The sequence below is a fragment of the Xyrauchen texanus genome, chromosome 14 (assembly GCF_025860055.1).
Source record: "Xyrauchen texanus isolate HMW12.3.18 chromosome 14, RBS_HiC_50CHRs, whole genome shotgun sequence".
NCBI lineage: Eukaryota > Metazoa > Chordata > Actinopteri > Cypriniformes > Catostomidae > Xyrauchen > Xyrauchen texanus.
The window spans coordinates 10,008,239-10,578,682 of NC_068289.1; the positions used below are offsets into that span (position 1 = coordinate 10,008,239).

Below are 570,444 nucleotides of genomic sequence, written 5' to 3' on the forward strand. Positions count from 1 at the left end.
CCTGATGTGCTGTACATGTTCCTGGAGAGAACGGGAAAAAATCTAAACGTCATCCAGGAAGACAATTATAAACTGATCAACCATATCTCTCAGCACATCATTAACGAGAGTCTGGAAGACTGCGGGGGCGTTTGCTAAACCAAAAGGCATCACCAAGTATTCAAAGTGTCCCCTTGGGGTGTTAAAAGAAGTCTTCCACTCATCGCCCTCCCTTATGTGGACCAAATGATAGCCGTTGCGGAGATCCAATTACGTGAAAAAGTTGGCTCCCTGCAGACGCTTGAATGACGAAGACATCAACGGTAAATGGTAAGTGTTTTTAACTGTGATGTTGTTCAGCTTACGATAGTCAATATAGGAACGAAGGGAACCATCCTTCTTATCCACGAAAAAGAACCCTGCCTCAGCAGTGGAAGAAGACGGCCTAATGATCTTAGCTGCCAGAGAAACGGAAATGTATTTCTCCCTGGCCTCCCTCTCAGATTGTGTGAGGATAACCAGGAGTGACCTAAGACAACTGGAGCCAGGGAAGAGTCAATGACATAGAATGAGGTGAGTTCAGAGGGGTTACCAGAAACTATGAGTCTGATAGTGGTGGTGACCTGGGTGATTTTGGTGAGTTGGGTGTTACAGAGGGTATTGACCGGAATCTTGTGCTCGAGTGTAGAGGTAGGAATCTTGAGGGTTTTGACCAGGGATGCATCTATGAGGTTGGATTCTGCTCTGGAGTCAACCAGGGTTCTCTTTCTGATGACTGGCTGATCGCACCATGAAGACAGGTACTCCTTGGTGGCGGAGAGATGCTGGGAGTTTGCTCTGGGTGAGAAACTAGTGCCAAGCGTGAGCGACGTTGAACACGTGAGTCCACTCGAATGGCGAGGTCGACCAACTCATCGAAGGTCTTTGGTAGGTCCAGAGCATAAATGTTATCCTTGATGCGATCAGCCAACCCATGCAGGAATAAGTCCCACTGCGCTTCCTCGCTCCAGTTACAGCTGGCTGTCAACATGCAAAACTCTATGGAGTAATCAGAGACAAATAAAGTACCTTGTCATAGTTCTGATAATACTCAGGCAGCCTCTCTGCCGTGTGCGGAACGGTTGAAGACCTTCAGTATACCATAGACCTTTGGTATATGACTGGAACGAGGGGCAACAAGGATGTACCCCAAAGGCATGCTCGGCCCGAAAGTAATGACAACATAAGCCACCTTTGAACCTTCAGTAGGAAAAGCAGAAGGTTGCAAAGCAAAAGCTAGAGAACATTGAGACAGAAAGGATCTGCTGTAGTTTGGCTCACTCGTGGATTGATGCGGGGTTCAGATCGAAGCGTTGGCAGCATCGCTGGTGCTATAAACATTGGTGGTAGCAGCATCAAATCACTGCCTCGAACCGGGCTTTGGAGATGATGGTTTTGCAGCTTGCCGAGCTCACCTCCTTTGTTCAGCAGCTCCACCTATCTTCTGATGCTGGCCCATCTCAGGAATCTTCCTTACCAGCTCTGGTGTTTCCAACAGCTCCTGAAGGCTTTGAAGCCTGCATTACCCCTCCAGCCCCGCATTCAGTTTGTGCTGAATCCTGCATTCATCCTGAATTCCTTTTCACAATGTTCCCAGTTCTTCACATTACAGCCGTCCACTTTCGCCTCTATTTGTGTCATGTTTTTGGGAAGAATTCTGTCGACAGCTGAGGGTTATGGGGAGTTTGTCCTCTGGGTTTCATCACCGGAAAAATGGGCAAATTGTGCAAAGCAGGATCTGTATAAGGCCCTGCGTTGTGTTGCCTCCCATAATCCGTCTTCTTAGAGCAATAATTTAGTCTGGGTCGAGTTCGGTCACAACTCCTTGCAGTTGTCATCTACAGGGTTATTATCCTTCCAGTGCAGCCTCGGTTATCAGCCTCATCTGTTCCCCACACAAGAACCCAATGTATGAGTTCCGTCCATCCACGCCTTTATGCAGAGGTGCCGAGGCACTTGGAAAGCTGCCAGAGAAGCCCTCATACAGACTGGTGCTCGTGTTAAGAGTGCAGCAGACCAGAACCAGGCTAATGCCCCATCTTATGTGTGCGGGCAGAAGGTTTGTCTGTCCTCTGAGGACATACTGCTCTGACTCCCCTCACGTAAACTGGGCTGATGATGAGGACAATTTAATTGAGCAAATGCTGTGCTAACCATAGCATAGTTACTATACTACACTCTGTAGTGCTTCCAACCGGCATGCATTTAGCATGCTAACACACATTTTCACTAATTAGTACATAAAGAAATCAAATAGATTTATTTGAGTTATGACACAGAGATCTAAATTTGTTGGGTTTACCCAATTCAACTAGGTTCTTTCTACACAAAGTGATTGTGTCGACATAACAGTAATGTTAAGAAAACTCATTTAAAACATGTGGAACCACGGTCCACGAGTGAATCAAGTTCAACAAAAGAGCTATTTGTTTGAGTGAAATGTTCACAAATGGAACCTTATTGTAAAGTGTTACCACTATACTTTGTGTGTAGCAATATCATGTCAACTTTTGCTCAATGAGTGCTGTGAGTTTGAGGAGGTACTATCTGTTTTTCTGAACAATGAAGAACAAGTGTTTGCAAAATCTGTTTGAAAGTAGTCACCATTTTTGCAATTCCATTTACTAGTGGCAGTCACTAGTAAAACAGAAATGACACATTTCACCTTTAACACATGCTGAACTAATGTATCTCTCTTTCAGCATTCCTCCTCTGAGTGTCTGCACAGAGTACTAATTAATCTAGAGCATATAATGTGGTCTGCAGACTTTATAATTATCACATGAAGCTCTTCTTTCTGCAATAGCCCAAATTTAATCTCAAATTTATAAATTGGGCCATAATCACAGATGCATATCACCTCACATCTTAATTGATAATTACTGGTGTGTTAATTTGCAGCCATAAATTATCACACGTGCAGGTAGTTTGTATCAGGGGGATGAGAGATTAAACTGAAAATGTTAATGCACCATACTGGTGGACAAAATCATATATTTGATTAATTCTCCACACAGATATTTTCAAAGTTTCAAATGACAAAAAGGCACTCATTGTTTAATATGCATGTTTATTGAAAATGTGTTATATAAAAGACAGTTTTTTTTTACATAGTATTAATGTATGCAATGATACTGGGTGCACAGATCTTTTAATTTTTGTTTTATAAAAGTTATATATGTGTTTGACATGATTATTGCATACTACAGTCAATAACACTTGTATTTATACTGTTACCTGAACTCTGAATGCAGAGAGAGTCTTTCGTACCAAAACAGGTGAAATCAATAATCAGGATTAAAATACAAAATAGTAAACAAACATTCAGATACAAAATAATTGATGGCCAAACGCCTTTCTCTGTAAACTCAGCACAGCGCTCGGTTCCTGGGGGTACAGATCTGACCTGCTCTCATCCTTCCTCTGTCAGAGGTTCTATGGACCCTCCTTTCCTCTTCCTGACAAACAATCTCTTATTCTTTATCTTGCTCTGTTTATATAACTTCAAATACAGGACAACTTTCATGAGTGCTATGTTAAGTTGTATTGTACTGTTTTAAAGGGATACTTCACCTAAAAATCATTCTGTCAACATTTACTCACCCTCATGTCATTCAAAACCTGTATGACTTTCTTCCGTGGAACACAAAAAGTAGATTTAAAACATAATGACAGTATCAATTTCCACTCACTTTCATTGTATAGAAAAAAAGATGCAATGAAAGAGAATGATGACTGAAGTGATTGGTGGTCATTTGCAGTCATATATTGGCTCCCACAATTTGAACAGAATGGCTACACTCAAGAAGAGTATGGAGTGCTCTAACATACATAAACTAACACCCTTTCATCTTTAAACATGCAAGAATAACCACACACACATTAGTACATAAATCACAGTTTCACATGGCCACTGTAAAGATTGTACAGTACTACTATTCTAGAGTTTAATACAGGATGCAAATGCTCCCTCATACTTCAATTGTCCAAATCTCAGTCTACCGAGACAGCACATTATCTTTGGGCATTGTAGGCCAACATTTATTTAAAAAAAAAAACACCTCTAAAACCATCAAAACAGACCAGCCTAACCACCTTAGGCTGGCTTAAAGGGATAGATCACCAAAATATGAAAATGATGTTATCATCTACTCACTCTCATGTTGTTCTGAACCTGTGTGACTTTCTATCTTCTGTGGAATATATTGTACATGGGAGCATGTGAAAACTTTAATTAGATGTAAAAAAAATAAAAAATAAAAAACGGTGTAAACATTTTGCAACATTCTCTTGGTCTCTATGGTCTCTTGTTCCACAGAAGGAAGAAAGTAATATGGGTTTGAAATGAAATTAGATGACACAACTTAAATTTTTGGGTGAACTATCCTATCAAGCTGAGGTGGCCCATAACCATAGAGCATTGTGGGACAGCATTCATCCTAAATAATTCTAACTGACACAAACATAGACTTTAAAGGGATATTTCAACCAATAATGAAAATTCTCATCATCGTGTATGACTTTCTTTCTTCTGCACAACACAAACAAAGATTTGTTTGTCAAACAAAGATACAATGCAAGTGAATGGTGACCAAACTTTTGGAGTTTTATTAATTAATTTTATGCTGCCCTTATGTGATTGGAGGTCTGGTCATCATTCACTTGCATCGAAAGGACCTACAGAGCTGAAATATTCTCCTAAAAATCTTTGTTTGTGTTCAGCAGAAGAAAGTAAGTCATGATGAGAGAATTTAAATTTTTGGGTGAACTATCCCTTTAAGCACCTGTCGATAAACACGTGATCCTCAAACTTGTGCTTCAACAACGTACACAGGGCAAAAAAAAAAAATGGTGAGTTTAAACAGCTGCCGTCATTGCACTCTTCTGTCTCGGGTCAGAGTGTCGCTGATCTCCATATGCGTAGCGCTCTGGGCTGAAGTTGCGGTAGCCTCCGCGGTTTATGGTGTCATAGCGAGGGCCTCGGAGAGGTATGGTGGGAGAAGGTGGCACGTCCTGCCGCAGCGGGCCTCTCTGTTGCGGAGGAGGGTGATAGAACCCTGAGTCACTCTGCCGAGGGTCCACTGGGCGAGGGTAGTTTTCTCTGGGAGGGTAGCTGGGGTGGTAGCCTGACTGTGGGTTTGGGTAATGTGCAGGGTCCCTGTGTCCAGCCCACGACTGCACTGGATACTCATTTTCCACTGGTGGTCTTCTGCAAGTGAGAAAATATGGAAAAAGTACAGTTAGGATCTGGAAAGTGTTTGGTCAAACACTATTTTATTTTACCTGAAAAATGGGCCATTAAACTGTAACAACACAAATAACTCCACTTTAGTCAACACAATTGTGAACAAGAACAAAGTGTTATGGTGTTTCTGACATTAAAGCTCTGCTCCAAAACCACAAGAGCTGCTTACTTATGTAACATTTCTCTGCATCATAGGTGGGCTCCTGACAAAGTGGGTGTTTAGTAGTCAGCAAAATTATGCCTACCTTATAAGATACTGTACGTTGTTTTGTCAGACAAAAAAAAAAAGATAAAAGAAAACAGAAAGAAAAGCTTAATCTAGGCTAAAGGTGCAGTCAAATTTACCTTTGTACAGATAAATCACACTGCCAAAAAAAGGTATGGTCTGATGTTGAATGCGTGTGAAACCAGCAAAAAACTAATTTCCAAGCAGCCTGTTTTTAATGCTGCACTTTAAACTCTGTGAGAGTGATGTTAAAATTTGGTGCTAAAATTATATCATTGTCCATTGTGAATATTCAGTGTGGCTGTATACGAAGCAACGTCCACAGAGATCACTGCCAAATCAAGCAAATTCCTATTCGTCAACCCAAATTCCCATTGAAATGACTGCAGTTCGTTGTGCGAAGTTTAATGTCACCACGCCATAAAGTGGTTTGCTGGTCTGAGCTGGTTTAAGCTGGTCTCCCAGCTGGCAAATGCTCAAAACCACGCTAAAAACATTAAAACAGACCCGCCTAACCAGCTTGGTCAGGTTGGAAAACCAGCTGTGATTAAATAAACTGAGATTTAATCGAGTCTAGTGTGGCTGACATGAACACTATATAGGTGGTGTAAGTGATTATTAACAGTCACTGCCTATGAAGAGTACTCAATCACTTCAGTCACTTGAGATTCCACGTCAGTTAGGATGCTGCCTATAGGGCCGTTCAATCGAATGCATTTTTGCCTCAATCTGCACTGTGTTTTTTTTATTATCTTTCAATTGAAACCTGCACTAAATATTGACAGTTGTGACACATTTTGCCATTTTTTCAGCATCTTGCACAGGATTTCCATGTTTTTTTAGATGCCAAGTCAAAAAGAACTTCAACAGTTAAAAACACATATAGAGACACCTGTGTTCCATCATTCTTTTGCTGCATCTAGTTTTTTATTTGTACAAGGATGCACTCAGTGTGAAGATAGCTACTTGTATGAGGCACCTCACAAGAATTTGTGTCAGTGTCCTGAGCAGGAGTTTGCAGGGTCTGTGGTTTGTACACTAAAAACACTGTAGGGAAAACGAGCCAATGGAAGAACTGAAAAAAGAATACAGAAACCCCTAAACTGACCAGTGGAAAGAGAGAGAGCATTCCAGTCATGGCATCATGATCCTGCGTTACATGGCAACTTGCGCTGAGGCAAACATAACATAACATGAACCTGCAGCATAAACATTTTTAACACTTCCTGATTCAAGCACACAGTGTCTGGGACCGGGACTGACATGTGGTCAGGGTCTCTGGAGATGGTAATAAGGAGTCAGGCAGTTGGCCATCTCTAGTTTCCTCAGGCTGGCTGATCAGGGTATAATCTCTGCTGTAAGCGAGACACTGCACAGTAATTCAGCACGGATCACCTTTCATAGCCCAATTCACATTTTTCCAGCTCATGTGCTGTTGTGCCCTGAATGTGCCCTGAATTTAGAGTTCCAAAGGCTTTAGCTGGCAGTTATATTACACCTAAGCTTAAAGACAGCCAAAGAGAGGCATCTGAGAACGAGAAACCAGACAGAGGGCAGTATGATCGCCCCCACTTGCTGTAATGCCAAATCAATGGTCTTCGTTCCTTTTCATTCCTGTCATAGCTCAGGCTAGTATCAGTATCAGCCCTGGCATGTCACATGTCTTAGGGAGCTGGGATCATTCTGTTTGACTAGACCCAGACCATCCACATAAACTTATTTACGTGTACGAAATGTGTCTGTGGACAAATTTTGCGTCTGACACCTCTCAGCAGTATCAATTATCTGCCATATTCCCTATAGCACAAAACAGTGTGTTGGTGTGTTCGGCACGTATCGTGTACCCCCCCGTGCAAGTGTGGAAAACATCAGTCTTAAAGCCCTTGACGGTAAGTTCAGTCTCTCGCTGTGGTCTTGCTCCCGTCTGGAGCACAAAAGGGAGGGTTTCCTGAAGACCTGGAGGGCAGGAAGACATTCCAAAGATCATCAGCATCCTTTTAATCTTTCCAAAGCTGTGACCACCCATCCAGTTGGGCGTCTTGACGCTTACACTCCTTTCTTACTCTCTCTGTCAGTAAACTCATCATGTCATTGGCCAAGGCCTCAATGATGTCACAGCTTCACCAGTGTCAGATAATCATTGCGTACTACCGTCAGACACTAACCAGTCATGAATGGTGAACTAGTTCACAAACACCCCCTCCCCCACCCCCCATCTATTTCTATGTCTATTTAATAATTTTAGCAGACACTTTTATCCAAAGCAACTTGCAAATGAGGAACATAAGCATATTGTCATACAAAAGTTAACAACATCTTCAGCATCGCACTGCCAAGTTTCAAGAGTCATCTAGTGAATTAATGAAGTTGACAAGCTTATGTTGTTGGATTTTATCTATAAATTATACAGATATCTTTAGTGGTGGTGCTTAAATTAGCATGATATATCTTAGCTGTCAGAAAGTTTTCAGGGTATAACCCTCTCAGAAAAGTTGCATCTTTAAATTCATCCCTTTAAAGCATTACTGCTATATCAATACACATTTAGACAGACATATTTTTGCCATTTCATCATATCTTGCATTGTTTTCAGAGTGACCTGTTAAAATTCTAGCAAAAATTTAGAGTTAAAATTGTCCAAATAATAAAAAAATGATACTTTCCAGAGAAATAGGTCATTGAACTAAGACATTTGAGAAGCACATTTCATCTCAGCTCAAAGTCTAAACTCAGCTGCTGCATTTGCAGATTGGAGATTCCACCAATAGTTGGTAATTCAGTTCATCTCCACACTCTAAAAGTACAGAACATCATAATGTCCCAGATTATTAGGGCTGTAAATTGGGCAAAGAATCTAAATTCAAATTTTTACCTTAAATATTTTCAAAATGTGAATTAAATTTGCAATTTAAAGTCATCTGATTGTTTAACACTGATGTTGTTTCCTTTGTATACATAAACCATACAACACTGTATTATTATTGCAAAGAACATTCCTAGCTGTTAAAAAAAATAAAATAAAAAAAAAGTATTCCATTTTAAACTAATGTCCATAAAATAAATAAATAAAAAGTTTTCATTTGTCCATATTCTCAAATGATAAGTCAAAAGTAAAATGAGGAGGGAAAACACTTCACTAGACAGTTCACATTGTATTGCACTGATGCCACAGTATACTACCCCAGACTCAAGCTTCATAATAACAGCGAAATACCACATTGTTTTTTATTCATTACAGTAGAATTTAGGGTAGCAATATTCCCAGATAGCAGTGGTATTTGGCTGAACTTTCTGGTGAAGCGGCTCGAATATGAGTCCAGGCAAGGGGCTGTTCAAACAGATGGAACACAACAGAATGGAACTGAATGCGAGGATCTCGAGACACACATTTTCAAGTTTAACTCTTTTCCTCACAAATCGTTTAAAAAAACTAATTATAACAGAGCAAGATGCAAAGGCCAAAGACCTTCACCTTCTGCAAAGGGGCTGTTTTGCAACCATCCATCTCTATGGAAACACATGCTAGATGAATGTCTTTGTCCATATTTTTATTCTTCTAATTCATTGCATACAGTCCATTTACACCACAACTTCTTAAGAATGTGCTGTCTTTATTTATATTGCTGGTACTTGACAGGGAATGGACTATATAATTGGATGAAGATGGTGCAACCACTGGAGACAACCTCACAATCAAACTGCACTTGACCCAGCCCATTAGTGCTTTGTGCGTAATTTCGCCAAACCCACTTGCGCATAGACTTAGCGCATGCTTGCAAAAAATATCACAACTTTGTGGTACTCTTAATAAAATGCCCTATTAGCTTTACCACAAATCAAACAGATCTGTCCTATTATTAAACTTATTATCCTCTAATACAAAACATATAATTTAAACACCTGCTCTGGTTTAGAATTTTCTTGATGCAGAGTCCTAGAGTTTCAATGAGTCTACAGGGACAGTATAACACAACAGGCCTAGAGGGGTAAAGAATGTTCCACTGTAAATATGATCAACAGCTGGGGACACCAGAGATAGTAACATGACTGGAAACAATTACTGTATTCTAGTGAGCCTCTTTCTTCACTTTACGACCACTCATGTCTTCCTAAAAAATAAGAGGAAATTCAGGAGCCCTGTGTTGTTTGGAACAGGCATGTAGTGGGTAGATGAGTGATCAAGACAAGGAGTTTAGAAACATTAGGCCAGTTCTTGTATAAGTATTTTATAGCAGTGAATTTAGTATTCAGTCTGTGAAATCCTGATTTTTCTAACTACATTTACTACAGTGGTATGAGGGCCTTTGGGAGACATTTCCCTAATGGTTTAAATACTCTGTGAAACTGCTTTTAGGGCTTGGTTGAAAATTGTAAGACATTCCTGATTTGCAGTTATTTAAATGGTTTTGTGAGCTCGACAGCTGGGAACAGCTGTTTGGACCAACTGTGGTCCTAGTGAGGGTAGATGTAATATTAAATGATGCAAATGAAAATTAGGCTGTAAGGGATAGAAGTACAGCCTGTTCAATGTTGTACAGTTAAGTACCTTAGTGTCAATCGCTCAGTCGATGAAACACAAAAATATAGATATTTTTTTATAGATGACCAAAGGAAAATAAAACTTCTATCCCACTTTACCCTGACTAAGTTCCACAGCAGAGAAAAAGCTGTTACAAATGTATACACATGACCACATCCTGCACCTACAAACATTATAAGCTTTGCAGAGCCATTCTGGATGCTTTTGGTACATACTGTATGATTATAGCATGATGCTGATGATGAAGATGGCACTGCAGATGGCTGCTTCAGTGTGGAGCTCTCTAGCGTTTGTGTTACTTTTGTTTGTTTGTCATGTTTTTTGTCACTCTTTCCCAATCAGTTTCACCAGGTATGAACTACTGAATTTTACAGTTTTCAGCAAACGATCCTGCATCTGTGTGGAAAGGTCTAAAAAGCATCACCAAGTACAAGACACCTCCCCATCGCTCTGTAGAGAGTCAACTAATGGCTGATGAACTGAATGTGTTTTATTGCAGGTTTAAAAAGCCCAGTCTCACACCCCTCCCCCGCTCTGATCTTCACTTCACACACACACCAACACCTCCTGGAACACCCCTCCTCCCCCCTCCTGCTACTCAATCTGCACTTATGATCTGTGAGAAGGATGTGTGCCGGGTCTTTTGGAAACAAATGACTAGGAAAGCTTCAGGTCAAGATGGTGTTTCACCTGCCTGTCTGAATGTTTGTACTCACCAACTGGCGTCCATCTTCACACAGATCTTCAAAAGATCACTGGAGTGGTGTGAAGTTCCATGCTGCTTTAAATGCTCCACCATCATTCCGGTCGCTCTCACGTCTGTGGTCATGTAGTTATTTGAGAGACTGGTTTTGGCCTACCTGAAGGATGTCACTGGCCAACATTATGGGAATGCATTTTTACCTGTAACACCTCGACAGACCTGGGACTTGTGGCAAGGATCTTATTTGTGGACTTCAGTTCAGCCATCAATACCATCTTTCCTGATATTCTCTTAACCAAACTGACCCAATTTTCCATGCCAACCCAAATCTGTCGATGGATCAATGGCTTTCTGACAGATAGTAAGGAAGCTAGTAAGACTGGGGAACATCCGGAATCCTCACTTTTAGTACTGCTGCTCCTAAGGGATGCACCCTCTCTCCACTGTTCTTCTACCTGTACACGAATGACTGCACTGCAAAAGACCCCACTTTTTGGTTCCTGAAGTTTTCAGATGACACCTCGGTCATCTGCATCATCTGCGATGGTGACGAGTCTACATACAGATGGGAGGTTGATCAGCTGGCTGTCTGGTGTGGTCACAACAACCTTGAGCTGAACACGCTCAAAACAGTGGAGATAATAGTGACCTGCAGGAGAAATCCCCCGGCACACCCACCCTTCACCATCCTGAACAGCACTGTGGCAGCAGTGGAGTCATTCTGGTTCCTGGGTTCTACCATTTCTCAAGAACTGAAGTGAGACATGCACATAGACTCCATTGTGAAGAACGCTCAGCAGAGGTTGTGCTTCCTTCACCAGCTGAGGAAGTTCAACCTGCCACAGGAGTTGCTGACACAGTTCTACTCGGCCGTCATTGAGTCTGTCTGTGTACATCTTTAACTGTCTGTTTTGGTTCAGCCACCAAATCAGACAGAGGGAAACTACAATGGAGAATCAGGACTGTTGAGAGGATTATTGGTTCCCCTTGCCCACCCACCAATACCTGTACATCTCCAGAGTGAGGAAACATGCTGGTAGAATCACTCTGGACCCCCACACACATTTTGCCAGGACATCCATGCACAAGAACAGTTTTTACCCTCAGGCCATTTTCCTCATGAACAATTAAACTGCCCCAGGACTCCCCCATAGTGCAATAATATAAATACATATCTCATGAACGTATGTAAATTCACATATTCATTTCAATAACTGTACATACCCTACCTTGCACATACTTGCACATGTACATACACCATTCTGTTATATGACCTATTACTTTTATGTCTATTTATACTCTTACCTTGTATTATATTCTGTGTCTCACTATAATGTTCTGTGTGCACTTGTTTCTCCTATCACCAAAAAAATTCCTTGTGTACATGAGAACACTTTGGCAATAAAGCTCTTTTTGATTCTGATTCTCTATTGATTACCGAATCGATGCACACAGTCCTGACTTCTACATTTGTCTTCTGAGAAAATACAGCAATATTAAAATGCTAAATCAAAATTATCCTTCACTGAATGAAAAATGAACGGTTTATTAAAATCTGCCTGCAGTTTTCCATAATGTATCAACGAGATGCATAGACAATGATATTCTGGGACTGCTTTACTATTACTTTCAAACGGTAATGACAGTCAGGAAGCCGCCATGTTATCCTCTATGACATCTTTACTTTCTCATGCTCTTCATATCAGCCAATTTCAATGAGAAAGTAAGAGACTGTAGTCGTTATTTTGGCTTCCTAACAACGCTAAGTTCTTATGAAACTCAAGGTAACAAAGTTTCCCTCCAAAAATAATTCAATTACTCAAAATAAAACTCAATTACTCCTTAATGACAGAGAGCTCAAACAAAAAAACAATACAGGTAAAGTGAGAAATAATGAATGATAAACGCTTTTGCCAACCATCACCACAGAGAGAGAAGAGGGTGTTCATCTCAAAGCCAGCTGCTCTCTCCTCAAACTTTTATCTTGGAACATCAACTCCAGTGTTTGATTGGTGAATGGTGTCTAATGAACGTCTGTTGTCTTGTTTTCTGTGTTTTCCTCTAAGACTGTCATGTTCTGATGCCTGTAAAGCTCCTCGCCTGAGGAGTTTGTAGCTGACAATCACTTTTTGACACGTTATTATTTCTTTTTCGTCTAATGTTTTGTGAATGCAAATGCTCCTCATCTGACGTACTTCTTTTGGCATGCTATACTGTATATTAGTGAGGAAGGCATTTTCAGATGCAGGATGGTCTAAGTAACCCAATTTCAGTCAAAACTCAATTTTAACAAAGTTTAGTATGTAGGTACTGTGTTTTGCCTTTGCACATCAGAGTAGCTTCCTAGACAGGAGCTGTCATGAACTGAGTGTCATGTTTTTAAGATTAGGTCAGAGCTGGTCTCCCATAGTGCACCTGGCATCAAAAGTTACACTGTGGACCATATGAGAGCAGAGCTGTTTATTCAGCTGCCCTCGGGAACTGCGCACCTTACCATCACACACACGGACACATACACAAATACACACCCTACTGACCTCTGGTAGTCATATAACACCAGTCAGGCTCCCACTGAGAGGAGGATAGGAGGACAAATCCAGGCAGGATTATTTGGTTAGAATTCCAGACTTTATTGGGAGTAGAGTAACAAAGAAAAAAATTCAGCTCCAATTTCAGCTGCATTTGTTAACAAGATATGTGTCTATCCATTGAAAATGTTTGCTAGAATGTAATTATACAAATTGGCCAAGATATTAGACTTGTAACCCTGATTATTTTGCCTGCAATAATTGCAGTTTGGAAAAATATTGACTGCCTGGGCGATTCAAGCTTTATCATCACCAGTAACTGAAGCTTCGCACTGCAGACGGCTTTGACAAAAGAGAAGTAAAAATTAGCAACAGAGCTTACACTTTAACAACACTCAGCCTTGAGAGTCTGAAATGAATAGGTGTTTATGTGAATGTCTGAGAACTGTATGAAATGTCTGTGATGGGTGCTACATGCCTTCAAAGATGGGTTAGGTGGTTAAGTGTCCTCGTCCTTGTTGCGACTGTAAAGTCTGAAATAGATATGTAGATTTTGATTTTCTGGTGTGGATTCTGAATCGCAGGCTGAGAATGAAGAGGTTCGATGCCTCTTGAGAATAATACCTCTCGCTCTGCAATGCAGCCATGGGAAACGGTGCCAAATGCCCAGCTATTCCAATACCTCCAAGTGAATTCTGAGCATTGAATGAGTAATGATTAACCACATTTGCTGCTGCAAATGAAACCATCAGAAAATTTCCATCTGCTTCATTTAATCATTAGCTTAATATTCTCCATCTGCTACCTGCCTGGTGTGGTAATGGAAGCTGGGGTTAAAATGGAGCTAAATGAGGTTTGCTCTGTAGAAGTCACGCTTGCGTGGTTGTCCTGCTATTGGACAGGAGACGGTCTGGGCGGGAGCCTGTGGTTCACAGCTTGACAGACACCTATGAGCTCACTTGTGGGAGACGCTGAACAGCAATCAGCCATCAGGGGTGAAGCCATAAATGGACCATGTCTTTAACATGCCAACATCAATTTGGAAACCTGATGCACCACACAGGAGGGTGTAAAATTCACTTTGAATCTTAGAAGACTGAGGTGATTTAATGTATATGAGTGCAAGGGGTGAAGAATCGAAAAATACACAGATGTAAAGGAAGAGCGAAGGAAAGGAACAGAAAAAGATGGGAAACAAATGTGAGAAATAGGAAGAGAGGGTGAGGAGGTCCAGCCTATCACAGATGGTGGGTGTCGGTTACCAGGGCAACACTGAACAGGCAGAACAATTAAAATATGGCATTATTTTCAGAGCCTCTCGTCAAATGTAACCTTCCTTAGTCACCAGTTCTTTTCTGACATTTTCATCTTAAAACTGAAAGCTCACTAGCTAATCTAAAAGATATGAGAACAATTCCCCATTTTACTGCACAAGGGGTTGAACGCATTGTGACTGGTTTGGGAAAGCCCACCAGCAAAAAGTCAATGGATTGAAGATTCTTTGGAGAGATTTAGGAAAATCTGCATTCTAAAGAGTTTAAGAAAATCTTGGGTTAGTTTTAGAGAAGACTGATGGGGTGAGGAAGAATGTTAGAGTGAGATTGATTTGTCCACCAAAGAACAGTAGCTATTTTTATTAATGCAGCTCTTGACCAGAGTTCATTGAGATGGGCCACTATCTGTGCATTCGTCAGCTAATTATCAATAGAACTGTCCAATGAAAGCCTCCACAGAATGAAGCAGAACTTTGATTTGCCAGTTAATCCTATAATCTGGAGGCAGGTGGTGAACACCCCCTTGGATTTGCTGACCCTCACTGAACACACGGTGTAATAAGTGGGTGTATCAATGCACTAATGGTTATAATTAGACACACGGAGAGGAGCTGCAGGGTCAGTTGCCCAGGCCAATGCTCAGCCAACTGCAAAACCAGTTACATCAGCACAGATTTGAACCAATTTCAGTCTGGACTGGTGTAATAATCAAAGCCGGGGTTTGCTGCAGGCGTACTTGGCCCATGTTTGGCCCCTTTATACGTCAGCACAAAAGCACGTACTAACCTAATGGATCTAGAATAGAGGTGTGAAGCACTATTTTGAAGGAAAATAGCTTTGAAAGTATACCCTGGGGTTATTGATAATAAAATCTGTTCTGATGAGCCATTTGAGGACCGAAATTTTAGTTCAACCCAGTAATTACGCTGTAGGGCAATAGTTTATTAAGTATTGCAGTATTCTATTAAAATTCGATGAATGCTTTTAAAACTCTGTGCCAACACCCTAAAAAGTTCATCCCTTGCAAGTTAATTTTAGATTTCTTAATCTAGCAGAGATGCTCTGATTTGTTATCAGCTAGCTGTTTATAGCGATCTGCAATCATGTGATGACAGGCCCAACATGCTTGTATGTGCCAAAGTTGCATACCGTGATGCTAACGGCACACTAACACCAACGCTGTTAACACAGACTGCAGAGGGCAAACAGGCTGCAGATTTACGAGCCAACAATCACGCCTGTACGATTAGTGCTGTGCCACTGTTTGTTTGCGCTGGTTGCAGTGGCTTGTCAGGCACAGCAAACATGGTAAGATAGAGCAACGGCGAATGATTGAGAATGATAGATAAAAGGGAAGAGAGAGATATAGACAAAAGCCACTAGGGCTCTGGTGATAAAATTAAATAAATCAATCAATAAAGTCAATAAATTGCAAATAATTTTGCACAATATTTTATCAATCCTTTGCCATATATTGTATTTGTTTTTAAATACACTGATACATGGATCCAATGTATTGAACATGACATACTGTATGTATCCCGATATGTATCGTATCGTGAGTTTGTTGGCGATACCCAACCGTAGAAGTCAAGAAGGACTAGATCGACAGAGCTGAAACTTCTGGCGGCTCCAGACATGTGCTCTGTGATTAGGTTACAGTGTTATGACTCCATGGCCACCTCCCTGAAGAGGATCAGGTGAATTCCCAGGATAGGAGGGCCTCAAAAGGCAGCCACTCCAGATTTAATTATATGCTTTAAAGATGATTATTCAGCTCTAATGAGAGAGAGAGAGAGAGAGAGAGAGAGAGAGAGAGAGAGAGAGAGAGAGAGAGAGAGAGAGAGAGAGAGACAGACGACTACCTGGTCTACCCCTTCTTTTCTAATTTTCATTCTCTTCCTTTCCATCTTCTCTTTCTCCCATCTCTGTGCCTTCAAACATTCATCTCTCTGTTTTGCCACAGAAGATGGTGGATTGACGGCTGGCTGCTCTTACCTAGGCAGGGAGGCATACTGTCGCTCCACGTCCTCGTAGCGGGGTGTCAGTCTAGGGTCAGGGTTTCTCACTGGCATCTGGTAAAGGGCGAGAAGAAAGTATAGTGAAAATGAGCTGGGAATTATTTTGAACATAATTTTAAAGATTTCACTTGCTGGCCAAATATTCTAAAGATGAGTATAACAGGAAAAATTATATTCACTATCAAAATTTCTTTGACTCTTCAAATACTTTTTAAGTCTTAATTAATTTGAATTACTTTTCCAGGCCTGGAAACCACAATTTTAAAATTCCTTGATATTTCCATGTTTTTCATGAGTCTGGAAGCCCTGAAAGTTGCAATATATAAAAACAAGTCAATTTTATTTACATAGTGCTTCTGACAATATACACCAGTCAGCCACAACATTAAAACTAACTGCCTTATATTGTGTAGGTCCCCCTTGTGCCGGCAAAACTGCGCCAACCCGCATCTCAGAATAGCATTCTGAGATGACATCCTTGGTTATCTGAGTTACCGTAGACTTTGTTAGACTTTATTTTTCGGAGTAAACATTCCGAGTAAATTCTAGAGACTGTTGTGTGTGAAAATCCAAGGAGATCAGCAGTTACAGAAATACTCAAACCAACCTGTCTGGCAACAACAATGCCATTATCTAATCAGCCAATCATGTGGCAGCAGTGCAGTGCATAAGATCATACAGGTACGGGTCAGGAGCTTTAGTTAATGTTCATATCAACCATCATATTGGGATGAAACTAATTTCATCTCAGTGATTTGGACCATGGCATGATTGTTGGTGCCAGATGTGCTGGTTTGAGTATTTCTGTAACTGCTGATCTCCTGAGATTTTCACACACAACACAACAGTCTAGAATTTACTAAGAATGGTGCCAAAAACAAAAAACATCCAGTGAGCGGCAATTCTGTGGATGGAAACACATTGTTGATGAGAGAGGTCAACAGAGAATGGCCAGACTGGTTCAAACTGACTAAGTATATGGTAACTCAGATAACACCTCTGTACAATTGTGGTGAGAACAATAGTGTGTCATAATGCTATTTGGAGATGCAGGTTTGCGCTGTTTTGGTGGCACGAGGGAGACCTACACAATATTAGGCAGGTGGTTTTAATGTTGTGGCTAATCGGTGTATATTGTTTCAAAGCAGCTGTACAGAAAATGTTGCCTTAATGCCCGGAGTGAGCAAGTCAAATCTTGCGACTGTGTTAAGGAAAAAATAAATAAAAAAATAAAAAAACTCTGTAACTTGCTTCGGTGAAGAGGGAGAAAAACCTTGGGAGGAACTAGCACACCATACTTTTAATATCAAATAATGTCTCAATCTAAACAATTATAGATGTTTCCTTTAAATCAAATAAACGCCAAATACAAAAGTAGCTCTAAATAATGCACAATGTCTTAAAACAGTAAAAGCTCTGCTAGAATACATTTTAAATAACTGGCCTATCACTATGTTAGTTTGAATCAATGTTGACAGTTTAATATACTGACTCTGTTTCATGTTTTAGAGGTAATGGGGAGTTTTACATGAAATTCAGTGTTTTCAAAGCAGATTTTATAATTTTTCATGAAAAAACACTTCATATTAGATAAACAATCATTAACACTTGTGTAACAGGGTAACAGGGAAAGGAGCCGGTGTGAACCGGACAAAACAGGCAGCTGCCTGTAGCTCTCTCTCTCGAACTACTGCCTCAGGCCGCCTTTATCCCTCTCGTTGGATTTATTAGTCTAATTAGGGGCTGGGTGTGCCTCATCACGGCCCGGCCTCCCTCTCCTCCTTGCCACAACTTGCCTCAGAGACATTGAATAAAGATAGCTGACTGCTAAAGGTCACTACGGTGTCGGCATAATAGATTGTTGTCACTTTCAGTTGCATTTTTAACCAGTTCCTTGGTTAATTTCTGACACAGTTGTGCTGGCACCTACTCTACTACACAGTCACCTCTATTGGTCATGATAGATTACCGTAGAACTCATTATAGACATGAATTAACATGTGAAACATTCATTTAATGCTAAATTTCAGACAGGATGCTGGCCCTTCACTCTCACCCTCTGCATTAATCACAGAGTTGCATTCCCCCTAAAATACCTGCTGTGTCCTGTAATCAAGCCATGAAAGGCAGTGTGAGTTGCTCACAAAGGCAGCTTATTGGGGATTTAGTACTGAGAGTCATGGGGAGGGGGTAAAAGCCAGATCCTAGATTATGTTTCTGAAAACAGGATGGAGCCTAGCTGTCCTCTAACCCTCCTGGACTAAGCCTGACTCGAGCCCAAGAAAGAGCCAGATTAACTGTGCGCATTACATTAGCAAAATGAGCAATCTCTTAAAAGAATGGCTAAACCTCCCTTATTCAGCACACAGATTTGGGAGTATCTCCCGTTTTCTTTCTCTAAAGACCAACGCTTTTAATGGGATTTGCTCACAGCATTTCCAATTATGCTGTTTACACTGCACAAATAACTTTCTACATCAGTGTTCTTGTTTTGCTCTTTAAACAAGAAACATTTACTAGAAGCAAAATTGCCCAGGATATAAAGACTTTTATTTCTAGTTTTCAGCATAACCCTCACTACATTTTGAATGCTTAAGGGAATGTTTTATTTTATTGCCAATTCCCTGAAAACAAGTATTATCATCTTCAGCCATTTTGATTCTTACTGCAAATAAATTTATAAAAAAAACAAAACAACAATTCTGATTAAGAAAGTTATTTTTGGCAGTGTAGAGCCTGAATAGAAATTCAGAGACTTTCCACCTCCATTTGTCTCACGTTTAAAGTTTTTCTCATCGTCTTCTAGTCCCTCTTCACCCACGAAAGCAAAAAAGATGACAAAAAAGATTGGGATTGGGAAAATGATACCCTGACACATAGAGGCAACTTTATAAATAAAAAAAAAACTGACATATAATCAATGAGAAATTTATTCCAGTAGATTTAGCAGTGCCTGACAGATGAAGGTTAGGGCCAATATTTAAAAACCGACTGCTTTTCCGAGGGCAATATGAGTGAAATTGTGTCATCTGTCTCGATGAACTGATTTTAAATACACGGCTCGCTGTGCTGCCACCACTCTCTCCACCGTCCTCATAATGGATGCCCTCCTGCCTACATATTAGCCACATTTTTCCATGAAGATACTGAATATGAAACATTTTCCTTTCTGTCTCTCAAAACTGAATGTCTTTAGGGCTTCAATATATAAGATGTGAGGACAGGCACATATTATTTGGAAAAAAGGCTACTTGAGGAAGGGGCCAGTGATCGATGACCAGAGAAAGAAGTGTGAATGAAAGGAGAATGAAAGAGGAAATAAAATGTGCCAAAATCGGCGTACCTCCCTGCTACGGAGTATGCAAAAATCTGTATGTCAATTGAGTAGGATGTCAGAATACTCAACATTCATGATAAAATAGCTGAACAATACCCAGATGGCCTTCTGCGTCTGTTGAAATTCTAAAGTGTGCAACCAGTGGACACTTTGCTATCGCATGAGGTCAAAGGAGCTGAGAAGCCATCAGACAAAAAACAAAACAAAACTGTGAGGAAGAGAACTGTAAGCCGGGTGGCTCATTTAAATGTATTTAAGTGTATGTGGGTAACAAGAAAGGTATTCCTTGTGATAAGATTTAATAAACAACACACAAATAAATTGGTTTCACAGTTATTGTTAGATTGTCATAGGTCAAAATTGCAAAAAATAGTTTTCTCACTAAAAATATCTCAACATTCTTAAGAAGCAATATGACATAAGATATTAAGATTTGTTTCAGAGAAATCAAAAAATTACAATATAGCTGCATGCAGAAATTACTGGGGCAAAGCACTTAAACAGCAGAGTAAGCAGTTAAGCAAGCATAGCCAAATAATCCATTGACACCAAAATCATCATTTTAAATCAAGCAGATTATTTGCAGATATTAATTTTTTTATAGATTTTGGCCACTAGGTTGAAACTTGACCTGAAACTTTACATGGAATCTCAAGACATGATCATGAGGTCAGATACCAAGTTTGGTACAGGCATCATGACTTTAGCACAAAGTATTCAAAAGATACATGTAAAAATAGCAATCTTCCAGGGTCTTCACTGGGTGGCGCTGTGCCCAAACTGCTCGGATACCCTCAGGGCATGGTGGTAATGAAATATACTGTGCCAAGTTTAATTTTTATACACCAAAGCATTGAGTCTTGCCATCAGCTTTGTTGATGTGTAATTCAAGAACCGTTATGTCTATCAAAAAGCTTTTGATACTTTTTTGTTACTTATGTTGATGATACACGCACAATTTCAAGTCAATCGGATGTACGCGTAGGAGGAAGTCAAAAAAGTAGGTTTTCAATTACATTCAAAATGGCCGACCATAGCAAATTGGGCCTCACCGTACTTTGTATGAACCAAGGAATCTAAAGAGAGTAGTCACAGCATGGTGCGCTGATGACACATACCCAGTTTTGTAAAATTATGCCTCTCTTTTGCATCTCTTTTGTAAAAATACAGCAAATCATGACAAAATTCAAAATGGCTGACGCCCAAAGTGGCCTGAGAAGAATGGATAATTTTTTACTCTGTATTGACTTAGGATGAAACTATTCAAAAGTCCTAAGCAAAAATGGCTATTTTTGCTTTTTAAACTGTGCAGGAACACTCCCTGTCATGCTTTTGATGACTGACGCCAAGTTTCTTTTCAAAATGGCAAAGCGCTGTGAAGCTACAGCCTCACATCCATTTTGGGATGCTCTCCATTGAATTCATTAAATTGTTATTTGAGAATGGTTTAGTTTATTAAAAAGCTTACAAATTTGCAATGAGATATGTTGGGACTAGCTTCTATCTGTGTGCCAAATTTAACAACTTTCCGATGGGCTGCCATAGTCTTCAAGCCAGAATAATTATAATAATAAAAAGAAAACTAACAACTATACAGTGCTTGGCCCTAATAAACAAATAAATAAATATTGAGGTTACCAAAATCCAATGGGGTAAGAAAAATAAACAATTGAAAGGGAAAAAAGTAAATTTTTCTCACCCCCTTGGCAAATATTTTTTTCTTGTGAGCATAAACCTCTTCAAAATTTGTTCGATTTCTTTGAAAACAAGAGTAAATATCTTACAAAAATACTCACTAAGATAATTTTTTGCAGTGAAAAAAACACAAGGGTCAAAAGACAATGCCAATCTGGTGCATATGGTCCAGGAATGTATTTGTACTACACATCTACATACTTGCAGAACACTAAGCATGTTATAAAATATTGGAATATCAATTACTGATCAGTACATCATTTTATCTATATATTTTTTGGGCATCTAACATTAGCTGACATTTAAATTAGAAATCTAATTTGCATGCTTTCTTGGACTTCTGTTTATTGTCTTGCATAATAGCATTGAGAGACCACAAGTGGGTGATATAATATTTCATGAAGCAGGTTGCAAGGAACACGTATCACAACATAGGACTGGTATTTAAGAGTCAGAGATCTTCTACACTGAGGTAACAACCTCCGCGTTTTAACCATTGGAGAGCGCGTATCAGTAAACTGCCGTGTTACGATAGTAAGTCACCGTTTGCAAATAACATACAAATGAATGGGGAGGCCGTAAACTGACACATACCAGTCGCAAAATCGTCCGTGACATCTCTTGTAAAACAGCAATTTGATTGTAGTAAACTCGTGTTTGTTGGAGATTAGCAGAAGGCGGTCAATTCGTTAAGTGATGAACTGTTTCCACTGATGGCTAGATTAAATAACCTTTGTGCTTTCATAATGATTTGGGTCGACTGTAATGGAAAACTATGCAAGATGCGCTCCGTGGTGCTGCACATTTTTGAGCAGCTTCCGGAGCAGCAAGTCAGCGGTGTGTTTGTACCATAGAAAATAACTGTTTCCAATTTAGAATGTGCCAAGTCATCTATTGTGCAAAGGGTAGCTATATAAATCAGAAAAATCCTGATATATCTCGATAATCATAGGGAAAATATTATGATTGTTGATGCATACAAAAGGCATCGATTCCAAGCCTACAGAACATATTACACCCACAGTTGGAAAGTAAATTCTAACAAGTTCATCAAATGTAATACATACAATAAAAGTCAGGGAATTTACAGCCAATGAGTAATGTTTTTTTAATCATATGTGTCTTTTTCCTTTATCTAAACCTTTCCTTCATTAGATGCCCTGCAAGGTGCAATGAACACAACAAGTACCACAGAAGTGGGCGTCTTTGAATGCTGATGATGGTGAGGTTCTGAGCAAAGATTTCAATCATGTGCCTGGAGGGTTAAAGAGAAAATCGTATCTCCAAATAGAACAGATATCACTATTTGAGAGATATAGGTCTTGGCCTTCAAAGTTCAATATTTGGTATAGACACATATTTCAACGATCCTTCCCCAACAGGGATCAATATCTGCCTGGATCTCTCCCACTGTAATGATTGCAGAAATGTGCTTCAAATGTGCTTCATTATTTGGCTTTGGCCTCACATTCACACCATACAGCTAACCGTTTCCACACTCTGCCCTCTTGCCATCTGTGCTTTTAACTCTGGACAGAAGCTGCCAATCCATGCTGACCAAGAACCAGCTCATCATGAGAAAATGGAAAATCTCAGGGGTATGAAACAAATACATAATAAACCCGACATTGATAGAGCAAATGAGAATGAAAACACATTTCCAGACATCAAGTCTGTGGCCAGAGATGAAGACATTAATGATAATTTACCTAATTTAAAGGGATAGACATTTTTTACTCACCTTTCTTGTTTCAAGCTCACATGACTTCCTTCTACAGAACAAAAAAGGGGTGACTCTTTTTTGTCTGAAAGAGTCACGATAACATTTTGGTCTGCTCATCATACAAAGTGATAGCATGTCTTTAGAAGACTTGGAATATGATGCATGAGTTGCAGGGACTACTTTTATGTCACTTATCAACTGCTATTGTATGAAAAAAAAATATGTCCTCAGAAGAATCATATGAGAAGTCATATGGGTTTGGAGCTACATGAGGGTGAGTAAATTATGACAAAGTATTCCTTTGACTAAATAAATCCATATCGTGTAAGTTTCACTGTTTCTAGTCAACTGCCAACAAATGGTTAAATATGCTTTTTTTTCGTCATGTTTTTGTAAAATACATTTTTACATTCTCAGTAGACCAGTAGGTGTTAATTTGTGTGATCGAATGTGTGTGTGTAGGCACAGAGACCAGTGTTTGTGTGGGGTGTGTGTGTGTGTGTCTTTGCACAGGGGGCACTGCTGGGCCCTCTAGAGTGTGTGTATGTCATTCCTTTGGTCTGAGCAGTGTAGGGCGCAGGGCTCATGCATATGTAAAACACAGATGAAATCAGTCTGAATTTACAGTTCACTGCAGGCTAAGTAAACAAACAAATGAATGTGGGGAGGCGAGAGGTGGAGGATAGAGTTCTGGAAGGCAAGGTGGCACCTGCTGGCACACACACTCAAACAACTGGCATCCCCCCTGGCCTCATTGGATGGTCTCGCCTGCCAGCGCCACTAAATAAATCTCCTGATCTACTCGTGCAAACTCTCACCCGCGACATTATCAAAAGTTTGCTCAAGCCAGCCAAACTCGCAGGGCTGGAAATGGCACTTGTTAAATGTTAATAACCCATAAATGAGTTTATTCATGGAGAAACCTTTTCACAATGCACACTAATCTGGCCTTTTCTCTTCTCTCTCTCCTAACCGAGGTTGAACAAAATATGCTGTGTGATCTGCCGTGTGCCATTAAATGCTAATTACATGATATCAATACATTGATGTTGTGCAGTATAAAGCAAATACATGTCAGATATGTCTGACTCCACATAATAATTGATTTACTCTAAGGTGAACATGAAATATTAAAATATGGTACACCAGGTATATGCTAAATATTTGGGTTCATATTGAAGGGCATATACACCTGTCTAAATATCCGTGAGCTTGCTCATATTCTTGTGCATGTATCTAGACAGCTGTTAGTTTCAATACAAGTTATTATTAAGATTTTTAAAAGAATGCAATGGTTATTTTTTTTTTTTTAAGAAAGATCAAACTATTCTACATTTGCATAACACTTATGACATTAAAGTTGTGTCAAAAAGTCAGCTTAGTCTCAACTTCAAGAACAAATCCATATACAGTTTATCATGTATGTGTATATATATATATATATTATGTTTGAGTCATTAATTGAGAGATTTTAGAGAAACTTCCCAGGCCTGTAAAAGCAAGGTGATGAATATAAGTTATAAGAAGCGTAGATCAAGTTGTAGGAATTCCTCACAGTATTACAGAAAAAATATGCTGGTAATTTATTATGAGACATTGATGTTTACTTGTGAGTAGCAGTGTTCCTACAAGCAAGCAAAGGTTTTGGTCACCTCATCTTTAGCCATTCATTGCAATTCATCTGAGAGAACAAAACATATTTCCAGAGTCACTTTCAGGCTTCTTATCACATATTGCTTCACAATCCCTCTGTGAGATAGGGCTAAGACAGAAACAAAAATAAATACAAACTTTTGTTTGCTGTAACCTTAACAGGACATAAGAAAGTGCATAAAGCATGACATTGCAGCAGACATTTAAGGGCCCAGCAGACTGATCAATTGGGCCCCTGCTGTACTCTGCCCAAGGTGATGGTGGGCAGAAATAAACATGGTGGTGTCTCACTGACAGACATGCTGGGTGATGTGTGTCAGAAGCAAAGCTTTGTAATGAAGGCCAATGGGATGGCACGGTGGAAGCGCAGGCCTGTGCTGTATCCTCTGTCCCACTCGTCCCCTATTCCTCCAGAGCTAATGGTCTACAGAAAGCCATTTCACGGCATGCCGAGCAGAGGAGAGAAGAGAAGAGAGGGTAATTCTGGCGGAAGAGACTGACACAGCCAGTCATAAAGCGTCTTCCCCATCCCTTTGCGCTGTGCACAGCCCATGAGCCCATCAGTGCCATTAACTAGACCTCCATTTGGCCTGGGCCACCCGTGCTGAAATGTATTTCAATGTATCCATCCCTGACATAAGACTAAAAATGGCAGGCCTACGGTTGTAAAGTCAACATGAAACAATATTTGCAACCTCTCATTTTGTGGTGTCATTTTCATAATGCCATTTCCAATCGATATTAAAGCAATATCACACGAGCAAGAGTGCTGCATGGCCCTATATTAGCACAGCTGTGATTCGGCCACAGGCCATACAGTACGATTGCGAATGTGATATTGCTTATATATAACAGTTCAACAAACAAGTATATAAATAAATGAGAAAAAAACTAAGGACTGTCACAAACCCCCATTCATTAGTAATTCAAAAATGTCACTTTAGAACTAGTAATGATGGCAAGGGCGGTTTCTTACAAGTTATTGGAGAAACAAGGATGTGTGTGTTTATGTACATGCACATGCATAACAAGACCAGGAATATGTATTAAGAAAGTAAACAGGTCCAATTTAAAATGTATGTTGACTTTAAAATGTGACATGTGATAGCACAGCCTAGATGACTTCAGAAAATAGAGAATGTGCAGGGTGCAATATGTTAAACATCTTAAGAGTGAGGGTGGATAATATGCTATATTGTGACGTCATAGTTAATATAATACATGTCGTTCTGGCTTGTAAAGGACTTGAGCAATATTAATATATCTGCATTGATAAATAGGCTCAATTACTCCATCATGTTCAGCACTCGTAAAACACAGTGAACAAACGGGGAACATAAAGAGTCTGGAAAAGGAAAAAACAACAACACTCCAGACAGCTAATAACAACCAGCTTCTTTGCAAAGAGTTTCGGCTACTTTTCCAGCTGACTCAAAATTTCGTCATCCATCAGAGAGCCGTGCACGAGTGCGAGCCTCCACCAGTCATTACTTATGCTCAGACATCTGATCGCTTTCTCTACAGAACATGAATTATCGGACATGTCAATTCTAACTAAAGGGCAATCATTTATTTCTCTGAGCTGGTTATATAAATTTAACCAGCGCTCCAAACATGCACCACTTCCTTCTGGGACTGTTGGAAGTTAGGAATGATGAGAAACAGAGAGATGAGCTAAGAAGAACATATCTCAATCTGGGTTTGTTCATGGGAAAAGGGGACTGTCGTGCCAGTGTTGGATCTGGCACAATGATGCATTCATAATCAGAGCCCTTACTGGCCATCTTGGTAATGCCAAAGCAGCTATTTTCTAGGCATTCAAGTACAGTTCCTATCATCTGTCTAATGGGGAAAGACCAAAATCTCCAAAACTGTTTGTCAAAATTGTGTTTCATTATACAACAGTTAGTTTCAGGTCAAAATTCTGTCATAATTTACTCACCCTCATGTCGTTCCAAACCAGCTTACCTTTTTCTTCTGCAGAACAAAAAATTCCATACAAAAACAGTGCATAGCAACTAAAGCTTAAACATGCACCAAATGTGTCAAAAGTAGTCCAAGCGATTCGTGCATCATGTACCGAATATTTTCAAGGCATACAAACACTTTGATCAAATCACTAATCAACTCCTGTATTTTGAGCCCAAATGAAACATGGCAAAATGCCAATGTTATCAAAATTCATTGGTTCTTCAGCATCTTGAGACCAAAAGAACCAATGACGTTTAATGTTATTGACAGGTCGCCATATTTGATTTGGGCTCTGAGTTGAACAATGATTTCATTTCATTTCAGACTACATATATTTCAAGCTGACCGTACGCCTTCAGAGGACTATGACCCACGAGTCAACGGACCAGGGTTTCAGTTAGCCAGTAATAAAAAATGTTTTGACCGTTAACATGTCCGACAAATTCAAACATTGTATGTCTGGTGAAAATAGTAACACAATGCGCCATCAACCCGAAGCTTGCAGAGTCCTAATCCGTGATTACTTTGGGTTGTTTCATGTACACTGTCAAAAGCAGCCTGCATTCCCTTTTGGCATTCTAGCTATGAGAAGCTTCTAAGTTCAGCATCACATTAAAACAGCCTTGTGTTGCCAGCTTCTGGAGAGAAGGACTCCATGGCATATGTGATTCTCAAGTTGTATAGAAACACTGGACACATTTAACTTCACTTTGGCAGCAAAACACTTTTGTGCAATGAAAAATAGGAGGAAAAAAGTCATAAAAATTTAAGAGTAAAAATAAAGGTGAGAAATTATATGACATAATCATTTGTTAAAAAAGGTATGTGGCAAATTGTAGTTTAATTGTCTTGAATTGCCCACATTGTAAAATATTTTTTTAATTAGATGCAAAATATTTTTTTTTATTTTCCGAATTAAAAAGCTGCTATAATGAACAAACGTTTATCGTTAATTTGACTAGTGCCATTATTAGCCTGTATCATATTATTATGCATAGTCCATCAAGTTTACAGTGCAAAATAAACAGTAAAATGAGATGACCGGATCCAATCTGCACCCACTGGCGGGTCCATAGAGGGTCCTATATTGCTAAAAATGTTTATGCAAAAACATTAAAGCCTCTGTATACATCAGGCACATGAGGTATCATATTTTGAAAGCTTAGAATCTGAACTTTTCAGAGATAACCATCACTTCTGCATTTATATAACTTAGATTCCAAAAAAAGGCCTCAAAACATTCACCTTGAAAATTAGCACCCCCCAGAGGTAATGGGGGATAAAAATGTATATAAAATAAAATTCCTTCACATAGCACATACTGTAAATGGACAAGTCATATATCAAATGAAATCTCTCACTCTCAGGAATGTGACTGTACAATACTACAAATACCACAGTTCAAAATATTTTCAAAAAAATATCACAAATATGAAATGTGATTAAAAATATGACTTCTTTAAGCCATCAAATACAAACGTCTCTTGTATGCTCGGAAGTTCTCTGTGTGTGTGAGCTTGCTTGGCTGAATAATCCAATGTTATATCTTAGAAAATAGAAAATACATTTTCGACTATTGATGATAAAATATTTTAGATCATCACAGGAAGATCTCAGCATTGTAATGTTTTTTTTTTCCCTCCCCTTTTTCTAATGCCCAATTCCCATTGAGCTCTAAGTCTTAGTGGTGGCTTAGTGACTCACCTCAATCCGAGTGGCGGAGGACGAATCTCAGTTGCCTCCACGTCTGAGACCGTCAATCCACGCATCTTATCACGTGGCTTGTTGCATCTTGCATCTTGTCTTGTCCAGACATAGCACGCATGGAGGCTTCAAGCTAATCTCCGTGGCATCCACACACAACTCACCATGTACCCCACCAAGAGTGAACCACATTATAGTGTCCACAAGGAGGTTATCCCATGTGACTCTACCCTCCCTAGCAACCGGGCCAATTTGTTCGCTTAGGAGATCTGGCTGGAGTCCAAGGGTGGGAGTCAGTGTTTTTACACGCTGAGCTACCAAGGCCCCAAATCTCAGCTTTCTAATAACACTTAGATTGAGCTTCTAGCCCAGTTAGAGGCTAAGATATTCAATGAAACAACAAGGGTGGTGCTTGAACTGAAAATTAGCCTGAATGTTTATGGACGTGCAATACTTTGTAAAATGCATAAGAGCGCCACCTACATTTCAGATTCTGTATTGTATATTGTGATGGAATGTGATATATTCCATCACAATATTTATATATTTTTCTAGTACTTTCTGCAAACTAGTGGAATAAAATAAGGCTTTTCAAAGTGAGTTGCGGACGCCAGCCCAAAAATCCAGTTTTAAATATATAAAATCTGAAAACAATGACCTTCTTAATCTCATGCTAAAACAAATTCCAGACTGGTATTGAAAAATAATATCCAAGCTAATTTGCAAATGGGTTCTAAAAACAACACAGATTTGCTTTTTAAACAGAAAAGAAGGACTTCCTTTCTTACAGCCGACATATTGAGTGCTGCGATCCAGTTCACTTTTCTACAAGTGGTCTGTCTGCTCCTCCCTATACTGTCTCTGGCGTAACCCTTCACACACTCAAACACATAATGTGCTCCTGCCTTGTGCGGCAGATCATAGAAGACCAGAATGCTTTGACTGGTGACACTGTTTCTCTGGCATTGACTACCAGCATATCACAGTCAGTCCTCCAAACCGCACAAGCGCTTGCCTTGAAATAGTCTAATCTCAAACACCAATCTCTTCACACACACACACACACACACACACACACACACACACACACACACACACACACACACACACACACACACACACACACACACACACACACACATACAAACTCCAACGCATCCACCCACATCCAATCAGCCAGAACCACAGGCCCTCTTCTGACTGTTAATTGAGTTTAGCCAAAGTGCTGCCATCGCACAAGTGATGTGAGTTATAGATTATAAGAACCTCTCACGCAGCCATCGATTCCACACAGGGAAATGGCCTAGTACAGGGCTAGAGAGAGCTGATGTGAGCTGAGCATTACTCTGAAGATCTCTACCATTTAATTAACAGGAGGAGAAGGTCAAAGGGCAGAGATGCAACTATGCCACTAATGCAGCTATAAGAATATGTTTAAGGCATGTTTATGAATTGCAACAGATAGGTTAGATTGCTATCAATGCTGGGTAGAACTAGAGTCGAACAGTACTTGGGACTCTCCATAGTAATACCAGAGAAATTGTACAATTCTAAATACTTCTTTCAATACACAGCAAAAATGTATATGCTATGGAACTCTATTGATGCTATGACAATTTTTAGTTACATAATTATTAAAATATTCACAAATTAAATTAAAACAATATTATGTAGCCTTCAAGTATCTCTCAATGAGTAAACATTGCTTTAAGTTATTTAACTTAACATTTACTTTTAACAATAAAGTACACAGCGAGTAAGGAAGAACAATGAAATAAATCCAGAGCATGCAAGCATTTGAAAGCAGCCGTCATTTAGTGAGGCAGCACCGAATTGAGTCTGCAATCAGCATTAACTGTAGCCTAGAAAGACTTGTCTTGTTACAAAGTACCAGTACTTTTAATATTTTTTCTCGGGACGTAACAATTCTCACATAGCTCATAATCTCTCTCATTCAGTAATGATCAGGGCTCTTCTAATTCAAAATGGCTTTTCAAGTTAATTTCTTTTTGGGCTTTTTTGCCAGTGACAGTATAAGGGGGTCAGAAAATTACTTGGGAAGAGAGGGGTCAATGGGGCAGACACATAATGCAGGTCAGATAAATGTAAATCAATGTGAAGTGAAAGGAAGGCATCCAGAAGGATCTTTCCTGCGTATTTCACTTAGTCTATCATACTTACCTGCAACCAAACAAGTAAAGAGTCCGCAAAATTGCAATGCCATGCAAAATGTGACATATATAGGATGGAAATGGTTTGTGTTTTGCATCAACAGCTGAATCCCGATGGTCATTGAGGCTCTTGTTTCACAAAATTCAGCATTGTGAGGTCACAAAATGGTTTGGATTAAGCTGATAAAACAGAGCTGATGACTCAAGCGCCAACCAGCTTTTGGAACAAAAGTAGCCTTCCTGTGGCTGTGTCAGCCTGGGTCATCCTCTCTGTAAAGAGCACCTGGCCCTTAAAACTGCCAATGCAAAATGCATACAACCTCGAACACAAAACTAATTCAAGTAAAGTACTAAATGGTGTGGCATTCCTGTCTTACTTCAGTAAGAGGACTCGTAATTTTTGCATTTGACCTTTGGTCTTTCTCAGCTCTCTCTCACTCATTCGAAATGTCACGAGGCAAAAGAAGAAAAACAAACTCATTCATTCAAGTCCACTTCTATCCGCCGCTCTCCTTTACTGCAGTAATTGCTGTGGCTTGTGAAAAGCCATCAGTTTCCAACTCTAATTAGTGAAGGCTCTTAACAAAGTCTCTCCAGCAGACCCTCAATTCCGTTCCCCGCCGGCAGCCACTGCGACGGCCAATAGACTCTTACCCAGCAACAAAAAGATCTATTTGATAGCTTTCATTTTTCATAATTTTCTCTAATGAGGGTGAATTGATTTTAACTAGGACATGAATGCTGTGAGGGAGACCGGGAGCTAACGCAGTGATTTCTCTCTCTCGCTTTCTCTCTCTTCTTAGTTCCATCTTTATGATTATGTGTGCAAACTCGATTGGGCATTTGGCATCTGCTTGTTAATGTAAGGTTTTTGAGTTGTTTGTGAGTATTTTTGCTAGGACCAACACAAGCTAATGCCAGCCTGGTCTTACAAACATTACTTGAACGTGACAACATTTCAGAAAAAAGAAATAACGCAACTGATTACACGTTTGGCTGCAGTTTCCCAGTGAAATATCCAGCGGGGGGCGCCAAAAGTGAGTGAAAAGGTGTCCTAATCAGACGAGGTTTTTAAGGTGAATATTAGATGGAGGTTTTAGTGAGTAAAACGTTGTAGTCGTTATTTGTGTGAAAGTGAATAAAATGCGCAGTTGTTGTAAGGCATCTTGTGTTAATTTCACTAGGAATCTGCAACAAAATTTAGAATTTGGCATGTAAAAGTGAGCTGGCGAAAATGTATTTATGGTAACGTTCATTCTATGAGACTATAGTTTGGCTAATGCATATCATCTTGAGTGTGCCCTAGATAATGCATTCTAGGCTTCATTTTGGTATTTCTGTATAATGTATTTGGGTATAAGTGTCTTCAAATATGCATAGTAAGAACATGAAATTTCTTGTATATGGTGAGTCCTTGTGCATATTTTAAGGAATAATTAGCAAAAAATATATATTCTGTCTAGGGCTGTCATTTAATGTGTTAATTTAGTGTGATAAAATATTTGAGTATATATACAGTATATATACAGTATGTATATATATATATATATATATATACACTCACCTAAAGGATTATTAGGAACACCTGTTCAATCTCTCATTAATGCAATTATCTAATCAACCAATCAATCACATGGCAGTTGCTTCAATGCATTTAGGGGTGTGGTCCTGGTCAAGACAATCTCCTGAACTCCAAACTGAATGTCAGAATGGGAAAGAAAGGTGATTTAAGCAATTTTGAGCGTGGCATGGTTGTTGGTGCCAGACGGGCCGGTCTGAGTATTTCACAATCTGCTCAGTTACTGGGATTTTCACGCACAACCATTTCTAGGGTTTACAAAGAATGGTGTGAAAAGGGAAAAACATCCAGTATCGCGGCAGTCCTGTGGGCTGAAAATGCCTTGTTGATGCTAGAGGTCAGAGGAGAATGGGTCGACTGATTCAAGCTGATAGAAGAGCAACTTTGCCTGAAATAACCACTCGTTACAACCGAGGTATGCAGCAAAGCATTTGTGAAGCCACAACACGCACAACCTTGAGGCGGATGGGCTACAACAGCAGAAGACCCAACCGGGTACCACTCATCTCCACTACAAATAGGAAAAGAGGCTACAATTTGCAAGAGCTCACCAAAATTGGACAGTTGAAGACTGGAAAAATGTTGCCTGGTCTGATGAGTCTCGATTTCTGTTGAGACATTCAGATGGTAGAGTCAGAATTTGGCATAAACAGAATGAGAACATGGATCCATCATGCCTTGTTACCACTGTGCAGGTTGGTGGTGGTGGTGTAATGGTGTGGGGGATGTTTTCTTGGCACACTTTAGGCCCCTTAGTGCCAATTGGACATCGTTTAAATGCCATGGCCTACCTGAGCATTGTTTCTGACCATGTCCATCCCTTTATGGCCACCATGTACCCATCCTCTGATGGCTACTTCCAGCAGGATAATGCACCATGTCACAAAGCTTGAATCATTTCAAATTGGTTTCTTGAACATGACAATGAGTTCACTGTACTAAAATGGCCCCCACAGTCACCAGATCTCAACCCCATAGAGCATCTTTGGGATGTGGTGGAGCAGGAGCTTCGTGCCCTGGATGTGCATCCCACAAATCTCCATCAACTGCAAGATGCTATCCTATCAATATGGGACAACATTTCTAAAGAATGCTTTCAGCACCTTGTTGAATCAATGCCACGTAGAATTAAGGCAGTTCTGAAGGCAAAGGGGTCAAACACAGTATTAGTATGGTGTTCCTAATAATCCTTTAGGTGAGTGTATATATATATATATATATATATATATATATATATATATATATATATATATATATATATATATAAAAAGGCTTAATGCAATTAATCATGCCACCTAACCTGTACGTACATTCCATATTAAAAGTGTGTATACTATTGGAGCAATTCAAGTTTGAAGGACTTAAGAGCTGTGTCAGCATGGGGCAGTCAACAAACATCATGCAGCCACAGAATAAGAGCCAGTCACACAGGATGTGTTCAGGGATCTCAAGTTTCTCAAAGTTTCAACTATTTTTAATTTAACAATTTTTTTAAGCATTCTAAATGTTGTGTTATGATGCTGGAAACCAATGAGATGCTTCAAAAGTGTTAATCTTACGCATAGTCCAACTGTTAAAAATAGCACAGATGGAGTTGTAAGAACAGGACAGATTGATTGAACTCAATTGCAAAATGGATTGATGTGGACTATAGGTCAGTGATAGGCTTATGTTCAATGAATTGGGAATAAAGCAAAGAATATATTGACTTCTAAAGTAATTTTTTGCATTGTCTAATCAATGCTTTACTCTTCTCCCACAATAATGCAGTATATTACAAATATATAAAAAATTCTGAATCATTGTATTTATTATTATTATATTTGTAATATTGATATATGCGAGTATTTTGAAAAATTATCTGCATGTCATGTACTAAATTTTTTTTAATTGACTAAAAAATTTGAATCAATTGACAGCCCTTTTTCTGTCATCACTCTGTCATTGGATTGTATTGACCACTTAAAATGTGCTTTTTTTTTTTTTTTTTTAGGCTGAGAGCCCCGTTTTTGGGTTAACTATTTCGTTAAAGTGGTCTGTAAAATGCAAGAAGCAGCATGTCATCGAAATCTATCAAAATCCAAATGTGAAGTTGCATGAATGGAGGAACTAGTCTTCTATTTCTATTTCCTCCTCATCCTGTACTGAAATGTCAAAGGGTACCTCCGGGATGTCTATATGAGTATGAGTTAATGTGTGGGTTTGTGAGAGGATGTAATGGAATATGAGTGTCTACAAGGTGTCAAAAAACTGCATGCGAGTACAACTGAGTGTGTGTGTGTGTATTGGTATAGGGACATGGGTGTATCTTTGAGGCCTTACTGTGAAGTGCGATGAAGCTCCCACATGTAATTAGAACTGTTTTCTCCTACTTTACTTTTTTCCACATCCACTTAATTTTAGCAGCCGGGGTTGGTTACGTAAACCTGGGAGAGCATTTCAAGAAATTCTCTCTTTCTGAGTCTTAACTGTGCACAAGATGATGATTCTGCAATGTATAATTACTTCAAATCTCGTATCTGTATTATACTGAAATAACAAAAGTGTGTGGTTTGTTTGCATTGCCAATCTTCAATCCCAATCTACACTCAAGTCAATGCTTAATTTAAAATGTCAAATCTTTTCAGGATAAAGCCGGATAAACAGGAAAATAAGAACTGCCACATACTCAAGGCCCGACACTTGGGCAATTAACCACATTAAAGGTCAATAACCAAATGCATGCTGCTTTTAATGACTAAGGCCTCTTCACACGTCATTTAATTTCTTCCCATGTCTAATATTATTTAGCTTCTCTCTTTAAAATAGCAATTTCAGGTCCGAAATTTTAAATGTTACATCGGGGCCAGCAAAGCTCAGTGCTACTGGATGTAGTCCCTGGTACAAACTAAATAACCTTCGTTCTGTTTCATGTCTTTTAAAAGATTATGTCCTTAACTCAAGGTTCTTTCAAGATAAATGAAGAACCCATAAATAGGAACCAGACTTGGGTTGGTTGCAGACATTCTCTAGAAGATGGACCAATTTTGTACCTTCCTTTGTTCTCATAATCCCTGTTGAGAACTTTTATGATGGGAAGTCTGAAAAATGGGTGTCCTATCTGGGTGGCAATGACTTAAAATAAAATTATCTCCAGTCTTAAACCCCCTTTTCATTTCCACTTTCCTCCTCATTTCTCCCTTATCGTCCATCCACCTTGAGTTTTTTCAAGGACAACCTACAAATTTAAGGGGGGAAAAAAGCCAGACCTTTTTAAATCTGATTGGCCCCATGAAATACATCTTACCTTACATCATAGAGTTCTACAGTGAGTGTACTTTTTCTACAAAGAGATGCACTTAAGTATTAGTTACTGTTATACATGAACGAATGTGTTAGACAGCGCTATCATGTTTGCAAACAGATCACTGTTGTACTTAGAAATATTTTAAATGAATAGTTCACTAAAAATGAAAATTCCTATTCCTCTTTTTTCTTCTTTGGAAAAAACAAGATCACAGAATGTCCAAGCTGCTCTTTTCCATAAAATTACACTAAAATCATTTTCAGTGAATAATGCCTTAAATTTCAGTCTGTTCCTTGAATAAAGCTATCAAATGGTTTAAAAAGGCTTGCAATATAGAGCAAAAGTTGTATGGACTACTTTTGATATGCTTTTATTATGGCTTATTTTTTTGTCCATTTTGGAGCTTGGCAGTCCCTGGTGCCCATCCACTTTCACTGTATGAAAGACAGCAGTTTGACATTCTTTTAAACTTCTCTTTTGGTGTTCCACCAGAAAGAAGTCACCATACAGGTTTGGAATGACTAGAGGATGAGTGAATAATTACAGCATTATCTTTTGAGTGAACTACTGTATCTTTTTAACTTACTGTTTGCTGTGGATATATTCTTGCTAGGACTCATTGGAGAACACTGCTGGTCTACATTTGAATGTGTTAGTAACTTTTCTTTAAATTGCTGTTTTTTTCTTATTCCATTCTGCCGGCATGTCTGAATATGTTGCTTCCAAGCTGATCCCTTCTTTCCCCTTTATTATTTTTTTTAAATGTTTACATTTTCACACAAACGCTTGAGAAAATAGGATTGAACTTTAGCCTGTGAGTGACTGTGTGAGGGCTGTATTTCATCTTGTGTGTAAATATACATTTGGATGTGTGTGTGTGTGTGTGTGTGTTGGTCATGTGTCCAGACATGTGTGTTTGTCAGATAGGAGCGCAGCTGGCTTGGCAGGCAGCTTCAGATGAGGGTATAATGGGATGGAGAAACTGCCTCTCTTTCTCTCTCTCATGGAGATGATTGCTAGAGAGCACTTGGTTTCGAACCAGCACCCCGTGCAACACCAATTCCCACAGCTAGCCACCGCTGCGGCCATCAACCACAGAATCCGACCTGTCAGTTTGTGCAGCAGACTCTCTGAAAATCATCTATACATCACACAGCACTCCACTGAGGACAGCCTCATTCTACAAATCATGGGATTTTATTCAAATGAGACGCCATGCATTACAGTGATATTACCACAACAGAAATTCATAATTTTTCAGATATTATAATTCTTTCTTTTATACAAGCTTATAATGCAGAGAAAATAAAGGGATAGTTCACCATGCCATCCCAGATGTGTTTGACTTTTTGTTTTCTGCTGAACACAAACAAAGATTTTTAGAAGAATATCTCAGCTCTGTTGGTCCATACAATGCAATTGAATGGTGATCAGACATTTGTAGATCCAAAAATCACAGATAGGCCACATAAAAGTAATCCACATGACTCCAGTGGTTAAATCTATATCTTCAGAAGTGAAATGATAGGTATGGGTGAGAAACAGGTCAATGCTTAACTCTAAATCTCCACTTTCACTTTCAGATGTGTAAGTGAACCTAAAACAGGGTCCACATGTGACTCTCAGATGTAAAAGTGAGTAAATACAGGACTCACATTTTCATCTGTTTCCCACACACACCTATTATATCACTTTTGAAGATGTGGATTTTACCACAGGAGTCTTATGGATTACTGTTTCCTTTATGTGATTTTTAAAGCTACAAATGTCTGGCCACCATCATTTGAATTGTAAGGACAGAGCTGAGATATTCTTCTAAAAATCTCTGTGTTTTTCTGAAGAAAGAAAGTCATCCACATCTGGGATGGCATTAGGGTAGAGTAAATGATGAGAGAAAATTCATTTTTGGGTGAACTATTCATTTAAGTAAACCATTTGCAGTTTTATTTCCTCAAAAAATGTAAACACTGTGGCTCTATCAAAACATTGCTCTGTATGAGCAGCCAAACTAGCTGAGCATAGCAACACTGGCTCAAACAATGGCTTGAGTTTGGGGAGGGACTATCAGTTGACCAATAGGCGAACCGGGATTGGTTCAGCAAACCCGTTTAAGAATAATCATTATATCTGGAATTACTGACACAGAAATTGCACTCTTCAGCTTTAAGAGGATACAAAGCTATATATTTAATAAATAATTAAAAATAAATCACAAACCTCATCTACTGTACTTCATAATACACTTCATTAACCTTAGTGTAGGCTGTTTACAGTGGCCTTTAGCAACTTGCCACATTCATAAAAAGTTCAACAGATGTGCAAATATCAGCAATTTAAAGAAACAGGTCAACCAAAAGTGACAATTCTGCCATTATACTCTATATTCACACTCATATCGTTCCAAATCCATATACTACTATTTTATTCCATATAACACAAAAGGAACAGAAAAAAATAAAAATAATATATACATATATATTAGGGCTGTCGATTTAAGGCGTTAATTCAGTGCGATTAATTTTACAAAAAATAACGCCTTAAAAAATTTACGCAATTAAGCGCAATGCCCCCGGACCATAATAAGGAAGATTCCTGAGAAATGCAAGCTTGTAGTACCACCTGTTTACTCCAGAGGGCAGTAAGTGAAATTTCAGCTGTGTGGCAACGCACAGTTTATACAGTGAAGAAAACACTTCAGTAGGCAGAACAACACAAACATGCGTTACGTTCTTGCGTTCAAAACACCTGAAAGAGCTCAAATGCGAACTAAGGGATCTCAAGATGCGTTTAAAGATTGAGTATTAAACTATATTTAAATTGACACAGTGACCTAAACATTTTGTTTATGACGCAACACACCTGAGACACTACACAAGCATGTCTGATGCAGGTGTACATTGATGGGTCCTTAAACAAGCCCTCATAATAAATCTCCAACTGATTGACAAATTCACTTGTGAAATGGATTGCTGTGAACTGTGTGCCAACGATTGACTTATGATCAATAATATGGTAGTAAACACTACATTGTATTCTAAAGCCGCTTTTTGTATTGTCTTATCAATGATTAACTCTTCTGCTACAAGAATGTAATGCATTTTAATTATTTGAATATTTTTTATTTTATATACAGTATATATACAATTAAAAAATATTTAAACGATAACTATGTATAATTATTTCATCATTATATATTGAATTATTGTTATATGAGGGGTTATCAAACAAACAAACCCAATGAAAAAGCACCAAAAAATATATAACTTGATTTGTGCGCTATAGTCTTATCACGTCATATAATAAGTTTTTTGAGGAACAGACCCAAATTTAAGTAATTATTAAATGATAATCTATGCAAAGATCTTTCATTTGTGGGTAAACTATTTCTTTAACAACAGCTTTGAATGTCACTCCAAACAGATTTTAGATCAGGAACTTTCGGTTTATAACTTTGAATTAACATACATGGTAAGATATTTAAACATTATTAATGTGTGATATATTACTAAAGAACCGAAAACGAAAATTTTTGTTTAATAAAGAGCTGATAAGTTTTCTTCGTTGACATGTTTGTTACACATAAAACACAGCTGCAGTACTGACAAGCCAAAAGTCCACATTTCAGTGGAAGTACTGGGGTCTTTAAGGATAATTGCTACGTGTTCTCTTTCGGTGTGAATTTGTGGAGTTCTAACACTAAGCTTGGTTAGGCGCTGACATTCAGCTGTGCTGTAATCAGCAGCATGACGTTAAGGTGCATTACTGTCCATTACTAAGAGCCATTTAGTGCTGAACGCTGGGAGAGAGGGAACAAGAGGAGGCTTACTGTTGTGCTGAACTGTACAGAAGAGAAGGTTTATAACTGCTCCCACTGCAACGTCTGTTTTAAAGAAAATGGGGAGCAATGACGTCTAAATTTGAATGTTTCTTTTTTGACATGCTGAACAAAACTAGACTCAATTCTAGAAATGAAAGAAAACAAAGTAGCAGATGACTCTATATGTTTTCAGCATCTAGTATATATAAACAGTATATACATCGGAAAGTGGTCATTGCTACAGAGACTACACAGAACACATGACATCACCCCCATTTTTTATTTTTAAAGTATAAATAATCTAAATAAAATATAACTCAAGTGTACACTTTTACATTTCTGACCAAAAATATTGGCACCCTTGGTAAACATGAGCAAAGAAGGCTGTGAAAAACAATTGAAAGAGGGGAAATATCTCATTATTACATAAGTATTCTTCTCCAAAAAACATTGGCCACAATTATTGGCACCCCTAGAAATTCCTATGAGTAAAATATATCTGAAGAACATTCCCATTCATAGTTAAAAAACTTTAGTGCACCTGGGTGACTAGGAACATGAAATTGTTCAACCATGATTTCCTGTTTCACAGGGGTATAAATATGAGGTAACACACAAGCCAAATTCCCTTAATCACAGTGAGTTAGACTAAAGAATATAGTTCTGATGTGCAGCAAAAGGTTATTGAGCTTCACAAAATGGGAAGTGGCTATAAGAAAATAGCCAAAGCATTAAAAATGCCCATTTCCAATAATTAACAAGTTCCATTCAACTGTAGATCTTAAGAATCCGCCTGGAAAAGGACGTGTGTCAATATTGTCTCCACACACAGTGAGGAGGATGGTCAAAGAATCTCCAAGAATCTCAGCTGGAGAATTGCAGAAATTAGTTGGGTTTTGGGGAGAGAAAGTAAATAAAAAAAAATGTCAGACATCACCTACATCACCACAAGTTGTTTGGGTGGGTTTCAAGAAAAAAAGCTTCTGCTCCCACCAACAATAAACTCAAAGCATCTTTAGTTTGCCAGACACTACAGGAACTTCAAAGGGGACCTGATTCTATGGTCAGATGAAATAAAAAAAGAGCTTTTTGACAGCAAACACCAAAGGAGGGTTTGGCACACACAGTGATGAATAAGTACCCAATACCCACGGTTAAATGTGGTGCTGGATCTTTAATGTTGTGGGGCTGTTTTTCTGGTGTTGGTTCCAGATGGGCTGATTTAAGTAATTCTGTAACTGCTGATCTCCTGGGATTTTCACGCACAACAGTCTCTAGAATTTACTCCGAATGGTGCCAAAAACAAAAAAACATCCAGTGAGCAGCAGTTATGCGGACAGAAATGACTTGTTGATGAGAGAGGTCAACAGTGAATGGCCAGACTGGTTCAAGCTGACAAAGTATAAGGTAACTCAGATAATCGCTCTGTACAATTGTGGTGAGAATAGCATCTCAGAATGCTTTTCTGAGATGCTGGTTGGTGCTGTATTTGTTGGACGAGGGCGACCTACACAATATTAGGCTGGTAGTTTTAATGTTGTGGTGATTGGTGTACAGTACATGTCAGTTTATGTATAGTCCACATAAACACTGAAACACTGCTTGAATGGGAGTCTATGGCACAAACCTAATATCAACTGATCAATGTTCACTGGATAGTGAACACTGAATGCTGAAGCGGAAGCGGCTGCGGAAGTGGTAGCCCTCGTGTAAAGCCCTCCTTTTGTGAAGGCCTCCTTGGGTAAAGACCAGTGAGCCTACCTGTGCGAGTCCACCGAGCAAGGACACCGACAAGGCACAACTCACCATAGCAATTATTAAGTATTTTTGGTTTTATCTCTTTTATTATTTTACTTCTAAATGCTAACATGGCTAGTTCACGAATAAAACATGCCTTCAAGCACATCCCTGTTATCTGTTATAGACCGCTCACAAGATACAGATGCAAGACCAAACGCAACCAACACAATCTACGGCCACTTTGCACTTCAGCACCTGCACCGTTCTCGTTCTCACTGGGACTCTGGAACTGCCAGTCTGCTGTGAACAAAGCTGCATTCATTCCAGCTTTTGCCACACAGTCCACCCTCAGCATCCTGGCACTGACGGAGACATGGATACGTCCTGAGGATACAGCAACACCTGCTGCTCTCTCCAAAGACTACACACCACAGCAACTCACAGATCAGGCAACCAGCTGGACCTCATTTTTACACGTAACTGTACCACCACAAATATTCGTGTTACACCTTTACATGTCTCTGATCACTACTTTGTTCAATTCAACATGATTCTCCCATCTATAGTAAAACCGATTCCACCTTTGGTTCCCTCTCGCCGTAACCTCCGTTCCCTCTCACCTTTCCACTGATGTCTCTACCTCTCTTCCCACAATACATTTATTTTCCACGCTTGATGTAAACACTGCTGCAGACACACTTAACTCTACTTTAACAACCTGTCTAGACAACATTTGTCCTCTCTCCTCTAGACCAGCACGTACTACACCACCCAGCCCCTGGCTGTCTGATGTTCTTCGTGAACATCAAACTGATCTCAGAGCAGCTGAGAGGAGATGGCGGAAATCTAGAGATCCAGCAGATCTAGGTAAATATCAACTTCTGCTTGCAACATTTTCAGATAACATTAAAGCTGCAAAAACCTCCTATCGCAAGACCAAGATCAACAGCACCACAGACACTCGTAGCTTATTTAGAACATTCAACACGCTTCTCTGTCCTCCCCTTCCACCACCTGACACATCACTGACAGCAGATATCTTTGCCACATTTTATACAAATAAGGTTACAACCATCAGAAATAAATTCACTGCACCACACCCTGCCACCTGCTCCTGAACGTAACCATCCATTCTTTCTCTATGTTCTCTCCTTTGACTGACACTGAGGTCTCTAAACTCCTCCTCTCCAATCACCTCACCACCTGTTCCCTTGACCCCATTCCATCACATCTTCTTCAGGCCATCTCTCCATCCATCCTACCTGCACTTACACACATAATTAACAAATCTCTACTTACAGGCACTTTTCCCACTACATTTAAGCAAGCTCGAGTAACCCCACTGCTGTAAAAACCTGCACTTAACCCCACACAGATAGAACACTACAGATCAGTCTCTCTCATCCCATTTATGGCAAAAACACTTGAAAGGGGAGTTTTCAATCAGATCTCTGCCTATCTCCAACAGAACAAGCTGCTGGATGACAATCAGTGAGGCTTCAAAAGTGGACACTCCACCGAGACTGCCCTGCTGTCTATCACAGAGTCGCTGAGACAGGCGAAAGCTGAATCCAGATCATCCGTTCTGATTCTGCTGGACCTTTCTGCAGCCTTTGACACGGTCAACCATCAGATCCTTCTCTCCACCCTCTCTACTCTGGGTATCATAGGAACTGTGCTTGACTGGTTGACCTCCTATCTCTCAGATAGGTCCTTCAAGGTAGCCTGGAGAGGTGAGGTATCCAAGCCACATAAGTTACTTACTGGGGTACCTCAGGGATCAGTGCTTAGGCCACTTCTCCATATACACAACATCACTGGGACCCATCATTCAGTCACATGGTTTCTCTTACCACTGCTACGCTGACATCACGCAACTCTACTTGTCTTTTCAGCCCAACGACACCACAAAGTGACTGCTCAAATTGCTGGCAGACATGCTGGCAGACATCTCAGCCTGGATAAAGGAACACCACCTGCGACTCAACCCAGCCAAGACCGAACTCCTTGTCTTTCCAGCCAACCCTGCTGTTGAACACAACATCACCATGCAGCTGGGTGCAACTATAGTATCACCTTCCAAAATGGTCAGAAATTTAAGGGTAACCATAAATAACAAGCTAAATTTCACAGACCACATCTCAAAGACTGCAAGATCATGTAGATTTACACTCTACAATATCAGGAAAATAAGACCTTTCATCTCTGAACATGCCAGACAACAGCATGATTGATCACTTGTCATAACTAGACTGGACTACTGTAACTCTCTCATTGAAGGCCTTCCTGCATGTGCAACTAGACCTCTGCAAATGATCAAGAATGCAGCAGCACATCTGGTCTTTAATGAACCAAAGAGAGCGCACCACACCTTGTCTCTCTCCAATGGCTGCCGGTTGATGCATATATTAAATTCAAGGCACTAATGCTGGCATACAAAACAGTCTCTGGGTCTGCTCCAGCATACCTAAAATAATTTATACAGATTTACACTCCCGCCAGAAGCCGGCTAAGGAACGCCACCTTGTTGTACCAACTCAAGGAGGCACCAAAACACTTTCCCTGACTCTCAGTTTCATCATACCACGTTAGTGGAATGACCTTCCCAACTCCATCCGTGAAGCTGACTGACACTCTGTCTTCAAAAAACGGCTAAAAACACATCTTTTCCAAGAGCACTTAACCAGACACTTAAAAAAAAAAAACATTGTTGCAATTAAATCTGTTTTGAATGCTATTCTGATGATAGTGACACTTTGTAGTATGGCACTCTTCATACAAATGTCTCCCTAAGATCATTTGCTTATATTTTCCTCTTTTGTAAGTCACTTTGGATAAAACCGTCTGCCAAATTAATAAATGTAAATGGATAGCAAGCTTTAAACATGTCAATTTGTGTCCCTCCATGATTGTTTATTGGATAGTGAGCCTTCCATAAATGTATTTCTGTCACACCTGGAAGCCTGATTTTTCCATCTGAATATCGGTCAAGCTCACAAAAGGCCAGAATTTTGCAACACAAGGCCAATAATTGAAACGGTGTTGTAAATGACTGACAGTGTTTGAAATTAAAAACATTGCAGTAGTTATTAATTTATAGAGTGATTGGAGCAAAGCAACAGCCACCAATGTTAGCAAAGTGCCATGGTATTACCATCTGATACCAGCACTGTAACATGGTATCACCGCTGCACATTTTTGTTGATCCATTTTACCAAAAAAGCAAGAAAACAGCTTCCTCTTCAGATCTTAGTTCTAGCCAAGTTAAGCAGAGATCTGTTTTGTCCAACCGTGAATTGCTGCCCGCAGCAAGTTTCATAATGCTAAACCTGAGGGATGAAGGGCATTCCTTTTGGCCAAGCTGATCTCCAGGTGTTAACTAAATTCCTGAACTCTGGGAGGCATCATATTCTTTGAAGCTCTAATGCAGTAATTCATGGATGTAACCGGCACAACTCATTTCTCCTAAAGTATCTCAGAGCTTCCTAACGCTCATTAACCAAGCACCAAAGCCACAACAAAGCATACCTCACTTTTCTCTCTTCCTTTCCCATGAGGCTCAATGAAGTGGTATAATCCATCCTGTCCTGTCATTCCTGTGAACCCCCCAGAAATGATACAGGTCAACCCCCGGCAGGAACCACCAAGCACGACACCACTGGCCATGAGCACAGTGGAGGGCTGTAAGGTCTTTACCCACACTGTTCCAGGGTCAGAGGGTCAGAGAGGTGTAGATGGTAAATTTGTTAAGAGGCAGGGGGCAGACCTGACCAGTGAACCATCACAATCACACTGGGAAACCACAGCAGGCCAATTAGCTTAATAAGGAATGCAGCTGACCACAGCTGTAAACAGGATGAACAGGGAAGACAAAGCTGACTCAGTGTTCTTTCAGGGTGCATAAAACAAGCTTTTTAATGTAAAAGCTTGAAAACGATATGGAAGTCCTCATTACCAGTCCTCATATAGTGCACAACATCTAGAGAAGATATGATTTTGGCCACTGAGACAGAGAATTGAAAAATGAATGAGAATTTTCAATGTTCAATATGGCAGCTGCAGGAAAGGAATTTACTGGTTAAAGAAATCGCCTTTTATGACAGTACTTAGTCTAGAATATGCTTTAGCTGGACTAACCTGAAAAATACCTGATTTGAGCTAAATAAATCAAAGCTTGTGATGCAAGCTTTACATACAGAGATTTCTGTCTTGGTTTTGGAGATTTCAGTCTTTCCCACAAGATGAGAGTACTTGTACTGTACTTGCATGACTGAAAATAGTTGCTTTGGAGGCGTTACCAATATGGTCCCCATATGGACTGAATTGTATGGAATCAAACAAGCTCAAACTGATGGTAATTCAATAGGAAAGATTTCCTGGATTCTAAAACAGTCAGAAGGTTGTTGTTTTAGTTGAACAGAGGAGTATTTAGCTTTGCCACCTGACACTGCTGAATGATGCTAGGAAAAACTCTCAAGTATGCAAACTAAACAAAAACAAACTTTCAAAACAAAAGTTGGCATTTTAATCCAAAAATGTGGATTAATTAGGGAAGTGTATTCAGCTCTTTCAATCTACCGTAATTTCCGGACTATTGAGCGCACCTGAATATAAGCCGCACCCACTGATTTTTAAATAAAATATTATTTTGAACATAAATAAGCCGCACCTGTCTATAAGCCGCAGGTGCCTACCGGTACATTGAAACAAATGAACTTTACTCAGGCTTTAACGAAACACGGCTTGTAACAAAAATAAATAGGCTTTAACAAAATGGGGGCGTGGGTCAAGCGCCCGTCCGGGAGAGAAAAGCGGTAAGGGCGCTTACACCTGAGCTAAATTATGTCTAACACCGGTGTCTAATTTCAGTAAGCATGGGGAGAGCGGCATAAAAAGGCAGCAGCCACAGAGCTGAGAAAGTGACACACGTCAGTCTAGTGTTGGCGCATAGAAGAATTGAGAAACTTTATAAAATTGATTGTAAGCATTGCTGTGGCCATTAAAAGCCTTACCTGGAACGTCAAGTGCCCTGCTGAAAACTGTCACACTGGTGCCCGTGTGACAGTTTTCCCAAGAAGGACACGTGAAGCAGGGCACTTGAAATTAGACACCGGTGTTAGACATAATTTAGCGCAGGTGTAAGCGCCCTTACAGCTTTTCTCTCCCGGACAGGCGCTTGACCACGCCCCCGCTGCCATACACGGCTTGTAATAAAAAATTTGCAGTAAACAGTAGCCTACCAAGAAAGTCATTGGTCACTATCTTCCTCGTCCTGTGCACTGAAACCACTGAAGTCATCTCCTTCGGTGTCGGAGTTGAATAGCCTCAGATTTAGTTGTCTTTTTGCACTGAGTCAATTCCTCACGCTGCTGTTTCCAACGTCTTATCATCGACTCATTAAGACCAAGCTCCCGTGCAACAGCCAGATCACTCGCCTTCAACTTGAAAGCAGCATCATATGCGTTTCTCCATGTCTTTGCCATGGTGAGGGTGACAAAATTACTACCGTAATCATAATGATGGGAAGTTTGAGCACGCTCGATTTAATCTAAACAGTAAACAAAAAAAGTTGTTTTGACCTTAACCCGTTCGGCAATTTCATTGGTCTAATGAAAGCTTCACGCCGCCAAAAAACTGAGCACGTCACAGAATGTTTTTTTTTTTATTATTATTTTTTATAAAATTTGAAAGCGGGAAAAATCCATATATTAGCCGCGTCATTGTATAAGCCGCGAGGTTCAAAGCGTGGGAAAAAAGTTGCGGCTTATAGTCCGGAAATTACGGTAAGCTCTATTTAGACCACAATAACAGCTTGTACACAGTTTTTTGTTTTGTTTTTGTGAAAGCTGACCTGAGAGATTGAATCAATGCAATGACATTACTCAAATACTGCACGCACAATGCAACAACTAACAGTTAAATCTACCCAGTCAATACGTAGCAAAATAGCCCACGCAAAAGTTGTGCACTTAGCCAGGGTAATGTGGCTATACATCCTCAGACTGTATTTCAATTTGGGATTTGAACAGTAAGAATTGATTTCAAAGGTTTTGACTAACGCAGCAATTATTGCTAACACAAAAACATTTTGAACAGTGTTACTGGCCCTCTTGTTACTTTGGCTCTATGAGAGTTTACAATTCTGTTGCTGCTATGGTAACTCCAGTCTCCAAAGAACCCAAGTGCATTGGTCCTTACAGCAGGGCAACTCGAACAGCATGTTGATCCATCAGGCTATCTGTCCAGGGCAAGTCACAGAGCTTAGACCATTAGCAAGGAATGCAAGCTCCGTTCTCAGAAAAAACTAATTAGGACATTTCAATTTGCACCTATCTGTGCACGCTAATATTAAATGCATGTTCAATCAAGAATTCTGTTAGAAAAAGCAAAAGTAGGATCAAGAATGGAAAACTTAACAACAAGTAGGATTTACATGGAGTAAGTTCCCAGCAAGCAAATGTCGGCAAGATGTCTGTAAGTTTCCATCCACATTTTGCATTATTTTGTTATCAACTTATTTAAAATGCATAAAAAATTTTGCAAAAATTGCTGCCTCCTGATCATTTGGGCAGTGGTGGCTCAGTGGTTGAGGCTCAGGGTTACTGACCAGAAGGTCGGGGGTTCAAGCCCCAGCACCACCAAGATGCCACTGTTGGGCCATTGAGCAAGGCACTTAACTCCAGGTTGCTTTGGGGGTATTGTCCCTGTAATAAGTGCACTGTAAGTCGCTTTGGATAAAAGCATCTGCCAAATGCATAAATGTAAATGTAAATGTAAAATTTCCAAATGGCATTTTACCATGGTGTCATGATGGCATTCTTTAAAAAACAAACAAAAAAACGTTTTTTTGTTTAGTGCAAAATAAATCTGCCCTTGAGCCGTTTCCATACAGAATTTTGTGTGTCACCAATTGTGTACCTTTAGCATCCCAAATGTCCACACATTTGTGTAAAATGGAGAGAGTATTGAGACAATTAATTAAGAATGGCCAGCTAACTGTCATTTAAATTTCACAGAATTGCAACAGTAGGATATATCAGTAGCCGATGTCGAACAAAATTATCCCATCTGTATCTGGGATTATTAGAAGAAATTGATTGGAATATCTGGCAAAATACAACAGAAATAGTTGCATTAGTGTGCCTGTAATCCTACATGAATTAAAAATATGGACAATCCATTCACATTATGCAATTGTATTTGTCCCTGCAGAAAATACAGTGAGTATCCATTCAGAACAGGATTTCTACCACCGTGATCACTGCGTTAATGTGTCATTAGCAGATTTAACCTGCTAAGGGGCGCAATATCCATAGAATTTCAACAGGCCAGAGCTGAATGCCTCAGAGCTCTTTCTCCCAACGTTATGACGATAAAAGTTAAGTTAAACTTGTTTTGTCAATTGCCATAAAAAGAAAAAAAAAAGAGGAGAAAGAAGAACAACAACAAACTTAAAAACACCACAACATTTATTTTCTGGCAAAACGTTGCTCTGGAGACATATGATAAAGACTTCACTGCATCATTCAGCGTTCTCGTGGAGAGTTATTTGTTTACATTTATTCATTTACATTTCATTAGAGAGAATGATCATTGAGTATTTTTATACATAGACACAGATGTTATGAGAAGGCATCATTAGACCACATATTCAAACATTTGTTACTTCCAAAAACTGTTAAGACTCTAAACCTGTGCTTTCTTATAATTTGCCGATAGGCTAGCCCATATTTTCTATTTTTAAACAGGATTATCAAATGTGAATTAATTAATTTATATGTATGTCATTGTTTCATATTATGTTATATTCTCCTTTCAATTAAAAAAAAGTGAACAGAATAATTATATATGAGAGCATAATACTAATCAAATTAAATATAAATAATTTGAAACAGAATGTAATTTTCCATTACATGAATTAAGGTGGAAGTTAGTACTGTGTCCACATTATTTGTATACTACACATTTGGGTTTTATGCTACACATGTGATAACCAGAAAATCTATTGTTCAAACATGTAGGTTACAATCTTTGTCATTAATTATCTGTCATAGTATTTTATTAGTAGTTAATATTTGATATTGAACAATGTTTCCACAAAGCTTGATAATATTGATTATTTTGGGAGTGACTATTTGCTTTCAGATGTAAAACCAATAATCTATTGGCAACACAGAAATACACAACAATGTGCATTATATATGAGACGCTCCAATGGCATGGAGCGTAACATTGGTGTGCCTTTGTCTGGACGACCAGTTAACGTATTATCTTTCCCATTCTGTTTCTTGACTCCACTCTTAATATTTTCTTTATTACCATTTATAATAAATAAACAATTATATAGAGGTAGTTTTACTATAGTAACATTGAGGTAACCATAATTTGTTTTGGCAGAAAACATAAATTTGATGATATTAACAATGGTGCTACTACAATAATATGGTGTTAATATAGAAACCATGTTTAATTTTGTGGTTACAATTATTTCCCCACAAAATACCATTAAGATACTAGGTTATTTTATCTATAGAGGACGTCAGGACAGATCCGTGTTCCAATAGGATTAGTGCATTATTTAGGACATTAGAACCCTTTTAACACTTTTTATCAATCTTTTAGCATGATAAACTTTTAGCTACAGCGATTCACACCTTAAATCAATGGGGGAGGTGTTTCAATCTTTAGTTTGAGCTTAAAAAGGTGCAGTGGGGACTCACATGTTGCCAGACAAGAATGTGATCAATTACATTAGATTACATTAAATGCATTGAAAAAATATATTTACACTAATAACAATCAAGCTCAGTAGGGCTTTATTAATTCTGGCAGTTTTTGTTCATTCAATTACTGATTGATTTAATAATGTTGCATAATATTTGGGAGCAGTGTTTTGCTGAGAAAAGATGTTCAGATTTCATACAATGTTAAAATCTGACAAGAGCATCGTATTGTCAAAGTTAACATAACGTTAATATTGTATGATAATGTGCACCATTTCACACCAAATCAAGAAACAGCAGCGAACATCCAATGATGTTCAAATGAGGTTTCTTGATTTGGTTTGAGTGGTTTCAGTTTGAGCATGCTCTGTTAAGTTGCACTGATTATGTTGTTTTTGAACGCCCAAAAACATGTTCCCTTTTTAGTGAGATCAGTCAGCAGGCTGGTGACATCCGAATAGTTAGGTACAAACATACGATATTAGCCAGCCAGCCCCAGGAACTGTCTGAACTCCTTTTTGGTCATGGGTCTCAGACAAGACAAGCTGCAATAGCTGCTTTCTTATCAATTTGGGGACAGACTTGTCCATGACCCAAATGGAAACCCAGATACTGTACTTCCACCTATCCAATTGCACACTTCCTCTGATATTCTGTGAGTCCCGCCTGTCTCAGCGATCTCAGGATGGCGCTCAGATGCTAGATATTTCACTGCCAGTCATTGCTATAAATAATAATATCATACTTGCCGCATATGGGCAGAGAATTCTGTCCATGAGTCGCTGAAACGTACCTGGGGTCACAAACAAACCAAACTGAAGCAGAACTAATTGGTCTAACCCAAACAGAGTGGAAAAGGCAGTTTTTTCTCAGGACATGGGAGTCAAGGGGATCAGAAAATATCCGAACTCGAAAAAAGCGAGCCGCACCTAACCTAAGCAGTTTATCAATGCAAAGCATTGGGTATTTGTCGAATTTAGACACCGTGGTAACTTTTCTATAATCCACACAAAACCTGACTGACCCATCAGCCATAGGGACAAAGACCACAGGGCTGGACTAGTCACTGTGGGACTCCTCAATTACCCCCATATCGGGCATGGCCGTGAGTTATTCCCAGACCACTTTTTTCTTGTGTTCCGAAAACCGATGTGGTGGAAGCATACCACCACCACCAGAGTCGTCTCAATGTGGTGTTCTATGAGGTTTGTACGACCAGGTAGAGGTTAAAACATGTTGGAAAACTCCTTTTGGAACCTGGAAACCTCATTGACTTGGGACGGTGAGAGGTGGTCTCCACGGGGATCTGGGGTGGTTTGATGAGCGGTTTTTAATTCTAACTCTGCCCTCTCTGGGATGACCTTTGCCAAAGCCACACGTACCACTTCTCTCCACGGTATTAAGAGATTCAGGTGGTAAATTTACCATGCCTCTATGCATCCGTTTTACCTTATAGTCGACTTCCCCAACTCGCTGTGCGACCTCAAAGGGCCCTTGCCACTTGGCTAACAAGTTAGAGCTCAATGTGGGTAATAATACGAGGACCTTATCTCCAGTGAGAATTTCGCAGAGTGTATGTGACATAAACAAGGTACCCTGATCAGTTAGGATCTCTTTCTCCCAACTTGGGAGAAAATTTTGAAGAGTGCCTCTGCAACACTGCATGATGATGTGGCACTGGACTCACTCTGCCGTTCCCTTCAGCAGACAGTCCTCAGCAAGCAACCACCTCCGAGCTGTTGCGCAAAGACTCCATGATGGTAATCCTGGGTTTCGGCAACACTGAACAAGTTCCTTCGTTCAGGGAATGAGGAAGAGACGACGTATTCTACACAACATAAACAGTCTTTATTAGCCCAAATTTCTCGCCTTTCAGCTGAAGACTCTCACAACACATGCACACAGTTCGAATCTCGGCTCTCTCTCGCATCTGCTGCCATCTCCTCCCCTTTTATCTCCACCACGGCCCACTGGGAACAAAAACAGGTGTTAGCACAGGTGTAAATCCTTAACCACTCAGCTTCCCCGGACCTCATGCTCCACAGATCAGTGCTAGAACATACTCCTACCTCCACATTAAGTAAAGCGAACCTGCAATTTGCAGGAAAAACAGTATCAATTGACACGAGCGCACAGCCCCATAGCTATCAGTCAACATATGACTTTCAAAGAACTTCAGTTTTTAACTACTCCACACCAACCACAGTAACTTTTAAGAATATTATTTAAAAACAGCACATTAAGCACACACGCACGCACGCACGCACGCACGCACACACACACACAAGTGGGTCTAACACATTTAGTTTAACACTGCTGATTAGCCAGGTCATTTATAACACCATTAATTAAATGCATTGTTGTCATTTTTTTCATTAGGGCTAACAAATGAAATTATGAATGTTCAAAAGTATTTTTGTTTTGATTTTCAGGAAGATAATTAAATAGCTAATATCTATGTAGCAACAGTTTATTTACTGACAAAGTCTGACAATCGAGCATTTTTTTCTGTATTTCAATTCATGAGCTAACTAAGCTATATCTTTAATGCTGCCATTATTTTTGCATTGTTAGATCCCTTTCTACACATCAAAATTTTAAAAATACAATACAAATAATAATATTAACAATTTAATCATAATAACTCCTCCTTTCTTCACACTACTAAATTATGGTAACATAAGTGTCCCTTTGTACCTCTTGGCGGTGATTTTGCGAACATGTCTCACGTGTGAGGCACTCCCCGCGGTAGTAAGGCTCAATTTGGTTGCTTACCAGCTTTATGTTGTGAAACATGAGGCTGTGGTGTTCGAACAACACATAAAAACTACAACACTCCTCTTCACTCCGCTCATATCACACAATTATGTTCTTGTGATCTTTTTTAGAAATTTTGAACCAAAAGAAAATGGCTCATTTCTTTTAAATGGGTAAATAAACACTTGATAGCATGATATGCTTAAGACAAGCATGCATTAGGCCATAAGCAACAGCCAGCATTATCTGCAGTTTTTTTTTTAAAGAGATGTTGGAATTTACATTAAAAAAAAAAATCTATCTACCTCTTCCAAAAAAAATTACTAAAAAAAAAAAAGCCATCAAAACTAATTTTGGACTATTTATAGATAACTTTTGGTATAATAAGACCCACTATAGCTCTGTTATTTTTCTGTTATTACTCCACATCCTTTTTCTTATGTCTATTTTTATCTGTGTATTAATTATTTTGGCACTTTTGTTTAATCCCCTTAGTGCTGAATGTTATTTCTCTTTTTGTTTTTCTGTTCTAAAAATCTTTTCCGGTACTGCAATACAATAAAAAGAAGCATGTTTTTTTTTTTCTGGTGTCTTCTCATTGGCCATCATCCACTTCAGACACTTACAGGACAGTGCAGATGAACAGTTGCACTGTTTGGATGGAAACATAATGCATTTTGCATAATGGAAAGCACTGAATTCTCTCTAAAGAATATTTGTGTACACACAATCTATGTCATAAATGTCACAAAAAGACCTGCGGAATGACAGTCTAACATCCGTCAAGGATTGATTTTGCAATGTGTGGCAGATGAGCAAACATTCCAAAAATAACATCTTTCAGACGAAAATGCACTCGTCATATGTAGAAGTGTTGGCAGTATGCCTGTGCTCAGGGTCAGGTCAATTTGCTAACATATTTACTAAGCAACTGTCTGCTGGCACTGATGCACTGACTTGTCAGTGCTGAAAACAAAAAAAAAACAGCTTAAACCAGCCAACCATATGGTTTAAGATGGTCTACAGCTGGTCTTCCAGTCTTGCCATGCTGGTGTTCAGATGATTTAGCTGGTTGGCTAGCTAATCACTTTGTCTGATCAGTGCCCCAAATCCTTCTAAAACCAGCAAATCAGACCACCAAACCAGCTTGAGCTGGTTTATTAAGCAGGGACCCAATCATAAAAAGCTAACAAATATCAGAGTTGTCACAGACTCCCTGGATCTGATAAAGAAAAAATGACTTTTCTAGAAGATGAATGGCAAAAGAGATCACATATTTGACTGCGACTGGTTGTAGAAACAGATTAATGTCTGACTCTTTAAAAAAACATGAAAGTCCAATCGAGCTCCTGGAAACAGAGTGACCTTCTGCGAGAGAGACACAGAGAAAAGCAGAGCTTTGAGATTTTTGTTCTAATGAAAGGAACAAAGGCAGAGGAGTTCCTGTGTCCTGAATCCTCATTACTTCACTTCTGATGCGGGGAGAGAACGAGAGATAACACGCTGTGGGTGTGACGCTGTAACAGCGGCGATGAAGCTCAGGCTTAGAGCACCATCATTATTCAGCTCAATAAATGAGAGGAAAGGCAGGAGCTGCAGATCTCTCATTACACAGAGCAGCAAAGGGCTCCCAGTGAAATACGCTGTGGATATTATACACTCCTACCACCAGTGTGTCGGGCTACTCACCTCCAGATTCTGTCAGATTGGCCTGTAGCATCCATTACCACCCTTGAGCTGGACAAGCTGCACAGGTTAATGAAGCTATATATATATATGATTGGAAAAGAAATTCAGATGCAGTTTGGGATGATTTATAAATGGGGGAGTGTTCAGGAAACCTGTTTGAAAAAAGCTGTATGAAATTCAAATGAGTATCTTTAGGATTACATGCGACTGACCCAAATAAAAGTAAAGACACTAATACCAGATTCAATAGAAGCCAAAAATAAACTCCACAAATTAAAGACATCTTAAATTAAGATGAAAATTGCTACATATACTTGGCAGCAGTGGGGTTTGAAAAAAGGCCTAGGTAGAGAAATTAAGTTTACAAGTTAATTATCTTGTCTATCTATATAGGTCTTGACAAATCCATAGGAGCAGTCAAGGAACCTTATATCCATTTCAAAAATCTTCATTTAAGAGCAATAACTTCAAACCACAAAGAGGCTTGTATAACTTGGTGGCGATTCCGTGTGGAAACTTTCAGGCTCTGAGCTGATCTACAAAAGCTGTGCTGGCCACAAGGGCCACGGCCAGAGCCAGAACTTTTTAATCAGATTAAACGTGGCTGATGTGGTGCGGGTCAGTACACTGAGCCCTGGTGCTGAGCGCCATGCGCTGGGCTTGAGGGTTATCACAAGCTCCCCAGACGTGTTGATTGGAATCGGGCAGCAGGCCGCTCTGAGCCATGGGGAGGTTAGATTAGAAGTGCACTGCAGCCTGCACAAAGAGGCTTCTGTTTTTGTAAGCGATTTTCTCTCCCCTGCAGCGGATCCACCAAGTCCCGGTTATAACCAAACGCAGATCTAACTTTGCCACTGATTAGAGCCAATGGGACACACTGCAGTCTTTCACTATTGACCTCTATTAACAGGGCAAACCCAAGATTTGTAAAACTGGTTGGATTAAGCATAATGAATGAATAAAACATTTTCTTTTCTTGTTGCAACTATATATGGATATACATTGTTGCAACAATATGTGACCCGTCACGGAAACCAGTGACACAAGTCGGCAGCACAACTTGTGAGCAAAATGAGAAACAAGTGTTTTTTTCCAAAATTGGTGATTTCCGCTTTTTTGCAGAATCTGTTAGTTGAGATCATGAAGAAGCCTCTCCATGTTTGAGATAACAGTATTGGTATATCTAAAAGCGTACATTTTGAGGTTGAAATCGGCTTGTTTTTCGGAGATTCTAGCATGCAGTAGGGGCGTGTCATTGTCTGTGTGTATTTCCGTACTGAATAGCCGCCGGCGCTTTTGCCCCGCCCCTAACAGCGTGGCTACTTATTATGCAGCGCTCTAGCCGGCTCTATCTGGTATCAAAATTCAATGAAGATGGACGCCGCAAAGAATGTCGCAGACGAGCTGAACCGTGGCCGTTACAACGAAAATGTTTTGAAGTACTTCTTCGACAAGCCGGATGCTTATGAACAAGCGTTCACTGATTCTGAAGACGATCTGAGCGACGATGAAAGTGGCATGATAAGACTGAATAATATCCCTAATCTACAACTGAGCGAAGATGAAGACGAGGAAGAATGTATCGGACTGGCGTCATGCGAATTATTGGACATTTAGAGGCAAACAGACGCACAGTGCAAACTTCGGAGATGGTTACATCCACAAAGAAGACACCGACAAAGAGAAAGTGTGCCCGAACGACTTATTTCATTGGAGGCAACGAGATCTGCAAGAATACTTTTCTGTTTCTTATGGGGTGAGTTTCCATAAACATCAAAGTTTGTCGTTTTTTGTTCATTCTAAGAACACGTACACGTTATCTCATGTTTAGTCCATGTTTACAGGGGGAGCTTTACAGGGGGTATGGCTTATCTAAATGAGATGTAAATGAGCCCTATTGTCACTCCCAGCAGCAGAGAGAGGTGAGAACTGCACAATCTTTTGAGGCCGTTTTCTCCCCTTTTAGCTTTTTTGAGTGCCTACCTTCAAATGGCCACAACTTCTCCAAATATTGTCAGATTTCCATGTGTTACAAATCGTTGGAAAGCTTGGAGACTACACTTTCAGAATCTGTGAATAACTCAAAATGCCCCAAAACCGACTTGTGTCCCTACTTTCCGTGATCGGTCACATATATTTATGGGTTTAAAAAATGTAGGTGTGTAATTTCTCTGGCACTAGAATGCAGTCACCAAACTGATGTCTGTCAGGTTTCCAAACATCTCAGTCTACCATTAGTTGCAACGGAATGCTCAAATAAACTGCAATGGATTGGATAGTCACAGTGTTTACACTTTTCAAAGAAATCAGCCTACAAATGGCTTACTAATAGTCCTTTTTCTAATGGCTTACTTATAGTTACTTATTGTCTATCCCTGATTCATGAGACATGGGACAAAACAGATAAAGAGGTTCCAGGGGCATTAAAGGTTTATAACCTGACAGAAAAAAAGTGTTTGGTATAATTTTAAAGAAAACTTTTCACATTTCTTAATGATATGGATAATAATGAAGTCTGAGACTCTCAGCCTAAGAAACTGCTGAAAAAACAAAACAAAAATTGGTCAATTAAAATTATTATTATTTATTTAATTTGTTTCTTTCTGATTTGACATTATATACTTGAGGATGTAAATAAGGTAGCTCCGAAAAACTGCATTTGTTTTGTTCCCAATCATATCACCTGTAATTGAGTAAAAAACGTTGTGTTGATATGACAAAGCATTCAAAAGTTATAGCATTACAACAATTATTTACCCTAGTGTCCAAAAGCCTCTCCTTTTGGAAAACATAAAAAAAATACATTTACCTGCTATGAGGTCAAAAGATCACATCTGAGCAGCTGCGATGTATACTGTTTTTTTTATACTTTCAAGAAATTGTGCTTATACATTCTGTACCTCAACCAATATACATCAGCTGTCACACAAATGACAGATTTTTGGATTTTTAATATTTTTAGATGATTACCCTCATTTTTTAAGTAGATACTTTTAGCAGCTTGCAACACCAGATAAAACACAATTGCTACTGCATTCAACACTGTCAGTGTCAACTCTTTCAGATTTTATGTCTGTGGTGACAATTCAGTCAATCAATTCACTGAAGTTCATTGAAATCCAGATTTATCAACATTTCTAATATTTAACACATTATTATTTTTGTATCTTATGGTGTTGATCCATAGCGAGTTATATGAGGCAAAAACACACATTTTGTGATGAGGAGATTGCACCCAATCATAGGTGAAAAAATCTGAACATAATTTCTCAAGTTTAATCCCATTTCTTAAGAATTAGTGCTATTTATATTAAGCTCCCATATTAAGAATGTGACTGAAAAAATTACATACTTAAAAGGGTAATAATAACCATTTGGATGCTTTACTTCCCACTGCAAGGTACATGCTAATGCACTGCTCTAAACCTAGACTTTGACCAGTCTGAGAGGAAGAAGCTTCCCTTAGGAAGTGAAGCAGACATGAAGACATTAGACCTGGCTTTGTCTGAAACCGTGTGTTGATCTTCCTGGGATGGGCACAGATTCCACCACCACAGAGCCAATGAATAGAATCAAGCAGCTCAGCAAGGTCAAACTAGTCTATAATCCAATTAAAATTCCACAGTTATTACTGAACACATGCTTCTGTCTCTTTTTATGTCTTTCTCCAAGCTCAGACAGTCATATGATCGATTTATCCCCACTTTGACCTCTTTCTCTCTTTCCAAAACTCCTTATCTCATCTCCATGCCCTTTTGGTTGTGTTTTCCTCTCCATATTTGGATCCTGCTTCCAGACCACATCTCCTAGAGAGTTAAAAAAAACTACCAAAAATAAACTCTCCTCCCCAAACAAAGACATCTGCAGAAGCAAAGTGCAAATCATGCTTCTCAAACAGCAAAGGTCCCCCTGCCAATGGAGCTAGACCAAGAATACATGTCCCAGGCCAACAACATCCATATGTCTTATCACCATAATCTAAACACACACAATAAAATATAAACTGATGGCCTGTAATTGTGATAGGCCCACACCCGAAACAAAACTGTAACCCAGCCTTTAATCAGCCAGAAGATTTGTGTGCAGCATGTTCTCACGGGCAAGAGAAAGTGCTGAGGTCCTGATGACTACGCCAATGTGGTGCTTGGGTTAAACTGAGTGGGTCTGTGACAAGCCTGAGGGTTTTAGGCTGGTTTATATGACCGTGAGAACTTCATACATCCACCTGCACTTCTCTAAAACAAAGAAATGCAAAAAATAAGTCCAATCATTCTCTGTTGTGTGTTGAAAGTTTGGCAGAATGTCTTATACGATTATGGTGAACAGTATTAACAGTTACCAGTATTTGAAGTGAATCTCATAATATCCAATACTGGACTGTAAAGTGTTCTCCCATCTAGAGGTAAAGAACTTGATCACTCCAAGATTTCTCAAAGTCCCTCAAAAACACAGCAGGGAGTGTCTACAACTAAAACATTCCAGGATAAAGCATTTAATTCCTGAGATCACAATGTCTGGAAAATTAGAGAACGCAACACTTATATTAATAATCTACCTTCATGCTTTCTGATTCAGGGACTTAATTTCTGTCTGGGACACTGTTGAGTTTTTGTTTTTGTTTGTCTGTCTGTCAGTATGCATTTGCTATTTTGCTTTGTTCATTTTGCTGAACTAATCTTTACCCATCAATAATGTGTAATCAGCACTACATATCGTTTAATGATAGAACATCATATTGTTCATTCTCTTTTTGTACATCCAGAAAAATGTGAAAAACAATGGGCAAGTGTTTCTACCGATGCAATTATTTAAGCTTACATGCATTCCTAGACATATTCGAAATGCTCAATAATTGTGTTGTGAAAAAGGCATAAAAAACAATTCTTCCATCAACATAGCATCTACACGCATTCCCAGACAGGGCGTTGTCTAAATATTAAATATTCCTGCGAATGTCAGGGATAAATTGTGTCTCTGTACCGCCAATCTGAAAAGCTTAAAAGTGACAACTCTCTTACATTAGTATTCTGGATATTTTTGTAACTTGAGGATATGTGCACAAACTGAAGCTAAATTGATTCAAATTTACTTCCACTGTTCTCTGGCCTAGTTAAATTAAGTTTATGATGGTTGGCACACTATGTTTCCCATATTGTACTTTAAACTTGACACAATACACAGGCACAAATGCCTTTGAATTAATCTCTTCTGAGGTAATCTCACAAGCACCAGATACTTCAGCACTTTCTCCAAAATATGTTGGGACAAAACCAAGAACAACTGCTTGACAGACCAAAACATTATCTAAGTATTCAGTTGAAGTCAGAAGTTTACATACACCTTAGCCAAACACATTTAAACTCAGTTTTCCACAATTCCTGACATTTAATCGTAGAAAACGTTCCCTATTTTAGGTCAGTTAGGATCACTATTTTAAGAATGTCAAATTTCAGAATAATAGTAGAGAGAAAGATATATTTCAGCTTTTATTTCTTTCACATCACATTCCCAGTGGCTCAGAAGTTTACATACAATTTGTGAGTATTTGGTAGCATTGCCTTTTAATTGTTTAACTTAGGTCAAACCTTTTGGGTAGCCTTCCACAAGCTTCTCAATATAACTTGCAGATTTTTGACCCTTTCCTTCAGACAGAACCGGTGTAACGGAGTCAGGTTTGTAGGCCTCATTGCTCGCACACGCTTTTTCAATTCTGCCCACAAATTTTCTATCGGACTGAGGTCAGGACTTTGTGATGGCCACTCCAATACCCTGACTTTGTTGTCATTAAGCCATTTTGCCACAACTTTGGAGGTATGCTTGGGGTCATTGTCCATTCGGATGACCCATTTGTGACTGAGATTTAACTTCCTGGCTGATGTATTGAAAAGTTGATTTAATATATCCACATAATTTTCCTTCCTCATGATGCCATCTATTTTGTGAAGTGCACCAGTCCCTCCTGCAGCAAAGCATCCCTCAACATGATGCTTCTACCCACATGCTTCACGGTTGGGATGGTGTTCTTTGGCTTGCAAGCCTCACTCTTTTTCCTCCAAACATAACAATGGTCTTTATGGCCAAACAGTTCAGTTTTTGTTTCCTAAGACCAGAGGAAATTTCTCCAGAAAGTAAGACCTTTGTACCCATGTGAACTTGCAAACTGCAGTCTGGCTGTTTTATGGTGGTTTTGGAGCAGTGGCTCCTTTGCAGAGCAGCCTTTCAGGTTATGTTGATATAGGACTCGTTTTACTGTGGATATAGATACTTGTCTACTGTTTCCTCCAGCATCTTCACAAGGAACTTTGCTGTTGTTCTAGGATTAATTTGCACCTTTTGCACCAAATTACATTCATCTCTAGGAGACAGAATGTGTCTCCTTCCTGAGCGATATGATGGCTGCGTGGTCCCATGGTGTTTGTACATGATTTTTCCATTATGTCAAGCAAAGAGGCACTGAGTTTGAAGGTAGGCCTTAAAATACATCCACAGGTACACCTCCTATTCAGTACATCTCCTATCAGAAGCTAATTGGCTTATTGTCTAAAGGCTTGATATAAGTTTCTGGAATTTTCCAAGCTGCTTAAAGGCACAGTTAACTTAGTACATGTAAACTTCTGACCCACTGGAATTATGACAATTAAAAGTGAAACAATCTGTCTGTAAACAAATGTTGGAAAAATTACTCGTGTCATGCACAAAGTAGATGTCCTAAACGACTTATATCAAAAATATAGTTTGCTAATATGAAATCTGTGGATGCTTAAAAAATGAGTTTTAATGACTTCAACCTAAGTGTATGTAAACTTCTGACTTCAACTGTAGACTTATTCTTGACATATGTAAGCACACTACTGAAAAAAAAAAATTAAAAAGGCAAACAACCCAAAGCAAAGCAATGCAAAACAAAACAAAGATAAGGAAAGCAAAACAAGCCAAATCAATTAAAACCAAACCAAACCATCTTACTCAGCCTAAGCTTTTCTCCCAGCCTGGTCTGGTTTGCTGGTTTTAGAGTGAGTTTGGGCACTTGTCAGTTGTTCAAGCTGGGTGACCATCTTATTGTCTCATTAGATTGTTTAAATGTTTTTTTTTCAGCAGGCCATTTGAATAAATTTCAATTTATATATGAAATGTCAATACTATGCAAACTTACCTTCATCTTTACTTTTTTTAACCAGCCATCGTAAAGTTTAATTCACTATTCTGAACCAATGGACTGTTTCCTACAGTATAGTCTAATAACTACAAGGCAGAAAGGAATGGGAAACAGTATCGCTTTAACCCAGGTAAATTATGTCAGAGAGACAGACAAAACCTCATCGGCAGCTAGCGTGACTTGCTAGGTGTCCTGCTTTGATCCTAAGTGGCAGTGACTGTTCCACCAGATAAGGTAGAAGCGTTATGACATTGCACCTGAGTCAGCATCAACTCACCTTCAGCACTACATCACAGCAGTTCATTCTGCACCTAAAAATCCACTGAGGGCTCATATAACCCTCAGGTTGACAAGGTGAATGAGAAGGAGGGGATCAGGGGAATGGAGTAATCGAGGAAGTTAAGTCTTTTACAGCCTTAATTCCTTCCTTTGATGCTCTCCATTCTGCCTGTGAAAATGAACTCCTGTTGAGTGCTTGAACTTGGTCATTCAGTCATGCGTGTTGATACCAATAATAGAATGGGCGAGTGATTACTTAATGTATGTCTAGGGCTCAGGCTCCATAGACACTGGTATAAGACAAATGGACAACACCACACTACCCGTCTGATAGTCTCCTTTGCACTAGACACACATTCCAGTCCTGTGAGGCAGAGAACGTGTCCCATTAGGCCTGTCTGAGAAGGTAATGAATATCCACAAGGTCGTGACCTCTGTTCAGACATAGTTACATCATCATCACAGGGGTTATTGAGGCTCAACGTCTATCCCTGAAGCTCCATATGAGAGAGGGATGAACAACCCTCATCTGTCTTTATCACTTTCTCTCTGACGTACAGTGATGTAAGGCGTTTTGAAGTGAAGACGGAGTGTGTGTGATATAACAACATGCTTTCTGAGACTATAAACAGGGGTGTGGGGATTAAACCGTGTGACTTCAATCCTGTTTGAGATAAATCAAGCATGATGAAACAGATTAGAGGAACTCTGTTATAATTCAGCCTGTGTTTCAGCCACTGTATTTATTACTGAGCAGTTCAAACTTTTTGGCCTTTTTGGCACGTTTATGGATTTTGATCAAGATTATTATCGTAAACTATAGAAACGAAATGTAAAAAAAAAAAAAAACATTTTCGTAAATGGAAATAAAAATTAAAATCAATCAACAATTGGAAAAACTTAAACTAAACTAAAATACATATATATATATATATATATATATATATATATATATATATATATATATATATATATATATATACATATATATACACACTGTACACTACCGTTCAAATGTTTAGGGTAAATTACTAATTCTTTATTTTTATATTTTTTTATATTTTAGAATAATAGTAAATTCATCACAACTATGGAATAATAGAAATGGAAATATGGGAATTATGTTGAGACTAAAAAAATCCAAAATAAATCAAAATCATGTTATATTTTAGCATCTTTAAAGTGGCAACACTTTGCCTAGATTTTGTACAAATGTACTCTTGGCATTTTCTCAACCAACTACTTGAGGTATCACCCTTAGATGCTTTTTAAACTGTATTGAAGGAGTTCCCATCTATATGTTGGGCACCTAGTGGGTGCTTTTCTTAATTATTTGGTCCAAGTCATCCATTTCAAAAACTTTTTTTTTTATTTTTATAAAATTTTAGTTTTGTAATTAAATACATTTATATGTTGGCACAATTATATTTTTGTCTACAAAACTAATTTCATACATTTAATAATACGCCTTCAGATCAAATGTTTTTAAGATCATGAGAAACATTTCAGTCCCAAACATTTGAGCAGTATATATATATATATATATATATATATATATATATATATATATATATATATATATGTGCATGTATCACAAAATCCCCAGGGTGTCCCAGTTTGAGACTTTCAAAATCTGGTCACCCAAAAGAAAATGCCATGTCTGGTACTTCAATTATGACCCATTTGAACCTTTATTGGAATGACTGTTTGTTGTGTTGCCAACATATGATGTTAAAACAAAGCGAACAGTAACAGTATAATATCCAGTAATTTATTCTTCTGACTTTCTCTCTCACACACACAAAGTTTCACTCATTCTTTCTTAGACTGGCAATAAGTGATTTGTTTTACATTACATTTGGAATTGTCATAGACTTTTGTTTGATGTTCAGTTTTCACAGTTGCGACAAAACGTACTTCCTCATGTCAAATGCACTAAAGAGGAATTTGTGGTTAAAATCAATAAAAAAGAAGCACTTAAATCGGAATTATGTGTTTTGTAATAATTGTATTATCGGTAATAAAATTCAGTTGGTCTTATTAAAATTATTAAAGTATATTTTTAATATTATAAGTATTATTTACAAACTGTACATTTGGGTGTCATATAACCCACATTGCACAAATGCCTGTTTTTCCCATTCGATATGTATCACTTGATATAAAAACTAAAATAAACACTATATGTAATGAAAAACTAAAACTAAACTATAAATTATTTGAAAGCTAAAACTAAACTAAATTGGTGCAAAAAATGCTAAACAAAATAGAATTTAAACAAGTTATAACCTTGATACAGATAGACTATCAGTCAAGAGAGAGCAGGGAATGATGGGAATAAGAGAGGGGAAAATGACTGGACAATAATGCAAGTCGTATTCGAAATTGAATTGCAAGTGTCGAGCATGTAAAGCATGTGTACTAACTGCTAGGACACATCTCAAACTGAGATTAAATATCATTTTTTTCACATTATTTTAAAAAAATATGAATATTACTTTTAATAATATTTTAAATATTAAATAATAACTTTAAACAAAATAATTTAACTGATTATGGATATTAATCATTTCATATTTTCCCTAAGGTCCACTTATGATGTTATTAAACTAGTAAAGTTTTTAACTGCCCCATCATAAGTCTAGCTCACAAGACACATAAACAGATTCATAACACCATCAACACTGAAATGTGCCGCATCAGACTGAAATGCGACTTTGACAAAAATAAACATTAGCCACTCTTTTCTCGCGTCAGTAACTTTTGGAAAGATATGCAGAGCGTCAGGTGTTTCATTCAGCCTTATTACTTCACAGTGACTGGACATGCAACGTTTCTGAAAACTCAAAGGCCATCATTGTTGTCTAAGTGTGCAGTCATGCAAAAATGTATTCGTTTTGACACCATACATTGAGAATTAGTCATTTTAACAGCTTACAGTTTCAACAAATGTTCTTTATGGACAAGGAAGGAAGTTTAATGTTCTTAAAGTTCCTGTACGTTTTTGTAATACATAAGTACAAGTACTTATATTTCAAATAATCAAAGAAAATAAGATTTATTATGGTATTTCCCTTTAAAGAACAATATAAAAGGAACTTGTAGCTTCCATTATTGCAGCAGTGTTAAATGGAGTAAGTGGCAGTTAAAAATCATGGAATAATTTTTTTCTCCCATGTGAACTTCCTCTTCAGGCAGGGTTTGGAGTGGATCGGTGGCTGTTTGCAAGTCAAATGCCTGGGGTCTAAAACATTTATAACAATCTAAATCTGGCATGGATGACATCCTGAATGTATTAGTCATTGTAGAACACGTTTGATACAAAGGACAAAGCCTGCACTATACAAGGGACAAAAAACACAGAGAAACAACAGCAGGTTGTTCCACTGCCTCAGTTGCCAGCACAATTAAGAAGTAAATCAGGCTGGAAATGAATTATCTAGCTAATCTCATCATAGCCATGATCAAGAGGGCAGGTTAACACACAAATTAGTGTGGAGTTCATTGTCGCTCCCATGGTACCATTTGGTTTGAGGTCAAGGTTAAAAATAAAGTGACTGCAGTTTTGAATTCACTGAAAGAACAACAAGTAAACTCTCATATAAACTACACTATTGTACAACTGTGACATTCAATAATACTTCAGGAACATAGAGAGCAATTTATATTTCACAAATATATTTGTTATGATATTCCTCATTAACTCTTGGAACATTGAAGTAATTACAGGATGTCTGATAAATATTGCCTCTATTGAATGAATGAGAACACAACAGTCCCCTGAATTTGGCTCCAACAGAGAGACCATTCACAGAAGACAACAATGTTTTCATTAAAAACAACTAGACAGGGGGGTCTGGGTAGCTCAGCAAGTATTGACTCTGACTACCCACCACTAGAGTCACAAGTTCGAATCCAGTGTCTGCTGAGTGACTCCAGCCAGGTCTCCTAAGCAACCAAATCAGCCCTGTTGCTAGCGAGAGTCACATGGGGTAACCTCCTCATGGTCGCGATAAGGGTTTCTCGCTGTCAATGGCGAGTGTAGTAAGATGTGCATGGAACGCGGATAGTAGCACAAGCTATGCATTGCACAGCGAGCCACTTGATAAGATGAGTGGATTGACTCTCTCAGAAGCGGAGGCAACTGAGACTCACCCCGATTGAGGTTAGTAACTGATCCACCACGGGGACCTACTAAGTAGTAGGAATTGGGCATTACAAATTAGGAGAAAAGGGGATAAAAATGAATAAATAAAAATACAAAAACAACTGGAGACAAAACTGTTGTACTGGCATGCTAATTTTATAACAATAGTGTAAGACCTTGTGCAATGGCATCTCATTGAATAACCAGCCCCAGATGTTACGTGGTAGGCAGCGGCTGGTTCTTATATCCATTGTCCTAGAGCAGCTGAAAAGAAAGATATAGATTTCCCCCCAAGAAAATAAGTGTGGCACTGACCACTTATAACCGCTCAAAGTTTTGCAGAACCCTGGTTTTGAGTTGGTTCACTCTTTGGTGGAAACCTGATTCGATAAAACATTAAAGCTATAGATAGTTTGAGGTGGGTGGTCTTTGTGTAACTGCATACTCTGACATGGTTCATATCATATGTGAAATCAAATAGAAGTAGATAGTACATTTAATGCCTTATCCCAAATGGTGGACTTCATGTGAACTTGTGGTCTTGTGTCCTTCAGTTGCACATGTTTGTGAAGAACACAAGACAGTCAAGTGTCCCATTTATCATTTTATGATTCAGAGGAGTGCTTACAAGTTCCCTCTTTGTGGTCTGCAATTGTCAGTCCTCACAGTCCTCCTTAGTGTGTATATTTTGCCACATGGGCTTTTGGGTAACAGTCTGGTTTTAAGTCAGGCTTGGCAAAAGGGCACATTGAGGGTGCATGACAGCCTAACATACACATACAGGTATGGATGGGAACATCTGGTTCAGCTAATTGCACACTCTCGAGATGATTGTCAGGGGATCTCTGTATCTCTTTTACTTATAAGGTGGTGCTTCCTTCTCTGAAACCAAAAATGCATGTGAGCACATTGTGCTCGTAGTATTAATGTTGTGTTTGAACAGCAGCGAAGTGCCACACCTACTAACTTGTCCATGAACCGCTGCACTTAAAAAGAGTTCAAACTTGCAAGGATATTTGGTCGAAACAAAGCAGATTTTTTCCCCTCTGTGACAAGGAGGAGGCCGTGGCCGGGCCATGATGGAGTGCGGCCGGTGCTGAATCAGCTGATCAGTGGGAGAGCTAGTAAAGAGGAGCCGGAGACACCGGTTCGGGAGAGCATACGGCCACGTTGCATATGTTTCTGTGTTTGTTTACATTTGTTTTAAGTTGAGTTTCTCATTAAAACTTGTTTACTGTTCAGCTGGTTCCCACCTCCTCCTTGCCCATCCATGAACTGTTACATTCTCATTTTCTTTTATTTTTGGACTATATTATCATGCAGTATTACACTTAAGTAGTGATTGATGTATGTCACCAAGAACATGTTACCCTAAACACATCTTAATACCAGGTGTAAACAGAACAGACTTCACGGATAAGCACAGGTGAAGGTAATGATAACGGAAGTTTGCATCAAGTGTGCCATTCCAGAGAGGGTCTATGTGACATTGCGTCACAGAAGTGTAGACTCCGAGCAAGACCACAAGAGCTTTGGGACAGGGCCAGAGTCTGACTGCAACAGAGTTCTGTTTAACTGCCCTAACTGAATGACTGCTAAACCAATTAGCCTGAGAGATGTTGGTCTCACTACAATTACCATAGTATTGTTTATAGATGTTTTTTCCATGTTAGCTCATCAGTTGGAGTACAACGATTGGTGATCACACAAGATACACTGTTATGAGGTATGCTGACATCCATTATCAGATGAGAGCTACACCAAGAATCACTTAAACAGTGAATCAGCATCAATTACCACCTGGCAAAAGGACTTAAACACAGACATCTTAGCGGTTTGTTTTCAAACCTAATGCGTCTGGACATTAAAAGGGCAAGCTTAACCAGATTTCACTGACAGCCTTCCAAGATCTCCAAAGTGGGATTGGTTCCTTTCCCCAAGTCTAATGTCTCTTTTTCTCACTCTGCTTAGACTCTGTGGTTTGTACAGCTTCCAGAAAGGAACATATGACAATGGTTAGCTGGGGAACGTTGGGGAACAATCATTCGAGCAGACAGGAACCTATATGCTGCTGCTGCTGCTCATTGTTACAGCCCTTGGCTGGGTCTCATGACACCATGTTGCTAATTTTGATATATGCTTTTGCATGAACTGGGATTCAGAACAAACATCAAAGGATCAAGTCACATCCTGTCCCTCTCATGCACAAATCAACCTTGACTTTGTAGAGCAGCTACCATGATATGCACAGCAGTTCTGCAGAATCTCAGGTCAAAATCCTACCGAGAAATTGGGGAAAACACACAAGGGTTGGATCACATCTTTCTCAAACCACAACTAAAAAACTGATGCTTGCACAGTGAAATCCAGCACCCAATCAGAGAATATTAAACAAGAATTCTCCTCTATTATTTCAAGGGGAAAAAAATCACTACTGGCAATGGGCTTTATAAAAGTGCAACTTGAAAAAATAAAAAGGAGTTACAGAAAAAGTGTGTGTGTGGGGATTTGTGTATGTGTGTATACAGGAGATGTAGCTATTGACGTGTGCTGAAGAAAGATCTGGATCATGTCCCAGTTTAGGAAAGGAAACAGAGGATGATTCTCAGAGCAAGGGAGACAGATAAAGAGAGAGTCTCTGACAGATTTGTGAGGTTAGTTTCTCATGGTCTGCATCGTTTCTCATGGATGAGAGAGAGAGTAAGAGAGGAGAGAGAGAGGTGGCAATTGTTGCATTATCATTACCATCTTTAACTGCACTACAGGCCCTAAAAAAGAGAAGCCTTTGAAAACATGCACTGCCTAATTCAAAAGCCCATTTACTTGAAATTTTCACAGGGTAAAAATAGCTGAAGTACATATTAGACACTGCAGGCAACACATTACATAATTGTTTGTTACACAGACAGTCTGGCTCAGTTTTATCTCAACATCTAAGGAATGAACAGCATAGACAGCATGACAGCAATAGCATTTGCCTTGAGCCTCTCATGTGCAAACAGGAGGTATTTAGGTTTGTAAGGAGAGCTGGGCAAGTTGTCACATAGGGAAGTCACAAAGGTTAGATCTCAGGAACAATCAAATTTGACAAAAGTCCAATTGCGCAAACATGTCAGAAGTCTCTAGCTGATGTTTTGTATGTTGGTGTCAAACATAAAAAGTACTTAAAAAGTACATTTCCAACTATCATCATATTACTCTTGGGAAATCAATGGAACATAATCAAACCACCCTGGAACTCATTAAAGGAATATTTCACCCAAAAATTAAAATTCTCTCATCAATTACTCAGCCTCATGCCATCCCATATGTGTATGGCTGTCTTTCTGCAGCAGAACACAAATGAGGATTTTTAGAAGAATATCTCAGCTCTGTAGGTCCATTCAATGCAAGTGAATAGGTGGCAAATATTTGAAGCTCCAATAAGCACATATAGCAATCATAAAGGTAATCTATATGACAGTGGATTAATTAATGTCTTCTGAAGCAAAATGCTAGGTGTAAGGAATAGAGTAGATACATTTTTTTTTACTAGTAATTCATGAGGGCCGAGGTCACATAGCCTCTCACATGATGCGTTGCATGATGCAAGTTTTTACAACAGAGCAACATAGAATTTCATACATAGATGCCTCATTCGGCTGGTTTGGATATGTCAACTGCTGCCATCTTGGAACGGTCAACAAGGAGAGCTGTTTGAATTGATTTGAATGCAAGTACATGGAGCAGATACCTCAGAACGAGCTCCTTGCTCAGACCGCTGCATAAAATTATTTTGTGTGGAAACAGGATCGCCGTCCATAGGAGCAGCTGCTAATAAGGTATCTACATATGAATGTCTAAGCAGAGGAGGCTTACGTGCTTACTTCACGCGAGAGGCAGTTTGAACTCCACCCTCAACAACGAGCTGACCGGAAGATAATTTTGTTTGTAAAATCTATTTCTTACACCTAGTGTTTCACTTCAGAAGACATTCATTAATCTAATGAAGTTGTATGGATTACTTTTATGATTGCTATATGTGCTTATTGGAGCTTCAAATATTTGGCACCTATTCACTTGCATTGAATGGACCTACAGAGCTGAGATATTCTTCTAAAAATCCTCATTTGTTCTGCTGCAGAAAGATAGCCATACACATATGTGATAGCATGAGGGTGAGTAAATTGTGATAGAATTTTCATGTTTAGGTCACTTATTCCTTTAAGGAAAGGGTCAATTATATAATTATGTCAACGATCTAAATGTGTTCTAAGGACAAAGATATTTTTCGAAAGATTATCCGTTTGGGACATTATTGTATTACTTTTTAAATTTATCTGAAAAGCGTATAAAATTTGTTTAATGTTGCTAATGCCATGTTCAAAACTTCCTAGGTACCTTCTGGAAAACAAACATTGTTTCCTTGACCTCTCGTTATGAACACAATCAATGAAGTAACAAATAAAAAGCTTGAATTTCATAGTCAGAAGTCCTCAAAAGTGAACTTTTGATCACTAAAATGACTACACCACAGCCATGCCTGAGCTGAACAGGCACTGTGAGTCAGCACAGAAATTCATGGAGTGGTCAAACAATCATCAATCAATGTCTATACACAATCTATATCCAACCCCTCTCTAGTTTTGAAACACAGTTTGGACCGAGCAAGTAAACACTGCAACTCTTTGCTTAAATACAAAACAAAAAAGTAATGGTTATAACATCAGCAGTAGGGTCCTCAAGAGGAATAGAGTGTGATTGGCTAGGTAGGAGTGCGATTGGAAAACTATGTGTAAACTGAACTGTGCTTGAGTGGGAATTAGCTGTACAGTTCTGTTTGCAGCATTCAGTGTTAGGTTAGTCCAACAGAACAAATCCCAGTCCAAATATCTTTCTCACTTCTCAGTGTTTATCGTGAACATCCATGATGGTTGATCGAGTGAGATACATAAGGGATAATACAGTCAGTCAGTCATTACTGCAAAATAAAATAGGGTGATCAGGACCCCAACGCGAAGAGGAGCTTCATCATCCTGAGGGTATTCATTTTGCGATAATGACCGACTGACTGTTCATTATCCAATTTGCTTACATAGCTACACACAAAATATTTGACTGGGGAATGCTGCGACTGACCCATCAGAATCAAGTATTCAGAGAGCCATGTTGTAAGTTAAGATATAACCATAAATGGGATAAATCTAAAAGCAGAAGAGAGCATAACAATAGACAGCCATAACGCATCGGTCATGATGTGTATTTATATCTGTGGTGTAGACTACATCACAGTAACAGAACAGGGTGCGTAAAGTTCTATGAATGTCTGTCTAAGTGTGTGTGTGTGTGTGTGTGTGTGTGTGTGTGTGTGTGTGTGTGTAAGTGTATGAACCCACAGGATATGGGGATTTCTCTCATGTGCCCTTCAGGCAATCATCATCATTTCCACAATGAAGTCATGTGGCCTGTAGGCAGCCTCAAAAAAAAACTTGCCAAAACTGCTTTCCTTTGACCCAAAATGGTAGCTGATAACTTTTGCATTAACGCAATGAATGTTTGTTTCCTTCAGTCGCTGAATAATTAGCGCTGAATAAATAGATAAATAAGCACCAACGAGCAAACAGATAAATGCAGTGTCGACCTTAATGAGCAGGCTCGTTAGATTGGGTGATTGCTGTTTGGAGTTAGTTTAATTCGATCTGCCTCTCTAATCCCACAGCCTACGATTCTTCATTGTTCACCGTTGCTCTAAATAAACAGACGTTAGATCATTAAATATATAGAGAGGTATAACTATTGATCTCGCACAAAAGGAATTGCTAAGTGTTCTGAGTGAAAACAAATTACTCTAGTTTGTTTCTTAATAAAGGGGCAATGCCTAAGGTCGTATTTTTGGTGGAAGTTTCTGTGAGTTATGATTAAGAATGGCAAAGTCTGTATTGTTAAGGCAGTATGGAAATAATGAGGCAGATTAAAGCTGGGGTTTCCTGTGACTGGAAAGGTGAAAGTGTGTGGGTTTGATGTCTTACTTTGTGTGGGTCGTACTCTGGTCCTCTCCGTCGGGCCTCTAGCTCCTCGTAGGATGGAGCTGCTCCCTCCCTACGAGCCTGAAGATACTCTCTCCTTAGCTGCTGAATACGGTCCATACCACTGCAAAAACACACAACTACCTTAGCTCAACTATTAAATTAATCAAGAAAATCATACCGGCAAACATCTGACATCATGTTTAGGGCGGTTGTTAAGGTCGAAAAATGTCTTTGATCACGTAAATTACACATTTTGGATACATAAAAGAGAAATTCTCAGAAAGGCGACTAGTTTGCAGCACTAAATACCCAGAAGGAAATGATCGATCATTGCCAGTGTTAGGTAAGTTACCAAAAAAAGTTATCTACTACAAATGGCTAATAAATTCTCTAAAATTACAATCAGATTACTTTAGTGATTATTTAATTGAAAAAGTAATCACATTACTAATTACTTTTTAAGTATTTTTTCTGCTCCACAAATTCAAAATAATGTCTATTTTCTACTTGTTAATTGTCGCACACCCTTCAGCTGTCACAGAAATGCAAATGGACCTACATATTAATTCATATTTTAACTGTATTACACATAAATAATTTTTTTAAACATCTGTAACCTAAGTAATGTACTTAAAAGTAATAATTTCACTGAAAGTCAGTAACTGTAATCTCATTACAAACATTTTAAATGTAACACGTTACGCTACTTTTTGTGGCTAAAATGAATTAGATTACAGTAGCAATTTACTTTGTAATCCGTTTACACCAACAGTGATCATTGAAATCACATACTTGTGCATATCCCTAAACGGTAATAACTCAACGATCGTCACTTGTGGGATTTGAACCTAAACCCTACTGTTTAATAATCCTAATCTTTCAAGACTCGGGTCACACCATCCCATTATAGCCACACTCAAACGAATGAATACAATTCCCCAACATTCACATGTATAACCCCTACCTACCCTCACGCAACCAGAACAAAGGGCTTAGGCACTATCGATTTGACCTATACATGTGTTGGGATAAAAATCCAGAAGTATAGCATATCAGGCTGCATATATCCAGACTGTAGCCACTTAAGAAAAAGTCAGGCCACAGTGTGGGAGCACAGGGTACAGCTCTATCATTTGAACACATCACAAACTACAGGGTGACTATTGAGCTAAAGCAGAAAAAGAAATGACTCAATACAGTGACAAATAATCAACAGCCCTATATTACAGGCTACTTCAATTCACATAATAATGCACACTCACACACACACACACACACACACACACACACACACACACACACACACACACACAGAAGACTCAGAATGATACTGTCATTTAATGAACCCATGAAGTCAAAATTGTTGTTTTATGGCTATGGTTTTATTAGCTCTGAGGAAATCTACTGTACTGTATACTATGTTAGTATACTCCTTATAAAAACATATATTTCAACTAAAATAAATACTTGATAAAAAAATATTTAGTGGCAACAGACTGAAAATATTGATGACTCATCTTGCATGCTACGTATTTTTGTCCAAGAGAAAGAGCCCCAAATGTAGTAAAAACAATAAAAAACAATATTCCAAAACTAAAGAAAATCAGTTAAAAATTACCAATATGGTATAACTTAACACTTTTCTACCTGTCCAAAGCACAATATAACATCTCTTCCTTTCCAGACACGGCAAAAGACGTGCTTATCAGATGTTCTAGAGGAGAATGTGTGATATTTTTCTTGCTCATATATTGTGTTCTGGGACAGAACTGTGGAAGTGTGACAGTGGAGAGAAAGTCCTGCCAATCATCTCTGAGTCTCTAAAACAGAAATATCAAAATCAATCTCTCAATGGTCAAGTTACACAAACACAACCTTTTCAACTGTTGCTTTCTCTTGTCAACCCTTAAAGTCGAATAGACAAGTCCGCCATCTCAGTAAGGAGTATATGTAGAGATCAGACACCGTGGTAAGAGGCCTTTCAGAAAATGCACACACTAGACAGAGGGCACCCACCTCCGGGGCATCTTGCCAGTTGTCTAGGTACTATGAATGTGCAGCTAAAAAATATTAGAGAGCAAATGTTGAAGCAAGGATCACTCAGAAAGTCTGGCTCAATGATTCTGTTGAGAAAAAGGGAAACGCAACACAACGAGTTGAATAATTCTATGTTTAATATAGACACTGTTTTGATAACCTAAACAGGATGTAGCCAACAATTACAGCGAACATCTAAAAGATGAGGAAGCACTGCAGAGGAAGTGCAGTGCATTGTAGAATTAGAAAAGTTAAAGTTATGTTTTGATAGCACCACAGTGTTTAGACTTTTCAGGGCAATAAACCTACAAATGGAATCGGAGCTGGAATAGAAGAAAGTATTTTGACATTGAAAAAAATTACACATTTCAATTTCAAGTGATCGGATATGACAATCTGAGTTTTTTTTCTAACCGTCGGGTATCAAGACATTTTACTAGCCACTTGGTTTCAAGTTCCACCCTCAGTAAAATCTTATTGGTACAAAATCCCTCGCCACTTATAAGTATTTTAGACATATTTTGTTCTGATTGGCTGTGATTTTGATGGTTCACACATAATTTATATGTTCAGTGAGAGAAAGAAAAAACCCCACACACACTGGAATCTTGACGCATTGCACCATGTAATAACAAGGAGTAAAAATGTGCAAACAGTGCTCGACATGTAGTGAAAAATATTGTGGAATCTCTCCCTGAATAAAACAGTCATGTTTTCTCACTAAAACTACAAATCTACAACAAGAGTACAAGTAGTACTTTCATCAAAAACAAAGAGCACATTCACCACTTTCCACAACTCCCTTACTTTCTCCCTATAGACAAACAGAACACTGAAATTCAATTTTCTTTTCTTGTGGTTGATGATAAATCAGATTATCTGAGAGAATGAAAGAGTAAGAGAGAGAGAGCGAGAGAGAGAGAGAGAGAGAAACAGAGGATGAATGAGACAGTATAGGGATTAGATTAAGACAAAACAAATTAACATGTCTTTTTAAAACCTCGTTAGGCAGACGGCGCAAGTGAAAAGCATTCCAGAAGGATGATGCTGTGGGAACGGGCCAGAGCGCTGCGACCCGGTAGCCACACACGCGCGCACGCGCACGCACTCCTATACAAGGGACACTGAACATGTACAGTGAGGTCTCAAAACAAACTAAGAGTCTATGCAGAAACGCACAAACACAGGGACACACAAAGAACAGGTCTCACTGTGGATTAATAACACGCACCCACACAAAACTCTGTGACCGACCTCTCTCCATCATGCGGTTGTCATAAACAGTTTTTTTCATCTGTTGTTCTTTCAGGAACAATAAAGATTCCTGTGACTCAAGCAGGTTTAATGTTGCTGCCACTGCGACTCCCAGAGGTGTTACTGTGAAGCACATATTCAGACATACACACACACGTACACACACACACGCACACACACACACACACACACACACACACGTACACACACCTCTGCTCTCTTTGTCTCTGCTTTTCTAGGCCACAAAGTGTAACAGAGTACCTTGAACTCTCAGAGTTCACAATCAGTGTTATACACCATGTCTACAAGGGATGCATGCTGTAGTCCACAGTCTGTCAAAAAGAAATTACCATACAAGCACCAAATAGGACATAAAACACCATAAAAGCACCACAGTAGTAGTCCTTGGTACATTGAGTTTGGTTAACTGACACATGGAACCAATGGCATTTGCTTTCACTGACGTTAAACCTGTTGCGATGTGTCTTGTCGCACCAAGTTTGAAAGTGTGCTTGCACAAGGAATGTTCTGTGTTCACTACAAGTTAAGCTCACTTTACAGCATTTATAGCATAATGTAAATTAAAACAAAACTATTTCAACTGATAACTCGTTTTTCTTTTTTTCTTTTCTAAAAGCAACAATCACAGTTACAAAATTTCTCCCATGTTGTACAGAATAAAGAAAGCCATTCAGTGTCGCAGGAGAGTAATTAAAAGTTAGATTTTTAAAAGATGTATTTTCTTTCATTTAGTCAGGAAATAAAATGTCACATTATTTATATTTAACACACAGTATGTTCCTGCTCTCATAGAGCGCAACAGTGCCACCAACTTTTTCAGTCATCTGGGTTCATCAAGTATTTTCCCCATTCATTTCTTCCATATACTTTTTATAAAATCCTTCATAAAAGAGTTGTAAGCCATGAACCAACCAGCTCCGAGGTGAATGGCAAAAGCAAAAAAGTATTTGAAAATTGGACATAAAGAGGTTCAAGACTGTGTACTTACCATCTATCATAACGGGAACAAACTACAATCCCATGAAGCATTGCAAATTATGTCATTGAATAAAAAATGATGGGAATACATAAAACTTCTGATTGGGAGGATGAAGGGAGACTGACTTGATTACATCATTCACAGTGCACCATAGTAGTGGACGGTTGTTCAGTGGCACGTTTCGCGGGTTTTGTTGGCCGCGGTTCCCTGATTGGTGGATCTTGTAGCTCACGGTAGGTCTGTCTTTAAAGGTTTATAAGTTATCATTGAAAAACAATTAGTCTATTGGACAAATAAATAAGAATTTTTACTTCCGGAACTGGACTGTTGTGTTCTACTGTGCAGAATTCATCACTGCAGTTTACTCTAAAGAACACCTTTAAAATACATTTCTTACTGAAATCACTAGAGCCACGTAGGCAGGAAAATCACTTTACCGAGTTTAAATGCGTTACGAATCCAGTTTCGTGACGTCTTTACAGTCACAATAGCATGTGATCCCATACCAACATGGTCAAACACACAGAAGACCAAACACAACAACAACCACTGAAATGGACCCCCACACAGAAGAATCACTCTGAGGCACCAGGTCTAGAGATGCACCGCATCGCTGATCAGGGTGGACAGCCGTCGGTCAGACAGACAGCAGCTCATCTGGGGAGGGTTGATGCAGAGTTATTCCTCTATTCCAACCCCACCATTTTTCACTTCTCAATCTCAGTGATTGGAGAGCCGAGAGAATAGAGTGGGAATGCGCAGCAGTATCCATCTTCTCTCACCACACTCCCTCATGACTACTTTACACAATTTATGAGGCCCAGAAAAAAAAAAAAAAAAAAAAACAGAGAGGAAGAGGGAACAGGGGATGAAATCACATGCACAAGTCTGCATCCAAGTCATGTATTGATCGGAACAGTGAATAAGGCCATAAAATACTAATACATAAAATATTATGACCTTTTACAGCTAAATTGAAATAGACTACAATCGAGAGCGATGGTTTTATGCATACAAGCTTGCTGCAGCAGTTGTAGTTCACATTAATGGCATCTGAAATGGGCCAATACTGTTAATTTCCTGACTGTGTTATTCTTAGGGCACCAACACACTAGCATTTACACTGCATCAGAGAACACTGCAAATCTATTGGTTTCAATAGTGATGATGGGTGTAGAGGAAAAGCACAAGGGTTTGCTAAAGTGATGCTCTGTCACTTTTGTTGCAACAGGACCCTGATGTCAGCATCTGTTAACCAACAAGAATTTTAGAGAGGCAGGTCCAGTTTGCTTTCGTAAATTATATTTGCTGTTTTGGAAACTGTCCCGGCACCTGCTACACCCTCAAAATGCATCTTACACATTCCTATCTGTAGTCTGTAGATGACCTTACCTTACAAAATGACATGTGATATGGCAGGTCTACACCAGAGCACTAAATTATGTCATAAGATTAGTAGGGTACTGGCAATTATTACACAGGCAAAAAAAAAATAATTACTAGCTTTCCAAATCTTTCTAAGAAAGAGGCAAAACTTGAAATTAAATCGAGTCAACCTATTATTACATGAGCATGATGCCATAATCTGTGTTTAATAATGTTTTTTAATTAGGAGGCAAAATGACCACAGGAGAGTTACAACATTGCTTTGAAATGTACTGGAGACCAATGGCTATACTACACATCGATTGCAAAATTGCATTTATATACAACAATAATTACTGCATATGTTAACCACATCAGTGACGTGATGTCTGGACTGTTGTGCTCTACTGTTCCAGGGTTGTTTGGGAGTGTGAATGAGGGATCCCTGTGTCTGTCAAGGTTTAAACCCTAGATCTATCAATTTCATTAAGAACATTTAGAAAACAAAACAGGTTTTCTTTAAAGGTGTTTGGTAGGCATAAACCACAAACACACAGTGTGTGTCACTGTACAGCACAAACCATGTGTGTGCACATTTATTTTTGGCCTCTGGTTCCCAAGCATGCCATTTCCCCTGCAGCGTCTGAGCAGCATAGTTATTCTTTCAACAATCCATCACGCAGCCATCATATCCAGAACGCCTTAATTACTGCTGCCATTTTGACGGAGCACCCTCCTCACCCTCCAAATGAATAACACCATCAATGTTTAATAAGGGTCCTGCTCTAATCAAAGACACAAGCACACACCTCTCACTCAAACACACATGAGTGCACATATGCTTCACCCGAATGTACACACAGCCCACAGTTACAAACATAATCATAAACTCAGCTGGTCACACACAGATGGAAAACTTACATTAATATGGCCACAGGCTTTGGAACTGGGATGAGGGAGGGAGGCAGAGAGAGGGGGTATGTTCAGAATGGCATACTGCCATACTACCTGCATTATTTTTGCAGTATGTATAATGTGCAGATTATGCATGCAATGGATGAGCAATTTTTTGGATGTATCTCACAAATCCTATCAAGAACAAGTGCAGGTAATATTTTACCCCAAAATCAAATATTTTACCCCAAAAAAGACATCCTGTAAATAATTTGTATTATTAGAAATTAAAATTTTGTTCTTTTGTGCACACAAAACTAACACTTTATTTGTCATAGAAATAAGGTCACAATACATTAAAGTCATAAAGGAATAAATTCACCCAAAACATAATTTCTTTTGTCTTTTTTTATGTTGGTAAAAATTTGACCTGGACATGTTTTTGTAAAATTTACCAATTTAATCAGACTGCCAAAAGTTAAGAGACGTAAAAAGAATGGAATGAAAATTCAGAATAACCATATTTCTGGACGGCACTTGCTGAATTAAGCATGCAACGAAGTGAAGATATGCTATAATGTAACATACTCTTGTTTGAAACAGTACGGTTGCATACTGCTGCTTCAAAATATATATATTTTTAATTGCAGGCAGTTTTCAGTACATACTGAGCAGTATGTGAGTACTGAATTCCACTAACTAAGTACTGAAGCAAGCTGTGTCAGCAGGATGGGACACCCGGGTTCGGATTCTGTGTTGCAATCAGAAAGTAATCGCTATCGCTTAATCAGTGACGAGCACAATTCGGAGGTTGCATTTTCCCCTCTGACATTATATTTTAACTACACTGATGGTTAGGTTTAGGTTTGTGGGTACAGTTTATAAAATATGCATTCTTCTTCACAGTATTACATCTTGTACAGCTGAAAATAACTTGCTTCAAAACTCGATTTTGGAGCCCCTCCGTAGACATTTCCCCTGGAAAACGAAGCTCACACCTGCCCATACGGCCAACAACACTTACCGCTTTGGCCACTGGGAGCAGCGTTTCAAATTTCAGTAAGCACTGACTAATTTTAGCTAAAGAAAAGTCAACCTATTGTTTCCAATTTCACCGTGAGATCAGTCTGGTCATGAAAGAATGCTTTTGGTAGAACAGGAGACAGGAGGTGGGCGGCAGCAGGAATCAAATAAGGGCACTGCCTCTCTGTATAGTGTTTCCTTCAATAAGCTTAGCCGCAGCACCTGGTGACTAAGAAAGGCTTAATTTGAACTCTGCTCTTTTGCTCACAGAAGCTCATTCTACAGGAGTGTTACAACAGAAAGTTCAATAAAGGGTAAAGGTATTTATTTTCTCTCTCTGCCAGTGGCAGGAAAGAACAGCATTAACTACAGCCAATGGTATCGATTCCCTCGGGTCAGCAACACGTCTGTGTGACTGCAGTGAGGGGGGAATTTAGTGTTCGGCCGCAAAACAACAAGAGTTGTGATTTTTATCTATTCATTTTATCCTCAAGTGACCAACTTGCCAGCTTCCTACAGAGGGAGAAGATGGGAGATATTACATGAATGGAGTCCTTAATAACAGACCAAGGAACCTTACCTTAAGGGGAGGATTTTCGAAATCCACATTTCACAAATTCCACAAATCGTCCAACCAATCGTCATTAATTGTTATTATATTAATCAATTTTCTATTTTTCTTTCACTAAAAGGTACAAGTAATATGTATGTGATTTCAGAGGTGACTGAGGGTGCAGTAATAGTGATTACTCATTTAGCCCGGCCTCCAGAGAATTTGCATTTTATGTTGTATTGCATTTATTCCATTTCTTTTTCAATTTTTATGACATAATGAATCATATACCCCACTTAACTACATGCTCTGTCCTAATATTCCACAGATGTGAGGCTCAGCATTCCATTTGGGTTGGGGAGGAGGAGATGATAGCACCGATACATTGAATGTCTAGATAACTTTATCTATTTTATTTTATTTATTGTTATTGTGCACTCTCAAACGTGACTTTGCCATTGTCGAGAACAAATTCCAAGGATTTTAATGGAACAACTGTAATAAGATTAGAAACGGTGTCCCCCTCCGAATTTCTCCCCCACCCTCTCTCTCAGTTTGACAAGTGTCTGCTTGAAACAGAAACTCAAGAGCATATTTTGAAGTGTGCAAAAGGCACATGTCTAAATTGTTATATTTTCTTTTGATTTAATTTTCTTTTATTGGAAAATGATGTGACTTGACAATAATGTTAGATACAGTGAAATAACGGAAAGGTTCAAACAGCTTTCCTCATCAAGATTAAAGATTTTGTATATTCAGAGGGAAATTTGAATTTTATACTAAAAATAATAGATTCAGTTGAATGTTCATCTGAAAGAATAAATGTAGGTTCAAAACAATCTAGAGACCATTACTGAAGTAAGGTGATGTTTTTAAATTAAGCTTCCTAGAATCTTGAAATAGGATACCCTTTATTTTGTTTTGTTCTGATGTTAATCCCCACCATGATACATGGTCTTTTGTGGCATTTGTTACAGAAGTAGCAGAAATACAACCTGAATGGAAATGTATGATCTGTAAAATTTTAGAATTTTTACTTGTGTGAAAACTTCACATTCATGTGTCTGATTTACGTTCTGTCTGGTCCAGTTTATGAGATCCAGAGTGTTAACATTACATGTTGCCTTTATGTTTATGCTACACCCATTATGACATTTTTTCCCTTTATTATGGAAATGATGTTTGGTAAAATTCCAGAAGAATTTTTAAACTCTTCAAGTTTGTAAAGAGTGGTGGTGGCATAGTGGCTAAAGCACAGGGCTGTTAATCAGATGGACGCTGTTTCGAACCCCACGGCCACCACCATTGTGCCCTTGAGCAAGGCACTTAACTCCAGGTTGCTCCGGGGGGACTGTCCCTGTAATAATTGCACTGTACGTCGCTTTGGATAAAAGCGTCTGCCAAATGCATAAATGTAAAAATGTAAATGTAAATGTATGCGTTTTCATATTCCCATTTTTATGAGGTTTTTGATGAAGCTTGAGAAAATGAAGGAAATATGAAAAGCTTCAGTTCAGTTATTGTTTGCACAAAGACGGAAACAGTCCATATTTGTAATATGTTAAAATGTTTGAAGCAGCTTACCTATCAGAATGCTAAAAATGTGGTACAATATAATTGTTTTGGAAAGTTTGTAAAACTTCACTTCGACGTCCTTTTTTCTAACTGTTATATCTCATTGTCTCATGATGATTGAACCTGAAGTGACCAATCAGAGTAAACTCTCCCATTTGATTATTGCAAAACCTGACTCTGAGTTTTATTCATCAATATACACATTGAGGACCCATCTGTTACCCTCAACAACACACACGGCATCATGTGGTAGGGTATAACGGGCTGAAGTTTCCTATGGGGTAAAAGGCCCTTTTGATTTTCTTTTCTCCAAAAATAATAAATAGCAACAAACACCACCACAGTACTTCCTTAAACACCTGTTTTTCAGTATGCACTGCACAATATGCAAAATTCCTGATCCATTGCGTGCAATGCATTAAGGTTGACTGTGATGTCATTTGATATAGCATTTAATTATTTTTTTCAAATGCTGCACAATTATATAGTTAATGAGAATCCCAGAAACGATCACATATATTTTGAGACAAAATACTAGTTTTGTTCAAGGTGATTAAATCAATATTTTTTTTTAATCAATATTGTAAGGATAATATTTGGGGTACTAAAAACAATATATTGTTAAGAGGTTATGAAATTCCAAAAGTGATAAAATAAATAGAAAATGTATGCACCATATACTAACTTAGTTCCTTAAAGGGGGCTTTTAGCCCTGTTGTTCTCTGTATAAAATCTAACATCTTACAGCCGTTGACAACTCTCTCTTCATCATTTCACCTCACAGTGAACAGTTTTCTTCTTTGTCTGGCACAACCCCCTGCTAGGTCTGAAGGCGGCCTCACTCTGTCTTTTAAAGGGGTCATGACATACTCTTTTGTTATCATTTTATTATCTTCCCTGAGGTCCATTTAGAATGTTAGTAAAGTTTTTTTTATCACCAAACAGTCATAATTTAGTCATATATAATATTTTTACTCCCTGTCTCTGGCCCTCTGTCTGAAACGCTCAGTTTTAAGCTGCCAGGCCCTTCAAGACTTCAGTGTAAATGCCCGCTGTTTTGATTGACTAACATCATGCAGCCCTTCCAATACAGGCATATTTGAAACGCAAACTTCACACAACATTAATACTACATTTTAGGGTTAACACATAACAACACCCAACACATTTCATCTGTATGTATCAAATTGTTCACTCCAGCAGCACAGCATAAACTATCAAACAGTCATGACATATGAAATATTCATGAATGAAATTGGTTAAAGTTTTTCATCCAACAGACCAATTTTAACTGCACCATCTTTCAATAACAGATACTTTGCAAAGCTTGAATCATATTGTGACTGTTTTACACAGAAATATTCTAAATACACAAATGTAATACTATAAACGGTGATGTTGGGTGCTTAAACATACCAAAGCAGAGATGCTGGTCTTCATATCTCACATTTCACCAGTTTGTTTACACACACATTGCCGAAGAGACGCATCAAAACTATCAAGATGTTTACAATTAAAAACAGCACAGAAGGGTTGCAAACACCATCCAGGAGGCCTTCAAAACAGCACAACAGCAAGACATGACAGATGAATGAAACAATGAGGGTCTCCTTTTATAACTTGAGTTATAACTTCACATCACCCGTCTTAAAGCAGTGCGAGATGTATGATAACGGTCAAAACCATTCGTCTACTGCGCGTTTATGTAGAAAAACATTTAAATCCAGCCAGGCACATATAGGTGTCCTGTGTAGTAAGTCAACTTGGATGAATCTCCCATGATAGGCGCATCTCTCTCCACTTCACCTGTGACACTGAGCACCAGTGGGTGGAACCAAGGGTGCAATGACGAAAAAATAGGTATTGATGTCTTGCTGAAGAGGCAGCTGCAGTCATATGCAGATATATTTGGTCCTTGTGACATCACAAGTTCCACGAATTCCAAACAAGCCATTTTTGCAGCTTGTTTATATAAATGCTCTTATTCTATTAAGGATTTAAGGACATTTTTCATTCTGAAAAGTACAGTATGTTTTTATAGTACAATGATCTCTTATATGTCAAAAGATCAAGGTAAATACGATTCCTCAAGCCATTACCCTTTAATGTTTTTTGCTGGAGATAAACTTCAGGTCAGCAGATCTTAAAAGCTGGATAAATGATTACTAAAAGCTGGGAGGGGCAGAAGTAAATTCAACTGAAAATCTGCTTTGGACAATGGAGACAGAGACTTCAAGAGGATCCTGGAACAGAGCCATATGGCATAGTAAACCAATCCAAGAAATGCTGTCATGTTATTCCAACACCTCCGATTCTGGTTTCCTTTAGTACTCCCTGCATCATAATAACTGGCCCTAAACATACACTAAACAATACTATTTTGGTAACATATTGTAATGTTCTTTTTTTATATACAAATAAGTTGTGAATGTTTATCTTTAACTAAATACATCTCACACATAACGCAGTAATACTTAGTTAATTTAGAATTGAACATGACAATACTGAACTTAGTGAGTAAGCCAACAACCAAACCCAATGACCAAACATATCTCATAAGATTGAGACTGATCAGTATAATTGTGAAAGGGTGGAGGGCAGGGCCGTGTCATGATGATGCACACCCAGTCCCTTAATTAAGCCTCCGAGAGGGATAAAGGCCGACTGTGGACGGTGGTGCGACAGGGAGAACGTTTACGGGCAGCTGACCATCATGTGTGTGTTTGTGTCTTTGGACTGCCTCCGAGCCGCCGGGGAGGCGCGGCTGTCATCCGTTATAGGGTGGAGGAGTCGAGGCCGAACAACGGTGTATCGGAGAACCGGCGAGTATTTTTCCTCTCTCTTCCACTGCCGCTCCATGTAGGCCTTTTCCCTCTCTTTTAGGGGGGTACTACACTGTTACAGGAAGTACCCCATATTTTAATTATTTTTGGTTCCCTCCCCCTGTTCCCTCCCAGATTCAGGAAGGCGGTGATGACCTGCCGGCAGACGGGCACGCCATCCCCCAGGGAAAGAGGGCATGAGACCATCAATCCACGCTTAAATTTTTTTAATAAAAAAAATTTAATAAATCAGCCAAGACCTCAAAAAAAAAATGTGGACCTCCACAATCTGGTTCATCCTTGGGAGCAATTTCCAAATGCCTGAAGGTATCACATTCATCAGTACAAAAAATAGTACGCAAGTATGAACACCACACAGGAAGGGGACAAGATTAACGTAGTTTGGTGAGAAAAATGCAATCCCAGAACAACATCAAAGGATCTTGTATAGATGCTGGAGGAAACTGGTAGAGAAGTATCTATATCCACAGTAAAACAAGTCCTATATCAACATAACCTGAAAGGCTGCTCAGCATGGAAGAAGCCACTGCTCCAAAACTGCCATAAAAAAGCCTGACTATAGTTTGCAAGTGCACATGGGGACAAAGATCGTATATTTTAGAGAAATATCCTCTGGTCTAATGAAACAAAAATTGAACTGTTTGGCCATAATTACCATTGTTAAGTTTGGAGGAAAAAGTCTGAGGCTTGCAAGCCAAAGAACGCCATCCCAACCATGAAGCATGGCGGTGGCAGCATCATGTTGTCGGGGTGCTTTGCTGCAGGAGGGACTGGTGCACTTCACAAAATATATGGCATCATGAAGGAAAATGATGTTGATATATTTAAGCAAATTCTCAAGACATCGGCCAGGAAGTTAAAGCTTGGTCACAAATGGGTCTTCCAAATGGACAATGACCGAAAGCATACCTCCAAATTTGTGGCAAAATGGCTTAAGGACAACAAAGTCAAGGTATTAGAGTGGTCATCAAAAAGTCCTGACCTCAATCCGATAGAAAATTTGTGGACAGAACTGAAAAAGAGTGTGCGAGCAAGGAGGCCTACAAACCTGGATCAGTTACACCAGTTCTGTCTTGAGGAATGGGCCAAAATATCAGCAACGTATTTTGAGAAGCTTGTGGAAAGGCTACCTAAAACACCTAAAACATGACCCAAGTTAAACAATTCATTCTATCTACTATTATTCTGACATTTCACATTCTTAAAATAAAGTAGTTTATTCTAACTGACCTAAGACAGGGAATGTTTTCTACAATTAAATGTCAGGAATTGTGAAATACTGAGTTTAAATGTATTTGGCTAAGGTGTATGTAAACTTCTGACTTGAACTAAAAATATATAGCTTTTAAACTGGAATCTCTCTTATTTCTGAATAAGAACCAGTTCTCAATTCCCAACTCTATCTGTCAGTTCCAAATAGCAAGGAATGTAGCTGATTTACACACTGTACAAAGAGAGACATACATTTCTGACTTGAAGAACTGCAGAACAGGTCCGAAATGCTGAAATCAACACATACACACTAACAAACGCCACATCAGAAACACGCTCATGGGCTGTCAGGGGAATCTTGATGTAATCCACCAATTTAAATTCGGAGAAGCTCATCTGGTTGATAATCAGCATGCTTCTGTCAATCACATGCTCCCAAATCAAAAATCTATTCCATTCAAGTGCTCTTTATCAAGCCTGTTTAACACACATTATTAACATATTATCCTAGACCAACAACAAGAGCTTGAGAGGGTAAGTACACCTCAGAAACCCCCCCCCCCCCCAAAAAAAAAAGAGAGAAAAGGATTATAATCGAAATTTGCTAAACATCAAAACCCTGGGGACACAAGGAAGAGGACTGAGAGAGCCTGGGTCCAGAGACCTATTGTGAAGCTGAAGTCTTATTGTGAAGCTGATGTCTTACTGTGAAGTTGTAAATCTGATGAGTAATTGTGAAGCTATAAGCGCTGGAGTTTAATCATTAAAAAAACCTTACCTGTGAGTGGAAGAAACCAGTTCCTTTTGTCCTCCTTCCCCTCCTGACCGGAAGTTTGTTACACTTATATTAATATACATTGTCATGACTTGTGCATGACTTTATTAAGATATTATTAATTTCAATTACTTTTCCAAGCCTGGAAATTATATAATAATATTTTCAGGCATTCCATTATTGTGGGAATCCTGAATAATGAGCCTTTTAGCATATATGTAACATCTGACCAATAAGCATCCAAGACATTAAAGGTGCCTTAAGCAATTTTAGCCATTCTTCTTCCACGAGACTGTGCAGTTAAATTAGCCACACCCCTTCTTTTCAAAACTCAGTACTCCAAAGATACCTAATTAGCTTTATTGAGACAAACACAAAGCAGAAGCAGCTATCAAAAACAACAGCAGCAAAATATCACCCTAAACTAATAACTGTTATGAACAACATGGCATAAAAATGGCATTAAGCCTCAATCATTTTCTGCAACTACGATATTAAGAGAACATTCAAAATGATTGACAGGCAGAAAGCGTCAGAGACCACATCCTGTGGATAATTTTTTATTTATTTTTTGCTGTTTACAGAGTCTAGAGCTGTCACAGAGATTGGTGAGACATCTTACTACATTCTTGCATACCTTTCCATGAAAAAACATTACCTTTAGCCATCCATTATATAAACAACATTAAATCTATTAGTGTATCATGGAATCAATATAATTCAACCATGTTTAAGAATCAGTCTCATTCACATCAGATGAGAGAAAGTCTAACCTTATTCCCCTGACCTGCTGTTTAAACATGACCCACATCACTCATGCCCGTAAGAGAGGTAGACGAGTAATTTTGAAGAAGACCATGTAACTCACGAGGCTACAAATGGCAAGGGAATGTTAGGACAGGGAGTGGAAAGGACCTATACATTTCCTTCCATTTTCCCTTGAGTAATTTCGCACTGGGTTTCTGCACTCTAATTGGTAGACATTTTCAGAAATGAAATTTGACAACAAAAGATAGCGCACAATGACCAGCCGGCTCCCCAGCTGCCTAACCAGAAGTGACGGCACTTTTATATGCCATCTGCAATTGAAGAAATAATTATGGCTAGTGTAAAATCTTTTAGACAGGCCTTCAATGTTTGCTGACCCCTCCCGCGTCATTTAGTTTGCAGTCGTGCAGGTGAAGATCAATTTGTGCCTGGACTGTTTCATTAAAAAAAGACACTGTACTGCAGAAAGAGTGCATTCTGGGTAGGCAAATCTGTGTAAGTAAGATGGTAATCAAGTCTTGTATCCTCAACCCTCCATTCTAAAATTGTGCACCACAAAAAAGGTCTAAAAAAGAAAGAATATAAAACATTTCCCTTTCTGTTCAGTCGAGCTGAAATGGAATAATGAGGTAAATATAATTTAAACCAATTTGAGATTTCTGCTTTTTAGAAAGAAGCTTTCACATCCTCCTTTTTCCAAAAACAGAACAGTGTTGTATGCAGCGGTATGACTTGTTGCTAAGCTACAAGATGCATCTAGAAGAAAACGCTAAGTGAATGCTTTGTGTGAGCACACACGTGCGTTTGAGCGCATGTGTGCTTTTTTTCCTCATACGTGATTCAATAGGAGAGAGATGTGGAATTGCTTTTCTTCAATGAGTGACAGGAACTTCATGAACAAATATGAGAGAGAAGGAACTGCAGAATAAAAAAGGGAAAAATAGAATGAGGGAAGTGCATTGAGAGGAAAGAAAAGCTCAGGGGCGGAACGCATGAGTAACACTTGTCCTGTGCTTCAGATTAGGCCAGTGTGAATCACAAGGACCCAGAAAAAGAAGAAACTTCCCCTATACACTATACACTTCCTCTCCTGTTTTGCAGTCTTTCAAGGCCTATTCACATGAAGTCTTAATTTGCGACACAAAAACACAAGAAAAGATTTTAAAACGAAACAATGCACCTCTATGAACTTGATGCATAGTTTGTATTATCGTAGTAAATATCTGTTGTTTCTGTGTGTTATATTTGATTTATTTTGCTTGGTTGGATACTGAATAATCAATTCAGGTCTCCAAACCTTTTCAGAGACGGACTAATTGCAGTTGAACAGTCTGCGAATAGAAGACACTGTTACTGAATTTTAATTAATCGAATTACTTTACTCAAGTACTTAATGTACTTAATGTAATGTACAATATTGGGTTATACTTATTTATAATATATTATTTATAAGAATAAATTAATTATGGCCCCGTAACTAATCAATGTGAAGGAGAAATGTGAGGTGCTGAGTGTATGATTTGTGTGTAACAATGAACAAGAGAGAAATATAGACATAATTTTTGTATTTGTTAAGCAGAAAAGTGATATAGAAAGTACCTTGAAAGTAATTAGTAAATAGTGAAAGTGATTACTTTTCAATTGAGTAATTAATCAAATAATCTGACTACAATTTTAAATAAATTATTAGTAATTTGTAGTGGATTACTATTTTTAAGTAACTACCCAACACTGTTTAGTTGCACCAGACATAGAGTAAATAGACTTTATTTGAACACAAAAGTCAATCTTTAATTGTTCAGATGCGGATTCAGTCAGATATCCAAATATTATTATTTTTTTTTAAATCCTTCATCAGACGTAAATAGCTATGCTGCAAACAATTTGGAAAATGTTATACTGTGAACAGGACTTATTTGGCCTCATTATCTTTATTTGTTCGGATACTGAACAATTCAATCAGATCAAAATTAAGCATTAGATAGATTTAGAGGAAAATTTGTTTGCAAATATTTTATAATTTTATGTTGTTTAGCTGCACCGGACTCAGTTTGAACAGGCCTGTCTTGAATTGTGTTATATGGTCACCTATATTGTTTTCAACAGCACATCATAGACACATTGAAAACACATTAAACTCTCACTGCAGGAAAGATGGTGAAAGTGAGAGACAGAGGAGCAGCATCAGACCAGGGAAGGGTTTGCAGATGCGGGGAGACACTTAAAGATGTGGGTTGGCCCCCTTTAAAAGCAGCCGAGCGCCTGCAGTGCTCATTCAGCTAAGCAGAATGGCTGATTAATTAACGGGCAGAAAAGCACTCCAACACACAACCAACACTAAAAGCTTTTCCTTCTCCATCTAGTGATTTCTATAATTATTTTGATGGCGAAGCTGTGCTCCAGGCCTCAAGAAAGTGCAGTAGGAAGAGGTGGAGGGAACGAGTGGAGATGAGGAGGGGAAAGAGCCCTAATAGTGGAACACATTTAGTTTTTTTTATGTAGGTCAAATCTTTCAGCAAGATATGTGGGCACAATGGTGGCTGACGGGGGACTTGAGTGGACACTGATAACCTGTGGAGTAGTTCTTGATGTTCGTGCTGTGTTTTGGACTGATCCTGGCTGGGTGGCATTGAGGATTGGAGGACTGTTTGCTCAGTGCTGCATGGGGGCGACTGTTCATGAGCACACCCAGGACATGGTATTCATATGGTGAGGTAAAGTGCTGAGTGGAGAGCAAGCAACCTTGAAGACCTTTTTCTCCTGTTATCAAAGTGATTCCCCTCTTTTTTCCTCATATTTTTCTCTCTCAAAATGTTTTTGGAGATGTGTAAGCAAAGGTTGCCTCTATATCCAGCTCTACGGTAGTCTCTAAAGAGCCCAGTTACCCCTGTGCGGATAACTGAGCCACCTGTCTTCTCCCCATTCGTCTCTCTGGAGGGAACAATGATTATTTTTTAATTGGAGCAGAGCAGAGCTCTGGAGAGTTTGGTTGTTATAGTAACTTTCCGCGTTGAGTGCAAAGGGGCACTTCAGAGGTTCAAAGAGAAGCCCTGAGCTCGCTATGGCCCCCTCTTCTCACAGCCAATGCCAAATACCCCCTATCCCCCAGCACTCACTCTCTCATGAGGAGCTCCTCAAGAGCCCCCCGCTCTTTTCTCTCACTACATTCCCAATGTCCTTCACCTGCCTGCCTGCCTCTCCATCTCTCACTTTCAGATGAAAGGAAGGATGGAGAGGGGGAATGAATGTCTTCAATGTTTCAGGATTTGGACATTTAGAAGACTTTCAGAGTTTTGTTTACTATTATTTTATATCTACTGTATATATGTTTACTATCACAGCATATTCATTTCTTTGTTTATTACAATCAGTACTATATTAATACAAATAAATCTGTGAAACAATTAATTAACAATGGTGATTTATCAGTATCATATATGCGTGTAAACATATTATACAAGTTATTTCTTCCTCAAGGTGACACAGCTGATTGTGATTGACTTGATATACATTTGACATTGCTATTTGATTAAGAAACAACATGGAAGTAAACTATCGCAAGTACAACACATGAACAGTATGATATTACTATTGTTATTTGTGTACTACTGAAATTATTGTTATAAGTAATTACAAGTTGTGCATCTATTTGAAATCAATAAGTGCCTGAGAAAATACATATATAACTTATGTGTTATGTATAGTTCAATATGTTTTTGACAGCCAGTTGCGTCCCAATTTGAATGTGTGCAAGTAATGAATCCTGTTCTAGATTTGTCATGATTTGTTGCATTTTCTCTTTTATATATGCAAAATAAAACATCAAAATATATCAAAACTTATTTGATTCTATAATTTTGTAATTGTCTTGAAAATTTGACACTATCTGGGCCTTTTTTTTTTAGATCCATTTGTGAAAGATATACAGTTGAAGTCAGAAGTTTACAGACACCTTTCCTTACATTTAATCGTAGAAAACATTCCCTGTCTTAAGTTAGGAATTTCTTAAAATAAGAATGTGAAATGTCAGAATAATAGTAGAGAGAATTATTTATTTCAGTGGGTAAGACGTTTACATACACTTTGTTAGTATTTGGTAGGATTGCCTTTAAATTGTTTAACTTGGGTCAAATGTTTTGGGTAGCCTTCCACCACAAGCTTCTCACAATAAGTTGCTGGAATTTTGGCCCATTCCTCCAGACAGAACTGGTGTAACTGAGTCATGTTTGCAGGTCTCCTTGCTCGCACGCGATTTTTTTGGTTCTGCCCACAAATTTCCTATCGGAAAATAAAAATTATGCTGTCACCCCCATGCTTCATGGTTGGGATGGAGTTCTTCGTCTTGCAAGCCTCACTCTTTTCCCTCCAAACATAGCAATGGTCATTATGGCCAAAAAGTTCCATTTTAGTTTCATCACACCAGAGGACATTTCTCCAAAAAGTAAGATCTTTGTCCCCATGAGCACTTGCAAACTGTAGTCTGGCTTTTTTTTTATGCCTGTTTTGTAGCAGTGGCTTCTTTCTTGCTGAACAGCCTTTCAGGTTATGTTGATATAGGACTCATTTTACTGTGGATATAGATACTTGTCTACCTGTTTCCTCCAGCATCTTTACAAGATCCTTTGTTGTTGTTCTGGGATTGATTTGCACTTTTTGCACCAAACTACATTAATCTCTAGGAGACAGAATTCATCTCCGTCCTGAGCAGTCTGATGGCTGTGTGGTCCCATGGTGTTTATATCTGCATACTATTGTTTTTACAGATGAACGTGGTACCTTTAGGAGTTTGAAAATTGCCCCCAAGGATGAACCAGACTTGTGAAGGTCCACAATTTTAAAGTTAAGTTAAATTATATCAGTTAACATATTTCACTTTGGCATACCTAAAATGCTTCAGTTAAAAAAACAAACTTAAATACATATTCAAAATACTCTATATAATATACAATATAATATATAAGATATACTGAAAATCTGTAACTAGAGAAAACAGAAATTAAGAATTCAAAACTGCTCCTAAGATAGCTAAATTTTAAGGCCGGATCACATATATCCTCTGTGGTGGTCAATGGTGAAAGTGAGAGACAGAGGAGCAGCATCAGACCAGGAAAGGGTTTGCAGATGCGGGGAGACACTTAAAGATGTGGGTAGAAGCAGGCAGTGCTGTGTTCTGTTATTGCCTTCAGAGAGACAAAATAATTTCACAGTTTGCACTTTAGGCAACAGTAGTGAAGCTGCTGAGAGGACAAAAGTAATGAAAGAATATTAAACATTTTATAAACATTATAAATGCAGTCTTTCACACCAATACTATTAAAGGAGACACACAAAACAGAAAACATGACTTTTCTTGCACCTTTAAAATACAATTAGTACAATTACATTTGAAAGAGTTATTATGCAGACATAATTAAACACAAAGCTTCCTTCCCAGTTCACCCAGGCCATTAAATGGCAACTAATCTGCAGAAACGGTTCATTCAGAAATTGATGACACAACCATGAGCACATTAAAAAAAGACCACCCACATTTACATATCATCATCACATCATCTACTTCACCCGACATGATTAGCAACAGTGCCCATGTATACATGCACTACAGAAAAAAGTTTATTTCAGGGTTTTTACTGAAAGCAGCGTTCTGAAACATTGTGTAAACAAGAACACTTTCTTGTGCCACTTAAAGGATTGAGAAACCGGTTTAACAAACCTGGGTTTCTCCCGGAGAACGCGGCTAAATGAGGCCATGTATACACATAGGTTGCCTTCATTTGGGTGTTTGAAGAGCGTGCATGTGCATGAACAGACCGGATAACAAATGTCATAGGATGGAGCCTAACAACAAGTCAGTCTTACTGACAGAGCCACGTGTATATGGGAGTAAAGTGTACACCGCTTATACAGTGCATGTAAACCGGAATTCTGCTTTCTCGCAATAAGCCGATTTCTGGTGTCCATGTAAATGAAGTCAGTAGCAGCATTTCCACAATCGGGCCAAATAAGGGCATGTTAGTGCGTGCCAGGGCCAATTGTGTTCCCACTGTCACTTCTGGGACTTCATCGGGCCTCCACGCGATTACCCTTGGGCCAAACATGGCCAACCAGGGATTGGGGTGGGTTCAATGTAAAAAGCGGAGTTTTGCCGAACTTCCCAGGTTGTGTATCCAGTGCACAACTGTACTGGTTAAAACAAATGTTGGAACAGTACAAATATGTTTAAATAGCCAATAGCCAAAGCTGTGCCCAAAGAATTTACTTTCCATGGTTCGGTGAAGGCGGCGTGCTGGGACATTTTCCAGCTGTTAGTGGAGAGACCACTCGGGACAATTACAGTCGGTGAGTTGTCAACGCTAAATTATCTTTCTGTTTACATTCGATATAAACTTTAACTAATATTCTTGATAACTAACTAACATGATACCTCAGCTTGATCTTTCCTATTGCTTGTTAAATGGGTTAGGGTATGTGACGTTGGCACCGCAGCGTATTCCAAAAAGAAAAATAAATAATAAAAAAAAAGATAAATAAAAAATGTTGTCATCATTTGCTCACTCTATTTCATTCCAACACTACATTATTTTCCTTTATAAAAAAACTTGCCACGTCCTGACACGGCAAGAGACATGTGACACGAGAACCAATTGTGTCAAACCTGGCGTGACACATCTAATTTTTTAACTGGCATCGAGAGCAAATATAGATTTGTGAGCTATGACAGAGAAAAAGAGTGAACAATGATTTATAATGTGGTCTATTCCTCTAACAAAGCTATTGCATAGCTTCAGAGGACTTGGAAAATAGTGTTCAAGTCATATGGACTACTTTTTTTGGTGGGGGATTTTTTGTCCTTTTGGAGCTTAGCAGTGTAAATCACCATCCTTTTTAGTTGAAAAAAGTTTTCGTTGTGCATTCTGTTTAACACCTCAATGTGTATTTTACATTTATGCATTTGGCAGACGCTTTTATCCAAAGCGACTTACAGTGCACTTATTCAGGGACAATCCCACCGGAGCCACCTGGAGTTAAGTGCCTTGCTCAAGGACACAATGGTGGTGACTGTGGGGATCAAACCAGCGACATTCTGATTGCCAGATTACCAGTTATGTGCTTTAGACCACTACCACCACCACCACCACCACCACCACCACCACTCACGTTTTATGGAAGAAAGAAAAGAACAAGGTTTTGAAACACCACAAGTGTGAGTAAATTATTTTACATTTTGGTGTCTTTTTCGGTGAGCTATTCCTTTAATTATAAGGGTCAGAGAGAGGGTGAAAAATGGTCACGAAAAACTACATTACGACTGTTTTTGGGGCAAGAAACCTTGAAGCGGAAATTGCTACAAGATGAATACGGTCCTTTTAAACAATTTATTTATAAAGTGATGACAAAGCAGCAGAACCATCTGGCAAGGTGTAGAGAATCCTGTTGCACTTCAACACAAATCACACACACACAAAATCCTCTACACCCATTGAGAAACCCTTTTTATGACCGTGGTGGGCAGCAGACTGTGTTAAATGGCCTGTCCATCTAAATAAGCGAGCCGCTGTAATGACTCTCCGAGGATGCTTTTAAATCAGGCAGCAGCCATACGGTAGAGCAACTCTAACGTTTAACAAACTCTTCAAACAACAGGAGAGCATGCTTACACTGACACTCGAGTCACTAATGCTATTCTCATACACAGCCTCACAATTTATCCTTTATCAGCCTATCAGCATGAACTCTCCCAAAAATACTACCTTTATGCAGGGCAGAAATGAATAGGCAGCATTATTCAAATTCGCACCCTGACAGGTGTTAATCTAAAGGTGGGGAAATGAACTAGGTTGTGTTTATCAAAGACGGTGGATGTAGGAGTTGAAGACACCTGGCCACTGAGTCAGACGATGTGTCATTCAAAGACAAATATGATAAAGATATATCTTTAACGAGCTGAGCTATAGCTGTTATACCTGTGACAGACAGCTCCTTAATGTTCCTTAATGGCATAATTTTCAGTCAAGTATCTGACAAAGGCTGGTTTTCATTGACAATACTGCATAGTATTGGGAAATATTACTTTTAAAAGTAAACTGTTAAAGGGTCATGAAACATGCTAACAGCTTTGTTTGTGTTGCGGATGTTGTGATACAATACTTTAAATGATTTGTTTTATTTTCAAGGGGAAAGTGGTAATTTAGGGACTTTTTGGCTATTTTATTCTTCCTGGTTTGAAATCAATGTTGAGAAAATGTCACGTAAATGTGATGTATGAGTTTTAGATTTACAATTGATTTGAGCACATTCACATTGGTTTCTCGCGATATTATTTACGAGAAGGGGCGCTTAACCAGTCAGAGGCATTGGTCGCAAATATGAAATTGCACGGTTGAAAAGTTGCATGTTTTACAAAGATGCAAAGATGACAATAACTGACACATTTGAAATGCTCGTTTGAACAAGCAGGTTTTTAAAGGGAGTTTATCGATTTATGGCACTGTGGACTGTGGCTTGTTGAAACAGATGTGGGGCTAAGCACAGCAATATGCTTTAAGTCATACGTGCAAAATCTGTGGGCATGGTCATGAAGTTTTGGTATTATTGTGCAATTGTGTGGTAAGTCTAGGCACAAGTGGGTTTTGTGCAAAGCGCTAATATGCTGGGTCAAATGCTATAAATTTTTTAGGCTTTTCTCTGGGTGTTGCACCACCTTCGATCTATTATATAGTCCTGCCCTGTCAAGCACCAGCAAAATAAACAAAGACAGCAAATATATAAGTAGTTGGTAGTGTAAATGGACTGTATGCAATGAAGAATATAAATATGTACTTATGTTCTTTTGTGCATTAAATGCGTCCTTGTTGAATGTCAGGCTTATTTCTTTGACAGTGACAGGCTGCTTTTATATGCATGGGAAATGTGGTTCTCGTCAGGATTTGGATGTAGGCTCCGTTAAATTATAGAAAATGGAAGTATTACACTTTCATCTACCGACACACAAATCACGGCTAATATGCACAGTGATGTATCGGCCTTCCAGGTTAGGCTGCGGATCGATGGATTTTTGCATGCCCTTCACTTCTACTGGCCAATTTTTATTTTGAAAAATTTTATGAATTAATTGAAACATGAAAAATTTTTATAAAAAATATTTCCAAATACAAACAACATGAAAATATGAATATTATATTACAATATTATAAAATTATTCAAAATCCAAAAATTTTACCCCCTCCAACCTTTTGCTTAAAAGATCATGATCAAGACAAAAAATATCAAGACAGTTGGAAAAAACCCCAATATAAATTAGATCATGAATATAATTGTAAATATAGTAATAACAGTAATAATAATTATCAATAAAAAATAAACTATGACCTCTAGAGAGTTTAACATTGTGCTGAGATTAGATGTCCTTCTCAAATGTCTTAGCACAATTAACTATTTCTTGGGATAATAACAAATTGTATTTTCCTCCACTTCATTTACATTCAAGGCACCCTCAGTTTGCATGCATGCACCCACAGATAGTGCAAACACTCTCACTCTCACCCACAGCCACTTGCGCTGGCACAAAAATTGAGCTTAGAATTAGCAATCTCACTAAAATAAGACGTAGTGCAAGTCGTTGTGGGTAGCGCTTCGCACGGTCACGAAAATAGAATATTTTAGATATAAAATCATCTGTGTGTATTTTTCATTGTATTATGAGCTTACAAAAGTGTTTAATATATTTGTGCATTTTGTGAATTACAACATGCCGTTACCTGATTAAAGCAGCGTAAAACTGACTCGATGAGAAAGACAGTTGGTGTGTTTTCTCCCCTCTCCCATAGGGGGTTTAATCACATAAAATTATTGCATTACTCCCTAATAGCCAATTACATTACATTGTTACTTTTTTAGAGAATAGATTTTCAGGAGCATTTTAAAAAATAAAATAGAAATGTAACGTGTAACTTATTTTAAAATCTGTTATCTGTTATTGGTTTAATGATATACGGTCACTGAGCACTTCAATAAGAATGCTATTGTCCTAATAAAGTGCCTGACGTGGTCTTCTGCTGTTGTAGCCCATCCGCCTCAAGGTTTGGCATGTTGTGTATTCTGAGATGATATTCTGCTCATTATAATTGTACGGAGTGGTTATCTGAGTCACAGTCACCTTTCTGTCAGCACAAAGCAGTCTGGCCATTCTCCATTGACTTCTCTCATCAACAAGGCGTATCCATCTGCAGAACTGCCGCTCATTGGATGTTTATTGTTTTTGACACCATTCTAAGAAAAATCTAGAGGCTTTTGTGTGTGAATATCCCAGAGATCAGCAGTTACAGAACTCCTAAAACCAGCTCGTTTGGCACCAACAATCATGCCAAGGTTAAAATCACTGAGATCAAGTTTTCCCCCATTCTTATGGTTGATGTGAACATTAACTGAAGCTCCTGACCTGTATTTTCATGATTTTAAGCACTACATTGCTGTCACACAATTTGTTGATTAGACATTATAAAGTCTTAGAGTGATCATTGTGTAGTTTGATTAAATATGATTTCTATAAAAAATAAGGTGACTGTGGCAAGGAACACAAAACTCCATAAGACGTTGGTTAATGGAGAAAAATAACCTTGGGAGAATAAAATGTATTTATGTGCAGTGCAAGTCATGGTTTAAAATTTGTAAACTAAGTAAGTGTTAAGGTCCAGTGTTTATGAACTTTAACACATGATACTTTGCTATATGAACTTTAAGATTAATGACTAATGTCTTTTGAAGTTCATCCTAGATTAACTGCAGAAGTTCACACTGATGCATGGTCCTTTGTTAAATGGCTGATGAAGGCTTTTGTTGGCAATTCAATTACAGTCTATGTATTCCATTTCAAGAGTGAAGTCCATCATTAGACAAATGTGATGCAGGCAGAGATCAATGAGGTAAATATTTGCAATGGCAGAAATGTGTCAACTGGTCAATTTTGCTATACAGATTATACAGCGGTAGATGGATCTATGGATAGGTCTGCTTTATGTTATTCACATGTGAGAGTGATAAAGAAACATGGATTAATGTGAAAATGTTGAGCATGAGTTGTCTGGAACAAGTGAAGACAAGGAAGAACTTGTCATAAAGGGTGTTGTAAGGCAGACTCAACTAGACAAATTCAAACGGCATAATTCAACAGATGTATGGTCACAGGTATGTGCACATAGACGTCTTTTAATTTTGAGTCTTTTGTTTGAAAATCAGGTGTTTACTAATATGAAGCTGGTTTTGAAATGATGCCAGACTTGTCGGTCATGCAGTAATTTGATAAAACAGCTATACTTTGATATATACAGTTACATTTAGTAATATTGCCAATTTGTTCACACTGATCAAAACAACTATTGCATCCCATGTCTGTGATCTTTAGACACTGGGTAAAGAGATGAGGACTGAGAAAAAATTTTATTAAGCTCTTTTACATGCTAATCATTTGTCAATCCATAGAATCCCAAGCCCGCTTGGGTAAACGTGTTATATTGGAAACACCTTCACGTGTGTAAATTTGAAGACGGCGAATGTGTGAGGCCTCTTACCTGTCTGCTGCAGGTGGTGGAGGGTTTCGTTGTTTGTTGACTTTAGCGTAGAGGCCATCCAGAGGGTCCTCTGTGGATAGCTCTCGGCTGTGTGACACTGGGGGTCTTTGTGGGGAGGGGCAGCCATTCCCATATGCGGGATGGGAAGGTGATCCGCGCTGCCTGAAGTTGTTGATACGGGCGTAGTTCGGGTCCAGATCATCATCCTCTACGTCAGGTGAAGCAAAGCAATCTCGAACCTGCCGGTCCCGCAGCTCCGTGTGCTTGGCCTCAATTCTGTTACACGGAAAAGATCATGCAAGAAAACTGTTAAAAGTGCATTACATATTTGTTTCTTTATGTTATGCTGGCTGATATGACCATCGTCTTGGACATCAACTGGCACCCCCTACTGTGCATGGAGCATCATGCCAATGCAAAAGATCTTATCATAGCTGCCACTATGAGGAGGGACCACTCTTGTGAAAAAATTACTGAAGATTTCACGTTAGCGTACATATTTTTTAAACATATTTGCCAAAAGCACTTTTGATATAAAACTTTTTTAACATTGAAAATCACTTAGTGGCCCTTTAAATAAATGTTTATTGATGCTGGATATAAATGCATGTGGCACATCATGCGTGCCACTTTTTTTATTTTATATTTTGGCTGTTTGCCACTTCTTTTTAGACATACATAGTACATAGTAATAGGATATGTGGAGAGAGAGGAAGAATGGGAACAAAAACTAATGCCCGAAACATACTCTACGCGAGTACACAAACGCTTCTAGCTATGCAAGCTCATTTTTGTGCATGGCTGCATTCCAAAATGTGTCAGACCGCAATTCATAACTCAACGCATATACACGTTGCATTCTCAATGTTCAAAGCATTCTCAATGGGGCACTTAGCTTTTACTGCCAAGATGCCACTCTTGGACCCTTGAGCAAGGCCCTTGACCCTATGCTCCAGGGGTGCCGTATCATGGCTGACCCTGCACTCTGACCTCAGCTTAGCTGGGATATGTGAAAAAAAAGAATTTCACTGTATATATGCAAAAAATTATTATGTATAATGTGTGACAATAATAAAGGCTTCTATTCTATTCTACAATATTCTTTCTCTTTCATACTGGCATAAAGTATGTGTCTGGGCTAGCCAAGTAAACGCAGCACAACAACCTGACAGACTCAACATATTTTAAAGGTAAAGCGTTTGATTTCTGGGCCACCAGTGAAACTGAACAGAACTACACAAATAATGCTGGTTTTCAAACAGGTTTTCTGTATATTCCCCATCTTACATAGGCCGGACCAACATATAGTCCTGCCACAAACTCACACTATTGGTTGAGCTAATGTTGCTACATCACCCTGGTCAGGATACTTAGATAAACAAAGCAATGTTTTGATAATGCCACAGAGCCACAATGTTTATAAGTTCTGGAGAAAATAATATGAATGGCTTACTTATAGTTGTATCTGCATACTAAAATGTGTTTAGGGAAAGTATTGAAATCACACACTATTCTTTAACACAGAAAATATCAATAAGATTGATACGAGATTGCCAACGAGAATATAAATAGTAAACCATTCAAGTACTATATCCACACCTGAAAACACAACTGAAAGAACTTAAACTTGCATCGTATTTACACTTTCAAGGACAACTCCAAAAAATACAATAAACTGGAAAGGTCAAGAAAGACCTTTCGGACATAGCCAGCTGATTTTCCTTCTCTCTCCTTTCCTTTTCTGTCCCTCTCAGGAGCTACAACAGGCTCAGTCAATAAAGTCTCTCTCTGAACAAATGCCACCGTGGAGCATATGGAGAAGAACAGCATGGTTCCAGCTCACACTTCACATGATTCCAAGACCAAATAATCCTCAGCAAACACTTCACAAAATAATGACTGTAAAAAAAAACATCCCTGCATCTCAGCTAAATACATCCATTACACCTGCCTGTGGGTACAATATATATATAATGCACATACAGAGAGGAAGAGATATTTAGTCCTGTGTGTCATCTTAATAATGGACCATACAAAGCTGAAAAGACTACCGGAGAGAATGAAATAGAACTAGATTCCTCTCTCTTTCTCGCTCTTTCCATGTAAATGACACATATGACAATGATTTATCTATTATGAGCGTTAACTTTGTCTCCTTGTGTTGAATAACTTTCCTTCATATAAATAGAGTATATTTATGAATTCTAATATTTAGTATATTAGTATATTTAATTTACTTTAGTATCTAGTATATTTAAGCCATTAATTAACTGATACCACACACACTATTCAAATTTGTAAAACTTGCCGTAAAAATGCTATACTCACAAATGACTAAACATACAACAGATTAAAGGAGCAGTACGTCATTATTCAGATAATCTCACCACTAATGACTGCTCTTTTTAAATCAGTGACATGTAATGGAAAATGTACATTCACCAGGTCATTGTCACAATATGCACACTGGGTGATCAGAACCTTTGAAGAGTGCCTCTGTGTCAACAATGTTTTAGACCCTTATGATATAGTTATATACTCTTTTAACTAATTGTGCTAATGATATCTGTGTAAGATTGTCGCCTCCAGAGAGTGCAGGCAGAAGAAACCGAATGTCCAATGACTATACAACTTAAAACTAACACAAAAGGTGTAACAGGTAGCTGACATGAAATACTGTTGTGGTGTGACATGCCTTTCCTAATTTTTGTACATGCCTTTGACATGCCTTTCCTAGTTTATGCATGCAGCTTTTATGACCTCATAGTAATTGACATACAACTAGAAATACTATTTGTACCTTTAAAAATTAATTTGCTACACTGCAGGACCATTTAAAATGAACTAGTGAAGTAACAAATTAAAGAAAAAAGCTCTGAAGGTTATTGCTTTAATCTCTGAAGGTGTTTTAAAAAGACTTCCTGTTTCAGTGGCATGCCCAAAATTAAAGGATTATAGCTACCAAAAACCAAACAAAACAAAAAAACATTTGGGTATCATTTTAAAGAAAACTTTTCAAATTTTTTTTAATGATTTAGATAAATTATGCTGGAATAACCACACACACACACACACACACACACACACACACACACACACACACACACACACACACACACACACACACACACACACACACACAAACATGATGCAAAAATTTTAGTTTTTCTTATTTTTTTTTTATTTGCCATTATATATCCATTCTGTGTCATTTGAACCATCATTGAGTCTGTGTCATGTACTTGGTGCCATCCACTGGTGACCATAAGCAATTAGAGTGAACAATCCTCTCTACCCATATTTGGATAACTTTCACCTCTGTTTGTAGCAATCTGAATCTTAATAAGATTGGTTTAGCGTTCCATGATGCTGGACAACATATTACATAATTTCCATTGAAGTCATCTGATTCAGGAAAGCAAACATATTTTTAGCCAGATAGCACATTATGTGCTCTATGCACATTGTGCTTTGTGTGGATTATCTAATGATCTATGCATTTGATTATGTTGAGTGGGAGTGCCCTCCTCTATTGGTATTTTATATTTTGTTTATTTTTTGGGAATTTTTAAGGGAAAACGTGACTAATAAGCAACACCTGTTTACAACTACATATACTTAGTTATTACTCCCTATACTTTTGTCTGTGAGTGAAATAAATAGGCTGCTTGTATTCTACTTTTTTCGAGATTTCAATGCCACGATACATGGCTATTTGAAAATATTGTTTAACCTTTTACAAAAATTATGAATGCATAATTAAAAAAAACAAATTCAAAGCATTTTTTCAGTTTTGGTTTTAATGCCTACATGCATTGTAAAGTACAGCTTCTAAGTGTTAAAATGATACCTATTTTGTGCTCAAGACTGTTGCTATTAATATTTTTTATAATATTTTTCTCGGCGGGCCAATCTGACATTATATTACATTTGTCATTCTAAAGAACAACATGGTAACGGCTTAAAGTTTGAGGGTAAAGTCCAAATGTTATGGTGTATTGACTCATTTATCATATTTACTCAAGTTCGGACGGCAAATCTTTGGATGTCTTTAAAAAAAATAGCATCATGTTAGCAGAAATTAGCCAAAGTTGTTTTATAGTTGTACAGAGGACATTTAAGGTAATACATTCAGTTAGGGTTGCCTGTGTAGGCAGTAGACAGCAAGGCAGCTCAATAGGTTTTGAAACAGAGCCATTATTTTGTGATAATGTAATGACATGTTTTAATACATGAATCCCACCTTTCTCTCTCTTCCTTCATCCTCTCCAACTCTTCCTCACTTAGAATTTCTGACATCTGCTTCTGTGCATTAACTTTTGTCTCCGTCTTGCTCTTCTCTTCTTTTTTCTTCCCAAATCTGAGAGATAGATAGATAGAGAGAGAGAGAGAGAGAGAGAGAGAGAGAGAGAGAGAGGGGAGGGTATAGAAAGATATCAATGTGTGATCATTGTTAACAAATCTCGTTTATCTAGGAAACAGCCTGAGTAATGTATGTGTGTGTGTGTGTGTGTGTACTCTGGGGAGTTCCTAAATTGCTGTATGGACCAGAGCGTGTCAGTAGAGATGTTCAGTTAACATGCATAATTTCTGGACCAGTGACTGAGTCCTGCGACCCTTACCCATTTTCTGAACACATAGAAGGTAATTTTCATGTGTGCTTGTGTCTCAAACCCACTGCCGCCCAGCCGATCACCACAGTACACAGCTTCAGCACACAGTATCAATGTCAAAGCGAGCAGAGGTCGTGGACACAGGATGCACAATCACACACATCAGAATACGTCTATAACCACACACACACACACACACACACACACGACCACGAGGACTTAAAAGCACATTGGGAATTGGGCATGCTAAATATGGAGAAAAAGGAAAAAAAAGAAAATCCCAGGAGATCAGCAGTTACAGAAATATTTAAATCAGCCCATCTGGCACCAGCAATCATGCCACGGTCCACATTTCTAATCCTGATGGTTGATGTGAACATTAACTGAAGCTCCTGACCCTTATCTGCATGATTTTATACACTGCACTGCTGCCACATGATTGGCTGATTAGATAATTGCATGGATGATTTTTGGTGCCAGATGGGCTGGTTTGAGTATATCTGCAACTGCTGATCTCCTGGTATTTTAGTCTCTAGAATTTACTCAGAAAGGAGCCAACAACCTCCCCCCCCTTCTCTGGATGGAAATGTCTTGTTGATGAGAAAGGTCAACAGAGAATGGCCAAACTGGTTCGAACTGACAAAGACTAAGGTAACTCTGTACAATTGTCATGAGAAAAATAGCATGTCAGAATGCTATTCTGAGATGCGGGTTGGCGTTGTTTTGGCGGCACGAGGGGGACCTACACAAAATAATGTAATCTTGTGGTTGATCGGTGTATACACACTCTCCACATACAGGGACGTGATCTGATCTAGATTAGCACATTTTAAACCCCACACATTTGCGCATAATGATCATTATGTGAAATATTCTCCCGTACATTCCGAGACAGAGGGGAGAATATGAGCTTTATAGAGTCCTACACAGTACTTTAGGTAGCACTCATTCCAGTCATAGTGTTACTTACATAACATAATCGCAGGCCCTGTAAGAGAGAAAAATACAAAGAACACTTTCTTACAAGAAAAGAAAGAAATATAAAGTGAGGGAAAGATATTGGTGGTATTTTGTATTTTTTTTAAAGGACAATGAATGAATGAATGAATAAATGAAACTAATGAATTAAGGAATGAATGAATTAACACAACTGAATGAAGAAACCAATGAATGAATGAAGGAAAAAGAAGCATTGAAAAACAAAAACATATGAATGAACAACTGAATGAACAAACCAATCACCAATCAACAAATGAAGGACCTATCAAACAAATGACGGAAGTAATGAATAAACGAACTAATGGATGAATGAACAAACAAATGTATCAACAAAATACAAAATGAAACTAAAATGAATAAAGCATCATTTCTTTTGTCTTGGATGCATATATAAGAAGCCATTGATGTAATGCAATGCATTCATAAACTAGAATTTAACACTAACACAAAATGACAGATGTTCAGATGTTGTGGGAAAGTCTGTTTCCAGAAGGCACACAGTGAATACATCTAAAAGAGTTGCAAAAAATAGGAGTGATTCAGCCATCCATGCCTTATCTAAATCCACAGATCTGTCCAGCACATTCTCCTCTTTCATTCAGTCTACACCTTGTTACTCAGCACTTTTGCAGGGGCTGATGATTCACTGCCCGCCAGCGCTTCAATATTTCCTCTAGTTTCTAAATAAAGTCCAACAAACAAACGCTATGTTGCCAAGTCACTGATTGCCACCGACCCTAGGAGAACACTGTTTCCCCAAACAAACTGAGAACTTTGGTTTACTAGATTCTGAAGGCAAATTGTTTTGATAAAACTTTTTAAGTTTATTGAGAGTACACAGAGAAAGCAACACATACAGACAAGATTAAATGGCTGAAAAAAGAACATAGATGTAACATGACAGACAGCTCTTTGACCACAGACAGGCTAGACACCTGCAAAAACCCATGCACACACAGAGTTCTTTTGAGTAATTTTTAGTCCTTTTAGCACAGTACCATACTTTCCATCGTCCACTCGGACACATCACAACACCACCCACATCTACTTGTTCTTAGAGCACTCCCTCTCTTTCCCACAGACATAAACATACAGTTGAATTCAGAAGTTTATATACACTTAGATTGAAGTCCGTAAAACTGTTTTTTAACCACTCCACACATTTAATATTAGTAAACTATAGTTTTGGCATTTAGGACATCTATTTCTAGAGGACATCTAGAGTGGTGGTGGCATAGTGGGCTAAAGCACATAACTGTTAATCAGAAGGTCACTGGTTCGATCCCCACAGCCACCACCATTGTGTCCTTGAGCAAGGCACTTAACTCCAGGTGGCTCCGGGGGGATTGTCCCTGCAATAAGTGCACTGTAAGTCGCTTTGTATAAAAGCGTCTGCCAAATGCATAAATGTAAATGTAAATGTAATCTACTTTGTGCATGACACTAGCAATTTTTCCAACAATTGTTTAAAGACAGATTGTTTCACTTTTAATTGACTATATCACAATTCCAGTGGGTCAGAAAAGTACATACATGTCAAGCCTTTAGACAATTAGCGAATTAGCTTCTGATTGGAGTTGTACTGAATTGGAGGTGTGCCTGTGGATTTATTTTAAGGCCAACATTCAAACTCAGTGCCTCTTTGCTTGACATCATGGGAAAATTAAAAGAAAACAGCCAAGACTCAGAAAAAAATTGAGGACCTCCACAAGTCTGGTTCATCATTGGGAGCAATTTCCAAACACCTGAAGATATAACGTTCATCTGTACAAACAATAGTACACAAGTATAAACCCCATGGGACCATGCAGCCATCATACCGCTCAGGAAGGAGACACATTCTGTCTCCTAGAGATGAACGCAGTTTGGTGAGAAAAGTGCAAATTAATCCCAGAACAACAGCAAAGGTCTTGTAAAGATGCTGGAGGAAACAGGTAGACAAGTATCTATATCCACAGTAAAACAAGTCCTATATCGCCATAACCTGAAAGGCTGCTCAGCAAGGAAGAAGCCAATGCTCCAAAACCACCATAAAAAAGCCAGACTACAGTTTAAAAGTGCACATGGGGACAACAATCTTACTTTCTGGAGAAATGTCCTCTGAACTGATGAAATAAAATTTAACAGTTTAGCCATAATGACCATCATTACATATATTTGGAGGAAAAAGGGTGAGGCTTGCAAGCTGAAGAACACCATCACAACCGTGAAGCAGCATCATGTTGTGGGGGTGCTTTGCTGCAGGAGGGACTGGTGCACTTCACAAAATAGATGGTATCATGAGGAAGGGAAATTACGTGGATACATTGAAGCAACATCTCAAGACATCTGCCATGAAGTTAAAGCTCGGTCACAAATGGGTCTTCAAAATTGACAATGACCCCAAGCATACCTCCAAAGTTGAGGCAAAATGGCTTAAGGACAACAAAGTCAAGGTATTGTAGTGGCAATCACAAAGCCCTGACCGAGCAAGGAGGCCTAAAAACCTGACTCAGTTACACCAGTTCTGTCTGGAGGAATGTGCCAAAATTGTGGAAGGCTACCCAAAATGTTTGACCCCAGTTAAACAATTTAAAGGCAATCCTACCAAACATTAACAAAGTGTATGTAATCTTCTGACCCACTGGGAATGTGATGAAAGAAATAAAATCTGAAATATATAATTCTATCTACTATTATTCTGACAATTCACATTCTTAAAATAAAGTAGTGATCCTAACTGAACTAAGACAGGGAAAACTCTGTCTTAGGTCAGGAAAAACACATGTCAAAAATTGTGAAAAAATTAGTTTGAATGTATTTGGCTAAGGTGTATGCAAACTTCTGACTTGTAAAAAAAGATGTTTGGAATTAAATGAAAAAGGAAGCATTGAACACAGAGTCATGTATGAGAAACACCACTCATGCTCGCCTGCTATGGAGTTAATGGCTTATTCCAGAGCTCAACAATAGGGATTTGTGTCTGTTAGTTCCGATTCTTACTTATCTTGTCACAATTATGATACATAGCTATTTGAACATATTGTGTTTAGAGATAATATACTGTACAAAGCAATTTCACTTGAGTATAATTCTGCTGTTCTAAATAGAAAAATGACAAAACAAGAGGTTAATATAAATTACTATATAAATTACACAATATGGCCAGTTATTTTGTCTATTTTTTCTCCACAAATTAAAATAGCTCCAAACTAAGCCAAAGCAGGATCAACCATTGGGTGTTCCAGGTGCGGTTTTATTAAATACAATATATGGGCAGAAGTTTGTTGGCACCCTCTTTTAATTAACAAATTTAGCTATTCCATTAATTTCAGTGAAGACAAATCTTAAAGGATTAGTGTGGCAGCGGGGGCGTGGTCAAGCGCCCGTCCGGGAGAGAAAAGCGGTAAGGGCGCTCACACCTGAGCTAAAATGATGACTAACACCTGTGTCTAATTTCAGTAACATGAGGAGAGCGGCATAAAAGGGCAGCAGTGACGGAGCATGGGAGCCCCGACAACCCGTCCAAGGAAAAAACCCCACAACACCGTTATTGTGTATAGTAAACAAGAGAAATAAAAAGCTTACCCCTTAAGCTGACACCTGTTTCCGTCCCTTCCTTTGGCGGTTGTCACATTTAGTTCACCCAAAAATAAAAATTCAGTCATTGTTTACTCACCGCTGTGTTGATATAACCCTATATATAACTTCTTAACACAAAGGGAGAAATTGTGAAAAACAATTGTGCTCAGTGATGTCATACAGTGGCAGTTTATGGTGACTAAATGTTCAAGCTTCAAAAGCTTGGTGAGAAACAAACTGAACTCTATTGAATTATTTCGTGAAAATCTTCAATGACAGTTGATCTTGATACTTGTTCATGATAGGGCACAAGAGCAACAGTTCATGCAGCCCTCACATGACATATGTGAGAAAACTCATTTTGTTTAAAAATAGTTCTGCCACAAAACAGAGAACAGAACTTACTAAATATGTCTGAAGAGTTTGTAGTCAAAGAATGTATTTCTATGCCCACCCTTATTTTTTTTTTTAACGGAGTGCTCGAAATCAAACAGAAACATAGAGGAGGCTACAGGCAGCCAGAGTCAACTTATTTTCTAACCTGATGCAAATGACACGCAATGAAAGGTTTTTGTCCTAACAAGCAGTGACGAGCGATGGTACATTCTATCGATCGCTTGTTTTCTATTTTGAGCTGGTAACTCCGTCCACTGTGAACTGGCACTGGTACAAACATGAAGAAATAAGGCTGGGCATAGAGCTGCATAAATTCTTTGATTACAAACTCTTCAGACATGTTTAGAAAGTTCTGTTCACTGTTTTGTGTGAAGCTGTGTTGTGTTCTGTTGTTGCTATCGCTGTGGCGAACCTGTTTTTAAACAAAATGAGCTTTCAATTGAACACCCCAATGTCGCGAGGGGGCTGTGTGAACTGTTGTTCTATCAGGAAGCCACGCAGACTTTTAAAATGACATTTATGTGATGAATATAAAACAGAAATGTAATGTATCTCTTTGGAGTAAGCCCCGTCTGGCAGTCCGAAGAAGTTGTACTCGGAACCATCATATTCTGCCAGAGATAGGAGGCAGAGGCGAGGAAAAAGTTGTATATGTTATAACAACCCAGGGTTGCGTTAACAATGACAGCATTTTCATTTTTGGGTGAACTATCCCTTTAATTCTGCAGCATACACTGGCATTCAAAAGAATTGTGCACTTCCAACTTTGTGGTAACAGTTTTGGGAAAGCCCTCTTATCTTCTAGCATGACAATGCAGCGGTGCATAAATAAATTATGTGGTCCATGACAAAGCGAGGTCCATAAAGAAATAATGTACTGCATCTGTTGCGAAAGAACTTGAATGGTCTGCACAGAGTCCAGACCTGAACCCAATTGACCATCTTTGGGATGAACTGGATGCTGACTGTGATCCAGACCCTATCACCCAACATCAATGTCTGACCTCACTGATGCTCTTGCATCTGATTGGGAGCAAATTCATAGAGCTATATTCCAACATCAAGTTGAAAGACTTTACAGAAAAGTGGAAGATGATATATCAACAAACAGTGGGATTAATGCCTATGGTTTTGAAAGTAAATGTTCAACAACAACATTTGAATTCAAACACTGTACATAATCATCAGATATAGGATGTGGAATAATGCGGCACTGGCCTGATAGGGAAAATGACATCTCTCTGTCAAGTATCCTGAAACCCTGTATACTGCAGGTTGTTCAGAAAAAAACAGGGAAAAAATGATATGTGTACACCAGTAAAGAAGTTATGTATGAACAAGCATGCATTATGCTAAATGTGAATGAATAGAGGAGAAAGGACAAGCTATCCCACTGTTTCTCCCACACAAACACTTTTCATGTATGTCCTCTGGCTGCGTATTTGTGTGTGGATGCAACACACTCATAACTTAATTACTGTATTTATCTTATTAGAGTGCAGCTATTTAATGTTAGTGCTTTGGCATGCGGTTCCCGCATATCCATTCTGCTGTCTCATTAACATCAGGCCCTATGAGACCTGAACGCTAAAATTCGCACTTACATTAACACGCAACATGCTGCTAATGCATTTTGACACAACATATATCAATAGAATTCATGTAAATAATTCATGGCAATAAAAAGTCTTCACTGCAATGCCTGTGAACAACTGCTAGATGACTCCATGTTATTTTAGAATATAACAAGCTAAAGATTAGTTTAATATAATACAATATGATTGGTTTGATATTAAGACAGGTTGCTTTCATCTAGAGCACAAAGCAGAGATGTCTGCATAGGCTGATATCCACGGTTATTTAATTATATACATCGGAAGACAATCCAGCTAGTCTTGCAAAGCCAAACTTTTGACTGTCGGCATAACGTCTGGTCCACAATGCAGCCATGCAACCACAATAGCTTCCAGCAGTCTTCTGGGAAAGCTTTCCACTAGATGTTGGAACATGGCTGTGGGGATTTGCTCTAATTCAGACAGTGAGTTCAGGCACTGATGTTGGGTGATGGACACTGATTTATAGTCAGCACTCCAATTAATCCCAAAGGTGATCTGAGTGGCTCAGGTCTGGGTTTTGTGCTGGTCAGTCTAGATTTTCTACACCAGACTCCATGTAAAAACCATGTCTTTCTAGAACAGAAAAGCACCCACCCCCAAACTTAATTGAACGTGACGTCTAAAGTTAATGCGCACTTCAGAATATTTTCATATAAAGTACTGTACAAATGTGCATTTGTCATAAAATGGTTATTAATATCTTCATCTTTAGTGTGTCAATACAAAATATAAATTTTAGACTCCCAAAAATTACTTTTGCAAATATAAAAGAACAGAAAAGAAGAATAGGGAACCCTGCAACAGATGGCATGACTCCAACAGAGCCCCAACTGAACATTGTGTCAGTCTGGGTTTACAGGAAGAGATGGAAGAAATGGAGACAGCCTAAATAGATTGAAGAACTGTGGCAAATACTCCAAGATGCTTGGAACATCTTATCTGCCAACAACCAAAAAAAAAAAACTCTGTCCAGGTGTACCTATGAGAATTGATGCTGTTTTGAAGGCAAAGGTGGTGACACCAAATTTTGATTTAGCTTGTTTTAAATTCACTGGACTTAGTATGACGTTAATTGATAAATGAAAAATATTTGATTTTTTGCCTAAAACAAGTGCCTAAAACTTTGCAGAGCACTGTATAGTACAGTTAGTAGGTCATCAGGGTGTTTCTCACCTACTGTTTTAGTAAAACTGCTCACTTAAACATTAAGGGGCCATGTTGCGTAAAGCCAGCCAACCAGAATGGAGCTTGAGAAAGCTCATGTCTTCATACTGGATGTGCAATATTTATGAGATGCTCTGTGAACGGTCTGTGATCTAAGGCTAAGACCAGACTGATGTTCCTGATTATAAGTGATTGCAGGAGAGACAGGCGTATCATTGAACACAATCTCTGACTTGATGTTAAAGGGCAGAGTGGTCGCTGTCAAAGGACAAGCCCAGCTGAGCTTAAACCAGCACATGGTTAAATAAAGGCAATAATTAGACTGTCATAGGAGACTCTTCCACTGGATTCAGCTGTTCAGAGACCTTTCAAACACAGCCTGTCAGTTAACCATGCACAGTACTTAGTGGGGGAGTGGTACTGGTATGAGAGAAAGTTAAACCCCATGCTGAAATCTACAGAGTCGACGCTGGTTCACTGGTCTCTTGCTTGTTTTAGAGGGCTTTTGAGCACTTTCCAACTGGTCGGGGTTAGAGCTAGTTAACTAGCTAAACAGCAGCTTGCCCGGGAAGTGAGATCAGCTACAAAAATGCCTGTATTTTTAATGGTAAAATAATTTAAATGTGCTACAGTGTTAAAAAAATTAATAAAAAATAAATTCATTGGTAAACGGTACATATACGGTCATTTTTTACTAATATATTTAATGAGACAATACATGTAATTTTATGGTAAAATATTGTTTAAAAAAATGTACTGTATAATTAATGGTAAAAAGATTACGTTAACAAGAGATCATATGTAAACTACTGTTAAAATTGTGGAGAAAAACAATAATCAGACCTTCCCAGAAGTCAAATTTCATAATATTTTATGGGAATAGACATGTTTCTTCTTATTTGTAATATCAGTTATGCGCACTGGGGTGTCCTGTGTTCTATTTAATGTAGTTTAGTTATTGTTTATTGCACTATATTAGTGTCACATGTGTTTACCCTCATGGTGTTTTTTGTCTGTGTGAGTAACACTGAGCACTGTCTCAGAATCAGAATGAGCTTTATTGCCAAGTATGCTTACACACACACACAATGAATTTGTCTTGGTGAAAGAAACTTCCAGTGCAAAGAGAATGCAACCATATATACATACGTACAAACATATACATCTAAACATACAGTACTGTGCAAAAGTTTTAGGCACATCAGATGTTTCACAAAAGCATTTGTCTTAAGACGGTTATTTATATCTTTAGCTTTAGTGCATCAAAAGGAAATATAAATGTTAGACTCCCAAACATTACTTTTGCAAATAGAAAAGATTAAAACAGAAGAACAGGGAGCTCTGCAAAAGATAGCTTTGAATCCACAGAGCCCCCCACTGAACATAGAGTCAAACTGGGATTACAAAAATTGACAGAAGCGATTGAGACAGCTTAAACAGATAGAAGAACTGTTGTGAATTCTCCAAGAAGCTTGGAACATCCTATCAGCCAACAACCAAAAAAACTGTGTCCAGATGTACCTATAGGAGAATTGGGGCTGTTTTAAAGGTAAAGGTGGTCACACCAAATATTGATTTTGGTTTTTTAAGTTTACCAGACTTTGCATGCCATTAAGTGATAAATGAAAAATATTTATGGCATTATTTTTGAAGACGTCCTCACTATGCATTGTGTGCTAAGTGATGTAATGCATTGAAGAAGAGGTAGGATATGTTAAAAATGTATATAAATAAAATATAGATATAATGGATAGACTGAATATTGCACATGGTTGTGTTGACAAAAAGGAAAGTATTTGGGGGCAGTTTTAACTCTTCATGAGGTGGATAGCCTGAAGGGAAAAAAAAACTGTTCCTGTGCCTGAATGTTCTGGTGCTCAGTGCTCTGTAGCACTGGCCAGAGAGCAACAGTTAAAAAAGGAAGTAAGCTGGGTGCAGATAGGTAGACGTACAGTCACTTAAATGGGTTTTACAGTTGTTTAAAGTGTTTTCGGAATTGAAAACATATCTTTACAAGAACATTCAGTAGACAAAAAAACTCTACTTTTAAAATTAGACATGATCTAGGAGCTTTTTGATAGCTTTTTACAGTGCATGTCATTGAAGAGATGTTAAGTCTATCCTGTCAAGTTTTCATTCCTGTCAAAAATCAAAGATGGTGCTAATGTGAATAAGGTCTATTTGCTAATGGATCATTCAGATGAATTTATCAACCAGTTTGCCTGATTCATTAAAGATTCAACCACTAAAGGGACATCACTATGGTTTGCGGGAGAGCATAACTAGGAAAATGTATACTAACTATAGAAATTTCAATGACTTTAAGATTGTAATCATTTTATAGATTTTTCTTGGCCTGGAAAACAAAGTTTGCTGATATCCTGATATAAATCCCCCCCAAACAAACAAGAAAAAATTATCACATTTGAAAGGATTCTGCAATACAAGTTTTTATTGAAGCATGCCGCTAAATATTGTCCTAACAATCTGTGACAATTCAAGCATTGTTAAACTGATTTAGGACACTAATAGTTTATAAAAACTAAGAGTTAATTTGCCAGCAGAGGAGACCAAAGCTGCTGATTTTTCCACAGTGTTAAATTTATCACTTGGCAGTAAACTCTACAGGGGGCTGGAAGCCTGCAGAGAAGCCAAACTGTGCTGAACATTACCAAGAAATACATCACGGCTCTCTCCCTCTATGTCCCAAACACTCATTTTCACCATGTTTAATTAAACAACTACCTCTTACAGAAAAAATTTTTAGCTTCTTACTCTCACATTTGCCCGTTAATTCACTCTTTGCTCTCCGCACTGCAGGCAAATCCAAATCCTCTCAGGATAACTTTTCCCTGCAGGCTGGAGGAAAAGATGATGGGAACAGACTCGAGTTCAAGGTTCAATCTTTTCTTCAGAAGAGATGGGATGAGTGAAAAAGGTTATTTAGCAGATTTTCACACTCTGATTGTATTTAACACACACACACACACACACACGCACACACACACACACAGCTTTACCCTTATGAGGACTCTCCATAGACAATGGTTTTTATACAGTAGGAACTATAGGTTCTATCCCCTAACCCTCACAAAAATGTTTTGTCAAGATTTGAATTATGGGGACACTAGAAATGTCCTCATAAACCACATTTATAGCATAATATCCTTGTAATTACCTGTTTGTAAACTTAATATTTTTTCTTGTAAACCACCCAAACCCCGCCCACACACACACACACACACACACACACACGCACGCACACACTCCCTGACACCACACAAAACAGGGACGTTTAAAGAAAATCCTGAGAGATGAATGGAGAGAGCTTCAAACAAAGCGTAAACAGAAGAAGAGGAAGGGGTTAAGATTCAAATATCTACTGTACACAAAACTGAAAAACTCACACCAAAACACTCAAAATGCATACAAACACAATGAGCTCACACACACACACACAAACACATGCGTGCACACGCACACACACGTGCACATGCATGCACACACACACAGCTTCAATGTGCTGATAAAAGGAAACATACTGGGCCCGTCTGTGTGAGATCTGAATATTATGGCATGTGGGGTGAGAGGCAGTTCACATCAATCCAAAAAGGAAAGACAAAGACAGCAAAAAAAAAACATGAAAAGCTCAAAACGCTTAAGGGCAAAACTCTACAGGCCACTTGATATTCATTATACCATGTACTACAGTGAAAATAATAATTACTGATAGAAATGTTTTAGTGAATTTTCACACCTGGCACGTTTTCTCCCTTGGTTCGTTTAATTTAGGCATATATGAAAACGGCAATCACACTCGGAGCCACACCAAAACAATCAGTCCGAGACCTCCTGAACGAGGTGGTCTCAGACCGATTGCAAACAATCTCTGGAGTGTTTCGCTTGTGGTGAGAATGAAAACCGACCCAACAAACCAAACAATATCCCTATAAAAACCATGAACATAACTGAGGGACCTTTGGAGAAGACATCTGCAGATCAGCACTTCTCTGTAACTCATCATCAAAACGTGGAAATAGCCTTTTGGCAACTATATTAGATATAATTGCATGTTTAAAATAAGAGCTGTTTAATAATTCTTGAGGTCATTTTAGTACAATTCTTTCTCTCTTTTGGATAGTGGCAGAACACAGGTAGGATGGTATTAGCAACTTTTTTGACAAATAAATTGTTTTTTTTTTACGTGGCTTTACTCTGACCCATGAAGACCCATGAAGGTGTGCTGTGGTATCTGGCACCAAGATATTAGCAGCAGATCCTTAAAGTCCTGTAAATTGTAAGGTGGAGCCACAGTGCATTGGATTTGTTAGTGTAGAACCTCCCAGATATGCTCAATCGGATTGAGATCTGGGGAATTTTGAGGCCAGGGCAACACATTGAACTCTTCATAATTTTCCCCAAACCATTCCTGAACAATGTCTGCAGTGTGGCAGGGTGCATTATCCTGCTGAAAGAGGCCACTCCCATCAGGGAATACCATTGCCATGAAGGGGTGTACCTGGTTTTGCATGTTTAGGTAGGTGCCCAAGTCATATTGACATCCATATGAATGACCTTACTAAGGGTTTCTGAGCAGAACATTGCTCAGAGCATCACACTCTCTCCAACTGCTTATCGTCTTCCTACAGTGCATCCTGATGCCATCACTTCCCCAGGTAAACGGCGCACAAGTACGTAGCCACCTATGTTACTGTATGTAAAAGAAAATGGGACTCATCGGACCAGGTGACCTTCTTTCACTGCTCCAATGTCCAGTTCCGATGCTTGCATGCCCACTGTAGGTGCATTCAACGGTGGATAGTCCTCACTTGAGGAACCAGCCAGATGAAGTGAGTTGGGGGAACGTGAGGGATAAAACCTATTGCTTTTTTCAATCATCCCTGCTTGATATTTGGAATGAACCCAGCGCTATGACTGGTCAAACTCTTCTTCTTCTTCTTCTTTTGCTTTTCAGCAGACTAGACGCAGCTACCATTTGCTGTAAGACTTGAGTACTGCACGTACACAATTGAACACAAAGGCGTCAACAGCTTTTTGCGTAGTTTAGAGGGACAAATCGTACCAGCGTAGTTTGATGTCAAAATACAAAATGCATACAGGTTGGCAAGTCTGTCAGTGTATACAGTATATATTTTTGTTGTATGGAAAACAGCAGCATCAACAATCTTCAAAAAATGTTCTTTTGTATTCTCTGTGTAGGTAAAAAAAAAACATACAGGTTTGCAATGACATGAGGGCATGAGACACAAAAGTAAATGACAGAATTTCCATTTTTAGCTAAACGTTCACTTTAAGACATCAATTGTTTTGATTTCTTGTAAGTGCTTGTGAACAGTAGTTGTTTTTCAGGACACCTGCAGACCAGAGCTGCATCTATTTTAATTATCTCTGCCTACTGCTTTTCCATATTCATTATGCTCTATTCCACCGAGACAAACACAAATCCACACACACTCTCAAGTACACACTTTCAAACACACAACAACACATACGCACACAAGCAAAGAAAACACAAGTCAAAAGAAACTGCAAAATGTATGAGTCTCTGTAGAAAAGTCACATTTTTAAGGACAAGAGCATATTGGGAAACTTAAATGTTTTTGTTTTTTTTCCTCGCTCTTTTGTTTTCCAGACCATTACTTCAGCAGCAGTGTTACATTGCAGCAGGATTCAAGACCCAAATAAGATTAGCTCTGGCTGAAGTGATGTCGCCGTTCTGACCTTTTCGAATGTCTGCCGTTCCCAACAGGGCACCTCTGAATTAATGAGACTTCGTTACCACAGCAGCTTAATATGTGCCAGTTGTAGAAACTGAATGAGCCAATCAGGACGAAGCAATGCTAAGTACCATCTAGCTGGCTTAAAAAATATCTACTTTAGCCAACAAAGATTCCTGACACATCAAGCTGTTAATGCTCTAAAAGTGCAAATGGGTATTAGGCTATTAAGAAACTGGCATTTAATAATTAAAATATGAATAAATAAAAATCATACATATCAATACAATGGATAAATGATAAGGAGTCTCTGAATGAGGCCAGACATTCTGATTGGCAGCGAAGCATGCTTCTGATGGAGACTGGCTTTTCAAATGGCCAATTAGCAGCTGATTCTGATGAATTCATTAGCATGTTCTCAGGTAATTAGACGAAGCGGCTGAGTGAATACTAAATATTCAACAGGAGAGAAGACACTGCCACACAGTTCGACATGTTCCTCTGAAGACTTTCATTAGCATAAATACACACACTTTAGCAACCTTCTGAAGAGAGACTATTTCATACTCAGATATATCAAATTCACACCTCCAAAATAGCCTTTCCATTTCAGGAAGAATGCAAGAGAAATATAAACAAAAAGTCTTCTATTAACATATATAAAATATTTTTGGTCAGTAACACATTTCTCACTGGTGAATACGATCTTTAAATACACCATGGAATGTTTTGAGGAGTTCAGCTTTCAAATCCCATTTCCATTTAGCCAATAGCCCTTTAGTTTACATCACAGCCTGACAAAACCTCCCTTTAGCTTGTTCCATGCACTAAAGCAATCAAGACACTTTCAAAATGAATAAATCAATTGATTGTTGGGACAGGAATAAAAAAAAATTGCTTAAATGCAATGAAAGACACACATATAAAAGATGGTTTGCTACTTTGTCTGGCATCGCATCATCCAGGTGGATTCTGCACACTGGTGGTGGGTGAGGAGGGTCCCCTGTTCTGTATATAAAGCGATCTGAGTGTAGTGTCAGAAAAGAGCTATATAAATATACCATTCGTTTATTCATTCAATCATACTTGCTATTGGCTTGTCTGAGAAAAATGACTATGTTTTACCAGAACAGAAAGACCTAGGATGATTTGCTATGTTTAGCTGGTTTAAGATGGTTAAGCTTGTGTTCCAAGCTGGCCAGACTAGTATTAAGATAATCTGTCTGGTCAGCCAGTTGGTCTCCCAAACTGACCAGTATATTTGCCATAAAACCCCTCTAAAAATCATCCAACTAGACCAGCCTGCACAGTGAAAAACAACTTGTTGGCCAGCTAAAGGCCAAAGTATATTTCGGCTGTGCGCATTGTGGGTCCCTCCACGCAAAGTATGTGTGACGCAAATTGCATCCCCAGCACAGACGCGTGGTTTGACCGCGTGCTGCCTAGATTTTCTTGACTTGCGCAAGCGGTCCTCAGCTGATTGTGTTGTCTGCGTGTGCCCTGGCCATTGAATGTACTAAAAGAGTGTCACAAACAGTTGTAGTGTGCATGCTTCGAAAGCGTTCCTATACGCATGCGGTCAGAAAAGTATACTCAGAAAGGCAAAGCGGTCAACCAGGCACGAGGAGATCCGGAATGCACAAAAACTAAGTATACCTGTGCCTTAAGACTAGCAAACAACCTTAGGCTGACTTAAGATTATATTTTTCATCAAGAAATGGTGTATTGTATTCAGGCCCTATATTAGACCCTGAGGGGACTGGCGTGGAAAATAATGTTTAATAAAACCTCCACAGTCTGTCTATCCCTACAGTTAGACGTTAGAGGAAGCCAACCCTGTCTGACAGACAGTTGAAGAGCATATATATATAGACCTAAATAACTTCTCTCATTCAGTAGCCCACATCAAAATTTCAAGAAAAGAACTCCTGGTGTCCATGCTCTCCAGGCCAGGAGGATAACAGTGCTTAAAGCTAAGGGGAGCAGTGCAGGCTCTAGGGTTAATGGCACCCATGGTGCAGGGTACGAGAGCACACTGGCGTGGGTTGAAAGGGCAGAGGGATGAGAGGTGGGATCCAAGACTGCCAGCCCATCTGTTCCAACACACTGGGAGAGAACCAGAGAAAACAGTGTGAAATTTCTGCCATCACTAAAGCCACCATGCCAGGATCTTCATCAGAGAATAGAGACACTGTGAGGCATGAGACAACATTGAGTGATGGGGAAAAAAATACAGCATGAAATAATTAAATAGTTGGATGGATAGAGAATGGGATCACTGGGGAATAAGTGCAGAATAAAACACACACAAAAAAACCTAAATAAAAAGAGAATTCAATGACGAATAAACAAAAGAACAAAAGGACAAGAAAGAGAAAAAAAATAAATAATGAAAGAACATGGAATGAATGCTATCAGATAATGAGTGCATGAAAAAGAAAGAAGAGGTCAGGATTAGATCAGAGCCAGGTGGACAGCACTCACATAAAGGAAAGAACTGCTTTAGGAATTTCCACATATGTGCTCGTCAATAGAGAAAAAGAGGAATAACAAGAAAGGAGAAAATCTGCTCTTCTCAGAGCCTGTCACACATAGCCGTGGGGTATCTGTGTCTGAGAGGAACTGGGAGACTAGAGGGGAGGTTAGAGATGCCAGGGGCCACTCTGACTCATGTGTGAGTGTCACCGAGACCACAAAAGGCCTCATTCTGCTCTCTTCATACTCCAACAATCATCTACACCAATGGCTCTATAATTAAATCACAATCAATTATGATATATGAGAAGCTGTTATTAAAGATGGTGCTCTGAGAATGCTGTAACAATCAGTGCAACACTACACGGGGTGGAAACAGTTAAAAATAAACCTGGAGAGAAAGAAAAGGAATGAATTAGGATGTCTGATTATGGTTTATTAGGCTTTTGAAATAACTGTGGCCATGGCAGATTCAGTAATTTCTAGTAATTTTACAGTTCCATAGTGGATTCCATGCCTGTTTTTGATGGGGAACATAATAATGTGAGCCACTTGTGTTCACCCTGCCAGAAAGACCCCCCTGGTACCGAGAAGGGGGGGGGGGGGGGGCGGCCCACCAACAACAACAAAGACTTAAGAGTCTGGGACTTGACCTGAATTACACACATACATACACACACAGCTTGTCACCATTCATTATTTCCTGTAGTTTGTTGATTGTTAGTACAGCATGGCATCTTAATCAGTCACCAGTCCAAACTCGTCTGAATATTAACACTCCAATCAGAACTCCAGATCAGAACTTTGTGCAACAATACACAAACCACATTTTGCTTATTCAAAATATGTTTTTATGTACTTAATTTATTGGGCTTTTTGGTGTTTTATATAGTAAAAGTAGAAGAATTATGGGGAATATTCAATGTGACAATTTACAAGTAGTTCTAAGACCAATCTGCACTAAGTCGTTCTGCTAAATTTTCATAAATTAGGCCTAATGGGTTGGAGCATATGTGCTAACCATCACCCTGCTGAAAAACAAAAAAACAACTGAAACCAGTCTATGCTGGTTGGCTGGTTAATCATGGCTTCCAAGCCTCGCTAAACTGGTGTTCAAGCTCATTTAGTCGACCATGTAAATGAGGACACAAAATCCCTCTTAAACCAGCTTAACTGACCAGTCTAAGAGAGAACTTAAAACCAGAAATCCATTTTTTTTTTGTCGCAGGGTAGGCCATGGTCCGAACTTTCCATGCATTTTAAAGAGCACAACATTCTTTCCGTAAGTCTGATTTAGATGTATGGGCTGCTTTATTTTTGCTGTATCCTTCCAGAGGATGAAACAGAATTATTAATGTTATTTTCCTGTGTTGATCTGAGTCAGGACAGGTAAGTGCACCCTCATTCGGACAGATCAAAGACAGGGGCCATCAAGTCTTAAACCAGATGGACTTAGCAGCAGAAGTCTGGGGAGCGACCCCTCAAAGCCAGACCTGATACTGGCCTCTCTAAACTCTCCACTACACAAGGAGGAAGTGGGAGAAATCACTCTTCCTGAAAATTGATCCCAGAGAACATTTCTCTAGACACAATTAGAAACATATGGAAGGTATATATTCTGACCACTCATTTTCTTTCTTTCACTCTTGCCTCCCTGTCTTTCTACATTCACTTTCTAAAATAAGTGATTGAACTTTTTGCAAGATATCTTGGATGAGATTTGCTTTGAGCATATGGGGTGAGTAATGGCAGAGGAAGCCAATCAATACCTCTTTGCCTGATGATGGCCATTCAGGGTGTAATTGCGTCGGGTCCTTTTTCCTCCAATGGAACATAACTGCCCCTTTCATCTATGTACTTTGTAGTAGACTCTACCAATTTCGCCTTTGTCTAACCTCTAATGGCTCTGAGACCCGCTCTGTCTTCTGACAGGTGCTTGAATGCTATAGATTATGTACAATGAGTAATGGACATTTTAAACTAAGGACATGCACATGACCTTTTAACTTAAACAAGAGCTTATAGCCATAGAGTATGCTGACCTGTAAAACATAGACTTCTGAAGGGTTGAATTAAGCCAAGTGCACACTACACAACACAGAGTTTCACCATGTGCATGCTTAATGACACTTCAAGACTGATGACAGACCGCAAGACCAGTCGACCCCAACTGAAGCTTCATTCTCACATACAATCACAACAGGAGAGTTTATTCGTGATAATATGTCAAACAAAATAAGATAAGCGCTTGCAGCCCTTTTGCACAGAACGGGACATCATTTCGAAATCTCTCAAAGCGTATGAGCGAGTTCCAATCGAAAGTGACCATCCATGTGCCCTACTCACTCTGTAGGGCAGAGCCTTTCAAGTGGGTACTCTGAAGGGACCATGGAATTACTTCATATATGTATCCTTCACTAATGCCCTAATTTGGAATTTGCCCATAGTGTGCACTAGGCTTTACCACAGTCGCTGGAATCAAGAACTGTTGGCCAAAACCCAAAGACCGGTTTGTTTTTGTGAGGTGTGAACGCATTCATGTGGTGACATTGCTGATACATCTGCACCAGCTGTCTCCAGCACGACTGCCTGTGCTTTTGATGCCAAATCTCCCACCACAATAACACCAGCCATATCGCGTGAATACATTATCGGCTTTCACTACGTCAATGAGCTAAAGCTTCATCACACCTCGACAACCAAGAATCCCGCTAATTATGTACAGAGACTCAACGCTGTCTGTCCTGAACGCTGGAGAGGACAACTGCACATTAAAATGGATGTCAGAAGCTGGTAATGTTAATGCACATTAACATGGAACTGTTGCTTTGCTCTGGCCGGCAGACTTAAGCTATAGAGTTGACTGAAGCCAATCTGCTCACGGTACAGAAGAGAGACAGAGAGAGAACAGAAGGGAGGTGAATGAAACACTTATCCGAATCCATACAGGGGGTGGCAAGAAGCAGAAGGAAGCAGGCCTGGATGAACAATGGAACAGACTGCTGAGCAGAATGTCTCCCCCCTGCTCAGATCTCTGGCTTCTGCTCTTGGTCACTGCAAATTCTCTTTCGCCAAACTGAACTTCAGAAAAACTTTCCTTTATCTTCTTCTGCAAGCTTTCCTGATTTGAAGCAAAAGTGTCCTCAGTGAAAGGAAAGTGACACTTTGTCATCTACTTTCTACCACCCTCACTCTTTAAAAGACCCCATGAAATGTCTTGGCGAGTGCAGTTATCTTTCCTGTGTTGACGTACTTCCTACTGAAACAGAAAGTTGGGCCTGTACATTTTTAAGGGCTCGTCCTTTAATTTTAAGTAGCCAATAGCCTTTAATTAATGTAGGTGCTTTAATTAGAATCACAATGAGCTTTATTGCAAAGTATGCTTACACATACTGTACAAGGAATTTTTCTTGGTGACGTACATATCTATATACCTATGTACAAATACAAATGTGTTATTTACAGTGCAAGGGAATGTAATGCAGAAGAGGTAGGTTATGTTAAATCTATGGTTATGTATAATTGACTAAGCTGTGTATTGCATGTAATTATTGTAGTTTTACCTGCCCCTTTGAGTTTATATTACAGCAGAGACTAATTAGCAGAGACGAGCCACTTCTATTATACTATACAAGCCTGGAAAATTGCATTTTTAGCATAATCTGACGTGAAGAAACACAATTTATGATTCCTGTGTTGTAGAGTTTTACTGTCGATTTCAAATATGTTCTTTGATCATAATCTTGACCAACTTTCTTGGAGATTTCTGTGTTTACCAATTCAAGTAGATAGTAGCCGCTCTGTCATGACTGAAAATAGCTTCCAGGGAGTGTTCCAAAGATGGCTGCCAGTGGACTGACTTGCTAGAAAGAGTCATGAACATGATTTTTTACTTGGCTTCCTGCTAGTCAATACAAACGAGTGAGTGCAAGATAAGTCAATAATATTTTTTATACTTTTTCCTGGAAAAGAAAGATTGCACATTTGTAAAGCATTAATTTTCAAAAATGTTATTTTGTGTTATTTTGTTACTAGCATATAAATGACTTCAAAGCTAACAGATACTATATGGATTCAAATTCACATAATACCATGTTTATATGTTCACTTTCAAAAAACAAATAATTGAGATGTGAAAAGTTCATCTTAATTTCTTATGTGATGGCTACACCAGCAATTCTGAGCTCTACTACTCCAGGGAAGGCTCATAAGGTTGAAAACCTCAGGGCCATTACTTGCCACCATGAACACGGACACTTGTGTCGGAATAAAGCACAAGTTTTGATCAGCTATATCATACAAATTAATTTAAGTGCTTCTGTTTCCCCTATCACTTGATTGACAAAGCAGATCAACTGAAATTAATTGAGAAATTATTTACGGAAACTGTCCAATTTGAGGATGTGATTTTAATTAATCTGGGTGTACCTGAGACATAAACAAAGGAGTTGCTCTGAAAGTTGGAAAGGCATTTCTTTTAAAAGCTTTTGTACTGAAAAAGACCCTACCATACATCATGCAATCCAATAACCACTTTAGTGATGGGGAGAAATGGTACATTTTCAGCATATGTTGGTTTGCTGGTCTTAGCTGGTTTGAGCTGGTCACCTATCATGGCCAAGCTAGTGTTTAACTACCAGCAAAAAATCAATAAGAAATACCCAAAAACCCCTCTAAAACATCAAAACAGACCATACTAACCAACCTGGCCAGACTGGGACACCAGCTAACTTCCAAAGGCTGGCTAAAGCTGTTTTTTATACAGTGAGTACTTCCAAAATGTTCCAGAACCCCCTCCGAACATACTAAGTTTGAGCATATGGTCAATGCCATTGCCCCGAATCCAGAGCGTAGTTAGAGGTAAAACACGTTAGGTCTAATTATACATATGGTGCAACGCTAATCTATCGTGTTCATTAGCGCTTGCCGTGCACATCGTTAGCATTATCCACAGAGCACCATAATGGCACAAATTACACCATCATCCTTAGCTATAATGACCTCACTTTCCACAGCCATTAAAACAAGCAAAGAAAGCCTGGGAGCCTTCGGAGACTTCAAACAGCCCCCACCCAAAAAGCAACAAAACACATAAATAGTGGGTTTGCTCTATCTAGGATTCATGAAATAACTGCAACCCTTTCTAAATTGCTTTAATGTCTTGTAAATCATAAAAATGTATCACTGAAATTAAGCAAAATAATATTATGAAATTATTTTAGTTTAATAGATTCTAATTTTCTCACAAGACACTTTTTTGATTTAGGAACTCTATTAGCCAGAGCCATATGAGGTTCCTGACCTCCATAGATCTAATGGTTCTGTGATTATCTCTTTTTGTGTCATGACTAAACCAAACAAGTTTCCAGTTGAGACCAATTAATCATTAGTCCATGTGTAACTACTGACCTCTGCAGATGCAACACCATCTGCACTAATAAAGTTCCTGCCTGACTGTCCTTTGAACATGAAAAATTAAGGGTTTGTTTCAAAGAAACAAATTAATGTTTGTCCTGAATTAAATTACACAGGATTTTTCAGTGATTAACTATTTTTAATAATGAAAGAGATGTTTAGATGTGGGGCTCAGATACTTCTGTATGGATTAAACTCTCATATAGTATATTGGGTACATATATTGGACAAATTAGGAAATTGTACAATCTTCAATCATTGTAAGACTTCCTGGTCACAAGTTGCTCAAGTAGTTATTGTAGCTCAACTGCTAGAGCGTGGCCTTAGCATGATCATGGGTTCAATTCCCAGGGAACACAGAAACTGATAATATGTATACATTGAATGAATTGTATGTCACTTTGGATAAAGCATCTGCTAAATGCATACATCAAATGTAAATGTAAGTATAGACTCTTTGAGATAACATAGACAACTAACCTCATATAGGGTACACATTATATAACAAGAAATTACATTTGCTTGGGTGAGTTTCGGGTTACTTAAAGGGGACATATTATGCCCCTTTTCACACAATGTAATATAAGTTTTAGGTGTCACCAGAATGTGTCTGTCAAGATTCATCTCAAAGACTCACAGATCGTTTATTCTACAGATCTGCCCTGTTCCAAATGGGCAGTTTTAGTGTCTGCAGCTTTAAATGCAAAGGAGCTGCTGCTACCCACACCCTTTTCTGGAAGTGGGCTGTGCTTTTCCTGCTGGTGCCATGGAAAAAAATTAAAATAAATCAAATATACTGGGTCTTCAGTGGCTCAGATGCCGGGAGTACATGAAGACTCGTGTTCACTCTTGCAGTCAACAACAGAGCATTTGGCGTGTTTACCTCGTAGCTTGGACACTCAGTTAGCACAAATGGCTCTAGCGAGGAGATAAATATGGTGGACTTTGCACTGCTCATTCAGGTTTTAGTGATGGTGGATCTAAGCTACTCGAACGGACCTCTTCGCCAGCCGTGGGCAGTACCTTTCCCCTTTTGACGTCATAAGGGGCTGCAAATCTGAAAGGCTCTCTTGGAGCCACATTTTTATTGATGGGGAAAGGAAAGAAACAAGGGCATGGTCTTTTACCATATTTTGTAGTTGTCTACACACACTGGGGACACATAATTATGTTAAAAAAAATTGAAAAAGTGAATTTTGCATAACATGTCCCCTTTAAGTTGTTTTATGGTACATTCAACCTCAAAGAGCAGTCAATTTCCTGTTGACAACAAAAAATATGAGATGTTGAGATGATGGACTTCACTATCTCACATGGAAAGGTGCAAATTAGCTTGTGATTAACACAAGCTGGAGCTCTGAGTGATGACATGAAACATCAGAAAAAAATATATAGTAGAAAAAATATAGATTTTCAGAAGGACTTTTTTGCTCAAGATAACATGAAAGCAAAAATTACCCTATTTACTTCCTTTACATATGTTCCTGGTGCTGCTGTGCACAATTCATCGATGCACTTTCTTCCAAAGGAATTGTTTTTATATATATCTTTGTAATCTTTAATCAAAATGATTAACCAACCTTCCTTCACCTATGAAATGACTTTCCTTTTCAGATGACTAAACAAAGCCCCCGTATTTTTGCACTCATCTCCTCCAATCATACATTCTGGTAAGTAACATCCACTTTCATGATCCAATCAATTCATGCTGGACAAAATCAAGTCAGAATAATAAAAAAAAAATCTCATGAATATTCAGTTTCAGTGAGAACCATATTACATTACACAAATTATATTTATTGTGAATACCATTTTTGTTGATCATGTACTAACAAGAGAAATACGGTCAGTCAAATTAGGGTTGACATTCAGTGGAAAAAATAAGACTCAGCAAGGGTGTTTGCAGCTTTACAGGAAAAATCAGATAGTTTTCATTCATATAGTTAGTCCTCCAGTTTTATACCAAAGAGACAGCGATTACTTCACAGTGACAGAAGCAGAAAATTAGAATAAAGCAATACACAATATGCAAATGCTAGTGGATATGAAGGATACAGCAGAAAAGGGGCCACATTCAAATTGTTTTTACAGCACTTTAATGTTAATTTAAGGTTTCTTGCATCAAAAACAGTAATAAATTAGTCTTACATTTCCATTTTCTACCCTCTTTCGGACCCTTAGAATTAAACAGGCTGTGTTTGCTACTGTAATTTTAAGGCTAGAAACATGCTTCACAAATATTCACATGCTGTACAGAGATTTGAGTGCTTCTCCAATGCACAGTCCGGCTGAATATGCTTAAAGGGCAGTCTTGCGTTACTGAGGCAGTAACAAACATCAGTACTCAAGGGGGCGATAGAGTTTCCTTTAAAATGCTGTGCAATTAAACTGTATATGTTATTATTCAGGTAAGTTGTTCTAAATATATTGACTGACTTTCTTGCTAAGCTGTTGCTCCGTCATGACAGCACTTTGCATGAAAGAGAAAATGTACTGTTGAAGTAGACGGCTCAGGCTTATGTCCGCTATACAACCCCTTGCAACATTGAGAATGCAATGTGTACTTGTGTTGTGTTATGAATTGCAGTCTGACACATTTTGGAATGCAACAATGCACAAAATCGAGCTTGTGTAACTAGAAGTGTCTGCGTTCACATTCTAACATAGAGTATGTTTCAGTCTTAAGACTCTAATATGTAAATGACCTCTGTTATTATTGGCAGTCCTCCACACACACTAGCATAGTTGATATGATGTGGTTCATCAAGACAGGCCAAGCTTCTGACGTATTTTGTAGTATGTGGCCATATGTTAATATGCAGATGGTTGTGATGTTATCACTATGAAGACTATGATTTGCCTCGCTTAGTCTCCATGAATGGCCAGGGTGGACTGGGGAGGGAGTTTTTCATTATATTAAATTTGCATTACATTGCTTCACATTGCAAAAAGTATGAGAACCCTTTGGAATTAGCTGGTTTTCTGCATTATTTGGTCATAAAATGTGATCTCATCTTCTTCAAAGTCACAAGTATAAACAGAATGTGCTTAAGCTAACAACACAAACAGTTATAAACTTTTAAGTCCTTATTGTACACACCCCATTAAACATTCACAGTGCTGTGGGAAAAAGTAAGGGAAACCCTGGTTTTAATAACTGGTCAGCCCACTTTTGGCAGCAATAACCTCAAGCATTTCCAGTAGCAGTGGATTAGACTTGCACAACGTTCAGAGGGAATATTGGACCATTCTTCCTCGCAGAACTGCTTCAGCTCAGCCATATTCTTAGGATGTCTGGTGTGAACGGCTCTCTTGAGGCCTGACTGGGCCACTCAAAAAGGAGGATTTTCTTTTTTTAAGCCACTCTGTAGAGGATTTACTTCAATGTTTAGGGTCATTGTCCTGCTGCATCACCCAACATCTATTGAGCTTCAGCTGGTGCATAGCCACCCTGATATTATCCTGTAGGATATCTTGATAAACTTGGGAATTTACTTTTCCCATGATGATGGAAAGCAGTCCAGGTCCTGAAGCAGCCCCAAGTCATGCTCCCTCCACCGTATTCACATTTGGGATGGTAATTTAATAGTGGTATGCTGTGTCCTTTTTAAACCATACATAGTGCTGCATGTTTTTTCCCAAACAATTCAACCTGAGTTTCATTGTTCCACAAAACTTTTTCCAGTGGCATTGTGGAGTGTCAAGGTGGACTTTGGCAAATTTCAGGCATGCAGCAATGTTTTTGTTGGAAAACAGCAGCTTCCTTCGTGGTGTCCTGATATGGACACCAAGCCTGCTTTATGTTTTCCATATAGTAGACTCATGAACAGATATGGTAACCAGATTCAATTATTCCTTCAAATCTTTAGCTGTCACTCCAGGGTTCTTTTTACCTCATCGAGCATTCTGCAGTGTGCCATTTGTGTCATCTTGGCTGGGTGGCCTTTATCAGGGAGAGCAGCCACAGTACTAAATTGTCTCCATTTATAGAGTATGTGTCTTACTGTGGACAGATGAATATCTAATCTATTCAAATTAACTTTGTTAGTCCTTCCAGCTTAATTCAAAGCAACAATTCTTGGTCCACGGTCCACAGCAGCAGATGCTTCTTGTGAAGTGCTTTTTATAAGTCATAGTAGCTCTAACCCACACCTCCAATGTTGTTTAATTAATTGGATGCCTGGTTTGCCACTTTAATCTAAATAGCTTATGATGATGTAATTAGCAAGGGTTCACATACTTTTTCCAACATACACGGTGAATGTTTGAATGATGTATTCAACTTTAACAAGAACAATACAAATAATGATTGTGTTAATTGTTCAAACAGATTAAAACAGATCTTGTTTGTTTGAGATTTTAAGAAACATTTATACAAAAATGCAGGTAATTCCAAAGGGTTGATATAATTTTTCTTGCCAATGTAGAACATCTGATCCTATTTCAAAAGAGCAAATTAAATCCTGTTTTTCATTATGTCTCCTTGAAAAAATCAGAACAAAGAACAGCATGTAAACAGAAAAAATGGGTCAGTAAGACAACCTACTGTCAGAAACCTCAAGAAAACACACTTTATTAAATACATCTGGGAGCGCACACTGCAAATTATTATTTAATGATGTCTAGAAATAAAGGAGAGGACTATTGCCACTCCTATTTATCTTTTCCTATTAATTTCCGTTCAAACCTAGCATATTCTCTTACTGATTGTTACCTTTCACAGTCTGGTCTAAGCAAGTCTGCCACATCTCCACTCTTTAATCTAATCAAAGGCAGGAACAGGTCCATAATAAAAAGAGGATAAGACTGAACAAGAGCCTTAGCACAGAGGTGCTACTGACGAACAAAAGAAAAAAAAAAAGGAAGAAAAAAAAAAAGAGAAGAGTTCCATTCATCGGTGGGACACACAGACCCAATCACATATTCATGCCATTTTTCATTCAACCAATCATCTTAATCAGGACATTGCATCTTGGGAATTAAAGGGGAGATGATTGAACTTCCATTAAAGAGGCCTTTTAGTGATTCATATGTAGATGTTGAGGGGAGAACAGAGGAGGCCAGTTAGCTACTGTATACCTCCACTCGAACTGCACGCACAAACCGCCCAGTGATACTGTTACCATGGAGAACTGAAGACTGAGAGAACATAGTCTTTTATAGAAATAAACCTATCTCCAATGAGGTGGGTGCCAGTGTGGGTGGCTTTTGCCATTGACATGAATCTGGTTTTGTATGCTTAGTATTGATTCAAGTTGGGATTTGGGGTACGGAGGCAGGTCCTTGATCTAAACAATACAAGCCCTAGATCTGATAAAGAAAGACCAGCAATGTTTCTCAGCAGCCAGTTGCCAGAAACCCCTTAAGTAAAGAAAAACTTGGTGACAATTACAACTTCAAGTTTTCTTAACTTAAAGAGGTTTCTTGCAACTCTGCCCAGTTCTCCAAGATGGCGGCGCGGTAGCACGCAGCGGCCACTCAGGATCCAAAATGGTGCTAGTTTTGTCACTTAGCCCGACATTTACGACACGTGGACATCGGCGCAACCGGTGTTCGTGTCTACCGTCGCCAGACACTGTTAAAATATAAGATTAATGTAACAACCAATCTGCATGATGATCTGCAGGAGTTGCTACGCAAACTCTGCTTGCTGCGGAGACCAGACCTCCAGTCCTCGGCGTCGCCTGATGCCGGTGCCCGGGGGAGGGGACATCGTAAGCGGTGTGCGAGGAAGCGGGTGACTGTTAGATGCAGACCTTTTTATTTACCACAGGAATTCACCACTGTTATTATAATTGGAGTTTACATTCCCCCCAGCGCTAACGCCAAGGAAACGCTCTGTGAACTGTATGGGGCTATGAGCGAACTGCAGAACGCTCACCCTGACAGACTGTGGCGCATGTGGCAGGGCATCCAGGCCATCACCAACTAAAGGACAACATCAGTTGCCTGTGACAAAGATTCCTCCCTTCCAGATGCACTGAACCACTTCTACACTAGGTTTGAAGCACAGAACGACGTGGTAGCAAGGAAGACCACCCCTCCTCCCAACGACCAGGTGCTCTGTCTTACCACGGCTGATGTGAGGAAAACTCTACGTAGAGTCAACCACGGAAAGCTGCTGGACCAGACAACCTTCCTGGCAGAGTGCTCAGAGGATGTGCAGACCAGCTGGCAGATGTTCTTACCGACATCTTCAACATCTCTTTGAGCAGCGCCATCGTTCCAACGTGCTTCAAGGCCACCACCATCGTCCCCATGCCAGAAGTCTTCAGCGTCCTTCCTCAACGACTACAGTCCCGTCGCACTCACACACATCATCATGAAGTGCTTCGAGAGGCTCATCATGAGGCACATTAAGACCCAACTGCCTCCCTCACTAGACCCACTGCAGTTCGCTTATCGTCCAAACCGTACAACAGACGACGCCATCGCCACCAAACTCCATCTCACCCACCTAGATAAAAAGGACTCATACGTACGAATGCTGTTCATAGACTTCAGCTCAGCATTCAACATAATAATTCCTCAGCACCTAATTGGAAAGCTGAACCTGCTGGGCCTGGACACCTCCCTCTGCAACTGGATCCTGGACTTCCTGACTGGGAGACCTCAGTCAATCCGGATCGGGAACAGCATCTCCACCACCACAACACTGAGCACTGGGGCCCCCAGGGCTGTGTGCTCAGTCTACATCTGTTCACTCTGCTGACTCACGACTGTGCAGTAATGCACAGCTCGAACCACATCGTTAAGTTCGCCGATGACACGACCGTGGTAGGTCTCATCAGCAAGAACGACGAGTTAGCATACAGAGAGGACAGGGACAAAACAAAAGAGATGGTTGTTGACTTTAGGAGAGCACAGAGTGACCGCACTCCGCTGAACATCGACGGCTCCTCTGTGGAATTCCTTGGTGTTCACCTGGTGGAGAACCTCACCTGGTCCCTCAACACCAGCTCTATTACCAAGAAAGCCCAGCAGCGTCTCTACTTTCTTCGAAGGCTGAGGAAAGCACATCTCCCACCCCCCATCCTCACTACATTCTACAGAGGGACTATTGAGAGTATCCTAAGCAGCTGCATCACTGCCTGGTTTGGTACTTGCACCGTTTCAACCACAAAGCACTGCAGAGGATAGTGAGAAGATCATTGGGGTCTCTCTTCCCTCCATCAAAGACATTTACAAAAAACACTGCATCCGCAAAGCAACCAGCATTGTGGATGACCCCACACACCCCTCACACAAACTCTTCACCCTCCTGCCATCTGGCAAGAGGTACCGAAGCATTCGGGCCCTCACGGCAAGACTGTGTAACAGCTTCCAGACTCATCAGACTCCTCAATACTCAGAGACTGGACTGACACACACATGTCCTGAGTTGCACTTTAATTATTGTCACTTTATACCTGGCTGCTACCTCAATAACGGCTATGTGCATAGAACACTCATCTCATAGTATGCTATGTTTACATTTGGCATTTTTAGAAACTGTCATCTTTTTGCACTACTGTGTACTGGTCGGCTCTCACTGTGCCTATTGTCCTGTTAATTTTTTGTAATTTATTGTACTGTCCCATACTTTTTGCACACGTTTGCACGTGCACTTTATATAGGTATGTTATTTAATCTGTGTAGTCTCATGTGGTTCTGTGTTTGTCCTATGTTGTTTTATGTAGCACCACGGTCCTGGAGGTTTCACTGTGTACTGTACTAACTGTATATGTTTGAATGACAATAAAAACCACTTGACTTGAAAAAGATGCATAAGCAGCCATGTGTCTCCTTTAAGCCAAGCGTACACTATAAAACTAAAGTATAAACGTATTGCCCTACATTGTAGCCAACTAGCTCTGTGCCCGTCACAGACTCTGCGACTAGTTGCATATGCTGTGACATAAGGCTCTGCAATACAACCATATACTGATACGTCACAATACTTTTAAATACTGTATCTGTACTTTAGATCTCATTATATTCATATCATGTCCAACATTTCACGCAAAAGAAGTGTTCGAGCATCACAACATGCGGTACAAGGATCAACATTTTTTTTTGTCGCCTAGCGGGAAATTTGGTATTATATGCAAATCATTTACTGCCATTGTAGAGGTTTTTGTATCAACATCGACATTCGGCAACACTGAAATTGCAAATATCATCAAATATGTGTGGAAAATTAATATTTGTTTCTTAGGCATTCTAATGGCATGGAGACAGGGTTGCAGACAGTTATCACATCAGCGTGCACTACCTGAACAGATTTTGTGGTTGTGCGCTATCTCTGTGTTTATATCTACGTCTCCCGCTGAACCTGTTTAGATGCACTATACAATATGGAAAAGCCTTTCTGTGGACACACCTCTACTCTGGTCCACCTCAATACTGGGAAAAAGTTTAAGTTGTACCCCCTTATCAGAGGCCCTGCATGTAGGCAAGTGTTGTAGTCAAGACCACCTAAACCGAGACCAAGTCAAGACCAAGACCAGAGTGTATAGAGACTGAGAAAAGACCAAGAGACCAAATCGAGACCAAGACCTAGGTAGGGCAAGACAGAATCAAGACCAAGACCAGTGCAAGTCCCACGCTGCATGACACACTTATGATAAAATGTGGAACATGCAAACCATAAGCACTCCTCAAATTGATCTGAAAGTTCCACATTCCCATAAAAACACCCACAGAAAACAAATGAAAATTTCTCTTCATTCACCTCTTTTATTGCCATATATATACAGGTGAAACTCGTTGAATATATATATACAGGTGAATATCGTGCAAAAGTTCATTAATTTCAGTAATTCAACTTAAAAGGTGAAACTAATATATTATATAGACTCATTACAAGCAAAGTGAGATATTTCAAGCCTTTATTTGATATAATGTTTATGATTATGGCTTACAGCTTATGAAAACCCCAAATTCAGAATCTCAGAAAATTAGAATATTGTGAAAAGGTTCAGTATTGTAGGCTCAAAGTGTCAGACTCTAATCAGCTAATTAATCCAAAATACCTGCAAAGGGTTCCTGAGCCTTTAAATGGTCTCTCAGTCTGGTTCAGTTGAATTCACAATCATGGGGAAGACTGCTGACCTGACAGTTGTGCAGAAAACCATCATTGACACCCTCCACAAGGAGGGAAAGCCTCAAAAGGTAATTGCAAAAGACGTTGGATGTTCTCAAAGTGCTGTATCAAAGCACATTAATAGAAAGTTAAGTGGAAGGGAAAAGTGTGGAAGAAAAAGGTGCACAAGCATCAGGGATGACCGTAGCCTGGAGAGGATTGTCAGGAAAAGGCCATTCAAATGTGTGGGGGAGCTTCACAAGGAGTGGACTGAGGCTTCAAACGTCGTATTCCTCTCGTCAAGCCGCTCCTGAACAACAAACAACGTCAGAAGCGTCTTACCTGGGCTAAAGAAAAAAAGAACTGGTCTGTTGCTCAGTGGTCCAAAGTCCTCTTTTCTGATGAGAGCAAATTTTGCATCTCATTTGGAAACCAAGGTCCCAGAGTCTGGAGGAAGAATGGAGAGGCACACAATCTAAGATGCTTGAAGTCCAGTGTGAAGTTTCCACAGTCTGTGTTGGTTTGGGGAGCCATGTCATCGGCTGGTGTTGGTCCACTGTGCTTTATTAAGTCCAGAGTCAACGCAGCCGTCTACCGGGACATTTTAGAGCACTTCATGCTTCCTTCAGCAGACAAGCTTTATGGAGATGCTGACTTCATTTTCCAGCAGGACTTGGCACCTGCCCACACTGCCAAAAGTACCAAAACCTGGTTCAATGACCATGGTATTACTGTGCTTGATTGGCCAGCAAACTCGCCTGACCTGAACCCCATAGAGAATCTATGGGGCATTGCTAAGAGAAAGATGAGAGACATGAGACCAAACAATGCAGAAGAGCTGAAGGCCATTATTGAAGCATCTTGGTCTTCCATAACACCTCAGCAGTGCCACAGGCTGATAGCATCCATGCCACGCCGCATTGAGGCAGTAATTAATGCAAAAGGGGCCCAAACCAAGTACTGAGTACATATGCATGATTATACTTTTCAGAGGGCTGACATTTCTGTATTTAAAATCCTTTTATTTTATTGATTTCATGTAATATTCTAATTTTCTGAGATTCTGAATTTGGGGTTTTCATAAGCTGTAAGCCATAATCATAAAAATTATATCAAATAAAGGCTTGAAATATCTTACTTTGCTTGTACGGAGTCTATATAATATATTAGTTTCACCTTTTAAGTTGAATTACTGAAATTAATGAACTTTTGCACGATATTCAAATTTTTCGAGTTTCACCTGTATATATATATATATATATATATATATATATATATATATATATATATATATATATATATATATATATATATATACACACTCACCTAAAGGATTATTAGGAACACCATACTAATACTGTGTTTGACCCCCTTTCGCCTTCAGAACTGCCTTAGTTCTACGTGGCATTGATTCAACAAGGTGCTGAAAGCATTCTTTAGAAAAGTTGGCCCATATTGATAGGATATTTGGGCCACCAGCCTGCACAGTGGTAACAAGGCATGATGGATCCATGTTCTCATTCTGTTTACACCAAATTCTGACTCTACCATCTGAATGTCTCAACAGAAATCGAGACTCATCAGACCAGGCAACATTTTTCCAGTCTTCAACTGTCCAATTTTGGTGAGCTCTTGCAAATTGTAGCCTCTTTTTCCTATTTGTAGTGGAGATGAGTGGTACCCGGTGGGGTCTTCTGCTGTTGTAGCCCATCCGCCTCAAGGCTGTGCGTGTTGTGGCTTCACAAATGCTTTGCTGCATACCTCGGTTGTAACGAGTGGTTATTTCAGGCAAAGTTGCTCTTCTATCAGCTTGAATCAGTCGGCCCATTCTCCTCTGACCTCTAGCATCAACAAGGCATTTTCGCCCACAGGACTGCCGCATACTGGATGTTTTTCCCTTTTCACACCATTCTTTGTAAACCCTAGAAATGGTTGTGGTGGTGGCGTAGTGGCTAAAGCACATAACTGGTAATCAGAAGGTCGCTGGTTCGAACCCCACGGCCACCACCATTGTGCCCTTGAGCAAGGCACTTAACTCCAGGTTGTTCCGGGGGGATTGTCCCTGTAATAATTGCACTATAAGTCGCTTTGGATAAAAGCGTCTGCCAAATGCATAAATGTAAATGTAAATGGTTGTGCGTGAAAATCCCAGTAACTGAGCAGATTGTAAAATACTCTGGCACCAACAACCATGCCACGCTCAAAATTGCTTAAATCACCTTTCTTTCCCATTGTGACATTCAGTTTGGAGTTCAGGAGATTGTCTTGACCAGGACCACACCTAAATGCATTGAAGCAACTGCCATGTGATTGGTTGATTAGATAATTACATTGTTGATAAAACAATGAAAAGGCATTGCAGAGGTGAATTTCCTTTGTTTTCCATGAGCAAACAAATACCAACAGTAAGGAGCTGAAATCAACTTAACCATCTTTATTCAACACTCCTTTTCCAAGTTTTACCATCCACCTAAAACAATATTTTGTACAAGCATCGCATTAGGTTTTCTGGATGACTCTTCCCCTAGAAACCATCATTAAGTACAGAATATATCAAACTGAAGGTGTCGTCTATCCTTAAGTCTTTTCTTAACAATATAGTAAAATTCTGAGTAGAATGGAATGCAGCATGAGGCATATTGCTAACGTTAGCTAGCTAGCTTTGATAGCATCACTTACCCTTAGATTATCTTTCTTTATGCTTCCTTTCTAAGTCCCGATAAAAGTTTGATGTTGTCCCAGCTGTCTCGGTAAGCATTGCATTGCAGAATTTACATACTCCCGTGTGTTTTCTTTTATTCACTTTTTTGCAGATGAACTCCTTGTGGTTTAGGTCAGTGTTTCCCGACTTTTTTACATGGTACACTTTTTAAGATTAAAAAAATCCCATAGCACACCACTATCCCACATAACCATTGTCAATAGTTTTCCTTTTCGTGAACTTGTCCATGTTTTCTGTCCGCCTTAGTAGCGTGAACACGTAATGTTTGAAATTCGGCTATGTAAAAAACATAGGTACGCTGTATAATGAGGTCACAGATGCCAAGAGCGCTAATCGGATAATGTCTTTTCCAATTTGTTGATTTGTTCTTGCAAATTAATTCTTGCAACAGCACAGCAAATAATTATTTTCTTTTTTTTTTACATTTACTGTATTTTCTGGAAATAAAGTCACACCGGATCAAAATCGCGTTGTTGATAAAACAAAATCGCGTTTCCTCTCCTGTCTCCTGCATTCACTTTCTTGGAGTGTGAAGGGGGGTGGGGAGGGGTGACAACCGTTAACAGTAACAAAAACTTCAAATTAGAAGTGAGTCAAGTTATTGCTTGCATTGGATGCAAAACTTCCTGCTTCAAAACACAGTAATAATGTTACAAATAAATCAGATGACACAGAGGCAATTTAGTGATATCCCTGCAGTTGCAGTCTTGACAGGTCTTGACACAAAATCCTGAGTCCTATTTGTCTGAGACCGAGACAAGAGAGAGTAAAAATGTGGTCGATTCCGAGACCTTCAAAAAGTGGTCTTGAGACCAAGTCTGATCTTGAATACTACAACACTAATGTAGGCATTATGAATAAAACTGAACAAGTGCTTTGAAATTTTCAGACAAAAGAGAAGTTTTCCGTTTTGATAATTTATTATTAATTTTGTACATATTGTAATCTGTAAAAACATAAAACTGATCGAATAGCCATGTGTCATATGTCATTTGAAAGCTCTTAAATAGTTGAATACAACCAGCCTATTTTTTATACTCACAGACAAAAAAAATCAGGCAAGTAGGTACATGTCTTTGACATACACTCACTGAGCACTTTATAATTAACACCTGTATGCCTACTTTTTTGTGTGATTATTTAATCAGCGAATCGTGTGGCAGCAGTGCAATGCATAAAATCATGTAGATACAGGTCAAGAGCTTCAGTAAATTTTCACATCAACCATCGGAATGGGGAAAAAAAATCATGATCTCAGTGATTGACCGTGGCATGATTGTTGTAGCCAAACAGGCTGGTTTGAATATATCTGTAACTGCTAATTTGATTGGATTTTCACGCACAACAGTCTCTAGAGTTTACTCAGAATGGTGCCAAAAACAACACAATCACACACACAAAAAGATCCATTGGAAGGCAGTTCTACAGACGGAAATGCATTGTTAATGAGAGAGGTCAATGGACAAGACTTGTTCTAAAGGTTATAGAAAGGTTTGACAGAAAGGCAACGTTAACTCAGCTAACAGTTCTGTACAATAGTATTGAGCAGAATAGCATCTAAGAATGTACAACACGTTCAACATTCAGGTAGATGGGCTACAACATCAGAAGACCAAGTCGGGCACTTTATTTGGACCATAGCATTCCTAAAAATGTGCTCAGTGAGTGAACGTGTTACATGCAAACAGGTGTTGCTTATAAGCAAGTTATTAATAAGTGTTTTGCTTCACACAAATAAACTAAAAATAAAACATCACATACCATTAACATTCCCGTTAAAACGAGCCCCCAAATTTTTTGATCAGATGCATAGATCATTAGATAATCCACATGAAGCACAATGTGCACACAGCACATAATGTGCTATCTGTCTATAAATACTTTAGCTTTCCTAGATCAGATGACTTCATGGAAAATTATGTATGTTAAAATAACGTTGTCCAGCATCATGGAACGCTAAACCAACTGTATTAAGATCGTTGCAATCAGAGGCAGAAGTCATCCAAATATGGGCAACAAGTATCGTTCACTCAACTTATATATGGCCACCAGGAAATGGCGCTAAGTATATGACAGACACAATGATGTCTCACAGAATGGAACTGAATGAGATCTCATTACTTCATGCTTTGAAAAGAGAGCATACCTTTAGTCGTTGTATTTGTATGTGTAATTAGTTTGCATGTAAAATTATTTTGTTGGAGAGGTTTTTGGACACTTGGAGAGTGTAAAGGGATTAAGGGAAAGGAGGCAAGAAACGGCTTGACAAAATAAATTATATTTAATTAAAAATGTTAACCAAAAGACACAAACACACACATATGTTGGACAGCTGCTTGTAAACGCTCTCTCTCTCTCTCTCTCTCTCTCTCTCTCTCTCGCACCATCGTCCGCAGTCAGCCTTTATCCATCTCAGAGGCTTGATTAGTCTGATAAGGTGTCGGGTGTGAGATACCCCAACAAAAAAAAACACGTAAAATTAAAAAGAGAGGGAAAAGCTCCGTTGAAGTGGATGGTAGCGGCGATAACTTCACTATGGCGTATCCCTCCTCCTTCCGGGTTTCGGCACCAGTGTACAGGGATTAAGGGAAAGGAGGAGGCGAGAACCGGCTTGACAATATAAATTATATTTCATTAAAAACTTAAACCAAAAGACACAAACACAAACATATGATGGGCAGCTGGCCCTAAACTCTCTCTGTGTCGCACCACCGTCCACAGTCGGCTTTAATCCCTTTTGGAGGCTTGATTAGCCTAATAAGGGGCCGGGTGTGTAGAATCACGACCCAGCCCTGCCCTCGGCCCTGTCACGGAGACATTTTCGGACACTAGGATAAATAATATTTGTAATGCTACAACTTTTAATTGCTTTGTCGTGTTGACACATAATTTTGTTATGATTGGCAAAAAAAAAATAATGATTTATACCCCGAGATATTTACACCCTGTCAAAACAGAAAAATAAATCAGCTGTTTCTTAGGCTGAGAGTCTCATAATTTATCATCATATATTTCATTAACCAATCTGAAACATTTTCTTTAAAATGATACCAAACAACTGACCCTTTTTTGTAGAGTTATAAGCCTTTCATTTTGGGCATGCCAATGAAAAAGGAAATCTTTAAAAACGTCACCGTTAAAAGAGTTAAGCACTTAAAAGACCTTGTGCCACCCATGTTCCTAGTCTGCGATTATATGTTAAACAAGAAACTGTGAGTCTTTCAATGTGTGCAAGTCGGTGAGTTTCAGAATTGTAGTGTGCACTTGGCTTTAGATTATTTGCCTTGCTGTGTAAAGTGCAATTATGCCAGTTCCCATTTAAAGCGTTCCAGGTTTTTCAGATCAGTGTCAGACTTTGGTGTTGACTTGATCAAACATACAGACACAGAAGGACAGACAAAATGTGTTAATTGAGAGAGAGAGCGAGAGAGAGAGAGAGAGAGAGAGAGAGAGAGAGAGAGAGAGGAGGGGGAAATGGGTGTTGTCACTCCCTCAGCAGATTTGCAAGGGAGGGCCGAGGAAAGTTGCACCATCTGTGACTCCGACACTTGCTTCAGAGGCTTTTAGAGGCCATTAGCACACTTAGTAAAGGTCATACACCAGTGCTCTCTCTGACACACACACACACCATAAAACATACATGTGCACATGCATATACACCAACATATGTGCATATTAATCAACACAGTCAAGTACAATGTACAAACTTGCACATATACATATGCATTAAAACAGCTCCAGTCTGGCTGAGTATCAATATGAAAAGAAAAAATGTAAGGATGTGGCCAACATGTATCTGTCCATCTCATCATTCTGAACATAAGGTGAAACACTTGAGGAAAAACTAGAAAGACAAGACTAAAACAATACTATAACTCAACCAGGCTTCAGTTCAGTCAGCAAAAATAAATAAATGTGACAATAATCTAAAGTGAAGTCGCCATTGCCGGCAGATGCATAAACTTAATTTGCATCGATATCCAGTTTTATGAGATATCACATGATAAGGAAGTGTTAGTTTTTACATCATAAGACAGTGTGCTGTGTTTTCTGTACTTGAGTTATCCTCACTGAAAAAAAAAAACCCTGTGATGACTGTTTCTCAATTGTACTGTGTTCGAATGTTTTATTTAATGAATTAGTTAAATGATTCACAAGTCATGAGATATAGGGTTTAAATACAATTCCTATTCAGAGTTCCCACAGTCAAGGAAAACATGGAAACTGAAATATCAAAAGTATTAATACAACCTAGAACATTATGGAGAAGTAATGAACATTTCTGAAGCCAATATAGACAATACTGTTAAGCTCAGCTCTAAATTATATGATCAACTGGAAATTGCAAGTAGGACTGGAAAATTCATTGGTCTGGGGTGGTTGGGGTAGGAACTGTCTCATGGTTATAAACAAGCCTTACTAATAGTCTTCCCAAAAAGAAAAGAGGCACAATCATGGCAACTGCAGTGGAATTTGCTGGAAGGCAAAACGACCAAAAGATGTGAGGAAAATGAGAAGATAAGTAGAGGCAGAAAAACGAGAGAAAGGAGGACAGCTGGTGAGAGAACAGAAAGAGCAGGCCTGCTGCAGTTATTGATGGCAGCAAAGTATTGAACACTTGTTCTCACAGCTCTCTCCTCTACATAAACATCCGTTGGGGGAGCACGCGCACACACGCACGCGCACACACACACGCACTCGCAAACACACACAGACAGACAGAAACACACACAGACAGACAGAAACACACACACACACACACTCTCAACACACATACACAAATTCAATGCAACTTTCTCTCTCACAGGCACATATACTTTTCTAACTCACTCCACCCCTCCAATCCTTCAACATCCATCACATCTCACGGTTTTCAATTCACCAAACAGCATTCACATAGAGCCCAGCCTTCAAATCTATTTATCAAACACGGCTGACCGAGAAGACATACTACTGATCTCTTGCCTTACAAGGTAAAGAATGCTTTGAGGAACTAAAATTTTGCTGAATTAATCCAGATTAAGATTAATTATGTAATATTTCATTTTTGATAAAAAGCTGATGAGATAAAAGTTCTATCACAACGAAAACTGGAACTTTCTAGTTTCACTGTTTTAAGTGTTTCAAGACAAATGGCTATGATCTAACTTCTTGACAGATTAATGCAAATTACCCCAACTTGCACATTATGAGTTGAGTTCAAAATGTAACAAATGATGAAACAAATAGTTCTAAAGCATTCCAAGATGTTGTAAAATGCTGATAAACAGGAGTGGTGGTGGTGCAGTGGGCTAAAGCACATAACTGTAAATCAGAAGGTTGCTGGTTTGATCCCCACGGCCACCACCATTGTGTCCTTGAGCAAGGCACTTAACTCCAGGTTGCTCCGGGGGGATTGTACCTGTAATATGTGCTCTGTAAGTCCCTTTGGATAAAAGCGTCTGCCAAATGCATAAATGTAAATGTAAATGTAAATAAACGAACACCTGTGTGCAAAATTCTATTTAAATGTAGGACATTGTGATGTTGTTTGGCAACTGTAAATTGGCTACAGTAAATAAACTATATTACTTGGAGAAACAACCACAGGTAAGGGGTGCTTAACCGCCTTTAACCATGGTAAAATCAATGCAATGCACATTTCTTAGCTTACTGGTTTAATATCTTACAATTCTCCATGTATTTGAGGGTGTGTCTGTTCACATTTGTGAGGAATATTAGGTTTCAAAGGATTATGTGTGTGAGCAAGTGTAATGTGTGTTTGTAAGGCTATGTGTCTCGTGTGTATGTGTGTGTCACACAGAAGCAGAATGAGAAATATTTGGCAGTCCACACGGCTTCCATCTGTCTGCAAGTTGTAAAACATCCTAATGGGCCCCATCCTCCGCCTGGGGCTATACCTTACGCTCTATACAGCTACTCCATCTCTCTGTCACACACACACACACACACACACACACACACACACACACACACACACACACACACACACACACACGCGCACACACACACACACACACACACAAACACACTGTTGACTTGTCGCTCAAAAAAAATGACTTGTCGCTCAAAAGGATGCAACAAAAGAGAGGGACTCAAGAGTTTTGCCAAAAATAAACTTAAGGATTTATTAACAAAAGATAAAAAATAAAACCCAACAAAAATGAATCATGTGTAATTGTCAGTTGATTGGTTTTCCTGGTTGACTGAATAATTCAGAGTCATTGAAAAGGCTAGATTTAATTTTTAGTCATTTGCCTCCTTTCAACGTGCAAGAGTTGAATGTGTTATTGCAGAGTTTTCCAGACTTGTTTGGAGATACGCTGTCCCAAACAGACTAGACGGAACATAATATTAACGTGGGGAATGCTAAACCCATTAAACAGCGCTTTTATAATGTCTTGCCAGATAAATGTGAGATAATGGATGCAGAAATGAAATACATGCAGGAGAATGACATAGCTGTACCGTCTTTTCTTCAGCAGTCTGACACACAAGGTGTCGTCCATCCTGTCAGTTTATTTTCACGGAAGTTCAACTCGTACCAATTTAACAACTCTGTTGTGGAAAAAGAAGCATTGGCTCTTGTTTGGGTGTTACAACATATTGCTGTTTACGTTAGTTTAAGTCTACCTTTAAGTCTACCTGTTGTCATTTATATGGACATATACGGCTTGCTGTTCATGAACTCTCTTCAGTGTCCCAAACAGAGACTCATCTGCAGGTCTTTGTTTCTACAGTCATAGTGCCTTGATTTTGACACATTCGAGGTTCAGAAAATGTTACGGCTGATATGTTGTCGTGCACCCCTATGTATGAAGATTAAATGCTGGCCCATTTAGTTAAAACTAATTTATAGTTTTGGCCGCTTGGCAGCTGTCCCTGGTTCTGAAATTGAAGAGCCTTACAGGTTATGTATAGAGATATCTTTATTGTTTTATAGGTTTTTTTTTCCACATGGATTCTTGACCGAGCCCTCTGTCTTGTTTGGGACCTGGTTTAAAGTGCTGGCTACATTGACTGCTCCTCCCAAATTGTCTCATTGCACACACATTTGTTGGGCACCAGTACTACTTTAAAAAGGAACAATGGACTTGTCCACAGGAGAGACAGAGAAGGGATTGCATATTTTGTTTGGACTTTTTCATTTGCAAGTTTAGTTTTGTACACTCATAGCATCGCTACAGCAAATTACATTTCCATGTATTCATATGTATTACATCACTGGATGGAAACACAATTTGATTCTGACCACTCTTGCAACTCAGCAACGTGTTCAAAGAGGGTGAAAAGGATGATCAGGATCATCTTTGTTAAAGATGGGAACTCATTTTTAATTTGAAGTGTGAAAGTAACATGGCACTATATCACCACCAATCTTATCTTCTTTTATAAGGTTTAGTTTGTGAAACTCCATCTCAATTCTTGCTTTCTCCAATGCTACCCTACCCAGACTTCTGTTAAATTTTTTCATGCTCCATTTGCAAAAGCAACAACTCTTCTGTTGTTCAAAACTTAAGAAAGACTGCGAGCGGGTCAAAATTGGTGACGGCGAGGTAGGAGCTTTAACCATTTTTGGAAGTCAAAAACCCCCTCTCAACCATATTAGACTTCAAAATAACTTTAATATTCTCTTTGAGTCTTTTATCACTAATCTCTATTTCGTAATGCCAAGCACTTTTCAAAAGTTGCTTAAAACAGTGAAACTAGACAGATTTCCAGATATGAAGTGTTACATAATTAACCTTAATCTGGTGTAATTCAGCAAAATTACAGTTCCTCAAGCATTCTTTACTTTGTAAGGCAAGAGATTAGTAGTATGACTTTTCGGTCAGCCATGTTTGATAAACAGATTTGTAGGCTGGGTTCTATGTAAACACTTTTCCAATAAAGAATGCAAAAGTGATTTAATAAACGCATCAATTTCAACCATAAAGAAAAACACCACAAACTAATAAGCAACCAAGTGTGCAATAAAATACCTGGAGCATCCCCCACTACCAACCTTTCTCAATAATAAGCTATCTACCTTAAACCTAGTCTTCATGTGGCAACAGGCAGGGGAAATTATGCACTGAAGCCCGATGGGTAAAAACCTTTACCGGTCAGACCAGCGACATTCTCAACACCACGGATGTGCCCCCTAGCCAACTGCTACTACCTGCTTTCACCACAACACTACAAAAACAAAAAACTACAATGTGTCTCAATGGAAACACACCACTATACCTATCAGGGAAAATCTCCAGGTTAAAAAAGCAATCAATATTGTACACAGGTAACTTACCAGTCGGTGAATTCAATGCGGCAACAAAACGCTGAAAGGTTGGTCAAACAAAACTTTCACAGGTGTGTCCCATTACAAATTATGTGCTTAGTGATGTCAAAATATTAAATTGTGATTTCCCCTCAAAAATAGATGACACAACAACCGCTGTAATCAAGCAAAACTGATTAAGCCAAATTAAAAGGACGAAAGCACCCCCATTTTGTTATGACCCGTGGACACATGAGTTTTTCCAAAAAACATAAAAGATGAATTACGAAGAGAAAAAAAACATGTATAATTGTAAGTCAGTGATGTAATGAAATATGAATACATGGAAATGTAATATAGCGATGTTGTGAATGTAAAAAACTACATTTGCAAACGACAAAGTCCAAACAAAATATGCAGCCCCTTCTCTGTCTCTCCTGTGGACAAGTCTATGGCTCCTTTTAAAGAAGTACTGGTGCCCAACACAGGTGTGTGCAATGAGACAATTTGGGAGGAGCAGTCAATGTAGCCTGTGCTGGAAACCACGTTCCAAAGAAGACACAGGGCCGTCACAGGCATGCACACACACACTCTCTCTCTCTCTCTCTCTCTCTCTCTCTCTCTCTATATAGCTCTCCTGTGGAGCTAAATCATCTCTCTGTCAAATAACAAGAAACAGTGCCAATTCTTTACCTTCAGCGAGGTGTATCTTTATATCTCTCACATTCAAACACTCATACACACTAAACAAAGACATGTGCTCACACCAATACAGTAGCTATAACATTTAACTATAATCTGAAATAGTAATACATATTCTACATAGAACTAATACAGTGAAGGAAAAAAAAATCCATTCTGCCCACTTGCACAATAATTTCTAAATTAATTCCAAATGCTCCATTACTGAAAATTGTGGTTTCTTACTCAGTAAAACAATAATGGGACACTTTCTAACACAGAGAGCAAAAAAATGGAACAGCAAAATTTTAGGAACGATGTTAATCTATGGTGTGTAAGGGACTGTATACAAATTCCACAAACTGCGCTAAAATGCTGGTGTCCAAGCGTTCATTCAAATTCTTGCATATTCTAACATAATAAACACTGTTATTAAAAAGGCATTTTCTCATTCTAAATGTTACAGTAGACTGCCGGCGTGATGGCTCACTTTATACATTTGAAGCCAGCATGTCCAATTATGAGTGCAGTGTCCAATTATTTTAGGTTTTATGTTTTATGATTTTCCCAGGAGGTGGAATTATACATATATATTATTTTACAATAACAATAATAATAATAATAATAATACATACAATAAAAATGTTAGTCCTTCACACCACTGGCCGCCTGCTACAACCATTGTAATGTAAAATAATTTTAGGGGTGTTTTTCATAAAATAATTGAATACTGTATCCATATAATTAGACATACATGGAAAATATATCCATTGGCCGCAACCGGAACCTTTATAATTATAATTATTATGTATTTGTATTTTACAACAGTGTTTAAAATGATCTAACTTAATAAAATAGAAAATGCAAGTAGAATGAACACTTGGACACAGCCAACATTTTAGCGCAGTTTGTGGACTTTAAGACGGTCCCTTACGCACTAAATGAACCAAGAAGACCATAGATGAACATCGTACCTAAAACAAACTTTTCCTGCTCGCTGTTTTTACTCTCGGTGTTATAAAGTTTCCTGTTACTGTTTTCCAGAGAGATAAAACACTCCAAATTATTTTATTTTTCTGCCAGTGACCTTTTGGCATGGATTTTGATATAATCAGAGAACCAGTCCTGAGGAAAGGACTAGGTCTCATTCACATAGCCAATCAGCGAGAAGCTATAAAACGTACCCTTTCTGTTTCAACTGATTTACTGTTGTGTTTTCTGAATTGCTGTTGTGTTTTCTAACTTCTTGTTTTGTTTCTGGATTTGATGTTGTGTTTCAGAATAGTTATTTTGTCTTTGGATTAGTCGTTGTGATTTAGATTTGTTTTTATGTTTTGCACTTCACACCCACCGTACAAATGGATAGGAAACACGTATACTTGAGATTGTTTTGGCAAAAGTGATAAATCCTCTCTTCTGTCTGGTTAATCTGGGTTTTGTCCTAAACAGTCACGACCACGACAAGTCGCACACGACTTCTTGTTGGTTTCTCACACACTGGGAATCTTTGTTCACAACGAAATCTCATTGGTCCAAAATCTGAACTTGCATAGCCGTTTACAAGACATCAAATATGTTCTGATTGATTGCGTTTAGTCGTGAAAAAACAAATACAAACAAAATAAAATATAGCTGCAAGCAGCAATGACAGGCCCAAGCACAACTGGTCCATTTCCATCCTGTGGCATTCGGAAAAACAATACAAGTTGGACACATGCATTTGGCATTTGACATTATTCTAAACAATCTTGAAGCAATTTGGGTAAATATAAGAGGACTACTTAAAGTCTGTTGTAAGAGCCACACTTTCTGCTGCCAGGTGGTGACACTATGATTGTGACCCAAAATAGTGAAATCCATGTGTTAGCCCCCAAGACTAAACATACTTCTACATTTTCATCAAACTCATACATTGCACACAGAAGATATTAAGGACCTGTTTCACATTTTTAGCTATACATTTTTGACATGCCATGGCACGACACCATTCAAAATATTAAAAATCAGTTCGCAATTTAGAATCTACAATGTCTGGCATGATGTTACACAATTGTGTTGCTAGTCACATGAATCCCCTAGGAGGAGTATTTAAAAGTTCAGAGCCTGCATTTTCAGAAAATCCAAAATGGCTGACTTCCTGTTGGGCAGAGCTAATGACTGTATGAAAGTTGTTTGGCATTATGGGAACTACATATGTACCAATTTTGGAGAATGTAGGTGAAAATGGGGGTGCTACAGAACCCCATTTACATGCCCATTTCAAAGGGGCACAACAGAGCTACAATAACTCACCCAAAAATGAAAATTCTGTCATTCATTTTCACCGTTATATCTGTCCTGACCTGTAAGGGTTATGCTTTTCTGTGGAACACCAAAGAAGAGTTTCTGATAAATCTTTCTTTTAATCAGTCATTTTCCATACAATGACAGTTTATAGTGATCTGATGGTCAAGCTCCAAACATGAAATAAAAACAGCTTAAAAATAGCCCATACTGTAACGCTTGGTGTGCTTGGGAGTCAATAGGAGACGCTGGAGTAGGAACGTTAAGTCTTTAATAGCAAACACTGGAGTAGGAGCAAACACTGGAGTAAACATCACACTCTAAACATAACACTTCAGGGAGAGAACTTCAAAATAAGAGTCCTGGAAAAAGGTGCAGACTGAACGTGACACATACGACTTTGAAAAAGCCTTAGATCACATTTGCAATCATGTGTTACATTTGTCATAGCCAAACCAGTATACCAGTTCAAATGCGGAAAGAATAACGTATTTGTGCTGCAATGCTGTGGAAGTTTTTAAACTAATATGATCTAAATTCCATTCTTTTCCCTCACACAAAGCTTTCACAGGCTTCAGAAGACCTGAAATACAGCAGATAAGTCATATGGTCATAATTTTTTATTTTTTTTTTAAGAATAGCGGTCACTATAAACTTCAATGTATGGACAAGAGCTGCGTCAATAAACAAACAATCTTCCAAAACAAACATATTTTTTGCAGTAAAAATGCTTTGCGCCACAAAATAAGAAACTCTAGGACACACACACAGAAATAAAATGAAACAGTGAATCATTGTAGTGCCAATTTTCCAACTTTCTTTAGACTGCATTTTTTGTCTAAGTGCTTAAAATTGGTGTGAAGAGCCGCTTGACTCACTGACAGTCTCAAAAAACAATGGCATATTCGTGGGATCTGGGAGAAATAAAAACTCAGTCAAGGTCAAACTGGACAAACATTCAGCATTTTTACCCATACATCACTGTATTACAAAAAAATTCTCTACCGAAGACCTTCAAAAATTCAGCAGACACTGACTTTTCTATAAACTGTTTTTAAGTCCATTTAATCCATCAATATTTGGCCTGTGTAGGTGACAGGTCAATCAAGTGGCAAAAGAGGTACATTTATGTCAGCTTTGAGCGAAGGCTGTGTCAATTATGTGGGCCTCATTGGCACGCACTGTCACCTCTCGAACCCACATCTCTAATCCTTGCCAACTACCAAAAAATACATTAAAAATTTTTTTTTTTTTACATCCTTTACCCCATCAGCAATGACAAGCCAGCATAAAAATGTTATCTTCTCAGAACAACAGTGCATAATAGAATGATTGCATGGGCGCAGGAGGCGAGTTGGCCACATTGTGCGCACTGGCAGACTCTCTGTAGATACACAGAAGACGAAAGATAGGAGATCAGGCCTAGACGGATTAGTGGAAATGAGAGCTGTGTTATAGCCCACACTTTTGATGAGTAGAGAAGGTTCACCTTGAGACAGACACCCGCTGAATTGGATGCAAAACAACATATTTTTAAAAATGATTAGTCAGTGGATTGCCTAAACGTCTAGTCGGTCTTAAGGAAGCCCTTTATATTTAGGCTGGTTTCAACCCTAATATTTCACCATAATTGGACGCATTTGTTAGGGGTTGTTTACATAAGACAAGTTTTTATGTTTAACAACAGCTAAACGGATCACCTCGGAATGGAACAGAACACAGAGGTCTAAAGATGTAGTATTGTTTAAGGTGGAGTACTTTAAAGGGGTCATGACATGACCAAATTTTCCTTGATCTTTTGGCATAAGAGGTCATTGTACTATAAAACATACTGTAAGTTTTAGAACTGAAAACGTCCTCCCTAATAGAAAAAGAGCATTTAATAAAACCAAGCTTTAAAAATGGCTCGTTTGGAATTTGTAGAACTTGTAACATCACAATTACCAAATACATCTGCATATGCAAAGCAAATTTTTCTCTCACTGCACCTTGACCCCGCCCACTGGTGCACAGTCAGTCACACAAGTGAAGAGCAGAGAGATGGGCCTGTCATGGGAGATTCACCCAAAGTGAACTTACACAGGACATCTTCATGTGCCTATCTGGATATAATCTTTTTCTACATAAACGTGCACTAGATGAATGGCTTTGACCGTATAATACATCTCGTGCTGCTTTTAAAATATGCAATGTCAAGTTATAACTCAAAGATGGAGACCCCCCACTGTGTTTCATTCAGCTGCACTCTCTTGCTGTTGAGTATTTTTTGAAGGCGTCCTGGACCATTTTTGCACCCATCTGTGCTATTTAAATGGTTGGTCTTTTGTAAACATGCACTCGATGGATGCCTTTGATCGTTCTGACGGGTTTTCCGGCGATGTATACCGCGTTTTAAAAGCAGCAAAAAAAAAACGCATCACATTCTGCTGCTGCCACTGACAGGGAGAAACACATGCAGTCCTGTCTAAACAAACTGGGAAAATGTGAGACGTGAAGACCAGCCTCTTTGCTTTGACCTGTTGAATCCAGTTGAAACACCCAACATCACTGTGGATTGAATTACATTTGTGCATTCAGAAGATTTCAGTGTGAATTGCATGTGAAACAGACACAATATGATTCAAGCTTTGCAAAGGAACTGTTATTGAAAGATGGGGCAGTTAAAATTGGAATATTGGATGAAAAATGGCAAGTAACCAATTTCATTCATGAATATTTGATATTTCATGACTGTTTGATAGTTTATGGTGCTGCTTGAGTGAACAGTTTGATACACTCAAATGAAATATGTTGGATGTATGTTATGTGTTAACCCTGAAATGTAGTTTTAATGTTGTGTGTAGTTTGTTCATTTTCTTCAGATTGCATTTAAAATATAACTGTATTGGAACGGCTGCCTGATGTTAGACTGTGCATTTTAATATGAACACTATTGTCCTAATAAAGGGCACGACGTTATCTGCTGTTGTAGCCCAACCGCCACAAGGTTCAATGTGTTGTGCATTCTGAGATGCTATTCTCTTCACTACAATTGTACAGAGTGGTTATCTGAGTTACTGTTGCCTTTCAGCTCAAACCTGTCTGGGCAGCATTTACCAAAAGCATCACAAGCTTAAGCTGATCATAGAGACAATAATGCCAATGGTTTCTACAATCTACTTGATGCCTTTGGGAAACGCTGCCCTGGACAATTATGCAAAACTTACTGTTGATTGAGCTCAACTTGTATTGAACCTGGAACATTAATTTAAAGGGCATTAATTTAAAGACGTTACTTTTTTGAGGGGATTTTACCATGAAAACAGCTAAAGCACAACATGCCATTACCATACTAATTAAAAATATCAAAACTTGAGATAATAAAATCAATCAATTAGGAATAAACTACATACTCAAGATCTCTACAATCAAGAAGTTGGTCACTGGATGACTAGCTTACTAATCAACAATCGTGGCCCATCCCCAAGTTTACTAGTCAACAATCATGATCCATCCCCTAGGCTGACATCAAGTTCTCCAGTTCTTTCTCCCTCTTCACAGTTTCCTCAATTGTGTCTATTTCTCTCTCTCTGCTGGAATATAGCAGCATGGTGTTCTTTTCTGTTTTCCCAGCAGTCATCCAAATTAAAACAATTATAGAGCTAATTGCCCGTTAGGTGGAGCCTGCTGGGGCAGCCATGCTCTGATTTGTGGAATCAGTCATGCGGGTCGTCCTGCACTGTGGACTTTGTCACTCACCATTACTGGTGCCGGAGCCAGCACCAAATGGCCGGCCGATCCATGGGCAGATGGGCAGGGGTTGGCACAGGTGCCCACCGTGATGCAAATTAGGCCTGGCATTGGCGTGGTGTGAAGAGATTGAGCAATGTAACGCAGAGACAGCGTGCCATATGGAGATGGGGCTCACCGCTCCTTTTACCAGTGGTCAAAGTCAGTTACACACACTCAAGCAGGCCGAAACAGTCACAGCTGCAAGTGTGAGCCAGCAAAGCATCCCACAGCAGCTCTGCCAACATTCCGTCACATGATTGTGACCAGCCAGCAACCCGACACTGCAGATTATCATGTGTGTAAAATCAACTGTCATCTATCGTGACTTTAACATGTGTGTATAGATCCGCAAATCAAACTAGCCTCAGGCTTAAGAGAGACAAAAATAGAGACAGAAGAGGAGATGCATGGCTCCAGACTGTGAATAAAATTGTCGCAAATATGACCAAAAAATAATAAAACAAATAATAATAATAATATCTGCGACAATAATTTAAAATCTAGACACCACTGGTAATAGTCGGATCAGAGTGACATATAAAATAAAATAAAAATAATAATCACTACAGCATCAAACCGGAACAGATATTTAAACTAAATATAATTAAATAGACACCCTAGTTAAATTTATTTAAAAGGAATAGTTGACCTAAACATGGAAATTCTGTCATAATTTACTAATTTCGCTTCAAACCCGTATTAATACATTTTTTGTGCGGAAAACAAATGGAGGCGTTTTAATTAATTTCTCAGTGTGTCTTTCAGTACAAAGGCACTTGATAGTGACTCACTTCAAAGCTTACATATAAAACTATCATACAAGTAGTTCATGTGACTTGTGCATCAAATTCCAAGTCTTCTGAAGACATACGATTGGGTTTAAGAAAAACTTGATATTCAAGTCATTTTTCAGTGAAATCGTTCGTTGCACGTTTATGCATGCATATCTCTTTAATATTTTGTGATAGAACATGAGCATAGACAACAGAGCTTCAGAACAATTGTGAGAGCCAATAACTCCCTAGTCATTAATTTAGTCTGGAGCCCTGAGTGGGACAAATGAGAACAAAACAAAGAAAGAAAGGGAAAACTAAAAATTGGGGTCTTGCCTCAGCAACCCGAATCCTTTCTTCTTGGTCTTCTTATCCAGCTCATCATTGGCCTCCTCAGCTTTCTTCTTTTCTTTCTCCTTTCCTTTGCTCTTCAACTTGTCTTTCTTCTTTTCTTTGGCCTTCTTCTTTTTATGTTTCTTGTTCTCCTCATTGTCTCCTGTACCCTGTCTGGAGGAGCCGCTGGCCGGTGTGTCTCGTCCAGAGCTCTGGTCCGACCCGTCATCTGTTTCAACACAACAACATCTTTTGTTGACATCACACCCTACATCATTTTGATACAAATGTGTGTAAATTGGTAGATGCTAGCTAACCAATTAAGATTATATGCTAACCTGGAGAGGTTGTCTGACATTCCTTCACCCTCGATATACAGGTGCTGGTCATATAATTAGAATATCATCAAAAAGTTGATTTATTTCAGTAATTCCATTCAAAAAGTGAAACTTGGATAATGTATACATTCATTCCACACAGACTGATATATTTCAAGTGTTCATTCCTTTTAATTTTGATGATTATAACTGACAACTAATGAAAAACCCCAAAATCAGTATCTCAGAAAATTTGAATATTGTGAAAAGGTTCAATATTGAAGACACCGGGTGCCACACTCTAATCAGCTAATTAACTCAAAACACCTGCAAAGGCCTTTAAATGGTCTCCCAGTCTAGTTCTGTAGGCTACACAATCATGGGGAAGACTGCTGACTTGACAGCTGTCCAAAAGACGACCATTGACACCTTGCACAAGGAGGGCAAGACACAAAAGGTCATTGCTAAAGAGGCTGGCTGTTCACAGAGCTCTGTGTCCAAGCACATTAATAGAGAGGCGAAGGGAAGGAAAAGATGTGGTAGAAAAAAGTGTACAAGCAATAGGGATAACCGCACCCTGGAGAGGATTGTGAAACCAAACCCATTAAAAAATGTGGGGGAGATTCACAAAGAGTGGACTGCAGCTGGAGTCAGTGCTTCAAGAACCACCACGCACAGACGTATGCAAGACATGGGTTTCAGCTGCCACATTCCTTGTGTCAAGCCACTCTTGAACAAGACAAAGCATCTCGCCTGGGCTAAAGACAAAAAGGACTGGACTGCTGCTGAGTGGTCCAAAGTTATGTTCTCTGATGAAAGTAAATTTTGCATTTCCTTTGGAAATCAAGGTCCCAGAGTCTGGAGGAAGAGAGGAGAGGCACAGAATCCACGTTGCTTGAAGTCCAGTGTAAAGTTTCCACAGTCAGTGATGGTTTGGTGTGCCATGTCATCTGCTGGTGTTGGTCCACTGTGTTTTCTGAGGTCCAAGGTCAACGCAGCCGTCTAACAAGAAATTTTAGAGCACTTGATGCTTCCTGCTGCTGACCAACTTTATGGAGATGCAGATTTCATTTTCCAACAGGACTTGGCGCCTGCACACAGTGCCAAAGCTACCAGTACCTGGTTTAAGGACCATGGTATCCCTGTTCTTAATTGGCCAGCAAACTTGCCTGACCTTAACCCTATAGAAAATCTATGGGGTATTGTGAAGAGGAAGATGCGATACGCCAGACCCAACAATGCAGAAGAGCTGAAGGCCACTATCAGAGCAACCTGGGCTCTCATAACACCCGAGCAGTGCCACAGACTGATCGACTCCATGCCACGCCGCATTGCTGCAGTAATTCAGGCAAAAGGAGCCCCAACTAAGTATTGAGTGCTGTACATGCTCATGCTTTTCATGTTCATACTTTTCAGTTGGCCAACATTTCTAAAAATCCTTTTTTTGTATTGGTCTTAAGTAATATTCTAATTTTCGGAGATACTGAATTTGGGATTTTCATTAGTTGTCAGTTTTAATCATCACAATTAAATTAAATAAACATTTGAAATATATCAGTCTGTGTGTAATGAATGAATATAATATTCAAGTTTCACTTTTTGAATGGAATTACTGAAATAAATCAAATTTTTGATGATATTCTAATTATATGACCAGCACCTATGTGTGTGTGTGTGTGTGTATGTATGTATATATATATATATATATATATATATATATATATATATATATTAGGGCTGTTGATTTAACGCGTTAATTCAGTGCGATTAATTTGACAACCTGTTTACTCCAGAGGGCAGTAAGTTAAATTTCAGCTGTATGAGCAACGCACCATTTATACAGTGAAGAAAAGGAATGTTATGTTTATGATGCGACGCACCCGAGACACTACACAAGCATGTCTGACGCAGGTGTAGATAGAAGAAAATACACCCCCAAAGTTTTTTCAGACAATAAAAAATAAATAAATAAATAAATCTGTGTTTGAGTTTAAGAACATTTCTGTTAACTTCTGTTTTGGTATCATTTCAGGTCACAGGCCTATATCTCACTTTGAGTGTCTCTCAAATCTGTTCAGAGATCTACTTTTCAGCTAATCTCCCCTGAGCATGACTAAGTTGCCCAAATTATCATAATTAGGAGAAAAAGAAAGAAGGGTTGAGGATAAACTGGGGAGAGAAAGAGGGAGAAAGAAGTATACAAAGAAAAAGATTTGAAAAGTAAAAAAAAAAGCTGAAAAAAAGGCTTGGGTAACTTAGAATCCTGCTGACATAACCATCTGTTACTGGCTATCCACTGCGGGGCACTATGTCCGAGCGTGTGTATGTGTGTTTGTGGCAATCAATCGCCGCTGCATTATGTGTCTGCACTATGTCAGATTGTGGTGGTAGTGCTGGAAACAGATGTACATTTACCAGGCCGCCTTGGAGAGCATGTTAAAAGAGAGATGAGGAGACATGTGAAAAAGCATCAGTCTTTCATAAGCCTCACAGCAGCCATCTTACTAACTCCGCACTTGTTGCGCAAGGAAAGCTCCCAATAACACTGCACACTATGATTTATTGATGAGGGGATAGTTGTTTCTTTCCATTTTTTTCTGGCCAAAATAGGACAAGGGAAAAGACAGCAAGTTAAAGAATGAAGAATTTGCACTATTTTTTGAACCCACATTTGAAGTCAAATTGTGACTATTTTGGGTGCGAAGCCTAGAGGTTAAAGATCTGGGCTGATAACTGAAAGACTAAAGGTTCGAACCTCTGAGTTAGTAGTTGACCGATATTGGTTTTTCAATGGCCTATATCTAAAGAGCATGGTGACATGGTGGTCAGTTAATGCTGATATATGCATAGTGCAATAGCAAATGAGATGTACACTATAGTACTGAATTTAAACAATACCATTAGTTATGTTATGTCTTTGAAAAAGTATTCACTAATTACTTTTGGACAGATGTGAATTCTGATCACAAAGTAATCAAAAGCCAGTGTTTCCTTTATAACTGTTTGCAACGACATACAGTACCATGAAAGTGGTATACAGTTCCACTTGCTCACATTGAGTGGTGATAAATAAATAAATAAATAAATAAATATATATATATATATATATATATATATATATATATATATATATATATATATATATATATATACATACACATACACATACATACATATACATACATACCACTCTATATGGCTCTAAATATATTGCTTATACCATTTTGCATTACAGGGATAGACAATAAAAAAAATAAAAAATGACACTAAATGCTAACCCTGAGATTTGCTATGCATACAAACACAAACTTAACACACATCAGAGCTGACTAACATGTTCGAGGATGAAGCATTCTTCTGAGACTCAGTCCAAGGCCACAATAGCAGCATCCGTTTCCCCGTGGCACAAATTCTTTACAAACAAATGCAGATCCGGCGTTTAAACTAGCATTGAATCGAGCGTCACAGTAATGACTGTACAGCGCCCTATTATTCAGAGGCACAGAGGAAGCTAAAAAGGCTCGCTCCAGCTCCCAGCTCACTAATATGCATCAGAAAACTCTTTTGTTGGGACTAGCGCAATGGCTCATTGTAAATATCAATCCCCTGAACACAATGACAAACACCAGAAAAAAATTGTTTGTCAGGCTGAGAGAGAAAGGATAAGGGAAAAAAGGGGTAATATTTCTCATCATGCTCTCGTCTCAATATGAAAACACTTTAAAAGAGCAGGGCTTGAGGATTGAAAGAGCAATACCTGTGCTCCAAAAGCCTTCATAATAAAGCCATAATGACACTGCTGTGAGCTCAAAGCAAAATAATGGAAACCATTTCAAAGAAAAATAAATCCCTTATTTAAATGCCTTTGTGTTTATCATCCTCGTTGATGTATGGTCTTTGATATTTATATGGTTTCTTCTCTATGAAAGAATTCCTTAGTCGGAGACTTTATGTAGACTGCATCAACTTGATTTCTTTTGGCTGGGATTGTGTGGTGTAGTGGTTAAGGCTCAAGGCTGGTAACCTAGAAAGTTGCAGGTTAAATCCCTGCAAGAAATGAGCCAAAAACCATCCCATTATAGTTTTGAGGGCTGCCTACTCTGACAGGAAGAAACCATCTGGTGACCTGTAAAGGCCAATTTACACTGCCTGAACAAATGCCAACAAACTTCAACAAACACTGTTGTTGGACTTGTTGGATCAGGGTGAGAACACTTTTGATGTTTGTAGGAGCAGTGCAAAAATGACAATGACTTCGCAACTTTTGAAAAAGAACAGTAACTTTAGAATGTTTGTGTTTGTTGAAGCAGTGTGATAAATGACAATTATGCTACTGAATATTATAAATTCAACAGCCAACTTTAAAATGTTAGTCTTTGTTAGGCCAGTGTGACAATGACACATATGCTTCTCAACATTCTAAATCCAAAAGATTTCTTTTTTTTTTTAATGTTTGAGTTTGTTGGGGCAGTGTGGCAATTACAATTACATGTCCCAACATTCTAGAACCCAACAGTCACCTTTAGAATGTTGGTGTTTGTTGGGGTAGCATGACAATGACATGTACGCTTCGCAACATTCTAAATAATAGCCAACTTTAGGATGTTGCTGTTTGTTGGGGCTGTGTGACAATGACACTAATGCTTCTAAACATTTTAAATCCAACTTTAGAAATTGTGTGCTTGTTTGGGCAGAGTGACAATGACATTTATGCTTCTTAATATTCAAAATCCAACTGTCAACTTTAGAATGTTGGTATTTGTTATGGAAGTGTGACAATGGAAATTATGTGTCTCAACATACTAAACCCAACAGCCTTAAGAAAATTGGTGTTTGTTGGGGCAGTGTGAAAATACAACTTATGGCTCTACATTATAAAACCCAACAGTCAACTTTAGAATGTTGGTGTTTGTTCGGGCAGTGTGACAATTAAAGTTATTAATCTAAATCCTGCTGGTCTTTGTTAGGGCAGAGTAACAATTACATTTATGCTTCTTAACATTCTAAATCCAAAAGATAACTTTAGAATATCTGTGCATGTTGGGGCAGTATGACAATAATAGTTATGTGTCCCAAAATTCTAAAACCCATCAGTCAACTTTAGAATGTTGGTGTTTGTTGGGGGTAGTGCAAGAATGGATGTTATGCTTTTTAACATTCAAAATCCAACTGGTGTTTGTTGGAGTATATTGGACTTTGTTGGGGCAGAGTGCCAATGACATTTATGCTTCTTAACATTATAAATTCTGGTATTTGGTATTTGTTGGGGCATTGTGGCAATACTAGCTAAGTGTCCCCACATTCTAAAACCCATCATTCAACTTTAGAATGTTGGTGTTGGTGTTTCTTGGGGCAGTGTGACAATAATAGTTATGTGTCCTAACATTCTAAAACCCATCAGTCAACTTTAGAATGTTGGTTTTTCTTGGGGTAGTGTGACAATAATAGTTATGTGTCCTAACATTCTAAAACCCATTATTCAACTTTAGAATGTTGGTGTAATGCAACAATGAAAGTCATGCATCTCAACATTATACATCCATCTGGTGTTTGTTTGTAGTGACAATTAAATTTAGGCTTAACTTTAGGATGCTGGTGGTTGGGGCAGTGTGACAGTGACAATTATGATTCTCCGCATTCTACATCCAGTGTTTGTTGGTGTTTGATTGAGCAGTGTGACAACGGCACTATTATATGGCGACATTGCATAAAAGTAGCAGAAACAAATTCCACTGGCCCTGATTGTATGGTGATACATAAAACTTTGCTTCTTGATTCTAATCTAAGAAGTTAAATCTAGATATGAGCGAATATGTGCCAAACTTTATATAAAAAAACACAAGGAAAAACAACCCAACATGGATTAAGGTATTCACCAAAGCTGCAAAGGATGGGAATTTAATTAAAATCTGAAAGAACATATGACATGAACATGCACAAGCAGACATATAAACGTATGTATGCATACAATTAGCCTCACACACACACACAGTCTGGTTAATGTGATGTTCGAAACATGTTCCCTGAACACCGGAAGATTATCAGTCCACAACAGGAACAGTAATGAGAAGTGAGAAGAAAACTGAGTGTCTAATTACTGTCCTCAGTAATGAGCTGCCGCTGTTTTCTTGACCAGAAGATCTGTGTGTGCACGCTAGAGAGTGTGTGTGTGTGTGTGTGTGTGTGTGTGTGTGTGTGTGTGTATGTTTAGGGGTGGGGGGGTATTTCCACATTGTGGTAAACAGCAGATGTAATCACACACTACCGAGCAAATGAGAAATTTGTGTTTATGACTTTGTTTAGAGGCTACAAACTCATTGCACTATTGAACCATATTTTTGTTTAAAACAACAGTGACCACGTTTACATGCACTTAAGAAAGCGGGTTATTATAGGGGTTTTGCAGAAAGTGGCGGTCTGAAACATCATGTAAACGAGAACGGCAATTACTTTACGCAGTTTATGGGATTAAGAGAAAGCGTTTTAACACACCTAGGTTTCTCCTGGAGAAACTGCTTAACACATATGCGCCATTCTAACAGGTTTTTGAGTGCACAGGTTTACGTAAAGGAAAGCCCCTCTATTGAAGGGCAATTCTGCTGGATAGAAAGGTAATGAAACAAACAGAAACAACTCTGGAATATCTTGAAATAAAGTGAAGCAACAGAGAATAAAATAGTGAAGTCCTCCTTGGATACCATGTTTGTTATTTAAATGAGTGTTGCAGGGTAATTACGTTGCTGTGATGAAAGCTGCTTACTGACAGAGCCGGATGTATTTGGAAGTAAAGAGTACACCGCTTATACAGTGCATGCAAACACGAATTCTGCTTTCTTACAATACGCACTCTCACAATAACCCGCTTTCTGGTGTCCATGTAAACGAAGTCAATGAATGTCTTTTAATAAACAGATTAGAGATGGGTCATGACAGTTGATTGGTTGTCGAACAACCTGAGTCAATTGGCAAGGTCGACTAGTTCATCTAATTTTTTAGGAAGAATTTGTTTGCAGCGGAACTTTAACTAGTGTGCTTTGCCTTAACTTTTAGACAAATTGTACAGTAAAACCTTCCCAGAAAACCCATGTGTTACATCTAGCGATTGTCTGTGTTTCTGTATTTCTTCTGTTTCGTGTCTTGTTGTTATCCTAGGTTACTTCCTGTGCTTAATTGATGGGGATGCCGGCACGCGAGGCGTGTCCCAGCTGATGGCATAAAGAGGGCTTGGGTGTGGCGAGAGGAGGCGGGAGAGACCGGCTTTGTTCGGTGTTTGAATTGTTGTTTGTATGCAAGTGTAAACTTTTGGAGTTAACAAATAAATCCTTAGACATTTGTTTGCCGAACATTCTCCTGCCTTTCTTTGTTACTATCTGAGAGCCAGTAGTAACAAAATTCTTTAAATTCTTCCCCTATATAAACAGTACCGCTACAGCCATACAAATTCAGCTAGACATCTTTGCCGGTCACTTCCTGTGTTGTTGTTTTTTGTACATCCTGCCTTGAGCATTGCACTTTAAAGATGGTGTGTCAAGTTAACACTTGTGGAGAGCCCTCTTAGCCATTTCATTCTGTTGTGCTGCTTTTAGCTGTTATTTTAAACAGGTGAACCGCGTAAGGAATTTAGACATAGGTGGAATGTCAATGTGGTACATATTATTGCATTGGGATGCAAGTGTATGTGAGATGTGTTCTTAAGTCTTCAGCTGTGTCGTATCTGTTCAACCTGACCATAATGAACAACCTCTCTCCTCTCTCACACTCGCTCTCTCTTTCGCCACATGTCTGTAGTCTGTCGTCTCACAAAAGGGCCAATTAGACTGGTAAGGGGAAAGAGGAATCTCATGACAGGTACAAAGCCAAACACTTTACTCTCAATTACTCTCTTTCACCAGCCACATGGTACGACACACACTGACATTGCTCACATACATTTACAGCCTCTCTAAAATCACTGCTGTATTATCGATAAATTGCATCACCTGTGTCTATCATCTGTGTATATGTAGGAAATCATGAGCACTCACATTAAAATGAAGACTCCAGTCATATCAGTAAACTTATAAAAGCTGTTTTATTCTACATGGAGAGGGTCCGCACATGGGGGCTGCCATGTTAGAATCACAAGACCAGCCAAATACTACTCGCTTATTCTCAATAACTGTCCTGTTATTTGACACTTTCACTAACTGATTAAAGTAATCTTGGCTGACAGTGAAAACTACATTTCTACAATGTCATCTGAAACTGAAAACTATTGATTTCAAATTATGCTGCATCCAAGCCACTAGGTGTCAGTGTAAGTCCAAGCTGACACAAAGACAAGTTACCGAATAACTTGAGTTCTGTGACTTTTATTTCATGTTTATTAGTCCATCAATATGCTAGTACACTCCTCAAAGGTGACAAAATGAACCTTTAGCAACTATACAGTTTTTAAATTTACAGTCTATTAAATGTTGATGACTCATCTTTGACTGCATAATATTTTGCCCCCAAAAAATGCTCTAGATTAAGAATGCCCCTCACCCTAATACTAATGGCAACCAGCTGGCAAGTATCAAATTGTAATTCATGGTCCATTTATATGTCCCATCCCCACTTTTTTGTGGATAATATAAAGTTTAATTCACAGAGAGCACAGAGAATTGTAAGATAGTCATTTGGTGATTGACTCCTTTGCTCTGTTTGTTTAAGTGGCCTGACATGTCAACTTATGGCTTAACCAATGGCATGAGTTTGGGGCAGAACTATTACCTGTTTGTTCAAACAGTGGAAGACCTGTAGAGTGAAAATCTGTTTGAAAAAGTAATTATCCTTGCAGTTCTGTTCGATGCAGCTAATTGTGCTGAAATTACACCCTGCACTTTTAAATCCTGTGACTGTATTGCTGTTGGAAAGGGGAAGCTCACCGTCATCATCCTCTGGAGGCCCATCATACGATTTGTCAATGGCTGCGCGGAAGCTCTCATTGCAACCACGCCCCCTAACCATATGTGAACGGGGCCTATGGAATGGCAGCAGATCGTTTTTCTTAGCCTCCGTCATGGCAGTCTGCAAACTCTCAAGAGAGCTGGACTTCTTCAGGCCTAACGTAGGTCCTAACTCCACCACACCACTCCCTGATGAATGAGAAAAAAAAAACTTTAAGCATTGTCACATGAAATAATATTTACAAGTCAACGTTTAATGGCTTTAATACAGTGTTTCCAAAGCAGCACTGTATTGACCCGACAAACATAATGGTTGGGGTTAGGAGTTTGGAACAAACCCTAAGTATTCTGCAAGTAATTCAGCCTAAACCGCTTCCTGTAGAGACTCCATTGAAACAGCCTTAGGTGTTCAATCTGTTTTTGTTTTTGCCATTCAAGATCTTTAGGAAACTTAACAGCCAAATAAACAGCCATTTGAACATGCATTCAAATCAATTTAATATTACAAAATCGATGCACAAATATCATGAAACAAGTAAGCGTCATGACTAGTCGTTTCTTTCTACATCTGCAAAGGTGTTGTCTTGTGCAGGGCAGAGAGAAAACCAAATGCAAAGCGGCTGTATTGGGCATTTCATTTACACTGAACCAAACCCTAAAAGTCTGATTTGCCGGGACTCATTTCCCTACAAATCTTTTTTTGATTAGTTTTTTAAGATGGTGAGTCAATGGAGACTACTGGACCATTTTACAAAGGCATTCTAATAAGACAAAGTGAAGGGTGAAGTGCTAAAGCATGATCTTTAAAAAATTGGGCAAGAAAGTGTGTATATACATAGTGATTTTGTATGTGCATTTGTGAGTGCAAGAGTATATTAATGTTAAGTCTGTGTGCATTTGTGTGATTGTAAACCCTCTCTCCTCTAATGAAAATAACTTTTAAACATGCTCCTCCACTAGGAATGATGGATGAGAGCTTGTTTCTCCATCAATCTGATCCATCCATTTCTCTCCTTTCTATCTCTAGATACCACCATCCTTCCCTCTGTCAACCCCACCCTTTCTGCATGCATCTCATACACCCAGAATCATTAGTTAAAGCGCTGCAGCTCACAGAATGCATTCATGAATCAGGAAATCATCGTATCGACAGGTGGTGTGCCTCACTGAAATTCCAATCAACCTGGCCTGCTGCCTACACCAACCCCCTTTTTGTTTGGCTAATGGTCGTTTAAATGAAAGTGGAAGTGGGATCAGTCATTTAATCTGTGTGGCCACCAAACAAGCCACAGAAGGCCAGACAAGATGACTCCAGCCAGGCCCAGCTGCATATCTCCTGCTCTCAGGATTATGACACAGAAGAATTGTATGCACATATAATTTGGGATGTGGAGAGAGAGAGAGAGAGAGAGAGAGAGAGAGAGAGAGAGAGTGGGGAATGAGGTGCTGAGAGATAGGAAGGGTGGACAGAGATGAGCACACAGCTGGAGTGTCTTCATTTATGATAACAACAGATGGCACCATGACGTATGATAAGAAAAAAAGTTCAAAGTGTGATAAAAGATTGCATCAGCATTTTAACTTTACTAATGTTTTTGACTATTTTATTTAAGAGAATAGTTTACATTTACATTTATGCATTTGGCAGACACTTTTATCCAAAGCGACTTACAGAGCCCTTATTACAGGGACAATCCCCCCGGAGCAACCTGGAGTTAAGTGGAGAACACAAGGACACAATGGTTGTGGCTGTGGGGATCGAACCAGCGAATTTCTGATTAAAATATCTTTTGTTTTACATCCAAGGCTACAGTCCTGACAACTTTTGATACTTTAACGCATACCTACGTCATACATATGTGTGTGATGGTTAATAACTGGACCCTGCAGAGCAGCGTCACACATATGTGTATCTGCAACATCCAGTTGCAGATACACGCTGCCAGACTCAAACTTACAAGCTGCCAGATTTAAATGGGTCGGCTTTTTTCGACACAGGCTTCGCTGGCCAAGTGTCTATCATTTATATTCCCTCAAACAGTTAGTCATACAGTATTTTAATGCACAGAATATGTTTATTTTATACACTGTACATACATCCAACTCGTTACCAAAGTATCACGATAACAAGTTTACGGCTCTTATATGCACAGTAAATACATCAAACACGATATTCCTCTGATGCGGACTGCCATTTGTTTACATTTATAGTGCCATTCATCAAACAAACAGCTACTAAAAGAGTCTTTTCAATCACATAACAGGGTCAGGCGATCTTATCTATAGTCAGATTGTCCGTTCGTCAGCCTGTGAGATTGCCAATACCCGATATGTTCGCTAGGTGGCACTATGGGGTAAGTTCCCTTAAGCAGGGTTAAGCCTAAACAATAATACAAGTTTGAAATCTTGATTTCAAACTTTGAACTTATTTTTTTATTTATTTTAACAAAAAAATAAAATGAAACTGGAAGAAAAAATAAGCGCAATTAAAATGTGTGTTGCTCAACTTTTTGAAAGATGGTTTTACAACAGATGTGAAGGGCAACATCTCTTTGTCAAAGAACCTACTTCATCTGTGCATTCTCTACTGGTTGGATATTTAAGTATTGTTACATTTTCTTTGCTCCCTCCTTCACAATATATATATATATATATATATATATATATATATATATATATATATATATATATATATATCTTGCAATATCCAAAAAAAACCAATTACAAATGTAAAAATAATAATTATAATGATAATAATAATCACTGAAATATAAATCATGGTTCGAGGTGAAAGCGTTTTTGTATTATTTAATGTTTTAATCACAGATGCATAGGCTGCATAGTCCATCACAATGAACTGCTCAGTGGAAATAAAGCAAACTGAACTCAAAGCACCACCAGAGCCGAGATGTCTGATGTCATTTGCAGCACTCATAGATGATACTGTTCTGGCAATAAAATATTTTCAGAAGACAGAAAAAAAGAGACTGCACACCCCTGTACAAACAGCATGTCATTCATGCACACAGCATTTCTGTCAAGTGCATGTCTGTGTCTCTACGGGCAAATTATTTGTAATATAATTTAATAATAATAATATCCGAATAATAATAATAAAGATAATAATTTAATTCATTAATGGGAAAATGAGCCAAATATCGTCTTGACATTGTCATCAGCTATTACCGATCCCTCTGACCATCGTCGATCCCAGAGATCATTGTCTATCGGCACATCCCTAGCACATAATATGTTTATTTTATATAACAAACAGTCTAACTGTCACCAAAGAACCACTATAACAGTTCACAGCTTGAATATGCACAGCCATAATAGCTAAACACGATCTTCCAATGCATGCAGCCACGTCTATTTATTAGATGCAGATGTGGTTTTCATTCACACAAACAGCAACTCAAACAGTCTTTTCAGGCATATAATATGTTTATTTTCTGAAACAGACAGCCACACTATCACAAAAGCACCACGATAACAGTTTAAAAATGTAATACTCACAGTGAAAACATGCTGAACTGGCGTGATTATATGATGCACGCAGCCAAGTCTGTTTATATTAGCGCTTCTCTCACACACACGCACAATGTCTGAGAAGTCAAACATATAGGCAAACTGGACTACTGATTTTATTTGTTCATTTGTAAAATGAAATAATGAAAACAAATGCAGTACAGCAGACATAACCCATTTGTTCACGTTTACTATATTATATACAGTATTTTTTTTATGAAAAGAAATAAAAAAATAATAAATAAATACATATCCCTCTACGCTCTGCCCACCGCTACCAGCTGTGCAGTTTCTCATGCAAAAATAACTCACTCCAAGGGGCAAAGTAGGGGAATTTAGACCCTACTCATGAAAAGGTTAATTTAAAAGCTTTAAGAACTTTAAAAGAACATAAGGATAACACATTTCCCCAACCAAGGGCTAATCATGAAATTTTAAAGGGACAACAGAAGCAGGCCACTCTAAAATTGGACTTTTAAAGTACACAGGGGTAGAGGATCATAAATAAATATTCATTAAACATCAGTATGAAAGCAGCAATGAGTGGGTGAGGTTTGCTGCAGCTGAGCTCCAGACACTCAAAACAGAGATGGATTCGTGTGAGAGGAGGTTTATAAATAGCGGCCCGCTGATATACCAGCCAGTGTGACTGAAATGTTCTCTGTGTTCATGTCACAAACTTAATTAACTCTGTCCCATGGTCGGCTGAGAGAATTAAGCAGCTTTTGAGAGTACTGCTCTCAAGAGGTCTCCAAAACACAATTTAGAAGAGAGAGTCTAAATTTGTGTCTCAGGATACTACTTTAATTTATACAATGGTCGTTTAATTTATACAATGGTCTATTCTAATACTCTATTCTGATTGGCTGGAATGCATGCGTTAAAACAGTTTAAAGCACATGTAGTTCCAGTCAGTTTTCATTTCTGTTCCACATTATTGCACCTATTCTGCTGTACTCGTAACAAGAGTTTTATGCCTCTGTTTAAACTACCTCTGGCCGGTAATATAGTGTAGCAAGTATGAAGAGTCTCAGAGCAGGGATTAACTGTCACATCATAAAACACAACATCAAAGTCATTTTTAAATCAACTGTGAAGTGCTACAGAAAAGTTACAAATAAAGATATCAGTGGTCATCATCCCCATATTACAGAGTCCGACCTGAAGATAATTAGGAATTGCACTTTCCTGTTATACACCTATAAAGCTTGTAAGGAAAGTATGGTTTGACATACATTGGGACCTTTCAAATGTGTCTTTCTCTGTCCGGCAATATGATAATATGATAAACATCATCTAATATTGCTGCACTGCTCAGCATGTGCCGCATAAAACTGCTAGAGGGTGCCGCTCGGACACACATCTCTAACAGAAGTGAGGAATGAAGGCTGTTTTATAAAACGCAGCCTTTTGCGGTTTAGTAATAGCACAAGGCCATATCATGATTTGATCTTAATTTATTAAATCGTACAGCCTTCATGGATACCATACGATTTCTCAGAGGTCCAATTCTGTTGGTTTCACAGCGTTTTGGATGGTTTTCCATTTATCATATAAGTGCCACGTCTCTAACAACAAGATGTCACGTCCACAATGCCAGTTTTTCTTTATTAATGTGAAAATGACAAATAACAGAAATTAAATATTACATGCTCTTAGGAGTGCCAACCCTTATACATTATGTAGCTATTATTATTTATGGATTGAGTATTTAAACTCATGTCCACTTTTCCAATGATTCGAACAACCTTTTATTTAATTTGTTTAAATAAATGTAAATTTATCACACTACTTTTTCTCTGTGCTTTTTTACAGTAGGGCAGAACACTTGATATAACAATGCACAGATAAATGTAACCATTATTATTATTCTTCCAGTCAAAATTTGCACTGCAAAAAAATCTATAACAGCTTTAATTAATGCTGGCAGTGACCATAATTTAAATGTGAAAATCGTGCTAGGTCTGCATTAAACAATTTTAATGCACAACATGGAGGCAAACAACAATGTGGAGATGGTTGTCTCTAATACAAAGTTTAGTAGTAATGCGTTTTAAGATAATGATTTTAGCTTACAGAAGGCCTCCCTGAGAAAAAGGGGTTTTTGGTATCAAGAGATGTAATTTTATGATGCATCAGCAGGTTGCATGTACCAGTATAGAGCATTCTTTTAGTGTGTGCAAAGTGGGATGAATAAATTCAAATACAAATCTATACTGTATTCACAATGGCAGTGATGTCCTGGTTGATGAACACTTGACATGTGTCCCAAATTGCACTCTTCGATTACATACTTTGTAATTGGACTATTCTACGCCATTTAGTAGGTTAAGTAGTGTGAGTAGCTGGTTCACAATGAAAAAATGCCAATGGAGGAAGAGTACTTTTAGTCCTCGGATGATGTACTTCTTCAATTGAAAAAAGGAGTGTGGAATGTTGGACACTGCAAACACTCAGCACTCACAACTTGCCCTATGTAGTGGAAGGGGTGGGGTTACCTTGTGGCGATGTTGGCCTGAAAAAAACAATTATGATTCATTGTGAATGTGTAAATTTAAGATATACATGTTGGGCTGAGGTTGGCTTGCATGTTGGAGCCAGCGGCAACACATGGCATGCACTTGAAATGCCTTTTTCATCAGCTAAAAAATGGCACACAGCTTTGGTCCCAGACAAAGATGAAAAACAATGCCAATTCAGGAGATATTTTAAAGAAACACATTTAGTCCAATGGATGACTTCATCTGTAACTACAACACTCAACATTATATGATAAGGGATAAAGGAGCCCCACATAGGTCCTCTATGACATGGTGTCCCAACAAGGGCTTTGTGAACCCCTAAGGGAACTCAAATTTTAACTAATAATAAAAATAATAACAATAAAATACATTTTACATGATATCATATATATTGACAGGTTAAAATAATTTTAAAAACTCTTCAAGTAAGAGAGGTTCTTCAAGTAAATAATTAACCATTGGTCAAAGGGGAGAAGTCCTGGGCCCTCTGAATTTAGACACGACCCTGTTCTAGATAAAAAAAGCTGCTAAACAAACTAGCACTGGATGAAGACAGACTAGGAGTCTGACACTACAAAAAATAATCTATTGTGGTTTTATGCCGAGTTAACACTACAAGATTTTTGTCCTGATTTTCCACTCGCTGACAGTTAAAGGAGACCGCTGACAAGAGCCCAAAATCAGAGGCAAATCGGTGCTCTCTCTGTGAACGACGATGGCTATGTGTGAATTTTCAAAGATGCGATCTGAGAGATGCGGCGATACGTTGCAGATGCCCGAGAGATATTTAGCAGGATAAATATCTAGACCTGTCTGAGACTCCAAGTCCTGCAGTGTGAAATGTGTTTTGATGTGTCATCCACAGCAGCTCCATGAATAAGTGCAAATCAGTGCACAAACAACTTGAATTGCAAGACAACCATTTTTAGAGGGAAGAACCCCAGTCTCGTGTGAGAACTCCTGTCTCGTGCATGATATTTCATAATTTCCTGTATCACTTCTTACATGCGTTTTGTTGTGAAACATAGTTTGGTGACCAGACAGAGTTGTCGGGATTCTTCCAAGTGAAATGTTTTGTAATGTGTGAACTCCTGTCGCCAATCCTTCTTGTAATGTGCAAACCACATCAACTTCAATATACCCCATTATAGACAGACAGTCTTGTAGTGTGAAAAGAGCAGCAATCCAACGCCTTTGAAAGTCGTATAGTGTGTGGGCGGCATTAGTGTCGCTTCTGTCAAACTCAGAAACACTTCCTCTCTGTTCATAAGTGGCTTCAGGAAGCAGCTTTCTGTGGGTTACACTACAACATACCTCACATACCCCTTTCTGTCAATCAAACTCAACAGTAAATTCAGTCAGGAAGAAATGACAGACACACATATGCCAGTTACAGTCCAGACACTCATCTGCTTCCTATGACCACAATCGGAGATCCCACACAGACTGTAAACCTGCTCTCCACCCCCCAAGCTGGCATACATCACAACTGTGCAGCTATTAAAATCCTACAATCCTGGAATGTTATGATATTTTTGCAGCAGGAGATGTATGGCTTTGATAATTGCTTATGGCAGACATTTAAAAGGCATCTCATAATTACTGATCAACTCTATTGCGTTAGTGTGCAAGTAGGTGGTGTAGCAGGGGTCGATGACTCTCAGAGAGAGAGAAATGGTTGTGGGCGGAGGTCTGTCACTTTTTGAGTGCAGGGTGATGGATGGTTACTTGCATTGGTTACCTGCATACACCATTAAACCCCACCCTCATACCAGTCCAAGACAGAGACTCCCGCCTAGCTAGAAAGCTTTAATTTGACTTTGATGAAATAAAGATTGTATCGATCAATCAGAAACTCATTAAGACCTAGATTGGTGTAGGCAAGTATGTGTTTAAAGTATGTGTGTTTTTGGGACTCTGTTACTTATGGTTACTAGATTTTAAATTGTTGTTCAAAATTCTTAGCATATATGTGGCAGGGCGGAGGGCGGGGCCGGGTCGTGATCCTACACACCCGGTCCCGTATTAGGCTAATTATGCCTCCGTGAGGTTTAAAGGCTGACTGCAGAGGGCCGTGCGGGAGAGAGAGATCGTTAGCGGACATGTCCGTCATGTGTGTTTTGTTTGTGTCTTCTTTTAAGTTTACCATTATTTAAACTATTATTTATATCGTCAAGCCGGTTCTCGCCTCCTCCTTTCCATTGAATACGTTACACTGGTGCCGAAGCCCGGGAAGGAGGAGGGATACGCCGTAGTAGTATCCCCTCCCGCCACTACCGTCCACCCCAACGGAGTAGCCGTGGCCATCTGCCGGGGGACGAGGAGCCCAGCCACCTGAACGAGGACGATGGCCGCCGACCGTGAGGGGAGGAGGGGCTCCTAGCTGACCGCCTGGAGCGGTCAGGGCCGCTGCCAGGGGCGGAGGAGTCGCCTACCGGCCGCTGAAACGCGGAGGGGTTTAAGACTGCCGACCGCGAGCGGGGAGGGGCTCACTGCCGACCGCCTGGAGCGAAAGAACCGCTGCCAGGGGCGGGGGAGACCCCTTCTAGTCCCCGAGAACGCGGCGGGGTGTTCCATCCGCCAGGGGCTGGAGGACTGCCTCAGATCCGCCTGGAGAGGCGCGGCTGTCGTCCGATAAAGGGTGGAGGAGAAGCCGAGGAACAAGCTGCGGCGTATCTGAGAACTGGCGAGTAAGTGTTTTTTTTTCTCATCTCTCTCTCTTCTCTCTCTCTCTCTCTCACTGTCGCTCTGCGTTGACCTTTAGCCTCTTTTTCCTCCCCTTGTCCCCTCCCTCGTCCAGGTAGATGTGGATGACCTGCCGGCAGTCAGCGCGGAAGGCGCACCCTCCCCCAGGGAAAGGGGGGTGTAGGTCAGGCCGGGGGCTCCTCAGCCTGAGAGAACGGGGGAGGAATGTGGCAGGGCGGAGGGTGGGGCCGGGTCGTGATCCTACACACCCGGTCCCGTATTAGGCTAATTATGCCTCCGTGAGGTTTAAAGGCTGACTGCAGAGGGCCGTGCGGGAGAGAGAGATCGTTAGCGGACATGTCCGTCATGTGTGTTTGTTTGTGTCTTCTTTTAAGTTTACCATTAAACTATTATTTATATCGTCAAGCCGGTTCTCGCCTCCTCCTTTCCATTGAATATGTTACAATATACCAAGCTAAACATCACAAAAACTGTACATCACTGGAGCGAAGTTTAATTCAACTGCAACCAACAGAGACAAGCAAATAAAAGTTACATAACAGAAGAGGTGACTTCATCGCAGTTTATTTGGATGTGTCTATATTCATCCAAACACACCTGGGAAAATGCAGTAACAAACAGATGGCTTTCCACATCTTAAATTAATCTATCAATTCCAATCAGCTAAATATGGCAGCTTTCAACTTGAATCAAAAACAAAGTCGTCCTCAATTGTTTACAGAGATTAGTGTGTGGGTACACGCAAATGAGACGCACGCACGCACACTATATTGACATGCAGCCATCATTATATATATATATAAATAAAGAGAGAGAGCGAGAGCGAGAGAGAGAGAGAGAGAGAGAGATAGATAGATAGATAGATACAACCATGGCCAAAGGTATTGGCAGAGACATCAATTTTGTGTTTCACAAAGATTTCTGCTTCAGAAGTTGTGGTGTTGATTCACATTGTTTCTAGGTTGGTGTGAGTGCAACTGCAGGCACATTGAGGCGATGACTTTTGGACAATGGCCTTGTGTCAAGAAGGGCAGCAAAGAAGCCACTTCTCTCCAAGAACAACATCAAGAACAGACTGAAATTCTGCAGGAAGTACAAGGACTGGACAGCACAAGACTGGTGCAAATATATTTTTTCTGATGAAGCCCCCTTCCGACTGTTTGGGACATCTGGAAAATCGATAGTCCGGAAAAGAAAAGGTGAACGCTACCATGAGTCCTGTGTCGTGCCAATAGTGAAGCATCCTGAGACCATCCATGTGTGGGGTTTCTTTTCATCCAAGGGAGTGGGCCCTCTCACAATTCAGCCCAAAAACATAATTTATCAGTGATACTGCCCTGCAACAGTTGTGTATTCGATACAGTAATCACGTTTGAAATTTATTTTGATTCTAAACAGGTCTACCTGAAATAAATAATGAAAGGTAAAACTGTGCTTTTTTTCTTCTTCAGACATTAGCATTTATTACAATAAAAAAATATTAGGCTATTCACATTTGTCATTTATTTGTTGGTGTTTTTTTTTTTTTTTTTTTTAATAGGAGAAAAAACAGAAATGTATTATTTGGAACCTATTGTTTTGGAAAATAGAAATAGATACATTTTCAGTACTTTTATGTTATTGCCGTTTTAGAGTTAAGACAATAAATGTATGCCATGTCGTAAGGTTGCAAGCGCTGTGGCAAGTTAGTCTACCTAAAAGACTATATTGAAACATTACAAAACGTAAAACAAATCTAGGGAAAAGCAAACTTTATTCATGCATTTTGAGAAATTAACAGATGTAATATAAGCATAACAAATAATAACAAATTTTGTAACAAACAGTATATTACAGTAATTATATTTATGATTGAAATTCAATAGCTTATGGTTGTCGATAATGTTACTACTTTTGATATTGGCAACAGTGAAGCATAATCTACCACAAGGTTCTTCAAAAAGTTAATAAACAAAATAAAAAGATAAAGATATAAATGGTGAGTGCTAAAAGGAGCATCTGGAACTCAAATTTTCTGTGTCTGCACACATCAGAACATGAAGCTGATGGTTGAGTCAGCAAAGTTAAAAGTGGACTAAAAGGACCTGCTGGAACTTCTAGTCTGTAACATAAACAGTTATGACTGCATGTTCAACAAGTGTGACCAGTGTCCAGGTGTAGAGGCCTTACAGCAGATGCTTGAATCAGACAAAGATGACATACTTCCTGATAACATCACCTTTAAGCAGTGGGTTATGAATGATAGAGCAGATATGATCACTGTCTTTCTGGCTGAGAAACTCAATGTGTTAAAGACACACCATTGGTTGAGGACATCAGTGAGGAATACTGTGATGTTTTTGTAAAATTATTCCGCCCACCTGGACCAAGAACATCATTCAAAATGTCTACTGAGGACAAAGTGTGGGTTCCCATGAACAATGTTCACAGAAAACTGGTACCTGCCAAATTGACTTCTGCTACCGGATGCTTCCATAACATTTTAGAGACTGAGCGAGGAAATCTCACAGCATGTAAAATACAGTTCACTTTTATTATTTGTTTTGCTTTTATCACGTTTGATAATTTCTCAAAATACATGAATAAAGTAGGCTTTTCCTCAGATTTCGACTTGCCTCACTGTAACTCATTTTTATTTTTTGATGATGCCACAAATGCTGTCAATTGAGCTTAACTTGTATTGAATCCAGTTCCTAATAAGGTTAATGGCTAACTGTTTTATTTACTCTCCAAAGACAATTTTTAACTCACATTTGGTGCTTGCAGAGGGTACATTTTCTCTAAACGGCTTTGCTCTCTTGATCAGTCTCTCTCACACATACACGCACACATGTTCACACTTTTGATTGTAAATCCAGGGTAATTTTTAAGCCTGCATAACCACGCAGTCCTGGGTCACCTTCATCTATGTTTCACACTGTACATACTTCCGAACCGATCAATCAGCCACTGATCTAAATCGGCCAATCTTCATCTTAAATCCTTGATCTGCGATCAGCAGATCATGCCTAGGTTTAGGGTAGATCGCAAGGAATCACACATTCACTGCTACTCTAATAAATTGGCGCTTGCTCAGCCCTTGAAACATGACAGAGTGGCCTTTAGAGGGTGAATTTTTGGCAATTCTCAGAATTCAAGAATTTAAACATTCACATGTGATGTAATTCACATGAATGTGCCATTTTTTTTTAAATGTTTTAATTGTGTAAGAATTACACGTGTATGAATATGAAGTTGCCCATTTTCTAGAGTCAATACGTTAGTAATTCTGACTCGCTGCACAGTGAGCACGGAGAGGATAAAGAGAAAGACAGACAGACAGTAGCTTCTCTTCCCCTATTCAACAGCGACAACAAAGTGCAACACTAGGTAATGTTATCTTAGAGATGGAATCCAGCAAACGTCCAGATCCCAGCACAACACCAACTCCTACACAAACTCTGAGAAAGGCAAAAAAAAAAAAATAGAATAATAAATAAATAAATAAATGTATCTACTGAATCCCATCTGGCTAATTGGGAACGTGATTGTGGTGAAGCGAAAATTAGAGTCAACATCGTCAGCGCATTTGATTCCTGGAGGGACCTTAGTTCGGTTTGGGGATCAAAACCCTGAATTGTCACTCTTCTTATTGGACAGGTAAGCTTACTTAACAGCAAAGCATGTGAAATATACTGCCTTAAGGATTGATCTGTGTTATTTTAGCTAACTTGATCTTGCCTGCTAACGCTGATGTATTGCATGTTACCTTGCTTTGTAACTTTCCAATAATTTCAACGATCTTCTCTTTATACTAAAAGTCAGATATACAGGATCAATTTAAGCAAATACGCTGGTTTCTTAATCGTAGTAAAACATATGACATACAAAAAATACAATAGTGCAACATAACAGTGCAGTGGAACAGTAAACTGTCAGGTTTAGTTCAGTAGTATGTAGCTATATGTGTGTATCAGTATGCTATGTTAGGTGATAAGTAGTTACATTTTTAGTAAAACAATCATAAATGTGTAATTTGAAATGTTACCTCATCTGTCAGCATGATGCCGGTGAATCACATTCAGTCTCCTTGAACGTTAAGTCATTGTTTTGGCCAATGCTCTCTCGTGTCCCTATGGAGTGTGTGCAAGAGCACGAGCAACAGGTAGCTGGCTGCAGTTCACTTAACAGCCACAGGTGTCATTATTAACAAAGATTTCTGAATCTTACATACTGCACCTTTAACCCTCTGGGGTCGACGGATGCGCCAGCGCGTTCTGCTGGATTTTTTTCGTCATTACAGCGGAAATGCTCTGTCATTTTGGGGCATACAGATAAGTGTAAGACATCATTAGAGACTATAAAGGGTGTACTTTTATCTGTGTACACTCACAATAACATAAAAACCTTGTGCTTCTGTAAAATAAAGAAAATAAAAAGGGTGCGTTTTCAGCAGTCTCTATGTGCGCGAGCATATTTCTGAAACACGTCACAAAAATTTACTGAAACTCTGTGAATACTTGTGACACAAACATGAAACTTATGTCTACAGAAAGCTTAAAATGTCTACTTTTAAATAAAACAATTCAAATTTAAAACAAATATTCTCCTGCAATGTAATCTGTATGAAACAAAGCAATGTACAGTTTCTCCTGGCCCAGCTAATTATCCCTAATGTGATCACACCCACGTACAGAGGGCGCTATTTATATGCTAACGTGCTGAGACGTCAATGCAAATGGTGAACGCCCCCAGCTGTGCATTAAAAACATCAAGTTCATTCACATTTCTGCACATTTGGACGATGGCATGATACACAGGCGAGGAAACTCCTGGATAGTGATGAAGAGTTGACATTTTCCTCAGAAGAAGAGCGGGACTCCGATGAACATTTGAATTTTGAAGAGTGACTTGATCCAGCCGAGGATACAATTTCGGATGAGTAAGTCATTCAGTTTTACTTACATATTAGTTGACATGCTATTTTTTATAAACATGTACATATTTTACTAGTGAAACTATAGGTCTAAAATTAAGTAAAGTCTTTATGTAAAGATAATATATAGTCAGATTACTTCTTTTAACTTAAAACTTGATTTTGATCATTAAGTCTCCTCACATTCAATCTCTTTTTGTCACATGTCTCATTGATAGGCCCAGGGGAGGGGTCTTTTGTCTCCTCAGGTGTGAATTACAACAATATTCATGTTAATTCACGCCTCCTCACATATGACCATTCTAACACTAAAAGTGTCTTACAAAAGGCTGCAATATCCAGTTCTCAAATGTCTTGTGAAATTTTTTTTAGTATGTGTTACATGGCCTTATTTCAATGACTTAACATTTTTGTTTTTTCAAAAAACCATGCATAAACGTTATTTTCTCAAAAATACAAACATGTACACACGTTGCTCACATATTATGGTACCCCAGTTTGTGCTGAATATAGTGTTATCAGACTTAAGCCATTAATATGTTTTTAAGCAACTGAAAAAAGCACAAATGTCAAGGCATGTCAAAACTTCTCCATGGCCCAAAACACCCTCATACCCCAGAGGTTAAGCTTCAATAACGGCTCCGCATTTGCTTAATAATTAGTGATTTCTGTTAGAAGACAACAAAGACAGTAAACAAACCCTAGATATTAATGATTTCTCACTGGAACAGTTTTAGAGCTTGTAATGGATATATGTTTCTTATTTTTGAACATATCTCTTCTGTGTGTGATGCTCTCATGGTTTTTACCAGTTGCCAGTAAAAGCCAAGGGTTGCCAAACAAAATGACCTATGATATTGACAACGGAAATATTCATAACAGTTTCAAAACAAATAAAAGGTATCAATTCACAATTAATGTAATTTTAATGTAACTTTGGTAACACTAAAAAGGTTCCATTCGTTAACATTAGTTAATGCATAGGTATCATGAACAAACAATGAACAATCTACTTTTTTCAGCATTAATTAATCGTAATGTTAGTTAATAAATACAATGGTTCATTGTAAGTTCATAGTGCATTAAGGTTAACTAATACAATGTTTGATTTTAAAAATGTATTAGTAAATGTTGTAACTAACATTATGTTCATTAGTTCATGTTAACTACAGTAATGTTAACAATTTTACCTTTTTTTGTAAAGTGTTACTGTAATTTTTCTGTGTGGGTCATAAACGTACAACTGAAGCATATAACTTGCAAAAGTGTGGCTGGCAATTTTTTAAAAATCGGTATCGGCCGATCTTGGTGTTAAAATATTGGAGATCGTATCGGCCTCAAATTTCCTGATTGTGCACCACTAGTATTGTGGATTGATGGCAAGCTACTCACAAGCTAGTCTCTCACAAACAGAGAATGTCGCACTCTGGAATAGATGGCGGCATAAGAGAAGCTGAAAGAGATGCATGAGTATGATATTTGTTATAGAAGAGGTTCTGGGCAGCATCCCAGCTCTTGAGTGAGTGATATATGGAGAGAGGGAAACCAGTGAGAGCCAGTGAGTGAGAGAAAGGGAGACAGTAAAATGTTTTAGACAGTAAGCATTTATCTGTCTCCAATCAACACACCTTTGTGTTGAGTGTGTGTGTGTGTGTGTGTGTGTGTGTGTAAACTCCTGACTCAGGAGGTGATGAGATACAGACACATACAGTTGGAAAGTGCTTGCTCAGCACACATGGCCTAAATCCATATCCAATACCTCTAATACACTTAGCCAAGACAAAATCCTTACAAAGAACACACTTCTTCCACACATCTTTCTTAATTTGTTAATAACACAAAGGTAAATAGGAACATAGACCAGACAAAATCTGAAAAGGCCTCATCCCTCCACAACACAAATAATGACACACACGCGCACACACTGCATGAAGTGTTCATTCTTGCCAAAGTAATTCCTCTGAATTTCCAAGCCCGTTTCTGTTTGTTCTCTTGGCATCCCGGCTAAAACCTCAGACTGATATCCAGTATTTTTCCCCTGTCTGGATTTGAGAGGAAAAACAAAAGTGAGGAAACATCTGCGGCCTCCCTGCTTGGGTCTTGTCAGCAATTTTCACTGTGTTGAGAGATGTATGATTGAATAAAACAAGCTTTTTAGTGCTAAATGATTCACGGTGAACCTCTCAAACACAGCTCTAGGCAGCAAGTGCTACAGGCCAAAGATACAGACATTTTCGTAAATATCGATGAGTTGACCAATACTTTACAAAACTTTTTAAACAGTTTTCCTGAACACTCCATCCATCTGCCATCGATCGGCAAACAGATTTTTTTTTTTTTAATAGCCAAAGCATTTAGTTTTCATCACAGCCATGAACACGACATGCTACTGCTATTCAGAAGTTGGTGATATTATGGGGACGGACATTCACATTATTGAGAGCATTTGATTGGACAAAATCTGTGAGTGCAGTCTGAATCATCAAAATGTTTGGTCCATTGTCCAGGGAGAGAAAGACTACGCATTTTAAATTTGTATATTTTCTAAAAGTGAATTTTGGAAATGATAAAATGATAGAATTTAATCAGAGAAAAACAATTGCACAAGTCAGCTTTAAGACCGGATTCTGACAATCATACTGCTTTCCACAATGGATAAAAATGGACACAAAACCTGTAATGAAGAGTTTTCCCCAAGCTAGATACAAACACTTACTTGTTTTATGTATTGTATTTATGAATTTACCTAATTCGAACCAACATTCCCATGTTGAAGGCCGGAGGTCTGGAGCACTGGCATGTGTTATTTGCACATGACAGCAGTTTCTGCGTATGCAGCTCATTAGCAGAAAGGGTACAACTAATCTGAAAGCGAGAGAACAGGGTCGGGTCACACTGATTAAATTCTGCAGCATGCGCATCTCAGACATCCGCCTTTAATTTCTACCGACTGCCTTACATGCTCGCTTGGGACTTAATGCACACTGGTGTTTGACACTAGTGGCATTTTGTTCACCTGAAGATCATCGCCAGACAAGGACAACTGTCCAATAAGAATGCATCGAAAAACAAATGTACACAAAACTCTAGTGTCTAACCAGAGGCCTCCTTAATACCTGGCATTAACTTGTTTTTAGAGATTAAATCACAATTGGAAAGCAATTGAAGATGCATTGAAATGCAGAGCGTAAATGCAATCAAGCTAAAGAATATCCAGATACTATCTGGGTATGAAACACATGTTGAAGCCAGGTGTAAAGGGGGCTAGAGATTGGAATAGAAGCAAAAATCAATGCCTTTGCTTTTGAGAGGTAGGAATCGTATTTTCTGTAGTTTCTGAATAGCACTGTGACCTTCCATGTCTCAGCGAGGGTCTGGATGAGTGGGGAGATGGATGAGGAATCAAACTCGCAAGTGCAAATATTCTGTTTAGTCTTGCCTTGAGCAGGTATTGGATATTACTCCGATACACACTGCTGTGTAATAAAAATGCATGGTCTTATGTAGAGAAGAGATCTACTTAAGGAGAGAAGCAGAATTCTGTTATACGTTTTAATAAACCTGTGCCCAGTTGCAAGAAACCCCTTAAGAAAACCTTTAGTTATAATTGTAAGTGTATTGTCACCAGTGTTGGGTAAGTAATCCACTACAAATCTAAAAAAGTAATCAAATTACTGATTATTCTAATTTTAAGTTACTTTCTAAGTCATTTTACAAAAAAAAAGAATTTCCTTTTGATTTTCCGCTCATTCAAAATTTCTGTTTTTCCTCATTCATTGTCGCACACCCTTCAGCTGTCACTGAAACACTAACAAAAGTATATATTAATTAATATTTTAGATGTGAAGCAATGACAGTTTTGCAGATCCTTGGCATTCTAGCTGTCAGTTTTCCAGATAATCAGGTGACATTTCACTCCACGCATAATCACAGCAGTGCTGATGTAGGGCCATATAGCACGATTGCAAGTGTGATATTGCTTATATACAACAGTTCAAAGAAAAATTTATTTTTGTTTTAAATTAGGAAAAAGAGTATGGTAATAACAACGCATTTGTGCTTGGAACAACTTTCTTAAGGGACGGATCAGAATTTGTCGCAAATGATGCATCCAAGCCTCCGTTAGTAATTCAAAAAGTTCACTCCAGAAATAGTATCACGGCTTGTGCTGTTTCTAACAAGTCATTGGATAAACAAGGATAGACGGATGGATATGTGTGTGTGTGTGTGTGTGTGTGTGTGTGTGTGTGTGTGTGTGTGTGTGTGTAGAGAGAGAGAGAGAGAGAGAGAGAGAGAGAGAGAGAGATGGAGCGTGTGCGATCACCTGTTGCCACACCTAATCAGAGATGCTGTCAGCTTTCTCAGTGGAAAATAGACGTCCAAGCGGGGGTATTCCTCTCCTCTAGCCGGTGCGCACGAGTCATTCACTAAAGATAGAGCAATGTCCTCTGCCATTTTAAACAGTATGTATCCAATGTGGAAACTCCAATAAGAGGTAAGCACATGAGTTCTGTAATAAATCAGTCTGTTGTGTCTCTCAGCATAAGCCTTAATCCTGAAGTTGTCCGTTTAAAGCTATTTCCTAGCTTTGGTAATGCATTAGTAATACGAGCGATCATGGAACGCTGTTCTATGTAAACGATGACTAACGGATTCATTTTATGTCACCAACTGGCTCATATTACACACAAAAATTATCTTTTGCCACCACCTGCTGGCTAACATAAGTAATTTCAAAAATAAAGACAGTAACTCCCAACAGATATGCACTACTCTTACACTTTAGTTTAGAACAGCATGAACTCAAGCAGAGTGATACACACAGTGAAGCGTCCAAGTGCTGATGGTGTCACACCATCAGTGCCCATGGAACGTCTCTTGTCCAATCAGATTTGAGGACCGGAACTAACTGTGGTATATACCATAATATCCACTTCATCAACTCACCTGGCACACCAACAATTTCAGATGGCTGCTGGAAATGGGGCCTGTCTAGTTTTGATAAAAAATTATAATATTCAGGGTATATATTTTCCTGCATGAAGAATTATGAGGCGGCCACGTGCACTTTTGCAATTTCACATGCACGGACAGGCCCCAAGTGATGCTCAAGCACTCATCCTCTTTCACTAGATACGTGCATTTTTGCAAGTAATGTCTTATGTTTTTAGTTATATTTTAGTTTTTATTTAAATTTGGCCCTTGGCATCAATTCTCAATTAAACTTTTGCCCGACATCTGCATTTAAGTTGTAATTCTGCGAGACCTACAGTCTACCTTCCTGCCTTCATTTGTGATAGCCAGGTAAGGATAATGTTTGCCCTAAACTTCAACATTGTCACTGCAGTGAAATTAAACCACTATAAAAAAAAATCTCTATAGAGCCAGCAGATCTTAGGCAATAACCCTCCATTAAGCTTAACTACAAGCAAGCTAATCAAGCGTTGGCTCAAATTAGCATCATGCAGGGTCGGAAATGCCCCCAGAATCCAATATTTGAATTGCTCCTGTTTGAGTTGTGTTTTATATTGATAATATAACATAGTCAATCCTCTGTCGTACCGGAGACACCGGCGCGATCACCAGACTTTTTCCTTGATAACAGCAGAAAGTAATACTCCATTATTTTTGGTCATACAGATAAGAGTAAGACATCATTCTAAACTATAATGGGTTTGCCTTTATTTGTGTAAACACTCACAATAACAGGAAAACGTTGTGGTTTTGTAAAATAAAGAAATTATATAGGCATCTAGGTCTCTGTGAACTTCTGTATGGAGCGCGTCACAAAAATGAACCGAAACTCAGCGTCTACTTGCCTCATAGAAAGCTTGAATTGTCTACTTTTAAATGAACCAATTTAAATTGAAAAAATATTTTCTGATTGTGTATTCCGTATGAAACCAAGGAGGTACAGTCTTTCCCGTTTGAGCTCATTATCATTTTAGGAAGAAGACACGCAGTTAATTTACTTCAGAAGAAGAGCATGATCCGATACAGCCTTTCTAACAAAAAAGTGTCCCACAAAAGTTACTTTTGTGAGCGAAATCTGGAGTCTACAAAATCTATTATGTGTTTCAGTGACTTAAAAATTACTAACCACGCATTATCAAAAATGCAAACATGTACATCTCATGTTACAAAACTGCTGAGAAAGTGATGCAGTTTATTTACTCATTTAGTTAATTATTCATGCTTGACATGATGACTACAATCATTTCAACTGTGTCTGGGCAAAATGTTGTATTGTTATCTCAAAGCAAGTTATGGCATTTGAAACCAAGGTAGCCTTTTTTATCAAAAGTCCAAAAAACTCGCCAAACAAGTGATCTGAAGGTTTTACTGAACCTAAAAACTACTTGCATTTGGAAATGCCACAATAAACCAGAAACATAATTACATAGAGGAAGTAACAATTAATAAGATCCAGCACTGTTTCAGTTGTGTGCATGGTAAATCAAGACCTATCAATCTAAGCGAGCAGTCCAATCCAAGCTGTAAAACAGTGGCCGTTTGGGCTCTACACATTGTCCCTTCCCACCATACCCACCCACATACATGAGATCAGAGATTATCTTATTATCAGTTTTAGAGGTTAATCAAGTTTGCTGTTTGTTAAATGTAAATGAACACATTAGCTGTTAAGCTGTATTTAATCAATTTAATGTTGAACAGATTAGCTTTTTTAATTAAATATGCTAAAAGTTGAGAATAAATTCTATCATTAATTATTAGAACACCTAAAATATGTTGCTTGTAAGTGTTTGCTTCAGCCAGTGGAAGGCATGGTACAAGTATGTGTGCACATGATCAGGATGATACCACCTCTGCCTCATTTTGAGGCAGGAAAAACACTGATATTTTATAATACATTGACTCAATTGTGATTCGGGTGCAACATTTTTAAACAGTCAATGTCATAATAATATTCTAATATATCGTTTTTAATGTGGATTGATGACAGCAGCCATGCTTTGGATACTTTTAGCATTAAAATGCTTCATGAATTACTCAAAAATTTATACATTTTTAAGATTTGCTCCAAAATGTCTGAGTTAGTAACTAATTTTTATTTATTTATTTTATACATTTTTTGTGAATTACAATAATTTCTTCAAAAAAAATCACTTTGTGTTTCCGCAGAAGAAAGCACATGGGTTTATAACAATATGAGGGTGAGTAAATAATGAAATCATTTATTATACAGAACTATTCATTTAAGATACTGTAAAACAGTCCATGCCTGCATTTGAGAACAAGCCCCACTCACATGATTTACTTTATACTGATTAACAACTGTTTCATTGATTTGGAAAAAAATAAACTTGTCTTTAACCTCAACTGATTTAGAAGGCAAACATTGCAGAATCTCAGTGTGAGAAACACTGTGCCTTGGATTCATCTGTCTGGCATATTAAAATAATAAAAAAGAGAATACAATTTCTGACATTAATTTTTCCATACAAAGTGTTCCCTGGTTTTGGCAGTGGTGAGGTTTTCCATGACTAAAGAGGGAAAGTTGGAGTGTTTGTCCTGTAGTAAAACCACTGTGGTGGGGTGTGGAGGGACCTGCGGTCTCTGTATTTAGGCCAAAGGAGGAGGAGAATATGTTTCCCTGGGCACTTTGCTCTTACGCCATGTTGTCCTTGTACTGCTGGCAAAATACCTCATCTTCCTGAGACACACATGCATAGAGTCTGCTAATAGAAAGGAAGTACAGAGGCTTTAAGGAGAAAGAAATCTCATGCTTCTTCTCTGTACTCTTTCATCTGCACTTCACTGCAATTAAGGAGGAACGAAGTGGCCACTCAAAGGAAGTGGATTTGACTACCCTCATACACACAGACACAGAGAGATGGGGAGAGCAACAGCGTGTGATGATATGAGCGATAAAGAGCGGTGGTGTCTAGGCACCACACCCACATGTGTTTGCTGAATATTTAATTTCAAAACCATGGGGATTAATAAGCAGTTGGTACTGCCTTTCAGATTCCATTTTTCTGGGTAGTCTTTCCACTGGAACATAGATGCAGGGAATTGCTCCCATTCAGACACAAAAGCATCAGTGAAGTCAGGCACTGATGTTCATTGATGGGGTTGTAGACAGCATACCAATTAATCCAAAAGGTGTTTATTAGGGTTCGATCTGGTCTTTTGGCAAATTCACATCATGTCCGAATTATCGTAACTATGAGATTTCGCCTTGAAAAAAGTGCTCACATTTTTATAGAACTTGTAATTGACATAATGTAAAAAGAACCAACATGGCAGCGGTCTAAATATTTCAAGTTAGTGAATACATTTTTGTTAGAAATTCCATTTTATAATGCCATTTTGCAAAGTGAATGATGCAATACTTCAATAATTATAAAAAGTAGTCATTTTAATCAATACTTTTACAAAAAATTGTGCTGTCAGTCAATTAAAATGTTTAATCGTGATTTATCGCATAATTTTTCATAGTTATTCAAGATTAAATAACAGATTTTAGAAAGGGCTTAAATTTGACTCTATAAATACTTCTTTATCTTTCAAAATTCATTTAGTTCCTTCTTGGAAAAAAAAAATGTAACAATAATGTTTTACTAACATTTTCCAAACACAGTATTCCACAGAATAAATACAGAAATTAACTAAAATAGCACAAATTCAAGTAACATTTCCCAAAGTCCAAGAGGTAGGCTAAGACTTACTGAAAGAACTAGTCCCTACAGGTTTAGTATTCATTGTGATGGGCATTACATCTCTTGAAACCCTCATCCTCAACAATATTAATCAAGGCTATTCACTTCGCAACAGCAATTTTGAAGTCGCATTCACATGATTTTTTTGAACTCCACATGAAAAGCGCTAAATATACTGTAGATCTATTTCAAACTTTCTCTCTTCCCTGTTTACCATCTTGGATAATTTTTAGTCAGCTTGCACCCGGTAACATTTTGGTACAAACATTGCATCTTAATTGCACCTATGATGACTCAAAATGCTGTCTAGGTAGGCTGCTCACAAGGTTTTGGAACAGATCTATTAAATATATCCCTCAAACAGACACGCATGAAGATGCATGCTGTTATAAACCAAACATACAAAATACACACAAACAAGGGACATGCTACATCAACACACTCATGATTCATTGACGCGTTTGGTTTAAGTTTGGTTATTGCTGGTTGTGGTGAATTAGGGCTGCAGTAATCGATATTGAACAATATTGGCTACCATCCTACATGTGATTATGGAATTCTAGAGCTGAATAAGCAAAGGGAATCAACACTTGTGAAGAGAAAATGTTCTCCTTATTGTGTTGGACTGTGTCCCGCATCTGGTGACTGGATGCAGATTACTGCCTTGAGCTGCTTGGCCAGAGAGAGTTATGGGAGCTCTCGAAGCCGGAGGTGTAACGTAATTTTGATGGGAATTGGATTCCGAGGCTAGGAATCACGTGTGGGTGGAATCACGGCTGCCAAGAGAGGCTGAGGCAAATAAACGGGGAGGAATATAAGGAGTGATGGAGAGAGAAAGAGAGAGAGAGAGAGGGTGAAACGTGAGAGAAAGAAGACAGGAAAACAGGAGCCCAGCACTGAGAAGGTTTTAGGGAGATTAAAAGCCCAGCGCAAGGGCTCTTAAGACCATCCTGCTAATTAAATATGTCAAAGCACATAAAGACGCTTTTCCCAGAGCCAAGCTTTACCAAAACCATCTAGTCAGCAAAGCCTTCACATCTTGTCAATAAACATTAGTCTGAGCACCAGTAAAACATCCACAAAATGGATTGGTTTATTAAACGCATTACCAATATGCCTTTTACTGTAGTCTCAGAAATAACAGACAAATTGCACACGCAACAGAAAAAAGAAAGAACTGAAAATTGCTAACCCAACAAAAATAAAGGAATCTGCCATTGTCTACATTGTCTGATAAAAGGAAATAGGAAGAACAATAAATATTGAGAAAAAATGATGGACTGTAATCACATACTGTATGCAACACAAAGTCACGTAAGCTCGATTGGTGTGTTCCATTTAATTTAGAAAGTCCGATTTTCAGCCCCCTACTTGGAAAACTGCAACACACAGCACTTAATGTCAGATGTCCAACTAGGCAATTCAGAAATCTACTACCCTGAAGCACCTGATTTGACTGGAATCTTGATTTCATGTGAATCCATACAATTTGAAACATATTTGTCCAATTTGTAAAAATTCATATATTTTATTAGAATATTCACCATCTCAGTCCTTAGTACAGAAGTGATGGGCATCCTACAGAGGATGAGTGGGAAGGTAATGAGAGGAGAATTGAGGGATGAAGGGAGAGACAGAGAGATCATAAGGTAGAAAACATCTGCTGGAACATGTTCCATCACCTCATATGCAACACACGTAAGGTACACTTATCATACAGACAAACAGGCTGGGCTTAATACCTAGTCAGCTGCCTATCAAGTCAGGATTTTTAAGTATCATCAACAGATGTAGCATTTCTTGGGATCATACATGAATTTAGGGTTGGCTGGTATGACGATATATATATTCTGTACAACAGTCTGAAGATGTCTGAATTGACAGAGATTGTGTTATTATGATAGACAAATCTACACGGCTTTCAGGGGGCAGGACTGCTACATTATATATGTAAAAAACAACAAAAAAAAAACAAAAAGGAATGTGAAAATATAGTAGCATGTTTCCCAAACAGGTCAAGATGGAAAATAATGTGTTATTAAGGGGTTATGTGGTTACAAAAGGCAGAGGTTTAGTTGTATAGAGTTGCCGAGCAACGCCACAAGCTCCATTATAGAAATCAACAGGTGTGCGTGTACTAAAATGGCTGCTTGGCTCTTCCAATCCGAGTTTAGAATCAGAATTATAATAATTTATAAAATTAGTTGTATTGTTTGGAGTCTTCCGTTTTCACTCAAGTGTTAAATAAAGCAAAGCTGTTTCTGCACTGATGGCAGACTTAAGGCGTCTTCACTTTTACCTTTGCATGGCAAAATTCTGCATGCAAAGGCTGTTTACAAAGCATCGCCAACACAGAGATCACTGCCAAACCAAACAACTTCCTATTGGTCAACGCAACAAATTTGCCTGTCAAAGTTCACCAAACATGAACTCCACGTGAAAACCGTGAGGGGAAGTTTACTGGACGTCCATCACATGGATTCCCATTGAGATGACTGTTTTTCGGACAATGGAATTTTGCTTTGTGAAGGTGAAATGTTTTTTTCATTAAACACATCTTTTGGTTTGTGTCCATTACGTTTCAAATAAAGAGAGCCAATATTCACATGAGATAAATTACCTTACATTTCTTAAGTATAACATTCCCTGGATTAGTCCACAAGGCTAAATCCTTACCATATAATTAACTGGTTTACATTAAGTTTCACTATTTCAAAGATACCCCTGGACAAAGACTGCAATGAATTTGCTTTAAAGGAGAGACTGTGTTTGTGATATTTTACCAGGGTCCACACATCGCTTCAGGCAATTCAACATAGTGCAGGGAAAGAATAAAGACTATTTGTTCTCCCTGCCCTGCACATGTCTTTCTCTCCTCTCCAGGCCCACAAAACACAGCATGCTCACTACAGTGGTCTAATCTTGGCCCTAAGGGTCAATCCATCAAGTACAATCACAACGGAACACGTCTATCAGCAGAGCACTGGAGTCAGACCGGACACGGCTGTGGCCATGAGCCATGTGGTCTGCTCTCATCCAAAGCAAGCAAGGGTATATTCATTACCTGACTTCTGTCCTGACAAAGCAAACATTGCTTTCATCTACCACAGAGATAAAAAGAGAGATGAAAACTGTGCTCACTGTGACACTGGTGAGGTCGAGACAGAAATTTACAGAGGTGAGAGAGAAATACTTTGACAAACTCTCAAACCTCATGCCACAGTTCACCTACTAATGCATGCCGGACAGAACTAGGCAGATACTCCCTAATTATGCACATTGAAAAACAACGATCCTTCAAATTCCGGACACACCTAAATTCAAGTTCCCCTAACACACTGCAACAAAAAGCCCTTAAAGCCCAAGAGTTTAAGCCTAAAACCAGCCCCCTTTGTCAGCTGGTTCTGATATTCACAAACCCACTAAGAACTAACAAACACCAATTTCAGACCAGCACTGCTGAACAAAACCAAATCAGAATAAACCAAATCATAAAAGAAAGCAAAAATTCATATTTGGACTATTGGGAAAATGAAAGTAAAAACCAAAGCAAATTGGAATGTTAACAGTCTGGCCATAGAAAAAGGCAAACACCGACAAACACGGCCTCCAAATGAAGAACGAGTCTGTGCTCACTGTGACACTGGTGAGGTTGAGACAGAGACACACTTTCTCCTTCATGGTGAGAAATTTAGGTGAGAGAGAGAGATACTTTGACAAACTCTCAAACCTCATGCCACAGTTTTCCAGTTCAGCATAAACAGATCAAATGCAGGCATTACTGGGGGAGGACAATCATGCATCAGATGCAGCAAAATACATTATTAAGCTGCACAGCCTCAGAAACCAATAACAGCCTTATGATAAACCTATAATAATGATTTATCTTTTGGAGCTGTCGGGATGGATTTCATGGGATATTGCATACATATGTCATTTGCTCGTGCGTGTTGTCGTCATATCCGTACACAGGGAAAATAAGCTCCGGCTACTTTAGCATGTGCATGGTGTGAGAGTAGCTGAAGTTGAAAGTTTGTTGTCATAATGAACAACAGAAATTAACCATGGATCATTCAAAATGGCAAACCTCTGTGGAATCACCGGTTGTAAAAACAAAGAAACCCCAAACAGAGAAGATTCAACAAGCAAAAAGGGAAAGCAACAGAGTCCGTAATAAAACCCAAATCAACATTGGCTTGGATTTTCAGAGGTGGTGACAACTCAGAGATCTGAAAAGATTTCAAAGCGACCCAGAGATGGATTTTTTCTTTCTCAACTGGTAAGATATTTTATTGATATGGTTTATGTATAGTTGTGTAATCACACATCTGTACACATTATACTGTAATCGGTGCAGAACCTTTAACTTGCTAGCACAGGTAATGTATTATTTATAACAGCAATAATTTATATAAATAAATCCTTTAGTTCTAGGCTTGCAAAGGACATGTGAGTCTTGAAATGAGGTTGACCACTGGTTGGTATCAATGGCAATCTATAAATTAGTTACTGATGTGGTCTATTTGGTGTGAATATCCTGCAGTTATATAAAACTTTACAACGTTTGACCTTATCAGACAAGCAATTGTTATGTCTAATGTTAACAAACGTTGCCTAACCTTTGTAACGTCATTTATTTCAAAACATCAATGTTTTCAATACGTCAAAACAGCAAGATATGAAACGTATATGCTCAGATATTTTCAGATATCCGTCTTTTCCTTTCTTTTGTTATTTATTCATCCATTCGCTGTGATAAGATTTCCAGTATTCATGTGTACACCGGTGCCTCAAACCACATTCATCCACACAGAGGAGCAGAGCCAAAGCACAACCAAAACAATGTTCTTCCACAAGACGCATGCAGTTTTATTTTTTAACTGCTAGAGGGCCAAAAGTTACAAAGTGTAGCTTTAAATGCTTATTTTATTTTTTATTGTATAGTGTATATTTTTATTATAGTTTTTTTATTTTATTAATTACCTGGCAACTTATTTTTATTATAGATTTATTGTTATTTGTTACTGTTTTATTATAATTTATAAGGGTTCAATTTGATACCACAATGGAGTGGCGTAGTGGTCTAAAGCACATAACTGGTAATCAGAAGGTCACTGGTTCGATCCCCACAGCTGCCACCACCATTGTGTCCTTGAGCAAGGCACTTAACTCCAGGTTGCTCCAGGGGATTGTCCCTGTAATAAGTGCTCTGTAAGTCGCTTTGGACAAAAGCATCTGCCAAATGCATAAATGTATAAATGTAAATGTCTTAAACATCTGTATTCTTCCACCAATTAGAATGGACTAGTTCTAAAATACTACTGACATGGTGCTGTGAAATAATACTAAGACAAAAAATATACATCACATCTTTCTGTTCCAATGTCTAGCCAATAGAATGCAACAACACAGCCAGTGTAGTCCAATTTGTGAACACATTACTTTCTTCGAGTTGGTTCTTTTTAATGAATCATTAAAAATGACTCACAATTCAGTCTTGACTCAATCATCCTTCAGTTATCAGTTTGTGTGTAAGCTACTTGTGAGACTTACATCTGTATAATTCCAGACTAGTTATTTATGACAACATGTAACTAAAGATACACATTCAGAACATATTTTGTTGTAATAAACTATTGTATACTCACATATGTACCTTCAAACTCACAAACAACAAATTACATATTTAAAAAAAAATGAGCAACAGTCTAGTAAATTACATTATTATAAATATTTTTTTATTATATGATTATTGTAAATTAAGTATATTGTCAATTTAACTTGAGGTAATTTTAATGATCATAGGGACAATTTTCATAACCCTTTTGGACAATAATTATATTCCAGGTACAAATTTTTTTTTCTTCAATGCAGCCATAAATTATAATAAAAAAACATTTATTGTAATGTTTTAATACTTATCTCTAGTGTCCATTTACAACTGATATTGTAATTATATTATATTATATTTTTAATAATTATATCATAATTATATATAAAGTGCATCTGGAAAGTATTCACAGCGCTTCACTTTTTCCACATTTTGTTATGTTACAGCCTTATTCCAAAATGGATTAAATTCATTATTTTCCTCAAAATTCTACAAATAATACCCCATAATGACAACGTGAAAGAAGTTTGTTTGAAATCTTTGCAAATGTATAAAAAATAAAAAATGAAAAAGTGAAGCGCTGTGAATACATACTGGATGCACTGTATATATATATATATATATATATATATATATATAAATTGTGTCTTGTGTCACCTGCTGCTATGCTTTAATAATTTTTTTTGCTTGCTTTTGGTCAAATATATTCATTGTTTGACTTGGCACCAGCTAATCTTATAATTTTTTTGTGATTTGGGTTGCATCAAATGACATAAAAAAAAAAACAAACAAGTAAAAAAACAGAGGAAACTAATGTGGGATGGAGACATTGGTCTAAAAGTCCAATAGGAGTTTTGTTCAACAAGAACAAACAACATCTGTAACTAAAAATAGTATTTTTATACAGTACATTTTTATACTTTTTTATTGTATATTTTTAAGTATAAAAATACTTAGAATTCTTCTTCTTCTTCAAAATGTAAAAAATACTGAATCATGAATGGATGCATTACGTGTAATCAGAGTCAGAAACATAATTCTTTATGATTCCCATCCTAGGATTCACCGGAGAATAAAGTGTGTGTGTGTGTGTGTGTGTGTGTGTGTGTGTGTGTGTGTGTGTGTGTGTGTGTGTGTGTGTGTGTGTGTGTGTGTGTGTGTGTGTGTGTGTAGCACATGTTCTTTGTGCACACCTGAATGGAGCAAATATTGCTTAGGTCAGGAGAAAAAGGCTGTTTTTTGTTTTTTTTTCTCCACACACACTGGTAAACAATGTAAAACCACAGAACCACAGGGCTTGCTATTCATTTACAGTATCACACAGGGAGGGAAGAAGAAGAAGAAGAAGAAGAAGAAGAAGAAGAAGAAGAAGAAGAAGAAGAAGAAGAAGAAGAAGAAGAAGAAGAAGAAGAAGAAGAAGAAGAAGAAGGAGAGAGAGAGAGAGAGAGAGAGAGAGAGAGAGAGAGAGAGAGAGAGAGAAGAGAGAGAGAGAGAGGTTAGTCTGTCCTGTTGCTAATAACTCTGGCTCAAGTTCTAACAACAATCCCTGTTTAAAGCCAAGGCAGAATTTACATCTATGTCCACCCAGCTAATGTGATAACACAAACACCCCACATGTTCACAACCAGCATTATATTGAAAATAAATCAGAACTGAAACTGCAACACCCTAAAAAATCCAGCCAACTTACTAAAAGGGAGATAAAAGACATGTTGGCTTTCAAGAGCTTGGATGGTTTATATTAGTGGACTAGTTTCTGTTCCAGTGTACAAGTCCATATAAAAATATAGGGGAAATAAATTGGCAGGGATTTACAGTATTTATTAAGAGCTGGGGCTATTGAGGTTGGGCCCTGTAACAAATGTGATATGATTTTAAATTGAAACAAGCGATAGCAGTAGAGGTACTTGTAATCCACAGAAAAGGGATTTGAAGGGAGAGAGGCAAATGCCGGCGAGCTAGCAACAGCCTAGCACACAGTAACAGGTTTTCATTACATTGCAATCTCTTTTAAATAATCCCATTCATTTTTCATGAGGTCAATTTTTCCCAGCAAATGAGAGCTAGAAGGCCAAACAGCCCTCAGTGGGCTGTGATCCATCATATCAAGACAGACTGCACAAGCTCAAAAAAGCTAGCTTAACAAACACTGTTGCAAATGTATATAAGGTGTATCTAACTACTTTGCATGAAAAAAAAACAAATAAAATAAATAAATATATATATATATATATATATATATATATATATATATATATATATATATATATATATATATATATATATATATATATATAAAATGATAATAATAATAGCATTCTAAATTGTAACTGTGATTTTGACATCCAAGAAGAACAAAAGAAAATTGTCACAAATCAATCTGAAAAGGGTGGAGAGATAAGTCATCATTGTCTATTTCAACTGTGTGAAAGCTTGTTGACTCAGCAGCAAAAAAAAAAAAAACTTGAAAATGGTCTGTCTGTTGGCTGGCACCAGTGGTTGCAGCTACCGGAGGAAAAGTAAAGATGTTGGGTGTGAAACAATGAACTATTGTGTGGAACAACTGGCTTATCCTTTGTCTTGACTACAATGATGTGCATGGAGCTAGATTAGCCAATCCGCTTAGAGAACCCAATGTAACATTCTGCATAAATTAAGTCTTAACCCTGAGTCATTTTAACAAGCCTTTGAATTCTTCTGTCAAAAAAGTAATAAAAACAAAAACAAACAAACAAACAAAAAGGCTTATTGGCATGAATGAAGAAAAAAAATTACAATGTTGCTATACTTATACAATACAGAAAAATAGCTAAATAGATTTGAACAAGTCTGTGTGGTGTTTGCCCTGTGCAAAACTCACCACCACAATGCTAGCATATTCAGGGTGGTTGCCAGGGCATTGCTATGGTTGCTAAGGAGTTCATAGCAATTATAAGCACTTTGTAATGTGGTTGCTAAAGTCACATTTTCTTGTTCCTAGATATGGATATGGATAATGGATTCAATACAAGTCTATAAGATTTTTCAATTTTTTTTACTGTCCATCAGGCAAAAGATTGTGTATAAAAGAAACGGAACACCTCTCCTCAAAAAGCTGCATTATTTGAGGCATCATTAATGTCCATAGCACAAATGCTAGAGGAATAGCTCACCCAAAAAGTTTAATTATCTTATCATATACTCAACTTCATGCTGTCTCAAACTCGTTTAACTTGCTTTCTTCTGTGGAACACCAGCAAAGATATTTTGTTGGAGATATCAGGTGCTTTTGTCCATACAATGGCAAGTCAATGAGATCCAACACTTTCAAGCTCCAATAACGACATTATAGTAAAGACAGCATAACTGTAATGCATGCAAATATTTGGTTTAAAGGAATGTTCCGGGTTCGATAAGTTGAGCTCAATCGAAAGCATTTGTGGCATAATATTGATTACCACAAAAGTTAGCAAAAATCGAGGTTGCAATGAGACAATTACAATGGAAGTGATTGGGGACCAATTTCTCAACATTAAAATACTCACTTTTTTTAATAGTATAACCACAAGACATAAAGGATATTTGTTTAAACATGATTTAAGCGTGATGAAATCACTACTTTCTGTTTAAAGTTATAGACAATTTTACATCTTCGTTACCATGACGATGTAATGTTAACAAACCCTAAAACGACAATAAAAATTCAATTTGGACAACTTTACAGCTCAAATAATTCACAGAAGTGTTCATGCAAGTGCTTTTATAAAATTATACATTTCACATTTTTGTGCTTAAGCCCTCAAAAAAAATTTGAAGTTCACTTTCATTGTCCCCATTCACTTCCTTTGTAAGGGCCTCACTGGATCCTTGACTTTTGCTTCTTTTTTTTTTTTTTTTTAAAGAAAAGGAGGAACGAGTTAAAATAAATTTTTATGGTAATCAACATTATGCTAAAAATGCTGTCAATTTAGCTTAACTTGTTTTGAAACAGAACATTCCTTTAATCCATATCTACTGAAGCAATATGGTTGGTTTTGGGTGAGAAACTGATAAAAATGTGTACAACGCACCGAGCATGTGTAACGCACAAGGAAGTGTTCTCGAGCTTCAAATAATGATCATGCCAAAGAGATTGCAGATGTCAAGCTTTATAGTGGAAAAAATAGTTACATTTTGGTCTGTTTCTCATCCAAAACTGATCGTATTGCTTCAGAAGACATAAACCACTTGAGTTGTATGTATTACAGTTATGCTTGGAAGTGTTGGACCCCATTGACTTGAATAGACATCATATCCCTATCAAAATGTATTTCTGTTCCGCTGAAGAAAGTACATTTCATGAGTGTAAGACTACATACGGGTGAGTAAATGGCGAGAGAATTAATATTTTTGGGTGAACCACTTCCTTAATACTTAGGGTTAGGTGCTTGTTGAAATCTTTAACCCTTTTCTCCCCAACTTGGAATCCCCAATTCCCAATGTGCTCTAAGTCCTCGTGGTGGCATAGTGACTCGCCTCAATCTGAGTGGTGGAGGACAAATCTCAGTTTCCTCCGAGTCTGAGACCATAAATCCACGCATCTTATCACGTGGATTGTTGATATCGTTACCGCAGAGATGTAGTGCATGTAGAGGCTTCACCTTGGCATCCACGCACAACTCAACACATGCCCCACCAAGAGCGAGAACCACACATTATAGCGACCATGAGGAGGTTACCCCATGTGACTCTTCCCTCCCTAGAAACCGGGCCAATTTGGTTGCTTAGGAGACCTGGCTGGAGTCACTCAGAACACCCTGGATTCGATGCGTCTTTACTCGCTAAGTAACCCAGGCCCCTGAAATCTTTAACTCTTAAATATGAGCCACATAAATATTGTTGGCACCACTAATAAAGTCAACATATAATAAGATAAACAATGTAATTTGTAGGACTGGGTATCACCAGCCACCTCACGATACAATACGTATTGCGATGCATCACGATATCATGATATGATTGCTTAATTGTCTTAACTGAATAATGTCAATGAATTTGGGTATATTTCAGTTATAATGCCCATTTAGCTTACATACAGTATGATAGCAATTCTCTTTCAGCTAATGCTGTTATTCATCATACAGGGGACCTTCTAACTTATTAAATTACAGACATACAGAATCAATTTTACAAATTGTATTTTATCATTATTTTGTTTATCATTTTGGTGACATTTTAGTTTTTTTTTTAATATATAGTCCATGATTTACATCAATAAATATGATGTACTGAAATTGCATATATTGCATATACATGATATATTGTTTCATGTTTGTTGTTTACATGCCTAATTTGTACTATTTACAAGTATTTACTTTGATTTGTAGAACAAGTGCTAAAATGGTAGTGTCTCTTTAAGAGCTGTGAGAGGGACTTTAACAGTAGTGTTTGTTTGGTCGAATGGCTTCTTTACAGCATCCATGTTGTGTGATTAAAAACACGTTTCTTTTGTTGTTTTAATAAAAAGACTGTAGAGAACAGAAAGGATATTAAAGAAGACATTATTAAACAACAAATGGTTTGCTTGAATCTAGTCTTTGGACTCAGTAAAAACTTTTACTCTCAGCACACAGTGAAAAGATCTCGGGTCTGAACTTCTATGCCACTACACCACTCAAACACTGGTCAGTGAAAAAAAAATAGCGTCCAGTGGGTAATCACAGACATATTTTGTAGCAAATGGGAAGTATTTATGCACTTCTGATTGCTGGGAATTGCAGATAGATAGAAAGAGCAATCTTTGTATTTGAAAAATCAACACTGGGATAGTACAAATGAAGATTAGGTAGACAATGAATATTTTTGATCCAAACGTGTGAGAGAGGCCCATCGTGTATGCTAGATCAGTTTCAGCCTCTTTTGTGCCTCATAGTAGCATCTCAGACTGCACTAAAATATCACAATATATCATGATACATGGATCTAGGTATCAATACAATGCAATATATCGATATTCGATTATATACATTGTTATAGATCTCTAACATAATAAAAGTGTAAAAAATCAAGTGAATTCTGAAATGAACAATGGCAATACCTCACTCATATATGCACTATTGAAGACATACACACACACACACACACACACACACACACACACTCTCATGTTGTGTTTCCATGTTTTATGGGGACTTTCCATAGACATAATGGTTTTTATACTGTACAAACTTTACATTCTATCCCCTAAACCTAACCCTACCCCTAAACCTAACCCTCACAGAAAACATTCTGCATTTTTACATTTTCAAAAAACATCATTTAGTATGATTTATAAGCTGTTTTCCTCATGGGGACCGACAAAATGTCCCCACAAGGTCAAAAATTTCGGGTTTTACTATCCTTATGGGGACATTTGGTCCCCACAAAGTGATAAATACACGCTCACACACACACACACACACACACATACACACACACACACACACACAATTACAGTATAATGTAAATTCCTTATAGACAATTATTTCCTGTTTTTTCCTTTTCGGCTGATTCCTAAACCGGAATCTGGATAATGGTGTTCCAGAGCATTACAAATCTAATTCTGATTCTAGGGAGAGGGGTAAAACAATACAAAATAGGTCAATGAATAATGCTTCTCAGTAAAGACTCACACTCATCGAGCGAATGTATTCCTACCCTGCTGTTGAGAACAAAAGCCCGGGAGAATAGCACACTTTGGCCTTGGACCTCCACATGGAGATCAAAGACGGGCATTTAGGACAGTTTCTGATCAAAAGAAGCCAGAAATAAAGCACACTGAGTGCAAGTATTCATCTTCGAGTGCAATCGTACTGGTGTGTGGATGAAGCATTTTCTCTGGAGAGGCTGGTATAAGGTTTGTGTGAGAAATGCAATTATGTTAGTATAATTTTATACCATTCACTCACGGCAGCGTTTTTTCAGACTGTTATTTCTTTGTTGTTGTTTTTTGTCTCTTGACTGTGAACAAATACATTTTCATTTAGGCAGTAAGTCTAGGTATCATCCCCTATTTTCATGATCCGAATCCGATTCACAAGCTCTCAATTCAATTCGGTATTGATTTATTTGAGAATTTTTGAAGTAACAATTTTTGACAGAACTGCCACTCAATGGATGTTTTTTTGTTTTGTTTTTGGCATCAATCGAAGTAAATTCTAGAGACTGTTGTGCATTAAATTCTCAGGAGATCAGTAGATATGGAAATACTCAAACCAGCCCACCTGGCCAGACTGCTGTGAATCATGTGAGCAACTGCAGGAGTAGATCACTCAGAGATCACCCTCGTCTCTCTAAAAACCCATCCTGCGCAGTCATTTATTAATATAAAAACTTCATGAACCATTTCATAACGTTAAAAAGCTTCTTTGTGATTACTGGAGTATATATTTATATATACAGTTGCTCACATGTGTGGCGTTTCTAGGTGCGAGTCGAGATGAGGTCATTAGACTCGAGAGATTCAGGGAGATCAATTCGGCATTACTTTTGTTTGCCTAATATCTAATTTAGAAACTAGCAAAAATGGCTCCGCTTCTGTTAGAGAAAAGTAGAAACACACATCACGGTAATGAAAACTAATGAAGTGTAATTGAAATTTTGCTGCATTCTGCATTTTAAGAGAGTGAAAAATCCCTCACTCTGTGTGTTATGGAAAAAATGCCGAGCTAATAGGGTCATCCTTAGCTAATGTGTGGAAATGTGCTGCACTGTTCAATTCTCATGGTGAGGGTTACATTTTTAGATCCATGCGCACGTCATGCCAGTATAGAAAATGACTTGCTAAAGCTGCCTTCTCATTTCGGTTTTAGAGATCCCTCCATTGCTCAGAGGCAGTCATCAAATGGGCCCTTTTCCTCTTTCACAACGTCTCTGTCTTCTCATCTGCACCTCCAGCACCTCTATAATCTCCTCTTTCACTCTCATTATTCCTTTTCTTTCCCATATCTGTCCTGAGGGAGGAAAGGTGGCAGAAGTCTGCCATCGTTCTCCCCTGTGTCTCTCGGAAAAAAAAGAAAATGAACAAAAATCCCTTCGATAAAACTGAGAATGCTGGACTACCTTAAACTATTCTGTGGAGTGCTGCAGAGACCCCTGAATATTTAATGCAGGCATAGGTTATATAAAGAAGTAATGGATTTATTTTATTGACAGGTACAGTAGAGAGAGGACAGGAAATGATTGGGTGGAGATGACACAAGACAGATTCAGACTCCCATCACCCATGAGCACCATAGCCCAAAGTATCAAAAATTCTAAATGGATGCAATAACCACATGAATCTCCAGAATGTCATTTAAAAGCACCAAGATTTTAACATTGTGAGATTATTTTAAGCACATTTTCAGGCATTTCCATCTGGACATTTAACTTCCCATGAAACGCAAAATATAATTTTCTTTTGATTGTGGGGTGAAATATGACATGTTCTTGACAGGGTTTCTGAGAATCACCCAACCACTCATGGCTCCAATAAAGATATTGCAATTTCACCATGCATGGAAAACAAAGCACTTGCACTTCCAGTGCTCTTCATTAATAAAGTTGCTGGCATGCCCTGCTCTGGGAGACAAAAAAACACTGAAGCCCTCATATCACTGCATCCACAGTAATCAAAACAAAGCCATTACTGTAGCTGTAAACCTAAATCTACTCTACAGGTTTATATGCTCTAAGCTATTCACGAATCCCAGGGTGCCGAAGGCATTATTCTCAGCCATTCTTTCTTTTTTTTTTTATGTGCCCACATCCAGGTGAATAAGAGCGTAGACCAAAAAATTTCAATTAAAAAAAAAAAGAAAAACTATTCAAACTTTCTATTATTCATGAACTAAAGGAGGCTCTCTTTATTGGTTATGCATTATTAATATCCTAGCGCTCATATCAAAGATGATCCAATTTCATATCCAGCACTAAGAACCAAATTACAGAGGGTTTTTATGAATTGGACCGCAGGGCTCACTCAGGCTGGCCATTGTGCCGCCCACCTTAGCTACAGTCGCCACGGTCACTGGAGAGCAGCCCCCCTCTGCCTTCTATCATTTTAAGCTCTCCAATACTTTCAAAAGTGTTCTGTTTTTAAATTTAATCATGTGACCCAGATTTGGTCTGTAACAGGACTGATGTATCAGAGATAGAGGGCCACTGATTAGATTTTCAAGGCAACAATGGAACACATAACACAGATTAATTATGTTACGGTGAGGAGGAGCATTGATTGGTTCCCAAGCATGCACATACACCAGTTAGTCCAAATTTTATAACAGACAGATTACTATCAAGTGTACTGTTTCCCATTCTGTTTATCATATATTCTATATACACAATCAGCCACAACATTAAACCTGCCTTATATCATGTAGGTCCCCCTCATGTTGCCAAAACAGCTCTGACCCATCGAGGCATGGAGTCCACCTCTGAAGACCTCTGAAGGTGTCCTGTGATATCTGGCACCAAGACGGCTAGCAGCAGATCCTTTAAGTCATGTAAGTTGTGAGGTAGGGCCTCCATGGATCTGACTTGTTGGCCCAGCAAATCCCATAGATACACAATCGGATTGAGATCTGGGGGAATTTGAAGGCCAAGTCAACACCTTGATCTCTGTCATGTTCCTTAAACCATTTCTGAACAATTTTTGCTGTGTGGCAGGGCGCATTATCCTGCTGAAAGATGCCACTGCCATCAGGGAATACCATTGCCATGAAGGGGTGTAAGTGGTCTGCAACAATCTATAGATAGGTGCTACATGTCAAAATAACATCCAAATGAATGCCAGTACTCAATGTTTCCCAGCAGAAAATTACCAGAGCATAACCCTGCTGGCCTGCCTTCTTCCCATGGTGCATCCAGCTGCCATCTTTTCCCCAGTTAAATGACGCACACGCATCCGGCCGTACACATGATCAAACAGAAAACGTGATTCAGACCAGGCCACCTTCTTCCATTGCTCCATGGTCCACTTCTGATGCTCACGTGCCCATTGTAGGTGTTTTCGGCTGTGGAAAGGGGTCAGCAGCCACGCAGCCCCATATGCAGAAAGCTGCGATGCACTATGAGTTCTGAAACCTTTCATTCTTTCCCATTTTTCCTGCTTCTAACACATGAAATTTAAAACTGACTGTTCACTCGCAGCCTAATATATCCCACCCTTTGACAGATGCAGTTGTAACGAGATAATAAATTTGATTCACTTCACCTGTCAATGGTTTTAATGTTGTATCTGATCAGTGTATACTGTGTGTGTGTATAAATGGGATCCAGTCACAGGTACACCATCTATGAAACTAGATTTGTGTAAAAAATATAGAAAAAAAGCATTCAACAAAAAAGACAGAACTGCCACAAAAACAAACAAAAAAAAAAACACATGATCTCAAAGGCAAAACTGTTGAGTTATTGTTCAAGTTAATGTCAATTTTTTTGTTAAATCTGGGTTACGAGGCACTTACAATGGAAGTGAATGGGGCCAATCCTTAAACGTTAAAATATCCAGTTTGAAAAGAATAGCCACAAGACGTAAATAATATGCGTGTTAACATGGTTTTAGTGTGCTACAATTGGTTACTAATCTTCTCTATGGGAAGTTATAGCCAATTTTAAAACTTCGTTACCATAATGATTTTATATCTACAAACAAATTTTTGTCTGCAAGCGCTTTTCATGCGAAGTTCAAATCAACGATAGACACTGGCGCCCCGATGCGAATCATGAATGCAGCTTCATGACTGCTGTAACAAACTGGATAGCCACAGTCTACTGACAGATTAATATTTTAGAGGATGAGAGTTTAAGAGATTTAATATCCATTACAATGAAAATGCAACCTATGTGGGGACTAGTTGTTTCAATTTGTCCCACTTAGACTTTGGGAAAAGTTTAATGTTATAAGAAATGGTATGATTTAAGTGCATTATATTATACTGTTGAAGGCTTTGTTTGGAAAATGTTAATAAAGCATTATATCATTGCATATTGTTTTGTTTTCTTCTCTAACATGGAAATAAATGTATTTTGAAGGAAAATAAGTATATTTAGTGTCAAATTTTAGAGCTTTCAAAATCTGCTTCAAAAGTGGACACTCCAATGAGACTGCCCTGCTGTCTGTCACTGTTTTTACTGGAGCTTTCTGCAGCCTTTGACACAGTCAACCATCATATCCTACTCTCCACCCTCTCTACTCTGGGTATCACAGGAACTGTGCTTGACTGGTTAAATTCCTATCTTTCAAGTAGGTCCTTCAAGGTAGCCTGGAGAGGTGAGGGGTACTCCACTCCACTCAACTCCACTCCACTGAGACTGCCCTGCTGTCTGTCACTGAGTCGCTGAGACAGGAGAAAGCTGGATCCAGATCATCCATCCTGATTCTACTGGACCCTTCTGCAGCCTTTGACACAGTCAACCATCATATCTTACACTCCACCCTCTCTACTCTGGGCAACACAGGAACTGTGCTTGACTGGTTTAATCTACCTTCAAGGTAGCCTGGAGAGATGAAGGGTACCTCAGGGATCAGTGCTTGGGCCACTTCTATTGCTATATACACAACATCACTGGGACCCATCATTCAGGCACATGGCTTCTCTTTCCACTACTAGTGAAAACACAAGGTGGTGTTACAGAAGTCATTATCTTTGATATTTATTTTGATATTTACTAAGTCACTGTCAGTTTCTGTACAGACATTGATCATGCGTGTTGTATGAACACAATTCAAGAGTCATACCTGTAATACAAACAGTTGTCAATCCTAAACACTGACTGTGTGAACATATGTAGTCTGTGAGTAATGCGAGCCTGCAAGGGGTGGGAGTCTTACCCAGATCCATGCTCTTGGAGGACTTGACATGATTCCACTCTGCAGGACCATGCTGGCTTCCATCAGTCACAGAAGTGTCCGCTGAACGAAGACCTGAATTCACACTGGTCACACACACACACACACAACCCAGGGCAGATTTTTAATACTCTATTAACTTTATTCAACACAAATCAAGGAATAGGAGACATGTTTGTCAATTTTGATGGTCCAAGGCAAATCCATGTTACCTGTGCTGAAGCTTCAGGCTGTCCTGTCTGTGTGGATTAGTGGAAAACCCTACATCATCCCCCTCTTCCATGTGACTGTATTCACCATTTGAAACTATAAGAGAATAGGCAAACATAGATAGAAAGCACTCATTAGAGCTCAGTGGCATTATTAAGCAGGCTCATTTAAGAGGGGTCTGCTGGGGTCAGGCCTACAGTGGAGAAAGGTGACAGTCAGGTTTGAGAGCTGAGAGAGAGACTGAGACCATTATCAGCTCCAACACACTGCAGTCTCTACTCACCTTTAATGATCTTTCTCTCCTATGATAATGGGACTTGGGCTTTGGATTTACTTTGTCTTTTACGCTTCTGTCTGATAGCATGTGAGAAAAGGTGGCTTTGCATCTCTATCCCTAAAATTATAATAATTATTACTATTATTTGCATATTTAAGGCTGAAGCATGTAACTTCTGCACCACTGTCAAAATAATGATTATTCTCGAATAGGTTCCTGAACAACATTAGTTTGTAGGGAAGCAGGTTTCACTGTGAGCATGCTATGAGACATGCTATACTCAGTTTTTCCTAGTTTTTTTAAATTTACTTTGAACTGTTGTATATAAGCAATATCACACTCACAATCCTGCTATATGGCACTAAATCAGCACTGCTGTGATTACCTACGGTCAGCAACATGACAAGATTAGTCCCAGACACTATGACAGTTTTCAAAACAGTTTGATATCTAGACATCTTTTTGTCAAGTGTGTGCACTGTCCGATGAACGAAAGACCGAAAAGGAGCCATAGCCAATGAAATATATAGAGTGCAAGAGGAGGGCAAGGTATTTGAAGCAGAAGACAAAAACTAATTAGAAAATGAAATGGTCTCAGTAGGAGATAAAAGGTCGTGTAGTTGATAAACTACAGTCCTGAAGTGTTCGCACCAGCATGACGAAAAACAGGACTGTGAGTCGCAGGGTGTTGACTGCAAGTGTAGTGTAAGTTAGTTTCTTGCTCAACACTGATTTGTTTTTTGTTAATATTGCTCATTTAATTATAGCAACTTGTTTGTGTTAGTGCATACTGTCCATTTAAAAGCGCATAACCAAAATATGGTGCTTATGTAGACATGGGTTTATTAAAAATTGCAAAAATAGTACACCTTAATTTGCTAATATGTCTTACAGCAACAATAGCAAGCACCAAACAAAGAAAAAACAATAACAAAAATTGGAAAATATCTTATAGTCCAAAATCAAACAGTTAACAAACCAATACCCCCAGCTAAGAAATACAAAACGAATTGAGCCAACTTAAAAACCAACATGAAAATATCATACACACACTTATTCAACAACTCAAACATGAAATCTTTCAATATAGCAATAAACCAAATAAATATCTGGCAAATCAATTACAACGCAAAAAGGAGAAAGCAATAATCCCATCCATATTCAATGCTACAGGCACTATAAACCCATAATAAATCATATCTTTCACAACTTCTAAAGCAATCTGTATTCCTCGAATCATGAACCCAGCCAATTAGAAATAGACACTTTTTTAGATAAATTAGACCCACACTACCCAGAGAACATGCCAACAATTTAGACACATCACTCACTTCTGAAGAACTCTATAAAGTCCTAAATAAAATGGCAAACATTAAATCACCTGGACCAGATGGATTTCCAGCTGAATTCAATAAACACTTTTGGAATATTCTATCATCACTACTTTACAGAGTAACAACAGAACAGTCGGCCTTTATCCCTCTCAGAGGCGTAATTAGCCTGATAAGGGACCGGGTGTGTATAATCACAACCCGGCCCCGCCCTGTCACAAGACCCAACACCCCCCTCCAGTTACTACCCTCTCTCACTTATTAATACTGACTTAAAAATGATTACTAAAGCCCTAGCAACCAGAATTGAGATGGTCACCACAATGATAATCCACCTAGATCAGACAGGCTTCATCAAAATTAGAAATGCTGCAGATAATCTCCGTAGACTTTTTAACTCAATCAATATATCTCATCAAAAACAAGACAAAACCATAATTGTATCATTAGATGCAGAAAAAGCATTTGATCATGTCAACTGGACTGTTTTATTCAGCACCCTGCACAAATTTGGAGAGTCGTATATCCATTGGATTAAAACACTAGAGTCACAGTAATCACAAACCAGATCACTTCACCTAGCTTCACACTTCATCAGGGAACTAGACAAGGATACACACTCAACATCCCTATTTGCTATTTTCATCGAATCTCTCGCAGCAGCAATACGTCAAAACATTAAAATTAAGGGAATCCAGGATACCAGTTCACAACATAAAATTAGTCTTTAAGCAGATGATTTATTATTATACTTAGAAAACCCACATGTGTCACTACAGGAAACATTCAACATCATTAATACATTCTCTATTATTTCACACTACTCAAATAAATTGGAACAAGTCAACTATACTACCACTATCTGTAGATGTTTGGGATTCTGCTGCCGATGACTTCTCCTTCACTCTTCACACTGGTAACAAAATATTTAGGCATTAATATTTCTTTACTTTAAATTATTTTATTACTTTAAACAATGGACCAAACTTCCACTCACTCTCACTGGACGAATAGCCTCAGTTAAAAGGAAAATATGACCTCAGATGAATTAACTGTTCTCTATATTTCCCATCACTCCTACTGACAAATGGTTCAAAATGTTAGATTCACTAACCACTCAATATTACTGGAAAAACAAAAAACCTAGAATTTCACTCTCTACATTACAAAATAGGAAATCACAAGGAGGCTTAGAGCAACAAATTTTCTTTACTACTTCATGGAAAATCAATTACAATATATATTCAAATGGACCCGAAAGCACAACTTCAATAACCCATGGCTAGAACTAGAACAAAATCAATGTACACCAACGTCACTTGCAGATCTTCCCTTCTTACCAGCGTCAATCAAGAAATTAAATTGCTGTAAGAATATTACAATCTCCTCAAATCTTACAGCCTGGTGGAAAGTTCATAAAATCACTAAATCATCACTAGCACCACGTAAATACACCCCAATCTGGCAAAATCCGGATTTCAAACTGCATAAAGCCCCTGTCTATTTTCCATCATGGCAGCACAGCAGAATCACCCACCTCCACCAACTATTCGAAAACAACCAAAAAGATAGCCTGTGACTATTTACTTAGAATTCACCTTGTTCTTTAGTTTATGTTTTCAGTATCACAACCAAGGCCTGAGGTCTCAGTAGTTCAAGAGATAGGCCCAACATTTATACTGTAATGATTTCCTAAATCAATTCCATAAGTTGGAGTTTAAAAGGGCAAAAAGTAAAAAACAAACAAACAAACAAAAAACAACTTAAGATTTGTAAACGGAATATGGTGTCATAATTTATTCCCCATAATGTTGTTCCAAACCTGTATGAGATACTTCCATGGAACACAAAAGGAGACGTTTAGCCAAAGTGTTACAGTAGCCTGAGTCACAATTTAATTTAATTGTAGACTGCATAAAGATGTTTTCCAAGGAAGAAATTCATACATGTTTGGAAAAACATGATGGGGAGTAAATCATATCAGTATACCTTTATATATAAGTATATAAAAAGGGAGAAGTGGAAATAGTCCATACTCTATAACACAAACTATATTTCAGAGAAGAAAACATAATTTGTTCATTAATTAGAGTGAACTGGTTCTTGAGTTTAAATCAACATACTCAATAGTCAGGGTTGATGTGGATCTTGCATTCTCATTTGACTGTAGGGGAATACTATCAGTAAATAAGGACATACATTTTGGTCTGTTCCTCACATAAACCATAATGTGGCTTCCGAAGACTCAGAATATAGCACACAAGTCATATGGACTACTTTTATGGTGCTATTTTTTGTCATTTTTGAAGTTGTTGTATGAAAGAAAAGTGCATGAACATTCAAAATATCTCAGTTTTTTGTTCCACAGAAGAAAGAAAGCCATACAGGTTTTGAATTTTGGGTGTAATATTCTTTTTACGTCTTGCTCTGCGGTGCTGGGATATGGAGACCACATTCTCCATCGTCGTCGTCATTTTTTTTTCCTCAACCTTTTTCTCCCCAATTTGGAATGCCCAATTCCCAATGCGTTCTAAGTCCTCATGGTGGAGTAGTGACTCGCCTCAATCCGGGTGGCAGAGGATGAATCTCAGTTGCCTCCGCGTCCAAGACGTCAATCCGCGCATTTTATCACGTGGCTTGTTGAGCGCGTTACCGCGGACACAATGGTATGTGGCGGCCAACACTATTCTCCGCGGCATCCACGCACAACTCACCACGAATCCCACCGAGAGCGAGAACCACACATTATAGTGACCACGAGGAGGTTACCCCATGTGACTCTACCCTCACTAGCAACCAGGCCAATTCGATTGCTTAGGAGACATGGCTGGAGTCACTCAGAACACCCTGGATTCGAACTTGCGGCTCCAGGGGTGTTAGTCAGCATCAATGCTCGCTGAGCCACCCAGGCCCCTCTTCTCTGTCTTCTTGATAAAGTGTTTGTGTTTTGGCGGTGTGGAGATGAAAATCGGGCCTGACAATCACATCGATCAGTGAGCCCTACCCAGCACAACGTCTCATCATTACTCATCAGATTGCGCTGGAATGACTGCGTATTAGTATTATATATCTCATCTGATTGTGAGCTGCACAACTGCCATAATATATCAAGTCCATACACACACATAATTTAAAGATGAACTGATGTTGGAGTGAATTAAAAAATGAACATATAAACATATACACATTCTCAGTCACACACGCAGGTGCTCAAGATTATTTATCTGTTAAAGTGCAGCGTAGTCGAAAAGAAATAAGATGAAGATTATGGATCAATGGCTCTTCCAGGTAAAACATGGATATTAATCCTATGCGGCATGTGCTACCAGATCTCTCACCAGCAACAGCAAAATAGTTAATTATGTAAAACATTAACCCATATTCCTCTCAGAGAGGGCTGTGTATGAATCTATCACCACACACACACACACACACACACACACTGGACAGATACAGTATTCTATATCTGTATACAGTATTCATGGTGACATTGTGCTGAACAATGTACACAAGATATATCCTAAAATAAAACTGGATTATACTAAATACTTTTTTGCACATGTACTATATAAATACCATTGTATTCTGTAAAGTACCTGGTTTTCCTTGACATACCATGTAAATAAATATACTATATGGATATGGTTATCACTCAGTGCCATGGTATATTTCAAAGTACCATGAAAATACCATCTAACACCCTGTCCCATACCCTGACACTCTATACAAGGTTTTTATATATATATTTTTTAAATACATAAAATAATACTCTGCATTTAAATTGCACAGACTCAAAGTTTGTCTTCTGATGAAGGCGTTTGAGGCCAGAGAACAACTCTTCCCACAGTGTAGATGGACAGAGTTCATGCTAGTTCAGAAACCGTAATATTCATAGCAACCCACACTTCCACCCTCTCCTCAGCTTCCAGCCCACTGTAATCCAGAGTTATAATTAGAGCTAATTCTCCTGAGGAGCACCACTTCAAACACAAACACAATACACATACATATGTACGAAATCATTAGCTTTCATTTAGAGCTCAAACATCTACCCATAAATTACTTCCCTCAGCTCAAATGGCTGTGCAACACTAAAAAATTCTGCACTCTCTTGATGAGGGCATTATGCATATTAAATGATTGTTATGCTATGTGGTGAGCGGACCGCATTACTGTCGTGCATGTGGAAACATGGCCTAGATAAAATGCCTATCAACTTCAAGGTCAGGGCGAGAAAAACAAGGCAAGCACACAATCACAACAAGAGAGGAGGACTTGCCATGTTTTTGTGTTTTTTGTTTTCCTTGCTTTCTTTTGTTTTTTGCTTATGTAACAACTTATGAAAAGGGTGGGCAGTATGACCAAAATCTTATATCATTATACAAGTAATTTTGCATTGCAGTAATAGTACTGTTAAAATCACTTTATAGTTACACATTGAATATACATTTTTTGTTTAAACATTTTGGAGTCCATGCCAGCTCAAGCGCATTCTGTCATTAAAGGAAATGGGGACATTCCAAATATTAAAAAAGTCATGTTAATTTTGCATTACAATTTGCACTTAAAAAGCATTGATAATAGAATTGGTCCTACTTTATATTAGGTGTTTTTAACTACAACTGTATGTACTACCATTAAAATATGTACAATACAATGTACATATTACAATGTACATATTGGATTGGTGGTGGTGTAGTGGTCTAAGCACATAACTGGTAATCTGGTAATCAGAAGGATGCTGGTTCGATCCCCACAGCCACCACCATTGTGTCCTTTAGTAAGACACTTAACTCCAGGTTGCTCCGGGGGGATTGTCCCTGTAATAAGTAAGTCGCTTTGGATAAAAGCGTCTGCCAAATGCATAAAAATGTAAATGTAAAATGTAAAAAATATTGTGTAACTAATTTTATGTCTCCAAAATTCTCTAAAGACTCACATTTGCTGCTACTTAGGTTGAGGTACGTTTACTGTAGGTTTTGGGGTAGGATTAGGGGTAAGGATAACAGATGCAATTAAATGCAGGTACTTTAAATGAAAGTACAATGCAACAATACATATATACATAATAAGTACACTGTATCAAATGCTTAAGTACATAGTAGTTAAAGACAACTTATATAAAGTCCACACCATTTATAATGAAAACAAATTCTATTAAATGAAATGCAAATATTAGAATCATTTTTACAAGTGAACACTTAAGTGGACTTTTAAACACTTATTTTGTTTTGGACACAAACCAATAGGAAAGAATAATCAAAGAGAATTAATGATAACAATGCAACAGTACAAAAACAGCAAATTCACATTTTAAAGTATAAAACTTGAATTGGAAAAAATATATATATATAATTATTAATGGATGAACAATATATAAAGCGATGTTTCGTGTGTGTGTGTCTCTTTAAAATCAAATGAGCTGCTGCTCCCCGCCCCCATACAATGTTTTGGGACACATTTACTTTTCCACTGCGTCTTCAGTGGCTCTGATGCCGGGAGTACATGAAGACTCTTATGTTCAGAACACTTATGATGCTTATGAAGCTGAGACATTATTCTTCTCACTGTATCTGCTCAAGCGCGGACTGTGTGCAGATCACTGAGGGGATCTACGATAATAGGGTGGAGTCTGTCACCAGTCCTGGGCGAGGCCTGCTCTAACACGACGTCACGTTAGAGCAGAAACGAAAACAGTTCATTTTGACACACTTTTTTTGTTTTTGATTAATAAAAATATAAGAAAGAGGAGTGGGTGGACTTTTAACATTGTAGGGTGGTTGTGTACGCACACTGCCGACTCACATTTATGTACAAACACCATGTAAAAGTGAATTTTGCATAATAGGTCCCCTTTAAATAATGCTGTGGATATTCTGCTGTATAAACAGCATAGCAGAATCTCTACCATTTGACATATTTCTACCATCATGCAATAAATACAGTACCGTCATACCACCCAGCCCTAGAGAATATCATATACCCTGTTTGCAGAGGAGAAATGAGAGTTTATTTTTGATATATTTGTATGTATTTTTATATTTTATATATTTTAGGTATACCATGGAAAACAAAAGGGGAGAAATGAGAGGTGGCATGGAGGGAAGATATTAAGCTGATGTGGCTGATATTGGACTATTAGTATTATTTCTTAGCACTGTGCACTCTGGGAATCCCAATGAGTACAGTGTGTGTGAAAGATGCTCTACAAGAAAAGCTGCAGACGCATAAAGCAGGCAGCTCCGTTTTTAAGCCTCTCTCTCTTGGTCTCTCTCTCTCTCTCTATCTATCTGTCTGTCTCTCTTGTGTTGAAATCCTGGAGGAGGAGTGTTACTCTTTCATGTTCGCTTAAAGGGATAGTCCACACGACAGGCTATGCACACAGGCGTTTCACATGAAAAGAATTGCAAATGTGCCCCAATTCTCAGACGAGTTAAAACTTCCAGCTTCTAATACAGCCACGATAAAGAGTCTTTCCAGGCATGAGAAAGAGAGACAAAGAAAGTACATGTACTGTACATATTGTATTGATACTGACAGACATTCATGTACAAACATATTTCCAGAACCACACATTAACAGAAAAGCAGAGACAATCATACTATTCCAAACCTAGAAAGCTGCCTATGTAGGTAGCATTTGAAGGCATCACAGACATGCACCTGATATAAAGACGGCTTCAAAATGCACCCAGCTGGAAAAATAAACAGACAGCTTAAATCAGCCAAAGGTGGTCAAAATGGTTAAGCTGGACTGTTTTGATGGTTTTAGAGGGGTTTTGGGCACTTATCAGCTGGTCATACTTGGAGACCAGCAGGCTGACCAGTTAATCCAGCTAAACGGCAGCTTGAACAGGCTGGGAGACCAGCTAGACCAACTAAACACCAGCTTAAACCAGCTAAGACCAGAAAACCACATAGGGCCTTTTTACTTTGCCTAAAAATTATGATGAAATTTGTATTTTGCTAAGGTGTTTGTTTGGTGATATTTCTGCTGTTCACACACATCCCTGAAATTTTGGCCGAAGAGAACTCAGGTAGTTGAATAGCGTTAATGATTTATTAAAACTAATCATGGCTGTAGTTTATTTATTCATCTTCTTTATTTATTTCCTCAACAAACACATTTTTAAATGATGCCACGCATAGAATAAAAGCAGGCTAGGGTGCTTTAGTTATCTTAGTTCGTTCTGAGAAAACAATCTGTCTTCTTCCCTATAAACTAGGCTTAAGATACATTTTCAAATACAAGGTGGCAAACAAAGCAAGATAAATATATTAAAAAATATATATTAATACTGAAAAGTATAGATAAATAGAGAGTCTTTTATAAAAATGCACTAATGTATCCAATTTTTGTGTGTACTATTTATTTTATGCTTATAGGAGTATCGCCAGAGACTATTTAGCCTGAGATGGAGCACTTGTATTAAAATGAATAGAAGAAATTGGAACGCCAAATATGGCGGATGTAGAAAATTAAGTCCCGACTTATAGGTAAAAGAGCCAATCACGTTTTAGATACCATCATCACCTGTCAGTCAACTCGACAATGGGTATGTGCATTAGCTGGACCAGCCTGTCCCATCTTTCCACATTCAATTGTGTACATAAAAAACAGCTGACCAGGAGTGTTCCAAAAATGGTCGCAAAATGTTGACTGACTTGCCTTAGTAGGGACTTTGGCATCGCATTGTTAGCTTAGCAACATGACAAGTGATATTTGTTAGTCATGCAGCGTTGTGCCTATGTCTGCCTAGACTGTTTCAAATCAGTCACTTGCAGTGGGTAGAAAAAGTATGTGAACCTATTAGAATTACAAGGTTTTCTGCATAAAATGCAATATCATCATCATCAAAGTCACAAGTACATACATAACACAATGTGCTTAAGCTAAAAACACACAAACAATTATAATCTTTCAATTCTTTACTGAACACATCCCATTAAACATTCACAGTGATGCATAAAAAGTAAGTGAACCCTCATATTTAACAGTTGGTCAATTCTTCATTGGCAGCAATAACCTCAACCAAGCATTGGATTAGACCTGCACAGCCACCCTGATTATTATTTCCCTTGATGATGGCAAGCGGTCCAGGCCCCAAAGCAGCCCCAAATCACGATGCTCCATCCACTGTACTTCACTTTTGGGATGATGTTTTCATGGTCATGGCAAATTTCAGGTGCGCAGCTATATTTTTGGTTGGAAAGCAGCAGCTTCCTTCATGGTGTCCTGTCATGGACACCATGCCGGATTAATGTTTTCCATATAGAGGACTAATAAACAGAGATGTTAACCAGTTCCAATGATCCTTTCCAGTCTTTAGCTATAACTCTAGGGTTCTTTTTTAACTCATTGAGCATTCTGCAGTGTGCCCTTTGAGAAATCTTGGCTGGACGGCCACTTCTAGGGAGAGTAGCTACAGTACCAAATCATCTCCATTTATAGACAATTTGTCTAACGGTGAATAGATGAACATCTAATCTCTTTTAGATAACTCTGTACCCCTTTCCAGCTTTGTGCAAAGCAACAATTCTTGATCGTAGAAGGCATGGTCCACGTCAGCAGATGCTTCTAGTGAATCACAAACTCAAAATGTTTGAGTGCATTTTATAAGTCAAAGTAACTCTAACCCAAAACTCCAATCTCATTTCATTCATTGTATACCAGGTTTGGCAACTTCTGACTCTAATTGGCTTTTATTGACATCATTAGTCTGGGGTTCACTTACTTTTTCCACAGCACTGTGAATGTTTAATGGGATGTGTTCAATAAAGACTTTTATTATAATTGTAAAAGTAAAATTGTAATATTATAATTGTTTGTGTGTTGTTAGTTTAAGCACATTTGGTTTTGTCTATACTTGTGACTTTGATGAATATAAGAAAAACAACTAATTGCAAAGGGTTAAGATACTTTTTCTTGACACTGTATTAGGTTCAATTTTGGTTATGATGCTTACTTAGAAGGCTGCTGCCTATGTACTGTAAGCAGTAGACAGCAAAGCCACTCAATGTTTCGAAACAGAGCCATTGTCCCAAATGATTCTGACCAGATCTTGCTTTAATTCTGGACATGTATATTTATTTTTCTCTGGTTATCTACCTTCATCTTAAAATTTCACAATTTTAAACGAAGAAGCAAACTTTCACTGTTTAGCCGATGAAGAGACAGCCTGAGAGATTAGAATGCAAATTTGCAGTAGATGACATAGAAATATATTAGAGCTTGATGTTTGTGTGGCCTTCTCCTTGAATGTATCATTGCTGTGCTGAGAGTCTATGAGATAAAGAAATACTGAGCCCATTACTCACCTTTACATCGCTCATAGATGCTGTTCATCACCAAGGGTGGCTGAACGCTGGCGTCTGATTGGCTGAGGTGCCCTGCCTGCCCCATACAGCTATCAAAGGATCGATTGAGAATTTGACGTGTTTCCTTGAACTCCTAAGAGAGAAAATGAGAGAAGTCGTGTCACCATATCGATTCTGTTCGTGAATTATGGAAACAGAAGAAGCAAATCTGATCATCAGGATAGGTTAAGACTTTAAAAATGGCAGGGAGATCGTTATGCCCACTCCGACATTCATTACAAGACAAACAGCACACTGAGATTTAGATTTTGGAGGAAGCAAAAGACCAGTAAGATCTGTAAGAACATCTAGTATCTGCTCCCGGAAGTCCTCTTAATTCATCTGATTAGTCTAGCTGTCAAAGGCATGAAGGATTTAAGCCACTCACACAGATGTTACAGATTTTCTGTCTCTTTCCCCCAGAGAGAAAGACAGAATGGTAATTCATTTCATTATCTTGCCCCCCCCCCTGAAGCGCCACTATGAAATATGTTAATTCGATTGGCAGATTTAAAATGCTGGAGAGAGGGTGCAGCACATTAGATGGCACTTCTAATGGCCTGTTCGGATACTGCATATGCTGTCGGCATTTGGTTAACTGTGGATCATTAGAAAAGCAAACTGCTTGCATATATATTGTACATCAAGGTAGGGGTGGGTTTATGTGTGTGTGTGTGTTATTCCCTAGGACAAAATTGAAGATGAGGGGCGACTGCGCTTTTGAGATAGCTACCCCTAAACTGTGGAACAGTTGACCTATTTATATTAGATCAGCATCAACAATACATGATTTTAAAACTAAGGTCAAACATATTTTTAACCTTGGCTTTTAATCAATCCTAGAGGTTGTGCTTTGTATTTCTGTATAATGTGTGTGTGTGTTCTATGTGTATTATCTTGCTATTTTTACCCTTTTGTATTGTACAGCACTTTGGTCGACATCTGTTGTTTTAATTTCTGCTTTATAAATAAATTTGAATTTAATTGAATTGATATTCCCTGAAAACAGCAACCACAGAAGAAAATCAAGGTGTCATAGCTTCTGTGGGATGCTGGAAGCCTTTTTAGCATTTGTTGTTGTTGTTGTTGAAACATTTATGTTTTAATGTTCAGATTTTATTTTATTTCGCCCGATGTTAGCTGGGATAGGCTCCAGCCCCCCGCGACCCTGTACACAGGATAAGCGGTTGACGATGGATGGATGGATGGATGTTCAGATTTTGGCTGAGGTGAATTATGAATTGTGATGCATGCCACAAAATCCATACGTTTTCTTGTGTCTCAAAATGACAATTTTTAACATGCAGCTCGGATACCCTCAGATTTCTGTAGTGATTGAACTGACTGACTGGAGGTGTGTTTGTAGAAGAAACAGTGGAAAACAGAGTTTTTCCTTGCTTTTAAAAAAATATATATTACATTTATGCACACTTTAACATTGAAAATGCAAAGATAAACTGCAAAAATTGGTCATTCAGAGCTCTAATGGCACTGACATGAGATCCATGAACACATTTAAATATAAGATTTTCGCAGGTTTCAATAATAGTGTAGTACTTTTACCCAAAATAAGAGCAGATATGTAAAGAGTCTATAAAATGATTGTACATTAGGACTGGGTATCACCAGCCACCTCACGATACAATACGTATTGCGATACACATCACGATTAGATATATCACGATATATTACGATATCATGATTCGATTTTGCTTGATTTGCTTAACTGAATAATTTAAATGAATTTGGGTATATTTCAGTTATAATGCCCATTTAGCTTACATAGATTATGATAGCAATTCTCTTTCAGCTAATGCTGTTATTCATCATACAGGGGACCTTCTAACTTATTAAATTACAGACATACAGAATCAATTTTACAAATTGTATTTTATCATTATTTTGTTTATCATTTTGGTGACATTTTAGTTTTTTTTTAATATGTAGTCCATGATTTACATCAATAAATATGATGTACTGAAATTGCATATATTGCATATACATGATATATTTTTTCATGTTTGTTGTTTACATGCCTAATTTGTACTATTTACAAGTATTTACTTTGATTTGTAGAACAAGTGCTAAAATGGTAGAGTCTCTTTAAGAGCTGTGAGAGGGACTTTAACAGTAGTGTTTGTTTGGTCGAATGGCTTCTTTACAGCATCCATGTTGTGTGATTAAAAACACATGTTTCTTTTGTTGTTTTAATAAAAAGACTGTAGAGAACAGAAAGGATATTAAAGAAGACATTATTAAACAACAAATGGTTTGCTTGAATCTAGTCTTTGGACTCAGTAAAAACTTTTACTCTCAGCACACAGTGAAAAGATCTCGGGTCTGAACTTCTATGCCACTACACCACTCAAACACTGGTCAGTGAAAAAAAAAATAGCGTCCAGTGGGTAATCACAGACATATTTTGTAGCAAATGGGAAGTATTTATGCACTTCTGATTGCTGGGAATTGCAGATAGAAAGAAAGAGCAATCTTTGTATTTGAAAAATCAACACTGGGATAGTACAAATGAAGATTAAGTAGACAATGAATATTTTAATCCAAACGTGTGAGAGAGGCCCATCGTGTATGTGAGAGAATCTGTGAATCCTGCTAGATCAGTTTCAGCCTCTTTTGTGCCTCATAGTAGCATCTCAGACTGCACTAAAAATATCACAATATATCATGATACATGGATCTAGGTATCGATACAATATTGTGAGAAAAATTATCGCAAAATATCAATATTTAATTGTATTGACACAGCCCTACTGTCCATGTTTACATACCAATGCCCATTCAGTATTCAGCAACTTAAGGACGTCCTGAACAGTGTAAACAGGACTTAAGCCAATCATAACAAAGAACATTTACATATAGAAGTCTACAGCAACAAAACTAGCCTGTTAAATAGTAAGAGTCAGAGAGAGGGTGGAAAGTGGTTGTGTAAAACTAAATTACAACTGATTATTTTGGTGTAGAAAATGGTAGAATGTATATTTAAACAGCAGTAGGAACAGGACTATGGAGGGGATGGCCCGGAAGGGAAGCGAACCCAGGATGCCAAGAGAAGAAGCAGTGGTGGGGATTAAAAAGATTACAGAAGGGAATCAATGAAGATTCCCCAGCCAACTTTCCCATTTCCGTTTTAATATTTATCAGAAAAAAGAGGGAGACAGCTTGCAATTTTCCAAATAGGATGAGATTTAAAAAATTTAGGTGAATCAATATATAAAAAAGTCAAGAGTGGGAAGAGTAAAAGGTGTAAAGTGTTTTAGGAAGAGGTGCCTCTTACTAGTAAATAACATCCTCACTGCTAGACAAATTCATGTTCAAGTTCAATGCTGTCACCCTATCTGAGATACTCATTGATTTCTTCCAGATAAATACTGTTTTGAAAGTAATTATGAAATAAATAAAAAAAAGTTAAATATCTAATATATAATTAAAAAGATAAAAAAGATGAATAGCATTGAAGCCTTCAATAGCTTAAATGCAGCTTTTTGTTGGTAGCTTATAGTGCAGCTAACTACTTTATCGCAAGGGTAGCTTTATTGTAGTAAAATTCATACAAATTAATAGTAGCATGTAGCTTGAAAAGCTAGTTTGTTTGGATAACGGTCTCACTGTGTTTGTGTTCTTGTTGTAGGCTTTTAGCAAAAAGAGGTCGACAAGGTTTTCACATTTCATTAACAGGCATGCAAAAGACCACAGGTTGAGTGTAACACAAAAAGTCTCTGGTCAGAAGATGAAAGGTATTGCATTTCCCACAGCCTCTCTCTCCATCTTCAGACACTGCTCTCAATGTCTGACAGCCTCATCCACACCTCTCTGCTCGAGGGTCTATCCACAAAAGCTCCACTTATGTCTTAATCAATCTCACAAAGAATACAATTCAGCCTGCTGTTTAAGACAAAAGTAGCCTGGCAGGTCTGTGAGACCCCCCGAGGCAGCAGAGCAAACCTCCTAGCACTTCTCTGGCACAAGAGAAACATGAAAAAGTCTTGAGGGCACAGATTGGGTGGGCTCTCCCTGGCAACTTTTCATTATTAATACCCAGGCTGTAATGAGATTATGACAGATCTATTTAGATGGCTGTCTCAGATAAATTGTGAGATGTATTGATTGGATCAGGCTGCGGAATAACGTGCCTTTATTCTGTAGAGAGGAGATTTCCAAAAACAAACAAACAAATAAACAAACCAACCAACCATCCTTTGATATGAATATTTATATATATATTAAAACAACCAATGAAACAGAGGAACAACCAATTCACCCAAACAGCTACCAAGAAGATTGTGTTTTATGTAAATCAAGTTAAAAATAATGGGGGCATATTTTCCAAACAGTTTTACACAAATAAACACAAAGAATGAGAATAATACTTTTTTATTTATTTGCACTATGTGGCATGGGGGGGTGTGGTCATGTGTCCATCTGCAGGAGAGGGAAAGCGGTAATGCTCGTCACCTGGGCTATAATTACTCTAACACCTGTCTCTCATTATAGTGATAACGGAGGGAGACCTGATAAGGCCTGCCAGAGTGTCAGAGTGGGAGAGACTGACACACATGGAGCTGTTTGTGGGTTTCGTCCTGTTGTTATGTAGCAGTTCAGTGTTTAAAATGATTATTAAAGTCTTAAGTGTTAAACACTGAACTGCAGCAAAACAACAGGACGACACACACACAGCTCTCTCCTTATCAGGTCTCCCTCCGCCATCGCTATAATGAGAGACAGGTGTTAGAGTAATTACAGCCCAGGTGACGTGCCTTACCACTTTCCCTCACCTCCAGACAGACACCTGACCACACCCCCATGCCACAGACTAATATAAAAATACATATTAATTATCAGTAAAATGTACCTATATAATATTTATACAATAACATTTTATTATATGAAAAATGTCACATGGAGACATGTTTAAACAATGGCAAAAGAATTTTAATCAAATCTTATTATTTAAATTTACCAACTGTAACTCTACTGTAATGCTTTTAAAACATCAATCTTAGCACTCTCATGTTTGTGAGTCGCATGGCCAGTTTAATCAGTCTTCAGAAAACTTCAAGGCCAAATAAAAAGCATATTAATATTATTGTAAAATTCAAAATGATGCTCATTTTTACATTAAAATCATTGTGATTCAATATATTGACCAGCTACAAGGTACCATATCCCAAAAAAATTGTCTTCTGTTTTTATGATTTCTCTCTTGCTACAGTTGACGTTTTCCAAAGTTGGCCAAAACTGAATTGGGATTGAGTGTAAAGCTGGTCTTTGATGTCTCTAAGAAAGTGCCCATAATTAGTGAAATTACAGTAGGTCAGGAGACATGGATGCAATTATGATCCAAGCAAGATCCAAGCAAGAACACAAGAGTATGATGTACTCCCAGAAGCTCAGTAAGACTCAGGAGAACAGGGTAAAGTAGAGAAAAGGTATATATAAAAATAAATAAATGCATTTCCCTTACAAACAATGAGAAACTTGCTCAAGGGCAGAAGATAACTTTTTGAGCCGTATTAATTAGAGCTGAAGAAAATCACACAACTAGAATTGTCTGAAATTCATTAAGATCCTACGAACCACATAATATAAAAGAGCAAAAGCTTCAACATTACGTCCTCTTAGAGCCTTGTGGCTGTAGACTAATCTTCCCTTTATTACTGGATAAAGCTCTTATTTGTGGTACTAAAAGCATGCCGAGTAATATTTCAGCATCAGTCCACTGTGAGTTTCACCTCAGGACGAAACTTTAATTTTCCTGAATTTGGCTTGAATGATCTATTGATTTGAACCCAGTGACAAGCTCTTGGGTCCCATACAAAGTCTCCTAACACACAATCTGTCCCCCATCCGTTCATGCTTTTCTCCATCCATCCATCCACCAACTAGCATGTCACCCTCCAACTCACCTACACACAAGGGTCAATAGCTTCCCATCAGCCCTGACTCCATTCTACGCCCCATCAACAGCCATGACGGGGGCGTCCAAAGTCATAAAGCATAATGAACATGAATCTTTATTTTATGAGAACAATAACACCACTGCCTTGCCAGCCAACCGCTCCCAGCCTGTCAGTCCTCACAAAGTGCCCCAATAACCATCAATCCATATGTCCAGAGGAACTGGTCCATTATGTAGCATAATTACACACCACTTTGGAGCGGTTGAAGGCCTTTGGGTGGAGTATGTCAGCACGTGTGTGTGAGATAAAGAAGGGAATACTGGGGTGAGCATATGGCTGCTCTCAAACCCAGGTGCAGGGGAGGGGAAAAGGCTAAAACATCCTGCTGAGGCAAATTCCACCAGCACTAGCAGAGAAAAAAAATGGAGAACAAACATTTGTCTGCATACGGTCAATTAAATGAAACCCCAGTAAGTTTCTGTCCTGTAATTTGATTGGACAAGCATAGTTCAAAGAGCACTGATATTTAGTATAGCAGCACTGGGAAGTTTTACTCTTTGAATCACTACACTTGTTCAAGTTCGCTTGATTACAGCTTGGCGACACGCAATAGTGGAATGCGCTTTGGCTTCTTTTGGAACTATTTTCATTGGTGGAGCAAAACTAAATGTAATAGGTGACCACAGTGTATCTAATGCTTCACTATTTGTATCACTCCACTTCTCTGTGCTTGTGGCTTTCCAAATAGAGATGGGGATTTTGATTAAATATTCGTTAATTCACTGATTCATTCAGTGACCATTTTTGGAGTAGGTAGGTGTCGATAAATGAGTCATTCAATGATTGACTCACGTTTTCGTTAAAAACAGAGTCGCTCACAAGACTCACCACTCAAACAATAGAACAGGAAATGTTTTCTTCACTTAAAATATTAGTTCAAAAACACTGAGCAATGCAGAAAATGCAGTTGTACTTGATGTTTTGGTCTCTTTTGGGACTATTTTTGCTTATGTACAATGCACAAACTAACTGGGGAAAATTTTGTCTGAAATTCAAGTTACTCAATATACTTTACGTTTGTTGAACTGTTGCAAAAAAACAACAACACACTCGCAATCCTGAGTCTATACCAGATTATGTGAGTGGAATGGAAGTGTAGCGGCATGATTTTGCATGGAGCGAGGAGCGGGTTTTTAAAAAAATCGGAGAGTCGTTGTTTTAGCTCGCTCTAACAGCACTCCACTAATGCTAGATCACGGGCACAGCACCAGTTAACGGCGCTTAATGCAGTAATTCACATGATAATTTGTTCACACGCGGAGAGAAAATCTGAACGTCATCAATACATACATGTACATCACTCCCCTATTAAATATTTTGAATAATCATATCATCATTCTAATCAAATGCATCTTAATCTTAACTGTAGGCTATTATGTCCAGCATTAAATAGAATTAAACTTTTAACTACCTAAAACACCAATTGAACTAATCAATATGTTAATGTTGCATAGTTTGACTTTAATCGATTGCAATCTGAATTTATTTTAGTGCCGTGGGCTAATTTATGCATTATACATTTGCAGATTAAGAAGCTCAGCAAACGTGAACAGAGAGAGGTAGATTTAAAATCTTAAAAAAATTCAAAAGCTAATATTTTTAAAAGTCATCTCTGCATTAGACATATACTGTAGTTTTGATAGTCTTATCTAATTATGATTAAAAATATTTTTTTCATTCACAGAATTATAGGGCAAGGATAATTAAAAGTGCAATAATAGGCAATAATTAGGCAATAATACATAGGTTTAATTTAATGCTTTTGTAATGTTTTTTATTTTTTTTTTATCTAGTGATTTATTTATTGATCAGACCCAGAGAATGCTGCCGACATGTTTCAAAGGTAATCGATAAAAACAATTAAATTTACTCTTTGGCTAATGTTAGTGTTCCAATAAAGCACATTGTAGCTTTTCTTCTAGTATTGTGTATTTATTTTTCATTTTAATGTGCTATATTTAAGTTTGACAACAAGCGTTTGAAACGGGTACTACAGTCCAAATTCCAAATATTGGAGAGTAGTCTGCCCCGCACTAGACTCGAAGCTCATGCGGGTTGCCAGAATGTTTATATGCAAATCAGCCAACTCAGGATCCATTTTAAAGGATTTCTGGGCTTTAAGGTGTCTCCATCTTCCAAAGGCATCTCCAATATGTATCCTTGTTTTACTACGCCTCTGGTCATGGGGGTTTTTAAGATGGATGGTGAGGCTTTTTAGGTCGGGTGGAATCTGTTATCTCTGATCTAGTTTGTTTTCTGACTTCCATGGCAGAAGCACACGGTGTTGTACTATTGGTAAGTGGGCAGTGGGCGGGATCACACAGGCCAAAAAATTAACAGAAATTCCGGCCCGGAATGGAAACTTCAAAGTAGAATATACTGGCTGTAGCATTGTTATCGGAGAATCCAGTATTTCAACTTGGCATGTTTCCTAATTCTCCAATGACATATTATGGTCATTTTATGATTTAGTACAGTAAAAATATTACATATAGCACCTTTATTACACCTTCTGCATGGAAGGTTGTGATATTTAAAAGCATGCTGAAATAACTTTACAGTGGAGAGGTAGTATAATTTTGTCATGGAGCGAACATGGAGTGGGGTTTCTCTAATCCCGGAGCATGGAGCGAGCGAGGAGAGGAAAATGGAGAACCCGAAGTGGAGCAGGAGCAGAGTGATTAAAAAATGCTTTGTGCGTGGAGAGGAAATTGTTGCCGCTCCACTTCACTCACATACTCTGGTCTATACTATCATGTCAGGCTGGATGGGCAGGTCAAATAAACAGAGCAATTTTGTTAAGCACTACAGAGCCACAGTGTTTTGGGAAAATCAACCTACTATTGGCCTACTTATAGTTAAGTCTACATAATAAGATGGAATAAGAGAAAGTACATCAGCTTTAGACTAGATGAAAGAGAATGAGCAACTACACAGAGTATTCATCTCTTCACTTTCAATCCATTCATAGGTGTAACACTCTACAGTGCAGCTCCATGCTCACAGACAAGCAATGTGCACTTCAGGAGAAAAACGTATCATGTGGCCTGAAAAGCATATAGAAACACCATTGCGGTGGCATGCAGTAATATCATTTTCCAAAGAGGCAGAGCATTAACCTCAGTCAAGGAGAATCTCAGTCGGCTTGTGGGAAGAAACAAGTAATCTTTGTGAATATGCAGAACACCTGTGACTGAGCTACTTGTTGAAACTGTTTTAAAGACAAATGAGAGATGGTTGAAGCCTCGCTGGAAAAACAAGATCCTGCCAGGTTAAGGTGGTCTAGCTGGTCACCAGTTCAACTTGTGTTTTGTAAGATGGTAGAGCAGCTTGACCAGGTCCCCACAAACATAGCCAAGATGGTCTACCAGTCCCAACCAGTTCAACTCAGAAACACTAGCTTGTAATCCAGCTGATCTGCCAATTGAACCAGCTTGGACCCGATAGGAACAACATAAAAACAGATACCATCAAGAGTCTGGTTTTAGCTGGTTATTTCAAATTAAAAAAGAAAGAGAAAAGAGTTCTGGGATCAAAGCAAATAGACATTCAGAGGAAAGTGCAGTACATGTACCTGGTTAGATGGTAGTAGGGCACGGAGTACTACAAGTTGGATCATTCCTCTCAGGTTTCCTTCCATGGACATGGATCTCCGCAGGGTCTCCATGGCCTCATGGTTGGACTTCCCCAACAGTGACTCACCATTGACGGCAATAAGCTGGTCATTGATGCGTAGATGCCCATCCTAAGCAAAAAATTATTTTGATTTAGTACCACAAGACCACAGCTGGTGGTTTTGCCTTAATTTGTTTTTAGCAAATTTCACACAATTTCACAACAGAACAGCCCAATGAACTGAAGGAAAATGAAATTAAGGAAAATCCCTGTGGTGCAACCTTGCTCAAGGGCACAACGGTGAAGGCTGATGGCTTGGTTCTTGCAGGGATCAAACCAGAAACCTTCCAGTAACCAGCTCTGATCTTCAACCATTACACCACATCAAGGCATTTGGATTTGTGTGGCTTTTATCTTTAACTCTGTATATGGGTTCCATCGAAAGTACCTGGCAATGTCCTACTTTCTACACATCTCTGCTGTATTTTCTTCATATTCTACAAAAATTAGCGGCTTTCCACAGGCGTATTATGCTCAGTTAAGCCTATAGGGGCCTGCTGTCAAGGAGTACATTCCCCAAAATACAACATCTCGGTCTCTCTGGTACTGTATAAGCACATTATAAGACATGCATATTACATGGCATATAAAAAGTTCATTCAAATTAATATTAATTAGAGTATTCACTGCAGAGGCCTCTGATCTGCTTTCTCTAACTCCAGGCAAGAGAGAGAGAGAGAGAGAGAGAGCGCAGATTAAGCAGGAGCTTGCAAAAAAGCCTCAGATATATAAGCAAAAATGCTGAGAGTTAATGGAAAATTGAAAAAATAGTATATTACTGTACTAAAATAGGAGTGTTACTTTAGTTGATGAAAAGCTTCCAGTGGCCCCATTAAGGTTATGGACACTTAAACCACACTGCAAATGTATAAATTATGTTGTATCAGATAACAACATAATAAACCAAGTGGCATCTGGCAACAAATAATACTGGACCTTTTCACAGAACAATTAGAACAATTTTAGTGTCTGCTGGCACCAAGGTAATTTTTGGTGGATATAGCAGGTCAGTTTCCCTCATGTTACCAAAGGTGTCATATGTATGACAACCAGACAGTGTCAAAATATCTTAATTTTGAACAGTGCATCAGTGTTTTATGATTCAAATCCTAACAAATATGTGTGTGTGTGTGTGTGTGTGTGTGTGTGTGTGTGTGTGTGTGTAATGTTTTACTTTAAGACTGTTTTGCTGTGCTATCTATCGTTAAACTAGTTGGGGCACTCAAACAAACAAAGCAATTATAATGACACATAGCCACTGTGTTTATACTTTTTGAGGAAATAAACAAACAAATGGCTTGCTTGTAATTGTCGCTGCATTAGAAATAGACACATAAGCTTTAAAATAAATGCTACTTGGTTTGATCATTTGTTATCTAATGCAATGGCATTCAATAATTTAGTTTTCAATTAGTAGTTAATTTAATTTTTGGCTTAAGTGTCCAAATAATTATTGGGGCTACAATAAGTACATTAAATACATTCAAAATACCTGATACAGAAAAAAACTGAATGTTTTGGCCTGAATTGACTCTATAAGATTTGTCACTCTGTGGAGACCTAACAGAGACAATGAGAAAGTCTATGGCTTGATAGAACTTTCTGTCCGCATTTACCACCTAAAAGTTGTAACAGAGTACCTCCACATGGTTAAACAGAGTTAACTGAGATTACACACCCACACATTCTCTGAAAGCCGTTCACAACATCTCTCGGACTAACCTGGTTGGCCTGATAGAAATGATGGAAGCACATGAGCCCTGAAAGTGTGATCTGCTTTGCTTCGTGTTAATGCAGGAGATTGGCTTTCATTACTGAGGTCTTTGGGTGAAAAGATGTCCTGTCCTCAATACACTAGGAGTCACAGAGAATTACGGATCTTTATTACAGTATAATCTAATTTTCAAACTTGATTCTGGGGAATCAAATAATCCATCTCTGTCTGCAAGTTATGGTACTATTTTAACATGAGCACATCTGTCTCACATTCTATTTACTTTAACCTCCACCTCCACTTTAGGAATGGGTAATACGTAATGTGAAACAGTAGTTTCAACCAGTGAAGATTTGCTATGGTGTTTATACTGTTTATGGATATACACTGAACATTATGACCACCTGCCTAATGTGCTGCTGGTCCTCCAAGTGCCACTAAAACAACACTGACCTGCTGAGGCATGGACTCTACAAGACCCCTGAACGTGTCCTGCGGTATCTGGCACCAAGACATTAGCAGCAGATCCTTAAAGTCCTGTAAATTGTGAGGTGGAGCCGCCATGGATCTGACTTGTCGGTTCAGAATTTTCCACATATGCTAAATTGGATTGAGATCTGGGGAATTTGGAGGCCAGGGCAACAACTTGAACTCTTCATCATGTTCCTCAAACCATTTCTGAACAATGTGTGCAGTGTGGCAGGGCGCATTATCATGCTGAAAGGGGCTACTGCCATCAGGGAATACTACTGCCATGAAGGGGCACACCTGGTCTGCAACGATATTTAGGTAGGTGGCACATGTCAAATCGACGTCCACATGAATGGCCGGACACAGGGTTTCCCTGCAGAACATTGCCCAGCATTACACTTCCTCCGCTGACTTGCCGTCTTCTAGCAGTGCATCTTGGTGCCATCACTTCCCCAGGTAAATGGTGCACACATACATGGGCGTCCATGTGATGTAAAAGAAAACGGGACTCATCGAACCATGCAACCTACTTCCTCTACGCCAAATTCCAGTTCTGACTCTTGGGTGCCCATTGTAGGCACTTTAGACGGTGGACATGCATCATCATGGGCACTCTGACCGGTCTGCGGCTACTCAGCCCAATATGCAGCATGATGCGATGCAATGTGTATTGTGAAACATTCCTCCTGTAAACATCATTAAAATGTTCTGTGACTTCTGCCACAGTAGACCTTCTGTTAGTTTGGACCAGATGAGATAGCCTTCATGCACTGATGAGCCTTGGGCGCCCAACACCCTGTCGCCGTATGTGGTATGTCCTTCTTCGGTAGGTACTCACCACTGCTGACCTGGAGCACCCCACAAGCCTTGTTGTTTCAGAGATGCTCTGACCCAGTCATCTGGGCATAACAATTTGGCTCTTGTCAAAGTCGCTCAGGTCTTTACTCCTGCCCATTTCTCCTGCATTCAACACATTGACTATGAGAGCTGATTGTTCGCTTACCATCTAATCTACCCAGACCTTGACAGGCCTTTTTAGGAGATGATCAATGTTATCCGCTTCACCTGAGAGTGGTTATAATGTTTTGGATCATCCGTGTACTGTGAAGCTTTTTTTGTGCTGATGCCAGACTTATCATTAATTTATGAATAATAAAGATAAATTTAGGTGAGATGAAGTATCTTTAATTTGTGACATATTTTCAGAGGATTATATATATATATATATATATATATATATATATATATATATATATATATATATAAAAAGCTATTACAGCATGATTATTTGAAATATCAAAAAAGCTGAATTCGGAGCAAACTAACTTTATTTTTATGTATACTATTACAGTGATAACATTTATGTTATTACATTTCGGCCACAATGCTCACCAACTCTACTTTCCTTCATTACAGTGCTTGCAAGGCAAAATTATTTAAGCCAGTTGATGGCTATTCTGAATAACAGTGGAGATGAAACTGAAGGTGGTGAATAAATAGCAGGAAATGGGGTATTGATTCAGATCACAATGTTCTTTGTAAATTAGAGGAATCACACAGGCCAGTCTTTTATGAATCATGCCTGACAAGAGGCAATTCATGCAGGGAAATGTTTTTTTAGGGCATATTGGGAACCAAGTTGGAGATATCTGAGTTAACAATTAGCGATCGACTGATTTGGGGCCACAAAATTGCTGAAATTACATCAGCATTTTATTTTATACAAAAGTTACTCAATTCAATTGCAAATATTTGAAAACTAAAAACAAGAAAACATCAATTGATGGCAGTTGGTAGATTTAGGAACTGACATAAGAGAAAACAAACACCTCAATGGCTAATTGTGTCCTGCCTTGCATAGGCAAAATGCAGTAATTCCACATTTTATCAAAACGGAGTTATAAACAAAATCCAGTCTCTTGGTCTCTGATCTGTCCTGTGACAGATGGCTTTGGCTAAAATATGCTCTAATTCTGAGAAAATGCAGTATGAATATTTAATAATTCACATTTGGCTGGAAAACAAACCCCCTCCCTCCCAAATAAGCTTTAAAGCCATTTGCTCACATTCAGTGTTGGCGTAGTTTTTGTGTTTTGGCTTTGTAAGGCAGTACAACAATCAATCAGACTTAAATATTAAGATTGACTATGTCTAATTAGGACACTTTTGGATGTTGCGAACACTATTGTAAGTTTATATCTAATCCAACCACCAAAAATTCACCAGACACATGAAAATGTATTTTTACTGCAACTGAAATCATTCAGAAGTGTTGAAGAGCAGTTGTTCCTTAGCATACAAAGGTGCAAGAGCACGGACAGACTAGAATGAGTTGTATGCGGAAACTGCCTTTTTCTGTTTTGCAAACGCAAGTTAACTTTAAATTTGCAGGAAACTGCTTCATTCACCCTGGCCTCCTCTTGCCTTCCCACTTTGGCTCTTGGGAGAAGACGCATCCCACCCACAGACTTGGGATGCTTCCAACTAATTAACATGGGCTTGGAGAGTTTTTAATTAGCATTAATGTGCTGGAGCTAACACAGGCAGCACTCTACAGTTTCTGCACTCCCTCACACTTTACTGGATGGGGAATTAGGAGCGTGTTACCCAGAGTTCTGCTGTGCTGGAACTCAAGTGTGAGAATGTGGACCGAAGGGGGGCGGGGCCGGGTCGGAATATCACGCGCCCGGTCCCCAATTGGCCTGATGAGGCGCGCGAGGGATAAAGGCGGCCGGTGACGACGGTTCGAGAGAGAGAGAGAGAATTACGGGCATGTCCGTCGTGTGTGTGTGTGTTTGTTTATGCTTTTGGTTTAAGTTTTCATTAAAATTATGAATGTAACACTGTTAAGGATGGGCAACGAGGCGGCGAGAACCGGCTTGTCAACATAAATCATAATTTTAATGAAAACTTAAACCAAAAGCATAAACAAACACACACACGACGGACATGCCGTAATTCTCTCTCTCGAACCATCGTCACCGGCCGCCTTTATCCCTCGTGCGCCTCATCAGGCCGATATTCCGACCCGGCCCCGCCCCCCTCCGCTCCACAGAGAAGTCATGTGTATCACCTTTGCAGTGGCTCCTTCTACCCCTGTCTGAACAGTATGATCTAATGAAGCTTTAGGATGATAGAGAAGCTTTGGATTAAAGTAGTTGTTTTTCTTTCTACACAACCTCTGAAACAAAAAAGCCGCATTTCCAAGCCGCTAAAGGCCCGAAAGCAGAGTGACATGATGCAACTCAAACCCGTATCTTCACAAGTAAACTTCACACACTCACGCATGAATGTGAATACTTTGGGTAGACACACAGATACACAAATCCACACATCTGACAAGTACATTTTCACATGACTGAGCATAGTAGTAGCTGGAAGAATATTGTAGTGACTGGTTCACAAAAAAATCTGTGTGGGCCATTGAGTCATTCTTGTTTAAACATCATGACATTTATCCAGTAGTAGAGAAGGTAAAATCTCAGAGCATAGACTTTTAATACCTTGCAAAAATCCTGCAACAATCCTGAAAAACCTAGATAAAAGGGATAGTTCACCTAAAAATGAAAATGTTGTCATTATTACTCTTAACTCATATTAACCCATATGCTGTTATTTTTCAGTAGAACACTTAAGCATAATTTTTAAAAAGCCACATACAGCTCCTCCCATACAACATCATTTCATGGTGATAATAAAGGTCTATAGGTCTTGTGCTATTTTTTAGGTCTTCTAAAGTCATACAATAGCTTTGTGAGCGAAACAGACCAACATTCATGTCATTTTTATTCGATTTTCCACTTTTGCCAAAGATCACCTATATCCCACATACACATTCAGATTGTTTTTTTTGTGTTTTTTTTTAAATGGTGTGCCAATGTCATTGATACCAAAACAACATTTGTTTTAGTGTGTGTAGTAAACAAACATGATCAGAGATTTCTTAATTCCGGACGTAACACGCAGGCTAGAAGTGAGCTACAGGGGAGGGCAAGATTATCTGTAAATAATGACTTAAATTGCAGCCTGTTCCTCAGAGAAAGTTATCGTTTGGTTTCAAAAGAATATACCACATGAGTTGTATGTCATGATTATGAAATAATTGTCGGATCGTGATTATTTCATTATATAATATGATAAGATATTACATATGATATAATATATGATATGATATAATATATAAAGCATGTAGCGACAAAAGACCATCTTGTATGTGCTATGACCGAGTTGGCAAACGGTGTTAATTAAATTTCTCTGAAGTCATATGGAATAGAGTTAAACTAACTGTTTCAGCATTTCTGCCAATCACAGCTGAGAGTCGCGACAGACTACAAGTAATCAAATACAATCAGGGCATCCGAGTTGGGAAAAGAAGTAAACTTTAAGCATTGTGGAGGAAAGAATGCTTTCAGTCTGGTGTCAAAATAGGAGATCCCCAAGAAATATGCAAGAATGAAACTGGTGTACTCCATGTGTTATCTCTAATAACAAAACACTTGAACGCGAGTGAATTACTCGTTGAATATTTCAGATAGCACATATGGCAGCATCACTCCATGATTGGAGCCAATTATTATCACAGTACTGTCAGGGTAGTACTGAGGATCCAAGGCAGATATTATCCACAGGGCACGAGGGCAGGCACCAGTAGAGCTGCAGCAAAAGGCAGAGGAAGCAGGGCAAGAGACTAAAAAAATAAAAGATAAAGAAAAAAGATAAATAAAAGAAGAATTCAATCATAGCAGGACAAAAAACAGTGAACAAACAAGACGACCAGGTGACAAGAAAGAACAAACACAGGGATTAAATAGACTTAGGGAAAACGTATGATTAGAGAGCAGCACGAAGTGAACGTTGCCTTGCGTCGCCGCCGACAGCAAGCACGTGACACCAGACACACAGAAGAAAACAAACAGAAACCACATGAACAAACAGAGAAAACTTGGTTGGAGATCTGGACGATGTCAGTACCTCCCCCCTAGGAGCGTCTCCTGGCACTCCTAGGCGGGCTGACACAAAACTACGTAAAACTACCGTATTGCCATGGGAATGTGGAAGACCAGTAACAATGGCAATTAATGGCAATGTGGGACCAGTGTCTCGAAGGGACTGAGAGTGGCTGGAGGAGGCCTGCTATGAGACAACTGGAGGTCTAAGAACAAGCACAGACTGAGCAAGCCAAGACAAACTGATGGGTGTCAAATGCAATGGATGGCCACCAAAATCGCTGCTTGAAAAGGGCATGACTCACCCCTTGGTGACAGGCAACATTGGAGCAATGACACCATTTGAGGACGCTGGACTGAACACTCAGTTGGCAAAAACAACTGAACTACTGGGCAATTGGAGGGAGGAGTGACTTCATGTTAAGCGGAACAGAATTTAGACTTGATTCCCAGGATACCCACGCAATCACCATATTGGTGGGAACGATGGTATCTAGGGACTCAAAAATACGAGACAGCACATCAGGTTTAATATTCTTAGACCCCGGGCGATAAGTAAAACTGAATCACCCGAAGAAAAGTGCCCACCAAGCCTGCCTAGAATTGAGACGTTTGCGAAATGGACATTTTCAAGGTTTTTTGTGATCTATCCAGAATATTAAAGCGCACCCCAGAACCCTCCAACCAAAGATGCCATTTTCCCAATGCAAGCCTGACTGCAAACAACTTTCTATTGCCGATGTCGTAATTGCATTCAGTGGGAGATAAACAATGTAAAAAAGGCACAGGGGTACATCTTCCAAGGTAGGGGATCGTTGGGAGAGGACAGCCCCAACCCCAACAAATGATGCATCAATCTCCACCACAAACTGACAAGAAGGATCAGGAGAGACTAAAATGGGAGCTGAAACAAAGCAGCTTTTGAGATTGAGAAACACAGACTTAGCCTGCCAAGTCAAACAAAACTCAGTTTTGGTGGAAACAAGATCCATCAGAGCAGCAGCAAGTTGGCTAATGTTTCTAATGTAACGTTTATAGAAATTGCCGAACCCCAGAAACCTCAACAGGGCCTTGTGGGAATCTGGAGTTGGCAAATCAGAGATGGCTCTCACCTTGGCAGGATCGACCTGGATACAAAAAATGAGATGATGAACCCCAGAAACGGTACAGACTGTGCATGGAAAACACACTTCTCTGCCTTAAAAAAAAGAGCAGATTCTCTAGTAGCCATTGCAGCACCAACCTGATGTGCCGTACGTGTTCCTGGAGAGACTGGGAGAAGATCAGTATATCATCCAGGTACACAAACACAAAATGGTTTACCATGTCCCGGAACATGTCATTGACTAGTGCCTGGAAGACAACCGGGACATTAGAAAGACCAAAAGGCATAACCAAATACACAAAATGTCATGTAGGGGTGTTTTCCACTCATTCCCTTCCATGTACATACCAGGTGAAGGTCCAACTTTGTAAAGACAGATGCCCCCTGAAGTGACTCGAATGTTGAAGATATCAAGGGTAAAGAATAGGTGTTCTTAACAGCAATGTCATTCAGCCCATTGATAGTAAATACAGGGACAGAGCGATCCATTCTTCTTCTCAACAAAAAGAATCCTGCAGAAGAGGAAGGGTGAATGAGACCGGCTGCCAGAGACTCTTGTATGTACTTTTCAAAGGCCTCTCTCTCTGGGGTGGAAAGTGAATAGAGTCGGCCCTTGGGCAGAGAAGAACCAAGAACCAGACAATTAGCATAACAATGAAAACTCCAAGAAATAACGTAACCCTATGCCAAGCTGAGGTGAGGATTGTGCCTCGCCAGCCAAGGATATCCTAACACCACCAAAGTGAAAGGAGAGTCCATAAGGAGAAATTGAATCTCTCTGTGGTTGCTGGAAACTATGAGACTCACTGGAACAGTAGAGTGGATGACATTGACCAAGGGTGTTCCGCTGAGGGCGTTAGAAGCCAGCGGCTTCAGGAGCAGAAAGGATAGAATGCCCATTCCCTTTGCAAACTTGTGGTCCATGAAATTTCCCTCGGCACCTGAGTGCACAAAGCACTTGTACTGTTGACAGAAGAACCATACTGCAGCTTGGCCAGGAGGAGTCACCTGACAAGGGGTTTTCAGATTCAAAGCACCGCTTATCAGCACCCCCCGAACTACTAGTGAGCTCTGTCTTTTAATGGACACTTGGCAGCAATATCACCTGTACCTCCACAGTACAGACAGAGTCCCTGAGAGTGTTGTCAATGTTTCTGCTCCCATGATGGCAGATTTTTATTGGTTATTCTCCCAATCCACGGTTCCCCATACACAAGCACGCATGGACAGAAGAGTGATGACGTAGGCAACTTTTGACTGTTCAGTGGGAAATAAAGACAGCTGGAGAGCAAAGACCAGATAACAATGAAAGAAAAATTAGTGGCATGACTTGATTTCACCAGAGCAGGAAGCCTGTGGGCAGAGTCGTGATTCTGGGTCGCAGGCAGGTGAGGAGACTGAGGTGGTTGTCGATGTGCTGGGTACTGGAGGCTGGGATCGGTTGAAAGACGAAGCTGTTGGATTTGAGCAGATAAATCGGCTATCTGTGCCACCATAGCCTCAATAGCTTGATCGGATGCCACAATCTGTTCCTGTTGCTGGCCTGATTGTAATGTCAGGGAAGTACTGCGATTCCAAAAGCAGAGGTGCAATAAGTAGTATTTTAATGAGAAACAGATAAGCTAAAAAAGCAAAAACAGTCATAGGTGATGAAGGAGAACCAAAGTTCAAGTCTGAAACACATTTAACAATCCACAATGTCCAAGGCAGATTTTATCCACAGGGCATGAGGGCAGGCACCAGTAGAGCTACAGCAAAAGGCAGAGAAAGCAGGGCAAGAGAGTCCAACTAAAATAAACCAAAGATAAAGTGAGAATCCAATCATAGCAGGACAAGAAACAGTGAAGATACAACACGATCAGGTGACGAGACCGAACAAACACAGGGATTAAATAGACTGGGGGAAAACGAGCAACATCTGCTGCAAATGATTAGTGAGCAGTGTGAAGAAAGCATTGCTTACAGCTACAGTTCATCACTGCAAAGTAATCACATTCTCAGTATCTCTTTTTCTTGTCCCTTTTTTCCCCAATAACTTGTTAGAAACGGCCCATTAGGGAGGCCAGCAGTGGGTGCTCACCTTGTGGTCTGTGTGGGCTTCTCGTAAAGAGTAGGGGTGTAACCCCGCTGTGCTTGCCAAATTCCCCCCAACTGGCCCTTCTCAATCATGGCCTCCTAATAATCCCCATCCATTAATTGGCTCTATAACTCAACTTTCTCATCTCCACCAATAGCTGGAGTGTAGTGAGCATACTGGCGCCATCGCCAGCAGGTTGAAGAAGAGATCCCCTTATACTATGTGAAGTGCATTGAGTGCCTAGAAAAGCGCTATATATATGTAAGGAATTATTATTATTATTATTAGTGTTATGATTTCTAAAGTGTGGATTTTGAAAAAGTAAAGTAGGCTTGGGGGTATATTTTTAACTATCAAAGGCAGATCATGAATCAGTGGCATGAAAAAGTCTTTCCACACACTAGAACATTTTTGGGACAGTCCTTAGTTGTTCCCTTCTTATTTAATAACTTGTTTGTTGAACTACTGTATAAAAACAATATCACACTCCCAATTGTGCAGTATTGTCCATCAATCAGCAAGTCTGTGATTACTAATGGCCGAATCACAGCCATGCTGATAGATGTACATACAGCACTCTTGCTCCTGTGATACTGCTTTAATATAATTTAATTACTTTTAGGTGGGACGGGTCCAAAAACTACAATGTAAATGCAAAATGAAAGATTAAATGTGACCAAAAGTGAGACATAGTTGGAAATATTTGATCAAATATGATACTAAGTGAGTAAAAGATGGCAGCATTTTTGCTATTATTAATGATTTTCATTATTATAAATTATTCCTTGCGGGCCCAAATTTCATCAATACATGCGACTTCAGGACTGCATGTGAAACTGGAAAATGACAGGTGCATCTGGAAAGAACATCAGAGGACAGATAGAATGAGGGGTATATAGCAATCTTTCTCAACACAGAGTTGGGTCCACTTAGCACCCTGCTGTCAGTCTCTATCCCTCCTGCCAATGTTAAATGAAACCCGATTCAATGGTGGTACCTGAGGTCAAGGGAATCAAAACACATGCTCTTTACAGTCTCAACTCACAACCCCAAAGAAATGTTTAACACAGTAACACCTCAAGTCTCATTACCTTTCATAGATTTAATGAAGTTCTTTTAGATACACCAAGTTTGTCAGGTTTTAAATGATAAAACAATAGGGATTTCATGGGGTTCATGTGATTTCATACCACAGTAGCTGTAGTAAAAAATGCACTGGATAAAATAATCCGCCACATGTAAATGTGCTGCATTACCTTAAAAGCTGCTCCTCCGTGGATGATGGACTTGATGAAGATCCCCAGGTCCTCGCCGGTCTCTCGGGACTTATTCCCCTTCAAGCTGATCCCCAACCCAGCTGAGCCTGAGTCATTGAGAGGAACCTCAAACATCAGATGCTCCTTACCCTCCTCAGACAACAGCAACCGGGCCTGCTCCTCTTTCTGAGGGGACAACAACAATGACGGAAGAAAAAGAGAAAAGGAAGAGAGGTTATTCCATTCAAACATAAAAACACTTCTATTTCAGCATAGAATAGCTCAACCTTTTCATGCCTCTTTTCAGTCTGTGATGGCAATGGGGTCATTTAGAAACATAATCCATTCTCCATTATGGAGTGCACACGCTCCCCACTGCATTCTCCCTCTCCGCTTTTCCCCATTTAATTTTTTTCTCTCTTTGTCTGTTCTTTCTATAACGATGCTAAACTCACCAAAAGTCTGTTTTAAAATGAGTGTTAATAAAAAATTTTTTATAAAAAGGCAGGAAAAATTACATTATTATATCTGTATGGCAAATCCAATTTCTTTGTTACCAGGGGAACATACTTTTATCTTGGGTTTTATTTAAATACATTTTCAAATGTTTATATATATATATACATACAATTTCAAATAATGTAATGTACAGATTTTGCTCTTATGGAAAGAAATTGGTAAGTTTATTAACCAAAGTTTCATTCAACTGATCACAATGTATAGTCAGGACATTGCAAATGTGAAAAATAACTATTACAATTACATTTTTTTAACCACAGAGAGATTTAAACTACTTCAAAGAGTTCTCATCAAAAAATCCAATGACAGCTTTGCAGATCCTTGGCATTCTAGCTGTCATTTTGTCCAGATACTCAAGTGACATTTCATCCCACACTTCCTGTAGCACTTGCCATAGATGTGGCTGTCTTGTTGGGCAATTCTCACGCACCTTACAGTCTATCTGATCCCACAAAAGCTCAATGTGGTTAAGATCCATAACAATCTTATCCAATTATCTGTTGTCCAATGTCTGTTACTTTGCTCACTCTAACAATGTATTTTAATTTTTATGTTTCAAAAGTGCTTTTTTTTTTAGCAGTTCTTCCCATAAGGCCTGCACCCCTGAGTCTTCTCTTTACTGTTTCTTTTTTGTCAATTTTGACCTAATATTGACCTTAAGACATGCCAGTCCATTGCATACTGTGGCAACTCAAAAACGAACACAAAGTCAATGTTAAGCTTTATTTAATGAACAATGAACTTTCAGCAGTGTTTGATATAATGGCAAGTGATTTTTTCTATATATACTGTATATATATATATATATATATATATATACTGTATATATATACTATATATATATATATATATATATATATATATATATATATATATATATATACACACACACACACACAGCATGTATACAAATTACATATATACAGTATTATGCAAAAGTATTTGGCACATAATAATAAAATGTTTTCTTATTATTATTTATATCTTCAGCTTTAGCGTGTCAAAAGGAAATATACATTTTTGACTCCCAAACATTCTTTTTGCAAATAGAATAGAAAAGAAGAACAGGGTGCTCTGCAAAATAAGGCATTGCCCCCAAAGAGTCCCCAACTGAACATCGAGTCAGTCTGGGATTACAAGAGTAAGTAGAAAGCAGAACGGTGGCAAATTTTCCAAGATGTTTGGAACATCCTATCTGCCTACAACCTGGACTTATTATCACATTAATTTATAAAATGAAAACTATTTTTGGCATTATATTTGAAGTAATCATCACTTTCCAACATTTTTCACAAGAGCCTAAAACTTTACTGTTTATACAGTCAGGTCCATAAATATTGGGACATCAACACAATTCTAATCTTTTTGGCTCTATATACCACCACAATGGATTTGAAATGAAACGAACAAGATGTGCTTTAACTGCAGACTTTCAGCTTTAATTTGAGGGTATTTACATCCAAATCAGGTGTAGGAATTACAACAGTTTGTATATGTGCCTCCCACTTTTTAAGGGACCAAAAGTAATGGGACAATTGGCTGCTCAGCTGTTCCATGACAAGGTGTGTGTTATTCCCTCATTATCCCATTTACAAGGAGCAGATAAAAGGTCCAGAGTAAATTTCAAGTGTGCTATTTGCATTTGTAATCTGTTGCTGTCAACTCTCAATATGAGATCCAATGAGCTGTCACTATCAGTGAAGCAACCATCATTAGGCTGAAAAATCAAAACAAACCCATCAGAGAGATAGCAAAAACATTAGGTGTGGCCAAATCAACTGTTTGGAACATTCTTAAAAAGAAAGAACGCACCGGTGATCTCAGCAACACCAAAAGACCCAAGAGACCACGGAAAACAACTGTGGTGGATGATCGAAGAATTCTTTCCCTGGTGAAGAAAACACCATTCACAACGGTTGGCCAGATCAAGAACACTCTCCAGGAGGTAGGTGTATGTGTGTCAAAGTCAACAATCAAGAGAAGACTTCACCAGAGTGAATACAGAGGGTTCACCACAAGATGCTAACCATTGGTGAGCCTCAAAAACAGGAAGGCCAGATTACAGTTTGCCAAACAACATCTAAAAAAGCCGTCACAGTTCTGGAACAACATCCTATGGACAGATGAGACAAAGATCAACTTGTACCAGAGTGATGGGAAGGGAAGAGTATGGAGAAGGAAAGGAACTGCTCATGATCCAAAGCATACCACCTCATCAGTGAAGCATGGTGGTGGTAGTGTCATGGTGTGGGCATGCATGGCTGCCAATGGAACTGGTTCTCTTGTATTTATTGATGATGTGACTGCTGACAAAAGCAGCAGGATGAATTCTGAAGTGTTTCGGGGAATATTATCTGCTCATATTCAGCCAAATGCTTCAGAACTCATTGGACGGCGCTTCACAGTACAGATGGACAATGACCCGAAGCATACTGCGAAAGCAACCAAAGAGTTTCTTAAGGGAAAGAAGTGGAATGTTATGCAATGGCCAAGTCAATCACCTGACCTGAATCCGATTGAGCATGCATTTCACTTGCTGAAGACAAAACTGAAGGGAAAATGCCCCAAGAACAAGCAGGAACTGAAGACAGTTGCAGTAGAGGCCTGGCAGAGCATCACCAGGGATGATACCCAGCGTCTGGTGATGTCTATGCGTTCCAGACTTCAGGCTGTAATTGACTGCAAAGGATTTGCAACCAAGTATTAAAAAGTGAAAGTTTGATTTATGATTGTTAATCTGTCCCATTACTTTTGGTCCCTTAAAAAAGTGGGAGGCACATATACAAACTGTTGTAATTCCTACACCGTTCACCTGATTTGGATGTAAATACCCTCAAATTAAAGCTGAAAGTCTGCAGTTAAAGCACATCTTCTTTGTTTAATTTCAAATCCATTGTGGTGGTGTACAGAGTCAAAAATATTAGAATTGTGTCGATGTCCCAATATTTATGGACCTGACTGTAATTGACCACTAATTTCAAATTAAAGTGGCAAAATGACTCCCTCAATGTCCATGGTGGTTACAGCCCTGGTTTAATGTACAGGGTTCCCACACCTTCTGTGAATATATTTACAATACATTTCCATGACTTTTCCATAGTTTTCAAGTAATTCAGGAATAACATTCCCTAAACGTGCATTACTTTTTAGGGTTTTATTAAATTCCATGACGTTTCCAGGTCTTTTCAAGGAATGGTATAGAAGTCACAACCATGATATAGACCATTTGAAGAACGTAAACAATAACAAAAGAATTAGAATGATACTGCTCATGTCTGGCCCTGAAGCATTTCCGGTAGCTGCATTTTTATATCCCAGATCTGTCAAAATTATATAACTAATGTGCACTTTCAGATTCAAGCTAAAACAGTACAAACAACATATGTGTAAAAACTAAAAATAAACAATGAGGTATCATTACCGGATCCTTTAAATAGGACTCTGAGTCAAAATAAATTCTCAAAGAATATCAAACGTTAACCTGAAGTGACATTTTGTTGATACTACAGAGGCGATGAAAGGGTCTCATAGTTTAGATGCTTACAATTATTTCCTCAGTGGCAAGGTCAGGAACATTGGATCGCTCCAGTTCTAAACAATGAAGCTGTTAAAGCTGTAAGTGCGTGACTTGTAGACAAGGTAAAGATTTGATTGTATTATAATAAAAAACTAAATAAAAAAAAAAAAAATTCCTTTCTTCTGTGGTAGCTGTTATACTACTCCATCTACTCTAAGATCTTGGAAATGCAATACTGCAGATATTGTTGACTTTTGTTTGACAAATCACTTATGTTCCTAATTTGTAAGTCGCTTTGTATAAAAGCATCTGCTAAATGACTAAATGTAAATTACTTGCGCAGCTTCATTCATTATAATGGGAGCGATCTATAGCCACTTTTAGAGACTTAACTAGCCAGCTAAACTCTACCCATCAAACTATTAGTTGGCAAAAATGTTGTTCACCTACCAGAGATGAGATGTGTGCTGCAGTTGCCAGTACTGCGCTTATCAAGCCATCTCACTTCAATATTGCAGTTCATGCACCTAGTGTATTTGTGGTTTTTCTAAACACTTTAATTTCCATTAGTTCCAGGCATCCAGGGAGCATCCAGCCACCAAACAACATGGTTCACATTTTAATAATTATATTTTATGACAATCTTGTCAACGTTATTAACATTAATTCACTTAGAAAGAAGCGCCTCCTACTTTTCCTTTGCATTATTGTTTGAGTTTGACAAATAGCCTGGAATGGAACAAAGATGTCCCTTCCTTAAACAGAGGAATAGTCCTTGAAATGGTCTATAGAAGTCTAAAATGTACATTACAAAAAAACAGCCAACTTTAAATTACTTTTAAGGGTTGGAAAATGGTTGTCTAAAACTAAATTAAGACTGTTTTGATGCATGAAACATTGTCTAACATTATAAGTTAACTTAATTATAAGTGAAATCGCAAAACATTAAAAAGCAATAAGAGTACAATATAGTTTAAGTCCCACCAGATAGCACATGAGAAACATGTGATGCATAACCTGTAGTGTACAGAAAATACCTAACACTGACAAGAGCTATGACCACTGTAAATATTAGGAGATATTACAGGAATGAACAAGACTGAGAAGGCAAGCTAAGACTATGTGTGGGTCAGCAATGCCTAGTTTATCTCAGTTCACTGTGGGATTGTGGGTTTCGAAAGTATTAGTGTCAGGCACTCACAAACACACACTTGACTCAGCAACTCTTAGCTATTTTGTGAAAATAAAAAAATACTGCAGACAGTGTGTCATCATGAGAACAGAAAAAAAGCATGGGATTTTAGGAATTTAACACTGAGATGAAGCCCCAAATGCCCTCAAACTAACTTCCAAATGCCACAATTACTAGCTCTTACATGTCAAAATGGTGCAAACATAGATTTTTAATTATTATTTACTCTATAATGCCCTGACACTTGATACAATGATGTACACAACAATGACCTGATAGATAAGCCTCTGGTCATTAACTGTGCGCTTTATCTGTCCTTGACCTTAAATATGTTAATTACTAAAGCTAAGAGAAACCAACGCACATAACAGTGTAGGCTGTATAACTGTCCACGTAATGGGAGCAAGAGAGGTTCAGAACAAAGACAAAGTCCTCAAATCATACAGAGTCGATCAGCAAGGGAAATCACTGTGATAAAGCATGTTGACTACAGCTAACAGCGCTTCATGCTTACAGTCATTATATTTCACAGCCAAGCCCCCTGCCAGGACCCCACTCTGAATCAAAATGCCACATCAGATTTCTTTCAGCCATTTCCCTCGGTCAGAATGGGTTTATCAGTCAGCTTGCACTCAAGCGCAAGATGAGAAAACAAGTCTCCAATAAGCTTTATTGTGTTAGTCATTATAGCAAGCAAATTCATTCAAACTGCAATTCTTACAAAGGACACAAGTATGTGAATAAGTACCACCTATATGTCTTAGGCGTGCACTGCCTAATCTGGATATGAAACATCTGTTCCGCCACCGCTGAAATCATCTTAATGATGAACACGACATATGATGTCATCAGCCACAGCAGATTGATCACCGTCATCTATAGGTACAGCAGCAAATGACATACTGAGGACTTAAAGATGAGCAGATACACAGCTGTTCATTCAGGAAATTACGCTGTCTTTCATAACCTCTCTCACTCTCTTTGTGTCAGTCACTCACAAACACATGTAGGCTTCTGTCTTAATTGTTTGTGGGTGAACAGAATTATTGAGCTCCAGAGACACAGAGACAGTGTGAATGCTTAGTGAAGACAGGAAGAGGAAGTGAGAAGGTTCTCTGGGGAACTAGGATGTCATTGGACCTCTGTCGTCTCCAAGAGCGAGTGCTAAACAATAGCTACAGTAAACAAAGCTTTTAAGGCCCCCTCTTCACCCCCACACAAATAAGCATACACAGCACAAAAAGACCTTCTGTGGTAAACTGTTGAATACATCTGAAGTATAATTTACCCACATGGGGAGTAATACTTATCTGATAGCCCACAGGGGCAAAGAGATCACAACAGTGGACAGATGCCATACGTGCACAATTCAAAATAAATTCACACCAAACCAAAAGCAGTGATGTTTCGTAGGCTATGTTAACTTATTAGCCACAAATATTTGGAAATACGAGAATGAGAAAAAAAATTACAAAAATAATAAAACACACATTTATGTTCAAAGACCATGTAAAATTTAATTTTGCATAAAAGGTCCACATTAACATATTAATATTATTAAATAAATTGCAGCATTTGGTTACATATATTTTGTGATTCCTCAAAGCTGATTACCGTACTAAATATATAACACTCCAGCAACTTTTGGTCTCTAGCAGGTGAGAAGGCTTTTCAGACAGACAGATAGGAGCATACTGTAAGTGAGATGGGCAGGGAAGTATAACACAGGGAGCAATAGTGTTAATAACTAGGACCGTTTATGTTGAATGAGCGGAGCAAATGGTCACAGAGCATGACACCGAACTGACATGGAGCAAGAAAAGTGAGGTGCCCATCTGAGCGGGCCAACATTAACCTCCACTGATTCGGCAACATTTGCACGATGGACAGCACTACAAATAATGTTCAATGGAAATCAAATGAAGATTGCGGTGTATATATTTCTATATCAGATGTTATTAATTAAAAAAAATAAATAAATGGTCCCATATTTTGAAATTCAGGGGCAACCCTGGTGCAAACCGCTTTAGAAATACTGATATGTAACAATTTAAACACTGAATCCACAACAAACTCCAGGACACTCCAGGACTGTTTGCAACATTCTGATATGCTTACGACAGACATCACAGCAGCCTGCCATTTTTACCTTAACTTTTACAGCATTTACCAGCTTTGTGAAACTCTCATCGCTTGCTCTCCTTCAATGTTAATCCCTCAATCCCCCAAGCAAACCAGCCACTCAACTTCCATAGAGAGTGAACTGGAAATGCCTACTCATGCTACACTCACTTCATACCAGTAGACACGTAGGGTTGGTCTACCTCATAACTTCCTGATGTGAAAGTCCATGTATTCATCCTGTTAATGGGCTACAATCCTCAGCAGTCTTGCTACTCAGTCAAACAGGGAAAAGTAGACATGCCCAGATTCATCAGTCCAAAGCAGCTGCTGCTGAAATTTGGAGTGAGACAACATCCCACAGATTTATCAAAGCATTAAGATCAAGAAAATCAAATGCACAAAATCCTACAGAGAATCGAGCTTCGGTCCAAAACCTAGTGAGCTGCCTGATTGTCTACTGTCTGCATAAGCAGCTAGCGTTTTGGCAGCATCTGAACCGAAGTATACAAGTATACAAACGATGCTGACTTTGGCAAATTTGGCAAAAATGAAGCAGAACTATATTGCAGCTTACTGTTTGGAACGCTGTTGAGATCTGGACTGATCCAATGGCCAAAAATGGTGTCTAGGTAGGTAGCCCAATAGGGTACACACAAAAGACTAACTTTCTTCTATATATCAATCCCTTTAAGGGACAATGCTTAGAAATAACATAATGGAATCTAGCAACATAGATTAGTTTGCATGTGACATTTGCATGTACAAACAACACTTGAAAACAGTCTAAACTTGTAGTTATGTAAACATTTGCAAGGTAGCAGTCCCAAATAGACCATCTGTATCTCCAGTAAATGAGGAAAAGCAAGCTCAGGAAGAAATCTCAGAAGGAAATCGCAGGGTCATGGTTCTTGACTCTCTACCATTCATGTCCTCTCGATAGTGTCCTGCAGAAGCTGATTCAACCAACGAAAAGGCAGGAAACAATGAGGAAGGGAAAACACCAAGTCACTGTCCTTAACTGACATTCTATCAGACATTGATCTTAAAATTCCTCTTTTTTTTGTATGCCCAGAGGGTGTCAGGAAATCAAGACTCAAGGCCAGTGTATAAAAACATGTGTCTGTGACAAAGCTAATGCAGCAAGTTTTTAGACAGCAAACACACACACAGAGCTTTAATGGTCACGTTAGCTTCTTTAGTGGTGAGCAAACTGAAAAGACAAAAAACAGGTGTGTTTTGTCAACAGTCTTACTGGAAAAAGGAGGAACAAAGAGAGAAGCCAATCGCTCTACTGAAAGACTGTTCCAAAAGGTAGGCAAATTAACATTGCTGCCTTCTAATACACCGTTTTAGCCAAATTATAAAGCAGCATCACACTGCCAAGACAATCCTAAAATACACTATGATTGGGGTTACCACTCATTTTGAAGTACGAATTTCTACGACTTTTCCATGGCCTTTTAGACATGTGATCACTGGATAATTTTTTTTTTTTTAAAGGTATCTAATTCAAACCTATTTGCTAATAAGTCATTTAGACTGATTTGTGAACTGTTTCAACTAATTCATAAAAAAATAACTGACTCTGACTGAAGAATGATTACCGGTAACTGACAAATCTGACATTACTATAGCTTGCAAGCAAGTTTTACTCTACAGGAGAGCAATAGTTAGCTCAGTATGGATGCTGCCTTAGAAGGCAGCTGCCTATGTAGGCATTAGGGAGCAAGCAGCTCAATAAGTTTTGGTATAGAGCTACTGTCTGTGCCTGGACACTTGTGTCCCAAACAAGACCTGTCTTAGAGGACACATAACAATGAACTGTACAGTTCACAGGCAGCTTTTAACACCACACACAGACACATGCACATACACTCATAAGAGCACACCCCAAAATGGCAAATTCAGCAATAAAGAGGTTGTGGACAATGGCTCATCATATTTTACCACTCAATAGTAAGAAAGTGATGTTTTGGATATGGTCAATTCTGCACATCTTCCAACTCCAACCTTGTTTGGTCAGTCTAAAAATATTTGGCCTCCACTCTAAAAAACACTATACACACAAGAATTATACTGGATGATCTCATCTACTTAATGCAGTATGGCATAAAGGGAATTAGAGACACTGCGTTATCATACAAGTCGGACGCTAAATCATGTATGTGGTCATCGTCAACAAGTGAATGTGTATTTTTTTGAGAATTTCTGTTCCAGTGTGACAAAGAAGTACATTCAACAGTCTAATTTCATTAACCACGAGCAAAAAGTATGGCAGTGTCTTTTATGCACAACCAGGAAAATACAAAATATTGAATTACTCAGCCTGGTCTAATGAAATTTACGTGACAATGGCAACATATTTGCAAACCAATATAACGTGCTTCATTACACCTTTGGCTAAAGTTTCCCAGTGAAAATTCCAGCATGGGGCACCCCAAGCAAAATTATTTTGTAATCTGAAAGGTTTTTAGGTAGATATTAGATTGATGTTTGTGACAGGGCAGAGGGTGGGCCGGGTCGTGATTATACACACCCAGTCCCTTATCAGGCTAATTAAGCTTCCGAGAGGGATAAAGGCCGATTACGGACGGTGGTGCGACGAGAAAGAGATCGTTTACGGACATGTCCATCATGTGTGGACATAAACAATCATTAAAATATTGTTTATATCGCCAGGCCGGCGTATCCCTCCTCCTTCCCGGGTTTTGGCACCAGTGTAAAGCAGTTCAATGGAAAGGAGGAGGCGAGAACCGGCCTGGCGATATAAACAATATTTTAATGATTAACTTAGGTGAACAAAACAGACCTCCTTACCCTAAACCAAACCCTAAACCTAATTGATAGTTTTGTAAAATTAAATACAATATGAAAAGCACAATTAATGAAGCAACCATATCATTTTGAGTCGCTTCACTTCATGTTCACATTCACTTTTGTTTCGAGCATCCTTGGCTGGGCTCCAAGGCTAGGTCTCCAAGTTCAAAGACCAACACACTATCAGGTGAGCTACCACAATGCCAAAGTTAATCACATTGGAGTAAGTGTTTATAAAGTCATAAACAGCCATAATACCCGTGATTTGTTTGAAAGAAAATCAAAAGCACAGTTACTGTAGCACCTATAATGATAAGTTCACCTGGAAACTGCAGCAAAGCGTAGAAAAAGGAATGTAAAATTGGTTTGCAAAAATTTAACGTTCATTCCATGAGACTTGGTTCCAAATCATATTACTCTCTTCCACAACTGACACAGTATTAGATATTATGCAAAATACAACCCAACTACATAAGTGAGTGCAGCTGGGCTGGTATTAGCTGCAGCAGGTCTGTAAGCACACCTAAATCCTAGATAAACAGAGTGGAGAAACTGAACTGCCGGTCGGCATGCTGGGGATTTTCAGGGAAAAAGAGGATATGATGAGACTGAAAGCTGGCAAGTTGCACTGGTCAGTCATGAACTCATTGAGACATACAGCCACATGGGTATTAACACGTCCTGAGCCGATGAGGTCATAGTGATGTCAGAAGCATGCCAGGAAACAATCTCTTGAGAACAGAGGGAGGAATCTGCTCACTTCTTGTTTCAGCTGTTGTCAGTCTAAATTCTTGGTTGAGAATTTGTAGAGTGCTAAGCAGATCTTCTGTAATGCTGATTCAAAGTTGCTGATAATGAAATCCTGTGAATACACTCACAAGCACATGACTCAAGCCCATGGATGCTTTTATTAGGCATGGATCAAAGGCCTGGTTCTGTTGGGGAAAAGATAATCTTGCTAGAATGAGACAGCTCACGCCATTGTGCAAGGGAGGGTGCTCAATATCTCCAGCATGTTTCTAAATGATTCTTTCATTTCATAAGCACTCTAATGCTTTTCAGCAGTGAGCAGGTGGTGAATTGAGCACAAAGGTGTGTGTGTGTGTGTGTGTGTTGGTGGTGGTAAAATGTCTTTGTAGTACATTCTGTACATGCATTAAGAGAGTGCAGCAGATGGTAGAGTAAGGTGTAGGACAGAGTTATACCATCATTACACTTGAACCCACCATCATCAACAGTGTACACTCTCTATGGCTCTCTATCTTGTCATCCTGTTTACGTCTAACTCTAAGGATAGGGAATCATCAGAGACCAGGCATTATGATATTATGTGAATATCTGGGTAGTGATGCAATAATACTGCTATTCTTTATGTCTAGTGTATTGTAATCTTTCACTCAATTGTTCCTCAAATCATCTTAAATGGACGTTGGTGCTTTGCGCAACAAGTGCTGAACATCCCATTTCATCATAGAGCCATAAAAGTAGCGTAAAGCACAGGCACATAAGTGTCAGTAAAATAAATAAATAAAATGAAATTTAGGGAATAGTGCAACTTGGTTCCATTGTGTCCTGGTTACTTCCGTAACCTCCCCTGATTGAGGGAATAAGACATTGTGTCAATGAAGTGACACTAGGGGAGTCACCCTTGGGAGCCCGTGACACCTCTGATCTTTGATAAAAGGGCCAATGTGAATTGGTGAGTGGTATTTGCATGCCAGTCCCCCAAACATACGGGTATAAAGGAGCTGGCTAGCATACCGCTCATTTGGGTTTTGTGCTGAGGAGCCGAGAGTAAGGTCCCAGCCATTTTATTGGGTAGTTCAGCATTGTGGCAGGAGGGACACAACGTCTTGTTCCCTCCATCAGGGAACAGAGGTTACGGAACTAAACTGGACGTTCCATATCTGTCACTAACTCAACGTTGTGTCGATGAAGTGACACTAGATGTCCCCAACAAAAACGGCACAACTAGCTGAACTGTGTTAGGTGGAGTGGCGGTGAGAGATGGGCAGACTACTGTGAACCCCGTAGCCAGTGCACCAGACCGACACATAACCACCCTCAGTGCTGCTATGAGCATCGAACGGCCCTTCGGGGACAAGTCAACTGCCCAAAAAATAGGGGCAGGTTAGTCCTGTCATGGCCTTGCAATACCTCCCCCAAAAAGAGTTAAAAAAAAAATCAACCACGCCCATGCCTTCAGTTAGTTCAACCGACTGGGACCACTAGTGAAACCCCTGTTTTCTGTATGTACGCCTTCAAACAGGTCAGCACTGATTGGGTGCTCTCGTTCATGAGACGCACCGCCATTTAGATGGAGTCCAACTCCAAACTGAGAAAAGAGATGCTCTAAACCGGGAGGAGCTTGCTCTTTTCCCTAGCCGGCTGAGGTGCGAGAGCATGTCCCTGTGCGCACAACACATCCGAGAGTGAGCTAGGATTAGCCAGTCGTCAAGATAGTTGAGGATGCAAATGCCCTTTTCCCATAACAGGGCAACAGCTGCCTCTACGATCTTCGTGAAGACGCGAGGAGACAGAGACAGGCCGAAGTGGAGGACCTTTACTGGTATGCCCGACATTCGAATGCAAACCACAGAAAGGGTCTGTGCCGAGGAAGAATCGAGACATGGAAGTATGCATCCTTCAGGTCTACCGCCCTTTCGTAGGAGGGTAGTGATTTCAGGTGATGGTGTTCTCGCCCTTCACAGAGGTGAAGTGGACGCCTGGCGAAATGAAACGCATAGCCGAGTCCTGACGGTCTGGGTCAGCCATCGCGATGGGTTGGAGAGCGCAAGCTAGGCGTCCAAGCTCCAGGCGAGGGGGACCAAGGAGAAAATCTCTTTGGCCGTACCGGCGGGTGGGGCCTCGTGGGTGGGGCCTCACATTGATGGGGCTTGGGCCCTGTGGCCGTGCTGAGCCAAGAGACATCGAAGCACTCACCTGACTCCTGATACCCACCAGTGGATCGGTCGAGGAGGGTGCGTCCCCAAGGTCCATCGAAACCCTCCGTGCATGGCCGTGTTTGTGCAACAGCTCACCGGGGGATGGAGTGGTCTGTCTACCAGCTCAGGAGCAGCAGGTCTCCTCGTCCCTGGGTCACCCGTCTCAGGGGCACTTAAAGGTCTTCTTAGCAGGCGGCCGTGAGACGGGTGGCATTTGCTTCCTGCAGTGCAGCCACCGCAGGAGGATGCCCTTGGCTATGAGCAGAAGGGATGCAGGATCTTGAGCTGTGCAGGGGCAGGATATGTTGAATGGCCTCCGTCTGCTGCTTCAGTGTGGGAAATGGGGGCGTTCGGGAATCGTGTCTTATCGGCCTTGTCGCATGACAAGGATGAGCCATAGGTGGCGCTCTTGGACCAAAAAAGTGGACATCGTCCGCCCGAGAGACCGCACCATGACCTTCGTCGCCCGGAGGGAGAGGTCATTTGCCGAACGCAGTTCCTGCATCAATCCCGGGAAAGAACTACCCTTGTGCAATTATTTCAGCGCCTTGGTTTGGTGTACTTGCAGGAGAGCCATGGCGTGCAGGGTGGAGGCGGCTTGTCCAGCGGCACCATAGGCCTTGGCTGTCAGGGACAATGTAAACATACAGGCCCTGGACGGGAGCTTCAGGCACCCAAGCCAGGTGGCACGCTCTGCGGGCATAGGTGCACCGTGAGTGCCTTATCCACTGGGGGCATCGCCGAGTAATCCCTGGCCGCCCCATCATCGAGGGTAGTTAGAGCGGGGGAGCTGAAAGATCGGGACTGGGCAGTGAAAGGTGCCTCCCACGACCTTGTCAGCTCCTCATGCACCTCCGGGAAGAAAGGAACTGTGGTGGGTTGTGGCTGTGTGCGGCGCCGTGAGCCTAGAAACCAGTCATCGAGAGGCAAGGGATCAGGGGAGAGTGGAAGGTTCCACTCTAGCCCGACAGTTGCGACTGCCCGAGAAAGCATGTCCATCATCTCCGTGTCTGCCTGTGACTGGGTGACCACACCCGAAGGGGGAAGCCCAGCGGAGGTTTCCGCATCTAACTGGACAAGGCCCCTCTCCAACGCTGCGCTCGAAAGATCATCACCTTCGCGGGAACCGAACAAGAGGTCAAACTCACCCTGAGACAAGCCGCCGCACTCATCCGGAAGCCTAACTGGAGCAAACGAGTGTGCTGGGGAATGGGAGGTCCGTGGGGATTTACCCGGCTAAGGTGGTCCCACTGAGGTCCCCAAATCGCCCCCAGTGCTAGCCACGCTAGCCTCATACCCGTAGGTAGAAGGACAGAGGTGGGGAGCCACTGTGGTGGTGTGCTTTCTTACGAAACCGAGCCGTGACCGCAACGTCGCAATGGTCATGTCCTCGCAATGAGGACATGACGCATCCATCTCTGCGTGGGCAGCACCCAGGCACGAAAGACAGCGATTGTGGCAGTCTGAAGGCGAGAGATAACAACCGAACCCAGGAATAACACACAAGCGTAAGGGCATCTTTAAAAAGACGTTCCGTTGTATGCCGCTCAATTAAAATATACTCTTTTAGGTTGGAAAATGCTCTTTTAGAATATACTCTAGTTCTGTCGATGTGCCCAGGGGCGATCTCTGCAGTGCACCAGTGCAGAGAGGAGAGAAAGCCGATGTAATGCACTGTAAGGATCCAGCAGAGGTGAAATGGAATGGAAGCCGTGGGAAATTCAGCTGTGTGGTGAATCGACCGCACGGCTCCGAAGAGAAAATCTGAATGAGCTGTATGTACACCAGCTCCTTTATGCCTGTATGTTCGGGGGAGTGGCATGCAAATATCACTCGCCAATTCCCATTGGCCTTTCATCAAAGATCAGAGGTGTCTCGGGCTCCCAAGTGTGACCCCCTAGTGTCACTTTATCAACGAGGTCGAGAGAGTGACAGATAGGGAACCATTGCTGTCTTTCTGTAAAGAGTATCTGTATGGTCAAAAAGCAAACTCAGCTTGTTTGTTTACACCCTGAGTTTATATTTTGGTAAAATAGAAATAATTGACTGGTCATTGACCTAATAGCTTTATTTTTTTCATCAATATATTATGCTTTATGTAAAATAATTTATGCTAAAAATACATTGAAATGCAGATCCATCTCTCCTGTTTTAATTTTTTTTTTCTCTAATTTATCGTCTTCCTCTCTCTTATTCCCAATTATTGTTCAGCCAGCAGTGGATATGTACCATTTGGGTGGTTATCTTTGGATTTTACAAAGCCATCAAAATAGACTTCATTTCAGCAAATGGAAAACATAGACCGATCATAAGGTCTGAGCATCAATAAATACCTAGTGCCGTTAATCAAGCCCAATTACCTCTTCACTAAGAGCTGAATACATTTCCTCTTTTAATATAATGTCTCTGAAAGCTGTGTGTGTGGTTGCAAGAGACTCATGAACCATATGATCAACCTCTTTGCTTACGGCACATATGCTAAATTGAACTTTTTACCCCACAAATGCATATGGAAAGGACCATTCACCTTGCAGACCACAGCAACATTAAAGGAAACACTGGGATACAATTGGAGGACAAGCACAGACAAACACATAACCTTTTTAACAAAGAGACGTCTCTATGACCCTTTCAAACAAAGCCAATGGACAGCTAAAGGCAGGAACACACAGCTAAGAGGAACGGATGAGTGAAGTTTTCCATGAATAAATAGATTCTGTTTAAGTGGAGATGAAAGCAAATCATTGAGAGAGGATGACCCTGTAAAAGTGAAAGAGGTCTGTGAAAATAATTCAACGTCTATAACCCTGTCCTCTTTTGTTCAGGAAGCTGCTTTTTATTTACTTGTAAAGAGGCAAAGACTTCTCTACTTATAGGTCATTAGCTTGTGCCTAGAAACTAGGTCTTGTGGGCCCCCAAGATATTGGAGGCCAGTGATACCAACATCAAAGTATTATTGAGGAAGCAATGCAGGTAATAACAAAGAGGTCTGGATATGAGATTAAGGAGCAGAGAGGCCACCATCCCGGCTGGTTCAACTTCCTCATTTTGAGTCGAACGAGCCAGAAAGGGGAAGACTGCTTGTCTTCACAGCTGGAGTTTTGCTGGTTTAGATAAGGCTTTGTCAGGACCCTTATTACCCAGCCTGGTGCCACTGTTAGTGGGCTGTTTTGAAGTACACAATGCCGCCTGTTTGAAGGGGTAAAAGGGTCTTTTATGACAAGCTCCACACTATATTTTTAATCTGCCTCTGTCACGGATGAACACTACAAACTGAATAGGATCTGAGTCCCCCAATCTTTCCCCTTTGTTCATTGAGTCATTTCTAATAACTATTACAATTTCATCCTACAGGGGCAGCAGATAGAGCTCTATCCCCTACTGGGGGGTCCATGCAATTGGAGAGAGATTAGGGCTGACTGTGTAAGGGGTGTGCGTGGTTCTCTGTGTGTGGTATTTGAAGAGCAGGTACAAAGTTTTAAATATGGCAGGCACTATGTTGTTAAGGGTTCCTGCTGATTCTCAGTTCACCTTAGATGACCACCTCCTGTCCATCCATTTCCACTGCATGATCTCTCTATCAAACTCCTCTACATTCTTACAGCCTGAAGCCTCTCCTTCATATGTCAAGAGACACGGCTTGTGGTCGACTGATATGGGTCTTTCAATGACCATTGCCAATAACTAGAGTTGATACAGATGCAATTTATATTGAAATGAAATGCAAGCAAAAGAAATGTACACGAAATTGTTGTGAACAAATTAACATTTATTTTACATAATACTCACTGAAAGTTCACTCAACAATCTGTGACAATAAATATGTTCACTTTGTATCTCTGCAGGTTTATCAGCTTATACCGATAATAAAAAAAAAAATAAGAGACCATCAGAAATGTGTTCTGAAGAAAACTGCAAGTGTAACGTTATATATAACAAACTTTGGCCAAAAAGAAGGTGCTTTTTCTTTCATTTCGGTGGTTCGTAACAGCTTGCCTGGGTGAACTTTTAGGAAAAAATTCTTACTGGCTTCTAAATGCCTTCTTACTTCCATTGGTCCACATCATCGGTAGATCTGACCAAGAGCTTCACCTACCTTGAGGCAGACAGCTAATTTTGTTTATGTTGTTCAGTCAGTCAAAATCAGTCAACATGAATTCATTGGCGAGTGGAGTTATTAGCAATCTCGTGGAAATTTACTTACATCTGTACGATCGTCCACTTAGTGGCATTTTACAAGAACATGTCATGCAATTTTTGTTTTGTTTAATTAATCAATAAACGGAATCAAATCTACTTAAATACTCTAAAGTTCCCATTCACGCATGTGTCATCTGCAGCAAAAGCTATTCAAACATCTGCCCAAAGGAAGATATCCCTATTATCATTCTTTTCTCTTTATTCTGCACATTAAAACTTTTATACACTCATCTTTGCAATATTATCAGTGTCACCATAAATTAAAATAACAACGTTATACGTTAAACAACACATTTTATAGCCACATATAGTGTGTTAGTGCATTAGTGCCACAAATTTAGAATGTAAACAAGACAAATATTTTTTTTTTATACTGCATAAATATTACTTTAAAACATCCAAGTGGTTAAAACAATGTATTTTACTGAACTAATGTGAATTCTACTCATAGAACGAGGCATAAGGTAATTGATAACACATTTCAATGCCCCATTAATTGATGCTTTACACATAGCTCCCTCTTTTAAATGTACTTCGAAAAACATTATAGCATTGTTCAGCTGTTTAGAACTTCTTTTTGCTCCTGAAAAGAACGAAGAATAACTACTTAGTAAGTATATGCAGTGCAGATATATATATATATATATATATAATTACTTATTTTTGATAATACGGTTTCATTCCAAATTCTGCAAAATGCTGGAATCTAGATTGTTCAAATGTTTGAAAGAATTCAGGGAAATCTTTACTTTGGACATTGTTCTAAGTCAAATTGGACTTGCATTACTGTTTTAGTAGTTGAATAATTACTTTTCCAAAAATTTGTAAATAAATCAGTTTACACTCAACAATGCCTTTAACCATTCACATTTCTGATTTACACCATTTTTGTATATATCTTTGCCTTATTCCTCGCTTGCTGCTTTTATATTTCTCTCTTCTCAGCGTTTTTGTCTAAGAGTGAGAATGACATCTTTCTCTCCACCCTCTGTCACAACCCTTCTCTCTACAATTTCTTTAACTCTCTCTACCCTTTTCTCTTTGCCTTTCATCACTTCTCTTTCAGCATTTCACCCATTTTAAATTTTTACATTTCAATCAGTCACTCAGCTTTTGCTCTTAAAATGTATCTATAGACATCTTTCACTCTTTGTCTCAGAGTTATTTTTCCTAGTGATGCACCGAAACGAAAATTCTGGGCTGAAACCGAAAATTCAGGATGCACTTGACCGAAAACCGAATATTTTTAAAGCGTTTTTTATATATATATATATATATATATATATATATATATATATATATATATATATATATATATATATATATATAAAATTGTATTAATATTATACTTTTTAATTAATTTCACAAATTTAATTAATCTGAATTGAAAAACTACAAACCAATAAAATGATCACACTTTGATTGAAAGTAACGCACCAAAATTGGCAGAAAATATATTAAAACATTACTAAATATATTATTATTTATTCAGTTCTTTAACAATCAAATTTAACAGATTTTTTTTTTTACCAATTATCCAAATAATGTAACGTTCTAGAAAACTATAAAGATATGCAAAACAGCAGTGAAGTAATGAACTTAGCAGCTCTAGGCTAGCATGTTGCAAAAACAAAAAGTTTAAATATGCTACACAGTCATTTTATTGAAAACAACAGGCAGAACACAGAATGGCAGAGGGCCTCTATTCTGTTTATGTAAACGTATTTACACGTTAATATAAAATTATTGTGCAAAACAACAGTACAAAACAGCAGTAATAGAACTAAAACCAAACTCAACTGTAAACGACAGATGTAGCCTCAAGTGAAGAACAAAGTTTTGCAGGGCTAAACCTATTTTAAATGTAATTGCTATACACATAGCAAATTGGACTGCTTTCTATTTAAGTAAAAGTGGCAAGTTTCTCTTCAAGAACAAAAGTTGCTCAGCTTTCTGGCAGGAGAGATGGTTCCTCTTCTCATCAAGAACATGAGATGCTGCACTGAATAGTCTCTCTCTCCCTCTCTCTCTCTGTGCTAATGCTTGGAGCGGAAAAATACATATATCGTGTGAGTAAGGGCAGCCGGTGGACTTTCTGGTGCCACCCTAGGGAAAGATGGTGCCCTACGCAGACTGCGTAGTATGCGTATAGGGAGCAGAGGTACTTCTTTGAAGTATTTCCACACTGCTGACATCGGCCTTTGCTTGGTAGCGCCGCGATAATGGCTAGATCGATCGAGAGTGAAACCTGAGCAATGACGGGCGGGGAGGCATATATTTTCGCCTCATATTTTCGGCCTTTTTTCTCTTTCGGCCAAAACAAAAAATGTCATTTTCGGCCGAACATTTTCGGTGTCCGAAATTTCGGTGCATCACAAATTTTTCCCATACATTTAATCTACCTGACTACTCAGCCCAGACACACACATAGACGCCAATCCATCAGTCACTGAGTCAAGCAAACTCAAAGAAGCTGTTCAGTAATTCAAAGCTCAATGTGTATATTGCCCACAAAATCCAGCAAATGTTTGATAGACAAATAAAATAATTTCAGTCACAGCAGATAATGTGCATAATTTTGTGTTTGTTTGAAGACCGTATAAATGTATTTTACTCCAATGAAGGGTTTTAATCTCCTGTGTACAAGCAGAACTAGTGGTTTGTGGGTAATAAGTTGCAGTCATTCCTCTGACCACTGAATAATGCATACTAAGTAATCAGTGGCAACGACGCAGCGAGAAGACCATTCAACACAGTGCATATGACTCATAAATAAACAGTTAGAGGCCTAATTCACAAGAGAATTTACCCGAACAATGTGTGAATAAGTGTGAATTGGCTTTAATACATTGAAAATAGACATTTATTGTCCATCTTCTACCACAATAAACAGAAGGGTTTAGGGCATAAAGTGTTGATGTTGTTATGTTGATATTAGGGAAGGGCGATTTTACTAAGCAAAATCTGGATTAGCAGTCGCCAGTTCATTTATATATATATACACCATACTGTGGCAGGGCAGAGAGCGGGGCTGGGTCGTGATCCTACACACCCGGTCCTGTATTAGGCTAATTAAGCCTCCGAGGGATAAAGGTCGACTGCAGGGGATCGTGCGGGAGAGAGAGATCGTTTACGGACATGTCCGTCATGTGTGTGTTAATGTTGTCTTTTAAGTTTATCATTAAAACTATTATTTATATTGTCAAGCCGGTTCTCGCCGCCTCCTTTCCATTGATACCTTTACTCATACAGTATGCATACATACAGAATATATAATACATTCAGTATATTTAAATTTGGTTATTTTTTAATTAAACATATTGACAGGGTGTTGGGCGCCCAAGACTAATCAATGCGTGAGGGCAACAAAGGCTTTCCCGTCTGGTCCTAACAGACAGAAGGTCTACTGTGGCACAAAGCACAGTCAATTTTAATGATGGTTTTGGGAGGAATGTGTTACAACACACAGTGCTTCGCACCCTGCTGCGTATGGGGCTGCGTATCCGCAGACCGGTTAGAGTGCCCAAGACACCTCTCCACCATCGAAAGTGCCAACAATGAGTATCAGAACTGGAACTTGGAGTAGTGGAAGAAGGTCACCTGGTCTGATGAGTCCCCTTTTCTTTTACATCAAGTGGATGGCAATGTACGTGTGTGCTGTTTACCTGGGGAAGTGATGAAACCAGGATGCACTGTGGGAAGATGACGAGCCAATGGAGGGAGTGTGATGCTCAAACCCTGGGTCCGGCCATTCGTTGGTGTGCCACCAACCTAAACATCATTACACACCAGCAATGGTATTCCTTGATGCAGTGGCCTTCTTTTAGCATGATAAATTGCACACTCCCACTGTGTGCACAGTTCAGGAATGGTTTGAGGAACATGATGAAGAGTTCAAGGTGTTGCTCCAGCCTCTATATTCCCCAGATCTCAATCCAATTGAGCATCTGTGGGATGTGCTGGACCAACAAGTCAGATCCATGGCGGATCCACCTTGCAACTTACAGAACTTGAAGGATCTGTTGCTAATGTCTTAGTGCCAGATACCACAGGACACCTTCAGGGATCTTGTAGAGTCTATGCCTCGGCGGGCCAGCAGTGTTTTGGTGGCACACGGAGGACTAACAGTATATTAGGCAGGTGGTCATAATCCTTTGGCTCATCTGTGTATATTTAATAAGAATTTATTTTAAGTGGCACCTGGGTAGTTCAGCGAGTACTGACGCTGACTACCACTCCTGGAGTCACGAGTTCAAATCCCAGGTCCTGGAGTCCAGCCAGGTCTCCTTAACCACCAAATTGGCCAGGTTGTAAGGGAGGGTAGAGTCGTATGGGGCAACCTCCTCGTCGTTGCTATAATGTGGTTCGCTCTTGGTGGGGCGAGTGGCGAGTTATGCGTGGATGCAACAGAGAATAGCGTGAAGCTTCCACACGTGGTATGTCTCTGTGGTAGCGTGCTCAACAAGCCACGTGATAAGATGCGCAGGTTGACGGTCTCAGACGGGAAGGCAACTGAGATTCAAACTCCACCACCCAGATTGAGGTGAGTCACTACGTCTCCAAGGACTTAAAGCGCAATGGGAATTGGGCATTCCAAATTGGGGAGAAAAAGGGGAGGAAAAAAAACATTATGATGGATACCAATTATAGTATCATGAATTCCTCTTATAGCTCTGTGAATTTATCTAAATAAAGGGGAGAAGTTTGAGTGGCTTTGCAATGGCAATAGTCAAGTGTGAGTGGTTCTCATCAGTTGGTTATTTACAGAAATCGATGAGCTGTACAGAATTTGGATGATAGTGGAGCGACGGGCACTATGCGGAGGGAGATACAGGAAGAGACAGCACACAGCTGCACAGTCGTAGTCCCTGACTTCACACAGCCCTGCATGCTCCGGCACTTCCTGTAGGGGCGATCCGACCTCCTGCACCACTTCCTGCCCTGCGCTGAATCAACAAGCATGGACAAGAGCAGGAAGTAAGACTAAAAGGTGTGCAGAAGGGTGTATGCAAGTATGTTTGTCTGGGTCTGTGGGTCGCAAGGTTCATCAGGAAACATATAGAATAGATGAAAAGAGACAAAACAAAGGTAAGGAAAGTCAGTGGGAGAAAGAGAGTGAAAAAGTCTGAACATCCTTACAGACATAAGCTAGCATGCCTACACATCCCACATGGGTTGAGACAAAGGCAGGAAACTCAGGACTTCCCATCCTCAAGGTTTGAGGAACTACATCATGACTATGACCTTCTCCGGCTAAGATAGCAAACAGAGGCTGCTGGGCTCTGGAGATGGGCATGACAGGACAGAGGCATTCTAAAGGAACACATGATATCACCGCATATGACCCAAATAACATGCCACTACATTTCCTCTTGGTCTGAAGCACAGGAAGTGCCTGTAAAGGCATATCAAGATATACAAGTATATTTGTGTTTTATGGAGGCTGATTACTGATTAATGTTTTTTAAAAGCTCCATTTAAACCATGGGTTGGTTTGGTATAGCGATAAATGATGATGACTGTAGAACCACAGAAAAAAATATATATTTTACATTTATAAGAGAATATACAGTATAAATTGTAAGTGATGTGAAATACAACAAAGACATAACATCTATCTTCTGTACTGTGTTGTCTTCACATGTAAAAGCAAACATAACACAACCAGTGTCATCCACTTGGCACAATATTTTGACTCTTGTGAGCAATGGGATTATATATGTGCCAATTGTTTTGAATGTAACTTTTCAAGAAACTAATAAAAATATAAAATAAGAATGAATGAACACAATCTGAAACAGAAAATAATAAAATCAATGGCAAAATTTAAACAGTCTTCAAATAAACAGCATCCTTTGATAACAATATTCTGTGTTTGCGTTTGCTGAACAGAATGTGCTGCTAGATTTTTCGTTTAAGTTTTTAGTTACGCTCCCTGAATTTTCATTTGTAGTTCTGGCACAAAACTCTCATATGGGCGGGGCTAACTGAGAGGAGTTCTCATTGGCTAGTGAGTTTTTTATTGACAGCTCTTTGACCTGGAAGAAGAGGTCAGTCAGTGGAAGGGGCTCTCAGTTTTACGTGTAACGTATTTTTAGGCGTTTGCTTTTGTATTATATCTGTATTTTTTTTATCCTAATACATTGTTGCGATAAGCTTTCAGGAGCAGCACTGACAAATGCCGTCATCGTTGTCATCATCAACAGGACACTCGAGGCAGCCTTAGGTAAGTCAGTATAATTAAGAGTAATTATCTTAAAGTATAATAAAATGTATTAACTTTTCAGACAAAAAAGATAGGTCCCTTAGAGACAGGGAGGGATTTTTTGTTGTTGCCGGAAACAATGGATTTACTGTAGTAATATTGTAGCAACAACAAATGTAGTAACCATGTTTTTTTTGTTTTTGTAGTAACAATGATTATAATGATTATAGATTACCATGGTTTTACTCAGGGATCTCTAGTTTTTACTACAGTAACCATAACTATGGTATTTGTTGTAAAACCAAAGTAATGACAAAATTATTATTTTTATTACCATATAGTTTTTGTTTTCCTATATTATTACTATGGTTTGACTATGAATATCATGGTTTAAATATGGTTACCATAGTAAAGCCATGGTAAATGTAAGAGGGAGCAGAACAGTATAAGGCAGTTTGATCTTGCTTCAGCCCATTCTTTGATTATATGTTTAATTGTACATTAGTTGTCAGGACATATTTATTCTAACTCGATTAAGGAATGGGTTATATTTGTATGGATTTAGCAAATGAGAGTTCTGACATTATTTACTTGTATGACTTTCTTCCATGGAAAACAAAATAGAATGTTATAATTCAGTTTCAGTACTTTTTTTCTTTGTTTTTTATTTTTTATACAATGAAAGTGAATGGGGACTGAGGCTCTAACATTTCCTTTTGTGTTCCATGAAAGAAAGTCAGTCATACATATGGCCTTTAAATAAAATGAGGCTATGAGTAATTACATAAGCCAATTCTTTAACAATTTTTTAAGATTAGCTACATCCACATTCTAGAAAATCATTTTAGAAGTAATCAAAAAACTATTAATATAAAACAAATAAATTAATAATTTTGATCAGCCATTTGTTACATTGTAGTTCAAAGTAGTTTGTAGTGTTTAACTAGAATTAATTTTCCTTTTCTTTTAACAGCACAAACAAAATTCTTATGAGCCAGATGATGGAGTGGTGGAACCAGAGATCCATTGCCCCTTATCAGACTAGAATCTTGCTATTCTGCACAATATATGCATCCACTGACATCAGGTTGGATCATAATTTCTTATTTTTAGTAAGATCTTTGATATCAGGGCAAAAATCATAATCTTAATAATATTTTTTTTAAATCGTTTTCCTGTAAAAATATAAAAAAAAATCCTTAAAACAAGATCAATTAGATTTATCTTGTTTTAGAAACAACACTGCATAAGATATTTAGGTTTTTCACAGAATGTATTTTTAGTGTGTATTTTGTTTTACTATACTGGCAGAATTTTTTGTCAAAACAAGTGAAAAACCAGTGCTGAAGAAGTAATCCAAAGTATTTAGAATAAGTTACTGACCTTGAGTAATCTAACGGAATACGTTACAAATTATATTTGACAGCATGTATTCTGTTATCAGTAGTGGAATACATTTCAAAAGTAATCCTCCCAACTCTACCTTTGAATGACCTGGAGCTACAGACACTATTATACTGTGATATTATGCACACTATGTTCTACTAAATTTGATTTGCGTTCTAGATTCAAACCAACACAATTCGTTAGTACAAAAACAGTTACACTTTATTAGACTACAATAGACACTTTACATCTCTGACTAGTATCCTGAGAAATAAAGGTTAATGCCTGATATTGCACACAGTACCACATACTTTAGAATGCATACTTGGAAAGGAAAGCTTATGTTACAGATACATCACTAGGAAGGCTACATTATATTAACATCCTTTATGCATATACAAATATCTGAGACAACTTTAAGATTATAGACCAATTATAATGGTGTATTTGTACAGAACTTTATCTCTAAACCAGAAACAGGTGAGTTTTATAGATGATAAATTATAACTGACATCTGATGTCTGAAAGTGAACATGAATGATCATTCTCTAGCTTACTTGTGCACTTATCGATGCTTGAGGTGAAGACATTTAAAATGATATATGGTTTGTCCAGATTAATTAAATTGTACAGTAACAGTTAAATCTACAGTACAGGAACACTGAATAAATAAAAAGAAACAAGCCCCTAATGTGTTGGCATCCTCATGAATGTTAAATTATAAATGGTGTAACACATTATAAAATATTTTATTTATTGTTTTGGTCAATATTATTTATTGTTTTATTATCTGTATATTGTGTACAATGTGTGTACTATGTAATATGGATATTGTGCATTACGTGTACATATTGTTCAATGAGTGTTGTGTATTCTGTCTTGTAACTAAATGACTGCAATGTTGACGGAACTGCACTAATAAAGTTATTTGATTACCAACAACAAAGTTTAATCCATTCAAACTTTAAAATCAATCACTAAGCTGGTTAGTTAAAAGTCAAATTTTGAAGCACTATTTAAAATGTCTTTAAACAAAAACATTTGGATTGAATACCCATGCAATGCAATACCCTTGAAGGTCTACATCCTGTGAAAACAAGCTCCATGCTTGAATACGATTTTCATGATCTGTTTAAATTCTTCAGAGTTAATAATAATAATAAAGTGGGAACTGTGATGGTTTGAGTGCATGCGCTGACAATGGGGTAAGTGTGTTTTCATGGGGACGACATTCGTCCAAAAAAAATACAGCTATAATACAAAAGCAAATGCCTAAATATACGTCACTAAACATTAATGAATTATAAAGATGCTTTCAGATTCTTGCACTTTTGCAAAACTGAACCAGAGCCCCTTCCACTGACTGACCTCTTCTTCCATGTCAAAGAGCTGTCAATCAAAAACTCATAAGCCAGTGAGAATTCATCTCAGTTAGCCCCGCCCATACGGACATATTTTGTGCCAGAACTACAAAAGAAAATTCAGGGAGCGTAACTAAAAACTTTGGAATCGTGACTGAAAACTCTAGCAGCACATTCTGTTCAGCAAACGCAAGCAGAGAATATTAACAAAGGATGCTGTTTTTATTTGAAGACTGTTTACATTTTAAAACATTGATTTAATTTAGTTTCCATTTCAGAATGTTTTTATTCATATTTATTTTATATTTTTATTTGTTTCAAGAAAAGTTACGTTTAAAACAATTGGCACATATAATCCCAAAGTCAGCCAGCTTTTTTAATGAATATGTCAAAAATGCATTCAACGTTATGTTTAAACCATTCAAACAAATCATTCAATGAATCTGTCAGAGCAGCTTATGAGTCAACCTCTGACAGATGGCAAGTCATTATAACTTTCATTCATGTCAGACTCAAACTCAAAACTGTTACTGTTTACTTAAGGTTCCTGAGACTAAAATCAGAATATATACATACTGGTTGCTCATTTAACAACATGTAGTTGGAGTTCACACAATCACAACAGAGAGCATGCAAAACATAATTCTGAAATAAACTTCTTGCATTCATCTTCCCAAGTACCCTCCCTGCCAGTTGTGCAATGTATGCACTGTAGGTGAAGAAAAGACCCAGAAAGTAAAATACTTTACAAATGATTTATTAGCAGCAGATACAAAGGAAAAAGTACGTTTATAAGATGGAGTTTACTGAGGGACTGATGACTGCAGAGCAGCAGATGCAGCATTGTAGTTAGAGAAGACTCTTACCAGCTCACGCGGTAGGAACATCTCTTCCTGTCTAGCCACAACCAGACACACACTGTCCCCCTGCTTAGTACTGCGTAACATGGCCACCAGTTCCTCCTGAGTAAAACCTGTGATGTCCACACCGTTCACCTGAAAACACAAATGACTGCATTACATTGATTGCAATGAATTCCATTTGCAACCACACATTGGCATTATAATTGTTTTGTATTCAGCTTGAGAGCATTCTCAAATTACATTGAAAACACCATTGAGAAAAATAGAAATTAAATATATTTAATTAGAATAAAAACACCAAGTCCATTTAAAGCAGTCTATGCACATTGCTATAAAATGTTAAAACGTCATCATACTCCAGAGAAGACACTCACTTCCAGGATCCTGTCACCTGACTGCACACGGCCATCTTTGACAGCAGCTCCTCTGGGCAGGATGTTTTTGATGAGGATGGGGCCAGGTCCATGTACTGAGGAATCTCTGGTTACAACTGTGAAGCCCAGACCTTCAGGACCTACAAAGAGATTGCACAAAGGTGTTGCTAAAGTCTCCAATTTGTGTACAACCATCTGATAAACATCTTAAAGGGGTCATGACATACTCTTTTTATATATCAATTATATATATAATTGTATTATTTTCCCTTCGGTCCACAACATTAGTAAAAAAAAAAAATGTTTGCACCAAAACAGTCAAAATTTAGTGATATGTGATCATTTCCAAGCTGTCTCTGGCCCTCTGTCTGAAATGCTCAGTTTTCACCAGCGTCTCCTTTAAACTTTTACAATGTAAATGTCTATTGTTATATTTTGCTAACATCATGCAGAACTGTTTGCATACACTATAAATATCAATCAGTCGTGGCACAGAAAAACATTCACGAAAGGAACTGGTTACTTTGGTTATGGTTTTGCGATCGGTTCCAAAAGTATTTTTAACTGCCCCATCTTTCAATAACAGATCATTTGCAAAGCTTGAATCATATTGTGACTGGTACACAAGCAATCAACACAAAAAACCCATATAAAACATGCTGAGATGAGCCAAACACACATACAGTACAATCCAGCTGAAATATGCTGAACACACAATATACAATCAACAGTGAAACATGATGCATACATACATAATGCACTGATATGATCATGAACTTCGTTAAACTTCAGTCACTAATTCCTAATGTTGGGATGCTTCAAAAGACGCCAAAGCAGCGATGCTGGTCTTAACATGCACAACATCTCACATCTCACATCTGTATACTATGGACGAGACATGGTTCTTCCAGTCAGCAGCAGCAATGGAATGGATCAGAAAAGATGCGTTTTTAAATCTTAAGTTTGTTACGCTCTTGAAATGCTGCATAAATCGCTAGCGGCGCATCAAAATGGACAAAGACATCAATCTAGTGCATGTTTATATAGACCAACAATTAAAAATAGCGCAGACAGATGCAAACACACATCCAGGACGTGTTTATACTCAAAACAGCAAGACGTAGAATGGAAGTCTCCTTTTAAGAGTTATCACTACATATTGCAACTTTTAAAAACGATGTGAGATGCATGATAACGGTTGAAGCAGTTCATCCATTTTTATGTAGAAAATTGTATAAAAATAGCACAGATGGGCACAAGAATGTGTCCAGTGTAAGTCCCCTTTGGTGTGCAGGAATATTTGGCCCACCTGTCTTGTTCTCTCCTTTTTACCTTTCTGAATGAGCGCCAGTGGGTAGGCCAAGGGCACGATGATGTAAAAGTAGCCATTGAGCTGTAGAGGCAGTCGTGTGCATCTATTCATCTGTGTGACAAAGTAGGGAAAATCCAAACGAGACCTTTTTTGGAGCTTGGTTTAAATAAATGATCTTTTTGTTTTGAAAAGTATTGAATTTTGAGACTTCTAGTATGTTGTTATAGTACAATGAATTCTTATATGTCATAAGATTAAGGTACATTATATTCCTCATGTCACCACCCCTTCAAAAAGAGCTGATTCACATCCACTGTATAGTGGTCGACTAATAGGGGATTTTGCTAATGCTGATATCTAAAGAACAGGGTAGCCAAGTGCTTTTATAATGATTTTAAATAAACACTCAAGTTAAAATATTTACTCCAAAAATTTACTAAAATATATATGAAAACATAAAATGTGCACTAGCCCGACATCACTTTGTATTGCTTTGTTGAAAAATGTGTTTGTCACTTTGTGGCACTCACTTCAAGAGCAGATCGGGTTTATACTGACCCTTTGCTAACCAACCTAAGAAAAAATCTGGAGAAAGTTATTTTAGCGATGTATTCCATTTGAGCTAATTCCCTAAATGCTTTGATTAGAAACAAACAAAGATTTTAGCGAAGTTACAAGATCTGTTTTCTAAAGACTCAAAGAAAACAGAAGGAGCAGAAGTGATAGACTGGCTGAGGCTCTACCAGCATTAAGACTAAATACATATACATGTGGGTCTGTCTGAGGCCTTTCAGGCTGATAAAGGCCATCCTTGTGGGACACTGAGATTAGAGCTGACTGGCTTCAGAAACTGAAGTTTAATTTGAAATATGAGCATATCTCAAAGAGCCAGAGCGAAAGGGACAGACAAAAAAGATATATAGAGTGCGTGAATATCAAAGGTAGGATGCGAGATAGTTTGCACACATGCCTATGTAGGCCAAAAACAATAAATAAAATAAAAAACACAGTAGAGGGAGATAAGTGTAGAAATAAAAGTTCTTACAACAAGTTGATCAATAACATAAGAGTGCGACCTCCTGCCAAATTCTTTAAACAGGCTGACATTTATACATGTACAATTGCAGATAAAATTCAATAAAAGTTCTTGATAGGGCAAAAAAATCATAATGGTTATAAAACAAGCATTAAATTAATACTTCAAACTAACATGAAAACTGTGTCATCCTTTCATCAAATTATGTCAAACCCATGCCATTCCGACCCTGTATGGTGTTATTTTTTTTTCCACGGAATATAAAAGACATTTTATAACAATTTAGAACAACAGTTCATAGTTACAGGGGTTGTTACAGGTGCAGTATGTAAGATTCAGAAATCCTTGTTATTAATGACACCTGTGGCCGTTAAGTGAACTGCAGCCAGCTACCTGTTGCTCGTGCTCGTGTACACACTCCACAGGGACACGAGTATCGTCCAAAACAATGACGTAACGCACAAAAGACTGAACGCGATTCGCCAGCATCATGCTGACAGAGTTGGTGTTGTGCTGGGATCCGGACCTTTGCTGGATTCCATCTCTAAGATAACGTTACCTAGTGTTAAGTAAGGCTCTTCTCATGAGAATCATTCTACAGGCTTTAATAGGCAACCTAGGAAGTCCGGGAAGGGCTCATATTTCAAGTTGTGTTACAAGCCATTCACACATTGGCAAAACAAAGGTGGAAAAAAAAAACATTGAGGGAACTTTAACAATAATTCATTTCTATTTTCACTTTCAGCCAAGACAAAAGGAAGATATTAAAGAAGTAGGCCACTCTCTACCACAGGTGGTGGTCCATTTAAACCCTGCTGCTGCCTTGAACTATGCATATTGCTTCTTATGGTGGTGTTTATGCTGTCACAGTGACTGATAGGTAGATTAGAGAACAGGCTATAGCCCCCCGTGTGACATGAGGCACGTCTTCAGGTCGGATATTTCCAGTCCTGTCCCTGACGGGGCTCAGGGATATAATGATGGACAGAGCATGAAGTGAGGAAAAAAAAAAAAAAAAACTCAAATAGTAGACTGCCTGAGGGTTAGTGGTTGTTCTTTAACATGGTTTTTTATCAGACCATAGAGGACAATATAAATTGAAGGCAGTCTGTGGAACAGTGAGCCCAGCTGGAGCATTCTGGCGGAATTTTATGCTTGTCATTTAGCACAATAGTTTTACGGTCAGCACTTTTTTGTTCCAGCAATGAATTTATATCATCATTATATGCTGGATCAATAAGAACTTAATAGACTTTGCTGCCTGAAATTATAGCTTCATCAATTTGGCTAGACCGCCAAAGCCACAGAATACAAAGATGACCGTTGTAGTGAAGGAGAGAGAATAATTTTCAAAAGTGCACTCATTTAAATGTAAAAGATCTCAGGATTTTCCTTTCTCTTTTGAAAGATTATTTTTGTTTTGTTTTTTGTTTTAAAGTCACAAGATGTAATATGTAATAAAAAATTTGATGCAATTTTGTCGTATGCTTTCGATTTCTGTGGAGTCAATCTTATTAGTCCAAAATCCCACTCCATTTAACAATACATTAAATATCAAATTAGTTCTGACAGGATGTGATTGTGTCACATCACAACATTTCTGCATTCATTGTAGACAGAAAAATGGCTAGTTCGGACACCATGTAAGCTGCAAAAATATCTAGTTTCAGAAATCATCATGGTTATACATCACTAAAACTACATTTACGTATTAACGCCATCCCTGCATACTGAATGACATTGTGAACAATGTGGGACCGCAGAGGTTAGCCAGTCATAACAGAGGTCATTAATAAAGAAGTCTGAAAGGTATAGCATCCAAAACAGCCTGTTTAATTCAAAAGGTGGAAACAGTCATAAGAAACTAAATTAAAAATATTTTTTGTGAAAAAAACCTTCACTGACAAATCCCAGAAAAAAGTAATCCCTATCTTACCATCTTAAACATCTGTTTACCTTTCTTGAGGTCAATTCTAAGTCTCTTCCCGCCCTTTTTGTGCTGATTTTGCAGAGGTGATTGTCCCATGCTCGTTTTCAGGAGGAGGCTATCACTGCTCTTGCCTCTGGGGGTGGGGGAGAGGATGTGGGTGAATGGAGAGCCCAGAGAGCGGCATTCAAGACTGCCGCTAGACTCATGTAGCTCGGCTTGGCCTCCCGAAGACTCCAAAGGCAACACGAAGGGCTTCACCTTCAGCGGAGAAGGGTTTTTGGTCTGTGTAGATGCGTCAGGGTTTTCTGAGTTAAAGAGGTGGCCGATCAAACTCTTCTCATAGCGATCTTTATTAACAACTGGAACAACTTCTATACGAACAATGGGTGAATGCATGGCTTGCCGGAATATTTCCTGTGCTCTGGTATGAGAGACAGAGAGAAAGAGAGAGATAAGGGATGCAGGAAATAGAAAAAGCAATATCAATTAAGGGACAATCAATTACTTTAAAATGATTTGCAGGTAATGTGATGAAATAAATGAACCTGAAAACTAAAAAAGGTGGAAATTATTATACGGAATAGTCTTGGTTTAGATAAAACTCACTTTGACATTTATTCTGACAACATAATTGGGGTTATGACTAATGAGTCTTATGCATTACAAATGACAAAGCAATCCACCTCCTTCATTTTTGGTTGAGTGATTTAATTTAAAAACCGTCCATCCATCCTCAGCCTAATAAGATTAATGTGACCTTCTACTGGATGGGAGTCATTTTCCTTAGCAAAGAAATGTATGTATAACATATGCATAATGTATATATGCAATGACCCTGGAAAATCTGGGCAATGTTTCAACAGGTTCGCCAAGGTCTTCAGACATAACTTACATAATTTATTTAAGATTAGATTTTAAGTCTATAAGATACTGCAATTTTATAAACCTTTTAAAATCTGAGCTGTAGAGTTCAGTAGAGTTAAACCCAGGCATACAGATTCTCACAGGCTCAAACCTAAAGTGTGTGTGCATGACTTGTATGCGTAAAACGGGTTCTGTTAAAATGAAAGCATAATGCTTGTGCTATTAAGGGACAAGCAGGGACTTGTCAATATAGATTTCCTTTCTGGAGCATCATGTTGGGTCGCACCTACCACTGTGCTTCTCATTGGTCCAAAATCCCTCATAATTGCACATTCAATTTCAAGGTAACACTTTACAATAAAGTTCCATTTGTTAACATTAGTTAATGCATTAGGTATCATGAACTAACAATGAGCAGTAATTATACAACGCATTTAACAATTTTAGTCAATGTTTGTTAATGTCCACTCACTGAGCACTTTATTAGGAACACCTGTACATCTACTTATTCATTCAATAGTCTAATCAGCCAATCATGTGTCACCCGTGCAATGCATAAAAGCATGTAGATATGGGTCAGGAGCTTCAGTTAATGTTCACATCAACCATAAAAAAAAATGGATCTCAGTGATTTGGACCGTGGCATGATTGTTAGTGCCAGACAGGCTGGTTTGAGTATTTCTGTAACTGCTGATGTCCTGGGATTTTCACGCACAACAGTCTCAAGAGTTGACTCATTCTATGGACGGAAATACCTTGTTGATGAGACAGATCAACGGGGAATGGCCAGACTTGTTCGAGATGACAGAAAGGCTACGGTAACTCAGATAACCAATCTGTACAATTGTATTGAGCAGAATATCATCTCAGAATGCACAACTTGTCGAACTTTGAGGCGGATGGGCTACAACAGCAGAAAACAATGTCAGGTACTTTATTAGGACCATAGTGTTCCTAATAAAGTGCTGAGTGTAGATAACTAATGTTAACTCAAACAGTCATATTGTTAAGTGTCACCAACGTCAAATATGTTCTGATTGGCCAGCTGTGATTGGATGATCTGACAGAGATTGCTTTTGCTGGAAACTTGCCAAATCCCGTCTGGTCAGGACAGTGTAAATTATTAATATAATAATAATCTATTTTTTCATGAATTACAAGCCGAACCCATTGCAAACACAAAGTAATACATGACAATCTGACCCCTAACCCAATGCTTGGTCAGGTAGCTCATCTTTAATCAGCATGACAACCTGCAGTAATGGAGTGTAAGAGATATGCTACATGCCATAAATATAGTGCAGTAATATAATAACTATGACTGCTGGATGGGCTCTGATGCCTTGAGTTCAGTGTTTTTTCAGTCCAGAGACAGCCATAAATAGAGTGCAACAATGGAGACTGTGAAGACTGACTGTTTTTACAACCATGACATAAAAAGATAGGGATAAAAACTGAGTAGCTAGACAGGAAGGAAGGGAAGGGACATGAGAAGTATAATAAGAGTGAGGCAGCAGGTGGGTTCGGCTCGGGGACTCACTGTGAAAAGGATTTGTCCATTAATTCAGTGTCATTGATTTTAACGATACACTCATCGTCCTGAAAGATGTCTTCCCTCTTGGAGCGACTATTCTCTGCCACGCCTCGAATGTGCAGGCCCAGAGCCCTGGGAAAGAAAGTGAAGCATTAATCATCAACAAAATACCCGGATCACAGCAGCAACTACTCATGACAATATGTGCTGCTTAAATAATAGAACAACACAAATGTGCCAATATACCAAGTAATAACATTAAGTTAGAGAGATGGGGAAAGAGACACTGCCTCCCACTGAAACTGTATCCACTGGTGTTACTAGGGTGCTTTAAACAATATCTAATCTTATTTTACTTTGTAATATTTATTTTGCTTTATTTCTGTCACTGCCTCCCTTGCTTCTCTGAGAAAATGCCCTTGTTCCAGACCTATAAAGTCATGTCTGCTATACTTATAGGACAAACAAAGTGTTAGTGTGTAAGAGATGGAAATCCCTTGCTTTATTTCAAATTTGCTGTGTCCTCTCTTTGCCCTCCCAAACCTCGTAAAAACTAACACACGCCCAAACGGCTTGGCAAAACACAAGACAGCAGTGCTCTGGCTGGCAGTGATAAAGGCTATCAGGCTGGAGAAACTCAAAGCAGAAGCAGGAACAGCAAGAAAGTATTAATCCCTCCACCTTCGCTGTAGGCTCAGCAAAAGAGTCCATTCGGATTCATCCATTATATTACTACAGACACTACTGCAGCCCACTTTTTAGGCATTGACAAATAATGGGAGATATGTTTGCACAGATTAAAATGGGCAGACAACAGGTCATTGTGTCCACACCAAACTTAAAGTCAGAAAGGTGATATCCCATGTGAGTGATGGGGTGAATTTGGGGTATGTAAATGAGAGACTAAGTATATGTGTCTGCTTCTGCTAACAGCCAGCTCAAATCCCTCCCTCTGCAACTGGATCCTGGACTTCCTGACTGGGAGACCTCAGTCAGTCCGGATCGGGAACAGCATCTCCACCACCACCACACTGAGCACTGGGGCCCCCCAGGGCTGTGTGCTCAGTCCACTGCTGTTCACTCTGCTGACTCACGACTGTGCAGCAATGCACAGCTCGAATCACATCATCAAGTTCGCCGATGACATGACCGTGGTGGGTCTCATCAGCAAGAACAACGAGTCAGCATACAGAGAGGAGGTGCAGCGGCTGACGAACTGGTGTAGAGCCAACAACCTGTCCCTGAATGTCGACAAAACAAAAGAGATGGTTGTTGACTTTAGGAGAGCACAAGGTGAACACACTCCGCTGAACATCGACGGCTCCTCTGTGGAGATTGTCAAGAGCACCAAATTTCTTGGTGTTCACCTGGCGGAGAACCTCACCTGGTCCCTCAACACCAGCTCTATCACCAAGAAAGCCCAGCAGCGTCTCTACTTTCTTCGAAGGCTGAGGAAAGCACATCTCCCAACCCCCATCCTCACTACATTCTATAGAGGGACTATTGAGAGCATCCTGAGCAGCTGCATCACTGCCTGGTTTGGGACTTGCACCGTTTCGGACCGCAAAGCCCTGCAGAGGATAGTGAGGACAGCTGAGAAGATCATTGGGGTCTCTTCCCTCCATCAAAGACATTTACAAAAAACACTGTATCCACAAAGCAACCAGCATTGTGGACGACCCCACACACCCTCACACAAACTCTTTACCCTCCTCCCGTCTGGCAAGAGGTACCGAAGCATTCGGGCCCTCACGGTCAGACTGTGTAACAGCTTCTTCCCCAAGCCATCAGACTCCTCAATACTCAGAGACTGGTTTGACACACACGTGTCCTGAGTTGCACTTTAATTACTGTCACTTTATAACTGTCTGCTACCTCAATAACTGCTATGTGCATAGAACATTATCTCATAGTATGTTATGTTTACATTTTAGAAACTGTCATCTTTTTGCACTACTGAGTACTGGTCGTGCTGCACTGTCTATTGTCCTGTTCATTGTCAGTAATTTGTTGTACTGTCCAGTACTTTTTGCACATGTTTGCACGTGCACTTTATATAGGTAGTTTATATAGGTATTTTATTTCAGTTGTGTAGTCTCATGTGGTCCTATGTTGGTCCTTTGTTGTTTTTATGTAGCACCATGGTCCTGGAGGAACGTTGTCTCGTTTTGCTGTGTACTGTACTAACTGTATATGGTTGAAACGACAATAAAAACCACTTGACTTGACTTGACTTGAAGCCGTAATAACTGGCCTCTTAATGATTCTAAACGACAATTAAAAACATTGAAGCACAACTGCAATGTAGAACAATTTAAATAACATGTCACACAGCGGGCAACCATGTCAGACAACACAGCAGGTGGATTTCCAAAACGTAGGATGGCAGGGGAAAACCCATTCATATTTAAGATGAAAAGCACTAACTTGTTGGTTAGATATAGATTGGGTTATAGTTTCTAAGGGCAAATCAGGTAGTGCGCTTCAATGATGAATATTACTAATTTGTCAGGAACGGCTTTCTTTATGACTATAAATTATTTTATATTCTTTCCCTGCCATTATATCTCAAAGAAATTCACATGCAACAGGTTTCATTAATATGGTTTAAAGTGAAGATATGTAGGTTATCTTTGAACTGCCCAAAAAAAAAAAAAAAAAAAAACTTTTAGGAGGATCTTACATAGAAACAAGATTTTTTTTTGATGTACTGTAACAGGTTGCTGTATGTCTCTGATATCTATCTATCTGTCTGCCCGTCCGTCCGTCCATACATATACAGTAAACACAGCACATGCATGTGTACACAAACATACTGGCCACTCTATCATACAGGCCTGATTGGTGGAGTGCTGCAGAGATGGTTGTTCTTCTGGAAGGTTCTCCTCTTTCCACAGAGAAATGCTGGAGCTCTGTCAGAGTGACCATCAGGTACTTGGTCACCTCCCTGACAAAGGCCCTTCTCCCCCGATCGCTCAGTTTGGCCGGGCGGCCAGCTCTAGGAAGAGTCCTGGTGGTTCCAAACTTCTTCCATTTACGGATGATGGAGGCCACTGTGTTCATTGGGACCTTCAATGCTCCAGAAATTTTTCTGTACCCTTCCCCAGATCTGTGCCTCAATACAATCCTGTCTCGGAGGTCTACAGACAATTCCTTGGACTTCATGGCTTGGTTTATGCTCTGACATGCACTGTTAACTGTGGGACCTTATAAAGACAGGTGTGGGACTTTCCAAATCATGTCCAATCCACTGAATTAACCACAGGTGGACTCCAATCAAGTTGTTGAAACATCTCAAGGATGATCAGTGGAAACAGGATTCCTGTTTATATATATATATATATATATATATAAAATCCGGGTTACAGTGAGGCACTTGCAGTGGAGGTGAATGGGCCAATCTGTAAACGTCAAAATACTCACTATTTCATATAAAGCCACAAGACATAAACGATATGCATGTTAACATGCATATCGCTTACTAACCTTTTAACCTTTTCTGTGTAAAGTTACAGCCAATTTTTCAACTTTGTTACCATGATTATGTAATGTCATAAAACTAAACTAAAACCCTTAAATAACTGTAAAAATTATAATTTAAACAACTTTACAACTTAATACACGAGCTTTAACAGAAAAAAACAAGTGCTTTTTTACAATTAAAAGCTTCAAATTTTGTGTTTAAACCCTGCAAAAATGGGCCCCATTAACTTTGATTGTAACATTGATTTGTCCTTTTTTTAAAAGAAAATGACGTACAAGTCAAAATAATTTTTAGTGGCAATCAACATTATGCCACAAATGCTGTTGATTGAGCTTAACTTGTATTGAACCCGGAATATTCCTTTAAAATCACCCAATTTCAAACAAACAACAAAAGCCTTATAAAACATTGTCATAAAACCTCATTTAAATAACAAAATAGAAATAGAGAACAAATAGATATATCACCCCAAATTATTTGTATGCTATCCAACTTAATATGTAGCATTTTGACTGAAATAGGTTTGCATACCGTAGTTTATAAGAAATCATTTATTACAGTTACAGAGCCCATAGGCTACCATCTACCAGACAGTAAAAGCTTGTGCTCTGTATGTAAAGTATGTGATTGATCTGGTATTATATTTTGTGCTTGCTTGAGAAAAAACTGCTCATAAATTAACTCAAGGGAATGCTAGCTTTTATCCTTTTATTGCGGTATACAGCTGCTGTCCATCCTAAACAAAATCGCATGCAAAGACTACAGACCACAAAAAAATAAGCTGTCTCCTGTTATCACCTTTAGACTAAACAAAAAAATAAAGAACAAAAACAAACATGTGGAAGAATTTTTCAATAACACGCTGGAGGTCAAATTAACACTATGGAATCTGTGTAAAGAGAACAGCGCACAATCTGGGGCAAATTAGCCTTGTGTTGGTGTAAGACGCCAGTGTGTGACCTGCTAATGCTCAGGAAGGATCTCTTCACCCCTCCATTAGACATGCTAAAGGCTTCCCTCTATTTGAAGTTAGTCTGCATTAGCTAACAGGCCTGTTTACTTTACGCTCAGCTCACTTTAGCAGAATATTACGGGAGTCTTAAGATGTGGTGACCTTTGACACGCCGAGAGAGGGGGCAAGCCATGTCTGAAGGAAACAGATGGATGTGGGAGATATGGGAGGGGGATGAACGACACAGGTTGAATGGATAGAGAGAAAGAAATATATTTCTATCCTACAGGGAGGTATCTGTCTTTATTAAGGCTCCTGTGCTGTCTAAGTCTCTTGTGAGGATCTCTGATGACTCAGTTTCAGTCTTCCTTGGTGCATGTCAGACAGTAAGTCTGTTCAACCGTGACAACATCTGGTCATTAACTGAGTCCTTCTACTGAAGTTCATGCAAGGTGACAGTTAGCTCAAGTTTCTAAGAATCTGCACTTTGAAGATTAGGTGAGCTGCAATATCAAAATCAGAACTGCTTTTCTATTCAATATGTTTCTTCTGACAACAGCACAGCAAGCCACCAAAGCAAAGTTATTACAACTAGAGATGTACAGATAAGACATTTCAGACAATAGCGATTACAAGATTATTTAGATTACGTAGTCGATATGCAGGTCCAGATGGAATTTGTAGGTTTTGTAGCATTTTTTGCACTGATTTTGCAGAAAAATCTACGGAATATATTTAATCCTCTTGGGTCGACGGATGAGCCGGCGTGTCCTGCTGGATTTTTTTCGTCATTACAGCTGAAACAACTTAAAATACTCGTAATATGTAATTTTTGGGTGCATACAGATAAGTGTAAGACATCATTAGAGACTATAAAGGGTCTACTTTTATTTGTGTACACACACAATAACAACAAAACCTTGTGCTTCTGTAAAATAAAGAAAATAAAAAAGGGTGCACTTTCAGCTGTCTCTTTGTGCACGAGCATATTTCTGAAACATCACAAAATGAACTGAAACTCTGCGAATACTTATCACACAAACATGAAACATATGTCTAAAGAAAGCTCCAAATGTTTTTACATTCAAATTTAAAACAAATATTTTCCTGCAATGTAATCTGTATGAAACAAAGTGATGTACTATTTCTCCAGGCTCAGCTAATTATCCCTAATATGATCACACACACGGGCAGAGGGTGCTATTCATACAGTAATGTGCTGAGACGATCAATGCAAATGGTAAACGCCCCCGACTGTGCCTTATAAACATCAAGTTCATTCACTTTTCTGCGCATTTGAAAGACAGCACAATACACAAGTGAGAAAACTCCTGGATAGTGATGAAGAGTTAACATATTCCTCAGAAGAAGAGCTGGACTCCGATGAACGGTTGCATTTTGAAGAGAGACTTGATCCAGCCGAGGACACAATTTTGGATGATAAAGTAATTTAGTTTTACTTGCATTAGTTGACATGCTATTTTCTATAAACATGTACTGTACATATTTTACTGGTGGGACTGTTTCCAGACTTTCCAGCCAGGATTCAGAGTATTGAAATTTCAAATATGACTCATAATAAACAAGTTTTAGTTACATTTAAATGTTGTTTCGGCTAAAGCAGGTATTTAAATTGTATGCTGTATGATATAAATAAGGTATGTAATATGATAAAAAAAATTATATGAATGTTTAGATTATATTTTAACTAGTGTTTATGCTGCCTCATTATCATCAATGACGCTTGTGCTTGCAAATATCTGTTCGGGTGTAAATATGCCCATATTAGAAAATCAGCATATTATAATGATTTCTGAAGGATCAAGTGACACTGAAGACTGCAGTAATGATGCTGAAAATTCAGCTTTTATCACAAATTGCATTTTACAATATATTCAAATAGTAAAACTATTCTTTTAAATTGTAAAAAGAGTTCACAATATCACTGTTTTTACTGTATTTTGGATCAAATAAATGCAGCCTTGGTGAGCAGAAGAGACTTCTTTTAATGGTAGTGTCAGTCTAACATTTTTGAGTGAAGTCAGTATGTAAAGAAAATGTATAGTCAGATTACTTCTTTTAACTTAAAACTTGATTTTGATCATTAAGTCTCCTCAAATTCATTCTCTTTCTGTCACATTCCACATTGATAGGCCCAGGGGAGAGGTCTTTATCTCCACAGGTGTGAATTACATCAATATTCATGATAATTCACGCCTCCTCGAATATGACCTTTCTAACACTAAAAGTGTCTTACTAAAGTTCAATTACTATATTGTTTTGTATGAATGAGTGATCAAGATGGTTTTCACATCATTTTTTACACATCACATCAAATTAACTTCTTGAAGTATCAACCTGGGATGCTTTTTAAACAGTATTGAAGGAGTATTAACAAACCATAGTTTTGGAAATACGTTTAGGACATCAACTTTGTGCATGTCACAAGTAATTTTTCCAACAACTGTTTAAAGACAGATTGTTTCACTTTTAATTGACTATATCACAATTCCAGTGTTTCAGAGGTTTACATACACTTAGTTAACTGTGCCTTTAAGCAGCTTGGAAAAATCCAGAAAATAATGTCAAGCCTTTATGCAATTAGTATATTAGCTTCTGATATGCTAATTGGCTAATTGGAGTCAACTGGAGGTGTACCTGTGGATGTATTTTAAGGCATACCAACAAACTCAGTGTCTCTTTGCTTGACATCATGGGAAAATCAAAAGAAATCAGTCAGAAAATAAATCGTGGACCTCCACAAGACTTGTTCATCCTTGGGAGCAATTTCCAAACACATGAAGGTTCCACGGCCATCTGTACAAACAATAGTATGCAAGAATAAACACCACACAGCCATCATACTGTTCAGGAAGGAGACAAATTCTGTCTCCTAGAGAAGAACGTAGTTTGGTGCAAAGAGTGCAAATCAATCCCATAACAACCGCAAAGGACCTTGTCAAGATGCTGGAGGAAACAGGCAGACAAGTATCTATATCCACAGTAAAATGAATCCTATATCGACACAGTGAGGAAGATGACACTACTCTAAAACCATAATAAAAAAGCCAGACTACAGTTTGCAAGTGCACATGGGGACAAAGATCTTACTTTTTGGAGAAATGTCCTCTGGTCTGATGAAACAACTGTTAACTGTTTGGCCACAGTGACCATCGTTATGTTTTATATATGTATATATATATATATATATATATATATATATATATATATATATATATATATATATATATGTATATATATATCCGATTAAACAGTTATCAGCCTTTTCTACCACCTTGGTTATTGGTATTAGCAAAATCCACTATTGGTCGACCTCTACTGTTCTGTTTAAAAAAAATAAAACATTCACTCTTAAGAATAGAATATTTAAAAGTATACAGCATAGAACATTATAAAACTTTTCATTTCATTGACAACCAGCATAAAAATATACACTGAATAAACTGGCAAAAATGTAATATATTTTTGAACAAATTTTTTTTACATTAAAATTACATTTGAAATTAATTTATTTCTTAATTTCTTTTTAATACTTAATAGGATGCCAATTATTTATATAACTAATAAATTACTAATATTGAAAAATACCACAAATTAAAGCATTTAGGAAAAGAAACAATTTAGGAAAAACATGTAATTCTGAATCTAGAACTTGTGGCCCACAGGCTGGATCCGTCCCTCATATGGTTCATCCTAAAAAGCAACATATAATTTTTTTCATTGGATATTTTATTTATCATGCATTGGAACCTAACGCGCCTATACAAGAGTTTAACATGCTCAAGGTTGCCAGATAAGAGACGCAACTACACCCAGTTAGAGATTTATACTTGCAAAAATTTGAAATATTCCGCCTAATGTTATACTTCTATTGTGCAATCTGGCAACCATGCACTTGAGTGTGTTCTTTCTATCCCTCACTTTCCCCTTTGAACAAACTTAGCGATCTCTAGTGAAATATTCTGCTCAAGGAAAAGTGTTATACGGCCACTCTGTGTCCATTCGTGAGGCTGCTTGTGATGTTTGATGCTACTAAGTTTGCAGGTCAACATTCTCAGTGATGAAATTAAATACATTTTAAATTAAATTAAAATAAATTAAAGTAGATCTCAGCATCATTGACACACGGAGGGGTAATCATTGACACGCAAGCAAAAGCAACCGAAAGACGAATATATGTATTTAATATTTGTGCAATTTAGAAATGTTAAAGTTCCCTCTTACTAACTCTTGCAGTAATCATTAATCATAGTCATGCCGCCTGTGTTATTCAGTTGTGTGCTGAATGGAAAGTCAAACCATTGATGAGACCTACATCATGACCCTTTTAGTGTAAACGGTTAATGTTTTGAGAAAAAAATATGTTAACTTGCCTGCTTTGTGCAAACATTAAATTGAACTTTCAATTGTATTTTTATTTTTGTATTATTAAAACAGACCCCTGATGTAGAGATTGTTAAATTGAATAATAAATTAACAGGAAAGTAGAGATGGTACATTATATCATTTATAAGCTCAGCCTTTATTCAGTTTTTAATGCCTGTTAGAAAAGTATCTACCTTTGTAGAGCAAGACAATACTTTAGGCAATTGTAGAATAGTCCAATTAGTCACATTTACACTTTAGAAAATTGAGTACACAACTATTTCTGGGCTTAAAAGATACAAAAACAAAATCAATGCAGAACATTGTATCTCAGGAATACAATGTGGCCTCCCCCCCCCATGCACTACTTAAAGTGGTGTGGCCCCTTCACCAATATAGTTGCCCACCCCTGATCTAGACAGTAGTCTATTCTGTTCCGTAAACAGCATCACACCCAAACCCCTCTTTTAGCTGAAGTACTTAACTCTTAACCCCTACAAAATGACAATGAGTTTTTCTGAGCCAGCACTTCATGCTGACCTCTCAGCTCTGCTTCTGCAAGCATTCAAAGAGAGCTGTGGGTTTGCACACTGCTGACCCACTCCAAACACTCAGCTGCAGTAGTCTGCTCATACAGGACACAGCGGTTTCTCTCACAGCAACAGAAAACAGATTTCTTTTTATTTTATTTTTTTACTTTCACTATATAATCCTCACTTTCAAAGCATTATAGCCAAAGAGCTCAAAAGACTACCAGTACAGTGATGTAGTGTTCTCTTTAATATAATTTAAAGATGGCACATGATGGGAACAAGTTTTTTGCTCTGTGCAAACATACAAAATAAAAACAATGTATGATGTAGCCTCCTATGTTGGCATACTTTAACCTCTACACAAAGCTCCCTTCCCAGTTCACCCTCACGTTACATGATACATTACAACACACGTTAATAGAATTGTAAAATATTTAATTTATACTTTGTCTCCAAAACAACTTGCAAAATATTGAGTAGTCATCATTTATTTTAATTATTTATATATGTACATGTTATATATTTTTTTTATTTTAGTTAATTAGACACTTTTTACAGGTATACATCTTTAATTCAAGTATATGATTACATGCCATAAAATCAGTGGACACACTGTAATTAAAACTCAAGGATAAAATGGGCAGATTCAATTTATATCAAATTTTACTGGATAGGTAAAATTAAGTGTACATTGCCAGTGCATTATTAGACACAGCACATACAGATATATAAGAAATTGAAGGCTTAAGTTATATTTGCTGAAAATTTAGCTTTAAAATTTGTTTAAAATCTCAAAACTATTATTTTCTCTGGCTGCCGTTTCATCTCCATCGTACACACACTAGGACACTCGCAGGGTTTTGTTTTTGACGCTGCTCAGATGACAGTGAATGAGTGTTTTCAGGATATGCAAAGAGATACAGAAACTCGCCCGTATCACTTCCACAACTGTGAAGTCTCAATTTTTCATCCAATAAATCCACTCCTGTGTTTATTATGCCGGGAAATGTGCTGTGCGTAAAGCCCCATTCACACCACCAGCAAAATCCCTATAGACAGCAACACAATCCCATTAATTTTCAAAAAGAGCATAGCGACTTCCGGCGACACGAGCTGTCGTGGCCGTTGGCGATAAAGATCGCCTTAGAGAACAACAAGACAAAGCTGACAAAATTGTAACTTTATACAAATGACGAGTAACTACCAATGAGAGTGAAGACAGCGGAACTCACGTCATATGTCTCCTGGCAGACTGGAGACGAGTGCAGGCAAGATGGAGGAGAAGTTTCAGCGAGGCTGTAGCCACAGACAAATGATTAACCACGATCCATGGAAAAGAGTGTCATAAACCGTCTGCATTCTGAGTGAGTTTAATTCATTCATTCATGATAGACTGATCGTTTTGTAAATGATTTAATGCACCGAACACTTCTGCGCGTATTATAAACCCTCTACACTGGAGACTGTTAATTTTTAGAGGCAAGAGAACTGATTCCTCGTCAAATTGTAATATCATCTTAATTTTACTGGTATTAGGTCTCATCCATGATCAAATGTTCAAAAGCTATGGCCAGACGTGCAGTCCTCCAATAACCTTACAGCGACAAACAGTAGGAACGCCCACTAGCGACACTGATCGCAGAGTCTATCGACACCATGCCACAAAGTCGCTGGCAGTGTGAACAGGGCTTAATATAAAAGCGTGCACTGCTCCACACAAGCATTTTCTGTGCTAGGATGTGCAGTCGAGTGGAGCGTGTACCTGCTGGAAATTATTATATGCCATTTTTAGCTACAGGAAGTGGGGAAAAACATTAGTGAAGTTTAGGAAGTGAAAAAAAATGGACAACAGTCAATTAATCGCAGAAATCAATGTGTTAAATTTTCCATATATACTGTATATAAACTGAATATTAGGGCTGCCGATTTAAATCTAACACAGTCATGCCACCAACCACTATGTAAATTCCATAATTAGGAATGTTACTACCATCAAATCAATTCAAGCTTGATATACAACCTTGATGCTTTTATGAATATGTGGCGGTAGGGGGCAGTCCACACTTCAGCTGTACAGGCAACACGCCTCGTCAAACCAACGAGCAGGTGGGCACAGCCAGAGATCTTCCGTTGCATTTGAGAGAGCGTAATGGAGAGAGCGAGACCGTTACATTGGAGAAAGCATAATGGTCAACTAGGGTGTTACGACAGTGTCACCATTTGTGGATACCATCTAAGAGAATGGGGAGAGCTTTAAAGTGACAACTACATGGCGCAAAATTGTCTGTGACTTCTCTTACTAAACAGCAATTATATCATACTAAACTCCACACATAGTTCATTCCAAAAGGCTTGTTTAGTGTAAAAAAATTTAAGAATAGTGGACAGGTGGTCAATTCATTAAATGGTGATCTGTTTCCTCACAAAAGCAGTTTATTCAGCATAATGAAGAATCTCCGTAGACATCCATAAAAAAAAAAAACTCCCTCTTTTTTTCCCTCGCCAGTACACCGCCCATAGAATGTCTATGGGACTGCCGTGTTATGCTACTTTAGGCTAAGCTGGTAGGCTCCCAAAACCTAAGGGTTCTGGCACAGTGTTACACATATTATGCACTCTTGTGTTGGACAGCTGGACTGAGAACAACAGAATGCAGGGCTCTCAAGACGCATTTTTTAAAGCTTATTTCAAAGTTTTCACTTATGACTACATATGCTGAAAAGCAGTGAGATGCAACGTATCCTAATTGAGATGCTCATAAAGCTCTTTTTGGTGCTGGAAACCTTGACTTGCATTGTATTGTAAATTTTAGAGTGTAGAATGTTACCACTTTTTTGTTTGGAGGAATCAAATACATACCAGAACTAGTTTTGGAACACATTCAATGACTTCAACCAAAAGGCAGCACAGAATATAACTCCATTCCCCAAACAACCCACAACAGAATAAGAAATAAATAAATAAAGAAGAAAAAAAACAATAAAAAAAAAAAAAAACATCAAACAAAGAAATCTAAATATGTAGTGAGGACTTTAACATTTCCCAAGCACCGTCACTGTGCTTCAGGCAAGACATGCATCATGAGAGAGTGTAAGTGTGTGTGTGTGTGTGTGTGTGTGTGTGTATTAGGATGAGAAATTCTGGAGCAAAGCACTTACCTTCCGCTCAGAGAGGAGCAGTATGCCACCACGTGTATTCCTAGAGGCCCTTGTTCTCCTGAAATCTCCACCGTCTTTGTGAGGCTGCTACACACACACACACACACACACACACAAACATACAGCATCAGTCACATTATAAGGAAGTCAGACATCACAACATAAACACGTGTAAACTCACTATCTCCTGCCCCTCAGATCTCTTGCATTCAACAGCGCTGAACTAGAGTACATGTCTGTGAGTTAGTCAGCGCTTCAGCAGCACGCTTCAGTTTCCCTACACTCCCTGCTCAAATTGTTTCCATGTCTGTCTTGCTGACTAATTTTCAAATGCTCCACATTTTTCAGCTTTTTCAGCAGTTAAAGGAACAGTTCACTGAAAAACGCAAATGGTCATCATATACTCAGTCTCATGTCATTCCAGTGAAGCAGCTTGTACATTCTTCCTAAAAAGTCCTTCTGAAATTCACAGAAGAAAATAATATGGTGTCAGAATGACAGGGTGAGTAAATTATGAAAAGTTTCATTTTGGGGTGGACTATTCCTACTCATGTCCTTGGCATGTGGTGTGATGATATAGCAGGGGAGTATGTGGATAACTGCAGAGAGAACGGTCTGGTGCACTGCTGTAGTGATCATCCACCTTTAATCTACAAATAATAGCTCTTCATGCTAGAATATTTGCATAGTCATACATGAGTGAGTACAGAGAGCCACTGCAGGAACTGCTGAAGGAAAGAGCAAACGCAAGGAAGAGAGAAAGGTTGACAATTGATTTAAAATTGATGTCTTCAATTTTAATTAAACAGGGAGTAATTTGTCTATTTACAGAATCCTTTTTATTGTTACCATTATAACTTAGTTAATTTCAATGTTTGCAATGTTATGGATGTCTGCAATAGTCTTACAGATTCAGTTTGACTGATATTGCTAAATATATAAGAAAGAGGTGATAGACAGTGACTATGTTTGGAATAGCATTTTACCATACTACTATTAGTGTCTATGCAGTATTAAAGGGACAGTTCACCCAAATATTTTAATTATCTTATCACAGGGGTCGGGAACCTTTTTTTTAACATGAGACAATTTAAAAATTTTTGGTTGATGCATTTTTTCGAAAGAGCATACCACAAACAAATAATTTACTATTTTCAAAAACAATGTTTTTCAATAAAATAAAATGTGAATATTGAACATAGACTATTCAAAAACAAATAAATATGCACAAATGAAAAGGTAGCATGTTGCAACCCGGAATTGAGTACACGTGTTTGTGGGGGTCTCCATAAAATTACTTCATTTTACAATTGTTCAAGAAACATTTAACCGCTTTTGGGATATGTAAAAAATATTTTAATGATAATCGCATTTAAAATATCACGATATCCGATTATATGGTGAATATTTTTGCTTGACTGATTTTGCTTTAAAAATTAAATATATTTATTGAAACACAAAAAACTTAAAAGACATTTCTAAATTCAAATTGCACTAAACAAATTCCCTATCCAGTCCAGATTACACCTAGGTCAACATAGTGTATAGCTATTCTGACATACAACATGGTAAAAACAACCAAGAAGGGCTTACAGATGTGGAGATACATTCACCGACCACTTCATTAGGTACATCTGTACACCTACTTATTCATGCAATTATCTAATCAGCTAATTGTGTGGTAGTAATACAATGCATAAAATCATGCTGATATGGGTCAGGACCTTCAGTTAATGTTCACATCAACCGTTAGAATGGGGAAACATTTTATCTCAGTGATATTGACAATGGCAAGATTGTTGGTGCCAGACGGGCTGGTTTGAGTATTTCTGTAACTGCTGATCTCCTGTATAATTTTTTTTTAATCGCAGCACCTACAGTTCTGTGGAATGCACAACACGTCAAACCTTGAGGCGAATGGACTACAACAGCAGAAGACCAGGTCGGGTTCCACTACTGTCACCCAAAAACGGAAAGCTGAGGTGTTCTGGGTGTACAGGTGTTCCTAGTGGTCGTGAGTGTATGTAGGCCTTTATTTTTTGAACAGCAATGGATGATGTGATTACACAAACTAATCTTGAAACATTGAGCACATAACCGAACATGGGAGCAAGCACATGAAACTTATGGCCAGTAGATGGCATGTCTGCCATGCAACAGATGGAGACGTTAAAGGAAACAAAAACTATTTTGTAAAATGCCTATTTTTGAAGTAATGCCAGATAGTTTCAGTTTAGTTTTATTTATTTTTGTTTTAGTTTTAATTTAGTTTTTCTGTTATTTTTGGAAATTTCATTTCAGTTTTAGTTTCGGTTTCAGTTAACAATAATAAACTTGCTTCAAAGTTCTGGTACCATTCACTTGCATTGTGAGGACCTACAGAGCTGAGGTAATCTTCTAGTATGAAAGTCATACACATCTGGGATGGCATGAGGTTGAGTAAATGATGAGAGAATTTTTATTCTAGAGAAACAATTTCTCGATTCATAAGACTGATGCAACAATCCGTTTTGTGTCATCCAAAATGGGTTTCCTGTTCATTTATACACACTAAAGAAAAAAAAATATTGTCTTTGGCAATCAACAGCATGCCACCATTGAAAAACATGCACATCAAGCTGTAACTAACCTTGAAATTCCTTTTAATATGGGTAAATATGAAGAGTTGCTTGAAAGTTACTTGTCAGTTACCTTGTATTTGAAAAGTGCTGCTTAAGTAAGTTTTACCAGCCCCATCTATTCATTCTGACAGTAAACAGGTTCTACATTAGTCATCCTTTAATGCCACGTGTCTGGTATATTTGCCGCTGTAGGCTGAGAGCATGATTGTATGCACTGTGCTTTCCACATCCCTGTTGAGTGACTGGATCCCTGATTGTGAGGCCGAATTAAAGTCCTGCTGAATAGAAGGATTATTTCAGCCCTGTAGGGGTGTTTTACTCTGGGTTAAACACTTGCAAGTAAACAGACAGCCTTGTTCGAATCATTTTCCATTACTCAATCCTCTCCAGTCTCAATCAAACATCTATGAATTCTCACACACAATATCCGCCACATAAAGAAACGCCGACTGTATTCAAATAGTACCTTATTCAAAAAATAAATATTGCATGTTTCTCCAAGAACTCTCGTGAAGCGGCCCACACTCGGCCGATACACAAAGCGAGACTGTTAATCTGAACCACTGCTCTCCTATTTGTGCAAAGCTGCTGGAGCTCAGCACTTTGAAGATGGGAGTTGAAAAGATGAGAGAGCTTTGGTAATTTGCTCTCTTTTATTCCTATCTGCCTTTTATTTCCTTTTTGTACCTTATGTCTGTATGGAAGAGGGAGAGCTGGTAAATAAAGAGGACACCTGCCTCAAGTGCCCTTTTTCCACCCCTCTTTCCTGTTACACAGTCATCCTTTCATCCGCTGTCCTCATCTTTAGATGATGCGGCAGGCTTTCTTCACCATTCATTTGTTTGCCTATTGATGCAGGATGTTTAACTGAAGAGGCAAATACGGAGTTAAGGGAATGAAAGAAAGCAAATGAAAGTGAAACAAGGGAGCTAACAAGAATAGAATGAGTTTGGGATGGAGAGAAAATGAGAGAGAGATAGGTGGAAGGTTGTTGGCTTATTTTTTATTTCTTCATTTAAGCTAGCATAATTATTTCTGGACTCCTTGGACCCTCCTCAAGGAGCTTTTTCTGTTTTAAATATCTTATATGGGCCGGTCTTGTTTTACAACTTCTGGTGAGTTGATGAAACTGCATTTCACAGGATTTATCCATGCTTACTACAGTTTGTTTTTCCATCTTTGTTGCTAACCATCTCTCTCTCTCTCTCTCTCTCTGACAGTTATCTGTGCTGGGGTAGCTTATCAGTGCTGAGTCCTCTGAGCCTTGGGCCAACAGCTCTTTCCTGCATTAGCATCTCAACAGTTTCAATCTTTCCTTTCTCCAAATAGACTCTCATATGCAGTCATGCACAATCCTTACTACATACATCAGAGGGGAAATATGGAAGAATTAAAGTCAAATGGGAGTATTAGTAGCCTGGAAAAGTGTGTATTTGCATTGCTGTGTGTGGTCAGCCTGGTAAAGTCATTAAGACCTTACACAAGGGCAACATATTTGACTAGAAGTCTGTTTGGGAGTGTTGGAGGCAAAGACCTCAGGAAAGAGCGGTTATCCACACATTCTTTAACTCGCTATGTTTTATCCAACCAATACTCCTCTTCACTCTTGCTCATGCCTGACTGAAAGTCACAGCAGAGGCCATAGAGTCAAAGGTGCATCTCTACAGACCCATTATATCGTCATTGCAAAATATTGTATTGTGCCACGAAGACTGGAAGATATAGCTAAACAAATCTCGGTATATCCTGATGTTTATGTATTTTGTCTGAAATGGCTAAAAACATTTTTTTTTATTTATATTTGTATTATTATTATTTTACCTAACAGCCATTGAACCCAATTACAAAAGGAAGTTGTTACAAAGTAAGTCTAAGGGATGATCGTACTGAAGGGTTTAAAGGCAGATATGTGAAGTACATTTATTTTTTTTTAATTGTATTTGTCAGAAAAGAAAATTCAAAAATTCTATTCACTTTCATACACCGATTAAGCTTGATAAGACGACAACCTACGTGGTCATATAAATGAATTAAAGGATTATCGGGGAAAGGTAATAAATTATTTAACCAAAACATGATCAGCACTCACAGATTTTTGCCCATTACACCAAATTTGCTTTGCATGTAAATATGCTTTGGTTTTCCGTCTTACAGATCGGATAACACACAATATGCTTGATGCAATTTTCCACATCAGCAAAGTCTGCACAGGCTGTCCTTGTGAGGCCCAGTTTTTCTAGAACCATGGACAGTAGTCTGTGTGCAGTTCTGCATGTGCCTGCCGTTGACTGTACTAATAGAGTATCACAAAGCAGTCGCTGTGCCCAAGCATCGAACATGTTGTCAGGGCCAGTTGCGTTCCCACTGTCACTTCCGGGGTTTCATTGAGACTCCTCTGGACTTCCTCTGAGCTAATGGCCAATGGCCTTTGGCATGACGATTATCCTTGGGCCAAACAAGGCCAACTGGGGGTTGAGACATGAAAGAAGACATGATTAAGTATATTGTCTTTCAACTTGCCAAGTTGTGTATCCAGCACACAACGGTACAGGTTTGGGAAAAAACTTAAACTAAAACTGACAGTTACAGTTACAGAGTGAAAACTATTGAAAACAAAACTTGAATGACAAATTGAAAATAAAATGTTAGTCTCCAGACTTTGCTGCTGAAAGGACATAAGCTGCTCACAGCCGTGTTGTCAGTCAAAAACTCAAGCGAAGAATGGGGCTCTCAGTGCACCACACTTCCCTTGCATAATCATATTGCCATATTGATCCGACGCGGCGCTGACGCTGTCACAATACGGCTCTAATCCACTGTGATACTGACCGCTGAGCCTCAGATTACCAACAACACATCTTTTCATTCCTTCAATTACCTTTCACTTCAAAAAGAGCTCTCGTTTAATTGATTCAAGAGAGAAGGAGTGCTTTCTATTACAAAATCTTAAGCACCAAGGTATAATCTTGTGGCGGAAACTAATACAAGGCAAGTCTTTGATATTGCTGTTTATCTTTGCTGAGATTGAAGTCCCAGAGGCGGCATGTCTGAAATATTATCCCACAGACTGTTTTGAGATAAGTTAAGGGGAAATTCAGAGTTAGATGCAGGAGTCAGGCTCAAAGCTGGCGGGTTAGAGTTTAAGATGTTCTCTCTGTCTCTCTGATCAAGCGGATGGTTATCAGTGTATATGTGTGTGATTGGCAGAGAAGGTGATGAGAGGATCATGATAAATGGGTGTCAGTGTGAAAGACCCAGAGGGGCTGACAGCAGGGAGTCAATGGCACAATGGCACAGCAGATAAGAGTGTGCAGATGATTCTGCAGCCCATCAGATTGAGCAAAGAGACAGACAGAGAGAGAAAGACAGACAGAGAGGAAGGAAGAGAATAGAAAACAGACAGGGAAAGAGGTGAAGAAAGAACAAAGGTGGAGAGGTGAAGTACTTATTAAGAACGGGGCACAGTGGCAGACATCAATGCGACAAAATGATGATGAAAAACTGGGAGACAGAAACACACAGAGGAGTGCAAAAAGGCCAAATGAGACAAAGTTACAATGAAAATATAGAACAGTCTAGGGGAAAATGAGAGGGTGAGGAAGAAAGAAAAAGATAAAGACTGAAAGGGTCGAGACAGACTGACAATAAAGAGAAGATCAGAGAGTGACAGTACACGCCGTGAGCCTACTGTATGTTTAGCTCATACACTCAGAGAGGAAGCTGTGATTCATGAACAAACAACTCTTTAGATAGTTATTTTAAGGCATTGGTCAAAAAGACTCGGATAATCGGATCCAATTATAATAATTTTTGTTAACACTTTACAATAAGGTTCAACATTAGTTAATGCATAACATCTCAAACTAACAATGAACAACATATATATTTTTACCCCAACCTAACCCTAACCCTACAGCATGTTGAAATTAACATTAAGTGTAATAAATGCTGTAAAGGTATTATTCATTGTTTGTTCATGTTAACTAACGTTAACAAATGGAAGCTTATTGTTTTCTGTACGACAAACTGCATCCCTTTAGCTGCTTTTAGAATGAAGGAACACTTTTTAAATATAAAAAATTATAAATACTAAGCAAGCACCATATATATTAAATTATTATGGTATTATATTTATTACAACTATAATTAAAACTGACCACTGTTGTTTATACAGTAGACTACTATTCTATTAATATATTCATGTATCATGCCATCACACTATTTTAGTAGTACTTGAATGGTACTTTATGGTGTTTTTTTCCCCCTTGTTGAAGTTTGACAAACATGGTCACTATGAACTGTCATTATATTGAAAAGAGTGTGAATATTCAACTTTTATTATTTAAATTATTTTTCCCTTTGTGCCCCAATGGGCATACAGCAAACTACTTTGGAACAACATGAAGGTGGGTAAATGATGAAATAATATTCATGTTTGGGTGAACAATTTCTGTAAGATGACCAACAAGAACGCACAAAGCACTCGAATTAAACATTCCCACAATCTATAAATGTTATCATCAAAGTGCTGTCCGTACTTATGGCTCACAATTTCTATATTCAAAGTGTAAGTGATAATTCGTTTTTCCCCCTTTCAATTTCAAGGATCATTTGCCAAAAGCAGAGAGCATCCAGCATTCCTCACAGTTATGGCAAAGAGACTTCCATGCTCCATGGCTAAAGCCGGTTGCTATGGTGAGAGGGCAGCTGGTGTGAGACACAGTACAGGAGTCAGGCAGAAAGGATATGACCCTTCATACTGTCTGTCTGTGTTCTGATTAATTTGGGTATATTTCAATTATACTGTAAATTTTGCTTACATACAGTATGAAAGAAATTCTCTTTCAGCTAATGATGTTCATAATAGCACAGAGAACCTTCTAACTTCGTAAATTATGTAAATATTCATTTGACAATTTTTATTGTATCATTATTTTTTTTATATTATAGTTTTCTATGTGTGTCACATTTGAGCTTTTTTTTAAATATTCAAATTTCATACATTATAGAGGTCGACCAATAGTGGGTTTTTTGCCGATACCAATAACTAAGGTGGGAAAACAGGCCGATAGATGATTAATCGGCTGATAGTTTTAAAAATGTTCACTCTATGTAAAATAGTGCTGAACTTTAGTAAGCATCACTTTCAGGGGTGACACTAATACATTTCTCCCAGACTGGTACCTTCTTCAAAGCCTTTGCCATCTGAAATTAATGAAAATATTCATGTAAATATTACAGGTCAATATGTTTGTTGCATAAAATACTGTCTTACAAAGTCAAATAGTGACTGTAAGCTTCATCACTACTGACAATAATATATGTTTGTGTGTGTGTGTGTGTGTGTGTGTGTGTGTGTGTGTGTGTGTGTGTGTGTGTGTGTGTGTGTGTGTGTGTGTGTGTGTAAACAAATGTATTTATATTAAATCTATAAAATGATATACAAGAAAGGGAGAGAGAAAAAGGGATAGAAATAAAATCAACTCCTGTCTTTTTAAATGTAATTATTGAATGGCATTTTATATATGTGCCCTCACATGAACACATTGCATATATTACATAACAATGTCCCCTCTCAAGAATATCAAATTTATATTAAGATGTATATATTTTACCATGCTCTTACGTTTCTTTTGTACATAATACGTCATAAAATTAGGAAGCTTGGACAAAAGTTGATTTTATCATAGCAGAAAAAAGTTTGGGAAACTTTATAGACAAAATACTATCAAACTTAAAACTATAAAACTGTTCCTGCATGCGTGCATTCAAATAATGTACAATGCTAATGATTGGTCTTCTGACGCAAGTGCGCAAAACAAAAACTCAAACAGCATTTTCACATAAGGTTGACATTAACCTGTTAACCTGCACCCCCACTCAGGGGCTCACAGCTGAAAATGACATACCTGAATTAAAATAAATATAGCTCCTGAGAACAGTGTACCACAGGCACAATTAAGGTCTCTTTGGAAAGAAGACACTTGGCACTCTACTAACAATAAATCAGAGTTGATAATGCTCAAACAAATAAAAAGTTATAAAAGTTGAAGTGCCTCATAAATAATGTGAACTTCAAAAAATGTTTTATTATTTCATGTACAAATATATAAAAATAGACCTGGAGGAATCCAATTAGGTAAAGGATTGAAAGCCACAAGTCTCATCAGTTTATATTTCAAATTTGAGGAAGATATAATGAAAAATGGGGTTCCTGCAAGCTTTTTTCCAAGACTATGTCAGTTCCCTTTCTCCCTCCCCTGCCCGAGGCACATCCCCAGAAATGACATCCCCAAACTAAAATAATTGTAGTTACTGAACAATTTGCTCTACATGCACAATTTAGACATATTTAAAAAGAAGACACTTTGGAGTTTATTACCCAAATGTAAAAGTTGAAAAAACTTACACCGAAAAACATTTATAGAATTTAAAGTGTCTTGAAGATAATTTGTACTGCAAGTAACATTGCATTATTTTATGAAAAAATAAATGAAAACAAACCTGGAGGAATCCAGTTAGGTAATTGATTGAAACCCACAAGTCTCATCAGTTTATATTTCACATTTGAGGAAGATATTATGAAAAATGAGATTTCTGCAATATTTTTTCCAAGACTATGTCCAGGTACCAAGAAGCCTCCTTGGATACCTCAAAAGCAACCTAATGACCAAATGTTATGAAGGGTACTGCAAGCTATTTTAGTCATCATATACACTGTTCCATGCTTTTTCAGTTATAAAATAATCCACACAGCTGTTGCATGGGAAAGAATGGAAAGATAATTAGCACCGCATGTCAAGTAAATAATTCTGTATAGTTTTTATGTGGCTGGCCATTCAATCAACAATCAAACTGATGGGCAGTCGTTTAGACAGCATTCATAAATCAACAATCAAACTGATGGGCAGTCGTTTAGACAGCATTCATACTAAAGGTCGTCCATACAATCAAACTGATGGGCAGTCGTTTAGACACGTATAATGTGTGCATGTTACATAGCAACTCACCGATGTAAAATTGGACCATCTTTTCCGTCCTCAAGCATATCACCCTCGACGCTGTCTTCACTCTCCTCAATTTCGTCATCGCTGCTTCGAGTGATCGCGAAATAAAACATCTTCAGCAGAAAAAACTTCTTTTGACGATCCATTTGATGAGATAATCCGTCCAGTAAGTAAGACGCGAAAACAGATGTTGACTGGGGAACCGTCTTTTTACTATGGCTTGTTTGTTGTCAAATGACGGGGTGTGGTCACAGCCTACGTCGCAGGTTAGCTCCTCAATAGAGAGTGGCTGATTCAAATAAATAAAAATACATCTTGTTCGCGAGGAATTTAGACTTCCGGGTATCGTTGGAATCGTGCACTGCTTGGCTACATTTTCTATCAGTCATATAATTTCAATTCTTTCATTGGCTTTCGTTGTAAAGACAAAATAATAGGATCAGCATATCATGACATCAAAAAACTGACCGCAGTGTTTGGATATTTTGACCTATATATTGCCTATCTTTGTATTTGTGTGTGTGTGTGCGGTCTTAATTTGTTCATTACACTCTAAGCAACACACCCATATAACGTTCGGCTACCGGGAGTCTGTTTTTATGCATAATTTTATTGCATAACCGACAAGTATGATACTTCACCCTGAAGAAACTCGATGTAAACAAAGGAATAACCATCGATGTTACAACGTTATTGTTTCTTTGGACTAAAAATGCTCTATGGGATGTTATTCAGTGGACCCTCACCTTTCCATTCAATCTGGAACTTTTAGCAGTGGATGCGTGTGTGGCTCGTTATTACGACACTACTGGTATGTACTCCGTTTTTGATTACGTGTGTTTTGATCTGTACTGCTTACATAAATGCAAGAAATACATTCGTTATAAGCTTTTCATCGAAAAACAGAGCTCTATCATCGATGCTTGAGGCTTACACCTTTAAAATGATATATAGTTTGCCAAGATTAATGATGTTCTTTCACGTTAAATCTATTCATAAACATTAAACTTGTGGGGGGAAAAAACTCTTCCGTGCGCTGGCGCTCTGGCAAAGGTTAACAGGTTAACATCATGATTTACTACTAATATTACCTTATAAATCTGCTTCGCTACAAAACCTCTTCAGAGCACTTACATTTAGATCATGACTGAAACAAATGGGACGCCTCTCCACCCGAGAAAAAAAAATACAAATAAAATATCTGCGCAAATTCATAAGTGACTATTTTATTCAAAATGCCAAATTAAGAAGAAAGGTAAGCCGTTTTCATCCTTGACTTTGTAACATTGTTCTTACCATTCGAACAGCTAATGTTCCTCACTACCTTGTTGGCAATGCAGTGATTAGTTAGAAACAAATTAATTATCAAACCACATTTGGTGGTCTTAAATTATTGATTTATTGTACCACAACAACAATAGTAATATTGTGTATTTTGTACATAATTTGGCTTTTCTCTATCTGTGTTTTAAATACATTTTTGAAGCATCTGTCTCTTCACAGCCTAGTCAGGTGATACAACAAACTCCACGCGGAGTCAGTGACTGCTTATTATTTAACTCTAGAGGGCGCCGTTATACTGCAAAACCAAGTAGTTCAGACTGTAGAACCCTCCAGCAGAGCCCAAGCACCCAAGAAGGAATTCATTAAAAAAATGCAAATAATAAAAGTCAATAACTATCTGTATTGATTTTTTCCAATAGACGTTTAAAGAAACGCAACTATCGGCCCGATTAATAAATTAGTCCAATATACCGGTTGACCTCTAATACAATATTTTGCCTAAATTTTTGTTGTTTACATGCCTAATTTGTTTAATCTGTATTTACATCGATATGTAGAAGTAATAAAATGGTAATGTCTCTTTAAGACCAGGGGCAGGGGACTTTTCAGTTTAATGACTTCTTTACAGCAATCGTTCTATGTGTGACTGAAATTAAATGTTTCTTGTTCTGTTTTTGATCAACAACTGTAAAGAACAGAAAGGGTTTTAAAAGAGACATTATTCAGCGACAAATTAATTGGGTTGATCCCGTCTTGGGACACATATTACACAGAATGAGACTCTAAGCATGCAGTAAAAACATTTTGGTGCTGAACCACTACACTACTCAATCACTGGTGAGTGAATTCTGAAAGATTACTAGCCAGAGGCGAATCACTGAAATTTTTTGTCAAAAGACTGCAACAACAAAAACTTGCTGGGGCATTAAAAACCATGCTGTGTATTGTAAAAAATATAAAGATATATACTTAAAATAACAAAGGAGTAAAACAATACAAACGGGCCAAAAAAATGCATTTTAAGTTCAGAAACATTTTGAGGCCCCCCTCCCTTGCACCACAGTGGTTTGGTCCACTCCCTGCTTTCCACATTTACGTCACCTACACACAATTCCGGTGGAGTTCGAATTGTTCCATTAGTTGTGGAACTACTAGTCATGACAAAAAATGATGATAATCTATGGATTTTTTCATGAGTCTGCAACGTTAGCGATTATAACGTTACCTAGCTTTTTTGGTAGCTTGTTTGTGAACCGATATTAGCCTAATATTGTACCGTTGTTTTGAGTTTTGCTCAATATGATGTTACGTGGCAGATCAGTGGGATGGCTGCAGTTGAATATCCAAGTAAGAGACCCCTCTGTACCCGACGAAACCTAAAATATTATGGAGGACGCAAAATAATTGTATAATATGACCGCGTGGTGAAATAAGTCTTCTGTGTACACACGTCATATAGAATTGCCATGCTGTAATGTAGCCAATCAAAATATCGGAAATGTGTTTAAAAATCATATCACCGTTATTGAAAAAAATTATATTGCAATACATATTGATATATTTAAGAATTTAAAGAATCAATGTAAAGAATCCAAACCCCCATTCTAGCTAAATAACTCCACTTGTGTTCTATTAAAAAAGTTTTAAAGTTTAACAAACATGTGGAAAATATATAACAATTTGGTATTAACGGTTTCTTTTACTATATGCGTTTTGAAAGTGCAATACATTATTTTAAATGCAACACTGTATTTTGAACAAGCCATGGCAATATGAGCCACTTTGGGACAAATTAACAAATTTAAATAACGAGACAATAAAATACATAGTTTTGCAACTATTTTGAAGACCATAATGAAAGCACAATGACATTGGAATTCACACCACAGTGAACCTATCTGAAGTAGCGTGTGTGTGTGTGTGTGTGTGTGTGTGTATGTTTGAGTGTTTGTGTTTCTGGTGTACAGGAGTTGGAGTTGAAAGTGAATGAGAAGTGTCAATCTGAAGGCCGGGTGTGTGCCGGGCTCTAATGCACTCTGGGATTCAGAAGAGGCTGAAGAGAGAGTCTCTAATCCCACACTGCCTCATTAGTCATCTCACTCCTTGATTAATGCATGTGTTTGTTTGTGTTGGGTGAGCCCTTCCCCTCTGCTTTCTGAAGCCGCTTAATGAATAATCATTTTATATGCAAGTGCCACAAAGCCTTGATCTTATCAAATGAGGAGCAGGAGCAATTGGGATGATAGCTAATGATATGAGGGAGAGAAAGAGAGATGAGAATAGATGCAGTGGGGTCCAAAAGTCTGAGAATACACTGAAACTACAGAAAATCAGGGATTTTCCTGGAAATAAACAGAATGAAGAAAGTTTCTTCACTTTTACTAAGAAATTCTCAAACTCATGTAAATGTTTTAAGTTCAATTAAATTTCACTCAAATTAATATGCAAATGTTTTATCTGAATTTGATATGCTATTGTTATGCTAATGCTTGTATGAAATTTTAAAAGAATGCAAAATAGAAGCATTTTCACTAATGGTCTCACCCCACTGTACATAAATGTGACACACATACACAGGCTTCTTACTTGACACTGAAATGGCCAGATTTGTTGCTGCCAGTCATCTCGACTGAAAAGTCCATGTCAGTCTGCTCGTGTATTCCCTATGGAAACAGGACAAATGCATAGAAATAGTGAGATAAAATGAACAGCAAAACAAACTCAAAATAAAAGGCTTACAGTGCATAGAGACCGCACATCCTCAAACAGGGCAGTTGTTCTCAAATGGTTTTGCTTCATGATTTTACAGGTTAACAAATGTACAAGTGTCCATAAAAGAGGTTGACCACTAGTGGATTATGCAGATAAAGATAACAAAGGTTGTTATATATATATATATATATGTATAAACCCAGCGAGTGGCATTTCTGTAGACGGAAATGACTTGTTGATGAGAGAGGTCAACAGATAATGACCAGACTGGTTCGAACTGACCAGAACTGCCTACGGTAACTGAGATAGCCACACTGTACAATTGAGGCAAAAGAACAGCATCTCAAAATGCTATTCTAAGATGCGGATTGGTGCTGTTTTGAAGGCATAAGGGGGACCTACACAATATTAGGCAGTATGATAATCTAGGGGTGCTTCAGCAAGGCTGGAATCGGGCAGATTTGTCTATGTAAAGGACAAATCATTTGCTGCAAATAAATGTTCAAAATCACAATATTTTTTAATTGAAATTTGGGAGAAATTTTGTCATTACTTTATAGAATAAAAACAAAAATTTAAATTTTACTCAAACACATACCTATAAATAGTAAATCAAGAGAAACTGATAATTTTGCAGTGGTCTCTTAAGTTTTCCCAGAGCTGTGTGTATGTATGTATGTGTATACTATATATATATATATATATATATATATATATATATATATATATATATACATATACACACACACACACTGCACAGATTTCACATGAGCAAACTATTAGGACATCTACTTTGTGCATGACACAAGCACTTTTTCCAACAATTGTTTACAGACAGATTGTTTCACTTTAAATTGACTATATCACAATTCCAGTGGGGCAGAGGTTTACATACACTAAGTTAACAGTGCCTTTAAGCAGCTTGGAAAAATCCAGAAAATTATGTCAAGCCTAATTTAGTTTCTGATAGGCTAATTGGAGTCAATTGGAGGTATACCTGTGGATGTATTTTAAGGCCTACCTTCAAACTCAGTGCCTCTTTGCTTGAAATCATGGGAAAACCAAAATAAATCAACCAAGACCTCTGACAAAAAAAAAAGAACGTAGTTTGGTGTGAAAAGTGCAAATCGATCCCAGAACTACAGAAAAGGACCTTGTGAAGATGCTGGAGGAAACAGGTAGACAAGTATCTATATCCACAGTAAAATGAGTCATATATTAACATAACCTGAATGGCTGCTCAGCAAGGAAGAAGCCACTGCTCCAAAACCAACATAAAAAAGCCAGACTACAGTTTGCAAGTGCATATGGGGACAAAGATCTTATTTTTCGGAGAAATGTCATCTGGTCTGATGAAACAAGTATTGAACTGTTTGGCCATAATGATCATCTTATGTTTGAAGGAAAAAGGGTGAGGCTTGCGAGCCAAAGAACACAATCCAAAGAATATGTGAAGAACACATATTGGAGCAACATCTCAAGACATCAGGCAGGAAGTTAAAGCTTGGTCGCAAATGGGTCTTCCAAATGTATCTCCAAAGATGTGGTAAAATGGCTTAAGGACAACAAAGTCAAGGTATTGGAGTGGCCATCACAAAGCGCTGACCTCAATCCAATAGAAAATGTGTGGGCAGAACTGTAAAAGCGTGTGCAAGCCCTACCAACCTGACACCGTTACAACACTTCTGTCAATTTAAAGGCAATGCTACCAAATACTAACAAAGTGTATGTAAACTTCTGACCCACTAGGAATGTGATGAAAGAAATAAAAGCTGAAATAAATCATTCTCTCTACTATTATTCTGACGTTTCACATCCTTAAAATAGTGATCCTACCTGACCTAACACAGGGAAATTTTTCTAAGATTACATTTCAACTCACTTGCCTAATACAATTATTAGGCAAGTGAGTATTCTGATCTTATAATTATATAAGTCACTGAATATTTTTGAAAGGCCAAAAAGTTATGTAATTGTCATTTTGTGTTACTTATTTGTTGCAATTACTCTAAAAAATGTAGTATAAACAACTGAGTTGGGAGAATTTCTTTTTTTAATTTAGCTGCCTAATAATTATGTTAAATTACTAATATTTGCCTATTAATTGAGCATACTTATATATTCCAGAGAAAGACAAAACTCACTTTTCCTTTTTTTAACATCCAGGTTTGAGGTTCAATAACATTTTGGATTGACCGAGAGCATTGTGTTTGCTCAACAATAAAATGAATCTTGAGGAATACAATTTGCCTAATAATTGTGCACGCAGTGAATATATAAAACAATCAGCAGAGTAATAATAACTGATAATTCCAAAAAGCAAATTTTGGCACAAATTTATCAGCGAAACGCATATCGGTCCACCTCTATTCCTTAAAATCAAACAATGAAAGTTAATACAATTACAATGAACTGCATAGACCTAATATTAAGCAAATTTACCAAAGGCTAAATATAAAAACTGACAATTTAGTAAATACATAATCAAAAGCAGAAGTGCGATTAACCAGTCTAACACGTTGAACAAACCCTGGGCCAAACATTTTATTAATATTAACCATATTACAAAGTAGCAGATGATTTTGCCTCAGAACAATGTAGAGGTTGATTGAATGCATGACCTTTGACATCAACAACAAAACATATGGAAAGTTTTTCCCTTTTGCTATCCAAACAATACTGCATTTTGTAATTGGAATATCGTTTAGTTCTTTCCTGCTGTCTGCAACGCTATTAGAACAGACTTGTGACCCATTTTTGGGTCATGACCTACTGTATATCTTTTGTGATGTACAAATAAGACAGTCACATTAAATCAATAAATAAATAAATAGAATGGAACTGCGCAGTGGGGTCTCGGGACATAATCAGATTTTAAAACTTGCCAAGCCATCTTGATGCAACACTCATGCTGAAAGGCGTGACTTAACAAAGACGTCCATCTGATGAATATTTACATTGGCCAAAAATTTAAAAGCACAGATGAAATGCAATAATAATGTATTTATGAACACCTCCTAAAACAACAAAAAGCAACACTCAGAAAAGACTATTATTTATTTATTTTTTTTTACATTTAATGGTAAAATAAACAACCTTTTAAATAAATGTCTATGCTAGCTAATGACAAGTAAAATGAGTCTCCTTTACATCTCCCTACGAAAAAGACCCACATAATAGAATTTTATTTCACTCGCCAACTAGTTCCAAGACTCAAGGGAGGCATTTCCTCTGACAGAAATGTCTGCTGATTCCTGCATTAAAAGACCATTAGAATGAATGTGCCAGAACTGATGAATTTCAGTCAAGAAATGCACTAAATTTATCTCATGTCAGGATTTGAGAATGATCATTAGTCATGTAGGTGCTTTTACTAATGTGAAAGTGTGGGCATGCGTCACATTATACATGACAGTAATTACAAATATGTAGCACATATGCGTGCAAATGTGGTTTGTAGTAAGATAATGACTTGAGTAACATGTGTGTCAAATGAAATGCAATAATTTATTGTATGTGGCATGTCAAGCTTCAGTTGGATGGCTATGTTTATATCGAAGACATCATTTACCGGCTGTTGATCAGAGCCTATAGACATAGCCATTAATGAGTATAACTGTAACAAACAGTGTATTAAGAGTGTGTGTGTGAAAACAGTGCTTTACTCAACTGTGAGATTTGTAGTGACCACAGTAGTAATGTATAGCATGTAGTTTTGGGCCAGCTGAGGTGGGGGTGACAACCCTGGGGAGGGCCGGTCACTGAGACGTATCGAGCAGGAGAAAATGCATCATGCTGCCCTTCAGATTTGACAGAAAGTGAGGCAGGGGTCAGCAGCAGCAGAAAGCCCTAATGTACTTGCCTGTAACCTCTGACCCCATTAGCACCTGTCAATCAAATCGCTACTCTCAAAGCTGTCATTTCGAAAGCCAAAAGTGTGATTTAGAGAACGAGGTCAGGGGTTTTGAGAAGAAGGGAGCCTGATGTTTAATATATCATACGGTCGACACAATAAGGCCTTTTCTTGCAAACAAGGCAATATAACTTTCCTTTAAAAGGGCATTTCATGGAAATAATGTTTCTCTTGTGAAAAAGAAGGGTTTGAATGCAGGGCTGTATTGACACCATTATATCACAATTTGACCTCACTATATCAATACATTAGATCTATGTACAGGTACTTTGTACTTTCTCTGTGCAATTAGAGATGCTTGTATGAGATGTCATACTGTAGATAAGTGAAGTGAATCGCTTGAGAGTGACTTATCCCGCAGATTCAATCCCTTTTGGGGATATACTTGGACTCTGTTGCACTTTTTGTTTCACAATCCGATTAGGACATTGTGATGCATCATCCTGTATTGAATCGTGATAAATTTACTATAATATTCATATCATAAAGTAGTCGCAAAACCCCAACCCTATCCCAATGCACTATGTAGTAGTGATAGATATTCTGCCCAAGTCGATTAATCAGATTTTTGACTATTTTGAGAATATTGGTGTAAGCCGATATCTGTGTCCACAAAAAATGCACGTTTCTTTTTCATTTTTTAGCTATATTAAATTTAGACTTAAATCGTGTGTGCATCTTGCCATCACTATTATATGCATTTGACATTATATCTGCCATCGGCCACACTGCTCTCTTGATAACGGCATAAAATTATAATCTGATGACCACTCTACTTTAACAACACTCTTACGTTAACCACACAAAGTAACTTCACCTGATAAAATATAGAGTGAACTATGCTGGTAGTTTTCACATGCAAAGATGTTAAACAATCATAAAAGCAATATGATCACATAGGAAAATTGACATCTGAATGTCCATGTACCATAAAACAGACCCAATTCTTCCAAATTACTGGCAAGCTCCCATTAGACATTTTTCCATCAATTCAAATAAGATCAACTTACCCTCTAATGCTACTGATGGCACATTGTGGCTACAAAAAATTTATTATATATTTATATATATATATATTCTGGCAAACATAAAGAGCACTTCAGGCAAAATAATTTTATGCTACAGAAGTGCAGAACATGGCCCCTTTAATTCAAAGATACACATCAATTTGATCTGGTAACCGCTGTAAAACTGAAGAGAGCAAAATGTTTGTAAAAAGAAGCTTGGAAGTAGGATTGAATGTCTCCTCAAAGCCTTTGTAACACACATCGGGCTTTACGCAAGGCACCGAAGATAGAGGTCAGGACACAAACTACTGCATGCTAAATGCATCATTGTGTGTCGAGTTAGGCAGTGAGGATATTTCTAGCATTAAAGGGAAAGTTTACCCAGATTGTTATCATCATTTAGTCACCCTCATCTCAAACCCCAATGTCTTTCTATCTTCCATGTAAAACAAAAGAGATGTACAATGGGCATCATATATGAGTAAATCCAGAGTAATGTGCATGTAAAATTGACCTCCCCATAAAACTTTCTGCCGGATTCACAAACGCTTTGATTTCCCCAAATTTGTTAGTAAAACGTGCGCATGTTAGTGAATTCCAAACATTTGTAAAGAGGGGGCGTGTGCACATTCATTCACAATTGTCATAGTCCATACCCACGCTATATAAATAACGCACCAAAATTTATAGTAAATGCTTTAAACATCTATGCAGAGCGGTAATGAAAAATTTGTTTTTATGAATTAAGTTGTTTATTTAGCACAATAGCATCTCAAATAAGTGAGGACTTAAGCCCTGGATAGACTTCCATTTTGACGCAAACACTCAGTGACGACTGCTATGAGTCACCGGACTTTCTCTTCAGGAGTTTATACCCATTATACCCAATCTTTATATTCCTTTAGACTCGAGTTATACAAATGCAGGTATTGTAACGATGTGGACGAAGACAGAGGCAGACGAGGAGGTGGGATCCAAGTGCGGTTCTTTATTTAAATCAAAGTGCAAGTAAACAGACAGGAACAAAAGAAACTACCACGATGGGTAAACAAAAACTTAAACACGAACACATTCAAGGGCACACGAAATGGGAAAACACGACTGAAATGAACAAGGGAAGACAGGCAACGGGGAAAACATCAAAACAGTTGAAAACATCCAGAACATTAACATGCAATGAAAACAACGACCGACAGAGAATGAACAGACAACCAGGGTTTAAATACAAAAAGGAACAAACAAGGGAATGAGGGACACCTGGGGGAACAATCAGGGAAGGAGAACAATCAGGGGAACACCAATCATAAAAAGAAACTACAAAGGACTACAAAAACCAAACAGGAAACAGGAACTAAACTAAACTTCAACATAAAAAGCACAAAAACAAAAGACAACAGTGAATCGTGACAGAATCCCCCCCTCAAAGGATCGGATTCCAGACGATCCTAAAAAAAGACAAACAAACCCACAACACAAGAAACAAGAACAAGAAACAAAATTGTCCAAGGAGAGGAGGGGTGGGCAGGCAGACCAAAGAGGGCACCAGGGGTAAACAGACAGTCCAAGGGAGCACAAGGGGCAGACAGACAGTCCAAGGGAGCACAAGGGGCGAACGGACAGTCCAGGGGGGCACAGAGGGCAAGAAGGCAGTCCAAGGGGGCACGGGGGCAAGAAGGCAGTCCAAGGGGGCACGGGGGGCAAGAAGGCAGTCCAAGGGGGCACAGGGGGCAAGAAGGCAGTCCAAGGGGCAGGGACAGGTTCAGGAGGCCTGGGAGGCGGCCACAGGACGGGGACAGGTTCAGGAGGCCTGGGAGGCGGCCACAGGACGGTGACAGGTTCAGGAGGACTGGGAGGTGGCCCTAGGACAGGGACAGGTTCAGGAGGCCTGGGAGGCGGCCACAGAATGGGGACAGGTTCAGGAGGCCTGGGAGGTGGCCACAGGACAGGGATGGGGAACTCCAAGGGCGGAGCCAAGGTAGGCGGAGCCATGGAGGGCGGCGCCGTGGAAGATCCAGGTGGCAGAGCCATGGGTGGCTCAGGAGGTGGAACCGTAGAAGGCTCTGGATTCAGAGTCGTGGGAGGCTCAGGAGGCGGAGCTGAGGGAGGCTCTGGAGACAGAGCTGAGGGAGGTTCTGGAAGCTCCGGAGGCAGAGCTGTGGGAGGCTCAGGAGGCGGAGCTGTGGGAGGCTCAGGAGGCGGGGCCGAGGAAGGCTTAGGAGGCGGAGCCAAGGAAGGCTCGGGAGGCTTAGGAGGTGGAGCCAAGGGAGGCGGAACCATGGAAAGCTCTGGAGACTCAGGGAGAGGAGCCATGGGAGGCTGCGCTGTAGGAGGCTCTAGAGGCGGAGACCTGGAAGGCTCTGGAGGCGGAGCCGAGGGAGGTGGCATCGTAGGAGGCTCTAGAGGCAGAGACCTGGAAGGCTCTGGAGGCGGAGCCGAGGGAGGTGGCGCCGTAGGAGGCTCTAGAGGCGGAGCCGAGGGAGATGGCACCGTAGGAGGCGCTAGAGGCTCAGGGTGCTCGGGAGGCGGAGCCCTAGGAGGCTCGGGGGGTGAAGCCGTAGGAGGCCCGGGAGGTGGAGCTGTAGGAGGCTCTGGAGGTGTAGCCATAGGAGGCTCGGGGAGAAGGGCCGTGGAAGGCTCGAGAGGATCTGGAGGCGGAGCCCTGGAAGGCTCGAGAGGCTTGAGAGGCGGAGCCCTGGAAGGCTCGAGAGGCTTGAGGGGCGGAGCCCTAGAAGACTCGAGTGGCTTGAGGGGCAGAGCCCTGAGAGGCTCGAGAGACTTGAGAGGCGGAGCCCTGGAAGGCTCGAGAAATGGAGCCCTGGAAGGCTCGAGAGGCGGAGTCCTGGAAGGCTCGAGAGGCTTGAGAGGCGGAGCCCTGGAAGGCTCGAGAGACTTGGGAGGCGGAGCCCTGGGAGGCTCGAGAGACTTGGGAAGCAGAGCCTAGGGAGGCTCGAGAGATTTGGGAGGCGGAGCCCTGGGAGGCTCGGGAGGAGGAGCCCTGGAAGACTCGAGAGAATTGAGAGGCGGAGCCCTGGGAGGCTCGAGAGGCTTGAGAGGCGGAGCCCTGGAAGGCTCGAGAGACGGAGCCCTGGAAAGCTCGAGAGGCAGAGTCCTGGAAGGCTCGAGAGGCGGAGCCCTGAAAGGCTCGAGAGGCTTGAGAGGCGGAGCCCTGGGAGGCTCGGGAGGAAGAGCCCTGGGAGGCTCGAGAGACTGGAGAGGCGGAGCCCTGGGATGCTCGGGAGGAGGAGCCCTGGAAGACTCCAGAGACTTGGGAGGCGGAGCCCTGGGAGGCTCGAGAGACTTGGGAGGCGGAGCCCTGGGAGGCTCAGGAGGAGGCGCCCTGGAAGACTCGAGGGACTTGGGAGGCGGAGCCCTGGGAGGCTCGGGAGGAGGAGCCCTGGAAGACTCCAGAGACTTGGGAGGCGGAGCCCTGGGAGGCTCGAGAGACTTGGGAGGCGGAGCCCTGGGAGGCTCAGGAGGAGGCGCCCTGGAAGACTCGAGGGACTTGGGAGGCGGAGCCCTGGGAGGCTCAGGAGGAGGAGCACTGGAAGACTCGAGGGACTTGAGAGGCGGAGCCCTGGAAGGCTTGGGAGGAGGAGCCCTGGAAGACTCGAGAGACTTGGGAGGTGGAGCCCTGGGAGGCTCGGGAGGAGGAGCCCTGGAAGACTCGAGGGACTTGAGAGGCGGAGCCCTGGGAGGCTCGGGAGGAGCTGGCTCTGGGACGGTCATGGCTACTGGCGCTGGCTCAGGGACGGTCGAGGCTACAGGCGCTGGCTCAGGGACGGTCGAGGCTACAGGCGCTGGCTCAGGGACGGTCGAGGCTACAGGCACTGGCTCGCTGACCGGGGCTGACGAGGGCACAGGCTCATTGACCGTGGCTGACGTGGGCGCAGGCTCGCTCACAGTGACAGGTGTGGGCGCAGGCTCGCTCACCGTGACAGGCGGGGGCGCAGGCTCGCTCACCGTGACAGGCGGGGGCACAGGCTCGCTCACCGTGACAGGCGGGGGCGCAGGCTCGCTCACAGTGACAGGCGGGGATGCAGGCTCGCAGACCGAGGCAGGCGTGGGCCGGGAGACGGAAGCCCGTCTTCTCTTCCTCCTCCGGGCAGAAGAAGTGGACCGTGCAGGCTCATTGACGGCGACAGGCACGGGGGTTGGCTCGCTGACAGGTGGGGCAGGCGTGATGGGAAGAGCCATGGGCGAGTGGAAGGTCACCACTGCGGGAGGTGAGGTTGGGTCCTCCTCTGCCACGCCCACAGTGAGTGGCATGCCGTTGACCAGCAAAGTCTCTTCCACAAAATCGCGGAGCTTCCAGTCACAGACGCCGGTGGCAACCGCTCCTTGAGCGAATCAGTCAGATTCGCCCGGAAGAACACCACCAGGGAGGAGTCTGGGAAGTCGGTAGCCCACGCTAGGTTCAGGAAGTCTCTAATGTGGTCCTCCACCGGGCGGCTTCCTTGCCTCAGGTTCAGGAGGCGGCAGCTTGCCTGAAGAACCGCTGGATCCATTGCGGTCGGTCGTTCTGTAACGATGTGGACGAAGACAGAGGCAGACGAGGAGGTGGGATCCAAGTGCGGTTCTTTATTTAAATCAAAGTGCAAGTAAACAGACAGGAACAAAAGAAACTACAAAAGAAAAGAGACAGGAACACGAAACGGGAAAACACGACTGAAATGAACACGGGAAGACAGGCAACGGGGAAAACATCAAAACAGTTGAAAACATCCAGAACATTAACATGCAATGAAAACAACGACCGACAGAGAATGAACAGACAACCAGGGTTTAAATACAAAAAGGAACAAACAAGGGAATGAGGGACACCTGGGGGAACAATCAGGGAAGGAGAACAATCAGGGGAACACCAATCATAAAAAGAAACTACAAAGGACTACAAAAACCAAACAGGAAACAGGAACTAAACTAAACTTCAACATGAAAGCACAAAAACAAAAGACAACAGTGAATCGTGACAGGTATCTCCAGACCTCTTCACACATGCTCTTGACTTGCACATCCACTGTTGTTGTTTTACCTTCATCTCCTGATTTTTTAGTAGCGACTACATCTTCTAGCGCTTCTTTGTGGCAGCAACAGCTCAAAATGTAAGTATTGCCCCCTTGTGGACCCACTAATTAGTGCAAATAACTCTAGCCATATGCACATTTCTGTGCGTTCAAAGATGTACGTTTATAGAAATTGGGCTGCTTGTGTTCAGAACTCACGCACTCTGCTGATGATGAGATTTGCGTCATACGTTTTGTACGGTTTGACATGTGTAAAAAATGTTCAGTTCACGCCGAGAGGAGGATGTCCACCATCATTAACCTTCTCTGGTTCTGTTGAGTGCATCGACAGCATCATTTGTGAAATGTCTCTGGTAAATCATGATGGTAGCAGTGATATAGGCTACTTGCAACTGGAAGAATCTTCAGAAAACTAGTAAAATGCCTGAATCGCTGTTATATTATAGATTTGCTAGCTATACAACAATGTTGTATTGGACATTCTCCTTGACAGCTCCTATTGTGTTTCACATAAGAAAGAAAGTCATATAGGTTTGAAACTAAATGAAGGTGAGTAAATGATGACAGAATTGTCATTTGTTGGTGACCCTGTAACAACAAGCAGTTTTGTCAGAACACTCACCTTAATAGACAGGAAAGCAAACAATTAACCGAAGAGCGACAACTGAGTGCATGTTCCCTTGTTAATACAGACACACAACATCTTTTTAATAGGCACAAGCAACATAAACGCCCACCCCAAAAAAACAAGAATGAACCTGTGATTTATTCTCCTCTCATTTTTAATTATTACTCTGAGCCGTTTGAGTCACGCTTTGGTGCTGTTGCTAATTGAAGAACAAAGGCATTATTCTAGCAGCTGACTGATGATCTGATGAACGTGTCACTGTTTTTATTGCATGCAGTGCCTGATCTCCTCGCACTGACCCCCGTCTAATGAATGACACAGTCGGAGCTGGCGGTAATGGTACGGTGCCAAGCAAAGACAATGCGGCAGCCGTGATAGCGCAACAAGGGAAAAAGCACACTGGACGAGGGCATGACGGTATATGTACCACATGGTGGGAGAGTTATGTGAGTTTGCTTATGTATTATATAGGTGTGTTTCATCGTTTTACCCAGGCAACATCACACACCCCTGAAGACATCAATAACTCCCTCAAGCTGATGATGGTTATCAGCCTGTGAGTTTGACTACAGTGCTCATGTATTAATTTACACTATTTGTATAGGGAGGAGAGGTGTAACTAAACAAACAACATCATAGGTATTTGGAAAAACCAATGCAGACGAATAAAGAAAACCAAACCATCTCTATGCACATCAGCAAAAATTTGGGTGGCAAGTAATTATCTGAACAGGGGCAGTTGACATGAAATGCTTTTGGGAAAGTTTACATGTACTGTGGTGTGACCAGCTATACTCTACTCTATACATTATTTCTATTACACATCAATCAAAATTTTAACCTTAACTTTGCTTTATATTCTTAGAAAAAAATTACAACAGTGTTACGATTTTTTAAAGACAGAGTACCATGGTTTTACCATAATATGGTTCAAAATACCTTGGAGAGTACCATGTAAATTCCATAGTATATGATATAGGAATCAATCAGTACCGTAGTATATATCAAAGTATCAAGGTATCTGATAGCATCAAAGTATCACAGTGCTTTTCAGTCAGGGTCGATGCTTCACTCAGATTGTCATGTCTTTAATGAACAGCAACAGAGAATTGAAACCTTATTTAATAAGGCAAAGAACAATCAAGAATCTAAGTAGATTTTGTTTGTCTGGTAAATGTTCCATCGACACATCAGGTGAACGACCAACAAAGTCAGTGCAATCTCACTGAATCTCAATAATGCACATCAAACGCCCCACAGGAAACACAATGTTATTTACTATTAAACACACTTAAACTAGACACAAAGACTCAGACGCCCCCAAAGGAAGAGATGCATCACAGTACCAACAATTGATACATTTAAAGTAACACTTATTGGCGACTATACAACCCACAGGGTTATAGATACTAAAAAATACTCCCAGAGCAATTATCAGCCACTGAGATCCTCCCAGGGGACGACAGTGCTAATGATGGCAGGACTGACAAATAGGCTGGCGTGTGACAGACCACATCATGGCCTAAAGCATTTGCGGGAGAAGTGAAATACAAAAATATAGACAAGGACTAGCGTACAGAAATAAAATTAAGGATGCACAATATACCAGAGACAAACATTGGTTTAGGCTAATGTTGGCATCTATTCAATTTTCTGTATTGCTGTGATTTAGGCCAATAATGGAAGCAGAAAATAGTAGATGACTCTCTGGAATACTTCATTCTGCTTGGCCAATCTCAGCATTCTGAGTTCAAATACTATGCACATTGACTGCTACACTGTATAATTACCACCATCTCTGGCAACCTATATCCCACAAAGCTATACTAGTTTCTTAAATCTTGTGTCTTGTAAATGTTGTAAATCTCTGCATTCTCTTTTCACATAATAAAACCATTTCAACTACTGAATTAATTAAATTCAATCAATATTGCATACCCTTCCTTCTGCAAAGACCAGCTTAGACCAGCATGAATTTAAATTTTTATGTTGAATATTGTTGGTTTTGTGCTGTTCTAGCTGGTGGACCAGTGAACCTACGTTATTTACCAGCAAATCTTAGCTAGTGAAGCTGGTGAGGTCAACCAAGTTTGCCAACCAAGTCTGGTGGGGAAACAATAACATCACATGCGTTTTTGACCTTCTGGGTGCCGGGAACCTAAAAAGTTTATAACGATTTTATGGGGCATTGGGGAAGTGTACGTGCAGTTTGACACAGCCTGTCGCTTGGCACGCAACTGCCTGTCCACACCTGAATCAGCAGTGCACGTACACGGTTCAGCACATGGCGTGATTGAATAGGGACCCCTAGTGTCGCTTCATTTGACACAACGTCAAAGTGAGTGACAGACAGGGAACGTCTAGGTTACTGTCGTAACCTCCATTCCCTGATGGAGGGAACGAGATGTTGTGTCCCCCCGGCTACGAGGCTGAACCAAGCCACTGTTATGGCCAAACCTCATTCTCGGCTCATCAGTGCATAACCTGAATGGACAGACACACGATTCCCTCCTTTAACCCCTAATGTATCCCTTTTGCAAAATGGGCGGTTCTTAGGGGTCGGATCAAACAGTATGCCTCATTCATCAAAAAGTCCAAAGCACAAGATCTCGTGGAGTTGGAAGGGAATATTAAAAGGAGGCAGAGCTGAAGCACCGAATGTCATCTGATAGCTTCAGAGAATTGACAAGATTAAAATACAGATATAATACTATTTTGTCGCAGAAGGTGGAGTTTTGGCTGTTCAGGGCAAGACAGTCATATTTTGAGTCGGGGGATAAAGCAGGGAATTTATTGGCTAGATATATAAAGCAGAGAGAGTCTTTTTCTGCCATTCCCTTAGTGAAAACTGTTAGTGGTGAAATATTTAATATTTATAAAAAAAACCTTTGATATTAATTATGCTTTTAAGTGAGCGGTGGTGGTGTAGTGGGCTAAAGCACATAACTGTAAATCAGATGGTCGCTGGTTCGATCCCCATGGCCACCACCATTGTGTCCTTGAGCAAGGCACTTAACTCCAGGTTGCTCTGGGGGGATTGTCCCTGTAATAAGTGCACTGTAAGTCGCTTTGGATAAAAGTGTCTGCCAAATGCGTAAATGTAAAGAATTCTATCTTGATCTTTAGAGTTACGCATCTTCGTCTACTGATGAAGATATTAGAAACTTTATGGAACCATTAGATCTCCCTAAACTGAAAATTCTCTTGATTCTGAGATAACCTTGGAGGAGCTTGACGGGGTTTAGATCTTAACCTACAGAACTGGCTCCACTTATGTTAGAAGTTTATACGGAATCATTAAAGAATGGAAAGCTTCCACCAACCATGACACAAGGCCAGATCAGTCTGATTGTTAAAAAGGACAAAGATCCAAGTGAGTGTAAGAGTTACCATCCAATTTCCCTGATCCAGCTACACATTAAAAATTTTTCCAAAATTTTGGCTAACGGATTCATTTATGACATCTCTTATACATACAGATCAGGAGGGGTTCATTCAGGGCCGCAGCTCTTCTGATAACATTAGGCGTTTCATCAATATCATGTGGTCGGTGGCGAATGATCAGACTCCGGTCGCTGCCATCTCACTTGATGCCAAAAAGGCTTTTGATATGGTAGAAAAGATCATCTTTTTTAAGATTTTGGAATTTTACGGGTTCGGAAATAATTTATTGAATGTATTAAGCTACTTTATAGACACCCGGTAGAAGCGGTACAAACAAATTGATTAATTTCAGATTATTTTACTCTGGATAGGGGCACCCGGCAGGGTTGTCCTCTTCCCCCATAATTGTTCGGTCTTTCCCTGGAGCCATTAGCAGCCGCGATAATAAAGGAGAATGATTTTCCAGCGGTGAAGGTGGGAGGTGTGGTGTAAAAGCTTTTGCTTTACGCAGATGATATTTTATTATTCGTCTCTGACCCCATCAGAATAATATGCCTTGCCTTCACAGGATTATTAATTCCTTCTCTAATTTCTCAGGTAACGGATTAATTTGGTCTAAATCCAAAGCGTTGTCTCTGACAGAGTGTTGCCCAGTAGTGGCTTTTCAATTAGGCACCTTCCAGTGGCCCAAACAGGGCATTAATTATTTGGCCATTTTATTTAATATTTGTGTGATTTTGTTTATTAATTTTGACCCTTTAATAAAAAAAATTTTGAGTAATGTGAGTAGGTGTGCTTCAATCAATTTATCTATGATTGGGAAGGTTAATGTTATTAAAATGAATTGCATTCCAAAATTCAACTACCTGCTAAAGTATCTCCCTCTAAATGTCCTACTCTCTTATTTCAATCAATTTGATAGCATAGCAAAGTCCTTCATTTGGAATGGTAAACATTCCAGATTACATTTCAACAAGTTACATAGGCCGATTGACAAAGGTGGGCTAGGCCTACCCAAGATTTTGTTTTATTATTATGCATTCGGTCTCAGACATTTGGCTCACTGGTCACTTCCACCTGAGAGAACCCTTCCCTGGAAGTCCTTGCCCCTATTTCGCCATTGCAAAGCCTTTTTTTAATCGAACTAGAGAAATTAGGTCACACCCCATTAACTCACATTTGCACAATTTTTGGACAAAAGTGTCCAGAGTGTTTAATTCTGACATTTATTTAAATGTTGCTTCAAGCATATGGCTGAACCCTAAATTACATATTAATAAGTCCCTTTTCTGCTGGTCAGAGTGGATTGTATAGGTTGTGTCTTAAAGACACACCCACCTGTTGGCGGTGCCAATCAGAAGGCGGGGACATGACACATGTTTTTGGGGATGTGTTAAGATCCAAGAATTTTGGTTAAGGGTTCAGAGCTTTATGTGTGAGGTATTAGACACTCAATGTTCATTTTAGGTGTTGGTGGGAGGGGTTTAATGTGAATAATTGATTCCATGCTTTATGTTGTGTTTGTACGTTTTATAATTGGAATCAATATCAATTAAGAGACTAATAATAAAAATAAAAAAAGAGACCATTTTCTTCAGGGAATACCATTGCCATGGAGGGGTGTACCTGTTCTGCAACGAAGTTTAGGTAGATGGTACGTGTCAAATTGACGTCCCTATTAATGGTCGGACCCAGCATTTCAAAGCAGAATTTTGCCCAGAGCCTCACACACCCTCCATCGGCTTGTCGTCTTCTCACAGAGTATCCTGGTGCCATCACTTCCCTAGGTAAATGCCACACAAATACAAGGCTGTCCACACGATGAAAACAGGTCTAGGCAACCTTATTCCACTAATCCAAGGTCCAGTTCTGATGCTCACGTGCCCATTGCAGGCACTTTCGATGGTGGACAGGGGTCATCATGGGCACTCAAAACCAGTTTGTGGCTACACGGCCCCATACGCAGCAGGGTGTGATGCACTATGTGTTGTGATATATTCCTCCCTTAACCATCATTAAAATCTTCATTAACTTGCCACAGTAGATCTTTGGACCAAATGGGATAGCCTTTGTAGCCCTCATGCATTGATGAGCCTTGGGCGCCCAACACCCTGTCGTGACCGGATTGTGGTTTGTCTCTCCTCTGACCACTGTCAGTATGTACTCACCACTGCTGACCAGGAGATGCTCCAACCCAGTCGTCTGGCCATAACAATTTGACCCTTGTCAAAGTCGCTCAGGTCTTTATTCCTGCCCATTTCTCCTGGATTCAAAACATTTACTATGAGAACTGATTGTTCGATTACCATCTAATCTACCAGACCTTGGCAGGTGGCCTTGTTAGGAGATGATCCACTTTATTCACTTCACGTGTGAGTGGTCAATGTTTTGGCTCATCTGTGTATATATTAGGCATGTAATGAGTTTTTTAGGTTTTAACTTTTTTAATTGGTAAGTCACCAAGTAATAAGCGAGACCTGAAACTGTTATTGAAACTGTATATTGGAACTGATCAGCAATTTCTCAATTTTCTTTAAAGATACTGGTTCAAAGTCTGAATTTCACATTTTCAAGAGTTTCAAAGAGTTAATGTACAGGATATTTTGTGGTGATTAAACTTCCATTAGTTAAAGATGACCATCTAAATGCTAGAATAAGAGAGCAATAATTATCTGAAATAAAGTCACATCCAAACTAATTACATCTTAAAAATCACTTGAAATAATGACACGTGAAAGCTCCAATAGAGTCTCTGTGGAATTCTTGATCACTAGCACCCACCAAGATCCTTTAAAGTGGATTATTACAGCACTTCTTTTGTCTTTGGAGAGGGAAGAGTATTTTTCTTGAAAGTTTAAAATTTCTGCCTGTGCTCCTCAGTGGGAGGTGAGGGCATACCCGATGGCCATTTCTCTCTTTTCCAACCACTTACTTCTGTCGAAAAGGGCAAGTGACAATCTGAACAATTACACAGTCCTATTACCTCAATTAGGTATAAAGTGGTGTGGGCTCTCTCTTTCTCTGCCTGTCTCTGGTGGTTTGGGTGCAGCTCTGAGTGCATTAGTGAGTTCTAACCCTGTCATTTCTCAGACACACTCACTTATTACTGACACGATGCATGCACCTGCAGCCAGGGGAGGGAAAACGCACAGCAGAGAGGTCAAGCAGAGAGAGGTAGAGGTGGGTGATAGACCAAGAAGAAGAATGGTAGGTCAAAGAGACACAAAGCCTGTCTTTGTGAGCTGTCTGGAAAAAAAAAGTCCAAGTCAGACCAACTGACACGTGCCCAAAACCCCTGTAAAATCATCATAACTGATGACCCAAACCAGCTTTGCCAGACTGGTAAGCTTAGCTAAGCTAGTTTGAGCATTAGTTTTTGTTTTTCCAGCAGGGCTGTCTCCACAGAGCCAAACTGAAATAATTACCTATTTGAAACACTGAAAGCAGAAAATTGCAATAGTCAAAACCGAGTAACGCTCACAGTAAACTTCAATATATAGTACTGCATGTTGCAAAGCTAACAACATGGCACTCAGAACTATATTTAAGTACATATGCTTTGAGCAATATCGTTCTCTTAACTGCAACTGTGGTTTACAATAGGCTATTTTGACTGAAGTGTCACATAAATGAGGATTTCTCCTTTCCTGTCTCTTAATAACATAGAAGACATCACATTTATTCATAAGGTTGGCCTATTAAGACTGAATACAATGGTTATGCAATACTGCTTCTGTGTGTAGGTGTCTGAGTGAACAATGTCTCAAAAGCTTAATGCAGAATTCAATTAATGCAAATCACAAAATGAATACAAAGACTAACTAACATGACAATACCCACTAGGCCCCATGGTAAAAGCTTCTTATTGAGATTATAAAGATTAGAATGAACAATAGCTGATTTAAATAGTCATAAATGAAGTCCATATTATCAACTGTTATATACATTAGTGGTTATCAATTAGTTTTGCTTTAGGACACATATTTTAGATTGGGCATCAAGTGGCGACCCAACACAGCATCAAAATCATAATGGTACAAATGTAACCAAAATTAAAATGGTGTCGATAAATAAACATGTTCACGGTTGTGTCGGTTGAAAAGTACTTTGAACTCCTATTTATAAAGGTATAATGATGCATTTCCCTTTAAATTTTGCAGAACAATACAGAGATTGTGTCATCATCAGTAGTCTCTAAAAACCGCTTACTATTTATTCAGGATTAACGCAGACTGTGGCAAAAACATCATAATTTGAGAATGACAAAACTGGTCTGAGAGAAATTCCAGTAATGGTCTCCTGCCACGTTCTAATGATTCTTTGACTGGTTTCTTTGTTCAAATTCTCTCTCACACAAACACATCTCTCCTCCAGCTGTACATAAGCCTTTATCAATGAAAAGTGCCAGTTTAATTACACCCAACGGGACAAAAAGAGAGAGAGAAAGACATAGAAAGTAAGAGAGGGAAAACGCGAGACAGAAAATTTATGTTAATTGGTGGTTTGTGAATAAGAGGCTGTTGGATTAGATGCAGAGCCATTTTAATTTTAAATCACGTATCCTTTTTGAGTGTCATTTTAAAGCGGCACAAGAGAGAAAGGAGTGTGTGTGTGTGAGAGTTCACACTGCACACAGCAGTCTGAGTCACTGTACCATGAGACAGAAGTCAGGCAATGACATCACAATTAGAGAAACCAAAATTTCAGCCAAACCATTGTAGCCAATTAGATTCAAAATGTTTGTTGCATTAAGTAAAATACTAGAGGTAGACCGATGTAGATAGTTGTGCAATGGAAACTCCAGTGACTAAGACAAATTCCTTGTATGTGTAAGCATACATGGCAATAAAGCTGAACATTCTGATATTGGTAGCGATAAATCAGTGCTGATAGTTGCTTTTTGGAATCGGCGATCTGTAAAAATATATGCCAATTGTTTTTTTGGTTATTATTATTGCTCAGTTTTCCTCAGTGGCCGACGCTAGAGGATTCTACAGTTATAGCTTAAATCTACAGTTTAACAGCGGCATCAAGAGGTGAAATAAAAACAATGACAAGGGGATTTGCTATATTTAAATCTTATTTAAATTTATATTATCACTGATGATATTAATCCATATTTTTATATATCAACTCAATGCACATTTTGAAATTGTAATTGTATCTTAACCAGGTCTCCATAATTTTATAATAATGACATCCCTTGTGTGTTTCAATAATGACAATCCCCCCACACTCACAAAAATGTACTGTGGCAGGGCAAGGTAGTGATTCCATACACCCGGCTCCTAATTAGGCTGATTAAGCCCGAGAGGGTTAAGGGCGACCAGAGACGGCAGTGAGACAGAGAGAGAGGGTTACAGGCAGCTGCCCGACACATGCGTGTATTTATCTTTTTGGTTAAGTTTATAATTAAACTATTTAATATTGTCAAACCGGTTCTCACCTACTCCTTTCCATTGAACTGTGTTACACAGGTGCCGAATCCCAGGGAGGAGGAGGGATGCGGCGTAGTAGAGTCCTCGCCACTACCATCCACCCCAACAAAGTAGCCATGGCCATCTGCCGGGGGACGGAGGAGCCCGGCCGCCTGAGAGCTGAGGAACATCCGCCAACCGCGAGGGGAGGAGGGGCTCCTAACCGACCGCCTGGAGCGGTCAGGGCCACTGCCTGGGGAGAAGTCCCCTACCAGCCGCTGAAACATGGCGGGGTCTGAGACCGCCAACCGAGAGTGGGGAGGGGTCCTGGCCGAACGCCTAGAGCAGGAGGACCACTGCCAGGGGCGGAGGTGACCCCTTCCGTCCACCGGAACGCGGTGGGGTGTTTCGTCCAGCAGGGGCCGGAGGACTGCCTCTGATACGCCCGGGGAGGCGTGGCTGTCGTCCGCCAGAGCTGCCGCTCCACACTGGCCTTTCCCCCTCTTTTTAAATATTCTTGTCTTCTTTTTGGTATTATCACTGTTCCAGTGTATGTACCGTGTTTTTTGTTGTTATTGTTTCCCTCCCCTTGTCCCCCTCTAGATCCAGGAACACGGGGATGACCTGCCGGCAGATGTGGCCGGAAGGGCACGCCCTCCCGTGGTAAAGAGGGGTGGGGGGGTTACGTCATGCCAGGGGCTTCCTGGCCTGAGAGAACGGGCGAGGAATGGCAGGGTGGAGGGCAGGGCCGAGTCGTGATTCCACACACTCTGATTAAGCCCAAGAGGGATAAGGACGACCAGAGACAATAGTGCGACAGAGAGAGAGTTACGAGCAGCTGCCTGACACCTGTGTGTATTTGTCTTTTTGGTTAAGTTAATAATTAAACTATCATTCATATTGTCAAGCCGGTTCTTACCTCCTCCCTTCCACTGAACTGTGTTACAATTATCTTCTCTGATGGCATATGTACTGGCCGAGGGCTGGGCTGTAAGTTTGACTAATAGCCAAAAGAGTTTCATCCCCTCCCATCCAGCCCCTGTCATTCACATGAAACAATCATAGTAATTAGCTAACAACATGGTGATATAGTAGATTTTATGTTGCTCCCCTCAATATCCCCAAACTACCCTGGTTGCGTGCCCACTGGCTTGAATTTTTACACTTCGAAGGAGGAGAAATATCGGAGAATTTGTGTTTGTATTGCGAGACCAAGTGGCTCGAATTTATTTATATTGTTTGTGCAGCCAGAGATTTCTTGGATGTACAGTTCAAGAAAGAGTTATTTATTCATTATGTTTGGTGCATTGTGATTAAAAAAATGTATATATTGTTTTTACTTGCTTGTTTCTCATTCATCTGTATTGGCACAACTGATCCCACCTCATTGTAAACAAAGACAACATTGTGCTGTGTGCGTTTGTGGGCTGGTTATGTATTAATGATGACAGTTTGATAATTTGCTTCTCAAAACTTTAGAAAAGCTGGCCGGTATTGAGATCGTTTCACAAGTTTTCCCAGTAAACGAGCAGCATGGTGGAGGGTGTATGTGTGTGTGAGTGGCTGTAAACTATGGAAATTAGATTTGAGTTCTCCAAATTCTGTATTCATGGACAAGCTAAATTTTATCATCAATAACAATTCTAATCTTTTTTAGAATGTCATGTAAAGGACATGACATTCTGTATCAGTAGATAATTGAGGTCTATTTTATGCAAAACAGTTCTCTAATAAAGGTAATAACTGTCTTTAGAAATAACATCTCCAAAGATTACTGATAAGAGGGACAATAATAATCTGTTCTTAACTGTAGAAGTTTGTTCGCATAAATTCTGAAATTTGTTTTAGGTAAAGCAATTATATTATAGTAGTAATAAATAACTTTAGAAATGACCTCAAACTCTGACATTTTACAGATGCAAATGATATTCCAAAGCTGCTGGGGGCAGCAGAGACGATCATACTTATCCACATCGTTAGATGACGCAGTAGAGCGTCTAAAACCACCTTCATATCAGGGGTCTGAGGGTATTTTGGGCCCTGGAGAAGTTTTGACATGCCTTGACATTTGTGCTTTTTTCAGTTGCTTAAAAACATATTAATGGCTAAAGTCTGATTACACTGTATTCAGCACAAACTGGGCTACAATAATATGTGAGCAACATGCATGTACAGGTTTGTATTTTTGAGAAAATAATGTTTATGCATGGTTTTTGAAAAAACTAAAATTTTAAGTCACTGAAATAAGGTCATATAACACATACTAAACATTTGTCCACAAGACTTTTGAGAACTGGATCTTGTAGCCTAGAGTTTTTGCTACAAAATGAAACCATCCTGATCACTCATTCATACAAAACAATATAGTAATTGAACTTTTGTAAGACACTTTTAGTGTTGATAGGTAATATGCGAGGAGGCGTGAACTAGCTTGAATATGGATGTATTTCACACATGAGGATACAAAGACCCCTCCCCTGGGCCTATCAATGAGGGATAGAGAATGAATGTGTGGAGACGTAATGATCCAAATCAAGTATTAAGTTAAAAGTAATCTGACTCTATATTTTCTTTACATAAAGACTTTACTTAATTTTAGACCTACACTACCATTTAAAAGAAGTCTCTTCTGCTCACCAAGACTGGATTTATTTGATCCAAAATACAGACACAACATTGATATTGTGAACTCTTTTTGCAATTTAAAAGAACAGTTTTCTATTTAAATATATTGTAAAATGTAATTTGTGATCAAAGCTGAATTTTCTGCATCATTACTGCAGTCTTCAGTGTCACATGATCCTTCAGAAATCATTAAAATATAGTGATTTTCTAATATGGGCATATTTAAAGTGTATTTTGCAAGCACAAGTTTGTTGATGATAATGAGGCATTTTAAACACTAGATAAAATATAATCTAAACATACATATTATTTTTATATCATATTACATATCATCAAAAAGGGGGATCGGAGAGTGTGTGCCAACTACAGGGGTATCACACTTCTCAGCCTCCCTGGTAAAGTTTACTCCAAGGTGCTGGAGAGGAGGGTTCGGCCGATTGTCGAACCTCGGATTGAAGAGGAACAATGCGGTTTTCGTCCTGGCCGTGGAACGACGGACCAGATCTTTACTCTTGCAAGGATCCTGGAGGGGGCCTGGGAGTATGCCCATCCGGTCTACATGTGTTTTGTGGATCTGGAGAAGGCGTATGACCGGGTCCCCCGGGAGAGACTGTGGGAGGTGCTGCGGGAGTACGGGGAGGGGGTCCCTTCTTAGGGCGATCCAATCCCTGTACGTCCAAAGCGAGAGCTGTGTCCGGGTCCTCGGCACGAAGTCGAGTTCATTCCATGTGGGGTTGGTCTCCGCCAAGGCTGCGCTTTGTCACCAATCCTGTTTGTAATATTCATGGACAGGATATCGAGGCGTAGTCGGGTGGGGAAGGCGTGCGGTTCGGTGGGCTGGGGATCTCATCGCTGCTTTTTGCAGATGATGTTGTCTTCATGTCATCATCGGTCCGTGACCTTCAGCTCTCACTGGATCGCTTGGCAGTCGAGTGTGAAGCAGCTGGGATGAGGATTAGCACCTCTAAATCTGAGAACATGGTTCTCAGCAGGAAACCGATGGAGTGCGTACTCCAGGTAGGGAATGAAGTTTTGCCCCAAGTGAAGGAGTTCAAGTACCTCGGGGTCTTGTTCTCGAGTGAGGGGACAATGGAGCGGGAGGTTGGCCGGAGAATCGGGCAGCGGGGGCGGTATTGCACTCGCTCTATCGCACCGTTGTCACGAAAAGAGAGCTGAGCCGAAAGGCCAAGCTCTCGATCTACCGGTCAATTTTTGTTCCTACACTCACCTATGGTCATGAAGGTTGGGTCATGACCGAAAGAACTAGGTCGCGAGTACAAGCGGACGAAATGGGCTTCCTCAGAAGGGTGGCGGGCTTCTCCCTTAGAGATAGGGTGAGGAGCTCAGTCATCCGTGAGGAGCTCGGAGTAGAGCCGCTGCTCCTTTGCGTTGAAAGGAGTCAGTTGAGGTGGTTTGGGCATCTGGTAAGGATGCCCCCTGGCCGCCCCCCTAGGGAGGTGTTTCAGGCACGTCCAGCTGGGAGGAGGCCTCGGGGAAGATCAAGGACTAGGTGGAGAGATTACATCTCCACACTGGCCTGGGAATGCCTCGGGGTCCCCCAGTCAGAGTTGGTTAATGTGGCTCGGGATAGGGAAGTTTGGGGCCCCCTGCTGGAGCAGCTGCCCCCACGACCCGACTTCGGATAAGCGGTTGAAGATGGATGGATGGATGGATGGATTACATATCATATTTATATCATATAGCATACAATTTAAATGCCTGCTTTATCCGAAACAACATTTACATGTAACTAAAACTTGATTATTAGGACATATTTAAAATTTCAATACTCTGAATCCTGGCTGGCAAGTCTGGAAACAGTCCCACTAGTAAAATATGAACATGTTTATATAAAATAGCATGTCAGCTAATGAAAACTAATTGACTTACTTATCTGAAATTGTATCCTTGGCTGGATCAAAATCTCTTCAAAATACAAACGTTCATCGGAGTCCAGCACTTCTTCAGAGGAAAATGTTAAATCTTCCATACTATCCTGGAGATTTCTCGTCTATGTATCATTGCAAACGCGCAGAAAAATGAATGAAAAGTGTTTACAACCTCACAGTCGGGGGGCGTGTACATTTGCATTGAACGTCTCGGCACATTAGCGTATGAATGGCGCGCTCTGCTGGTGGGTGGGATCACATTACAGATAATGAGATGGACCGGTAAAAACTGTACATCGCTTTGTTTCAAACAGATTACTTCACAGGAGAATATTTGTTTTAAATTTGAATTGTTTTATTTAAAAGTAGACATTTTAAGCTTTCTTTAGACATATCATGTTTGTGTGATAAGTATTCGCAGAGTTTCAGTTCATTTTTGTGACGTGTTTCTGAAATATGCTCGTGAACACAGAGACTGCTGAAAGCTCACCCTTTTTATTTTCTTTATTTTACAAAAGCACAAGATTTTGTTGTTATTGTGAGTGTACACAAATAAAAGTAGACCCTTTATAGTCTCTAATGATGTCTTACACTTACCTGTATACCCAAAAATAACTGAGTATTTTAAGGTGCTTCTGCTGTAATGACGAAAATATCCAGTAGGACGCGCCGGAGAGTCCATCGACCCCAGAGGGTTAAAGTAAACAAAGAAGATCAATGCTAATGCTAACTACAGAACTAATGAATGCCCCTTTGATTTTTGTGATAATCAACATTATGCCACAAAAAATGTCGATTGAACTTAACTTGTGTTGAACCCAGAATATTACTTTAATGGTGTGTTAAAATCATTACCATGAGTGCTCTAGTGTCACAAATGGACACTGTCTCACAAATACACCCAAACATACTATACAGACATATTCTATGATACAAAACACACACACACACACACACACACACTTTAATCCAAACACACAGACAAGGGCTCTAGGGCAAGGTGGTATTAGGTGGAGATTTTGCTATACCACATATTTATGTGGCTATCAGTGGGCAAGACAGTTTTATGTTATTTAGACATGAGCGCAATATAGAAACATGGAATTGTGTGAAAATACAGAGTGGGATGTGTCCCAAACAAGTCAAGATGAGGAATAACTTAAAACCCCCTTTAAAAATTATAAATGGGGTCATGAAGTGCATTTTTTTTAATAATTGTATTGTGTTCACTGAGGTTCAATGATAATGCTATAAAACTTGTTTTACACCAAAACAGTCAGAGTTTAGTAATATACAATCATTTTACACCCTGTTTTTGGCCCTCTCTCTAAAAACCTTCAAAGTAAACTCCCACTGTTATGATTGGCTAACATCATGCAGCCCCTCAAATTCAGCAAACTCAATCGAGAATGAACCTCGACATTATAAAATAAAATTGCAGGGTTTACACATAATGCACATCCAACACATTGACTCTGAAAATATTAAACTGTTCACCTCAAGCACAACTGTTAATACTCACACCATAAACCATAAACTATCAAACGGTCATGACATTAGAAATATTCATGAATGAAACTGTTTATGTTTTTTAAGTGTTTGTATCTACCCCATTCTTCAATAAAAGTTCCTTTACAAAGCTTGAATCGTATTTTGTCTGTTCACTAGCAATCCATGCTGAAATGAGCTAAAACAAAAACGCACATACATAGTCCAAAGAACGTTGAAATTACGCACATACATACTGAAGGCTAGATGAGGCACACATAGCTGAAAAAACACTGAAACGGTCCAAGACGTCCATCATCAAAGACGTCCTATGTTTACATACAACAATTAAAAATAGTGCAGATGGGCAAAAGAATGTGTCCATGATAAACAAGATGCTCAAATAAACAAGATGCAGCAGCAGAATGAGACAATTAATCCTCCCTTTAAGAGTTGTAACTTGACATTGCGTATTTTGAAATTGGCTCATATGTGGCAGCAGTCAAAGAGTCTGTGTAGTTCATATTTACATGCAAAATAATAAAAAAACAGTCCAGATGGGTTCCCTTGGTGTTAACAAGGCCTGCCATCTGGACTTGAACTGCGCACCAGTGGGCGGGGCCAAGGGTGCGATGACACATGTTGTGGGATGTGTAAATACAAATGAGCAATGTGTTGTGACGTCATTAACACAGAGATTTCAGCAGGGTGGCAACAATAAATGCTCTTTTTAGACTGGGAAGAATGTTTTGAGCTCTGAAATTTACAGTATGTTTTTATAGTACAGTTACCTCTTTTATTTCTAAATAGCAAGGACATTTTCATTCTCCATTTTATGACCTTTTAAGGGGTGTTGCTAGGTAAAAGGAGAAGCAGAATTTAGCTGTTTACTCGATTAACAACACAACTTGCAACATTGATATCGAATTCATCTGACATGCAATCACAAGTTGTTGAAATATTTCTGGGTGAGCAGAGTTCAAAATGCAACCTGCAGTCCATAACTACCATTGCAGTGACATCAAACAATAAATTACATGGCTCAGATTAACCTGAAACTAATACAGCCATATTTCCATATTTGAGTCAAGATGTGAATGGTTTCACACTGACGGTCACCCAGCATTACTGATATTCTAGACTGCACAGCAACAGCAAACCCTCTACTTCAAGTCCAGCTTAACACAGGTGTGTAAACAACTGTAATTATCTGGTATAGTGAGATGGCCTGTCATGTTGCAATATAAAAAAAGCGCGCCACTTGCTAGCAGGTAGCAAACAATGTTTGAAATGTCTTTTGAGAGCAGGATTTTGGAATGATGGCATGTGTTTAAATGGTTAAAAATAGTATTCCAAAAAACCTGCTGACAGCATTTTTAATAGTGGGTAAGTTTACAGTTGTTGACCATTAATAAGCTCCTACAGAGGCAGAAACATCATGAACTATTAGTCCACATACACAGTTAACGAGCCCATTAATTAGGGTATGTGTGTCTTAGCCAGTGAGAGCAATAGACATCCTCCATGCCACGAGTGACATATACACCAACAAGAGAACACTATAATCCCTGAGAACAGAGGTGTGCTGCCAGCTGACCCTCTCTGAAGCCCAGAGGTGGCCAGTGGGACAGCAGGGTGAAGTCTCTGTGTTCCTGCTCGGACCACCAACATAACAACCAGCAGAGATAAAAACAAATCCACATACTAATTAGTTCTTAGGGGACATAAACATTCAGAAGGCATAAAAACAGACTGGGATACATTGGACAAATATATCTCTCTGGAATTTCAGTCTCTCATGACTAATACCTGTAGAGATGTATCTGCAAGCAATGGTTTCCAAGGTTACAAAAGCTTATCTGCTATTTCCATCCTCTAGAGCAGTGTTTCCCAAACTGGGGGAACGTGTACAACTGGGGGTACTTGAGGTGACAATGGGGGTATGCAAATACAATTCTGAGATTTACCGTTCTTTCAATTTCATCACAGTCTAAAATAACATTCAAACCCAGTTAATTTCTCACTGGCAAAATTTATTTTGTGTGCCCTCTAGTGTAGAAACACCAAAATAGGCAATGAAATAACCCTACATTTTGCGGTTAAATAAATGCATCTACTCATGAGTAGACTTTTTCACCAGCCCAGCCCAGTGCTAGGTGACGCAGCTTAGTGATAGCAAGTATTCACTGTTTTACCATACATGCCAGTCTTCCAAGATTTTAGTTTTTTTTCTTCGCAGTTTAAAAAGTAATTTGTATTTAAGGTTAGATGCATAGGGAGTTTTGATTCTGATGGCATAAGTTCATAAGCTTTGACGACAGGTGTCACCGACATTCAGTGCCACCAAATAATTTTCATATTCACGCAGTCATTTTCACTCACATTTGCTCGCAAAGTAGAGACCTGTTTTTACATTGCTACATGATGTTTTTCCAGCAAATGAGCTCAACCTTGCTAATAGTGTCAAATGTGACATAAAAAAAAGCACCTTGAGCTGACTGCGCAATTGCACAGATACTTATCCTCAATGCTCAAATTCGGCCAGCAATTCAGTACCAGCAGTGATGCGCAATTCCAGGCACAGAACCGAACGCTATTCTTGCATACCGCGCGATGAGGGGGGAGATTTCAGTTATGCAGTTATATCATATCTAGCATTCCCATCTCAATCAGTCAGCCATTTATTCAAAAAAATAATAAAATATATATATATATATATATATATATATATATATATATATATATATATATATATATATATATATATATATATATATATATATATATATATATGATTAAATGTACAAAACATGTAAAACTATAACATGTTTAATATAAGGGAGTTGTTTTACAAGGATAACTGTTTTAAACAGACATATATTCAAATTACCTAGTGTGAATTTTATCTATGCATTTGAGATGGGGTACGTGAAAGGATATTGAATGTTTGAAGGGGTACGCCACTGTAAAAAGTTTGGGAACCACTGCTCTAGAGTTCCGATTTTAAACTGAAAAGTATGATTTTCAAAGTAAATTTAGATAATATGCAGCAGTAAGGCCCATACAGAATCAGCACACACAGAATATGCAGCAAACCAAATATCTCCTGCCCCTTGTGCTTGTTTATTAAATATGATTAAATATTTTAGCTAATTTAATAATGCTTTCAGCAACCACTGAGACTGTAGTACACCCAGCTCATTTTAACACATTATACTGTTAAAATTCACAGAATTCTGCAGATTTTCATGCAAAAATATGCAAATAATGGTTTCATATTAGCCTTGGATGGGCCTTATCAAACCACATGAAAGAGTTTCAAACAACAGGGTGTGATATGGACTCACAGAACCCTGAAGTACAGATATATGTTACTAAGCCAAATTTCCTCACCCTTTCAATCTTTTTTTTTTTTAGTTGCTAGTTACCCTAATATCTTTCCAACTCCTCTATCCAACCACTATTTCCAGATGTTTCTCTCCCTAGTCTTAGACAGCAGACGCACAGAATGCCAACAGTCCTCTCAATGATCACCTAATGCATATTGCAAACAAAACTGGAGAGCACTTTCTCATACTTACAAACTCTAATCTGACTGCCATGCTGTTATCAACTCCCGGTTTTAGAGCAAACTGTTTTTAATGATTTATTTCTACACCAGCTTATTATTGAGGAATAATCCTTTTAAGATAACCCTGTCACCATAAAAAAAAAACTAAAACTGTGGTTGGCTGCTTTGCATATCGGTCAGACTGTCTCTTCCTGTCTAAGCAGGAGGATTGTTGCCAGAGAAGTGCCTGAAATTCTGCATGGGATTGCTGTTATGGCACACATTTGGCCATTTGTAATGTAAGTGCTAGGTATTGACCTGTACTCTTATTAAGGAATTGTTACCCAAAGTTGCTTAAAAGGTTACTTAAAGGGATGGTTCACCCAAAGATGAGAATTCTTGTTGCAAACCAGTATGACTTTCTTTCTTCATTGTAACTCAAAAGATTATGTTAGGCAGAATGCTCGTTTCAGTCATCATTCACTTTCATTGTATAGAAGAAAAAAAAATTCAATGGTGACTGAGACTAACATTCTGCCAAACATCGTTTGTGTTCCATGGAAGAAAAAAATTTATACAGGCTTAAGGGTGAGTAATTATGGAATTACGATTGTGTCAATAATAATGAATGTAACTTTATAAAACTGAACGTAACTTTATAAAACTGAACGTAACTTTTTCAGAAACTATCAAAAATATTCCATTACAAAAGAAGACAAACACAATTAAAATGAAAAAAAAAATGAACTCAGTCGCACGAATTTAACAGGCTCTTCAAATATGCTTCATTTTTTGTTAATGTTTTTCAAAGATTCGTTTTCGCAAATCGTGGATTCTGAATACACTGCCACAGATTTCGCTTATGCTTCGCAGTTTTTCGTTTGCTGTTTTGAGACAAACCTCTCGTGGGGGTGGGCTTAACAGTGATCTACTCTGATTGGATAGTGAGCTTTTGATGGACAGGTGCTCTCTCTCGGATGTACAGACGTCACTCAGTGGCGCGCATATTGGAAAGCTCTCGCGGTGATTTGTAGTTATGCAATACGTCGTGCTTTGTTGTATTACTTACTAACAATATGTAAATAATATTTGACCTATAATTATATAATTTTATATTATATGAGACCTTCGATCATCTAATAATCGTCTTCGATCAGTCTGTAAAGATGAGCTCTCAGGAGAGACATGGAGCGGCATCATCTTCCTCCTCCTCTTTGTCCAAGGCAGCTTGAAGTAAGTTCGTGTTACTGAAGTAACCAATAACGTCGATAAAAGTTTTATTCATGTAACGTTACAGTGTGCAACAGTTCTGGCTTTATTTTGCAAATTTATATGTCTACTATATATGTTTGCTATAAAAAACAAGAGCAACTGACATGTAATCGACGACTACTCAACACAGGCCCAAAGCATTCACCGGTAAATTAGCCATTAGCCAAGTCTGGCTACATGAGTCTACCCTCTCTTTCGAGCAGAACAAGAGCAAACAAGGCAAGAGAGTAAATGCAGCAGCACACCATCTGCCCGAAAAACTGGTTCCATATTCCCTGGCACAACCTATTATCTTTCTTTGTGTGTATCTGTGAGACAGAGAGATATTGTCTGTAAGTTTGAGTGTGTGTGTAAGAGCAGAAAACCACAATTTCTGCTGTGCCACAGGTGTTGTGAGCCCCAAAGCAAAATAAAACTTCTTAACTACAATGAAAACACAGGAGTCAGCCAGCCAGTAGCTAAATGACATACAGGAGATGAGGTGAGAGATGAAGGAAGGGAGGGGGAAGAGGGAACAGGAAAGGGAAACAGGCATGGCCACAGGTGTGAGAACACCCAGGGAAAAAAAATAGGAAACCTGCCAAAAAAAAACCTTAATGTGTAATGAATATCTAAGTAAGACAAAACAACAAAGAGAAGATGACAAAGGTCTTAAAGACAGAAACCAGGGACAAAGAACAGAAGTCAAGTTGCAGAGGGAGCAAGCGTCCCTGTTTAGGAATGTTTGTGGAGCATTCTGGAAAGCTGACAAAGTTGTGTGAGGGCATATTATACTCTCATGGTTCTGCTGGCCGCTTCACATTCTTGTCACCCAGAAAGAGAGGGAATTCCCTTAACCCCGCAGGGAACAGGGGGTGTAAGACACTTGAGGTCTTCTGACCCTGGAGAAAAATGATAAGCTCATTAATCTTGATACTGCAGCTTTATCTGTCAGCTTGCGTTGAAGGTGGCTGTCTGTAGTGCTGCAAAAGCCTGAAGAGACACAAGATTTTCCTGCACGTCTAAAGGTGTGCAGACAAAAGAGCATTTCCCCCTCCCTCATCAGACACATAAATTATGTCAGAGCAACTCTATGCCACCTGATACTGCAGGAATGTCTCTGCTCTGATCTCAGTTTATAACAGCTGTGGAGAACACATAAACCCCCATAAATCATACAAAGACCCAGAAGCACACAGAAACGTGTAACAGTGAGAAAACACTAATTAATTATCAGCGTGTCATCTGCCACTTGCATCAATCACTCAGCCACTGCTACATGTTAAGGCCTATTCATACAGAGCATGTTTTTTCATTACTACACGTTGTTAAAAAAACAATGAATTATTATGGACCCCTTCAGACTGAGAGTAAAAATTGGTTCTGTAAACCTTTATATTTCACATGTTTTTCATAGTATGCTCAGTAAATAATCTCACTGACCAATGAGATGCAAGCTTTTGGGTCATGCTATATTGTTATATATATTGCTATGGAGCGGCCAGTACGAAACCCACACTGGCTTTCAGGGAGGATACGGTCAGCAAGGATTTGTAGATGTGGTAGAATAGTGCAAGCAAATATCTTGCCAGCAAGACTGAGCAGAGATATTCCTCTGAAGTTGTTACAGTCTGCACGGCCCCCCTTGTTTTTATAGATGGAGATGATGCTGGCATCTCTAAGGACATCTGGGAGATATCCACTGTTCCAACACATCACAACCAGATGATGTAGAACAGAGGCAAGAACATCACCGCCTGCCTTATAAGCCTCAGGGGGGAGGCCGTCAGCTCCAGGAGACTTGTTATTTTTTAGTGCCTTAATTGCAGATTTGACTTCCTCGATGGTAATGTCTGCATCCAGATCAGACATAGGGGGGAGCTCAGGAATAGCAGCAGTTATTGCCAATGTATTGGCTGTGACAGGCTGAGCATAGAGAAGGCTGTAGTGCTCTGCCCATCTCGCCAATTGAGATTCCACATCGGTCAGAAGTTCGGCTGATAGGGAACGGAGTGGAGAGGATTTTTTAGGGACTGGGCCCAAGGATTCTTTCAGACCTTCAAAGACACCTCGGATGTTTCCAATGGACGCACTTAACTCAATACGTTCACACAATGTGCTCCAGTAAGCCTGCATGGCTGTGTGAGTGACCCTTTGGACATTGCGGCATGCCTGCTTCAATGCTGCCCTATTTGAGCGAGTGTTATGCTGCAGATAGGACAGTCTTGCTGAACGCTTAGAGTCAATTGCAGGTAGGAGCAGGCAGGCATGGGTTTTGAACCAGTCAGGCTGTGATCTGGATCGCTTTCCAAAGATGGAAAATGCAGCCTTTGTGGTAACAGAGTGGAAGTGCTGCCAGGCAGTCGTGATATCTTCATGAGGAGGTGAAGAGTCAAAGCTGGAAGCAAGTAGTTCCTGGAACGTATACTGCGACGCAGGAACATAGGTTGCAGAAATATCCAGACGAGGAGTAGGCTTGGGCCTTGCGTAATGAAACTTGCTTGGGACCATCCTTAATTTACAACGTAGAAGGGCATGATCAGTGTCACAATCTGCTGAGTGCAGTGATCGGCAGTGTGTTACTTCCTTCAAATGCTCACGCTTCACCAGTACATGGTCAAGTTGGTGCCAGCGCTTAGAACGTGGATGACGCCAGGTGACTTTAGAGGAACTTGAGCCCTGAAAGAATGAAGAGGGGACACAGAGTTTGTGGGTGCTGCAGAGTTCCAGTAAGCGCTGACCTTTGTCATTCATGTTGCCATATCCATGGCTTCCCAGAATATCAGGCCATGCACTGGAGTTAGCACCCACTCTGGCATTAAAGTCACCAAGGATAATCAGACGTTCAGTTGAGGAGGTCTTCTGAATAATGGAGCTCAGTTGACTGTAAAATGATTCCTTTACATCTAGTTCGGAAGTCAGCGTAGGGGCGTAAGTGGCTATGATTGTAACTGGGCCACAGATTGTGTGCAGGCGCAGTGAGGAAAGACGTGAGGAGATGGGGACAGGTTTTTCCACTGAGGACATTAGCTTGTTTTGAATTGCAAAGCCAACTCCGTGCATTGGTCTGTCACCATCTGGGTATCCGTTCCAGAATAAAGTGTAGTTTTTTCCTGGACAGAACCAAAACCGGTCAGCCAAGTTTCACTCAGAGCAGCGATGGAGATGTTAAGTCGGAGTAGTTCTGCATCAATCAGGGCTGATTTACGAGGTGAGACGCAGTCCATGTCAGAACTAACGCCAAGCAATCGCACATTCCAGCATGCGATGGAGGTATATGCGACAGTTGCATGATGATGACCAGGTCGCGCCTGCCGTACACGCGAACCTTGCCGAGCAATGACAGCACTCTTAAGGACAGAGTGCTCCCGAGTTGCCAGTCGTGGAGGCTGAATATTAGACGTCATAATGGAGAGATGAGATGCTCATAGTAGAGAGCGCCCGGGCAAAATTTTAAGTGAAAGGATGCTCGCCCAGGTCAACCTTCCACCTCTGGACTCAATGCTACAAATTCCAATGGAACAGAAATGTGTGACGGTTGGTGTAGTTATGAGTTGCCCCGCAGTGACCAGCTAACTAGGTCTATTGCCCCGTGACCATTGGCGAAGTGCTCTTCTGCTCACCGGGCGGCTGAGATAGACCGACTCAGGTGCTGTGACAGCAGGCACGATCTGATACTCAGCATACCAGCCCCTGCTGCCGGGCTGGCAGGGTTTACTGGATTTCGTCTGGTCTCTCGCCTTTGACCTGTCTGGCTTGCTTGAAGCTACCAGGGGTACAAAAGGCCCCCTCCAGCATAGCTCTCAGGGTCATTGAGACTCACAAGCTGTTCCGCCACGACAAGGCACCAGTCCATAGAACAGAAAGCCAGTGTGGGTTTCGTACTGGCCGCTCCATAGCAGACATGGTTTTCTGTGTCCGTCAACTACAGGAAAAGTGTATAGAACAGCATAAACCTCTGTTCTTGGTGTTTGTAGACTTGACCAAGGCCTTTGACTACGTTAGTCGATCTGGACTTTTCCTCATTTTACAAAGACTTGGCTGCCCTCCAAAGTTACTGAAGGTGATCATTGAGTTTCATGAGGGCATGAAGGCAACTGTACAGTCTGAAGGCACTCGCTCTGATGAGTTCCAGATAAGGTGTGGGGTAAAGCAGGGATGTGTCCTTGCTCCTACCCTCTTCGAATTTTCTTCTCTGCACTACTACGCGTGCCTTCCCTGGTGACTCGGGTATTCTTCTACATACCCGTAGCTCAGGAAAACTTTTCAATATGGCCAGACTGCGGGCGAAGGCTAAAGTGCGCCATGTTCTGGTACGTGAGCTGCTTTATGCTGATGATGCTGCCTTTGTTGCCCACTCAGAGGCAGATCTACAACTACTCTGCTCATCTTTTGCTGCTGCATGTCTAGAGTTTGGTTTGCAGATTAGTCTTAAAAGACAGTTATTCTTGCCCAACCTGCAACCCTAAACCCTACAGTATACATTAACAACACATGTCTATCTGTGGTAGACAAATTCACCTACCTGGGTTCCACCGTATCAAACAACAATAACCTTGACTCAGAGCTTGACATGCGCATTGGGAAGGCATCATCAACATTTGGAAAACTGAGCAAGCGTGTCTGGCACAACAAGAACCTCTCATTGCTCCTCAAAGTTCGTGTGTACCATGCATGTGTACTGAGCACCTTACTATATGCAAGTGAGACATGGACAACATACAGGAGGCACGAACATCGCCTCAACGCCTTCCATTTTCGCTGCCTTCGTTCCATACTGGGTGTATGCTGGAAGGATCATGTGCCAAACTCTGTCATACTTGAGAGAACTGGTTCCAGTGACCTGTACACCATCCTCCGTGAACGCCTCCTCCGCTGGACTGGGCATATATATCGAATAAATGACTTTCGCCTTCCAAAAATCTTGCTTTATGGCGAGCTGGCAAATGCCCCCCGCACACATGGCCGCCCCCATCTATGTTTTAAAGACGTCATTAAGAGGGATCTTCAGGCTTTCTCCATCAACCTGGACAACTGGGAGGCACTTGCAAATGACAGAACCAAATGGCGCACAGCAATTAACAACGGCCGCAGGGACTCTCAGGAGGCCTACAAGTCATTTCTGGAAGAGAGACGCTCAAAACGGGAAGCAGTTTGTCGTACTCGACATGAACGGCCATAGTAGTAGTAGTATATATATATATATATATATATATATATATATATATATATATATATATATATATATATATATATATTTTTTTTTTTATTATTATTATTTTTTTTTTTGTCTTTTTGGCCAGACAGTGGAGTGAGAACAGGATTTTTAAAAGAATACCTCAGCTCTGTAAGTACTCCCAAAGCAAGTGAATGGGTATAAAAAATATGAAGTTCCAAATCTCAAGCACATAAAGGCAGAATAAAAGTAATCCATAAGACTCCAGTGGTTAAATCCATGTCTTCAGAAGAAATATGATAGGTGTGGGTGAGAAACAGATCAATATTTAAGTTGTTTTATGTTTTTTTTATATCAATTCTCCTCCCTGCCCATTAGGTGGCAATATGCATTAAGAATGCAAATCCCCAAAAAACAAAAGAAAAGAAAAAGTGGAGATTGATAGTAAAAAGAACTTAAACATTGATCTGTTTCTCACCCACACCTATCATATCACTTCTGAAGACATGGATTTAACCACTGGAGTCTTATGGTTTGCGTTTATGCTGTCTTTATGTGCTTTTTGGAGCTTCAAATTCACTTGCATTGTATGGATCTTCAGAGCTGAGATATTCTTCTAAAAATCTTTGTTTGTGTTCAGCAGAAAAAAATAAATTCATACACATCTGGGATGGCATGAGGGTGAGTAAATAATGAAATAATGTTTATTATTAGCAGACTAAGGTGCACAAGAGAGGATTTATATGGCAAAGCCAAAGAGCAGAACTTTCAAGATCTAACCCACATATATACACACAAATCCCACATACAACTGATGAGTAAACGTGGCCAGACAAAGAGGAAAAATGAAAAGAGAACAGAATAAAGAAAACCCCCAGAAATAAACAAATTAAGAAATTCAGAGTGTGAAAAAGGACAGCCATAGAAGAGAGAAAGAAAGAGAGGTGAAGTACATTAAAGCCATTTACGCTGCTTCAAAAAAAGCCCTGAATGAGCAGAGTGGTAATCATAAAAAAACTCCATCTATTCTGAGCCAGTCCATTAAGCAAGGTGGGGGGAGAGTGAGACAGTCCATTAAGCAGACCAGGGGAGAGAGAAACAAATGGGTATACTTCACTAACTCGACAAAGCTCCAAATGCATTCAACCCACTGTAGCAATACAGCTCTTTTCATATACAATTTCATCAGAACCTTGTGGCTATTCTAGATGTGTATTTTATTGAGGGAGAAGAGGATAAAATGAGCAAACACAAGAAAATGCAACAAAAGAGAATGGTTGGTTATGAAAGAACACAAAATAGTGGATCAATGTCAGAGTGTTGGTTTCAGTCTGGATGCCTTAATGGAAACCTTGCGACAAAGACCTTCTGCAATTTAACCGGTTACAAAAACAACTTTCCTTACAAAGAATATGATACTGTGTATAATTTTGTCTCTCTCTCTCTCTCCTACTTTCCTGTCATACTCTACTGTCCTATAAAATAAAGACCCCCCAAAAAAAAAAATTATGCTTTTAGCTGAATATTATGTTAAAGGTGAAGTTTGTACTCTCCTTTTGTGCAGAAACACATAATAATAAGTCATATGTAGCTTGATTTCCCTGAAAAGTGCAAACATTGTAAATCTCTGGCACAATAAAAGCATTGCTCTTTCTTTGGGTGGCCCAAAATATCAAATTTGGCTCAGTCAGTGATGTGAGTTTGGGGCGGGATCATCAGTGTCTGGCCAATGGAAGACGGGGGTAGTGTTTGGGAAAACATCTTTGAAATCAGTCATTATTTTTTGCAATTCCACATTAACTCTTTCCCCGCCAAACACGGAATTTTCCGTGTTTTATGAAAAAACGCTTCCCCGCCAAACACGGAATTTTCCGGATTTCCGTGTTTTAGGTGTTATACGGTAAGGAAGACCCCTGCGCATGTTTTGAAAGAGTACGCAACTCTTTGATCAAAGAAACAGACTGCGATCGTCTCAAACATGAAGAAGTGGAGTATGAGAAGCTCAAAATATCAGACATAAACATGCCTTTTTCTCAGCTTTTTGTCTGAAATGTTGTTTTTTGACAAAACCTACCTCTGTTCAAGTCGCAATAAAAAAAGAACAAATGAAGATAAAATAAAATCGTTTTTTTTTGCCTAAAAGCAGAGGCCCAGATCTTTATTTTGATATATAGCATCTTCATATATTCATGGAAGAAAATATTCTGCGGGCCATTAAATTTGAGCGAAAATCGTCAAAAACCCTGGCGGTGGCTGGCAACTTTTTTTTAAAAACGCTGGCGGGGAAAGAGTTAAGTAGCATTTTATATAAGCCATGATGAAAAAAAATATATATTTTTTAAATTATTATTAGATTATATTCAATTTGGAACAGCTAACATGATGCAGATCTCAGACTTGCCATGCTGGTCTGTTACTGGAACAAACTGGTTAAGCTGGTTATTGCAGGTAGATCAGCTTCATGTCACCACATGTCACCATGATGGATGACCAGCAAAATGCAGAATGAAAGTGCCCAAAACATCCCTTACAGTATGAGGTCAGTAAGAAGCAATAAGGTGCTTTTTAATGGTCAAATAAGATGGTCACCACCCGAACATTTGTTTAGTTCAGCAGGATCAGTAAGGTTATAACAACTTAAAGTGGAACACATTGAATGAACATTAGAAAAAATGGTGATACATACAGTACAATCATTTGATGACATGAACAGGATGATAAGTTACAATTATGTGATGACATGAACAGCAAGAAACTGATCTGAGGTCAGCACTCTTAAAGAGCTTTGAGAATGTGTCAGTGTGGTTTTACCATGTGTCTGCCATTCAGATCATCAGTCTGAGGGGATGAAAGGGCTGAATCACTACTACTCCGTACCAACAGAGGAGTACCTGAAAACAAACACACACAGTTACAATAGGGAGGAAAAAAAACTACTAAGTCAACTACACTTAAAATGTTCATTTTTTTCTCCTCATTACATATTTTATACACTAAAATATTTTAGACAAAATATATATATACAGTTCAACATTGCTGCTTTTGTTCTGAAGTTGTGTTAAAGTAATAATTCACCCAAAATTATAATTCTCTCATCATTTACTCACCTTTATACTTAACACTTACTGTCTTCTGTAAAACACATATGAAAATATTTTAAAGGAGGTATGAGATGCCCCCTCACCCACCCACACACACACACACACACACACACAATGCAAGTCAATGGCGTCCAACACTTTTAAGCTCCCAAAAAGACTTGCACACATGCAGTACATCAGTCAAGCGTGTAGAAAGTGAAATCAAGCTTCAAATCATGATCGTGCCTAGGAAACTGCAGATGTAAAGATTTATAGTGAAAAAGGAGTTACATTTTATTCTGTTCCCCACCCAAAACCGATCGTATTGCTTCACAAGACATGGATTAAACCACTCAAATTGTATGGATTATCTTTATGATGCCTTTATGTTGTTTTTGGAGCCTGAAAGTGTTGGACCCCATTGACTTGCATTGAATGGACAAAAATACCTCATATCTCCATCTAAATATTTTTGTTTGTGTTCAGGAGAAGAAAGTCAGTCATATAAGTTTGAGATGCCATAAAGTTGAGTAAATGATGAGAGAATTATGATAACTGAGGGTTAGGGTTAGGCTAACCTTAACTGAGCAAATGCATGCATCTGTTTGGACTCGTTTTAATCACAATGCTGTGATGCAAGTAACCGCATGCAAACAAACTGTAACAAATGATCTACGGAAATATCTGCAGTAATTCTATTATCAGCATGTTAATAATATTAACTTTTTCCTGGTTTCCTGGATAATATATCGGTTGCAGATATATTGTGCATCCATGGTGCGAATGCTGTTTCATGTTGTCTTCAACAACTGTCTATTCTTAAGCCCAGCACACTCTGTTTCGTGACTGGACGTGTGCATTTGTTGTCTTGTTATCAGTCTCATTCCTCCAGCTCAGCAGCAGCAGCTGACTCAGAACCTGGAGTTAAACACAGTTTACATCTCACTTATTCACACTTCACTGGAGCAGGGGCATATCAAGCACACAGTGAGAGTGAGGAAGGATATAAAAAAATCTGACAGCATTTCAAGAGGGTTTAAAGGCATATTTTGTTCTTTTTCAGCACAGTAAACAAGGGCTGTCTCTGTGTCAGAGGCTCTGACACGACACCTTGTAAATTCCAGTCGGCTGCTTCACTCAAGCATGCTTAAATTTGAGACTTGTTGCCTTCCATCAATAATTTAAAACATCTCTAACCATGCATGTGGGCCACAGCTCTCAGTGGAAAAGACCCCTCATGGTTCTCTGGGTGATATTCTAACTGAATGTGTAAAAATAAAACCTATAAATGTATGTAATACATTCATTATTTACATAAGATGTGGACATACTGAGAAACAGATTTGTATATAAAAATAGGACATCAGCACCACAATGCTAAAGAGTTGCTATGGGGGATGCTAGGTTGACGATTATTGGTCCAAGTCAAAAGAGCTCACCCCCAAGTCTCTGATATTCTGATGGCTAGAACTGACACTGGGTTCAGTTGCAAGAAACCCCTCAAGTCAATAAAACCCTAAGTTTTCTGTAAAATTTGAAACCTGTGCTTTCGTAATGCTCACTATCCAAACTGCTGTTTTCAAGCATTTTCAAAAAGTTTCTTGTCCACACTGAAACATATGAAAACTCATCAATCCCCTAACTGTGCATGTGAAAAACTGCCTTTCAATGTACAGTCTAAAAACAATTGTCTTCGTGTTCTGCCACCAGACAGCAATTCAGAGTAAACTTCCAGTCACCTTTGAATGAATGCAATTTGATGGTTGTTCAAAGTAACATTTATCTCTAACAACGTTATCAAAGTAAGTAGCAAGCACAAACAGTGCTAGGAAATAGGCCTCCATCTTGATTGCTTTGGGTTTAATGGATCACATGAATGCATCACATGACAACAAATATATCATCGTTTTCAAATATCTCCATTTTCTCTGTCCACACTACAATGCGAAGACCGTGTTTTCAAAGGTATCCAATTGGGAGAGCATTTTTGAAAAGCTCAGTTTTTGCTAGATAAATACACTTTCTCAGTGTGGATTGAAGGCCAAAACATAGAGAAAAGGACGTGCTTTCAAATGAAAATGTATTAGTGTGGATGTGGTCTAAGGCTTTTCTTAACTTAAAGAGATAGTTCACCCAAAAATGAAATTTCTCTCATCATTTACTCATCCTCATGCCATTCCAGATGTGTATGACGAATCCAGTGGTTTAATAAAAATTTAAGCAAGTTGGTTTTTGGATCAGAAAAGACCAAAATATAACTCCTTTTTTACTGTACATCTTGCCATCGCAGTATCTTGGGACAATGATTTCAAGCTTGATTACACTTCCTATAGCACCACCTAATGCTTTGCACATGTGTCGAGCACTATGAAGTGTACCGTGCTTGAAATCATGATCGTTAAAGGTGCGTACACACTGCCAGCGACTTTGTCGCTGCAGGTCGCCAGTGGCTGGCGGTGAAGTAGCTAGTGGGTGTTCCCACTACTGGTTGCCTAGTAACGTTTATAAATGACATTCACGGATGCCATTCCATTGCTGTTGACAGCGACTCTCTTTTCTTGCCACTAAAAACAAACATTTTGGAGGGAAAAGACTAAATATAAATGGAATCAGTACATAAAATGCTTTATATCAAAGATGAATGAGAAACAAGGCGTGCTGTTTGCCATAGCGGCTGTTTATCTGCGGCGAAAATGCAAATGCCGGTCTGTCTGGGTCCATAAAATTCCCGCGATCTCAGATACACCTTTCCACGTAGTATTTTTCTTAAAAATGTCCTTGTACGTGGGAAGAGACATATCATAGAGCACTGGAAAATTTCTAACAGCAAGAATTAGCCATTCATCCATCTTTCCGTTACTGCAGGAGCTGAGAGAGAGAGAGAGAGAGAGAGAGAGAGAGAGAAGGATCACGTGAGCTCTCCCGTCTTCCCTCCTATTGGCTGTCGCTTCCGTTAGTCGCTCTTCGTTTGAATAAAGTTGAACTTGTCTCAACTTTGTCGCGTCGCTGGACACGCCCACATCTAGTTGCCAACGGTCGCGACAGCTCGTGTCGCCGGAAGTCGCTGTGCTCTCATTGAAAATTAATGGTATGGTGTCGGTGTCGGTGTCGCGTGATGTCGCTGGCAGTGTGTACGCACCTTAAGGAGACTGCTGTCGAAATGAACAGTATTTTTTTTTCCTGTTCTGTTCAAAACCAACTGGATTGCTTCAGAAGACATTGATTAAACCACTGGTGTCTGATGGATTACTTTTATGCTCTTTATCTGCCTTTTGGAGCTTCAAAGGGCTGATCACCATTCACTTGCATTGTATGGACCTACAGAGCAGAGATATTCTTCTAAAAATCTTTGTTTTTGTTCTGCAGAAGAAAGTAAATCATACAGATATTGTACGGCATAAGAGTGAGTAAATGAAGAGAGAATTTTCAATTTTGGGTGAAAAATTCCTTTAAGGGGTTTCTTACAGTCAGCTGTTGATCTTTCCTTCAATACAAATTGATTTTTTTTTCTTTTTGCCCGATTGATCAGTAAAGTAGCAGCACACTTCTCCTCAACAAGCCACACCATTTGAGGCAACATTCATGTCTGTAGTGCAAACAGTGTGGGAAAAGTAACCCACTGAAGTTTACTTAGGGTTATGGGTTCATTCAAATCCCTAACTCTAATTATCTGCAGTAGTAATAGCTACTTTTGTTATCATTGTGGCTGCCTATCATTAACTAAAATAATGCCAATTTTGAATGGTGGTTGTGGGGTACTATTTTTTTAAGTAATGTTATTGAATATACAGTATTTTCCAGAAATAAAGTTGCATAAGTGGCACCTGGTCATGTATACCAAGTCATACCAAAAGAGTTTTTTAAACATTTTTTTTTTTTTTTTTGCTTTGGAACTATTTTCACAAGTGGTACATTTTCAAAATTCTTAGTACTAATATCAAGTAAATACCTGTCATAATGATATTACTATTAAACTTTTTTTATTTACATCTGTTCTCATTCGTTTGAATACATTTCATCTCATGAACTGATCTTAATGGTTTCATTTCATCCAACTGATCTTAATGGTTAATAAACAAATCGTTTGGTATATTTGTAGATTTTCAACTGGTTTAACTATTTGATGTGTTTGTAAAATATCGACATCTACAGTAAATCACATGTTCAGAAGAGGATAACAAAGCATAATGAATTTGTTACAATATTCCTTATTTATATCCTACGTAACTTCTACTGTTTACAGAATGTAACATACAGTATAAATTTAGAGTGTGTGTATGAGAATTTGCCATTTATAAACAGAGCAGGATAGACTGCAAGGAAGACAATTCATTTGTATACTGGAGGCCAGTCAGAGAGGTCAGAGAGGTGGGCATCAGAGGGAGGAATAGGGCAGGAACTGTTAAGCCCAATGACATCTGGGTCATCATTGTCCCAATGTCGACTATGTGATTTAGTAAACAAAGGCCTAACTAATGTAAAGAAAATTACAAGACTGTGACAAATCTGTGAGTCTCTCTCATTTGTCACTTTGGGTACTATAAAAGTGTCTGCTAAATAACTAAACGTACAGTAAATGTAATTACTCACCCCAATCTGAAAAGGTAAACTTTCCATGCATTCATACTGACTTTACAGTACAGTAAAACATGTTCAACATCTTTATGATTAATTTGTAACATGTATCTTGAATTGTTTGCTACAGAATGAAGAGACTGATAAAATTACTAAATTGAAAGATCCTCATTCTGTTGTGTTTGTTTGATTAAACCAATTGTTCTCATTACAAATCACAATAATCTTGTTTTCTGACAGTGGCTAGGTTTACATGCACCATCATAATGTGAATATAATGTGATTAAGGCAATACTGCGATTAAACTATAGGTCACGTAAACAGAATATTGTGATTATGATAATAATCAGAGTAATGATAATCAGAGTGAGATATGTGGAGTACTCTTGTTTTAATCACTTTATACTGGCATGTAAACGCTTCAATCGCATTTCTTCCAATCTGACCAAAGTGCGCCTGCACCAGTTCTGCAGACACATTATGTTCTAATCAAGCACAGGTTCGAAATCTTTGTGAAAAAGATGAAGCTGCATTTACTTTTCAGGCTTCATGTAAAACAACAGTTCCATGCACCCTTTTCCAGCAGTGGTGCTCCCCCATCTACAGCCCCATGGCAAAAGAAACAGATTTTTTTCTTGAGTTGTGGATATCCATTTGCAGTCTGAATTGAATGTTGGGGAGATAAAAAGACCATATGCCGCAAAATAATGGGAAGGAAATACATCTTTGAATGTGTTTGTGCATCCATCTGGTGCATTCTGATTCACAAACAAATGATTCATATGAACCAATTATTTTTAGTGAATCAAAAGAGGCAGAGCAACCAGTGAAGTCTGACAAACAAAGATTATGTTCAGTGAATCAAAACAGACAGCACATCCAGTGCAGTCAAAAATGACTTATGAAGTGGTTCTTTTAATAAATTGTTCAAAAAGACCAATTTTCCCTATGCCAAACTGTATTTAAAGAGACATATTTGCAACATTATTAAATATTAATTTATAAAAAAAGCATTAAAACATAAAATTTCTCAGCAAATAATCAAAGTAATGGCTAGTTGCATGTAAACGGAATTGAAGTGGTAGGCACAAATTATGTAAACATCTTAATCGAATTATTCCTTCAGATTATTGCAATTATCAGAGTATTGGTGAACATATAAACGTAGCCAGAGATTATACGAAAGGAAACTAACAAAACCCCGATGAAAGCGTGTTAGGAGGTTTTGAAAGAACAACTAGCTTTGTTACGGAGTGGTGGTGGTGTAGTGGTCTAAAACACATAACTGGTAATCTGGTAATCAGAAGGTCGCTGGTTCGATCCCCACAGTCACCACCATTGTGTCCTTGAGCAAGACACTTAACTCCAGGTTGCTCCGGGGGGATTGTCCCTGTAATAAGGGCTCTGTAAGTCGCTTTGGATAAAAGCATCTGCCAAATGCATAAATGTAAATGTTACAAGTGTGATCAGTTTGGTGCTTTGTACTAAGAGTTTTTAAAATGTACCACTTGCATGTGAAAACAGTACCAAAGCTAATAAAAACTGTACAACTGTAATTGGCAGGCAGTAGGACCCGGGAGCAGCCACCCAACTCCCCTTCAGCTGCTTAATGTCAAAATGTGCTCTATGAAGATTACTCCAGGACCTACACATTGTATCGCAATGGAGTTGCATTTGACACAAGTCTATAGTTTGTTAGAACAATAATGTTACAATGGACAGAATATTTAAACTTGCTGTATTTAAAAAAACTTCTACCATATGTTTTCTTCTGTTTGTGTGAAAGCATACTTGTTTAGAATGCAGTATGTTTGACTGGTTGACATCAATTATATATATTATGTAAGTAAGTCATTTTGAACTAAGTCGCAAGATCTTTCAGATTATGAAAAGCACACAACTTAAATTCTGGCAAATATGGTAATGGTAATAGTGACGTTTGTCTTTCCTTAGTCCAGCAGGGGGTAAGCAGTGTGTCCATCTCTTGGGTTTTCATTCAAACCTCCCAGCTGTTCACTTACTCTCTACTTCCAATTTAAGCACAGGATCTACAGGCCTAAATGCCCCTCAGCCTTGCTCTCCTTACAAGGAACAATAAGCAGACAGTTCTCTGCCTGGCCCTTCCAGACCCCCAGCTGTTCAGAGAGACAGTCAGTGTGAGACTCCTCTCCATTCAGTCAATTACATCTAACAAACAGCCCAACAGAGATGCATGTCCTCTTAATGCAACAAAAGTATCCTAATAACACAGCTCATGTGCATGAATACAGATAAACAGTTTAATAAATTACAATGTAAACTCAAAGAAAGGACATTGTATTAACCAGGAGTGTGTGCTGATTCTGAACATTTATGTAATGCTCTATACTAGGCATGCACCGATACAGAAATACAGACTGATGCTGGTAGACCAGTTTATAATTATTTTAAACCGATAGCCTATATGATGACACAAATATGACAATATCAATACAATGACTATCTCTACATTCTAAATGGCATAAAAACTCTTCTTTTATTTATGCAGTTTATGTTGGCATAAATGGCTGGGAGGACAGAGTAGGGAGTTTTTCATTGCAAACCTTTAGGTCTATAGAGTTGACCCTATTTTGAACATTCTGAAAAAGGAAAATCCTGTTCTACTTCCTATATACATTTACTTTAAATGTATTCACAAATGTTTTACTTCAACACTATAACTATTTTATTAGGAACACCTATACACCTACTTATTCGTGCAATTATCTAATCAGCCAATCACATGTCAGCAGTTTTGGTAAATAAAATGCTGCACAACAGAGCTACACAGTATTAATGAAAACATTAATGGAAAACAAATCTGATTACCTGTGGCACAAGGCTCTAATGGCTGAATCACAACATGCTCATAAAACACTTGCATTTGTGATATTGAAATATATAATAATAATAATAGTATTAAAACAACCATTTAATAATATATTTATTTATAAGTATTTATTGCTACTTTTTTAATATACATTTTTTATACAGTAGTTAATTTTTCTGTCTTCAATTTCATGCATCCATTTGAATAGAGCTTTCATGTAAGCGGGACTTTTATTTTGACAGACATTTGAGTTCTTCCTGTATTTTGGGTTAGTTATATCAAGCTTTCCATTAGTGCTGGGATAATCCTATCACGACTCTTGAACTGAAATCTCCGTGCGGCACCGTTTATACTCTAAACACACTGAATGAAAATTAAGAACCAGCAGTGTGTGTTGCATTTGTCTGAGTGTGTGCTGCATTTGTTTGAGTGTGTGCACACACGTGTGCCCGTGCCAGTGACTGTGTGTGTGTGTGTGTGTGTGTGTGTGTGTGTGAGAGAGAAGCAGATGAACAAAGCAGCACCTCTTGCAGCGTGCAGCGCATGTGACTGTATATGATATAATTAAATTACATCCTTCTGCTGTTTAATGATGTCCAGAGGTTTTTTTATTTCATTTTCAATTTGTCATTGATTTAATCTCAAAACTGTCACATATCATATTGTTTTGCTAATGACAGGTACCGAAATTAGCAACAAGATGATGCTAATATATGATACAAATTTTGGTATCGCGATACTGCGTTAGTACCGGTAAACCGTGCAACCCTACTCAGCAGCATGTCACACAATGACAAGGAACAAGAGTGAACACCTTAAGCACAATTAGAAACACTGGCCTTCCTCCTCACCACTCCACAACATCCATCACTCTCAGGGTACATTTACATTACAAAGATGCATGCCAGGCCAGTAGTTGGCGATGTCACTTTGTAAAGAAACTCTACACGCCTGCGCACATAAGCATTCTTCCACAGAGTGGTGAATACAAACAATGAAGATGGCAAAAGCATCAAGCTATTTTTTCTGGACGGACAATGAGGTTACTTTATTACTACAAGTGACTCTGAACTATAAAGCACGCCACCTTTTTAAGGACTCCAACTGGGGATCTCATATTGGTCTCTTCGCCTTGGAGGAAAGGACAAAGTTCTCGAAGATCATACCTATAGACTGAACACACAATATGCGTGAGCATGACGTCATAGTTTTCACAAATTCACGTTTTTGTATGTTTACACGGAGACAATGTAAACGTACATTGTCGTGTAAACGAACAGCCAAAATGCATAAAAAGTTTTCCGTTTTTAGTTGAAAACGTTGTCGTATAAACGGCCCCTCAGTCATGTGCGATTAGCCTACCATGATGGCTTCAGTGGATAACTGTTAGACTCCAACTTATTTGACTGATTTGGCAGCACTAGATGATTCATCAGTCTTACTTTGCTTTTAGATCACGCAGCTTAGGATACTATTGGTCAGATGAGAGCCGAAGACCATTAAAGGTGAGCATAACAGATGATGTGTCTGCAAGATGATAGGTGTAAATTTGGACTCAGGGATCAAGGCAGATGGAGACACGATGCCAGAGACAAGGGGGACGTTCTGCTCTGTGGTCTAAAAACTGTAGACCTGGGGGTCTTTTCACTGTCTGTCTTTATTTGTCTCTTTATTGCTGGATGAATGATCTATCCTTCACTCTTACGGTTTGTGTGTACAAACAAAAGTAAACAGAAAAGAGGCAATGTCCTTTTTGCCAAAAAAATGATATTCACACACACAGAATTTTTATTTATTAAGGTCTATACTCTTGCTACGTCTTCTGAAAAAGAGGTTTACAAACTTCACAGCTTTAGGAATATTTCTTTATATACGTAATCAGCATTATCTAAATAAACAGACATGTACATTCTTCTCCTGCTATTCTCTTCTTGAAATAACAAAGATGCTTGCTTTCTTACCATTTATCATGATGCATTTTAGTAGTTTTGGACAGTAACTACTCAACTAATTTATTCTCATTAATTAGCAAGGAAAATTACGCACAAAGGTAAGATGAGTTCCAAAATGCAGGTCGACATTTTAATGTTTGTAAAATGGCAATAAAAAATAGTTTCCTCCTTAATGCAAAAATGGGTTTCTGAAATAGCTCATAGCTTCAGCAGTTTTACTATCTCTATTTATCTCTATTAATATTAACCAGAATGATCTTTGTTTGGACAAGTGCATACGCAGTATAAATGAATGTTCAGTTACAGTGGAAATTCCAAATAATGCGAGCTGTCCTGTTAATATTTGTAGACACCAGAATACTGGCTTAATATGGATGCATTTACAAGATGCTTATATTATCTGAATATGACTGAATTCTGATTAATATTGGATTATTTTTGTGCATCTAAACACAGTCAATGATGAGCTACCAATCCAGAATAAAAGTGTCTGATGGTTCATAGAGGACATCATGGAATGCTAAAGTGATACTAGGAAAGAGATCTGACCTTTGGATATCAAACCCCTGGGGTCTCACCAAACCCAAAGAAAATGTATGGGCATATGTCAAAAATATTTGTACGGTCAAGTATTGATTCTTATTGAAAGAACACCCTGGATGCACTTAAATCTGGAGTTATTGATGAAACTAAACAACAACGGGGAAAAAAATCAATGCTCCTTTTAATCTGATCATTCAAAATGTGTTTTAGGGGTACAGGGTGGCCATTGTGTGTGTGTGTGCGTGTGTGTGTGTGCACGTGTTTGTGTGTGTGTGTGTGTGTGTGTGTGTGTGTGTGTGTGTGTGTGTGAGTGAGTGAGTGAGTGAGTGAGTGAGTGAGTGAGTGAGTGAGTGAGTGAGTGAGTGAGTGAGTGAGTGAGTGAGTGAGTGAGTGAGTGAGAGAGAGAAAGAGAACAAATTTTATGGTGTTGTATCTGTCCTTTCTGTAACATGACAGCTGTGGTCACAATAAACAGTTGTTTTATGGAGGAGAGCTGCATAAACATAAACACTGTTCAAAATGTTGCTTGTTGTGTAACACTGTAAAAGAATAACAGCATATAGGTTTGGAATGAAAAGAGGATGAATAAATAATGACAGAATCTTTGCGTCAACTATACCTTTAACACAGGGTCTTCTGAGAAAATATATATATATTTAGCTCTCACCGTGATTATAGACAGAGACAATCTGACTTCCAACTGAGCAGAGATAATGATAAAGAAAACCTGTGACTTACATTTACAAACTGTATTTGAGATTACTTAAAAAGCTGATTTTGCAATTAAGTCTAAAAAACCTCAATGTTCCACAGAATAAGACTGTTCTTTATGTTTAGAGAACTACAAAGATTGATCTTTACTATGGAAAAATTCCTTTTGAAAAGTAAATACCAGAAACATGGATGATGAGAAATGGATCGATTATCTTGAGTCATCAGAGAGGGAATTAGCTGCTAACCCCATAGCGACCAAGGCAGACTTGGAACGCATCTGGGAAAAGTTGGTGAAACAACGTCTGAATTGTTGTAATTCCTGAGGACGAATGCGGCAGAAATATGGTGAAATACCAAGACAAACTCTTCCAGAGTCTGCTTGACATAACAGGCCATAAGCTGGAAATCGAGTGAGCTCACAGAGTTCCGGCTCAGAGATCTGCCGAGGGAGACATTTCTGAGATCATCCGATAAATATCATGTGTTACGTGAGGAGAGGAGTAAAGGAAGGCTTTCTTGGAAGAACCACAGCATTTTCTTGTTCCCAGACTTGCGAATTCAACAAGAGTGAAAAGTTATCGATACAAGGATTGCAAGAAACGTTTAAATCAACAGAAGGTCGCTTTTGCACTGACAAATTGAGAATAGATTCTAAGGATGGCCACAAAATATATACATGCCCACATCAAGCTATGTCCTTCAAAAAGTCAATAGAATGAGTAAGTCAATTTGTGATGCTCTCGATGCAGCCAAGTGGGCCTGACTCACTGAACATTTTCAGTTTGTTTTGTGGAATATGTCTGGCAAAAATTGGTATGATTAGGGCATTTGTTGCACTCATGTAACAGCCAAGAGGGCCTGACTCACTGAACATTCACTTGACTGTCCAAGGAAACAGAGTGCCTTTTTGTTACTTTTTGTGCTGGTTTCGCAAAGCGGCTGGAGTTTGTTATGTGGAATAACACACCTTCTGGACAGTTATGTGGAAGAATCAACACATTCTTTGTGCTTGTTTCGCCTATTCTCTAATGATGTCTTACACTTATCTGCATGTGCAAAAATGATGGAGTATTTGAAGTTGTTTCCGCTGTAATGACGAAAAAATCCAGCAGGACACGCCGGCGCATCCGTCGACCCCAGAGGGTTAACGGAGAGGCAGCACCAAAACAAAGTGTTTCTGAAAAAGGGTCAGAATATGGGGGAAATTATCATGTTTACAGACATGAGTGTTTTTTGTGCAAAAAACTTCACTAATATTATAAGTGAACCTCAAGGAACATATATAAATAATAAAAAAAGGCATGTCTTCACCTCTTTAATGTGCGTTCTTGCATGTTGTGGTAGTAACAAACCTCAGTACTCAGGTGGGCAATAGAGTTACCTTCAAATGACTGCGCCATTAAACCAGAGGTGCTATCATTCAGCTTGCTAGCTATAAGCATATCAACTTTAACTAACTTGCTCAGCAGTATTCTCCTCTAACTGATGCTCCACCATGAGAATAGTTGACCCGAAAGAGAAGACTCACTTTAAAAGAAGACTTTCTTGTGGTAACACTAAGAGTGAAATGCAAACTTGTGTTACTGAATTGCAGTCTTACACATTTAGAAAAAATAACGTATATAATCAAGCTAGAAATGTTTGCATTCATGTACTTGTATAGAGTATGTTTCAGGCCTTTGTGTAGCTGACTATATTGGATTTTTGAAGATTTCTGCACACTTTCATAGAGCCTCCGGAACTGTGGGAGTTTACAGTTATGTCATGGAACAATTCATAAACATGTCAGGGGTGATAAAAGTGTACAGGTTTGGCTGTGTTAAAGATAACCTCTCTGCCAGACTTCCTCATGCAGGCCAAACACTGATCTTAACCACCAAGCCTCAGGTGACACTTGCCAGAAACCCTGCAGTGAAAAGAGCCCTCTGAGCTAAAGCATGCACTTCCTTTCTCCTTCATCTGCCTTGCCCTAAATCACAATCACCCACTTTCTCTCCTGCTGTCTCTGTCTCTTTATGCTGTCCTATTTCTTTCCACCGCATCCCATTTCTCTCCTCTCATCCCTCACTCTCTCTGTCCCATCTCACGCCTGACAGCATGACAAATGCTACGTTAGACACTCTGCTGCCATGTGGCCTGTTTTGGATTAGGCGAGAGATTGTGCCGGAGATGTTTACACTGGCCATCAGTGCCGGTACTTCAGCAGACTGCAAGGTCAGGATGGAAGATAGAGACCTGTGCACATGGTCAATGGGGAGAGGTTGAGAGTGCCAGAGGTAATTTACAACAACAGCTCCTGAGGGACACGTTACTCACAGTCCAACATCCAACAAAAAACCCTAAGGTTAGAGACAGCGTAGATGAGAAAAACCTGGAGAAGCCTAAAAAGGATTGAGACATCAGTCTCAAAATAAAGTAGGGAATTGTCTTGAAGAGTTTAAAACAAATAATCCAAAACTGATTTGTAAAATTGAGAAGTCTGATTCTTTTTTAGCAGAAGGAGATTCTCTTCACATAGGGATGCACTGATTGTCATCGTAAATCTGTGAATCATAGTTATGAAGGTGCCTATTTTCAAGAGTCATTACGGTAGTAATTATGACTCACTGTAAAGTTACCCTGCATTTAAAACAAGTTAAATCCCTCCCAGAAGGACACTTCAAAGTGAGAACAATCATGATAGACATGCTGTAAGATTGTTTCAAATGGAATTTCCGATAAAAATGACTAAAAACGTGAGATCTCAGTAAACGTTATTACAGAACACCACACCTTTCAGCCTTCCAAAGCTCTCACAGTGGATGGTAAAGTCTTTGAAGGGAATAGGGCATAGGGATGAGCACTTCAAAATGAAATGTACACTTAAAGACAGAGGACAACAATACTGCAAACGGATGTAAAAATATGAGTGGCAACAGTCAGACAGTGTGTGAAGCGATAGAGATAGTTGCACTTTCCAACATGTGCAATCTCCAGGTGCTCTGAATTTCTAATCAGTCACTAATACCAATAATAACAGCAGTTACTTAAAACTTTCAATAACGGCACCACACCTTCAAGCAGTTGCCTTATAATTAGTCATTTGAGTTACAACAAAATTCCAAAGACTGTAAACAAATCATACACTAATGATTTCTCATGGGAGCAGTTTGGAAATTGTAGTGGATATATATCTTATTTTTGAACATATCTCAGCTGTGTGTGATGCTCTTATTTTGTTTACTGGTTGGCAATATGTCACAATAATTTTTGAAAGTGACAACAGAACTATATATAACTGTTTTTAATTCAACTAAATCTTAGAATTTCAAAATTTATGTAAATATAATGTCATTTTACAGTGTCAAAAGCAGCCTGCATTATTCCGGTCTCGCATACCCACAGTAAGAAGTTTCTCACTTCAGAAACGCATTAAAATAGCCTTGTGTTGCTGTCTTCTGGAGGACTTCCCATCAGCAGCAAAATGCTTTATTGCTACAAGGAAAATATTAATAAAAATATAGAGAACGAAATGAGGTAAGGTGAGGAATTATATGATATAATAACCTAACTATTTTTGTTATATTAATATTTCTTCGTGAATGAAAACATGCGGCAAACTGCAGTTTAGCTTTTTGCTTTGCCCTCTATTTCTGTTTTGAATCAAACTTTTGCATCAATGAAGGGTCGCTTTTACACTGAATTTCCTGGCCAAATTGAGAATAGATACTAAGGATGGCTTCAAAATATTTACATGCCCACAACAAGCAATGTCTTTCATTAAATCAATGGACTGAGGTAGTCATGGTGTGTTTATCACGTGCCTCCAAGTGAGCTGTCTCGCAGAACATACACTTGAACATCCGAGGAAGCTGGGCTTTTTTGTTTCTTTTTGTGCTGGTTCTGCCTGGCTGGAGTTTGTTTCAGTGTAAACCTGCAGTGAGTAAAAGTAGTTATTGTAATGGGACAGTTTGTCGCGTTGCTCGATTTCTGTGTACAATTTATCAAAAATGAAAAACAGATTTGTTTAGTCATGTTAAATAGTGGGCCAATGTGAATTTGATTTGTAAAAAATAGCAATAAAGTAATTCAGCTTAACTATTCTATGTTTGTTTTGGAGGTGTAGCCAACATAAAGAATATGGCATGAATAGCATATTTCAGGAATCACTGTCATTGTTATCGCGTTTGCTCTAATAAGACCCATTTGCCATACAGCTGGTATTAGTAGATTTAACATTTTCACGAATTGCACAAACTCTGATAGCAAACTAATGTTTTTAATTTCCAAAGTGCAACAACTGAGGCAAATGGCCTCGTATCCATCAGTGAAATCTGCTACTCTGAAGAACCACACGGCTGCTTTGTGACGCCAAAATTGAATCGATATTACTAATCGCAATTACAATATCAAGGGCAATAATCGACAATTAGGATTTTTGCTATAATCGTTATTATATTTGCTGGTTCCACTAACAGCTGAAATTTGTTTTGTGGAGGAACACACCTTCGATACAGTTTCTGTGTCAGTCTGCTCATATAATCCAATCAGAATGATAGAGTGATTTCACCTGACTAGTACTCGTTCACACTTTCCCAGGTGCTGCTGATATGATTAGTGAAATTATGTTAGCTGGTCATTTTGTGCTAGGGCCAAAAAACTGTGTAATTTGGGTTTTTGTGATAAAGTTCATTTCTGGCCAATTAAGCTTTTTGCAATTCTATAAAATGCATCTGATCACTCTGCACAATAATCTAGAAACAATGTGAATCAACACCGCAACAACTGAAGCAGAACATTTTGCAAAACACAAAATGTATGTCAATGCCAATACTTTTGGCCACGGCTGTAGATGTCCCCCTCTCTTATTTCAAGCAATTTGATAGCATAGTGAAGCCCTTCAATTGGAATGGTAAACATCCCATATTACATTTCAACATGTTACATAGGCTGATTGACAAAGGTGGGCCAGGCCTACCCAAGATTTTGTTTAATTATTATGCATTCGGTCTCAGACATTTGGCTCATTGGTCGCTTCCACCTGAGAGAGACACTATTGAACAGGAAGTCATTGCCCTTATATCGCCATTGCAAAGCATTTCTATCAAACTAACCGGAGAAGATAAGTCACACCCAATTATCTCACATTTGCACGTGGTTTGGACAAAAGTGTCCAGTGTGTTTAATTCGGACGTTTGTTTAAATGTTGCCTCAAGCATATATCTGAACCCTAAATTACATATTAATAAGTCCCCTTTCTGTAGGTCAGAGTGAATTGTGAGGGGGGTTACTACACTCGGTGACCTGTATGAGAGTGTAGTGTTGAGATCTTTTGAGAATTCAATAATTTTGAGGATTCATCATTTTAGTATTCACAGATCTCAGTGCTATGGGTATACAGCTGCGCCACCTGCCCTGTATTGTTTTGGGAGTAGCACACAACCCTCTAAAGTGGCAGAAACTTTGGGAGAGGTGATTACTGCTTTTGGAAATGGTCATGAGGCATCAGTGTATTACTCCCTGCTAATTCAGAGTTTTGGGGATGGAGCTTTAACTTCTATCAAGAGATTAGGGAGAAAGATTTGAACTTGGTAATGGAGGAAGGAGTATGGACTAGGATTCTAAAAAATGTCAAGTCTGCATCTTGAGATGCAAGGGTCCGCCTTATGTAATTTAAGATTTTACATAGATTATATAGGTTTGGTCTTAAAGACACACCCACCTGCTGGCGATGCCAATCAGAAGTTGGAGATTTTGTGTGACATTTTGGGCACTCAAATTTTACGTTGCCCCAGAATTGTATTTTGGGCGATGAGGTAGTCATAAATTTGGGGGACAAATATAGAAAAAATTGAGTTTTCTGACAAATTATTTTAAGGGGTTGGAAGTCGGATGGAGGGCCACCATTTCAAGAGTGGTGTGCGGAGATGGGGAGGGTGGCAGCTTTTGAGGAGATGGCAGGCAGAAGGCTGGAGTTTGGTGACTTGTTTTTCAGAAAGTGGGCTAGGTATTTGGCGGTTTTGGGGGACTCTCGGGAAGGGATGAGGAGAGAGAAATTTAGTTTAATTATTATGTTTATTATATATATAATTATTTCTTTTTTTGGTTTGTTTGCTTGTGTGTATTTTGTGACCACGGAGGTGTTTGTTCGGGTTAGGGTGGGTTTGGTGTTTGGGGAGGGATATTAGTAGGGGTTAAAAGTTAAATGATGATTCGGTGTGTTTTTCCTCTTTGAATCAATAAAACATTTTTAAATTACAAAAAAAAAAAAAAAACACTGAAATGAGATGACCGTATTTTTTCCAATTTGTCTAGCAAACATTATAATTCCCAGACACGTTGGATGGCAAAACGATTTCTTAGCAGGAACTCTGTGTGGCATAAACATATAACTGCTGCATATAAATTATAAAAGTGTGGCAAAGTGTACTTTAAAAATAAATATCGGTGATCAGATTAGTATTGGCGGATCACGGTTAAAATATTGTTGATTGGTATTGGCTTCAAATTTCTTAAATGGTGCACCACCATCACCAACACAATTTAAAATAATAGCAAAAACATCAAAACTATGAAATAACACAACTGGAAGTATGGGAATTATGTTCTATGTAGTTTTCTAACATGTTACCCAACCTACAGTTTTACCCCCAAACTTCAAAAAGTGATATGCCAAAAAAAGTTTCAACAACAGTCATATTTTCAGCTGTGCAGGATTGCATATAAACTGAGGAATGTGCTAGTAATTATTCAGGATTCCAACGATGTCACTTCCTCTCAAAATGAGAAGCTTTTCCAATTTTCACATCCCAACTATTTCCAACTGAAAAATGACTAGCAATTTTAGCGTTCTCCAACTTAATGTTAAATGTGAGTCAAATGAGTGATGAGAACTGTCTAATGGCTGCTCCAGTGTGACAAACTAATTAAAGTCTTTTAACTGTCTTTCTTGGGCTTTAACTCAAGCATATGGGTGCCAAATAACCAAAGAGCTGCATGTTTAAATGTGTGTGAGTATTTATTCACACACAAAGACACAACCTATCCCTCCCAACAGGAGCTGACATCTCATTAGAAAATATTTGTATAAATGTGAAACAACCAGAATGATTTTTGCAGTAATAAAACAGTGTCCCTTTATAAGAGAAGATCAATGAAGGGCTGCCTTTACTCTGTAAATACTGTGGTATTTATAGAGCCTTGTAGCAGTTGAGCAACACAACTAAAAGAATAGTTAATTAAACATTAAAATGATGTCATCATTTACTAACATTCCAAACCTGTGTGGTTGTCTTTCTACCATGGAACACAAAAGGAGTTGTTTTATAAAGAATGACCAAAATGTTGCTTTTCCATAAAATGATAGCTTACATTGACTACTGGCTATCAAGCTCCAATCTGAACATAAAAACATCATAAAAGATAACACATACAACTTGTATGCTATATTTAATATCTTATGAATACATAAAATAAGATATGTTTGTACATTTTTGAGCTTGACAGTCACTTATCACCACTGACTTTGAATATATTGAAAAGAACAGCTTGGAAATTCCACAAGACATCTATTGGATGTTGAAAAAAGGAAGAAAGTAAGTCATAGTATGGGACGAAATGACATAGTGTGTAAATGATGACAACATTTTTATTTTAGGTTTTACTAGTGTTTAAATACCTTCTTTAAGCTCTGGAGACTGGTTGCTTTGCTTCTTTCAAGCATACTGATATCACCTGTAGGTATGTTTTGAGGGATGGCTTGATTCTGTGATTTCCAATATGAACTATGGTATTTGTTTTTGGAGCTGCAAAGTGACTAGAAAGTGAGAACATCTACATTTTAAAAGGGTGCCTGAAAGCACAAAGATTGGGTCTTTAAAAATATGTTTGGATAAGCATGCAGCGAAGGGATAAATGTCACAAAACATGTCAAGAACATGTCTATAGAATGAGACCCCCCTCCCTCATTGCATATGATGGTAAATAAGTATATTTATTCTCATCACTGTGGTGCAAAAAATAATATCATATTCTTTAAACATTAGGCCTATACGTAGCAGTTTATATGTATATTAATCATTTAAAAAAATTATAGTATTACTTCAAAAGACAGATTAAACCACTTGAGTCATATGGATTACCCTTGAAAGTGTTTGAACACACTGACTTGTATTGCATGAATATTATCCTAGGCATGTAACCATACACAAATTTCAAGATACAATATGATACCCACAAAGAGAGGAACCTGACCTCTGGTTTTACGATATATGCAGCCTACATAATCCAATATTATTTAGCTGTTTGAGTAAAAACCGAACAGCACATTAACTTTTTTTTTTTGTCCTCTTCTCCATTTCACTTTGCATGTAAATTTTATCGCCTTTATTACCGGCTTTGAACATGTGCACAAGTGCTGTTTGCAAAGCTGTTTAAAAACTCAAAAGCAGATTATTATAAGTCTCACGCAACCGCAGGTTTCTTACGTTGACGGTTTTTTGAATGAGCTGTTTTTTTTTTTATATACTTTTTGATGACACATAACTTATGAGCAACTTGCTGTGCATGTCACGCTCAGTGTCAGCTGGGAGCGGCAGCTGTTAAACTTACGGTGTACTAAATATTGCGTGGACATGTTTTCAAGAGATTCACCCAAAAATATTATGCTGTGAAGCATTGTGCTTTGCAACTGAGAACAAAATAAACAACAAATAAATGAATGTATTATATTTCTATCATGTCTGCTAATACCAATATTAGTATTCATGACAAGTTGTACGGTTCAAGCCATAATAGTCAAGTATAGCCACAGTTCTTGCCTAAAAATTGGCTGAAATTTATATAGCCTCAGCGGAGGCCTGAGCTGCTGACTTTTAACTAAATACACTGCATCAACAGCACACTATAAAGTACTCAGGATGAGAGTATGTGGGGAATATGTGTGTCTACTCCCCGGCACACTCCAGATGACACTGCTGGTCTCAACAGACCTCTGGGCATGAGCTTATCAAAGCACACATCACTACTGCAAACATATTTGTGTTAAACAGTTCAAAGTGCCAAAACAACATCCTGTCAAATCAAATTTAAATGATCCATGAGTTCACATACACATCGACTCAACATGTAAACAGCCGCTTTTGGCCCAAAAAAGCCCACCAATAGCAAACATACAATTTCAAATTCTGGAAAGATACATATTTCTTTACTCTAAGGCAGAAACATTCTATGCAAGTGTGCAAATGCAGATGCAAGTACAAGCATGGTGCCACTGCACAAACATAAAAAGGAATTTGGTATATGCTGTTGTGATAAAAAAAAACTCACCAATCCTGACCACAATGCATGTGCACCTTTCATTCTAATCATTGCCACATGGGGAGCTATAGCGAGCATTAGCATAAACTGCAATAGCTTCAAGACAATCTTGAGCGTGTTAGTTAAGGTTCATGCCGTAAATGACATAGTTTGGCAAATTCTGGCAAAAGGAGACAGGTTTAAAAGGTATGAGCTTTATAATAAGTTGCTCTACAAGATTCTCTTCAAACTATTGCTCTGCCATGACTGCCATAGACGAGGGTGTTATTGCTTGCTATAGCTCCACTTAATGGTAATGCTGAAATCTTGTGCAGCGCTATGAATCAAGCTTGCTTAGCTAGAAGCATTATACTTCTGTGGAGTACGTTTCAGGCCTTGTGAAGCGAAACTATTTTAAATTCACTCCTCCCTGCTCTGCCCTAAACAGTCGGTGAGCAATCTTTTCAAAACGATGATATAAATGATTTTTTTTGCCTTTCTGCTTCGAGAATTAATTGGGGTAATAAAACAAACCTATAGAGCATAAAATAGAATTAGAGTTCTGCTCTCATTGCTGGATTTCACAGGTCATCATATAACTAAATGAAAGGTGGCTGATTGGATTGTAAAGACGTGTATTCTTCCTCTGTTCATGGATGGTTGAATGCTGAGCATTCATTTGGATTGGAGGAATAATCCACTTAGAGAGGCAGGTCGGGCCATACGCTGGGTATTTGGGGAAATACCAGGGTGTGTGTCTGTGTGCTTTCCCTGCTGAATAAAACCGTTTTAATCACCCTAATGTGGTTTGGTGTTCTTAGCTGGCCTCCCGGCCTGGCAAAGCTGTTGTTTATCTGGTCAACTACAATAGCTGAAAAGTGCCAAAAACCCCTTTAAAACCAGCAAAAGAGAACAACTTAACCAGCATTGTCAGGCTAAGCGGCCAGATGTCAAAGAGTAGTTTAATATGCTTTTATCAGCAAGGTTGAGTTGGGAGGCATTTTATTTATTTTTTATGACAAATCTTTGCAGGGATGAGTCTTGACAAAAACGCAATTTTAGAGTACAAAAGCATCAGCAAATGTCTGGATTAGTGTCAAGCTGTTGTTTCTGAGTCTTGTGTTTTTAAGACAGAATGTTGCGGAAAAAAAAGAAAAAAGAATACACACTATCCCCTTAAACTCGTGTGCATTTTTGGGCTGCCGCCCGCAATTTTTCACACTCAAATAAAAAAGCGCACCATTCACACATACTGTAAACTAACTGCCAAAAATTGGTCTCATTTTTCAGAGAACCCCCCAAATAATAAAAAAAGAGACACCAATTATTCATAAATAATATTGTATGTGTTAATAAATTATGATAAACTAAACTTTATAATCACGTAATTCTGGTTCCGGTTCTACATCACTTTGAAAAGTCTCATATTATTCTACTAGATGGCAGCAAGCACTAGATTTTTTGTTTTCTCAATCACATTCCATCATAATATACAGATCTGAAATGTAGGTGGCACTCTAACGCATTAAGCCCTCACATATATGCTCGTCCATTGACACAGATTCTAATTTTCAGTTCAAGCACCACCCTCATTGTTTCATTGAATTGATCTGCCTCTGAGTGGACTAAAAGCTCAATCTAAAGCAGAGATCCTAAAATTTTTTGATGATATATAAAATTTTTGCATCAACAGTAGAAAATATATTTTTCAGATTATTGTTTTGCATGCTTGTCCTTTTGGATGGCATATTTTGTTCTGGACATCTATGATATAACATTGGATTATTTAGCCAAGCAAGCTCACAGACAAGTACAAAATGGCTAATTTGATAGAAAACTCCCTTTTAAATCTAAAAGCAGATATAAAGTTTTGGCTGCTTGGGCTAGTAGCAGCAGTTATCGCAGAATAAAAGAGACATTTGTATTTGATGACTTACAGAAATCATATTTCACTTTATGATTCTTTGAACATCTTTCAAATTGTGGTATTAAGGCAACAAAATTAACTGTAGTCACATTCCTGAGAATGAAAAATGTTATTTGATACATGACTTGTCCATTTAAGTGCTATGTGAAGGTCTTTTGTTTTCAAACAAATATTTATACCCCATTACCTCTAGGGTGGGGCTAATTTTCAATGCGAATGTGTTTTATTTAGTTATTTACGTAACATAAATGCATAAGTGATAGATATCCCTGAAAAGGTCAGATTCTAAGCTTTCAAATTATACCTCACATGCCTGACTTATGTATACGAAGACTTTAAAGTTTTAACCATAATCTTTTTTGCGGTATAGATTAGGAAAAACTGAGTACGGTCCATAAAAACGCATGTGCATGGAACCTACTTTATTACGCGGCGGATAAGAATCTGCCGTTGCTGGTTCAAAACAAATGATGCATCCAAGCCTCCATTAGTAATTCAAAAAGTTCACTTCAGAAATAGTATCACAACTTGTGCTGTTTCTACCTAGTTATTGGATAAACAAGGATAGATGTGTATGTGTGTGTTTGAGAGAGTGAGAGAGACTGAGTGTGTGCAATACACTGTTACCACACCCAAGCAGAGATGCGGTCAGCTTTCTGGAGATCAGCTTTCTCAGTGGAAAAATAACATCCAAGTGGGGGTATTTCTCCCTATTTCGCAGTAGCCGGTGCGCAAGTTTCGTTCACTATAGAAACCGCAATGTCCTCCGCCATTTTAAACAGCACCCATTGTGTAATTAATCAGTCTGTTGTGTCTCTCAGCTGTGATGAGCCGTAATGCTGAAGTTGTTCATTTAAAGCGATTTAAAGCTATTTCCTAGCTTTAGTAATATTGTGTAGCGAGCGATCACGAAGAGCTGTTGTATGTAAACGGCTGAAGTTGATTCACTTCACCTCACTGGATCATATTACACACAAAAATTATCTTTTGCCACCACCTGCTGGTTAACATATGTAATGTTTTAAATGTATTATTGTTATTATTAAAAATTATTATTATTATTACTATTATTATTATTATATTATTATTATTATTATTAGTGTAACAAATTAAGCTAAAAATATTTCAGAATTTCCCAGCATTTGATATGTCCCCCCTTTTGCTTTAAGGAATGCATTAACTTGAACTGGCATGGGCTCTACAAGAGCAAGGCCTGGTGATCCATGTCAGCATGATTTTAAAATGTTCCAAAGAGCATCTTTTGTGATTCAATGGCTTGCAATATCTTTCAATTCGCATCATATAATTTATGAGTTTTATTATTTATTTATTTTTGTTTATTGCCAGTTTTAATTTGATTTTGAATACCAGATTTGATTGTGGGAGTAATGCATTGCTAATTCAGGCTTTTTAACCCCAAGCATCTACATCACTGAGTCTCTGGTTAATTTGTACATTAAAACGCACCTCAAGAACCATGAGATCTGATCCATTCGGTTACACTCCGTCTAGATGTTTTGAACACAAGAGCATATTCTGTATGTTTTGTGTGCTTGCTTAAGAGTTGCAAGCCCTAATGCTCACCACTTTCTTTTCCCGCACAAACTTTATTTGTGCATCTGTATACAGAGGTGTGTGTGATCTCCTTTCTTGACAAATGATCCAGATTCAGATGTATGTCAGACCCCATCGACGTGACAAACGGCATATTTACAAGCATGGAGAATGAAAGAGGAAAAGATCACTCATTTAACTGACATCTCCACCTTGATGTAGAGACACAGAAACTCGAGCACTTCCCAGAAATGTCTGGCTCACGAAGAAAAAAGCCACTTTATCAGCACACTGAACATTACAAGCCCCCGTGTCTATCTTTACAATGAAACCTAAAACACAACAGGCCAGATTTACAAGGAGACACAAAGACCTCACACTTAAGTACAAATATACACACAATTCCCTAGCTTATTTTACCAAAGGTTTCATTTCAGTGTGTAAACATGTTCTAAATCACACAAACTCTCTGACATTTGGATGAAATAGGAGTGTCTTTTCTGTACTGGAGGTGTGCATTACATCAAGCAGAGGTGAAACAAGCCCAGATAAAAAAAAAATATTATATAATATATACACTCACCTAAAGGATTATTAGGAACACCATACTAATACTGTGTTTGACCCCCTTTCACCTTCAGAACTGCCTTAATTCTATGTGGCATTGATTCAACAAGGTGTTGAAAGCATTCTTTAGAAATGTTGTCCCATATTGATAGGATAGCATCTTGCAGTTGATGGAGATTTGTGGGATGCACATCCAGGGCACGAAGCTCCCGTTCCACCACATCCCAAAGATGCTCTATTGGGTTGAGATCTGGTGACTGTGGGGCCCATTTTAGTACAGTGAACTCATTGTCATGTTCAAGAAACCAATTTGAAATGATTCAAGCTTTGTGACATGGTGCATTATCCTGCTGGAAGTAGCCATCAGAGGATGGGTACATGGTGGCCATAAAGGGATGGACATGGTCAGAAACAATGCTCAGGTAGGCCGTGGCATTTCAACGATGCCCAATTGGCACTAAGGGGCCTAAAGTGTGCCAAGAAAACATCCCCCACACCATTACACCACCACCAGCAGCCTGCACAGTGGTAACAAGGCATGATGGATCCATGTTCTCATTCTGTTTATGCCAAATTCTGACTCTACCATCTGAATGTCTCAACAGAAATCGAGACGCATCAGACCAGGCAACATTTTTCCAGTCTTCAACTGTCCAATTTTGGTGAGCTCTTGCAAATTGTAGCCTCTTTTTCCTATTTGTAGTGGAGATGAGTGGTACCCGGTGGGGTCTTCTGCTGTTGTAGCCCATCCGCCTCAAGGTTGTGCGTGTTGTGGCTTCACAAATGCTTTGCTGCATACCTCGGTTGTAACGAGTGGTTATTTCAGGCAAAGTTGCTCTTCTATCAGCTTGAATCAGTCGGCCCATTCTCCTCTGACCTCTAGCATCAACAAGGCATTTTCAGCCCACAGGACTGCCGCATACTGGATGTTTTTCCCTTTTCACACCATTCTTTGTAAACCCTAGAAATGGTTGTGCGTGAAAATCCCAGTAACTGAGCAGATTGTGAAATACTCAGACCGGCCCGTCTGGCACCAACAACCATGCCACGCTCAAAATTGCTTAAATCACCTTTCTTTCCCATTCTGACATTCAGTTTGGAGTCCAGGAGATTGTCTTGACCAGGACCACACCCCTAAATGCATTGAAGCAACTGCCATGTGATTGGTTGATTAGATAATTGCATTAATAAGAAATTGAACAGGTGTTCCTAATAATCCTTTAGGTGAGTGTGTGTGTGTGCATATATATATATGGGGGAAAAAAAGTCTCCTCAAGTCCTGATCTGTTTAAACTCTAATGTACTGCACAAAATAAATGGAAAAAAGCTATATATCAGAATAGAAAACATTCTTAATTCTCAGCAGCAATGATTTTCTCATTGTGAAATTTTCCAGGCAAATTTTATTAAAGGTATCAGATGAAAGGTTGGCTAAAAGAATAGTTGTTCACTGAAAAATGACTTAAATTGTGGGATATTTCTTAACAAAACCTATAATTTACTTTCAAATAACTTTGAATATGATGCACAAGCCACATGGGCTACTATTATACTACAATTCGTTAAATTGAGTCACTTTGTTTTGTAAAGATTTGTATAAAAAAGACAGACCGCTATATTCATAAAAAAATTCATCTTTGTGTTCCACATAAGAAAATAAACTATATGGGTTTGGAATGGCATGAGGGTGAGTAAATTGTGACAGAACTTTCATTTTTGGTTGAGCACTGTAAAAGTGATTAATTTCAAAGAGTGCTGTAACACAGGGAACTACGTACATTTGTTCACGGTCACATGAGTGAGTCAGAGCATTTCAAGCTTAAAAGAGGACTCAGCTGTACCATACAATATCATTTTTCATAGTGACAGTCTATTATTTCACTCACCATTAACTCAGAACCACACAAAGAGCTTTGATCACAAGTCTGTTTCTTTAATGCTGATACATTACTTTACCTTCTCTCTAAATACTTTGATTTGAAACACTTTGCACTTTTGGATACGTACTAGATTTGAGGACAGATGAGTTGACTTCGATTTCTCCTCCTTTGATTGGCTGGAAACAGGCAAGTTCAGAGTCATATGGTTCAGGACTGGACTGTCCTGTTAGGCTGCTCCCAGTCCCTGTTACATTCCCGGGACTCATGGTGCCCCTGTGCTGGGCCTCCTTTTCCTCGTACACAGCGATCAGCTGTAAGTAATACACATCGCACTCAGATTCAGAGCACCACACAACAGACATAATAAACCACAACAATAGACAGATGGTTAAGTATAAACACGCAGACAGAATCACCATCATTAGAGACAAATAACGTTACAATACAAAGAAACACTCGACTGACATAAAACAGATCTAAATTCTGACTGGATGAGATATGTTAGAAAAGTTGTAAAATAACCACCTGTGACCAAATATAAGATTAATTCTATATTAATGTGCCATGTTACTACAGGCAACCACAAACGGACTACAATTAGGCTCATGAATTATATTACTTAGCAGAATAATTGACTATGTATTACACAATATACAACGGTTAGTTCCGTCCCTTGAATCTGATTGGACGGAGACATTCCTTGAGCACTGATTGTCTGACACCATCAGCACTCTGACGCTTCACTGTGTCACACTCAGCTTGTGTTTGTCGTCCTAAACTTAAGTGTAAGAGCAGTGCATATGTGTTAAGAGCTAATGTAGGCTATGTGTCTCTTTTTACATCTATTTTCTTTTTTTTTACATTACATATGCTAGCCAGCAGGTGGTGGCAAAAGATAATTTTTGTGTGTAATATGAGCCAGTTAGTGATGTGAAGTGAATCTGTTAGTCATTGTTTACATAGAACAGCCCTCCGTGATCGCTTGTATTACTATTACATTACTTAAGCTAGGAAATACTTTAAACTAACAACTTCAGCATTAAGGCTCATCACAGCTGAGAGTCACAACAGACTGCTTGATTACACAACTCAAGGTGATTACCTCTTACCAGAGTTTCCACATTGGATACATACTGTTCAAAAATGGTGGAGGACATTGCGGGTTTCTATATGGAATGACTCCTAAGCACCGGCTACCGCGAAATAGAGAGGATTACCCCCGCTTGGATGCTATATTACCATGAGAAAGCTGACCTTCAGAAAGCTGACAGCATCTCTGCTTGGGTGTGGCAACAGGTGATCACACATGCTCCGTCTCTCTCTCTCTCTCTCTCTCTCTCTCTCTCTCTCACACACACACACACACACAAACACAAACACAAACACACACACACAGTCTATATTGATAATTGCGATCGATTTTAAAAACTATTAGCCAATTAATCAGTTATCTGACTTTTCCACCACCTTAGTTATTCTATTGGCAAAATCCACTATCAGTTCATCTCTAACCTAAATATTTGAATCATCCACCAAATTATCATTTACTCTGTGTATAATAACTTTACCTCAGTAAGATCAAAAACATGGCATTAAGCTAAATTAAAGGCTAAATCTAGCTATATTTCAGCTTACTATATTTCTATATGATTTTTTTATCAATTGATGGCATATAAAAAAAAGTCAGGACTAGTAACAGTGCAAAATAAACACAGCAAGATTAAGGAAACTGAAAGCTACATATTTTTTTACGACAGTCCTCTCCACATTGGATAATGAAGAATATGGTATTGTTTGGTACATTAGATAACAGTGTATCTAACATCATAATCAGCTGAAAACTACTTTAACATTTCTAAGGCAATCAAACAATAGGCAAGATACTGGTCTACATACCTTCTGGATCAGGATGCTATATAGGACATCTAAGGAGCCCAGCATGGCTAGTGTGTATGAGGTTTATCTCACTGTGCAATAACGCCCATTTACTTAACTCAGTTCTGTACATGTGTGAGGCCCACTGGCCTAATCAGCACTGTTATATACATCCACAGAGTCACTGACACTATATGTAGACTACTAGATTCACTGCTGTTCTAGGTGGCTCCATGTGTGTGCGCATTTGTAGGGCTGAATGCAATGAATGAATGCACAGTCAGGGACAGAAAGAAAAGTTTGCTGGTAAAACTTGAGGCTTCCTGTCTGAGAGAGACAGCAGGAGAGTAAACGTATAAATAAACAATTCACAGTGTGACATCCGGGGTAAAAATGGAGAGTGTAAGACTGAAAATGTGAAAGAGAGACAGAACCTGCGAAGAGCTACAGCGAGAGTTCTGGGGGGAAAATTAAGTTCCTATCATTTTGTTCATTCATCCATAAAATTGACAAATGATCAGAGAAAAAGAAGGGGAGATCATGAATGGCTAAATGACAAAAGTGACAAAATAATTGTACTTTATACATTTCATTTATTATCATCTCTCTCTCGCATTCATCTTCTCTGAACAGCTGCCATCATGGAAAACTGCATTCCAAAAAACCCGCAAAGAAGAATTGCAAACCAGATACTTGGAAAAGTGCAGTGGAACACCACTAGAGATCAGTTAGCTCTAACATCAAAATATTCTCTCTTTATACTATTGAGACCCAAATATCTCTGGCAATGTTTGGCTGATAACATGAAAAGTATTATATTTTATTTAAAAAATGTTTAGCAAATATTATGTCCTCTTATTTGATCTATATGGAATATTGAACAAATTGATTTTGGAATATCCACAGGCATATTCCTCTCTGTGTGTCATTTTATGGTATACAAGTTTGGCTGGCATAGGGCCCTATAAAATCTGTTTTAGTTTTCCCAAACTTTCAAAAAAAACATATGTCAAACTTATGTCAAAAAGCAAAAAAAAAAAAAAAAACCTGCCTTATCAAATACATTTTTAGAACTTTAATCAAATGAAAACTGAACAAATGCTTGTCAACATACTATTGCATTATTTTTTCAAATAATTTTTTTCATAAAAGATCCTCAGAGCAAAATCCAAAACACAGTATTAATGAAATCATTAATAAAACATTTTATTCAGAACAAAAGCACTCTTGCTTGTGAGATATTGCTTAAATATAATGTAATTATTATTATTAATTATTACTACTACTAAATTGAATATTACATTTTACTATATAGTTGTGATATATTTTTTCGCAATTTGTTCAATTTCACGTGTCTGGTTAAATTTATCTTTTAATTTGGTGGATATTTTTATTTTGAGTGTCTTTAAGTGTCTGTTTGACAGTAGCTTCTCACGTCCGGATAAATAGTTTGCTATATGGTTTTATGTGCTTATTAAAATGTGATTTAATTTTAAATAGATATAGCCTGCATGTGCTGCTCACTTTAAGGTTAATTAGTGCTCTGCTCTCTGTACTCTGCTTCACACAGAGAGCACATGATGCTAATGATCAGGTAATATTTAGCCTTGAAAGGGACCAGTTTGTTGTTTTTTCAGACAGTGTTTGAGCTGCCAGCATACATACATACATACACACACACATATACACATATTGCCCACCCTGCACTGTAATGGTCATTTAAGATGAAGAGTGAAATTCCTCACCAAAGACAAGGTTTTTAAAATGGTTTCCAAAACACTCTGTCTATCTACCTTTGTCGTACAAATGGATAGCATGCCCCAAACTCACACAATTGGCTAAGCAAATGTTGCTATCATGTGATGGTTGGGTTGCTCAAACATAGAGAGCAATGTTTTAATAGCAGCACACAGCCACAGTGTTTAAACATTTCAGGGAATCAACATAGAAAGTGCTTACTTAAAGTTGCCTCTGCATATCAAGCTGGGGTGGCAGAAAAAAAATTAACAGTTAAAAAATTGCATCACCTTTAAAGCATATATCTAAGCCTTTTTTATGGTAAGACATCAAGTAGGAATCTCTCACTCTCATCTCTAACTTTGAATGGAACACAGCATTACACACACTGCCCACAACGCAATCCACAACTCAACCAATACTTCCCCATCTATCCATCCATCACTGATTGCTATCATCTCTTTCCAAAGACAATTATTTTTTTTCCTGATTAGGTCTTCTGCTTTTACTAACAGATCTCACACACAATCACACACACTCTCTCACACACACACACACAGAGAGAGAGAGAGAGGAAGGGCTAGGGCGTGATCACTGTGGAAGGCTTTTGATTTATTCACAGAGGCAGGAGAAGAACGGAGCACGTCCTCCATACCAGAGGGAGGAGAAAGCATGGGGCTTTAGAAATGTCATCAATCTGTTCACCCTGGGAGGGATATGAAAAGAGAGAGAGAGCAGAAAAGAGAGCAAAGGGTCTAGCACTAATATTTATCTTTTCTGTGCTCTCTCTCTATTTGGCTCTATGTGATGTCTCATTTATTTCTAGCAGAATGTCAGCCCTCCTATAAAACTGTCTGGGCCAGCGTTTGAGGAGAAACTCATGTAAGAGGTGCCCATCTATGAGAGGAGACAAAATTCAATTCAGCTGCAACACAACCACCCACTACAACCATACACCAAATAAACACATCAAAATACCAAACACACATGTAAAACATGGGTGAAAGATAAATCCTAATTACTCATATAGAGTTTTTTTAACATGCATGTTTTGCATATACAGTACTGTGCAAAAGTTTTAGGCACTTGTGAAAAATGTTGCATAGTGAGGATGTCTTTAAAAAATAATTCCATGAATATTTTTTGCATATGCAAGGAGGCGTGAACTATCACAAATATTTATGTGATTCACACCTGAGGAGACAAAGACCCCTCCTCTGGGCCCATCAATGAGAAATGTGACAAAGAGAATGAATGTGAGGAGACTTAATGATCCAAATCAAGTTTTAAGTTAAAAGTAATCTGACTATATATTTTCTTTACATAAAGACTTTACTTAATTTTAGACCTATACTACCGTTAAAAGAAGTCTCTTCTGCTCACCAAGACTGCATTTATTTGAACCAAAATACATTAAAAACATTGTATGAACTAATTTTACAATTTAAAAGAACAGTTTTCTATTTGAATATATTGTAAAATGCAATTTGTGATCAAAGCTGAATTTTCAGCATCATTACTGCAGTCTTCAGTGTCACATGATCCTTCAGAAATAATTTAATAAGCTGATTTTCTAATATGGGCATATTTAAAGTGCATTTTACTCATTTACACCTGAACACATATTTGCGTTGATGATAACGAGGTAGCATAAACATGTTAAAATATAATCTAAACATTCATATTATTTTTATATCATATTACATATCATATTTATATTATACAGCATACAATGTAAATGCCTGCTTTAGCCGAAGCAGCATTTAAAATGTAACTAAAACTTGCTTATTAGGACATATTTCAAATGTCAATACTTCGTATCCTGTCTGGACACAGTCCCACAAGTAAAATATGTACGTTTATATAAAATAGCACGTCAGCTAATGAAAACGAATCGAATTGTATCCTCTACTGGATCAAATCTCTCTTCAAAATACAAATGTTCATCTGACTCCCGCTCTTCTTCGGAGGAAAATGTTAACTCATCCTTACATCCAGGAGTTTACAAACAAGCAGAAAAGTTGTGTTGTGTTGTGTTTACATCATATCAGTCGGGGGCGTGCCCGTACATCGCTTTGTTTCATACAGATTAGATTGCAGGAGAATATTTGTTTTAAATTTGAATTGTTTTATTTAAAAGTAGACATTTTAAGCTTTCTGTAGACATATGTTTCATGTTTGTGTGAAAAGTATTCGTGGAGTTTCAGTTCATTTTAGTGACGTTTTTCAGAAATATGCTCGTGAACACAGAGACTGCTGAAAGCTCACCCTATTTATTTTCTTTATTTAACAAAAGCACAAGATTTTGTTGTTATTGTGAGTGTACACAAAAAAAAGTAGACCCTTTATAGTCTCTAATGATGTCTTACACTTATCTGTATACCCAAAAATGACGGAGTATTTTAAGTTGTTTCTGCTGTACTGACGAAAATATTCAGCAGGATGCGCCGGCGTGTCAGTCGACCCCAGAGGGTTAAAACACCACCAATTCTCCTAGGTACACCTGGACACAGTTTTTCTTGGTTGTTGGCAGATAGGATGTTCCAAGCATTTTGGAGTATTCGCCACAGTTTTTCTATCTATTGCTTCTGTCCCTTCATGTCATGCCAGACTGACTTGATGTTCAGTGGGGGGCTCTGTGTGGGCCATGCCATCTGTTGCAGGGCTCCCTGTACTTGTATTCCATTATATTTGAAAGAATGTTTTGGAGTCTAACATTTATATTTTCTTTAGTGGTGTTTGTGGCAAGAATCACTTTTATTATTGCTCAAATTTCATCCAACACCATGAATGACACCTCAAATCGTGCTGTTTGCTGAGAGGTGTGCCTTTCCGATTTCTGGTTGGCAGACAATAAAAAAAATATATATATAAAAATCTAAATTAAAAAGGCAAAACAAAATCCATAATTATTGCTTACATTGAAGGAAGAACCAGAAAATCATAGAGATTTAGGTTGGGCTTTTTTGACTCAGACTCCTTAATACATTAGCAAATGTAGTTTTACTCTGAACTATATAGTCCCAATACAGTTTGCCTAAATTGAAAGAGAAAAAGTAATTCTGTTTCTTGGGATGTAACTGGATAAATTCTAAAATGAGGAAAGTGAGACTGGACTAGACGTAATCACAGCCACTAAGGCTACTTTAACCGTGGCTATTTAATCACAGCATTACCCCTTTACAAGCACTTACACAAGCAGAACAAATGTGTCCAAACTAACTTTAGCCAAATTAGCTAAATCCATCAGCTCTATTATCCAAGCATGAGCCCACTGGACCTGGTCTGGTTCACACTGCCACAGAGCAAAGAAATGCACGACCCCCTCTAACCCATCATCTTCACAGGGAACCAATACTGAATCATTCAGACTTCAAAATTGAATCAATAGTCTGTTATCAAGTGGAACTGCTCAACAGGGTAAATAGTCACTTCTTTCTCTCTGTCCTTAGAAAGTCTGAGATTTCACAATAAAAGGCAGAGGATTCAACCAGACAATGTGTTTAACTTGTTTGATTTAAACAACATAATACAACTTCATTTATACAGTGCTGTTCATATTAGGAGCAAGAGTGTTTGAATATGAATTATCCAGTAGTTCCATAAGTTCACAGGAAGAGAGTTCATTGATATCTCATTCAGCTGGAGTTTGAGTGGCATAGTCACTCAACAAAAGGTGATGACTATTATTTGTGCTATAGTCTAGAGGCGTTACTTACCTTTACGGTTTAAATGAAGTTTAAACGAAGAGTTGATCCATAAAATTAAAATGGGCATGGTTGTGTTATTCCATATCAAATCAACCAAATGTCAGAGACATCACCAGCAGAAATTATTTTGTTTAAATGTTTTCAGTAGAAAATTGGAGAAAAAAAAACACTTGTGCGTCATTTTTTCCAAAGTTGGAGTGCATGCAACTTCAGATAAATTAAAGATATCTTAATAGCCATTTAGATTCTGGTTCAGAACAAACTTCCTTTTTATATCTTAATTTTTATATTGTTAAATCCCAGAGATATGAGGCTGTCAATGTGGCTCTATCCTAAAATTGCAAAATGTTACCAATTTCAATGGTGGGTCATAGTACATTATAAGCCAATTTTTCTTGTCCACCAATACAAAGGTCTTATGTACAATGAAACTGGAAATGCAAATTTATTTAGTAATATAACAATAATAATGTCAAAATCTACATTTTTGACAAAAAATACACATTATTAAGATTAAGTAACACATGTGGCCCTTCAGTTTGTTCAACACCTATCTCTGCTTTTTGTATTTCAGAAATCTGCAAAGCTCTGGAATGCATAGTTACAGGTTCAAGCACAATTTATTCCCTTTTCTAAATTCTTTGAACCAGGGATCTCTGGTTGAGTTAACACAGAATTAACCAATTATTTCTGTTGAATACAAAGGTTTAATATTTGAGGAATTGTTGTTCTTGCCATTAAATGACAGTTCATAGCAACCAGAGGCTATCAAGCTGTCAAATAATTATTTTTATTTTTTTAAGTATTATAAAAGGTATCAAAGGTATCGTAAAGAAAAGTCACTCACCGATAATCTGGCCCTCGAGTCAAGGTCAGTTACTATACACTTGAGAACCAATGCCGTTTTTCCAATGCTATTTTTGAATCTAGAGGCGGACTATACACAATCTTTGGCAGATTTTATTGTGATTTTCAGACAATCAATAATTACATTTTGGTCTGTTCCTCACATAAAATTAGGAAAGGACACAAACGGAAGCACATGCACATCTACAGTATACACAGGAAGGTGCACTCACACAGGTGTGTAAAGATGTGAGATTGATACCAAATTACATGTGACGGCGGAATCAAAACCTGACAAGCACTATAATAAAACTGACTCCATTAGTGGAAGGGACAATGATGTCAGACCGAGAGAGGGAGGGAAACTCCGGGAGAGACGAGCAGCAAACCGCCTGTGAAACCGCATACATGTCTAATGAATTCAAGCCGAGATCCTGCAGAATTAATGAGAGTGACTTACCTAAGGAGTCTAAGGAGTTAGACCACTCTGGACCACAGCTTGCATTTACCTTCCAGAAAATTTAAAGCTGATAAAGTACACAACGTGCAGAAGGGCAGATGAGGACAATAAAACTAATTTGTTATCAATGAGCGAAAATCACTCACTGAGATCAACGGTCACTTTAGACTAGTTTGATGGGGTGTTTCATGCATCTTTTTACAGCATGTGAGACAAGTGAGGTGGACAACCAATAACTACAGCAAGTCAGGCATGCCAGCGGGACTACAACTACCAGCCACTATAGGTTTGTCAGGTAACTGTTGGGATCAAAATGCAGAAAATACCAGCAGCAAAAGACTAAATCTTTATCCCAACCACCTTTAATACACTTAATATCTCTCTCTGGCTTTAAGGCTGCAGTTATGTTTTGTTGTGTAGCATGGCAAATGTCCTTCTCATTGAACCGTGTACCCCAGAGTGTCATAAACACATCCATCTTAATGAGTGTAACACGTGCAGTAAAGTGTTCTGAACACAGGGCCCTGGCAAAGCACGTTGGATTCACAGCAGCACAAGACAACATAGGATTATGCAGAGAGAGATACAGGAGCTCTGTTACAAAACCTGCCTTCCAAGGCAGCATCTTAACATCATGTAAACTTATAAGTGTCCTATTTGGAACAATTAAAGTCCAAATAGGCAGCAACAACATTTTACAAATAGCAGTCCGCATGCAAAGTGCACAAGAGGCTCAAACCACAATTGATTTCAAAGGAGTTTAGTGTTAGCATGTTGCTAACCTAACAATGCAGGATTGTAATAATACATAATCAATTTGCAGCGCACACATACTATGCAACTACTTTTTACTATTTAAACATTCATCTCACTTCATCTGCAATCTTGAATGGATTTTTTAGTGCACTCCAATGCATTAAAGGATACATCCAAAGCTCCATTGCATGAGAGAGAGAGAGAGAGAGAGAGAGAGAGAGAGAGAGAGAGAATATACTGTCCAATTTGAGAGTAGCATCTGTGAGTGATAAAAGAGAGAAACACAATAAAAACTGGATGAAGAGAAAAAATAAATAAGATGCTGATAAACATGAAAATTAAGAAATGAAATGCCCCCTCAAAAGAATATTCTGGACTAAGCATTACAAATAGCAATTTATAAAAAAAATAAAAACAGTTCACCCATGGCCAGCACCCACAAACATCAATAAAATGCGTGTTCGCTTCATCCTCTTACTAATCAAAACTGCTTATTGCTGATTCATGCCCTCTTTTCAATCAATAGGATGTTAATCAACTAAATGTACTGTCATGCAGGCTGCTATATAGTGCAGACTCTTAAATAAGCTTCTCTGTTGTTTAATGCTGGATGGAGCACCAGTCAGAGTTATCTTAAAGCAGTCATGAATCAGGACGGACCAGGCTTTTGTGGAGTCAGCACAGGGGAGTGACTTCTTCATTACTGAAGCAGCCAGTATCTGATTCAAGTAATTAGTAAGTACTACACTGTCTGGATGGGACGATATTTTATCTCATGATTCGGTTTGATATAAGATATGAGGTTCATGATTCGTTATAATGTCGTTTCTATATAATAACACTAAAATGACAATTGAATTTTTTTTTAAATCTGTTTACACAAAATGCATATTATAATTTCTCATCAAAATAAAGTTCTTTAATACACAATATAAATGCTCCAATTTTAAATAATAAGAGTTGCTCACATACCTTTCTCAATAAGAAAAGATCACAAACAAATAAGCCTTCAAAAATAGTGGCCGACATTTTAGGCTAATCAGGTGCAGAACAAGCTATAGAACTGAACCTGTCCTGAAAATGTCTGTAAAAGTGGATTGTTAATTTTTTGTTTGTCACCATTAAAATAATCACATTTGAACTTTTTTAAATATAAAAATTCTACATTTTTTCAATTAATATTATATCATGAAAATGTAAAATAATGATTTGATCTATCAAAGTTTGAAATATTGTGTACATTTATACAAAGTATTTTATTACATTACATTATTACAAAGTAATTACATTGAGTTTACATTCATTTGTAGTAAAAGCACAAAAAAAATACTGTCACTTTAAGAGTTCAACGTGCAACTCACAGACTCACACACACAGTGTCCCAGAGGTCACGTTTTCTTAGCGCATCCAAGCTATTTGTGATTAAAACTTACATTCATTTTGTAACATTTTTAAAAACAGAAAGTGTATTAAAAGACAATTATTCAATGAAAGTGGAGTGCAGGATCTCATCTTTGATGGACACACTTTACACGGAAGAAACGTTCTGTTTTAATTTCAAGCACTGTTGAACACAAGGTGATTTTCCAGGTATTCCAGTACTTAAATTTTTCAAAGCTAAATTCAAACACTTTAAGGACCTTGTGGGAACCCTGTTAACATTGTAGAAAAAAAGTGCAGTGGGGGTAGTATCAAGCAATAAAGATATTATTAAGTTTGATGTGATTAATGATCGCATGAACAGAAAACAATGTTGCACATTTCGAAATATAGAGTTATGCCTCGATATGGTTTGTAATTTGTTTGGTTCACGATAGTCTCATCCCTACTTCACGGAGATAAATGCACCTTTTTAAAGATATTTTTTAAAAGTGAACTAAGTCATTTTTGTGCAACAACAGAACCAAACAGAATTGTAAAAATTGCAACTTTCCACTCAGGTTTCCCAAACATCCATCTTCTTTTAGCCGTTCAAACAGCCAGTCTTGCCCCAAACTCACACCATTGACTGGGTCAACAGCCCCATGTACACATGGCATTTACTGTAAATGTGCTTTCAGTGATCGGACAGCTATCGAATAGCACTTGACAACATTAAATGCTAGGTGGAAATGCACCCAAGACGAATCATGATCAAATCACTGAAACCACTTTCGGATGTGGTCAGGGACAGATTGTGGGAAGGAGTTATCACAATAGGAATCCATGAGATCATGAATTTTGCGCTATGGACTTTTTGTAGCAAAGAATTTCCACTTGCAAATTTCGCTCGGAGTTCAAGTTTGGTGACCTTTGACAGGCAAATTTGCCGTGTTGACCAGTACAAAGTTGCTTGGTTTAGCAGCGACCTCTTTGTGGGTGGTGTTTCTTACACAGCTACACTGAATTCACAATAGACAAGGATATCATTTAAGCGGCGAGTTTCTTTTTAATTTCACTCTTCCAAAGTATAAAATGCAGAGGCTGTTTGGCAATTAGTTTTTTACTGGAATTCACATGCGCTCAACAGCTGCCCTTGCCTTCTTCGTCCATGGAATTTCGCCATGCAAAGGTAAACTGCACCTTTACACTGTGAAAAACACTTTAACGAACAATTTCCAATCATTAACTCTATTAAAATATACTTGGAATCTCTCGTTTCTCTCAAATCCCCACTAACGCCTCTTTCCCTCACGTTTCTCACACAACACTCAAATGAAACCAGGCTTCAATAGTGACACGCAAATGCGTGTTTCAGATGAAGAGCATATTTTTTGCTTATAAACATTTTCCATTGACTGAAGGATCTACACACAATGACTAGTTGAATTCGACTCAACTAATGGGCTCGAGTAGTCGACTAATAAAAAGCAGTAGTTGTGCAACCCCCAGAGTCCACTCTACTTAAAATCTACTAAATATTTACAACCTATCAAAACTCTTACATTTATCAAGTTGTCATTTTTGCCAATGAGGATGCAATACTGAGAACAGTGTTCCTGTGTTAAGAAAAAAGATAGAAATCTTATAGAGAAATCAGAGCTCGAGGATGAAGATGTTCTCTAGATCTCATTTATTCACAATGCACTGACCACAATGCAAAATCTTTTCACTTAAAAGAAGCCCATGTTTGTGTATTATTTGCAATGGTTTCCTAGCCTAAAACTGAAAAGCTCATTATATATTCTGCACATAATATGAAACCAAACAATAACTCACTAGCTTATGATTCTCTCGATTTCTTACAAACTTACGATTCTATGATTGAAATAAAGATCTGTATTTATGTGGATGTCTGTTATAATATTGAGAAGAACTCATTAGGAGGAAATCAAGTGGATGTACTTATTAACAAATCATCTCATCTCAAAATAAATACCAGAAGAAGAAAAAACACTGAGCTTCTTAACAGTTTTGTTGTTGAAAATACAGTGCAACAAGAGACATGAAACTAGCACAGTTTAGAAGATTGGTTGCTAGGGACTACGGTTTAGCAACTATTATAAAAAGATTTTTAAAAAACTGAGCAGAGATTGCTGCAATTGACCAATAAGAATCAAATATTCCAGAGTAGAGAGGACTTTCTACTATAAAAACATAGTACATTTCAGAACTCAAAACTGAATCCCCAATGCAATAAAAGCATTTATTGAAACAAAGTTGCAAAAACGCCATGTTATCTACTTCTGCGACTACCCTATGTCATTTGGGGGTTCCTTAATTCATGATCACCTATACAGCTCACAAACATCAACGCCTACATAAAATCATCACACCCTTGGTCCCGCCCACTATTGCTTCAGTTCGTAAATGGAGAGAGAAGGACAAATAAGGACTACTGAGACCTAAATATTCATGAACACCAAAGAGGACCCATCTGAACAATCTTGGATTATTTTTGTATATACTGTATTCGTGCATTAGACAGACATTTTTGACCACTAGATACATATCTCTGACCACTTTAAAAAGACGCGTTGTCAAGTTACAACTTTGAAAAGGAGACTGCTTTTGTTTTCATTCATTCAGCTGCTGTGACTCTTGTAGTTTTAAGAAAAACTTATAATGGATGCATTCTTTTGCCCATCTGCGTAATTTTTAATTGTTGGTGAATGAAAACATGAGGTAGATGGACGTCTTTGACAGCTCTGATACGTTTCAGGTGATGGGATTCTGTATGTGTGTGTGTCTAGTTCACACAGTGCTTTAGACTATGTGTGTGCGTCATGTGGATGAGTTTTCAATGTATGTATGTATGTTTTTTCTGCTCATTCGTGGATAATACGATTCGAGTTGAACTATTATTAAAGGATGGGGCAATTAAAAACACTTGGACCCAATGCAAAACAGTAAGTAAACCATGTCATGACTATTTGATATTTTATGATGCTGAATGTTAACAGTTGTGCTTAAAATTAGCAGTTTAATATATTCTGATATGTTTTGTATATGCTTTGTGCAAACCCTGAAATGTTGTTTTATAATATTGTGGGGTTATTCATTCTCTTCCAGCTGAGTTTCAAATATGTCTGATTTCGAGAGGTTGCACGCTATAAGCCAATCATAACAGTGGGTGTTTACTTTGAAGTTTTAATGAGGCACTTAAGCCAAAACAGAGCATTTCAGACAGAAGGTCAGAGACAGGGTGGAAAATGATCAAATATTATATTACTAAATTATGACTGTTTTGGTGGGGGGAAAAACTTATAAGTGGACATATAATAAAGATAATAAAAATATAGAAAAAAAAAAAAAAAAAAAAAAGAGCATTTCATGATCCCTTTAATAATAAAAAATGACATATTCAGGCTGTCTTTCTTGAAAGTTGCCAGAAACTTTATTTGTTTGATTTTACACTTCAGTTTAATAATTCTGGTGTAGTAACTCTACTGAGTGTTACTGATGTACTGCTTGGTTTCCTTAATATTACCTTGTTGTCACTCTTCATGTCTTGTCAAGTCCTTTAACCTGCTTTTGCATAAAAAAAGATGTTTCACAATGTTGTGAAAGAGCATCCCAGTGAAAGTGAGGAATATCTGCTCATTGTTCTAAGCCACACACACACACACACACACACACACACACACACACACACACACAGTCACACTGAGCACAGATTGACAGCACCACCTAGCTCTTGTAAGGATTAACTGCATCTCTATCACAATACTTTGCTCATGCTCTCTCTCTCTCTCTCACATCACACACACACACACACACACACACACACACACACACACACACACACACACACACACACACACACACACTAGGCTATACTCGGAATTGAATATACAACAATATACTGTATACAGCAAACTATTTTTGAATTACAGGAAGTGTAAAAAATTCTCCACATTTAATATTTAGTTTAAAACTTAGTTGTTTATTCAGTTGTATTCCACATTATGGTCACATAACCTGTGAGTTGTCTTACCAGTGGCATTTCTTGGAAATAAAAACATTACGTTATATATGGTGGTAGGTCATCCAGGCATTCCATGAATTCAGAAAATCTGCATATACTGTGCGCAGTATACATACTTGGTAGTATGTAAGTACTGTATGCTATGCTAAACATAGTCATATATTATAGCCTTTTCCAGCTATATTAATTTTTTTCTTTTACATAAAGTAGCATAATATTACAATGTTTGGTAGTACCATGGTATTCCTTGAAGTACATTGTCGCAATATGTAAATAGCAAAGTATATGAATATGGTATTAAATGAATGGTATTATCATTACTGTACTATGGTATGGTACAAGAACGTTTCTGTAAAGTGAGATGCAACAATACTACAAAATCTCTCTTTCTTTGATTCACTCTCTCTCTGTGATTGATGGGAGGTCACACACAAACTCCTACAGCCTCTTTATGCCTCAATTCTGCTTTTGTTTCACTGTCAATTCAAAAGTGTTTTCTTTTCTCCATGACAAGACCAGCACAGCAGAGATTGTCTGTAGCAAACCCACGCACACACACACAGACAAAGCACATCATTCAGTGTAATTACCACACTGTCTGACTGTACACAACATTTAACAAGCCATGTATATCATGCAATTCACACATAAACCCTCTATTTTTCTCAACTTGTGTTTTCTGGACTTTTTTGTTCAGTGAAATATTTTGGGAATAATGTAAGTTCAATATTTCATCAGCGGAACAATCCAAACAATTTAAACAACAGTATAACCCATTAAACTGACAACGCTTCTACCCTTACACACTCGTTTTCATTCTCGTAAATGAAACATGGCACTACTCTGACTACGGTCCATACATTCAAGACGCTTACGATCAATTGTTCCTGGCCACTTTAGTCTCCTTCTACACAAGGCCAACTGTATGAATGGGCACAACTACCCTCTTCACATATTTAAGCATCATTCACCTTTGCAATCTCCAGAAATGCCTTTCCTTACATCCTTCCTTTCTCTCTCTTTCCTTCTTATTAAATAACACAGATAACAAGGCTTTGAAGAGATGCCTTGCAACACACTTTTGTAACTCATCTGGTAGCACGTTGGCTTCTTTTAAATGGAACTCATTACAATCAATTCAAGCAAAGATTGTTAATGTGTCAAGTTGGACTCTTGTTTCACATCTCAATCCAATCAAGGTGAAACAGATTCAATTAACACCACATTAACCAGTCACATTGATCTGTTTTTCTTGATCACATATACCAGCTCCTAATGATTAGAAGTCCACACCACACCTGACTAACACATAAGGTTAAACACTTCAACTTCGCTGTTACGTACTCGTACGTATTCAAAGTGTTGCAATATGGAAATGTGGGGTTGTTGTTGTTGTGGTGCGTGTGTTTCAGGTGTTCGTTGGTTCAATCTACCATCTGTCAATCTTCATGAAGGACGATGACGTTTCGGTTCAACTTATCCAATCACATCTCACCACTTCATTCAAATACCCGTGATCACTTCCATGTCGACAGCTTTTGTCTCACTTTGGCATACTTGTTTGACTCGCTGTCACTGACAGTCTGTGTGTCTATTGTTTGTTCAATCTATTCTCAAATGGTGTTTAGTGTTCTGTCATTTTACTGTTCGTCCCGCTCAGTTAACACGGAGCGTGTGAGGCTGGGAAGGAGGGAGCAGGTTAGTTATAATAGTTAGCGTAGTTTTGGTTAGAGCGTCTTGACGCCAAAGACTTTTCTACATTTTATGTTTGGTAGTTAGTTTAGTTGAATTAACCTTTAGCTAGTTTGTTCTGTTTTATTGATTTGTTTGATTTGGCATCTCTCGTGCTCGCCTTCCCACCTTGGGTTTTTGTTTGTGTTTAGTATGATTATTTTGTTTATTGATCTCATTTATTGTTTGTATATATTGTAAATATTATTTTCTTCACTCATCTATCATGGCATTGTGGATTAATAAATCCTTTCGAGATGAGTTTTGAGATCGGTTTCTTTTTCTTGCTCTGTCCTGCACATTGAGATACACACACACACACACAATTTTTAAAAGTGTTATTCCCTTATTCCCTAGACAACATAAAAAGGGACGTAACATTGAATTAAAAACTTTAACATTAACTTCCCATTAACCATTGGAAATATTCATATTCCATAATGAGTTTTCAGAGAATTTTTTTAAGTGAATTCCCTGCACAGTATATATACTGTAAACTTAAAAGTAGCATGTTAGCTTGCTATGCCAAACATAGCCATACACTAGAGTCAATTCAAGCCAAATAAAGTATGATACATGGGCCATCCTTAACAAATTAGTGCCATGGTATTAACATTGTATCCCTTGAATTACCTTTGGCCAAAATGTAGCCAAAATTCCAAGGTATATTAATATTGTATTCTTTAATAATATAATTAACATATAAAAATAAATATTGTAGTTATTGAATATAATAATATAGTAAAGAATAATACAGCAATTCAATTCATGAGTTACTCTTATGAGTCAGTTATTTTAATATGCAGGTCAAAAAGACAAATTCAAAGAAAAACTCAAGTTATCTGTGAATGAGTCATGTGAATCACTTCTGGTCTGAATCACTTCAGGCCAGAATCTGTCAGGTCTGACCCACTTATTGACCAGATAAAAGATATACATTCACAAAATACTGTAGGTTTACTGCTATAAAAATGTATTTTAACAGTCTGAATATATAATATATATACTGTGTTTAAAAGTATTGGTTTAAGTTACATACTGGCTTACTTAAATGTGCATTAAGCGATTTTTTCATGGAAAGGTATGAAAGAAATGTCTTATTCCCAGAAAGATATTAATGAAATAAGCATTGCGAGATATCTCCATACCGTTCTCTGTGAAAGCACAAGACTTTGAACACCAAGAGTGGAGATCCACTAGATTCAGCCACACTGTTAACTGCTGTACATTACAGTAGTTATTATTTGTAATAACTCATAAAAGGCAAGAGGTGAACTTCCCATAAATCACACAAGACCAGAAGGCGTAGGAAGGTTCGACAGGTCTTATTTTGACATCCTACACAAATAAAACCTAATTCATCATGGCCACACAGCTAACACATCACACACCTTACTATATCTCCGCACTTACAGTGCCACCTCTTCATTTCTTTGTTCAGTCCTTCGGTCCATCTTCAACTACACTCCTGTCCACTGTCTAAATGGAATGTGTGATTAACCTGCACCCAAAACTGCTCCCTAACCTTTTAGAACACAGCCAGCCAGAATAGGGTCCTTTCACAGGGTGCCCGAGCTAAGTGCCTGAGGAAACTGCTCTTTGTTATTATAGCTGCTTTATGATGCAGGAAAAAAGCCTTATTAGTGCTTTCGTAATTGAAGCGTCATTCCCACCAGTCCTTGGGCTATTTTTCTTGATTGCTCATGCTAGAATTATTATTTCAATTTTTCCCCTCTCCCATCCTTAAAAAAAAGAAAAAGTAAATGATTCATTTTTCCAACAAGGTAACATCTCACTCACACCTTGTTAGCTCTTACTCATGCATCCAAAAATGTCTAATTGCTGTCAAAATGTAGGTGCTTCTCAATGTCTGTCCAAATGCATCTTCTCCTTTTGTGCAAATCACACTGCTGGTCCTTTTTAGATTCTGGAACATGGCAAACGCTTTGTGTAATTAAAACTGTAATTGGGTAGTTGTCGCATAATCAATGACACTTTTTCAATTAACATTAAGATTTCAGGTTACAATTTCTATGAATTTATAAGAGAAAATGTGCATATTAGGTCCTGTTACTTGTCATGATTTTTAATAGTTCTGGAATGTGAAAAATGAATTTATAAAAGGTACAAATATTCCATGTAGTCTCTCTTACTTTAATGAGGTCAAAAAAGCTCCATGAATAATAATGATAAAAGAATTAGCAAAATGCTGTTTTAAATAGTTTAAGATGAAGTACAGCATGCCACAGTGCAGGACATGTCAACTACCCAACTATGTTGCAGCAAATCTTACTTTAAATTTAAACTGAAAATACAAATTCAATCTCCTCATCTTAGTTTATTAGTCTTGAAGAGCTCCACATTGGTTATGAAAGCTGCATATTCATGTCTGTTTCCAAAGAATCCAAATGCCACAACAAATTCAATTCCAAGGATCTCTTTTCAACGTTTCTTCTTAAACTTTAGTTTCATAAGTCAATGTAAAAACTGTGATTATTTCAAGGCCAATCAATGAGTGAGTCCAACAGCCCATAAGCATGATGTTCAATACTTCATCTATTCCCCCAATGTCATAAGCTCAATATGGGTATGATGTGATGAAGATGAATGTGTTTAATGCATTTCTAAAATGTCAACCATGTGAAAGCTGAAACTGCAAGTCTGTCTCATCAGATTCACATCACCGCTATCATTTGTCTATCAAAAGAACAACCAATAACAAAAGTAAAGCTATGCATCCAAATAGTTTTATTAATTGCATACAATTAAAAGCAAACATGTAAAGGTATTAAAGGGAAAAGACCACCACTTATTAGGGGTTGCACAGACCAATCGATTAGTCTCCTACCACTAACGCAGTAAAAGCCAAAAGACAAAACATTAGTTAGTAAAAACTAAATTTAAACCTGCTCCTGACCATGGGTAAATTGTGTGTAAGATCTACAAATGTTTTGTGTTCTTTTAGACAAACTGCCATGACACAATTTTGATAGAAGTGAAATTAAATAAGTAATGACAAAATAACATTGAGTGAAATTAACTGTAAAATAATATCAAATTAGGGGAAAAGAAAGCCAGTGGAACATGCTTTTTTACATCATTGAAGTTGGTGTACAAATGTAACAGCGTTGAAGAAGATGCGCTGTCCTAATTTAGAAGCACTCTTCATCAACTGTAAGCCTTTCTACTCGCTAGAGGAGTTTTCCTCGTATATTCTGGCGAGTGCATACATCCTCCCACAAGCATGCGTGAACACAGCGCTGCAACAGCTGGCTGATCACATCACAGACACGGAGCAACAACATCAGGACTCTCTTATGATTATTCTGGGAGAATTTAAAAAGCTAACCTCACCCGTGAACTGCCAAAATACAAACAACACATCACATTTCCCACCAGAGACAGAAATATACTGGACCACCTCTACATCACTCTAAAGGATGCATATTACTCTGTCCCACATGCAGGTTTAGGACTTTATGATCACTGTCTGGTTTACCTTCTCCGACCTACAAGCAGAAACTAAAATCAGCTAAGTCTGTAGTAATGACTGTAAAGACTTTTGCAAGGATCCTATTTGTGAAGGTTCAGCCTTCAATACCATCATGTGATCTTCTCTCAACCAAACTGACTGAGATCTCCATGCCAACCCCGATTTGTCAGTGGATCAACAACTTTCTGATAGGCAGCAGCTAGTGAGACTTGGGAAACTCACATCCAGGACACTAACTATTAGCACTGGTGCTCCTTAGGGATGCATTCTCCCTGTACACGAAAGGCTGCACTGCAAAAGACCCTTCTGTCAAACTTCTTAAGTTTGCAGATGACACCACAGTCATTGGCCTCATCCGCGACAAGTGACGAGACAGGAGGTTGAACAGCTGGCTTACTAGTGTGTGTGTTCACATCAACCTTGAGCTGAACATGCTCAAAACAGTGGAGATGATAGTGGACCTCAGTGAACTTCAGGAGAAATCCCCCAGCACACAAGATTATTGGTGCCCCCCAGTCCACCCTCCAAGACCTGTACGTCTCCAGAGTGAGGAAATGTGTGGGTAGAATCACTCTGGACACCACACACCCTGTCCACTCCCTTTTTGAACTGTTGCCCTCTGGCTGGCGCTACAGAGCACTCAGCGCCAGGACAACCAGGACAGTTTTTACCCTCAACCAATTAAACTGCCTTCAGGACTCCCATAGTGCAACAATGTATCAATATGTCATGTATATGTAAATTCACTCATATTTAAATTCAATAACTGTACATACCCCTGCCTTGCACATAAATTACCACTTGCACATGTACATACACCATTCTATGTAATATGTCCTATTTGCTTGTATGTCTATTTATACTCTTACCTTGTTTTACATTCTGTGTCTCACTGTAATGTTCTGTGTGCACTTGCTTGTTTCTCCTATCACCAAAAAAAGAATCTTTGTGTACGTGAGCAGACTTGGCAATAAATCTCATTCGGATTCTGAAAAAATTATTAAGCCAAATACTTAAAGCATTTCTTTGGTGCTTGCCTTTCTTTCTTGAAAGTATAGTTTATTCCCAACTCTACTCCATACATTTTGTATCACTTTTCAGCAGAATTGCTTGCCATGGCAAAAAGTTTGTGGAAAAATGTATTTATGTTTGATTTTCTTGAAACAAATGATTCCTTCTAAAAAGACTGGATGGAGAGTTTCTTCTTTGATATGAATTTAATTATTTAGGTTTCCCAAATTTTGTATAGGCATCGAGACATTATTTTCAGTTGATAACATGTGGTCAATGTTTATGCTGTTAAAGCTATAACTAAACAAATGTTGCATTTCAGAGCCTTCGGGCATTCCATAAATTTTTTTGGAAGATTCTTCCTCTTGCAAGGGAAGTATATATTTGTTTACTGTATGTTTCTCCAATAATGATGTCATTGTGCTCAACTGAACAGACAAGGTTAATGCTCCCTCTATAGTACAGGCAGCGCAACAGCTTCAGACTGCATTTCAGCCATTGCAAACTGTTCTGCAAAATTGGTTTTGAATGCTCAGAAAACAAAGTTTATGGTCTACCCAACAGCTCATTTACAGCTGCTTGATGATGTTAGCATTCTCACCTCCGATGGTAAATCCGATTGAGAGGGTTCATACAAGTATTTGGGTATATGGATAGACGACAAGCTTTTATTTAATGTGCAGTGCATATTGCTAATCTAGTTATTAAGCTCAAAGATTGGCTTTTATTTTAGAAATAAATCTTGCTTTACTTTTTACGGCAATAAAAATACTTGTGGAAGCTACGTTTCTGCCTGTGATTGATTACGGTGATATATTGTATATGCATGCAGCCTTCTCGAGTCTTGATTGCTTACAAATGCAAAGTCTCTTACTCACCACTGTACTCTTTATGATTTAGTGGGTTGGACATCATTGACCATTCGCAGACAACAGCATTGGTATACTTTTATTTATAAAGCTATACTAGATAAACTTCCAGCCAACCTCAATACCCTTTCTCGGTCTCAGCTTTGGTAGTTACCAGCTGCACTCTTCCAAGTGGTTGCTTTTTAATGTACCACGGGTTGTGAGAGATCTGGGGAAAATTGCATGTTCCTACTATGCTCCTCGGACATGGAATAATCTACAGAAAGATCTCAAATCAAACTTATTTATATCCATTGATGAATGTAAGGGCATAATAAAGAATATGGTGAAGGAGGCATGTGATTGTTTTTCGTGAGAGACCACTGTAGCTGTTCATGTTTATATGTTACATTTTAATATTTTGTGAGTTTGTATGGCTGCTACCTTGGCCACTCTCTCTTGTAAAAGAGATTTTTGATCTCAATGGGACTTCCTTGTAAAATAAAGGTAACATAAAATACAAATAAATAAATAAAATAATGGAGGTGGACATCCTCCTGTTGTCATTAACTGAAACTGTTTTACAATAAAGCCTCATGTCAAACCATTTTTATTGACCTCTTGGACTGTTTAATTCACAAAAGAACCTCTAATGACAGCAAAAGCATGCATTGACTAAGTTCCTCACTTTCTTTACAACGAACATGAAAATATTAATTTAGCAAACATTTTAGATGTGAACAAATATATAAATAAAACATTTATTGATTAATGTCCGCAAAAATGTTAAAAGATTTTATAGCGAGTGTGGTGTCTACCCTATATGCAGTTTTCATGGGCATGAATTATGATCATTGTGAATGAACATGCATGCACGCTCTATTTATGAATGTTTGGAACTGTCTAACATACACACTTTTTACTAACAAATCTGCAGGGTACAAAGCATGCGTGAATCCGAAAGAAATTTTTCGTGAATCTCCATTTTACGTGTAATAAATCCCAATTTACTCACATATTTATGAACGTTTTCTAGCCCAGTGATGCGAAGCACAAGCTGAAGTGTCATGCAACCAATCACGACACCCAAAGTTTAAAAATTTAGAAACATGATTGAGTTTTGAGAGCTTGGGCTGAGGGCAAGAGAAAATGAAAACAGAATGTTCATATTTAGGTGAACTTTCCCTTTAATCCATTTTAAAAACAGATTTTATGCAGGGGCACTTTTGATATGTAAACATGTTAATGGGTGATTCTAAATGTCTGAACACTTACAATAAACAACATCTTCCAACTTCATTATTAAAGATAGAAATATGTTTTTGTTGTTGCTCTATTCAAAATTTACTTTGCTCAAAAATCTGAGGGGCACATGCCCCCTCAGTATGGGCATGATGCTTCTGCTAGTATTTGTCATAAACCTTCAAATCTGAATAAAACACATGTTGAGAACTAGGGCCTAATAGTACCATAAACTAAAAATAAATTAAACCCTTATTAAATTAAACAACAATTCAGAAAACACCTTTGCAGTGCATATCCTGTTATATCCAGTCATACTGGCCGTTTCATAGCATCATCTCAGGGGGAGTTCACACTGTTAAGTTCACACCAATCTGTGCATCAAAGCACATCAGTACTGGCCTCTTATAGAGAGTGATGGAGGTGAGCAGGGGTCAGAGGCATTAGGCAGTCTGGGTGTTCAGACATAAACAAACACTGCAGTATTATCGCTTAACAGCCCCACTCTCAAACTAGAGCCGGCATTAACTTCCACTTTGCCTTTTATTCATAGCTGTTTGAGTGCAAATACAGTAAGGCAAACAAAACCCCTCTTACCATGTTCCCAAAAAAACATTATGCCTGTTTGATCCACACACTGGGTGGTTACTCAATTGATGAGCAGATATGAATATAAATACTGTTATAAATTTGGCTGACTAAACACTAGAGCACTAAAGGTCAGCACAAAGAATTCTCTCAATCAATTGACTGATGCTAATCGACCAGGTTGCCTTGACTGGCCCCTCACCAATAACACTGAGCTGGATTTACTTCTCTGACAGGTCACTGGTGTCAAAACAGTTTTGGTGTTTAAACTGCAGAAGACCTAATAAGCGAGTTAAAACCTGCTGTTTGTCCACGCTGGTTCACATGCACTCTATTTCCAATGACCTTGGTAGTACTAATCCCTGAATGTGTGCAGTGTCTGCTCTGAGGTCAGGAGCTTGTGTCCTTGGGGTGGTTTACGGCTTTAGGAATCCAGTAGTCTAGAAGGACCCGAACCTTCTGATAAAACAGCACAATGAGTCTTTTCACACATATCACAAAGGTAATGAGTGAATAATCTTGTTTACACCAAGGGGTCAAGCTTTGGCTGGTTAGCATGGTCCAGTTACCCTCATGCTGGTATATGACTTAACTACACCATCTGGACCTGGATTTGAAAGCCATTCAAAAGCAGCTGCGTACTCTAAAAAATAAATGTAGGCCTTCTTGTGGTGCCATCAGCCAATCAGTGTGGTCACAGAATAATTTCTGTGTGGTTTCAGAGTTAATAGTCACATGACATTCACAGTCAAAGTGATCTACCCAAAAAAATCAGTGATTCACATTAAAGATGGCAGATTCCAAATTGTGTATTCTACTTCCGGGGAGGTCCAGCACCAGCCAAGACATTGGGATGAATGGGAATGCTAACGGATCACTCCAGGTAAGGACCTTAATCAGCGTAGAGCCATATTAAATTTTTTGACAAAAATGAGAACAAGGCTATAAGGGATTGAAGTACAGTCTGTTTAATGTTTTGGACTGTTCAATATTTTTGCAACGATCGCTTAACTGACAAAAATATTCAACATCATGCCAAAAGATTGGTTGTGGTAATCTAGAATATGTGGATATAGCACAATCCATTGAACAGACTGTATTGTCCATCCCTCTCATCTTCATTTTCAAACACATAAAAATAAATATGGCTCTACTCTGATTAAGGTCTATTATAGACCACCTCCACACCAACTGTAATTTTATTTAATGGCACGAAAGCATAAATTGTTCACAATATTTTGCACTAAAGTCTAATGCTAAAATGTTGTCATTGTTGTAAAGATTTTCAGATATCCATGTCCAATGAGACTTAATGAAACAAATGTATAACATTTTCACAATGTTTTGCAAGGTTCCACAGAGTCCAATAACGAATTGTTGGGATATCTGGATGAATTGAGCCGAATGCAAACAACTGGGGGAGTAGGGAGTAAGAGTAGGGCTGCACAATTATAGCAACAATCATAATCGTCAATTATTTCCCTTGATGTTGTAATCGCAATTATTAAATGTCGATTAAAATATTAAATTACTGTGACGTCACAAAGCAAGCAACCGTGCAGTTCTTCAAAGCAACAGATTTCAATGGTGGATATGTGCTGCACTCCAGTTTCTTTAAAGCATTAAATGTTGTAAAAAAGTTACTTAATGTGTTCAGAAAGAAATTTGGTGGCGAGACAGGGGACCATTCATCCCGTTAGATCTTCAATGGTGATCTTGATTATGTAAGATGCACTTTGGAAATTAACATTTGTGATCAGAGTTTGTGCGATTTGTGAAAAAGATAAATCTACTAATACCAGCTGCATGGCAATGGGTCTTAATAGAGAAGATGTAATAACGACGGTGATTCCTGAAATATGCTAATTATGCCATCTTCTTTATGTTGGCTACACCTCCAAAACAAACTTAGAATAGTTGAATTCTGAATTAATTTATTGATATTTTGTACAAATAAAATTCACATTGGCCCACTTATTAACATGAAAAAACAAAACTGTTATTTAATTTGTTATAAATTGTACACAGAAATCGAGCAATGTGACAAACTCCCATTAAAATGACTGCTGTCACTCACTACAGGTTTACACTATTTGAGACATGCTCAATGACGCTCCGCAAAAAGTTCTGCACTCTCGTGAATGCACATTAAAAACAAAGTTGTCTAATCAGCATACTAAATCATTTTATTTATCTTAAGCCTTTATTAGAATGGGAGCATTTTAGTTTTGCATTGTTGCTCATCTGCAGTATATTTAACTCTACTTTCAAAGCGAGTGGTGCAATATGCAATGAATCCAAAATAATTCCAAAGTGCTTTTCGCTCTTATTTTCGAGTGTCAGGTGATGATTCTTCAGTGTTCATTTTCATTTGCCACCGCAAACAGAGGTGGAACATAAAGCAAGCATCTAGGCATTCAGATGGTTTAAAACTTGCGCATTAGGATCAGTTGTCATTACTGATAGGACGGAGGACTATTTTAAGCGGCTCTGATTAGCCATTGCCGTTTCATTGCTCAACGGACATGTTAGTTATTGGTAAGAATACTCAACCACTGCAAAAACACATTGTAAATAGAAACCATTGACGCAACAGGAGTAGATTTAAATTGAACACTGTAATCATCCATTTCTCATGATTACAAAATCGTGGCAGCCGTAATAGCAATCGCGATTCTTTATTCGATTAATTGTGCAGCCCTAGAAAGGAGAAAAGGCTAATCAAAGTAGATATGTCAGTGTTCATAGAGTTGCATATGCTTTCATTCAATTTAAAAACTCACTATGCGTGTTTTTGTGCCAAGACTTGGTCCTAAAAGCTTTAATCTGACAGCGTTCTTTGCGAAGTAGGGAACATGTGTAGCCACAAATAATTATTTCTTATATGGCCTATTCCTTTGCTAGCAAATCCCTAACAGAGAAAACGTCTTATTAGGATACCATCATCCAAGTTTAGGTTTTATATGCTTCCAAACAATTATTTTATCACAAATCAAATGTGCTACTGTTGATAGGAGAGACGAGACGGGAGATTGTGGATCCAAACACAGACTATTTTATTTCATGTAACTCAGAAGATGCAGATATAAGATGAAAATAAAACACTTGAGAAAAAGGGCAAATTAAACTTCACAGCAGTTTGCTGGTAAATGTGAATGTAACATTTGAATTAACAAACTAACTGATAAACTAACAAGAACAGACCATGAGGGAAGGAAACAAGAGGGTAGAAATACACAGAAGGATGATGATGATGGAACAGGGTACAGGTGTGGAAGATGGAGGGCAGGTGAGGGTAATCAAAGGTGCATCCTCCTGACAGTTACCCACTATTTCCAAATATCTTTGCTGCAATAAAACTGTTTGCTGTATTAATGCATCCTAAATCTCTTGGCTTCGCTAACCATTAGGCAAAACAAACATTTGGGCTATGTGAAGGCTATGGAACAAACTACTGCAGATGGTAATACGAGTCCCCCTAGAGTTACATACAGAACATAAGACCTATCTGAGGTAAAATGTTTATAATTACCCAAGCTAAACTGAAGAAGTGAAGCATTATAAATCATGTATAAAAAATCGTTCTAATAGCCTGTGAGCTCATGCATAAATGCTGAACCCTAAAACAACTAATAAATAGAGCCCTTTCAAAATATATGTTGACTAACAGTACTTAATAAACTCCTCATATCCATTTATATCAACAGTCTTTAGTATACTAATCAGGATATAGATGCATTAATTATGGATTAGGATCAAGGCGAACGGGGAAATTACAGCCAACAGCTGTTCAGAGAGTGAGCACTGCAAGCATTCAGTATGCATGCTTGGAAAAAGAGGAGAGCGTTTTGAGTGTGAAGTCCACTTCACGTCACATCTCCCCTCTTCCATTTCAATGGTACTTGTTGCCTGGAAACTGCCTTAATAGCAAATCCATTTTAATATCCGTTCATATGTATTCCAAATGTATTATTTAAACATTTAATATCATTTTAAACTGCCTCTGGGCAGTTAGGACTATTAGAAAGTGCCTTTATTCTGTTTTTGCCCCAGTCTCTTATTCACTCATTCTTTTGTTTTCCCCTCTCTTCATATTTTGCCCAGAGGGGAGACAAGACCAAGGCTCGTTCGCTGCCTCCTTATAAAAAAAATCTGCCAGCAGGAGTGTGTGTGCTTTCATTCAGAGAGAGTGGAGAGGTAGTTATGAGACTGAAGAGAACCTCAAGATGTAGATTGGAAAAATGTAGGAACAATAGATAGAGTAAATAGAGTAAATACCATATTTCATTTGACACAAACAATAACAGTCTTTGGCCAAATTGCCAGTGAACTACAATTTACAGCGTTATTAGCCAATAATATCTGGTTAGATTTGCTGATCTAGAGATGTTTTAATAAAGGCCCCGATATACTTCAAAGGTAAAAAATAAGTTCTTAACAGCCGAGCAAGGGTATACTGTTTCCAAACATTCAGACTCCGGCCACACCAATGATTTTAAGTAATATATACTGTATGCAGTAGTCTTGTTTACATTCTGAATACATGACACTAATGCATAATGTTATTGTATTTTATGACAATAACATGATACTCCACTGATACTATTTAGGGCCCTTTGATTCCTATGATGACCGTGGAAAACACGGTTGGAATCACGGAAATCAGTCATAAAAACTTAATTAAATATAAAACACGGAATGTCACAAAATGTGACATATTTGGGATAAAAAGAATTTATAAATGCACAATTAATGAAATTAAAATCGCAAAATGACCTAGTGTGATGATTAAACATAAAATGCTGAGATTTAATTAAACAAATATACGGTTTAAACTATCTGCACTTTTACAGTAAGTGAATGTGAAGCCACTGCTTAAACACTAACCGCATCATTAACATCACGTGCAGGGTCCAAAATTAACTTTATAGCCCCCAAGCCAAGGTGGCTGGTAGATGAACAAAATGTACAAGCCAGTCAGATTTCTTAACAGCCCATGTCTTTTTTTTTTTTTTATTGCAATTTATTAAACTGGATTTTACAGACATGAGAGAAAAATAAACAAAATGGTAAGCATATTTAAAAGGGAACTTTAAAAGGAGAATTATTTATGAAATATTTATTTGCCATATAGTCCATTTTAAGAAAATTAAACTAAATTTGTATTTGAAACAACATGTTGTCATATGAACAACCAGTTTGTAAATGAGCTTTTAATACACATAACCTAGTAACAGTTCTTGGTTTATTTGGAGCGAGTCAGTTAATTCAGTCAGCCCCAACTGACTCAATACAATTTTTTGAAGAAAAAGTACATATACTGATACCTGTTTATTTGTTTTCTTTTTCTGAAATTCACGTCAACAGTTTATTTAAATTTTATCATCAAAATGGTGTCTACATAAATTAATTAATTAAAACTCGAATCAAATGAAAATGGAATAATTAATTGTCAACATAATATTGCATAATTTTTTTTTCAAATGAAGCGCTTTTATTCAGAACCTCAAAGCACAATCCAAAGTACAACACTGGATTTATTTTTGTCAAATAAAGTGATGCATAACAGAGCATCATAAGGGAGAGATACTGCTTAAATATCATACAATTACTATTGATTTATTATTATTAGAAGTAGTAGTAATAGTATTACAGTGTAGCCTTTCGGTTTCTGTTTAAATGGAAGTTTTCACCTCCAGAAAAGCTGGTCATTCCCTGACTAAAAGTGATTATTAAACTGCAAACGGCTGCCATTTAATAAAATAAATATGTAGTCTGTATGAACTGAATTAGTGCTCTGCTTGCAGTAATCTACTACAAACAGAGCATGTGAGTGTGAGCCAAGGAGCTTGTAAGAGCAGCCAAATCAGCACAACACTGGCTACACACATACAGACACAGGCGCTCGAGCACCCACGGTAATGGCTGAGCACCCACGGAAAAACACTAGATATTACCCATACATTTTCTCAATAGGCATTTAAAAAATAAATAAATAAATTTTTCTCAGCCTTGACCAAAACCAGAAATCTCTATTATTAATTAACTAAATTAAAACATTTGATTTTAAGCAAATAATCGCAGTTCCGGCCAGAGATCTGGATCCAGAGGGATTTTATGAGACACAACTGCAGATTTAATTTTTCAATAATGAATTCATCGAGCACATTGGCACACGGAGAAAGATAACTTTATTTTTGAGCAGGCTTATCATGCAAAATCTTATATTCCTTCCCATTCCTTAGGATAAAGTCTTTATAGTGAATGGAAATTTGCTGCATGCATAGAAATGTTTGTGCATGCACCGTGCTTAGCTTTTTGCCAGACACGAGGCTTTGTGTCTTCTATTGAAGCAAAAACGGGTCTGACAACGAGACTCTTAAAGAGGACTCCCGTCTTTAATTGAAGCGCTCAAACTGCTCAAGAGTTCCATATTGCGTGGAACTTTCAACATTATGGCAATGGCTCGCATACGGTGTTAACGCACCTTAGCGCATCTAATCATGGGTAGCTCAGGGAGTATAGACGCTGACTACCAACCCTGGAGTCACGAGTTCGAATCCAGGGCATGCTGAGTGACTCCACAGTCAGGTCTCCTAAGCAACCAAATTGGCCCAGTCGCTAGGTCACATGGGGTAACCTCCTTGTAGTCACTATAATGTGGTTCACTCTCTGTGAGTTGGGGCACGTGGTGAGTTGAGCGTGGATGCCGCGGAGAATAGCGTGAAGCCTCCACATGCGCTATGTCTCCATGATAAGATGCATGGATTGAGGTCTCAGACGCGGAGGAAATGGAGATTCGTCCTCCGCCACCTGGATTGAGGCGAGCCGCTACGCAGCCACGAGGATTTAAAAGCACATTGAGAATTGGGTGAGAATTGGAGAGAAAATGTAAAAAAAAAAAATAAATAAATAAAGGTTTGGGTTTGGTCGCTAGGGCACCCAGGAGCAGAAACATAAATCAGCGCCTGTGCATTCAAGTACATGAGTGCGGTATCCCTACTGCTAACTGAGATGTTTGATGAGCAGCGGGACTAGCTAATGAGAGCCTGCAGTTTAAAGTAAACACCTGCAACCATAGTGACTGCTGGCATACAGAGCCCCCTTGAGGACAAAACTGGAACATTATTTTACAACCTAAAACAAATTGATATAGAAAGAAAAAAGCACCCGCCAGAGTGGAGCATGACACCACAAAATTCAACAGCCAAATAGAAAATTTTACCACATTTTGGCACTTAATGGTGCTGTGAGGATCAGTTTGATTAAACTTCTTTGAATTCATTTGATTAGTATTTTTATAATTATAAAATGTAATTAAACTTTAAATCCCGGAATTCAGAGAAAATAAAACGGAAAACATGGAATTTGGGAAAAATAAAACGGAAAATAGAAAAAAAAATGTAATGGATTTCATAGGGTCCTATCTATTGTAATGATGGGTGTATAAAATAGTTTTAATATTCAGAATAAAGACAAAAGAATGATGATAGGCAAGTCTTACTTTTGGCAGATGTGTGAATGGCTTTCACTGAAGATGGCACATGAGTGAATGAGCACTTGTTGATATAGAATTGTATATATATATGATTTCTGTGTCTCTACGCAAAACATCATAGAGGTGTAGTTAAATTTGCTCCAGTTCGCTAATAAAAGCCCAGATATACACTAGCGGCCAAAAGTTTGGAATAATGTATAGATTTTGCACTTAAGGAAAGAAATGGGTACTTTTATTCACCAAAGTATCATTCTACTGGTCATAATGTATAGTCAGGACATTACTGATATGAAAAACAGTTTGAAAAAAGTAATTTTTGACCAAATCTAGACAGGTCCCATTTCCAACACCTTATCCTCGAGTAAATTGCTAATTTGGTACTAGAAAATCACTTGCCATTATATCAAACACAGCTGAAAGCTATTTGGTTTGTTAAAGTAAGCTTAACATTGTCTTTGTGTATGTTTTTGAGTTACCACAGTATGCAATAGACTGACTTAAGGCTATTGTCTTAAGGTCAATATTAGGTAAAAAATTGCAAAAAAGAAAAAGCTTTCTCTAGAAAATCGTCAGTCCATCATTGTTTTGAGGAATGAAGGTCATAAAATATTTGAAATTGCCAAAAAACTGAAGATTTCATTCAAAGGTGTACAATGCAGCCATCAAAGACAAAGGACAACTGGGTCTAACAAGGACAGAAAGAGACGTCTACAAACAATGCCCCATAATGACAATGTGAAAGTAGTTTGTTTGAAATCTTTGCAAATTTATAAAAAAACAAAAAAAACAATATAAGTATTCACAGCCTTTGCCATGACACTCAAAATTGAGCTCAGGTGCATCTTCAGGTGCATCCTTGAGATGATCTACAACTTGATTATACAACTTGAGTCCACCTGTGGTAAATTCAGTTGATTGGACATGATTTGGAAAGGTACACACCTGTCTATATAAGGTCCCACAGTTAACAGTGCATGTCAGAGCACAAACCAAGCCATGATGTCCAAGGAATTGTCTGTAGACCTCCGAGATAGGATTGTATCTAGGCACAGATCTGGGGAAGGGTACAGAAAAATTTCTGCAGCATTAAAGGTCCCAATGAGCACAGTGGCCTCCATCATCTGTAAATTGAAGAAGTTTGGAACCACCAGGACTCTTCCTAGAGCTGGCCGCCCAGCCAAACGGAGCGATCGGGGGAGAAGGGCCTTAGTCAGGGAGGTGACCAAGAACCGATGGTCACTCTGATAGAGCTCCAGTGTTTCTCTGTGGAGAGAGGAGAACCAACACTCCACCAATCAGGCCTGTATGGTAGAGTGGCCAGATGGAAGACACTCCTCAGTAAAAGGCACATGACAGCTGGCCTGGAGTTTGCCAAAAGGCACCTGAAGGACTCTCAGACCATGAGAAACAAAATTCTCTGGTCTGATGAAACAAAGATTGAACTCTTTGGCCTGAATGGCAAGCGTCATGTCCCGAGGAAACCAGGCACTGCTCATCACCTGGCCAATACCATCCCTACAGTGAAGCATGGTGGTGGTAGCAATATGCTGTGGCAGGAACTGGGAGACTAGTCAGGATCGAGGGAAAGATGAATGCATTAATGTACAGAGACATCCATGATGAAAACTTGCTCCAGAGCCCTCTGGTCCTCAGAGTGGGGCAAAGGTTCATCTTTTTGTCTGTCACTAAGTTGCTGAGACAGGGGAGATCTGGATCTAGCTCATCCATCCTGATTCTACTAGATCTTTCTGCAGCCTTTGACACAGTCAACCATCAGATCCTACTCTCCACCCTCTCTACTCTGGGCATCAAAGGAACTGTGCTTGATTGGTTTAATTCCCACCTCTCAGGTAGGTCCTTCAAAGTAGCCTTGAGAGATGAGGTGTCCAAGTCACATCAGCTACTTAATGGGGTACCCCAGGGCTCAGTGCTTGGGCCACTTTTCTTCTCCATACACAAGATCACTGGGATCCATCATTCAGCCTTATGGTTTTTTCTATGCCGATGACACACAGCTCTACTTGTCTTTCCAGCTCAATGACACCAAGTCGACTGCTCGAATCGCTGCCTGTTTGGCAGACATCTCGACCTCGGATGAAGGAACACCACCTGCAACTGAACCCAATCAATACTGAGCTCCTTGTCTTTCCAGCCAACCGTGCTGTTAAATACAACATCATCATGTAGCTGGGTTCAACTACAGTCAGAAATCTAGGGGTAACCATTGATGACAATCTAAATTTCAAAGACCACATCTCAAAAACAGCATGATCATATAGATTTGCACTCTACAAAATCAGGAAGATAAGACCCTTCATCTCTCAACATGCCACACAACTTTTTGATCAGTCACTTTTTACTATAACACTCTCATTGCAGGCCTTCCTGCACGAGCAATTAGACTTCTGCAAATGATCCAAAATGCAGCAGCATATATGGTCTTTAATGAACCATAGAGAGCGCATGTTACACCACTCTTTGTTCCTCTCCACTGGCTGCCGATAGATGAGAAGACACATGACCACAAGAAGATTGAAACGTCTCACACAACTTTTGGCTCAAAACAAAGAGTAAATATTTCAAATCTGAAAGTTTTTACTGTTGCAGAAAAATTTATTTTATTTTTATTTATATTAACGGACAACTTATTTTTAACATTTTTAATCTAATATTATTTGCTATTTGTGATATTTTATATAAAATATACAGTATGCATTAAAATAATTTAATTAGCTGACTATTAAATGACTGTATCTTGAAAAAGGTTTGGAGTAGAATCATATTATAATCATATTTTTATTGTTAAAGTTGAGAGTTTGTATAAAACTAAAACTTAAGTGCTATTTACATTCTATAGACCTTATTCATGGTAGCGCCATCTTAAACAACGAGGTTGTGAGAGACAGATTTACTATCTCTTCTGTAAAAATCTCCTAGATCACATCTGATTTTCCACAACTCATGTTGTCTGGAGTTTTATGAATGTTCTTGAAAATATGTTTTTTTAATATTTTGTCAGCGGAATGATCCAAAAACACTTTAAACTGCAGTAGAGCCCATTGAAGAGGCTGTACGTCTATCCCTCAATGCCTTGTTTTCATTCCGTTTAAAAATCAAAGATGGTGCTGCTGAGAATAAGGTCTATTGGCCATTGGCTATTCTGCTCTCTAGATATTGGTGTTGGCAAAAACGAATAAACATGCAAACACAACAGGTATACCATAAAAAATGTAACTGTAGGGACTTGTGTTCCTGCATGGATCTTAATTCTTCCATGGTTGCGGAAGACATGTCACCACCTGTGACACACTGAAATGAATGTCATTAAAACACTGCTAACTGCCTGGAGTGATTACAAAAATAGAAGATGCAGTAATTATTAGAGGTGTGAAATCTTCACTGGCCTCACAATTCGATTACAATTCAAAGGGTAACGATTAGATTACAAAACGATTCTCGATGCATCACAATGCATCTTGTCCTTCGATATCTTTCTTTTTTCAGTTTCTTCAAAATGTATTTTTTACTCTCTATTTTTTCCCTTTCAGCTTTTATTTAACAGCTGTTTTAAAAATCAGAACGAGTCACATTACATAAACTGGCCTTTTACATTCAATATAAGCTGTGAACAAAACATGGATCATCCACAAGATTAAATAAATGGTTCTATATTTTAAGAGTATCTCAATTTCTTTCTTTAGAACCTTGTAAAAAATCTCTTAAAAAAGGCAAATCACACTGAATACTTTTACTTCAACTGATTATTTTATTATTTTTAAGCATTGTAAATAATTTAATAGTACTTAATTATTATTTAAAATTAATCTATGCCATGCTATTCATTTTCATTTTTAAGCATAAATGGAAGTTGCTGGTCAAGGATGAGAGCTATATCTGCTTCTATGAGAGTGCAGCGGTCAGCTTCTCCTCTCCTCACCTGCAGAGGTAATAGTAAAGTGGTTTAAATGGCGCAGTTGTTGCTTCAGAAATGTATCAAGCGTCCTGTATGCACTGTTCTATCTGTTTGCTCTGCGAGTAGAAGATAAAACCTTTATCATCAGGTGTGCGCACTGTCCTGACCAGCAGTGACCAGCAATGACAAAAGCCAATGAAATGGAAAGCGCACAAAAGTAGAGAAAGGCATCGGGGGAGAGAAAAAAATTATCAAATGAAAATATCACCAACATCTCCCGAACCGCTGCCTCATCATTATTTTCTTCGGTATCTTCCCCCGTTGTGTGCAAATCAGTGCAATTATGGGGGCAAGCTTGTCTTTCATGTTGTTTGTTGGCTTCTTATCACGAATAAAGTCTCCCGTTGATATGTGCATGGGTTTGTGAAAGAATTCGGGATCGTAGTTTCATTCAGGCACAAATGGTCATGTGTTTGATACAGCTGGTCTGTTTGTGCACTTGACTTTAGTGTATGTACTTACTCTTTGTTTTCTCATCTGCCTTTGGCGCACACCACTGTTCTGCCGTGATGTTAACTGAACTCAGAATCAATTCGGATTCGATTCAGAACCGTTTGAGTATGAATCGCGAAGCATTGCTGAAACCATTTTTTCCAAGAGCTCTAGAAATTATGATGTGTATTATTCATCTTATTTATATTATCATTTCCACAGAGGACCTTCTAACCCTGATACCTTTTCTTTCCTTCACACACGGTCTGTTGCTATCAGGAGCCAAACTCCCATTTACCACTCAGCATGAGCCAGCTGTTTATAAATGTAGTGGACAAAGCAAAAAATTGTAAGCACATGCACATACAGTACTGCATAATAAAAGCACAATGAGTTTGAGCTGCAGTTTGGCACATAAAATAATTCATCTTTGTTTCCTACATTTCTTTGATCTGTTGATGTGATACTCGCAAAAACGCAAGTTTTGCAACTACAATTTCCTTTGTCACCCAATTTAACCTGTGACTATAAAGCATACTGGAAAGATGTTGACTGCTGGTTAAGGTGAAAAACATCCCAGTCGGGTCCAGGGGAGGCAAAGAAAGGTAATGAGAGTGATCCTTTAGATGTTACTCTTCGCTCCGCTCACATTAGGGAAGTCTTTTAATTAGGGAAATCATTAGACATAATGAAGTGTAAATGTCATTTCACATGTTTTAAGGTACTGCTACTTAGCAACCCTGGGTAATGCAGTCTGTCTAAACTAGTGGTTCTCGACTAGTTTTATTATTTAGTTTTGGACGACCCAACATAGTACCATTATTGTTTGCCATACAAAAGTAAATGTCCTAAAATCACACACTGAATTGTATGATTACAATTTATTACATTTTATAGCTGTCAATTGAATTCTATATTTTGTGTGATTAATAATATTAAAAACCTATTTTCCCTAAAAATCCCAATGTTCAATTATATTAAATAAAACAATGACTCCTAAATCCACTTTTTTATTGCTTATAATCAATGCTTCACTCCTTTGTCACAATAATTATATGTATTAATGACATTCTATTTATTAAATATATTTAACTTATTTATATATGAACAAAAAAATATAACTATATACTGTATATTTGTATTTACAGTTGAGTGCATAATTTTGCATGGCCATTTTGCCTAAGTTTACATACCCCTTTCGAAATTGACACATAAAATATATATATTTATTTATTTATTAATTTTTTCTAAGTACTGCCCTTCAGAAATTACAAAACAGATATTTACATAACTCCCACAAGACAAAATAATAAAGATGTACACAAATCATCCTGTTCAAATATTTACATCCCCTCCATCATCAATGAATGTTTGCAGCTTTTTACAATAGTTGTGTTTGAGTTCCTCAATTCTCCCAAGTGTCAAGAGCTGGACGTCAACATCATGTAGCCACTGTTGGGAAGAACTGAAAAGAGCAGAAGATGCTGGGGAACCAAAGAACGTGTAGTACCTGGAGAATTGTTTTGCTTAAGAAAAGTGAACAAACACAACTTTTACAAAAGACACAAACATGAATCAACACACAGTACTAAGAACAAAGGGGATATATACTTTTAAACAGGATAATTTGTTTAAATTCAATAATTATTTTATTAAACCAAATTCATTTTTATGATACCTCTTTTCTTTTTTTTTCTTTCTTTTTTTTTTTTTTTTTAAAGATAAACATCTCACAGATTCTGCAAGGGGGTGCAAACTTGATCTAAACTGCATATTTACAGTACTGTGCAGAGGTGTAATAAGATGTTTCACACAACCCTTTGGCTTAAGACGGTTATTTTATATCTTCTACTTTAGCGTGACAAGAGAAAATATCAATTACAGATTCCAAACATTTCTCTTGCAAGTGGAATAAAATAGAAGTAAAACAAGGAGTTCTGCAACAGATGGCATGCCAATGTCACACAACCTGTCCATGTTAGCATCTGCCAAATTTGGTTAGCTTCTAACAAGTGACAGAACAATTTGAGCCAAAAAACTGTAGCATTTGATTGAACACCTATTGATGTCAGCAACAAAGACATAGTGGAAGCGTTTTAACTATCCTTGATTGCTGATATGCCTATTTATATAGCCTATTTATCTATTTCTCTGCATGGTTATATTGTTAAGATTGTTCCTACACTATTGTTTACAAGTAAAAATGTGCAAAAGCTCTGATTATAGTACTTATTTTTAAAACCCAATCCCATTCTAAGAGAATTGAAGTAAACCCTACATTTGGCCCATGATCAGCGGAGTGATGTTTCAGCTTACCGGCAAGAGAATCATGCCCTCCTCAAGGTGAATGACAGGAATTATGGGCCAGTTCTTCAGAGCAGAGCTATCTGAGGTTAGGCAATTAGAAAACTCTATTATCCTTGCTCATGTAACTAAAAGGGTTCAGACTATCAGGCTGTCTGAGTCAAATTACCATGTCAATGTATGTTAATCTCAGGTTTTCTTTGCCCTGTTTAAATCAGATTCAGCCACCCTAAACCTCCATTTTTTTTATTCGAGCTTTCTTATAGAAGACCACACAATGGTCTGTCATACTAAGCCTCACAAACTTCAAATGTTTTGTCTGTCTAAAGTTTAGGTTTAATACAGCTTTAATACAGTTTAGCATATTACTGACTTTCAATTTCCACAAAGCCCCTGTACAAATCAAGAGCCTGGTATATAATCTCTGCAAGCTGTAAAGGGATGGTTCACCTAACGATGACAATTATGTCATCATTTACTCACCCTCATATTGTTCCAAACCTGTATGACTAAGGAGATACTTGGAGGAATGCTCAATATGTTTATTTCCAAACAATGAATTTGGATAGGAAACAGAGACAGCTTTGGTCACGATTTACTTTCATTGTATGGAAAAGAGCAGCATGGATATCCTGCTAGACATTTATCGTTTTGTGTTCCACATGATAAAGATACCGTCATACAGGTTTGGAACAACATTAGGTTGATGAGTAAATGATAGAATATACATTTTTTGGGTGAATTATTCCTTTAAGGTTTTAAAAATTAGTATGATTTGAACCATACATATTTTGACAAAGCAATGTGTCTTACACACTCCAAAGATGATAATTCAAACTGGCAATTTTGATGGGCAACCATCTAATCAGGTGAATCATTCATTAAGGTCATTAATTACTTTGATAGAGCCATCGAGAGATGAATATGATAACAATAGTGCCAGCTCCTCAAACTAATGTGGACAGGCCTGGTCCCAGGTGCTGTTATTCTCTTTAATTGAGGGTGAAAGACCACAAAGAGTCTCACTTTAACATTTCACTCACTCATCCAATTAACCTTGTGTGCTGGTACCAGGTCACGATCACATACCCCCACCTGCTGCTCTCAAGAAGTGTGACTTAGTCATTAATAAAGAGCAGAAAAGGCATTGGAGTTGCAGTGAGAGAACACAGCAGGAGTTACACGACAGACTGTATTTATAGACTATTTAAGTATCCTTTAGCCAGTGTTTTCAAGGCTAGATTATATTGTATTTTCTATAGACTATGTTATTAGTGATGTTTGCTAAGGCAGGAAACCTCTTTGTTTTAAAGAGATGCAAAGATGGGGATGGATGTCATTATAAAGAAAACAATTATATAACATTATAAACAGACAAAGAATACTAAAGATTGTTTGCTACTCCAGTATTAATTGACTCAACTGCCTTGAGTGGAAATCTAATGAAAAATGACAGATATGTGGTGGCACTTTTCTTTTTTGTTTAATAGGTCTGTATTAACTCTTCCTTGCTTGCCGCCTGTTCTCAACATGTTTATGATTCATTACTGGAGCAGATTCAAACATCTGTAGAGTAAATGCAGCTCTATACATTAACCAGATGGTTGATACACTTTCACAGTAGTGAAAGTTACTGCACAACATTTAAATTTCCACAATATTAAATTAGCTTTAAGAATTGTTCCACTTCGCTGCTTTGGGATTGTGCATAACACAATTAAAAACACCTTGCCTGTGGCAAACCCTACGCAAAATAGGGCCATGAATTAGCACAATGAATTAAAACCTCCATTTAATATAATTTCCTCTTATTTTTATTGCCATTACAACAGATGCAGGGACACAAGCAATCAAAGTAATGGAACATAACAATTGAATCTAAAAGGCAAGTATGGACCCTGTCTTCTACGCATTAAGCTATAGTCATAAAATGCAATCTTAAAGATTTAGATAGATGTGTCATTAAAGGCGCCTTGTCACATATATCTCTGCCCGTTTAAATCACGGTTTTGAACTCTAGTCCGATGAACTCTCAGAGAGAGTTAACGTTCTGCTCACCTCTAACATCGCCCTCCATTAGTGCGTAATGAACAGCGCGGTTTAAAAGTGCAGCCATTAGACAGAAAATGCAATATTCTGAAATCACGTTGACGACAGCAATTTAAAAGGGGTGGAGTCAAGTGCTCAATTTTGTTCACTGATAACATGACAACTAGTCATCAAGAACATAGCATCCTACACTCAGGAGGAAAAAAAAAATAACATTTTATAAGTGTTCTCTTCAAGGGACATAATGAAAATTGGGATTTTAATGCAGTCGTAATCTAATGGTTGCATCTTAAAAATTGAGGATATGTCTGCATTATCTTGCTGTTGCACACTGTGTGTCAAATTCCGTGAATCAACAGCAGGGTTAAACAGGGTTCAGCCAGCACAATAGTGTAACACTAAGTCATTACACTGTATTGCCTATGGCGACCAGTTAGTTTTTATTGGCTGTGGTTCAGTACAGCCAGACCACAGACCATTTAAAAAGACACATTATGCCCAGAATAACCATAATGCTGCAGGTTCTAGACATTTATGAACAGCTATAAAATGTCTCAGAATTTAAATGTCACTCTGTGGCTGATCAAACGGTTAAATCTGAGTTTTATTAGGCTTTAACCAACAGACAGGGTGGCCCATCTAGAGTAAAGTATAAAAAACCCTAAAATCAACAGTGTCAGTACCTTCAAGGGGGGGACTGATATTTCAAAGTATTAAGAAATAGTAGGCTACTGTATCAATATTATAATGGCAAGAATCAATATCAGCTACATTTTTCACATTAATATTATTTTTATTTTTTTAATGTGGTTGACCACCAGGGCTGGACTGGTAATCTGGCATACCGGGCATTTTCCCAGTGGGCCGATGCTAATTTGGGCAAATCAAGGGTGAACTGGCCATCGTGAGACAGAGTGGACCAGCGGGTCGGCCGCGAAACGATCCAAATTGGCCTCAATAAGCTAAAATGTGCTGCCGCGATATGCAGAAAGTTACTGACGCTGATGTGTCTATGCTCTACAATACTATGGCTCTATGACGAAGTAAAGCAGAAGTTCAGCAGTTGTACAAAGTATGAAAGTCCAATGAAGATGAATGAGGAAACAAGTGAATAAAAGATTGCAATATGTCACGGTTTTAAGTTGCAATGCACTAAAAAAATAAAAATTGACAACTGGGTTACCGAATCTCTGAAACGTCAAGGCTTATGAGGTGCTCCTGGTCAGCAGTGGTGAGTACCTACCAACAGTGGTCTGAGAAGGGACAAACCACAAACTGGCGAAAGGGTGTTGGGCGCCCAAGGCTCATCGATGTGTGAGGGAAACGAAGGCTATCACATCTGTCTGAACCGACAGAAGGTATTCTGTGGCACAATTAAAAAAATGTTATGATGGCTACAGGAGGAATGTGTCACAGCACACAGTGTAAACGCACCCTGCTGTGTAAGGAGCTGCGTAGTCGCAAATCGGTCAGAGTGCCCATGATGACCCCTATCCACCGTCAAAAGCACCTACAATGGGCACGCAAGTGTCGCAACAGGACCTTGGAGCAGTGGAAGAAAGTTGCTAGGTCTGATGAGTCCCCTTTTCGTTTACATCATGTGGACGGCCTTGTACGTGTGTGCCATTTACCTGGGAAAGTGATGGCACCAGGATGCACTGTGAAAGGTGACAAGCCGGTGGAGGGAGTGTGATGCTCTGGGCAATGTTCTGCAGGGAAACCCTGGATCCGGCCATTTATGTGGATGTCAATTTGACACATGCCACCTACCTAAACATTGTTGAAGACCAGATAAACACCTTCATGGCAATGGTATATCCTTGATGGATGTGGCCTCTTTTAGCAGGATAATGCGCATTGTCACACTGCACATTTGGCTCGGGAATTGTTTGAGGAACATGAGGAAGAGTTCAAGGTGTTGCCCTGGCTTCCAAATTTCCCAGATCTCAATCTAACTGAGCATCTGTGGGATGTGCTAAGTCATCTTTATTTCCAGGATTTCAAGGATCTGCTGCAAATATCTATGTTCAGACTGCAGGCAAATCTGAATTATTCTCAAATCAGATCTTTTCAGGCAGACTGTCCGCACTACTAATTGCAAGTGATCAAATCAGATTTGCGCATTCAGACATAACCAACCTATCTGCATGGTTTGCTTTGGTAACAAAGTAGGCGTACCCACGTGAAGATGCTTTCAAAACATGGAGGTGCATCATCTCCCTCTCCAAGTAAGCGCCCTGTCCCACGGTATAGAAGCCCTCCGTCACACAAGAAAAATTCAGCAATGGAGGAGACTGGTAAATACTGTGATGTTCTGTGCTGCAGTCACCGATTTTTTATGTCATTGATGTGTGTTAAGAGTGACGCAAAAGACTATTTGAAAGACCCGAATTGAGCAGCCAGAGCTTCCGGACTGAGACGCATCTGAAAAAAATCAGATTTCAATCACATTTCGATCAGATTTCATGTGGGGTTTTTTTGCTGTCCAGACAATCAAAAACTCATCTGGATAGGCATAAAATCCGCTCATAGGTGTACCCCTGCATCACGACCCCTATATCAATATAATATTCCCAACCTAACTGATGAAAATGTCAAGTTTACTAGTCACATTGCCTAAACCTTTACACTTATAAAAAAGAAATGTCATTTCTATGGGAGAATGTAGAAAAAGAAGTCTTAAAGTGATAGATCACTGTAACTGATATGGAGTTATATTTTGGTCTGTTCTCACTCAAAACAACTGTATCACTTCAGAAGACATTGATTAAACCACTGAAGTCTTATGGATTACTTTTTTTGCTGACTTTATCTCCTTTTTTGAGCTTTAAGAGTTCTGGCCACTATTCACTTGCATTATAGGGACCTACGGAGCTGAGATATTCTTCTAAAAATCTTTCTTTGTGTTCAGCAGAAGAAAGTTATACACATCTGGGATGGCATGAGGGTGAGTAAATGATGAGAGAATTTTATTTTTTTGGTGAACTAACCCTTTAAAGCCCTCCTGTAGAAGAACGAGAGACAAACATTCGACCAATAACAACAAAGTGAGCCTGATGAAATGAAGGAAATGTGGCATTCTCGATAATTGCTATAATACTTCTCATTATAGCTCACAGCCTCATCATGCTGTTTTTGTTCCAGAAAATGAACATGTAGGGCCCAACATAAATGAGACCAATGCCACACTGTCCCCCACAAGGTTTATGCACACACTCTCTCTCTCTGCCCTGAATTATGTCTATTTTCAGGGGAGTCTCATAAAAAGGCCAATTACCCAGTACTCCCCTTCTGCCTCCCCATCATCATTCTCAGCAGGAGGAGTGGACTGGCTGTCAGCCTGACAGAACAGCCTCCCAGCTACTGGTGTTTTCACAAGTTCCCTGGTCCTCCAAGCTACCCTGCCAGGAGATGAATGGGGAAGGAGGAGGGGGCTAAAAATCCATACCGCCTATTCAGAGGGAAGGAAAAGGGGAGAAATGAGGAGAGTTAGTCATAGGACTCATTTCCTAAATGAGGCTGAATTATCTTAACAACCCGACATCAAACCCAGCACTGAACATCTGTGCTCCTGATTTAAAAGGTGGCATTTTGGAGCTAGTTTTCAAGTTCAAAGCACAAAATAAAGGTGCCATTTTTTTATTTTTTTTAAGAGCCTGGGCAAAAATATCCCTCAATCATTCTACATTACATGTTCATTTTTATTCTAAATAGGTTTTTGTTATAAGAAAAAAATGTTTTTAAATAATTTCTACAGAAAATATTCAAAATATATTTAAATTGATCAAATAACTAAAAATGAAAAAGACCTATCATAATGCAGTATGCAAATATGTAAGAAAGAAGAATCGCAATTCAATGTTACAATGATGTCATCACTGTTGGTTACACTTTGAAAGATAAATTCATTCTTAAGCCCAAAGTATACTTTGGTTTTGAAACGAACGCTTATCGTTTGTGAACAGTCAGAGGCTATTTAGCAGAGACGGAACCCATCTATTAAAATTAATGGGATATATTGGATCGCCCAACTGCCAATGGATTAGGGATGTGCACTACAACTTATTTGACTGATAAATTCTGGCCAAATTTTTGAGATCATCCGATAAAGATATCATGTTGCGCACGGCGAGGTGCAAAGGAAAGCTTTCTAGGACGAATCACAATATTTTCTTGATCCTGAATTTTGCGAATTTGACAAGAGAGAAACACGCTCAATTCAAGGAGTGTAAGAAACTCTTGCATCATCGGAAGATTTCTTTTGCATTGATGTTTCCGGCCAAACAGAATAGATACAAAAGGATGGGCGCAAAGTATTTACGTGTCCAAATCAAGCACTGTCCTTCATAAATACATTGGAGTGAGTATGTTTGGGGTTTGATTGTTGCACTAATGTTGGAATGTGTTCTGTATAATCTTGTTTTTGACACACAATTTATTGTCTATTATATAAAAATGTCAAATGTTAATCTTTGACTGTACTGTAATTTATTTTATTTTATAACTGTTTCAATTATCCGTATTTTTTTTTTATTATTCTTATTTTAATCTCTTCTATGTAAAGCACTTTGAATTACCACTGTGTATGAAATGTGCTATATAAATAAACTTGCCTTGCCTTAATATTTATCTTTCATCTTTCTCCACATGGAAGGTGAATGGGTTGGGGCACCCCACAAAAAAAAGAAAGGTTATTTATTTTCTTAAGCGTAAGAAATGTAATATAGTGTTTCATCAAGAAATGCATCCTTCCCCGCAGGAAGCTGTGGGCATGTTTTTTTTTAGTGCTTTCATCAATATCATGTGGTCAGTAGCAAATGATCAGCCTCTGGTCGCTGCCATCTCACTTGATGCCAAAAAGGCATTTGATATGGTAGAATTGGATTATCTTTTTAAGATTTTGGAAATGTATGGGTTTGGGAGTATATTTATTGGTTGGATTAAGTTACTTTATAGACACCCTGTAGCAGTGGTACAATCAAATTGATTAATTTCAGATTATTTTACTCCATTTGAATAGGGACACTCGTCAGGGTTGCCCTCTTTCCCCATTATTGTTCCGTCTTGCCCTGGAACCATTAGCAGCCGCGATGATGATGGTGGCAGGTGTGGCGCATAAGCTTCTGCTTTACACAGATGATATTTTATTATGTGTCTCTGACCCTACTAGATCTATGCCTTGCCTCCAAAGAATTATTAATTCCTTTCCCAAGTTCTCAGGATACAAAGTAAATTGGTCTAAATCCAAAGCTTTATCTGACTGCATACTGTCCAGTAACGGCCGTCCAGCCGGGTGCCTTCCAGTGGCCTAAACAGGGCATAAAGTATTTGGGTATTTTATTCCAAGCAAATTTGGGTGATTTGACCCTTTAATGAAAAGGTTTGAGCGATGTGGACAAGTGGGCTTCATTAAATTTAGCGATGATTTGGATGGTTAATGTTATTAAAATTAACTGTATTCCAAAATTAAACTATCTGCTACAATCACTCCCTATAGATATCCCCTTCTCTTATTTCAAGCAATTTGATAGCATAGTGAAGTCCTTCATTTGGAATGGTAAATGTCCCAGACTATTTAGTTTTATTATTATGCATTCAGTCTCAGGCATTTGGATCATTGGTCGCTTCCACCTGAAAGAGCCCCTCACTGGTTTTCTATTGAACAGGAAGTCATTGCCCCTATTTCGACATTGCAACGCCTTTCTATCAAACTAACTGGAGAATTTAAGTCACACCCCATTATTTCACATTCGCACGTGATTTGGACAAGAGTGGCCAGAGTATTTAATTTGGATTTTTTTTTTAAATGTTGCCTGGAGCATATGGCTGAACCCCAAATTATGTATCAACAAGTCCCCTTTCTTCTGGTCAGGGTGGATTAGGAGGTGGGTTACTACACTCGGTGACCCATATGACTGTGGAGGGTTGAGATCCTTTCAAATTTTGGTTCAACTTTTCAGGATTCCCAGATCTCAGTTCTACAATTATTTATGGCTGTGCCACCCGCTCTGTACTGTTTTTGGGAGTAGTTTGCACCCCCCTAAAGCAGCAGATACTCTGGGAGTGGTGATTACTGCTTTAGGAAAAGGTCATGAGGCATCAGGGTATTACTCACTGCTAATTCAGAGTCTGGGGGACAGAAATTTAACTTCTCTTAAGAGATTGTGAAAGAGATATCTAGACTTGGCGTTGGGGGAGGGAGAGTGGGCTAGGATTCTAAAAAATGTCAAGTCTGCATCTATATGCAAAAGTTCGCCTTATGCAATTTAAGATTTTTCATAGAGTCTACTGGGCCCCATCTAGATTGAATAGGCTTGGTCTTAAAGACAGACCCACCTGCTGGCGATGTCAATCAGAAGATGGAGACACAACCCGTGTCCATGGCAAATATCTTTCTTTTTTGGAGGGCTCACAGGGAGGGAGAGTGGAGAGAGGTGTAGTGGATGTGTGTGATTTGTATATATACACATGTATAGGGCTGGGCGATAAAACGATATCGATATTTATCACGATAAAGAAAATCCACGATATCAACGATAAGCTTTCGAGACATTTTCGATATTTACTGCGTGTCGCTAAAACACAAGCAGTTCGGCTTTCTCAGGCTGCGTTTCCACTGGGACGGACGAAATCTGCTCAAAGGCACTCACAGCACTAGGAGAGAGCATGCTCCGCACCGCTGCCAATCCTACGATCCACCTTGCGAGCGTGATGCTCGTCTTTCATAGGAATGAATTGAAAATGTTCTCAGCTTCACTCACAACGCACCAGTGGTAACGTAGGGTCAGACTGGATGAACTTGCTAATGCTAGCTGCCTTGCAAACAATTAGGTTACGTCGGACACCGGATTGATTCTATCCGCACCGCAAGACTTCATGACAACAGTTGCGCTCTTTCATCATCTCTAGTGAAGAGTGCGACAGAACAACAGTGATGTGGACAACAGCTCTGATCTTTCTGTGCTGTAATATTGAATATTGTTCTCTAGCACCAAACATGCATCATTTCTGTCCTGTCCCGCTCTGCACGTGTTGCCTCTTTTCCCTGCATGTGTGTAGACATGAAGCGCCGCATGAGTTAACGTGGTTTCAAAGCACCTTTTAGACCAAAAATTTTTTCTCTTCTAAATGTATCTTTATTATTCAGCATGTTACGAGCCTTTAATAATAAATAAATAGATTTCTGTTCTAATTTTGTGAAAATTAATTAGATGTCTGGAATGGATAAGGAAAGACTAAAATTACTAGTTGGTAGCCTAGTCTTTCACTTTAATGAAAATACACAAATGTTTTACAAATTAAATAAATAAATAAAAAAGGTTTTCTACATTTTCTCACGGGACACATCTGAAACCACATTCAGCATCATTCCACATCATTCCGGTGGTACAACACCTCGTGGTCTGTTATATGCCCATATGCCATACTGTAGAGGATGCTCAGTTACGATCAAACATTACACTCTCATTTGGATTTCTTGCAAAGGAATCTACAAAATATTTAATTTGAATGTAAAAATATTCCAACAAATACTGGACTGATGTCACTATGCTTCAGAACAAACAGATGATCTTTTAACATTCATTTTCAATTGATAAACGGTAAAAGACGGTAAAATTGGTAAAAGATCCCACAGACCCCACTGCTTTGGCAGTTTTGTAGAGACTATTTTGACTGTTTAGATAGATATATATAGCCAACATATTACGTCAACATATGTCAAAAATAAATTAATAGGTAACCGCTATTCTGTTAAGAAAGTGAACAATCAAGGAATAGCATAAAATCAGCCTTTGAAAAACGTAATTCACATAGGATATATTGACAAAAAAAAAAAGACAACAATTCTCAGAATAAAAATGTATATGCATTGTAAATTAAACAATTTAATAGTGAATTTATTAGCAATATGTTGAAACTGTGTGAAGAACTAATTGTAAAAAAAAAAAACATGTGGAACTGATATTCATATCCACATGAGATTTTTAAAGACATTAAATTAATTATTTTGTAGAAAATGTATAAATATTTCAAAAATTAGTGAAACAAAACTGGACTCAAAGATTACTTGTACAAACTTGATACATGTTCAACTAGACTCTGTTGCTAATGATGTCCAACAATCCGTTATTATTGCTAGATACTCTATCTTCTCCATGGTCTCCTTCATATTCACCAGCTCCAACTTTGATGTCATTGGTTTCCACCATGGTATTGTGTATTGAGACTCGATGAAATCCATACATTTTCGGAAGCATTTTCCCTCAACAAAACTGAGAGGTAGCATTTCTCTTGCTGTCATCTCTGAGATAAGCTTGGTTATTTTTTTTTCAGAGCAGACAGGATCACAGTGGCGGGGAAATGAAGTGTATTTCACAATGGGCATTTGCTTGCTTCGGCTAGTCTACTATGCTAACACCTATGTGTCTGTGATAAATATGTTTATGCATGGCTCCAGTTGAATTACTTACTATATGCCAGTTTGACATGACATAGCTTACATAAAACCTTTCCATTTTCTTCTAAGTCAAAATACTCCCACACCTTGCTCGTCTTTCGAGTGGTCATTTCCTATCCCGCCGCGATCTGACATTAAGAAAACGATTTAATACAATTTATTTAATATGATTTAATTCCCACTCCAGATACACTTTTGAAAAATATTTGTTGTAATTTGAACGATTCTTGTGCATTTTTTTTGTGTAATCGACTATTGTTTTCAGTGTCGACTAGTAGCAGCTGTACTGTGTAGTTGATTAGCCTCGCACATCCCTACAATGGATACAGAAATTAAGTCCCGGCTTCTACGTAAACAAGCCAAACACCTTTAAGATACAGACATCGGCTGTCAATCAACTCTAGAACGCGTATGAAACTTTGGTACAGTCAAACACTATAATTTCAAAGTATACTTCACTTGACTGTGCATGCATACACAGGTGGTTGAAGTCAAGAGTCCTGTACGCCGCATAAGCCAAGAGTTCACATCTAACCGAAGTAACCTTGTTTTCAAGATGGCAGCCTCGGTGTGGAGCACTCCAATTCTTTTCTTGTTTTTGTTTGTTTGTCCTGCGTTTAGTAATGTTTTTCAATCAGTTTTACCAGGGGCGAACTGCTGAACATTCGGCAGCATATACCAGACAATCCTTTCCCGGTTTTTGACTATTCGGATGTTTCGCTGTACATTTTAGTTTAATTAAAATTGTTTTTCACTAATACATTTTACAATGTTTACGCCTCTCATCCACACTAGGACAGAGATTTCCTCCAGTGAAAATGCATTCGAAAAGGCTCTCCATAACCACATAATTAGGAAAATGATGATGTAAGGAAACTAAAAATGGAGGTTTCACACCAAAAAGTATTTGTGTTTCTGTTATTGTGTTGATGTTATTTGAAAACCATCGTATTCTGTGTTAATCTCTTCAACGAAAGTAATGACGAAATTTGATAGGGTATTTTTTATTTCAAAACGATAACAAGAAAAAGATGATTTTGACAAAAATGTAATGATTTTAATTGAAAAATGTTTACTCTATGAATTAAAAATTTTACAAATTATACTGAAAGACATTAACAGTGCACTAACAATGCTTTCAAAATAAATAATCAATAAAGATGATGTATTAAATAATCCAGGCATAATGTTGGGGATTTCCCCGCATGAGCTGCGTGAATTCAGCTGATCACTATTCACGACACCATAACTTCTAAAAAGATGGCTAATACTAGCTAATACTTTATTATTATTTTAGGAGTGCAGATTTGAACAAATTTCATACCTTATGTTATATATTTTATGATCATTAATCTAAATCAGTTCGTAGAAATGTTTCAATAAATGTTTATACATGTATCATTAATTGGTTAAAGCTTTTTATATATATATATATATATATATATATATATATATATTTGACTGACACATATTTTATAGCGGTTTTATAGCATTATAGGTTATTATAGCACAAATTTGATTTTATGTCTCCAACACTGCATCAGCACCCATCATCATTCGTTTAGAATAAAAAACAAAAAAAATAAATGGCCCTATAATGGTCAACAGAAGTCAAACTAAGAAGCTGTAACTGGAACCATCGCCCACATTTGTAAGCAATACCCCCAAAGCCATGAATATTCTTTTCCTCTGTACTCACTAAACAAACATTATCCTAAAGCTTAATGGGCTAATTTATATTAACACTAATTAATACGACTACTGCATTATTAATGAGGCATACTTTACAAGCAGGACAAAGATATACGAAGGCCTCTTAGGGGAGAAAAAGATGGAAACCTTTGTGATGCACAGCTACAAAACGCCACACTATTATTTACAAATTATCATCATCATTTTTCCTTTATGGATGCAGTGCTTGCTAATTACCTGGCACATACGGAGAGGTGGAGCACTCAGATAGGGCTACAGTTCCAAAAGCATTTCTGTGAAATTACATTTCTAATTTCTTAATTATGGTTATTTTCTTTCTGACAAATGAGAGTGATCCAACACAGAAACAAAGATGAACACAGTTCATTTTTAATTTTTAATTATTTCAAAAGCAGAGTAGAATGGAAGCCATTTGCAATGTCACCTGCATATAAAAAAAAAAAAAAAAGATAAAAAAAGAAAACTGATTTATTCTTTCAAAGCTTTTGCCACTTGCCAGAATCCAAGCAATTTAATTAATATTATTAAAGATCAGTATGTAAGGATTTAAACATGCCGATAAGCCTATTTTTCCAACTATAACTAGAAACCTGTCACTGTGTATATTAAATATATTTATAATGCATATATACAGTATACATTTACAACAACCAAGCACTCACATGTGATTCATGTGATTATCTAATCAGCCAATTGTGTAGCAGCAGTGCAATGCAAAAAATCATTCAGATTCAGGTGAGAAGATAAAGTTAATGTTCACATCAACCATCAGAATGGGGAAAAATGACAAATTATGGAAAGGCTACGGTAACTCAAGATAACCACTCTATACATTTGTAGTGAGTAGAACAGCATCTCATAATGCACAAGTCGAACCTTGAGGTGGATGGTTTTTGGCGGCCAAAAAAGTGAATAATGTACAGGTTTTGCTGTTTCGGAAGGAAATTAGTACTTTATTTCACCATATTCCATTAGATAACTCAAGGTCAGTAACGTATTCTAAATACTTTGGATTACTTCTTCAGAATTGGTAGATTTTTTCACTTGTTTTGACTATGAAAACTCTGCCAGTCCAGTAAGATAAAATACACATGTTAAAAATGCAAACCAAAATATCTTATGCAGTGTTGCTTCTAAAACAAGATTTTTTGATATTATTATAGGAAAACAATACAAAAATCTTACTTGCACGTGAATTTTCTAGATAAAAAGAATATGATTGTGCCTGGTAACATATGCATGTAAAATGACAATTTACACAAGGTATATTTCTATTTCTTCTGCTCCAAACTCACTTCAAACTTACTTCTCAGTCTGCTCCTATGAATGTAACATCATAAGAAATTGTTTCTCCACTGTTCAAATGCACTTTGGATCGCATCATTTATATGTATAAATGTTTTTCATCTGAACGGAATAAATATTAAATTAAATAAAATGACAATAAAATGCAAAGTAATCTCTTTAGTAATCAAAATACTTTTTGAATGCAACTGTATTCTAATTACCAATGAATTAAATGTTGTATTTTAAATACGTAATCCTGTTACATGTATTCCATTACTCCCCAACCCTGTACAGTATCTACGGTTGAAAAGTTTATAGACACCTTAACCAAATACATTTAAACTCAGTTTTTCACAATTCTTGACATTTAATCATAGAAAACATTCCCTGTGTTAGGTCAGTTAGGATCACTACTTTATTTTAAGAATGTGAAATGTCAGAATAATAGTAGAGAGAATGATTTATTTCAGCTTTTATTTCATTCATCACATTCCCAGTGGGTCAGAAGTTTACATACAATTTGTTAGTATTTGGAAGCATTGCCTTTAAATTGGGTCAAACGTTTTGGGTAGCTTCCACACACTTTTGCTGGAATTTTGGCACATTCGTCCAGACAGAACTGATGTAACCGAGTCAGGTTTGTAGGCCTCCTTGCTCACACACGGTTCTGTTCTGACTAAATATTTCACATCAGATTGATGTCAGACCTTTGTGATGGCCACTCCAACACCTTGACTTTGATGTCCTTAAGCTATTTTGCCACAAGTTTGGAGGTATGATTGGGGTCATTGTCCATTTGGAAGACCTATTTGCAACTGAGCTTTAACTTCATGGCTGATGTCTTGAGATGTTGCTTTAATATATCCACATAAGTTTCCTTCCTCATGATGCCATATATTTTGTGCACCAGTCCCTACTGCAGCAAAGCACACCCACAACATGATGCTGCCACCCCAATGCTTCACGGTTGAGATGGTGTTCTTTGGCTCGCAAGCCTCACCCTTTTTCTTCCAAACATAACGATGGTAAATATGGCCAAAAAGTTTTGTTTCCTAAGACCAGAGGAAATTTCTCCAGAAAGTAAGATCTTTGTCCCCATGTGAACTAGCAATCTGTAGTCTGGCTTTTTATGGTGGGTTTGGAGAAGTGGCTTCTTCCTTGCAGAGCAGCCTTTCAGGTTATGTCAATATAGAACTTGTTTTACTATGGATATACTTGTCTACCTGTTTCCTCCAGCATCATCACAAGGTCCTTTGCTGTTGTTCTGGGATTGATTTGCCCTTTTCGCACCAAACTATGTTAACCTCAAGGAGACAGAATGCATCTCCTTCCTGAGCAGTATATTGGCTGCATGGTTCCATGGTGTATACACTTACGTACTATTGTTTGTATAGATGAACGTGGTATCTTTGGGCATTTGGAAATTGCTCCCAAGCGATGAACCATAATTTTGTTTTGCTGATTTCTTTTGATTTTCCTATGATGTCAAGCAAGGAGGCACTGAGTTTGAAGGTAAGCCTTAAAAATACATCCACAGGTACACCTCCAATTCAGTACACCTCCTATCAGAAGCTAATTGGTTAATTATCTAAAGGCTTGACATAATTTTCTGGAATTTTCCAAGCTGCACATTTAAATTAGTGTATGTAAACTTCTGACCCACTGGAATTGTGATATAGTCAATTAAAAGGGGAAACAATTTGTCTGTAAACAATTGTTGGAAAATTACTTGTGTAATGCACAAAAAAGATATTCTAAACTACTTGCCAAAACTATAGTTTGCTAATATGAAATCTGTGGAGTGGTTAAAGAAATTACGTCAACCCAATTGTATGTAAACGTCTCACTTCAACTATGTGTGTGTGTCATTATATATATATATATATATATATTAGCACCTGAAGCATAATTATATCAGCCGTAATACAGCACATAGTCAAACATGAAATGGGCGGGGGATTTGTAAAACTTTATGAATGACAGGCATTCAAATCTGCTGACATTACTTCCCAAAATTGATTAAAAAAAAAGTTACCCCCTTTTTCAGTTTCAAAATGTATCAAAACTCTGGCAATAGATAATGGACCTGTCAACGGATACTTTTTCGGTTTTCAGGCAGGTTCTTTATTGTGAAATATGAGTAAATATTGTTTGAAATGAATTTTTTGTCATCATTATATCAGCCACCCTCTATATACTGAATTGTAACAGCCACTGGAAAACTTGTATCAGTGCCACAGTACTTTTTTTGTAAGTGTAAATTGACATTTAAGTGCATTCTCAAGAAGTAGCCTGTTTTAAATGCACTGGGGCACAATACCCTTCGTGTTACTCACACTGCAATGTTTTTCCACGGCCCTTCCAAATTTTTCCCTTCAAACCGGGAAACCTAAGGTGGATAAGGTGGTTGCAGTGAACCTGTACCCGCAAAATGCCGCCACCTGGCGGGATCGTCCGGTGTTCCCCTCCAAGATCTGTAGGATTATGTCATTCTCAGACGACCAAAGCCTATGCCTCTTACACTTCATCGTGCCAAAGAATTGCGGCCAATCTTGGACCTGCGAGTTCTGAACCGGGCATTAAACAAACTCCCATTCAAGATGCTTACGCAGAAACACATTTTGGCATGAGTCCGGCGTTGGTGAGCCCCCAAGTGGGTGTTTTGCTTGCGTGTAGCGCCTTTCCCCTCTGTTAGGCAATAACGTACGCTGCTTCTCCCATGCACGCTGCTTCTCCCATGCAATTTCACAAACTCGTGAACCCTGGATGTCCTTCCTCCCTAGCACTGTGGATTGAGGAATTGGCAGCCAGACCCACGAAGGTTGCTAATATGCCCTGTACTGGGTTTGGTGCTCCACAGGTGTCGGTTACTCTGGTACCCCCTGTGATGTATTTTCCATGGTACGGTTTCCATGTTGACAGACTCGCGTCTCCCACTCTCTCTGCCCCCGGTCGCTGGGTTTGTAGAGCTCCTCCCTTTGAGGCAGGACCTACCACCACACCTCTTCCACGTGCGGCTGGTGAGCCCACATGTGGTATTGCCACGTGTAACCTCCCCTTCGGGCAGGATATGGCCTCCTCTGGGTCTTTTCCCCCTGAAAGAATAGGAAAGGAACACCTTCCCCGATGTGTATAACAGCGTTAATGGCTGTTCTAATTCTAACCGAATCTAATTCTCTGTGGAGAGAAAATATAGAGAAAGGCAGCGGCCGGCATGGCCTGCTCCCATGCTAGTTGCGTCGTTTCACTCTCTCAGGGGGTGTGGGGAACTACATGACGCAAAGTGAGGACACAAAGGAGTTGACACAAAGTGAGAACACAACTTTTATGGAAAATATAATATAATTTTTTCTTAATGTATTGTTTGATATCCCTACCTTTCATTTGATTTTAGATTTATGAATATGTTGCATTTTTAAACACTTTGTTTAACAGTTTAATATTGTGACCGCTTGCTGAGTACAGGTTAAAATACACGTGCTTCTAAGTATAGAGCATGCATTTAAAAATTTTTTTTATATAAGTACAAAATGCCCTGAGTACACACACTTCCTTCAGATTTAACTTTTCCAGTATTTTCATTGTTATGAATTTCTCTGAAAAGATGACTTTTGTATGCAAGATGTTTTGTCCCTTATCTCAAGAATCAGTGAATGACGATAATAATCACTGAAATATAAATCATGGTTTGAAGTGAATGTGTTTTTGTATTATTTCATGTTTTAATCACAGATGCATAGGCTGCAGAGATGTGGTAACAAAGAACTGCTCTGTGGAAATAAAGCAAACTGAACTCAAAGCACCTCCTGAGCTGAGATATCTGAGGTCATTTGCAGCACTCATAGACGATACTGTTCTTCCAAAAAAATAAATAAATCAGAAGACAAACAAATAAAGATTGTGAACGTTATTACATGCGCATGTTCCACGAGAATGCACGCCTCTATTCAAACAGCGTGTCAAACATGCATACAGATAGCTTATCAGTCATCTATTCTTAATAATATAATAAAGTGTGTTTCTTCAAGCATGCGTATGTGTGTCTACAAGCAAATTATTTTTAATATTAATTTGATAATAAAAATAGCCTAATAATAATAATTTAATACAAAACGAAATGAGCCAAACATTGTCTTGACATCATCAAGGGCATCAGCAATTGGTGATCATTCTGACCATCGTCGATTCCCCGAGATCATCGTCTTGTGGCAGAACCCTAATGTGTATTTCTCTCTATAAATTAACAAAATGTTCAGATGTCCTCCTTGCTGGTTTTTCAAACACATTCAGAATCATTACAGCTTTTGCCGGTGTAGCTGCGGTTCACTTCGTGCGTGTGCTTGTAAAAGTTATATTTTAAAGGCTCATTATTACTGTTTAGCTTTTCTCTGTAATGTAGAACAGTGTTAGCAATGTTACTTATAACATTCTTTCTCAGCCCTGGAACTCAAACCCTTTTCTGATGCCCCCCAAAAAATATATAAGTCATTAAATTAATATCAATAAATGAGCGACACCTAGTCGACTAATGGCTTAAACTAACGCATACTAGTCAACAAGGAAAATTTTTGGTCTGGGCCGTCCTACATCCGCCAGATTATCTAGGGCTCATTTAATGTCACACACATTGGAGAAAGACACAGCTCTGTGTACTGCAGGAGAAGTTCATGAGCTCAGACAATCACTTCCTTATGTTCAGAAGGGCAGAACTGCTGTCAAAAAGCATGCTTACAACAATATCTGTAATTGCATTCATGACTGCATATATCTAACACTAGGCCTGTGATCATGTTCTTTTAAGATTGAACACGTTTCAATAAAACTTGGTCCAGTTACACTATTATTTTTAAGTCTATTTTGACAATAGGTAGACCGGTTTTACAAATTAATCTGTGCGAATAGATGTTTTTTGGAACTATCGGTTATTGTAAAAATGTATCCATCCATCCATCCATCTTCAACCGCTTATCCGAAGTCGGGTCGCGGGGGCAGCTGCTCCAGCAGGGGGCCCCAAACTTCCCTATCCCGAGCCACATTAACCAACTCTGACTGGGGGACCCCGAGGCATTCCCAGGCCAGTGTGGAGATGTAATCTCTCCACCTAGTCCTGGGTCTTCCCCGAGGCCTCCTCCCAGCTGGACGTGCCTGAAACACCTCCTAAAAATGTGGTCCTAAAAATGTATACCAATATTTATTTATTTTTATTCGGGTTTGGTTATTAGCAATAACTAATAATTATCAAAGGTAATTATGAAAATCAATAGAACATTGATTAGAATTAACATTAGCTTATTAATATTATTATTAAAAAAAATCAACAATAATCAAAGATAACTATCAATTATCAAAATCAATAGAATATTAATAAGGATCAATATCACCGAGGCACCACCCTGGAATCAGGGACTAATAACCAGACAGTATAGCAGTCTCAATATAGGATTGTTCTCTTAGGAAAATCGGTGTCTGGAGAACATCGACATTCAAAAGGAAGAAAATGTAATCTTGAATCTGAGCACTGATATCCCCTGCTAGCCTTTGACACAGGTGCATGCAGAACAATACCAAAACACTTCTCTTTAAAGTATAACAAAGTTTATTGATGCAGTAATATCAATTAATAATCAATACAATGCAGTCAATAAACTTCCGACTTCCAATTACAAACTAAACTAAATATGATTAGATATGATAACACATAAGCGTGTAATACAGTACATGAGAGGCGTGGGTGTGGGTGTGGGTGTGTGTGTGTGTGTGTGTGTGTGTGTGTGTGTAGGAGAGAACGAGGGTAAAAAAATGGCAGTCATGGCTCTTGTGGAGAGTACATCACGAGAGGTTTCCGGCCAGAGAATGTGGCCACGAATGTGGGTGGAGAGACTGGTTAGTGGCATCTGCCCATTTGGCACGTGTCTTCGCTGGTACGATAACTTAGGGACAAAGCGGTGCTCTATCGCCAAGTTATCTGCTCTCCAAACGTGTGTGCTGGTATAAACATATAGGGGTTGTGCGGTCTCTAAACTGTATAAGCAATAACCATGATGCACAAGAATAACACACTATAATAATCTATCTCTGCCCAGACGTAAACCTCTTGAGTCACTTGAGGACGTGGGTAGAATGTGTGTTTGTCCATTGTTTGACTCGGTTCCTCGAGGCTCGGGTTATGATGGGAGGCCTTGTCCTCACTCTGTCGGTGGGTGATTCTCAAGTTGACTCAGTTGAAGAGAAATCTTCTTCACTTCTGCAGGCAAATGGGTGAGATGCGGATTGCTCGGCGGTCTCCTTTGGATCCATTAGCATTCTCGGTGGAACACAGAGAAATCTCAGCTGGTCCAGCGAGAGGGAGATTGTATGGCAAAAGTTCAGTTAGGTACGTTACTTCTTGGGCAATAAGGCTACACCTGGGAGCAGCAGGGCTGCAACTAGACGAGGCACATACTGTCGCTGGCAGCAACGCCCAGAAGGATTTCTGAGTTTTTATACTCTCGATGACGTCATGGTCATGGCTGAGGGCAAGCGAGCAAGGCTTCATGGGATCTGTAGTCTGTTTCGGACTCACTTTGATTGATTTTGGTGCAGTTGTTATGGCTGTGAGGCTTCTAGTGTTCATACAGGCCACAGTCAGGCTTTATGATTGTGTGTAGGCCAGTCTTTGTCTCTTATCAGAGTACATGAGGCCCAACACTAAATCTTCATTGAAAATATACATCCATATATCCTCACTTCAATGCATATTTTATTATGATTAGACAATCAAGTGTTCTTAATTGGAGGGAGGGCATGCAACATCGTGTCTACAACTTCATATCTTGTGAATTATAATATGGCATCAAGTCTCCCTAATTGATAATAAATCAATAAAATGAATGTCACTTGTGTGTTTTGGGCTCGTTTATAGTGAAAAGTCCCAAACCAAATCTTAATTTCAACATTTGGTTGAAAACTGCATAGACTGTATATCTGTGTCTGTCGTAGGGCTGGGATGGTTACCGCATTACCGCAATACCGCGGTCACGTGACTCCAACCGCGGGTCTGAGCTTGTCACCGTCGTCACCGCAAAAAAACAAAAACAAAAAAAACATTGGCCTGCACATGTGTGCACGTTGTGTCTAATGACATGGATTCATTGATTCTAATGATATGGATTATGTCTAATGATATTAGCCTACATGGATTCAAGGTTTTCTAAACAAAACTTATCAAAATATGGAGCAAATCCGACCTGTCGCGAGTTGGGGAGCGCAATGTTCCATGACACATAATAACATTCCATTTGTATTAGAGATGCTGCGGATGGGCTATTATTATTTAATCCATAACCGCATCACAAAACTCATCCGTCCGCACCAACGTTTTTTGATAAATTTTCAAAACCGCATCCATGGCGCTGACTGTTTTAAGGTCTGAGCGATGCAAAGCGCTGCTGCCGTGAGGCTAGAAAGCTCTTGGCTGTTCTAGAAAGGAGACTGATCCAATGCAGCAAAGATATTTTAAAGGCTAAAGTCCCTAGTAGGCTATAGCCTATTGGCTATGTTGTATCCCCAGAATATCAGCAGTGAAGTCCGTTTCGATTGGCACACAAGGATAAAAATAAATAAATAAATAGTAGCGTACATCGGCAAACCTGACTACTAGGCTACTGTAGCCTAAAATTTTATCATTTCGTTTTGAATTTTGTTTAAAATGCATTTTAAGATTTCTATTTATTTCTCATGTCTGTGAGGCAGTAGGCCTAGCCGCAGAGTTTCGGTTCATTTATGAGAGAGCTCACGAGCAAGAGATCGCATCGGCGCTTCCACGTCCTGCTGCTGATTATATGTCTGCTATATTTGCTTCTTATTTATTAATTCCAGGCAATTAGTTAATAAAACAGTGATGGTCATGGGGGACTTCTCTGATCCAATGTAATGTATTTAATGCGGTTTACCGTTATACCGTGGAAATATCTTGCTTTTCAACCGCGGTTAGAAAAAATCCATACCGCCCCAGCCCTAGTCTGTCGTAGTTAGATAAGACTTAAAAATGTTTAACATTCTATAAATCGATTTTAAAATGCATCTACCAATTAATTGTTAGGGGTTAGGGTTAGGGTTTCCACCACCTTAGTTATCATATCAGCAATATCCACTATGGGTCCACCTCTAGTTTTGACACTTTGAATAATAGAGCTAGTAAGAGGGAACAAAATATGTGCTAACTGCTAGGCCACAGCTTCAAAAATCCCCAAAGAAATCTGAAAACACCCATAAATAAACTGCAAATGAATAAACTGCAGTATTTTTCAATAGTATTGCTTAGAATCAAACTAAACAAAGTTAGAAAAGGATCCATTTAATTAATCAAATGCATATCTGTACGGTTAGCCTTGGCAGTAATCATTACAAATTTCAAGATTATTTTTGTATTTGCTAAAATTCAATTTAATAAAAATTAAACAATAATTAAAAAATATGTTTAACAGTATTGCCTACAATTAAATCGCAGAAGAGCCTGTGACTTTTTGCTAGCAACCGTATACCATGATACTGTGAAAATCTCATACCATTACACCCCTAGACTGTCTAAAAGCTATATCACAGAACATTGTCAGCACGTTAATGAAAGCACCACAGATAAAAACAAAAATCAAAAACAATAATCTAAAACAAGTAAACCTCACTAATCAACTAGTCAGTTGTTGGACAACTAGCAGCCTACCCTGACCCATCCCTAGTCTCAACCTCAACAGAAAGAGAAATAGAGAAAAAAGGAAAAAAGTGGAAGGGATTGGGTTGGGGGGGGTCTCCTCCATTTCCCTCACTGCTAGAGCGTGACCATATAATACCGGCTCTATTATCAGAGTTCAAGCCCAGAGTAAAGTCATGCTCGCTGTTCCTCCCCAAATCGCTCATGTCTATTTGTCTTGAGCTTATGACAAATTAAAGCCTCAGAACAATAACAAAAACAACACCGAGGAAAAGAGCATAGAGAGCACATTCACTCCTCCACAACCTTTCTAAATGACCATAAATTAAAACCTACAGGCCACACACACCAGCAAGGGGACAGAATTTCTTCAACAGCGATTCTCCTTTTATTTTCCCCCTTTAAAACTCCTCTCCCTCCTTTGATGGTTCACAGCTGATTGCTTTTTAGAAAAATTCTGCTGATTTAAATTTTCCACCAATGTAGCATTGTCTAGCTAGCTAACATAGAAATTTCAAGAAAGACTTGTCAAATCATAAACCAATAACTAAGTTGCATCATATGGTGTAATATATGTATTGGTGTCATGGAGTTACGTAAAAGATGTAAACATTTTACAGCAAATGTAAAAACCTAGTTGGGTTTTTTTGCACACAAAATAAGGAATAGTACACCCAAAAATGAAATTCTCCTCTTTTGTTCCAGAGAGGAAAAAATAATAATAAGGGTTTGGAACAACATAAGTAGGTCTTAATGATGACAGAAATGACAGTTTTGGGCAAACCACTCCTTAAACATTAAATGAAAGCTACAAAAAACATTTCTGGCACATATAAAAATGCATTACTAAAAACAAATTGCATTATTTTTGTTGTGCAGCCAATTAAATGTTGGCAGGGCCAAGTCAAAATCTGGATGAGTGGTCCAACCGGGCCTGCAGACAAAATCCTTATTGTTAAGCCCTACTGTGGAAGGAAGATCGGAGCTAAATTGACTGGACAAGATGAAAAGTCTCTCTAGTCCAGCCTGGCTGTGTGGCGTTAGGTCCTCCTGGGCCAAGGTTTTCCATGCCATCACCCCTGCCAGTTTAATGACCATTATATTCATTCATCAGCTCCTGCTGAATATTCATCAGCTCGTGCAATCGGCACAACCAATGGGGCAGTGAGCCTGCTGTGGGTTAATGGCAATTGGAGGAGAGGGGAGTACGGTAATCAAATCACACAGCTTTTCATGTCTCGGCCTCTATAGCGAGCAGACAGCAGCACTGCTGAGAAGTGAGAATGACTGTTAATTAATCTTGATTAACCTATTTAATTAGCATTAAGTGAGATTTTAAGAAGCCCTCATTGTAATCAGTTTGAAAGAATCAATCTCCATCTAAACCCGACTTGGATGAGTGTGCTTCAAAACCTCTCATCTTATGCGAGTTGTCTTTTACATACATACACGATCTTAGTAGCCCTGAAGAGAGCTGATTTGTGCTAGTATGGAGTGTTTAATTACTCCAGATGAAGCACACAGACGTTCTAATCCCTCCAAATGTCGGAGATTTTACCCTGCATTCTATTTCCATGGCTACACACACACACACACACACACACACACACACAGTCTAAATGGTACTGCCTCCAGTCAAATCCATGCAAACAAAGTTATACACACTACTAAAATCTTTTGTTAATGACATACCGTATAAAAATTATCAAGACCAGCACGCATCTTGTCTTTCAACATAAATATCGGGTACAGATTTAGAACAACGGTTTTTATACATAATAGGAATGACTGCTGGAAAGGATGAAATTATCAAAGGATTGAAATTTAGTTTGCTTAATTAGAGATTAACTGAATCAATGATTCATAAGGCCGATATCAACTGCTGATTGTTCTGCAGGCAAACGTGGTAGATCGGTATCAAATACAGCCGTATGATAGAATCTTTATTTTTGGGACAGGACCAGAGCTGGAGGAATTTGTTTCTGCGACTTTCAAAAAATGACTGGCACTATTAACCTAAGATAAGAAATACATATGGTAGATATAGACGATATGTGAAGATTAAAATCATGTGAGATAATAGCTTAAATTAGATTATTTACACTGACTTTGTGTAATGTTTGTGTATATGAAACAGTGTGCAAGTTGCTCCCCCCAGGAAACATGAACTTTTCCAAATATTGCAAATAGCATCGTATTAACTTAGCTCAAATATATATATATAAAAAAACAAAATGCCATTTTGGAAGTGTGCAATTTCATTGCCACTTGCGCCACCAATCAGAACTGCAAAATGACATCCCAAACACCGGCCGATTTCCCATCGTTTGGACAAAATACAGTCCCGCCCCAATCTCACCCCATTGACCGACGCAATGTTTCTACAGTAGGTAGTCAACCAAAATTATCCTTACTGCCTGCTCCATACCGCTGCATTTACACTGTCAATTCTCACACATGAGACTCCGCCATGTGGTGAAAAGGAACACATTTTGCACCAATGTTTAGTGTAAAGTGAGAGTTGTTATTATTAACATTGTTTATATTATAATTGTTTATGTATTTTTTACATTTTGGTGTGTAGGAGGAGATATAACAATGCAAAGTAAAATGGCAGCATTTATAGCTTAGTCAGCTCATGAATTTACCATTGGCATATAGAAAAAAATACTGGAATGTCATCCTTTTTCAATAAATGGAAACCGTTGCTTCAATGGTTAATCGTACCATCTTCCTGAAAATCTATATACATTGTGCACATTTATAATTTGATTTACTAATATATGTTATATACATTAAAAGTTACAGAGGGTGCTGTGGAGTATGCAATAATTCATAATAGTTCTCTAATGACACAAGTGAACAGGCAGTCTCGTGGTAGCATGTTTGGCTCACGCAGCAGAACGCAGATTTAAAACTCACTTTAAATTATCTTTTTGTTTGTTTGTCTGTTTGGATACATGTGGAAAAAGTAAAGTGTACCCAGTAGTAGAGTGATATGTCTTAATAGCATAAATACACATTTGACCACATAAATAATAACATTTGATACCGATACTGTAAAATCATCATTTGATGAATATCAACATGTTTGATATTATGCCTTCCATGGTTTTTGGTCTAATACTTTTATGTGTTTAAACAAGTTTCACAAATGTCTCCACAAAACACTTTCAAATATTTCATGTTGATTTTTAATAATAGAAAGTGTCTTTTCTGACATGATATGGAGATGGGAAGAAGTGTGGGATCGAGAAAAAACTGATTTGAACCCGGGTCACAAGCACAACCAACATCACAGATCATGCCACTACTCTGTTAAAAATGCAGGGGTTTTCTATAGTTTTGTCTGGTTCCCTCTGATTTAGAATGCAAATGCAAATTGGGAACTTTGAGGCAGTGACTGCTATTTACATCTAGAACAAAGTTACTCCATAAAAACAGAGGCTTTAAATATATTAATCTCATACACATAAGGTCCTAGTCTTTCACACTGCATGAACCAGGACTTCATCCACAACCTCCTTCAGTCGCATTCTTTAAAAGGATATGACCCACAAAGTTTATTGGTATTTATTAATTCATTATAAAAATAAGACGATAACAGAGGCTGGAAAGTGATCCGGAGTGGGTGGTACTACAGTTGCGGTGAAGGTTTTGTTTTGCTTTCACAGAATGAGCTGACGCGTTCAGAGTACATTTGATTATTATTCAAAGACTAACGGTTAGATTACAAAACAATTCTCAATGCATCACGATGCATCTTGTCCTCCAATTTTTTTATCAATACACACACTCAGCCTTCAATTATTAATTTCAAATTAATCAATCACTAGCCTATAAATATTGGTTGCTGGTCCAGGTCCAAGGTGGCTTCAGTGAGAGTGCAGATGCCATCTTATTTTCCAGTTTTTTTCCCCTTCTGTGCAAATCACTGAAATAATGTACACGAGCATAATGTTTGCGAGTTTATTATCACAAACAAAAACTTCTGTTGCTATGTGCTTGAGTTTGTGAATTCATTTCAGGATCATAGTTTCAGTCAGGGACGATGGCCATGTGGTTGAAGAATTTAGACTGCGATCAGTTCTGTAGTGTGCTACTGGCTTTAGTACATGCACGTCTGACCATGTTTCTAGCATCTCACTCTGCTGTGGTTTAAAATGAATGCCAGTCAATTCTGAATTTTAGAATCGATTCAGAAACGTTAAAGAATTGCAATGCTTCAGAGAATCGATGCAGAGTTAGCATGTTGAAATAGTATGAATAAAGTGCCATCTAGCAGTTTAGCAAGAAGGACAGTCGCTACAGCAACCACAGCAGAAAACGTTAATTCTGGTTGAGTGCCATCTGTATGTTAGACCAAAGCAAACAGAGCAAAATTTTGATTATGCCACAGAGCCAAAGTGTTTACATTTTCAGGAAAATCAATCTAGAAATGGCTTAGTTGTCTCTGCAAATTAATCGTGGATAAGAAATAGTGTGATAACATTGAATAAAATTACACACATCACCTTTAATAACACATTTGCCATGCTCTAATATGTTCCGTCTTGAATATATACATCAAAGACTGGAACATGGACCAATCATCAATCACACACTTAAAAAGGTAGTCAATCAACTTTGATCAATAGGCTTTCAAACTAGATATAAACCTAATCAAGAAACTGATGCACAGCCCCCGAACATTCAAAGTCAATGTTGAAATCATCCGCTTGAAATCAGAGATGCAACAAGACCAAAAGACTTCCCACTTAGCAAAGACAGAGCACACTATTAAGTTAAACTGAGATATGCCGCAAGCCAAATAGATGGCTCAAATTTAGAACCCGTAGAAAGTTCTGGTCCGATGTACCTGAAACTGATGTCATTGAGAGTTGTTTAAATGCCTCCCTCCATCCTTGCCTTTACACTCTCAGTAGAGACAGCAAAACAGAAGCCGGGAACGCCATAGGCCGACACGCATGAAACAGTGCATCTTATTGAAAAATGGAACCTCTAGGAAGCTGAAGGCATTATGATAAGCCCCTTAAAGCGGTAGCACTCCATTTGGAGTGAGATGAATGTTATCAAAGTCTCAGGTGAGCGTAGGCCAAGACAGCCTCAAACATATCTTAACACACAGACAATGTAAAACACTAGAAGTAAAAAAACTAGCAAAGTTGTCAAGACACAGTAAGATGCACTGAGTGTTGTTGGGTATGCGTTTTCAATGTATACTCTTTTGACCACGAGTCCATATTGACACGTTCACTGCATGCACAGTTTCGAACTGCTTTGTGATCCTTTTTCAGTAGTCAACAGTAGAAACATGTGCCGACAACAAGCATAGACATGGACTGTCCGCGTGTCTAGATAAACTGGGCTGCATACGGACAATCTGCAAAAACTATTTGGTGAAATTTGCACCAAATTTACAAAAGCTACCTCACAGATGCATCGCAAATATTTTTAAAACATTTCTGGATCAATCACCAAAACGTCATAATTGGAATTAGTTATTAATAATTCAACTTATTGAAATGCATACACAGAACAAAATGTTTTGTCTTATTTCATTTGTACAGAATTAAACCCAATGACAGTAAGTTATTCTATTTTTTTAATTACCTGTTTCATGTAGTCACGCCGCCATGTTTGTGCCCAAAATTACATATACCTTCAGTGTGCTGTACAATGCGATGCAGCAAAAGTCACTGAAAGTTTTATTTCGATCTTGAAAAAGTGATACAGCCGTTCACTTACCAGAACCAGTTATTTTTATTTCAATAATACAAAAAAAGTGACGGCTTCATTTAGCCAAAGTCAATCAGCGATGGAGGAGGACAGGAATGAACACTTCTTGGTTACGTATCATTTCATGTGCCAATTAAATTTATAACAATCAAGTCAGATATATCTCCACTGGAAATTCACATGAACAATGTTAAATTAATTACACCCATACTGTATGCAAGGTATGTGATAATTGTAACACATTGTAATCAATAAAAATCATTATAATGTCAATATATTGTATATATATATATATATATATATATATATATATATATATATATATATATATATATATACACTAATGTTAGTAATGTCAGTATTTGTAACTTCATTTCGGCTGCTCTAAAAGCAGCTCTTACATACAGACAGGAACATCAAATACATTGTGTAATATTGTGAGCAAATCATACCAAAAAAACAACACAAAAACATTTGTAACTTCTGAATGAGGGACGTTTTTAATGATGCACTGGTTGGTGCGTGTACTCGCTGGTCACAAATCAGGCTCACAGGTGTACAGATATAAATCTTGGATCAAATACATTTAAATTTCCACCAAAGTCAAATTTTGCAATATCTGTGTTGATGTCAGATCTATATATACTTTTGCAGAGACTTGGCATGGATCAAAAGCAATTTTCTGACATTTTGCTTTATATCGTTTCACATGTGTTTTCAATTTACTGCCATATGTTTCTCTCGTGGATGGTCACAAATACAGGCATTGCAAGGTAAAAGTGACCTCACTGAAACAGGTCAACTGGCAGGTCAGAACAAGCATATTTTATTACAACATTTAAGTGGAATCTTTGCACAAAACTTGGATGTTGCAAAGAACAGCATTAACACGCTGAATATTTGTGTCCCTATTTATTGAATTGAGATGCATCGAGAATGGTTTTGGAATCAGTTTGCAACTCAATGAATTAAAATCGAATCATGATGTATTTAAAGATTCCCACACCTAGCATTTGTGTGAGAGAGTGAGTGTGTAAATGAGCAGTACAGTGTGAGCTGAGAGCGTGTGATTGATTTGAGGCCGGTCAGTCTGCCTGACTTCAGTCCATGATGAATGACTGGAGCTTTTAATTAACCTCCTTCACACACATCAATATTATTCACACACATTACTCCATTTCCCCTGCTCTTCCAATTCACTGTAACCTTTAAGATAGAGTTTTGGGGTTGTTTTTGAAATACCATGAGAAATGAAAAATTGTAAATACTGTGTAAAAAGTGTTGCGGAAAATCTATAAAGAGCGTTTAGCCATTTTTTTGTTTTAAATGTTGTTTTCACCCGCTGTTCACCTTCCGACACAAAGTAGCTAATGCAGAATGTTAAACTCTGAGCCAGGGGGTCTCAAAGGGGGTCCGTGGTGGCATTTCAGGAGGACTGCCAATTTTAGTTTGATCTCAAACAATTTTTGGGGGAAAATGTAAATAAATATGTTTTGAACAAAAATACAATATTAAGCTAACTTCACCCACAGCTAAAGTTAAGAAGCTAAATTAAATTGTTTCACGATCCCTCCCACATTAAAATGTATCAAGTAAAACTAAAATGTAAATGTACAAGTATACAACTCAATATTTCATAATAATTTTAATGGCTTTGCAATGACAGCATCAAAACAGTATGCAAAAAATGCATATGGTTCTTAATGCATGTTAGTATGGCCACATTTAAAATGCAACACAAAAAGGTTGAACACCCCCGATCAGACCAAGAAAAAAAAAAAAATCAACACCATAAATTACCTCTAGAGGGCAAAAATGAGCAAGTGAACTCCATAATTCCTTCCTCCTGAACACAAAGCATGCCTGACACCAGCCAAATAAGAAAAACAACTCAGCAGCACAGATTCAGATGAATATTCTAATGTCTTTCTCTGTTCATATATTGATGAGAGTGTTGACTAATGAACCATTTTTTGCCTCCAGTTGAATGTGAATCAGAGCTGTGAGCATATCATTAACACATAGAACATGCATCTGTGCGTGCTGTATATGTGACGGTGTGCGCTCACACTTATGAGGAACATTTCAGAAGTAAATTGGACATCTGAAAACTGTTGACTTTATCAGCTTCAGAAATATAACTGGAGCATTTTTTCACACCAGACAGATAAAAATATGTTCAAAAAAGAACAGTTAACTCAAATCATATACTCACCCTCAATAAGTTCCAAAAGCTGTATGACATTATTGCTTCATATTTTCAAGATTAAATATTATGTTTGTGTGAGGAATTGTCATTAATGTCATTATTCACCGAAATCTTCCTCTGATGTGGCAAGAGTTTCAATGAATCATGAGTGTAATGTCAGTCAGCTTCTCATATAAAACGATTATATGGCTTCAGAACCAATTTGGAATATAGCACAGAAGTCACAGTCTACTTTTATGATGTTTTTGTCCCTTTGGAATGTTGAACGATAGTGTGTTTTGCAGATACCGATAACTAAGGTGGGGAAAACAGGAGACAGCCAATTAATCGCTTGATAGTTAGTCAAATGTATAATATGAATGAAAACATTTCACTCATTGTAAAATAGTGCTGAACTTTAGTATCAACTTCAAATAACAATACTTTATAAATGTCTCCCACACTGGTACCTTCTTAAAAGCCTTTGCCATCTGAAATTAATGAAAATATTACCGGTCAAATGTGTTTGTTGTTCAGCAGTAACATAAAATACTGCCTTACAAAGCCAAACAGAGACTGTACGCTTAATCAATACAGATATTCTTTATTTATTTATTTTAGTATCATGAAATTTATGAATGAAGTACAAGAAAGAGAGTGAGAAAAAGGGGTAGAAATAAAATCAACTAAAGTCTTGTATTTTATGTATTTTAAAATGGCATTGTGTTATATATTTATGTGCCCTCAAATGAACATATTGTATGTATCAGTGTGCCCACACATGCATATCAAATGTATATTTCAGATGTACATACACTCACCTAAAGGATTATTAGGAACACCATACTAATACTGTGTTTGACCCCCTTTCGCCTTCACAACTGCCTTAATTCTACGTGGCATTGATTCAACAAGGTGCTGAAAGCATTCTTTAGAAATGTTGTCCCATATTGATAGGATAGCATCTTGCAGTTGATGGAGATTTGTGGGATGCACATCCAGGGCACGAAGCTCCCGTTCCACCACATCCCAAAGATGCTCTATTGGGTTGAGATCTGGTGACTGTTGGGGCCATTTTAGTACAGTGAACTCATTGTCATGTTCAAGAAACCAATTTGAAATGATTCGAGCTTTGTGACATGGTGCATTATCCTGTTGGATAGCCATCAGAGGATGGGTACATGGTGGCCATAAAGGGATGGACATGGTCAGAAACAATGCTCAGGTAGGCCGTGGCATTTAAACGATGCCCAATTGGCACTAAGGGGCCTAAAGTGTGCCAAGAAAACATCCCCCACACCATTACACCACCACCACCAGCCTGCACAGTGGTAACAAGGCATGATGGATCCATGTTCTCATTCTGTTTACACCAAATTCTGACTCTACCATCTGAATGTCTCAACAGAAATCGAGACTCATCAGACCAGGCAACATTTTTCCAGTCTTCAACTGTCCAATTTTGGTGAGCTCTTGCAAATTGTAGCCTCTTTTTCCTATTTGTAGTGGAGATGAGTGGTACCCGGTGGGGTCTTCTGCTGTTGTAGCCCATCCGCCTCAAGGTTGTGCGTGTTGTGGCTTCACAAATGCTTTGCTGCATACCTCGGTTGTAGCAGTGGTTATTTCAGGCAAAGTTGCTCTTCTATCAGCTTGAATCAGTCGGCCCATTCTCCTCTGACCTCTAGCATCAACAAGGCATTTTCAGCCCACAGGACTGCCACATACTGGATGTTTTTCCTTTTCACACCATTCTTTGTAAACCCTAGAAATGGTTGTGCGTGAAAATCCCAGTAACTGAGCAGATTGTAAAATACTCAGACCGGCCCGTCTGGCACCAACAACCATGCCACGCTCACAACTGCTTAAATCACCTTTCTTTCCCATTCTGACATTCAGTTTGTAGTTCAGGAGATTGTCTTGACCAGGACCACACCCCTAAATGCATTGAAGCAACTGCCATGTGATTGGTTGATTAGATAATTGCATTAATGAGAAATTGAACAGGTGTTCCTAATAATCCTTTAGGTAAGTGTATTTTACCATGCTCTTATGTTTCTTTTGTACATAACTACATCATAAAATTAGGAAGCTTGGACAGAAGTTTATTTTATCAGAGCGGAGAAAAGTTTGGGAAACTTAATAGTCAAAAAGCTATAAAACTGAAAACTATAAACCTGTTCCTATGACTTGAATGTCTTGACTTCCTATGCGAGTACATTTACACAATGTAATGTGCTCGCTCTTGGTCTTATGATGCAAGCGAACAGCCAAGCAAACGCAAAAACCCAGGCAGCATTTTCACATAAGGTTGACATTAACATGATATTATGATTTACTACTGATATTACCTTATAAATCTGCTTCACTATAAAAACCTCTTCAGAGCGCTTATTTTTATAACATGACTGGAACAATCTGGAAGCCCCTTAACCCTGCGGGGGGAAAAAATGGATCTGCACAAATTTATAAGTGACTTTTTTGTTTTTATTTAAAACTGCCAATTAAGAGGAAAGGTAAGCAGTTTCCATCCTTGAATTTGTAACATTGTTCTAACCATTCAAACAGCTAAAGTTAGCTCTGATATCATCTCCATATTGTCGGCAATGCAATTCTCCCATGCAGTGATTAGTTACAAACAATGCAATTATCAAACCACCTCTGGTTGTCTTAAATGATTTATTAATGGTACCATTACAATAATAATTTAGGGATGCACCGATGTATCGGTCAAACATCGGTATCGGCCGATATTCGCCTTGTTGACTGACATCGGCCTATTGGCAAATATGATATCATTCACCGATGGCATTATCCAATGTCTATCTGTTTATATGTCTTTGTTATTTGCGGTCAACTTGGAGAACAGTTGCCTACCCAGCTGCAGTTTCGGAGAAGATCCAACAGGTTGTACTATAATACCACCCACAGCCACTGGCTAAACACGACTCTGGCATTACGAAAGAGGGCAACGGATGCCGTGCGCACGTGTGCTTTGTTTTCAAATAAGTGCAAGAAAATGTCGGTGGTGTGGGAGTATTTTATTGTCTGGTCTGTGATTTAGTGAAAAATTGTGCTGTATAGCAGGTGTATAGCAGGCTAAAAAGGCTCTTGAAAAAGTTATTTTTCACAAAAAAAGTGTTTGTTATTTGAAAGGTTATATCAAACCTTGTTTCATAAATTTGTATGATTGAATTTGTGCTCATTCAAAAAGATAATGTGATGCAGGGCTGAAAGACTTAAAAACGGCTCATTTATTTGTTCTAATTAAGTTTTCTTTGTTTCACTGGCACAAAAGGGGGATTAGATAAAAACAAAAACAAAATAAACAAAAAAAAATGGCATCGGCCAAATTGTTATTTTAAACATCGGTATCGGCCCAGAATTTCACAATCGGTGCATCCCTAATAATAATGTGTATTGTATACATACATTGGCTTTTCTCTGTCTGTGTTTAAAATCCGCTTTTGAAGCGTCTCTCTGCACAGCCTAGTCACGTGACGCAACATTCACGCAGAGTCAGTTGTTGATTGTTTTTTTTTAACCTATAAGCCTGCTTTGACTGCACTGATTGGAGTGTTTTTGAAGCTGCAGCTACAGACCTGGACGAGCTCACAGATACCGTTACATCATACATCAGTTTCTGTGAGAACGTGTATCCCTACTGTATCATTCAACAATGATAAACCATGGTTTACAGGAAAACTAAGACCGCTTCGTCATGCCAAAGAGGATGCTTACAGGGGTGGGGATAAAGTCTTGTATAATCAGGCCAGGAACACACTGAATAAGGAAATCAGAGTGTCTAAAAGAAGTGTGGCAGGGCGGAGGGCGGGGCTGGGTCTTGATTCTACACACCCGGTCCCCCTAATCAAGCCTCAGAGAGGGATAAAGGTCGACTGTGGAGGATGGTGCGGGAGAAAGAGATCGTTTACGGACATATGTGTGTGTTTGTCTTTTGTTTAAGTTTAATCATCAAAATATTATTTATATCGTCAAGCCGGTTCTCGCCTCCTCCTACCCCCAACCCTGTGGTGGACCAACGACTGGCTGACGACCTGAATGTGTTCTACTGCAGATACGAAAGGCCCAATTTCACACTCCACACACACTCGGACCTTCACTTCACACAAACATTAACACCTCCTGCAACCCCCCTCCTCCCACCTCCTGCTACACAACCTGCACTCAAGATCTGTGCCTTCATTCCTGTGCTAACCAACTGGCCCCCATCTTCACACAGATCTTCAATAGATCACTGGAGCAGTCTGAAGTCCCATGCTGCTTAAAACGCTTAATTATTATCTCTGTCCCTAAGAAATCAAAAATCACAGGACTTAATGACTACAGACCTGTCACCCAGACATCTGCGGTCATGAAGTCATTTGAGCCACTGGTGTTGGCCCACCTGAACGACATCACTGGACCTTTTCTAGATCCCCTTCAATTTGCTTAGAGCAAACAGGTCTGTGGATTATGCAGTCAACATGGGATTGCATCATGTCCTGCAACATCTGGACAGACCGCAGACATATGCAAGGATCCTTTTTGTGGACTTCAGCTCGGCTTTCAACACCATCATCCCAGCTATTCTCCGGACTAAACCAACTCCCTCTTCCAATGTCTGCCTATCTGTCAGTGGATTTTTTAATTATCTATGTTAATTAAAAAATTTTGCTGCTGTTTTTGTATTTTTTTTTGTATTGTTATACAGTGGAAGCTCCTGTCACCAAGACAAATTCCTTGTATGTGTAAGCATACTTGGCAATAAAGCTGATTCTGATTTTCTAGAGAGCACTGTTACACTGCAGAAGTAAATAATTCATACTGTAATTCAAAACGTAACGGTTACCTAACGTAACCTCGGTTCTCTCTAGATGAGGGAACGAGTATTGCGTAAGCTAGCTTACGCTACGGGAAAGATTCATCTTTTCTGAGATATTGAAGCCAGAAAATTATCCTTAATTTCTGTATCCATTGTCAACGCAGTGCGGCAGCTGCAGACCTTGAGCGGGCTAGCTAGCGAGCTCATAGGTTGCTCTGCGGCAACTGCTGCAGCCTATAGACGAGCTTGGGCGAACTCGCATCCAATGAGAGGCGTCCGCGCGCTCACTGCATCAAAGCCCGCCAAAATGGGCGTGACTAGAGTGCATATAAGCGTAGTTCAGTAGGCTGGAACCCTGGTTTTCATTGACTGAAGCGAAAAGTCGCTGCGTGGCGCGAACACGGCCGGCTACGCTAATACTCGTTCCCTCATCTAGAGAGAACCGAGGTTACGTTAGGTAACCAATACGTTCTCTTACGAGAGGTTCTCTCGTATTGCATAAGCTAGCTTACGCTCACGGGAACCCATTGTCAACGCCGTGCGCTGCCAAGCATCCACTGTATGAGCCCCAGGGAATTAAGGGGGACCCGGGGAGCCCTTATGAGTGGGGAAATAATATTTGGCCGGCAAGAATGCGGGTCATTGATTGTGTAATACATAAGCACATAGTGGGAAGGGAGCGACAGAGCGGCGGTGCCGGTCTGTGTGGAATGTGTCCCATCAGTGCAGCTCACCAGGGAGCTGTAGCGTATTAAACCGCTAGTAGTTTTGCCTGCAGAGCGGGCACTTCCATATTGTAAAATCTGACAAATATGGAGGGGAAGTCCATCCGCTGCCACACATATGTCGTGAATGGAAATCACGCTGGACCATGCCCACGAGGATGCCATGCCTCTAGTGGAGTGAGCCCTAATGCCCAACGGGCATGGCAGGTCTTTGACGCATATGCAGCAGCAATAGCGTCCACTATCCATCTAGATAGTGTCTGTTTCGAGGCGCGAGACCTTTAGTGCGCCCTCCGAGCGAAGCAAGCTGCTCAGAGCGTCTGAAAGCAGCGGGCGCGCAGTATACACTCTCAGTGCTCTGACCGGGCAAAGGAGATTGGCGTCGCGTTAAGCTATCGGGTGCTGGCAGCGCCGATAGGGAAATGACCTGTGCTCTGAAAGGAGTACCGATCACCTTGGGAACATAGCCGTGTCTAGGCTTTAAAATGACCTTGGAGTCACTTGGTCCAAACTCAAGACACGCCGGCTGACAGACAGCGCGTGAAGGTCTCCCACACGTTTGACTGATGACAGGGCAGTCAGAAAAGCGGTTTTGAGTGAAAGGTATTTCAAATCCACGGATTGAAGTGGTTCGAAAGGGGGCTTTCATAGTTTCGAGAACTATAGAACGATCCCAGATAGGAACCGATGTGGAGCGCGGGGGTTCATCCTTCTAGCTCCCCTGAGGAAGCGGATGACCAGCTCATTTTTACCCCATGACTGGCCGTGCAGGGGTTCAGCGAACGCCGCAACGGCCGCCACATACACTTTGAGCGTGGATGGGGATCTGCCCTTATCCAGCAGCTCTTGTAGAAATACTGAGCAGCGACTGACACCCCACATGTCCAGCGGGTCCAGGTCTCTGTCGGTGCACCATTTTGAGAACACAGACCATTTTGACGCATAGAGTCTTCTCGTGGAAGGGGCTCTAGCGTGTATGATGGTGTTTATTACTCCTTCTGGCAGAGCGACGGGTAGTCGTTGATCACCCACGCATGCAGCCCAGCGCTCTGGGTGGGGATGCCAGATTGTGCCGCGAGCTTGAGAGAGGAGATCTGCTCTCACTGGGATGGGCCACGGCGCTGTCAGTGACAGCTGCGTAAGCTCCGGGAACCATGTCTGATTCTCCCAACGCGGGGCTATGAGGAGCACCGAGTGACGCGTTTCCCTGATCCTCTGCATTACCTGTGGCAATAGCGAGACGGGAGGGAAGGCGTAAGCGGGCGTCTGGGCCAGTCCTGGGCCAGCGCGTCCTCGCTTCGAGAAAAATATTGGGCAGTGAGAGTTCTCTTTGGACGCTAAAGAGGTCTATCTCTGCTCTGCCGAATAGGTGCCATAACGTCTGGACTGTTTGAGCGTGCAGGGACCATTCCCTGGGGAATATTGTCTCTGGACAGTCTGTCCGGCCGTCGTTCAGGTGGCCTGGCACGTGCGTCGCCCTCAGCGAGCGCAGGTGGCACTGGGACCAACTCAGTATGCGTTTCGATCAGATGGAAGAGGTTCCTGGATCTGACACCGCCCTGACGGTTTAGGTAGGATACCACAGATCTGTTGTCCGAACGGACCAGGACGTGGTGACCCTGAATGACCGGGAGAAAGCGCACGAGCGCGTACTCGACCGCTATCATTTCCAGACAATTTATGTGAAGGAGCTTTTCCTGAGCTGACCATAGGCCGAAAAACCGGAGAGCCCTCGCAGACCGCGCCCCAACCCGTGTTGGACGCGTCTGTCGAGATGACTTTTCGGCGAGATACAGCTCCCATTGTCACTCCCCCGCTGATACAATTCGGCCACTGTCCAGGGCTGCAGAGCTGATATACAGGTCTGAGTCACCTTGATGGGCTGGCGGCCTGTGGCCCAAGCCCGGCGAGACGCGCGGGTGTTTAGCCAATGCTGAAGCGGGCGCATGTGCAGTAAACCCAGCTGAAGTACTGTTGTGGCTGAGGCCATGTAACCTAGCACTCTCTGGAACTACTAGCGGTTTAATACGCTACAGCTCCCCTGGTGAGCTCGAACTGTAGGGCGGCGATCGAACTGTAGCAAATAGCCCTGTTGTATTGTGCTTAACACCCACTTGGATATCCCTGGAATAGCTTCCCACGCTTTGAAGCGTAACGCTAGAGGGTGAATGGCCAATTCGCTCTGATTGCCGAATACAGAGCGCTGAACAAAATGTGTGAGCGTGTTTAGTGTGTTTATGCATGATTGCTCGCAGACAGCATGAACAGGCTGTTTTGTGAGTGACTTCCCGATTGGAATGAATGGGGAAAGAGTCACATCTGTTACTTGATGCGTAAGCATAGTCATGGACACGGGACTTACACACAGAGGAATGTTTGCTGGCCGTGTAACAGAGCGGGCAGAGAATGGGCGCGCACACGTATTCGTGGGCGCATTTATTGACTCTAACACTCGAGCGGTTCGTAACCGCTTCATGTGAGCGTGCTCTGGTGGGGACACGAGACATGTAGTGCTTGTGTGTAGAGGTGAACACTGGATTGTGGGCACATTTTCTACACATAGGGCTGGTCGTGTGACAGAGCGGCCAGAGAATGGGCGCCACGACGCATTCGTGGGCGCCTTCATTGACTCTGGCGTCGAGCGGTTCGTGAATCGCTTTATGCGAGCGTGCTCTGATAGGGGCACGGAATGTGTTATGCTTGTGTGTAGGGGTGAACACTGGGTTGTGGGCACATGTTCTACACATAAGACATGTTTGCTCTTTACAAGATTTATTTGGGTCGTCGTAAAAACGGCGTTTGAGTGCAGGCAAGCGGGCAGTGTCACCGGCTTGTTGGCTGCTAAATTCACCACTGTAGTAGCCTGAGAGAAGGGGACTGACAGGGGGCAAAGCATTGACGGTGGTCCGGCCGCGGCGGGGACTGAGCCGTCGTTTGTTCAACAAAGTTAGGAAGACTTCGGTTGCTCTGGTTTCAGCGTTACCTTAAATCGAGGCCCGCGGGGGGGCGGTGGTCTGCAGCGGCTGTCTGAGCGCGATCGAGGGCGGCCGCCCTGTCGACGCTGAGAAGTCTGAGTTTGTTGAACTGGGCGCTGTGAAGAGGCTCATGCAGGAGGCTGATCACGTGAGCGGCCTGCAGAGGAGCTAGCGCGACGCGGCAGGAAGAGGTTCATGCTTGAGTGGCTTTCTGGACTTCTGAGAAGCGGTCAACAATGCCACTCACCGCAGAGCTGAAGAGACCGGTCGGAGAGAGCGGTGCGTTGAGGAACGTGGAGCGCTCTGCTTCTCCCATGTCGGCTAGCGTTAGCCACAGGTGTCTCTCGGTCACAGTCAGTGAGGCCATGCACTTCACCAGAACTTGAGCTGCAGCTTTGGTAGCGCGAAGGGCGAGGTCTGTCGCGCTTCGTAGATTAGTAACAGCCTCTGGGTGCCCGCCTTTCTCATCCCACTCTCGAAGAAGGTCCGCTTGTAGGATCTGTAAAACGGCCATGGAGTGCAGAGCAGATGCGGCTTGGCCGGCGGCGGAATAGGCGCGGCCAACATAGGCAGAAGTCGCTCTGCAGGCCTCAGACTGGAACACAGGCTTAGACCGCCATCTCGCGGAGGGCGGGCAAAGGTGTGCTGCTACTGAGTCCTCGACCGGGGGGATGGAGCAGTAGCCTCTCTCGGTGGCACCGTCCACCGACACGAGAGAGGTGGAGACGTGGGAACGGGACCTGGCCGAAAAAGGAGCGTTCCACGACTTTGCAAGCTCCGTGTGTAGTTCCGGCAGGAAGGGAGCGGCCCGGGCCGCGGATGTAGAGCGGCGATGGCTTTGAAGAAAGCAGCCGTCGAGCCTGTTGGGTGCCTGCTCAGGGGGCGGTGACCACTCGAGCCCGAGGCGGTCGACGGCCTGTGTGAGGAGGTGTGTTAACTCCCCTTCGACTCCAGCGCGGGTCCTGCTGGATTCCTGGGCCGAGGAGGCGGCTTGGGAGCCTGACCACTCCTCGCTGTCCGAAGCCATGATGGAACAGCAGCCCTTATTCTCCGCCTCGTCATCCGAGATGGCGGCAGTGCGGCCGCTCGGCGGCAACTGCGCGTCCCGGGGGGGACGGGTCAGCGATGCGCTGAAGAGATGAAAATCAGGGTTCCAGCCTACGAACTACGCTTATATGCACTCTAGTCACGCCCATTTTGGCGGGCTTTGATGCAGTGAGCGCGCGGACGCCTCTCATTGGATGCAAGTTCGCCCAAGCTCGTCTATAGGCTGCAGCAGTTGCCGCAGAGCAACCTATGAGCTCGCTAGCTAGCCCGCTCAAGGTCTGCAGCTGCCGCACTGCGTTGACAATGGATACAAAAATTAAGGATCATTTTTTGGCTTCAATATCTCAGAAAAGATGAATCTTTCCCGTAGCATAAGCTAGCTTAGGCAATACGAGAGAACCTCTCGTAAGAGAACCCTCCAGCGTAGGCCAAGGAAGAATTAATCCCAGAGTTAAAAAACACAACTATCGGACCCCATTGATCGGTAAATCTGGTCACCATATGCTTTCATTTTGGGAAAAAGCAGCAAAAACATTCTTCATAATTCATATGGCTTTGGAACAACATGTGGGTAAGTAAATGATGACAGTTTTTTCATTTGTGGGTGAACCATTCTTTTAAACTAGACATTGTGTAAAGTTTACCTATAGTATATTTGCAAAAAACACAGGGTCACAATAAGACTGGCCCTTAACAACACATCAAATCCCATATATGCAATGTTCAGTTAAATTTAGATATCATACAGTTCGTAAATTGCCAAAAGATGGTTTAGTGAACGTAATGGATTCTATACCACACATCACAATGTTGTTTGACACAGCAATAACATCTAGTATGTGTATACACTAAAGCCCAAACCAAGCACATCTTGTAATTTGCCTCCAGGCTGTGTCTGTGTTAACTGTCGAGTGGTACATTATGTTAGCTTCATTAAAGAGGGAGTGGCATGGTAATTACCAGAATGCTGTTTGTGTTTTTGTAGACTTGGAGGAAGATCTTACGCCCTAACAAGATAAATGGAACTTTCCACAAAAGCAAACATGCACCATTCGTGTTTGTTCTAGAAAAATGATTTCAAAAGTAAATTTTGCAGCACACTGTTTGTTTTAAATGACATACATTTTAGATGCACATGCAATGATTCAAATATACTGCAGTACATTAAAGAAATATTTCTGAAGAAAACCCCACACCCAGCTTACAAAAAGCAAAGAATAATTATTGGATCACCAGGATACAGTAACACAGGCTGTGACATTTGGGAAAGCTGTCACCATGGTAACGTCAGTACAGTGAAAGCTCATTCCTCATCCCGGTCTGGATTTATGAGTTAATACCCAATGAAGCCACAATACCAACGGGCAAGTGTGTGCCTGTCTACAATGAAATAAGGAGAGAGATAAAGAATCCATGCTTTTATGCTACGAGTATGTGTGTGTGTGTCTCCATGTTAGCTGGTATGAAATGCAGTCAATTACGGCACAGAATATTCATACAAATTAATACTCTATAAAAAGGCACCACCAAGTTAATAGCCCAACTCTTAATCTTTAAATCATAGCAATTTTTCATCTTTCATATGCAAATAATTTTTCAGAAATTGGCTGCATTGCCTATGGCTAAACCGTATAAAACACTTCTATACTTAATGATTATGAAGCGATATCCCAGAAATCATCTTACTCCAAGTGAGAGAGAGAAACCCAAACAGCCTGGTGCCTTCACTTCTATTAATTAGTGTGCAGAAATCAAAAGCTTTGCATCTGATACACCATTTGATGTCTGCGAGAATTCAATTAGGAGGAAAATGCCCTTCTGTGTTATCGAGTAAGTCACACGGCTCAGTATAATAATAACCTTCATACAGAGAAGGGACAAACAGAAACCCCCAAGGGCTCATTGGAGAGACCACTCTTTCCTGGGTGAGGGTGGTCCAATTGGGCTCCTCACAAGCATGTCAACGATTCACTTTCCATATGAACCGCTGAAGTGTATGCTGGGTGTCCATTATGAACAGTAAATGACCATTATGTCCATAAACGGTAATAAATATATTATGGCTCAAAATTTCTATCATGACCTCTATCAAAGACCTGAAAGTACTTCACATTTTAGTGTTGTACCATTTACTATGTTCTGCATCATTTTCACAGGAAACATATTGGGTGCATATTACCTTGCAACCATACCTGTGATTTTTCATGTTTTTTCTCAACAAACCATCTCACATTTGCACGAGTAAATGTGTTCTGGTAAGCAATCCGTAGCAGGTTTTGTGCATTGTTTTGTTGCCCTGGGATAATTGCCATTACTAACCATTGGGGTTGAACACAAACGAAGATTTTTTAAACAGTATCTCAGTGCTATAGGACCCCCCCCCCGACACACAAATACTTTGGGGGCGTGTTGAAGCGGGTTTTGCACAGGGCACCAAGCAAGCAAGAACCGCTACTGGCATGCGCTGAGTGCTAGATGGTGCTATAGCAAGTGTAATCGAGCTTGAAATCATGATCACCAGGGAGACTGCTGATGTCAATATTTATTGTGAAAAAGGAGTTGCCATGATCACATGATCAGCTGAATACTACTCGCTTAATCACAATAACCACCCTGTTATTGGACACTTTTACTCGTGGATTAAATTAATCATGGCTGTCTATGAATAATGATTTTCTACAATTATATTTTTAACTGAAATCTATTGCGTTTAAATGATCCTGCATCCAGGCCCCGAAGTGTCGGTGAAGATCCAAGACGACACAAACAAAAACGTATTGAGTGCACCTTTAATTATCATCTAAATTGTCCAGAAAACTTCCACGTTATCTTCCAAGTCTTCTCTCACCATATAATTTAACGCATTAAGTGAGATTATTATTTACAAAAAAAATGTATCATGCCCTCTGCTCTGACCATGCATAAATTCCCCAATAAGGAATTTTAGCAACACAACCACAGTGAGATGCACTAAAATTGTCAAAAGCATCTTGACACATACGAACATAAATCAACATCTACCCAAGTCTACCCAAGACAGATTGACAAACTTATTTGTATAATGGATTGCTGTGGACTGTAGTGACAGTAATAGGCACATGTTCAATCATATGGAAATAAAACAAACAGTATATACTTCTAAACAAACTTTTTGTTTTGTCTAGGGGTCCACAGACACCTGGTTGAGACACACTGGTCAAAATAATGCTGTACTCGTTTGCTACAATAATGCAATGTGTTTGAAATATCTGGATTATTTTACTGTATATATTATATACTATATAATAAATGTATTTATCAGTTTAATAGTTATAAATATCATTTTAATTACATTATAATTAATTTCCTTCCAAAACAGCAAAATCTGTACATTATTCCAAACTTTGGCTGTCAGTGTATATTTAAGTGTATATTTTGAATTATCTTTTATTTCTCTGCAAATATTGATATATGTGATAAATTCATTTAATTAATCGGTACATCATCTAATAGGATTAAAAAATTCTAAATTGACAGCCCTAGTTCTTGCATGTGTCTGTACCAAATATGACATTCCAGTACAGATTTACAGAATGGAGAGTGAGATTTGGGAACAACATGAAGGTGAGACAATGACAGGATTTTCCTTTGTATGTGAACTATTCCTTCAAAACCCAACTGTCATTTCATAATCCTTACCTTGTCCTTGTCTTCCACGAGGTCTGTTAGCAAATCATCAGGGTCCAGAATTCCCCCATCACAGTACTCAACATGGTGCGTTCGTACCAGGAAATCTCCCTCCTGCAAAACAAAGCATTGGTGTAAACTATCAGTAAGAGCACACAATGACACACATCACTGACCTCAAACTTATCAGTGACCTAAATTTCCCACAGCGGAATCTGAACTGTAACTATGCTTTAAAAAATATTTTACTAGTGTCATTGGCTTGAGTCTGCCCATCGGGGCTGACAATATTTTTTGTGTGTTTGTGCTAACATCAACGCAGTGTGTATCCAGACACCCTGATGTACAAGCAGGACAGGACGTTTTTCATCAAACAGAACAGTGTACCCACTGAACTCCTCCATTGCAACCTCCTACTGGGGGGCCTAATGGACTTTTCTGATTAGCGCTGAGAGTGCAAAGTAGCACATATCAACACCCACAAATCATCAAACCCGTGAGCTCACAACAACCATCAACCAGGTCCCAGCGATATGTGTGATGCAACTACAAATCTGTGCTCTTCAGCCACATTAACACAGTCAAGCAATACAGATTTCTCAGAGACAACGGTCACACATCAGGGCCTGTATTCACAAACACTCTGAAGGCTAAAAGTAATTGCACAAATTTAGAAGAAACTCTTAAAGCTACACAATGTAACTTTTGCCCCTCTAGCAGTTAAAGCATAAAACTGCAGGTTACTAGCAGAGGAACATTCTTTTGGGACATTGTTTACGTGAGTTGGGCTTCGAATCTGATGGTTTTAGGAGTAACCATGGTTACAGGTGATTGTAGGTGTCACTAATGACATCAAAACTCACCCCTCCCATCAAAAAATAAATAAATAATGAAAGGAAGGAAGAGAAAGATGGATATCCGAAAATATGTCTTATGTGCAGGTAAGTAGCATTTCTTCCGCTGTTGTTTTGACTTATTGAAAACATTTGTTTTAAAATAAATAGTTACAAAAGTTAGGTAACGATGACGTTAGACATAATGATTGCAAGTCATATCAGATAAAACTATTATAACTTAGCTTGCAGGCAAATAGACCAAGGCAGATAACTAGTTTAGAGACTGGCATTGTTACCAGCATAAAAGTCAATTTTATTCCAATGTCCTTCCTTCCTCGAAAATGAAATTGAAAGCACTGCAGTAACACAATCCATAATAAAATGCCCCATTAGAGTGGCTAACGCTATCCAATAAACTACAGTGCTAACAGAGCTACCTAGCTCACTCAGTCCAGTAAAATATCTTTCCAGCAAGAAAAACTCCATCTCTGTGTCTTTTTTTGTAGTTGTAAAGCCAATCCAATGTTGATTAGTGTTTTATTACAGGTTCTGTCACTTTTCCTTTTTCTTTGCAGACTCCTCTGGGTTAGAGGTTTCTTTATTTTGAAAATGGGTGATTCCCCAGAGGTTTCCCTTTTAGAATGGTCTATGGTCAATGTCACTCATGGTCGTTATAAGTGACTCACAAACTATCCGAAGCAGGGCTGTTGCCGTCAATCCACATTAAAAATGATGTATCAATATTACGGCATTGACCAAATAAAAAGGTATCGCCTGAATCACAATTTAGTCAATGTATTTTAATAAAATAATATTGCAATATTATAACTACATATATAAAGTGTACAATGACCTTTAAAAAATGTATCGCCTGAATCGCAAGGGTGTTTTCATTATTGTAAACTTATGTAGCGTATTTAAGGGTTTCCATGAAAGTTCGCTAACTGGTTTGTTTGGTGGTGTTGTGTGCTATTAGCTTAGCTGTACTGTGTTTACAATATGACGTTTAAAGGTTGAGCATGCGCTGTAGATTGCCCCAAAAGAGTCTCTTTAGGTCTTCCCGTGAACTTTCATAGCCATAGCAACCAACACCATTGGTTTGTGATCTGAGACAACACTAATGAAAACAGTTTCATCGATGCATAAGAACGTCAACGCGTTCCACAATGCACAAATAAACAGTAATCATATGCAGTTTGTCTATAATTTAATGAAGAATCGTCTGTTGTTCTTGGTGTCCATTTCCTATGGGGGAAAGAAGTGAATCATGCTTTGTGCATTCCTTTGCTGATAACGATCAATGGGGGATCTGACATAAATGGAGCCCTTCTGGGCCTCTACTTGCTACAGTCTTGAGACATCTGTTGGCTTATTCATTAAATAATTAATAAATGTGTGTCAGATTGGTCCAGATGCTACACTTAATTAAAGACACAGGTACCTCTCCCACAAACTGAAACAACCCAATTACACTGGAGATAAAGTTGACAACTCTGCGCTGACCACATCAAAATAAAACCGTGTAGCGCGGATGATTAGGGAATTAATGTCATCCATCAGCAGAATAAGCTATCAAACTATGCCCCCTCCAGAGCGCACAGCATATGACAACTCATAGCATATTTTTTGGTCGATTGATATAATCGCAGAGGCCGATAATTTAAAAAGTCAGAATATTGTCCGATTTATTGACCTCTGCGATATATCGGTCGACCACTGCTTAAAACCCATTAACAAAACTGCTAAGAGCAAGTTTTACTAAGGAAATATTAAGATAAGTATAAGGCGGAGTTCACTTATGGATGATGTCATGTTTTATGAAAGTGAGTGGTAGACAGAGAACAGTTATTTGAAAAATTACATTTTAAAATTTGGCCGATTTGTTTCTTGAGGGTTCGTTTTGTTGTTACGTGTCATCGAGTTACTACAATAATAGACTGGTGTGTAACAGAGTGTCATTTAATCGGTCTGCAAATCAGAGCTGCAACAGATGCGTTTGAGCTCATAATGTTAAAGTGTTCACCAGTTTCATTCCCCTCACTCCTAAACAGTTCCCTGTAACCTCTAACTGTCTTGTCTAATGATAAAAAAAATGCAAATATGCACATATCTCGTTTAAACAGATGTAATAACCCAACCTCACACAACTTCAGCAGATCCAGCATCCTGTGGAGCGCTCATAAATCTTCCTCTGAAGCATGCATTCTAACGGTCTATCCTCAACAGTTCCTTGTAAATTTTTACTTCCTTTTATAATGATATAAGATAAATATCAATAAACTTGTATTGTATAATGTTTGCAAATATGCAGATATCTCGTTTAAACAGATATAATTAATGAATCTCATGAAAATCCAGCATTATCTCCCCATCGAGCGCTTATCTAATATCTTCCTCTGAAGCGCGTATTTCATTAGCCAGAATCAAAAGTTCGTCCGATTCACAAATCATGATGACAATCCAAGCAGGCAATCCAGGTCATTGAAACTGTCAGGAGATTGAGGCTCGAGCTGGATCTGCATGAGCGCATGAGTGCAATTTCAAGGCTATGCCAGAAACCAGGAAAATGCTGCCTCTGCAGGCTGTATACAGAGGTAGGTTGAAATTAAGTTTCTTTTTAAACTGTTCGGAGACCAGTTTCCTTAAGAGTTCCATTCATTCAAAACAGCTGTCAGTTAAGCCATTAACTGATTAGGCAGCAAGATAGCAAGTCAGCTGCCTACGTTTACAGATGTAGCCCAAAGTAATAGTATGTATTAAAATGTATTAAACAAATTAATAATTAACAAAAATTTGATGACTAAACAGAAATCTGAAGAAACTGCAATCTTCCATTTAAATTACAATACTATTTTTTAGTTTAGGTTGAAATTGAATAAAAATAGTGCCAAATAACAGTTATTTATATATATATATATATATATATATATATATATATATATATATATATATATATATATATATATATATATATATATATATATAAATACATAGTAAATTACAAACTATAAATTGCTATATATATATATATATATATATATATATATATATATATATATATATATATATATATATTTAGCAATTTATAGTTTGTAATTTACTCTAATAAATTGTGTGATATTTCAGCATTTCGGATACACCGGCCACCCTGCTCTCTGGATATCAGCATTGGTAATTAAAAAAACCCATATCAGTCAACCACTAGTTTTGAGCAAAAACTCCTGGCCATGAACTTTGGAACTTTGGAGAACTCCTAGTGGTAAGATACAAATCTTTGTGAATAAGGGCCAAGACCTTGGTGCATGCATGCATGTATGTGAGAAAGCAAAACAGCAAAAATAATTATGAGGTCAGTTTACTTTTATTTGTTTTAAGCAATCCAATTTGGGCCACTTTCAAAAGTGATTTTTAATTCAAGATGTATGGTATCATACATTGGATAATCTGACCTGCAACTAAACACTTGTATATGATTCACATCTTAAAGAAATAGTTCACCCAATTTAATTTACTTGTTCCAAACACATATTAGCTTTTTCTTCTATAGAACAAAAGGATGTATTTTACAGAATGTCGCAATTGCATATTTCCATAAAACAGCAATTTATGACACACTTTACAATTTAAGCAGAAGTAAAGCTAAAATTTTTGGTGTGAAAACTTTTTTAATATCCAGAGACGACTATACAACATTTGTAGTGAATTTTTTAGAAAGCCGTAAACACTGTGTCTCTGTGGGTCTATGAAAATTCCTCTGTTTGTTTTGAGCAACCCATCCAGCCTAAAACAACAACACTGAACATTGAAGAACATGAATATGACTCACTGGCCATATTCAAAGTCTTCTGATGGTATGGGATCACCATGTATGATGAACTGACCACCAAAATTTAAGTAGTTATTCACTCGCAAATACAAATTAAAAATAGCAACATGTCAATAACATAAAATTTCAATGAATCTTAAGCATCTCATGATGTCACGACACAAGAACCAATGAGGTTTAATGATTAAACATGTTGCCATATTGGATTTGTGCACCGATCACATAAGTTTACATTGATTTTATTTGTATTTGACAACCGGAAAATCAGACAGAGAAAATACTGATATGCGTCAAAATATCAGATGTGTAGGTCTTCCAGCATAAGTGCAGCATCATGTAATGATAACCTTCAATTTCAACTTATGTCAAGATGTAATATATAAACATGACTTGTGCATGCTTTTGCACGAGAAATTACTTAATTCCATCTTGTGGATGATTTTTTGTCGTTACATCTTATTTTTTGGATGCATTTATGTTGCTTGATCACTTCACACGAAGCAACTTTTGAAAGTAGATTGTTTTCAACCAATGTTATGTAGAAAGACTAAAGCCAGCAGTGGGAGGTATGGTATGCCTAAATGGTGTTTACCTTAGCTTGGAGTAAATGCAAAACTCCACTGATAGAGTGAAACATGACATTGATATGGTCCTACCCTGTTTATCTTGGCTTTTGAAGGTCTATAGAGTTTTCAGCTTTCACCAGATGAACTATAATTGCATGTATGACTCATAGATATTTATGAAAGGCTTGTTTAAAAGCCAAGTCCCAGCACTGGAGAAAAACAGACTCCAGATTTGACCTTCTCTCAGTACATACTAACATATATCACCACCACTAAGAGTAAACCTACAGTATGTTTAAAAGCGTTTAATCGATATTGCAAATCGGTTTGTTTTGTTGTTACGCGCCATTGTCCTACCACGATATTAGACTGGTGTGCACCACTGTCTTGTTTAAATGGTCCTGCATATAAGAGCCACGACAGACACGTATGAGCTCATGATGTTTAAGTGCTTACACACTTCTCTTCCTCTGGAGTGCTCATATATCTTCCTCTGAAGCACATATTATAACAGTCTGTGTCCCTCTGATTCATGCCACAACAAAGACTATTTAGCCCGAGATGTTCATATTGGTGGACATGGAAAATTATTGGATCCCTGGAAAATAAGAGTGGAGAAGCCAGACCAACAGCTCTGCATTGACACAATCAAAAGTAGCCCATCTACCTACAAGGGGTGGCCAAAAAATAAAAACAGCCCAAGAGAAAATATATCTTTGATGTAAACAATCACAATAGGGCTGGGACAACGCGTCGACGCCATCGATGACGTCGATGCAAAAAATACGTCGACGCAAAATATGCGCGCCGATTCGTCGGACCCAAAACAAAGATGGCGGCGCCGGCGAGTAGTAGTAACACGAGTGGCTCCTCAGACTATCAGAAGTGCAAGGCGGCATGCACTCGTTCCTCTAAAGTATGGGAATTCTTTAATTTAAAAGGAAACAATTCGGTGATATGTTGTCTTTGCAAAATGGAGATGGCCTTCCATTCTAGCACCACGACAATGCACCAGCAGCTGCAGACGACAGAGCACCGTAAGTTTTTTTTTCAACTCCCCACTTTGCACTCGATGTTGGAGTAGGCTATAATACGTTGTCGACACCTAAAGTTTTAAGCTATAGCTATTAATAATGCGCTTATAGCTATGAATGTCGTGAAAAATACATAGAGGACACTGACAACGTGCTGACAGACAGGACCAAGCAGGTAACATTTAATAAAGTCTCAACTTTCAAATTTGGTCATTCAAAGAAAATTAAACCATAAATAGGCCTACTATTTTGTGGCTCTTTAATGTGTCGTGACAGATTGCCTCAGTTAAAGCTGCTCGTGAACCGGTCATCTTATCCTTGGTTAATTTATAGCATCAAATAGGCTAAACATGAATGTAGCCTACATCAGAAGGACTGTTGTTTTAACCGCGGAATGATGTCAGTACAGTAGCCTACAATCCATTATTCAAATTCAAATCCACCGACGTTAATCTTCTCTCTCCTGACTACTTTGTCGGACAAAAATGGCGTATTATGATTGATTGATCAGATCGCCAGTCAATCAAACTCCCGGCATACACCCCCACCCCCGATGAAACCGGTATTACCGGTGTTGTCACAAGTCGATTAATCGAATCGAAATCGAATCGTACTGAAAAAATTAATCGTTAGATTAATCGATGCATCGAAAAAATAAATCGCTAGATTAATCGTTTAAAAAATTATCGTTTATCCCAGCCCTAAATCACAATTTCAACTGCTACTGCAGCTAAAAGTGAGCAAAGGTGAGTTAAATTAGATTGGTAATTAGTGGCATGTGACAGCTCCAAAAGTTTATTCATTCATGGGTTAAATTATTGTATGGGATAGATTGCCCCAAAAATGGAAATTATGTCATCATTTACTCACCCTCCTTCAATATTACCATATTATTATATTCAATATTACCTCCCCCTTATATCACCTGCCTTGAACAAGCAATAGCTAGTAGCAAATCATGGTTTATGGCTGTGATGTAAACCAAAGCCAGAAAGTGAGTATTTCATGTTAGATAATGTTAATGATGAGAATATTGGGACAAAAAGTTTTTGATACCTAATGCACAGTATTTTCAATCATCAACGTGCTTTTACCCTAAAAATACTGTCAAAAATGTATAACAATCATATCGCAAATGTATTTTTTGTTGTTTTGTTTTTTTGTTGATTGTTTTTAACCTAATAGCAATGATTCAATAAAGGCTTTTTAAATGTACACCGTACTTTGAGTGCCTTGAACTACTAGTTTTTTGTTTGAACAGAAGATCCCACATCCTAAGAGCACCAGTAGGAATTGCTTCACACCCAAGCAGCACTCCTTGCATTCTTTGTTTGATCCTACTTTGGCTTGTTAGAAATCCCAACATTTAGTTTTATGTGACAGTGATTTGAGAGAACAAAGTGAGTTTGATGAATGAGGATATTTTGTAATCAAGTTACTCAATGAATCTTTTCAGCCACAAATGAACTTATACCAATATTTCTGCCTTTCTGATGTATTCTTTTGGTACAGTGATAAAGTTAACTTTTTGTTTTGGCAGGTGAGCAGTCATCTAGCCTTAATAATATTATTGTGCTCAACATGATTCTCATGAGTTGAAGACATCCAATATTTCAATAAGTGATTGAATGTCTAATACACTGAATTTTCTGGTACACAAAAACCTGTTAGACAACTTCTTCAAATATATTGGTGAATTTGACAAATAACATTCCAAGGAGCTATTGTTGTACATTTTCTTGGAAACACTATGCTTGAACACCCCCGTCATAATCATTATTTAGAATTATCTATAAAAAGAATTTGATTAAGTGTGATGGGTGATAGCTTTACTTTGTGGCACAAATAAGACCACATCATATATAAGGTTTTGGGAGATGTAAATATTTAATATTTTATCTCAGCTGATGTGTGTATTTTTGGTACACACCAAGCTGATGTGAGTCTCTTACTGTGGAATGCCATCTTACACAATGCAACATGCCATGTAAGACAAAACAATATTCAGGTAGTGAAAACTAAACATATAAACTACAAGTCAAACGTTTTGACAATGGACTGATTTCAGAAAGGCTAATTCTTGAATGCTTGAAATAAGTTTTGTAAACAAATGTTAATTGTGACAACATATGAATTTCTTTTCAAAATGTTAATTTTAATGCACGAGTTGGACAGGATAGTAAAAGAAAAGCAGCCAACAAGTGGAAAGCATACATGGGGACTCCTTTAACCCTTCTTAAAACACATCCCTAATTTCTTTAGAGACCCAGGACCTAACTCCACCCCTTGTAACTCATTAATTTGTGCCCAGACCTCTTTAGTTTTCCTCTAACTCTTTAGTATAACACAAAAAAAACAAAATTGTAATTTTTTTATGGTTTAAAAGGTGCTATATGTACGATTGACAACAAGACTCAAGCTCATGACTCAAAGCTCATGCGGGTTACCAGAATAAGCCAATTCTGCATTAGTTTTAAAGGATTTCTGGGCTTTAAGCTGTCTCCATCTTACAAAGGCATCTCCAATATTTATCCTTGTTTTACTACGACTCTGGTCATGGTGGTTTTTCTATGGATGGCAAGGCTTTTTAGGTGAGGTGGAATCTGTTATCTCTGATCCAGTTTGTATGCTGGCTTCCATGACTGAAGCTCAGTGTTGTTTGCCTGCAAACTTGTTCAAATCTGGCAACGCGGCAGTGTTGAAATACTATTGCTGAGTGGGCAGTGGGTGGGATCACACAGGCCAAAACATAAACAGAAATTCTGGTCCGGAATGGAAACGTCAAAGTAGAATATACTGGCTGTAGCATTGTTATCGGAGAAGCCAGTATTTCAACTTAATTCTCTAATTACATATTATGGTCATTTTATGCTTTAGTATAGTAAAATTGATTACATATAGTACTTTTAAGTACTAAAAATGTACAGGGTCAATAGAGACACTAGGTATGTAAGAGTGTCGTGTTTTTTGTACTTCCATAAATACATTTTTTAAAATCTATATAAGTTTACTATCACAGGATATTTATTTGTTTAATACAAGAGAAAGGAGTACTATAATCATACAATTAAATATTATATCTTTTACTTTTATTTTCTGTGCAACAATGGTGACTTATCTTTATCCCATTTGCACGTAAACATATATAATTATACATACTTTTTCTTACTCAAGGTGGTGCTCTTGTGTCAACAATTACTTTTGGCATTGCTATTTGATGAAGAAACAAATTTACACTATCTGGTAACTTTTGAGATACATTTTTTGATAGATATAAATGCCGGGTCTCTTAAGACCTAAATATGTAAGAATGTTTGGTGAAATTCACATGCATTTAATGGTCATTACTGTTTAGAAAGATGGTGGACATATTATTAAATTGGTTGAGAGAATACCCACAGCGTGCAGAGCTGTACTACAAGCAAAAGGTTTCTATTTTAAAGAAGCTACAATATAGTATAGTTGTGATTCGTGCGTTGAAATTTTTTATCACTTTACTTTGATCAGCCTTACTGCCATACTTTCAAATTTGTAATTACTTAATTGTGGGAAGTAGAAATACATAAAGATTAGGTGTATCCAAACTTTTGATTGGTAGGGTACATTATCTTTTCCAATGTTATAAGGCCTTTGTGTTTACTAAAAATATAATTTGTATTTATTCTATATATTTAATTCTAAAAAGGTCTATGCTGAAATCCCCAACATATAATGCCAAATGTGTCTTATTGTGCAATCATTATATCAGAGCAATGCTAATGGATCACTAAAAACCTTGTATTCCGCTCAAACAACAAAACCGATGAACCTGAATCCCACACAATCTCATCACGCAGCTTGTGTGCAGAATGATATTCAACAGCCAATGCACCTGTCTAATCACAGTTTCACCCAAATGAGCCCTGAGCTTTTGAATGCTAGCAGTGCGGCTGGGAGAATGAGGGTTAGCCAAAGGCCATGAGCGGTGCAGTTTCTTGCATTCAACAATGTTATTCTGGCATTCCGCAACAGTATGCCAGTCTATGGTAAGAATTACATGCCACATTAAAGCATATTCCCAGCTATGCGCCTCTAAATGGGGGTATGTGTAGAGCGGCAGATAGCAAGGCTGCCAGGTAATGAAATGATAGAAATCTCTGGAACATTTTGCAGTTTTAGCCCTGATGACAGTGAGAGGTAGGCCTCCTGCCGTATTTCTGCAATTGCTTTTGTTGGCGAAGGGTCCATTACCAAGCCTAACATCATTACCAGTCTCATAAACAGTAATGATGATCATGATGATAATGATGCAATAAGATGCTGTCCACCTCAGAGAACACACTCCCACCTCCACACTGCATTCTTACACTTTCTGGTCAAATTTGAAAATACCAATTTTGCCATGAAATGAATTTAATAAACATACCATTTTCCTACCCACACCTCATTTTCTATTATGGACCACAATATAGCCTGAATGAAATGAGATTTTTATATGGTAGCACAAATTAAATGAATATTTTCCTGGACACAGAGGGCAATGTGGGAAGTGATGTGGATAATCAGAGCTTTAATGAAACTAACAGATACAGGAAGAGTCCTGATCAGACAGTCTGTCTGGACAGCCCACTCCCACTCCAGCATTGTGTTTGATAAATATCTGCATCGCTAATGCAATAATCAAGAAACCAAAGCAAATACATTATCCACAGAGACACACACATTCAATTTCATTCTCTATAATACACAGACCAATCCATAGACTTCTAACCAGTGTGTAAATTATGACTTTTAGCAAAGTCCACTTGGCACCCAAACATCCAAATGTGATGGTCCATAATAGATTACAATTCCTCCACTGCTCAAATGCCACTTTCACTTTTTTTCTGTAAGTCAAAGAACATGTAAATATTCAAACATTGTGATTTCTGTATGCACAACTTAGCCTAAACCATCATGTTCAAGAAGACAGGACCAAAAAATGTAAGCGCACAAGCTAACCTAAACCATAGTATACACTAAAATAAAACAAAACCACTAGCTTACTTAGACGCCCAAGTACACATTATGTTTACTTATTCCGGACTCAAAGGCTTAAAATAGAACACTATGACTCGTAGTGTTCACTGGAGACAATAGTAACAGAAAATACTCATAACAGTAGATGTGGATCCACAGAAAACAGCACATTAGGGTTGTGTTAACCCACTCAGAAAAGTTGTCTCTATAAATTAATCCACTTTAAAACACGGCCACTACACCTTACAAAAAAATCTAGAGTTCAAGTAAACTAGCAAAAAAATAGCCATTTACCATTTTCACACACAAATGTGCTGGCAGACGGCCAGGATTTTCCATGATATCAGCTGCTTTGGCAGCCAGCTCAGCTCTAGTGCATCTGGCATTCTTAAGTTTAATGAAACAAACAGCAGCACTGCTCCAGTCTACATTTGCCTGGGTAATTAAGTGTCCCTTTTCAATGGCCTGATAACTTCCTTTGTGACTCCTGAGCACTTCCTCTACCTCCTCTTCTAAAGGTCTCACACTCAACTATTGAATGCCTCTGGCAAAGGCTTGCAGACATGCAGAGTATTTAGATTCTACGAGTCAAGCACATTTCCACTTAAGTTTTCCAGCCTGGAACATTCTTGAGCATGCTGGCTGAAGATCACAGGACTCTCTTCTTCCTGCTGGAAACTGACATGTCTGGGTCAGTGGAAATAGGGATGTGCAAAACTACATATGTTTAAAATCAACTATTCTTTTGTTCGCCGAAATGACTTATCAGTCTTTAGGCTTGGTCCGATTTACCACTTTTAAATCGAAAACGAAATTTCATGAAGGTGTAAGAGGATGTGAAGCATGTGTGAAACCTGCAAAAACAACTTGTCAAGCAGTATCTTTTAAACTATGGGAGAGAGAAGTTAAAAAGAAACTCACAGCGACAATTATTTGCTTGTTCGTTGAGAATATTCAGCACTGTGCAGAGAGGTCACTGCCAAAACAAGCAACTTTCAACTGGTCAGCACTGTGAATTTGCATGTCAAAGTTCATCAAACTTGAACCCCATGCGAAATTCGTGTGAGGAAATTCTTCGTTACTGGAAGTTCATCAGGCGTAATTTTCTGATTGCAAGGATTCCCAGTGAAATGACTGTGGAATTTAGCCAAGAAAAGGTAAATGTAACAGCACCTTTAAGGAAGCACTAATCAGCTGGGTTTCAGGTTCACCTGAACACTATCAGACACTTTTCTTTGGACACATCCACACTAATAAGTTTTCATTTGAAAATGTGGTAATTTAGCTATGTTTTGGCCTTCCTGAGACACCGTTTTTGACCAGCGATAACTGACCTTTTTCGAAAAAACTTTTACAAAGATAAATTTGAATGTGGACAAGGAAAACTGAGATATTTGAAAACAATGACGTATTTGTTGTCATGTGAAGCAATCCAATTCATTCAACTCAAAACAGTCAAGATGGTAGCCCATGTTGTAGCAAGTCCACTTTGATAGCATTGTTAAAGATAAATGTCCCTTTGTACAACCATCACATTGAATTTCTTCAAAGGCGACAGTAAGTTTACTCGGAATTGCTTTCCAAGGGTGGAAAAAAAGAGGACAATTGTGTTTCATACGCATGGAAATAATGCAGGGCCACAGTTCTTACTTGTGTTTCTTTTTTCAGCATGTGCAGTAATGGGATTTAATTGTTTTCAGAAGTTTCAGTGTGGACAAGCAACTTTTGAAAATGGTAGTGTGGTAGTTTTTGAAACGAAAATGCAGTTTTCAAATGTACCCAGGTTAATTGTAAGAGCCATAAGAGCCATTCTTGAATTTAAAATCAATTTGGAGGACACCAATATATTTTCTATTTGATGTACATGCCTTGATGTCTTACAAATGCAATGTTTATGGCAGCACACTCAAAAAACAGAGCAAGACGCATCGCACTGGCCAAAGATTTCAGCTGAATGTTTATAGCTGTGGTTTAAAGGGGCTAATTTTAAAAATGCAACATTTCCAAGAGAGTTTACCATACAAGCGGTCTAATATGGTCACAGCACGTTGACAGCCCCATAGTTCAAAATATGAATCTAAACCATTTTTTTTAGAAAAAAAATCTACATAAGTAGCCAAACACACAAATTGATTAGTCAGATGGTGGGCAACTAGTCAAATAACTCAGTCAATAGAATAAAGCACAAAGCAATGCGGAAAGCAGAAATGCAATCATGGGTTGCAGTATACACACACAGTTTAAATTAGACAGAAAATCCTCAAAGTGGTGACTGTGCTCTATTAAAATGATAGTGATTGCTCTTGTACACTGATGTATGACACTTTAAAAGGGGTGAAGATTAGTGCAACTAAATCTAGGGCATTTCTCGTTCCCTTTAATCCTGAACCGCATTAAATGCATAATTACACAGCTGCAGGAAAAAAAAATGAAGACTGTGAGCTGCCTAGACTTCAATGGCAAAGGAAATCTGGTAATTAACAACACTTTTCTGTGCTCTATTATGGGGATGATAACACACAGTCAAGTAGCTCATAGCTGTGACAGCTACAGTACAGAGGTCGAACTGTCCACAAATATGGAACACAGAGTGCAAGGCTACAGCTTAACCTCTATTAACTAACAGGCATTTGGAAAAGTTAAGAAACAACAGTGCAACAAGGCCAAGATGCACTCAGCCTGTCTATAAATCTAGGCCACAGTGCATGGGGAAAGCCATCCAGTAAAAGAGCTGGACACATAATCCACAACAATCTACAAGCCAAAACACTTCCAGTAACATGCTGCTGCTTAAAGGGTTAGTTCGTCCAAAAATGAAAATGTTCTTATCATTTACTCACCCTCATGCCATCCCAGATTTTTGACTGACTTACTTCTGCTGAACACAAATGAATATATTTAGAAGAAAAGTTCAGCTCTGTAGGTCTATACAATTCAATTGGATGGTGCACTTTAAAACTCCAAAAAGCACAGACAATCATAGTAAACACAATCCAGTGGTTAAATTAATGTTTTCTAAAGCAACACAATCACTTTGGGTGAGAAACAGATCGATATTTAATACCTTTTCACTACAACTGTTTACTTTCTCACGTGACTTAGGCACATTGGCATGTTCAATTTGCAGCTCAATTTGTTTACAAGAGAACATTGTTCATAAGCAAGGGCATGTTGAAATGAAAGCAAAACCAATAAAGCTTGTGAAGTGTTCTCTTGTAAACAAATAGAGCAGCAAATTGAACATGCCAACGTGCTTAAGTCACGCGAGAGGTGGAGGGAACCGAGTCCCGTTGAGGACAGGCATCGGAGAGTGACCGGAAGCAAGTTACAATTACAGTGAAAAGGACTTCAATTATGATTTGTTTCTAACCCAAAGCAATTGTATTGCTTTAAAAGTCATTAATTTAACCACTGGAGTCATCTGGATTGTTTTTACTATGACTGTCTGTGCTTTTTGGAGCTTTAAATTGTTAATCACCATCCACTTGTTTTGTATGGACCTACAGAGCTGAAATATATTCCAAAAAGCTTTGTATGTGTTCTACTGAAGAAAGTCACACATATAACAAGAGAGACTGTAATCTAGCTGACGTGAAATGTTCAGAGGATAAGTATTTAAAACCGATATTCGGGGTTTGAACTGAACATCCACAAACTCACCAAATGCGTGTATTTCATGCGCAGTGGCAGGTACTTTTGCTCATCTACCCCACCATTGTGGCGAGCGACCATGTAAGATGTCTCAGAAGGACATATGACAAGAAATTAGACACAAAGGCACATGTTTGAAGAAACACACGTGATTATATTTTGAAGAACAGACCAAAGAACAGCCGTTGATGCCCGCCATCCATCTGAAAACAGTATGAAATGATATATATATATTTCAGATACTGGGAGTTGGGGTTGACTAGCTTTCATAAGGTCTCTCGCTCTCTCCCTCTCTACCATGCACGCGCTATGTATGTTGTGTGCGCGCTATGTTATGCGTGCAGTATGTTCTGTCTCGCATGTGCGCTATAGATTCCGGGAGATTTGAACTAAATTGCGGGCATCAGGGAGAAGCTATCAATATCGCGGGAGACTCCGGAACTTCCGGGAGACTTGGGATGTCTGGCTTCATATCAAAAATATTTCCAGATAGCACTCCTGCTGTGTTCTTTATCAAACAAAACTGGTCGCAGGGCGCGCATGCACTTCGCCATCTTTACATTCACTTCACTTTTGCTATTTAACCAGAGCGAATGAGAGGAGTCGCGAGTGTGTGTGGTGTTTGTCAACGCCTTTGGAGAGAAGTGAAAGTGACAGCTCGGCTAGTATCGATACTTAGGGAAATTAGTATTGGTACCGTTCAGATATTTCAGTATCGATATTTATCGAAATATCGATATTTTTGACAACACTAGTACATGGTAGTGTGACAAAGTGATTTGATTTGATTTAAATCCTACGGCTCATACTCTGGAAACTCCACACACATTGAGAATCATTCATGACTTATGAGATGACAAAGCAGAGCACTAATCCACTGTGAACCATGCAGAACATGTAAACTATTGTACAAAGTATTTAGATGGGCAAGGAGGAGGCGAGAACCGGCTTGACAATATATATAATAGTTTAATGAAAACCTTAAACAAATGACACAAACACAAACATGACGGACATGCCCGTAAACAATCTCTCTCTCCCGTAACAATCTTCCGCCGTCGGCATTTATCCCTCTCGGAGGCTTGATTAGCCTGATAAAGGACCGGGTGTGTAGAATCACCACCTGGCCCCGCCCTCCGCCCTGCCACTATATATTTACTTAATTAAATCACAGCATTTGTGCTTTAATCTCAGCTGACTTTTATTTATATTGCATTTAAAACAACAGAGTTGACCAAAGTGCTTCACAGTAATAACATTTAAAACAAAACATTTCAAAATTACCACATATACAAACACCAGTAATCTAAAACACAAACACTCCAAAACTGTCCAACATTTCATTTGTCAGACTCAAAGTACAATGTAAAATGATGAGATCAGACGTGACTTAAAAGTAGGGATGGAGAGTTGACTCCAAAGAGTTGATTCCTCAAATCTGACTTGTCCCAGAATCTGAGTCGACTCCAATACAGGAATCTATTCTTTTGTTTGACTCAATAACTTTAATAAAAGAAAGTTGTGATTGGCTCAAATCAATGAATTTCCATTCTTAAAAAAACAATTACATCCTCTGCAAATTCCTGTTGGTTGGTGGGACACTTATTCATTATGTGCACAGTGTTTGAGTGAGAGATAATTTGCATGCATGCAAAAGAGAGAGAGAGGATGTGTGAAAGATTTGAAAACTTTCGGTAGCCTACTTTGTGTAGTATTACATCAATGCATGGGGCAGTGGTTGGAGTACATTTTTCCAATTTGTCTATTTACTATTTTACAGTTTAATGAATTATTTCCAACCCAGTCTTTTCCATTTATTTTCCCTCTTAAAATTAGATATGAGCAGCAATAGGTAAAAGCAATGTTTCCAGTTATTTTTAACATAGAGTTTAATTTACATCTTCATGTGACACATTTACAAACTCTTAATAGAAAATAAAAATTACATTTAGTGTGCGATAAAGACTGCAATCTTCACAGGGCCATCACCAGTAGGATATGGAATAGTAAACACTATAATCTTAACCGTACGTGTAAGCTTGATATTTTCAAAGCAATGACCAAACCAAAATACCTTTATAAAACCCACTACCATTTAATCTGTTGAGGTCGAGTCTGTAGAGTTTAAAAAGCTGCCGTATTTAAATTTTCACCGCATTCCATAAAAAGCAATTTCACATACCATACTGTACTTTTCAACTTTATCACAGAGTGGCAATCGGACGCAATAAGCAATGGATTGAGCGAACTGTATACAAGTGAAAATTATTGATGATTTCTATACGTCTATTGATTTTCCGTTTCAATTTTGATGGGGTAAAATATGTCACTTGGGAAGGCACTGCCCAGTAATGGCCAACTTTAAAACATGTTCTGTAAACTAATAATAATTATTAAAATAATTATTACAAATAACTAAACTTATGTGTTCAATAGCACATTATCATATTAGCATATTTTTGCTGTTGTATCAAAATTGGTATCTAGAACCGTGAAATTCCACTGGTATCGGTACGGACTACTGAAATTTTGGTACCATGACAACACTAGAGGATACAATGCAAATGATAATTTAGCAATCCAGGAAGTACAACTGATCAGACAAATTGAGAAGAAAACGTGTATAGTTTCCAAGATAGAACTAGAGCTGGGGATGCAGAGAAAAGACACTATGTATCAGGCAGAAAGAAACTTTATCTGTCTTGGTGAATGATGAGCTTTACAAAACATCAAAAGCAAGCTCAGTATGTATCTATGGTAATCATTGAGAAACCTATCAGACACAGCAACCCCAAATTATTCATGCATGTTCAGTAAAACATAAACTACATGCATTCAGGTTTTCCACCAAGTGTTGAATGTATCGGCACTGAATTCAAGCTCCATGTGGCAGAGCAGACAGGTTCATGAAAGGTTCAAAAACCACACTGATTGATGGTGCTAGTATTCCTACAAACATAAAGCTCCGTTTGTTCTGCGTTTTCCTCTGAAAGCACTGAGACATGATTTGTGAAGCCTCCCTGCATTCATGAATAAATGCAACATTATGATTATTAACTCTATTAATGAAACTTCAAGGGAAAGCTGAAGGGCATTAGTTACCACCAGCTCTGAATCATACAGCCTCACAGGGATAAGTACCAAGTAATGAAAACAATCTATCACAAAGATCAATTGCACAGCCTTCTCGATAATGACAAACCATACTGTAGTACAATGCTTCTGATCATAAACAGAATACAAGTAAACCCAATCTTACCATGCAGGCCAGTAACCTACTATTCATGAAGCTAATATGATTATCTATCACTGTAAGAGAGTGTAAATATGTTCAATTGTGTGCATGCATGCATCATTTTATGAACAAAGGCTGCATGATTATGACAAAAATCATAATTGTAGATTATTTCCCTTGATATTGCATTGCGAATAATTTCACTTACTAGGACTTGAATTAAAATAATTATTTTGTACATGGGCAATCTATGGTATGGTAAAAATGGTATGCCATATTAGACTACACATCCAAAACAAGATGAGAATGGTGTTCCTGAATTACTTTATCGCCAATTCATAACTAAATCAAGACTGAGCGTAACAATTACCCTCTTAGTAGCGTGAAAAACAAAACATTGAATAAATTAAAACCAAAGCAAGCAACAAAAATGTTTGTGATTGGTTACACTACTCAACCGCTTAAAAAAATCAAGTTGTTAATCTAGAAAATGTTGACGTAAGGGTCGACCTCTTCAGAACTAAGGTGGTGGAATAGGCAGATAACGATTAATTGGCCAACAACTTGTTGAATGTTAAAAAATATTTATTATCTCCTTACAATAATGGGCACAGACATGAAGGCTACAAGAGTCCAGTTAAATTCTAAACGCAGTTTAGTTTAGATGGGCTGGTTTGAGTATTTCTGTAACTGCTGATTTCCTGGGATTTTCATGCACAACAGTCTCTAGAATTTACTCAAAAATGGTGCCAAAAACAAAAAACATTCAGTGAGGGGCAGTTCTGCAGACGGAATCACCTTGTTGATGAGAGAGGTCAACAGAGAATGGCCAGACTGATTCGAACTGACAAAGTCTACAATAACCACTCTGTACAATTGTGGTGAGAAGAATAGTGTGTCGGAATGCTATTTATTATTAAATAGCATTCAAGCGAGACACTTATGTGCTTAAACACCCCGAGCTGGGAGTTTATTTAGTCAGAGAAGTGCGGGAAATGCGGCAAGAGATGCTGAACCTTTCGGCAATGTTGACGAAGGTCATTACTGACTTGGAGGATCTTGCTGTGATACGTCGATCAATCACTGCAATGGAGGCAAAGTTCACTGTGGTGGTTACAAGAGTGGGGGATGTTGAGAAATGGATAGATTATCTGGAGTCATTGGAGAGGGAATTATCTGCTAAACCGCCAAGGTGTATTTGGAGTGTGTCTGGGAGAAGTTGGAGGACATGGAGAACCGTAGCTGGCGGAATAACGTCCGTTTTGCCTGAATTCCTGAGGGTGAAGAAGGATAGGATATGGGGAAATTCCTAGATGGGCTCCTTCCGAATCTGCTTAATATAGCAGGCCATAAGATGGAAATCGAGCAAGCTCACAGGGTTCCTGGCCTGGTGAGCAGCGGAGGGATTTGATCAATTTGATCAATTCTGGCCAAATTTCTGAGATCATCCAATAAAGATATTGTGTTATGCGAGGAGTAAAGATAGGCTATCTTGTAAAAATCATTGCATTTTCTTGTTCCCCGACAGAGAGAAATGTGATCCATTCTAGGAATGCAAGAAACTTTTACATCAATGGAAGGTCGCTTTTGCACTGATATTCCCGAACAAATTGAGAATAGATGCTAAGGAGGGCCATAAACCATTCGCATGCCCACAGCAAGCAATGTCCTTTATAAAGTCAATGAAGTGAGCAAGTCATTATATGGAACTCACTTTGCAGCCGAGTGGACCGGCTCACTGAACAGTCACTTGACTCTTTGAGGAAACTGAGTGCATATTTTTTTTTTTTTTTTTTTTTTTTGCTGTTCTGCCTAGCAGCTTGAGTTTATTATGTAGAGTAACACACCTTCAGGACAGATTTATGAATGAATCTACATGCTCTTTGTACATATTCCTCCAATTGGATGGAGTTTGTTTAACGGAGTATTTCTTGCAAAGACATTGGAGTGATTAAGTCATTTGCTTGCACTCATGTTGCAGCCGAGTGGACTGGCTCACTGAACATTTGCTTTTTTGTGCTGGTTCTGCCAAGCGGCTGGAGCTTATTTTGTCAAGTAACACCTTCAGGACAGTTTTATGGATGAATCTACATGCGCTTTGAGATTATTCCTCCTTTACGAAGATGATATTTTATTATTTGTCTCCGACCCTACTAGATCTACATCTTGCCTCCACACAATTATTAATTCCTTTTCTAAGTTCTCAGGATACAGAGTGAACTGGTCTAAATCTGAAGTTTTGGCTCTGACAGTATACTGCCCAGTAACAGCTTTTCAGCCTGGTGCCTTCCAGTGGCCCGAACAGGGCATTAAGTATTTGGGTATTTTATTCCAAGCAAATGTGTGTGATTTAGTTAGAGTTAAATTTGACCCTATAATAAAAAGGTTTGAGGGATGTGGATAGATGGGCTTCATTACATTTATCTATGACTAGGAATGTTAATGTTATTAAAATGAACTGTATTCCAAAATTCAACTACCTGCTACAATCTATCCCTATAGATGTCCCCCTCTTGTATTTCAAGCAATTTGATAGCATAGCAAATTCCTTCATTTGGAATGGTAAATGTCCCAGATTACATTTCAGTAAATTACATGGGCAGATTGACAAAGATGTGCTGGGCCTACACAAGATTTTGTTTTATTATTATCCATTCGGTCTCAGACATTCGCTTCCACCTGAGAGAGCACCTCCCTGGTTTTGTATTGAACAGGAAGTTCTTGCCTCTATTTTGCCATTGCAAAGCCTTTCTATCAAACTAACCGCAGAAGTTACAGCCCATTATCTTGCATTTGTACCCAGTATGGACAAAAGTGTCAAGAGTGTTTCATTCGTACATTTGTTTAAATGTTACCTTAAGTATATGGCTGAACACAAACTTATGTATTATTTTCAAGTCCCCTTTCTGCTCAGAGTGGATTCTGAGGGAGGTTAATATGCTCAGTGACCGGGGGCCTGGGTAGCTCAGCGAGTAAAGACGCTGACTACCACACTTGGAGTAGCGTGTCCAAATCCAGGGCATGCTGAGTGACTCCAGCCAGGTCTCCTAAGCAACCAAATTGGCCCAGTTGCTAGGGAGGGTAGAGTCACTTGGGGTAACCTCCTCGCGGTCACTAGAATATGTGGTTCTCACTCTCGGTGGGGCGCCTTGTGAGGTGTGCATGGATGCCGCGGAGAATAGCGTGAAGCCTCCACACGCGCTACATCTTCACAGTAACACCCTCAACAAGCCACGTGATAAGATGCGCGGATTGACGTCTTCAACACGGAGGCAACTGAGATTCATCCTCCGCCACCACCTTGACTTAGAACGCATTGGGAATTGGGCATTTTGGGATTCCCAGGTCTCAATTCTTAGGTTTTTACAACTGCGCCACCTACTCTGTACTGTTTTTGGGATTAGCATATTTTTTTGGGCAGATATTCTGGGAGTGGTGATTACTGCTTCTGTTTAATTTATATAATTAGATTCTGTATTTTCTGTTATGTTTATTTAATTTGTTGAAGGGAATAAATAAAAATTGTTAATAAAATAGAACACTTGATTATCTTATCAAAATAACAAAATATGCATTGAAGTGAAGATAAAAATATGGATGTGTAGCACTGCCACATAATGTGCGCATATGTATGTATTTTATTTAATTTTTTTACCAATTATCCAATAAATGTAACGTTCTAGAAAACTAATGATATGCAAAACAGCAGTCAAGTAATGAACTTAGCAGCTCTAGGCTGGCATCTTGCAAATACAAAACGTTTAAATATGCTACAAAGTCATTTTAATGATAACAACAGGCAGAACACAGAACTGCAGAGGCCTCTATTCTGTTTATGTAAACGTTTTTATACTTTAATATAAAATTATTGTGCAAAACCACAGTGCAAAAAAGCAGTAATATAACTACAACAAACTTAAATCTAAACGACAGATGTAGCTTCAACTGAAGAACAAAGTTTTGCAGGGCTAAACCTATTTTAATGTAATTGCTATACACATAGCAAATTGAACTGCTTTCTATTTAAGTAAAAGCGTGAGGTTTCTCTTCAACAAAAGTTGGTCAGCTTTCTGGCAACTCAAGAACATGAGATGCTACACTGAATAGTCTCTCTCTCTGTGCTGGTGCTTGGGCAGATAAATACCTGCGTGCAGTCTGCGCAAGCAATGGAAAGCGATCTTTGTTCATGCCCCAGTAGTCAAGAGGATTGTCGCGTTCGTAATATGAGCGAAGCGATCGACTGTGTTCCGCAACTGTTTTTTCGGCACCCGGTGGACTTTCTGGTGCCCTCCTAGGGAAAGATGGTGCCCTACGCAGACTGCGTAGTATGCGTATAGGTTGCAGCGGTACTGCTTATTAGTATTATATAGTATTTCCACACCGCTGACATCGGCCTTTGCTTGGCAGCACCGCGATTATGATTAGATCCATCGAGAGTGAAACCTGAGCACTGAGGTGCGGGGAGGCATATCGGCTCATATTTTCAGCCTTTTTTCTCTTTCGGCCAAAACATTTTTGGTGGCCGAAATTTCAGTGCATCCCTAATATATATATATATATATATATATATATGTGTGTGTGTGTGTGTGTGTGTGTGTGTGTGTGAGACTGGATAGTCAATTACTTTTATGAACTTGCATGTGAGTGTCAGTGACATGTGATCACATGACAGGAAGGGGGAAGTGGGTATAAAAAGAACTTACACACCATCTTGAGGAGCTCCCTTCATTACCATCTCAACTACAAACTCACGCTGTTGTTGGATTAATAATTATTTTTGAGTACCTGCTGCATTCTTGTGGATTTATTGCATCTGAACCTATTGCATTAAGGATTATTAGCACCTTCAGTATGGGCAAAGTATCCTGCAATTGAAACCATGTCTGGTGAGAACTCATTATCAAGACTGTTGAATCTGTGGATTGAGACTTCCAAAGACTCGCATCCTTCAACAGACTGAATAGCACAGAAAAAATATAGGCTTATGTGGGTTGTTTCTATTCCTTGGTGCCATGGGTGACACTCAACTTTTAAGGAAAAGGGTCATTTATTTAATCACACACACACACTACTGAACTAGATCCCCTTGGTTAGTGTAACAGGGCTAAGACGCCAATGTCAATGATGAAAGATTTAGATACAGCAAATCCCAATGTGACTGTTAATCATGAAAAAGTTTAATCAGCAAAACCGATACATCGGTCTACCACTGGTAATGAGTAGACCTACATGGAATGTTGTAATTGAAACTTTCGACAATTTGGCCACTATGGCAGCTGTAATTGTAATCTCGAGTATTATTATTAAAATTGGACCCTCTTCGTCATCTTCTGGCCCTGACCGACTAAGGTCAAAGCAGAGATACTCTGTAGAGGCAAACATCAGACAATCACTCTGGCCTGGAAAAAAGGCCCTGGAGACAACAGCCAATCAGAATCCCTCAAGCAGCTCCATCCATCCTACCTGAGCCCTCCTGTGCATCAACTCACACGTCTATTCCTCTGAGAATAACAGCCAATATCACTGGGCTGATGGGAATATCAAACACACAAATAAAAGCTGGGCACACACATAAACGTTTCTGAGTGAGTTCAGTTTGACATGCAGTGGCCTCTGTTAAAATATCGCACACGATTGCATATTAAACCCAAGCAATACCCAGATCTGACCGGCAATCTCACGACACAGCCCTGACCTTCCAAATTCATTGCGTAATATCACACTCTGGTACACAACAGGGTGCAATACAAGGCCACCACCCACGGTTCGATCACTGCTTGTACCTGCTTCAGTACAAATCTCACAGACCATCTCCCATCAGTCAAATTGACCACTCTAAAGACAAAGCAATAACACACTAAACTGTAAGGCGAGGAAGTCTCGCAGCAATCTACAATCTCATTTAGGCTCAGCGGCTCCTGGAGAGATACAGGATAAAAAGCTGGTTGTTTATTAGGGGCTAGACTTCACCCTAATGCACAGGGAGAGAGCCAAACCCACATCCCCTCAGTCAACAGAGAGCAGGCGAAAATGGGTGCCACTCAAACTATTTTGATGTTCTATTTAAATAATGAAGCTCAAGCAGCAATGAGGGAGACGTCTGATGAGAGGGCACAGGGTCAGTGCTCAGGGGAGAGACTGGCCGCCACATTTTAACTCCGATTTGCATTCATCAGAGAGAAAAATTGGACAAGGCACATCTGCCCCTGACTTGCATAAAATCAGTTTTGCTGTTTCCTGTCATCAGAGAAAGGCTCGGTGAACCCCTTTTCAATTTTACAATAATAAAGATTCAAGGTTGACATTTCAGCTTCCATCAGGAACCAAGGATGTGATTTTGACAAACAGGTTTGAAATTAATTAATAAGGCCACTTACAGTTCACTCAATCCCATAAGGTATAGCATACATTTTTTTTAAAGCCTCTAATTAAATTTAACCCCAACTATTAAAAAGGGATTATAATAGAGCTTGTGGTAGTCCCACTGTGATTTTGGCCGTTTTGTGTTAAAATAAGACTTACCTTCATTAGGTGACATTAAATCAATTAGTTAGTGAAGGAACAAATCCCATTAATTATTATAAACCTTCATAAACATGTAAAGAAGAACACATTAAGGCCTTAATTCATCTAAAATTACAATTATGTCATCATTTAATCACCATTTTTTCCATTCCAAACTGATACCTTTGATTTTCTTTCTTCCATGAAACACAAGAGGAGATCATTTACAGAACGTCCAGGCTAGAGGTCGACCGATAGTTGATTTTGCTGATACCAATAACCAAGCTGGTGGAAAAGGACTAACTGATAAATCAGACGATAGCTTTTTTTTTTTATTATTTAATAGAATGATTTATTGTGCAACCAAATTTCCAATAATAACCAGACAAATTACGATTTGGTGCATAATGTGGGACCTGAAATACACAGACGACGTGGCTCCACTACAATGCTCTATATACAAGTATTTATCAAATGAAGCTTTTTATAGCCTATATATTCACCAGATGAAAATTTATACTGAATATTTCACCAGATGAGGGTTATGTATAAGGAACATAATTTTTTATTTATTTTTGTAACTATCGGCAACTATCTGCAGAGATTTTTACCAATAACCGATAGTTCCAAAAAGCAACTATTGGCACAGATTAATTGGAAAAACAGTTATATTGTCTACCTCTAGTCTAGGATGCTCTTTTCTATAGAGTGAAGGTATACAGTACAGTGACCAGGGGCTGTCAAGCTCCAAAAAAAGGACCAAAAAGTACCATAAAAGTATCATAACAGTAGTCCTAATGACTTGTTTGCTATAATTCCAGTCATTTAAAGATGCACAACCAATACAAAATACGTGTTCCAATATGGATATCCGATTATCTCCCGATACCAATAGTTTGTGGCTCTGCTACCTTGTTTCAAATCACTGATGATTAATCACACAACTTTGAAAGAAATGTAAATAATAACTTTATTCTCCATATCTATACTAGGGCTGGCTGATGATGATCTCAGGAGGTGCTCGAAGTTTAGTTTGCTTTATTTTTATGGAGCAGTTTGAGCTTAACATGCATTTTGAATGTGAAAGCAAACTCTGCAAGTTCGCTCATATATATATATCTTTCTATTAAAGAAACAAAGACGAAAATGACTAAATCATAAAATAATACAAGACCATGTTCACCTTGAACCTAAAATTGAGTTCTATTTTCTTTTCTTTGTACAGCATTAAATGTAGCCGCTGGAGACGGTAAATGTTTGGATTAGGGAAGGTGGTTCTATACGATTTTTTTGATCAATTTGATATTTTAATGTATTTTTTTGTTTTGTTTAAAGTACAAAAAGTTTTTTTGTATTTCAATACATGAATTACATTTTTGAAACAAAATCAATAAAGCAAAAATATCCACGACTCTCAGCAGGGGGGTTGACAGTGTAGTCGGATATCCTGATATTTTGTCTATAAAATATTGTGAAAATATTTTTTGCATATCGCCAGCCCTAGTCTATCCACCTTTTTCCTACATCCTGTGATGCTTGGCGTAAAATGTGGGCATTACTTCCTTGTCAAATAAACACAGTTGTTGTTGCAGTGTACATCCACAGAGATAGGGAATGCTGTAGAACGACTTCTGGTGGAAGTCCCATCCACATTTGTTTCCCTCCATGTTTCAGAGGAACTGGCCTCAGTTGTAAACAAAACATTGAAACAAAAAGCACATCATTAACTCATATTAAAATGTAATTAAAATTTACATTAACTGAATTCTGACTGATGAAGCTTGTCCCTTTTTAGCTGAAGCACTCTACGCTTTAGCTTTAACAAACTCATAATCCTTGTTGTGTCAAGCTTTTAGGTGAATCATCAAATTAGTTGTAAATGTCTGACCGAAAGAAATTCATATCAGTTTGAAAAAGATATGAGGGTGAGTAAATGTTGGTAAAATTTAATTTTTAGGGCGATTAATTCCTTTAAACCAAATAAGATCTTTATATTCACCTGCTCCAGTAGTTTTCTGTATCTCTGGGTAGCTTGCTGGATGAGATCCCTGACCGTCCATCCATCCTTACATGGGACAACAACACCAGTCCTTCCAAAAGTCACTGTCACTTTCATTTTTAATCCAAAATGTGGATGATTATTCCAGATGTGTCCTCAAACAAACACCAGCAGCAGCAACAGGTGTTTATCTCCAGCAAAACTGATCTTCTGCATCCAACTTCACAGCTTCAAAGATGACATTATCTAATTCTAGAAGTAACATAACAAATATAGTCCTATGATTTAGTTATGTTTACTAGGTAAAGGCGGTTGTAAGATTTACTAAACTGTTTGCTAAAAGTGAAGACTGAAAAAGGCATGAGTGAAGATTGTCATGAAATATTATAGAGTGTGTGTTGCGTAGCAACAGTCAGTTGGAGGGAAAAGTTGGATAGAGTCGAATCGCTAATAACATAATACTAATAATTTCAGGCTTATTTTTATTATTACAGTTCGAGATTGACGACAAGAAGGTGGTAAAGGACCAGTTTACTGAACTCAGGCGGCTAACTGGTTAGCTCTAATAGCAACAGTTGTTAAACTCCGTGCAAACTTTAATTTAATTTAATTTAATTTAATAAAAAAATGCATTGAAACGAGGTGCATTTGACAGTTAGTACATACATTTAAATGTATTTCTATAGGCCACCAAACCAGTTTTGCACTTACTTGGGGAGATGGAGAGGCGAGCAGGTTAGCGGCAAAACAAATTGGCGACGAGTTGTTGAATAAGCTCTGAAATCATGCAATCATTATGCCTTTCTAGAAATGAGCCACCATACCGATGACCAAGAAGAGAAATGCGCATTTAGTAATGAAAGCGACCATGTGAGGATGTTGTTTGCATCCGTATTTTCCCAGGATGGAGTTGCATGCCTTTCGCCATTCCTAAAGTTCCCCAGCAGCAGCCAGAGGCAGTGTTATCCCAAATCAGAGCTGGGCCACACAGTGGAGCTTTATTAAAGGGCCAGAGCACACTATTTACGGGGACGAGTGCAGGACAGGACGCACTCATGTCTATGGGTAGAAATGTATGAAACATGTCCTAAATATGGTGTATTAGCCATATACTTGTAATACCCCAAAGTATGTATTTATGTATGTATGTATGTATCCATCCATCCATCCGTCCGTCCGTCCGTCCGTCTGTCTGTCTTTCTTTCATCTATCTGTCTGTCTTTCTGTCTATCTATCTGTCTGTCTATCTATCTATCTATCTATCTATCTATCTATCTATCTATCTATCTATCTATCTATCTAGCTGTCTGTCTAACTAAACACAGTATACTTGTAAATAATTGTAACACAATATAATATCTGATTTCTGGGTCATAAAATAAAACTTTCACATGAAAAACTTTCAATTGCTAATTAGGCCCCGAAGTGAATGCAGATAACTTTGAGGTTGGTGTTGAATAATTAAAATCTTTCCAATGAAATAATAATTTGCAATGCAGACATAATATTAGCTCGAGAAATAGATTTCATGAAAGACGAATCCATGATAACAGTTAGTCACTGGGGGCAGTTTGTACCTGGAGCATGCTGTATTTTATTGAACGTTGGTGTTATGCAAGGGTTAGTTATTACAATAAGACTAGCTGAGCTACATTTTTCAATTGTGCAAATCAGTTAATTGAGCAGGCTGCGTTTACTGCAATGGGGAATTCAGGGGAATTATATTATCAGCTCATGATTACACCATCAGCACATTTTTTTTTTTTTTTAGATTCAAAACACCCTAAGATCCAGAGATAATGGTATTCAACAAAAACAATTTCCATTCTATTGCGATTACATTGTGAACATTTTCTTAATTTATTCAGAGCTTACTGGAGTAAACCTATCAGTGGCATAATCAGAACATTGCTGTGTTTGTTTGAGAGTCCTGTCCAGACACAGAAACATTGACTCAACAAATGGCAGGACTATTTGTTTGTTTGACCAATGGAAAAATGATTTGGGAAAACTGTTTGTAAACAGACCTTGTTTTGCAATTCTGTTTGGTAACACTAGTGGCACAGAAATGACACACTACGGGTTTAAGTGCACAGTGGGGATCATTTATGGATTACTACTGGTTTAAATCTGCAACCAATGTGTTCTGCACTTAACCATTGGGTAATTAACTTTCAAATTAATTTGCTCCTGTCTAATATCTGTATACACATGATATATACACACACACACATATATATATATATATATATATATATATATATATATATATGTGTATGTGTGTGTGTGTGTGTGTGTGTGTGTGTGTGCGTGTGTGTGTGTGTGTGCGTGCGTGTGTGTGTTTAAAGTACACCCCTTCAAGAGCTTGACATGTATACAAACCTGGTGTCGGTCGAAGCAGCAAACACCCTCTTTGCATTAGCAAACTACATTGGTAATGCACACAGGCTTGAATTTTTACATTTCAAAGAAGGGGAATAACTGTAGACTTGGTTGTTGTTCGAGGCATTTCACGGCTGAATGTTTCCAGAGGGGATCACTTATATAAAATGTGAGTCGGATGCCGAGAAAGTGGCTGAAGTTTATTCATATTTTATAATAAAGGCTCCAGCCTCGTCATAAGCAAAGACTGTGATGCGCTGTGTTCCACATGCCCACCTCCACTTCCTGTTTCCTGCTCAGTAGGGAATATGTCAATACTGCACTTGTCAAGGCACTTTACTGTAACTTTAAGATATGCTAAGTGAAATTTGCAGACAATGACACCATTAATGCAGAATACTGGTGAGAAATCCAGGAATCCAATACCTTTCAGTAAAGGATAATATTGTACACAGGGCATATCAACTATGATACATTAGCATGAGGTTAAGTAAGAGAATGACGTCAGAAAGATTTAAAAGCAGTTATCCGCATTAGAATCAGAAGTCACTGAAAATGTTCAGTGTAATTTCATTAAAGGATATTTTCTAGAGACTGAAAGTCATAATAGGGCCGTAAACTGCAGGTTTTTAACCAGTTATGCAAATTGTGCCTGTTATTTGTACAGTATGTAAATTACAGATGTATAATAGACATTGGCAAGCAATGTGCTTACATTTCCCTGATGTGCAATATTGCTACATTTAACAGAATCAGCAACTGACTATATACCACTGAACTAATGTACAGAAACAGCACCTATATTGTACTTTCTGTAAATAGCAAGTTTGTGAATAAGGCACAAAGCATGACTACTTAAATACCTCCATATTTAAAGCACTATTTCAGCAAACTGTGTTTAGCTCTTGGTTGAGATTGTGAGTGGCTATTAAATAAACTCCAATATATATATATATATATATATATATATATATATATATATATATATATATATATATATATATATATGCTCTAAAGACAGTGGAGATGGTTGTGGACTTCAGGAAGTACTCAGCCTCACCTGCACCTGCCCCCATCACCCACTGCGACTCCACAATTGACACAGTGGAGTCTTTCCGCTTCCTGGGAACTATCATCTCCCAGGACCTCAAGTGGGAGCTGAACATCAGCGCCCTCATCAAGAAAGGACAACAGAGGATGTACTTCCTGCGGCAGCTGAAGAACTTCAACCTGCCAAAGTCAATGATGGTGCACTTCTACACAGCCATCATCGAGTCCATCCTCACTTCCTCCATCACTATCTGGTAAGCTGCTACTACTGCCAAGGACAAGGGCAGACTGCAGCGTGTCATCCGGTCTGCAGAGAAGGTGATTGGCTGCAATCTGCCGCCGCTCCAGGACCTGTACGACTCCAGGACCCTGAAGCGTGCTGAAAAGATTGTGGCTGATCTCTCCCACCCTGGCCACAATCTCTTTGAATCACTCCCCTCTGGCAGAAGGCTGAGGTCCATCAGGACAAAAACCTCACGCCACAAGAACAGTTTCTTCCCATCCGCCACTTGCCTTATCAACAATGCCCGGTACCCACCCTGACACTCTCCACACTCCACCTCTGGCTCTACGTTTCACTGCACTACTCTGCTCTCTTTTATTTTATACTTACTTTTAATTGATACTGCGTGGACATATTTATATTTATATTGCTTATATTTTTATTCTTGTTCATATATTTAGAGACTGTGTGAACGGACCTCACCACAACAAATTCCTTGTATGCGTAAAAAACGTACTTGGCAATAAAGCTTTTTCTGATTCTGATTCTGATATATATAATTGAAACCTCCTTAAATCAAGATTCTACATTATTTGCCAAAACATACGTTAAGCTTATTTTTCTTGCACCATTGCCATTTTTTTTTCTTATTTTAAGCATAAACTTTATTACATTTTGTTTTGCACTTCCCTGAAAACAAGATTTGTAATTAAATAAATGATGACATTTTCATTTTCAATTAAATGTATATTGTTTTAATGATATTTAGATTATTTTTTATGGAAAAACATGATGAAAATTCTAGAAGATGTGCAGTGCAGAAGGCTTTTGAAATACCCTGCGCAAAAGTGGTGCAACTGTTTAGTGAATTTTCCCTGTGTGCCTTAATATAAAACACATGAGAAGGCACATCAGTCCCCCCAGGAGAAGAAATGATTGGTAACAGGGGTTGATACTTTCCAGGTGATAAGCAAATACAATCTCAAATTTAAAGCAGAGCATCTCAAATGAAAGCATAACAAATTTCCATAAAATGGAGGTAGCATGTGCTATGAGCATTGAGAGATTGCATTATCAAGCAGAACATCTGTAATAGGAGGTGTGATTTACATGTGTTTTAGGTCTGCATGCTTGCAAATCCACTCTCAGTGTGTGGCATGCGCGGCCAAGTGTAAATGCACTCCCACTGTTCGGCAGCGATGGCGAGAACAAATCGATGTGTCTGTACAACATGTCCAAACTGAGGAACCACAGCGGGGAGTGATCGTCACTGAACACTTCCCACTGAAACGTTATATTTTCCCCTTTAATTAGAGTTTTCACATAAACTCACAACAATTGTAACATGACCTCATCACATTGCATTTGTAATTTAGTGAGTGGCATCCATTTATCATCTTGACAAAAATATTGTGTACAGATTTATTTTTCAGTCAAACAAAGAGTCTAGAACGATTTCTAAAAGCCAGGGCTGATGTTCCATCACACTGGAAATGGAAGGACAACCCAGCTGCAGAGCAGTATTCCATGCAGTAAGCTCTGTTGTACACTACTAATATTAGCAAATATAGATCATCCAGATATTCTATATGCATACAGAGATTCACACACATTTCTCTTACACATATACTGCATTAATGGTAAGGTTGAAATGTTAATATGTTAGTCCATACACTCCATACACTGTAATAATACAAATCATGCTGTTTTTTACCAAAAACAAATACTGGCAGCTGTGGTTATATAAAAAAAATACAGTAAAAATGTAAACAACATTAAAGAACAACCTGTAAATTTTACAGTTTAAAATTCTTGTAAAAAATACAGTAAACAAACTTCATAAACTTGATATTTACATTCTGAAACTGTAAAAAAAAATCTACTTTTTACATTATAAAGGTATTGTCAGTCACCATAAATATGACAGAAGAGCTCATAATGACATGAAGTTCATCAATAGTGGCTCTTCCAGGAGCAATGACCAATAAACATGCAGAGACAGTACTCACACAAACAATAAACACCATCAGGGTAACACATGTGAAATTAAAATAATGCAGTAAACATTAATTAAACTACATAAAATATAAAACAGAACACCCCAATGTATGTAACTGATAAAAAAAATAAGAAGAAACATAACTATTCCCATAAAATATAATGAAATATGATGGGTCATGCAGGGAATTGTGTGATGCCCGATTATTGTTTTGTACTGTAATCTTGACAAACATTAACTGTAAAAAGTACATGTACTCTCTTGTTAAACATAATGTACATTTCTACTATTAATTATGCAGGAAAATATTTTTGTTATATCTAACAAATTAAATTTTTCAAAAATGTATTGTAAAAACTAGAGTAAATTACAGTAAATACTGTAGATTTTACAGTAATATTCGTTAATCAGTTAATGTTTTATTTCTGTAGCATTTTTACAGTCTTTTACCATTAAAATTACAGACATTTTTACAGTGTACAAATCAATGGCTTTGAATGAACTTATCAGTGTGTTTCTACTTAAAACCACCATAGTGCCCAGCAATATACGGACAGTATACCTCAGACAGGAATCAATATTGTCACTTGCTTGCTCACAGATTTGAATCAATTTTTAGGAGTCATGCCTCCATGTGCTAGTACTGTGAGACTTTTTCAATAAACTCTACTTCAGTGGCTTTTATTCTGTTCCATTTAAAAACAAGTTAATTTGATTGCCGGTATTACAGTTCAAGGAAAGAGAATACAATGATCTGCCTTTTTGCCTTCCTCTGTACATTGCAAAGATTAATACATAATAATCTCACTTTCTCATGAACAGACATAATGTGAAATGCAATTGCTTTTATAGATATTTTTGCTATTATTATTATTTTTTTTAATTTTCAAGAAATTGTCTCAACCGACCCAAGATTCTCTCATCATTTACTCACCTTTATGCCATCCCAGATGTGTATGACTTTTTCTTCTGCTGAACACAAAGAAAGATTTTTTGAAGAATATTTCAGCTCTGTAGGGTAATACAATGCAATTAAATGAATCCATACAACAACAGTGGTTAAATGCATGTCTTCAGAAGCAATATGATAAGTGTGGTGAGAAACAGATTCATATTTAAGTCATTTTTCTATAAAACTCCACTCTCACATTCACATTCTTCTTCTTCTTTTGTTTTTAGTGATTCACATTCCTCATGCACATCACCAACTATTAGGCAGGGAGGAGAATTTATGGTAAAATATTATAATTATTATAAATGACTTAAATAATGATCTGGTTCTCACCCACACTTATGATATCACTTCAGAGGACATCCGTTGCATCCGAATATCCATACTTCTCTACTATATAGTATGCCAAAAACAGTATGTCAATATACAGTAGTAGTATGTCCGAATCCACATTATTCATGAAGCAGTAAGTGAGAAAGACCTGGAGATTTCTGGCGAGATTTTGAAGTGCGCATCGACTGGGCACTTTATGATCCCATAATCCCTCACTAGCTGTGGTGACCTCATGTTCAAAACACTGGATTTAAAGGAGTGGCAGTGAATTGTGATGCGAACAACTCTTCTCAACTGCTATATATCAAGATAATTGTTCCTTGTCCTTAAATGGTGCTTGTTTAACAAAACCAAAGCAGATAGTTTTCACGATTGTTGTTATTACATCATATATACAGGCCAGGAGATGATGCTCACGTCTCTCGCTGAAGTATGTCCGAAATCTATTCATACTACTCTAAGGGTGTTAAAAGTACTCAAAAATTATACTTAAGTGAAAGTATGGACACTGAGTAAAAATTTCACTCAATTAAAAGTCCAAGTATACGCCAAAAATATACCTGAGTGAAAGTAAAGAAGTATTCACATTAAATTGTACTTAAGTATTAACAAAGTAACTTTTGTCCTAGCTAGAATGAAATCAAGAGAGGAGATTGAGTGAGTGAGGATGTTAAATTTGATTGGTTTGTTAAGTCACCTTTTTATTGTCTCTGACAACTGTCATATTTCTCCCCCAGTGGCTTTTGCAACCTGGTCAAAGAATCATGTTACAATAACAACATTTTGGCATAATGACTTTAAGTGGCCTGTTGTACAAAACACGACCATTTCTGGTGGAATGAACACTAGAGGTGCTAAAACATCAACAACTTTTATTTCCTTTCACTCAAATCGCCAGTAAAATGGCAGATTATCAATTCATTAAATTAATTGAAATTCAGTAACTGTAATCTGATAAAAATTATGTAAAATGTAATGCATTACACAACTATTTTATCTAAAAAGATATTAGATTACTGTAACTAATTACTTTGTAATTGGATTACACCCAACATATGTCATCATTCAATAAAAAAAAAAATCACTTTCAGCCTTCAAATCAAATACAATATGTTGACTATGGTTTGACGTCCTTTCATTTGGTTATGAGACACTCAAGATCCAATGATGTTATGTACTGTATGTCCAGCATGTGCCATATCTGATTTCAGAATGCAGACGTGATGTGAATGGTGCAATTGAAATACTTTTTTGTCCTTTTTGGAGTTTGACAGCTTGTGTTTATTACTGTATGAACTGTCAAGAAAGATCAATGAGAAGAATCCTTGAAAAATTATGTTTGTGTTCTACAGAAAAATAACAGCATGGTTGTTACAGTTGGAACTGCATGTGCTTGAGTATACTACAGAATTTTCATTTTTAGGTGAAACATTATTTAACCCCATGTGGAATTAATAAATACTGTACATTAATATTTCTCTAGTCTATGCCTGCAGCTTGTAAAATTCCCAAAATGAATACCATATTGCAGTGTGCAATGAACCCCCCTGAAATAAATGATAGTGAAAAGGAAAAAAGTATTTGTGGAAAAGAGCTTTAATGCAATGTAAGCTAAATCTAGCATTGCTGGAAGGATTAAACCGCACTGAGAAACAGAGCCTCATATCTAATGCAGTCTGGCGCAACACGGTAAGTAATATTTCCTATAGACATGACTCTCATGCTGTCATTCTCTATATGCTTATTTTATCCTGAAAACACACACATGTTCCCGTCCTCGATCTTTTTCATTACCGTAACATTTTACGGGACAATATTATTTTCCACCCTTGTTTTGCACCTGACATCTCTGCATTCTAAATGCAAATGCGAGGTCCTTGAGAATTTTTCTTAAGTCTTAAATTATCCATAATATCCTCTGTTTTCCTGACTTTTCATCAAGAAAACTAGACATATGCGAATGTATTGAGTTTCTAACACTCAGAAACACAGCACCTATAAGTGTTACTGAGGAGTTATATTCTCCGGGAGAATCACAGGAACGCATAAGCTTGCACCTGTGCCTAAAAGACCAAATTAGCACCTTGTCACATAAGATAGAATTTTCTGCGTGCATTTCCGCTTATCATTGAAGGTGTGGAAAATAGGCAGTAATTATATCTGTCGGCAAAGAGACCTTTATGAAATTAATTAGGTGTATCATAATAGGAAAAGAAAATTGTTAAATCACCTTCTTCTCGATTTAGTGCTGTGTAACCATGACAGTGAGCCAAATTAAGCATGCTGCCACTGGCACTGTGTTTTCTGAAGAGACGAATTCAAAATGGTGCACAATAATCACAATTATTTCATGCTCTAGTATAGAGCAACTATTTGTAATGTATCCATTAATGCATTCATGGTTTTTATGTGAATGTTTCAAATACATATCACTAATTTAGTGAAATTAGAAAGAATACAATTTTATAGTATTTCACCCATATAGAAAATGTCTGTCATAATTTACATCATGTTGTTCCAAATTCATATGTCTTTCTATCTTCCATGAATCACAAAAGGAGATGTAAGGCAAAATGTGAGCCTCAGTCACCATTCAGTTTCATAAAAAAAATTATATCCACAGTTTACCAGACAAATCACTGGGCTGCCCATAATGATTTTAATTGCCGCTTGCTGGAATGTTTTTCAGTTCCGGTCTCCGGAGATCCTGATGAAGTGTTGGAGTATACATGAGTTCAGGATCAGCTTGTGCTGTTGTTGGGTGTCATGACAACGCTAAGAAGTTTGTTACATCAATGCAACTTACCTGGGTCTTTAGCTTCACATCATCCACCAATTCTGGCAAAAATAAATAAATAAAACAAATGGTCATTGCGACTCTCTATATATCGGCACTATGGAGTCACATGCTTTTTTGGCAAGTTTTTTCTTTTCTTCAAATTTTAAAACATCACATTTTCCACTAAAAACATATGTTGATGTGAGTGAAAACACTGCAGACCTGAAAGTAAAAACAGGCTGCCGTTATGAATCGTGGAACACTTCCACGTTCAGGAAAAAAGTTGGATACATTGAAAGTAAATGGTGACTGAGGGTGACTCTTTTTGTGTTCCAGGGAAGAAAGAAATTAATACATGTTGAGAAAGAAACATGAGGACGAGTACATGATGACAGAATATACAATATTGGGTGAACTAACGCTTTAATATGAGCTAAAATTAAATAATAATTTTTGTTTAAACCTGATGCAAAATAAACAGGTCTTTAAATGGCATTTTAATAGTTCAAGATGTAATGTTACATCCAAACCGAAATGGGTGAATAAACTTTAATCTGATATGACTGTCCTCCTCTTTATAAGTCTTGAATTTATGACATCATAAAGTCAACATGGATGACAAAAATGGTGATGCTGGAATATTAACTATTATACTGATTATACTCAAAATGCTTTCCAGCTTCAAAACAATGACCACACACATAAACACACTGCTGTGTGCAAAACTCTCTCCCCTCCTGCATACTGGATTGCCCTTTAAATTCCTCTCCGCTCTCACTGCAAACACAAAACAGCTGTTAGAGGTGATTTCGCACAGGTGTCAATCCTTACCGCACTCGCTCTCTCTCCACAGACGTTGACCACGCCCCCGTCACCACAGTGTCCTTTGTCAATTCAGAATTCATACATCTTAGGATGAAATTGGATTTTAAACGGATAGTTCATCCTTGTTCTTTTGGCTGCTCCCATTAGTGGTAAACACAGCAGACCATCCGTGATCCAAATATTTGACTTGGCACAGGTTTAATGCCAGATGCCCTTCCTGACACAACCCCTAGGGGCTGAGAGACTCTCACTCACACCTACAGGGTAATTTATAGTCTTACCTAACCTGCATGTATTTGGACTGTGGGGAGCATCCAGAGGAAATCCACGTGAACATGGGGAGAACATGCATACTCCTAACAGAAAGGCCTAGTTGAGCCAGGACTTGAACGGCAAACCCAAAACAGCTGTTAGAGCTGATTTCCCACAGGTGTAAATCCTTACAGTACTTGCTCTCTCTCCACAGATGTTGGCCATGCCCCCTTCACCACAGTGTCCTTTGTCAATTCAGAATTTATACATTCTAGTGTGAAATGGGATTTTAAAGGTATAGTTAATTCTTCTGCTTTTGGCTGCTCCCATTAGGGGTCACCACAACGGATCATCCGTGATCCACATATTTGACTTGGCACAGGTTTTATGCCAGATGTCCTTGCTGACACAACCCCCAGTAGCTGGGGGACTCTCACTCACACCTACAGGGCAATTTAGGGTCTCACTTAACAAATTCTTCTTCTTATTATTATTAAAATAATGAATAGTTCTTGGGGTATTCCATTTGACATTTTGAAAAAAATATATATATACCTTGACACACAGTCATGAGTGTGGCATGGGGGGCGTGGTCATGTGTCGGTCTGCGGGAGAGAGAGAGTGGTAAGGCTCGTCATCTGGTTCACCTGGTTCCTTTTTTTCTCTATACAATGAAAGTGAATGGTGACTGAGGCTAACATCTCCAACTGCCTAACGTCTCTTTTTGTGTACCATGGAAAAAACAACCCATATCAACATTGGGTGAACTATCCCTTTAAATAAATTATTTTAACATATTAATTTACATTTATGCATTTGGCAGAAGCTTTTATCGAAAGCGACTTACAGAGCCTTTATTACAGGGACAATCCCCCCAGAGCAACCTGGATTTAAGTGGACACAGGACACAATGGTGGAGGACACAATGGTGGTGGCTGTGGGGAGTGAACCAGCGACCTTCTGATTACCAGTTTACCAGTTATGTGCTTTAGACCACTACACCACCACCACTCCTATTTCGGTAGCTTGGAAAGATTTATAATCAGGTAAATGGGGATGTGCCATTATTTTTCTCCATGTCCTTCATTTGTATGTAGGCCAGAGAAGGCCATTTGTGAATAGATCTTTGGTTCTGAGTTAATCTGTGGCCATGAAATGAAACTGTTGGGTCACTTCTGTTGCACTTCACAAAAGCATTAATTATTGTCATGCGTGAGGCAATTTTTTTATTTGTTTTTATATAAAGAAAAGCAGATCTGGACCAGAAAGAAAGACATCTTTGAAAATTAATAATTGAAATAGAGATATAAATATTATTATTCCTTCTTTCCAGAGCAATATACATAGATGACGGTAAGTAAGCAATTCTGAAGTGAATCCCCCCGAAAAGTGTGGATTCCTCTGTGAAGGCTCGGATATACTCTGTGTTTCTGCATTCCGGATCAGATTGCGCCTCGTTGACCGTGTTGCCTTTCAATACTCTTTTAACCATGAGCAAATATGAATGCATATAATGCATGCGCACTACAACGAGTAAGCGCATGCACCAATGATATGAAAAAACAAGGACTGTTAGCATGTCCAGAAAATCTAGGCTGCACACAGACAGTCCGTGCAGACTGTGCTGATGATGAAATTTGCGTAACGTTTACTGTGTGTGGAGCGATCAGCAATGTAAACAACTGAAGTATACTTCCTTGACTTGGTGGTGTTTTCAAAACATTGCTGTTTTTTTTGGAGCATCCATTCAGCCCAACAATACCATGAGCCAATAAATTACATAGTGTGAGGTGGGACTACAGTATCGGATTGTCTAACCAATGGAAGAGGGGGGATGTTCAGGAAACTTTGAAAAGTAGGAAAATAAAATTGGTGTACTATTGAATCATTTCAAAATGATGATCCTTACTTCTACATCCCTCTCTCTCTCTCTCTCTCTCTCTCTCTCTCTCTCTCTCTCTCTCTCTCTCTCTCTCTCTCTCTTCACTATTCCCATAACAAATCCTTTTACAGCAACACTTTCTGATCTACACTTCCTATCAGACCTGTGATTTATGGCCTGTGTGGTTCTGAAAGTGCTCAACGTCTTCTTCAGTGAGTATTGACCCATGTGCTGGTGACCTGCAGACTCAACATGCCTGGACCTGCTTTGACGCTCATTTATTCAGCAAATCTGTTCAGGGCCAATATATTGCTTTAATGACTTGGGGGGTCTGATAGCTATCAGCCACAGTTCAACTCAATAAAATACCACCTCCATTGTATCTGTTAACACATTCGAATGAGTGCAGGATTGCTATGGTTACACTGGATGTAACAATATCTCTTTAGTGTTTGCTTGCACATACTTGCTATATTATAGGCTATTTATGTATTATTATTTTGCATTGTGTCATGCACAGAATAAGAGTTTAAAAAAGGGTAACATGTAAGAAATTCATCAAGGAACCATGTGCAGAATGAGTACAGATAATGTTAGATGGGACAATGACAAATATTTGAAATGATGAAGAGGAACAATTTCAACAGCAATTATTTTTTTTATTGGTAATGTAAACAAATGGATCCTTATTGTAAAGTGTTACTAAATTATTTTAAAGACTCAGTTTAAAGTATTTAAGTTTATTTATGTGGCGTAAGTAAAAAGTAATACAATATTTTCCTTTCCTTACGAATCATTATTTAAAAAAAAAAGTAAAAATTATATTTTTTATTATTATTATTAAAATAATGAATAGTTCTTGGGGTTATTCCATTTGACATTTTGAAAAAAAAGATATATACCTTGACACAGTCATGAGTGTGGCATGGGGGGCATGGTCATGTGTCGGTCTGCGGGAGAGAGAGAGAGAGAGAGAGAGAGAGAGAGAGAGAGAGAGAGTGAGTGGTAAGGCTCGTCACCTGGTTCACAATAATTTTTAACACCTGTCATCTTCAACAGCGAAGAACTTAGGTGTTATATTTGATACCAATCTGTCCTTTGAAAATCAAATTACCAATGTATGTAGAACAGCATTCTTCCACCTAAGAAATATTGCTAAATTATGGCACATGCTCTCTGTTGCTGATGCCGAAAAAATTATTAATGCGTTCATGACCTCAAGACTAGATTATTGTAATGCATTACTGGGAGGATGTCCAGCTAAATCAATAAATAAACTTCAATTGGTTCAAAATGCAGCAGCCAGAGTGCTAACGAGAACCAAGAAATGTGATCAAATTAGCCCCATTTTATCATCGTTACATTGGCTACCTGTTAAATTCCGTATTGATTTTAAAATTCTGTTAACTACGTACAAAGCTTTGAATGGTCTAGCTCCGCAGTACTTAAGTGACTTTCTGCTATATTCCATCACGTTCATTACGATCACAAAATTCTGGCCTGTTAATAGTTCCTAGAATATCAAAATCCACAAAAGGAGGAAGATCCTTTTCATATTTGGCTAATAAACTATGGAATAGTCTCCCTAGCACTGTTCGGGACTCAGACACACTCACTCAGTTTAAGTCTAGACTAAAGACTCATCTATTTAGCCAGGCATACACCTAATTTATCCTCCAACCCACAATTAGGCTGCTTTAGTTTAGTCTGCTGGAACCAGAAACCAGAAATATTGATCATGATTTATATCTCTGCAATAAATTGAATGGCATCTATGCTTATATTATTTAATTTGTTTCCCTGTCTCAACCTCGGGACTCCTATCCTGAGGTCACCAGAACTGGCTGGATCCAGCACCATTCATGCTTCGTGTTGGACTCCACTGCTACGTGTTGCTGAATGATGATGACTAAATGCAGCCGGTGCCAGCCAAACACCACTTCAGTCTATTATGATTGTCTTCTGAGGATTAACTGATGCCAACTCCAACCGTAAGACGTGGGATACTTCATATGCCATTGTCCGAACCTTGGCTTTAGGATGGACCACACCGAACCTCACCGAAATTACCGGCCAGGTTGAACTGCGTTTCACATCCCTGATCTCTGCCTACATCACCTTGGTCTATTGATGGACTACGATCTTGAAATAGAATACATAGACTAACAATTGCCAACAAAACCCTTCATCAGCCAATTAACAAGGACAACTGCATCTATGTGAACTTCTGCAGTTAATCCAGGATGGACTTCAAGGACATTGGTCATTAATCTTACAGTTCAAACACAATCGATGTTTAAACACTGACCCTTAACACTTACTTAGTTTAATAATTTTAAACCATGACTTTAACTATACATAAGTAATATTTACATTATATTCATGATGTTAGCCAGAGGGAAACTGGCCCCCACAGTGAGTCGGGTTTCTCCCAAGGTTATTTTTCTCAACAGGTACCGTTCATATTACACAACTGTCTGTCTTGTCACTGAAGTCGTAGCGTTTTCAAATTATACGACGAATCGGCGACAGGGGTGAACACATTACAAGACATTTTATTATTGACGAATCCCCGACGACTCTGCCTGGACTCCAAATTACATTTCACAACAGAGTAGGCTACACGTGAGAACTGGTACGAGATACGAAAACAAATGGATGATCATATGTTATGCATTCCGGAATATGATGTGTATGTTTTTAATCGCCTGAAGGCATCATATATTTTATTGGTTACAATATGAAAAAGTACCTCGTACTATAAAATCTACCTATTTGATTACCTGACTGTCCAAGAGAATTGCCAATTTCTCTCCAACTCTTCTCTTTCTCCACCCAGTTGTGGTACAGTTCTGATGAAACATCAAATAGGCACTGGTGTTCCTGCCAATGTTCCACTAATTTGTCCTCCATTTCTTCGGTCAAATGAGACTTTCTTGATACCACAGCCATGCTAGTTTTTTTTTTTTTTTAAGTTTTTCTGTGGCAGATGCTTTTATCCAAAGTGACTTACAGAGCACTTATTACAGGAACAATCCCCCCAAAGCAACCTGTAGTTAAGTGCCTTGCTCAAGGACACAATGGTGGTGGCCATGGGGATCGAACCAGTGACCTTCTGATTAACAGTTATGTGCTTTAGCCCACTACACCACCACCACTCCAGTTGCTAGTTGATGTTCTGTTGCAGGTACATCAGGACTCCTCCCACTGATACTTCCCGTGCCCCATTTCTTGCTCTCTCATTGGCTGTAGGTCAACGCTGCTGTTGTATTCAGTCAAAACATATTTCACATTGAGCTATATGGAGTCGCAGACAGGTCCAGATATTCACACGCGTCAGCGCTTCTCTCAAATCATGGCTTTGATAGTTCATACATTATGATCGTCACTCACAGGAGCGAGCTCCGATTTGCCTATGATTCCAGGCTTTTGTCGGCAATCTCCACAAAACTGTCAGTGAGCGAAAATCAGCCTTAAAATCTCGTAGTGTAAACTCAGCATTAGTCTTAAAAAATATTTTTCTCTCTTAAAATATTTATTTTTCTCTTCAAATGTTTTTTACTCTTCAAAAAAATGTTTTTTCTCTCTTCAAAAAAGGGATGCGGTACCAACCTTGGGCACCAGGTGCCACTATCAGTAAACATGTAATCTTATACTTTTAATGCTTTCTTTGTTGCTATATGTCATGTGCAGACTTTCAAGCTGAAATTTAATTCTAATAATATATTTTAATATAACAAGTTGTGTATGCTTTTGAAACACACTGTCTACTGCAGAAGTGAAGAGTTCCAGTAGAAGAATGTCAAATAAATATCCAAATATTGTTGGTCTGTCTAAACATGAGCTAGACAGTTACGCCGATGTAAAATGCTCATCCCAAACAAATTGGTGAGGGGTGAGGAATCACCTATATTATCGCTATTATCATTCTGCCGGGGGGAAGATTTTTATTAAAATATATATTTTATAAAATTATGGTCTGATTTTACATTTAATGGATTTAATTATTAGTAGTTTAGCAACTTGATTAATTCTCGGGTGTTGGGGGTTCATGGTAATGTTAATGCATGAGTCAGTAGCAGGGCTGGACTAGGAAGAGAAATCGGCCTGGCATTTTACATGGCAACTGGCCCAAAACCGGTGTGTGTGTGTGGGGGGGGGGGTAATCCAAAAGTTGTGTTTGCTGTCCTTTTCTGAATATTCTGGTGCCGTTTTGTGGTCCGTTCTGCATAACGCGGTGGCTCACTTTAGCTTCTCGCGGCTCACTTGGCACATTTTGCGGCTGACCCACGGGTCTGCTCGTCTCCCGATGGCCAGTCCGCCCTTGATCGGCCCCAAAGTGCGTCGGCCCACCGGGAAAATGCCCGGTATGCCAGATTACCAGTCCAGCCTTGGTCAGTAGACTAAACGCACACTCAACCGGATGACTGCAATGAAGATATAGCGGGATATATATATATATATATATATATATATATATATATATCGTCACCTTCCTAAAATAATGTCCCAAGTCATTTTTTTTAACCAAAAAAATGATATTTGGTTCCGTGTTTTCTGAAAAACCTGAAAAAATAACTTATGACATAATTTTAGGATGGTGACGATATGAAAATGATTAAAGATTATGATAATTTTTTTGAATGAATTTTAACCATGCTGAAGAATTTTTTTTTTAAATGCAACCCACCAAAGTGGTTGGCTGACCAGCTTGAAGGTGCCCAAAAACCTCTAAAAACATGAAATGCATTTTAAATGTATATTTGAATAACGTAATATATATGTAGCGTCACGTTATTAACCTTAATGTTACAGTTTCAAACTATAATCTTTCTTAGAGAACACATTTTAGTCAAAAACATATTTTTAGTCTTCCAGTTTGTTCAGCTCTATGGCAACAGCGCCCTCTAAAGGTTCGTACCACCGGCACCCTGCAACACCACACAAGCGAGCTGACAGCCCAAAGAGTACAGCTTCACATAATACAAAGTAAGCTAGATGTACTGTATGTATATGACTGTAAATAAAAAAATAAAAAAAAGTTATTATGTATTTTTAAGACTTAGGCTCAGGAAGGAACTGAGACACAATTTATTTATTTTATTTTTTTCCCCACCTTGCAGATCAGGGCTTTTGAATAACGAAACACACGCACACACACACTTTTTTCTTCTTTATAGATACCTAATCGTACTCAGAAATGTCTTTTGCATGCATGACAAGCACACAGATCTCATATGAGTGCTGTTGTGATGTTCAGGTGCAGTGTGAGGAGAGAGAGAGAGAGAGAGAGAGAGAGAGAGAGAGAGAGAGAGAGAGATTTTATTTTTGGTTAATTAAAAATGCGATAGAGCTTTTTTTCCCCTTTCTTCTTTACAGATATTTACCTCCCTTTTCCCTTGGTCTTAATTAGTCACCAACACTTGGTGCTAAATTATTTGTTTCTATAGGTGGATTCAAGAAATATCCACACAAAAGTGGAGTGACATTTCCAGCAGAGACTGTAGCCTTCACAAGTGTAAATGAACCCAAAGAGTTAAAGGAGTACTGAATGACTGTAACTCTTACAAAGAGATGGCGGAAGGCTGTATATAAAGCAAACTGGAGGTACTGTAAGTATTACATTTGCTTTACCTTTGGTTGGCATTTTGAAATTATATGATTGCATCCATTCATCTAGTCACATGTTTATGGCACTAATATACATGCTCACTCAAAACATCTGCTGGGGTGATCAAGACATGAAATTAACATCAGAGCTTTGTGGCTTTCATTACATGACTATTAACTTTGAACCCATCTATTGTATATGCTTACATAGTTCTAAAAGTTAACAAAAAATAATGTTTAGCTTACATCCAGATTTCAAATGTACCCTCTTCATCTTATGGGAAAACTGACAAAAAATATCGATGTCTCATCCTGCACTACACAGATTTGTGTCCAATGAAATGTTATCTGAAGTGATAATATTCCTCCAACTTACAGGAATATTTCACAAAAAAAATTTAAATACTTTTTTCATCTGCAGAACACAAATTAAGATTTGTATAATAATATCTAATTTGGTCCATCTCTGTTGGTTCAAAAAATGCAAGTGAATGGGTGCCAACATTTTGATAAAAAGCACATAAATGCAGCATAAAAGTAATCCATAAGACTCCAGTGGCTAAATCCAGGTCTTCAGAAGTTATGGGCGGTCTCACCAACCTGGAGGGGATAGCGGAGGGAGACTTAAATATTTTTATGTTTCTCACCCACACCTATCATATCCCTTCTGAAGACATCGATTTAACAGACATGGATTACTTTTATGCTGGCTTATGTGATTTTTGGAGTTTGCATTGTATGGACTAAAAGAGCTGAGAAATTCTTCTAAAAATCTTTAATTGTGTTCTGCTGAAGAAATAAAGTCATACACATCCGGGATGGCATAAGGCTGAGTAAATGATGAGAGAATTTCTATTTTTGGGAGAACTATTCTTTAAAAACAAAGTTCAACCAAAAAGAGACTATATGAATCATAGTTCATGGATGTGACATACATACTGTGGCTATTGGTTACATATTTAAATAAAAAGACTGGCCCTTTGATATGTCCTGGTTTCCTATTTCAACAGGGATTATGTGAACAAAAGTCAACAAGGAAAGAAAACTCATCATGCCATTTCATGGGATCTTTAACATCAGGATTTCTTAACTTGAACTATTCAGGGAACAGGAAAGATGATTCCTCTTTCTGATTTGACTTCTCCCTCCTGAGACAATTTCCAAAGATCAGGTTTGATATATTTCCAATCCACATGAATAAATGATACAGAATATATGCTATGTATTTAAACTACACAGTTGATGTTATTCATAATTACCACGTGTAGTTCACTGCAATTGTTTACCTATTCCATTGAGCTTTAGATAAGTCTACATGTTATCATTCTGCATTTCCTAAAGCTTAAATTCTGTGCTCCCTGTGCTCTTCACTGTGCCTAAGAATACAGATTATTGAAGTCACTTTACGCTCATTTGAGCATAAGTATAAACATGTTTTATTAAATCTATCTCTCTCTCTCTAAAAACAAACAACAACAAAAAAATTTTTTTTTTGCAGAGACATCTCTTTTTTACACATTTAGATAAACTGCTGGAAAAGCTGAATATCTCCTTTAACCTCGAGCAGTAGAGGCAGTGAATATGGTGCTGCAGCTCAATTGAATTTTGTTGATGGCTTGGTCAAAATTTTCATAAGTCTTCACAGTTGAAGTAAATCATTTTGACTTGGCATTCAGACTTTTTACTGCAGAAACAGAAAATCAAATGTTGTCGTAATACTGTAGACATAAAGGGGACACATGGGCTCTGGAAAAGCCTCTTGTTTTCTTAACAGTGTAAATTAATATTAGGGATATAATTTAAGTAATTTCAAGAACATTACGCTCTGTGGAACCTACTGATCTACCTTGCTTTTTTACTGCCTATATAGGCAGCTACATTCTAAGGTAGCATAGGCCTACTAACCACCCCTGCTTAAAAAGACCAGTGTAACTAGCATGCAATTCCCACAATGGTCTAAATTTGTGCTGTTTTTGTTGTTATAGCTGGTGGACCAGTATAGCATTTCTTTTCAAAAGCAAAACCTAGCTGGTGAAGCTGGTTGACCAGCATGGTCTTTCTGATGAAACTTGTTAAGATAGCTTAAAAGCCTGTTGCAGACACCAGCACACCAGCACCCCATGCTGGATGACCAGCACCAAAAATACAACATAAACTGGTGACCAGCAATGGCCATTGTTTTAGCACAGATAGAACCTCACAAGTGGCTCATGTGGAACTGAACTCTATTGGTTTAAATAATGTTTGGCATTAGCATGTTGCTAAGCCAACAATGGACTTGTAGCGAAGACGCTGGGGTGATAATGTTAAGATCCATATGCAATTTAAAAAAGTATAAACAGTACAACATAGTGACAAAATCAAAGGGTAAACAAAAAGCAGGCAAGGGCTCAGTACACAGGAAGACAGTCCAAGTAAGGCAAACCAAGTAAATCCGAGAGACAGAGGGATAATCCAGTAAACAGGCAATAGGTCCAAAAACACACAAGTAGGCTGGGAAATACGATGAACAGGGAGGAGACAAAATACAAGGAAATCAGTAATGGAAAATAACACTCAGAATTGCAAACTAGGCAGAACAAGACTTCGTACTGAATGCGTGTAAACAGGCAACTAAAATAGACAGAGATAATGTGAAACAGGTGGGTGAGTAATCAGTCTGAGCAGAAGGTTATGGGCAATGTAGTTCGTGAAGGAAAGGTTAGTACTCTGGAGATGGCGAATTCTGGTGGCGATCAGAAGAGATAGCAGGCTCGCCTGCTCCCCCCGCGCAAGGCCCCACCTCCAGGTACGTCAGACGTGATCGTCCCCTTAGTGCCCCTCAACCGGAGCTTGGATGCGTGAACCATCCGACTCGGTTACGTGATTCAGTTCGCCAGGCTTCCGCCCTGTTTCCGCGTTACCTCGGTGCAGGGCGAAAACGTCTCCACCCTGCATGCGGAGATCCAACCCTTCTGTGCAAGGACGCGATAGAGCCTGTCCCTCCAGCCGAGATGGAGAAGGGTTTTTACAGCCCTTACTCCATCGTACCCAAGAAAGGCAGTGGGTTGCGGCCAATCATGGACCTGCGAGTTCTGAACCGGGCCTTACACAGACTGCTGTTCAAGATGCTGATGCAGAAACTTATTCTGACATGCGTCCGCCATAAAGATTGGTTCACGCCGGTAGACCTGAAGGATCCGTACTTTCACGTCTCAATATTACCCCATCACAGACCCTTTCTACGGTTCACTTTTGATGGCCAGGCGTATTAGTACAAGATCCTCTCCTTCCCTGTCCCCTCGCATCTTCACGAAAGTCACAGAGGCAGCTCTTGCCCTGTTAAGGGAAGTGGGCATTCACATACTCAACTACATTGATGACTGGCTAATTTTAGCACACTCTCGACAGTTGCTCTGTGCGCACAGGGACCTGGTGCTCATGCACCTCAGCCGTTTAGGGCTTCGGGTCAACTGAGAAAAGAGCAAGCTCTCCCCGGTTCAGAGCATCTCTTTTCTCGGCATGGAGTTAGACTCAATCTCAATGACAGCACGCCTCACGAGCTAGCACACACAGTCAGTGCTGAACTGCCTGAGTTTGTTCAGACCAGGCACGGCGGTTCCACTGAAACAATTTCAGATGCTCCTGGGGCATATGGCATCCTCAGCGATGGTTGCGCTGCTCGGGTTGATGCATATGAGACCGCTTCAACATTGGCCACGATTCGAGTCCCGAGATGGGCATGGCACCACGGCACATACCGTGTGACCCTCACTCCTTCCTGCCATCACTTATTCAGCCCTTGGACAGACCTCTGTTTTCTACGGACCGGAGTCCCCCCACAGCAGGTGTTCAGACGCATCGTAGTTACTACGGACGCCTCCCAGTTGGGCTGGGGTGCCATATGCAACGGGCATTCAGTCGCTGGCTCCTGGATGGGCCCCCGGCTAGGTTGGCACATCAACTGCCTAGAGTTGCTGGCTGTATTTCTTGCCCTGCGCAGATTTCTGCTGTTGATCTGCAGCAAGCACGCGTTGATTCGCTTAGACAACACAGTGACACTAGCGTATATAAATCGCCAGGGCGGCGTTCGCTCTCGTTGCAGGTCACAACTCGCCCGCCATCTCCTCCTTTGGAGTCAGCAGCGGCTGAGGTAGCTACACGCCACTCATAGCCCGGGCAACCTAAACACCACAGCGGACGTGCTGTAACGTGATGTCCCACCATTTGGCCATCAGACCACTCTTCCGTTCTGCTTCTGCCCGCTTACAGGCAGAAACTGAAACAAGAAGCACCCACCCTCAGAACGATCCAGTGCTGGTCGGACCAATCAGACTCTATGCTACAAGACTGTTTTGATCACACGGACTGGGAGATGTTCTGGTCCGCCTCTGATGACGACATCGAGGTTTACACTGATAGCGTAACGTGTTTCATCAGGAAGTGCGTAGAGGACGTTGTTCGGACCAAAATAATATGGATCTACCCCAACCAGAAACCATGGGTTAATGGCTATGTTTCCATGGCACTTAATGCGCGGACCTTCTGCTTTTAATTCCGGGAAAGCGGAGGAGCATAAACAAGCCAGTTATGCCCTCCGTAACTCTATCAGAGCAGCCAAATGCCAGTACAGGCACAAAATTGAAGGACAGATCAACACCACTGACTCTAGAAGTATGTGGCAGGGAATTAACATCATCACAGTCTACAAAGGGAATAAAAACTCCACAGTGAACACTGCTGCCTCTCTCTTGGATGAGCTTAATATATTTTATGCTCGTTTTGAGGACAATAACACCACCCTCGTGGAGAGAGCACTCGCGGCCGATGCTACAGAGGTTGGTTCACTCTCCGTCTCTGTCGTGGATGTAACCCAATCCTTCCGACGGGTGAAGATACGTAAAGCCACGGGTCCAGACGGTATTCCGGGCCGCGTCATCACAGTGTGCACAAACCAACTGGCTGGTGATTTACAGACATTTTCAACATGTCCCTCTCCCTGTCTGTAGTCCCCACATGCTTCAAAATGTCCACCATTGTGCCTGTACAAAAGCAATCAAAAATCACTTGTTTCAATGACTGGCGTCCTGTTGCTCTGACCCCCATCATCAGCAAATGCTTTGAGAGGCTAATCAGAGATCACATCTGCTCTGTGCTGCCCACCTCTCTGGACCCATTGCAGTTTGCCTACCGCAACAACCGCTCCACTGATGATGCCATTGCATCTACAATACCCACTGCTGCCTCCCACCTGGGAAAAAGGAACACATATGTGAGAATGCTGTTTGTAGACTACAGCTCAGCATTCAACACCATGGTGCCCTCCAAGCTTGAAGTTAAACTCCAGGCTCTGGGCTTAAACAGCTCGCTGTGCAGCTGGATCCTGGACTTCCTGTCAGGCAGAGGTCAGGTGGTTAGAATGGGCAGCAACATCTCGTCATCACTGACCCTCAACACTGGAGCCCCACAGGGCTGTGTTCTCAGCCCACTCCTGTATTCCCTGTACACACATGACTGTTTGGCAACACATGGCTCCAATGCCATCATTAAGTTTGCTGATGATAAGACGGTGGTAGGTCTGATCACTGACAATGATGAAACAGCCTACAGAGAGGAGGTGCACACTCTGACACGCTGGTGTCAGTAGCACAACCTCTCCCTCAATGTCAGTAAAACCAAGGAGCTTGTAGTGGACTTCAGGAAGAAAGACGAAGAGAACACAGCCCCATCACCATTAATGGAGCACCAGTAGAGAGAGTCAGCAGCTTCAAGTTCCTCGGTGTCCAAATTACTGAGGAACTCACATGGTCCGTCCACACTGAGGCCGTTGTGAAGAAGGCTTACCAGCGCCTCTTCTTTCTGAGACGGCTGAGGAAGTTTGGAATGAACCACCACATCCTCACACGGTTCTACACCAGTACTGTAGAGAGCATCCTGACTGGCTGCATCACTGCCTGGTATGGCAATAGCACCGCCCACAAACGCAAAGCCCTGCAAAGGGTGGTGTGTACTGCCAGACACATCATCGGAGGTGAGCTTCCCTCCCTTCAGGACATATATAACAGGCGGTGTGTGAAAAAAGCTCGGAGGATCATCAGAGACTCCAGCCACCAGAGTCATGGGCTGCTCTCATTGCTACCATCAGGCAGGCGGTATTGCAGCATCAGGACCTGCACCAGCCGACTACATGACAGCTTCTTCCCCCAAGCAATCAGACTTTTGAACACTTGATCTCTCACGATCAATAATCAGCACTGCACTTTATTAATCTTATATCTCACACTGGACTGTCATAAATATATTCTCCACGATATAACTACTGTATATATATATTTTTTATATATATTCTTTATTTTTATTGTATGTGTATTCTATATTGTGTGTATTGTTTACTGTACATTGTATATTATTATTGTGTTGTGTAAGTATGTGTACATTTGATATGTAAATTGTGTTGTGTAAATATGTTGTTTATTGTAATTGGTATATGTCTCTTCACTGTCATGACTGCTATGTTGCTGCACACAAGACTTGTTGTCTTGTTGGACCTGTTGAACTTGTGTACATGGTAGTGTGACAATAAATTGATTTGATTTGATTTGATCAGGGAACGAAGGTTACGACAGTTTTGTATGTTACGTATGCTTCTGACCAAGACAAAATTTATAGAATTATGTTTTTTTATAAGTTCCACCTTTTCCTCAATCAAATGTGTTTCATGATTTGGAAAAGAATAGAAAGAGAAGAGAAAGAGTAGAGACAAATTCTATGTTGAAAATGAAATACACATTGTAACTAATCTGTTCAGTGAAAGGGAGTTTTGGAAGGCAGAAGACATTTTCAGAGAGGCTTAAATATCATCTAAATTGGAGCTGTCACTTAGCTTAGCTCCTCAAACCCCATTCTGAATGCCACATTTAGCTCAAGGATTATTCGACCATCACCAATGAATTTTAATGTGACGTTTTTCTCATACATACTTTATATATAACCCTATATCTATCTGCTAGCATAATCTAAACAAATCTATCTCCTCAATAGAAAACCTTTCGATCTCTCTCCCTGAATATACAGTGGTTTCATAGAACTGACTGTGGTTTCCATGGTATCAAAATGACACCATCTTGAACTTGGCATGGTGCTGTCTACAGCATGGCCCTGGGAGAGTCCCGGCAGTGGGAATTAATAATTGCCTACAATAAGAAAAGGTAGCATCACATTCTAAGATGAGAGCTCAAGCTGTGTCCAAAAAATATGACCTCTTCAGAGAGACAGGAACTGAATGTTCCAAATGAACCTGATTTTATTTTTTAACTTGCTCCCTCCTCAGAATATAAAGGCAACGAGGGGGAAGGGTGGTGATGGTGGTGGGTTGTGTATAGTTCTTGCAACCAAACCAACTGGCTTGTTATATAGGGAAAACAAAATCCCTGCAGGCAATTTTGCCGTCAACGGATAATCCCTTATAAGTTGAAGGATTTGTGTGAGGAGAGGAGCAATATCATGGCCATGGTCCAGGAAAGGAGCTCAGAGAGTCTCAATTATGGAGCCTTAGCCCTCCTTAATGTCACATGGTCCCCTCAAATACCCTTCTGTGTGAACCAGCATCGGCCTATTCTACTCACCTTAGCCTGTCAGCAACAGTCAAGATGGCAGCTGTTGCTGTGGAGAGAAGTTTAAGTGAATTAATCAAAATAAATGGCAATGTATTGATAAATCCTGAATGGATTTTTGTGAGAAAATGAGAAAACGTTATATAGGGTTCGAATTACTTTAGAATTCTGTTGTTTTCTTTAGACCACGTCCACACAAATACATTTTAAATGCATTAATTTAGCTACATTTACACCTTTTATCCACACTATTAGGCAAACGCTCTCCGTTACCAAATACTTTGGAAAACAAAAACGTTAGGAAACTGAAAGCATTTTTCAAGTGAAAATGGATTAGACTAGATCATCGATGCACGAGCCGAGTGTTCCACCACTAAGAGTTGTACTCTTGGTTTGACATTCAGTGTTTGCCATTGCATCAGAGACCAGGGTGTTGGTTTGGGAAAGGACCTCGGACGAGCACCCTGGTCTCCCCTCCCCGCAGGGAAGCCGGGCTTGGGGTCTTTGATCTTTGAAATCATCATTTACTCACCACCATGCCATCCCAGATGTGTATGACTTTCTTCTGCTGAACACAAAGTTTTTAAAAGAACATTTTAGCTTTGTGAGGACCTACGGACCTAAAATATTATTTTGTGGTCGAGCGCTGGCTTGAGATTGGAGAGCGAGATTGGGAGATGAGAACAGTGAGGGTCATCACCTGTCATTAATATCTAACAGCTGTTTGTCATTACAATGAGAGTGGAGACAGATTTAAGATAGAGTCAGACGCCAGTGAGGAGAGAGAGAGAGACACTCACGCAGCAGTGCTTATGTGTGTGCTTTTGGTGTTATGCTGGAAAGCACATTTTTGTTGTAAGAATTAATACCATTTTGAGTTGGATTTTGCGTTCTCCCCCTTCCTCCTTGCAGAGAGTTAAAGAACTTGTTACACATGCATTATTGTTTACATCTTGTGGCTATACTTTTGAAATAGTGAGTATTAAAATCTTTTACAGATTGGCCCCATTTACTTCCATTGCAAGTGCCTCAATGTAAACCAGATTTTTGCTTTTTGTAGAGGAGGGACAAGTCAAAATAAATGTTTGTGGTAATCAGCATTATGCTATGAATGTTGTCGTTCAAGATTAACTTTTATTGAACACTTGTATTACCTTTTTCTCACCCACACCTATCGTATCGCTTCTGAACACATGGATTAAACCACTGGAGTTTTATGGATTACTTTTTCACTGCCTTTATGTACTTTTTGGAGCTTCAACATTTTGGTACCCATTCACCCCTCATTGTATGTACCTACAGGGCTGAAATATTATTTGAAAATTATTTTCTTGTGTTCAGCAGAAGAAAGAAAATCATACACATCTGGGATGGCATGAGGCAATGAGTAAATGATGAGAGAATTTTCCTTTTTGGGTGAACTATCGCTTTAAGTGAGAAAATGAATTTCAAAGATTTGTAGAACCACAGTTGTTTTAATGAGGAAAGTAAAATGAGAAAAAAAATGAAAGTCAAAATGAGAGTCATGTGAGTGTTTATCATTTTAAACATCTTTTTCAAAAGTACTAGTCCTTCTTTATTTTTTGATGGTTAATAAATTACTGAGTGCACCTTGATGTGAAAGATAGATACAGTAGAAATATATATATATATATATATATATATATATATATATATATATATAAAACATTTGCAAGCTGTTCCGCTTTCAAGACATATATGAATGTCAGATATATTTCGACTGAGCAAGAGAGCCTGACAAATTAGTCATTCATGCATCCAGAAATCCAGACCCATAAGTGAGGCTGGTATGAGCCAGTTAGCATTGCGCATGTCACACAACAGCTGCCGCTAATTAAACATTTATGCTTAGGTTCCTGTGAAAATCCTGTTTGTTGGTGAATTCTGGGGGAGGGCTGGCAAAACGCAGCATAAGGTGGCGAGGATGGACTTGGGAAATTGTTAGAATTGTTAGATCACTTTTTAAGGTGTTGCTCAGTAAAACGGGTGTGAACATTTCTGAAATTGTTTAATTTAATTTGCACACTAGATGAAAATGTTCTTGTTCTCATAATTACTCCCCCCAAAATACTAAGTAAATATTAATAATCTTACAGCTCTACTTACTTTTTAAATTTAAAGATCTCTGGTGGGCTTAGTTTCACTTATAATTTAGTCCCTATTTAATTTCTATGTTAATATGCTGAAATGAAAAATGCAGATAACTTTTATAAGTTGTCATTTAAAACTTGTTTTATGTGTCTCCAGGTACAATTCACTGCAGTTTTCAGGTGAAATGAATGATAGAGGCACTACAACAACTGTGTGTTTTTATTACAGTTTCACTCAAATCATGACTTCAATGGCTGATTATGACTTTATAAACACTTATTTTTCTCTCTATTACTCATAACCTGCTGTTATGATATTGAGACACTTTAAATGATTTTTATTTTAATTATACCTTTTAACGCTTGTATTACAAACCCACCTACATATATACACTTATTCCAATATGATTAGCTTGTGCGGTAGTTCACCTCATAGAGTGTTTGGACTTTGGACTTTGAGGACTGCAGTTCAAAACCAGACAAGAACTCAAGCTGACACGTGACACGACAGAGAAATAGAAGTGACACGAATTGACATGGTTGCTTCAGAAAATGTGCTTTCATTACGCTTGTGCATTTTAAAACACTATCAGTTAAGGTAAAGGGTTGGTAAAGGGTAAGGATGTCTGTTTGGTTAAACTCTCATTTCAATTTTCGGACACTATTGGTTAAGTTTAGGGTAAAGTTTTAGGTTAGGGAGGTACATTTTATTAAAACCTCCATCTAAAATTCGCCTGAAAAACCTTGTGTAATTACAACCTCATTTCGCTTGGTTTTGGTGCCCCCTGCTGGACATTTCACATGAAAAGTGCAGCAAAATGTGTAATGAATCATTTAATTTCAGTTTTGCAAAAACGTTGCAAAGCTCACGTAATATTCATGAGACCAGGCTGTAATAGACCTTTGAATCTCCAAAAAGAACAGACAGTCATCATAAATGTCATCTGTATGACTCCTCTGGTTAAAGTAATTTCTTCTAAAGTGAAATAATAGCTTTTCCTGCCAAAAAGATTCATATTTAAGTAACTTTTAACTATAAATAATTACCTCTGTTTAGCAGCAGAACACACGTGTGACAAGTATACCTGTCAACATTGGGGTACCAAAATCTGGGAGACCTCTGAGCGGGGGGGTGGAGGTGGGGGGTGTCAGAGGCAGAGGAGAGGCAGGCTAAATACACACAAATTGTGCCGTTGTGATTTAATGTGCTGAGTATTGTCATTTTTACCACCGTGTCCGATATTAAAATTAGTGCGACACACTTTGCAAAAGGCGTGCGCATTGTCGATATGGCTTCGAGATATGAAATTGGTAAATGGTCTGCACTTATATAGCGCCTTTTTAACCTTAGTGGTATTCAAAGCGCTTTACTCTGCGTCTCATTCACCCACACATTCACACACCAAATGATGGCCGAGCTGACATGCAAGGTGCTAACCTGTCATTGAGAGCAACTTGGGGTTCAGTGTCTTACCCAAGGACACTTCAGCATGTGGAGTCATGTGGCACCAATTCTACCCGCTCTACCATCTGAGCCACAGCCAGAATTAAATTCTTCCATCCAGCTGTTGTTAAATTTACATGTATATTTAGTTTTTTCACCGGAGCACCACTTGAGTCTTCTCCTCCCATCAGGGCTGGACTGGGTAGAGAAATCGGGCCTGGATTTTACATAGCAGCTGGCCTAAAAGTTGAGCGGGGGGGTGTTCGCTGTCCTTTTCTGCATATCGCGGCACCGTTTTGTGGTCCGTTTTGCATAACACGACAACTCATTTTAGCTTATCACGGCCCATTCTGCCCGTTCTGCTGCCGACCCACAGGCCCGCTCGGTTCTCTTGATGGCCAGTCCACCCCTGATCGGCCCCAGATATCAACAGCGCAATTGGTTGTAGGTTGCCAGGTTGAGGTCACAAATGGGTTGAAATTTGTATGATGTGTCGATTGTGTCTGGGATTTCATGAGGATGATTAAATGATGAGATCATTTTATTTTTGTGTGAACTATCACTTTAATTGTAGGATATGATAATAATTCAACAAAAAAATCTAATAAAATCTCCACATGTATCAGCCTTAAATGCTTGCTGCCTGTGAAAGAAACAGTTGTGACAAAAAATTACATCACACCTTTACAATAGCCAGTTTTTTCTTTCCATGTGAGCCGGCAAGTCTCAATTCAACCCAGTGCTATTTCAAGAGCGATGACAAGCCCCCCTCATTAACACAGGAAACAATACAAATGGACCGAAGTTCAAGACAAGACCCCATGATATCTGATTCAAGCTGTTAAATTCATTTCTGGCACAGTGTGTGTCATTTTATTTGAACAGGCCTGCAGTTGAAATCCAGCAGTACTGCTCAGCAGCATGTCCAGTTCTTTGGGAAAAGGCGAGAGTTAAAATCAAGGCTGTGAGTTCCAGTGGGATGAGAGCAGGCGTTTCACTGGAGAAAGCTCTGCAGGTACAGCTATATCTACACACTGGGTCTTTTACAGTTAAATTACTCTCAAGAGCACAATCACCAAAGCCCACTTTAAAACCTTTTTTTTATTTAGATATGTTGCAAAACAGCATTGCAAACTAAATAGTGAATTTCCATCCAGTAATACAATGCACGTTTATGCCTTGATTTAAATGCCATGTTGGTTATGAAATGACTACACCCCAGCATCTTTTCTTGTAGTCTCCATAAGACTGCCTTTTATATTATATTTTTTACTCATAACAATATTTTTCTGCACATTTATTCCAGTTATTATTGCATAGGAAAAGAACAAGATACTAAATTATACTGGAGAAAACAGCAGTATTGATTAGTCAATTCAATTACACTCCTTTCAAGTCTAATATATTGATACACAAATATTCTTAAATGCATTACACCCAGATGCCAGTATTCTTTATTTTCCATGCTAAAAACAATCCTGGAAAATCACTTACAAAGGGCTCCAGTTTCCATAATGATCTGTTGAAATCAATGGTCTGAGACCAGAAAAATGCTTGTGATTCTCGTGCTTTGCGGACCACAACACATCTTACAATGATTTATTAAGTCAGCAGGTAGCCTACTGCTTCAGTTTAAAGCGGAGCATGTTTGTCTTTGAAAGGGCGCCATTTTCCAAATAATTAATGCGTTTTAGTTGGTGCACCCATTCTATAGGAGCAAGATTTGGTTTAGATCTTTGCTTTGGTCCATTAAATTTGAAACTTTGCTAGTTGGAACCCAGCACAAACTCCCTTTAATTAATGCTGTGTGCTACAGATACATCACACCACTATGAACTGCTTTTAATGGACAATTCAGTTTTTACTCCGTGACAGCCGACTAATGCAGTGACATGGAACAGAGGCACTCTAATGCATGAAGGCCAGCATTGAAGAGAGTGAATGCAGCACATTTTACCTTTCTTTTGCAAGGAATGGCCTTCCCATAATGGGTTTGTAAAAAAAGAAAAAGAAATAAAAGAAGGCAGAGATGGTAGAGAGAGATGAAGAACATGCCACATCTGCTTAGTAGAACAAAGAGCTGATTAAATTAGTTTCAAGCTTTTATCCCCTTATTTCTAATCAGAGATGAGAGGTGCTGTTTTTCACACCTTGCTTGTGCTTTATAAGTGCTGTGATTTGCAATGTGATAGACATTTTCTGTCTATACTGCAAGAAACAATTTCTTACTCAGTATTTGTGGCTAGTGTTCTTGTAAAAAATATCTAAAAATCCTTATGACAACATACATTTACTTGAGAAGCAAAATGTCATAAGACATTAAGTCTTGTTTTCAGAGAAATCAAACAAAATTTGATGAGGTTTATGCTTCAAACAATAAAAAGCTATCTGCCAATGGCGTAATAAAAATAAATCTGAATCTGAAATAAAATGAAAAGAATAATATCTGAAAACAAGACTTAAAGTTATAGTTCACCCAAAAATGAAAATGTAGTCATTGTTTACTCACCCCTATTGTTATAACCCCATATGACTTGCTTACTTTTTTATATAACACAAAGAGAGAAATTGTGAAAAGATTTTGTGCTCAGTGACGTCATACAATGGCAGTTTATGGTGACCACCTCTAAAAGCTTCAAAAGTACACAGACGTATAATTCAATTCAAATTATTGTATGCAGCTCGTGTCTTGTTCTGAAGTAATAAGATTAGATTTGGTGAGAAACAAACTAAAATCTAACGTATTATTAAGTGAAACTCTACTTGACCAACGCTTGATCTCCTGTGCCTGTTCATGAGTCTGCACACAAACTTTAGTGCTCTTTGCATGAGAGCAGCAGTAGTTACGCTGCTGCTCACAAGGTGGGGCGTTCAAGCGAAAACTCATTTTGTTCTGCTTCAACAGGACCACCAGTGATATTAACAACAGAAAACTCAACATAACTGCACACAAACCAGAGAAGAGAACTTACAAACACTCACACCGTGTCCTACTCAGATGCCAAATTACAGCTGTGATGAGTAATGGGACATTCTATCGATTGCTTGGTTTTTATATTTGGCAACGCACCGGGAAACCCTGTCCACTATGAACTGGCACTGGTCAAAAATGCGATGCGTGGTGCGAGCGCGAGGCGATCGTCTGTGTTCCATGACTGTTTTCGGGTCCTTGAATAAAGTATAATGAGTGAGTAAGGGCAGGCAGTGGAGTTTCTGGTGCCCCCCTAGGGTAGGGAGTTGGTGCCCTACGCAGACAGCGTAATATGCGTATAGGGAGTGGCGGTACTGGTAGCTACATTCAGCCTCCTCCATCACACTGTTTGACTGAGGACTCTGGTTCAAACAAATAAGGCTGGGCACTGAAATGCATCCATTCTTCCACAACACACTCTTCAGACATGTTTGTAAGTTCTGTCTGGTTTGTGTGCAGTTATGTTGTGTTTTCTGTTGTGGTCCTCAGTGGTGGTCCTGTTGAAGTGAAACAAAACAAGTTTTCACTTGAATGCCCCATCTCACGCATTCTGCGTAACTACTGCTGATCTCGTGCAATGAGCTCTAAAGCTTGCCTGCAGGTTTTCTTACGAACATGTACATGAGAATAACGGTCAGTGAACATTTTTACGAAATAATACATTCAATTTTGGTTTGTTTCTACCAAACCTTATCGCATTTCTTCAGAACAAGACACGAGTCACATACAATAATTTATCTTTTTTTTTTTTTTGCAGTGTAATGGATAAATACAGCCACTCGTCTCCTCCCTTATGCCCGCTTTTTCCTCCTATATGCCCCTCTCCACCTCTCACGCACTCTTTTTTCATTACAGCCTTGCTGAGATGCAAGGCTTCAGAAATTGTCCCAGCCTGCAGGAAATTGCAAATGCCCCATAATGAAATATCACAATCCATGGATGTAAATCAATGGCTATAGAGGATGAGTCGTCCTCCATTAAAAGACTGTAATACCCATCGTCATCCAGAGTGGCTGATTGGTGCTGATGGAGATGAGTCCTTCTTGTCTTGTTAAGGTCCTTTTCATTATGTCCTCTTTTTCGGCCCAATGGCCTGCCGATAATGGAAAACAGCATCTGTGTGCCTGGGTTCATGATGAAGACCAGGGACAAACAGAATGAATCAGGCTTGCTGAGACATAAAGAAGAAAAGACTCTAGAAAAGCAGGAATTGTGGTGAGATAAAAACAAGCACTTTACCTTGAGTGAGATGGGCAGTAGAGTTGAACAAAATTTCAAGAATGTTAAATGAGCAGTTAGGTCGCCCTGAATACGTTTTCAAGAGGTATGTCCATTAAGATTGGAAGTAAATAAATAAAGAAAACACCACTGGAGTTGTGTTTGGATGCGCAAAACTTGCTGTCATGATCCTAGGGGGTTTTGGGTGGTAGCTATAGTAGTTAGTTACTAGGGTGTTCTGGGCGATTGCCAGGTGGTTGCATTCTGGCCAAAAGAGCCCATCCTCATGATATTTTAAAAAATTAAATAAAAAAACTCTATGTAAGCATAAGCATTAGTTCTATCAGGAAGACTTGCATACTTGAGTAAAGTTTAAGATGACTTTTACTTGATGAATATGAAACAGGAATATAATGTCTCTCTTTGGCGTAAGCCTCGTCTGGCTGTCTGAAGAGATTGTACTCGGAACCGTCAGATCCTGCCAGAGATAGGAGGCAAGGGCGAGGAGCCTACCCCTTTGCAGGAAGGAACTCAACTGGTGGTGGTGGGGTGGTGGAGGTTGCCGTGTTTGCACACTGAAACAGCAATGTGATAGATTGTAAGCAGAATTATAAAGCAATGGCTGACACATGATTGGCTAGGAGTACCTAGCCAATGGTGTGATGATGTACAGTTGTGAATCTTCCTGCTAGAACTATGCTGCGCTTACATTTCTGGCAGGAAGACAAGGGCTTGGGCATTCATTCAATCAGGCATCTTATCCTATCACAATACAGCCTCTGTTTTATTGTTCGCATACTTGCATTGTTTTCATGTCACACGCTATGCCTCGCTTCTCCAAGCAACAGTTGCTTCATGTCCGATTATACATCATGATCTACTCACCGTGATGTTCACGCTACTCAGCGCAGCTGGTCTCTATCATGAAATATGCTAAGTTCTCCGTATATTCTTCTTTGGGGGAACAATCATCAATGCAAACAGCTGGTGGTCGATGGGGTTCTAGTCTTTCTGCTAACAATGTTCTCAATTATACGTGCTTCATTTCCCTTATACTAAATCAATATCACTTTCAAGCAGCAATAATATATTTTTACTACAGTGCTCTGTTCTCACCGATTATACAAGGTGATTGTGCATTCCGCCAGCATGGCGGCCGGGCTCGCTAATAACTGAGCCCTTACCATTGTCCCATGGGAGAATCAGCCTCCAAATTCCATGCACGTCATCATGCATAAGTACTTCAATGTATGTGGTCCATTACATCCGTTGTTGCTCCTATCGCATGTTAAATAAGTGCTTTCTTGTCTTCTAATTCCTTGTTCCTCTTAAAGGCGAAGTATCATTCATACTAGCTGTATGCCCTCTGTTGCAAAATGTTGTTCAAATGCAAATATGTTGTCTTTGCAAAGGTATTACACAAACAACATTGCCCTCATCAGGGCTCAAATGCAAACTAATTCTGTCCTCCTGTAGGGGTATTGCACGAACAATGTCACCCCTGTTGTGGGGCTCAAACGTAAACAGCACTCTTATCAAGGGCTGAAACGCAAAACATTGTTTTATACTTTTGCAGGGTACTGCACAACCATGCCTACATTTTTTCAAGGGCTCAATGACAAGCAAGGGCCCAATCACAAGCATTGTTTACACCTCTGCAAAGATACTGCACAACACAGTAATTCAGGCTTATGTTTGCATCATTCATTGATATTACCTCTTCTTTCAGATTTGTCCCTCAACTTCTGAAGACCTGGGTGTTGTACTGGGTCTAATTATTTGGTTTTATATTTTCTTTTGGGGTCATAGGTTAAATTAGGTTCTTATTCCTTTTGGGGTAAGCTCCGCTCCCCTGCCATTATCACCTCCGGCTGGATCTGATGGTTCAAGCAAATATCTGAGCGCTGAACCATAGGATGGGGCTTACGCCAAATATTATACATTTTACTACATTCGAAATAATTCCAACCATCAGAATCTTTTCTGATAGAACTGATCTTATGTGGAATGTCTTCATAATTTATTCCATATGTCTGCATTTTTTGCCTTTGCATTTAATCTTATGTGGATTTAATCTTACGTGAGCAAATCAACAACAAAATCATCATTGCTACTGTAGCTTGTAGAGAAATTGGTTTTCTTTTTTTGATCGGCTCGCAAGAAAACTTGCCTGCATGTCTTTTGTATTCAAATTTCATGGTTGTTTTGTAAACTTCTCAAGTATTTCTTCTCATCAGTGATGGGCAAAGAGCAGACCATCTTAAAGGTTTTTTGCACCATCTACCATATCGGGGTAAAATTGCTTGTCGAGTAGTGCAACCTATTGTAAAGTCGTGAATGTGTTTAATGTGTGAAAATCGATCATTCAACTCGCTTTTAATGTAAAAGGGCCATTCCTTGGAGATTTGTTTCATATTATTGCATTGACCTTTAGCTGCTATAATCCTTCTCAGCACTACTGGGTTAGTAAAAGCACTGCGCTAATGAACTCTGTGTGGATGCTTTCATCATAGGCTGTTTAGGAGAGATACTTGCCATCCTCCACTTCTATACTCTTACTCCACAGCACTCGTGACCTGGAAGATGTCTGGACTAATCACCGGGTTTGTAAGCCACTTCTGAAGCCAAGGTAAGTCCCAACCCCTGCCTAGATGAAATTGCAATGCCGCAGTGAGACACAAAATGAGCCAGCCTGTCCGAACGAGACAGACTCTTAAAATTCAGCTCTGGCATCTGCGGGATAGCTGTTTACCTGTTCGCCATGAGCATGGAGCACGGTGGGGACAAAACCTCGGCTTCAGACGAGCTCAGTGGGGAGGGGATTGCACTACACATGATTGGATGATTGATGGCAGCTGGAGATACAATCAGGGCCTTTCAGCAAGTACAGTTTGTTTAAGTGGACTGGCAGAAGGTATTTCAGTCTGTCTGGCCCAGCAGGTCCGACATTTGGATTGCACATTTCTATTGGAAGAAGAGAGAGAGAAGGGGGTGTGATAGGAAAGGAGGAGGTTGGGTTTAATGCTGCAAAGCAGTACCAGCAAGTTATCACTGTTGGCTGCCAAGAAAAGCCTCATAAACATGGCAAACACCAAATGGAATGCTGGATTTCTTTTTGAGCATTATTGGCACACATGTCCAGAGCTTTGCTTTATTTTTCTAAAGCAAACAGCTGTCTTTTGTTCCAGGGGGATAGGAGACTGCTGTAGATTCTCCTTGTTTAATGAGCGGTTTGACAGTGAACATCTTCACCCAAGGGGCTTCTGAGGAGGCGCTTGACTGGGAAAACATGTAGCTACCAGCCCATCACCACCCTCACACAATTAATCACAAATTCAATTGTCTAAACATCTGATGGGGGGATCAAAGACATCAAATGTGAAATTGGTTGAAGATCAGTTTGACAGAGCTTGTCGTTTCTTCAATTCAGTCTTGCAAAACAATGCTCTTTCAACATAATCTCCCCCCTCAGGAGTATGCCATTGTTCGCACTGATCATCATTTGTGGGGGGAACAATTAGCTGGTATGTCATAATTCTGACAGTATGTAGGTGTTGCTAATGGTTACTGTTTGGAATGTTGTCAAAATGAAACAAGTTCTGTGTCATTTTTGGTCATTGTATCTGTCCTTGTGGTGTTGTATTTCCACAAGTCATTGATCTGTATTGGACAGAACACATTCTGCATTACGTGAAAGAATTCAAATAGATCCGACAAAGATTACAAAAGCTTTCAGTGTGTGCAGGGATAAGCCCAATGAAACAACTATTGATTCAGTCATGGTAGCTGGTTTTTACCAGTGATGTTAGAGATATGCCCATGATGAAACTCACTTTGCTTTCAAAACTATAAATCATTGGGAGACCTGGTAGAGTTTTTCCACCATGTATGGCTGTTTTTACAGTAGGAAATCCCAAATCATTTTCATCCTCACACATTGATATTGTTAACTGAAATTACAAAGACACAAATAGCAATAATAATAATAAATAATACAAAAACTATTGGCAAAATAACTTATGAACAACACTATATCCAAGACTATGAGCTTATTTGCTCTACAATACAAGCAAAAACTAAATAGAATTACAAAGAAAATGTCAAAGCTGTATGGTATAATGAATCTCCCAATCCTGTTTTCTGACTAGCATATTCTGTCCAAACTACTGCCCTATCAGACAGGAAGAGAGCATCTGATCAATATGTAAAACAATCAACCACAGTTTGATTTTTCTATATGATGCAGTCAAATCTGAAAATGGCAACACCACAAAATTTTTTAGTGCAGTGCTATATATTTTGGAACAATCCAAAAGTCTATCAATGCAAACAAAACATTAGAATTCCACCAGCATATCATAATGGACACTTGATTTACCTGATCATCATAGAGCAGTGGTTACACTAGAGGTTTTTGTGTTATACTGCTGGGTTGTTATAGATGGTAAGACAATTGCAGGACTGTTGAGTTGTTTGAAGTGACCCCATCTGTTACACAGTGCCATCTCGTGGTGGAAAGTGAGAGTACATGTGCTGTAATCTAGCAATTCCCAATTAAGGTTGTGTGTGATGTAGCCAAATGGGGATGGTGTTTACGGCCCATAAGTACAACTTCATTTTCAAAGGAATATTTCACCCAGAAATAAATATTCTCTCATTATTTACTTATCCTCATGCCTTTCCAGATGTGTTTGGCTTTCTTATGCTGAACACAAACGAAGATTTTTAGAAGACATATTAAATAACTGGAGTTGTATGGATTACTTTCATGCTGCATTTATGTGCTTTTGGAGCTTGAAGGTCTGGCAACCAATAATTTGCATTTAAAGTACCTACAGAGCTGAAATATTCTACTAAAAGTCTTTGTGTGTAGAAAGAAAGTCTTAAACATTTGGGATATCATGAGGGTGAGTATATGACAAGTGTGCCGCACAAGCCCTCAAAAGTGAAGCCAAAACGTCTCGATCGCCCCCCGGTGACTGGTCCTAGTATAGGTCATAAACCCCGCCTCCCCATGTTATTCAACGGGACGTGAGACCAACTAAACAATTAAATGACACTTCACATATCTTTTTTCCAAAGATAGTTTCTGTCAGTTACTGTAGTTTCTATCACGATGATGTAATTTCAAGTGTTTGTTTTCAAAATAAGTTTGTTTTTAGTTAGTTATTTGATGCTATAAAAACGGTGCTGTGACATCATGATTGACAGCTGTGATTGACAGGTTCTCTGAGCGAAGTAGTCACTGAAGAACCAACTGACTTTTTTTTCGGGATCTTCGGAGGACTGAGGAGATTGGAGCTTTAAATTTTATATCTAAATTTCTATAATTAATTATTTCACACCGTCATAAGTCAAAAGTCAAAAGTGCAGGGGCGTGTGCTTGCGAATGATTCAGCGAGAGTGAGGGCGGGGCCTTGATTTCGCAGCTTTACTTCCTGCTCACTACTGCGCAGGTCTGGTCCCGAAATCGCAACTGCGCAGACTCAAGTCCCAAGATGTCAGCGCCATATCGGGACACTGGCGGCTTCAGTTCTCACCAATGGAAAAGAGCGAATGGGCGTCGTCCATGGTGAACTATTTTGGTGAACTATTAGTAGTGGTCTAAAAGCCAAATGCATAAAAAAAAAAATAATAAAATATTTATTTAAACAGGTTTCAGGGGATACTTGGAAAGATTTACAATTTGCTTTGTTAAGCCTTTAAGTCTTTGTTACTTGTAAGTTGCAACTTCCCATTAACATTTGTACCAACTTATTCTATGTTATTTAAATTCCAACATACAAAGGCTTCAAAAGATATTTAAATATCCCGTTTAAATTTATGTTATAAAAAAAATCACCATTAAGTCTGTCTCTGTTAAAGTTTCCCTGTGATTGCCCCAGAACTGTCAAACATTTGAAAGACAAAAAGTTCAGGTTTAATTAAAGGGTCAGGATGCTCCAACAAAAAATTATATTTTGAAAGCAAAACAGAGCTAGTGTTTAAACTTTTTATGAAATAAAATGGCCTAGTTACAGTTTTGTGTATTTTATCAAGTAGGAGAAAATCCAAAACACATACAAAAACATCTAAAAAATGTAAGACTTTTAGATTTAGAACTGATGAAGTGAATTTTTGAGGTTGCAGCATTATAAAACAGAAATATGGGCATAAAAGCTTACACCTGTCCTCCCTCAAATACCAAATTTAGGGCCAACAATGCTACTTGTTGGATCACCAAATGCTCTTAAAATTTGGCAAGACTGAAGAAAAGCTTGATTGTGTGTTTCCACTCAGAAGCACGCACGAAAGTCATCATCATTCCTCACTATATTAACTGAGTCCAGACAGAGACCTTACCGCCTATGCACTTAAATCAACCCGAGAGCAGAGTGAGAGAGAGAGTGGGGTGACACAAACTCAGAACAAAAGTCATTAGGCATTTCTCCATTTCTTTGACAATATTGCGTTTGTGTGGATGCATTCTGCGGGGGCTGTATCAGATGAGAAGAGTCATCCGTCAGGGGCTGATTATGTAATTTGGGGGTAATTGCCCCCTCCCGCCCCCTGTTCCTCCTCTGCGCTTGCGGTATGGTGTGACTGTGATCTCTGCTTTGTGCTAACAGGCACTAATAATTCTGTTTATCTGAACTGGCTGCAATATGCATATCCGCCCTGTTCCTTTGGCAATCAAATTACAGTCACCCTACAATAAATCACTGACAAACTGTTTATTAAACAAAGAGGCTGGGATTGCATTAGTAATGACAGAGATTAATTTGGGCTCTGTTGTGTACAGAGAGTGCAGCCCCCTGGGTTTGAAGTTTTATGCATAATTTGATGCATGACTTTACTATATGTGGTTGATGCAGTGGTATGATCAAGGTGGTAGAAAGTAAACATGACTTATGGCCTCACCGAATTTTTGCCTAAATCCTCGCAAGTTTAGAGATGTTAAACTAACAGGAAAATTATAACTCATTTTCATAATTGCAGAACAAGCAGGGGCAGGTGAGTTAGAAGAAGCAACATGTGATGAAGTAGCTGTATTTGTACATGTGTACAGATGTAATTGATGTTTTCTCACGTATTAATTTTTCTGCGAGCCATCTGTCCATCCATCCCTTCATCCACTAGCTGCTATTTTCATGTTCACGCACCAGTATGTGGCAAAAGAGGTGGACAAGATCCAGAGAGAACTATTCAGGTGCAGATACAATTAAAGTTTTGCACTGGAAAAACATTGCATCACATACAGTAAAATTAGATTAGCTGTTCCTCTAAAATGCAGATCCTTTTATATGCTTAATTTTATTGAATTGTCAAGAGAACACTGCTTTAAACAAGTCAGACACCTGACATTTTACCATATTCATTCAGTTATTTTTTTCTAAAAGAAAATATGTTTCAAAGGAATGACAAGCGGTGGTGCCTACAGAATTCCAATCTATAGTATGCAAAAGAAAACTTAGGGTTTAGTGGTCCTGGTTGCAATACTTTGTTGCATTGGAAACGGTCGCTGTCTCTCATGACTTTAGGTTGCTTTGTCGCTTAAGATCACTGTTAGTGTAAACGCCCATTTGATCGATTTTAAAAGGGAAAATTTGCCCCAAAATTAAAATAATACTTTTTTTCTGCTGAAAACAAACAAAACTTTTTAGAAGAATATCTCAGCTCTGTAGGTTCTTACAGTGCAAGAGAATGGTGGCCTTTGAAGCTCCAGAAGTAACATAAAGGCAGCATAAAAGTAGTCCATATGACTCCAGTTGTTTAATGTCTTCTGAAGCAATGCAATAATTTTGGGTGAGAAAAAAATAAATATTAAACTTTTATGTTCACCTTCAGAATGTGAAAGAATATGAAAGTTGATATTTATAGTAAAAAAGGACTTAAATATTGATCTGTTTCTCTCCCACACCTATTATATCGCTTCTGAAGACACATTAATTGTGACAAAGAGGTGTTATAAATGTAATTACACAAGATTCATATTCCATAGCTTTTGTTGCCATGATCAGGGTACCACTGATGACGACAGTTTCAACTGATGAAAACAATGTCTCATGCCCATACATTTAGATCTGTGATTAAATTCAATAAGTTATTAAAGCAACAAACCTAGGCTGTAGGTTACAGTGATTTTTGTAAAGAAGGAACAATGCAAAGCACTGCCTAAACCCCCTTACCCATTATCAAAAAACACATTTATACAATTATTATTAATAATAATCAGTATAAAAAAGGGGCCTGGGTAGCTCAGTGAGTATTGATGCTGACTACCACCTCTGAAGTCACGAGTTTGTATCCAGGGTGTGCTGAGTGACTCCAGCCAGGTCTCCTAAGCAACCAAGTTGGCCCAGTTGCTAGGGAGGGTAGAGTAGCATGGGGTAACCTCCTCATGGTCACGATTAAGTGGTTCGTGCTCTTAATGGGGCATGTAGTAAGTTGTGTGTGGATCACGGAGAGTTGCACAAGCCTCCACATGCTGATAGTCTCCGCGGTGTCATGCACAACGAGCCACGTGATTAGATGCGTGGATTGACTGTCTGAGAAGCAGAGGGAACTGAGACTTGTCCTCCGCCACCCGGATTGAGGTGAGTAATCGCGCCACCATGAGGACATACCTAAGTAGTGGGAATTGGGCATTCCAACATTGGGGAGAAAATGTGATAAAATAAATAAATAAATAAATAAAATATAGTTCCTTATCTTAACTGTAGGCTGTTTGCGGTTGCCAGGCAACATACTGTATGAACTTTGCACATTAATATAGCCTTGTGCGACCCCGCGTACACATACATGGATGTTGTATTTGGCTTCGCTATACATAACTCACAATTTTATTTCATTTAAACAGACTAATCTCAGTTTAGGAGAATCTGGGCTGTCAGTTAAGAGTAAAATTTTCAGCGTACTGACTCAACAAAACAACATGTGACAAAACAACATGGCGCAGATCACAGCAGACTTTGTCTTTGGGAGAAACACCAACAAAACTACATCTGGTAAGAAATCTAATAAAGTTTTTACATTGAAACCTGTTTGTGTCAAAAGACTATAGACTCAGTTTCATCCGATATGCAATTTGTTTTTAATTTGATTGATTTATTGCAAAACGCCACACTGCTAAACACAGTATACAGTAGCATAAGGTTTTTATTAGAAATACTATACAGTATATACTGTACATGATCACAATAAGAAAAACAAAAACAGATTTCAGGGGCTCTCTATGGAGTTAGGATGAAAATATGTTGCATTTGAACTGTTCTGAAAAAATTACGCAATTAATCGCATGCCCACGGACTATAATAAGGAAGATTACTGAGAAATACAAGCTTGCAGTACCACCTGTTTACTCCAGAGGGCAGCAATTTCAGCTGTATGAGCAACACGCAGTTTATACAGTGAAGAAAACACTTCAGTAGGCAGAACAACACAAACATGCATTACGTTCTTGTGGTCAAAACACTCGAAAGAGCGCAAATGTGATCTAAGGGATCTCAAGATATGTTTAAAGATTGAGTATTAAACTATATTTAACTTGATACAGTGACCTAAACATTTTATGTTTATGAAGCAACACACCTGAGACGTCTAACATAAGTGTAAATTGACGGGCCCTTAAAGAAGCTCTCATAATAAATCTCCAACTGATTGACAAATTCACTTGTGAAATGGATTGCTGTGAACTGTATGGCAATGATTGAATTATGATCAATAATATGGTAGTAAACAATACATTGTATTCTAAAGCCGCTTTTTGTATGGCCTTATCAATGATTAACTCTTCTGCTACAGGAATGTAATGCATTTTAATTATCTATATATATATATATATATATATATATATATATATATATATATATATATATATATTTCTATAATTTGTTTTAATATTTATAGATAACTATGTATAATTATATATTGATATAAATATGTATAATCATTATATATTGAGTTATTGTTATATGAGGGGCTTTCTCAGCAAATATTTGTATATGTGATTAATTGCGATTAATTAATCGGGACACCATGTAATTAATTCGATTAAAAATGTTAATCGATTGACAGCCCTAGTTTTTTTTTAACAGTACAACACATGTAGTGTAGTGTGTGTCTCTGGACAGTGGTTTCTGCTGATCAGCTGTCTCCACTCTCGTTATAGGTACCAAGAGCAGCTGGTAGTGGAGGGAAAGAGGGGTTGGGCTGCATTTGGGGAGCATTTGCCTCCTTTTTTCCAGGCCAGATGGGTGCTGATTATTGGGAGCTAAGCTAGAGACACTACGAAGCCAATCTGAAGCTCCCCTAGGGCCAATTGAAAATCCAACTGAAAATGGAGCACAGGACCCTATTAGAGAGATGATTTTGGCATGCATGATGTTTTTCCCTGTCACAAGGCCCAGAGATATGCATATGTGTGACCAATCTGGTACTGCTAAATCAACAATGTAGGAAATGTATCTATAAGTGGTGCGTCTTCAAATCCAAGTTTTAAAGCCCAGCTGAACTGTTTAAGCTTTCTGAGTGAGTGCCTCCCCAAAGGCGTCATCTAGAGTTTGATCTGTGAATACCCTGAGCAACTAATGAGAGACAGTTGTTAAATAGGATTTGTTCAATGACCCTCAATATCTGAACTTGAGTGACATACACAATGGAATTAATTAGGTATTGTTTCTGTGCCTGATGGAAACACACAGCTATATCTAGTTAACTGTTGAGACCTTCTCCCATTGTTTCCGTCGAGTGCACATCGCATTCCAGTTCGTCAAAGTTGGTAGGGAGTTTAGGTGGGGGATAAGCAACTTGTGATGGAAAGAGGTGTGTTATCTGGCACATTTTACAGACATTTTTTGGTTGAGATTCTTATGGGAGCTCCTGCGGCAGTGAGCAGATGTGTTTGTGTGTCTCTCAAAATGTTTTTGTAAAAGTAAAATTCAGGGCAGGTCTTTACTTTCCATGATTTTAAATATTTCACTTATTTCACAATAATATCTTAACTTGATTTCAGATATTAAAGGAATATTCCACACAAAAATGAACATTCTGTCATCTTTTACTCACCCTATGTCAGTCCAAATCTCTCAAGGCCTAACAGGACTGTTGTTGTGACTGTTGGAGTGTTTCTGTTTGTAGCCTGCTTAGCATTGCTTATTCTTATTCTCATACATTCATCTTTTTATCCTTTGTCATTTTACCATGTGTTTTGTGTTTTTTCCTCTTTTCTACTTTTTCATCTGTGTGTATTTTACCTGTTGCTGCTGGCGCCTAGCTCGAGTCTGTGTTTGTAGTATGCTAGCTTTTTTAGCATGGCTTTTATATCTGTTTTCAGCCTTTAATCCTTAACATCTGCCATTTTTCATTGCGCATTGGGTTTCCCCCGCATTATTCTCTTATCGCTTTTCAACTGTGTACATTGTCCACGTGCATCCTCTTTATATTTTGTATCGTGATTAAACTGCATGCATTTTTCAGCACGCACCTGTTTTTCTCCTCTGTGTTTCACGGATTATTGCACCGCTTATCAAGAACAACAAACACATCTATCTCAAACCCTCATCGCTCAGGAACAACCAACAACAATAAACAATTGCGTGAGGGATTCACATCGATCTCAAAGCCTCACCCCTCAGGAACAACCAACAACAACAAACATCTGTGGTAAGTCATGGCATCCACTAATGTTATTTCTTCCTGCAATGCATGTCACATGTTTACAATAGCCTCTTCCATCAGCAGTGAGGGATTCACATGTGATAAATGTAAGAAATTAGTCATGCTGACAGAGAAGTTTAATGAGTTAGAGACACGAATCCGGATGCTAGTGGAGGTCAGTGAGAAAGAGAAGCCAGTAGATATTGTTTCGGATGCGGGCGGTACTGAGAGCCAAACTCACACTTTGGTTCCGGCCGTTGAGCCCCCGCAGCAGGGTGTTTGTGTGACGTCTCGGCAGCATACTTGCTCAGCAAAGAGACACCACTCTCCTGTTCCTGTTAGGGTTTCCAATTGATTCTCAGCACTCAGTGATGCACCCACTGAGAATCATGTTGAAAGAGTCCTTGCTATTGGTGATTCTATTGTAAGGAACGTGGAAATAGAGACTCCAGCCACTATTGTTAAATGCATTTCAGGTCAAAGAGCATCTGACATTAAATCAAATTTATAAGTGCTGGCTAATGCTATACATCGATTTTCTAAAATTGTTATTCATGTCGGCACTAACGATGTCCAGCTTTGCAGTTGGAGATCACTAAAGAAAATGTTAAAGAGGTGTGTGAATTTGCAAAAATTATGCCAGACACTGTAATATGCTCTCCCTGCTCATCGTGGTGACGTGGTTTATTGTGGATTAGTGTCACTGAATGACTGGATGTCTGAGTGGTGTCTGGAGAATTAAATAATATTTATAGACGACTGGAATCGTTTTTGGGGTAGACTTGACCTGCTAAAGAGAGACGGACTCCATCCCTCCAGGGAAGGTGCCACTCTCCTCTCTAGTAATTTGGCTCATAGTCTTAATAATGATAGTATTTGACTAACTGGGGCCCAGGTCAGGAAGCAGACAAACTGGTTAATCCAAACATCTGCTAGCTGCCTTGAGACATCACACAGGTCACATAAACTACAACACATAGAAACTGTATCACCTAGACATCTCATAGAGATTGTGTCTGTTCCCCGAACTACCAACCACAAAACCCCTCACTAAATCATTTAGAATTTTTTGGAAACGTGAACAAAACAAACAAATTAAGGATACACATCATATAAAAATAGGGCTACTAAACATTAGATCTCTTTCTACCAAGGCACTAATTGTTAATGAAATTATTACAGATCATAGTTTGAAACCTGGCTTAAACCGGATGAATATATTAGTTTAAATGAATCTACTCCCCCAGGTTATTGTTATAAACATGAGCCTCGTCTGAAGGGTCGAGGAGGAGGTGTTGCTACAATTTACAGTGAAGTTTTTGGTGTTACTCAGAGGACAGGATATAAATGTAAGTCTTTTGAACTAATAATGCTTAATGTGACACCGTCAGATGTAAATAAAAAAACTATGTCGTCTTTTAACCTTGCTACAATAAATAGATCACCCGGGACTTATTTATTAATATGAATTAATACAATTTGTATCAGATCGTGTAGTTACTGTAGATAGAGCTTTAATTGTTGGTGACTTCAACATTCACATAAATAATGAAAATGACACATTGAGATTAGAATTTACCGATATTCTCAACTCTCTTGGAGTCAGACAAAATGTAACAGGACCAACTCATCACCATAATCATATGCTAGATTTAATTCTGTCATATGAAATTGATGTTGATAATATAGAAATTCTGCAGCAGAGCGATGACATCTCGGATCATTACCTTGTCTCTTGTATGCTGCGATCAGCTAATGTTACTCAATCTACACCACGCTATCTTTCAGGTAAAACTATTATTTCGACCACTAAAGATAGCTTCACTAATAATCTTCCAGATCTATCTCATACACTCAATAAACACCAAAGCCCAGAAGAACTTGATGAATAAACAAAAATATAAATACTAGCACTCTTGATAGTGTCGCCACCCTTCGATTAAAGAAAATTAAAGAGATAAGTCCTGCACCATGGTACAATGATCACACTCATGCTCTCAAGAGAGTAGCTCGGAAAATAGAGCGCAAGTGGAAGAATACAAAATTAGAAGAATTTTGCGGTTCGTGGAAGGATAGTGTCTGTAGCTACGGACAGGCACTAAAAGCTGCCAGGTCAGCATATTTTAGTAAACTCATAGACAATAACCACAACAATTCAAGGTGCTTATACAGTACTGTTGCTAAATTGGTTAGGAATAAAGCCTCAACAGAACCAGATACTATGTCGCAGCACAAGAGTAATTACTTCATAAATTTCTTTACTGATAAAATTGAAATAATCAGAAATAAAATTGGAATTATGGAATCATCTGTCATAGCACTTCAGAAAACAGTGTCTCATAATTTTCCTCACGTGCAACTTCAATCCTTCGCTGTCATAGGTCACAAAGAGCTAACAAAACTTATCGAAACATCAAAATCCACACCATGTTTGTTGGATCCAATATCAACTAAGCTCTTAAAAGAGGTATTTCCTGTAATTTCAGAACCTTTCTTAATATTATTAACTCCTCGCTCTCCTTAGGACATGGCCCAAGAAACTTTAAAATGGCTGTTATCAAACCGCTTATTAAGAAGCCACAACTTGATCCTGGAGAACTGGCTAATTATGGACTGATTTCAAATTTCCTGTTCATATCGAAAATAGTAGAAAATGTAGTATTCTCACAAATATGTTAATTTCTACAGAAAAATAGTATATATGAACAATTTCAGTCAGGGCCTCATCACAGTACAGAGACTACACTTATCAGAGTTACAAATTACTTGCTCTTATCATCTGATCGTGGCTCCATTTCACTTCTAGTGCTTTTAGATCTTAGTGCTGCATTCAACACAATAGATCACAACATTCCCTTGAATAGGCTAGAGAATTATGTTGGCATTTGTGGAGTTGTATTAGCAGGGTTTAGGTCCTATTTAGCAGACCGCTACCACTTTGTCTATGAAAATGAGGAATTTTCAAACCAAACAAAAGTAAAGTGCCTCAGGGATCAGTTTTAGGGCCTCTGCTTATCTCCTTGTATATGCTTCCCCTGGGAGATATTATCAGGAATCATGGAATAAGTTTCCACTGTTATGCTGACGATAACCAACTTTATATTTCTTCAAAACCTGATGAGATTTCACAATTCACCAAATTAGCAGAGAGTGTATCAATGAAATAAAAGATTGGATGGCCACTTCTACTCAATTCCGACAAACATTGGATCAAATACCTAAAAACAAAGCAGCTAAAATATAATTTGACTCTCAATGTATATATACTGTTACATCATCTTCAACAGCAAAGAACTTAGGTGTTATATTTGATTCCAATCTGTCCTTTGAAAATCAAATTAAAAATGTTTGTAGAACAGGATTCTTCCAACTAAGAAATATTGCTAAATTACAACACATGCTCTCTGTTGCTGATGCCGAAAAAATAATTAATGACCTCAAGACTAGATTATTGTAATGCATTACTGGGAGGATGTCCAGCAAGATCAATAAATAAACTTAAATTGGTTCAAAATGCAGCAGCCAGAGTGCTGATGAGAACCAAGGAATATGATAATTTTAGTCCCATTTTATCATCATCATATTGGCTACCTGTCAAATTTCATACAAATTTTAAAATTCTGTTAACTACATACAAAGTTTTGAATGGTTTAGCTCCGCAGTACTTAAGTGACTTTCTGCTATATTCCATCACGGTCATTACGATCACAAAATTGTGACCTGTTAATAGATCCGACACACTCCCTCAGTTTAAGTCTAGACTAAAGACTCATCTATTTAGCCAGGCATACACTTAATTTATCCTTCAACTCACAATTAAGCTGCTTTAGTTAGGTCTGCCGGAACCAGAAACAGTGATTATGATCAATAACTCTGCAATAAATTGAATGGCATCTATGCTAATATAATTTAATTGTTTCCCTGTCTTAACCTCGGGACTCCTATCCTGAGGTCACCAGAACCAGCTGGAACCAGCGCCTGCTTTTGTCTGTCAATCACAAGAACCATGAGGTCCAAACCCAATCACTCTAGGATTTTGCATATAGGGGAGGTGTCCGTACTATGGACAGTCAGCAATTACAGGCACTCTCACTAAATGACTAATGAATCACCATCAATAACTTGGAACACCAGGCCTGACATTTGCATTTAACATCCACAGTCAGCAAATGTACCTATACTGCATTCATCTCCTCTCTCTTAAGCCCTTAAAAGGCTAAATACTAGCCTCATATGTGCGTGAGAACCGATCATGGACATATCAGAGACTGGCCATTCTAATGAATTTAAGTTAATCCTGACATTACTAGTCTCATCACATTTTGTGCTAAGAACCTTTTAAACCACAAGCACTCTCCTGAGACTATCATTATAACCATCCGAAGGTTAATTAGCATTTCATGTTTAACCTTTATCTAAGGAAAATTACCAAAAAATGCAGTTACTTTGATCGGTGAGATGGTAAATTTACCTAGCTGAAAACTGATATTTAAGATAACATATATGTGTCAGTGTTTTATTCAAATCTCTGCAGGGGTCATTTCAAGCTCCACTTTTAATGCTAGTCAAGGCTTCAAAAAACAGTCCTCATTTATTTTTATATGACAATTTTCCACTGTTTCTCTAACTCTGACTTTATTATTATTTTTGTTGGCTGGGAGCCTTTTGGTCTTTCTGTAAACACCATCTTTGCACGTGAAATGGGAGCAGCGTTTACTCATGGGTTGCGGGTTTACTATCCAGGGACTAAAAATGAAATGTTTTTCATTTAGGCTAGAATGGAATTAAAGAACAGTTAATAATGTTCTTTTAAAAAAATTAAGTACTCTTTGCTAAGGGTACCAGTGTTACCAGATCTCTCAAGAAAAAAAAGAAACCTGGTCTGGAAAAACATGCTCAAATTAAGGAACATGCCCCCCAAAATAAGTTATAATAAACAATTAAAAAAAAATTTCCCATGTGAGGGAATTATCAGCATAGAAATCATAACAAGCAAAGTATACAGTAGCCAGTGTTGTAGTCGAGACAAGCTCATCTGAGTCCAAGTCCAGTTTGAGACCAGAGTAGGTCAAGTTTGAGTCAAGACCGAGACCAGAAGAACATGGGCATAGAATATGAGGGGGACATGTCCCCCTCACTTTCAGTAAAACCCAAGTTCGTCCCCGCACTTTTTCACAGCAAATGTGTAAATATGTAAATGTATTTGTTCAAATTTACAGGTCAGTTTCATAAGAGAGCTCATCATGTAGCATTGTTTCCATGGCAACCTCGTCAGTCATCTGGGCTAGATCTGCAGCCACCGTTCACTGGTCGCAAACTCAATGTGGCAAAATACTTTCCACTCATGTTTTTACTGTGACGTCAAGCAATGTAAGTTGTCATTTGGCATCTGTTCCTGTTTTGATGATGATCTATGATATTATTATGGTATGATTTCAAATCGGAAAGCAGAAGAAGCTTTCTTTTAATTATGTGCAATCGAAACTTTCACCTACATGCAAATTTATTCGTGCTTTTCATCCAACACTGTATCACAGTAGGGGACACAACTGTGCCAAAACAAAGTTAATTTGCTCACTTTAACCATTGTGCAAGCCGCATAACAATGACTATAACAACAGGTACAATGAACAAAGGGTAAAACATTTTTAGTAGGGATTTTTTGACATCGGAGTTTGACTGAGAAGAAGGGCTAAAAATAAAAATTAACCATATAATTTAAGCATTAATGCAGGGTTTTAGATGGCTTATCCAGTTACGAAAATGCATTTTTCTCTTGAAATTTGCTGTCAAATGGAGTAACTACGTCAACACTGAAACTGGCTTAAAACGTTTTGGATTTATTTCCAGCCAAATCTTCATTATCAAAGTTTCACACTTCGTTTCCTCAGAATCTTAGTTGAACCAAACCCGTCTGTCACAGGACAGATCACTCAAAAGTGGTAACCTGCATCTGTTACCTTAAAAAACTATTTCTACTTGATCTAACCCCTGAAGCTGGCTTTGTTCAGTTATGTTAAATCATATTTTGACAATCAAACCTGTTACCATTTAGATGTTACCACATAGAGCACTTTTTTAGGTTAACTTTTTTCTCTTCTAAAGAGTGTAAATATACCCAATTCAGATGTGTTGTTTCTGTGTTTTTAAAATAGACATCTTCTAGAAGTAAACAGACACATTAACTAGACGTCTGGGTGTTGTACGTGTACAATCAGGGAATAGAGTATAACACATATATATATATGTATATCTCGTAACACATTTTTAACAGCTGATGTTCTTTTTAACTTGACAAAAGAACTTAAATAATTTGTGTTGCTCCTGCACGAGATGGCAAAAACACAGCGATATGTAATGCAACGGTCAATGACATTTGTTGAGCATGTTTACATAGAAAAACAACTGAAAAACAGCATGGATGGATGCAACAACACATTTGGTGTGAACAGCCCCTTATTAAGTAGACACAGCACCAATCAAAAAGCAGTCTTTTTTTGACTGTATGTAAATATCAACTTTCAAAGATCCAGTCAAAAATGTTTGTCAGAGAAGTCAAAGCTTTCACTGTATATTGTTTTTCAAAGGGACTCGACTGGACTCGGGGTAAAGTCCGAGTCCACACTTGTTCGAGTCCAAGTCAAGACCAAGGCAAATTACTCACGAGCCCATGACAAGACCAAGTCCATGAAAATGTGGTCCAGTCTCGAGTACTACAACACTGACAGTAGCCTACAGGCGTGGACTGGCCATTGTGAAGTTTAGGAATTTTCCCAGTGTGCCGGCTGCGATACTGGGCCAAATGGGCGCGATAAGCTGAAATGGGCTGCCACGTTATGACAGCTAACACCCCCCCATCCAAAAAATATACATCTGGCCAGTTAAAATAAATTAATAGCCAAATTCTCTCTCTCATGCATGCACACAATGCTTATGTGTCTTATGCGGGCAGAATAATTTTATTTTAAACATCTAATATTTATTTGTTTATTTTATTTTAATTATTTCTTTTAATTACAGATCTGCTTCTCGGTCAGAACCCGGCAGCATCAAACTTGTATTCATTTATCGTGTCTAACAATAATTCACTGAAGACTTGGAAACAACTGAGAAATGTACTTTTTTCCTTGTATCTGGATTAATCATGCATGTATACGTAGTCATTTTACAATATATAGTTGTCTAAGAGGTCTTCAGCATGTCACAGAAGGGTACATCGACAGCATTTGTGACATAATGTTGAGTACCACAAAAATGAATTTCTACTCATTCTTCATTTTCATTAAAATAAAGCAAAAATCGAGGTTACAGTGTGGCGCTTTCAGTGTACGTGAATGGGGATAATGAAAGTGAATGTCGCCTATTTTTGGAGGGTTTAAACACAGAAATGTGTTGCTTCTAATTTATAAAAGCACATTCATAAATTCTTCAGTTAAAATGTGTGTATTATTTGAGCTGCAGAGTTGTTTATTTTGACATTTTTACAGTCTTTTTTGGGTCTTAGGCCTGGTGAGAGTTCTGACAGTCGGGAGATTGTGAGGTTCCGCGCACGATTTTCAGTCAGTTGACCTGAAAATCGTACATATGCATTGATACATGACACGACTTTATGACTGGGTGAATTCTGACACAGTCGCATCGATTTTCACGCCATATCATTGTGAAACATAGAGTCAGGGGAGGAGATTGCAAATAAATATAAATAAAAGGAAAAAACGGTTTTGGCTGAAGAGTAGAGAGCATGGTCTTTCTTTTCTTCAAAAACAACTCGAGGTAAGTGTATTTCTTTGTGTGCATGCTAGAGGGCTGCCTAGTATTGTGATGTTGTCTTGAATGATATGGGAAAAGCAGTTTGCACGATTGTATTTCCTGCAAATGTGTAAAAGCTTCATGAAAAACTTAGGATGTTTTTCATAGATCTGGCTGTATAGGTATAAACCATGTGCAAATAATCAGTGATGCAGGCCTGATGTCAGTATAAGTTTATGTGAGGAGTAAATTATATTTATATTCATTATATTTAAGTTATTTATTGTGTAAGAACACTGGTTCAGAGCATGTGAGCTGTCAACATAAAATCATAAAACTGCCACCAGACTGAGCCTGGCTTTTTGCTGTATGCTTACATCACTATGTAAATGTATCAAATTCATCAAATGGACTATTCACTAAAACATAATATATGTAATTGATGAACTCATTTTACAAATGAACAATATGACAGGCTTCAGAGATATGCTTCGGGTGACTGTAGATGAGTTCTACGAGTTACTGTCCATGGTTGAGCCTTATATTTAAAAACAAAAACAGACACATTCATAAGAAGGAGCATCATTGCCAAAGACAGACTGTCAGTGACACTGAGGTTCCTAGCCACAGGTAAGTCATGACTTGCAGAAAAGCAAATATTTAATACTGTATTTAGCCAATTTGCCTTTATTTTCTTTCTCTTTATCATTTCTATGTAAAGCATGTTTAATTACCATTGTGTATGAAGAGTGCTGTTTGAATAAACTTGCCTTGCTTTGCCTACATAAAACTGTGACAGGGCGGAGGGCGGGGCCGGGTCGTGATTAGACACACCCGGTCCCTTATCAGGCTAATTAAGCATTAGACACACCCAGCCAACAGTGGTAGCATGTTCTACAACTACAAGTCAAGATTTTCCATCCGGTTGATAGCTGTAGTGGATGCCAACTATAGATTCATCTACACAAATGTTGGTGTTCAAGGCAGAGTTTCAGATGCAGGTTTATTTGCACATTTGTCTGATTTCCGAGCTGCCCTAGATGAAAGATTATTAAACATTCCACCTGCTGAGGCCCTACCAAACAACAGCATCGTTATACCATATGCTTTTGTGGGAGATTAAGCTTTCCCTCTGAGAAATGACCTGCTGAAACCTTACCCACATAGACAACTACAGCCTGGACAACGCATTTTCAATTCTAGACAATCACGTGCAAGATGAGTTTGCGGAAAATGCATTCGGGATTCTAGCAAACAGACTCAGGATTTTTCACACAACCACCAGCCTTGAGCCTTACAAAGCAGTGACAATCCCACAGGTAGCATTTGCCTATATACAAGATTTCTTGCATCACAAGCAATCAGATGCCTGCCTCCTACCTTTCTTCATTGACTGGAAGGATGGGACGCATGTGGTATGGCGAGAAGAGAGAACCCTGCTGTGTATGCACTTGGGAGGAGCAAGAAACCCAACAATAGCTGCAAAAAAGCAATGTTACTGTCAGTAAGATTACCTTGTCTCCCTAGCTGGCAGTGTACCATGGCAAGATCAGTGTGTGTAATGGCTACATTTATAGTAGACTTTTATAAATTTAAGTAGAGTACACATTTGTTTATTTGCAACATTTTGTACTGTACAATGGATTAATGCTGAACAGTTTTTAACAAGTAATGTAACTTAAGTTACAAAAAGAAAAAATGTAGATCACAAATTAAAATTATATATAAAATAAAGACACAATAATAAAAAACTGTGAAACAAATAAAAAAAGTTTAAAAATTAAAGCATTTTTCCTTTCTTCACAGAAAATCGTTCATGTTTTGGCTGGGTATTTTGTTTTTCTGTCTTTTAAGTTTTTCTGAACAAACAGTATTTTATTGCACTCAGTGTCATCTGGCTGATGCAGCAATGTGTATGTTTGCTGGGACAGTAAGGGGGGTGGTGTTGGCATGGGTACTGAGGATGGTGGAACTGAGGATGGTGAAAGAGGAATGTATGTTGGTTGGTGAGAATAGTCACTTCCAGACATGGGGAAGCCTGGCTAAGTTTGCATAGGATGCATTGACATTGCACTCTCTTGAAAAACATAAATCATTATGAGTCGTTATTGCTAGTTTTAATCTCAGTACTCAGTACAGAGCCATGTCATGTACCACCATTGTGCCATGCCAAGTACAGGTTTCAGAAAAATGACCACAACATTGAGCTACAAAAATTAGCAATACTCAATAAGGTCGCTGACCAAATTTCCAACAGAGAGTATAAGGGGGGGTATTAATTTGGGAAACAGGTCAGGAAGGAACTGGCTGATGCAGAGAAAGGTGGTACAGAGCCAAGTCATGCAGAGAAATATGGTGCAGAGCAAGGTGGTACAGAGCCAGGTCATACAGAGCAAAGTCATGCAGAGCAAGATGGTGCAGAGCAAGGTGGTGCAGATCCAGGTCATGCTGAGCCAGGTTCTTCATTTTCACAAGTTGTGTCTGAAACAGAGGAATGCAGGGGACTCTGCTCTTGATGGATCAGTTTCATTTTCCATTTCCATGTCTCATGTTCAGGCTGTAAAAGATACACATTTCTTATTGTGAATAATAATAACAATGAGAATCTTAATTTCTCTAACTCTCTCCTCCAGTCACCCCCACTTTCTCCCTATCATTATTCTTTCTCCCTAGTAAATCTACTTACTTCCAAACTAGTCTTAATTGGTCTGTGCAAAACAAAAGGCTGCAGGAATTGCAAATGTTGAATTATGCACTTTTGCCTTGGTATTAGCTGTTTAAAGCCACTCCCACTGGGTTTTCCTTTGATGAGCTTGCCAAACTGCATCCTCAGCATAGCCATTCTAGTTATGACATCTTTTACTGTATAAACAATTACCAGAAGACAAACAGCAATGTTAAATTGATCGTTGAATTGAAATTGGGAGTGCATGCATGTGAATGCCAATTTGTGACAAATTTATACCTAAAAGCGAGCAAAATCAGAGAAAACCTCCTTTTGGATAAATGTTTGGACATCCTCATTTGGAAAAATAATCCATACATAAATGATATAATGATTTTTTTAAATGATTAATAATAATTATTATTAAATAATTAACAATGCAAACAGTTCTGTTAGGGCTAGGTCAGTTTACAGTAATTATAGTTAGCCTTATATAACAACAGATGTCTAAGGTAGGTAACTATTTAGTGTGTTTGTGTGTGTGTGTGTGGGAGTGAAAAAACCTGTAGAAATGACAAACAACATAGCTAACTATCTACCTGACACTCACCTGACAGCTGTAGCTCTACAGCAATCCTCTGTACAATGTCATCTCTGATGACCCCGTCATAGTAGACACTACAGGAAACATCATAGAGGGCTTGCTGCTCCTGCCAAAGTTGAACTATTTTATCCTCTTTTCTTATGAGCTGCTTGTAATTCCTCTCACATGATGCAAGCCTCGACCACAGGAGCACCTGCAATTTTGACTCGATCTCTCCTGACAGGAAAAAAAACGGTCGGGATCTCGAATGACAGGCAAAAATCGCACCGTGTACGCCTGCCATTAGGGTGTGTTGACATCATCATGGTAACGAAGTTGTAAAATTGGCTATAACTTTACACAGAAAAGATTTGTAAGTGATTTTATCACCCTAAAATCATATTTACACGAATATCCTTTATGTCATGTAGCAAAACTTTTGAAACAGTGAGTAATTTAACATTAAAAAATTGGCCCACATTCACATCTCCTAAACAGTTGGTCAAAAGGATTATGATCAAAGGGTATATTTAAAATCAGCAGTAAAATGTGACAAAACTGGTATCATAAATTGACATTTTTTACCTCAGATTACGCTAAAAAATATATATTTTTTGGCTCATATAGCTAATGAGCATGCACTTTGTCGAGTTGATTGACTGGCAATGTCTGTATCTGAAAGGTGATTGTCTCTTTTACCTGTAAGGCAGGACTTCCTTTAAACATCCATTGACCGTTTGCTGTCAATTGGCATTCCAATTTCTCCAATTCATTTTAACAGAAGTGGCCCATCTCTGCAAAATAATATCTGACTTGATTCAGTTGTAAAGAGTTGTTCCTCGTGTTTGAAATACAATTTCTTAATTAAAAATTACTATGTAATCTCATCACAAAAGCAGAATTGGGTAAACCCAACAAAATTTGACATTTAAATCTAACTCAAATAATTCTCTTTTATTTCTTTATGTACTAACTAGTGAAAGTGAATATTCACATGCTTAATACATGCTGGCTGGATGCACTGCATTTAAATTCATGCATTTGGCAGACGCTTTTATCCAAAGCGACTTACAGTGCCCTAATTACAGGGACAATACCCCCGGAGCAACCTGGATTTAAGTGCCTTGCTCAAGGACACAATTGTGGTGGCTGTGGGGATCAAACCTACAACCTTCTGCTTACCAGTTCAGTGCTTTAGCCCACTACGCCACCACCACTCTACACTAAACTACACTATCCCACTACGGAGTGTAGTTTAGTAACTATGCTATGGTTATCACAGAATTTACTCAACGAAGTGAGCATTTAATTTCACCATAATGGTAACCTCCAAATCTCCAACATAACAGTGTCACACCTGAGACTTTTGCCCTAGCAGCAACCAGAGGTCACTAGGTGTTTAAGAGGCTTTTAGTTTGAAGTTATGTTTACCTTCTTCTGTCTCTGTTCCTGGTTCCTGCCCTGATTCTTCCCAGCTGTTTCTTGTTTACCTTTAATGTCCTTGTGTTTGCTTGTGTCTTTGTCAGTTGTTGTTTCCTGTTATATCCATGGATGTAACATTCGTTCAGTTCCTGAGTTTTACTTTTGTTTTGTTCCAGTATTTTCCAAGTTTTGTATCTGGACACATTTTCTTATTAAATCAAAGCTGCACTTCCTCTCTTGACTTCCTCCAGCATTTGTTACAGAACAACAGACCAGCACCTATGGATCTAGCGGCTTTGCAACTGCTACATCTTAAACAGAGAGACCAAACCATAGAGCAGTATATGGAGCTTTTCTGCAGTCTCGCCCAGGATTTTGATTAGGCAGAGCTTTGTTTTAAGGACATCTATCGCCTTGGACTCAATGATCCGGTGATGTCCTGCATACTTTGAGGCAGGTGTGAACTCTCTTTATTAGAGTTCATTGACCTTGCTTTGAAGTTCACATTCTCCCCTTACACTGTGGGTTTTTTTGGGAACCCCATGCCGCTACCGGCGCCCATGCCTGCCACAACCAACGAGTCAATGCTCACACCTGCCATGGCCAACGAGCCAACGCCCAATGGCCTGCCATGGCCAACGTTCTTGAAGCCTCGTCTGTCCCAGAGCCAGTACTGCCCCATCACTGCCCATGCACACAACCACGGAGATCATTTCCCAGTTGCTGCCAGCGACCCTGACTACAGCCCTCAGAGTCTGCCATAACTCCGCTCCCCTAGAGACTCCTCCTACAGCAGTTCCGTCCACTCCCCCAGAGACTCCTCTTACAGTGGCTCTGCCCACTCCTCCTCCAGTGGCTCCGCCGCCTGACCCTGTCCCAGCCCTGTGTCCGCCTGCCTCCTGACCCAGTCCCGGCCCTGTGTCTGCCTCCCAGGCCTCCTGACCCAATCCCGGCCCTGTGTTGCCCTCCCAGGCCTCTTGACCCAGTCCCGGCCCTGTGTCACCCTCCCAGGCCTCCTGACCCAGTATTTTTGGCTCGTCCTACCTTTTCGCAGAAGCAGACTGGGACATTTAGCTGCATGAATTGGATTTGCAGGCCTTAAAGTTGAAATTCTGTTCCATTGCCTCGCACTAGACCTCCATCTGCTTCTTCTCTTGCAAATTTACCTGTTGCTGCCTTAACTCAAAACCCTGACCTCAAACACTCTGAGTCTAACTTTGATGTTGGTAAATATATTAGACTGGTGCCACCATTCAGAGAAGCTGAGGTTAACTCTTACTTTGTTGCTTTCGAACATGTAACTGTGAAATTGAGGTGGCCTAACAACATGTGGGCTTTATTGTTACAGTGCAGTCTCTCTGTTAAAGCCCAGGAAGTTTGTTCTATGAAATCCTCTGTCCTTCGGGCATACAAGTTGGTACCTGAGGCATATCGCCGAAAGTTTAGGTCCCACACAAAAACAATGAAACAGACACATGTAGCGTTTGCAAGGGAGATAAAAGCCCTTTTTGAGAAATAGTGTATTTCTAGAAAGATAGCAACTTTTGAGCAGCTTCAGGAGTGGAACTTGCTTGAAGACTTTAAAAGTTGCATGCCGTAGAATGTTGTTGTCCACAAGCAGAAAGTAGCTTTGCTTTCTGATGCTGCAGTTTTGGCTGACAAATTTGTGTTGACTCACCGAAACGTGTTTCCCTCCATACGCCGGTCTTCAGTTGCTGACGGTTAGAGTAGAAAGGTGGCTTGTGGTCCCCCAAAAATGAGGCTGTCAAATTTGGGTCATAAGTGTACCTCAATGCAATCCAGTGACAGGCTCTGCCTCCTGAGCCTTCCTCTGCTCCACCTCCTGAGCCTTCCTCGGCTCCGCCTCCTGAGCCTCCCTCTGCTCTGCCTCTTGAGCCTCCCACGGCTCTGCCCCCTGATCCTCCAGAGCTTTCCATGGTTCCGCCTCCCTCGGCTCCACCTCCTGAGCCTCCAGAGCTTTCCATGGTTCCGCCTCCCTCGGCTCCGCCTCCTGAGCCTCCCAAGCCTTCCTCGGCCCTGCCTCCTGAGCCTCCCACAGCTCCGCCTCTTGAGCCTCCCACGACTCTGAATCCAGAGCCTTCTACGGTTCAACCGCTTGAGCCACCCATGTCTCTGCCACCTGGGCCTTCCATGGGGGGGTTTTTTGTGGGGGGGTTTTTCGTCATTTTTTTTTTTTTTTTGGATCGTCTGGAATCCGATCCTTTGAGGGGGGATTCTGTCACGTTCACTGTTGTCTTTTGTTTTTGTACTGTCATTTTGAAGTTTAGTTTAGTTCCTGTTTCCTGTTTGTTTTTGTTGTCCTCTGTAGTTTCTTTGTTTCATTGGTGTTCCTCTGATTGGTTAGCTTTCCCTGATTGTTTCCTCAAGGTGTCCCTCATTCCCTTGTTTGTTCCCTCCTGTATTTAAACCTGGTTCTTTGTTCAGTCTTTGTCGATCGTTGTATGTGATGTTCCATGTTTCCAATGTGTTATGCCTGCTCTCGTTCCCATGTTTGATCGTTCGTGGATGTTTCGTGTTCGTGTGTTAAATTCATTTTCCCATCGTGGACCTTTAATTTGTTCCAGTGTTTTGTGTTCCTCCTATTATTATTTAATAAAACCGCGTTTGGATCCGCACCTCTCGTCTGTCTTGTCCTGCTTCCACACCAGTCGTGACACTGACCTCAAAAATCCAACTATTTCAGAACAAACCATTTTTATGGCTCAGTTTGAATAGATTCGGGGGGACGTTTTCAGTTGAAACTTACAGAATATTTACACAGAACAGTAAACTCTTATTTCAAAAGCTCAAGGAAAATTTTATTTACAAAAGCAGATGTAAAAATTGCTGTAATGTGTAAATCCCAGTCATAAATATACTTAGTCTGGGAGCTCCTGAGAGCTTCCCATTTAAAGATCTATATACTGTATAGAAAGGAGGATGAACACGATATTATCACCATAATTACCTAAATATAAACATTACATCTTGTACAAAGTACTGAGCATTTCAAGAATCTGAGCATTTCTCCTTACCCTACTGAAAAGTGGTTAGTGAAATTAAAAACATTTTCCAACTTCGATTCCCTTCCAAAGTGCTTTTTTGTAACCATAAAACTGATTATGTATCAGGAAGTGGTATCAGAAACCTTATAAAGATATTGCTCTCAGATCTCAAAACATATGCAGACATAACCACATAAGTAAGGCCTTTTGAATGTGGTTGGGAAAGAATTGGCATTTGAAGCTTTGATGTGTTGCATGTGTGTGTATGTTACAAAAAGAAACGTCTCATGACTCAGAGATGTTTTTATAGCTTAAAGCTGGAGTATGTACTAATTTCTGCAACATTAGTGATACCGAGAAATGACAAAATAAATGTTGTTTTTAAAACAGCTTTCTGAATACGCCCCTTGCCTGCAGGTGTTCTAACAGTCAGATAGTCTTGCACCCAACTCACACCATTGAGTGCACGGGCAGAGTGCAGGGAGGTAGGCAGGTACATAGTTAGACGGGCAGGTAGGTCATCCAATCATTGCATTTGGGCGAATGCAATGATTGGACAGGCCTTTTACAGGCCTGTGACTGCCACAGATAATGGATTTTTTTTGTTTTGCATCAGAGCACTTGATTTATTGAATTCTGTCAGGATGAAAAGAGACTTTCAACCAGTATAACAAAAAATGCTTCTGGTATAAATTGAATAATCTAGCTTTAAGTCAGAAGATTTTATTCAGAGGTTTCAGCAGAGCAAGAGACTGTGCTATACATTTACCTTCTAGAGGAGGCCCTCAGTTTGACTGCATTGATTGAGTCTCTTCTAAAGGCTTCCACAGGCCTGAAGAAGAGACCTACTCTTGATTATGTCATGGTCTTTCCCCTGGAGAGTAGAAATCCCATCTCAGCCATTCAAATGGATTCTTTGAGAGAAAGATGAAACAATAAAGAGGAACAAACAGAGGAAGCCTTAGGGAACGAATTGTTAATCAACAATAGAACAGTCCCTTGACTACGAGGTTGTGAAATCTTCTGTCCTTCGGGCATATGAGTTGGTACCTGAGGCATATTGCCAAAGGTTTAGGTGCCAAACAAAAACAGTGAAACAGACACATGTAGAGTTTGCAAGGGAGAAAAAAAAGCCCTTTTTGAGAAGTAGTGTATTTATAGCAAGATTGCAACTTTTGAGCAGCTTCAGGAGTTGATCTTACTTGAAGACTTTAAAGGTTGCTTGCCATGGAGGAAAGAAAGGTATACAGGTTTAGAACAACATGAGGGTTAGAGAATTGGGTGAGGTATTTTACCCCTTTTTGGGGAAACATTCTTTTAACTTGAGCTCAGATAGTTGGTGTAGTCTCTAAAGACAGACACCTACTACTGTAGGTACAGTAGAGGTTTCCCTACCTTACAGCATTTCTTCCCTAGTGACCACCATTAAAGGGCAAGTAAATAAGTCAATATTTATGGCTTTAAGTATGGCAAATATGAACATCTGTTACACTAGTGCCAAAACCCAGGACAAGGAGAAAGATTACGCTGCTATGGAGTCATCTTCACCGCTGGAGGAATTGTTCCAATCCCTCACCATCATCCACCAGGCTAAACACCAGGCCCTCATGGATCTGCGGGCGGAGCAGCAACAGCGTTTCGTAATTTTGTGCATGAAGATGCTCGTAATTGGGATAAGTGGTTCGATCCCCTGTTATATGCAGTGCGAGAGGTCCCACAAGCCTCCATGGGGTTTTCCCCATTTGGATTGTTATATGGCCCATGGAAAATTGGAAGGAGGGACCTTCACAAAGCCAAAATAAAATTGAATACATTCTTGACCCGAGGGCAAAACTCCACACTCTGGTGTTTCAATCACAGAAGAATTTGCTACAGGCTAAAAAACGTCAGTCCTAGCTATATAACAGGGGAGCTCGGCTATGGGAGTTTGCACAGGGAGATAAAGTACTTGTATTACTGCCCAAGGCAAGGGCCCTTTGGCAAGGGCCCTTTGAGGTCATACAGTGAATTGGAGAAGTTGACTATGAAGTACGGATAGTGCCGGGGCTCATCAAATTTACCACCTCAACTTACTAAAACCATGGAGGGAGGCGGTCCCCATATCCTTGGCGACTGTAGTTCCAGAGAGGGAGGAGCTCGGTCCAGAGGTGAGTCTAAAAGCCAATCAGTTCACCACTGTCCCTTGTGGAGACCACCTCTCGCCATCACAATGTACAGATGTTGCGGAGGAGGAGGAGCGCCCGGTGCTGTACATTAGTCGGAAGCTCTCTATGAGATGAAATACAGCACCATAGAGGAGTGTCTGGTCATTAAGTGGGCATCAAGATTTGTTTGAAAAATTTAAATTAAGCATTATAATATTACATATATTTTTCTTTTTCTAAGAAGGAAATAAATGCATTTTGACAGGAAAATAAGTATATTTAGAGTCAAATTTCAGCACTTTCAAAATCCGCAATTAATTGCTATTAACTACGTAAAAATTGTGGCATTAATTGTGATTAAACGTTTTTATGAAAAAAAAGACTGAAAACACAAATATATATATGTGTGCTGATTGTCATGCAAATTGCTACGTTTACAGCACGTGAAGAAGGGTATGCTGCGGTGGCACAATTATTGAAAATGTTATGCAAGCATACAGTGTTTTAAGATAGTAATAAGAAATTTACTAAGAAACATTTTGGTAGCATTCAAAATTCCATTCAATTTGTATCAACATGCGCATTTGCAGTAGACTGTCCGCAGTGTGCACCGTGGATCAACTCAAAACAAGCTGAACTGAGAGTGAAAAATATTAATTTATTCATCAGACTTATTCCTTGAACATGTTATGTTGGCATTACCCACTGATTTTTATCCTGACTTATGAAAAACATCTCAATTTGACTCTGGCATTGTCGATGGGCACCGAATATGATGAGATATGACTCAGGTTCAGATGTTGAACTGTGTTGTAAGATGGTAAAACAAATCATGCATATTCCTGTTATTGAGTCTTTATTACACATATGACATGAAGACCTACTGATTGTAGACTTTCTAAATATCTTTTTGTTTAGTATGTTGTTTTGACAAGAGTGTTGTACAGTAGCTATTATGACCTGTAATGTCTCTTGTATGCAATGCATGGCTTATTTGTATGGAATGCATAGCATAGCATAGCATAGCAGCATCGTACAGTAGCTAGCATGACCTGTAATGTTTCTTGTATGCAAGCAGAAGAGAGAGTGGCGGTGAGAAAAAAGTAATGCAAAAATAACGCAAAAGTAACGTAAAACTTCACTTTCCATAAAAAGATACTTTTTAATTAATTACGTTATTTTTTTAAGGAGTAATGCAGTAATCCACAGTTACTTTTAAAAGTAACTTTACCCAACACTGGAATGGAGTTGTGTTGAGTAAAGTGTTTTAGATTGAGAGTCCCGGTGTTCTGATGCTCCATGGGCTGCTATGATTGGAAAAGTAATTATTGGCCTGTGCGGGGCATCAGGGTGAGTGAAAAGCTGAGCCAGATGGTCTAAGGCAGACTGTGTCAACCTTCTCCACTTACTCTACACTGCCATAGAAGCCCATCTCCACGGGCATTTCAAACCTGGGCTGTTTCTAACCCTCTGACACACATTCAAGCAAAAGTGCTTATTCCTTTTGATACTCCCTTAAAACCACTTTAATATTGTACTGAAGAGAGATATGGAGGATCAGGGTGCAAGTGGTAAATAACTGTATCCACTCAAGAGTAAAACATGTTTCTATCTATATATGAATAAGTGACAACCAAACATTTGACTTAAGGTTCATCAGCCCCAAAGAAGAGCCTACACTCTATTGCTCTCGCCAGAAAACATATTGGTATTCTAAGTGTCATACTTTAAATTTTGACGTGACTTGATCATGTCAATGGAGCAGATTAAAAATTTAATTTCTGTGCCACTAGTATCACCAAATGAAATTTGGAAAAATTAACAATCCTGAACACATCTTTCTGCCACTGAATCATTGCTATTGGTGGAACATACAGATAGTCCCACCCCCAAAGTCAAGCTATTAGTTGAACAGATTTTTCTATGTTGGGCTGGCCAGGATGCTCAAACACTTTTCAGGGGAATCAACATGCATGCAAATAGCTTACAGCCATTTCTGCATATGTAAGCTGAGCTAGGAGAAAGTATTTTAACACTTAAAAATGACAAACATCTCCTTTAAGTTACTTGTAACCTGAAAATACATAGCACAACTTGTTTTAGACTCTGAGAATGATAATGTTTGTATCATGTAGATTTCTTGCAAAACAGCATATATTTATTTATATATTTAAAGTTTTCTTGAAACACTTGAAATCTGAGCGTTAATCAATTATTACATTTGAACTTTGATTCTCAATACTTCATGGTTAGCAAACATAAACATTAGTTTGTGTCCGCTTTATGTATCCATTAATTTATGTTTCTAATTTTGGATCAAAAGACTCAATCAAAAGCTTGGTATGATAAACTCTTGAATAAGACACCAAAGCATTAAAAAGCAATCAGGGAAGTGAGACATCTGACGCATTAATAAACTATAGCTTTGGAGCTAATATAGTTCAAACCAATTTCAAAAGCTGCCCGATTGTAACAAACCCAATATGTGCTGGTCTACCAAAGGGCAAACCATGCTTTTTGAAAGACTGGAAAGTCTTACACAAAATGGACTGACCTATTGAAAGACAGTATGGACAACATAAAAACATATATTGTACTCTTTCATTGCTTCACAAGAAATTATATTCTAAAGTCTACTGTAAAAATAAATAAATAAATAAAATCTTGTTTTTACAGTAATTTACTGCCTTTTCATGAACCATGGCTAATATTGTACAGTGCACATTGTTACTCAAAGACAAAACACAATCATGGTAACAGACATGATATGAATGTAATGCAAGAAACATTAACTAAGCAACATAAATATAACATAAACACCATAATGTACAAATGTGATTATATTTAATTTCCCATTTCTGGGAATGTCCTTTTACTGTTTTCACCGTAAAATAAATGGTCACATATTTTTGCTTATATACAGTTGCAGTTATTTTACAGACAGACAGGTTGAGTTTTCACTCTTGGGACAGTGGGGGTTTAAATCTGTCTGTAACCCCTGTGTAGAGCACCTAACATCAATGTCAGAGGGTCAGGTGTTTGGGTCAGAGAATGTTTGTTTACTTCAGTTATCTCAAAACCCATTAAGAGACCTCAAGCACAACACTGACCAGTCCAATGTGGAAGTCTGAAATGAATAGTACAGATGACCGACCATGCATAAGTTACATGTTACAGACACCATTCAATTTGTATGGATCACCTTCTGCAAGAATTTAGACCATGCAAGAGAGCTTACAAGTTATTGATATCGAGTTATATGTGCAGTTTTCTTGCTTTTCATGTCATATTTTTCTCAATGTTATTCAATATTCGCTAGTTGTCACAATTTATACTTTAATAAGCATTTTTCATGTTTGATTTTTTTTTCAAATTTCAAAGGGATACTGTTCATTCATAAAATGTTGACGTCTTGTGGACTATAGAGGGGCATGTTGTCTATCTATATGGGGTTAGTCACAATAGAACCTGCTATTAAAAGCTTTATATAGTGTGACGAGGATGAGGGTGTGGCCGGGCCATGAGGGTGCATGGCCGGCTCTTAATCAGCTGATCAGCAGGAGAGTGAGATAAAGGGGAGCCTGGGGACGGAGGGGTCGCTGCCGTCTACCAGGGGAGAAGCGAGCTGTCATTGCCAGAGGGGAGGACCGGTTGAGGACTGGGCGACAGCATGTCCAGGAACTGGCGGGCAAGATTTCTCTCTCCTCTCTCTCTCTCTCTCTCTGTGTGTGTCTCTCGCTCACCCTTTCCCTCTCCCCACGCATCCCTTCGTCACTTCCCCAGGTTCCCAGGAGACGGGGTGGACCACTAACAGAACGGCCAGATGGGCAGCGTCTCGCCTCCATTGATTGGGGGAGTAGGTCAGTCTGGTGGCACACTGAATCAGGCGGGGAGGAGTGTGATGAGGATAGTGCACGGCCGGTGCTGAATCAGCTGATCAGCAGGAGAGCGAGATAAAGGGGAGCCGGGGTGCCAGTTCGAGAGAGAGAGTGAGACGCACACGGCCACGTAGCATGTGTGTCTGTGTTTGATTATGTTTGTAAAAATGTGACCTGACATTGCAAAATACGCTTTTGACAAGAACACAGTTCAACCTACAGTATATGACACTATATAGCCCAGTCTACGTGGTCAGGGTACAATAAGAGGTTTTTGGTGGATTCCTGCCCCAGTCGTCAGACCAAAGCGATAACACAGTATTGAAGAGAAGCTTTTAATATATTGAATTGTAAGAATTAATGGAACAATAGCTTCAGGTTGGCTAAAGGCAAAAATAATAAATAGAAACAACTCAACCAAAACTCAGAATATAAATAACCTAAAGCAAATGAAAATAAAACTACCATGGCCTACAAATAAATACAAATAAAAATAAGACATAGACAAAACACAAGATACAATAACAAATGTAGGATGTAACAATAGTTGACACTTGCCTAAATGTATGCTAGTGTGGTTTTACCGTGTTCAATTTTTTTACCAAACAGCGGTAGTAAAAATGTAATGATATTGGAAGTTTTGTTTGGAGGATTAAATTCACAAAAATATATTCTAATTTAAAGGGATAAAATGAAAATTATCTCATGATTGACCCATTTACCCCCATGCCACCCCAGATGTGTATGACTTTCTTCTGCTGAACACAAAGATTTTTAGAAGAGTATTTCAGCTCTGTAGGTCCATTCAATGCAAGTGAATGGTGCCAGAACTTTGAAGGTCCAAAAAGCACATAAAGGCAGCATAAAAGTAATCCACAATGGCTAATTTATAGTTACGAACAGGCTTCACTTAGTTCACCTAAAAATGATAACAAAATGCAGTGACATTTTTGTTCTGCCAAGGGTTTCATTTGGTAAGATTTCTCCTGCTCACGCACATTTGAAATTCTAAAAAGAGAACTCGGCTGGTTGAAGAGCGCTGATGATTGGTTAAAACAATTTGTGGCTGTGGTTTAGACGTGAAACATTTTATTTACAATTGCGCAGAGTTGTTACCTAGGTTACTGGACCGTCTCTCAGAGATTGTGTGGAAGTATACTTTTTTTTTTTTTCACATGATTTGCAACACAAGCTCTACAAAGACTAACAAATGAGTAGAGAGAGATTTTAGTTTTTAAAAGTGGAAGGGGTCGTGAAAAGTTTAATAAATAAAAGAAGCGACACAGCGCTAAAAGCGGCGGTCCACAGGGAGAAAAACCAAATGATTGTCTTTAATTGTTGCTGGAACAACACGTTAAACTCTGTGACATCACCCTCAATGAACTAATTTTAAAACAATGCTGCGCGTAGTTTAAACGCTGGCTTCGTTCGCCTAGGGTGCTTTAGTTCGTCCAGGAGACAAAAGTTTGGCTTCTTCCAAAGTATAAACCAGGCTTAAGACTCCATAAGAGTAAGGATTACTTTTTTGTTGCCTTTATATGGTTTTAGCACCTTCAAAGGTCTGGACCTACAGAGCTAAAAGAAGTTTCTTAAAATCTTTGTGTTCAGCAAAAGAAAGAAAGTCATATACATCTGGGATGGCATGAAAGGGAGTAAATGATGAGAGAATTTTCATTTTTGGGTGAACAATCCCTTTAAGAGGGTTTTGAACAAGGTGTTTCAAACCACTGCTGAAAACAAACATTTGTGTAATTGGACTCAAAACCTAATAATTACTGAGATATTGCTCTGGTGTCAACTTCTTCATGTGACAAGTAACTAGTCCCATTTCTCCCATAAATGCTGGAGAAAATGAATCCCTTTTACTCTTGCAGGTACAATGGATAGATTTAGCCATGGACTGGAAGCCAGAAAAACAATTAAATCTTATCAACTCATTTTTTGTTTCACAGTCAGCAAGCAACAAGCTTACCTGTTCCCCTTCCATCTTCTTTCTTTCACCACATATCTGAGCATGACAGACACTTTGATTTTTATCTGTTATTTTTCAATATCATGCTCTAATTATTTATTCTTCAGGTGTATTAAAGTTGAGCTTAATGGTGACTAGATCCACCCTGTTAGCTTTAATTGCCTGTCTTTGTTCATTCCTATCAAAGTTTAATGAATGAGCCGATCAAAATTAAAAATGCGTAATGAGATGAAACCCAAACAGCCAACACATTTCCTTCGGCTGGGTTTCAGTGGAGTTTAAAACATGATAATAATAATAATTTATCCCTGAATTGTTAAGCTATACCAGGCACGTGCCGTGGGCTTTGAGACTGGGCAAGCATCAAAGATTTTTATTACACATTATTAAACGCTGTGCCCAAAACACATTATACATGTGAGTGTAGTGTCGTGGAAATGTTACTGATGTAAATTGTTGCTAGAACCCACCAGTCAATGGAAACAATTGTCACAGTGTTGAACATCATGACCAAAGTGTTTTAAATTCAGGACACTAATATTGCTCATATCAAAACAAAATAAAGACTGTCATATATTGAGCCGAGCATGTTTATGTCCATTTAATCAATGAACCATAGTTTTGACATACAACAAAAATAATTATTATTCGATTACAGAATTATTTGATTATTTGTCTCCTTTATCTTCGTTATGTATCCATTTTGGTTGGTTTATGCTTATTAGTTATTTTTTGTTTTGTTTTTAGTATTTGTTTTTATTAATTTTTTTCCAAATTTGTTTTTATTTTATTTTCTTATGATTTATTTCCATGTGATAACTATTTACTGTAAACAGAATGCTTTAATTAAATAAATCTATTAAACTTTCTGTCTTTTTAAGCCACAGAATATGTTTATGTTATGTTACGAACATTCAAACAAACACAGAAGAATACAAGTTTACTGTCCCTATATACAGTATATACACACACTGTGTATACTCGTGGCAAAACTAACTGAGAACACAGAGTTTATCAACACATTGGTATATGACAGCAGCAAAAATAATTGAGGAAAACAATCACCTTTCAAACGTAATATTTTATTCATATGAAACAAATATTATGTTGACAGGCCCTGGACTGAAGTTTGCAGTGCAATGTAAACAAACATGGCCATGGACACAGCCTATCAAAAATAATGCAATCATTATAAAAATTATATAAACACATATTTTGGACATATTTGAGAATCTAATAACACATTTTTAATGTAATAAATAAGATGATGTTTTGTATAAAAACTACAAATCTTAAATAAAGGATTGAGATCAGAAATACTGAAATACTAGTTTTCGTTTTTGTTTTTTTAATGCTTCGCAGTCTTCCCTTTCCCCAGTGACAAGTGTCACAGCATGTCACATTTTACACACAAACTCTTTCGCTAATTGCATTTACAGTTTTATTTACACAATTGCCACAGAAAAAAGATGTCTGCTTTTAAAAGAAAACAATTAACAGATGAGATCAGAGAAATATATTTTTTAATTCTGAAGATGTCTCAGCCACTGCTTCATCACCTGCACACACCACACCAAAGTAGGTGGAGGAGGTAATCTCTTCCACAGAACAGCTGGAGAAACACCACCTGGAGTGAAAGGAAAGCTGGCAAGGTGGGTTCTGACTAATTTAAATGAGATTGAGATTAATGTAATTGATCTTATATTGTAGTTTTATGTGATGTACTCACTGGTTACACTGGATCCACCACTGACATTCACCACTATGAGGGACTTGGGATCTCTAGGTCTGTCGTCATGTCCTTACTGGCCCCTTACTATTGATAGGGCACTCCACTGATTCCCTACAATTCAGGATCAACCTGATGAGAGGGCTGCTTGAGGAGCAGAGTTCACCATGGTATCGGTGCAGTGGGAGCTATCCTGCTTCAGACAATCCCCTGCTTCTGACAGCCAGGCATTTCCCATCTGCATTTCTTCAAACCACTTCACAGGGCAGCAGGACCAGGCAGCACTGCAAGGTCTGTCTCTCCAGCACACATTTGCCTTTAACATGCCTTTAACATTACCATAGGTGTAAAGTAACAAATTGTAAATACTCACGTAACTGTAATTAACTACTTTTCCTCCAAGAACTGTACTTTTTAAAGTAGTTTAAAATGTTTATACTTTGACTTTTTCTTGAGTACATTTTAAGTGCTGTAACTGTACTTTTACTGCACTATTTTTTCACTGTCTGTGTTCGCTACTTCCCTATCCTGATTTTATAACTGGCGTAAAAAAAAAAATCACACTGGGGGGGATCAGTTTAATCATTTAGAATTTATGTGCGAAAGGGTTAAACAACACAATATTAATGCTTTGACTTCGGAAGAGTTCAGAAAACAATATTTGGTGGAATAACCCTGATTTTAAACCACAACTGAATCAAATTATGTACTGGTTATCCTGGAAGAAAAATTGCTTCCTTCTGCTCTGACAATGTTCCCCCACTCTAAGGATTGTTTTTTCCAGCAGGACAATGTTCCATGAAACCCACAGCCAGGCCAATCAAGGTGTGGATAGAGGACCACTGGATCAATACCCTGTCATGGCCAGCCCAATCTCCAGACCTGAACCCCACTAAAAACATCTGGAATGTGATCAAGAGGAAGATGGATGGCCACAAGCCATCGAACAAAGCCGAGCTGCTTGAATTTTTGCACCACGAGTGGCATAATCACCCAACAGCAATGTAAAAGACTGGTAGAGAGCATGCCAAGATGCATGAAAGCTGTGATTGAAAATCAGGCTTATTCCACCAAATACTGATTTCTGAACTCTTCCTAAGTTAAAACATTAGTATTGTGTTGTTTAAAATGAATATGAACTTGTTTTCTTTGCATTATTCAAGGTCTGTAAACACTGCATCTTTTTGTTATTTTGACCAATTGTCATTTTCTGCAAATAAATGCTCTAAATGACAATATTTTAATTTAGAATTTTGGAGAAATTTTGTATTTTATAGATTAAAGAGAAAAACACCCATAGAGTCTGTGAGAGCGGGGGTGGAAGATGACTCAATGTTGGACAACACGGTTAACAACTTAGGAACATAAACGATATGAGTATGCAGAGTACTTCACAAAAGGCTAGTTCAAGATCTGCAGTTAGCAAAGACATGGAAATCCAGGTTTGTGTCTGCAGCTGGAGCAAGGAGACAATGGTCAGGGGTTTGAAGATTCATCAAGGGAGAGTGCAATGCTTGAGGGAGAAGGGACAAGGGTCTGGTTAGTAGCATTAGCATTGGTCAGTACTTCTTACAGTCAGTCAAGTCAGTCAAATGAAATCCAGTGATAGGATGCAAACCACATTTCGAAGGATATCAGCACCCCTGTCATAGACGTGAGGAGGACTTGCATGGACACAGTTAGTGATGAACCTATTGATCCTTGTGTACCCGGCCAGACAAACCAGCAGAAGAGAGAAAAGAACCTCAACGGGCACAAGCCTGGAGTTAAATGGCCAAGAGCTTGTGAGTAAATTGCATGGGGAACAGTAAACACAGATATCTGAGTTGCATTGGAAAGATTTGAGGACATCCTCTATGCATATGGAAGTGAGAGATTTGGATGTCTAGATGGCAGAAGGAGATTTAACGCTTAGTAAGAGAAAGGAGTTGGAAATGACATAAGTAGAGTCAAGCGACAAATGTGTAAGGGAGGCAGCACCTGTGTTGAAAACTGGAAGAAAGTGGGTAGCAAAAAATCCGTGGAAGATGCAAAGACTGCCCTTTGGGGTCTTTGTCCTAGTTCAGCTCCTCCTACATGGCACAAGGCAACCCAAGCTCAAAGGAAGAAGCTGGTAGTCAATGAGATGCAAAAACAGGAAGTGAGGATGAGGTGTATAAAGGCGATTTCCCAGGTCAAGCAGGGAGAATGAATGAGATGGGAGAGTGTGGAACAACACAAGATTGGCTGGCAAGACCTATGGTTAATGGAACAGAGCAGGATCAGTTTCCTCATAAGGTCAACATGATGTTCTCCCATCACCAAAGAACCTAAACCTCCGGGCAGGAGAGGATCTGTCATGTTCTTTTTTGAGGAGACGAAGTCAAGTTTTCAAAGTAAAAATTGTATTTATTAACAAGAAAGAAAGTACAAAAATCATTCAGCCAGCTGGGGATCTAGTCTGCTTCACCCGTAAGCTCCGCTCAAAGAGATACTGTTTCTCCTGTGTTCCCTTCTTTTCTACATTTCTGACCCAGGGTGTTTTCCTTTGTTCTCAGGTTTTTACTCTTTTGATTGGCTTATTTTTGCCACCGGGTCATCTCCAATATTCTAAGAGATATGTTCCACTCATTCCATTGGTTTGTTTTTGCTGCAGTGGGATTACTGGTTTTACCTCCCATTGGTTCATTCTTATCAGTTTTTTGCCTAAAGAATTTACAATGTAGGTACTGTTTCAAGGTTCCCCTGCCAAAAGAATTTCCAGTGTATAAACTGTCTCTAGGTTCCCCTCATCTCCTGTGTCAGAAATGCAGATGCAGTTTCCTTTAAGCATTTTTGGTTTTACATATATTTTCTAGTTAGTTACACACATCATTCATCATTTGTTAACAGGCATACTTTGTTTAAGATTAGTCACACACATATATACTGATTAAGATTGCAACACACAACAGATCCCGCATGTCCTTTGTGTTCATCACCTGCAACATTAAGGCACATTTTGACAGGATGTAAGGTGGCTCTTGGCCAACGATGGTTTACTTGGTGCTATTACCAGGTGCTGCGATGTTTGGCCTTAGCATTGGAAGACAAGCGTAACATGACAAATAAGTTGCCACCTGTTCCATTAAAACATTACAAACAAAAAACTACATTCCTCTGCCCAGAAGAGCAACCACCAAGATAAGGTGTTGGAGAAAACTGGAAGCTGCTAGAGACTGGAAAATGCTGGCAGATATTAGTCAATGGCTTATTTTTCAAAGACAATATTGTCTTGTGGTCTGGATCAGCACAGCTTGTTCACCTGGTAGAGTTAACAGTGCCATGGGAGGATGCTGTAGAGGCATATGTGAGGAAGAAACTGCTGTATGCTCAACTATCCACTGAAGTGGAACAGCGAGGATGGAAAGTCCGGGTTTACCCAGGGGAAGTGGGTTGTCAAGGATTTGTGGCACAATCTACAACCCGGTTTCTAAGAAAAGTCGGATTCAGTGACCAAGAGTTGCGTTGCACAGCGAAGAACTTATCTGAAGCAGCAGAGAGGAGCAGCAACTGGCTGTGGTTGAGGTGGAAATATTCTGGCTGGGGATCTCAAGCACAATAGAAAGAAAGAAATGATGGTGATTCTGGGATTCTGTGAGCACTCTTGAGGTGTCGTGGGCTAGTCGACAAAACACTGAGGATGGAAGGTGCCCACTTGAAGACCCCAGACATGTACCCTACTTTTACCCTACAGTTGTCATGCTGATGTGCTGGGGAGGCCGCACTGTGGTTGATCCCGGAGCCAGCATCGCATGGTTAACCAAAGGTTAACCAGAGGTCGCCATCTTCTGAGTACTAACTCCTCACAAACTACATTTCCCATAATCCTCTTCTCTATTTGGTTACTCTCCCACCTGCTTCACATTAACTCTGTCTATTTAAGTTCCCAGTTCTCTCACATTTAATGTGAAGTCTTGTTTGCCTGTCAACATTTCTGACCGTTTATTTCCATTACCTGTTTACCCAGTGTTTTGACTCCTGCCTGTTTATTTGGATTTCCCAGCCTGCTTATGAGTATTTGGAACTATTGCCTGTTTTATGGATTACCCCCTCATCCTATCATATTAACTTGGTTTGCCTTTCTGCACTGTCTCTCTGTGTACCCAAGTCTTGCCTACCTTTTGTTTACCCTTTTATTTGCATCTATTTCTGTTAGCTTTAAGTTAAATGCGATTTTAGTAACATTGCATTATTGCATCATTATATATCCTAGGGAATAAGCCATTTATGGCTTTAAATGTTTGTTTTTTTTGTACCATATATTTCTAATTAACTTGTTTGACAATATTATGTTACATCTGGTTAAAGCTACAAATGTTCTTATAGCCACAGAGTACTTTGCCTGCCGAATGTCTAACGAATGTCCTATATAAAAAACTATTTCAATAGCCTCTCAACTTTCTTCGATGCTTACACTAGATACATTTTAGTGCTTAATAACCAAGTGTGCCGCACAAGCCCTCAAAAGTGAAGCCAAAACGTCTCGATCGCCCCCGTGACTGGTCCTAGTATAGGTCATAAACCTATACTAGTATAGGTCATAAACCTATACGCCTCCCCATGTTATTCAACGGGACGTGAGACCAACTAAACAATTAAATTACACTTCACATATCTTTTTTCCAAAGATAGTTTCTGTCATTTACTGTAGTTTCTATCACGTTGATGTAATTTCAAGTGTTTGTTTTCAAAATAAGTTTGTTTTTAGTTAGTTATTTGATGCTATAAAAACGGTGCTGTGACATCATGATTGACAGGTTCTCTGAGCGAAGTAGTCACTGAAGCACCAACTGACTTTTTTTCGGGATCTTCGGAGGACTGAGGAGATTGGTGCTTTAAATTTAATATCTAAATTTCTATAATTAATTATTTCACACTGTCATAAGTCAAAAGTCAAAAGTGCAGGGGCGTGTGCTTGCGATTGATTCAGCGAGAGTGAGGGCGGGGCCTTGATTTCGCAGCTTTACTTCCTGCTCACTACTGCGCAGGTCTGGTCCCGAAATCGCAACTGCGCAGACTCAAGTCCCAAGATGTCAGCACCAAATCGGGACACTGGCGGCTTCAGTTCTCACCAATGGAAAAGAGTGAAGGGGCGTCGTCCATTTTTTTTACAGTCTATGTTTATAACGCATAAGTTACATGAACTTAAACGTGTTGAAGCAAAACAAAAATCTAGATAGCTTGACTTAAGGAAGGAGTTTCTGATTGACTTCCTCATTATGGAAAGCATTGTAAAATATTTGGTATGCTAAATTTAGAAGGGAATTTAGAGTCTCGAAATATGTAAGCTATGAACTAAATTAAACTGTCCTTATTGTACATTATTTGGTAATGAAATGTATAATGGAATTAGTCGTGTTCGACTACCATTATAAATTAGATAAATGACAAATAACTAGATTGGATAACTAGAAATAGATTCTCCACTATTAAAATTGTAATACACGTTTCATTGTCTCTGCTCACAATTTCTACTGTAAGGAATTAGCTTTAATAAGTGAATTATGATTAATTCAATTAACTTGCTTCCTTGAACTGCCAAGCGATCCAGTGAGAGCTGAAGGTCACGGACCGATGATGACATGAAGACAGCATCATCTGCAAAAAGCAGCGATGAGATCCCCAGCCCACCGAACCACACACCTTCCCCACCCCGACTACGCCTCTTTATCCTGTCCATGAATATCACAACAGGATTGGTGACAAAGCGCAGCCTTGGCGGAGACCAACCCCCACATGGATGAACTCGACTTCGTGCCGAGGACCCGGACACAGCTCTCGCTTTGGACGTACAGGGATTGGATTGCCCTAAGAAGGGACCCCCCCACCCCGTACTCCCACAGCACCTCCCACAGTCTCTCCCGGGGGACCCGGTCATACGCCTTCTCCAGATACACAAAACAAATGTAGACCGGATGGGCATACTCCCAGGCCCCCTCCAGGATCCTTGCGAGAGTAAAGATCTGGTCCGTCGCTCCACGGCCAGGACAAAAACCGCATTGTTCCTCTTCAATCCGAGGTTCGACAATCAGCCGAACCCTCCTCTCCAGCACCTTGGAGTAAACTTTACCAGGGAGGCTGAGAAGTGTGATACCCCTATAGTTGGCACACACTCTCTGATCCCCCTTTTTGAAGAGGGGAACCACCACCCCGTTCTGCCACTCCTTAGGCACTGTCCCAGATTTCCACGCAATGTTGAAGAGGCGTGTCATCCATGACACCCCCTCCACATCCAAAGCTTTCAGCATTTCTGGTCGGATCTCATAAATCCTCGGGGCTTTGCCACTGCACAGTTTTTTGACTACCTCAGTGACCTCCCCCAGGGAAATAGAATCTGATCCCCCATCAGCCTCCGGCTCTGCCTCTAGCATAGAGGGCGTGTTGGGATTTAGGAGTTCTTCAAAGTGTTCCTTCCACCGCCCAATAACCTCCTCGGTTGAGGTCAACAGCATCCCATCTTTGCTGTATACAGCTTGTCGAGTGTGAAGCGGCTGGGATGAGGATTAGCACCTCTAAATCTGAGGCCATGGTTCTCAGCAGGTAATCGATGGAGTGCATACTCCAGGTAGGGAAGGAGGTGTTGCCCCAAGTGAAGGAGTTCAAGTACCTCAGGGACTTGTTCACGAGTGAGGGGACAATGGAGCGGGAGGTTGGCCGGAGAATCGGGGCAGCGGGGGCGGTATTACACTCACTCTATCGCACGAAAAGAGAGATGAGCCGGAAGGCAAAGCTCTCGAGCTACCGGTCAATTTTTGTTCCTACCCTCACCTATGGTCATGAAGGCTGGTCATGACCGAAAGAACTAGGTCGCGAGTACAAGTGGCCGAAATGGGCTTCCTCAGAAGGGTGGCGGGCTTCTACCTTAGAGATAGGCTGAGGAGCTCAGTCAACCGTGAGGAGCTCGGAGTAGAGCCGCTGCTCCTTTGCGTCGAAAGGAGTCAGTTGAGGTGGTTTGGGCATCTGGTAAGGATGCCCCCTGGCCGCCTCCCTAGGGAGGTGTTTCAGGCACGTCCAGCTGGGAGGAGGCCTCGGGGAAGACCCAGGATTAGGTGGAGAGATTACATCTCCACACTGGCCTGGGAACGCCTCGGGGTCCCCCAGTCAGAGCTGGTTAATGTGGCTCGGGATAGGGAAGTTTGGGGCCCCCTGCTGGAGCAGCTGCCCCCGCGACCCAACTTCGGATAAGCGGTTGAAGATGGATGGATGCTTCCTTGAACCTCACATGGCATGGACCTGGCAGTCAGCGGAGCGACCAGATGAGCAAAGGGAAGAGAGGAAGAGAGAAGAGGGCGTGTTCTTCCTATTTGGAAACATTTGAACTGAAATTGGCCGCATCCCCAAAGGTGCCCTGCGCCAATCAGAAGTGACTTTTCTGAGTCAAATGGTCAACTGGGTTGTCTTTTCCGACAGCTGATTTATGGTCCTTATGGTCCTTCCCCTCAAAAATAGTGCATATTTAATCATGAACATTTATATCTTGAGAATGGTACAAGAGACATGATATTCGTTGTCATCAGCTTTCTCTGCATACGCCAGCGAACGCCTACATACTAAACATTTTATTTTTTTATGGATATTAAACATGTAGGTGTAGCGAATCAGCTCTATATTCTTCCACCATTAGGTAGCGAATCAGCTCTATGAAATATTAATAATCAATCATAACTTGTTATAATCGATTATGAATATTTGGATCAGTTAATCGGGTTAACTTGATGTAGCTACATTAACATTACAACCAAATACTCGGTTCATCCCGTGAACACTCAATTTTGGTTATTAATTAATTAATTAATAGAAATGTACATTTCCGGGGCAAGGGAAATGTCTTTCTTACTAAGTATTAAGAGCAAGTAGTCAAAATCTATGATTAGTGACTTTAGATATGAGCTTGAGACACAGACAACTTTACATGTGACATGAACAAGACTTTATTAACTAGACTAAACATTTAAACTACTCTAACATACATATACATACATTCATACAGTTTACCAAGGGAAAGAGGGCTGAAGCAGAATACAGGAAGGCAAGAAGTTATAGCATTGTTTGAAGTTCAGCAGATCAACAGCCTGAGCAAACCATCATATTAGTTCTGACACGCCCTTTTAGAAAGGGGTTAAGGATACTTAATGTATCAAATAATGAGACTAAGTTTGATACTTGCATGTCCCATTTGAATTAAACTGTCCTGATGCAATTTGTTGAGGCTCCAGTTGATCTTTGATGATGTTGTCTTGATATCTTTGGTGAATGGAAAGACAAGGCCGTACGTAGCCTGGCACACGCTTGGGAGTCCTTGGGGCCTTCTAGTTTGGCATGATTCAGCGAGAGAGTGAGAGAGCACAAGGCTCAGAGGGCAAGAGAGCAAGAGATAAGCGACAGGGCTAAGAGCGAGCTAAGAGAGAGGAAGAAGAGCTAAGATAAGAGAGGAGATAGGGCTAAGAGTGAGCGAGGAAGAGAGAGGGCTAAAAGAGAGGACGTAAGGAAGTGGGCGCAGCAATTTTATACCCTCAGGGAACAGGTCCCACCTCTCATTGGCTCGACCAATAAGAAGGGTTTGAGTTCTAGGCGGGAATTTGGTTTATTGCTCTTTGTTGTAAAATTGACCATTGCATGTGCAAGAAAGAAAATAGGAAATCTACTTGTAATACTAATATGTTGTTGTTATCGACATATCATGTACACAGTCATTTCAATCTTCAAAATACCAAGTTATAGAGACCAAATATGCCACACATATGATTTTGGTTAACCATAGTATGCAAAGTCTGAAACATTAACCCATTAGTTTGCAAGAAAACATAGATCAAGCACAGGGAAAATGTGAGATGGCACATTAGATACATGTCAATATTTATCACATGGATATATAGAATATATATATAGGATTAACAGGGTTCATTTCTCTTTCTCAGTAAGAGAATGAAGTGAGGGTCAGCACTTCTCTGAACATTCCTTTGGAGGTCGTAAAAGTCTCCCTTACTCTGGGCATGAGAGAGTTCCTTTGTCAAAGCTCATTTGCATGTTTATGACAGTAAGAGATTTTGGGCTGAATGACTCAAAAGATAGTAAAACATCGCGTAATATCATTCTACAGAGATCTTATATTCGAATTCAGCTCAGACAAATCGTAAGGTTTAATTTGATACCAAGAAACATGTGTTTAGTACACTTAGAAAGGGAATATACACTGAGGCTATTAAATATGAGGCCTCAGAGTTTAAAACACACAACGAAACAGTTCTAACGAGTTTGATATACCTCAGAAATACACAACATACAGGGATTACACGTATTTCATTAGCAATATGCAGTTCTGTGTTTAACTGAAAAACACACACACATACATTTTTACGTTCAAAGTTTCCCCCTTCCTGTCCAGACGATAAGCACGGTGGTGAGCATGCGGATGTCACATGCGGTTCTCTGTCAATAGTTCATTGTCTCTTGGTCAATACATTTATTGTGCTTGTGGAGACTGGTTGGCGCTATTTCAGTAATTAGGGGAGTTTTTAAACAGTAAGTTCTTGTTTGTTCGTGAATCTGTTAAGGCCACTGATCCTCCGCCATACCTTACATAGGTAACAAAATATTAAAATCCCTGGTTAAAAATCGAACTGGTTAATTCCTTGGTTATACCACATGGATAAAACATTACACACAGTTTAAGGTACATCAGGCTATAATCTTTAACTTGTCAGTTATACAAGTTACCATATTTCAAAGAAAATTTCAGAATTACCTAGCAAGACTAGGTCTTGAATAAATTGTGGATTTAAATGCATTCTGTACATTTTAGAAGGCTAAATCGGTAAAGTACTGTAACTTTGTGTAAAATGTTCCTGGATTAAGATGAAATGTGTTAGTAGTTTAGTCGTGCATATCTGATGGTCTTTTGAAAACCTTTCATGGAAAAATCTGCTTTAACTCAGTGTGGAAGTTCAGGAGGTCATGCAGAGGGGCCTTTCTGACCCATGACCCTTTTGCTTTAAATTAGGTTATTTATAGTGTCTTGACAATTTTATTGTCCAAAGACAGGCCTTCAGTAGGAAGTTGAGGCTACTTTATGATGCCGAGGAATTCCAGGATTAAAAGGGTAAATCCTAGATTCAAATCATGTCGTTTCAATTCTTATGCATGTATAATCCAACAGCATGCTTACCTTGGCCATTTGTCGTAGCAGGCATGATTAAGTTTGAATGAACGTACAGTGTTGAATGAAAGGGTGGTAAACAATGCTTCGAAACAGAGAAAGTGTAACATATAACGCTTACACCTGAGGTTGGCGCCAAAAGGAATAACATAGAACTGTCTATGTTTCTCAACTGAGATGAAAGATGACAAATTTTAACGAAAACAGTCGTTTATATTAACAATTATATATAAATATTTCATAGTGTCATTTCTCTTATCACACTTCTGTTAGGTAAGCACTGCTTACATTGCTTATATGGACGGCACATCCCTGAGCTATACAGTATAGTGACAGAGGAATGAATTCCAGTGTTCATTATTATATCATGCTTATCTCAGTTTGAACTAATATGACACAGTTGAAGAAACAGCAAGCCCTTCCATTTGTTCAGGGCGTATATTTCCATGGATGAAAAAAGATTGTTTGTCAAGATTATGCATGGCATCAGAAATGTCAAGTGCCTCGTATATAAAGCAGACGGATGTCAGTATGTGGTGGTGAGCTGATGAAAGCAGAGGTAGGAAAGAGACGAATGTCACTGCTAGAAAAACAGTATGTGGTGGTGAGGTGGAGAAAGCTGAGGTAGGAAAGAGATGAATGTCACAGCTAGAAAAACAAACAGCACCCGCACTGTCCCTGCTCAGAATTAAACCAAATTTCATCAGACTAACAGCCTGCTGTATACTAGAGTCTTCACTGGAGACAAACAGCAATTTAGATGCAAGTTAACAAGTGGGACTGCATTGTTTTGTGGTTGATGGTTTGTCAAATCCTAATTTATGTCCAAAAAGCGGTCAAAATTCCAAAGGTATCTTGTGTAGATAAATCGCAGTAGAGACGTCAAGGCTGTGAGTGTGTTGTTCTGTGCTGGAAGGTTATTTCCCCCCACTGGCCAAAGTGAGATTGGATTTCAGTAATGAAAATGCCTAATAATGCTCTTTATACCCTTAATCTGGGAAATGTTTTTGTTTTGGTGTAATTAAAAAGTAACGTGGAATTTGTCACCTCAAATTAGACAAATGCAGCGTGATGGATGTGAAACTGAAATGGTCTCTGAAACCATTAAATCATAAAAATAAGCGATATGGCAAAAACGATTGTGTTAAAATATTTTTTTTGTACTTTTAAAATACAAGTGAAACAAAGAATGCTATGTATTCCAAACAAGCTGTTGTAGAAAAAGCATATCAAAGACAACTAGAAGGTACTTTTCTTTTGAGTATGCCATGTTTTCTTTGCATTACTCAAAAAAGGGTAGGAGCTCCAAACCACCAGCAAAGATATAAGGAGCCCTAACCTAACCATTTCCCTAAACCTAACCATGAGTGGAAGTGACACCCCCTTTTGGAGTTGGCGCAACCCCCTTTTTTAGATAACCTGCCCCCTTCTAGAGTAGAAATCTCTAGCCTTCAGCTATACATGAAATGTCCAACAAATATTAAGGTTATCTTGAATGATTTTTCCATAACGCTATCAGACCAGCTTAAATGCGGGACAAATCATGTCCCGTAATGGTTTTGATATGGATCTCATCATTTAATCTTTAAAAATGGTATGAGCAGGATTGGCTCTGAGTAGCTTCTGAACCTAAATTTCACATTCCAAGAGCAGTGGTACTGACCTGTGGTCACCTAAAGTTTACACTTCAGACACAAATGCACAATCTCAGCTGCTGGCCATGATTCTTTCTGAATTTCCTGCCTGTCTGCTAAAAAAAGATTGAGTCAATGGGTCATTTAATCTGCCAAATCAGCACATCTTTAGCCACACAGAGAGGAGGAAAGAGAAAGAGAAACACCCAAGCTTGGTTGTCATTTTCCTTTTCATGACAGATCATTCAAAGTGCTGAATTCACAAAGTAAGCCATTACAAGCAAAAAAATACATTGTCTTGATTTTCAGATAATGTATTAATTCCCCGTTTCATGACACTTTTGAAGGAAGGAATGGAAATGTGGCATGAATATGTTAATGTCTCAGTCTATGTTGCAATCTAGAGAATGGAAAGTCAAGTGAGACTAACTGACACATTTCAGAAAGCAGGCCACACACACACACGCGCGTAATACACGTTGGTGTGGCTATTCTTATGAGGACTTTTTTTTTATACTGTACGAACTATAGATTCTATCCCCTACCCCTAAACCTAACCATCACAAAAAAACGTTCTGCATAAAACATTGTTTAGTGTGTTTTTTAAGCGATTTGATTTATGGGCACAATAGAAATGTCCTCATAAACCAAATTTATAGCATAATACCTTTGTAATTACCAGTTTGTAACCTAAAAAAATATTTCCTTGTATACAACCCCCCACCCCATGCTGTGAAGGACACATTTTCTTTCCTCTGCCATGCAGCCATATGAAGCCTGGTTGTGTAGGGTAAGACAGATAGTGAGAGTAGAGAATATTTCACACTGTGAACAGATGAAGGGTTCTCGGCCTATATTCTGCTGCATATATCTCACAATATAGACCTGCTGGGGTAAAAAAAAAAGGAAGAGAGAAAATTGCATAAGATGGAAGAGACTATATGCGCAATCCTTATAATTTAGCAGAACAGCCATACTGGCTACTGCAAATGCTATTCTGCCATTTGATTTCCAGTTACAGTAACTAATTGAATGTTAATCAACACCTTTATTGTTAGTTTACAATGTGTCAATATTTTAAGCCAACCTAGAGACTGAGAAAGACCCAACATGCTAAAACACTTTCCTATATTTTACCCATACTATTCACACTAGGTATTGATACATGTTTGATAGTTTGGGGGAAAAGCAAAGGCGTATACTAAGGAGGTTCATAATTATCCATTCGCCTCCCTGTGTGTCGGTCAGAACAAAGGATAGGATCCAAACAGCCAAGTTTAATTCAAAGGGTATTTATTTACATTGAAGGAGCCGCACGGGCACATGACATGTTGAATATTAAGGTAGTCAGATTGATATTAGGGTTATAGGAGAGTATTTGAATGGGTGTTTATGCTTGTGTGTGTGTTTGGTTCTAAAACAGAAACAGAAAGAAAGAAATAGATTAGCATACCATCTCTGTATTGTTATACCTCTAAAATCACTGGAGATTATGTAATTGCAACATGGTGATCTTTTAGAAAAGAAACTTGGGATCTAATCGCAGCTTCTTTTAATGATACAAGGAAGAAGGTAATTCAATAAACATGGAAGAATACAAAATAACTAAATATAAATATATATATATCAATGCTACAGATTAACATAAAAACAAGAACTGATAATGAGTGAAAGAAACAGCTGTGGAAGAGGGTATATATATACACAGATGAATAATGAGGGAACAGGGAACAGCTGTGGAAGACGGACTATAGGTGAGTGTAATCAAAAAGGTGCATACTAGGAAACGTAGTCCATGAACAAGGGGAAAAACTAAACAGTCACTGAAAATGAAGGTGAGGGAAAAACACAAAGCAATTTGTGACAGACCCCCCAAAGGGGTGGCTCCTGATTCCCAGACAAAACCAGGGGAGAGGAGGAAATTTGCCTTCAGGATGATTTGGAGGGTTAAGGAAGGGAGAGTTGGCAGAGGGTCAGGAGGTTTAGGAGGAGGATCAGGTTTGGAGATGGCCATGGAAGGCTTGGAGGAAGGTGAGGAGGACCTTGGATGTGGAGCTAAAGAAGACTCAGGAGGTGAAGCCATAGGACACTCAGGAGGTGGAGACGTAGGAGGCGGAGCACAGGTTCTTGGCGATCCAAGTGGTGTGCTCTTGTGTGTTGTTTTCTGTTTTATATCTGCTTTCTTAATTTGCTGTTCTCTTTTTGGGCTTTCTGAATTTGGTCTTTATTATTTTCATTTCTCTAGAATGTCTCTGGATTGTTTTGACTCTTTCTCTTTTCCCTGCAGCAGTCTGCCTGCTCGTCTGTGGTGTCACATTCAAGTAATTTGATGGACTATCTGGGGGTGTTTCCAATGGTTGAGTGTTTCAAGTCAAGTCAAGTCAAGTGGTTTTTGTTGTCGTTTCAACCATATACAGTTAGTACAGTACACAGCAAAAACGAGACAACGTTCCTCCAGGACCATGGTGCTACATAAAAACAACAAAGGACCAACACAGGACCACATGAGACAACACAACGAAATAAAATACCTATATAAAAAAAACCCTACATATACCTATATAAAGTGCACGTGCAAACATGTGCAAAAAGTACAGGACAGTACAACAAATTACTGACAATGAACAGGACAATAGACACAGTGCAGCGCCGACCAGTACTCAGTAGTGCAAAAATATGACAGTTTCTAAAAATGTAAACATAACATACTATGAGATAATGTTCTATGCACATAGCAGTTATTGAGGTAGCAGACAGTTATAAAGTGACAGTAATTAAAGTGCAACTCAGGACACGTGTGTGTCAAACCAGTCTCTGAGTATTGAGGAGTCTGATGGCTTGGGGGAAAAGCTGTTACACAGTCTGGCCGTGAGGGCCCGAATGCTTCGGTACCTCTTGCCAGACGGGAGGAGGGTAAAGAGTTTGTGTGAGGGGTGTGTGGGGTCGTCCACAATGCTGGTTGCTTTATGGATACAGTGTTTTTTGTAAATGTCTTTGATGGAGGGAAGAGAGACCCCAATGATCTTCTCAGCTGTCCTCACTATCCTCTGCAGGGCTTTGCGGTACGAAACGGTGCAAGTCCCAAACCAGGCAGGGATGCAGCTGCTCAGGATGCTCTCAATAGTCCCTCTATAGAATGTAGTGAGGATGGGGGTTGGGAGATGTGCTTTCCTCAGCCTTCGAAGAAAGTAGAGACGCTGCTGGGCTTTCTTGGTGATAGAGCTGGTGTTGAAGGACCAGGTGAGGTTCTCCGCCAAGTGAACACCAAGGAATTTGGTGCTTTTGACGATCTCCACAGAGGAGCCGTCGATGTTCAGCGGAGTGTGTTCACCTTGTGCTCTCCTAAAGTCAACAACCATCTCTTTTGTTTTGTCGACATTCAGGGACAGGTTGTTGGCTCTACACCAGTTCGTCAGCTGCTGCACCTCCTCTCTGTATGCTGACTCGTTGTTCTTGCTGATGAGACCCACCACGGTCGTGTCATCTGCGAACTTGATGATGTGATTCGAGCTGTGCATTGCTGCACAGTCGTGAGTCAGCAGAGTGAACAGCAGTGGACTGAGCACACAGCCCTGGGGGGCCCCAGTGCTCAGTGTGGTGGCGGTGGAGATGCTGTTCCCGATCCGGACTGACTGAGGTCTCCCAGTCAGGAAGTCCAGGATCCAGTTGCAGAGGGAGGTGTCCAGGCCCAGCAGGTTCAGCTTTCCAATCAGGTGCTGGGGAATGATTGTGTTGAATGCTGAGCTGTAATCTATGAACAGCATTCGAACGTATGAGTCCTTATTGTCTAGGTGGGTGAGGGCCAGATGGAGGGTTGTGGTGATGGCATCGTCCGTTGAACGGTTTGAACGATACGCAAACTGCAGTGGGTCTAGTGAGGGGGGCAGCTGGGTCTTAATCTGCCTCATGACGAGCCTCTCGAAGCACTTCATGATGATGGGTGTAAGTGCGACGGGACGGTAGTCGTTGAGGCAGGACACTGAAGACTTCTTTGGCATGGGGATGATGGTGGTGGCCTTGAAGCACGTTGGAACGACAGCGCTGCTCAGAGAGATGTTGAAGATGTCAGTAAGAACATCTGCTAACTGGTCTGCACATCCTCTGAGCACTCTGCCAGGAATGTTGTCTGGTCCAGCAGCCTTCCGTGGGTTGACTCTACGTAGAGTTTTCCTCACATCTGCCGTAGTAAGACAGAGCACCTGGTCGTTGGGAGGAGGGGTGGACTTCCTCGCCATCACGTCATTCTGCACTTCAAACCGAGCGTAGAAGTCGTTCAGCGCATCTGGAAGGGAGGCATCTTTGTCACAGGCAACTGATGTTGTCCTGTAGTTGGTGATGGCCTGGATGCCCTGCCACATACGCCGCGTGTCACCGCTGTCCTGGAAGTGACTGTGGATTCTCTGGGCGTGTGCGCGCTTTGCCTCTCTGATTGCCCATGACAGTTCTGAACAGATAGCTGTTCTTAGGGCTGCCTTATCGCCTGCTCTGAAGGCGGAGTCTCGGGACCTCAGCAGCGTGCGCACCTCCGCAGTCATCCACGGCTTCTGGTTGGAGCATGTGGTGATGGTCTTGGAGAAAGTGACATCATCAATGCACTTGCTGATGTAGCTGGTCACTGATGCTGTGTATTCCTCCAAGTTGGTAGAATCGCCATATGTTGCAGCCTCCCTGAACATGTGCCAGTCAGTACACTCAAAACAGTCCTGAAGAGCAGAGATGGCTCCTGCTGGCCAGGTTTTCACCTGCTTCTGAAGCGGTTTTGTGCGTCTGACGAGCGGTCTGTATGCTGGAATTAACATAACAGAGATGTGGTCTGAGTAGCCGAGGTGGGGGCGGGGCTCCGCCCGGTACTCGCCTGGGATGTTTGTGTAAACAAGATCAAGCGCGTTCGCCCCTCTCGTTGCAAAGTCCACATACTGATGGAATTTAGGGAGCACTGTCTTGAGATTGTTTGTCTGTCTTTGCTCTCTTGATTTTCTCTGGCTATGCTTCCAGTTCTTTTTCTTTTTCTTCTGTTCTCTTTCAACCAAAATCCTTGATTTGCTTTATTTTACCTTCCTCAACTCTCTGTTTCCACATTTGTCTCTACTGTCTTAGATTTAATTCTGGCTGTGTACTGATTTTCTCTCTTCGCTTTTTATTTATTCATGCGGCAGCTGAAGAAATTCAACCTGCCAAAGTCAATGATGGTGCACTTCTACACAGCCATCATCGAGTCCATCCTCACTTCCTCCATCACTATCTGGTAATCTGCTACTACTGCCAAGGACAAGGGAAGACTGCAGCGTGTCATCCGGTCTGCAGAGAAGGTGATTGGCTGCAATCTGCCGCCGCTCCAGGACCTGTACGACTCCAGGACCCTGAAGCGTGCTGGAAAGATTGTGGCTGATCTCTCCCACCCTGGCCACAATCTCTTTGAATCACTCCCCTCCGGCAGAAGGCTGAGGTCCATCAGGACAAAAAACCTCACGCCACAAGAACAGTTTCTTCCCATCCGCCACTTGCCTTATCAACAATGCCCGGTACCCACCCTGACTCTCTCCACACTCCACCTCTGGCTCTACATTTCACTGCACTACTCTGCTCTCTTTTATTTTATACTTACATTTAATTGATACTGCGGGGACATATTTATATTTATATTGCTTTATTTTTATTCTTGTTCATATATTTAGAGACTGTGTGACTGCACCTACAGCACCACAACAAATTCCTTGTATGCGTAAAAAACGTACTTGGCAATAAAGCTTTTTTCTGATTCTGATAAGACATTTATTCAGTATACGTATATGATTAATTAAACATGTACAAATATAACATGTTTAATATAAGGGAGTTGTTTTACAAAGACATTTCTGTTAAACAGACATATTTTCAAATTACCTTGTGTGAATTTTATCTATGCGTTAGAGAGGGGGTATGCGAAAGGATGTTGAATGTTTGAAGGGGAATGCCGCTGTAAAACGTTTGGGAACCACTGCTCTAGTGGTTAAGCACTTAAATAGGAGACCCCATCGCTTTTTCTGTTACTAAGAAGTGGGCTAAAAAGTCCATTCCAGTTTAATAGAATGCTGGTTTGTACAGTCGGAGATGTGGCTGTGTGCTTCAATCTCCTCTTACAGCACTCAAGACAGTTCCTCTGATGCTTCTGAACTGCCTCTCTGCCTCTCAGGATCCATACTCTCCTGTGGAGCTCAGCAAACACTCGCTCAGGTCCAGGGTGGTGGAGTCGAGTGTCATAGTCCTTGATTAGGACTTGAGTACTGGGATGTTTGGGGTACAGTAGGATGCACAGTGGCAGAATCAAGGGCTTCCACTTGCCTTAAGCGGCCTCTGACACGTATGAGCTGGTGGTCTGGGTCAAATGGCTGGTAGGACAGACTGATTTACAGGCCTTCAGTACTCTTTGGGGAAACTGTCCATCTGTGCCCTCCTTAGAACTGTTTTTGTCTTATCGGTAGGCACTCACTGGGGGAGAGTCATTCTGCACGAGGTGTTGGTGGCATAGTGGGCTAAAGCACATAACTGTTAACTCGCTGGTTCGATCCCCACAGCCACCACCATTGTGTCTTTGAGCAAGGCAATTTAACTCCAGGTTGCTCTGGGTGGATTGTCCCTGTAATAAATGCACTGTAAGTCGCTTTGGATAAAAGCATCTGCCAAATGCATAAATGTAAATGCACAACAGCTCCGTTTAGCTCTCGAGTGACAGCCTCTACAATGGCCTCCCACCTGTTGTACTTCCTCTCATGAGAAGTAGCTAGGGTCTCAGTAATGATTCCACAGAACAAGCTCCCTTTCAGCTCAGTAGTGTCCTCAGATTTGGAAAGGTGCAGGGCTGGAGGACAGGGCCACTCTGCTGAAGGTTGTAGTAGGAATCCTGGGCCTTGTATCCATCGGTTAGGACTGGCTAAGTCTTTCAGGTTCCTGCTTCGGGTGAGATCGTCAGCAGGGTTGTTGTAGTGTACATATCGGCAGGCTTGTAGGTCGATCAATTGAATCTCTGCTACTCGGGTGCGTATGAAGAACTTATAGCGGCAGGACTCAGAATGCAGAATGGAGGATGTTCATGGAATCTCTCCAGCAGGTGACTCATCAAATTTCCAGAGTGAGCTCCTCCAGGAGCAGTTTTGCTAGCTGTGCTCCTGTCAGGCCTGCTTAAAGCTCCAACTTAATAATCGATTGCTGCTTTTGTGGGGTGACCCTGAAGCAGGCTAGAAGGAAGACGGCATGGAATGTTCCTTGGGGTTTCTTTGAATGTAGGTAGGCGAAGGCCCCATATGCCTTCTCTTAGGCGTCACTTAAGATGTGAATCTCATGTCAGGTATCTGGATGATCCATTGTGATAGGATTACGACATCTAGGGAGTGTTATCTGTGATAGGTGTAACCCCTATCCACTAACCATTTGCACTAGGTCAGAGTTTTTGATAAGGACCTGAGTTCTTTTATTTCTAAAATATATTTTAACCCTGTCTTCTAATATGGATTAACCTCCAAGGAATCACGTTATGCAAGCAGTCTGTTTATAAATCACTTTTAAACTAAAAAAACACCCACACACTCACAAATAAACGTTTAAACCAATAAATATTGTATTAAATGTCAATGAAATTTAACTTTGAATTTAAAAGAAATGAATCAAGAATGTGAATTTCACAATGTAAATGAAAACAAATAAACAAATAAAATTTCAAAACAACCCTCTGTGATTGTCTTTTAACAGTAACTAAACACTTTTTTACAGTTTCAAACCAGGATTGTCAATTTTAAATCACTTTTTGAATGTATTTAAATTTAAGTTATACTATCAAATTACCTTACAACTCCGTAAAACTTTGGTAAGATTTACTAACCCTTTTAAGCTTTTAACACATTCAAAAACACAATCAAAATGGAAAGGAAAAAAAAACAGTCACAATGTCATTAGTGCACTCGAATATTTACACATCCCACCCCGTTGCAGGCCTGATACGGAAACGAAACTGGCCCCTTCGCTCCAGAGAGCAAACAAAAAGAATATTTGGATGGTTACCTCAATCTGTGTTGATCATTGTGATAAATGATCGGAACAGAAGTACAATATAATTTGTGTATTATTAACAGGTTACTTTAAATGTGCTGGGCTCTTTAAGAATGTTTGTCCCCCCGTGATGCGCATGTACGGAACACACACACGGATGTGGGCAGTTGAATATACGGGATCGTGTTGACAAGCAGAGCAGTTAATAAAAAGCATTGCATTCACTAATGGCAGTTGCTGTGTAATTCATCGGACATGCAACATGGTGTCAGAAGACGACACGGACCTTTCGCCCATGAGTGAACCAACGGTGTAAGAAGACACTGGCTGATCTGCTCGTTATAGTTTCTCACGACCGCGCATGCAGTGAGTGATAATGGCGGACTGTTTTAGAAGATCAGACCCGCTCACTTTTGATGTAAATATTGCCGACAATTGGCGAATTTTTGAGCAAGAGTATGACATTTTCATCGCCGCAGCACACTATGATAAGCCTGCCAGGACAAGGGCATATATCCTCCTCAATCTTGCAGGGTCGGAAGCCATTGAACGGGAGCGTTCATTTGTCTATGCAGCGGAGGTGCGTGCACCAGGCGAGGGCGGCGCGATCGTAACTCCCGCGGAATCCAGAGAGGATCCGGAGTGCCTGAAAAGGAAATATCGTGAAATATGCAACCCACAACAAAATAAAACAATGGAGAGGCACAAGTTTCACTCAAGGAATCAGAAACAAGGTGAGGCTATTGAGGCTTTCATCAGCGATCTCAAGATTAAAGCTAAAAGTTGTCATTTTGGAGAATTGACAGATGAGCTGATCTGTGATCGGATTGTGTGTGGCATCAACAATGAAAGTTTAAGGAAGGTACTGCTAAGAGACAGCGAATTAACTCTGATCAAAGCAATCTCAATTTGTCGCATACATGAAATGACAGAAGAAAATAAGACGTTGGCTAGCCTACCTCAGACTGCAACTAACGTTGATGCAATACAGCCATTTTCCAGCAGGTGGCGCCAAAACACAAAACATAAACAAAGAACAGAACAACACGATTGAACTATAACCAATTGCAGAAATTGCGGAGGTAATCATGCAGCAAAGAAAGAAAAGTGCCCTGCTTTCGGACAACAATGCCATAACTGCAAGAAAGTGAATCACTACAAGAAATGTTGCAAAGCATACAGTCAATTTGGACAGAAGAAATTTAATCACAGGAAAGCGGTACATGAACTGGAGGTAGACAAACCCCCTGACCATGATGACACCTTTTATGTTGATGGCATTGAACTTGACAAGTGTGTCAACATTGTTACCCTTACATGCCAGTGCTGGAGGAGGGATTTGTCACTGTACACATAAACAAAACTCCAATCGAGATGAAAGTTGACACTGGGACAAAATGTAACGTAATGTCACAAAAGACTTTCGAACGAATTGCCAACAACGAACGGCCAGCGAAACATTCAGATACACCTAACCTTGTAGATTATGGTGGAGCTAAAATTGAAACGAAAGGTTTGGTCTCATTGCAGTGTAGCCTGAATGGGCAAAATTATCCACTGTCATTCTTTTTGGTGGATCAAGATGTTCAACCGCTGTTGGGATTCCGTGCATGCCTTGACATGGCGATCGTTACAATCAGCCCAGATGTGCATCATGTCAGTATGGAGGGCAGCACCGGAGATATTCTTACAGAGTACAAGGACTTATTTACTGACCAGCTCGGAGAACTTCCATTTACGTATTCTATGACAGTAGATCCCAGCGTGCAGCCAGTAGTTCGCCCTGCTCATCGCATTCCTCTGGCAATGCAAAGCCGTATCAAAGCAGAACTGGACCGCATGCAGAGCCTTGGCGTCATAACGGCAGTCTCAGAGCCGACGGATTGGGTTTCGTCCATGGTGGTTACACACAAAAAGGACAGGCAAGAAATCAGGTTGTGTATTAACCCAAAAGATCTTAACATGGCTTTAAAAAGACCCCATCACCCTATGCGTAACGTAGAGGAAGTAGCATCTCGCATGTCAGGAGCAACCGTATTTTCCGTGCTAGACGCAAAGAGCTCTTTCTGGCAGGTACGCCTCGACCAAAAGTCCTCCATGATGACAACATTTAGCACTCCATTTGGGCGCTATAGATTTCTCCGTATGCCCTTTGGCATTAACTCCGCAAGCGAGGTGTTCCAGCGCTCAATGGAGCAGCTCTTTTCAGGGTACCCCTGTGCGATTATTGTTGATGACATCATCATTGGAGGTCGCAACCCTGTTGAACATGACATCAACCTGAAAAGGGTTTTGAACAGAGCACGTGAAATCAAACTCAAGCTAAACCCTGTCAAATGCAAATTTCGGCAGGACCAAGTCAGCTATGTGGGCCATATCTTTACAAGAGAAGGCCTAAAACCAAAACAAAAGCAATTTCTGAGATGCCAGCCCCGAAGGATGTTCTTGCATTACAGCGCTTCCTCGGAATGGTAAATTATCTGGGGAAATTTATCCCAAACTTCAGTGACATTGCTGCGCCCCTCAGAGAGCTAACACACGAAGAGACAGTATGGTGCTGGTACCAGCAACACCAACAAGCATTTGACACCCTCAAGTCATGTTTGTCCACTCCACCTGTGTTATCATACTACGACGTGAAGAAGCCAGTTACGTTAACCTGTGATGCTTCCAGCTTCGGGCTGGGTGCTGCATGCATGCAGGAGGGAAAACCAGTCTCGCACACTCACAGACACAGAGACACGGTATGCGCAGATAGAGAAGGAGCTGCTAGCCGTCGTATTTGACTGTACAAAGTTCAGGGATTATGTATATGGGAAACCCACACTCGTTGAGATGGACCACCAGCCCCTGGTAACTATTCTGAAAAAACCAATCCACACAGCTCCTGCATGATTACAGAGAATGATGCTCAGGTTACAGTGCTATGACATCACCCTGGTGTACAAGAAGGGTAAGCTCATGTACCTTGCAGACACACTATCTAGAGCTCCAGACACTCAAGTCCAACAAGACACTGAAAATGACACATTCGAGGTCTTGTCCATCAACTACATTTCCACTGCTAGACTGGAGGAACTCAGAAAGCATACGGCGGAGGATGATGTGTTACAGGATCTAAGCACTGTGATTCAACGAGGTTGGCCAATTAAAGAACATGGCGTGTGGCCCACTGTGCGTCCGTACTTTCCCTACAGAGATGAGCTAGCTGTGGAAAACAGAATAGTGATGAAAGGCCACAAAACAGTCATTCCTCGCTCATTGCAGAGAGAATATATCGAAATAGTCCACAGAGGCCACCCAGGGCTGGACGCTACCAAACACAAAGCAAGAGGTATCATTTTCTGGCCAACGATGACGGCTGACATCACGGCAGAACTCCTCTCATGCTCAGTCTGCAACAGCGCAAAGCCACACCAACAAAAAGAACCATTAAGACCATACCCAGTTCCAGACCTGCCTTGGTCCACGGTGGCAACAAATATGTTCGAGTGGCATGGACAAAATTATCTGGTGCTTGTGGACTCATACTCGGGTTGGTATGAGATTGACTTTCTCCGCAACATAACGTCATCAGCTGTAATCATGAAACTAAAGAGGCATTTCTCAGTGCACGGCACACCTCATACACTCATTTCTGATAATGCTAGTCAGTATACGTGTCAGCAATTCAGAGACTTTGCCAAACAGTGGGACTTCATTCATGTCACCAGTAGTCCAGAGTACCCACAGTCGAATGGCCTGGCAGAAAGAGCGGTTCGCAGCGCAAAACAGCTGATGGAGAAATCCCACAGAGATGGCACGGACGTGTTTCTTAACCTCCTGAATCTGAGAAACATTCCTCGTGACCCAACATTGGGTTCCCCTGCACAACGCCTGTTGTCACGACAGACACGGTCAGCCATTCCTGTTAACTCTAGACTGTTAGAGCCAGCCCCAAAATATACCAAGCAAGTCACTGCACAGCTTCTTGCAAAGAGGATGACCCAAAAGCGATACTTCGATACATCAAGTCATCCTCTGCAGCCATTGGCAGAGGGACAAGTTGTCAGAATGCAAACACCAAAAGAATATGAGCGCCTTGGCACGGTAAAAGAGGTGAACAAGGAGCCTCGCTCATACACCATCCAATGCAATGGGAGAACATACAGGAGGAACCGACGCCACATCCTTCCTGTAGCAGAGCCCCCCCCCCCCACCACGGCTCACCCCAGAGAACATTGACTTTCAAAGCACCGCTACACATATACCGGACTCACCACAAATACACCTCCCACAACCAGAATCCACACCTACTAAGTGGACAAAGAACACAGGACAGTCTCCCACTAAGGTCAATAATGCACCTTACATAACGCGTTCAGGTCGCATTTGCAAGCCGAATCCAAGGTACCAACAATGAGAGAATTAGTGACACTCGCTCTGGTTCTTATTCTGAGTGACGGATAAATGTGTTGATTATGGTCATTTCCATATTGTCAGCATCATTCTTTATTATGTGTTTTCTTTGTGCATATAGAGATCATATTTTGATTTGCATTTATACAGTTGTTCACCGCAAAGGATACATTGTTACAAGGGAAGTCATTCATGTTCTTGGATGTTTGATCAAGTTAATTTCATACTACAGTATTGATAGTTGTTAAGTATGTTTATTCTCTTTCTACGATTGGTAGTTTGAGCTAAAGGAAAGGGATGTAGATCATTGTGATAAATGATCGGTACAGAAGTACAATATAATTTGTGTATTATTAACAGGTTACTTTAAATGTGCTGGGCTCTTTAAGAACGTTTGTTCCCCCCGTGATGCGCATGTACGGAACACACACGCGGACGTGGGCAGTTGAATATATGGGATCGTGTTGACAAGCAGAGCGGTTAATAAAAAGCATTGCATTCACTAATGGCAGTTGCTGTGTAATTCATCGGACATGCAACAATCTGGTTTCTAGTTTACGTTGAAACATATCCGCATTCATCAATGTCAACGTGTACCACAGGTGCGGTGGTTGTTTGGAGTGTCGGATTCTCATGAAGCTACTGGACGATGCTCACCAACATTTTCATCCCGGAAACCAAAAGTCTTCAAATTTATCCTGCAACTCCGCTTGGTTTAAGCAGATGACAACAACAGTTTCAGTCTAGACAGTATGTCAACATGCACAGTGTTCAACTCTGGCCGAGCCAAACATGCAGCGAATGCAAACTTACATGAACATGTCCGAAGTAATAACGAGCCACCTCCTTAGTGCAGAAATACGAGCAGTACTTCTGATTACAGGGCAGATTCTCATTTTAAACACTCAAAGACATCGCTGAAATTGCGTCTTTTTTTCCTGTCTTTCCTTCTTCTCTCTCTCGAACTTTTTTCTCATCCCCAAAACAAATCCTCCCATAGGAAAATCTGATTGGCTCACCAACTTGTCAGTCTCTTATTTGGCCAATGCACATCAACTTTACAACCCAAAATGATGTTAGACACGTTTTTCACATGTACACCCCAACCAAACTCTGATATAGAAAAGAAAAGAAAACAATACATATTAAACATAAACATATTTCAAATTACAAAAGAAAAATAAAACAAAGCATTTTATCATAATAATTTCACCCTCAGTAAATATAGAAAATGACAAATATATTCCTCAGGGTTACATAGGTATTGTAGCTCAACCTCCCAGGCTGTCCAGGCCCACTGGACCTTATAGGTTAACTTATCTCTGCCTGGGTGGTATAGGGAAGGAAATCATCATGAAACATAATTTCATCATGCATTTAAATATTTCACACAACCTTTAGTCACAAGCCATAGAATCAGTGCTGTGCAATCAAAGCCAGTTCAAAACATGTAACTAGTTTAAGTAATAGCTATATAGGTACATAAGTTTTATTAATAGTCTACAATTAACAACATGAGTTGAAAAGGTAGCTGACATGAAATACTTTTCCACTAGTTGACATGTCCTGTAGTGTGACATGCTATATTCCAGCTAAACCTCTTTTAAACAGCTTTTTGCCAATTCTTGTATAATTATTATGCATTCAGCATTTATCTTGTAGTAATTGAGTGCACATATAGAATATTTGTACTTCTAAAAAACAATTTTTCACACTGCAGAACCATTTAAAATTAACTAGTGAAGGTACAAAGGTGATTAAAAATTATGAAAAATTTAAAATATACACTTTCCATTTATAAATTTTGTAACCTTAAGTGTTGATGTTGATTAAAAAAAGTCAATGGACATGTTATTGATCAACTATCCATTTATTTAATCTGTCTTTTATTATCTCTAGAAGAACAATGTAATTCTATCCCTTTAACTCCCTAGAGTGTCCTTTACTTATCTACTCCACAAAATAATAAGCAATTTGTTAAACACTAACTTCTACTTAAGACAGTGGGGGTATTTGCTTCATTTTTGAGTGCTTTGCCAAATCAAATATTTGGCTCTTCATACATCATACTGCATCTGACATTAAGTAGCTCACTGTGCACGCCAGGGTAGAGAGAAAGGCCCACGGACTCGCCACAGATTGATTTACGGAGGCAGAAGGCAGTAAATCACCTGACGGAGGGCGAGACCGCCTCACAGAGCTCGAATAACAGGCCACCAGCCAAAAAGCTCTGGGAGTAATCTATCAAGACCTGTTACAATCAGACGCAAGGGGGTATAGAGGGGTCTACAATCTCTCTTGTCTCACAGAGACACCAGCTCCCACCACAGAAAAGGAAACTCTTTTATCTTTGAGAGAATAAACTTCCTTTGAGACTATGTAAAATTCTGAACATTCACTCAGAATCAATGTCTGCTCAGTTCTGGAGTTAAGGAGGCAAAACGTCAAAGTGTGTTCACAAAACTCTGAATAGGCAACCTTTTTTACACTGAAACCGTGTGTGAGGTAAAAGGCCTACCAACTAACCAAATGAACAAATTGTTTAAAGGGGATTCAGTAGTTCTCTAGCTAGCATTAGCATTGCTCTTCTTTGTGTACTTTAAGTACTGATATGACTGTAGAGTTAGACGCTCTACTGCCATCTAACGATGTGGATAAGCATGATCGTCTCTGCTGCCCCCACCAGCTTTGGAATATAATTTGCATCTGGAAAATAGCAGAGTTTGAGGTAATAATAAAAAAAAGGTATTTATAAACTACTTTTATTTATTACTACTATAATATAATTGCTTTGCCTAAAAAAATCAAATGTCAGAATTCAAGCGAACAGACTTCTACAGTAAGAACAGATTACTATAGTTCCTCATGTCAATAATCTTTGGAGACGTTATTTCTAAAGACAGTTATTATCTTTAATAGAGAACTGCTTATCATAAAATAAACCTCAGTTATCTAGTGATACAGAATGTCATGTAAAGGAAAGATTAGAATAGTTTTTGATGATCAAATTTAGCTTGTTCATGAATACAGTGTTTGAAGAACTCGTTTTGTTTCCAAGCAACCAATGTCATGGTTTACACACAATCCACAACAATCGCTGTGCCAAGCAACTAAACGAATGAAGACGTATGCCATTTCATAGAGGTTGAGGTAGATGGGCCCCCCCCTTACTATACCTGTGATAACAAATAAAATAAAATAACACATTGCTTTCCACTTGCGTAATGTAATCACCGGTGAAAACTGTCCATTACTGACATACATTGACTACACATGTAAATTTAAAAGGTTTGAAGGAAACTTGGATGAGTTTTCTGTAAATTCCACTGATAATATTTTAGAGAGTGGTCTAAACAATTAATAATGTCTTACCTGTCCAACAAATAAAAAGCAACATCGGCATCACTACTCATGCTTTTCTCCGTCATCAAACTTTCCACCTTGTGTATGCCATAGCGATGTTTACTCTAGTTTTTTGCCTTTGCCGGTCTTTCTGTCTTCTTGCTTCGGACCTTTTTCACTTCTTTGGCAGTACAGCAACTGAATATCCTGTTGCCTGATAATAAGTATGTTCCATTGTATTCTTTTTGCTTTTCGCATCACCAAACAACACTGCGCTAAGCATAGACTTGCGTATCTACATAAAGCGTTTTAAATTAGCCCCGAATTACTGAATGCACTTTAAGAAGGCATAGAGCAAAGTGGATTGACCTAACACCTCTCATATGCATATTCCTTGATTAAGACCTGAGAAAGCAGATGGTACGGAAATGAACTGGAGAATTTCATTAGCACAAAAGACTGGAGTTACAGACACACCGGACACTGGTAAATCTTAGAAATTGTAATATATTGCCCTGATTATACAATTCCAGGAAAACAACATGAGTGAATCATGACTGAACATAGTGAACACAGCATTACTGGTACATACAGTATGCAACTTTACAAATGCACATTTGATAGAGTCGTTTAACCTTAAAATAATATATTAATGTTTCTTTTTACTTATGGCAGTTATAGATGTGTGTTACATCTAAGCTGAAGGATAATACTTCCTAGGCTATACAACTCTCTGGTCAAGCTATACAGCTAGATGTTTTTGGTTGGAATGTGTAAGGTTTGAGGTTGACTTTTCATGAACAAAAGTTCCATTAAGAACCAATATAGATTATATTCATATATGTACCAATCATATGTAATGAGGACCCACAAAAAATAAAGCAGAGACATTCATCACTCAGACCAGTAGACTCATAAATCTCACCAGTTTTTACACAAAACCATGGGCCATTGATCACTTCCATACTTGAATGCATGAGTCCAAGAAAACGATGAGAGTGTACAGAAAGATTAATAGAGATGTGTTGGTCATACACACAAATAGCATATAAATTAATTGATGAACAATCCTGGATAAACAGATTAATCAATCACATTGCTAAAGATGGATGAGAGTATTGGCAATGGAGAGATGTAATCTACAACACAATGGATATTACCATTTCAAAAGGCAAGCTTTTCAAGCAACATAAATGACCAGTGACTTCAAAACAACATTCTTAAATTACAAAGTGAACCTACGAACCCCTCATTAAAGTAATGTATGGTCTTTTAAGATCACAGATCACTTTTTACATCATACAAATTAAAAAAGAATGGTCTACATCCAAGGTTTTCAACCAGGGGTCTGCAGATCCCTGCGGGCCTGTGAAGGTCCTGCACGTGGTTTGTGGCCTCCTAGGAGGATTTCGCTTCGGGCCCAGAAACGGCCCTGGATCTCAATATCGATTCTTAAATCCCAAGATCGATCTTTCACTCATTGCGGCAACACTCTACAATGTGAGTAAATTGCATGCATATGCGACCAAATTTAGCGATATGAGACTAAAATGTATGTGATTAGTCACTGGCTGGTAATTTTTCAGATTTCACTCACCATGAGTAGTGAAGAAGTTTAGAACCGACATCCTTTCAGTGTGTCTTGAGAGTAAACATATGGTCTATCCAAAGACGAGATCCATGCAATCCATTTGTCAGTGAACAATGTCTCTTTTAATAACCTTTCTGTTTTATTTCCAGTCAGATGTGGGTTAAAAACAGCCAAAAAATAAACATTTAATATTAAATACACATAGCATGGATTCAGTAAAGAAGCAACTAGACTCTTGTTCATATGCGCTCAACCAAAACACTTATGTGAGATGCTCCCTGAAATGCCTGCTATCTTTATAGAGCGAGTACCATTTTAACACTTGATCTACAGGTCAATGTAAATTGTAAATACAAACTTACTAATTATGTATGTAAACAATAAACATGTAAGAATATATTTTCAAGACATTATATTTATTGATGGAATACATGGTACATTTTAAAAAGCTAAAATGGGACCAAAATGAAAAACAAATTTTATATATATATATATATATATATATATATATATATATATATATATAAAATTTTTTTTTTTTTTTGTAATGTACTGTTCCTAGATAGAAAACCAGTATAATTAATAGCATTCACTTAAATATAAAGCCTTTCATATGTAAGCAAAATTGACATTTTAAGAGAAATTTTTACAAATTCTTAGCCATGTTTTTTAAAGATTCTAATTATTACAAAATGTTGCATAGTAAATCTAGGGTTTTAAATTCAGTCAGAGTAAAACTGGCTCTCACTCATATTTTTAAAATACAGAGTGTTTCCTTCAAAGGGGAAACTGTTCAGGCAAATATTTAGAGAAACTGCCAAACAGATACTCCCTCCTTTTCACCCTTAAACTCATTAACTCCTGCCAAGTAATCCTCACACAAAAAAATCTTTGATTATCAGTGCACATCTTAATGGTGGCTAACATAATCACACATTTCTGTTAAAGAGATTCAGATGTGTTTGAGAGTAATGTGATTTTCCTTGGCTGCTCCTCAGCCAACTGGGTATGATATGTTTAGATTTTCATCTGATCCAGATTGGATTAAATAACAAAGGGCTACACCAAAACAGACTTCAACATTAACACAGACCAGCCTAAAAGTTAGAAATATGAACAGGGGTAATAACCATGATCCAAATACACTGGTCAATCTCCTGCATTCCATGGAATGAATGAATGTAATCTACCTGAGAAGCAAAACATAGTGCAAGATGAAGTGTTATTCTTTTACATAGGAAAGAGCAACACTGCCATCTGCTGTGAAAACCTCAAAACAACATCTTGTGTTTATTTTGTGTAATATATGACAATAGAATCACATCCAAAGATGATCTGCCAACCAACAGACTCCCAACACAAAAAAAGCTAAACAATTTTGGTAACACTTCATAATAACTTTCATGGAGAATATTTACTAACATTACTTCATTATATAATGCTTAATAGATTAGTTTTAGATCTAGAGTTAGAATTCAATGACATGTGGTGGACTTTTGAAATGAGGAGGAAGAGCCAATAACCTGTCCCATATGAAGTAAATATTAACACATGTACAACAAGACATACAGAAAAGAGGAAACATGGACATTGCCCACAAAAAATCTGAGAGATCATATGGGGATTGTTTTGTATGTGTTCGCAAATGGGACTGGATCAACATACCGACCATCATCATCTCACTTAAGGCAATCACAAAGCCAGGGTAATAAAAACTGCATCAATAATTAAATGGCATATAACCCCACTCAAGTGCTGAATCATATTGTTAGGATTTGTTGAAGGACAGGTGAGGACTCAAATACAGTGTGCAGCAATGGGCTTTAATAATAATACAAAAAGATAAATAGACAAAAACAACCCCAAAGGGGAAGTAACACAGTCCAGGACTACTAACTCACAGCCGGGCTGGGCTGGAGCAAAACTGGAGAAACTACTGACAGGACAGACAGAACGAGAAAACAAGATGAACTGGCACAATACAGCGCACACAAGGAGACTAAAAAGGGAGAGAAATCAACGGGTTAACAAGCTGGGCAGGTGAAACTAATAAACTGATAATGGGCAGACAAGGAGGCGGGGTATTATGCAAGACTGAGAGACACTTGGAAAACAGAAACAAAACAAAGCCACATGCTCTCACAAAACATAAACACTTGATTGACATGAGGGCTTATCAGCAGAAACTACAAGGCAACATGCGCTCATGCCAAACAACAGACGAGACAAGAGAACAACAACAAAGTGATGCCATGCACTCTCACACTAGACAAAGCCTGAGCATACACCGTGAAACAAAAAAACATGGGATGCATGAAACAGGCGACAAAACGAGATGAGACATCTGTGCGAGAGTTCGGACACAAATAAACAGGCAACTAAGATTAAAGTGGCCAAACCCTAGCACAACATGAAGACAGATTGTGATCTCCACATGCAGCACAAAGCTAGAACAATGACGAGTGCATGCCACCAATATGACATAAGAGCAATGCACTCACGGCAATAATCGACAAGACAAGAGAACGCATGACAATGCCAAAGGCAAGACATAATTATGAAAGTTGTTGGGCTTGATGAGAACTCTATATGTACCAATTTTGGTGACTGTAGATGAAAATGGGGGTGCTACAGAAGCTGTCTTACACACCCATTTTAAATGGGGCACTACAGAGCCCCATGCACAAGCACATGCGTGAACATTTGCCCAGACCTAATGGCCGATGACTCTTATATGTGTGCAAAATTTTATGACATTTTAAGCATGCCAAGTGCCTCAAAAACACCCAAAATGTAGGAAAAAATGTATAATAACAATTAATGCATTGCCATGGCAACAGTATTTAAGATGTCAAATAATCCCCTTGCAGGAGTATTTAAAAGTTCAGAGCTATTGATTTTCAAAAAAATACAAAAAGGCCCTCTTCCTGTTGGGTGGAGCTAATGACTATAATTATGAAAGCTTTCTGGCTTGGAGAGAACTATATATGTACCAAGTTTGGTGACTGTAGGTGAAAATAGGGGTGCTACAAAGACCGTCTTACATGCCCATTTTAACGGGGGCGCTACAGAGTACAGGTCTTCATGGGTCCAAAAATTCATGCCTGAACCCAAACAGACCCAGAAATGTATTACCTGGACCCAGACTGGACCTGTCTATTATTTGAAAGCTTGGACCCGTACCCATGCAGAACCGGGAAATGCCGGACCCATCTATTATTTGAAAGCTGGGACCCGGACACGGCCGGGATACACAGACCCGATCGACACTGATTTCACAGCTGATTAGCGTAGCTAATCCACTCATTATTTCAGCTTCAAAAGTCCACTTGCTGTCACAGTGACGGATGAAAAACGTGACTTGTTTTGAATCAGCTTTACAGTTTTTTGTATCTCGCATAAGATAACTTTGACTGTTTGCCTTTTTCAACTATAATAATTATTGCTCGTTCATTGCCATTGCTGCTAATGTTAACATTCCTAATTTGCTATTGTGTGCCTTAATTCCGCTCTGCCTGATGTCACTCAGAAAGGAATAATTACAATTAATACACTGTCATGGCAACAGTATTTAAGATATCAAATATTCCTTTACAATTTTACATGAGCAGTGTCTTTTCATTATTCCAAAGATTTTTTTAAGCAATTCATGTAAACGCAAGATAGCTATTTCAAAGTCTGTTAAAAGTGCCATACTTCCTGCTGCCTGTTGATAGCGCTACGACCGTAACCCATAATAGCTGAACCAATGTGATCAACCCCCATTTCCAAACAAACAGCTGAATTTTCATCAAAATCACACAATATACACAGTAGATTTAAGGCACTTCCTGTTTCCCAATTTGCACCATAAATGTATTGCTTCTCCATGGCGACACCATTCAAAACATAAAAAATCTGTTCACAATTTAGCATCTACAATGTCTTGGCATGATGTTGCACAAATGTTGTGCCAGTCACATGAATACCCTAGGAGGAATATTTAAAAGTTCTGAGTCTGCGATTTTCAGAAAATCCTAAATGTCCGACTTCCTGTTGGATGGAGCTAATGACAGTGAGTATGAAAGTTGTTCAGCTTGATTAGAACTAAATATGTAAACATTTTGGTGACTCTAGGTGAAAATGGAGGTGCTACGGAGACCGTTACCCTCCTATTTTAAAGGGTTGATACAGAGGCCCCCCTACATGCCCATGTGTGAAATTTTGTCCAGTCCTAAT

At 38.9% G+C, this 570,444-nt stretch overlaps 1 protein-coding gene across 2 annotated transcripts; it reads right to left on the reverse strand.

Moving 5' to 3' along the window:
• Positions 1 to 3,092: 3,092 nt before the first annotated feature.
• Positions 3,093 to 466,901, reverse strand: pard3bb (par-3 family cell polarity regulator beta b). 2 transcript variants are annotated; one of them, XM_052143015.1, is made up of 22 exons: positions 466,656 to 466,901; positions 440,019 to 440,120; positions 358,865 to 359,048; positions 332,633 to 332,712; positions 294,344 to 294,420; positions 280,846 to 280,932; positions 268,339 to 268,464; positions 265,961 to 266,355; positions 261,657 to 261,796; positions 261,286 to 261,414; positions 234,154 to 234,339; positions 222,484 to 222,654; positions 212,896 to 213,028; positions 201,973 to 202,066; positions 201,743 to 201,846; positions 161,944 to 162,153; positions 152,721 to 152,946; positions 103,100 to 103,216; positions 98,857 to 99,132; positions 71,991 to 72,111; positions 16,533 to 16,609; positions 3,093 to 5,227 (listed from the first exon to the last, which is right to left on the reverse strand). In XM_052143015.1, exons 1-22 carry the CDS (start codon positions 466,770 to 466,772, stop codon positions 4,876 to 4,878), a joined length of 3,504 nt encoding a protein of 1,167 aa, XP_051998975.1. In that variant the 5' UTR covers positions 466,773 to 466,901; the 3' UTR covers positions 3,093 to 4,875. The 2 variants fall into 2 exon arrangements, with proteins under 2 accessions (XP_051998975.1, XP_051998976.1); XM_052143016.1 differs by lacking the exons at positions 294,344 to 294,420; positions 332,633 to 332,712; positions 358,865 to 359,048; positions 440,019 to 440,120; positions 466,656 to 466,901 and adding an exon at positions 281,027 to 281,115.
• Positions 466,902 to 570,444: the final 103,543 nt, after the last annotated feature.

What these genes read in the sequence shown, in the direction of transcription:
- pard3bb (XM_052143015.1), bottom strand. Translation starts at nt 466,772, where the DNA reads ATGAAAGTGACAGTGACTTTTGGAAGGACTGGTGTTGTTGTCCCATGT. An exon ending in TCTGGCCATTTCAGTGTCAA is followed by an intron (nt 280,933 to 294,343) that starts GTAAGAAGCCTG and finishes GTGTGTGTGTAG; the next exon opens with CAGCCTCACAAAGACGGTGG. An exon ending in CTCCAAGAGCATGGATCTGG is followed by an intron (nt 162,154 to 201,742) that starts GTAAGACTCCCA and finishes CTCATTCATCAG; the next exon opens with GGAGTGGTGTGGTGGAGTTA.